Below are 544110 nucleotides of genomic sequence, written 5' to 3'. Positions count from 1 at the left end.
AAAGTTAAAATTTTTTTGTAAAATCTGTTTAGTGCGATAAGTTAACATAAAGATGTCACATTCTTGATTACCAGTTTACCACACACTATATGAGCATTCTTTTTTCCTGAAATTGCAATGTATGTTAAAACATTCAGACTATTTTTATCGGGGAACAGACGCTATAAATTTTGTGTGGCCTGTCTGTCCGTCCGGCCGTGCGGTTTATATCTCAGAAACTAGAAGAGAAAATGAAAATCGGACATCATGATATTTTAGATCATTCAAAGTTCTGATGCAACGGCTACTTTTTTCTTTTCCGAAAGTGAACCATCTAATTTTTAAAATTATGTATGCAAGCAGATTTTTCACAAAATTACACCACTTTTCAATGAAAAAACTTCAGGGTGGTAGAGTGAAGACGTTAATCCTCGCTCCTATAATTTCTACTAATGATTGCATTTGGCATTAAAGAATAGGGGGTGGGGGATCCGATATAAGAATTTAATTTACAGCATATATAAATTATATGAGTGACATTTTTTTTTTAAATTTTGTAATTACTTAACTAAAATACAAAAAGAAAAAATTATTGGTTTGTCCGATAGGCGGAAGGCGATTGCATGTATCGCCCCTTCCACCTGGTACAACCCTTTTTCATTTTATATTTACTAATGATAAAATTTGAGATCAGAGTCTGTGTGCGACATAATATACATCAATATACATCAATATATTATATAGATATTCAACTAATTTTGTTCACAAACTATGATTTCTCCATAAAAATAGGACCGCCCCCCATTCAGAGGGCTAGAGTGGGGAGGGCAGTAGAAGGTTGGGGGGGGGGGTGTTTGTGTGACACCAAATCGGCCAACATACTAGAAAAGGGGGGGGGGGGCGAAAAAAATCTAAAAATTGGTTAAAATATAAATAATTAGTATATATTATTAACATAACTAACAAATTCGTATACAAATTGTGTGATTTTTTGACTAAAATTCGTCCGCCCCTCCCCCCTTGGGGATGGTCGGCCGATTGGGGGTCCTCCCCTACCGCCCACCTCCCCTGAATCCACCAGTGGTACAAGTAGACCCACTCCAAGCCTTTCAAGTCATTTCTAACTAGCTCACTACCTAACTAAAATAGGTCCAGAATTGTTTTTTTGCGTGTTGCCAATTCATCTAATTTTGTAAGAAGAATAAATCTTTTTTAGTTTCTCTTTATTACATGCTACATGTTATTAATTTTGAATGTATGGATAAGGTTAATTATTATTATTTTTAAAATATAAGTGTACGCTAAATGAATACATGGAGATGCTGTGGCTGAGTGATAAAGCGCTTGGAACCAGAAGTCCCGTGTTCGAATCCTGGTGAAGACTCTAGGTAGACCACTTCGGGGGCCGATTTTAAGTTTGTTTCAACACAAACTGTCTTTGTAACCTTTTTAATCATTAAAGTAATTGTATATTCACAATAGTAGGCCAAGTTCAGTCATTGCCGGCGCCTCACGCTATTGCCAGCTATATATTACATAGTGCTACTTGTTACAAAGCTTATATCAGCTTTCTCTGTCCGTCTGTATCTAGATTAGCACAAATTTTGAAAACGTTATTTCTCCCATTTGCCATTCTCGAATCAAGTTGAAACTTTGTACAATTATTCATTGACGTTGACAACACATAAATCAATTTAAAATATTAAGCAATTAGCTAATTAAATAGTGGTCATTAATTCATTTTGTTTAATATCGAAAAGAGAAATAAATGAATACAGCTTCTTTGTTGTTGTTGTTTTTTTTTTGTTGGTATCTTTTATAATTACTTGTTGTAGCATTGTATTTGTTGCTCTTTCAATGTTTACAAGCATTGTTGACTTATTATAATCTGATGTGTCAGTAGTAACTACTACAAGAGACTTTGACTTATACGTTTTTGTTACTAGAGCCCAGTGGCGTAACTAAGGGGGGGGGATGGGGGGGAGAATTTTAAAATCCCCCCGGGCCCCCACCTAGGGGGGGCCCCCAAATGGGTGTCCGAAATTTTTTTGTAAATACATAAATTAATATATTTGATTGACAAATAGTGTCAACGGGTGTCTTTTATTATCAACATTTATGGATTAAACTTATCACAAAGACTAAACCTAGATATTTTAAAAATATTTTTGCCGCAGAGATCAATTTTTAAAAATCGAAGCGATCTCCCATTTTAAACTTTGTTGCCACGAATAAAACTGCATGATATACAGCGAATTCCAGGTATCTTGTTACCTTTACTAATAATAGATCTAAATGGCGAGTATTATATGGCTAAACTAATTAACCTTGAAGCAAAATTTACAGAATCGAGTATAACTAAAAGTTATTCTTAACAATGCTAAAATTGTCCATTATTCGGGTTTGGCGTCTATAATTTCCATAGACATAAATAAATATAGACTGGCCAATTAAAGAGTTTTATGAAACGAAAATATGTGACTTGCAATTTTGTGTACTTTATTATAAAGCATTTATGAGCAGTATAAAAGTTAAGTCTTCATATCTATACACACCTACATATATTGTAAATAAGGAGGCAGTGTAGTTTTGTTTAATCTCTAAGAATGAAGATCATGCAACTTTTCATAATTCGGAAATCCGAATACAATAGATGTACATGTTTTCAAGTTACATGAACTTACTTCCTTTTTCCAGTCTATATTTATTTATGTCTATGATAATTTCAGAATTAAACTTCACACTCGAGTTATTACCCCTTTATTCATCTTTCCTCAATCCAATGGAAACTCTCTCTTTTTATTTACATCTAATGATCTAATCCTTTTGCTTTCGCACAACACATAAACAAAAAATAATGACGTAATATCATATAATATTAATACATCCTTCCTATTGAAGCTATTATCACACTCTTCCTTTTAAGGGGGATGCACAATGAAATTTCAATTTTTGTAATTTACAGATAAATAGAAAAGCTTTATGCATGACTTGATAGAACATATAGAGACATGAGTAACCATACACATTTTATGAGTGTAGCCTTTTGGGTTGCTATGGAAATGGCGGCCATCTTGAAAATAAACAATATTTACAAAATTCTTAAAATATTCTAAAGTACTCAAAATTTTTTTAATTTTTTGACTGCACCTGATAGATATTTGAATCCCATAGGTAACTGGCTAATTTTGTTTTGAAAATTATTACTGGTTTTATTTTTATGAATTTTTAAAATTTTTATTTTTTTCCGACCCCATTTTTCATCTGAGGTCACATCATTATTTTTATTTTTTAATGAAATTTATTATACATATTGAAAATTTTTGCAGCCTATTACCTATGATATACTATCAATAAACTACATGTGAAAAATTATTAGTCTAACTTATACAGAACTAAAGATTTTGAGATTCTTGTGGACAACATGCACCTAAAAATACATTTTGAGAAAAACGCATTTAAAGTTTTTAAAATGATATAAAATATTTATTGTAACCATAAAAATGAAAAAAAAGGAAATATATACATAAAACAACATAATAGATAATAAAAAAAACAAAAAACTATTCATTAAAATGACCTGATTGATAGGTTGGACCTTCTAGAACCTCTGCCCGGTGCTCATGCTCAATTCTTCGTTTTTTCAAGTTTTTTCTCCTGGACACTAATGCGATTGATTTTCTTTTTCTAACAAGCTGTAGTTTGACATTTTGCTTTTTCTCACTAGAAGAAATGTTCTTTAGTGTCCAGGGAATGCCTAATATGTCAAAAACTGATCTGATGCCAACAGGTCCATTATTGAAGGCCAAAACAGCAAGGTATGTCGCAGCCCTTACCGTTTTTAATGTTGCGAATTCTGTTTTGGGGCATCTTTGCCAAATGAGGGAATGAAAAGATTCATTGGCGTTTTGTGTTCCCATTCTAGAACATCTTTTTAACAGATCTGTGTCTGTTAGTCTTTTCATTATAGGAAATAACAGTTTACCTATTTCTGATGTGATGGTCTGGTTGTGTTTTTTATATGGCTGTTTTAGTGCCTCTGATCTCTTAAAGTGACACCAAGATGTAGCGCCATCAGGACACAACCTGTGGTTATGATCTAGGTCTGAGCTCATCATATGAAAAAATGAGCCCATAACAGCCAGCTTCATTTTTTGAATGTCGGGAGCATTTTGGCGCAGAGCTTTGGAATAGTAATTTGTAATTTTTTCAATTTTTGGCTTTGTAAGCCTATAATTTAGTTCTTTTTTGTTAGACATTTTTAAATTGTTCAAAGCATTAAACATTCTTTTTGAGATGTGGTTAATGCAGTCCTCTTTTAAGATTTCTACATCATATCCTGAGTTGGTAATGGCAGATGAATGCGATTTACTATCGCCATCACACAGCATCGTGCCAAAAACAAGTTTTCTGGATGCCACAGAGCGCGAAAAGATTTTGGATGCTGCTGCGGCCTCCATTGCATTTGCTGAGCCACTGAAGTTTTTTTGACACATATGCTTAGAGGCATCAAAGTTTAGTTCTGCAGAGTTTGAATCACAAACATGGCAATAATTTGATAGGACTTCGGTGTCGATGACGAGTCCAGTATCAAAATCAATAACTGTGCCAATTCCTGAATGAGATGAGTGGCCCCTTTTATGCCAAGTCCCATCGAAAGAAACTGTAATAACAGGACAGCCTGTTGAACTTATTCTTTCATCTGTAGTTAGAGGTTGTGAAATGTTTCTTCCATGCACAACAGCAGATGCCCTAATCATACATTCTTCACCAGCTTCAATTATAGCAGTATTGACTATGTTAGCTAGATTGTTATAAGTATTTCTGTGCATGCAGGGCATACTCATAAGTCCACAAAACCTATCAAATTTAGAATGCGAGATTCCAGATTCTTTTAATGCAGCGACAGCGCGGACATTAATATCCAGATGAATATCATTACTTTTTTTTGAGGTCCAGTCGGACCACAAATATGTTTCACAATTTAGGCATTTGATTTTAATCAAATGAGCCATGCCTTTTGATTGTGTGATGCACATAGTTAATTTGTTGTCAAAGCAATGTGGACAGCACAACAAGGAGACCATTGTGGTCAATTGCATTGAATTCATCATGACGTATATGAAATCTTCAGGCAGCCTCTTATTGGTGTTATCAGCGTTAGTAACTGCAGTTAGGGATATTTTTCGCTCAGCTGCACTTGCAGGCTGTGTTGTTGCTGCTTCAGATCCAGCTGTGTCCAAAACAGAGCTGCAAACAAATAAAAAATAAATTAGAGGGTCTTTAAAAAAAAATTCAATAGTATGAAAGTACACGTCACATCTATCACAACATGAAGATTATTTTAAATTTTATAATGCATTTTAGAAATCATATATTGTATTAATCATAAAAAGTAAAGAATGTATAGAGACATGTTACATGTAATGTAGATCTATATATGACAATATGTACTAGATCTAAAAAAAAACAACTAAGACCAAGACTTGAGTTGAAGTTGAAGTCCTACAATACTGTTCAATACATCATCATACATGATAATCTAATCTCTAGAGATTATCTAGTTCTAATGTGATCTATGCTCCTAATATAGACTAGATCTATAAAAGGATAGATCTCTATGTTTGCAATCATTTTCATGATATTTATTTAATGTCTATAGAATCTAGATTCTAGATCTAGATGTGATTCATTGGATAAACACGTTGTCGAACTCAAAGAGCCAAGGTTTCATTATTTTATCAATTTTATGTGTCAGCACACGCTTGTCTAGTAAATAAAAAAAAAAAAGCAAACTCTAGATCTAGACTTACCTTTGTAATTGTGCATTTGTCTTTGAAGCATGTCGTCCTCTGGGCTTACAGTAACGTTTTTTCTTTCCAAACATATAACCTTTTGTTGGCATTTCTGAGTTTCAATAATGAATCGATTGTTGATGTGAGGAAGTTTACAGAAGGACCGGTTCACGTCATGTGCGCATGCGTGCATACTTTGTTGTTACGGAAGCTTTTTCAGTGCGCATGCGTGTATGTACAGTATCCAGAGAAGCTTTGATGGTGCGCATGCGTAAATATGGCTTTGTGGGTGTGTATATGAGGATATAGGGAAAAAAAAGAGGTAGTGACGTATTTTGAAAGTTTATTGCAGTACTATTTATTTATAGAATGAGAAACCATGCACATAATCGGAACTAGAAAAGTAGACCTTTGTATCGATACCATCTGTTAGGGATGAGAGCGTACATTAGCTTATCAACTATAGCTTACAAAATGTTGATTTTTCACCAAAACATCAACATTTTGCTTATATATCTACATTTAAAATACAAAATTGATGTATAAAACGTATTTTTTTTAGTATTCTGATAGGGAATTCGTATTCTAGACATTTTAAACTATTAAAATCAATTAATTTTAAAATATCGATATTTTTGACCTAAATCTATGTTTTCTCACTGTGCATCCCCCTTAAAGTTCTTAATAGTGATATCTACTAGCAGGGCAGTCCCTAGCATTTGCGGGGCCCTATGCGAAACGGATCGCGCGGGGCCTAGTCTGGGTAGGGATAAGCATAATGTCAATTTTTTTTTTTTTTAATTAGAAAATAGGCCTACTTTCGTCTTTGCAATAAATTTTTATCAAATGAAAGCTCGCAATGCCACTTTTTATTTATTGGCACCCCAAAATGTCAATTTCGTCTATTCTTCAGGAGATTTGAATAAATTCAAAAAAAGTTCAGGACTTTATCGTATATTTTGCCTTTTCATGAGATTTCCTGGAGGCCCTGAAAAATCAGGAGGTCGCGAAAACCCTGTTATTTTATATACGTTATAATTGTTTAATTTAATAATGTACACTTGGAATTAGCGCGGGGCCTATGAAAGCGCGGCGCCCACTGCGACCGGCACTGTCTACTAGGAACTTTAACAATTCGTCCACTTCTGGTTGTCTTGACTGAACAAGTTCTCTAGATGTTGGTCTATAACTGTCTGTTTCGTTTATTCCAACAGTTTGCAGTTCATTGTCTTCATCGGTATCATAGTACCCAGAGATTTCTTCATCGAAACTCTTATTCAAAAAGCGTTGATTTCTTCTGTATGTTTTTCCATCGTTTGTCTTTATGATGTAAGATCTGGGTGCTGAATGTTTTTTTTATGACAACTGCTTTCTGCAATGTTTGACCTAGACGAACTCTCCGACAGAATAATCTTTAGGTAGTCTTGCTTTTGCATCGTATTTGACTTTGCTTTTCATCTGTCGTTCGTTGAGTAATGTCTCTGCATTTTGAGCTACCGATGGTTTCAATAGTTTGTGATCAGTTGGAATGATTCCCTGAGTCTTCTACTCGTCAGCAGTTGTGATGGTGAATACGGCAGTCCACTTATCGGAGTATTTCTATACTCGAGCAAAACGAGATATGGATCTTTCCCACTTTTGTATACTCTGAATCCTTTTGCTTTCGCACAAAACATAAACAACCAACAATGACGTAATGCCATATAATATTAGCACAGAACCTTCTTCATGCAGTAAAAAATGTAAGAATTTTTTGCCTATCTGGAATTCTGGTCAAAGCTCCTGTGCCCAATTAATATAGTTCGGAAGAAACTACAAAAGTCTGGACTGCATATACGGGAATCTGCTAAAGAAATTAGTACCCTTTCATGCTTTCTGCAAAATGATGAGAAACTGACAAAAACCCAATCCATCAAAAAAGCAAAAGAAGGTAGTGAATACTATGGATTCCCTGTAATCAAAACAACAATATGAAAGAAAAGACTTGATGGGAAGTTGAGTTCTAATGTAGGACTGTCAATACAACTGCAATTCAAACGTGTTGCGACAGAAGAGCTGGACAGATTTCATATGGAGATGAAGGGCAGATTCCAAGGCTGGAAAGAAAATGGATACCTTTGGGTTTCTTCTTGAACCAAGACACCTGTTAGAAGACACGCTTATGACAAACTGTGCTGGAAAATCGCTTTTTCAATGATGTCATTGATGCACGAGCACTTTTCATCAACAAACAGTAATACAATCACCAATAGACATATTGAGGAAACAGGCTTCATATGGGAATTACGTGTGCTCAGACTTTGCAACCTCCTTCGAATACCGCTAACTCAGGCCACTTCCATTACGTCATGTGAGAGATCATTCTCAAAGCTCAAGTTCATCAAAAAGTATCTCGGGAGCTCAATGACGCAAGAAAGGCTTATCATGGTTTTAATGTCAGTGAAGTCACAAATACTAGAAAGTATCGATGTAGTTGATGTTATAGATTTCTTTGCTGCACGACGTGAAGCGATATCAATTTAGATTTGTCACTTGTGCATTATTTAACTAATAAACAACGGTATTATTCATTAAAAGAGTCTTGATGATTACTTTTTGTTAAGTTTACTGATATACTGAACCAATTTGATTTGGGGCTTATATATTTTTGCGTACATTATCTCATGTCATATGTCGAATGTCAAAATGCAAGGGGCCCCCAAAGAGGTCAATCCCCCCGGGCCCCCAAATCCCTAGTTACGCCCCTGCTAGAGCCAAACTATTCACTTGATTACAGAGAGAGAGACGATGTAGAGGTTGCAGACGTCTAGGTGTGTTTCCCGCTCGAACGTGACCCTATTCTTAACAAACTAATTAGACTTTCAAATGAGACACTGACAGTAGTTTTGTTAGGACTGGTCACAAATAACCGCCAAAGCGATGCGTTTATAACTACACTGCTTTACAGGTAAATAACTGACTATAAGATCGTGACAGCATTCGCTATTAATGTAGTAGCAAGACATGCCCCGTCTAAGAATAGCAGCACTAAGGTTATTGAGAGAAGAAGGGGAGCCAACTATTGGTGAAATAGAGACACGCACCGAGGAAACATATCAACAACAAAGCTTATATTAATCATAATTCTACCTATTAATTTGGAATAGCCACATAATTAAATTTGTAATGGACCTAGTCCGAGACTAACAATAAAAAAGCATTTATAAAAAAAAAAAAAGGGGGGTGGTGCGAAAACGACCTGAATTCGAACTCATGGCTCAAGCCGACATTATAACCACCCTGCTAGTGTCCTACGACATACAAGATTATATGGTTATGTTTTTTTTTCTTGTCTATAGTCTCGTCATATTTCACGAAGACTCAGACGACGACCCATAAAGGGGACCGATTCCGCTTATACCACTACTTCAGTCAAGTACAATTTCTTTCCCTTGTTCGAGATACCAAACAAAATAATTAATTACCAATAGCTAGTTAACTAATTAGTTACTTTTTTTTATTCTTGTATTGTCAGGTCCCGGGCATGCTACCCTGCCTCATAGTGGCGCCCGGGTGGAAACGATCGTAGGAGGAAACGATTAGGCTAAAGGGTAGCAAAACAAGACTCCCATGGGGGTGCCCAAAGGGGTGAGAGAGCATCCTCATTGCACTGTGCGGAGTTGTAAAAAAGCTCCCACAACCTTGTCACAACCAGGCGCCGTTCCTCAAGGGGCTGTTACATAAATGGCGTGTTCTGCACGGTTAGCCTGGTATAGAAAAGGAAAATGGCGGGGTCCCTGTGCACGCGGTCTCTGGCCGCGAGTCTGACACCCCGCCAGACAGAACAGTGTACACAGTTCTCATTCAGGCCGGTGAAATGGAGCTCTTGTTCACTTTTGCTGGCCTGGAGTTCCAAGAGCCAAAGGCTCAACTCTATCTGACAGTTAGAAGAAGAAGAAGAAGTTTTGTCAGGTAAAAGAAATAACTGCAAATTTTCAGCTTGATCCGAGATTGGGTGTCGGAGAGAAAACGTGTACAAACTTTTTACCAGACAGACAGACAGGCAGACTGAGATGATATAAGCGTTGTAAAAAGAACGTTTCAGCCACTGTATATTACCTGGCCCCGTATCACCACCCAGAGCCACTTCCCTTTTAAAAAAAAAAAACACACTACCTCCTTTACACAACGTCTAGAGCCGAGTTTCCGCGAACTAGGCCTACTGGAATAATAAACTAGAAGGCCACCACAAGCAAAGTACGTGTTCAGTTATAAAATTATACTATGCGAAGTGTTCGGTTAAGGAAAAAGTTTTGGAAACACTGTTATAGAGTGATTGTTTTTTTCTGAATAACTAATGAATATTAGATTAATTTCCCCCCTCCGAGAAAAAATAAGTCCTGGTTAAGCGAATATACTGTATAAATCTACTCCGCTTTATAATATTGTAATGATGCGCCTTTCGTTCTTAGCCTTCAAGACGATGCGCAAAATATTGCTAAACAATAATTTATTTACCCTTGAATAATATAATGCCTACATTGTCACTTTGGCCTACGAGCTAGTAATTCTTTTCCCAACGATATACAACTGTTAGGCCTATTTTTTTTTTTTATAGGATACCTCAGCTTTTTAGCTTTTGACTTCAGTTGTCGAGCTGTTTACATCCTAGGAGTCCTTGGGCCTTTGCCTCTTTTCTTTGCCTCTTTTTTGGGCTATTGGCCTCTTTATTGGGCTTTTTTTAATTAACAAAAATATGCATATTTTATTAGCAAGCGTACAAATTTTATTCCTACATTTTAAAATTTCCATGAAATAAGGAATTGAATGCAGTAATTGTAGTATTTTACCGAGTTTCAAAGTCTATGAATAATTTATTATTACATTTTGAAACGTGTACTGCAAGCTTTTCAAATATTGTCTTCTCGTGATACGAACAACTTTTCGAATGTAAATTACACTAACACTAGATGTTTCAAGGTAATAAGTGACAGAGGTTTTAAGAAGAACAAGTTTAGATAGGGGACTACGAAGGACATTCGTTTCTTTGATACCGGTCGATTTGTTTACTGTTGAATCCCTGTTTGTGAATCACTACTTGCCTGATTCAAAATCAAGCATTAAAGCGTGTCCTCTTAAGTCACCCACCCGTTACCTTCTGGAGTCTAAAGCAACAGCCTAACAGTGCAAGACCAGGCCTGAATTCAATCCAGGTGGACCGTTCACCTCATTTCGGAATCGTGACTGTCAGTGATTCAATATCTGTCACTAGTAATGCAAGGCTGAATTAGTTCCGCGAATTCATGTGATCGTCATTCATATGTAGATACTCGTGACATAGATATATTCAACATTGGCACTGCTGTTTGTTTGTTATGGTAACATTATGCACTGACAAACAAGAAAAATAGAAACAAGAAAGAAAAAAACAAAAAAAACAATAGACCTACTTAAAAAAACTTACAGAGCGATTATATTGCTCTTAAAAAACTAATGAATGTTAGATTTAAAGAACGAAACATTTTACCCCCCCCCTCCCAAAAGAATCCTGGTTAAGCGAATATAGGCCTATAAATCTGCTAGACTTCGGAATCGTGACTGTCAGTGATTCAATATCTGTCACTAGTAATGCAAGGCTGAATTAGTTCCGCGAATTCATGTGATCGTCATTCATATGTAGATACTCGTGACATAGATATATTCAACATTGGCACTGCTGTTTGTTTGTTATGGTAACATTATGCACTGACAAACAAGAAAAATAGAAACAAGAAAGAAAAAAACAAAAAAAACAATAGACCTACTTAAAAAAACTTACAGAGCGATTATATTGCTCTTAAAAAACTAATGAATGTTAGATTTAAAGAACGAAACATTTTACCCCCCCCCCCTCCCAAAAGAATCCTGGTTAAGCGAATATAGGCCTATAAATCTGCTAGACTTTATAATATTCTAATGAAAGGGCTTTAGATCTAGTGTAGGCCTACATTAAATGGGACCCTATGCTATAAAATAATTAGAAACCATTACAAGCCAGGTAAAAAAAAAAGCACAGTTAAACACATTTAAAAAACATTTTAAAATACTTTTTTTTTTATAATATTTCTATTCAGCTCGTAACTTGGTGGAACCTGGAACCTTCTGGGTGAGTGAAACCTGGGCACAGATCTCGAAAACGGATGCAACGATTTTCCTAGAAATTTGACACTTGGTTTACATCTTTCGGACAAGAATGACTAACTCGATGGGCTCACTGTGAAAACTCGAGTTTGGCCGTTAACATTTTTCAAAGTAAAAAAAAAAAAGAAATGAATTTAAATTTGGCTAGAGAATAAGGAAATATTTATCTTGAATGGACTATACGTTTTCGGGTATTTCTGCAAGTAGGCATTAGGGCCTATATCATTCAAGAGTTTTATAAATTAATATTCAGGAACATTTTTGGCATCTTTTTCTAGGTCTAGTAGGCTACTGGAGGTCTATCATTGAAATATAATAAAGTTTCGTAGATCTATACATTCGCTTGACCAGGATTCTTATGTATGCATATAAATAATAGTCTAAAAGATCTTCTGCCGACCATTATTAGGCCTAGCCTCCTAAGGGCCCTATACCTTGTTTCTTACACGTAAAAGTAAGAAAAAATGTAACTAGTGCCGGATTTATGACAGAACAGAGTCTCATACTAAAAGGGTTCTTCTCAAACTAAGAAATGAAGACATTGAATAAAAGGGTACTTCTTGAGCGCTTCCACCAAAGATGCTTGCGCTCCATAATAGACATACGGTGGCAAGACCGCACTACAAACAGCGATGTCCTTGAGAACTCCGTTATGGGCAGTATAGAGGGACTTCTTTTGGTCCGACAGTTACGCTGGGCAGGGCACGTATCCCGTATGGGAGAAGAACGCATGCCAAAGGCAGTCTTTTTTGGTGAGCTAAAAGGTGGTCGACGTAACAAAGGCGCCCCATAGAAACGCTTCAAAGACCAGCTTAGGCGTCAACTTTCCTTGGCTGACATAGAAGAGAGCACCTGGTTGCATGGGGCCTCAGAACGAGACAGCTGGGGGTCACTCACGAAAGCCGCGGGATACACATTGGAGACCAAAAGAAAATCTGCTGCCGAGGACAAACGCAGACGGCGAAAAGAAAATCTAAATCGACCACCTGCGGACAATGGTTATGTTTGCCCTGGTTGTGGCAAAATATGTAGGTATCAGCTGGGGCTGCGCAGCCACGGGAAATACTGCATTCCTCAATATTCTTCGGATTCGAAGACTAGCCTTATCATAGAACAATTAAGAACAATGTAATTTAAATTATACGCCATTAGTTCTTTAACCTAATTTTTTAATTTTTAAAAAAAAATTGGAAAGTAAAATAATTGTATAATTCTTCTTTAAAACACGCGAAACGAGTATAACTTTCACGATAAGGTTGTCACAGAAATATAAATACGATTTTGTTTACACTTTGGCTTCTAGTAGCTTCGTTTTTCTACACAGAAAAGTAAATAATATAAGGGGAAATAATTATTAATGATTTTTTTTAGTCACATTTCTAGAACTTTCGGTTTGAAAAACTAAAATTAGAAGAGACAAGCATATTTAAACCTCCATTCAGTCCACACATTCAAGTTTTTTAAAATGAAGTTTACTTTTGTGATTCAATTTGAGTTTGAGCAAAGTATACTATTGCTTGATATTTAAGTGTTTTCGAGATATCTACTTGAAGGATTTACTTTTTAATTTTGAAAAGAGGAATTCTGTAATTTTTTCCCCTTTAATAGGCATGTCCGACATGCAGTTCGATATAAGGTAACGAGATTTAACTTCTGAAAATACAAAGAAGTATTAACTATTAACCACCCCAAACAATTTCATTGTAGCAGAAACCTGTGCGCTTAGCAAAAAAAAAAAAAAAAAGAAAGGGGTTTCCTCCCCCCTCCCCATGAAAAAAAAAAGGAAGAACGTAATCGATCACTTTAGTATCTATTATAAATGACATGAACTCCCATGTAAGAATGTCTCAACGAGAGAGGCAGCTTCGACAATTATTTGTAAGTACATTTTTTTTTTATTTTTAAAGATCGATGTGGTCTATACGAAAAATCCTGCCAAGGCTCCAAGTAGCTTAAATCCGGCCCAGAGTAAAGCACAAAATAGTTTGAAATGACTGCCAATGTAATTGATACTTGACAGTAGCACGAGTTCAAGTGGCCTTGGCCAGTTTCTGTTAGCTTAGGAGGCGGGGATTTAGAGAGGCTACACGCAGTGACCACTTGAAGCTTCCGGCTACACTATGTCAATGATTGGCAACATTTAGCGTAAATCACCAGTTAATGGCTGTCCAATCTTTATGCACATTCTGTATGCATGTAGCTACGCCACTGCCAAGGCTCAGATGTCACTAGCCTATAACATTTTTTTTAACAAATAAGAAAAATACATTTTTATCAAATTAATGCACACGTCACTAAATGCATTGCATCTACTATGCCTTCCAAGAGCCTTTAGGGTATTTTTATCAATGGAGTTGCCGTGTATCCTGTGCACGTAGTACAGAAGTATTGATAAGCTATATAGGCTTATTTAAAAAATAGGATGTAGTGATTTTTTGGAAATTAATATTTTTTTTTAGCTTTCTGTCACCTTTAGTTAGCTGGCAAATGTTATGGTGTGTTTATTTATGTTACGATGATATTGTGTTGATCATACAATGCGTTTCTTTCGTTCTAATTTTATATAGTTCACTTTTTTGAAAAACAATTTCTGAACACTCAAATTCTTGATGTCAGAGGTAAAAGATAGGAAGTGTACACTCAAAACTGAGATCCTTGTAACATAAATGCAAAGCTTCTATTATGGAACTTGGCATCACTTTAACGCAGCCCCAACTGTGACCTACATATTTTGCCACATTCAGAGGAGACATAGCCATTTAGATTTTCTATTCGCGCTCTACGTCTGTCCTCGGCAGCGGATTTTCTTTTGGTCTCAAATGTGTATACCGCGGCCTTTGTAAGCGACATCCATCTGTCTCGTTCTGAAGCCGCATGCGACCAGGTGTTCTGCCAGTTAAAGTAAGTAGGCGCCTAAGCTGTTCTTTAAAGCGTTTCGGTGGGGCACCTCTGTGACGTCGACCACCTTTCAGCTCATCAAAAAAAAGACTGCTTTAGTCATACATACGGGGATACGTGCCTTGCCCAGCGTAACTGTCGGACCATAAGAAGTCCCTTTAAGTGTGTACACTCTCCATAAATGTTCAATACAATTTAATGTAAATACATTTATTACATTCGATCCATTCGAAACTGCGAATGTAACCCTTTAAACACCCTTTACCATTTCCATCTTCCAGACTTTTTTTTTAACCATGAAATCTCCTTTCGCACGCCGGGAATTTCCCAAACATTCTTCAATGTTTTTTTTTTAAGCTGAGGGAAATTCCGTCAACAACATAGCCTATGACCTTGCGATGCAAATATTCAATCTAAAAATAAACTAGTGCAAGAACTGCTTTACGTTACGTGACACTCTAGTAGCACTAAATAATTTTAGTTGTTTAGATGGCAACAGTGATGCTTCAATGTAGCGTCTTCGACATAGTTTAATCTACTTCAAAATCTTTCTCAATCTTCTACTTTTTAACGGCCCCCGAGACGCTATTAGTTTTGTGTGGTCTGTGTCCGTCCCGTTTAGACCTCGCAACTAGAAAAGATTGTGAAAATCCATATTTTAGACCATTCAAAGTTCTGATGCAACAGCTACTTTTTTCTTTTCTGAAAGCGAAAAATTTATTTTTTAAAATCAACTATGCAAGCAGTTTTTTAGGTTTTTGTTCATAAAAATACACCATTTTTACAACTGTTCACTAATAATAGTAACAAACACGGGAGGCTACTTAGTAGAGGAGAAAAGTATTTACCATATTTTAAACAAATTTATGCAAACGGTGTTAATTTTTTTTTACATTTGAATTGCAAAGTTATAAAAGTTCTGTCATACTATCTACTACAAGCTCTACATTTACACAAAAATGTTTTTAAAGAGAAAAAATCTATTTGGTATGCATATAAGTTGAACATAATTTAAAACAACAATTAATAAGTAGTTTTTCATATTATCGAGTGTACTGCAGCGTGGGGTAGTAACATCAAACACTGAATTAATGGAAGGGTATTTTTTTTTTTACGGGAATAATGTAATTTCTTGAGGCTTTGAAAAAGAGATTGACCCTTTATAGAACAAGTAGATCAATTAGATAATCACTAAATGACATTAGTTATGCCAGATTCACATCAAACTTCTTCACTTTCACCTATCCGGTCTGCTGGACCGTTGGGGCACCTCACAAGATCTGTCAACCTTCTTGTTCAATTTTTCTGTCATTTCCCTTTGATATAATTTCATTCTGATATTCTTTCTGAAAATATTGAAACCTGCCTTTTTACCTGCCTAAGTGGACCACTTCTGGGGCCGATTTTGAGTTTGTATTTCCACACAAACTGTCTCTGTAACCTTGTTTGTTTTTTTTACCCTTAGGTTCCATTATTTAGCACGCACATTTCTTTATACCGCTTTCTCTTCTTTTCTTCTCTTACTAGTCTAATGGTATTTCATTGCTTAAATGAATTTGAACTGCATCTTAAATATAGAAATGAAGAAGCTGAGATTCATTGCAGCGTTAAAAAATCCCCGAACATGGAATAAACGTCAAATCATTTAGGACTCGTTTAAGTTTTAAGACCTGCAATCTATAGGGCAGATGATGTAAAGGTCTTCTGTCTCTGTGTGTGTCATGTGGCTAGTACAACGACCAAACGACTTTACTTTCTCCAACTAATGTCAGGTACCCATTAGAGCTGAGGGCACCCAGAGGCACCTAAAGATCCCGAACTTTAAAATACCAGGATTCGAACCCGGGACTTCGGTTCGAAATCCAAGCGCTTCACCGCTCAGTCACCGCGCCTCCTGAAGTTTTAAGAAATCAACATCATTTAGATGGGATTTTCACGATAAACTAAACAATGTCAAGGTCGCTGAAGTGAAAATTAGTGTCGCCAACTAAAAAGACATTTAAGATATGAAATGTGACTCTGCATTCCTAAAAGGTGCAAATTCTCATTTGGCTTTTAAAAAACAACATCGCTTATCACCATTTCATTATGATGTACATCAGAAAACATCTAAAAAGCGAGTTATTATAGTTTTTCTGTTATAAATGAAAATCTCTAGTAGGCCTATAGTAGAAAAGAGGATGCCCATTGTCTGTGGACCTACATTGCTTGACCCATAGCTAAACTCGTGTACCAGCAATAATCGAACTCAAACTAATTAGTTTTACAGTTATTGACTTTAAACAATTTAAACCTGTTAATTTTTCATTTAACTGCACATACAGAAAAAAAAATCATGCGCAATGCCAGCTTTTAATTGTCCCGCCTTTAAGCCAGATACAAATGATCACACCCCATTAACTCTTAAATAAGTCACGTTCTCATATTGCCAAGGTTATTTCAGACAGCAGATCTATGACCTAATGTTTAATGCCCCTGTTCCATTTTCTTTTTTCATTTATGTTTTACATTTCCCAAACGATCTATTCTTGTCTATTCTAGTCTTCTGTTCACTGAATTTCCGGTGCTTTGCCGTATGGTTCTGAATACGTAACAGAGTGTGAAAATCCTTTGACCTAATTTCTCCGTTACAGTTTATAAACAAAATATGTGCATCATTTGTAAATGACAATTGTGTTGGAAATTATCAGAGCAAGTCAGGGCATTTAAATACATTCAGATAGAGGGCGCTAACCTTACTTTTTGTTATCAATATTCTCAGAAACAAATGACAGTGCTTTTACAAAGTTCCATTGAAACTTTTGTAGAAAACTACCTACACTTGTGAGCTGCCAGCCGAAGCGCACAGTGGCGTAAGAGTAGGAACAGGGCACTGAATGGTTTTGGATGATAAGATTGTGTCAAAATAGTTTTAAAAATTGCTTGACAATAGCCAGCCTCCGAAACAGAGGATTTTAAAACATCTTTTCTGTTTCTTAGTTAAAATGAATTCATGGGAATAAAGAAATAAAATATAGTAAATAAGCTACCATTAAGGCTTTGTCTGCGTAAGATCTGACAAAACATGTAGGTCATAGCTGTGTCTGTGCAGCTATGCAGATTATATTAATATATTGCACTCCATTATCGTCAGATAAAAGACATTCGCTTTTTTATTGGTATATCACTAGGATTTACAAGATTTTGCGCTGGTGTATAGTCTATGTCTATACGTCAAATATTTCATTGAAAAACAAACTATTTATACGATCGTCTGCCGTTTGCCTTAAATATTATTTCTAGTAGACAAGAGCAGCAGACAAGGACAATCACGTAGAATAATCACCGGAAACCACGTGTGTGAACTCCATAAGTACATTTGTGTTGCAGACGACAGAATAGAAACCATAAACATAAATAAATATAGACTGGAAAAAGGAAATAACTTCATGTAACTTAAAAAAATGTATATCTATTGTATTCGGATTTCCGAATTCTGAAAAATTGAAAAATTGCATGATCTTCAGTCTTAGAGATTAAACAAAACTCATAGACATAAATAAAGTACACAGAATTGCAAGTCACAAATTTTCGTTTCATAAAACTCTATTATCGGCCAGTCTATATTTATTTATGTCTATGATAGAAACATTTTCTCTGTATGAATTCTTAGGGTTAGACGTTCTGCTAATGGATGCCATCTTCTCGTTCTTGAGGTCGCGTCCTACGTCCGGCAGGGATAAGCCTAAAATGTAAGAACATTAAGTGTTTATTGCAATGGCATATTATCCTGTAATAGACTGAAATCCTGTATATATTCTGGTTTCAACACAAACTCTCTCATAAATGATGCATCGTCCTGTGTACACTGCCTATAGAAATGTTGGTATTAATGTAAATGATGTTTTAACTGCAAGATGTTGACAAACTAAATAAAAAAGAAATTAAATGGTCAACTAATTCTTAACAAGTTTCTCTTTAAACAACAAAGCTTATATCATGGAAAGAACTGCAAAATTACTGCCATATAGCTTACCCCCCCCCCCACATACCTTTTAGCCCTTGAATTAAGTGTATCTGTTACAATGAAATGAAAACCTCTCCCATTTCCTTTCCCTTTTCTCCTCTCTCCATTCTGGGATAGCAGCAATTAAGCATGGGCCATTGTGACGACAGTCCGAAGCGCAAACCAATCGACCAGGAGTTGTAGCCAAGAAAATCTTGTTTCTAGCGCAGTGCAACTCTATTGGCCATTCTTCTTCTTCTTCTTCATCGTTCTCATTGTTATGTTGGAGTGTTCATATGACTAGACCAATACATGAGATGAACTGCGCAGTGGTTTCCAAATCAGGGAGCTCTCCATATAGTTTTCTTTCTATTGGGGTGATTTGGGGCCAATGTCTTATACGGGCCTCTTGGTAAAGAGAGCAGTTTTGGAGGACGTGGTCGGCATTTTCTGGTGATACTCCACATGGGCAGATTTCACTGGTTCCAATTTTGAGCTTCCGGAACATGTGTTGTCGCATTCTGTTGTGTCCGGTCCTGAGTCGAAAGATTAGACGTTGGTCTTGTCGGGATAGCTTATAGTAAGCGTCATCTTTCTTGTGATTTGGATGAGAACTCGTCCATTTCTCATTTATTTTATCTACAATTAATTTCTTCATTTCTTCTGGATAGAGTGCAGAGTTTCTAGCGCAGTGCAACTCTATTGGCCATTCTGAAACTTAGCTAATTAGGTTTATTCCAAATGTAGACCAAAAAAAAAAACTGTCGGTTATTGCCCCCCCCCCTTCTCTATTGCATGTTTCATTCCTCCAAGTCTATGATGCGTAATGACGGCAACCCAGTTAAGTGTCGTAAACGTAGAGGTCAACAAACTATATAGGTCGTGCTAGACCTGTTACATAGGAGATGGGATAATTTCAAACATATGATACGTAGAGCTACATTACTACCCGCCCCTCCCCCCCCCCCCCACCACACACTGCTCCTACTTCATATTTTATGACGGATCACACTGCTTCTTGTGTGACCTTGACCTCTCTATAAATAATTCGCACTTATTCATAAGTGCCGTAACACGCTGAACAAGAGGGGATATGTGGGAAGGGGAGGGGGGTAGGAAAAGGACGTTTAATATGAATGCAACCTCAACAATGTCATTTCTAATCAAATATCAAGACATTCAAGATGGTGGGAAATGGTGCGTCTGGTAGAAGGTGAGGCCAGTGTTTCGGTTTTGAGCATCATGCCTAAACTTGTTCCCGTCTGAATTTAAGTCTCTTAATATAGATCTAGATCTATGCCATGCCTCGTTCCCTTTAACTGGACTAGGGTCTGTGTTAAGCTAACAAAAGTAAATGGCGGTGGACTATAAGGGTCTGCACCACCAGGCACCAGTAACCTCAAATGGCCGTTGACAAGTAGCGCAGAAGCGTAGCAAAGTAAGACCACCATCACCACAAAGTGGGGTCTAGGGCCACGTCTGCCCAGTAGTCAACATCAAAGTCCACTATCTATCGATCAATCAATCTATCTATCAATCAATCTATCAATCAATCAATCTATTATCTATCTACCTACATATCTATGTATGTATGTATGTATGTATGTATGTGTGTATGTATGTATGTGTGTGTATGTATGTATGTATTAATTATCTCTATCTATCTATCTATCTATCTATCTATCTATCTATCTATCTATCTATCTATCTATCTATCTATCTATCTACCTACCTACCTACCTACCTACCTACCTACCTACCTACCTACCTACCTACCTACCTACCTACCTATCTACCTATCTATCTATCTATCTATCTATCTATCTATCTATCTATCTATCTATCTATCTATCTATCTATCTATCTATCATCTTTTTGTAATGAAAGTGCAGAGAGGGAGGGATTCTATTTATAGATAACAATTATTCCAAAGCTTCTATTTGATTCTACTAAAGGAGGTCTGATTATTAACCATTATCATTCAATTATGTTAGTTTATGATATTTGTGCTGAAAATATTGAAACCTGCTTTTTTACTGCAATTTTACTAAACAGACCATAATATTCTTGTTAAGATCATGTTGACATTCTTAAAGCAATCAAATGCAGACAGAGAAAAAAAGAAAAGTCATATGATGATATGAAGCTATACAATGCAGCAAAAAAAAAAAACCCACCTAAAGATAAGATAAGATAATTTTATTGATCCAATCAAATGGAAATTCAGTTTGATTACAATTGACAACCTCAGAGGAATATTAGGAGAATTTTAAAAAATATTTAGACCAAATAAAAAGAAAAACATAAACAATACTTTACAAAAAACAAACAAAAGTTAGGGACCTATATTAAGCTTACTTGTATCAATTATTTTGTCAGTCATGTAATTGAATTTTTAATAGATCTAGACTAACAATAAAAACAGCATTAATAAAAATAAATTTAAAAAAAAAGTGAAAGACCTGAATTCTAGTGAGCTAAAGCCTTCCCATGCTTCTCAAGCCAACACGGTAACCACTCTGCTAGCGTAGAGTCTATGAGCATGTTTGTGTTCACTTAGCCTGAGACGGCAGCCTAGTATAAAGGGGACTAATTCAGCTTATAGCACCTCTTCATTCAAGTACTATTTTATTCCCTTGTTTGAGATACCAAACAGATAAACTAATTGGTTATTTGTATTTATTGATTCTTGTGTTGTCAGGTAAAAGAAATCATTGTGCAAAATTTCAGCTTGATCCGAAACTGGGGTGTCGGAGAAATAACGTGTACAAACTTTTGGCCAGACCGACAGACTGAGATGATAAAAGCGTTGTAAAAATGTTAATAAAAATCCCTTTTGTTTTGATTCTACAATGATGAAAAGCGAAAACAAATTATTATATAAGCTTTATTGAAATACAGTGCTTATAAATAGATGTAGGTCTCTATTCTGTACACAGGATATACCAAATAGCTTGCTATTTATGAATTGGCCTCCATGGATGCAAATCTATAGACACTTCCTAAAACCATAAAGGAATCAGGTTATCTATGATCTGAAATTCGGTTCCACGTGAAACAAACAAACAAACACTAACACACACCAGGCAGATATTTCCACTAAAAAGCTGCGTACTCCGCCGTCCACCTAAATCAGTGATTCCTAACGAGGTCTATATAGACCCCCAGGGGTCTACGAAGACTTAGAAGGGGTCTACGAAAGTGAAAAAAATAAATTGGGGGTCTAAGCGATAATGGATTTCATTAAACAGGTCGAGATTCAATTTACAGACCCCATTAATATAATTATTTCATACACGAATATATAATTTGTACCTTAGTTAGTCCTTTAAATATTTATGCTGCTAATCAAACGAAATATTGTTGTATTTAATTTCAATACTTATTTAAATAGCTTAATTTTGTCTACATTTAACTAATGTTTAAAAAAAAAAGAATATTTACAATTTATTTAAAATTGGGATTCATTCCTTCCTTGTCAAAAAGCGGTTGACTGACTTTTTATGAAGACATGAAACTAATTACACTGGAGGATCATGTGAGACGATGCAACCATGATAAAAAGGTAAAGGTTTGAAAAACTTTCGAACTTTCAAAGATAAAGTTCAGAATAGACCCACAAAATCTCTCTTCGACATCATATAGAGAAGATGGTGGTTTGTAAGCGTCTTACAAGATATCTTTACTTATAGCCAAAAAATGGAAAAACTATATAACACTAGATAAAACATTGATTTTACCAGTCGTTGAAGTAGCTTTAAAAACTAAATATTTTACACAAACCTACAACTGATATTATTAAACGAATTTCTTTAAGCAACAATGCAGTTCAAGGGCACATTATTGGTATGAGTTATAAATTTAAAAGCTTCTTATGCTTACGTAATTTTTTGCAAACGACCAATACAGTTAGAGATCAGCGCTGTGTGCTGCAAACTGTCTAAGGGTCGCCGTGTTTGGGTATACCTCAAGACAGCAGAGGTTTGAATTCAGTTTTCCTTCTGCTAGGTGGGTTGCAAGCGAAGGCTAACGAGTCCCTCCTGCTCAAAGTTACTGGTTTAGGCGCCAGTTACTCACCTTCGCCCCTTCTTCTGTTAATGAAAACAATTCCGCGGACCCAATATTTGAGCCACACGTGAAAGATCAAGAAATACACGAGAACCTGCTCTTTGCAAAAACTTTTACAATGATACTTAAGGCAAATTAATAAATTAATTAATATTTAATGTTTGAAGGACTAATTCATAAAACAACAAATTTCTATATGAATCATAATATCCGTAGCAACGGACGATGAACCTGCAAAATAGAAGACCCAGTGTTTTTGGTGATTTCAGCAATATGTATTACCGGTAATTGTTATTTTAATTGGTTTAAATTTGAATTTTATGAATAAAAAAGATAGAACTCTCTAGCTTTAGATACAACTTTAAATTACTTTTTCATTCTTCGACTCAGAAATAGAAACTTAGAAATAAGTTTTAAAAAATGGTGCTGGTGAATTTGCAAAAAATGCAATATAAGTTAAGTAGGGGGGTCTACCGTAAACCAGAAAACATGGCAAGGGGTCTATTAGACAAAAAAGTTTGGTAACCACTGATCTAGATAGGGTGGGAAATGGGGGACAAATAAGTAACTTGAAGTACCCTCACAGCTGTTACAACCATAAAAAGCATGAAATCTGACATTGAGATTATTGATGTAGCCTACACCAACCCGCCAACTGCAGTTTACTGACGCATAGTAGAAAGTGTATTAATCCCTAGAACTGTAAACGTGTCTACGGTTAATCCGACCAATACTAGGAAATTTATGACAGCTTAACTTAATCTACTCTTGTGTTCATCTGTGACATGACTAAAAGTTTATATATATATATCAGTGGCGTAGCTAGAGTATTTGATGCCTTGTGCGGCCAGTTTCTCATGATGCCCTCCAAAAAATAAATAGTTTTAAAACAGTGAAATGTTTCTAATTTTGAAATAAAGTGTATTCATTATTTAAGCATTGCTGTTTAGCAAAAATTCGATTTTACAATTTTAAAAAAAAAGGTAATACAAGTGAATCAGTTTTTTTCCACTAGGTCTTGTTCAATAGACGAAATTGCCAAATAAGTGAATTGTAAATTCGTCATCGTTGATTATAAGTATTTCTTCATCAAAGTATGTTTGGAAAAACTTAGCTTGTATGTAGCCACACTTACAATAGTAAAAAAAATAAAAATAAATATGCGAATCAAGATATCCGGGGACTGCCATATTTTTTTTTTTTTGCATAAAACTGTATAGCTCAATATATTTTTGTTATTGGAATTTCGGAGACTTCTGGAGAAACTGCGACAATTAACCTGAAGCCACCAGAATCATCGAGATTGTTTTCCATCTGATGATTCAATAAAGTTCCCCTTTCAGACCTTATGGTCAAAAGGGCAGATGATGTAAAGGTCATCTGTTTCTGAGGCCTACGGTTAACAAGGGTGTCATGCAGCCATGAACAACGACCACCGCCTTTAATTTTCCCCAACTAATGTCAGGAACCCATTAGAGTGGGGAGGGGGGGGGGGGGACTCGGAGATCCCGAAATTAAAAATCCCAATCTTCACCAGGATTCGAACCCCGGACCCCGGTTCGGAAGCCAAGCCAACGCGCCTCTGATGATTCAATAAAGGCGACTAAAATTCATATCATGACGTTATTCGTATGGAGTTATTATTTCATCAACAATACGAAGAAAGGTTTTTCAACCAGCAGCTCTTTCTTGTGTGGTGATAGAAAATCTATCTTCATCTTTTTTCGCGAGACAATTTTTTCTTGTGGCCAATACGTCTTTGGGACTTTGCATGACAATGTACCATAAAATTTTGATCAAGATTGTAGATGTTAATTGTCCTGTGGAAAATAATCGAGAAATATTACGGGTCTAAGACATTCAGAGCCAAAACGACAACGGCGCCAGAACGTCGCGTATCGGAGTAAGACGGACCCACAGCGACCGCGTATTAGTCTGTGTAACACAAACTTCTTTTTTTAAAATTTAAAATCAGATATGTACTATGTGACAGAATCAACTGTATGTGTTAGCAGTAGGGTGGGTGGAGTTGAGGCTTCTCTAGAAATGTGAACTTCTAAAATCTGAACCTCTCCCCATCTCTCAAATTACATCGTGTCTTATATAACGGCAGAAACCTAACCAAATACTGAATGACACATCATCGCGAGAGATTCTGTAAAAATTTTCTTCAAATGATTATGCAGACTGATTAAAACACTTACATTACACAGTTTGTAGGCGGGGGTGGATGGGTTCTAAGAATGAAGTTGGTTAAAAAAATGTTTGGTGCATGTGATAAAGAGGGGAGTGCAGTGTGCTAAGAGTAACATGCGTACGCTTATTTCCCTTTGAATGTGGCTCTTGGAATGTAGGCTTACCTTCTCTTTAAATTTTACTATTTCTAACTCAAATTATTTGCGGTGTTACTTTTCTGTCACTCTTGTGACTTCCATCTATTTAAACAGTGTTTTTCTAAGTAGGCTTGCACATGTCTTGTAGCAGTATGAATCTGGTGAATAATGACACTTTTTTTTTTCTCCATCTTCAAATAGGCTACACATTTGTTAAATTAAACCTTTTATTGTGTGATTTACCTACAGCCACAATCAAAAACTCGTTTATTCAAATGAGGATTAAATCATTGAATCCAATCCAATTTAACTCTTTGACTAAAGAAAATGAATCAATTTAACTCTTTGACTAAAGAAAATGAACCAATTTAGCTCTTTGACTAAAGAAAATGAATCAATTTAACTCTTTGACTAAAGAAAATGAATCAATTTGACTCTTTGACTAAAGAAAATGAATCAATTTAACTCTTTAACTTAAATCATTGAATCAAATAGGCTAAACATTTGTTAAATTAAACCTTTTATTGTGTGATTTACCTACAGCCACAATCAAAAACTCGTTTATTCAAATGAGAATTAAATCATTGAATCCAATCCAATTTAGCTCTTTGACTAAAGAAAAATGAATCAATTTAACTCTTTGACTAAAGAAAATGAACCAATTTAGCTCTTTGACTAAAGAAAATGAATCAATTTAACTCTTTTATTCAAATGAGGATTAAATCATTGAATCCAATCCAATTTAGCTCTTTAAATAAAGAAAATTAATCAATTTAACTCTTTAATTAAAGAAAATGAATAATTTAAACTCTTTAACTAAGAAAATGAATCGATTTAGCTCTTTAACTAAAGAAAATGAATCAATTTAACTCTTTTAGCTAAAGAAAATGAATCAATTTAACTCTTTGACACTTTTATTCAAATGAGGATTAAATCATTGAATCCAATCCAATTAAGCTCTTTGACTAAAGAACATGAATCAATTTAACTCTTTTATTCAAATGAGGATTAAATCATTGAATCCAATCCAATTTAGCTCTTTAAATAAAGAAAATTAATCAATTTAACTCTTTTATCTAAAGAAAATGAATCAATTTAACTCTTTGACTTAAGATAATGAATCAATTACTCTTTGACAAAAGAAAATAAATCAATTTAACTTTTTGACAGAAGAAAATGAATATGTTTAGTAAAGAGTGTAAAAGAACAACAACAACAATAACAACAACAAAGAGGCTAATTATTCATTAAACTTCATTGTAATAAGTTTGTTTCTGTCTAAACAACTATTAACAATGCAAGTAAACATCCACAACAATAAATGCATTCTGGCAATACTGTTACACTAAGAGTTGTTTAAACAATGAATCTGTTCACATATGTATAACATCAACAGAACTTTCAACAACGTTTCCAAAGTCTTTTTAAGGAAAGAGAATACAAATCATGAAAACAAATCATACCTAAGTAACTTTTAACTAACAGCAAATGTCAGAAACCAAATTTTCACACTAACTATAAAATCAATACATACATCACTTCATCAGGACAGTAAACGAAAAATTCTTTTTTTTTTAAGCAAGAAAATGCTATAAAATAAATTGTCTGGATAAATGATTAAACAAATTAATTAAGTTGAAATTAAACACATTTTTGTTTCTATCTGGGACACATAGCGTGTCGCCCACCATCTACTGGAAGGTTAGCGCCAGTGATAAAAGATGCATCGTCTGAGGCCAGGAAAGCAATTGTTTTAGCTACCTCATCAGGTTCTCCAGGTCTGCCAAGTGCGTGTGTTGTTTTACTCCTTTCTAGAAACTAAAAAGTTTAAATAGCAACTTTACTATAATATCTTTACATTAATATTTCATCTAGAGTTTTGCAAGAATAAATAGTCAAAACTTCAAATTGTATCTGAGAAAATTATTTCAATACTTACTGCTGCATAAGCTTCATCATCTAAGCCGCCACGTTTCTGAAGACCTGTCACTATGACACCAGGACTAAATAAATAAAAAAAAATTTTTATTGTAAATTTAAAAAAAATGTGTGAGCTGTTGGTTGGTAGAAAAAGAAACAACAAAGAAGTATATGTAATGATAAATACTTTTTTTAAAGAAACTAAACACAAATGAAAGGACCAAGAAGAAGAAAATATGCACAAATATTACTGTATCATTAAAAATATTTTCAAAATAGAAGTTTTGTATGCCTATGATATGCTTATTGATATAAAAATTACTGATTTTTTTCCCTAGGTAGTTCAACATATTCCAAGCTGAAATGACTAGCACACTAAGTTCTGTAATCATTTGGGTTGCTGCTTCTCACTTGGTATGCACTTTGGACTATTGATATAATGGTCATCAGTTTAAACATGCATGATTCCTATCCCTTCCTTTCTGCTGGAGTTAAGGCTAGTATGTAATCTTTATATCTGAAGGAATTTCAGAATTTTTAAAGAAACTGTTGCTGTTTTGAAACTAAAAAAGAAATGTACCAATTTTGTTACAATCCTTTTTAAAAAAGAAAGAAAATATCAGCAGAAAATTACTTACTTTACACTATTACATCTGACTTGTTTTGGAGCTAATTCTGAAAAAGAGAAAATCAAGTCAAACTACTGAACTCCTTTTTTTTAAAGGCATTTTAATGATTCAATGTCCAGATGATAATTTTTAAAATCTTTCTGTGTTTTGATATTGAAATGCCCAAGGCTATATGGTTACCCTTGAAAAATTATAATAATTATTTTTATTTTCTTTTGACTGGTAAAAAAAATAATCCTGAGTTGGACCTTTCTTGCCATACTGTCACGCAAGAAGTATGGCATAATATATTTCATTTCTTAAACTTTTAAAACATTTTTTTTTATTTTGGATTTTTAAAAATCATGTTTGAGCTAAATGATAAAAAAAAAATGACACAAAATAATAAAAGAACATTAAATAAAGGTGATAAAGGAATTTTTTTCCTACACAAGAGAATTACCTAGAGCTACACATCTGGTGAACTGATCCACTGCTGCCTTGGACATATTATAAGACAACACACCTGGAAACTGTAGTAGAACAAATTCATTTATATGACATCTCTTATGTTAAATATACCTCTAAATTTTCTCAAAAACAAAATTTTAGAATGAACCTTTTTATATGTTATTACTATTTTTTGAAACTATTAATCTAATTTTAAAAAATGAGAGCACAGATCTATCTGTTGGGATTTTTCTAAATAGCATATCTAACAAAATAAGGCACTGGCATAGGTTATCTGATCAGACAAAACATTCTTAATAATTGTTTTTTCTTCAAAAACTGTTACTAAAAGACAATTTACAATGTCATCTTTTTTTATTCTAATTAAAAAATACTTAAATGTATGTTAATGGTACAACCAACTGGAAAGTTTGAAGACCTAATCTTGTTCTTTTGACAGCTTAAGAAAAATTCAGATGATTTAAGGAGACAATTCTAAATCATATTGTTTGGGTCTCAATGAGAATAATTTTAAATCATACTGTCTGTGTCTCAATTAGAACAAATCTAAATCATACTGTTTGTGTCTCAATGAGAACAATTCTAAATCATACTATTTTTGTCTTAATGAGAATAATTGTTTCTTTTTCCATTTTAATTAATGTATCCGACATTTAAAAGCACAAGAAACGTCAACAACCCATTCACAAAATGTGAAACGCCCATCATTAAAAACAGTTTTTTCATTGTTGAGGACGTCAGAGAAAAATATATTAGCATAAATAAAAAATAATAATTACTGAGCGAATGCCGTTAACACTGGAAACATTAACAATGCTTCCTCTGGTAGCCACTAAATGTGGAGTGCATAGCATTGTAAGCTGGTACATGGCCCTGAAAATATACATTTAAATGTGTATATTGCATAGAATCAGAGCACAGATAAAACTAAGATAAATAAGAGCAATAGCTAAGTAAATGAATATGTCAGTCTAGAAATAATACTTTGTGTTTAAAAAGAAAAACATTTCAATAAGAAACATACTACAACATACATAGCAAAACAATAAAAAATATATAAAAATCCTTTTTTGTAAAACAAAGATTATCTATCTAGATGATTGTAGAAGTTATATCCCTTATTTAGAATTAAACAAATTATTGACTGACTAACTGGTTAATAATTTTTAATTTGTTAGATATAGTAAATAATTATTTAAGATTTCAACTTGACCAGAGAATGGGTGTGAAAGAAATAATGTGAACAATTATATAAGGTGACCAAACCCTTACATTTTTAGCTACATTTGTGAATACTGAACGATTAATTTCCCTGGGCTGTATCAACAAAATAATTAATTATCAGTAGTTAATTGACTAATTGGTTAATTTGTGCAAATGTACAATTTGATCCAAGAATGGGTGTGGGAGAATAATGTGTACAAAATTTTTACCAGACAAACAAAGTGAGTTGATATAAGCTTTAAAAAAAGGTCTGGCTAGCCAAAGAACTGATGATAAATAGAAAACAGAATTAAGACACTCAAGCCACACATGAGAATGGATTACTGCAGGGCGGGCCTTACTAATTGGGGGGCCCAATTCAATGGATGCGTGCGAGGTCTCTCTCCTATTTCTTTTTTTTAAATAACAATTATTACTATTAATTAAATCATTATATCAACATTTATTATACGAGATGCATAGGAAGCATCTCAAATCTCAATTTGGATTTAATACGTAAAATCGGCCTAAGGCTGGCCCTGGATGACCATATGGCCAAGTGATATGTGCTTGATACAGTCATCTTGAAGGTTCAAGTTTGAGAACTGCCTGCTGTCATCTCCTGACATTTTACAAGATTTGATCTCCGACAATGCAATCTTCATTTTTTAAGGAACATCTTAAACTTATAAACAAAAAAAAAACTTGACAAGTGTTGCAGAGCCCTGTTTCTATCATTGTTAAGGTGTTAAAAAAGAAAATTGATGAATGACATACCTAACATTAATGTTGAACACACGATCAAATTGTGCCATTGAAGTATTTTCAATACTTCCAGTCTCCAGAACTCCAGCATTGTTTACCTAAATTCCCCAAAAAATGTATTTTAAATAAAATATATGTTTCACAGGACAAAGCTGCTTTAAAAAATATAAATAAAGAGACAGAGACATAGAAAAGGTTGAGAAAGGAAGCACAACTTACTAAAATGTGAAGTTTGCCAAAGTGCTTAATAGTGTCTTCAACAATTCTAGTTACATCAGAATCATCACATATATCTCCAACAAGCAGCAGTGGCTGTCAATAAAATGTAAATAGCAAATATTTAGAAACAAAAAGTTTTCAAAGGTAAAAAAATAGATTTAATATTAATAATAAAGTGTCATTATTTTTTTTAATGATTGCAACATAATTGTTTGGGATTTTTAGTTACTATTGCTGTAACTTTAAAGGAGGCAACTCAACAAAGGAGCAAGGTTAGATAACGAATGTTTATTTTTTAATGAAGACAGTGAATGGCAGAAAACAACAAACATAAATGTCAGTTTCTTCTTGCCCTAGAAAAGATACCAACAACAGAGCTAGACAGGCCTTAGAGTAGAACCCCCAGGGAACAAGATGTAGAGGAAGACCAGAAAGAATGTGGTAACACAGTATACTAGATGAAGCCGAGAGGACAGGAAAGAGATGGGAAGCCATTAAAAAACTAGCAAGAGACCATGGAGAGTGGCATGTTTTTACTGAGGCCCTATGTTTCATGAGGAACTCAAAGGAAAGATGTTGATGTCATAAACCAGTTCTAAATGATGCAGCCTGTGTAGTGCACAGTAACCATATGATAGTATTTCAATGTCAAAAAGTGACATCTAGATAAACACTTGATTATGAGTAGCTAGTGTTGTAGTTTCCAAAGTATGGCTACCAATGAAGTGTATAGTTCTCCTTTATAGATCAAGTTGTGAGATACTAAGTCAGTGTGTAAGTGTAGACTGAGCTGTTGTAAATGCTGAATCTCATAGTTTTTCACTATCTTGTGGTCTCTGTGGCATTTTACGTCTCGAGACGTAATCACCAGGCGCTATTGCATTTTCACCCTTCTTTCTGCTACTGTTGTGTATGACATCTGCAATCCGTGACCCTTCCTTTATGCTCTCTCTCCATGTGGATCTATCCCTATCCAGTGCCACCCCTTCCCAGCTGCCAGTGTCGATTTCGAAGAGCTTCATGTCGCGTTTGCATACATTCGTATAACGTAAAAGTGGGCGACCAGCGGCTCTCCTGCCTTCTATTAGATCACCATACAGGATGTCCTGTGGAAGTCGACCTACTGGCATTCTACGAAAGTGGCCAAGCCAGCCAAGGCGCCTGCTGCTGATAACAGAGCGGATGTCCTGGCACCCTGCTCTTCGTAGCACTTCCTCATTGGTTATCTTATCTTGCCACCTTATTTTAAAGATCCGCCTTAGGCATCGGAGGTGGAAGACATTCAGCTTTTTTTCTTGCTATGAGTAGGTTGACCATGTTTCACTTCCGTACAGCAAGGTGCTCAACACACAGGTCCGGTAGACTAGGGCTTTAGTACTGTTAGTCAGCAATATGTTGTCACAGACTCTTTTCTGCAACCGTGACATGGTGGCCATTGCCTTGGCTATACTGTTGTTTATGTCTTTATCCAGTAGAGTGTTGTTGGATATGATGGAGCCAAGGTAACAAAAGTGATCAACAATTTCTAGTGGTTGGCCATTAATGTTTACTTGAGGTTCAGTGTTTGTGTTTTGGACAAGTATCTTAGTCTTGCTTTGACTGATGTTTAAGCCGAACTGCTTTCAATGTCAATAAGCCGAACTGCTTTCAATGTCAAAAAGTGACATCTAGATAAACACTTGATTATGAGTAGCTAGTGTTTAGTTTCCAAGCTATGGCTACCAATGAAGTGTATAGTTCTTTATAGGTCAAGTTGTGAGATACTAAGTCAGTGTGTAGATTGAGCTGTAAATGCTGAATCTGATAGTTTTCCACTATCTTGTGGATATTGCTGTAGAAAGTGCCAGTATTGTTGCATGTTGTATTTCATAGTTTGCCAAGTGAGTTGCAAAAGGCAGGTTTGTAAGGTTAGACACTGAAGTATACACAGTACTAGTAAGTAAATGAATATATAATATCTTCAAAATCACTGTTAGAATTAAAACAGTAAAATCAAAATAAATAAAATAAAAATGAAAAGCCATTAAAAACAAAACAAAAAAAAAAGACTGAATGAATGATCCTTCAAATTCTGAGACTGAAATCATAACTGATTGACTGACATAAGTAACTGAAGTGACCCTGAGATGTGTGCTCTTTTTCCTATATTTTTTTCTAAAATAAACTTTTCTAGAAGTCAGTGTGAACATTCAAACCTTTCAAAGAAGATACTATTTTGTTCATCAGTCCTATTTGTTTTTTGTTTTTTTACATAATTGGGTCAAAAATATTATCTTATCAAAGTACTTTGATCTACACTGGAAACTGCATTCTCTTGTCAGAGTGAATAGGGTTAATTTTTTTTAATGGGCTCACCTTTGTTTCTGTTTCTATTTAACTTGTTCCTTGAATGCTCAAGCATTATAAACATTTCTACCATGAGAGAGAAAAGGATCCTAACAATGGAACTAAGATGCTGTAGAGAGATCCTAGGTACTCTTACAAAGACAAATGAAGAGATTAGAAACAGGATTAATACAGCTATGACCTGCTAACCACTGTCAAAAAACACAAACTTAAACTCTGTGGCCACAACACAAGGTCCCCTGGGGCTTGCAAAGACCTTCTTTTGGGGAACAGTACCAGAAAAAAGAAGAAGGGTCAGACAGAGAAAGTGATGGGAAAACAACATCAAAGAATGAACAGGGCTGTCATTGAATAAATTCTATCCAAGGCAAAAGACAGGAATTGAGAAAGACGGTCAACATTTCTTTTGTGGTACCCCAATGGTTCAACAGACTAGGGGATAGGTGAAGGTGATCATGAGAAAAAAAAGGTGCAAAGCATTACTGAAGGTCTTAAAGACCAAAAAAAATAAAATTTAGGTCAGTCAATCTTTTAATGGAAGTTCAAATAATTTGAACTAAGTTTTATTTCACATCATTTTTGATGCATAGTTATATTAAAATGTCCTTTATATTAAAATTTATTTATAGTTATGTTTTTCTGTATTATACTTACTGTATATGTTTTGGGTTAGCTCCTGTTTAAACTGCATAAAGAATGATATTTCTTTCTGAGGTAGCATGATAAGTTTTACAATAGTTTAAAACAGCAAAATGTTAATTACCTTCTCTGTGGAATTGCTAGCACATTGTTCCCCTACTTTGGCCAAGTTTTCTTCTTTACGACCAGTCAAAGCTAATGAAGCGCCAAGTTTTGAAAATAATACAGCAGTAGCAGCTCCAATACCACTGCTAGCACCTGGAGGATAGAATAAACCAAGAACAATACTGTAGCCTGATCCTGAAGTATTGAACAGATACAAAAGGTAATTATACAGATTAGAGCTAAAAATACTTGTGGGTGGATAAAAAGGCTATAAAATAAAGTTACTTTTTTTTAATCAGTCTGCTAGAAAATTGCTAAATGAATTCTGAAACTTTATATTTCAAGCTTCTCTAATTGAAAGGGTTTGAGAGTGAGCAAAGTGGAAAATAGCTTCATAGTAGGTATGCAAACAATGTCACTGCAAAGACCACCATTAAGCCTGAAGACAGCCTGATGCTTATATTGACTAGTCTATCTCACAACCAAACAGCCACTCCATTTCTTATCTTATAAAATATAGACATACAAGCCTTAGATGACAGTCCAAAACCTGCTGACAATTATCACAATGAAATCATATGATTGAGAAGTCAAGAGTCAGGAAGTTCAATTTAAATTAAAATAATTATAATTTATTTGCCATTTTTATAATAAGTTATTATAATAAAATAAGAATAATAAGATCAATAATAATTAATATCTAAAAAAAATCTAGATCCAATATCTTAAACTCCTCTTTAAGGCTCTTTACTAAAGTTCTACTATTTTAGTATTAATTCGATCAATCAAAATTTAAGAAAAAAAAATGCTTGTCACTTCGGTTGCTTGTTAGATCTAGACTAAGACTTAAGTGCTTTATTGATCCATATGGAAATTTGTTGTGATTACAATACAAGGACTCTTTTCTCATATAAAGACAACACAACAGAAACATACACATAAATAGAACAGACACAACATAAAGAGTTCATTCGGCGATTACACACATGCATCTTGGTCCTTTTCATGTTTCCTGATCGACGGCTGGCGTTGATATATATGGATGAGCAAGGTACGATCGAGTTTTGTACCGCTCTGTTCTTGTCTCGATTGAGTAGTTAGTCGCCCACGTCGCGACGACTTTACATATGATGGAACGGGTGGCTATTGTCTTCCAAGATTTTTATTAGACATTTCTGTTCATTAAGTTCATTCAAATATGGTAATGTTGTCTAGATCTAGGTGTTATTCACTGCTAACATAACACGCCTTTCAAATTTTCGTACCGATTTGTTTATTTAGCATAGAAACAAGGGAAGTAAAACAAAATAATTTTATCATGAGTTAAAACAGGAAATCAAAGATCCAATAAAAATAGCTAATGACCAGAACGAGACAACTTCCTGTTCAGATAGTCGGCCATTAAGTTGTGTGAACTTTCTTTCTGGTAGAAGTACTACTATTTTCTAAACCTTAGAAAGTTATTACTGCATTTAGCTGATTTCATAAGTAGGGGGTAAGAATCAAGAAACGTATAGGATCACAATTACCCGTAATAAGAGCAACCTTTCCACTTAAATTTCTGCCTAGTGCTGCCATTTTGATCTGAGTCACAGGACGAAAAGAAAGGAAATATTCAAAAATTTTGACTGTTAATCAGTTGTTGATTTGTGAAACAAATAACACACTTAACACAGACAAGATTCACCTCCGTTTTGTAGAATCTATATATCTAGATTCTAGATCTTTATTGCTTTAACTTAATTATTTAGAGATCCTAGATCTACGGTATTAGTTGTAACTTAAGTGACTTCACCTAACTAAACTAGGGCTAACTAGGCCAGGCTAAACTAATAATTAGATCTAGATCTATAATTGATAATATAATCTAGATTTAGATCTAATAACTAATAGTAGTAATAGCTATAGTGACTTATAGTCAGTATAGTAATAATAATAAGAGTTAAGAGTCTATACTCTATGCCCTAGAAGTAGAATTGTAGAATCAATCTCAAATCTGGACTAGAGTCTAAATCTAGAAGTAGATGTCTTAGTGATTCTATTAATACAAATAATTATAATATTAAGAGATCTAGATTTTTTAAAGAGGTCTAGGCCTAGACTAGAATCTAGTGAGGGACTAGTGAGTAGATTCTAAATCTAGACTACTAAGTACTGTATCTAGATCATATGTCATATATATATTAAATATAATAATAAGTAGACTAGATCTTCTGTGATTGAAATCTAGTCTAGAATTCTAGATCTAGATTCTACTATTCTAGATTATATCTTGATGATTGAACTGATTGATGTATGATATATATAGGCAATATAGCGTATATAGAGTCTATATTTTCTAGATCTAGAAACTTAGATTTAGATCTAGGATTTTCTAGGTCTAGATCTTTAAGTCTTAATGAATCTAGATCTTCAATCTACAATAATAAATTATATTCAACTAGTCTAGATCTCTAGTTCTATTTCATTTATAGAGATCTAATCTAGACCTAGCTAGCTTTTCATTAAATCTGTTTCTATGAACCATTCTGTCACAGACTTAGTGATTAGATTAGGGCTAAAATTCCCCCACCAGAACCTTATAGGGGTAGATTTTTTTAAAGTACGTTACAGTCATATCATAGACATTTTCATTGAATGTAGCACAAATGAGAACGATGGTCATTAGTATACCTATAGTAATTGTAGATGAATGAGATACTTAAACTTATACTAGTTATACCCAGCCAGGCTAAGTAAAAAAATACTACTAGCTAAAATAGTGATGAATGTTAAAATTTATGTTCAACTGGATTTTATTAATTATTAGAGTAACAATGTAAACCGAGAATAAGCAAACATATATTGACTGATTACTCATTATTTATGCTCATCACTTCATCTGTTACTATATCAATGTCATTTAAACACTACAAGAACAGGACAACTCTAGTGAGACTACTCAAACAAAAATCCATGTATGACAAATTAATTCATAAAAAATTGTTTGTTTTGGCTGATTAACTTCAGCTGTTGTACTTTAAATGAGATTTCATTAATAAGATTATGGCCATATAGTCTTGACTCTAGTTAATAAGTTCAAATTCTAGACGTAAATCCAGTGTCTCAACATAGTATTTAATGAACACAAGGCCATTTCAGAAAATAGAATAATTGATTTTTACAAACATGAATCTTATAATAATAAATCAATGCAATAGGTATATAAAGGCATGCTATAAATCAATTTGAATAATTAAGCCACAGTGATAGCTTTGAAATAAAGCATGTAATCTTCTCTTTTGTCCCTTCTTAATCTAAGAATAGATCTAAAACAAGCAAAATATTTTTTTTTAATTTAAAAACAAACTTTATTTAATGTAAAGAACTCTGTAATTACAACTATATCTTTTTTTTTCTAATGTAGAAGTTATTTCCCTTATTCATTATCAAACAAAATAATTAATTGGTTAATTTAAAAAAAACAACTAATTCACATTTGCAATAAACTTGATCTGAGGATGAGTGTGGGAGAAAAAAAAAAGTTCACTTATGTTTTGTAAAATGTTTTACATGTTTCGGATGTTCCTTCAGAGTTGAAGATAATTACTTCCTAGTCCAAACCTCCCGCAGGACGACGGGGGATGGGAGCGGGCAGGGTTTGAACCCGGGACTATCGATAGGTCCGAACGACAGTCCAGCACGCAAACCGCACGACCAGGCAGCCATCTAAGGGGATGAAACCCTACATATTTTAGCTGTATCTGTGAATACTAAAGGATTAATTTCCCTTATTGGTATCAAAAAAAAAAATATTACCAGTAATTAATAGTAATTAATTGACTAGTCGATTAATTTTTTAAATTGATTATGTCTATGCCAATGAATAATTTTGCGAAGTTTCAATTTGATTCGGTAGTGGGTGTGAGAGAAATTATGTGTACAAACATTTTACCACCGATATAGTTATAAAAAAATTTCCAGTAACTGCTTATTCTTAACCCAATACAGCATATTGTGAAAGGATACATTGGAACTCTATTATTATTTAAAAAAAACTTTCCTAAAAGAAGAGCTCACGTCAGGTCTTGTTGAGGATGAAAGTGGGGAGAGGTTGTTTTCTTTTTAGTGAAAACAGAAATGTATAGCTATTTTATTCATTTTTAACAAATTTGTTGAAACATTTGCCTGTACCCCAGTGTATTAACCCCAACCCAGGAAATTTAGTATTTTTACTAAGCATACATCAACTCAGTCTGTTTGTCTGTTTCAATTTTTGTAGACATTGTTTCTCCCACTTACTACTCTTGGATCAATTTGAAATTCTGCACATTTATTCATTGTACCTAACAAATTTGAATCAATCAGAAAATTATCCAATTAATTCATTAGTGGTAATTAATTAATTATTTGATATTGACTAAGGGAAATAAATTTTTACAGTATTGATAGATATGGCTTTAAGCATACAGTTCTTCCCCTTAGATAAGTGTTGTTTATTTTTTACACAAAGCTTATATTATAACTTACTATACAATCTTCTCTGGTCAAATACCTCACAAGCAGCATGGTTAGCACGTCTGCCCACGGAGGCACGAGCCATTAATTCAAAATCATGTTGCTCTCCTCTTTAAGTATTTTTTTATATTTTGCTTCATTAACTTTGCTTTTATTTTAAAGGTATTACAAATCAAAAGTATTATTTGAACCTAGACATATTTTTCTATTATTTAAAATTGTTTATGATTATTGTTTTGTATATCATTTATATTTTCTTTTTTTGGTTAAAATTTTCCCCCATTTTTTTAAATTCAGAGTTATCTCTTTTTTGTTTTGTTTTCTAGCCAGAATTAGGCTGGATTGGGTTTAAAAAAAATTGTGTAACATCTTAAGACTTTTATGAGCTATTTGTAGCTCTTAAACTTTCACTTGTTTCGAGGACTATTTCCACTTTGTTTCTGGCAACCATTGACACATTTTATAACATGACAAGGATATACTTGTTTTTCTTTAAAGAATTTCATTGAATAAGTTAAAGAATTCTTACATATGCAGAAACCAGAGAAACAAACCAAAATACATTTTCACTTTGAAATAACTGGTTTAGAAGTATGGTTCTTAAGTTGTAATTACTTATTGTTTAGTTTAATGTATATACATTTTCTTTTTTGCTAGGTTGAGGAGCAGCTCTATCATAGGTACAGGTGGCGAAATGGCTATGAAACGTATTTCAAAGGTGAGTACAGGATAGAAACTAATTATTTTATAGATAATGAGATGCGTTAACTTAGCAGTTTAAAATTTAAAAAAACTTTGCAAAATATAGATTTATCTATTTATTCATTTTTCAAAAACTTGAACTCTTTTGTTTTTCCCTTTAAATTAATGTCATAAAAAACAACAAAGACATACAAATGTTTAAACAAGTTAATTTTATTGCTCCAAACAAATGGAAATTCAGTTGTAGTAAAATTGTCCATCTCACCATTACTACAATAACATGTATATGCCAATCAAACAACATAAATACTACACACAAATACAACCAGCTCTTGGTGAATTGGGCGACTATTTTTAGTTATAGATACTTTCAAAACCTTTACAAAATACAGCTTCATACTTAATTCACACAGCTAGGCCTTTTCAACACTTCCTTACAATGCTTTTTGAAAAAAGAAGATCAGATAGGTTTTTTTTTCTTGTTCTGATAGAAACATAAAACAGCTGTTCTTATATGAAATATGAAAGTTTAAAAACTTCGGATCACATCATTCTTCATTAGTAATATTCTAATGTTACTCTGTATTCTATAACAGTAGTAGCTATTGAGTTCAATACATCGGTGGATGCAGAGGTTGAAAATTATTGGCTAATAGAAATCAGTTCCATTTAGATTATTTGAATCCCTGTTTAACATATTCAGTGTCCTGCCCCAACTATAACTAATGAGTATTTCATAGTTTGCTGGTAAAAGAGAACATTTGGAATATTAACATTAAATGGGATTTAAATGCTGATAGATGCTGAATCCTTCTCGCGTGCTTAACAGCCTTCATCATGCTAGTACATTTTTATCTCTCTGTTTGTGTGCTTTATTGGTGAATAGTTTTACTTAAAGCAGCGACAGTGAAAAGATTGCAAAGATGCTAACAAACTGCATGTCTGTTTTGCAGACATTTGACTTTCACAGGCAGTCTTGGAACATATTCTCCACATTTTCTTCACTGCTACTACAAATGTTTCAATAAAAATCAACATTGTAATGCTATTAAGCCACTACCAGTACAAAATTGTAAAAAAAAAATAAAAGTAATATTTATTTATAAGTTCTTTTTTTTTTTTTAATATAGGAATTAATGGACCTGCACAAAGATCCACCTACTAATTGCTCAGCAGGACCTGTAGGAGAGGACATATTTCATTGGCAGGCAACTATTATTGGGCCAGAAGACAGTCCTTATGCTGGTGGATGCTTCAACCTTAACATACACTTCCCTACAGATTATCCATTCAAACCACCAAAAGTAGCATTTTCAACAAAAATCTACCACCCTAACATCAATAGCAATGGTAGCATATGCTTGGACATTTTGCGTGGTCAGTGGTCCCCAGCCCTCACTATTTCAAAAGTCCTTTTATCTATCTGCTCGCTTTTAACGGATCCCAATCCAGATGATCCTCTAGTTCCAGAGATTGCTCGTATTTACAAGACAGATATTGCCAAATACAATGAAACTGCACGCGGCTGGACCCAACGCTTTGCCATGTGATGTTAGCCCCTTTTTACACTTATCATAACCTGAGTCTGTCTGTTTAGAAATAATTGTCTACAAAATCTTTATGTAAACTAATAAAAAAAAAAGTGAGATATAATTCAGTTATTGCATACAATTTATTAGTAAAAAGAAGGCGTATAATTATGAACGATTTAAAAAAAAAAAGATCATTTTTTTAGTTTTTTTGCAGTTGGTAGTTTTTGATTTTCAACAGCAATTTGACTTTTAGTTCTTTAAGTCAGAACACTTTGATAAATTTATTTGTTTTTATAAAGTGAGTTTACTTTTTGTCTATTATTATTTTCTTTTTCATGGGTAGGGTGGGGTTCATAAACAAAGGCTTAATGAATGCCATTAGTATGATGACTACCTGTGCCCTGTCCAACAGAATTAATTTCCAAAACATTTGTCAGCTGTTTTTAAGCTGCCATGTAAATTTATCTTTAAAAAAAATTATTATTTTTTTTTTTTTTTTGCTTTTTGAACATAAAATGAAATGACAAGAAAAACATATAACCATTGAAACCTTTTGTATCTGTCTTGTGTATTTAGCTATTTCATAGCCAAAGTTTGACACCTTATGCTTAGCTGATAAAAAGTTGCAGCCTTTTTTTTTTTTTTTTTTTTTTTTTAATACCAGTATTGAAAGTTGCCATATTGAAATAGTTTTCCTTAATTGAGACATGACAGGAAACCAATTGATTTAGAGATGATATTATAAACAGCAATGAGCCGCCACTAACAGTAGAAGTGAATGTAACCAGCTGTAATGGCTTGGTTCTGAGTCGTTTTTTTTTTTTTTTTTTTGGTGATTGTATTCTTTGCTCTGGTTACTGGTGACTAGTGTGTGGCATGTTTCTATGTTTAGTTTCACACTTCACCAGTGCAGTATCTAATTGTTATAGTCTTTGTTTTGGGGGAATGGTCTGTGAAAACAAAAATTAAATTTTTTAGGGATTTTATAACTTAAAATATATATACATAAATGTCTCTAATTTATTTTAAAACTTTTGGAAGTAATTTTTTTACTGAGCGTCATCTTGCAGTCTTATGTTAATTTGAATAATGTTATGTTTTTTATTGTCTCTTGTGATTTGAGGGTATTGTCCTGGCATTATGTATGCCTGTGTGTTTTGTTCATTATAACCACTAGTAGAATAATATTCAAATAAAAAACAAAAAAAAAAAAGAATGTTCACACTCAGCATGTTATCAGTTTCTTTACTATGAGTAGACCAAGTCGTGTGATAAAATTAGTTTTCTTTTTGTTGTTTTTTTTTTTTTTTCCACAAATTGCTTCCCTATAAAGTTTTGCTAGAATTGTTTTTTCTTTTCATTTTAACATGGAAGTTCTTAAAAGAGTCAAGTTATTTTTAAACTGGTTGATATAGTCATAAGCAAAGTTGGCAACTTTTCAGCAAATGTCTGCAGCAACTCAACGGTGATGTAAAGATAATCTTATTAACAGACAACATTTTGTATAAAAAAAAAACTAAAGCATATGATTTAGATTTTTTTTTTTTTAAATGTCAACAGTTTCATATTTCAATCCCTGATGTTGTATTTCTGGAATGAGTGAGAGATGTGTTTTGTGTTGAAATTTTGACATTGGAATACTTGTGAGAAGAATAAACTTGAAAAACTTGCAATGGTGTCATTTGTTTCTTTATTTCATGCAAATATTTTGTTGGATCTCAGATTTTCCTTATAGGTCAGAATTTAATTATAGATTGCACTAGATAAATTTAGAATGTTTGTTCAAATTAGAACTTAAAAACTAATCTCTACTGAGATAATGCTTACTGGTATACATCATTGTGCTATGTCAATATAGAAGTTAGGAACCTATGCAAACTAGAGCTATGAGATTTATACTGGGTAACAAATATTTACATTTGACTACTGTAACACTATCAGTAAAATCACTAAATAATAGTAAATATAGAGACACGTAGGACAAAGTAGTATTAATACCTGAAGCCCTGAACCATAGCTTACAAATAGAGAAACATGACCTAATAAAATATCATTGCGCACTTCTTATTCCATTTGCTAGGACATTTGACAAGTTTTCCCTAGTGCTATCAGAGCATGGAATGGGTTGCCTGAATCAGCCAAGAAAACCAAGGACTTCGCAGAATTTAGGTCTCTAATTTACATTTAAACCTTCATTGAGGAAACATTTAAAATATTTTTTAGGAATACCGGTATTCAAGAAAAATTACTTTCAGTAAGCATTTCAATATATATTATCTACATAGCGGTTTGAATAAAACAAAAATGTTACAGTACTAAACACAATAACCCTATGGCTTGGAAAATTCATTCCTAATAATAGCAACAGTTGAGATAACAGGTTCTGAAGTGGTAAGCATTGTGGACAAGTACATGAGTGTATTGAAAAACAAAACATGAACAGCCAGACAGGGAAGTGTAAGAAGTGGATAAACGACACTAGCCATCTGAACGTTCCGGTGTGTAGTTGTTCCCCTTTTAAATGAAGTAGAATGTGTGTCGCAGTGACAGACTTATAAAAGTACTCGTTCGTCAGTGATAAATCAATAGACTCACAAAGGTTGCAGTGCTACAACTTCGCAACTACCGTAGATCTATATGTTGGAACTAGACTTTACTAGACTATGACTGCTACAAAATGAAGCGCTTGTTGGGAGAAAAAAAATACTTATCTTGGTTGAATATTTTTGGAATGGTTGCATATAGATCTTTGGGCATTTCGGATTACTGTAGGCCTTATTTGCCAATGACTAGTTTTCCCGTTAGATACGGTATAGAGATAGACTACTTTAGATATACATATTTTAGATCTAATCTTATCTTATATGATACAGACGTTACTTCAAAAAAAAGAAGATGATTACGACCTACGCGTCATGCATTTTAACCAATGACCTAAACTCCGCCAAGTCACTGGTTTTCCTGGCTAGCTCAGGCAAACCATTCCATGCTCTAATAGCGCTAGGGAAGAAGGAGCTTTTGTACAAATTTGTCCTAGCATATGGAACGAGGAATGTGCCTTTATCTGTGTGTCTTTCTGAGTATTTTATTAAATTTTGTATTTGAAGATTATTGATCTTAATATTGATATTTATATTAATCTCTTGCAGGCCTATATCTGCGTTTGTTGTAAAACTTTGTTTAAATTAAAAATAATCTAGTAATTTGTATACTAGATATACTATTTATGTATTTTTTTTCACTTTCACTTGGAGGTACGTGGGCAAGTTTTGACAATAAAAAGGTGTCAATGGGTTTAAAAAAAAAAAAAAAAAAGGCTGGGAACTACTGTTCTGTCTCTATATAAAATATGCTCACTTGCGCCCCCCCCCCCCGCTCCCCACAATACCAATAGTTAGAATCTTATGTTCCGGAGTTTAAAAACGAATTGACAGATACCACAAACAATATGGCTGAACCAGCCTTGAAAACTGTTTGGTTTGCAGTAAAGAGATTAGATTTGAACGGTATGTACACAGTTAGATTAGATCTAGATTTAGTACAGTATCCATATCATCCATATGAGTGTAATAATTATATGTTATTCAGTACTCTTATTGTATATAATTATAGTTATAGAACTAGTTTTTTCATGCGAGATCTTCTTTTTATCATATTATAATTATTATTATTATTAATTATTAAAATTTATTAATTATCTTAATAACTTATAATTTATACTAGAGTAACTTATGTTTATCGAACAAGTTAAGCTCAGTCGCCGACATTTTTTATGTTTGAATTTGTGTATCTCTGTAAAAAAACAGACCTACGAATTTGTAGTAAAAAACTGATTGTATCTCTATGAACTCCTCATCCATTTTTCTTAAAAAGTAGACATATGTTTTATTCTATTACTACTCATAGTTAAACTTATATTTGATGTTAAAGTGGGTCAGGTCGATGCTTTCAAAAGCTTAAATTATCGAACATCGTTTTACCGTTTTCTTATCTTATCGAACATATTAAGAAACTATCGAACACACGAGAAGTATGGTGTTTGAAAAGTGTTATAATCTATCTTTTTTTTTTATTTATATCATTTTCTTTTTACGCCATGTCAAGACAGACAGATTTTAGTCATTTTCACATGCTCCACATCGAAGGAATCTATCACTGATCAGCTCTGCTTAGAAGCTGACGGTGCTAAGCCCAGTAATGCATTACCGACACATTACCGTACCAGTACTTATTTAGGTCTAAGCTATTTTGAGATATAAGGCCATTAATAAATCCAGATATTATTTATTTGGGGGAGAGCCTAATAAGCTTTGGTAGCCAATAGATTATCCCGCCCTCCCCAAGTCATTGCAGGACACAACAGTTTACTTGGTTGACCTAAAAACAAAACATACGCGGCCCTACGTAACTAGCTGCCGATCTAGCACGCTCAGTGAATGTAACAGCCCAAAAGTCAGTGCTAGATATTTTTCGATCGGGGCGGGGAAAGGGGGGGGGGGCTGAAAAGCTATCGTAGCTTGCGAGCTGTGTTACCTATAGATGTAGATAGATCCGCCCTCCCTAAACCACCTGGTTGACCAAAAAAAACATCGTATTTTAGAGCACGCTTAGTATTTGTCACACACATACAAAATATCTATATATCTATCACGCCTAGTGTTTGTGACCTAATTAGCGGCTTGACCGTAGGTACTCGACTGATGGCTCCTCCCCCTTTCCCCTCAACATTGTTCTTACTACAACTTGAACAATGTTTTGGGGCTGTGTTGGTGGCCTGGTTTACACCTGTGTGTTGGGCTATCACTGACCTTTTTTTTTTGGTTGTGTGTTAGTCTGGTGGCTGCGTTTGGATTGAGTCTTGAAATTTACGTTGTTACTTTGCACTGAAAAAGTGTGAATGTTGAGTAAGAAGAAAGCGCGGGTAAGGGGGTGTAGGCAGAATAAGAGAGTGGTTAAATGTGGTATTTTGTTATTATTTTGTGTATTTGTGATGTTTCAAAGGAGTGTCTTTGTAGCGCATTATGAGCTTTATCATACTTTATGGCTATATATATATATATATATAATTTTATAGACCCTGCCCCACACGTCTACATCGAGAAGCACAACTGACTATGTACAGTGTCTTGACTGTTTCTCCCCCCCCCCCCTTTTTTTTTTTACCTACCAAAGACATTTTTATTTTAGAATACCATATCTACATTCTATACCTCTATACCTCCCCCTTAGCCCTTTCGTTTTATTAATATCTCTTCACATCAAGCACATGCGCTAGGTATTTGTTTATAACACATAATTCAGAAGTTAATAGAATGGAGCATCTGAAAAAAAAACAACACACAACTGGATATATTCTATATTAGGTGACACTGCGTAACCACAACAATGATAATAGCATCAAACTATATGTGTCATAAAATCAAGCTTTTAAAATGGGTACAATTAGTGCATATCGATGTAAATCTATTTACTTAGAAAAATATAGCACATTTACGGTAAACCACAAATAGCTGATACAAATTGTAACACATGAGTAATTTATATATGTACTTTGCATTACATTATTTAAAAAAATAACAATTAAAAAATATATAATTTAAATATTTTGTCTTCTTTGGGTTATATCCCTTTGATGTTTATTTTTAACATTAAAATGGTGTTCGATATTTTACCAAGCTGAGATTGCTTATATAAAAACAGCTACTATCGAACACCCCCTATTTAAACCTCAATTTTCATGTTTGGGTAGCAAAGGACACTTTAAACAAATAGTTGCTAATTATTTCTCAGCCTAATTGAAGCATATTATATAGGTTTTGTTTAGCTGAAGCATCTTTGGCATTAAAAAATACCCTTAACCAGAGACTCACTTCACTCTTCCCAAGAGGTCAAAATAAGTGAAATTTTTATACCAATATTACCAATGCACTTTGAATATAAGTAAAAGAATTATCCTCGGGTGAAAATGAAACTAAATATAACTTAGCTATAAAGAAATGGACGATGCACAATATGAATGGACTAGTTTCGTCATAATCATCGAAATAAAGGAGAATGTTAAAAAATACAATGGGGTGTTCGATAAGTACCTTAAAACGAAGGTGTTCGATAGATGTAAGTTACTTTCTAAAATTAGTAAAATTCTAAATTAGTAAATTATGAAATAAAATACAGATGAGAATCATGAGATGATCATGAAGCTGCCTGGTCGTGCGGTTTGTGCGCGGGACTGTCGTTCGGATTTATCGACGGTTGAGGGTTCAAACCCTGCCCGCTCCCATCCCCCGTCGTCCTGCGGGAGGTTTGGACTAGGAAGCAAACTATCTTTAACTCTGAAGGAACATCCGAAACATGTAAAACATTTTACAACAAACATTTTTTACAAAACAAGCTCGGACAGATACATCATACAGATACAGTATAAACACTATACTCATACTGTATTTATAGTAGTGACTAGATATAGATCTAGTAACAGATTTACAGATAATGATAGATGTAACTTCAGAAAACAAGATGATTATCATTAGTGTTCTTAGGTTAATGAAGTCAATCTAGTCATTGCTGACTCATGCATGTCAATCAATGATCAATGGCTTAAATCCTAATACTAAACGGGCTAGACTCACTTTCTTAATTTAGTAGTTGATTCTGCAAAATATCTTTCAAAACTGTAATTTTGTTTTTCTCTGCATTCAATTATCGATGGCGCTTTATGACAACAAAATCCACTTTAAAATCTTTATTTGAAAAATGATGGAAAAATCAAATAGAATCATTGATAAAATGTTTTTGAAATTCTTTAATTTGTTAATTTGCAGCATTCTCTTAGTTTTGGGCTCTGACAAATCTAGAATCTATATGAATATAATAAATCATATCTTATCTCTAGGTTTACAATAATCTAGATGTAGATAAGCCTTGTTTTTTTTATATCTAGATTCTTTAGAATTAAATCCATTGAAAGAATCTATCTATGGTATTTCTAGATCTAGATTCTAAAGGCAGTTAGATAAAAATTTCTAAGTGAAAATATAAAACTAATATATTTATAAAACATACAGGCTACATTGTTAAAAAGAACTAATATTTTATTTACCAAAATTTCCTAAGCACCAAATTTAAATTTGCATGAAAAATAAATCTTGAAAATGATTTCATTTTTTTTTTGGGGGGGGGGGGGATGGGGTTAACAAATTTAATATTAAAAAAAAAAAAAAAAGAGAACACAAGCTGTTCTAATCATAAGTTGACTGAGCTTGATTAACTGATGTTGCAGTTAAATAAGAGGCAATCAACATGGTTAATATTTTAGTGCTTCATTCAAAGAGGACACTGCATTCTTTAAATGGTATTTTTTTTTTACCTGGGACATTCTGATTTCAAATGCAGTTAACAAATGGATAATAGGCCATGAATTTGATTTTCTTCTTCTTCTTCATCGTTCTCATTGTTATGTTGGAGTGTTCATATGACTAGACCAATACATGAGATGAACTGCGCAGTGGTTTCCAAATCAGGGAGCTCTCCATATAGTTTTCTTTCTATTGGGGTGATTTGGGGCCAATATCTTATACGGGCCTCTTGGTAGAGAGAGCAGTTTTGGAGGACGTGGTCGGCATTTTCTGGTGATACTCCACATGGGCAGATTTCACTGGTTCCAATTTTGAGCTTCCGGAACATGTGTTGTCGCATTCTGTTGTGTCCGGTCCTGAGTCGAAAGATTAGACGTTGGTCTTGTCGGGATAGCTTATAGTAAGCATCATCTTTCTTGTGATTTGGATGGGAGCTCGTCCATTTCTCATTTATTTTATCTACAATTAATTTCTTCATTTCTTCTGGATAGAGTGCAGAGTTTACTTGTGAGTTTGTTCTCCCACTCTTGGCGAGTGTGTCAGCCTTCTCATTTCCTGCTAGTTGTATGTGAGCTGGTATCCATTGAATAACAGTTTTTTTGCTGTTGTGGTTGAGCTTTGTGAGTGCTGTTCTGAGGTTTTTAATATAAGGGGAATCAGAGTTTTGCAGGCTTTGGAGGGTTGTTTTGGGTCTGTTAGAAAGACAATCTGACTGTGAGGGGAACTTGGATGATTTGCTAGCATGGTAGCAGCTAGTGCTAGTGCTTCCCTTTCTGCTCTGTGACTGTCAGAGAGCTCTCCAGTTGCAAAGGATTTTTCTAGTTTTCTTCCATCTGGCCATTCGATAAGTATTCCAGCTCCTCCATTTGTGGTGGCTTTATGGGATGAGCCATCCGTGTAAACTCTGATCCACTGATTGCTAGGGTAATTGGTATGTAGAAAACAGTTCACTATTTCCTTGAGCTCTGTTGGTCTGTAATCAGATTTTCTTTTTATGTTTTCAATATGGTCCCTTATAGTAGGAAGAGGGCTTTCGTCCCAGGGTGGAGATTCATTATAGTGTATCGAGGATTCCAGAGTAATTTTTTCAAGTTGGTGTTTCTTTTTTAGGTTTAGAGATTCCTGTATGAAATTGGTCCTTTTGAGACGGTTTTTTGTGCCAGTTTTGTGGATTTTTGTTCTGAGTGGGTGCCTCTCCAAGGTTTCCAATTTAGTGAATTGGGAAAGGATTTTTATTTCTCTTCTTTCATCCAGAGAGATCAGGGCAGCGGTTTCCTCCATAGCTCTTATGGGTGTTGTTTTGATTGCTCCTGTCATTATCCTTAGACCAATATTTTGAACCTTGTCTATTTTTCTTAGGAATTTGATTGAAATTAGGGAAACACGAGACGTTTTTTTTTTTAAAGTGAGATTTGGGAAGATGAACTCCACCAGAGAGGTCATAATGTCTGTCCCAAGATGGGATAAAGGAGGGCTGTGCATAGGGCTAGCAACCCCACATTGGAAATAAAATAGCTACAAAAAGCCAATAAAACTGAAAACTTTGTCCTGGTAGCTGAAAGCTCTTCTACCCAAAGAAACATAAATCAAAGTGTTAAAAGCTGAATAGAAGCCGCTAAGCTGAATATCCTTCTAGCAACCAGGAAAGAGAGGGAATCCTAGAAGCACCTGGCCCAGGACAGGGGACTATGGAGATCTATTGCTGGCGGCCCATACTCCTATTAGGGTGATGAGCTCTAAGTAAGTTAAGAAGATGCATAAAACATATCAAATTTGCATATGTAATGCTTATCAAAAGCTTGGCAAAACTGTAGTAGATAGCAGCAGAAATTTTAACATCCGAGTGCTGATTACTGTGAATAAATAAAATTTGGTTTTGAGATAAGGCTTAAAAGAGTGTTAATAATTTGCTAATAACTCAATATTGTATAATAATCTATAGTATGGTAAAGGTCTGCTCATTGAAGGACAAAAAATACCAAAGTGAATATTTTTCTGTAAGCTTAAATTAGGAAAAACTATCGAGGTCCATCAGGAAACATGTTAAGGATCTGCTCATATTTCATTTTTCTTCTAACTGCATTGAGGATAATTTAAAGTACACTACATGATTTATTCAAGGGAATACAGGTGAATTGTTATGAAATATATATATATTAAGTCCTCCACAACAAAGGTCAAAATGGAGTCATCGTAAAAACTTTAAAAAAAAAATAGTATGAAGAAACTGACGCTCGCACAGACACACTTCTATCAGTTGCAGCCTTTCTGTCTTTAATTAATTGTAATATACAAACTTTACGTCAATAATAATGAATAACACCTTAACATCCCAGCAGAAATTTATTTTCAATTGCAATGAATCCTTAATTAGATCTGTAACTATTGTTTCAAATTTCTTATCTTAGAGAATGAAGCCAAGGAAGTGATCTCAATGTTTGTCAAGGAGGATGACAAAGTTTCTGATGTGACTCAAAATCTTTTCTCTAAACTTCAGCTCAATAGTAATGAGCTAATTCTACGGGTAAGTTTTTAACTCTGTGTTCTTTACTGTTTTGACCTTCACACTGATTGAATTTATAACTTCCATACCTATGTTTTTAGTCTTTTAATTAAAAAACAATATATGTATTCTTTATCTAATTGTTATTTTCAAAATAAACCTTACTCTTTGACAACATTCCTGAGAATGCAATAGACTTAAACTTTTTTTCCTTTCATTACTGCAACCTTAAAGAAAGTAAACTCCACTTACAGTTGTGAAATAACCAGAAACCATCAAAACATTTTGAGAATCAATGATGAATAGAGTTTTCTCATGTCATATATACATAATGTTGTAACTTTGGTGGCTACATGGATATGGGTAATTGTTTGTGTAACCAGCTGACACAAATTACACAGTCCAGATCAACAGTGACTAATGGCTAGGGTCAACTGTGACTACTGGTGAGGGTCAACTGTGACTAGTGGCGTGGGTCAACTATAACTTATAATATATAATAGTGGCAACGCATTTCAGGAAAAGATCTGTGTTGTGAATAATACTCATGCCAGTCATGTCAAATATAGTCATGTGATCATTCAGAAGGGTCAAGCAATGTTCAAACCGTTTCAAGAGGGCCTTTGGGAGCAAAGATGGCACAGTCAAGTGGCTTCACAAGTACAAGAGAGGAAGTACAAATCTAGACCCAGTCCTGTGCAGTGAGTTCAGTGTGAAGTCGGTCCAGGAACATAAACAACTACATGCGCAGAGACAAGGCTGGACTCACACAGTTACGACCTGGCTTACTCACAGCTCGAAGCTTGAATCAGCAATACCACCAAACATTGGCACCATACTCGTTACAATGGGGACACAGTGGCAACCATCAGCCCACCCATCTTCACAAGAGGAAGTACAAGAAACTAAGGCATGACGTCTTACACACACAAGATTCATGACTGCACAAAACAAACAACTAGTTCATGTACCAACAAAAAAAAAATGAAATGAAAAAACATTCACGGGCACATGACAGTAGTGTTACTTAGTAAACATAACGTATCAATAGTTGTAATTTAACTGACTCTTTTTCTGTTTCAGTTGCGAAATGAAAAAGGTTCACTTATACCCTTGAATGGAAAAATTGTTAACTTAGCTAATTCAAACCATAGGTGAGAATATTTTGTTTTCTTCAGTCGTGATAAAATTGCACTATTTATTTGTGTTCTTAATTCCACTCATAGTTTATTTATCATTGTAAAAATAAAAAAAAAAAATTTGATATGTTGGTGTAATAGATAATTTTAAAAGTTTATTTGAACTAAACATATGCATATAATTTTTTCCCAGAGCATTTACATTAGAAGTGGTGCGTCGTTTTCAGTCAGGTGAATGAGTTTCTCTTTTCTTTTGTTTGACACATGTTCCTTCTAAAATAATCATTACCTAATATACATGTTGATGTCCTAATGTCTACATTTTATAAATTCATTGGCTTTCATGTGTTACATTTAGGAAACCCATTTAAATAACACTTTTGGTAGACACATGTTCCTTCTAATCATTACCTACTATATATGTTGATGTCCTAATGTCTAAATTGGAGTGACCTCCATCAAAATCCTGCTGTGGGTCTACCTAAATTGACAAACTAAATTTCCTTAGCCACCTAGGGGTGCATTAAGCTGCCACAGTGGTGTTGGGGGGTTGGGGGATTTTAAGAATGTATTGAAAAAGAATAGCAACTAGAATAGAAATAGACATATTATAATACAATATTCCAGTATTTATGTGCATATGTATTTACAGTATGTTTGGAGTTAAAATTTAAGTAAAGAATTTTTTATTTTTTTTTAAATAGTATTTCCTAGATAATTTTAGTGTTTGTATACTAGAAAATATTCTTTCTGGAAGTAGTATTGGAAAGACAGCAGGTTATCTCTCTAGTCAGCAAGTGTGTCTGAAAGCTCCACCAGCAGGGGCCATGGGGAGAGCCCTTGTGCCAAGTGTTTACCTGCATTCTGAGCTTCAGAATTTCATTCTCCTGGTCTCTTCAATGCACTTTTTTCTCATACTAAGAAATGTTATGATTGTTTACTGAGATAAACATTGAGGCATTGTTCTTTTTTAAATGAACTCAACTTCTGGTATGGAAAGTTCTTCTATTATACTTCTTGGCTAAAGCATGACAAAAGTTTGAATATATTTTTAATTCTGTTTCAGTGCAACCCAAGCCAAACTCCTTGGAACTGACACAGTATGCAGAGTCTTTGAAGAACAAACTAATGGATATCCAAGAAAGGGTAAATAGTTTTAAATTATGAAGCATGTGGACATTTTTCAAATGATGTAAATATTAGTTTTATACAGTTTGATGCACACTGTGTAAATAAACATCAGTCAGGTATAAGCTGATTATAAAATTTACTTGTCTTTTTTTTCTTAATTTTGAATTTAATATTTAAGATTTGTGAATTTCAATTACAGATATACAGGTATAAGCTGATATAAAATTATCTGTCTTTTTTTTTTTATTTTGAATTTAATTTTTAAGATTTTTGAATTTTAATTACAGATATCAGATGTTGAGGCCAGTATGGAAAATATGCATAAACGGAGGAAAGAAAAAATTTCCCAGGTATATATAGATATATAAATAATTAGGCAATGTATATATATAGATATATAAATAATTAGGCAATGTATACACACATCAAATATTGATAATTAGTTTCTTAGTGAATTTAGATTCTTTTTCTATATTTTACAGACATTATATGTTTTGTAGTGTATTTTTGATACTAACCATACTGTCAACTCAAAGCAGTGGCATTACAAGCACATCACTTGGGTTTGGTGTGCTTTCTTATTCTATATATCTTTAACCCTGGCTTAGTGCCCAGGTGTGGGACACACATTCTCATTCTGTCTTTGAAACATTTAAGATGGAGTAATGAATGATCAGGTGAGGTTAGCTATTATAAAATCAATAGAAATAAGGATATTTACTTAAGAGGAGCAAATTAGATCTATTATCTTCCAACGTGAGGTGACCATAATAAAAATAATGAGATGAAAGCCTGGGCATCAGCTATGGTCAGAATAATATACACTAGACTTCTGGACCGTACAGTCATATAGTACCAGCATTAGACACCAGGATTAACTGACCACTGCTTGATTGAAGACCACCAATGGACTAGCTCAGAACTGGGTTCCAAGAAGTCAATAAAAAAACTACTGCCCTTGTTTTCACAACTCTTTCAATGTGACATCAAAGTAAGTGTGACTACTAGAGAAAGACCTTTTAGAATTGCTATGGCTTACCCTGAAAGGGAACAGTACTTAATAGCTCACTATAAGGCATCACAATAAGGCACAAGAAATCCAGAGACCACATCAAGCCATCCTCTTTGAAGAAGAAAGAGTGAGAAATGATTTCTGTAATTACAGTAGTGTGTTAAAGAAACTTGATTGTTCTACATTGTCAAGATGCACATGACATAGACATTGTCTTTTTTTTTTATATATAATTACTCTTTCATGCTCAGTGTACTTTGATCCAATCTCTTTTCTAGACGTTGGGGGGGGGGGGGGGGGGGAAGGACTCTGTGAGATGGTTTCTGGCTGCCTTTAAGATTCAATCTCCAGTCCCCATGATAGGTCGCCAAGTGGTATATGCCCCCCAGCCACATATCTATATGAAAAGTCTACTTTGTAGGCCTTGAACAAAAAAACTCTTTGAAACTTGATGTTACCCGCTCATCAGTTTTAATTTACATTTTTAACCTTTTTATATAACTGTTTAGAACTAATTGCTTACCATACATGCTTGGTGACTTTGTAGTAACATATAATGCAAAATATATTTTAAAACAAGCTAAAGTAAATGTATAAAAACATTAATGTAATTTAATAAATTAATAATTAAAATGTCTGTTTCATAAGGATAATAAACTTATAAATAAAATTCATTTGAAATTTGTTTGCTATTGTTATCAGTACACCTGGAAAACCAGTGAAAAAATTAATTTGTTTACTATTCATTTGTGAATCATCATGTAATTTAATAGAAGGTATCAAATACATTAAGACTGTCTCTTTGGAAGTACAGCTTCAGTCAGAACTTAGCCTTAAAAGAAATACATGCAGCACAAAAGAATGGGCGTTAAACCCAAACATATATAGTTTGAAGCTTTAGTTCTGAAATAAATGATGAATAAACATGACATGAGCTTGTTTGACAACAGCAGCACTAGGTAATTGAGAGATCATGAAAAAAGAGTATAGCTAAACATTAGATTATCTCTGATGAGGACTCAAACAATAGACTTGGCCACATTACCTAGCAGAGACCAAGTAGCAAAATGTATGACTTGCTTTGAAATTCAATATATAAGCTTTCAAAATAAAAAAAAAATGCACATGTAATGAATACTAATTGTTTAATTCATTTTACATTTAAAACATATCAACATCACACACAAAAAAAAATTGAAATATTTTCTTGGTTTGATATGTTTGAATAATTTAAACTTTTTTTTTCTAAATGTTGTGCAGGAAATTTCCAAAATTGATAGCACAGTAAGTTTCCTGAAGAAGAGATTAGAGGAGTCAGAGACTATTGAATGGAGAGGGATGTTTGTCAAGAATCCACTGTGGTGATGCCAGGGCATATGTGAAGAATCCACTGTGGTGAAGCCAGGGCATATGTGAAGAATCCACTGTGGTCATGTTAAAGCGTATGATGTTTGTTAAGCATCCACTGTGATGATGTCAGGGCATATTAGGGTTGTGCAGACATTTGATCATGGTATATTTGTGAAGTATCCACTGGTCTGAAGTTTTGACTTGTTGCTATTATGAAGAACCCACTGGGTGGACATTAGGACATGTAAGCAAGACAAATGTTTGAAGATACTGAATGTTTTTGTTTTTTTAATTAACCTAACATTCTGTTATTCAAGTACTGTAAAAAGAGCTAAATGAAGTTCAGAATTGTGATTAAAGCAAATGTGGATATTGTGAGGTTACCACAATGACTACTAGTCATTTTCTATTTCAACTCTTATAGCCAGAAATATTCTGCAAAACAAGGATGTCAATTTTTTGTTAACAGCCATACCCTGGCTCCCCCCACCCCCCCAATATTATGATATTAGACTGTCATTGTTGTTGATTTATTTATTGTACATAAGAAATGTTTATATAAGGATTAGTGTAAACTGTTAAGTTATTTTATTATCATTATATTATTATTTTTGTTATTTTTTAAAAAAAGGAAATAATAACAAAATTAGCTAATAAGATAAAAAGGTGTGTATTTTTTTAAATTAAAAAACATTACAAGTGAATTTGTCCATCAGCATTTGATAGTGTTTTTGTTGAACATTTGTATGAAAAATAATTGTGATGGAGGAATAAGTTTTAAAAGTGTGATTTTATACAAGAGAGAAAGTGTTTAAGTGCAGTATTAGACAAACATTTTGGAAGTGATGATCAAAGCTCAAATTTTTTTTTTTTTTTCGCTCTTGTTATGCAGCTAAATCTAATCTATAAAACTACATTAAATCTAATCTATAAAACTACATTTTAAACTCACACACTCATTTCATCCTATTCATATCAAACATGAATTATATTTTCCAAACATTTTCAGTATTACATCTAACAGGCAAATGTTTTGCTTATGTTTTTCAAAGTTTGTTAGGAAGGAGTCAGAGAAGTATAGATATTACATTTTTATTTAGAACAGATTTTTCATGTAACAAAAAAAGTATTTACTCAATGTAGTCTTTAGAAACAAAGGTTCAGTTATAACTTTAAAAACAGTGTATTTCTAGTTAATTATAATCATTGTTCTTGTGTATTGTTTGTTTTTAAATTATGAAAATTTGCTTGTCAAAGAAACCTTGTACATAAATATAAAACTCTTGTATTGCCAAGTGACATTTAGAATAGATTTTATCTCAAGAGACAATCAAGGCTTCCAAGATACCAATTGACTTACTAGGTCTCATTGTTGTTGCTAGGGGAACAATATTGTGATAATAAAGAATCTCTATTGTCTTTTTACAAAAGCATTTAATTTTCATTTCTCCAACTTTCCAGCTACATTGAATGCACCATCTAATCAAAGCTGACAATAATTTAAATTATTGCGCAGTTAGCTCTCTTTTTTTGTCTTTTGCATGTTTTAAAAATGTTTTACATGTTTCTGATGTTCCTTCAGAGTTGTAGATAATGTACTTCCTAGTCCAAACCTCCTACAGGACGACAAGGAATGGCAGCAGGCAGGGTATGAACCCATGTCCTTGAAGATGACCAAACAACAATCCAGCACTCATACTGCATTACTAGGCACCCATCCTATGAAATGGTTTCTTTTTTTTTAATTATTTATTTTATTTATTTTTTGAAAGATGTTACTATTACAGTAATGAAAACCCACCTATCATTTGCAAGCTTCTAGTGTCATAAAAATTATAGTGTACAAAATGTACTTTGTTACTGAGAAATGATTTAAAAAAAAATACTGCTAGATATATTGAAAATTAGTACTAGAATAGATATGACCCATTTTGCATGGTTGTTTTATGTTTTATTTTAGTTATGTGATAAAAGAAAAAAACAACTCTCATCAGCTACTGGATCATTTTAAATCTTTAAGACTAGTGCATTTTATTACTCAGCGGTTTTAGCCAAGAGTTAGCTTTTTTTTTTTCTTCAAATCATAAAATGCATTTTGTTATGATAAAATTGTGATAAATTATTCCTATACAAAAGTAAGGGTTGATATTAAACTAAAAAGATATTTTGCAATCAGAATGATTTTATACACTTCAAAGTATTGCTCATTGAATAAACAGAGCTAGACTTTTGCCCAGGTACATTAAGCAGATGCATAAAGTCTTGACTTTCAACATGACCATAAATAGCAAGTTATTTTAAGAAACTTAAGAGACTATATATTGTTTCTTTTTATAAATTTTGTTGTTTCTTGTTTTGTAATAATTAATGGAAACATTTGCTTAGCATAAACATGAATCTTACATTGACAGTTTCAGTAAAAAAAAAAGCTATAGAAAGGACTAGCAGTTCCATTTTTTAAAATGGACGGGGAGAAATTTTTCATAATTCATTTTTAGCGGCTCCCAAAAGTGAAAAAGATGCTATTAGTTTTGTGTGGTCTGTCTGTCCATCCATTCCATTTAGATCTCGTAAACTAGAAAAGGTAGTGAAAATCTGACATCATAATATTTTAGACCCTTTAAAGTTCTGATGCAAATGGCTACTTTTTTCTTTTCTGAAAGCAAAAACTCTTATTTTTAAATCACTTATGCAAGCAGTTTTTTCATAAAATTACACCACTTTTACAACTATTCACTATTAATAGTAACAAACACGGGAGGCTCTTTAGTAGGGGAGATAACTATTTACCATATATTTTAGAATTTTGGTAAAAAAACATTTTTTTTTTTTTACATTTGTATTGCTAAGTTAAGTAAGTTCTGTTATACTAACTACTACATTTACACAAAAAAATGTTTACTTTTTTTAAGAGAAAAAAATCTATTTAGTATGCATATAAGTTGGACATATTTTAAAACAACAATTAATAAGTAGTTTTTCATATTATTGCGTGAACTGCAATGTATATATACTGGTCTGCGATAGAATTTCATTCTGAAAATATACCTGCCTGGGCGGACCACTTTGGGGGCTGATTTTGAGTTTGTGTCTCCACACAAACTGTCCTTGTAACCTTGTTATTTTTTATGGTTAACTTTATTATTGATCAACCAACTTTAAAAAATAAAGTGTTATACACTTTGGGCTCCTTTTATCTTCTGAAATTGAAAAAGAAAATATAATAGTTATTTTTGAGATTTGGATTACCATATTTACCTGAGCCACATTTGTTTTTGTTTTTTTTATAATTGTATGTTTTTAAAACTGAAATAAAATAACTATCTATGAAGTATAGATTTCATTATATTGAAGGCATGTTCCTGAGCATGTAAGAACTGTTTCTATCAGCATTTCGATTTTTTGTTTTTGTTTGATACTTTAGTAGCATTAAAATTAATTTTATTTTGCAAAGTCATCATTTTCAGGTCATGAATATATAGACAAATTGTATCACAAGAGTAGCAATAATAATTTATTGTCTTTTTTAAAGAATAGTATGGGTAATATTTGTAACATCTCATGAATAAAATTGAAAGCTGGTTTAAATATGTACCTTGCTAACAAATATTTTTAGCACTTCATATCAAATTAATGACCATTCATATTTTTTTCTATTCATTATTTAAAATACCTTATCACTTTATAAATCTAATGAAACTATATTTCTATTAATTATGAGTCTAAAGATTGCAAGGTCAGAAAGGTGACTCTTCCTTAGTGATGAATCTGATGTATGAGAGTAGTGCTTCTTCTTCCCTAGTGCTATTAGAGCATGGAATGGGTTGCGTGAATCAGCCAGTGACCTAACAGATTTTCAGTCTCTAATTAACATGCACGACGAGATGAACACATGGATACATGTTGGACATGATTATCTTCTTTTAATAATGGAAGTCTTGTAATTTTATAAGATAAGATAAGATAGTTTTTGTTGTGTTTTTCTCTTAAGTATAAGATATTACATTCTTGTACTCTGTACTGATATTATAAAAACATATTTTGACTTAATGTACATACTATGCAGAAAATTTGTGTACCATCCTTAAATCTTCACTTGCTAGCTGTAGGCCTATTATAATATGTAATCTTATGTACCATAAAGTTATTACAGTGGCTGAGTATTAAAATGCTTGGATTCCAAACCTGGGGTCCAGGGTTCAATCTTTAGTGAACACTTGGATTTTGAATTTCGGGATTTTTATGACACCTCTGAGTCCACCCAACTCTAAAGGGTACCTGACTTTAGTTTGGAAAGTAAAAGCGGTTGGTCATTGTGCTGGTCACATGACACCCTGCTCGTTAACCTTGGACCAAAAAAACAGATGAACCTAACATCATCTGCTCTATAGATTTCAAAGTCTGAAAGGGGAACATTACTTTTTTCTTTCACTTGCATGTTTAAAAATAGTTAATGTTATGTTTCATTGCGCAGCCATTCTTGGTAAGTTAGTTAATTTTGCCTAATACATGTATCTATTTTATTGAGAGATTTAAATCTATAGACTTGATGGCTCAATAATTTTATTAATTGAGTGGGCATGATCAAGCCAGTCCCTAAAGTATCTTTACTTATCCCAATAATTGTCAGACACACATTGATGTTAAAGGACTCAACTCAATGGTACCTTTAAATAATCAAATTAGTCTAACTGCATTTGAGCTTGTAGTTCATGCACCTTTATAGGTCAGTGCCCAATCTGTTTTTCAGCCTAGAAGGAAGTAAGCATAGACATTTTCTAAACATGTCACTAGCCCACATAATTCTAAAATGTAGCTGAATGTAGCCTGAAGGCACTGCTCTATATATGTTTTGTCTTCCATTCAAAATAATCCTATATGAAATGTGTATTTCCACCTTGTTCTCTTTCATCAGGTATATACAGGATAGATAATGACATGGCTTCAGATAGTGTTTTAAACACTTAAAACACATGACAACTTTTTTTCTCTCTTTGTGAAACAAATTCATTACTGCTTTAGACAATATTTTAGCATCAGATGATGTTGACACACTGCATGATCATTCATTTGAGTTTGACTCGAAATTTGACATTAGCTAAAAAAAAAAACACCACCACCACAGTAAATCACTTTGTATTCTATTGTTACTTTGTATTTTCCTCATATTTACATTTGTTTGCTGTGTCAGTATTTTAAACAAACTTTATTCAAGACATGTGACTAGCTTTAATGTGAACCCATTTTATTTATTTGTATATTTATTCAAGTGCTTATATATAGCAAAAAAAAAAAAAAACAACAAGTGCACATTTTGACCATGTTTGTTTTAAGTGTACGAAAACTTTTAAACAGTTTTCCACTTGTGCAACTTATTAAGTAAATAAAAATATTTACATTTATCATTTGTTTCAAATGTTTCTCTTTGGAGTCTGATCTTCTCTACGAAAAAAGCAGCTTTTGACTATAACGAAACAATAGTGTTGAGCTTATAATTCTGTTCAGTGAAAGAATATAATTCCCCGCCCATGGCTATGCTCATGACTTGTATGTTATTCTACGATGTAAGTGAGTCATCTATGTTAAGTCCCAGTAAGTGCAATTCATAAAGTTCATACATTTTACAAATGTATTTATATCCTATACAACTTAAGATGAAGCGTTGCCTTGCTAACATGTTATTCCGTACGTTAGCAGATTTGGCATAGTCGCGCCTAAAAAAATATCTAAGAATTTCTTATTTAGTTTAAAGCTATTGAGTTTGTATAGGAAAAATAGTCTCTGGGCTGTTTTCTATGCCAGAGTTCCAAGGTGGTCTTCCCATGAGAGCTTGTTATCAATGATGACGCCTAGATATTTATATGACTTCAGTTGTTGTATCGATGTAGTCTTTATCTGGAGTTCGTGTATCATCTGTTTTTAGCGGCCCCCGTAAGGGGAAAAAGCCGCTATTAGGTTTGTGCAAAATGTCCGTCTGTCCGTCTGTCACACTCAGATCTCGAAAACTAGAAGAGATATGAAAAATATTATTTCATCATTAAATCCGGCTTGAAAAGTTTAGGTGCAACGGCTACTTTTGGTTTTCTAAAAGCAAACCGTTTAATTTATAAAATTAATTATGCAAGCGATTTTTTCATAAAAATACACCAATTCTAAAACAATTACGTAAATGTAAGGGAGGCAATGTTACAATATGCTAACAAAGATGGACAATTTTTGTGTATTTTCAGTATCACTAAGTCAAATATATTTTTAAAATGTACAGGAAATGTTTACAACAAATACAAATAATAGTTAAAGACGTTTTTTCTGGTCAACTAGCTGCTAAAATTAAAAGAAAACATTTCTGTTTGTTTATAAAGGCTAATAATGCACTTTGTATGTAAATATCACGCACATTTTTTTAAATGGACTTTTTATGCAGCGATTTTCGTGCAGTAGCGTAACGTCGCAACATGATCAGGTGCTAAACCAATTCCTTAAACTTTTTTTTAAAAATCAGATTTTATTTATTTTTTGTTTAGTGCCCCCATCCGAATAAAAGAAGCTTATTTTTGTGCGTTTTGTCTGTTGGTCGGTCTGTCCGTCACGATTAGATTTAAAAAACTAGAACTCTAAAAGCTATTGAAAATCTGATTTACCCTTTAATGTTCCTCCCATAACATCTCAATAGTTTTAAGTATCTAAAATTGATTGTTCCGGATTTTTTTGTGCAAAACTAATCAACGCCAACAAATGTTTGTTTGCTCTTCTAACTTATATTACATTCAATTTCCATGCTTAAACGTTGCAAAAACACATTATCAATAATATGTTGTTCCGTTTTTTATGTAAATAGCATATTAATGCTAAATCATAATCTCTATACTGACTTATATTTCATTAAGTGTAAAAATGTTCCGGATATTGTTTTATAAAACATGAATTATGCCTAATGATTGTTTGAAATCGCATAAGGCTTTTAAAAAAAGTAATTTACTAGAATTGATTACTGAAAATTACTTTTTAGACATTTAATTTTCTTGTAAAACATAACATAGAAGTTTTGTAATCGATAAAGAAAGTTCCGGATTTTGTTTCTTACAAATCGTCGCCAGAAATTTCCGAATTTATTTAAAAATCTACTAACGCCAAATAATTGTTTGAACTCCCTCTTCTAATTAATAAACAAATAATCTTCTCATTTACGAAATAATGTTTTTACGGATTTTTATGAAAAATATTTTAACTCACTACTCTCTTACAGTACATTTAACTTTCTACCTAAAACATTAAAAAATCTAATTATCGTTAATATTATGTTCCGATTTTTAAGGAAAACAGAATCCAAACACCAAAGTAAGGTATGAAAATCTCTCCACGTGGCTGTAGTACATCTAATTTTTATACGAGACCATCCAAAAAATTTAATTAACGGTATTACATTTATCTGAAATTCTCTTTTTCTTTTACTATTTATACAAACATCCGGAACAATCTATTATATAAACTTTTCAATTGTGTTCATACCTAAAAATTATTGCGATGTTTTGAAACGTAAAATAAAGGTTAATCAATTTTTAATAACTTTTAGTTGTTTTTTTTATATCAAGATAACGGACAGACCGACTGACAGACAAAACGCAAAAACAATGTGGCTTTGATCCTTTTTAAATAATATCTATTAGAACTCAGTGCACCAATGTCTATGAACCCTCGTTAAATATCTCGTGTAAATAAAGACATTTTTTTTTATGGTACCGGTACTAGCCTATTGTGAGGTAATGGAATTTTTTTTTCTTTGACGTCATATGAATGGACTCTTTAAATGTAATGTTAAAAGAACGCACTCGGTGCACCAATGTCTATTAACCCTCGAAAAAATTGCTTGTATTAATGAAAACATATTTTAGTCTAACTAAGCCGTGTGACGTAGTGTTTTTTTTTTCCTTTGACGTCACATGGAATGAATTCTTTAAATGAAATGCTAAAAGAACGCACTCGGTGCACCAATGTCTATGAACACTCGAGAAATGGCTCGTGTTGATAAAGGTGATTTTTAGTCTAGCTAGGCCTTAAATTGTGACGTAGTGTTTTTTTTTCCTTTGACGTCATATGGAATGAATTCTTTAAATGAAATGCTAAAAGAACGCACTCGGTGCACCAATGTCTATGAACACTCGATAAAAGGCTCGTATTGATGAAGGCGATTTTTATTCTAGCTAGGCCGTGTGACGTAGTGTTTTTTTTCCTTTGACGTCATATGGAATGAATTCTTTAAATGAAATGCTTAAAGAACGCACTCGGTGCACCAAAGTCTATGAACACTCGATAAATGGCTCTTATAGATGAAGGCGATTTTTAGTCTAGCTAGGCCGTGTGACGTAGTGTTTTTTTTCCCTCTGACGTTATATGGAATTAATTCTTCAAATGAAATGAAAAAAGAACTCGGTATAGTAATGTTTATTAAGCCTCGTTATGTGACTCGCGTTTAAAAAAGGAATGATATCTTGATTTAGATCTAATCTAGATTTTTTAAACTAGATCTAGATTTTTATTACAGTATATCTAGATCTGGATTTATATTCTAATTAAAATTATTTTAGAGTCTAGATCTAGAATTTCTAGATCTAGTTTAGACTAAAATAGACTAGATTAAGATGTAGAATTTCAATTTCTAAACTTAAAGTGTAAAAAAAAAAGTGTAGATTTTCATTTCCAAACGTTTTGATCAATATTGTAATGTTTTAATATACTAAAACTAATCTACTATTTTTTTTATTAAATTTAAATTTACGGCAAATGAATCTTTGAAACATTATTACTTTTGACCATCTGATGGCTGCCTGGTCGTGCGGTTTGCGCGCTGGAGTGTCGTTCAGATTTATGGATGGCCCAGGGTTCAAACCCTGCCCGCTCCCATCCCCCGTCGTCCTGCGGGAGGTTTGGACTAGGAAGTAATTATTTTCAACTCTGAAGGAACATCCGAAACGTGTAAAACATTTTACATCAAAATTAAATCACCTCTTGAATATTATTTGCGAATATGAAGATCCGACAGGGATCCGACTTCGACGGGGGCCGCCTCTGAGTTTGTGTAACACAAACTCTCTTTGTAATCTTGTTCTTTCTGAAATCTATTTTAAGTTTTTGTGACATTCAGTTCTAGAAATTTGATTATACTCACTATGGACCAGAAACAGCTTAACAGACTAAACAACTTAAACATCTACATATTTATGGTAGTCTACATGAAAAAAAAAAGTTCAATGATCTGACAATTTTAAAGAGTTAAAGAAGAGAGAGAGAGAGAGACAAAATATAGGGAGAGAGATGGTGCAGAGAAACAAAACAAGAATCGACATATTATTTTAACTCTCTTTCGTCAGACCTGCTCTGTTTCCATTTGTCGTGTGCGACTGAACTGAGCTCATGAGTTGTAGTAAGTCTGTAGTTCAGACACGGGCACATCTCGCTTGCACACATACAGGGTGGCTAAGATAAAAGAGGCCCGGTGTGATTACAGGTGTACACATACTTACAGAAAAATAAATTATATTTTAATGAGAGTGAACCAGCAAAATATAAAAAAATAAAGCTTACATAAGGGAAATAACCGCAAAATTCACTTGCCATAATCTCAATATTGCAGGAATGAGGTCCTTTTTTCTATATTAAGCAAAATTAATTAATTACCATTAATAGAATAAAAAAATTGGACATTTTTTTTTTGTATTGATTCCATCGACTATGAATAATGAATTTTAATAATGCAAAATTTCACCCTGATCCGCGAAAGGAAAGTATAATAGGTAAAATAGCTCCACTTCTTAATAAGTAGCATTTATTTCTTTTCTTTTATCGTTACAAAACAGATTCATTAACTACCAATAATTAATCAATTTATAGTTGTTTTTTTTAAATGGTTCATTTCTTTGTTAGGTACAACAAATAATTGTGCAAAGTTCCAACTTGATCCGAGAACGGGTGTGGGGGAGATTATGTGTATACAAATTGTACCAGACGGACAAAGTATGTTGATATCTGTGGTAGTTTATAAGCTTTATAAAAGCATACGCTTTGTCCATGTTTAAATCATATATTGCATTCACATTCTTGAGCTTAAATAATGTGACATAAGGGAAGTAACTACTTGACAGTTGTAAAATTTTTACAACCTCTCTCCCTTGTTTTGTTCTGCCCGCCTATGCATATCAAATGAAGAAGATAGATGTATACAACAAAAAGAAGAAAAAAAACAACAGAAAACAAAAACAGAATACATTGAATTTCATTGATTACTAAGATAACTGAATCCTATAGAGTCGTGTTTTTGAATCTAAAACGTGTTTTTGAATCTAAAACGATGAACAACGTAACTGTAGGTCTATATAGTCGGTTATTTGTCATGATTTAATTTCATAATTGAAGATATTCTCATGACTTAAGTTCCTGATTGAAGATTTTCTCTTTATTTTCAGTGATTTATAAAATTATTTCTTGTTTTTTCATGTTCCGAGGGAGGTGTATGCTTTTTATAGAAATTAGGGATTTTATCGGGATAATTATTGTCGTTTAACAGATAAAAAAAAAAGGTTACAAAGTCAGTTTGTGTGGAAACAAAACTCTAAATAGGCCCCCGATCCACCCAGGCATGTAAAAAGGAAGGTTTCAATATTTTCAGAAAGAATATCAGAAACTTGAACTACGAACTATCAACAACTGCAACACTTTTTTTTTTAATTCAGTAGAAGAATACATCACCAAAAACACATATATGATATGATACATGTTTTCACAACAATTAAGGTTAACATTGTTCAGACATTGTCCAAACTTGAAGATTATTATGTTGTCTATTGTCCTCTGTTGGACACACATGTAGGCCTATGTACACGGACGAATGATCTTGGGATTCTCTTTCGAAATGAAACTGTCTTTAGTTTCTATGGAATCCCAAATGTTCTAAGAAACATAAATGTCTTTGTTGTTGCGTTTACCAGCCGACTAGCTTGAATTCCTATTGTTACTGTTTTTTATGTGCAACAAAGTGTACTTAGAACTGGGCTAATCATCTTTCAGTCATTATCACCCTGTGTATGATTCATGCGTCCTGCGCCATTGTATACAAGCTGAAAGGTTCAAAGGAACTTAATTACTATGTCCGCTTTTTCCAAATCACTAGTAGAGAAGCCTCCACCAGTGGACAGACCGGCACCGGTTTCCAGATGTTAACTTCTCACCAAACCAAGATTGAGGCTGAACAGAATTGCAGCGAGCTCATTTAGTGGACTAGATATAATTTAAGTTGATTATGCTTTATAGTATGTCTGGTCTGGCGATATTTTTTCTTCAATGAAGTCACGGGACAACTAATCTCCACCAGTTGACACCGAGAGGTCCTGGAGTTTTGTTAGAATTAACTTAGAATCACCACAGACTGAAAAGATAAAATATATAGAATCTGTGAGTAATTTTGTGTGTGTTTAAAATAGTGTCCAAGTACAAATTTAGCTCCTCGTGCCTCTCCAACACTATTTCTGTCCATATAGAACAGCGGTTCTCAACCTTTTTTGCTCGGCGACCCCTTATTATAATCCCCCACTCTGCCGCGACCCCCACCCACACAGCAATAGAATAATAGACAATAACAATCCATATTTTCGATGGTCTTAGGCGACCCCTGGCAAATCGCCAATCGATCCCCAATGGGGTCGCGACCCACAGGTTGAGAACCCCTGATACGGAAAGATGGGATGCACCCGTGTTGAAAGTGTTGCCAATACTGTTATATTGATAGTGAATAGTTGTAAAACTGGTGTGTTTTTTAAGGAAAAAAAACTGCTTGCATAGTTGATTTTAAAAATTTAATTTTTCGCTTTCAGAAAAAAAAAGTAGCCGTTGCATCAGAACTTTGAATTTTTTTATTGTCAATATCTTTTCTATTTTATGAGATCTAAACTGGACGGACGGACAGGCAGACCATACATGACTAATAGCCGTCAATGGCTGCCTGGTCGTGCGGTTTGTGCGCTGGACTGTCGTTCGTATTTATCTACGGTCGAGGGTTCAAACCCTGCCCGCTCCCATCCCCCGTCGTCCTGCGGGAGGTTTGGACTAGGAAGGAACATCCGAAACATGTAAAACATTTTACAAACAATTTCCCTTTCTGGGGCCATAAAAATGATACACACACATCTTTTCTTAATGTATGTAAAGTATTACCGAATGGTCATGAGCATGCGCTCCAGAGCGTCCAGATTGGTGTCATGTTCGTCCCCATTTCTGATTTCAAAACCATCCCCGCTTCCATCCCATGAGGTCCTGTAGGAGGTCAGAGCTAGAACGTCTGCATCTCCGATGGAACATGTAAAACGGATTAAAGACAAGATCCATAAATATAAACACCTGGAATATTTACTAGAAATGCTTTTTTTTCGCAGTTTTTGAATGTCGAGAGAAACATAGCTTCAGTTTCAAATTGCTAAGCAAACCTTTCAGCACTTTTGACAAATTTTCATTTTTGCTTTTCAAAACCAAGATTCTGTGTAAACAACTGGTGTTTAGCCCACTAGTTACCTTTCTTCCCCCCCCCCTTTTTTTTAAAAAAAGTAATAAGTAGAGGCCGAGGGACTGATAGTCATTGAACTTGGCTTGAAGTATTAATGGGCAAGCCTAATAATGGGCCGATGTGCCAAATAACCTAACATTATCTTTATTTTAATTGTGTGTGTGTGTGAAATATAAAGTACAATGTAGATATTATTTAAAGGACTATAAATAATACCTGCATATCTAGATCTATTTTGTTTGTTAAGGCCTATTATGAATATCTAATCTGTAGACTGTTGTAGATTAACAGTAGTGTGTTATAAAAAATTGCTGTAATTCAGTGAGGTAGGTGGGTTAGGGCCCTACATCGATTTGTGTTTATAGACCTACACTTAGATCTCGAGGCTTAATTAAAAAATAATATAGTCTCGGAGATTAAGCCTTTTTATTGATGTTCTATAAAAAAAAGCTTTAAAAACATTCATAACAAAAGCAATTTAAAGCAGGTGCAAAAATCACGAGTCTAGATCTACACAACTCCTAACACATAGAACGCCATTTTCTTTTCTCAACACATAGCCCACTCCTTCTGCTGCTCGAGACGTAACCAAATCACGTGACTGTGCCTCGACAAATCAAATGCACGTTTGTATCTGGGCACTTTTGTGAGTATCTTAGCGCGCGGGTTTGGTTTGATCCACAACGAGACAAGCGAGCCAGCCGATACGAAAAAGGGATCCTGCTTGTCCGCGTTTCCTGGCAACCGAGTATAAAAGCAGTTTCCCTCCTTTTTGTTGACCCTGCGACCACAAAGCTTGGGAGAGCACCCTACTTTATTTTCTTTCTAAAACAAATCTTGTGTTTACGTAAATTTGATTTCAAAATGGCCGAAGCTGCACAAAAACTATACGACCTTCTGAAAGCTGACGCCAACTGCAAGTCTCTTCTAGCTAAAAATCTTACCCAGGAGCGCTTTGACCTGCTGAAAGATAAGACAACCAAATTTGGCGGCACCCTTGCCGACTGCATCCGCTCAGGTAAGAATGTGTTACCCCCCTTCTTGTTTCGAAAGTAATATTCCCGCCCCTCATTTCAGCAGCCATACTAAATAAGCATTAGACAACTGGGATTAATTCTTTTGTTTGACGATTTAAGACCAAGCAATAGAACAATAAAACATCCATTAAATCAATAATTTGCAAATCTAGATTTATATCTTTTAGTTGACATGATTACGTAAAGGTCAAAGTTAAACAGCATACGTCTAACTGAGGACCATGATGAAATAGATCTAGATTCTAGATCTATTGACTATACTATAGACCTAAACATATAGATCCATATGGACGTTTTGCATTAGAATAAAAATACCAACAGAACCTTACTGGATAGAGTACATAGATCTACAGATTCATTAATGAAATTAAATTGCTTAAAATGAGCACACTAGACTTGGCTAGAACTATACAATTGTGTTATTTGCAGACGACAGACTAGAAGTTACTAGAGCTCAAAACAGTACATCGTGGTTCCTGATTGGCTATTAACGTGACGAATCATTTAATTTCCTTTGAATTTGTTCAAATCTGGTTCTCATTCCGTTATATATATATATTTGCTGGATCCTACCCCTTCCTCTGTTTTGATTTTTAATTGGCACACACACACACGCACTCTCAAACACACTGCATAGTCTCCATATTAAGATAAAGAAATAGTTATCTAGATTTATGCACTGAATTATTATATTTGTCTCCTTTTAATATGCCCCCCCCCCCCACACCCCGCCACTCACTCATCCAGTGTGTGCTTACTTAGTTGTGGGTCATTACTCACTCGTGAATAAACATGGGATATCTCGCATACAGGAGATACAGTATTTTGTTTTACTGAAAAAGACTTACTCTTATGCTATTACAATCAATCTTATACCTTAATCATTAAAACCAGTAACCTATTTAGATGTTATCTGATCACCACCAACACATCTGATTTTAGTAGCAAAGCTAGGCCTAAGTTTTAAATATTTTCTTAATCTAGACTTTTAGATTACATTTTTAGAAAGAAACTAGCATCTAGATCTACGTTGTTTTGTTAAGAGCTCAATCTTTGATCTGATGTCTCTAGGCTTGTACACGCTTGTTCTTTTTAGTCGTTTGCTTTTTCGTGTTTTTTTGTTCTTTGGAGTGCGTGCCCCTGAATACCAAGCCTCTGACAGGCAAACGTCATCAAAGACATTTTCGTTCATTGCTGCCCTCTCAATCATACTCCCCCCGCCCCCCGCCCCCCGCGTATCCTAATTATGTTTGTCAACAGAAACTAACACTCTGTCAATTAGAGCGGCCCTCCTTCTATTACTATGTCCATCTTTCAGAGATCCATGGGTAGTGCACTGTGGTGTTTGTGCATAGTTCTACAATTTAAGCAATATAGAGTTTGAATTGAAATTAGTTTAGGATTTTTTAAATAAATACACGTTCTTTGTTGTTTGCTTTATGCTTGTATGCAAATACATGTGATTTAAGTGCTTTGTTATTAACTGGCGGATCAAGGATTGATGTATTCAATTAATTCTTTCATTACCCAAAAGGCTTGCAATTACATGCACATATTTTATAGCTTCAGACAAGTAATTACACTGTTCGCTGTATTTGTAGGCTATGTATATTAAATAGTTTCATATATAAAAACTTGAAATTGTCCCATTAATGTTAGCGATGTAAAAAGAAAATTCAACGCAGATATGGGCTCAGTAATCAGTTGCATGCGAATCAATACTTTCTTCTACTAATAAATTTCACGAATACAGCTCCGTTACTTCTCTTGACCCCCCCCCCCCCCCTTCCCCCGAATTAATAACATTGTGTCTGAATAATCGATTCTAGATCAAAACTCTAGTTACATGTCTTTTGTTAATTTTACATCCTAATTAGTCTAAATCTTGCTCGTTTCACAAAAGAGCTGTAACTCAATAGTATGACTTTCTATAGTATAAAATAACATTTCTAATCCGAAACTGTTTAGATCCGGTCAATGGAGCGGTGCAATCCGGCCTCCAAAACGTCCACATTGCACAATGCTTATAGCTTGCTCAGAGCGCTATGGTTCTATCATATTTGTGGACCAGTTGGGGGGAGGGGGTATCTGGGAGAATGTTTTTCCGTGCTGCCTTTAGGCGCTCAGTAAACACAACTTTACCCGAGTCGGGTGTCGAACCTCGAGCCCCCTTCATAGGTAGCCAAGCCAAGCGCACTTAGCCTCTCGACCACGCTTCCCACACTTAGATAATAGAACACGTTATCTCTCCCACACCCATTCTCGGATCAAGCTGAAATTTAGTCAATTGATTATTGGTAATTATTTTGTTTGATATCGGGATAAGGGAAATAACTTCTACATTATTGAGAGATAAAGTTGTAAGTGCGAATTTCTTTCCTTACATAAGCTTTTTTTTTTTTTTTTAAAGTATTTTTATATTTTGCTTGTTTTTAGCCATTTCGATATCTACTTTATAAAAAAATCAGAGCAGTCTTTTATTACAGTTTCCATGCGATTGTGTTTTGTGCTAGTTATTCGATCACAATGTATTGTTCGACTGAATCATATCACGTGATTTCCGACTTGATCGTTGATAGGTGTTAGTGATAAACTGACGACATAACACACACACCGGCTAAAGATTGAAGGATAGCCCTCTCATAACTACATCGTGTCGCTCACACCATGAGGATGTCAATCACTTGACATTCTTAAGTCTCGTTTACGAGATTGCGGCGCGAGATAACGCATTTTTCCCCCTGCTCCATGATTACTAATGAGTTATCAAAAACACCATGATAATGACTTAGTTTGTTTAGTTTGATTTTTAAATATGCTAATTAGCAACAGAAAATGAATATTGCTAATTATTTTCCGTTTTCTATTTTCGCATTCGTTTATTATTGTCATATTTCTCATATTCTAAATAATAACATCTGTCAGATTTCTCAGCCATATTGATACATTCCAGCGATGGCCAACTTATGGCCTGCGAGCCATATTCGGCCTGTGAGGAGATTAGACGCTTGAGGAAATGTGCGTTGAATAAATATCAATATTATTCTAGCGTCCTTCAATATTGCTTAGAAATGTTTATAAATGTAGGTTATGCTAAAATGGGACGGAACATCAAATCAATGGATGTTGTCTAGCTATGTGATATGCGCTTTGGGCTGTTGTCTCTTTGCTCAAGTTCAAGCTCTCCTAATTGTTTTAAATTTTGACTACCTTTAAAGCTAAAGAAATGAAGAGAACTTCTCCGTTTTTTGTTTCAAACAGAACAACAAATAGAAACATTTTTTGTGGGGGCTTATGCCTCTTTTTGGGGGGCTTATGCCTCTTTTTTTGGGGGGGCTTCTTGTTTCTTTTTGTTTATTCCGGCTTTATTTGTTTGGTGGGTACCTAGCGTTGATATAAATTGTTTCCAAGGTTGAAGTCATAACGCGTCCCACGACTAGTGAAATGCATACAGCGTTAATGTTTTTGAAACTTGCTGAGTTTTCAGATATTTTTTATGAAACAAATACAAAGTTCAGACGCATATTGATTTCATATTCAGCTCTCTACTATGTAGTTTTAATCGTGCAGCTCTGCTTTGTAAATATAGACCAGCCGCCCCACCCCCTTCTCATTGTTTGTATTACACAATGTCACTACGTGGAATTCCCATCATTAACTAGCATAAACCATGTTTTCCTCTGAGAGGCATGTTGTAGCAAGTAAGCTAATTCTAGTTCTTTTTCCCCACTCCAGTTGATGCTTTTCTTTTGTTACCAGTAGCAACAATTTTGATTTCCGCCATTTTGTTGAGACTTTCTATAAACTTGAGCAGTTTAAAATCTCTTTTTTTTTAAATTTCCGGTTTTCATGCTTTCACTCCTGGTTTCGCTCACCTATTCATCTCTATGGTGTGCTTAATTATTGAGGACAGGTCGCTAATGTGTTTCAGATAATATTCTCTTCTTCCATGTGCTAATGTTTATTCTCCGGTAAACAATGCGTGGCCTGATCTATCTCCATTCCAGACTTCACCACATTCTCTCCCCTGGCCAGTACGTTACTATTAATAGTCTGCCAGACCCCCAATGAAAGACAAATGAAATCCCCAGGTAAATCCACCTTTACGTCTCAGATAAAATAAACCTCATAAATGAAAAGGGAAAAGGAAAAAAAAACACACACAAAGAAAAACTGCACATGCATTATGTGTATTATGTTTGTGCATTTCTCCCCCCCCCCCTTTTTTTTTTCTCCCCCACGCTTGACACACACGCACTCCTTGGCCTTGGAACTCTATTTCACCTGCAATCTAAATCATTGTCAGAAGAAACGTACAAACATTTCAAAGAAACAAAAAACAAACTTTAAACCAAAAACTGCAGAACTCATCGTTTGATTATTCGCTCATATTTTCACCAGAATAAAAGCCAAAATTTCACACATATAAGTATTCTTATCACATTTATAAAGTATACACCACCACTGGCTACCGTTTATAAAAGGAAAATTCTAGATTCTGGGAAAAAAATCTTCTTAGATTATAGTAACACATTTAACCCTTTAAGTGTTGAGCTGTTTTAGAATGAGTGCATACTAAATGGAATTACAATTCTGATGTTTAGAAGCTATACTACCACACGCGTTTTAAGGGTTAAGAAAGCTAAGAGATTATCCGTTTCTGGAGCCCGCGGTTAACGAGGGTGTCATATGGCCAGCACAACGACCAATAGTCTTTACTTTTCCCACACTAATGTCATTGTACCCATTAGAGCTGGGTGGAGCTTAAGCCGCCCAAAGATCCTGAAATTTAAAAATCCTAGTCCTCACCTGGATTCAAACCTGGGACCCCTGGTTTAGAAGCCAAGCGCCTTACTGCTCAGCCACCGCGCCACTAGGTGTTTGGTAGATGTTAGAAATGTTCAGTATTTTTGTAAGTGATCAGTACAAATGAAGTAAAAAACACATTGGTTTTTAGTGGCTCTGTAGGGAGTACCACTATTGGGGTTATGTTATCAGTCAATCACTCTCAGATCGGCATACCGAGAAGCGCCTTTAAAAAAAAAAAATCGGTTTCATTGTCGTTTTAACCTGCACGAAATAGTTGTAGGCCTTCCAAAAAATATTTTTTAAAATGTATCTGACAAGAAATAAAAGATTCTGCTGTAATCCAATTTCTCCTTTATATTTGTCGCGCATTGCTTACCAAACAGCGGGCCCAAGATCCCACCTAAGAGTTTATTTGAACACAAACTCATTTGTTACTTTAAAATTATTTTAAAAAAATACGTCGACATATGAACATATATATTACAATCTTAAGTTCTCAACCTTTTACAGCTAAGGTTGGGGCATATCATGTACATTTTTGACAAACATGTATTGGACCGTCCCCCCCCCCCCCCAAAAAAAAAAAAAAGGCTCGTCCAGTGGAGCCCATTCTCGGAGGCTTCATTCTGCACAGTGGGCAGAAGGTTCTAGCAATCGAATAACATCGCGTAACAAGGCGGTAGGTTGAGTATCACTGCTTTAATGAATATTGAAAACTCTACTGACCAACGCCTCGTGATCGCTTTTAATTATAGTTATTAAAATTGGTTACACGCAGAAAATATAACAATGCTCCCATGCTGTCAACTAGATTACACGCTACATCGATTTGAACAAAAGGTGTCAGGTTATATTGGGTTAAACCAAACCGCTCTCAACTTACCTCAAGGGTACACTACGTTATCAGCTCAGTTGCGTGTGGACCTGGTCTGTGTTCTTGAGCTGAATCAATGTGACCTTAGCAGAAGTGAGAGGGGGTGGGTCTGCCATTTCGGGTTATCTGGACGAACGTTGTAGATATCACGTCTGCTCGTTGTGACTCATTATTTGGTTGGGGTTGATATCGTCTGATTCAAACAATGGGTTATTGATATTGGCTAACAACTTCCTGTGATGTAATTCTCGTGCTTTGAGAGATTGTAAAATTCATGTCGGTTAGATTTTGGTCATTTCACTAGAGTTATTGTAGGAATGTTCTGAAACTACTTTAACAATAAAATGAAACAATACTGTTAATATGCGTAGTGAAAAAAACAACAACAACAACCAATAATACCTTGCATGAATATCTCTCCCCATTTCGAAAGGTTACTAGGATTGGAAACAAAATTAATTATGTTTGAAATGAACCAAGTTGTGGCTTACTTTTCATGACTTCCATCCCAAACAACCTCTCTCAACAGATTTGAACAAAACTTTTATCAACTCTGTCTGTCTGTCTGTCTGTCACAATTTTTGTACACGCTATTTCTACCATACTCATTCTAGGATCGACTTGAAACGTTACACAATTATATTTTGTACCTTACAAAACATGAATCAATAAAAAAAAAACAATTAGTTAATTAATTATTGGTAATAAATTATTTTGCTTGGTATCGAAAAAGGGAAATAAATGCTACGTAACAAGATATGTGGCTGTTTATGGGGAGTTATTCCCTTTGTTTCATATTTTACACTTTTTTTCCCACTTCCCATTCTCTGATCAAGTTGAAATTTCCAATAATTATTCATAGTCGATGGCAATACATGAATGGAACAACCAGATAGACCTGTTAACTACCTCATCTTAAGGGTCAATGTTAGTCAACAATCACAAAGAGGAGTGGCTCAACCAATGGGCATCAGGAAACACAGGCAGTGCCATGCATATGACCATGCCAAACAAACTGGACAGTATTAACTTCCTCCCCCGCTAAGAGCAATCTACAATCTTCCAACTAAGAACAGGACACACACCTCTGTTAAATCAACATCTTAACAAAATAAATTCCACACAACTCCCCCTGTGCCCACCCTTATGAAATCGTAAACCATATCCTCTTTGAATGCCCCCTCCTAATCCACCTTAGGCAGACCCTACTACCACTACAGCCCAACATAACCAACAGCCTTTACAGCAGTGCTGAACAACTGAAGAAAACAGCACACTATTTTTCCTTGGCACAGTCTGCAAAAGAGCTGACAGCTCAGCAGCAAAAAGCTGGCTAGAAGAAGACGAAACAAATTAAACAATTATTTAATCAATTAGCAGTTATTTTTTTTTTACTTACAGAAAAAAAGGATCTTATTCATGCAGTGTTGAGATATATGCCAGATTCTTCCTCTTAGATAAGCTTTGTTTTAAATTCTATATTAGGCCTATATTTTGCTTTGTTTTTTTTTCCATAGCAAACGCATTAGTTGACTTTTATTTCACCGAAACTGGTAAACTTCACTTTAAATAATCTCCTTCTTTTATCAATTAAGCTAGTATTCGCTTCATCTTTAGGAACTATTGTCCATATTCGCCTAAATTTCATACTACTAGCTGGGCAGCAGAGAATCTGTAAAGAATAAAGAGCCAACAATCTAATTACTATTTTTGGTTGTCTACTTACTAACTAATTTTTAAAAATAAAGTTGGTGTATTTGTGTGACAAAGAGATGTTCATAATAACTTTTTTCAAACAAATTAGTTTGTTTTCAGAAGACACAAAGTAGCCGTTAAACTTTAACTTAGAAAGCCACAAAATAAGGGGAAATGTGATTTTCAATAGTTTTTCTAGTTTTCATGACAGACAGACAGACCACATAGAAGTAATAACGGCTTTTCCACTTATAGGGTCTGCTAAAATAAGCTAAAAGACATCAATACAGTATAATAGTGAGCTTTTTAAATTATTGCTTTGAAACAAGTCAATATGATAATCAAATCATTGAAATCGATCAATCAATCAATGTATTCGACTATTCATTGTAATGACTCAATCATTGTAGTTGATAAACCAATGGATGTAATGAGTGTAATGACCAAATCAATTTACAGTTTGAAGTAGTTAAATAAGTCAATTTAATGATTACATCAGTGTAACAACGGAGTCAATTTTATGTTAAAATTATATACATTAATGTGTATGTAACATCAAAGAGATGTCTGAATGATGGATGTGATGTTTAAATCAATGAATCAGATTAATGCTTTTGATCTTAACTCATCATTAAAATATAGCATCTAAAATGTTTTGACGTAGTAATATTTATAAAAAAAAAATCTAACTAAAATTTTATAGAATTCAATTAATTGATCTGTGGTATAAAGTTTTATCATAAATTCAAATGCATGTATTGAAAAATAAATACATTGAAAACAACAAAATGCAGTACAGAAAGCGTGTAAGAACGTCTGACAGAGCACATATTTATCCTGTCAATCAAATAGGTTTATATCTTTAAACAACAAACATTATGTTAAGTCCAATTCGACTTTAGCATAACAGACATCTAAGCCAAAGTGTTATGTGTGCTATTCGATTAACGCAATCTTCTCTTCTTTGTATTGGGCCCACACAGACTCTGTCATGGTCGGAAGTAAGACCCTAGGTCACCTTGCCACAATGTTCTCGCCCTCCTTGTAATTCCTAGACAGAAACTACTGTCCTTTTGTAATAGGCCTAATTGGTTCTGGAATGAATGCTTCTCAAATCTTTAAACTCTTTATAGACACCTTAATGTGGGGAAAAGACAAGTATACTTAAATTGTACTTTAGTTTTTAAAAAAATCAAATTATTTCTTTAATGGGTTAAATATTTTTTTACATAAAACACTGAACCATAATCTTCAAATACAAAAACACAATTTAATAAAATACTCAGAAAGACACAAAGATAATTGTACATAATTCGTTCCATATGCTAGGACAAATTTGTACAAATGCTCCTTCTTCCCAAGTACTCTTAGAGCGTGGAATGGGTTGCCTGAGCTAGCCAGGAAAACCAGTGACTTGGCAGAATTTAGGTCATTGTTTAATATACATGACTAAATGCATGGCGTGTAGGACGTAATCATCTTCTTTTTTTGAAGTAACGTCTGTATTATATAAGATAAGATTTCTTTTGTACATTTGTATGTAAAGTAAAAAAAAAACAACTTATTATGAAAGTTACTTTATCCTAGGACTTAATGAAATGCAGAACAAAGCCACATATCTTCGTCTTCCCTCTATGACCTGGGCACTTCAGTTCAGGTCAGGTTTAGTCTGAGACATGTACGTAACTTTTCCAAGGGACCAAACTCAAGTTGGTTTTCCAGATTGTTCTCATTTCAGTTTCTCTAGGTTAGGGATATTTCCTCCCCCCCCCCCCCCAAGACGTTCAAAGGTTAAGGCCATGACATCGTCATTTTCTTATTTCGCAGTATTTCTCGCATAAAGATATTTTGGCCTTTAAAATTTTCGTGTAGAGTTTATCTTTTCTCTTGTTTTCTGAGAATAGGCTACATTTAAATACAATCTCTTCAAAATGTGTAACTTCATTGTCTATTTCTATACAATTGATTTCCCTTAGCATATTCATCTCGGAACTCTGTCATTTTAGTAATGTTGCAGCTCTGCCCTGTACTTGGAGGAAAGTAACGATTATAGAATTCTTTCCTGCGCTCTCTCTATCTCCCTCTCCCTCTCTCTATATCCCTCCCTCTCCCTCCCTCTCTGATTCACACCCACGTGAATATTTCTTTCTTACAGTTATATAGATTGTGTAAAAACGTTGACACTAAGTAAGGTTATGTACAGCAAGCAGAATGGAGACCATTCACCAAATCGTAACAAACGCCCCTTACTTCAAGTCGTCTCTATACAACTTACGACCTAATTAGAATCAAACAAGGATATCACGTGACCGTATTTTTTTTGGTGAATAAAGTCCTGCATGCAAAAATATTCATGTTATAGAAGACTTCATATAGTTGTCTAGTTTACTATTGTATTATCAGAACAATTCTTTAACCAGTTGTTCTGTTCGCTATATTCTTTTTATGGATAATGTTGCTACTGCAGTATTCAATAAAAAGGCGACGTTAACGTTTTATACGTTTTATTGTTGTAACTTAATGTGTTACCTCATTGAAGAACTGAACACACTCGTGTTCTGTGGAGGTCATTTCCTGTATGTTATGTCCGATACACTTTTACCCATAGAAACATCACTTTCTTTCTGGCTGTAGAATCTACTTAGAGTTACTGTGTGAGCCATTTCCATGTAAATAAATTGTGCTTCATTCAGAAACAAGTTTTGTTTTTTTACCTTGCAGTAGGCTATAAGATTTACTTTTTGTTTCTTAGTTTTGATCTTTGTATTTAGTAGAGCATCAAGCATCGACTATTTTATTTGGAAAACTTTTTAATCTCTCTCTCTCTCTCTCCCTCTCTCTTTCTCTGAATCTATAGTTGAGTTAACCACAGAAGAGTTACACTAAAAATGAGATCTACCCCCCCCCCACACTTCATCATTTGTTTGCTCTTATAAACTACCATAGTAAATGTCTGTCTTCATTAGGCAGCTCTGTTTCAGGCTTCCACTGGGTTTCTTCCAGGAATGTTTCGTGTTGGGTACGTTTTCTGAGACATCATCTTTTACTCTCCCCCCCCCCCTTACCTTCCCGGTACACCTTTGGTAGCAGGTCATGACTATCACCGTGATTATGACAACCCTTGGAGAGCCATAACTTGGTCCAGGTAGAAGGCTTGGACCACAGGGAACATTACAAGTTGGTGTGTGTGTGTGCGTGCTTGTGTGTATGGAGCTGCAGTTAGGCTCTTTTTATAAGTGTATTAAGCATTGCATTATATAGCCTTACGAACTTAGTATTAGACTTAAGAATATAACACCAGTCTTAAAAATATAGCATCAGTCTTTAGAATATAGCACCTGTCTTTAGAATATAGCACCTGTCTTTAAAATATAGCACCTGTCTTTAGAATATAGCATCTGTCTTTAAAATATAGCACCTGTCTTTAGAATATAGCACCTGTCTTTAGAATATAGCACCTGTCTTTAGAATGTAGCACCTGTCTTTAGAACATAGCACTTGTCTTTAGAATAAAGCACCTGTCTTTAGAATATAGCACTTGACCACTTGTCTTTAGAATATAGCACTTGTCTATAGAATATAGCACTTGACCACTTGTCTTTAGAATAAAGCACCTGTCTTTAGAATATAGCACTTGACCACTTGTCTTTAGAATATAGCACTTGTCTATAGACTATAGCACTAGTCTTTACAATATCGTACCAGTCTTTAAAATCTAGCACTTGAAAATAGACAACTTGTCTTAAAATATAACATTGTCTAAGAAATGTATCACGTTAGGTAGGGTTGTTACAATTTCATCAGTCGTCATCGAGAAGTTCATAGAAGTCTAATTCATAAAGCGCTGGTTGTGGGTGTGAATGTGTTTCGCGTGTGCATGTTGTTCGTATTTGCATCTATATCGTTATTGTTACAGCAGTTACGCTGAGGTGATCTTTAACAATAGGGAAAAGAATATTGCAGCAGTCTCGGAAAGTATAGATCTTGGCTCTCCATTAAAAAAAAATTCTTATCATTATCACCAGGTTGTCTTCGTTTCAAGCCTAAACCACATATGCTGCAAAATGTAATGGTTGGATCTCGTTCATTGTTAAATAAGGGCCTATTATGTATATGTATATGGGCATGTTGCAAACCATGTAATTGGCATAATACAAAAGCGTATTGGCTTTCTGCAAAAACAGCACAGATGTTATGGTTCTCGTGATGCCGGCATATAAAACAACACATCAAACAGTACATGGCTCCAGCAAATTGCCTGTTTATCACGTCATGCAAAAAAAATAAAAATAATTGTTTATATGTTTTACAAAGGGCGTGAGGGGTGGAATGCAGACACGCAAGGTATGGCGGTTGTTGCAAGGTATCTTGGGATATTTACTGTGTCTTTTGCATGTTCATTGAGCGATCAGGTCAGTATAAAAATAGGGCTCTCGTGACCAGATACACCCAGGGGATACATTTCTCATTTTTATGAATGGAGAGCTTTTATTTCGTATGCTATAACAACTGAACTATATAAATTACACCCCAACCGTGCTCGTTTTTTTTTTTTTTTTTTTTTTACAAAGCTTTTATCAATTCCCTCTGTCTGTCTGGTAAAAAGTATGTATACGTTGTTTCTCCCACACCCATTCTCTGATTAAGTTGACACTTTGCACACTTATTCATTAGTATAGACAAGACGTGAATCAATAAAATAATATTAACCAATTATTAAATTAACTGGTAATTAATCCTTCAGTATTTACATATATGGCTAAATATGTTGGGTTTGGTTCCCTTATATAATTGTTTACATTATTTCTCCCACACCCATTCTCGAATCAAGTTGAAACCTTAACAAAATATGAATTAATTAAAAATTAAGCAATCATTCCATTTATTATTGGTAGTTAATTATTTTGGTCGATATCGCAAAATGGAAATAATTTACATTATTGAGAGATATGGTTGTAAGTGCGTAGTTCTTCCCCTTAGTTAAGTTTTTTTTTGTAATTAAAAAAAAAGGATTAAAAAAAAGTATTTTGCTTGTTATGTAACAAACTTGCATCTTTATTGCCGAGTATTCACCGAGTCCAGTAATTGCGTGATCGCGTTGAGATTCTACTTAGAACCCAAAGACTTCACAAACTCATTCAGTCTACACAGTCTATTTCGAGAAACGTATTATTTTCTGTAACAATATTTGCAGACGTGTTGCCGTTTCTTACTATTTTACGTGTATTTTTTTTTTACAAACGTTTTTGTTATAACAGCTCTAACGTCTGCTCGTCTCACCAGGAGATCAAGTTGGCGCTATGCCGCTAAGTTTTCCGATCTGCCAAAGTGCAAAAAAAAATAATAAAAAAGCTCCACACTTTATACAACTCGGATTATTTCTGAGATGTTTTCATCTATAAAGTGGACTTATATTATCCTATTAAAAACATTTGGGGCTTATAGACGCAATTATTCACTATATCACTTCATATAAACATTTTTAAAATGTCTTGACATCATCCCTATTCACACACACCTTCACCTCTTTTGCATCCACGTTGTAAGATACTTGTATATAAGTTAGTTTTTCCTAAGCAGTGACACGCCGTACACATGTAGCTTCTTAAATTAATATTTGAGTCCTGAGTAGGGATCACATTTTTATTAAAGTTTACGACAGACGCCTCAGTAAGTACAATTCCAACATGTAGGTCTTGATATACTCTCAAACCGAAACTCTGGAAGAACGATTCCAACCAAAAACTCTCAAACCCAAAGTGTCTTGACACCTTGCCAGGACAAAATAAAAACCAGCTTGCACCAGACTTGTGCCAAAAGGTACTTTGTTGGCTTTGAGAAAATGGAGGGGGAAAAAAAGGGGAGATGGGTGGGGGGTAGTTCAAGGGCTTCTTTGCTTGCGTCACTATAGCGACAGGATACATTTCGCTGACGTCAGTCGAAATTTCTAGGTCTAGGATCGGATGTGGGAAGGTGGGAAGAGATGGTTGCTGGCATGGGAAGATGCATTCTTGACTAAAAGATGGGGGAAGTTAGGTGGTATAAGGTCGACATTCAGCCAAGATAAAGATCTTGACCTGATCTTTGGGATAAAGAAATGCTGCTTTGATTAAAGGTGACCCACTTTTCACATATATGAATGGAACACTTCCGGGAGAAGTCCAGTTTTTTTTATTTTACTCTGAGAATTTCACTTAATTGCTATTTTAAAAATATTCTACTACATTCTTGAGTAATTGTTTTTTTTTAGTTCTAATCTGTTGGGGGTTAAATTCCTTTTGGCGAAAGCAACAAATGAGACAGCTACAATGTATAATATTTCTACCTATATAGATCTGTGGTTACCTCCAAGCTACACCATTTTTATTGAAACATCCTGAACGCTTTAAAATAGGGTTACAGTTTTCATATTTGCAACTTCTTCTGACACATGCCAACCACACACCAATCACATATTACAAATTCTTTCTAATGCGATTAAAAAAAGACATATACTTACATAAAAAACTTATATATACAATGCAAACAATGATGTTTTGTCATTTATTTATTTAATTATTGAACTCGCATGCTATCACAAAGACAGTGTACAGGCATAAGTCAAATGACTTACAAAATGAAAAGCATCTTTATTTGTTAAATGAAAGACTTAAAAAAAAAAGACCATATTTTTATGGTATCTAAATCCCAAACCCCAACGCTAGCTCAATATTACATTATAAATAAAGTTATTTAGATGTTGATAATACATACAATAAGTAATAAGTACACATGTATACAAACCTTTAATGCTGTGGCATTTTACTTCTCGAGAGACGATCTTTTCCCTTTGCAACTTCTTGTGTGACTAAAGAGGCCAATCCTTGATACACAGCTGCGATCGCAGGTTGGGCATATGTTATCACTAGGGGCTGTTGTATTTTCACTCTTCTTTCTGCTACTGTTGTATATGGCAACTATATAAAAACATACATAATAATAATAATAATAATAATCTATATTATCTGTTTGGAAATTTGTGCATTACAAAAAAGCAATACATAATTAGAGCAAACAATTTGTACAATAGCACACAAGATATACGTTCATACCCCAGTTTCTCTTTAACATTAGTGGGGGCCCAGGGGAATTATCAAATTCGAACCCCCGCCCCCTTCACCTTAGCTACCCCACTGATTCTAACTCTTCACAATCAAGCCAAATTCTTCACAGTCGTATACATTATTTATAATTAAACCAATTTACACAAACATACTAATTCTTCGTGATGGTACCAATGTTCTAACCAATCTAAATCTTTACAATCATACATGTTTTCCATTATCGTACAAATTGTCCACAATCCTCTACAACAAAAATTGTTGCTTCCCCAACATCTAGATGTACCAATCCTCCCTGAATTTTTCATCCACTATCTATTGGCGTTTTATTTAACTCTATCCTTCCTATCCACCCCTACCCCCATCACTTTGCTATTACATTTGGTTTCAAGTCAATGGATCGATAACGCCGGCCTCTGACCACGGAGAGTTGTCTTTCCTTGATTTCCAAATTGTGTGAATTTTTTTTTTTTTTTTTTTTGGGCTGGGGTACAACATTGATCCGTCTGTGGCAATAAAGCTCATCGCCTATCCCATCGAAACTTTTCTTGTGCATCTTGGCTCAGGCATCCCGGGCAATGGTTCTAAGTCTGACTGTGGCGCTCAGGCATCCCGGGCAATGGTTCTAAGTCTGACTGTGGCGCTCAGGCATCCCGGGCAATGGTTCTAAGTCTGACTGTGGCGCTCAGGCATCCCGGGCAATGATTCTAAGTCTGACTGTGGCGCTCAAGCATCCCGGGCAATGGTTCTAAGTCTGACTGTGGCGCTCAGGTGGAAACGGTCGTTAGAGGAGACGCTTAGGCCAATCGAGGAAAAAAAACGTTATGGTGTTTTTGGAACGATGAAAACTTAAATAGACCCCCCAACGGACAACGGCTTTGTCTGCATTAGATGTGACAAAATATGCAGGTTGCACCTGGGCATGCGTGGCTAATTTAAATACTGCACTCATCCTTAATCTTCGGAATCGAAGACATTGCCTTAGTATTATTATGACATAAACCTTTTTCTTATAGAAAGCCTTGCCTCATATTTTAAACAGATAAACCACGAGAGCATGCCCCATGCCATTAGCATGTAAATCATATCTTAAACATGTCTTCATCAGACATCCTATCTTAAATCTATACACAATATCTGAAACACAACGTTTGTTAAACCTTGGTTTTCTTTCTGCCTCTAAATCAATTTCAGCTTTTAGATTTATTTCCCTTGGATCCCAACTTTATTTTTTTAAAAAAAGGAAACCTCAGAATTTGCGCTATTCAGTTTTAGCTTTATCATCATAGGAATCCTTGGGCCTTAGGCCTCTTTTCTTTGCCTCTTTTGTGGGCTTTTTATATGTTTTTATAACAATGTGACCACCGAGAAAGACTCATAACACACTCAAATAAATCTACTAAGATCTCTTTCATTTTTAAGGTATACAAAAAGGGAATGCTAAAAATAGATGAAGACTTCTTCAGAATACTGTACATTTGAAAAATGAAAACCGAAAGGAAAAAAAAAAAAAGATTTTCATCATAAATATTTTTTTTTCTTAACCAAATTGAAAACGTGTGTTATTCCATCGGTTTGTTTGCTGGATCTAGTGTGTCAACATTACTTCCAACTTACCTCCCTTCAAAACACACACATACAATTATCAATACATATCTTAAAGATGATTCCGTTCCGATTAGGCTCTACGATGTGTTGATTGACAGGTCATTATGACATAGAAATGCGAATGGCGAGCAGTTCTCTGAGGTTTTCAGTTTTTTTTTTTTTTTTAAATGTTTGGTTTTTTTAAACATTGAACACATTTTATACCCACGTTTTCTTTACAAGCGATTCTACCTTTTCAGACAGGGCAAGTTTTACTCATGCACCAAACAAGTTTCAATCAAGTTTTACTCAAGCCCCAAACAAATTTCAATCAGAAATCGAATATATTCAATCATGCAGCATACAAATTTTAAGTGCACGCAATCTAGTATCAATAACCATAAACCAATCATCATAAACTATAGTTTCAATCATACACTAGAAATGTTTAAATCATACACCAGACAACCATCTAATGAAACTCTCACAAATGTGTTATACTGACTTACACTTTGGATTTGCATTGATTGGAACTCTCGAGAATTGTAAGACGTTGACAAGAATATTAGTTACATCATAATGATAATTAACAAGTCAATAAGGCGACATCATGGCACAAACATTTCGTCCTCTTCCTCGTTCTCATTATTATGTTGGAGCGTTCAGATGACTAGACCAATACATGAGATGAACTGAGTTCTCCATATAGTTTTCTTTCTATTGGGGTGTTTTGGGGGCCAGTGTCTTGTACGGGACTCATTGAATCTTATCATTTTTTTTTTAAACTATTGTTGGCGTTTGGGCAAATTTCTTACATGGTGGTCTGTAGATAGCTTGATACTTGTCCAGTTGGTGTAGGAGTTTGATAAGAAAAACAACAGTGTATTTTAATAGCATATTATTTTAAAAATAGGTCTCCTTTTAGCACCGAAGAATCAAATTCCTAAACTCTTTTGCTTGTAGCAAAAAGAATTTCTTTTTATATAGTTGGCAACAACGATGTTTCAATGTAACAACCTTGACATTGCTTATGTTTATTTTTTTTTTTAAATTTCAAAATCTTTCACCATTTTCCTATTTTTCTTTTCAGTTTGTTTTTCTTTAGGTTCCATTATATCGCCTTGACATTTCTCCTTATGATTTCTCTTTTTCTCTGGCCGTATTTCAATGCTTAAAGAGATGCCCTTTTGAATGTAAGCCGGATATTAAGAGTGTAAAAGTAATCAAAGACCAGATTACGTTAATTTCGAGACAAGATGTTTCTATGGTAACATCACCATGAGCACCATCACTAGACATGGCAAGGGCATTTCTAGTATCACTGTTATGCAACAAACACATGCAATGTTCGTCTGCGTATGTAAATAAATTCAAACTTCCGCCTGTTTCCTGTCTGGTATCATTTTGGAATGCTATAAATTATTTCTGGCCAGGTGAAAATCTAAAACTGGTCTAGATTCTCTCAACAAAATCTCAGGCCTACTTGTTTTCAATCTATGTCGGATGTATCAATCGCACTGTCTTTTTATTAAGCGTACGAACCAGTGTGGTGAGATAATTACAATGTAATCCACGGGAAATAATTGTTGTAAAGCGAACGTTCGCTACGTGAATGGCGCCAGTTATTCAGTGGGGTGATCGCTTTCTTTTATCTTCCATTTCTTAATAACGTCTGCTGAGTCACGTGACCACTACAGTGCTTGATGCCGGAGCTGCAGACAAATCGAGAATGAGCAGCTGAGCTTTGCAGGTAAACAATGTTACCTGGATTCTTTTGTTTTCTGTGTCTTCTTAGTTCTTAGCCTAGTTCATTCTCTGCTTCTTTCTTTCTCCTTCTCTCTTTCTCTCTCTCGGACACACACACACACTTTCTCTCTGTTCTCATATTCCCTTATTCCTTAAAGTACTCGCGTACATCAGCATATTTCTCATTCCCTCGTTCTCCCTGCTTCCATCTCTCTTTCCCGAAGACGTCAGTTTTGGAGGGGAGAAGATATAAATCTTTGGCCCATATCAGTTAGGTGAGCACACATCCCCCCTCTCACCCCCCTGCACTCCCCACTCCTATCTCTGACCTAACTTAGGTACAGAGTGTGGTAGGATGCTGGAAGTAGTATGTAAGGGATTCAAGGGTTTGGGGGGGGGGGGAGCCATGAAGCTTTTGTCTTTCTAAGGCAGGAAGGTTGCAGGCTCAGTGCTAGTCCCGTATCACCACATGGCCCGATAACTCGCCCCCCCACCCCCGCGCACCTTTTTTTTTTTAACTTTGGTAATACCCCCACGTATCCTCTTTTTTTTTCAACCCGGTTATCAGAAGGATATCGTGACATCTCTCCCAGGTAAACATTTGTTTACTAGCGAACACAGAAGCGCCAAACAAGATTTAGCCAAAGCAACAAAAAAAAAATCATGTCTAGTTACTGGGAGATACATAAATACACATCAGCCTCGATGTTTCATCATTATTTCGCCTATACACGTACACATTGGATTATATTGTCACGATAAACTAAATAATAAACTAAACAATGGCACTATATTGAACTTAACTGTTGATTCTGCTGTGCTAAAAAAATACCCACAAATTATCACTTAAAAAAAACTAAGCTAATTATAGTTTTCTTTATTTTGTACGGACTTGGTATTCATAATTTTTCCCAGCCATGTACGAAAATTTCTAATAAATATAAATACTGTACGTGCCACCTCATGATTACACATTGCATTCCATATTTATACATACGATTTTATTTTTATACTGGTTGGAGATGTTTCTGCATAAATAAAGAGAAAAACTTGCAAAATTGTTGGATTGATATTGATATTGATGGATATCCCTGAGTGGATATTATTTCATTGACAACTTTTGTCGGCAATAGTCTTAAATCCTCTTCCCATTTGCTCCTAAAAAAATTTGCTTTTTCTGATTAGTTTCCACAACGCTGTCAATGAGATTGACAATTACATCATCGGCTGATAGTAGCGGCTTATATCTTTTGTTCTGCTTCACTCAATGTTGTAAACCATTTCAAATCAAAAGCCTGATATTGATCTGTACACAACTTTTGTCTTAGCTTTGTTTGTGTGTATATATTTGTGGATGTGAATAGCAGGAGCGTGTGTGTTGGCCACAGAGACAGCGAGATTGAGAGAGAGAGAGAAGTCACAGTTTCCTTCAATGTTACTAGAGACTTGTTTTCTCAACGTTTAAATATAGTGGCCTGGACATTTCATTTTTACCTCCGTGTCTGCGAGTCTGAAATTCAACTTGAAAAAAATCTCGGTTAGCGTTAGAATGAAACTGCAAAAATGTTATAATTAACTCCTTGTTCTTTCTCTCTTTGTTTCACTCTTGTCTTTCTCTTTTTGTTTCACTCTTGTCTTTCTCTTTTTGTTTATCTCTCTTTGTTTCACTCTTGTCTTTCTCTCTTTGTTTCACTCTTGTCTTTCTCTTTTTGTTTCACTCTTGTCTTTCTCTTTTTGTTTATCTCTCTTTGTTTCACTCTTGTCTTTCTCTCTTTGTTTCACTCTTGTCTTTCTCTTTTTGCTTCACTCTTGTCTTTCTCTTTTTGTTTATCTCTCTTTGTTTCACTCTTGTCTTTCTCTCTTTGTTTCACTCTTGTCTTTCTCTTTTTGTTTCACTCTTGTCTTTCTCTTTTTGTTTATCTCTCTTTGTTTCACTCTTGTCTTTCTCTCTTTGTTTCACTCTTGTCTTTCTCTTTTTGCTTCACTCTTGTCTTTCTCTTTTTGTTTATCTCTCTTTGTTTCACTCTTGTCTTTCTCTCTTTGTTTCACTCTTGTCTTTCTCTCTTTGTTTCACTCTTCTTTCTCTCTTTGTTTAACTCATGTCTTTCTTTGTTTCACTCTTCTTTCTCTCTTTGTTTCTCTCTTCGTTCTCTCTTTTTTTTTCTCTCTGTCTTTCAACACATGTTCGATTATTGCGAATGAAAACAAAAATTAATTGTAAAAAAAGCAATTGAAAAAAAAAAAAGGTTTAATGTGATTTAAAGTGAGAAACTTTTATTAAAACAATCTAAATGTGACATAATTCTCAAGTCACAGAATATCCCCCTTCCCACCCCCTTTTTGTTTTCGTAAAAAAAAAAAGTTTATGTTTAACAAAAGCTATTAAAGTAAATTGACACATCTATAGCTCTAGTCTCCTCTCGGATTATGGGAAGGGATTTTATAACAAATGTTTTATTTATTAAACAACAACTCTCCTAGAGTGCAATACTTCTCCCACATAGTTCAATGTTAACACATACACATGCTATTGTTCTGATTGTAGTGTGCCTAGCATGTCAGTAAGGTAGATCTCTAGTGTTTCTTCTAAGACGTAAATGTCAGTCATAATTATGGGAAGTGAAGAGAGCTATGGAGTGACGTGCACTTGAAGCCAGAACAGGATACAAATACAAAACTCTTTGCCCTCAGTTGAAGGCATGTACTTATGTTTTGTGAAATGCTGAATGCATCCTCAATGTACATACAAATATTGGCCACTTTTTATTCTAAATTCTCTTCTAATATTTTAGGTTTCCAAGTAACATTTTAGGTTTCCAAGTAGGCCTAATATTTTAGGTTCCCAAGTCATATTCGGTGTTTTCAAGTCATATTGTAGGATCAGAAATCAGACTTTAGATTCTTGTCATAGTTTATATTCTCAAGTCATATTTTATGTTCTTAAATCATATTTTATGTTGAAAAGTCATATTGTAGGTTCAGAAGTCAGACTTTAGATTCATATTTTAGGTTCTCAGGTACTATTTTATGTTCTCAAATCATATCTTAGGTTCAGTAGTCCGGCTCATATTTTATGTTCCCAAGTCATATCTTAGGTTCAGTAGTCCGGTTCATATTTTATGTTCCCAAGTCATATCTTAGGTTTAGTAGTCCGGCTCATATTTTATGTTCCTAAGTCATATCTTAGGTTCAGTAGTCCGGTTCATATTTTATGTTTTCAAGTCATGTATTAGGTTAAGTAGTCCGGTTCATATTTTATGTTCTCAAGTCATATATTAAGGTCAGTAGTCCGGTTCATATCTGATGTTCTCAAGTCATATCTTAGGTTCAGTAGTCCGGTTCATATCTGATGTTCTCAAGTCATATCTTGGGTTCAGTAGTCCGGTTCATATTTGATTATATTTCTACTAATACCAATAATAGACCTTTAAATCTAATGCTAGAAGACGATGCGCAAAATGTTCCTGGACATTAATTGATTAAATTCTTGAATGAATAATGCCTACATGCGGAAATACCCGAAGATAAATATGTTCTCGTTCTCTAGCCAAATTTAAAGTTTTCTTTTTTTTTTTATTTTGAAAAATTATAGCTGCCAAACTAGAATTTTTCCAGTTTGGCCCTTTTAGTGGCCAACGAGCAGTAATTCTTTTCCCAACGATATACGGTAACCTTCTAGGAAAATCGTCAGAGCCGTTTTCGAAATCTGTGTCCAGGTTTTGTACACCCTTTGCAGACCTAGTAGGCTTTAGATTCCACAAAGATACGAGTTGAGTAGATGTATTGTAATAAATAGCAGTTTGGTCGTTTGGTCTGCGCTGTTGACTATCGTCACAATGATTCGTCCTGAGTTCCAACCCTGTCCCTTCCATCCACCTCCCTGCCCTCCTGCAAAATCTTCTATATGCCTACCATATGTCTGTCTCCAGTATTCTAGTTCAGACTATTGTCTTTTAATGTTGCCTTGTCTGGATCTGTACCACCAAACTAGAATTGTACGTACGATGAGTAGATTTATACATGGGCGTTAACTGGAATTTTTTTCCTGGGGAGGGGGGTAAAATATTCTTTTTTTTAATCTATTGTTCATTGGTTATTTTAAGTAAATTAGACCTTAATCACTCTTACAAAATATCATTGGCTTCATAAAGGAAGAATTGTTTTTTGTTTTTCTTGTTTATTTTTTTTAATGGGGCAGGGGAATCACATGCTGTGGTGTAATTTAAAGCTACATTTAGAGTGAATTCTTTATTAGATCTCCTATTCTGTTTACTTGTTTTATTCTTTTTTTTTCAATCATCTGACGGGTCACGGTTTCAAGTCTAGTGTTAACTTGACCGCTTGGACCAATAGATTACTTCCTTAAAAAAAAAGAAAGAAGGGTGGTAAGAAATCGAAATGTCTAAATTTGGACGTCTCGCGGTCTATGTAGGCCTCGGTTTCATTCCGCTTGCAAACTAGGTTCGATAACTCTTATCTTGGCGAGAGGCAGACGACACAGCTCAAAGTCACCTTCAATATTCTCCTTAGACGTGTTACCATTCAGTTACGTATGTGTTCATATATTGAAAAAGTCGAAACTTTGAGTTTGGGAAACAAAAAAGATTAACTGTTAATTTTCAAATTTCAAGATTCATAAAGAATATTTGAATCCTTAAACAAAAGAAATAGCCTGTATAGAAATGAATCTTTGAATCGATTGAACAGATATTCTTCCGGGTCATGTAGATTGGAGATTGTATGGCGTGTACAGTTTAGCCTTTTCGAAAAGAAGTGAGCAGCACACAAGTGGATAATAGAAGCAGTACAATAACATCTCATCTTCTTGATTCTATTTTACTGTTCACTGGTGGCTGAGTGTTTAAGCGCTTGGCTTCCGAGTCTGGGGACCTGGGTTCGAATCCCTGGGATTTTGAATTTCGGAAATTTTAGGGCGCCCCTGAGTCCACCCAACTTTAATGGGTACCTGACTTTAGTTGGGGAAAGTTAAGGCGGTTTATCGTTGTGCTGGTCACATGACACCCTTCTCGTTAACCGTTGGCCAAAGAAACAAATGACCTTAACATCGTCTATCCTTTAGATCGCCAAGACTGAAAGGAGAGCCCTCACTTTGTTAGCTTCATAGAGGAAGAAGCTACTGGGCGATTTTCACGCTAAAAGTTAAATCACAATAATTTATCTTTGTTTACACTTTGATCTTTAAGAAGCCGTTTACTTTTTCTAAGCTATAAAGTTAATATAAATAAAACAATAGAGAAAAAGAAGAGTAATAGATATGAAGAAATGCTGTGGAGAACTAACGGAAGTTTAAGAAAGTGAAAAGAGGAAGTTTGGCAGAAGTTAGGAAACAAATACATAAAGCAAACAATGTCTAGGACGCCATATTGGAAGATCACTACTCTTGCCAACTAAATATTTATAAAAAAGTATTTGTGCTACAACCTCCTACAAGTTACAAGATTGTACACTGCAGACAATTGTAAAAAAAAACATTATATGGTATCTCTAAAAAATAATTTACTTAATACTGCACACCGGATACGCCATAAAGAAAGATATTTAGGGCTTTGCCTCTATGTATACAAATCCCCAAGATGCACAAAGCACACTACTTCATCTATTTTTAGAACAAAAGTGCGCCTTTGAATCTAGCGTCAAGTTGGAGAGAACTCTCTTTTCCAAAAATAAAATCACTTATCCAAATATGGCGTGCTGTTGCCCAAGGAAAAAAATAATGCCCCAGGACTCGAGTCCTAGAGAAACAAATCATAAAGAATTAAAACCACCACCAGAAATAAACCCAAAGGAAAAAACGTCAGACGATAGCAGGTAAATTTAGATATACAATATTTTTTTTTTTTTAGATAACTCCATTGACATGGTAATCATCGTAATGGGACTTAAAAAATAGAAATATTCTTAAGACTAAGTTAATATGTAGTTCTTATTCTTAGATCTAGGCCTAGACTGCCTATAGTAGGCTATACTGTAAATATAATGTTCAATATATGTATATCTTGAAATAGAATATATATCCTAGATTCGAGACACATTTCTTATTCCATACTCTAGAACAAATTCGTTCAAGTGCTCCTTCTTTCCCAGTGCTATTAGAGAATAGAATGGGTTGCCTGAATCAGCCAGGAGAGCCAACGACCTAGCAGATTTTAAGTCATTGATTAACATGCATGACACATGAAATGCGTAGGACGTACATCTAATTATCTTCTTTTTTGAAGCAACGCCTATAATCTATAATAATATAAGATAAGATATAGCATCATAGTGGCGCTACAGCCCATGGATGATGGAGGGCCCTGGCCTTCTCTAGCACATCTCTCCATTCTGTTCACAATCCTGGGCTTTACGTCTCCATGACCGGACTTATAGCTGGTGTAGATCTGCCTCTACGTCTTCAAGCCACCGTTCTCGTGGTTTGCTTTTGGGTCGCCAGCTGATGAACACTTAGCTTTTCTGTTCTGTAAGATCTATGTGATGAAAACATTTTCTCGGAGACTTCCGGGAGCAGGGAGAGGATGTATTGTTGCTTACACTTCAGATTTCAAAACTTGATCTCGAATCTTGATAAATGTACACCTTCACGTTTCTCTGCTCCATGATTTGACCATAGGCTTCAGAACAGAATCACCGCGTTAAAAATCTACAATCTTTTTTTTTAAAATAAAAAAAAAAAAGCTTATCTAAGGGGAAGAATTGCAAACTCACTGCCATATATCTCAATACTGCACGAACAATCTCCCTTTTTAATTAATTACCATTAATTGATTAACTAATTGTTTTTTTTTTATTGATACATTTATCGTTATGAACAATTATGCAAAATTTCAACTTGATCCGAGAATGGGAAGTTGGAAATAAATGTGTACAAAATATACAGCCACATCTCTTAAAAAGTAACATTTATTTCCCTTTTTCAATAGAAAACAAAATAGTTAATACCAATAATTCACGAACTAATTTTTTTTTTTTTTAATTGATTCCTGTTTTGTTAGGTATAACAAATATTTGTATACAGTTTCAACTTGTTCCTAGACTGCGTGTGGGAGAAATAACGTATACAAAAATTATACATGACAGACAGACAGACAGATTTGATCAAAGATTTGAAAAACCCTGTTTAATAATATTGTTGTAGTTAAAATCAAATCTCTCCTTCACTCCAAGTTAACTGACAGCACCACCTTAAAGTTACTACCTTTGAAAGATGCTGTGTAATCAATCAATGTACTTAGTTTTACTATAATATATCTGTGACTAATTAGCATACACATGTAGTGCATGCTAATTATACGCCATTCTTACACGCTAATGAAATCTAATAGCGTAAAATGCGCTGGGTAATTAAATTAGTGCGGGTGTCATTACACCGAGGGAGGTCTGGAAACAGTGAGAAAGGTAACGGTGTTAAGAGACTGTGGCGCGAGATAAAGACAGAACAATGGGATCGGGTGTCAGTGTGACATGGTGCTCGGTAAATCAACTCAGCAGTCAATCAATAACCCCCCCCCCCCTCCGGAACAGTGTATCTATGAGAGGCTTTGTTTTAACTTGAATACTGAGAAATGGGTTAGAGGTTATAATTTTTTTGTTTTTGTTTAAGTTTTCTGTGTGGGAACAAAACTGTCTCTGACTTGACTTGTACGTTTTGGACGTACCATCAGACATGAAGACTATTACGTCACAGATATAATCTCCAGAAGGGCTTGCATGGTTCGAACTCGGGACGATCATGCTGACAGCCCGAAGCGCATACTGCACAGCAGGGAAACTATATCTAGGATGAGAAACACGCGTGAGCTCACATTTCATTGGAGAAACCTTACTCTCTCATTGATATTTATTCCATAAACATGGGATGCATGAATTTTCATGGAGGTAAGATTTAAACAAAAAAGGAAGAAAACACTATAACTGGTTTGAGAAATGAAAAAAAAAATGTGTAAAAAAAAACCGAGAATAACCCAAGGTCCATCCAGCGGGATGTTTGGGCTGGGACGCAAAAATTTTTCATTTCTGAAGGAACTCAAGACCATACCACGCCGCCATTTTAAAACTCTGCCTTGGTACGCAGTTATATCCTCTGCGCCCATTTGTTTTCCACTGGGACGTGATAGCCAGGTGCAAAACTATATTATAGTCATGTTTACATCACACAAAAAGTCATCCTCTCTTTACAAGCAGAGTTTGACAGACGCTGTGTGTTTTGTAATCTTAAGAACAGGGTCACGTGGTCAAACAGAGCCAATTGTGCACATAGTTTGACACGTCACCACTATTTGGTTTATGTGCCTGCTTGGGAGAGTTAACTAGAAAAAAACTTTGCCTAATCCTCCTATCACCACAAGACCCAAATCTCACGACCCCCCTCCCATGATTGGTGGCGGGGGGTGACTAACAGACGTGTAACTGTTCTAGAAGGTCACCTTCAAAACACACGCACACACATGCTCACACACACACAAATCAGACTTCAACTTAATTGAACTTCGATAAAAAAAAAAGTTCATAGAAATATATATATATATCGTTTTGGAAGAGGGAAAAAAGCAGAAGTCAGGTGACATGGTGTGAATGTATTGTCTTTCTGTCCAGGTTTTACTGTTGTCCGGGCTCGAGCTAGGTTTATAGGCCATGTCGTCTGCAGCTTATCTCACGTCTGCATTTATTGCAAACAACAAGAGTATGTTAATAAGCACCCAGGAGTTGTGGGACCTGGTTCTACTAACTTTATTAAATTTGGATACAAAGAATTAGTAAATCAATATTTAGACCAAAAACAGAACTATTATTTATTTCATTCATATTAATAACCAAATTTATGCAAAAAATAATCGTATCATAATTCTAGTTCTAAATCTTCCTTATAGTGTCGTTACTGATGACGGGATAGATGAAGGAAAGACTTAGGTCTTAATTTTTCCTTGTACTGACATGTGACGTGGCAAAGAACTATTGGTCTCCACTGCCCACATGTTGTAACGTTGCATGTCGGTGTTTATGCCTTCTATGACGATTGGTCTTGGTTATACCATACATGAAGGGAGGGGGGAGTGCGTGATCTCGGATTTAATAGTCGTTCGGGCTGACTTTTATATTTATCCAACCTGGAGTTAGTGTAATATCAGGAGTCAGGGAATAAGCTCGTCTTTGTTCTTACAAAAGACAAATCAATATCTGAACTGAAGGTCCAGACACGCACCAAAGATAAATACTTTTTTTTTAAACTCCACTTTAAGAAGTAGCTTGTGTGTGTGTAAAGGGGGGGGGGACTGACTGTTTTTAATAAGTTAAAACATTTTATATGCATATTAAAATTAGAAGGCAGAAAGAACGCTTTTATATATGTATTTGAAGTGCTATACTTTAAAAAAAAAAAGAGGTGGTCACGTGATCGTAGCTTCAGTGTTTCCACCAGCTTTTAGACAAATAGATCTACATAGCTCTAACTCTAGAACAGTGAAGCCTAAGCTATCCCCGCGGACCATATCCGGCCATAGACGCTGTGTTATACGTCTCTTCAAAACTTCTACTCACATTGTATACTTGGGCCGTGGAAGGTCGACGAGTTTTTGTTAGTTATACGGCCATTGAAAGGCCCATGGAGAAAAATGTTGGACATCACTGCTCTAGAAAAGTGTCAACAATAAATATCAAGTCATGTTTGTGAGCAGACGAAGTCGTGAGCAGACGAACTCAAACTTGATTTAAAAAAAAAAAAAAACGGATTTGCATTTTTATTTATTAATTTGTGTAAAATAAATCATGAATGTTTACCAAACACAGCGCTCCCCCCCCCCCCGCCGCACACACACCAAAACAAAAAAAAAATTCCAGCTTTAATAGAAAATATCAAGCGGTGGTGGAAGCACTAAATTTATTGAAGATTGTCGCTCACTCTCCAACATCTCGTCTGGTCACATTCATTTCCGCCCACTCTGAAAACACGTCCTTGGACGGCCTCGTTCCAGACGCACATTTTTATGATGTAACACACGTCCCTCGAGCTGGCCTTCACCTTCAGCAGGATTCTGTCCCTTTTTTTTTTTTATACTTTTCATCTGTAAAACTTCTGCTAGGCTATTTCAGGCATGCCATAGAACTATTTTTTTTAAATATCTTCTTTTAAGAAGGTAAATTAATCAAATCTCTAGTGCGTTGAATTGATACCCGTCTCTCTGTCTGTGTGTGTGTGTGTTTTAAAGGGGAAGACACAATGACGATTTTGATATGATGTTGATGGACTAATGCAGGGGTTCTCAACCTGTGGGTCGCGACCGCCTTGGGGGTCGATTGACGATTTACCAGGGGTCGCCTAAGACCATCGAAAATATGAATTCTTCTATTGCTGCATGTGTGTGTGTGGAAGGGGTCGCAACAGAGTGGGGGTGTAAAAGGGGTCGCCGAGCAAAAAAAAGGTTGAGAACCGCTGGACTAATGGCATGATGATGAATTTATCATGCTCTGAGTAGTTAAATAACTAGACGACACACGCGGGCGCACTTGCATCGTTGTAATGTAGATAACTGATTCTACTGATTCAACTTTTTATCTGGTGGACGAAATACCATACGCTGACCTACTTATAGCTTATCTTACCGGAAGCCCACTGACCCAGACTCGAGCGAGATCAATACTCTGTCCTCAGATGACCGTTACTTTACAAATAAACTTAATCTCGATGACTAGAGTATGTAGAGGATTAGATTTCACAGACTGAAAAGACGCAGAAAACAAGATAAGAGAAGATAGTATTGTTAAGCTGATGTAGTGGAAATATAAGCTGTGGATGGTTTCATTAAAACAATGATAGTAAGCTTAAGACTAAGCTTCCCCCCCCCCCATCTCCCACAAAGTTAGAATAGTTCATATAATGGAGATGGTGTCAACGTTGGTTGGCTCCCGAACCCAAGGGTCCTGAGTTCGAATCCCGGTGAAAAATGTCGGGATATTTATGACACTTTGAGTCGAGCCAACTCTACTGGGTGCCTGAGATACGGGGGTGGGGGGGGGAAGTAAAGACTAATGGTCATTGCGCTGGCCACATGACACTCCCGTTAAGCGTCGGTCATAACAACACGAGCTTTACATCATCTCCCCCCCCCCCCCAATAGATCGCCAGGTAGCTGAAGGGGCTACCATTACTTTTACTAGCTCAAAGAGATCACTAAAAGAGGTATTCGTACTCATGATCATTGCATTAGCAGTCCAAAGAGCATGCTGCGTGTCCAGCCAGTGAGCATGCGAGACCAAGCGAGAACATTTGTTATAGAAGGCCTAACGCTGGCCTGCAACGTCACAACCCGTGGGAAGTTTAGACCAATCGTTATAAAAGGTTTGAACATTGACCTGCAACTGAACTGTGGGCAGTATTAACCAATTGCTCGATGCCACGTCACAGGTCTGCATGACATGGCAACTAGCTATTGGTCTCCGCTTCCCACAGGTTGTGACGTTGTAGGTCATTGTTCAGGGCTTCTATGACGACTGGACTCTGTCCATGCTGTGTTTTCTACTTTGTTTTGCCAACTTAAAACAAGAAAAATCCCTGCTATGGAAATGAAACTTCCTTAGTCCTGCCTGTGATTAGGAACCAATAAAATGTATTGATTTGCGTTTATTACCCATTGAGCTAAAGACTATTACATTCTGTTACAATGTTCATTCAGACGCTTACCATTCTGGTCAATGGGTTAAGTAGACATGGTATTTCAAGAGGAAATATATAACTTTGCGCTTTTACGACGGAATTATGTGTTGAATACATTGCTATGTGTTTGGAAGTGAAATTCCTAAGTAAGTCAGGGAATCTTGGTTTATGTTAAAAAAATAAACACGGTTATTGGTTATGAGTTCACCTTCACCTATCCTTTAGTCTGTTTGACCGTTGGGGCACCACACAAGATTAGTCGATCGTCCTCCTCCTCCATTCCTCTTTGTCTTTTACCTTGGATAGAAACTCTTTCAATGGCAGGCCCTTTCATTCTTTATGTTGTCTTCCCATCGCTTTCTCTGTCTGCCTCTTTTTCTTTTTTTCTGGTAATTTTCCCTGAAGGAAGGTCTTTGCGAGACCCATATAGTCCTCTATTGCAACAGAGTTTTAGTTTGCGTATTGTTTTTTTACAATAGTTAGCAGATTATCTTTTTTTCCAATCGATCTAGTAATCCTGTCTCTAATCTCTTTCTTTGTGATGCGGTCTTGGAATGTGATACCTAGGATCCTTCTGTAGCATCTCAACTCCATTGCTAGGATCCTCCTCTCTAGCTCTGCAGTCAGCGTCCAAGACTCGCAAGCATATAAAAATTTGGCCATGACCAGAGAGCGCATCAGTCTGATTTTGGTGTCGAGGGCTATGCCTTTGTCTTTCAATATTATTTTGAGTTTTGCAAGTGCTTCTGCGGACTGTGCAATTCGTTATGAGTTAAAACAATTTGATTTCTCAAGTATACACCGTGAAAAGATTGAATATACACAATAAACATACACTATAACTTCATTTCATTAATAGATTCACATGAAGCTTGGAGTTGAAACCTATTAACGGATGGGCCTAATATAATCTTGCTCCCCTATTTTAAGCTCCCAAAATCGGTTTAGAAATCCAATTTTTTCCAATTTTTCTGTACCGGAAACCAATTATCTCCACCACATATGTAATCTTTTACGAAAAACTCGAAACTTCGAAGCTCCCAATGTATAACGAAATTTCTGTTTGCACTTCTCTTGGGACATTGACGCGTACACCACGTGCCAGTGTCGCCCTGGCGCCATTTTTTTTTCCTAAGGTATTTATCGATGTAAATGTTTACTTGTATTCATGATATGCATCTCTCAGAGTAAACGCAAGGTACACCTAATTGGTCATTCAAGGGAGATAACTAGACCAGCAGTTACATCCCTTGAGATATCTCGTGTTTTGTAGCCTACTGTACATTGATGTTTAATTGAGCTTGGTCAAAATGTGTAGTCAGTCAAAGGCGAAATCTGTAGTACGTGTCGATTATATGTGTTGCCAACACCTTCGCATGCTTTGACTATTCCGCCTTTACACTTGGTTAATAGCAAACATTTGCATATATAGAGTAAGGTTTTCTGTAAAGTAAAGTAGCAATTATACATAAAACACTGAACCATAATCTTCAAATACAAAAACATAATTTAATAAAATACTCAGAAAGACACATAGGTGACAGTGTATTTCCAATCCCATATGCTAGGGCAAAGGTATACAAATAGGCCTACTCCTTCTTCCCTAATGATGTTAGAGCATGGAATGGGTTGCCTGAGCTAGCCAGGAAAACCAGTGACTTGGCAGAATTTAAGTCATTGCATGACTGAATGCATGACGCGTAGGACGTAATCATCTTTCTTGAAGTAACGTCTGTATTATATAAGATAAGATAAGAATGTGGTTGAATACAGAAACAGCTTCATTTTTAAAGTGTAAAGAAGTCTGTGTTGTTGAAGACGGACAAGGATTTGAATACATAATCCAACAGTTATGTGGATTTGATGACACAAGTATTGATCTGAATTGATCAACTATTTTTGTTGTATAATATTAGGTAAGATAATGTCAAATGTGATTGAAACAACCCAAACAAACTGCTTCACATTGAAACAACCCAAACAACACTGCTTCACATTGAAACAACCCAAACAAACTGCTTCACATTGAAACAACCCAAAACAAACTGCTTCACATTGAAACAACCCAAAACAAACTGCTTCAAATTGAAACAACCCAAACAAACTGCTTCACATTGAAACAACCCAAACAACACTGCTTCACATTGAAACAACCCAAACAAACTGCTTCACATTGAAACAACCCAAACAAACTGCTTCACATTGAAACAACCCAAACAACACTGCTTCACATTGAAACAACCCAAACAAACTGCTTCACATTGAAACAACCCAAACAAACTGCTTCACATTGAAACAACCCAAACAAACTGCTTCACATTGAAACAACCCAAACAAACTGCTTCACATTGAAACAACCCAAACAAACTGCTTCACATTGAAACAACCCAAACAACACTGCTTCACATTGAAACAACCTAAGCAACACTGCTTCACATTGAAACAACCCAAACAACACTGCTTCACATTGAAACAACCCAAACCAAACTGCTTCACATTGAAACAACCCAAACAACACTGCTTCACATTGAAACAACCCAAACAACACTGCTTCACATTGAAACAACCCAAACAACACTGCTTCACATTGAAACAACCTAAACAACACTGCTTCACATTGAAACAACCCAAACAACACTGCTTCACATTGAAACAACCCAAACAACACTGCTTCACATTGAAACAACCCAAACAACACTGCTTCACATTGAAACAACCTAAACAACACTGCTTCACATTGAAACAACCCAAACAACACTGCTTCACATTGAAACAACCCAAACAACACTGCTTCACATTGAAACAACCCAAACAACACTGCTTCACATTGAAACAACCTAAACAACACTGCTTCACATTGAAACAACCCAAACAACACTGCTTCACATTGAAACAACCCAAAACAAACTGCTTCACATTGAAACAACCCAAACAACACTGCTTCACATTGAAACAACCCAAACAACACTGCTTCACATTGAAACAACCCAAACAAACTGCTTCACATTGAAACAACCCAAACAACACTGCTTCACATTGAAACAACCCAAACAAACTGCTTCACATTGAAGCACCTTGACGTCATCTCCTCCTCAATCCCCCCCCTATACAGACATACTAGTATTTTTTACGACGCTTCCATGTAATCTATAACTGCTTTATTTGTTATTACAGTGTATAAAACAAGATCTCCAGAGCTAAAGTCTTTCACTTGAAAAAAAAAGGGGGGGGGGAGTGGACTTGACTCCACAATATTGGTTTTCTATCTAGAACTCTCTGACTCAACCATTTAGAGTAAAGGGCCTTGTCTTCTTCCTTCTTCTGTGTCAAAGTCATAATTAAATTAACGTGAATTAAAAAACAAATTATAACGGTAAGTTTTGTTTCTCGCTGACGTTGGCATAATTTTGAGAAATGTTTTTTTATTACTACCTCCCATAACGTCATAACCAAAACTCAAAAGTTGTTCTTGGGTTAAAGGTGGGAGAAAAATATCTGAGGTGGGGGGTTTGGGAGGTGCTTGATCTTGAGGACATACTGTTGGTCGTCTGCCACACGAAGCCCATTGTCGTAATCGCGTCTTACGTTGCTAAGCGCCACTGGATCATTGCTCTGTCAATAAATGTCCGTGTACTAGAAATGTCGTGTCGGACTATTCCCACAATTATTTTTTTAAAGCTTTAAAAATTTTCTGCGCTTTGTGGGGAAAAACAAACAAACAAACAACAACACGCCAATTGGAATTTTTGGAATATTGGAATTGTACCGAGCAAAGAATAAATTCAATGTATTCTAATTATAGTAAACAAGTAAAAAAGAATGAATCTAAAATGATGGAGAAGAAACAGTTGACCCTGGACGAACTGTGGGCGAGGCTGTGTGACCCCCCAACCGAGTGTAACTCTTTGCTAAAGAAACACTTAACTCAGGAAGCGCTAGATGACTTACGAGAATTACAGACCCAATTTGGCGGGAAATTAGAAGATTGCATCCGTTCAGGTAAGATCGGACACAATACTTGAGCGTTTGTAGTTCTTTTCGAATTTCAAGTTGGACTTTTTATTTTGTTGTTGTTGGTCTTGTTGAAATGACACGTTGTCTTAAGATTTGATTAAAACATGACACACCGATATGTGTACTAAAACTTGACACACCGATATGTGTACTAAAACTTGACACACCGATATGTGTACTATAACTTGACACACCGATATGTGTACTAAAACTTGACACACCGATATGTGTACTAAAACTTGACACACCGATATGTGTATGCTTATGCGCCCATTGTCTTCATTATTTTTTAAATAGAAATTGAAACTCTTTCTCTCCATTATTATTTAACACGTTCTGATAGAATCAACGTTGGTATCGTCAGTTGGGAGAGAAAGAGTTAAAACGTTATTGTTTACAAACTTGATCTGAGATCTGAATAATCCAATAATTGATGAACTTTACATTGAGATTGTAGATACGAGCAGTGGTTGGATATACTGAAGTATTAGCTACATTCATGTATTAGATACATTCATGTATTGTATACTTTCAGTTGTTATAAATCAGAAATGAGATACATTGAGTTACTATATAATAATAATGGCAATGTCTTCGATTCCGAATATTAAGGATTAATGCATCGTTTCATGTGGCTATGCAAACCCATTTATGACCAACATATTTTTCCAAATCTGGTGTAGACGCAGCCGTTGTCCACTGGAGCTATTTTATATTTTTTAATACGTATTTAAAAGCAGGTATTACATGCATTCATTTGCTTGATATATACGGGTGCTAGCTTCATTCATTTTTGTTATATCCATGTTGCTAACGTAAACAAGGAGTGTGCAATAAATTCTATGAAAATGAAAATTTCTCGCATATTTTACGTTTTTATTCAACATAAACTTGACTTGGTCCAAAACTGAAACCTTAGACCTCGTCCCAGTAATCTGAACTTTAATACACACACATGTGTTTATAGACTACAAATACTATATTGTACATTTCAGAGAAATAAAAATATCGTTTAGTTGGCAATATCATTTCCTACATTATGAATGTCCAAAATTACGATTCCCTGTTTCTCTCTCTCTCTCTCTCTCTCTCTCTCTCTCACTCACGCACACACTTTTTCTTCTCTCGCTCCTCTGAAAATTCAAAGATAAATGAAAACTTCTAAAAAGTAGTGACAAAGTTTGCTCCAAGTTGTTACCGAGAAATGTAGTTTGTATCTATACCTTAGTTCAACAATGTTTAGAATATTCACAACTTATGTAGCCCCTAACTGATATGTAAAACAAGGCGAAGGGAGGCAACTGGCTGGTGCAGACTTGAGTTTTTTTTATATTCACGGTGCGTAATCGAGCTCATAGGGCAACAAGAACACATGAGTCTATCGTTTTTGATTGGCTGTCTTCATATGACGTCATAAGTCCTTGCGCACGTACACCATTTTTTTTTATCTCGATCGGATCCATTTTTTTTTAACTTCAAGGAAAAAAAAATACTATCACCAAAACTTTGTACATCTGATCAGCATATTGACTGACGAGTTTTCGTTTAGATACACACATTCAAATTAAATTTTAGCTGGCTGCGTGGACTTTGATTTCGGTATAATTCTATAGAGATCTTTTTTTTCAAAATGGACCCTTGCGCAGAAGTTGAAAGATTATACAGAAAGCTGATAGGGGCCACTGAAAGTCATTCCTTATTGAAAAAACATTTGACCAACAATATTTACACAAGATTAAAATGTCTGAAAACAAAATTCAATGGAACTCTAGCGGACTGTATACGATCAGGTATGTGTCGTCCGATCTAGCCATAGCAAGACTAAAAGTATGGTGATAGACTAGCAGACATCCAGGAACTTAGAGAAAAAAATGTGATCTCATAACATTACTAGATCTAGATCTACATAGAAAAGAAGATCTAGTTTTTTAAAAAGTTTTAGAACATAGTCATGCATTTCGGCGTGAATAAATAGAGATTGTAGGCCTATAGACTAGTTATTCAATATAACGGAAGAATCCATCAAATGTTTTTTAATTTGGTTTTGACTTTATTATAGGCCTACTAGATTTAGATTTGAGTTTATATCAAGGTTCTAATTACGTTCGCGCGATCTGAAAGAAAAAACAAACAAACACTTTTGTCCTCAAAGACGTTTACATCTGTATGAACTAGGCTAGAATTGAGTTGAAATTAGATCTATAAAGATACCAATTGGAGGATTACAGTAGACTGAGTAGTAGATGTTGATATTCTATATATTTGCACCTGACCAATATAAATAGTGCTAAATAACTTTAAAAGTTTACTGTGCCAAATTTTTTTTTTTTGAAAAAGTATCCATTTAAAAAAAAAATTCTTATTAGGGCTACAGGGATAATGTATCATCCATGAAAACCAATGACTTGGCAGAGTTCAAGTCTCTAATTACCATGCGCGTCTAGATTAACACGCGGACATTCGTTGGACGTAATTATCTTTTGTAAGGACTTCAGTAATTTAGTTATGGTTGTCTCCCCTCTACCTGAGTCTAGCAGACAAGCATTTCAGGGACTTATTTTCATGGCTCGAAAATTCATACACTTCATAGAGCTAATTGCTGGGCCCAGGGCCGGCTTTAACTACGTGGAGGCCCCGGGGGCAGAATTTTATGGAGACTTGCACTTTTTTTTTTGAAAGCTTTAATACAAAAAAATACCTATTAATAAAAAAAAATACTAATATGTAAAAGCATGCCATATTATACAAGAAAGAGAGAGCTTGTAAATTAATTTTAATATGCATATTTTTTTTTATGTAAATTTGTAGGTTTTTACGCAATGTAGTAAACTCGTAGTATATTACGAGAATACGAGCAGACTATAAGCCGACACTTCATAGCCACGACAGTGTTGCCAACTGCAAGATTGAAAGTAGTGTTTGGTAAAATTGCGAAAAACAAATGTTTATAAATAACGTAAAGTTGCTGACCGGCCGAAATATGGATTTTTTCTCTATTGCGGGGGCCCCTTTCTTGTGGACTCCCTTGGGCTGTAGCCCAGCCTGCACTCCCTTAACTCCGGTCCTGGCGTTTTTATTTGTATTAGTATTGAAGATTGTGTAAAATAAAATTGACATATCCTATTGTTAGTTCAATGTGTCCACAAAAGAATACAGCAACGGTACTTTTTTTTTCCTTCTGTGTACGTGCGTGCATGTGTGTGACAGATCTCGTCTGACTCATTACACCTTCTTATCTGTACACTAATACACATCGGATTCCTTTCAAATCACGACTTGGATCTCAATGTCGTTATCTCTAGCGTTGGACAAACTTGTTCGTTGTAGTTTGGATTACACGCTCTTCATTCAGCACCCACTTCTGCGGGACTTGGATACTACATCTTTAGAGGCAACCTTCTGCCCTTGAGTTGCACGTACGTTTGCAAGTTTTGAAATGGAAACAAAAAAACGGCCGGGGGGGGGGGGAGAGGCAAGGACATGTTTAATGCAGACGTTCAATAGTGAAGCCGTGACCTAATTGAAATTATAGTGTACATTTTGGTGATGGCCTACACGTCTGTGTGGATGTGTCAATAAGTTGAATGTGTTGTTGTTAAAAGACTAGTGAAGACGGCACAATGTCACATTCTTTATTTTAGTCTAAAGGTTAATGAATTTTTTGTTTCCGTAAATGAACAGACAAATAGAGACATAGGGGAGGGACATGTGGTCAGTCAAAAAAACAACAACATATATCAGTTTTGATTGACCATTAGACAGATTGTATACATGTTTCATTTGTTGCCTTAGTGTTCAGTATTATTACGATTCTAATAAAGAAAAACAAGTCCTATTCATCTTGTAAAATTAAAAAGAACGAGCTGCCAATTATTTGAAGGTATGAAACAAAAAATAATTTTGAGATCTGGAACGTTGACCTAGTGGTCATTCAAAGATTTTGGAATTGAACATGATAAAACACTCGCTTTACAGAAATGCGCTTTAAGGAAGATGCGCTTTACAGAAGATGCGCTTTACAGAAGATGCGCTTTACAACAGCAATTTAAAAAAAATGGCATGTGTATGTCAACAAAAGCCTTTGCACTTTATTTGCACATTGTTTTAATTTTTTAAAAAGTAAAATTTCACCTTTCTGACTTTTGCATATTAATATCTAATAATATTTGTTTATTTTGTTCACAATTCTCAAGTGTTATTAAAATGTAACTCGGTGTTTCTTATAATTCTGAAATGTTGACTACACTTGTTTTGAGACTTCATCTCTTTGGCTTCGTCTCAACTTTCTCTATCACCGCCTACTAATTATCTACAGACCTCTGTACTCTGAGCTGATGAGTGCATTATTAAAATAATCAAAAAAATACGAAATAAAACAGTCCATATTTTTAATTTTAGGAAATTTGAATATCCTTTTCTAACTCTGAAGATAGTCTGTTCAGCCCCTTGAATTCAATGAAGTTTAGTGCTAAGTGATCTAAGTCTGCTGCCACAGTCCCTCATAAAATGTCTCTTTCTGTTCTCAGGATGTGAAAACACTGACTCTGGCGTTGGAGTGTACGCCTCTGACCCCGATGCATACACCGTGTTTGCTCCCTTGCTGGACGCCGTCATCAAGGATTACCACAAGGTCAGCGAGCTGAACCACCCCAACCCAGACTTTGGTGATGTGGACAAGCTCGACTTCGGCGATCTTGACCCCGAAGGTAACCTGATCGTGTCCACCCGTGTCCGCGTTGGTCGCAGCCATGACAGCTATGGATTCCCCCCTGTATTGAAATTGGAGGTAAATTTCACTTCATCTATTAACCTACTGATTTTTGTATATATCAATCATACAAGAACTATATAGACTATAGACTCTTTATGTTTAGATGTAACTTCCAATTAGTCATTTAATTTGTTAAAGCTTTTTTATTTGGTGTGTGTATATACAAATTAAGACATGACCTCGTTTAATGTGTTCAGTGACCTCATTTGACTTGTTCAATGACCTTGTTTGGATTGTTCATTGACCTTGTTTAACTTTTAAAATGACCTTTGACTTTTTAATGACCTCTTGGACTTTTTTTTTATGACCTCATTTGGCTTTCATAATGACCTCTTGGACTTTTAATGACATTGTTTTGTTTGGTTAGTTTATCTTGTTTCACTTGCTTTAAGACCTTGTTTGGACTTTTTGCTGACCTTCCTGTTCTTATAAAATGTCCTTGTTTAATTAGTATAATGACTTTCTTGACACACTTTATGACCTTATTTGGTTCGTTCAATGACCTCTTTGACTTGCTGAAAAAAACTATTTGAATGACATTGTTTAAAGACCTTCATTGACCCTAGATAATGAACATGTTTAACTTGATTCTTTTAAAGACCTTCATTGACCCTAGATAATGAACATGTTTAACTTGTTCCTTTTAAAGACCTTCAGTGACCCTAGATAATGAACATGTTTAACTTGATCCTTTTAAATACCTTCATTGACCCTAGATAATGAACATGTTTAACTTGTTCCTTTTAAAGACCTTCAGTGACCCTAGATAATGAACATGTTTAACTTGATCCTTTTAAAGACCTTCATTGACCCTAGATAATGAACATGTTTAACTTTTTCCTTTTAAAGACCTTCATTGACCCTAGATAATGAACATGTTTAACTTGTTCCTTTTAAAGACCTTCATTGACACTAGATAATGAACATGTTTAACTTGTTCCTTTTAAAGACCTTCATTGACCCTAGATAATGAACATGTTTAACTTGTTCCTTTTAAAGACCTTCATTGACCCTAGATAATGAACATGTTTAACTTGTTCCTTTTCAAGGATCGTGTTGAAATGGAAAAGAAAACAGTTGAAGCCTTGAACAAACTCGAGGGCGAGCTCAAGGGTACCTACTACCCACTTACTGGCATGACCAAGGAAACCCAGAAACAGTTGACAGATGACCACTTCCTGTTCAATGACAGTGACAGGTTAGTAGTAAACTCAGAGTGAATTCCTATTAAATAATTTTGTTTGGAAAAGACTTAAATCAGAAGCATTGGTCAGTTGGACCTTCTTAGACATTAATATTTAGTTTATTAAAGAGTCAGTACTCTCCAATTAAATGTGTAAACATAGTTCTTGGACCAAACACATACCGGCATGCATGTTGTGCTATACTAAATTTTATTGAAAGATACATAGATCTACCCAAGGAGGACCAGTTTCATTTTATAAGGGAGATAAACTATGTTAATGCTGAAGACTTTTCCATGTTTGTATAAGAGGACTTACATATTACACTTTTCTGTTTAGATTCTTGAGGGCAGCTGGAGGCTACAATGACTGGCCCACTGGTCGTGGAATCTTCTTCAATGACAACAAAACCTTCTTGGTCTGGGTCAATGAGGAGGACCACCTTAGATTTATCTCTATGCAAAAGGGAGGCAACCTGAAAGAAGTATACGTCAGACTAGTCAAGGTGTGATTTATTATGTCCCTTAGAGTATCAGCAAGATTTGGTTATACATATTTTTTTTAAATTTCTGTCTTATAAATTTAAAGTACAAGTTTGCACTTCCTAATAAATTATTAATGAAATGTTCTATTCAATCAAATGTCTTGAGATACATAGTATTGCAGAGTCAAAACATAAAGTAACACATTTAGACTTTGTGATCTATGCCCCTAGTGATCTATGGGACGGAAGTTGTAATGGCCATGTGTTTCTGTGGCCCATGGTTAATGAGGCTCAGGTACCCTTTAGAATTGGTTGGACTCAAACCATGGAAATCCAGATATTCAAAATCCCTGTCTTCACCAACATTTGAACCTGAGACCCCTCGGCTTGAAAGCCAACCACTTTACCACTCAACCAACATGCCTCCACACATTGTTTTGGTGAAACTATTTTCTTCGGCGTTGAAAACAAAAATGTAATACCTAAATGTGGATGATAGATGGCAAAGTAATCTGGTAGTTCTTCAGACAAGTGAAATCAATAAGTCAGTTTCTTATTCCTGGTGACTGGAAGAAATTATTTCCTATGGTCAAGGGTCTCCACCTGTTTTTAGAATCTTTAAACTCTAATTATGTGCTTAAAAATTGTTAAGTACTTCTAATATGGCAATGAAGCTATATTATGTTTTATTTTATTTTTTTGCTCAGGCTATTAAAGCCTTAGAGAGCAGTGGATTGTCATTTGCCAAGCGTGAAGGTTTGGGCTATTTGACATTCTGTCCCTCTAACTTGGGTACCACCCTGAGAGCATCTGTCCATATCAAGATCCCCAAACTATCACAGACACCAGACTTCAAGGCATTCTGTGACAAATATAACATTCAAGCCAGAGGTAAAGGACTGTTTCTTCCTATTGTATATGTTTTATGAACGAATTATTCTGAGGATAATTTTTCATTTGAAAGTATCTCCATTTATATAGATAGCAATTAGTAACCAAACTTAACAGTAAAACATTAAACACATTACAGCCTGTCAATAATGGGTTCCAGTGCTTATCATCTATTGAGGAATGCTCAAATTGACATTCATTTTCTTTTTAATTTATCTTTGATGTTCCCTATCATTTGATGAACACTTTGCAAATTTTATAAACATTTAATGTTGTTTATCATTTGATCAGTACATTTACCATGACTTAAAAATTTCATATTCCCTTGATGAATACATTGCCATGGCTTAAAAAATGTCATGTTCTCTTGATGACATTGCCATGGCTTAAAAAATGTCATGTTCTCTTGATGACATTGCCATGGCTTATTAAAAAATGTTATGTTCCCTTGATCAATACATTGCCATGGCATTTAAAATTTTGATTTTTCCTGGATAAGTAAATTGCCATGGCTTAAAAATTTGATGTTCCCATGATTTGAATATGTTATGTTCCTTTAATTTGATGTATACATTGCCATGACTTGAAAATTTGATATTCCCATGATCAATACATTGAACTGGCTTTAAAATTTGATGTTTCCTTGATAAGTAAATTTCCATGGCTTAAAAATTGTTATGTTCCTATGATTTGAATATCTTATGTTCCTATAATTTGATATATTCATTGCCATGACTAATTAGACAGTTTACATATTGTTATAGGTATTCACGGTGAGCACACAGAGTCTGTAGGTGGCGTCTACGACATCTCCAACAAGAGGAGGCTAGGACTGACAGAGATCCAGGCCATCCAGGAAATGCGCAGAGGTGTGGAGGCTGTCATTGCTGAAGAGAAGAAATTGGGCGGCTGAGCCTTCAAACTTGTGATAACAAGCAAAGTTAACTAACACTAAGACCTAAACAACAAAACCCACAATGATGATTCCCCTTTCCTGTGTTATTAATTTATTTTTCATCGGTTGTCTGCCCTTGCCTAGAAAAAAAATGTATATTAAATATATATACATTTGTAATAGCTAATACAAAACCAAATATTAATTTTTTATGTAATAAATAGTTTAACTTATTTTTAGAGCTATATTTGAAAAAATCCCTTCTTGTTGGTCACTGTTTTTTAGTGTGTTGAAAGATGATATACAAGTTAAAATAAAGTGCATACTTGAAAACTTTTAAATCAATTTCTATCACACATTAGAAAGACTTCTGGCATTGAAGGTGATTTTTTTCTCTGTGTAGACTCAGATGTATATTAGCTGCTAAGATTATCACTGGAATAAGGATGACCTCCGCCAGTGATAATTTGATTGTATAACCTATAAATTGACGAATCATTATTCAACGAAGCTGTGAGACGATCAGTATTATAGTTTTGTTATTTGTGATATATATATATTTTTTAATAAAAAAAATATTTTTAAACATAGTTTTTAAAGACGCCAAAAACATGTTTCAAACTGTTTTTTTTTTAATGACTATAAAAACTGAGGTTGTATTCAACATTTGATGTGTGATTTATTTTTAGACTTCTAGACTGTTGTCAAACTAAAGAAAAGAGCTGTACAAGTTTCATGAACTGTTTTCAACTATTGTGTTATTAAATTTTTATATTCACACTGAGGTATTGTTCTTGTTGTCATTTCTTCACTATTTGTTGCACTCCAAAGTATACTTGAAAATGAATGTGATATTACTAGTATCAATAATAATAAAGATCAACTTGGGTGCCATTTTGCCCTCACTGGCATACAGGAAAGTAGCTGGCTGCAGATGGCCTCTGAAAGAGACAGTTGGAGAGATCTTACGAAGGCTGCAGAACATACATTTGAGGCCCAGAGGAAAGCCCTTATAGAGGATAGGCACAGAAGATATTAAAAAAAAACTTCAATAAAACAAATGGCAGACAATGGCTTTGCATCAGGTGTGGAAAAAAATATGTAGGTCGCAACAGGGTTTGCATAGCCATTTGCAACACTCATCCTTTGGAATCAAAGAGCCATTATTACTATTAATGATCTTCTCCTTGGTGGTAGAAAGATGAGCACAATGAATGTAACTCTTTTTATATTTCTAATTATCATAAATGGAGTTATTTATTTCAAGCCAACATTTTGCAAAAAGTAGTATGGCTGGGTAGTGATGTTGATAGAGTGTGGTACTCTAATAATTTCTTTTTTTCAATGACATAAAATATGAATGCAGAATTTACTATATGATCTAAACATTTAAATTATGTGCTATTTTTTCTATCTCAGTATGATGCACAATTCTTAATTCATGTCACCATGGAAAAAGGTTTAACATCAATTCACAAATAAATAAAGTAAACTAAAATTGACTGTCTTGGTGCTTGTATGTTTAGCTTCAAAATAGTTCAGTTTAGCTGCATCAGTTGCGACATGTTCAATGGAATGGTACAGATGTCTAATGATATGAAGTAATTTAAGTATCATTACATTGGTAAAAACAAAGTAACAATCACAGCCATGGCAAATAAAGCCAATGTATTCACATTCTACTTCAATCGTTGGTGCTCACAATTTGTGCTAACTTCACTGGCACAAAGACTAAGACTTAATAGACTTATTAAAAAAGCATCGTATATCACTCAAATACAGTTACCATCTCTTGAAGAGCTTTTTCAAGAAAGATGCATTTCCAAAACAATCACGACTCTTAAAGATAACCCTCACCCATTAAACCACTGTTACATAAGATCTGAACGAAGTGGTCGTCTCCTTTCCATTAGGGCTAAAACAGAAAGATTTAAAAACTCCTTTATCCCAGTGTCGGTCAGAGTGTTACAAGATCAGCTGTCAACATCGAGAAGTACATAGAAGTCAAACTCATAAAGCACTGGTTGTGTATGTGTTTCGTGAGTGAATGTTGTTCGGATTTTTAATCCATATTGATTTTTTAAAGTAGTTACGCTGAGGTTGTCAATTGTAGTCAAACTGAATTTCCATTTGATTGGATCAATAAAATTATCTTATGTTATCTTAACATGTAAGAGAGAGGTATCATTTGTTAAAGCTAGTTATTGCCTTCTTACCTAAACATCTGCATAACAAAAAAGTTACATTCAATTTCTAGCAAACATTTAATGTGTTCAATGTTTTCAAAATCACACAACAAAATTGTGGAAACTATTCATCACAAGAACTATTTTAAGCTAAGGAAACTTAATGGCTACCATGATGCTATTAGGTTTGAATTAGTTGTAATGACTTTTCCACTAATTCACTGCAATTAAAAGTTTATTAATAGCTTATCACAGCCAATGTACATTTCAATCTTATTATCTTAGATCACTGATACTGAGCTTGTTATTTGACCCAATTTTTTTCATTGATTTACAAAATTATTTTTTTTTTATAAAAATAAAGCCTGTCTTCACATCCGAACACTAATGAGAAATGCAGTATTTTCCTGGCTACATAGCCCCAATGGCGACCTACATATTTTGCCATATTCAGCGCAGATATAACCATTTCCAACAGGTGGGTGAAATTTTTAAAAATATTTACTACTTAAAATAATTTGCTCAAAAAAAAATTGAAAAAAACTTTTCCCTGCATATTAAGTCAATGACACAAACTCTGATTTAAAAACAAAAAAATGTTTATTAGATAGTATCACAGCAGTAGTGGACTTGAACAGGTTTATAAATGTAACATCAAAATGTATAAGACATGTTTTATATATCACTTGAGATTAATGCTCAATGTAGAATGAATTTTAATACATCACAATTTAATGGGCGGAATTTTAATTTTAATTAAAAAAATTACAAAATCATGTATAGCACTTTCCAATGGAAAGTAAATTGACAAATAATGAAATGTAAATATACAAATTACAATACTGTTTTTTTAAATTAATATAAAAAAGACTCAGAATACAAAAACAATACAAAACAATTTTTTATAGCTTTCTTAATATACATACTTAATGCTTTGGAAACATCCTATTCAGCTCTGACTTATGGTCAAAGTAATCAATATTAAATTGTCTGACAAATTTCAATTATTTCTTGTGACAGAAAGTTTAATTGATTTGTTGAAAAATCACAAAAAAATTCATAACTTGCTTGCCAAAAATATTTTCATGACAATTATTTGTTTTAAGTGTATAAAGTTGAACTCAACTTATAAAACTATAAATCTGGAAAGAGAATACGTTTAGTTTGAAAGATATCATAGGCCTTTCAAAGTAACTCCTTAAACCCTTATTTTTTTTCTCATCTGTCCATTGACTGTCGTAGGGGTGCTGTGACAGTTTGCGCATCCAATCCTTCCATTTTTCCTGGTCAGCAGCTGTGCTTAGCAGAATATCAACCAAACTTAAAAAATATTTTTTGGCTAAAAAAAAAAATTTAAAAAATAAAATGGTACTTTAATAACAACTAATGAAGACAATAATAGCAGGAAGAAATAGTTGTCTATTAAAACAATAATTGTATCAAGGAAACAAGAATACAGACTTAAGTTGTTAAACACAAATTTGTTGCTTGTGGGTCATGTTCATGAGGGGTGCCCCCTTAATGGGCGAGGATACAGCGGTGGCTATCAGTCTCATGTTTTCACGAATGTAGTTCCTCCTGGCATGCTGCTTTTTCAGCTCTGGGTGTGGGCCTGAGATTGGGGGTGCAGATACGCCCCTGGGAGGCTTGTACTCAGGTAAGACTCCCTTTATCATGTAACTCCACTGCATGTCAGATGTCTGAAGAAAATAAAAACATCTTTGTTCTGATTGTAAAATAATAACTTTAATGAACATTTTTAGGGAACAAAAAATAAAAACATTCAACATCTAGACTCAAGCAGGCAGCATTTTTTTATGTTACCAAAGTTTATTTAAGTCTTCACATAATTTAAAATTGAGCAAAGTCAAAATAACAAGCTTTACCTGCAAACAAACACACTGAAAAGTAAACTTTGCAATGAGAAGATTTGAGGAGCTTTAGAAGTTTTTCAATGGTTTTTAGTTTTAGAGGCTCTTTAATAAAGTTTTTAGTTTTACAGGTTTTTCAAATGAGGTTTTTTTTTTTTTTTACAATTACAGATGCTTCTAATAGAAGAGCAGTTTAGAAATACTATGACATCTCTTAGCTCTTCTGATCCAAGACCACTCTTCATCACGTCCTCATTGGTAAACTCTGTCTAGCTTTGCAGTAAAATAAATTTGTATTGTAGCAGATTACAAAGCTATTATAAAACAGGAATATATATATATAATATATATATATATGCAGTATATAAAAGTTTAGAACATTTTCATTTCACTAAGCCCTCAACCATAAGAAAAAAGCAGCTGGCAGCGATGAACTCTGAAAGAGACAGCAGGAGAATTCTCACCTAGGTCCCAGAACAAACTTTTGAGACCCAGACACAAACAATGAAAAGACAACTGATATAGATGTCAGGAGGGTGACAGCTTCGTCTGCATGCATCAGAAGTGGCAAAATATGCAGGTCACTAGTGGGCCTGACTATTCAGTGCTCTTATCCTTAATCTTTGGAATCGAAGACAATGCTTTTATTTTATTTATAAAGTTGTTTGGATAATTTAAAAAAAAGATGTGCAGAATTGGGTCAGTCAAATAAAAAAGATTATTGAAGTGTAAAAAAAAATGTTATTTCAAGAAATTAAATTAAACTTAATTGAAACATTTTTAATTGAGACACTAAATGATGAAAGTTTAGAACAAGTAAAATAGATTATTAGAAACAAAGGTTTAGCATTGTTTAACAATTGAAATAGATTCACAGACACAAAGATTTAACATTGTTTAACATCTGAAATAGATTCACAGAAACAAAGGTTTAACATTGTTGAACAACTAAGATTCACAGAAACATAGCTTGAACATTGTTTTCTGTACCATTAACATAGCTCTCACCTGCACAACTAGTTTCGCATGATAAAGTTTTCCATAAACTGTGGGCAAGAAATTCACAGTAAACAATGTCCCAGGTGTATCTACAGGCAATAATTCTCCAGTCTCAGGGCTAACTGTAAACTCTGGGTCACTGCCAGACTCAAAGAATGCAGTGAACTCTGTTGCTTCCCTGACAATATATACATTTAATTAAAAATTTATAAAGCAGAACTCTAAGCAAAACTGTGAACTGTACAAATTAAAATTTAATGAAAGTACTTTGTTGATAAAATGACTATACATTTTATATGTAATATGTAATTGTGTTTACTAGACCGAACACTTCTTTTGGTCAATAAGAAGTATTAACATATTGACAACAATAAGAAGATTCCTATAATTTGCATATATTCATATTGAAGAATACATTGATAAATATGCTTTGAAAGAAAATATTTTTTTGAACAGGTAGGCATTCAATTTAGTTCTCTGAAAGAGATACTTAAACTGAAAATTGATTGTCAGATGTAGGATAGTTAAACTGAAAATTGATTGTCAGATGTAGGTTTAGTATGAGATTATTTAACTAGAGGTCTGCAAGTTGTCCACTCTTCACAGATGGATGTTAGCACAACATAAAGCTCTTCAAGACTCGACACCAAACAGTTGGCAGAAAAAAAGAACAACATTTAGGCCCAAATAGAGCATAAAAGAGAAGTCCCATATGGTGAACCACACCAGAAGTAGGAAAGAGAAATGGCTGCAGTGTCTAGTGATTACAAATGCTTAACATGAGACTGTGGATGTGTATCAAGGATTGGCCTCTTTAGTTACATGACAATTTGTAAAGGGAAAAGATTATCTTAAAGATGTTATTTGCCACAGAGAGATACTTATAGGAAAATTTTGCAGAATTTAAAAAAAATAGATATAAAAACTTCACGTATTATATAGATAAACACTTGGTCTTAAAACAGTTTAATGAGGTATGACATGATTATAACAACCATCCAAAGGTTTTTTTCTTTCCCTTATCTCAGTCATGGATTTTACATGTTTCTGATGTTCCTTTATAGTTGAAGATAATTTAGTCCATACCTCCTGTACGTTTGTACCCTATAAAGGTAGCTGAAGTAAAGATCCTAGTTTTCAGCATGTATGAAACCCAAGATATTTGGTTTGATAAACAAGCACTTGCTAATGAAACTGCAAATCACTTATATTTATAAACCAATAAGGAATTTATAATAGAAAAAAATAGTGTAGCATAACTTTGCATAAACAGACAGGTCTCTGATTTAAACCTTGTGATTAGTACTGATTAATTTCAAACTCACTTTTGCATGGATGTCAACCTGAAGCCAACGCTAGAAGGTTTGCCCAGACCTGTAGCCTCCACCATGACGGTGTCATCTACTGGTGGCTCCAGGGCAGAGAACCTGAGAGGAAACCTCCACAGACCTCCAGTAGCTGCACGAACATGGAACTGAACAATGTAGCTAAGGTCAAGGGGAGGGCGAGAGGGAGAGAAAACAAAATAATAAAACTAGCACAATTACATTAGCTTACATCTAGTACAATTACATTAGCTTACATCTAGTACAGTTACATTAGCTTACAACTAGTACAATTATATTAGCTTACATCTAGTACAGTTACATTAGCTTACATCTAGTACAGTTACATTAGCTTACATCTAGTACAATTACATTAGCTTACATCTAGTACAATTACATTAGCTTACATCTAGTACAATTACATCAGCTTACATCTAGTACAATTACATTAGCTTACATCTAGTACAATTACATTAGCTTACATCTAGTACAGTTACATTAGCTTACATCTAGTTCAATTACATTAGCTTACATCTAGTACAATTACATTAGCTTACATCTAGTACAGTTACATTAGCTTACATCTAGTACAATTACATTAGCTTACAACTAGTACAATTATATTAGCTTACAACTAGTACAATTACATTAGCTTACATGTAGTACAATTTAATTAACTTACAAGTACCATAATCAAATTAGCTTACATGCAGTACAATCAAATATGCTTACATGAATATGTAAACTTTTTTTCAGATCTGAATTCCTATTATTCAGTGGTGGCAACTCAACCAAATTTTAAAAGTCAAATGTCTTAATTTTTTTAGATTTTGTGTATTCAATTGTTTGAAAAGTTTTATACAGAAGGGGCGCATAACAAAGCTTAAAAAAACAAAAACTAAATATTTCTTTACTTTGTAGATTGAGTTTTAGAAGTTGAAGATTTTATATCAGCTCAAGTAATAGCATTTACTTATCACTTCCAGTCTGAGCTAAATGCTCAACTCTTAAATTAAAGTTTTGTATGCCCCTTTTAGCCATCTGGCTAAGAAATGTATCTCTCCAAATATTTTCGGTACATAATTTTAAGGTTTGGAGTTCTTTAGGATTGTTAAATCTAAGGTTGCTACAGACTTTGGTTATCAAGATACAGTCAGCACAAGGATCATCTCCCATGACTGTTCTTGACTTAACTTATTCCCCTTTGTAAGCTGTGCTAGTTTCAAGAAAAACACAAAAATGTTTCTTTTCAATCCCAAAACCTTCCACAACTAGAACTAGAACATTCCAGATACCTTACAACAAAACCAAGAGCATACTTACTCCATTATCTTGATAGGTGCATATCTAACAGTAAATATCAAAGTGACCAGCCCAGAACTGGGGTCTCTGTAATGTCTTGTGATGCTGATAGCCACAGCACTGCTCAATTTCTCTTTCACTTCATCGTTTGGGTAGACCAGCTCAAAACTAAACTCATTAGCAGTTGCCATAGCTGAAATAATAAATTTTTTCAATAAACTGCTCAGTGTGATGCTTTAAACTTAAAAATAAACTTTAAAAAAACATAAGCATTTCACTTTACTCTTGATAGTAAGATGGTTATGGGATTTCGTGGGTGGGATAGATTACCAAAAAATGTTGGATTACCAAAGGTTATCTGTACTTCAAAAATTTTTATCCTAGTGACATGAAAATTATATTAATGATCAAAAAGATTTTCTCCACGATGACCTGCTAACTATTGTAAAGATATACAAACTAAATCTCTATGGCCATATTACAAGGTCTTCAAGGTTCGCAAAGACCTTCCTTCAGGGAACAGTACCAGGAAAAAGAAGAAGAGGCAGACAGAGAAAGCGATGGGAAGACAACATAAAAGAATGGACGAGCCTGCCATTGAAAGAGGTTCTATCCAAAGCAAAAGACAGAGAGGAATGAAGGATGGTCGTCAAATCTTGTGTGGTGCCCCAATGGTCCAACAGACTGCCTGGCTGCCTGGTCGTGCGGTTTGCGCGCTGGACTGTCGTTCAGATTTATCAACTGTCGAGGGTTCAAACCCTGCCCACTCCCATCCGCCGTCGTCCTGCGGGAGGTTTGGACTAGGAAGTAAACTATCTTCAACTCTGAAGGAACATCCGAAACATGTAAAACATTTTACAAACAAACTAAGGGATAATTGAAAGTGAAGAGATTCTTTTAAACTTTCAAGGATATAATTAACAATAGATAAAAAAGTCAAATTTATTGATATAAAATACACAAAAATTATTTCAGACTTCACATACTTTAATAAATCCCAAATTAAGCCTGCCTACATTCTAGAAGTATACATACTACAGTATACATTAATTACATGAATTTATATCTGTGTGGGTTGAATTACTGAGTGTGTTGAATCACTGAGTGTGTTGAATTACTGAGTGTGTTAGATTATGAAGTGTCTGACTATCAAAAGTCAACTGTATTTAAAAAAAACAACAGAATCAAAACATAAAACAATAAATTAAAAAAGCTGATTAAATAAATTAAAACCTAAAAATTAAAATTGTTATTAATTACACATAAAAAATGTGTCTAAACGAAATAAAAAACAGAATAAAATAAAAGAATGCAAAGATTTTTGCACAGAAGATTTTTTATGTGTATGTCATTTTATTTGTAAGCCAAGTCTAAAGCAGTACATTCACTAGTAGTGTTATAGAATTATGAACATTTTTAGTACATTTGAAACTTAATGTAACAATAATATCGACATAAAGTGAAACATTACCAATGGTGGATTAAAGTGATCATAACAAAACTTTTGTTTTAGCACTTTACCCACAAGTTCTAGCTGAATAGTAGTTGGTGAGACTTTTTCTCTCATGTTTAGCTCTAAACTATCAACTAAGAGAAATTCAGCTGTTGTCTGTGTATTCACTATTTCTCATAAATTGGTCGAAAACTGATAGCCAACAATTGATGAATTCTTTTTTTTAATTTATATTTACATGCAGGAAGTAATTATCTACACTTTTGGAGGAACATCTGTAATTTATTTATGTACAAGATAAACATCTGTTACAAAATATTTTTGGTTTAAAAGACCATATGGATAAATTGTTATTCTAGTGGCTACCCTCCTTACACTATAGCCAGTGCTCTAGGCTGCATTATCTACACTACTCTATGTATCATTCTGAATTTGTAATAACCTTTTTGAAGGAAGTTGTAGAATCAATAAGAATGTCAACATTTAAAAAATCTACTATTTGTGATAATGTATGTCTAATGCTGTTATGTCCCTGTACTGCTGTAACTAGAATGATCTGTAATATCCATGTAATGTTGTAACTAGAATGATGTGTGATAACCCTGTACTGGTGTAACTAGAATGGTCCCTATCCCTGTACTGCTTTAGCTAAACTGATCTTGACTATCCCTGTATTCCTTTAGCTAGACTGATCATGTTATTCACTTACTATTCCCTACTACAACTCCTTGAGGACTTTTTGACTTTTTGTCTTTAGGTGTCTTTGCTCTCAGAGACACGGCTTGATTGGCTCCTGGGGCGCAGCCTGACAGTACAACTTCCATCCTCTGTTCCACCTGGTCTCTTGCCTGGCAGATGATGTGGGTTGCTGTGGCATCTTTGGAGATCTTGTGCTCCGGGATCCCAACAATAGGGTAAAGCCATCGAATTTTATTTAGTCCAGATGTTGTAATGGATAACCTGTTACTGGAAAATACAATGGTGAGAACGGATGTTTACATTTCTCTGATCTCTATGAAAAGTGACAAATTTAACAAATTATTTTTATTCTAAGTATAATAAATTTGAACATGGTGAATAGCTGGGAAGAGGATGGCGATGTGGCCAATGACTGATCTCTACAGATGTTGCCAATGACCGATCTCTACAGATGTTGCCAATGACCGATCTCTACAGATGTTGCCAATGACCAATCTCTACAGATGTTGCCAATAACCGATCTCTACAGATGTTGCCAATGACCATCTCTATGGAGACAGCTTGCTATCCCATGCCCTGAACGAGGTGGAGGGATCTAAGTAAGGAGGGCAAATAAAGTCTTTCAAGAGCTTAAGGTCAAGTCGTTTTTTTTATTAACAAAAAACACAATTTTTACACATGATTTTGTTACTGATCCTAGCTCACTGCAACAAATACCCCACCTAATAGTTGTATCTCTTAGTAGCAGTATCATATATTAAATTTCATTACAAAAAAAAAAAAAAATAGTATTTTTATGCCTCTTGAGTTAGCAAGGATTTCAGGCTACAACTAAACAAATAAAATATAAAAAATTCTTTTTAAAAATGAAATTTATTCTTTTTTTTTTTTTTGAATCAATCATGTCATTAAATTTTAATAGATCTAGATTAACAACGATAACATGGAAGCCAATACGAGGAAAGCGCAAACAGGGACGTCCTCATATTACTTGGCGACACACCTTCATGGAGGACCTCAGAACAGTGGACACCAGGTGGGAGGAGGCTTCAGGCATTGCCAATGACAGATCTTTATGGAGAAAGCTTGCCGCCCAATGCGCCAAACAGCGTGGGAGGACCTAAGTCTAAGTTAGATTAACAAAAATAAATATTTTTAGGACTATTATTGTTTATGTTTAGTGCAACTTTTAAGCTTAGTGCACTATGGTCCAATCACTTTTGTGGACCAGTTGGGGTGGGGGGATCAGAGAGGACGTTTCCATGCTGCCTTTTCAAAAGCTATTTTTAAAAAAGGTTTCTCAAGTCTGAATTTGAGGTCTCGAAGCCTACAAATGGATACCCTAAATGCTAGCCACTGAGCTATTCAAGTATTTATAAAAAATAGGTTTTAATCTATTGTAAGTTTCAATTTTTTTCAAATGATCTATTATCTCCCTTTAGTTTATTACATTTTCTATTTAATAAAACAAATTATTAATTGCGACTAATTGATTACTTAATTTGTTTATTTTTGTTTTAATTCATGTGTTTTCATTGACAATGACTAATTGTGCAAAGCTTCAATTTGATTCCACCCATACAGACAGAGTGATTTTATATAAGCTTTGTAAATAATGAATTTGAACAAGTAACTTAGCTTACAATACATCAAAATATTCCAATCTTTTCAAACATTTAGAAAGAGATAAAGAGACAAAAGTACTCTTTCTTTCCAAACTCTTTGTAAGTAATGCCTTACATTATTCAAATATTAAACTAGAATGAAGGTCTAACTAAAAACAAAACTTGCTTTCAAAGTAATGCTATTCTATCATGACCCTGCAATCTATAGGGCGGATGATGTAAAGGTAATCTATTTCTGGTTAGCAAGGATGCCACGTGACCACCACAAAGACTTTTACTTTTCTCCAACTAATGTCAGGTATCCAGTAGAACTGGGTGGACTCAGAGGCACCCTAAAGATCCGGAAACTGAAATCCCAGTCTTCACTGAGATTCGAACCTTGTACCTCCGGTTCAGAAGCCCAGAGCCTTAGACCTCAATCACCACTATTTCCAATATCTATATTTTATAATAAGTTTGAACATTCCCTGAAATGAAAAAAAAAAGTTTCCTTTACCCAAGAGTGTCTTCCAGCACATATGGCCATTGCTGTCCATCCTCTCTCCTAATAGCCACAGTACAAAATGCCTTGTAGTTGATCATTTCTGTGGGTGCAAAGCTGATGGGGATTTCAAGAGTTGACTTGGCCTCCACTATGATCGAGCTGTTGTGTTTCAGCAGCAACTTGAAAGCTGGGTCTGGAGCAGGCATTCCATCAAACAATTTATCTGATGCTTGTTCAGTATCTGATCAATTCAGAAACAAAATTCATTTAAAAAATACATTGACATAAATAATTCAACAAATAATACCTACAATTACTCCATGTGTATATGAAATGTAAAAAGCCTATTGTTTAGTGAATAACATATATTTTAGGGCATTCAGTGGTTGGTTGACCAATGACCTCTATATATCATGAGGTCCTGGTAAGTGGTTCTAGAGAAGAGACTCCTGAACAATAACAGGAAAAGAAATTAACATTGGTGAGAATTAGTGATTTTGATGACATGTAATGGGTTTGCAAAATAATATATATAGTAATATATGATGGATTAACGTTTCTGTAATAGGAAACACAATCAATAATGTTTTTCTTTCCAAAGGACACTTGTAGTATTAATTTTTTGGCTAAAAGAAAGCAGAATATTAAACTTGCACAACTAAAATTGTTGGATAATGGATACATATCTTTTTCAGGAAAGTCTTTAAATTTAAAGATTCAATTAGAACTCAATGTCAAAGTTTTTAATTGTATATAAAGACCAAATAAGCCACTCAATATAAAAGCTCTTAATTTATATAATAAATGTCTAAGACTAAGACTAATACTGCTTTATTGATCCTTATTGGAAATTTTTTGTGATTACAAAGAATCTTTTCTCAAATAAAAACAACAACAAAAACATTCACATTCCAAATGTAATTATCAAATTTGTTTTTGGAACTGTGTTTGTATATCACATATTTCTTGGTATAGCATGCTAGGTGCGCTTTGGTGCACTCTCTTTTGTAGGCCTGCGGGTATCTGAGAGATGATTTCAATGCGACAGTGGGATGCTCATCAAACAAATTAACTTGAGTCAAGCCTTTATTAACAATTCCTGGTCTCCATTACATTTGATCTCAAGACTCCATGTTAAGTGGTCAAGTGGTTTATAACACTCAGCCACCCAACCCACAGTTTAATTATCCATATAGTGATATATTGCGTACAATACTAGGAGTTCAATCAGGAGAGGTGGAAAATGGAATCACAAATAAAAAAAGAATTTATTTACAAAGTCAGTCTAACAGAAACTAAGCCTATATTTGAGAGATCATTCTAACAAATCACCTGTGAGCAAAACATCAACCATCACTGGAACATCTGTTGGATTTCTGAATGGTATGATAACTGTTGTGTTGGAGCCTGTGGCTGTGTGTACGCTGACTGGGGGCTGTGGCCGAGGTATTAGTCCTGAACCTGATGCTATAAATATCCATTCTTTTAGCTGAAATACAAAAATAATTTATTTACAATACCTCTTCAGTGTATCAGATGTTTAACGTCTAATATTAGCGAACGCTTGATAGAAAATGTTTGGATGTAGTGTTTTGTTAATTTATTTGATATAAAAGATATGTTTTAATATTATAACATATTGATTGTACTGTTCTGATAATTTATTTCACATAACAAAGATTGATTATAGTATTTTGCTAATTTTTTTGATATAAATTGTAGTGTTTTGCTAATTCATTTGATATAACAAAAATTGATTGTAGTGTTTTGCTAATTTATTTGATATAGCCAAGATTGATTGTAGTGTTTTGAAGTTAATTTGATATAGCAAAGATTGATTGTAGTGTTTTGATAGTTTGATATTATATATATATAAATATATTTGATATAACAAGAATTGAATATAGTGTTATGCTGCAGTAGTAGTTGTTGATAGAATTCTGCTTATTTATTTGATACAATGTGGTTTTTCGTTAATTAACTTTACCTGCCGGCACTGAAATATAATTCTGCTCATGTGATTTTCATAACCCAGATTAGTTGGCATAAATCTCAGCGGTACTTCAATAGTGCACTTCCCTTTCAAAATGATTGGCTTCTCTAAGTCTCTTTCAAGAGCAAAGTTGTTTGAATTTGTTATGACTGGTATTAGTTCCAGCACTTCCATGGTTGGATTCTGCAGTTTTATCATTTGTGTTGTCCATCTAGGTAATATATAACAATTTATAAAACCTTCTAATGTTGATACAGTTAATTAAGTTTTGAGCTAAATCTTTACTGATCACCTTACTTCAATAGCTGATAAACTGTATTTAGTTTTTAGCTACAGTGACAAGAGATAGTGCATATCAACATGCCTTTAAAGCTTAATATATTATGAGTCTGTTTACAAGTTTCAGACAATATTTTGGAAAAGAAGATAATTACATCTTAGCCAAAACCTCCAGCAGGAATGAACTTCACTATCAGACAAAGAACCATACCACTTGACTAAATTGTTTTTTTTTTGTTTTTTTTTATAGTTTTGATAAGTTATTAGTTATTTTTTCCATTTCTGAACTATTTTAATTTTTATCTGTAGCAAACATATTTGTTAGATAATTTTATTACTTGTCAGCATATATTTCAGCATAAATAGTGTAATTTTTATTTAACTCCTATCTGTCCTAACATTGAATTTGTTTATCTTAGAAACATGCAGCACCTTGGCCTGACATAAATAATGTTTTTATGAAAGATTTCAGAAATGTCAAAAGTTAATAATTGAGGCATCAAAATATATTAAAATCAAATTATAATTTAATCTTATCTTATAGAATATGTACATTAATGACAAAATTGTGTCCCTAATTGGGTGCTTTGTCTGACCAAGGTTAGTTTGTTTGACTAAGATTTTCATCTTAAATTAAAGAAGTTTGATAATAGTTCTTTGAAATGAGAAATCTTTTGTACTCACTTCCCAAGTTCACATTCCAAGGGAGGTAATGTTATTGGAACTGGTGGATCAGATTTCAGAATGAGTTCATACCAGAACTCTCCAACAGTCTCATTGTAAAAGAGAAGACTGAAACAGGTCACATGGAAACATTGTAAGAACTTATAGGGACATTTCTCATATGAATGATTTGTAAAATAAAATTTGACTTTGAGTTAAATGATGTTAGAAGATTTATTCAGTCATATTTAGAAATGTGATAATATAAATAAGGAGCATGTTATAATTTTTGAACTGTATTCATATGTTTTTTTGTTGTAAAATGTTTTACAAGTTTCGGATGTTCCTTCAGAGTTGAAGATAGTTTACTTCCAAACCTCCTGCATGATGACAGGGGATGGGAGCTGGCAGGGTTTGAACCCTGGACCATCAATAAATCCAAATGACAGTCCAGCGTGCAAACTGCACGACCAGGCAGCCATCATACTAAACCATTTCTTTGTATTTAATGTAGTCATGCCATTTCCGATATGTGTCCAACTTACATAACAATTGAACAAGTTATTTGTAAAAAAAAACAAAAAAGCTTTTTAAACAATGATTAAACTTTTAGACAGAAATGTGAAAAAATTTCTCAGTGCAAAAAAGTACTACAAATAAATTAGTTAAAAAACTATAACAACAAATGAATATATTATTATCATATTTGTATAATTTAGCTACATATATTTCAAGAACAATACCAAGTACATAGTTACCAGCTGTTAGCTTACCTCCCTTTGGTCTCTTGCACCATGGCAGGGGCAAAGGTCAAGGCATATACATCCTTTGCACCAGGTTGTAAGGTTATAGATGGAGGTCCACTTAAATCATAGCCTGTGATGGTCGCAGCTAATGTCAGCTCTTGAGGTGTTGGGTTACGAACAATAACCTCCATAACAGTTTTTTTCTAAAGACAAGTTCAGGACATTTGAGAATCAATAATTAATTGATTTGGTAATTAATAATAAAATGAATAATAAAATTTACAAGTATATAATGGAAAATTATAGAACAGCACTAGTGCAAGTAAAGTAGAAGGAGGTGTCCAATAAATAATTTTTGTTTTGTTTCTTGATTTCTTTTTTAAACTTACTAATAATAAAAACATTGCAATAATTGAGAACTCATAATTCTAATGATTAAATCGATGAACTATATATGAAACGGGGCATGGTGGCCATTGGTAAAGCACTTGGACTCTGAACAGAAGGGTTCGCTTCCAATCTAGGTGAAGACTGGAATTTTTAATTTTGGGATTTTTAGGGCACCCATGAGTCCTCCCAATTCTAATGGGTACCGATATTAGCTGGAGAAAGGAAAATGACTGGTCATTTTGCTGGCCACATGACAACCTACAATAATTGTCAGCCATAGAAACAGATGACCTTTACATCATCTGCCCTATAGATCTCAAGGTCTGAAAGGGAAACTTTACTTCATATAACAAAGTCAAATTAACTAAATACTTGTATAGTACAAAAGATTTTTCTTTTATAGGATTTTATAACACATCAACACATTTTTTATGTGCACATTTTGCATGTAGAAATTTACAAAAAAATTTATTTAGCTGTTCTTACCTGGCAAGCACATGTAATGTTGATAGTCCTCTCTGGCAAGGAGGGTTTCACGTCCACACTAAGAGCATACCACAATCTGTAGCCTAGATAGTCTGCGTTATCTGTTTCATGACTGTACTCTTCTCCATCACTGTCTACATCTCTGGGGGGGGGGGGGGGGACAGGTAAATAAACATCAGATCAACTGTACATCAAATCAACTGTACATCAAATCAACTGTACATGAAATCAACTGTACATCAAATCAACTGTACATCAAATCAACTGTACATCAGATCAACTGTACATCAAATCAACTGTACATCAGATCAACTGTACATCAAATCAACAGTACATCAGATCAACTGTACATGAAATCAACTGTACATCAGATCAACTGTACATCAGATCAACTGTACATCAAATCAACTGTACATCAAATCAACTGTACATCAGATCAACTGTACATCAGATCAACTGTACATCAAATCAACTGTACATCAGATCAACTGTACATCAGATCAACTGTACATCATTTTATCTGTTTGTTTGTCTGATAAGTTTCAGATGCTCCTTCAGAAGTGAAGATTCATACATCCGGGCCCAAAGCGCAGAACTGTGGCAGAACTGGAAGTCATGACCATCCTTATGACAGCCCAAAGCGCTTACCACATGATCAGGCAGTTATCTGAATCAGACTGAACCCAATTGTGTCTTATCAAGCACAGTCAACCACTATACCTGCCCAATGTCTGAAAGCCAAGCTTTCTTGCAATTATTAATTTAAAATATACTTAAGCTCTTTCTCTCTGTTATTTTTTAACATGTTTTGATAGAATCAATGTTGGTATCATCAGTTGGGAGAGAAAGAGTTAAAACATAGTCCACTTTTTTTGAAAGAGAAGTGAGCAAGGGGTGTGAGTATAATAGCCAGTGTGTGATTATAATAGCCAGTGTGTGAGTATAATAGCCAGTGTGTCCTCTTCATCAGACCAGCCACCTTAGTATAGAACATATCTCTTACTTGTAAATAGGTGTTTAAATAAAATAAATAAAGTTGCCTTGAAAAATCTACTAACTTTAAATTAATTCAAATACACAGAAATATATATATATATATATATATATATATATATATATATATATATATATATATATATATATATATATATATATTTTTTTTAAATATTGTACTATTAGGCACACAAAGACAAATTTCAAACACAAAGTACAAGCAATTTTTTTCCCACATTTTTTAAACCTGAGCAAGTTTAGGTAGCAAAAATATTTAGTGTGTGTGTCTGGAACAAATAAGAAAAATGGTGTGTCTTAACATAATAAACAAAGTTATATTGAGAATGTCTTAACACAATAAAGAATATTATAAGATGCGTGTGTCTATAGCAATATAAAAGAAAGTTATATGGTGTGTGTGTCTGTAACAATAAAGAGCAATAAATACATATTATTTTAATACAAAATAAATAATAAAGAGCATATTTTTAAGTCTGCTTTATCCCACTTTGTTCACCAACATTGAAATATTAACATTGCTTGAACTATCTATGAACATTTAAGATGTACATACTTGTCAATGTTAGTTCTGGCAGTGAAAACCAGGACACCTTTGTATGTTCCCCTCTTTTTGGGGCTGGCATTGAACGTGTACAAACAGGTTTGGTTGGGTAAGGCTGTAATGTGTTGTGGCCCAGAGATGAATGGCAGATCAGACTCGACCTATCAGATAAAACCAGTAGTCAACCTCTATACACATTTACAGACATGTCTACAACAATAAAACTTAAAAAAAAAAAATTTTAAATGTGAAGATTAGAAAACAAAACAATAAACCAAATAATCAAATAAAAGTCTGTCATTTAGTCAGCCACACTCCTAGATCTTGACTTACTTTGTAAGTTAACTTTTTCTTGGTTACATTCGGGACATTCACTGAGTGAGCAATGCTGGAGATGAATGAAAGAAATAAGTAAGAACTAACCTATATAGCTGTCAGTCAAGAGAAGCTCACTTACACAAACTGGAAGGCATTTCTATGACATTTAAAATATAAGATTATATTTATGGCTGGTAAAAGAATATTTATTTTATAAAGAACTAACGATCTTAATCAAAACTTAAACAGTTGGTAAAATTTTGCTGTAAGAGTGGAGATGAGGATAAAAACCTAGACTGTATGATTTGTAAGCTTAGAGTGGAGGTGATGACAAAAACTTAGATTTGTAAGCTTTAAGTAGAGATGTAAAAGAAACATAAAATGTATATTTTGTAATCATATAATGAAGATATGAGGATAAAAACCTAGACTATAGGATTTGTAAGCTTTGGGTAGAGATACTGCTACTGCGCTCTTGCGCATGCTCCATTGGCTTCCCATGAAAGCGAGAATTGACTACAAGGTGGCCACACTTTGTCATCAGTGTATCTACAACAATGACATGCCCTTGTACTTTAGCGAACTGATCACTCCATATGTCCCTCAGAGTGCCCTGTGCTCAATGGACTCAACGCTTCTAGTGGTGCCACATTTCTCCCTCAAAAGCTACGGTCTGCTGGCTTTTTCAGTGCACGGACCAAAGGTTTGGAACTCACTCCCCATTGATCTCAGACAGACAACATGCTACACTACTTTCAAGAAGAACATTAAGATCTATCTGTTTAAAACTTTTTTAGATTTGTTTGTCATTTTAGCTCTCATGTTTGTAATGTTATTACAGCGCCTTGAGCCTACATTTTGTTTGTTAAAAGTGCTTTATAAATAAAATTATTATTATTATATATGAGGATAAAAACCTAGACTGTATAATTTGGATTGAAGTCTGACAATATGGGACTATACCTGGCCTTAGCAGCACAAATGAGCTTGATGTGGTCTAGTGCTAGTGGTCGCAGTCCAATACCATTGATAATAAATGTCTGGTCTGTTCCATCCATCTGATTGGTAAGAACCAAGCTACCCTGGTGATTTCACATTGAATTTTATAATAAATGAAAAAATATTAGTAAAAAAAAATGTTTCCAGAATGTTAGTAGATGAAAATGAACTCACATTGACTTCCCCTTCTTTCATTGGTCTAAACTTCAGGGGATAGTAAGATGTTGTGTAAGCCTTGGCCAGGAGCTCAGAGGGTCCAGAGAAGCCATTTCCTGTAATAGTGGCCTTGAGATTCCAGTCTGTGTCAGTCATGTTGACCTAAACACAAAATTCAAATTAAAAATAAAATGGTTAGCCAACTTTGCATGGTTTGAAAGACTTCAAACCATCATTATAACATAGTAAGCATTTAGCATTCATTCACTTGTACACATTCAGATCTCTTTGTACCCGGGCTTGCTGCCTTGCCTCATTGTGGCGCCCAGGTGGAAACGGTTGTGAGAGGGGACGGCCAAATGGGTAGCGAAACAAGGCTCCCCCGGGAGTGCCTAAGAGGGTGCGGGAAAATCCTCATTGCACTGTGCGGGGATGAAAAAGAGCTCCTGCAGCATTCTGTCAACGTCCAGGCGCTGTCCCTCAAGGGGCCATTACATAAATGGCGTGTCCCGCATGGTTAGCCTGGTATAGTAGAGGAAAACGACGGGGGTCCCAGTGGTGCAGCCTTTCGCCGCATCTCTAGTCCACAAGTCCAAAGTGACCATGTCCACTGAAAGTGAATGCAAAATCAACCTCTAAGTTTAACCTCAAGTCTCACCCCCCGTCGGACAGGGTGGCGAAAAAGGAGGAACTCGCAGCCCAATTCAGGCTGGTGAAAGGAAGCTTTTGTTTACTTTTGCTGGCCTTAGAGTTCCAAGTGCGACACACAACTCTACAAGACAATACCAGATCTTTTTGTATTCACTTCTACTTTCTTGCATTTGGCAAGTTACAGAATTTAACATTAAAGATAGAGATGTCTAAACAAAATACAAAACGACAAAAAAATAAAACATTACTTACAATAGGGATGTCCTGACTGACTACTTGATGGACTGGGGAGCTAAATTCTAGTTCTGCTATGTTGCTTTCTTTTACTACAGTGCACTCAATGCGGTAGACTCTTATATCATCAAAGGACTTCAGTGTGATAGTAGTTGAATAGTGTCCAGCCTCTCGTGCCCTGAACTCAATGGGTAGAAGTGCAAATTTTTCTTCATCTACATCAGCTGGAGATAAAATGAATATATGCTTCATTCTTTCTAGAGAAAGATAGCTAGAAGGCTCAGGATGGTTATAAGTTCAAACACCACCCAGCATCATTTTCTAGGAGGTTTGAAATAAAATATAATAATCTTCATTTCTTAAGGAAGTTTGACAAATAATCTTCATTTTTAAAGGAATGTTTAAAACTTATTCAACAAACAAGCATGTCTCCAATTTATTAAGTCTTTTATTCAACTGAACAGCCACCTGGAGGATGGAACCACCACTGCAAGTTTCAATAGTTTCCAATAGAAGACACAAACAAATAAAAGAACAGAATGCAGTCCAGACACACTAAGCTTGATGCCAGCCTCAATTTCCTTCTCTGCAAAGAGTTAGTTACAATCTTTCAACTCAGAACTGGACACTTGACATTTTCTTTTCCTCTAAACAGAATAAACCTCACAGACCCATACAATAAACCTCACACACCTTCCCAGCTGCATCCTACTTTAAAAAACTGTCAATATTACCCTCTTGGAATACCCCAATTTTGTTCCTCGGAAAGACGCAAATAGGACAAAAACCCAGCCTAACCAACACTGTATGGCAGTGCAGAACAGTTAAGAAGGACAGCATGCTACTTTATCATGGCAAAGAATTTACTGGCTTACCTTTATCCCCAATGTTTGGTAGACACTTTCCTTGACCATCTTTAGACGCAGGCATGACCAGTATGTTAGGGACTTTAAAAAAATCAGAATCTATTTCCACTCTGAAGACATCAGCCACTGGGCCAATACTCTGGTTCAACAATACAAAAGATTTAATATTACTGAAGGTAAGCAGATCAAGAAAGGCTGTTCATAGCCTTTAATGTCCAACTACTAATGACATGTATTTTTAGGATAACATAAGCAGAATGTGAACAGTTAAGACAAAAGATGATAAACAAAAACTCCTAAAACTAAAAAAATAAAGACAGCAATCAGAGTTGCTATAAATGCTGAACAAAAAACAAGAATTATGTATTTCTTTTGTATTTGGTCATAGTTTCCCAATGTCATCATTGCCAGAAGTGGTAATGGATATAAGCACTCCACTATAAAATGCTTCTTAATGGCAAAGAATCAATAAGCCTGTGACAACAGCCCAACTCACAGCTTTCATGTGTGGCTCAGATATTGAGTCAGGAGGAACTGTTTTCACTAATACAAGAAAGGGCAAAAGTGAGCAACTGGTGTCTAAACCAGTAAGCTTTAGGCAGAAGAGGTTCATTAGCCAAAGCTGGCTACCCACCTACATGAAGAAAAAATCTATCTGAATTCAAACCTCTGCTGCCTTGCAGTTACACCCAATCATGGGAAAGGCTTCAGGACACTGAGGAAAAATAAGGAGCAGATAAACTTCAGGCAATTAGCAGCACACAGTGTGACACCCTGGTAGGACCTGGGACATTGCTGACCCCAAACTTTATCCGTCTTTACTGTTTCTTCAGATACACCAAAAGTATGTCGAGGGAGAACTGCTGTGTGGGTGACATCAATCTAATCATAGCTAATGCCCAGGATTCATCTCATTTCTATGAGACGATCCATAGCCGCTTCCAGATTGAAGGATCCCAAATAGTCATGGTAAAAATAGTTAAAAACTTGTAGCCAAAACATTTAATCACATTTTCATTTTAATCTTAAAAAAGACACTTCATGACTAAAAGAGTAATGAAAACAAAATAATCTCTTCAAATATTCAAAACTATGTTATGTTAATAAATATAAGAGAAGGTTTATTATTGTCACATAGCAGACCTTGGCAAGGGAGACAAATGCATCTGGATTGTTAGATATGTGTTTGATGGTGTTGGCCTTCACGCTGCAGGTAGAAAGTGTCCCTGCAACAGCCCTGCGTTGGATTTCTAGGTCACTCATGTGCTGAAACATTCAGTTTAAAATAATGCAAATACAGAAAAAAAAAGAAATTACACAAGGAATTCTTTATGTTTGCAAATTTCATTTAAAAATTTTTATGATTGAAATAAAGCTAATAGAGATTTTCATTTACGGTGGAAAACTATAAATAGCTCCACTTTGTAGTGTACAGTGTTGACAAGCTATAGTTTTTACAAGTTCTAAGATTTAGTGCTTTTTTTAAGCACTGCAGAATCCAATTTCATAGCTCTTAGGTAATTGCTCAATTTTGTTATTCCTTACATGCCATTGTCTAGTTTATCATGAAAAATTCCCAATTAACGTAATGTAGGACTTGAGTGGAAATCAACAGTAAAATAATCATATTGTCTAGTAATCAAATATAAAGTTAAATAAATTGCCCCCTTCACATCTTGTGATCCATGAGACATATGATATAGGGCTCATTTGTTTCTTTAGTTGGTCAATAACAAACTTGTCATGTGAACAACACAATAATCCATCTGAAGTGGCAGGCTGCCTATTTGTGTGGTATGTGCTCCAGACTGTTTCTCAATTGTTTGAGTCCTACTCCCTGCCATCCCATTTCTTCCTGTAGGTTTATGCTAAGACCTAATAATCTTCAATCCTTTAAACTGCCTGTACTTTCCACCAACTGGGTGGATTCATGGGTATCCTAAAAAATCTGAAGGTCCAAATATGAGTCTTCACCCAGATTTAAACTCGAGTCCCCTCTGTTTAGAAGTCAAGTGCTATACCGCAGCCACCATGCCTTTAATCAAAAAGTAAATAGTCAAGTAAAGTACTCCTTTCAGACATTGTGATCTATAGGGCAGATGATATAACAGTCATCTGTTTCTATGGCCGATGGTTAACTAAGGTGTCATGTAGCCAGCACAACAACCAACCACTTTACTTTCCCAACAAATGTCAGGTATCAGGAGTTGGGTGGATTCAGGGGAACCCTAAAAGTCCCAAAATTAAAAATCCAAGACTTCACAGAAGATTCGAAAATAGGACCCTTCTGTTCGGGAACTAAGTGCTTTACCACTCAACCTCTCTTTAAACCAAAGCTAGAGTTAATTCAAAAAGCTAAACAGTTACCACAATGGTGCATTCCCTCAATGAAACAGAAACATGAAGATAATGTTGGTACTGTAACTGTAAAAGGAAAAAAAAGGGCAATAACCTGCTGAGAAGCCAGCATGAGTGCTCTCTCCCTAGCTGCGTTGGTGATGGGAATCTTCAACACTTCCTTCAGAGTAATTCCAGCTTCACATTTCCAATAAATGATTGCATCATCTCCACCAAACATGCCACGCCCTGTCCCTGCATAGGCAAAAAATATTTTAATGTTGATCTTACATTTCAAATGCCTAAATTGGTTTATTTTGTTAAAGGCCTCTGCGCGGTGTTGATTCTTGACAATATGTCTAGTGTAAATCTGACTGGAAGTAACGCTGAAGTCAACTAATTCAGTAACACCGGCGAAAGGCCGAAACAATCAAATATGTAGTCGACGCTGATGTTGTTCTATAACGATATTTAATAATGAAGAAGGGAATCGTCTGCTGTCAGCTATGTCCGTAAATCTGTATCTATTCTATTGTACTCAAGTCTACTACTCTACAAGAAGCGTCTTCCTTTTAGCGTCACTTAGAGCGTTCTTCTTTTTTTAAAGATCTGTCACGTCACTTGTCGCTAATTAAAACTTTCCCCTTATTCCCGAAACAAATAACTAATTCCTAATCATGTCATAACAACTTAGACAAAAAAAACCCACATAAAAACATAAATCTGTACTTAGCGACACAAACATACCAGCATAAACAGTTTACTTGAAGATACCTAAGTATAAGTTCACTTTAGAGACATAACAGCATGAAACAGAGAGATAACCAAAATATAATCACTTTGAGACACATGCAGAGAAATAACCAAAATATAAGCACTGAGAAACACGTGCAGAGAAATAAGCAAAACATAATCACCTGCTGCGGCTGCACTGCTGATCCTAACACTGTTTTTGCTGGGGACGTAAGGGAGGTAAGACGGTAAAGGCTGGAGAGCTGTTCCTTCTATAGAGTACAGGAACTCTCCAATCTGATCATTCACAAAAATGATTGAGCACTGGCGCTCTTCAACAGTGAAAGGCAAGTAACACACTTCTAACTCCACACTCCCTTGAGCCTCCAAGTAAATTGAAGTACTCGACAGGAAGAAAGCTTTCAGCTTTGGGATCTGAGCTGTATTTGTGTGTGAAAGGAGAAAAGGGGTTAAAACAAATGTGATTAATCTACTAACATTGCATATTAGACAGCTTACAAAAATTAATTATGTTAACAATTATCCCTATCAAAGAAAGGTTTTGTCAGTCATTTTATGTTATTTCTTTACACTTGATCTAGATCATAAGGTCAAGGGTTAAAAACAAAAGTACAAAGGTATTAATAACATTTTTGAATATGCCAAAATGAATTGTGCCTCCCAAGGGTAGCAATACTATGAAGGCTGCTATGAGAAAAACACAAACAGGGTCATCCTCATGTTACTTGGCAGCGCACCTTCACAGAGGACCTCAGAGCAGAGAACACCTTGTGCGAAGAGGCTGCAGACATTGCTGAGAACTGATTTCTATGGAGACAGTGTGTCCCTAAATAGGCAGAATGGCACAGAAGTGTCTTTGTCTAAGTAAGTCTCTGCAAAATATTCCTTCAATTTGAGACCATCCCACTACAGAGGTAATTGTTCTTTTTAAAGTATCAGTATCACTGACCTATAGTCTAAAGACAATCTTTTTTCTATGTCAAACAAGAAATGTACTAAAAATGATAAATATTCTGTTTCATCAATGTTCTGGCCTTTAAATACACATATTATCTGGCATACTTACATACTATCTGGCATACTTTACATAATCATCAATCAGAAATGGTCTTTAACTATTTTTTTTTAATATCAATCACCTTTATAATATTGTTATACAAATTTTTAAAAATCAATCCTATAATGAAACCTAAATTTTTCTTTTTGTTTTCACTAGGTAGCTCCAGATAAAACTTACATGTTTTCTGATTTGAAGCCTCTATGTTTGATGACAATACTTGCAGGGGGATAGCGTCTGACAATTGGTCTCCTGGTTTCTTCTGTGCTGTACTTTTACCAGGCTTTAAAGAAAGATTAATATTTTTTTAACTCTTTCTCTCCTAATTGATGATACCATTGTTGATTTGACTATATTAAATTTTTTTTGTTTGTTTTATAAACATTCATTTGTGTTATATAAAAAGAGCATGCATTTCCATTTAATTCTATACCAAATTTTTAAAAATTTTTAATTTAAAAGTTATACATGTTTAATCATAACAGGGGAAGTAAACTATAAATGAGCAAAATGAATAATTCCATAGGATTATGTAAAGTAATTAAGGAGAGAAAGAGTTAAGTCAGACTGATTCCAGCATGTTAAAAATAAATGTTATTCATTCTTTATTTTTAATTAACCCTTTCAGTACCCCAGCATTTTTCTTCTCTAGAGTTCCAACATTACACAAACCATTTATATTTTGTCTAAAATATAATCTCTATTTTATACCTTTTAACCAATTTTTTTATGGTCTTATTTCATTCTGTTAAGAAATAGATCTAATATGTTTATTCTTTATTTTTAAATCAACCATTTTAGTACCCCAGAATTTGGCTTCCCTAGAGTTCCAACCATAACATTACACAAACCATTTAGATTTTGTCTAAGATATAATATCTGTTGTATACAATAGTAAACCAATTTTTTGGATGGTCTTATTTCATTCTGTTAAGAAATAGACCTAATATATTCAGTGCCAGAAAATTAATTTTTTTATAATTATATTTAGCTTTATTATCCTGAAAATTTGTTTTAAGAAATGATGAATTTTTTTAGACTACTAAGCAGCTATATCAAACACAAAGCAATGAAGTCAAAACTTATCTCTAAGTACATTTAGGGCTATGCTGTATTCATTTAGATATAAATGCTAGGCCTAAAATATTGTTATAAACCTGGTGGTGGCACAGATGGGGTTAGTGGTGTGAGTGTAGTCAGCCGACGCAAATCGCCCCAGGTCAGCGCTAGACGAGCGGTCAACCGTGACGAGTTACGAAGATCGGCCGAAACGAGTGTCAACAAGAGGGTTCGGGAAGAATCGCCGTCGTGAACAGAGCTCATTAGCGTCACGAGAGTTGTAGTCATCTGACCACCAAGAAACGTCAAGCGGCGTTCTGTCCGGTTCTAGAAGGCCAGTAGGGACCCTATATAAAGAGCGGAGGTGTCGCAGTCAAGACGGTTCAGAAAGCGGGTTCACGACAGGAGTTCAGAACACGGTCGACTACAGCACAGTTCAACGGTGTGGTTCTGTACGGAGCATTACGACGGTTCAGTGCGGAGTACTGTCAAGTACAGTTGAGACGAACGGCGTCTTGATCTTGGTCTGTGATCGAGTCCGACACAACGAGCCCAAATGTGTGAAGGCAGTCCCGAACTGTTGAACCCAGTGCAAGCCCGGAACGAGACGGAGAGGATAGTGCAAGACTTGATACGGCGGAACGGTGTTATCGGAGAGATATTTGTTATCGCAGAGCTATTTGTACTGTTCTACGTGCTGCCAATTGTACAGTATTGGCTCTTATTTATGGACATTAAACCTTTACGTTATTTTGGAGCCCTGACTTGTCAAGTTCTTTAAGTTGGTGGTGTATGGTGCAGTTTGCAGAGAGCCTGGATAGTGAGATTCGTAACAATATTATGCAGAATGTAAAGTTTCTTAAGAAGGATTAATTTGGGACACAAAAATCAGAGTTAAAAAACATTTTATATAGAGTACTGTATACCATCAAAAGGTTTTAACTCTCTAAAGCCCTACAAGTTTCGACATAGACATAAACAGCATGAGAACAGAAATAGACCTTCACTTTTAAAACTCATTTGGTTAAAAAAAAAAAGAAAGTCAAAGTCAGTCTTCATACTGAAATCTGGATACAGAGTCAAAATTATTTTGTTAATATATGTAAACTTTCTTTTTTTTTTGAGGAGTTTACTACTACCATGATCTTTCCAGTTCTCCTGGAGAAAGCACAAACTGTGAGAACCCTTGGTTAACCTTTCATCTGAGATATTTATAGAGCCTAATATCCTAAATTGATTGAAAAGAAAATTATCTCAGAAATCATTTTGTTTGTTCTTTTACATGTATAGGAGGTTCCTTCAGAATTGAAGATTATCTTAACCTAAACCTATTGCAGAATGGCAGGAGATGGTGGCTGGCAGGAGATGGTGGCTGGCAGGAGATGGTGGCTGGCAGGAGATGGGGGCTGGCAGGAGATGGTGGCTGGCAGGAGATGGGGGCTGGCAGGAGATGGGGGCTGGCAGGAGATGGGGGCTGGCAGGAGAAGGGGGCTGGCAGGAGATGGTGGCTGGCAGGAGATGGTGGCTGGCAGGAGATGGGGGCTGGCAGGAGATGGGGGCTGGCAGGAGATGGGGGCTGGCAGGAGATGGTGGCTGGCAGGAGATGGGGGCTGGCAGGATATGGTGGCTGGCAGGAGATGGGGGCTGGCAGGAGATGGTGGCTGGCAGGAGATGGGGGCTGGCAGGAGATGGGGGCTGGCAGGAGATGGGGGCTGGCAGGAGATGGTGGCTGGCAGGAGATGGTGGCTGGCAGGAGATGGGGGCTGGCAGGATATGGTGGCTGGCAGGAGATGGGGGCTGGCAGGAGATGGTGGCTGGCAGGATATGGTGGCTGGCAGGAGATGGGGGCTGGCAGGAGATGGGGGCTGGCAGGAGATGGCAGGAGATGGGGGCTGGCAGGAGATGGTCATGGGACCAAGTCTGAAGAAGAATGAGTTGTCACAGATCCTTTTAGCTAACTTAAGAAAATGACTGACTTGAAGCTGTGGTCTAGTTAATCATACCAGATGGCTGGTAAATGGCTTTCAATTGATTCTTTCTTAAAACTCATTCTTTAAATCACATTTCAGATGGAAAATATAATGCTACATATTTACTTTTTCTTTTGATGTTGCCATGTTATTTTCATGAAAACTCTCGACTGCGCTGGAAGACTCAACAAGAGCAATGAGGAACTCTCCTGCTTCATGAAATGGATTGACCACATCTATTGTAAATTTTTTCATCTCATAACAAGGTGATTCCACTTTGACTACAACCTGGCAGGAAAGAAAAAAAAAAAGTTTAAAAGTTAAAAAATTTATAGAAAAAGTGTAGGAGGAGGGTGGCTGAGTGGTAAAGTGCTTAACTTCCAAACCGGGTGTCCTGGATTTGAATCATGGTGAAGACTGGGATTTTTTTATAGTGGGATCTTTGGGTGTCTCTGAGTTCACCAAGCTCTAATGGGTACCTGATATTAGTATGGGAAAAGTAAAGGCTGTTGGTCATTGTGCTGGCCACATGACACCATCATTAACTGTGGGCAATAGAAACAGATAAACTTTATATCATCTGCCCTATAGATCGAAAGGTCTGAAAGGGGAACTTTACTAAAAGGCTTAAATCATTTCTTAAAAGCCTCATTGTACTGAGTGATGAGATGATAAATTATTGAGTTCTGAAAATGCTGGATTGAAGAGAAAGTGCTTCTGTTTTTTTTTGTTTAATAGATATTAATGTAGAACAGACAACCAGATAAAAGAAAAAATAAAAGTATTGAAAAATTGCATTCTCTTAAGTCAAGGCAACATTTGCGGAGAAAATAACTACAACAAGAAATGAGTTATGTATCTAAATTAAATTGTAGAAAGAAAAGCACATTTATGCAGTTTTTAGAAGCTAATTTTAAAAACTTTAAAAGATATGTTTGGATATTCTGTATTTTAAATTTGTTAAATTTATATTAAAACTCCTAGAGCTTATTTTCACATTATTTTGCTTCTTTCTAAAAACTGTGGACCATCATTCCAACTTTTTAATGATTATAAACAGAGCTTTGAGATGTGAGTGAACATTTGAGAGCTACATGTTACTTTACACTTTTTACTTACTTTAGCCTTCACCACATCAATATCTGTGGTCAGTTTAAAACTGAGTGTGTTCCCCATGGTAGCCCCGTAGCGCCTGCCCACAAGAATCAGCAGGGCATCAGCATGGCGCATAAACCTGCTCTTGAAATCCACTGTCAGGGTCAAGGTGGACTTGGGGGACACAGTCACTAGGTTGCCTTTCTGGACATTGAAGTCTCTGGCATCGGGGCCAGCTAACAAGACATGGTAGACCAGACTTTTGACACTAGAGTTGTTAACTTTGACCTAAAGCAATGGAGAATTCATTTATTTAATTTACTCAAAAGACATTTTAAAATGTATTAAATTGTTTGTTTATAAAACATTTACTGAATGATTGATTAATAATCAGTATAAATACAAAGAAACATTTACATTTAATAAGAATAGCCTTGACTATTCAATAATTTTGTTTCCCTTTAACATATTTTAATGCTTGCAGTGCCAGAGAATGACTTTTAGTTTATTAATTTTAAATGATTTTTAGCCTTGCTGTCTTGAAGAAAATTATTACTGGAGAGGTGAGTTTTTAACTATATCAAACTTTTTGGTAACATTTTTGGTTAGTGTAAAATATATCAAACTCATTATAAGCTTATGTAAAGCCAAAATAGTTTTTTTTTAATTATGTAAAGATCTTTTGATGCTTAAGGTTCATATAAATTTCTTTTTTGCTTAGATTTATTTGCACTCCCAGAAAAGCCTGACTATGTCATTAAAATGAATGATAGGATTAATTGTTTATGTAAATATTATACATAGATTTCTGCCACTTCAGCATGTACTTACCCTGTCTTAGTGATGAACAAAAAATGAAAAGAATTACAAAACCAAACTAGGAAAAAAAACATTTGAATGAATAACAGGCAACCTTTAGGATATGATTTCTGAGAATGTTTGTTTCCCTTATTAAAACAATTTAAGAACAGCTAATTAATTTCAGTCTTATAAAAGGCCATCTTAAAAATAAGTTTATATAAAGAAATTCTTTTATAAAGAAATTTTGACATTTATGAATATAAAACAAGAAAACAAGAATAAATTGTATACATATAAGAATTTTACCTGTCTTGAAACTGTAGTGTGCAGATCTCCTACAAATTCTATTGTTGCCTTTGGTACATAATGAGGAAGCCGATGATACAAGTTGACCAGAAGCAAGAGCATGGCTATCGGATTAGGGTCAGTGATATCAATGGCCTGCCATGTTAGACAATAGAAATACAGCATTTACATAAACATTTAAGTATAGACAGTAAATAAAAGTCATTGACAGCAAACTCCTACATGTTCAGAGTGTCATGTCAGTCTCTAGGAAGGGATATATCTGAATTATTTCTAGACTTATATTACACAAACCACAATTGCTGAGTTGAGTTTAAGTTCAGAAATTAAACAAAACAACCTCTTAGGGTTTTTCTCTAACAAAATGTAGTACATTAATGAAGAAGAAAACAACTAGACCTAGATGACCAATTCAAAAGTCTTAGTCTGTTTTATAACTTAGTCTGTTTTGTAACTTAAAAACAATTGCACATTTTTTTAAAAATACGAAACAAAAAAAAACAGCCAAAGTGATAAATTATAGATGAGTGGATTTTTGTTTCTCATTTAAATGAAATAAAGCTGCAGTTTGTTATTAATTCTGATTATTAACAAAAAAATGATTAAATAAAATTTTGAATCTCTTAAACTAAACAAAATTTCTTAGCCATGTATTATCAAGTTGTGTGAGACATCAATTATGAAGGTCCAAAGAAATACAATGTGTTTTTAAAAAGGATAGCACTACAATGTGAACACAGCCAAACAGACAATTGGTGCTAGAAATGTTGACCATTGTTTAAGATTGTTAAAGCAACTTAAGACTCTTTGATATCAATCATGCATTGCAAGGTGACACTGAAGTGTATAATTAGAGAATGCTTTGTTGGTTAAACCTGTGATTGAAAGGAGATGATGAGGTCAGCTTTTACCTTTTATTTCTATGATAGTCTGTGTTGGGAATAAGCATATGTTTATGTTAATACTTTGTTAATACATAACAAAACTCATACAGAATCTGAATTCACCAGGATGTTCACAACAGATTCATGCATACAAAAGTTTGCAGCCAACTTCAAATAAAATAAAATCAAATCACAAAATAATGTAATAGAAATATAACAGTAAGCTTTAATTCATTTTTATAAATGAAAAAAATAATAGGCGATTAAGTTTTTGTTTCACTGTTGTGAATACAGAGTTTGTAACATAATGAGCCATATATCTTTATATACAGATCTTATTGTGGTGGAAAGGCTTTCATGAATGTGTTGACAAAAGCATGTGAAGATAATAATGTTCTAGGCATTCATGTTAATTAGATGTAAGCTGTACTAGGTCATTGGCTTTCCAGAATTATTCAGCGCACCCGATCCATGCTCCAATAACATTAGGGAAGAAAAAACACTTTTATGAGAATGTCTTAGAATATATAATGTGCTTTATCTTTCTGAGTATTTTATTGGGTTGTGTTTTTGTATTTGTAACCCTAACCCTAATGTGAAGATTTGCTTGTTATAAATCTCAAGGCTCTATTTTGCATTTATTCTATAAAACAATTCAAGTTTTCAATTCCAGTTGTCTGCTCCTAGATCCAATGATATTAACAATCATCACATACACCATTTAAGTCCTAATCAATAATTTACTCATTTGTAATCATTTCTTTTTACCTGAATGTCATAATCAATATCAGCTAATCTCATCCCACTGATGACTTTGAGTGCATTATGTAAACATTGTTCTGCAGAGACTGGGTGGGTGTACATGAATTTTAAGTGGCTCTCAATCTGTTGATACAATCATATAAAACTTTAAAAAAATCATATAGCACTAAGTGAAACATTTGGCAACAAGTGAGACATTTAGCATCAAATCATACATTTAGCATCAAATCATACATTTAGCACCAAGTGAGACATTTAGCATCAAATCATACATTTAGCACCAAGTGAGACATTCAGCATCAAGTGAGACATTTAGCATCAAGTAAGACATTTAGCATCAAATGAAACATTATTTCAAATTTAGATGAGATTTAAATGATGACTATAAATGATAAAGTCAAGAACCAACCAAGAATGGCAGGTGTGCTCCGAGTACTGCCCCCAGAACTAAGCCATCCATTAGGTCATAGTCAAAGTTGACAATCCAACGTGCTGGAGGTACACCACCTAGAAAGACATGAACATCATTACCATCAATACATCATCAAGACATCATACAACAGCCTAGTGATTAAACACATGTGAAGCTAGTGATTAAACACATGTGAAGCTAGTGATTAAACACATGTGAAGCTAGAGATTAAACATGTGAACAGCTTAGTGATTCAACACATGTGAAGCTAGTGATTAAACATGTAAACAGCCTAGTGATTAAACATGTGCAAAAATCCCTTTGCAAAATTGTTCTATAAAACCACAACAACTGTTACACAGGATGAGTCATATTTGTTTTGTGACTGAAGACAGCCAATGATTAAACACTCTGCACTTTGGAAGAAGAAATACCCAAATAATTTTTTTTTGCACTTTCTCAGTACATTAAAGTACAAAAAATAAATGTGTAGCTTAAAATCATGAGCGACATTGTTCTTTTGTGCTGTTAATAAATGTATTTCTTTATTCTAGAACATTTAGAATGTATGTGTCAAGCATTGACCTTTGGTGCAGTCCTGCCAAATTTGAGCCCTGTAAGTCTCATAGTAATGATTCATCCAGGCCAGCAGTATTCGCTCTGGCACACCATAGATATTGCTGGCCAAAGGGTCAGGGTTCACTATTGGCATGGATATGTCTTTGTATGGTGTGGACAAAGCCTTCAGTGTCTTGGGAGTGACTTTCGCTAACACTAGAACCTGAGAAAAAGACAAGAAAAATTGAGTTGAGTGAATCTTTACCAGTGATTAGCAAACTTTGCTGCAGGGCTTAAGTCTTCCTCAGATTGAATTTGATCACTGTTGGGTAATCAACAAATTTACATATTCAATTCACATTCAAATTATTTGTTTTTTTAAGTTTTCGATATTTCTTCAGAAGTAAAGATTACTAGGAACACCCATTAAACCTCAGTTACATCAGATCTGGATGAAGTGGGAGACTGCTCTCCATTCATGTTAGAACAGAAAGATTTTAACTCTTTCTCTCCTAATTGACTATACCAATGTTGATTTGACCCCATTAAACTAAATTGATTTTCGGATTTTTTAAACTTTTATTTGTGTTGTGTAAAAAGAGCATGCATTTCCCTATAATTTGATGCCAACTATAACATTTTTTGATATCAAACAAAAACGTTAATGAAGTATAATCATAACAGGATAGTGAAATACAAATGTACAAAATAAATGATTCTATTGGAATGAAGGAAATAATTACAGAGAGAAAGAGTTAAAACTCCTTTATCCCAGTTTCCGTCAAGGAGTTTCAAGGTCACTTATCTTTGAGAATTAGAGAAGTACATAGAAGTCTAATTCATAAAGTGCTGGTCATGTGTGTGTGTGTATCTTACCAATGTGAATGTTGTTTGTGTTTGTATCTATATTGTTATTGTTACAGTAGTAATACACTGAAGTGGACAATTAAAGTCAAATGAATTTCCATTTTTTTGTACCAATAAAATTATACAATCTTATATTATCTTATCTTATCTTAGATCTTAATCCAAACCTCATTCAGGAAGTCAGAGATTGGAAGTGGGCAGTATTGGGACTCAGGACCATCACCATGACAGTCTGAAGCAGACCACATGATCAAGCAGCTATTTATAGTTATCCTACCTTTGTTCATGATGACATTAGTTAGCTTAGACAATATACAATTTGGGAACCAATGATTCATAAGCTATAAACAGTTGAATTTCAATAGCTGTAAGTGTATGTGTTTCTTATTTATATTCTTTTATTAAACAAACTAGACATTATTAGATCTCAAAAAACACTGACATGAACTGAAACAATGAATCCTTTCTATTCTGTGAATTGAATCAACTGAATCAGTTCAATTCTGCAAACTGATTAAACTGAAATAGTTCAATTCTGTGAATTGAATCAACTGAATCAGTTCAATTCTGCAAACTGATTAAACTGAAATAGTTCAATTCTGTGAATTGAACCAACTAAACCTATTTCTGAAATAATTCAAGTAAAAGCCTACTTTGAGAATTTGCAGCAAGACATCCAGCCACATCCTCTGAGAGATAAACTCAAAGTTCTCTTCATCAACTTCATAAAGTATTTTCACTGTCTCTGCCTCTTTGTCATTGCCTTGCCGGAGCAATTCCTTCTTGACAGAGAATTGAAGCTGACGCCAAAGTAGATAATCAGCAGGTGCCATCAGAAATTCTGGGTCGATGGAAGCAACAGAAGCTCCCTGGCATCTAAAGAATAATATTTCATATTATCTTATAAAAACTATTCACATGAAATTTATTCCATTATTTAAAATTAAAAATATTAATAGTTTTACAAATTCATAACACTACTGTCGGTGGTGTGTACTTTGTATTCTTTCTGTATGACTTCTTTTTGAGTACACAATTTTGGAATCCACCCTGGCAACTTTGTATATGTAGTGTTTATATTTTTATCTCCTGCCTGGGGAGTAAAGTCTGCATTTCAGTGTTCGTAAGACTCTTTGGGGCAGCATTACTTTTCTGCTCCCCCATTCTCAGGGAAGCAGTTGTAAAGCCAGTTTTTAGCCCGCTTGGAGCTATCTTTTGGTTACCAGTAGCCTGGCATGAATGTGCCTGATCAAAGTTTCACCTGGGCAGAGAGTCACTGCCCTGCTTAAGTTGCTTGGCTAGTTGATGGCTAGACATAGCAAGGTATGAAGTTAACAAAATTCTGATAGAGATAGCCACTGAAAAGCTTTTTTATTACAATATTTTCACCCAAATGTTTCATTTAATTTAAATCATTCCAATCAAACTAAAAGATAAGCATTAAAGAAAAAAAAGTATTAGTAATTATTTTCTTATCTTATAAATTACAGACGTTCATTTAAAAAAGAAGATTGAGATTTTTAGTTCAGTGTGCATATCCTTATTAAATGAAGGCACACCTTGTAAAGTAAAAGCACAGCTTATCAAGAAATGGAATTTTTTAAATACATTTTGGACATACCTTCCCAAATTTAGATTATTATGTGCTAGCCCAAAAGCCAAGCAGGTCAGCAAGGGATGGGGGATCAAACTCAGGACCATCCCAATGACAGTCCAAAGTGCAAACCACATGACCAAGCAGCCATCCACTTGGCTGCCTGGTCGTGCGGTTTGCGCGCTGGACTGTCGTTCGGATTTATTGATGGCCGAGAGTTCAAACCCTGCCCATAGTAAACTATCTTCAACTCTGAAGGAACATCCGAAACATGTAAAACATTTTACAAACATTTTTAATCAAGTGTAGTTACACGGATCCTAAAGTGCAGGTAGAGCTCTAACCAAAATTGGGTACACCAGATCAAGAGATGGTGCATGCCTTCAAATGTAATAAGTAAAATAAAGTTCCCCTTTCAAACCTGTCCTTACAGGATTGTCTAACAAGAATATTATCTTTTTATAGATCTGTTTTAGGATAAAGCTGTGACTTTTTAACCTGATCTATCAGATCTTAGTATTTTTATTTTCTATTTACTAACTGTAGGAGACATTTGATATTAATATTTTAAATCATTTTATTAGTTGTTGTCCCTCATTGCTAATTTACATTATTATTAATATTGGTATTATTTTGCAGTTTAAATAATTTTATTTTCTAGCCATACCTGCCCCTGACAACCATGTGGTCTTATAGGGCAGAAAAAGAAGTAAATGTCATCTGTTTCTGGTTAATAATGGTGCCATGTGGCAAGCACAACAACCTTCAAATGTATATATATGTATGCATATATGTACCCTGTGGGACCAAGTAAAGCAAAGGACGTTTGGGCCACGAGGCCTTCATCAGCTACAAAACAAAAAAAAAAAAAAAAAGACAAGTTTTTTGAGTTTTGAACTTTCAAATGTAGTAGCCCTGTATAAAATGCTTCTATTACACTATACAAAAAGGTTAACAATGACTGACCTTAAGAAAGTTAACAGAGTACAGTGCTGCCAGTAAATCTGCTTGACTCGTTCCAGTGGGTCTGCAGGAAGTGGTGAGTTGATGGGGATGCCTGGGACGGGACGGCCACTAAGGAAGCTGATCATGTCGTAGATAGTCTTGGCCATTTTGTTGAAACCTGTCTTGGCTTTTTGTTTTTTGCTGCCTCTAATAGGGACTTTACTGACTGTCTCTTCTTTGATAACAGACGTATCTGTTGCAATCTTTTTACTAATTGACCTTGGTGTTTAGAGATAGCATTCATTACATACAAATATAGGTCAGTGAACATGAATAAATTGCTGGAGAGAGAACATATGTGTCAAACATACAATAGTGAAAAATATAATATTAATTTTCTTCACAGCAATGTATGATTTGTTTTCAACCTTTTGAGATTGGAATACCAGATTTATATCTCCTGGTTGAAGGACTATGATAGGGATTGTTCAAACATTTTCACACTTAAGAACTTTCTAGCAGAGTAGCGCGGAGGTAACTGAAGAAATACAGAAGTCTTAAGAAAACAGACTAATACTACATGGGCTCTGTGTGCCCAATAATGAATGATTATTTTGAAAGCTTCTAATTTCTTCATAACTCAAGTAAGACAGTATTTAACAATGTAACAAGCTGGGTCTAAACTTTTTATACACTATAGAATATTGCAATTTTACTAAATTCATTTTACAGATACATCAGTGATCATTGCCTTTGGTGTGAGATTCAACACCTCAAATCCAAAATATTGATTTTAAAGAAAATGTCAGAATTATATATGTATTTAAAACACAATTCAAAAGAATAGTTAAAGTATCTTTAATAATTTTTTTTATCATTTTCAAATGTTTTCTGTGGACTCAAAATTACTACAACTTATTAAATTTGCTAAAAAAAGAATTCGAAAAAATGCAAATTATTTCAAGAAACCTGAAGTACCTGTTTCAAAACATTTAACTTATTTTATAAGACTGTATTCTTAATTATGCATGAAATGAAATTAAAGTTCAATTAAAAAAAAAAAGTGAAAACCCACGGTAAAAAAAAATAAAAATATTTTGATTGATTCATTTTAAATCCTTTTGTTGGTCAAGATGTTCTTAATTTGAAAAAAATACATTTCATTTAAATATATTAAGATATAAAAATTCCTTTTTTTTAACAAGTACTCCGTTTCTTCAATATATACAAAAAAATTATCAATGCAAAGTAGTTCTAAAAATAATTAAATGTTATAAAAGCATCAATATAAAAATGTAATGTGTGCAAAAAAAAACAAACAAAAAAAACTTACGATCTCAATGTTTCAGGAATGGACATGGGATAAGGTCCACCAGGCCATCCTTGTGAGGAAAACCATCTCTGAGTGGCTGATAGAACTCCTGCGATATATTCTCCACCTTCCCCACCTTCTAGGTCTCTGGTTAAGTACGCTCGGTCAAAGTGGAGCTGAAGGGCACTAGTTTCTTTGCTCATTGGTGGTCTGTTGGTGGCTCCATCACGATATCTGGGAGTCCCTGAGATGGATGAGTCTGTGTTGAGTGTCAAAAAGAATGTAAAATAGTTTAATTTCATTTGAGGAAAAATGCAAAACTAATTCAGGAAGAAATGCAATATCAGTAAATAGGCCGTGCAAAGGTGTTGCACAATAAAAACAATTTTTAACTCTTTCTCTCCTAATTAACAACAGCATCGTTGATTTGGCCTTATTAAATTAAATTAATTTCTGGTTTTATACATTTTGTGTTATAAAAAAGAGCATGCATTTTCCTATAATTCTGTACCAAAAGTAACATTTTCTGATTACAAACAAAAATGTTATTGAAGTTTAATCATAACAGGGTAGATTGTACATATAATAAAGATGAACAATATGTCATAACATGGAAAAATAATAACGGAATTAAAAAGGTTTTATAATCTCAAAATAAAAGGATCTGTGGTATTTCTGACCCTTTTCTCTTCCATTCACACACACACACATAAGTCCATCCTACAAGATGGCTGCCTGGTCTCGTGTGGCATGTGCTCTGGACTGTGGTCTCAATGGCCATAGAGAAAGATTTGACCCCTGTCCACCTTCATTCCCTGCCATCCTTCAGGAGGTTTGGGCTAGGATGAAATAAGCTTTGATTCTGAAGAAACTTCCAAAACATGTCAAAGAAAACAAAACAAAACATCCAAAACATGTCAAAGAAAACAAAACAAAACATCCAAAACATGTCCAAGAAAACAAAACAAAACATCCAAAACATGTCCAAGAAAACAAAACAAAACATCCAAAACATGCCAAGAAAACAAAACAATACAAAAATGTAGTACAATAAAAGTTTAAAAGCTTTTATTTTCTAATAGGTTAGGCCAGTACAGTAAGTGTTTAGGTTATTTTCTAATAGGGTAGGCCAGTACAGTAAGTGTTTAGGTTATTTTCTAATCGGGTAGGCCAGTACAGTAAGTGTTAAGGTTATTTTCCTGACAAGTTTTCTATTCTATTTCATAGTTCTATAGATAAATAGTTCACTAAAAACATTTGATTTCATTATGACACTACAAAAGAGAAAGACATTTTGAACCTGTGACGGATGTAGAACTCTCATAGTTTGAGGATGAGATCTGGAAATTGGAACTTGTGGCACTAGTGCTGGGTCTGCTGTTGTTACGAGCTACACATGGCACAAGTAAAGCTTCCCCTGAACTTCCAGAATTTGGGGAGTCATAATTAACTTTCTGAAGTGCTTTTCTCCCTTTAGGATGAGTCCCCTGTTGTAAAGAAGACAAATAATTATCTTACTGTAGTCTTTGAATGCCAGAGACCACATCTGGCTTGTTGGTTCTTCATTACAGAACACAATGCAATGATACAATTATTAATAAGCAGAAGATATAGGCTTGTGATACAGCTGTTTGACAGAGTTAGCCTGGATCTAGCCAATCATCATCCAATATGTAACTTAGGATTATAGGAACTGGTATTGTCCACTCAACCTAACTGCTAACACAAAACTCTAGTAAACTAGTCAAAGGAAAGTTCTAAAAGAAAAATATGTTTTCTAGGTAAAAACTCAGATGCAAAGTGTCTTGGATATTATCATTAAGTATAATTGGATGTATGAGGCACTGTGGCTGAGTGGTAAAGCACTTGGCTTCCAAACTTAGGGGTCCTGGGTTTGAATCCTAGTGAAGATTAGTATTTTTAATTTCGGGATCTTAAGGGTGCCTCTGAGTCCACCCAGTTCTAATGGATATCTGGGGAAAAGTAAAGGCTGTTGGTCTTTGTGCTGGCCACATGATACCCTCTTTAACCATGAGCCACAGATGACCCTTACATCATCTGCCACAGAGATCATAAGGTCTGAAAGGCTGTATGTATGGATCTAAATAATACCTAAATCTATATAAATACAAAGTTTATGCAAAGCTTGTTGGTTATTAGCCGTAGGTATATCATGGCAAAGGTGAAATAAATGGTGCCTAAATCAGGAGGGCAACAAGGGAGAGGCATGTTAGCTTTGGTTGGCTACCAGCTTAAGCAAATTAAAATTCATACTCCATATACAAACCATTGCTCGTGCTGCCTATAGATAAACCCAAACATGAAAAAATCTTGTGCACAACTTACAACACAGTGACTACATTCTGGTAGATTCTGCACTGTTGCTGAGCTAAAACTGTTCAGTTATTTGCTATGGAGAGAGGGGAACTGCTAAGTGGGCAATAACATTTTGACCATAGTGTTACGATCTCTCCTAATCAGGCCTTCTGCAAACACTGCTAAACACAACACAGCACACAATACAAAAACTTGACAACAAGAGCTTCAATAACAAATACATTGACAGCTAATTCAACACAATTGGCTACATCAAATTCAAATGCTTTCTTGTACTTAACAGAACTGCCTAACTAAACATTACTAGTCTCTCTAGCTCATACAGCTACATTTTCGAGGACTCAAAGGTACCACACAGTCCTTACTGCCTTCCTGTCCTGGACTCAACTGTCTATTGTTACATACTGTGTCTCTTCCTTGAAGGCTTTTGGTCACATGACCACAACATGGGTCATATTTGCATGAACTAGCAGTACTGTCCCTTGTTCAACAGCCGTTGACCTGTGTGATTGGCCTGAGTTGTGTGTATCAGTAGGCCACACATATATTAACCCTTTCGGTCCGCCACTGGAGTTACTACAATAGCTTAACATGCAGGCTTTCATCTCATTCAGTTGAGAATAGAATGTAGTGACTATTCCAAAAATGTTACATCAGTAACACATAGTGATGTATGCAAAGGTCTTCAACATTGACACTAGTAGTTGGGTACAAGAGGCACTGGATAGATCCACATGGAGAATAAGCATAAAGGAAGAGTACTGGATTGCAGATGGCATACACAACAGAAGTAGAAAGAAAGATGAAAGAGCAACAGCACCTGGTGATCACAGATGCCCAACCTGTGTCAAGGATGAGCCTCTTTAATCACACAAGAAGATGCAAAATGTAAAGATTGTCTCTCAAGATGTAAAATGCCACAGGATTCCAAATGTTAAAATCTTCAGAATAAACAAGTATCTTAATTTTAAGCAGTAAAATAGTGGATGCAGTGTTATTTAAAATGGTGGACTCCTGTTCAAACTTAATGACCTACTTACTTCTTCACAAACAATCTGATGATCTACACGATGTGACTCCAGGAAGTAGAAACATGTCAGGATGCAATTGTCTGCTGTAGCAAATATTGGCAGAGAGAATCTAAAGATAGCAAAGGACATTATGTTGAAGTGATTAGAGCATAGTTCAGCAAACAACATTACATTATGGAAGTTATAGCATAGCTCAACAAACATTACATTGGGAAGATTAAAGCACAGCATATATTGAGTTTTGACAGTATTGGTATATGAATGAATTTAGTGCTGACAATGTAAGGTTTTATAGAGGGACTTTGACACCAGAGATTTCTAGTCTACTGTCTTTAGACTGGAAAAAAAAGGAGAAGGTAAGTGGTAGAGAGAGAGGAACAGAATGGTTGGAAGCAACTTAGTGGTACCACATTGATGGAAAAAAGTTACTATTACATCTTTGACAAGTGTGTCATGAATTTTTTACAAAAAGATGAACTAGCTAGTATCTTGTCTTTCTATCAGACAAATAACCTCAAAAATCTTTGTTTCTAACCAAAACTGTTTATTTTTTACCAAACTGTTTATTTTATTACCCAACTGTTTATTTTATTACCCAACTGCTTCTTTATTACCAAACAATTTCTTAATTACAAACTGTTTTTTTTTTCTAACCAAACTGTATCTTAATTATGAAACTGTTTCTTTATTACCAAACTGTTTTTTTTATTATGAAACTGTTTTTTTTTAACCAAACTTTTTTTTTCTAACCAAAACTTTTTTTTTTATTACCAAACTGTTTCTGCATTATTAAACTGTTTCTTTATTATCAAACTGTTTCTTTCTAACAAAACTGTTTCTTTATTACAAAACTGTTTCTGTATTACCACATTGTTTCTATATTATAAACTGTTTCTTTCTAACCAAACTGTTTCTATATTACCAAACTGTTTCTGTATTACGAAACTATTTCTAATGACAAGTTTAAAATCATAAAGTTGTTTTCTTTAACAGTCCTTTTGAATTTCTGGAAATGATGTAATCCTAAATCTAGTTCTCTTCAACATCACCTGCCCCTAATGACTAAGATCAGAACTGCACAAAACTAGTCTCTAGAAGAATGTTCAACAGCAATGTAATTATCAACTTTAATCCAACAGAATACAAAATAAACTCTTTGAAATTAGTGGGAAGCGTGGTCGAGAGGCCAAGTGCGCTTGGCTTGGCTTGGATACCTAGAAGGCGGCTCGAGGTTCGACACCCGACTCGGGCATAGTTGTGTTTACTGAGCGCCTAAAGGCAGCACGGAAAACCAACTCCTAGATACCCCCTCCCCCCCACTGGTCCACAAATGAGATTGGACCAAAGCGCTCTGAGCATGCTAAAAGCATGAAAGTAGCGCTATATAAAACCTATAATGATAACCCCATAGAAAGTCACCCTGCCCTCACTGCATACTGTCTCTCTCACTGCACTATTTAGGTAAAAAATCTCACTATGGTATTATCTCCAATGATAACAATAATGAGAAGTTCATTAGTTTGTACAAGAGTCAATGAACTTAACCAGTAGGTTTTCACAAACACTAATTGCACTATTTAAAGGTAAAAACAAAAATGTTGGTAAAATAAAAATTACTTTTGGCCTTCTTGATCAAAAAATACAATTGACTGGCAAAAAGACACAGGCTTGGAGCTGATAAATGTGACTCTGCAAGGCATTTCCCATGGTTCACCTTCTGGTTTGGAGCCATCGCAAGGCTTTATTTCTAAAATAAGTAAAAAGCACGGTAAACTTCTTGGGGAAGTTCTTGCTGATCACTCTCACCAAAATAAAAATTTATAAAGAAAGTAACAATTTAAAAATATTGCATTTATCATTTATCACTAAATTTATCTGGTTTGGAGCCATCACAAGGCTTTATTTCTAAAATAAGTAAAAAGCACGGTAAACTTCTTGGGGAAGTTCTTGCTGATCACTCTCACCAAAATAAAAATTTATAAAGAAAGTAACAATTAAAAAATATTGCATTTATCATTTATCACTAAATTTATCTATATTTTTTAAAGATAAAAATTTCATACATTAAGCCTAAGTAATAAATAATAATAAAGAATTTTTTTTTAATGCAAAAAAAATTATAAAGTTAAATTTAAATGTTTAAAATGATATATTAAGCAAGAGAGTATAAACAATAAATAGAACTGTTAAAAAAAAATGTATAGAAATTATATGCAAATATAAAACATGGAAAAGTGAATAAAACAAAATAATAAATAATTGACAGTATTCATGAAGCATTAAAAAAAAACAAAAAAAAACAAAACCTGAGCCTTGGGGGAAGGTGACAGTCAATGGTGAAATAGTAATAGTGTCATCCCACAGTATCTCTGGACATGTCACTGTTAGTGAGTTTTTCCTTAAAAAAAACAACAAATGTTGTAATTTAAAATTACTTTCTATGATTGTTACCAATTCAACCATCCACAATTTAATGCTTTCCACCCATAACTTACTTTCTATAATTATTGCCACAGACTAAGAAATCCATGTATGTTTCTGTTGATAAAGGCACTGGTATCAGCTCAATTCTCGGAAGGTTAAACCAGACCTTGGGAGATTCCAGTTGACCAAAAAGCTCCAAAAACTGGAATGGTTTGGCCCAATTAGAATTGATAACTACAGGAATCTTAACTTCATAGCGTCCTGGTGAGTCTAATTGGAGAACATACAAAAATCTTTAGCATTAATCATTTGCCACAAAATGAAAATTACTGTACATGTTTTCCAAAACAAAAAATGTAAAACATAAAAAATATTAATAATAACAATAATAATAATAATAATAATAATCTTTATTATCCATAAGAAATATGTCTTATTATTTGTACTTTACACCAAACAAAACATTATAACTATAGAAAACCAAATTATACATTGAACATTCACACCAGACTCATTCATAATTTACATGCGAAAAGTTTGGTGACCCAACAAAATAGCGCGGACAAAGTAGCGCTGACAAAATTGCACAATCAAAATAGGGTGAAATTTCCCGTCAAAATAGCGCAAGACAAAATAGCACGGATTTATATATGATGTGTATAAAAGTACCGAATTATTCGTAATTTAATGTCCTGGGCAGCATTGTTGATGTCTCTATCTTTTTCAATATTAATCGATCTGAAAGTATGCATATTTGTTGATGTATGCATATTTACATTTTAAGATATCTAAAGTGTTTCCTGCAAAATGACTGAAAAATAATGATAACATTAAAACAAAAAAAAAAATTTGGATCTATTCATATTTTACGATATCTAAAGTAATTCTTTCAAAATGGCCGAAATATATTTTTTCTGCGCTATTTTGTCGGTGCTATTTTGTTTGCACTATTTTGTCGGGGTACTGAAAAGTATATATCAGATAGGTGAGTTTTATTTAATGATTTGATTGCCAGGGGGACTTTGCTATTGCTAAAAGAAATAATAGGATGGCTGCCTGGTCGTGCGGTTTGCGCGCTGGACTGTCGTTCGGATTTATCGACGGTCGAGGGTTCAAACCCTGCCCGCTGCCATCCCCCGTCGTCCTGCGGGAGGTTTGGACTAGGAAGTAAACTATCTTCAACTCTGAAGGAACATCCGAAACATGTAAAACATTTTACAAAACAAACATATTTATTTTTAAGATTTGGACATTAAGATTTTTAAAAATCTGGATATTTTTATAATATTTTTAAAATCTTGACATTAACATTAAAAGAACATTGTATTATTCAAATTTAAAATGAAATTACAGCTATCAGTAATGTCCCACTGCCATTTTTCTCAACTAGGCTGTGGCATCTTTTAAACAAAATTATTTATTTTACAATCACAATCAAAAGCCTTTCACTATAATACTGTAATTTAGAAAACAATGTTGGGTTAAAAACCTTCAAGATGTTTTTGTAAAAGTCCATTCCAGAAAATGTCTAAACTGTCTCAGTCTTTTTGGTACTGATATTTGTTTTTTACATGCTTTCAGATACGTCTTCAGAACTGAAGATTATTACATTAGCCCACACATTCCATTGGACAGAAGCAGGCAGTGTTCAACCAGGACCATCAATACTACATTCCAGAGCATGTACCAACATTTCAACAAGGCAGCATAACGTTAAAGTTAAGTTCAGCAAATACAGACTAAAAAAACAAAATTTTATACTAAAAACTTTTTTTTATAAATACCTGGTGAAAAGTTAATTAGTATTATCTTAGACTGGCCTGGTCCTATCTGACCCTCAATGCCTCTGGTCTCCCCTTGAGTGATGAAAGGGATTCCTCTCTCATGAAGAAATTTGAATGTCCCATTGTCCAGATGTTTGTTGGGCTGGCTCAGGTCAAGGCCCCAGGTCATCTTCTCATGACCTTTGTTGGTAATTACAAGGGTCTGCAAGAAATGTGGATATGTGATGGATATGTGATGGAAATGTGGATATGTGATGGATGAATGATTCCTTTATCTTTTGTATTTCTTGATGCTATGTTGATTCCTCATACATCTATTTACACTGCTATTTGTTCATTGTGTAAACATTTTAGTTTCTTAACTCTTTCTTTCCTAATTGATGATACCATCGTTGATTTGACCTCATTAAATTTAATGTTTCATTTTATAAACTTTACCTTATTAATACAAAAAAGAGCATGACCAAAATAAAACATTTTCTGATAACAAACATTATTGAAGCTTAATCATAACAGGGGAGTGAAATACAAATGAACAAAATGAATAGAACGTTTTAAAATAATGACGGAGAGAAAGAGTTAAAGAGGAGAACATGGGCAGCTGATGGGTAACTATTTAGTCTGGTTGCAATGCTGACTGGAAGTTATTTTTTGTGTGATCAACATGCCAAAATAATAGTTAAAAATGGTGATATTAGCAAAAAAAAAGAATGGACAAAGAAAGAATTGGAAGAAAGAGATAAAGAAAGAGTGGAAGGAAGAGATAAAGAAAGGAAAAGTAAAAGAGATAAAGAAAGAGTGGAAGGAAGAGATAAAGAAAGTAAAAGTAAAAGAAAGAGATAAAAAAAGAGTGGAAGGAAGAGATAAAGAAAGGAAAAGTAAAAGAAAGAGATAAAGAAAGAGTGGGAGGAAGAGATAAAGAAAGGAAAAGTAAAAGAAAGAGATAAAGAAAGGCAAAGTGGAGGAAAGAGATAAAGAAAAGTGGAGGAAAGAGATAAAGAAAAGTGGAGGAAAGAGATAAAGAAAAGTGGAGGAAAGAGATAAAGAAAAGTGGAGGAAAGAGATAAAGAAAAGTGGCTAAGTTTATTACCTAGTGGCTACCATTATTACCTAGTAACTACCATTACTACCTAGTGGCTACCATTATTACCTAGTAACTACCATTATTACCTAGTGGCTACCATTATTACCTAGTAACTACCATTATTACCTAGTGGCTACCATTATTACCTTTGTTGTTTCTGCTGACAAAGTGTTTGGCATAGCCAAGAAGTTCAAGGGAAGTAAGAACTCCACCCAGGTGGCACTTAGTTTTAAAGGTTGCCTCAAGGCTGTGGCTATGACATGTCTGCAGGGGATGTCAACACAGGGCTGCACTGGCTTCGGTTGGATGATGTGAACTGTTGATGACACGCTTCCAGGTTTTGAAGATTTACGATAACTTGAGCTGGAACAAGGTGTTGACCCAGGCCTAGAGTTCAATTGGTTTATAGTCAGTGGCAGTACAAAATCATACGCAGCCACCTGAAATCAGTGTAGGATAGAATAGACTTTATATTAAGTCAGAGGAATAAGAAATTATGTTTCATCCATTGCAGACTTGAATAGCTGATGAGTTTAAGTTAATCACATCAAGCAGTCAAGGCTTTACAAATGTACATTTAATTATTTCAATTTAAAAAAAAAATGTTGTTTTTTTTGTTTCACATCAATAATATGTGCTCTACAATGCCTTTTTGATTCTCTTAAAGAGACAACAGCTTACTTGGTTTGTAAATATATTTTAAGACATGACTCCCCAAAAATCACCCTCCAAGAAACATTGGAGGAAGCATGAAGAAAGTGTCTTCCAAAGAAAGGCTGGCAGGACAACATGAAAAAAAAAAATGAACTGGCCAATTCCCTGATCTTCTTCTAAGGAGAGCCACTGACCAGGAAGAGTGGAAGAATGGGAACTGTTAAAGCACTCCTTACAACACAAGGCACTGATGGGGATTGTGATGAAACACTAACTTCATAAGTAATCCTTATGTTTTATCAAGCTTTGAATCACTCATTTGTGTAAGAACAAAACTAAAAAAACACTGACCTGTGTTGGTGTAAATGTCATCTCCCCATCAATAGTCTCCAGTGGGTCCAGAGTCACACTGTACATATCAGGGTTCAGTAAATGAAAATTGGTATCCTCTGAACAAAGATTGGAAATAAGTTTTATATCAGATAATATTTTACAAATTGTATATATATTCATATTTTATTTACCTATTTAAAAGTGAACATTTGTTGGTGTTTCTAGCTAAAGAAAGGCAGGTAACCCAAAGATGAAGACTATGGCTTCTGAACCAAAGGGAGGACCCATGCCAGCATCCTAGTTGAGCCTGTTCTGTTGTGTACCTGACAACACTTGAGGAAGGTAAAGACAGGTAGTCAAGGTGATGGGGACTGAATACTTTGTTGACTGTTAACCAAGGAAACAGGTGAACTCAACATTATAAGAAATAACTAATTGTCAAAGAGAACACATTTTTATAGCAGTTAAATATATGTTGCAACCAATAGGGATGGCTTCCTGGTTGTGACCATTCCCATACCTGCAGTACATCAGGAGGTTTGAGCTAGGATAAAAAATAAACTAAAATCTAATGTCAGAACTGAGATTTTTAAAGAAGAAATATTAATTGCAGTCCCTTTAATAGAGTCTAATGTGGATTTTCCCAGTGACTTCTGACGCTCTTATTTATTCTGAGCAACAGTGTTACATTCTTACTTATAACTTAACTTCCATTAACCAACACTAGAAGTTAAATATCTAACCAACACTAGAAGTTTAATATCTAACCAACACTAGAAGTTTAATATCTAACCAACACTAGAAGTTTAATATATTCAAATTTTTTTATTTTGAATATTTTTTGTTTATCATAATAATAATATTAGTAGAAGTAGTTACAATGAATATCTTAGTCAAAAAATATTTTGTCCAATATGGTTAACAATTTAATTTTAACCAAGGGGTTAGTTCAATCAGAAGTTACATTTGTGATTACCTTCAGTTTGGAATCCAGGAAATGAAATAGCAAAATCCTTGTATCTAGTAAAGTCCAACTCCACTTTGCATTTTATGTTGGACTGAAAATATAAAAGTTGACACTAGTTACATAACTTTGTTACTAAGACTAAGACGGCTTTATTGATCCTTATGGAAATTTGTTGTGATTACAAGGACTCTTTTTTCATATAAGACAACACAACAGAAACATACACATAAATACAACAGACACAACATAAAGAGTTCATTCAGCGACTACACAGGCATCTTGGTCCTTTTCATGTTTCCTGATCAATGAGTAGCGTTGATATAGACTTCTGACTGAGTACAAAACAAATGAGTTTTTGAACCGCGACAACTTGAAATAGTTATGATGGAGCAGGTGGCTGTTGTCTTCCAAGATTTTTTCAATTTTTCTGAGACATTTTTGTTCAAAAAGTTCATTTATATATGGTAGTGTTGTGAGTGTGATTTTTTAATGCTTTTTTTATTATGTTGCTTGAAACATTGGCAACTCTTCAATTTTTGTACAAATAATGATGAATCTGGGAAATTCCCATTTCCTGGTGCATACAAGACCTAATGGTACATTTTGCAGAAAAAAGTTTACATAATAAACCTTTTTGAAGTTTCCAACCATTCTAACCTGTGCTTCTCTGAGAAAGTTTTAAAATGGGAAACGACACCAATCATCCCAGTTTGACAACGTAACAAAGAAAAACAGTAAAAAAATACATTTTTAAAAAAGACAATACTTCCAATGTACAACGTAAAATATAAATAAATATTTTTTAAAATTAATACAAAAGAATATTTGGATCAAACTGAGTATCGAGCCCATGATCATACATCATTTGCAATTTGGCTAATGGGCAATTTAACACATACTTTTGCAATTATTTATTGATATTATCATTAAATGAAGGTTCCATGAAGTTCTGACTTCAGATAGTGTATAAATATCATGAGACTAAAAACATAGAAACCAAATGCAATATTTCAATACAAGTACCTTGTTATATAGTTGGAAGGGCATTACTGCAGTTGACCCACAATATACTCCTCCAAAACTAAAAGCTGACTGTAACAAAAGTTTAAAAAAATACAATTAGAAAATTAGAAAAGAGATTAAGAATTCAGGATTAATTCTAAGTGGGGGATCAAATGTTGTTGTTTCTCATTTCAAGATGATACTATCAATTATAATGAGATGCAGTCTTTTCAAAATTGTTTTTCTATAGCACAGGGAGGCAGAGGGTGTCTAGAAGAAGGTTCTCCTGCTGTCTTTAGGTCCTCAGCAAACACAACTCAGCACAAGTTGGGTTTCAAACTTGAGTCTCTGAAAGGTAGCCAAGCAGTTTAGTACTCTCAGCCATACAGCCCAGTTGGAAATACAGAAATAAATAACTGGCTGAAGAAAATGCAGAAAGACTAGGAAGACTAATTCAAAAGTAATGCATGTTCTAAAATCTACAACAAAAGAAAAACTTCAATTAGAGGCTTTATAATATTCTAATTATAGGCCTGTAGATCTAGACATAGAAGACAGTGCACAAAATGTTACTGAACATTAATTTATTAAACTCTTTAATGAACAGGGTCTACATGTGGACATACCCTAAGACATATAGTCTGTTCAAGATAAATATTTTCTAGTCCTCTAGCCAAATTTTAATTAATTTAAAAAAAAATACTTTGTAAAATAATAAGTCAAACCAGTTTTCTAAGTGTGGCCAACAAGCTAAAAATTCTTTTCACAACAATGTACATCAACGGTAAAAGTTCTAGGAAAATTGTTAGAGCCGTTTTCAAGAACCTTGTCTGCCCACCCACCCATTCTTGAATGTGTGACTTGGATAAAGGTATCATAAGGAAATGGTTTGATGAAGCTAAGCAAAGGGAGACAATCCTGCAGAGAGAAAACAAAACAGCAAGTAGCATTACATAGAAGAAGTTCTACAAAAGTTTTCACAGACTTTCTGGGATGTCAAATAAAATGAGGGGAAGATAGAGTACATTAAAACCTTGTACTGGAAGAGACACGACACATAATGACAGGAAACCAAAATACATAAAGGAAACAAAAAGTGATGCCAAAAGAGGTTTAACAGACTCTCAAGCAAGTGTATTATAATAGTGAAGAGTTAAAGAAATCCAAGATCTATCAGTAGAGTAGCTCCAAGCTACACCACACATTTGATTTGATAATTTCACAAGCTTCAGATATTTGAGAAATAAATAGTCAAGCATCTTAGTCCAAACCTCCAGCAAGACAACAAGGGATGACACCAAGCAGGCTATTGGGATAACAAATGGAAGTGTATTTACTGGTAGTGTTTAAGATGTTTGTTTTCAAGTGTTGGGACAGTTGAGATTTGACTAATAAAACTTGTAGTTAAAATTTAATGTCTAAAAATAAGTCTTTTTCAATTATGAAGAGTTCATTACCACATCGAAGTTAATGACGGGTGCTTCAACACTTCCTCCTATCCTAAGCTCAAGAGATTTCCCTCCTTTGATCGAGATGTGAATCTTTGTGTCAAATTTGAGGATGGAGTCGGAATTCAAGGCCACATGAATCTCTGCACTGCCTCCAACCGGAACGACACCTTGAACTGGACTCACAGACAGGCCAGGCAATGGATTGGGGTCTGAAATCTTTATTTAAAAAATCAAGGTAAAACGTAATAGATTATAAAGGGATGAAACTGTTTGCACATTCTTTGGAGGGAAAAAGAGAAAATTGTGCAGGGAATACATGTCTCACTACATCAATAAATAGCAAATAACTTTATAATATCTTTATATGGGGTCATATGTGTAGGTAACTTAATGACAATGAACTTGTCTGTAGGGCTAAAGTTCTCGAATTTAATCCATTCTCTAAACTTTAATGGTCTTTAATTTAGATTTGAGAGTATTCATAAATGTATCAATTTTATTACGTATGTGATTGATTGAAAACCAATGTAAATTATATATGTTATTTATTGATACACAATACAGACTTCATTTAAAGCTAAAAATTGTAAAACTCTCAAAATGTAAGTATATAAATCTCTTGGGTTGATCTGGGTATTTTCTCTCTACCTGAAAGTAGGCGTGATTATTTCCAGCATTGTGCAGTATTCCTACACCCACTGAAGTCAAATTGACTGGCACTATTCCAAAAGAAATACGCTGGTCAAGGAAATAAACATTGGTGGTGCCAAGCTAGAAATAAAAAGAAATATCCTGGATGAACTAACAATATCATATTAGAAGAAACAAAAATGATATATAAAATGCATATCAGAAATAAATTTTTAAAATTTCCAGAATGAATATTGATAATAATCTTAAAAAAAAACTGATTATGTCATCAGTGACAAATGACTAGTATGATGTAACAAAACAGTTGTCCTATCAAATTTAAGAATTCAATTTGAATTTTAAAAGTATAGTCATATATACAATTGTAATAATTTCTGTATTTATAATTTAAAGCATGAACTTTATATCATAAGGAGGTGCAGTAGCTGAGTGGTAAAGTGCTAGGCTTTTGAACCGGAGGGTCCCAGGTTCTAATCCTGGTAAAGACTAGGACTTTTAATTTGGGGATCATAAGGGTGCCTCTGAGTCCTCCCAGCTCTGATGGGTACCTGATATTAGTTGGGGAAAAGTAAAGGCAGTTGATTGTTGTGCTGGCTACATGACATCCTCATTAACCATGGGCCATAGAAACAGATGATCTTTACAACATCTGCCCCATTGATCACAAGGTTTGAAAGGGGAACTTTACTTGCTTTACTTACTGATATCATAAAACATAATAAGTACTATATTTATAAAGAATATACAAGTAAAGAGGGTCTTTAATAAATGATGCTGTAGTTTCTATAGGTAAGTTTATTTTACAAACCCTTAGTTTATGAGACCATCACTGCTTGTATTACATCATATTTTAAAAAAAGTTACACAATAAAAAATAAAAAAATATGAATTAATTACTTCTGCTTTGCAAACAAGATTAGAAGAGTCTCCACCATTGACAGAGAGTGTGAAGGAGCCCTCTTCAGGTGCACTGTAGGAAGAATGCCAGACAATCTCACAATCCAAGTCTGATTCAGGATCTACAACTCCTGAAGCGGGTCGAATGGAGAATGCTGTCCCTTTCTCTGTCAAGTTTGGTAACCAGGTGAACTCAGCTGGATAGTTTAATCGATTGTAGAGTGTAATGACTCCACGATAACCTGAAAATACAATTTTTTTTTTACCATATGAAAAATTACATAACTGAATGATATGTAAATCCCTCCTACTCTGATTTTGATGTATACCCAAATTATATCTTGGCCAGGAACAGTTGTTTTTCAAGTTCTAGTACAGTCCAAACAAAAATTTTCTGACATGCATTTCCCTCTGAGCTTACAATACAATATGATCAACTCATACTTCTAGAAACAAACTTTACAGATTTAGATCATTATGGCTGAGATACTTCTAGACCCAAACTTTACAGATTTAGGTTATTATTATTATAGCTTTTATATAGCGCTACTTTCATGCTTTAGCATGCTCAGAGCGCTTTTGGTCCAATCTCATTTGTGGACCAGTGGGGGGAGGGGGTATCTAGGAGTTGGTTTTCCGTGCTGCCTTTAGGCGCTCAGTAAACACAACTCTGCCCAAGTCGGGTGTTGAACCTCAAGCCCCCTTCTAGGTAGCCAAGCCAAGCCAAATTCAAGCGCACTTGGACTCTCGACCACGCTTCCCACAATATTATGGTTGTCCTCTATTTTATTTAAGTTGATGAAGCCTTTTGCCATTCCTGGCTTGTAAGTGAAAGCCTTTCCATTGGTCATTGGTGATTTGTCTTGACTTAATGTAGACCTTTCTAAGAAGTTAAGTTAGTATGCAGATATATAACAAGGCCTAAAATCTTTCTTGAGAAAAGATAGAGCAATAAGCAATTATTTTTTAAGCCCAGTGAAAAGATAAGTGTGTTGTGCGTGAGCGCAAAAAGAGTGATAGAGATGTTTTGATAAGTTAAACTAGAAAAAGTGAGTCTCTAGTGTATCCATCAGAAAAGAACTAAATGAAATATACTTTTGCCCATGCTGAATGCTATAAGAAATGCTACAGCTCTTATATTATTCATGAAGGTTCATTATATAGATCATATCCCCATCTCTTCTTTACTTGTTTATAGGGTTAAATAAGAATTAAGCAATTAGTAATTAAATTTTATGTTGCTGGTGATGAAATATAGTCAAAAAGATTATTAAAATAACACTGACAAAAAAGAATAAATAGAAAAAGTTGAGAGAACTAAGAAACTTATAAACAGAAATTAGATTTTACAGAGAACAATTCAATAAATAGAATAAAGATGATAGTCTTTGAATGAAACTGGAGCTGTAAATGTATATTTTTAAAGAGTTTTTATTCACTGGCAAAACTGTTCCGACTAACAGATGAAGGGGTGAAGATGGATGCCTGGCACCTCAAACCAGGAGCTTCAGGTAGACGTAGCTTGTCAGCCTGGTAAGGCAATTCATCTAGGAGAGGGGTACTCTGACTTCAAACCTCTGCAGCTTAATTGCTACCTACTCACTGTCTTGAGTTGCTATATTGAGAGACATAAAGTTAAAACAGGGACATTGTTTGTCTACTATATGCCTAACGGCTTTTAGTGTGTCGGCTCTGTTTGGATTGTTGGTGAAGGCGGGTATTTCAAGATGGGGTGGGACAGAGTGGGTCATGTGACTTGATCTCTGGTTGGTGGGGTTTTGCTGGAAGGACAACACCACTGATCAGAAAAATTCTTTAATTGGGAATGTGAATGGTCCAGTGGTTTGTTTGCTTGCACTATGTTGCTGCTAGAGGGGGTTGCTACATTTAATCCGCCATTTTCTCTCATTGAAAATTTGGTTCCTAGTGTTGTGTTTATAAAATGTACTATGTATGCAGCACTCACCAGCCTCAGCAGGCATTCCATGCTGTGGTTTCAAGACAATCTTATTGGTAGATAATTCCAATGCTATTTGGCAAACTTCTGCTAGCACAGTCACGTGATGCTTGAAAAAGCCATTCACTGTATACAGCACTGACCTAAAGAAATATAAATAGTCTCTCTAAGGATGGAAAACATTTTAATATAAATTGTCATTAGCAAATAGAACACATACACACACACACACAAAATAATAGCATCAGAAAAGTAAAACAATGTGTACAAGACAATCAAAAGCTTACCTTTGAAATTTTCCTTTTGTTCTAGATTCAAAAATGACTGGAATTACTGCCTTAGAATGAGGGGGGACAACTTGAGATAAAGGACAACTTTGTCTTAGTTCTGTACAGTCAATCTAAATAAACAATGATGAAACAAAATGTCTGTCTTCTGTTGGCACATTTCAGACCTTGTTTGCCCAATAATCCCCCTCTCCCTAAGTCCTTATCTATTCTATCTGCCATAATATTATTAAAATCTTCCAAATGCTAGATACCAAAGATATGACTAAATGTCTATTTCTAACATTGGAAGATAATTTTACAATTAAGACAGTAATAAAGAATGTACAGTCAATGGATACTTATGCCTACTTTATAAAATGGTGTTAACATCAAAAAATTATTTTGGCTAAAAAATAAATTGCATAATATGTATCCTATAAGATTAAACTTTCAAACCAAAGAGTCTAAAGAATAAAACATTCAAGAGCCAAATTTACTCATTCTCAAATGTATCATTTTATTTATTGCATTATGTATTACTGGAGAAAAGATTAGTTCAGTTGTTAGATACCGCTTAACATAATCAGATTTACAGAGTGCTAAACTGTCATACAACAAACTAGTTAGATGTAGAAGATGCCCAAACTATCTGTAGGTTAAGCACATGCACACACAATATTTATTAGAATTCAGAGGATTTTTTACATTAAAACATGTTCAGATTTTACTGAGTATCTGTACTCTAAATGCTATAGTATAAGATAAGTAAAGCCTACCTCAGCCACAACATGGATATATTGGTCCAAGTTATTGACAATGTTCAGTTCTTGATGACACACAGAGCCTACACACACTTTGCCAAAGTCAATAACTGGAGGACCTGTGACCACAGCAACACAATATAGTCAATGAAACTTTTATTTTATAATGTATATGTACCAAAGTAGATTGAATGAAAGTTCCTTCTATATTATCTACCTCCTAAATGTGTATGCCTAAATGTGTATGCCTAAATGTGTATGCCTAAATGTGTATGCCTAAATGTGTATGCCTAAATGTGTATAGTTGAAGAGAAAACTTTTTACTTACAGAAAAAAAATTAATTAATTGACAATAAATATTTATATAAATTTGGAAATGAAATGTAGAGTCAAGCTTCATTCCCCTAGAATCTAACTTACCCACTATTATCTGATGTAACTGTTGTGGTGTTAACCTCCAGGAACATTCTTTCTTTTCTACATCAGTTGTTGGTATAGCATTGAGGCCTTCACAAACCTAATAACAAAAAGACTTCAATGAAGTATACTTGATTATGTCCCAAAAAGTCCCAAAACTTTTTCCTTAGCAGTACACTTCGCACATACTGAGTATATAGCGGAACAATTTTTTTATTTTTTTTTAAAGAGATTAATTCACATGGTGGCCTACTAGTTAATTATTCCAGAAGTTTGTGGAGCACCTATTTAGGCCTCACTAGGGTTCCGCAGAACACAGTTTGGGAAACAATAATTCCACATTTAAAAGTTGTAAATATATATCAAAATTTGTAGAGCAATTAATAAACCTGACTGTGTGAATAAATACAAACTATTGAGAATAAGTTGACTTACAGGTTTGGATGTTGCTTCCGACTCTAGTGCAGCCAATTCTTTGGTACTAAGAAGTTTCCATTGAGAATTAGGTGCTTCCAGAGCTAAAAAAGAGAAGTTATTCTTAGCAACACTGCAAGGTAAATAATTAGCAGACTTTAAAATATAAGCAGCCTGGTTGAAAAATTTTTACAATTGGCACAAACATTTTAATTTCATTATAAATATTAAAAGCTTTTGGAATTACTTCCCCTGCTAGAACTCTCACCTGGGGGATCAGTTTTGATCTCATCCTGTTTTAACTTTTTGGGTTTTATTCCTGAAGCACTTTTCAATCCAATGTCTATTGGATTATTGGTTTCAAGAAACTCTCTGGGGAACAATAATGTAACATATCGTATATTACTACAATGTGCAAACAATTTTTTTTTCTTTAGATTTAAGACTTAAACATTATTTATAATAAAGAAGAAAACAAACTTCATTTTCTGTTTAGCAATCCATTTCTCTTTCTGTTCATAGAGTGTCTGAGAGTAGGCTTCATCATGCTTCTTCTTCTTTTCTATTTCTAGATCATCATAAGAATAGTCAGAATCAATGTAGTTGTAACGATCTGTTCTGGTGAACAAAGTTCTGTAAAGAGAAGGCATAAAGGAAGAAAAAAATGAAGTTTACTTCAAATATTATTGCCAACGCTAAATATAGTTAGCTCAATTTTTCAAATCGAGAGAAAAAAAAAAATTTTATAAATGCCATGATAAATAATTTCAAATAACAATCCTGTAGATAATCAACGCTCATGTATTACTTCATATTTCACAAGCCTAATATATCTAGCTTTTGATAATTTTACTGAATCTGCCAGGAAAGCATTTACGGTAATTTAGAGTTTAAATCTTAAAAAAGCATGCATAATTAGATTTACACGTGGATCCACGTAAAACATAATTATATTCTTCTTTGAAGTAATGTCTATAATTTATCTTTTTCTCTCCTAATTAATGATACCATCGTTGATTTGACCCCATTAAATTAAGTTAAATTAAATTTTGGTTTTATAAATTTTTATTTGTGTTATATAAAAAGAGCATGCATTCTCCTATATTCTACACCAAAAGTAACGTTTTCTGATAATAATTTTTTTTTATTGAATTTTGATCATAACAAGGTAGAATGTACAGATCTGAAAAATTAACAATTCTGTCAGAACGTGGAAAATAACTATGGAGATAAAGAGTTAAAAGATAAGGTTTGATGAGATACTTTAAAATCCCATTTAAACAAGAAGAATTAATGAGTCTAATTTTAATTTAGTTCAATCAATCAGATTTTAGCTGTATTTGTTTTATTAAAAACTTACTGATATTTTTCTTTCCTGTCAAAAGGACGAATGCTCTGAGCTCTGTCATTGGGGAAAGCCACTTTAGAATCAGTTTCCTTCATATGATCAGCAGACTTTGTGTTTCTGTTGACAAGATGATGCAACTTGGTCTTCTTAGCACCATTCATCGCCATCCTGGGCTGGTTATCATTGAGATTCTTAAATGTGGTATTGATATTGAGTCCAACTTCATTAGTGATCAGCGGTGTGATGCCTTTGTTGAGACATATTGATGATGTGTTATTCCTTGCATAAAATAGCAATCAAAGTACTAAATAGACAATAGGTATAGACAGAGAACATTTTTCCCTTTCGGAAAGAGATAAAAAATAATAGAGAGCAGCATCAACCAAAAATGGACAAGTTCTCACACAAACTTCACAAACAAAATTATGCATATTTCAAGCTATCAACCAATAATTTTTTCCATCCAAGCAAAACAACAGAATGAGAAGAGCACATATTCTGGAAGGTGAATATTGAACTAGCAAAACAAGCCTTTGTCACCAGAGAATGTTGACCATGTCCTACAAAGCTAAACAACATACTGAGCCCAAAACACTTTCCTTTAGATGAAAAACTATAGGAAGAGCTATCTGATCTGGAAACCACTATGTAGTTTATCTCAGATATAGGACTGGTTATCTAAACCCTCTAACTTGAAAATGAGAATACATGTGAAGAAAGAAGACAAAGAATATAAAAATATATAAATGATATGGAACAATCTAATCCTAACAGCTGAAAAGTTGCTGATCTTTATATAGTTATACTGATAACATATTTATAATAATAATAATACAATATGAATTTTATTTTATCATAATGAATCTTTGATTGATGAGGATTGCAGCCTGTTCATGTGGTGGGACTGTAATTCGATGGTTAACATGGTCCCAGGTGCAAACACTGCACGCATCCCAAACATGTAAAGCAACACCAAATTCAAGTTTATTCAAAAGCTGACCTGGATTAAACTTTGGTTTGGGTACGGTGGTCACTGGGTCACTAGTACCATGCAGTTTGATGGGCAGTGTGTAGATGACCTCAGCATGGGAGTTGGCAGGATGACTCTTGTCAGCCACTTCACCAATCACATCAAGACAGAGGTCAGGTTTAAAAGTACCTATAGAACAAAGGATATTAACCAATTAATTTTTCTCTAATGATTCAAGTCATAATCAAAGTCACACAAATGTAATTTATCTTCACAATAAATTTGTAAACAATAAATAGTGCATTTCATTATTATAAATTTAGGCCTTTAGATATTATATGCAAATAAATATACAATTACCAAAATATGTATGAAAATGACCTATTAAAGATGTCTTATTAGTTATAAACATATATTAACAGGAAATGATGAAAATGATTTTTTAGTTTTTGAATTCTTGATTTAAAAAATATTTATTTCATCTTATGTTAATAGAAAACTACAATGGACCTCATTCACCAATCGTAAACAAACAACATTGAGTCATGTGCTTCTCTACCTCTTCTGTACAAATAACAATCTAATTTTTATCAACAATGGTTATGACGTTACAGTTTCTTTTGTTGTTTTATCAATATTATCACATAACCGTTCTTTTTGGTGAATGAGGTCAAATGCAACAGTTTATAAGCATTTGTTGCGTAAGCATCTGACTTGCTGACTTTACTTTAATTAAAAGGGGTACTCCTTTGAGACCTTGTGAAATATCTTACAGATGATATATAATGGCCATCTGTTTCCAGGGCCAACGTTTATCACAGGTGTCATGTGGCCAGCACAATGACCAGCCACCTTTTCTTCCCCAACATATGTCAGGTGATCCTTAGAGTTGGCTGGACTCCAAAAATTCAAAATCTCAATTTTCTCAGGGATTCTCATTACCCTTTGGTTTGAATTTGATTTTGATTTTGGGCACATCGGCACAATTTAGGCCATGTCGTGCCTGCAGTCCCTTAAGGACTACTCTCTCTCTAAACAACAAGGGCCAGATTCTATACAGTCATATCATTAAAATCAAGGTCTATTCACAGTTAACCCTTTGGTTTGAAAGACAAGCACCTTACCACTCAGCCACTATGCCCCACACTTTAATGAACTATTGTAATTATCATTTCCCCGATGTCCATATAAAGCTTCCAAACTTTCAACATATAAAGGCTTGGGTAAAAAAAAAATGTTAAGATTTATCAATACTAAATCACAATGAATCACTCACCAACTTTTTTAGGTGCGAAGGAGATGATGACATCTTGAGTTTGTCCGGGAAAAATTTTCCCATTAGGAGGGTGCGACGAAAAATGAGCAACACGCCTGAATTCAAATAAAGCTGGAAGAAATTTGGATTCATTTCTGATCGTGCACAAGACATCAGCATGCTCACCAACAGGACACTCTCCAAAATCATACTTGACAGAAGGAGATATGTTCATCAGTACTGGCAATGCTGTGCCAGTTAAAGCAACTTCTAAATGGGATCCTGGTGCTGTAATGAAAAATAATTATATGTTTATTTTTTTTTATTTTTAGAAAAACAAATTTACATGAAAAAAGTAATCTTTGAATAATACAAAATATTAAGCTTATCCCAAGATTTGAAATCCAGATCCTCATTTCAACAACCAAGTGTTAAGTTCCTCAGTTACAATCTCTCATAATTTATAAAAACAATATCCAGAATGAAGTCATTGAATTGATGCTAAGATTTCTATAATCAAATGTTAACTTTTCTTTTGGTATATTTACGTTTGTTTGTTTTACATGTTTCTGATTTTCTTTCAGATTTGAAGAAAATTACATCCATGCCCAAACCTCCTGCAGAACTGTGAGGGGTTAGAACCTAGAAATATCCAGCCCATTGAATGACAGCATACCACATGACCAGGCAGCTATACTGGAGAAATGGCTCAAATTTTTTGCATGTGGCAAAGATAATGAACACTTTCATATTTTTTCAACACAAGGGCTTCATCAAGAAAAACGTAATGATCGAACAATGATCCTAAACAAAATCTCCCATAGTAATGTCATTTATCAGTAACTATTGCAAAGATCATTCATTCAACAACATGCACTTACTGTACAGATACCAGAGTTGTTGTTGGTTTGTATAATTCAGTTCATTGTTACTATTATTAATTGACTTAAATTATTGAGCCTAAGAAATAACATTCAAGAACTAACCATTTGCATTCTGGTCACTGCTAAAGCCACTGCTGGCTCCAATAATCTGCAATCTCATGTAAAGGGCAAAATCCTTCCTAGGAGGAGGGCAGATGCTATTCTTCCAACCTTGTTTTGAGTAGTGCCATCTGGTGGACACACAAATATAGGGTACAATTTAACAAATTCCTTTTCCAATACCAGAGTATTGTGGAGTGTATGTGTGTGTTTCTGATGTAACCATGAGGAAAGTGGTGTGGATATTTTTGGTTGTGTAGGCTGAAAGAGTTTCTGATGTAACTATGAGATGGTATGTCATAATTCAAGTGAATAAATACTGGTGGGAGAGTTGAAGAGGTGAGACTAGCAAAAGAAATGAGAGAGAACAGACATGTATTTTTATTTTTATTATATAAATAAAAGTTATATTTAAGCTTGTTTTAAAAACAGCTTGTTCAAGTTTATTCCATCAAGAATTTAACAGGCCTTAATCAGTTTAGTTGTACTAGCTGTTTGGGGCAACAAATCAATCTCAGAGTATCAAACCACATTGTTCTATACTTTAACTTCAAAACAGAAAACTAATACTCTCTGGGCTGCAACAAAGTTCTTCTACTATCAGATTATTGTGAGCTGTAGTCAAAGAGCAAATAATTAGTAGATAACTCTACTAGACATGCATAAACAGAGGATATCTGTGGGTAACTAATTAGTTTCATTTTAATGGTTTTTGTTTTATATGCTTCAGATAATCCTTCAGAATTGAAGATTTATTATACACTCTTGTCCAAATCTAAAGAAGCATAGCGGGGGATGGCAGCAGGCAGGGTTTTAACTGGAGACCTGGCAGCCATAGTGCTTGATTAAGTAAGGCTAACATACATAAAATTGATGCTTAAGTTTAAATATATTTGCAAGGAGTATAAATTGAAGCTATTAGCTAAATTTTTACTTTCTTAGTAACCATGAGTGCATGATCCGCCTTGATTGCTTGAAAGTCAACTTTTGGTTTTAACTTATTGAAACTGATTTTTTTTTTTAATTTATACACACCTTGGACTAAATTTGAAAAATATGGGCACTTTTTGGTAAGGTTTGAGAACACCTTGGTTTGGAATAGCAGTCACCAAGGAGATGATTTCATTTGTATGTCCATTCTTTTGTGATGGGTCTTTTTCAACAGCCAGTGAGGCAGCTGTGGTTTGGGTGAAATCTACTCCCTTAGGTAAAAAAAACAACAACAGATGAGCAAAAAGTATTTAAACATTGTTTTAGCACTACAATTATTAATGCATGCTCTAAGTTTTTTTTTTCTATTGTTTATGTGTATGTTATAGTTTTTAACCAGTGATATGCTAAGTACATAAATCTGAGATTATAACTAATAAACTCTTAGTGCTTTGAGAGTTTACATACATATGAAATATCCCCCCCCCCCCCAATTCACAGAGAAAGACTTCAGGGGCACAGCTGAAAAAAACAGACACATCATGTTTGCATGATTTTTCATGATGATAGTAAGCCAAAGCAAATACCAATCAAATTCAAAAGAATTTAGAATGATTTAAATCAATAGTTCCAGGCTAGCAGAATTTTTCTTTTGGTAGCTACAATCTTCCGCAGATTGGCATGAATACAGCAGACTTGGTCAAACTTCGAGTTAAAGTGTCCCCACTGCGGGGAAGAAGAGGAGCAGGTCTGGGAAACCACAAATTTTCAAACATATGTACACAATGCAAAACAGCAGGGTTTCTGTCCAGGGCTTGTGAAGAGAGGATTAGAATCTCTGAAGCCCTCACTCCAATAAGGTTTGATAATGATGAATACAGTGGGGTGGAGGGAAGATAATTAAGTTTTGAAACTTAATTTATAACCAGACATGACCAATTATTTCTGAGGGAAACAATACCTGTTTTTTTGCAATTCAAAACTAGGCATGTGTTAGACTCACGAGTTTGAACATCAGCTGTAAGTATAATATCTGACTCACCAGTTCCTGAGCAACTGCATTCTCATCTAAGACTGCCACAAAACTGACTGGCTCAGGACCATTGTTAAACAGGAGAGCACACTCTGTCAAGTCTGTGCCATAGTATGTGTTACCAAATCGAATACAAGTGACTTTTGTGGTATTGTCTACTAAAGAAAGCAGCTCTAGAGATCTCTCAATTACATTTCCCCGGATCAACAATTTTAGAGGGTCTCGGCCATCCATAAATACTCTAGTGAAAAGAAAATATAGCAGGTAACATTCAGATAGTAAAGATCATATTTGTACTAGACACACTAAAACAACACGAGCTTCAATAAACACAATGATTTGATTAGCCTCTATTTATGTTCTTTACTCCAGCCACTTGTTCTCTAAACTGACTTCCTTTTACACACAGTCCTGACACACTGCTGTTCATTCAAGCATGTACACTCAAGGTCCACTGGTCATTTCATACACAGGCACACACACTGCACTACCAGCCACGCAAAACACATACACTTACTATCACAATATTGTTATAGTATATAATTCAACTTAATTAAATTGTAAATTGCATAATGGAATAAATCAAAAGGTAGAAAAAAACAACTTACTCAGCTTCTTCATTAAATTTCCCTGAGTTCTTGGTGACATACTCAATCTATTAAATAAGTTGGAGAAAAAAAAAAACATGAACATGAACTTTTCTTAATGTTCAGGCAAATTGTTTTTATAGACGCACATTGTTCTTTATAACAGCCATTTGAACCAAAAAGATCAGTCTACGTTGACCGAACATTTCTATTTTTATCTCTGGTAAACACAAAAAGACAAAAGCCAACGTTATGCTAAATGCTGAAGCCTTAGCCCTCTGACTTGACAAGCCTAGAAGCAAGACAAGACCAGGCAAGCAAGCCACACAAAGAAAGGGGTCACCCAAAGAAAAGCTGGCCAGACAACATACAAAACTGAACCAGCCTCTCTCTTGATATCCTTCTAAGAACAGACAAGCAGAGAGAGAGATTTGTTAACACAAACTCTTACAGCACCCCTATGATGAAAGTCAAGGAACAGATGAGTGTTTGCTAGTCCTGCAATTAGCTAGCAAGTATCAAGTGTTTACATTATAAATAATAAATGTAATATTTATTAGAAAACAAGATTACAAAGAGAGTTTGTGTTATTACACAAACTCAGACAGTTTGTGTTATTACACAAACTCAGAGGCAGCCCTCGTTGGATCCCTTTGAAAACAAAGGTCAAAAATATTTGATAGAAAATCTGCCACTGTAACTTATCAAATAAGGGTTACATTAAATTTTCATTATGAAATATAACAAAAATATATTCACCTTTATTTTGGTTTCACTGTTAGCTGGCACCAGACCTTGATTGGGAACTATCGCGATTGGATGATATCCACTGTATTTCAGTTCAAATCGACCAGGTTTTGAGCCAGTATTTGTCACGGTTATCTCCCTGGCTACCACTTTGCTGTTGGTGACCACTGTACCGAAATCAACTTCCTTATCAATGTCCAACACTGGTTGACTAGGATAACTGACATTACATAGTGAAGAAGAAAAAAAATTCTAATAGTGTTGTTATGTTAGTAATTGTTTTGTATTTGTTGGAGTAGTCTCCCTTGATTTTGTATTTGTTTTGGTTTCATCCTAAATGGCAGCTGCCAGGAATTCAGAGATCTGCTAATAAACTGTTATTCATTACATTCTAAAGTTGTGTTTTTAAATACTTAATTTTTATGATATGAACAAAACAGATTCTGCCCTGAAATTCTATGTAATGTTTCCCCCTACTTCTTATTGTTTTATTGAGAAATAAGATTCCATATTAAAATAATTTAAGCAGCATTTCATTTCAAACTGTATAATCCAACTTATTACAGCCTATATTTTTTTAAGGCCTGTATTCAATAGTACTGTAAATGAATAAATTATATTAGAATCTCAATTTGATACATAAATCTAACAAAAATTATAATAGTTGTTCTGTTAGCAATTGTTTTGTTTAGAATTGGGTGCCCTAAAAATCCCATGATTCAAAATCCCAGTCTTCACCAAGATTTGATCCTGCGACCCCTTCGGTTCAGAAGACAAGCACTTAACCACTCAGCCACCGCACCCCAATATAAATATTAAGCGCTCGTTAAAATGTATTTGAGAGTCTACATATCTACTATTTATTTTACTCAATTACCTTGGAGTATGTATCTAAGGATTTAATCACTAGCCAACCTAAAAAAATAAAACTTACGAATATATTGGGACTTCTAAAATATTGCCATCCACTGAGATGATGATTCTGTCCTTTTCTTCTCTTTCAATTGAAGATTCACATAGCACAACTGCTGTCACAGATAAACCTGGGGCTACTGGCTCTTCTGGGTTTTTTACTTTCAATGCAAAACACTATGTGGGATAGAGGGAAACAATATGTCAATAAAAACTTGACAACTATAAAATGTAAATTCAATAACAAATCTATACAATAACTTTTAAGCAGAAACTTCTATTTATATAGCAAATAAACTCCCTAGTTAATTTTAAAGGTTTCAAAGATTTATTTACATTTTCAAATACAATAGTTTTCACCAACCATAATGCTAATTTTAAAGATTTAATTTATAGATTCATCAAGGTTTAACACAGTGAATCTCAAACTTTCCTTATTCAGAGTTAAACTGTTAATTTACAAAATGCTCTTTTTGCTCCTATGTCTTTTAAACAAGTTTCTGTTGTTCAAGACTCAATCTATAACATGAAAGCCAGTATGGCTAATAGTCTGCAAATCTAAGGTAAACAGTTTGAGAACAGCGTATGTAAACAAAAAATGCTAACAAAATGTAATACTAATAAACATACAAAGAAAGCATAAATAAAACAATACGATTATGAACTTATACATATGAAAAACATTTACTGAGTCTTTATTAAAAGGACCTCCTGTAACCTTTCTGAGCTGTTAATAAACAAAAAGAAGCAATGTACAATTTGTTATAATTTGTCAGCACTATTGGTTCCGGCAAAAGACAAAAAAAAATTAATGTGATACAAATTGTTGAAATAAATTATATTAATAAAAAATAATGTTAACCCAAACCCATTCTATGGACACTATTTGAAGAAGGCATAGAGGTGAATGGACATATTCTAAGTGGAAAAATTACCTTTTCATGTGTGTAAAGAGTATATGTATATTGTATATGTATAATTCTCTTCATGGCTCAACAGTCTGGACACCAAGAAGTAATGGAAAGATCACTCTTTTATTTCTTCAAGTCAGACTACTGTTACCTCACGTAACTTTAGCGGTGAAAAAAAAAGGGGGGGGGGAGAACACACAGTATTCACCTGTCACTAAATAGCAGGGCCAGACTTAACCATTGTGACCAAGAAGTCAAGGGAAAAAAAAGAGGGGGGGTGACAAGTAATCTACTCTGTACTCACCCGTCACTAAATAGCAGGGCCGGACTTAACCATTGTGGGGCCCTATGCGAAACGGATTTTGCAGGGCCAAGTTTCGGTAGGGATACGGATAATAAGTGAAAAGTAAGAGTTTCTATTACAAAATAAATTCGCCTTTGCATTTTATTCATTCTTTATAACGTACAGAATTACTTTACGAGCCTTGCGTGTAGCGAAGTCATACAGTATATCATAAAAATTCTATTTCCTACATACATCACGCTCAATAGTGAGAATTGTTGACATCAAGTAATTCTTCATTAGTTTGAGGAGCGAGAAGCTTCTTTCCCCAAATTCCACAATTATGGGTATTGTATATAGCCGTTTTTTTACTTTCAATTATTGTCTACATATTTCATGAGATTTGTATGTTTTCAAAAGATTTTTAATAATTTCCGGTGATTTCCAGGACTTTTCATATATTTTGCCATGGGAAATCTGTTATAAGTTATAAAATGGTTTAATTTAATAATTTACACCAAGAATTAGCACCGGTCCTACGAAAGTGCGGGGCCCACTGCTGTCGCATAGGCAGCAGTGGCCTAAGGCCAGCCCTGCAAAATAGCGACATATGCCACACCATGGTTTGACTAGTTTTTTATAATTTTGTTATCATCTGTGCATAATGTTCCGGAACTGTGGAACTAGCTTATTAGTTGTTTTCCTTGTGACTGCTTTCAAACTACAGTCAGTCAACATTGATCTGTTTTTACACTTGTTTATTTTCAAACAGAAAAAAAAAATGCTTGTTCACTGATGTATGTGGACAAAAATAATGTGAAAGTTTAACAGCAAAGTTTTTTAAAGTATGGAAATACAACTTCTGGCACCCATAAAATTCTGCAGAATAAATTAATGGAACTCCTCTTTCAGGTCATAATTTGCTTGGAGGTATGCCATGTAGAGCTGAATGGTGAGCTGAGTGTATTGAAAACTAAATTAAAGTTCTTGACGTCTTAAAATTTGCTTTCAAATTCCACAACCAAAGAATTCAAATAACTTTTGTACTTTTCAACCATTTCACTAGAAATAGATTTGTCTTTCACATGCTTGCCTGGAGAAATGGAAAGCTTTGTTTGAAAAGATTTAACATGCACATACATTTCATGTGCAATACTTCCGATGAAAAACATGAAGTCTGTCTTCCATTCTTCGTTAGAAATATTAGTAAAAAAGTCACAGTCAATGTCATTCAAGGGACATAACAATTTCTTTCTTGAGATTCCATATTCTTCTCAATACAATACTATGCTAAGCCATCATATATATTTTTTGGTACCAAACATCGGAATGTTTTGTTTCCAAATCTTCAGAAATCTTATCGGGGCTGCCTGTGGTTAAAGACTCTTAGCACTGATAAATTTGATCAATGAGTTAACAAAGTTAATAATATGTTTGATATTCAATGCACTTTGCAAAAACTATCCTGAGTTTATGGTTTAGATATTGTTGTTTAATTTATAAAAAAAAAAAGTTTTTTTCTCAGTAAAAACACGGGCTCCATCAGTTGTTAACCCTTACCATTTTGTTCCAAGCTAACCCAAGACTTTCAACACAGTTATTTAAAGCATTAAATTAATAATGGCCTGAATTTGAATATTTAACTGAATGTTTCAAAATATTGCATATAGGAATAATCTTAGTTTATTTCAGTTTTTTAGAATGACATGTATTGTAGAGACAATGTTTTTTTCCCCTCTTCATCATAAGTGATAAGAATCAGAAATTTCAATAATTTAGGCTATATAGATATTTAAAATGAATTATTTTTAATATATATGAATTCTTTATATGTAGCCTATAATGTGTGAGCACACCTGATTTCTGTAGGTGTCCACGGGCCGTATAAAACAGTCAGGTGATCCGCATGTGACCCAAGGACCGTAATTTGCCCACCCCTGATCTAGAATCAATTTTCGCAGACTTCAATTTCACAATTTCTAAATCTAAAATATAGATCTATAAAAGGCCAAATACACAGGGTACGAGATGTTTAGGTTATAAACAATTAGTGCACTAATTAGATTAGTAAATTTAGTAGTCTAGTAGATTATTTATAATTGGTGCACTATGACTATCACTAAGTAATTGCACAGATGATTAATTTTAAAATTTTTACTTTATCTTATATAATACAGATAATGCATAGTCTACATATAAAAATAGATTGATATCTGTATTTCTATATACTTACTTCTAATTTCGGTCCATACAGTCGAATACTTTTACTAGAGCTGCTGACATTTCTTACTGTTAGGTTTATTTCAGCGCAGGTGCGAGGCTTTGTGTTGAAGAATTGAATTACTTGAGGGTTTACTCTTACACCCAAGACATCCCCTTCCATGATTACTTTTCTTTTACAAAAAAAAATTCAAATTTGGGGGAAAATAAAGAAAATAATGTATTAATTAATGCATCGAACTGTTCTCACTGAACACTATCACAACATCGGCCATTTTTGTTTTCTTAAACTTTGGTTGCTTGGGACTCTTCATTAACAGAACAATTATAGTTTCGAAACTATTTTGATAAAATAATTTATTGACAAAATAATTATAACAATTGATTATTATATTATTTCACCAGATCTTGTAAATTATATAGATCTAGAAATAGAATAGGAAAAAAAATACTTCGAAACTCAAACAATTTGAACTTTTCATCACCGTAACTAAGGATGCCAGGGCTTATTCGATAGTTTGTCATCCGAGCTGATTGTAAATAAAACAGTTTAATTCGGTAATGGGGGTTGATTATTATGATATTCTGGGCCTTACCAGAAGTGCTACAGATGCTGACATAAAGAAATTGTGAGTGTATTATTTATCGTTATCTAATCTAAATACATTTTATTTTGTCCGCTATAGTAAAAACTGAGATAATCATATTCATAGTAAATGATAGTAGTCTAGCTAAGAATAATTTTTGAAACACAATCATTTCAATCAATATCATGACAATGAATAAAGTCTATAAACTTACACGCTAATAAAAATATTAATAATATAAGAATATTAATTAAAAAAATAGTTTTAAAATATAGAGCCTAATAATCTTGTAACTAAATTGCTATCATATCATAATGATAAATCAGATAATTAGGTTAAACACAATATAGATCTATTATATCATTATATATATATATACTCTAAGGTCACACTATAAATAATGATCATTAATCATCATTACTAGGCCAGTGTTGCACACTATCTATCTTATATGTACACATATTAACTTAGTGGTTTAATACAGCCAACTGATATTTCATAGAATCATACTATTTAATTCTTTGCTCAAACTCAAAGCTGTGTACTGTGTGATTCCTCAGTATCCTCCAAGGTTGCGCATCTTGCAACCAAAATAAAAGTGGAGCTGTTGCAAATGTAAACACCTGGATGGTGCAGAGTAAACTTAAAATGAATAAATTAATTCATTAAAATGTACACTTTGAACAACTTTTCAAAAGTGTACTGTACACAATTTTATCATAATAAACTGCAAGGTTTCCTTTGTCCATATAGTTTGTAAACTTGGAATTTTATCTTTACTTGACTCTATTCTTTTAACATTCACATAGTCAGCTCTGCAAGGGTCTTTATGTGGATTTGCATATATTAGGTCAGATCTGACCATAATTAATTATATAGTCAACAAAGAAAATTGTTGTTGCAGTCATACTCTCCTGCCTTGACTATTGCAATGATGTTGAGTATTGCTGACAAAGTGACCAAGCTGAAGGGAATTCAGAACAGCACTACACAGATAGTTCTAAACGAATCAAGATGCATTCATGCTACTGCTCCCCTGTGAAAATTCCATTGGCTATGATTGCAAGAATTGATTACTAGGTGGCCACACATTGTCATCAGTGCATTTTTAATGACAAAATACCTATTTGCACCTTAGAGAACTGATCATTTCCTTTGTCTTTCAGACTCTCAACTCTATTTGTTTTGCTGCATATTTCCTCCAAAACTTATGGTTTGGGGGCCTTAATTTCAGTGCATGGACCAAAGATGTGGATCTCTTTCCAGAGCTAAGACACTACACTCAAGAAGAACATGAAGACTTTCCTTTTCAAAGTTTATTTACTTTGCCTTTTTAGTTCCTTTTTCTTTTGTCTGTTATGTTCTCACAGCACGTTGAGTCTACATTATGATTGTTAACAGTGCTATATATCAAATTTTTATTACTAATAGTACCGGTAATTACATTTAGTTGTAAGTAGATCTACACATTTAGACTATGTGAGTGTAAAATGGACTTTAAAAAAGCAGGTTTAATAATAATTTAATTTCAGGTTCTGTTCTGTTCATTTTATTACATAACATCCTTTTAAGTACTTTCTCACAAAAACGTTCACAACAAACAATGACGCAATATAAACATATTAGATCTGGTTTTTAATCTTAGACTATAACATTAGATGTATAAATGAAATATATAACATTTTTAAATATGATTTCAAATTATTAAGCCTATCGCTCATTTTAGATATAATTGAAGAGCTTTATCCAAATAATATAGTCACAAAGATATATATATATATATATATATATGCTTTAGTGCTTTCAAAAACTGTATTTGTTCATTAATTAATGTAGAACAAATTTAATTTACCAACCGGTAATCAAATAGGGGATTAATAGGTGCCAGCATAAGAGAAATCATATTGCTGGCCCTAACTAGTGGTTAAAAGCTGAATTTATTTTCAAAGAAATGGATTATAATTATTTATTTAGGGCACCATTTATTTCATTTTTATCACTTTAATATTTCAAAAAAACAACTTTTAAACCTGCTCCGTTTTCAGTTTTATGATTTATTGCTAGTAGTATTTCAAATTGATTAAAGAAATCTAGATTATTTTTTATTTTAACATTTTCAACATTGGTCATTAAAACATGATGCTTTACATTTCAAAACAGCTACCGAAAATTATCATTAAAATATCATCCTGATAAGAATCAGGGAGATCAGAATGCAGCTGATAAATTTATGCAAGTTGCTGAAGCATATGATGTCCTCTCAGACCGTAAGTTTCAATAAATAATGCAGCATTTTATTAGCTTCATTTTGCACTAAAACATAAGTTCTAACTCCTATTTTTGTTAAGTGTTTCATTCAGTCATACAAAGTTCATTAAAAAATGCTTTTATGACCTCTTTATGTGGCACATTATGTAGGTTGCATTCCTCATTAATGTTTGGACTCGAAGATAAGCCTTATTATTATGAACATCAATACTAATCACACTTGATTACATTGCTGCTTTGTTTTTGCTTTTTATTTAGCTCGCAAACGTGCAGTCTACGATCAATTTGGGGAGGAGGGCTTGAAGCATGGTGTACCTGCTGGTAGTGGTCATGCAGGAGCTTGGACATATGGCTATGTCTTCCATGGAAACCCAGAAAAGGTTTTTAGAGAATTTTTTGGAGGTGACAACCCCTTCCAAGGTAATATGCCTATTGGTTCTATGGGTCCTTATTTCACTGTCTGTGTTTTTAAGCCATGCCTAAACTTTGGTCCTCAGTTTAGATTTTATTTATATAAAAGTCCTGGGTTGAATTCCTGTTAATATATGGTCTAATCTAGGGGAGATAATAGTTGTGCTGGGCATATACCTTCAATAGAACACAAGTAGCATTCACATGTTTATATAACCTTTGTACCTTCAACAGCTATAGAACCTTTGTAGTATTCAATCTATAGAATATATGTACCTTAAAATCTATAAAAAGTAAACTTTACATGAACTCTTGTTCCTTGATACTTATGTGAAATTTGTTGTGATTACAAGGACTAATTTTTAAGACTAAGACTGTTTTATTGATCCTTATGGAAATTTGTTGTGATTACAAGGACTCTTTTCTCATATAAAGACAACACAACAGAAAAATACACATAAATATAACATAAAGAGTTCATTCAGCGACTACACACAGGCATCTTGGTGCTTTTCATGTTCCCTGATCAACCAGTGGCGGTGATATAGTCTGACAGAGTGAGGTATGAATGAGTTTTTGCATCGCTCTGTTCTTGTTTTGATTGACAGCTGTCGCCCACTTCGCGACGACCTGGCGTAGTTCTGATGGAGAGGATGGCTGTTGTCTTCCAAGATTTTTTCGATTTTCCTTACACAGTTTTGTTCAAAAAGTTCCTTTAAATATGGTAATGTTGTGAGTGTAATTTTGTATGCCCTTTTTATTATGTTTTCGCAACAGTTTAGATGAAGCGTTGCCTTGCCAACAAGTTATTCAGTATGTTAGCATATTTTGTATAGTCAAGCCATAAAAGTATCTAGGATCTTCTTGTTTAGTTTAAAGCTATGAGTTTGTATAGAAAAAATAGTTGCTGGGCTGTTTTCTTTGTCAAGAGTTTCAAGGTGGTTTTCCCATGAAAGTTTGTTATTAATGATGCCTAGATATCTATATGCCTTTACTTGTTCTATATATTGTTACGTATCTCTCCTACTATCCAGGCTCTCTTCAAACTGCACCACACGACACAACGAACTTAAAGAACCTCACAACTCAGGGCTCCAAAGTATCAGTCAGTTTAATTGCAAATACATTACAAACACTGTACAGTTGGCAACAATATCACATTAACTCTCCAAAAACCTAGCCTTGCTCCGTCTGACTTCACACACTGTCCTGGTTCTCGCCTAGTACTGGTCACATAGCGAGGTAACGTGAAGTCTCGTCTTTCTGACACACTCGCTCTTATATAGTGTCTCTACTGGCCTTCTAGAATCGGATGGAACGTTCTTGACCACTCAGAATGATCACAATCGCCGTGACTTGCGTGCTTAATATTTACACACAGGTCGTTGCCGAACTGGCGTGTACTGTCACTGGTCACAGTTGACCACTCGTCCTGCGCTGGACTGTGGCGATTTGAGTAGGCTAAAAACACACAGCACTACCCCCATCTGTGTCACCACCAGGTTTACAACAATATGTTGTGTTTATTTGCAGTTCACGTATAGTTTTTTCTTTCTGAAATCTATATTAGGTTCTTTAGTTTTTGTGACATTCAGTTCTAGAAAGTTGTCGGTGCACCAGTTTGTAAACTCTTCTATCGAGCTTTTTCAATTAAACAACAACAATACTCAACAAATAACAGACACATCCACATCTCAGAAGTTAATTGAGTGACTACACACATCTTGATCTTTTTCTGTTCCCTCTTGTTCCCTGGTCAACAAGTAGAATTGATACAGTTTGAAAGAGTAAGGAAAAAACAAGTTCTTGTACAATTTGGTTCTAGACATAATGAACAGAACATCGTGGGCAATGGTTGTCTTCTAAGATTTTTACAAAAAAACAAAAAAAAAAAAGAAAACAATAATAACTAAGATGGTGATAAGAGTTTATGTTGCATAAAATTCTTCGCAACCCCTGCATGCAAATCGATCATACTTACACCTTTTATTGCATTAACAGAATCATGACTCAATCAATAAGTATTTATTTCAGTTGCTTTGAATATAGTGAATTTAATAGTGAATTTAGACTTTAACATAGTGCCAGCATCTTATTATCGAGATAAAACTGAGTGTAGTGTGTAGCACAGCCTTTAACAGCTTAATTCTAAAATAATTTATTTTTATCTGCAAATGCTATTTAATTTTGAATACTAAAGTTACCTGTATGCTTTTAAAGATTAAAGTAGTTGTTGGACCTAATTTAAGCTTATTGAAGGTGATGAATGTTCAATGGTGCTTCTCATGTTCGAGATTTCAACATAAACAAGGTAAAACAAAAAAAAAAGCAATGTAAATTTTGATCCTATACTGGTATATCATTTTATGGTGTTTCAGAATAATTTTGACTTAAAAATAAACAAAATGTTTTCAGAGTTTCACGACCGTATAGATGGAGACCTAAGCATGGGATTTGGAGGCTTACATGGAAGAGGAGCCAAAAAACAAGATCCACCCATTGAGAGAGACTTGTTTCTTAGTCTAGAAGAAGTTTACCATGGCTGCACAAAGAAGATGAAAATTTCAAGAAGGGTTAGACACACATTTACAGTATAGACTAATATTCAAATCAAAATAGTAATTATTAAATTCTAGCCCAAATCATATTTATTTTTAAAAACCATTTCTGGAGGATTATTTGTTTACGAATAATTGCTTTTTTTCAAAATTTGTTTTCATTATTTGTATATGAATAAGTGATTATTTTTAAATATTTCTGTAAATAGGTACTTGTGTTTTCATTATTTGTACATAAATAGGTGCTTGTTTTCATTCTTTGTTTATGATTAGGTGCTTTTATTTGTCATCATAAAATAGGTGATGAATGAAGATGGACACACTTCAAGTATTCGTGACAAAATTCTTACAATCACAGTGAAAAAGGGATGGAGGCCAGGCACAAAAATAACATTTCCTCAAGAAGGTGATCAGGGTCCAAATAATGTACCAGGTAATTTGTCAGTGACTGTTAACCAATTTATACTGGTGACAAGTTGGATAAGATGGCTTCTAGAGTTTATAGCTTTCAATTTAGTCCAGACAAATCTGTCCAGACAATATATTTGTAATTTCAAGACCACTAAATAGATGAATTATACTTTTTTTTAAAACCATTTATTCTAAAAATTATTTAGAATAGATGTATTATAATTCCACAAGGTTTTATGCCACCTTGTTCAGGTATCTTTTTTTTTTAAATTACACATATTTAATTGTATTGCAAATATTTTTTTATTCATCAAATTAAATAAATAAGGGATATAAAAACATTTAAACAAAAATATAAAGATCTCACTGCATCAGAAGACTCACAAACCTAATAAAAATATTGTATTTATTTTGATATATAATGTGAGAAACCTCCACAGTGTAGTAGCCATGACAGCAGCTTCTATCTAAAATTTCAACAAATTAGAAAGAAAAAAATAATTGTTTGAACCTCAAAACAATATTCAGAGATGAGGACACAAAAAGTGTCAACAAACTTTTGTGTAACTGTGTTAGATTACAATAGAAATGTCTTTTTTTTCAATGTGATGTTGTTTTTTTTAATTACACAACTACCAAGTGATAGTCCAATATACTTTACTAAGACCAACTTTTAAAGTAGAATATACAAAATCTTTTAGCTTGTAGATAAAGTATGTTTGAAAGATAGTGTTAAGGTATCTTGATAGGACATTTATTAAGTCTTTCCTAAAAATATACATCAAATTTTTTATTTCTATCAGCGGATATTGTATTTATTGTCAAAGACAAGCCTCACCCAAGGTTCAGACGTGATGGTGCCAATTTGATCCACAGAGCCCGTGTCCCTCTTGGTAGAGCTCTTACAGGGTGTACAGTTGAAATTCACACACTGGATGAAAGGACTCTCCATATTCCAATCAATGACATCATCAGGTAACCAAGGATATGTTAGCCTCTGATTGAAACCTATTGTTGATGTATTTTCAAATTTACTTTCACAATTGCTTTACCACAATCACTAAAACCAGGATGATGGATTGATGAATGTGATTCATAGATTAATGTGTATCTCTTATGATAACATTCAAGTGATCTTAAAATTAACAATTGGGAGCTTTCTTTTTTTTTTTTTTGCATTTGTCATTGAAACAGGGTCTTAAGAGAGGTACCATTATTACAGCTTTTCTACCGTGAATTTACACTATTCCACCATATTAATGATACTACTTGACCTTACGAAATTACACTATTCCACCTTATGAATATATATTGCTTGACCTAATGAAACTACAGTGAAAACAGACTAGCTGGGTGTATGTAGATAAAAAAAAAATTAGCTACAGTTACTAAAAACTTTTTTTTTAACTTTCTCTCTTCAGACCTGGTTATACAAAAGTTGTGCCAGGAGAAGGCATGCCACTTGTGGTAGCACCCTGTGACAAGGGAGATCTCATTATTGAATTTGACATTGAGTTCCCACCTTCCCTACCACCTGAGAAAAAAGAACATGTTCGAAAAGCTTTAATAAATTAAGGAGACCTCCTTGCTATCAATGTTTTAATCCTTTAAAAAGTAATGTTTTCAATTCTAGAAAGAACAACACTGAAAGGCTTGATACCATCCATTGTAAACCAGTATGCCTATATTTTAATAGTATTGTTTGAACATTATTGAATTATCTTCGTTATAATCAATTAAATTCAAGTTTTTTGACTATCATGAACTAAATATACCTTTTGTCAATTACTCATGTGATGTGCATTCCTTGCTGATGAATAAACTGTTGTAATTTTTTAAAATATTTTTTTTTAATTTTGTAAAGTATTTCAGTACTTTTTGAAATCTATATTTATGGATTACATTCAATTACACAAAAACTGAAACAAAAAACAAAAATGTTTATGTCCAGTTGGTAATTTGTCAATAGGATTGGTAGAAAATGACTTAAATTACTTTCCAGCTCCAATGAGGGAGGACTGTAGAGTTCGTTATCTTGAGCTAACAATATTATAACAATAATTGCTGAACATAAGAAGACAATCATCCCAACAATTTTAAGGGAAAAGTTTGAACTACTCTAGACAAATGTAGTTTAACATTATCAACACAAACATATAAAAATGTATACGAGAAAATATTTTTAAAAAATTATTTCAGTTTTATTATGTATCAAAAGTGTTTTGAAAACAAGAAACAAAAAAAAAAGTGTATCTTAACAATCAAATATTTTTAAAAATATATCAAGCAGGTAACTATTGAATTTGAAAATTGAAATAATAAACATTTCTATTGATTCCACATAGTTCAATGGTGAAACAAACAATACGAAGTTTGTCAAGGCAGTCAGTGTGTAGTTAGTTACATATGAAATGAAATGAATAATTATAAATTATACCAAAAGCAAAATGAGACACATTTTCTCAAACATATATATTACAAATTCATGTACATAACACTTGCATACAGTTCTTCAGATCACAGGTGGATAGCAGCAACAAACAACATTCTGAAAATAAAGTAATTAGTAATCAAACAATTTTGTACCCTCCAAAAATATCAAGTCTAAAACCAAAAATTGTTTTCATACCGGTATTCAATAGCATGAGAGTCAAACTTGCTACCTAGAAGTGTAAAGCAGTTAAACTACTGGCTTGTTTACATCTAAATAGTATTTAATAAAAAATCTTAGTTCATCCTTTTCTATTCTTTCTTTGTATTTCTCTTTCATTCAACATACATCACTCCATGTGCACATTTAACTAACCAGCTCTTATAATAGTTCCATGGAAGGTAAAAGTCTCTATAGGTCTCAAAGAGGATTATACTAATTTTTTTTAGTAATTCTGTAAGGACAAACAAACTTGAATAATAAAAAAAAATAAAGTTTTCAGTAAGCTCTAAAGTAATACATGCCCTTGCCAAAGGCAGGTACTTAAATAGACTACCAGTGAACAATGGCTTTCTCAGTATCGGATGTCACAAAATAGTAAGTTGCAACTGATCCTGCTTGGTCATTAAAAATACTGCACTCATCTTTTATCTTCTGACACTAATTCAATCCCTCTCAAAAACTCTTATTTAAAACTAAAGCTTTTTGGAATATTATTTTAAAAAAAGAAAGAAGCAGAAGAAGAAGTCATTCATTTCTAAATAGATTTAAAATAAATATGCTTACCTAAAAAACAGGTTTAAAGTCTAGCCAAATATTTCAGTACACAGAGTGATGACTAAAAAAGTATAAATTTAAGCATGTGCAAAGTAACTCATTTATAGGACATTATAAACATTACCCAAATCTAAAAAAAAAATGATTTAACTTGCTGGAAAAGATGTATATTTCTAACTTCACATAGGTTCATTACAACTGAATTCTAGTTAATTTTTTTGAAAAATACTATATGAAGTCTGACCGTAATAGTTTACTTGACAGCCATTGTTCACTTCACACATCATAAATACAACTGAATCACACACAACACAAAATGCAGGGATTATAAAATAAGCTTGAAGTTAAAGTTAAGTCACTTCAGATAATTAGGGTTCATAGTTGTTACCTTTTCAAATGTTAAACCCCATCTCTCTCATACATTGCTTGTGTTTCTCTATCAAGTCACCACAATTTTCTTCTCCTTTCTCAATGACGCTAAAAAAACAAAACAAGGATAGAAAATGAGAATCCTATTCATTTGTTTCAATAACAAGGATATTCTCAAATATACCATTCTAAGATTTGGGTAAAAAGGGAAAAAAAAAATTTAGTGGCTGGAACACTCACATTGGTATTCATTACTTCATGTGTGACTGTGATGCCAAATAAATATTTTACATCTATACAGACAGATTGTGCTTGAAGTATACTTTAAGTAAAAAGTTCCCCTATCAGACCTTGTGATCTATAGGGTTGGCCTACGGTTGAGTTGGGTGTCATGGGGCCAGCACAATGACCAACCGCCTTTGCTTTTCCCTAACTAATGTCATATACCCATTAGAGCTGGGTGGACTCAGAGATCTTCTCAAATTTCAAATCCAAGTCTTCACAGAGATTCAAACCCGGGACCCCCAGTTCTGAAGCCAAGTGCAGTACCCCTCAACCATTAGAGCTGGGTGGACTGAGAGGCGCCCAAAGATCACAAAATTAAAAATCCCAGTCTTCAACAGAATTCGAACCCCAGACCACTCCGCTCAGCCTCCTGAAGTATACTATATTTAAAGGGAAACTCCGATGGCTTTTCAAATTTAAGTTATTGACATATTTAAATTCTGCGTAAAAAGTTTAGTAAACATTTTACCATTTTTTATTTAAATGCTTAGAAACATTTATATTTAATAAATTAGTCAATAAATTCTTGACATCTAAAAAAAGAGGGGTTCTATGATATTTTGTTTTAAACTATGTCAAACGTCACTTCCCTCAACAATACTGAAAGAGAAACTAGATTTGACCAATCGCTTCATTCTTACAGTAGCTGTTAGGCTTAGTGACGGCCTAGTCCAGAGCTATGATACAGTTATATATATATATGCATGTATATATAGATCTAAAAGCATTAGGATAATCAACTCGAGAAAAAAAAACATTTTCATCTAAGCCTCTCCCTGCCCCAACAAGTAAATAGATTGTGTGTCTCACTGATTCGAACAAACTGGTCAGTGTAAGGCTAGTGGAGACTATGTGTAGTCAGTCATGACAAGACAACCAAGCGATAGTGTTTGTTGTGTGTTGAGTGATCTGGCGAGAAAATACACACTGCCGTGGTTAGTCAAGCATGTAAATCTACTTTTAATATGCATTTTTTTTTGCTTACAAGATCCTAGGTCTAACTGCATAGACCAAGATATATTTCTTTTACGAGAATGTAAACTTTGCTGTATGGTCTCCTGTTATACAATAAGTCAATAGATTAAAACATATTTGTGACGTCACGTAGAAACCCGGTGAAAGTCTGACTGTTTTACGAAAATTACGTCAGAAAAACATCAATTACTAAGTTATTATTGCAAAGAAAAAAAAAGAATTATATATTCATTATCTGTAAATCAAAATACATATTATATCAAAAAAATGTCAAAACCATCGGAGTTTCCCTTTAATATAACATTTTCAATTAGCTTTTAAAATACACTTTCCCTCAGGGTGTTTCAAGCGCATTCATTGTCACCAAGAAGTATGTTGGGTCCCTGTTCATCAAGTGCTGGTTGGTGTGTTAGTGCTTTTTCAGTTGTTTGTGTTAGCAAATTATGAGGTGAAAAATAGTAGTCAAACTGACTTCCATTAGTTTGGAATCTTTTCTTAATAATTTCAATTTCTTAACAAATGGTTGAGTATGCTTAAAACTCCTTTAAAAAATCTCATAATTGAACTAATGTTAACAGTAAACAATATTTAAGTATAAGTATTAAGTGAAACTAAACACAGTACCATTCATCTCTGGCTTTCTTTGTTTCTGGGCAAGCACAACAGGCTTTACATTTTGGCTTCTCTTGCGGAGCTGTACCATTCACACCTGTGTTGGACAACTGAGGAGTTTCAGCAGGCATAGTTTTTGCTAGAAATTTGATGATAAAAGAGATAAGTTGTGCATATAATGCATGAGTTAAAAAAAAAAAAGACTACACAAAACTACTATTTAATATATTAAGATGAAAGTCTTTTTTTTTTAACATGTGGTTATGTTTATATTTTAGTTTAATTAAATCTGAACAACACTAAAAAAATAAGTAAAAAAGAAATATTTCAAAACTATTTTCATTATTTTTAAGATACTTTTATGTGTACCGAAAGAAGAAAAGTATTTATATTTATAAAGTAAACACTTTTAGTCAAAGTGCATAATTCAGAGTAAAAAAGTGGAGCTTGTTCTTAGATTTGTTTTTCAAACATACAAGATTTAAATAATATTGATATTTAAATAATAGTTCATTATTTAGGCAGTGCTACACGTGACATACACTATAGACTCTAGTGATTAAAGGACAAATCTTATATTGTTTTCAATTAAAAGTTTTTAATTCTTAGTAACTAATAGACAACAAAACAAGAATCGGAAGGTTACTTTACAGTAGTTTTACTCTTTGTCTTTATAAACAATTTAAACATAGATAGTTAAGATAGACCTAGTCTAGATCTTTATCTAATCTAGATCTAGATCTTGACTTATTTATTAATTGCATAATATTATTATTTATAGACTATAGTCTATATAATATAGTCACAGACACACTTGACACAGCAGTGTAATTACTGTAAACTCAAAACTCTGGGTACAGGCACAGGTACTGAGGTAGTCAGGTAGACTTTATTAACTTTATAATACTTTATTTATTTTAATAAATTAATTAAACCTAGAATAGATTCAAATAGATCTATAAAATCGACATTTAGTTTAACTCCTTAGCAAAATGGAAATGAAACTAAAGTTTACCAAAAGAGATATAGATCTATCTAGATTTAGTCTATAGTTATAGTGTTTATGACGAAATGTCAGACTCAATGTCACTGTGTCACTCACATGAGAACATTTACTTAGTAAACTTAGTTAACTTAGCAATCAGGATGGCTCCCCTTGATTGGGACCGTACATTTTCATTTATCAAAAACAATATTTTCTTACTTTGATTGATTTGAGATTCTAAAATATGATAAAATTTTTAGATCTAAAACTTAATTGGTATATTTAATTTTTGTATAAAGTAATGATATTTGAAAAGAAAATAGTTTTTTTTCATTCATATTAAATTATGATTCTCAGAAATGAATACTCATTACTCATTCATTATCAGGAACACTGACAAATAAAATATTTATTTACAAACAAAGTGACAGTCCTTTTACTACTTTTAGGAAATCTATTTCTAAATTATAGAGATCTAGACTAGAATCTAGATCTGTTTGTGCTCTAGAGATTGAAGTATTCTGGTAATTATCTTTAAAATGCATAACAGGGATTTAGATCTAGATCTATAACTATAATTATAATAATAATGATAATCTATAACTATAATATATTTTTTATAAGTTTAAGTATAAGATAAGTATAATATAATAAGATCATTTGGTCTTAACTCGTCTCATAGGCCTACTCATACTACTCATAGTGAATCATAGTCGTCTTAGAGTTAGAGTGTAGATTAGATCTAATTTAGCTAGACTCTAGTTAGTCTAGTTACTTTAGTATAGTACCGGGGTTGGCAACCTGCCGATTGCGAGCCACATGTGACTCTTTGGATGTGATGCTGCGGCTCTTTATTTCCATATGCAAATATTATTTATTTTATTGAAACATTTTTTACAATAGTTCTGAATCTTTTAACGAAGATTAAGGGACGATTCGATCTCTCAGCCACTTTAACTTCTTTTCACTACACCCCTCCCCCATTGCATGTGTCGTCTCTGTTGTCAGTCCGTCAGAAGCTCTCGAATGACGTCTTCGTCAGATGTTTCTATGTAGGTTTTATTTTGCTTTGACACAGGACGAATTGGCGTCTTCACCTTGTGCTTTGATTGTGATGTATAGTTTGTTGTTTCAATTAAATGAGTTAGAGAGGAATTTTCTTCTCAAAGTTAGAAGCAATCTACAAGTAATACTATTCTGGCAAGCTTTGCGGCACCACTAGAAATTGCACAAAAAGGCAAACATTTCACAGATGATAAGTATGTCAAAGACTGCTTCCTATGTGCATCTGAAGAACTGTTTCGTGATTTCAAAAACATACCAGAAATCTTGAAAAAAAAAATCTAAGATTTGACACTATCCTCTGAAACAGTACAAGATAGAATAGCTTAAATGTCTTTAAATATAACATATTTGCAGGTGGAAGATATTCAACTTTCTTCTGCCTTATCAGTTGCTATAGATGAGTCTTTCGAATATATTAAAAGCAATTTCTTTTGTGATGGAAAATTGGTGTATTAAAAAGGACCTTTTTTTCTGTGAATACTAAAAGTAAGAGTCTTGGACTGCTTTTTTGTAGTAATTGTTTAACAAGTAGTAGGTTTTTTAACAGTTGACTGAAGAAGGATGGTCTCCTATTCTGTCAATCATAAACTTTGAAATTTTGTACATAACAATTGACTTTCTTGTTAATAACAATATATTTTGTATTTTCTTCACAAGCTCATTTGATGTATGTGTTTTGATTTGGTAATGAGAATACACTGATAGCAGGCAATACACACTGTTCACAGAAAATTTAAGGTAAATATGTTCACATTTTAAAAATACCTAAATTTGTGTAATAACATCATTGAAGTACAATTTGGGTTTATGTTGATTTTTTTTAAACCAGTTGAAAGCATTTCCCTTTCTATCTTTGAACATTAGAGGATAAATTAGCTCTTGGTAACACTCTCATACAGTTTCACAGCTATGATGACTAAATTGAAGGTCGTTTTGCTTAATAAGAAAGAATAAATCTTAAAATTAATAAGTGAAATAAAGTGTCAATTGAACAGATGTATTAATTCAACCTGTAGGATCTTGTAAATTATTTGTATTTTTAATCATGTATGTATAAAAATGTGTTCTACTTAGGCAAATTTACACTTGCAGACCTCCATAAATGTTATGGATTGATACATTGAGGTTGATTTTTTAAATTATTTTTATTATTAATCTTTGCTATATTTTAATATTTGTTATCTTATAATTTCCAATAATTTTCAGTTAAGTGAATAAAAAAAAGAGTATGTTATTTAAAACCAAACTGTCATATAATTGTTTGTTTGCGATTTTTTTAAAGTAAAAAAAAAAAAAACAACTCTATTATGTTAGTTAATACCAATAAATATTTATAAAAAGAAATTTATATTATTTACTTTTCTATTTTCTTAAGAAAATGAGCCGTTCAGATCACCAACCACTCCCCCAGTCGGATGAATCTGCACCTGACTTTGACCCTCCTGCTGAGCCTGAGCAAGTGTCTGTATCTTTGATTGGAGTGGGCTCACGTGCTGGAGATCGCAAGAATGGTTACTCAACATACACCGAACCTGACTTTGAAAACAGTTCTGAAAATCCTTACAGAGACACCACGGAGAGTGACATCAATCTGCGCCACATTCCCCTTGGTGACCTGGTGCCGCGGCCATGGAAAACATTTGAGCAGGTGATGATTGCATCCTATGTGAGTGTAGTTTTCTTCATTGTAACTGGCCTGTTTGCTGTGAGATATGCTAGAAGAGGTAAACGTCATCAGTCTAAAGGTCTCATGGGAATGGCACAAAGGGATTTGAAAATGGCAGTGTGGTGCGTCTATGCAAGCATTGCCTTCGGAGTTCTGATATATTTTCTCATCATTCCTATTGTTGCGTCAGTTTAAATCTCCTATTTCCAGTTTAATATTTATTTATTTTTTTAAATTGTAAACATATATTTGAATAAATACTTTACTTTATGTAGATTAAGCATTCCTTCAAGTAAATATATATTTATTCCCTATTGGCTCTATTTCTTGCAGAAAAATATATTTAAAAAAAAAAACATACTTTTTACTAGATAACAGAAAAAGATGTACCTATGGTTTTAAATTTTGTCATAACTCACCCAATTATAGTCTTCTTTATTGTCATGGTGTTTTATTTTGTTTTTTAATGTAAATGATTTTTTTAGCATTTATGTAAATCAGAAATGCCAACCTGGGCTAACTTTTTTGTGCCTTAACTTGTGTTTCTTTAAACCCATTTCCATTTCAGAAATCTATTTGCTCAATGGGTTTTGTTTTGTCAAGAACTATTAATAGGTTTGTGTTAGTTTGGCCAGTGTAGTAATATAATAAGACTTTATAATGTAAATTATTATATCAATATTTTATTTAGAAAGAAATATTCATTTTTCAGTAAAACAAAATCTCTTATTTATAATATACAAATTTATTGTTGTTATTTTAAAGTTTAAAAAAAATGTATTTATCTGTTATCAGTGTCTTTGAGGATTTATAAGTTCTGGGCATATCTGCTCTTGATTATATGAATTACATTTGATGGAGAGCAATTATTTGATGTGATTAACACTGATGTGAATGTATTCCTTAAATATTTAATAGGTTAATGTTGTTTTTTTATAGTAACAACCATCAAATACTAAATACTGTTACTATATCTTGTCTGCCATTATAAAACAGCTATTGATTTTCTGATTAATTTATTTTTTTTAAATGAACATTCGTTTTATTTTTCAAATAAAAAAAAAAAGCACTTGAGAGCATTCAACTTTGTTTCACTATAGCATTGGTTCATGTTCATTCTGTTTCAAATGAAGCTTTAGCAATTTTCGACTAGTTAAGCAATAATATGCGAAATAATTATAATCATTGTTTCTATAACCCTGTATAATCTTTGTTCTGACTTATTTTTGTTTTTGGACTGTTTCTTTCATATTACCATGTAATTGTTTTCTCTTATACAAATATTGCGTCTCATCTTTGAATCTCGTAATTGGTTGTTGTCTTTTTATATTTAATTTTAACTAGTTATTTACCCCCCCCCCTTCCCCTTTTTTTGTCTAATCTTTGGTCACTATAAATGTCATGTAGAACAATGCATTTTTTGGGAAAATCAATGCACTTGGTGATAATGTTGGTCACAGCATTCCCTGTTATAATGCTGAAAGAAGAAGCAATTAACCTCAAGTAAAATATTTTAAAGTCTAAATATAGAATCTACTAAATACAAATGTCATTATGAAAGTAGGGCTTTTTACATACCTATGCTTGCTTTTTAGATACAAATACCACTGTCATATATAGTGCTCCAATATAATTAGTTATTATATGCGTTGTATAAATCACAGCAGGTAATGAAAATATTCTACAGGTAGATAAAAATATGACAATACTTTTAAATAGTATCTAAACAAGTCACTGATTGAGATTAATAATCTACAAATACTTTTCTTATTATTAGCCTTTTGATTCCAAACATTTTTTATCTTATGCTAAAATATTGTAAAGTGTTCATTTAACAAGATGTGAAATGTCATGCATATAAATAGTTTGTCTTTCTTGTTGTTTGCTGATCGAATACAGTATTCAGAATTAGTTGTGTGTATGTCGCATAATAATCTTGAAAAAAACATAGAATGCTGTGCTAAAAAATTGTCAAGTTATTAAAAATGAACAGTTAAATTCCTGTTGATCAACATTCCTTTCAATTTCCACAAATATAAACTTTTTAGAAATAATTTGTGTATAAATATACATTATTGAAGTTTTTTTCCCATGGTTCTAATTTGCAGTGTTCATAATGATTTTTTTTTCCCATTTTATATATTTACAACTTTTTTTATACCACTAATTAGAGCAGATAAAAATTCAGAGTTTATTGTATGAGGTAGATGGTTACATGTTTTTGTTTTGTTTCATTTATATATTATGTGCTTTCAAACTTTTTGGATTTATAGATATGATTGTGTGTATTTAAAACTATATGTGTTACTTAAATAGCAATATAAATTATCATCAAGTACATTTCAACTTTGATTCGATTCTATCATTTTGAGAAGCCTCATTATGAAGTAGCTATTAATGGTTTTATTATGCTTCTCGTACATTAAGCTAAAGGATAATTACCTTTATAATTATCATAATTTTGAGAATTCAACCTATTGACTTATTCTCTAGATTCTTAATTTATGGAAATTGTAAAGATGTTATCACACAGTTTTTGTTCATTCATTGTTAGCCCAATAAGCTTATCATATATGTATATTTACCGGTAATAATAAAAATAGTGTAAAAGCATGTAATAATAAAAAGATTATAATTGTCTTTTGGATTATTTCTTTATTGTAGTGGACAAGTTTTGGGAAATTTTATTGTTATACTAATAATATTGCTCATATTATTTTATATTGTCTATTACCATCTGATTTATTTGTGCATTTATACTTATTTATATTCAGTTCTTACACCCAAATTATATGATTTTCATTTGTAAATTTTTTAATTTAAAATTTTTCTCTTGACAGTTAATAAATGATGTGTTTTTAATATCACTCAATCTATGTAAAGATTTTGTTTAAAAAGAAAAAATCAATGTTCAGCTGTTGTGATGTATAAATTTAAAACTAAATACAGCAGCCTACCTTTGAATCATGTGACATGTTTGATGATGATGTATAGATTTAGCCCTACTGCAGTCAAAACTATCCATCTTTGGATAATATGATGCATTACTTGGTGACATATAGATTTAGGACTACTTTATACATTGTATCTTTGAATAATGAGACATATTACTTGGTGATGTTGTGTTTAGATTTAGGCCTACTTTATACACTGTATCTTTGAATAATTTGAAACCATACTGTCTTGTTATACTCTACAAATTCTGATTTCATATGACATCCCACTGCAGTGACATTGTACAAGTAGAGTATTACTGCTAAAGATAGCAGTCAAAGCTGTTAACTCTGGATCTATGTGATTGTTTCAGTGTATTATGTAAATTAAAATGTATTAGTTAAATAGTCATGCAATGTACTTTTGATTGATTTCATAAAAATATTTTGCTCTTTCTCAGAAAATAAATCTTAGAGGGTGATGGATAAATACATATGCTTGTCTTTGGCAGTATTTGTACTCAACATTTCAAATGTTTTATTACATTGATTTACTATTATTAATTGGGTGAAAAAAAAAAAAAATAATGAAAAGATATATAGTATATATATTTTTTAAACATTGCAACATGGTAGTTTAATAATTAGCTTAAAAAAATGTGTGATATCATATAAAAATATCAAATCTTATATTTAAAGCTTTCCCATAAAAATATCTAATTTGCCTCACATTTTTCGGAAATATTTTAATGCAATTAATTGTAACAACAAACTTCATTGTTGATTTTAAAATCAATATTAAAGTTTGATTTTAGAATTAATCAGTTAAAAAAAAATCTAGTCACTATTGTTCATTTTAAAGATTTTCATTAAATTACAGTAAAAACTTTAAGCAATAATTTTTTTTAAATAGCAATACAAAATTGTAACATTTCACACTGTAAATAAAATGCCTGGTTTAAAATGCTTAATAGTAGTCTCACTAGAAAGCTGTCTCTTTCTTAAGCCTGCTGCTGCTATGTATATCCCTTGTTGCTAGTAAAAGTAAAACATTTGAGCAGCAATCATTATTAGATTGTTAAAAACATAAGTCAAATCCAAGAAAATGTATTTAAGCTCTAAATGAATTTGTTAGATATCCAGTACATATTTTTGCCATACTTGAGTAAAGTTGGCCTCCTTCAGTCATAGACTAAGGTTCTCCTGGACACCAGCCGACAAAACATTGTTGCCCACCCAACAGATCCCCTTGTCCATGTGTCCAAATCTACCTATAGGGCCTGTATATGTAACTATTGGCTTGTATATCTACCTATAGGGCTGATATATCCACCTATAAGGTGCTTTGTTGATTGATAGGTTTTAAAGGTAGTGGTTGGTTAAATAAATGTGCATCTAAAATTTAGAATCACTTTCAGACATTATATTTTGGATTGGATACTTTTTTTTTTTCTAATCATCATAAGTAATAATGTACATAATCTTTTTATTTATTCCAGTCCAGCAATTATTAAACATAACTTCATTTTATATTCAGAATTCAAACACATGTTTTTAATTAACAAAGACTTAATAGAATTAAGACAAAGTTGATGTATGCAGATTGCAATATAGATTTTATATGAATGTTAAAAACTTTGTACAAATAAATTGTTTTCCCATTTGTTTTTGCAATTTTCTATTTCTATTGTAAATCTTTCACTATAGCTGTGTTGAGTAATACAAAAAAAAAAAATTATAATATAAATTTTACTGTCATCTTTTTTCATCTAGATATATCCTTTACATATGGTGCAATTTAGTGTTGTTGTTTTTTAACAATGTAGTCACTAACCCATTGTTGTTGGTTTTTATATTGTAAAATCATTACTTTATTAAAGCCAAATATGAATATTGAAAATAGTAACTTCTTGATGAAATTAGTTACTTTTCTTTAAGCCAGCTATTATTCAGATCAATTTTTATCAATATTTAAAAAAAAAAAAACACACAAGAAATTTAGTTTATATTTTTTTCATCCAAACTTATTTATTTTTTAACTTCAACAATCAAACGTTGTCTAGGCAACATAAACTGTGTTAGATGCATACATTTTTCAACGCATATTAAATGCAGTAGCTTAATAGAACCCTTGAGATACTGGCAGTAAAATATTCCAACCAAGATAATTCTTAATCTTTGAATCAAAAAAGTAATTCATTTGACATCTTTTTAGTAGTAAGTCCAGGATATCATCTCACAGTCTGTAGATTTTATTTTATTTTCTGAAACGTGTGCTGCAGTAAAGTATTCCAACCAAGATAATTCTTAATCTTCAGATCAAAAAAGTAATTCATTTGACATATCTCACAGTCTGTGGATTTTATTTTATTTTCTGAAACGTGTACTCATTCATAGCTAAAATGTACAAAGTTCAGCCATTATTTGAAGGGGCAAAGCTGACAAGAAATAAAATAATTACATTGAACACATCTTTAAATAGAACACTAGTAACTGCCATCAATCAATAAGCAGCAACTGCTGAAGGCATCATTTCCATAAGAAGACACTTGCCTCTTATAAAGGATAAATATATCATTGAATAGAAAAACCAACAAGATATGCATATTATTTTAAATTATGTAGGCAATAACTGTACATTAAGATAATAAACATCAATCATTTACTATTCATCACTCAATCCAAATCCCAAACATTCACAGCCAAGCAGTCATGGAAACTAAAATATAACATTTAAAAAAAATAAAGAATACAAAATAAAGATATATATATTAACAATCTCAAAGTCTATAATAAATAATGATTCAGATTTTTCACACATCATTGTTCAATCAAATCAGGATTTCCCCAGTCTAAGCTTTCATCCATCATTTCAATCCCACTTTCATCATTTCTATTGGGCTCTCCATTGTCATCTTCAAAGGAATCTTCAAATTCATCATCTGAATAATCCTCCTGTATCAAATGAAAGATCTCATCTGCAATGGCTCGTATTCTGGAGTCATCATGGTACCTGCAAGTCTCCACTGCCATGAGGACGTCTGCAAGCTCTCCAGATGCAACAATAGAAGTGTCAATGCCAGAGAGCATGCTGGCTCGCTGCTCAAGGACACTGTGTACATTTTGGGTTAGCACCTTCGTGAATTCTGGCCCCTGAGATTGCTTTAAGTTCAATGAATTATACATGTTACCATCACATGATTGGGGTACTGGCTCTGAGTTCAATTGTACATTAGTGTTTATAGTTAATGGGGATATGGGCTCCAGTGTGTGCTGTAAGACGTTTTGAGTTGATCCGTGCGAGAGATGACCAAATAGATTGTAGTTTGACAAGGAAACTGGTAAAACCGGAGAAGACTGACCAATAGGCTCAACAAGATGTAATGGCCTTGAGGACATCAGACCATCTCCACAAGAAAAATATGAAAAAGGCTGGAACTGTTCCATGTGGTGATGGCATTGGTGGACAGAGACTCTGTGAGAACTTTCTCGCAAGATATCACTAGCCAACTGTTTTAGGGATGGAACTGAGCTGCTGCTAATACAAGGGGAGTTCTGGCACTGGTGAAAGACATCATCATGCCTGACTGAATCCAACAAGATGTCATGGTTGTAGTTGGATAAGCTGGCGCTGAGATCTGAAGTGAGGGACTGACAGTGGATGTTACTCAGGGATGGATGCGATGACAGCATGTCGGACTCTATGGATGTGGCATCAGAAACAGAGCTGTTGACTGACCTGGAAGGGATGGGGGATAATGTGCATGCCACCTGACCCAGCATAGAGTCCATGGAAACACTGGAGTGATGCACTCTGCTCTCCACAACACTGGTATTCAGATTCTCATGGCAGGTCATGTCGTAGACGCCATCCTCTCCTAATGTCTCTTCATCTAAGATACTTTCCTGACAAAAGACTTTTTTGACCTGAGTCAGGTGGCCCTGCAGGTCCGTCAGCATGGGATTGTTATCCTCAATCCCCTCTACCTCCTTGAGATACCTCATCACCTCCACTGCGCAGTCGTTGAAGCCTTCCATAAACATAGTCTGTGAGGAAGACTTTCTCTGGCACCAGCTCTGGCTTACAGCTGGCTGTGCTGGATACAATCTAGAAGACGTGGGAGAAGACAGGAACTCCCCACACAACATTGTAGAATCTCCATCCCCGGATAGGTGCTGATGAGTTGTTGCACTCTCCATTACTGCTGTTTCAGCCATACTATCTGTAGAAACAAACGGGAACGTGCATTAGAAATTAACTCACAAGAAAATAGGATTTACTCATTGTAGAGTTATAGTGTTTGTTGAGTTGTAGATCCAGACAGCTAATCCAACCTACCCTGCGTGCATATGAATTTGAATTAAAGTTTGAAATCCTCTTTTATGAGCAAAATAAACGTAATTATTTATACTTTTTACTTGGCAACAGTGCGGTATAATCTAGCGTCCTTGACATTTTTTAGTTTATCGTGAAATTTTCCAGTACATGTTTTAATGCAGATTCAATGACCAGACGACAATGCGTTCAAAGACAATACATCAAGAGACGCCCTTGTCAACTTGCAATACTTTTTTATAGGAGATTTAAATAATGCCAACACTCAACTTTAATATTTTGACAAATATTTTTTTTTACGCTAATGCTTGTAATGAAGACAAAAAAATATATGAAGTGCAAATTGAGAACTAGATTTAGATCTAGCTGATATGGAAACCTCTAAAACATAGGCCTAGGTCCGGGGTCGGCAACCTGCGGCTCGCGAGCCACATGCGGCTCTTTGGATGAGAAGCTGCGGCTCTTTAGTTCCATGCGCAAATATTATTTATTTTATCAAAAGATTTTAAAAAAATAGTTCTGAATCGTTTAAAGACGATTTGGCACCGATTAGATCTCTCAGCCACTTGTACTCGCTTTTCACCAAACCCATCCCCCATTACACACGTCGTCCCTTCTGTCAGTCCGTTGGATGTTTCTATGAAGGTTTTAATTCGCTTTTGAGGCAAGACGAATTGGCATCTTCACCACTCGCTTTAGCTGTGTATAGTTTGTTGTTTCAAGTAAATGAGTTAGAAGCGAATTATCTTCTTAAAGTTAGAAGCAATCTACAATTAGTGCTAATCCTGTTGTACCACTACAAGTTGAAAAATGAGGCAAACCATTTACAGATGACGAGTGTGTCAAAGACTGCTTCCTGCCTGCATCGGAAGAACTGTTTCGTAATTTCAAAAACAAACCAGAAAAAAAAAATCAAAGATTTGCTACTATCGGCTAAAATAGTACAAGATAGAATAGCTAAAATGTCTTCAAATGTAACATATTTGCAGGTGGAAGATATTCAACTTTCTTCTGTCTTATAACTTGCTATAGATTAGTCTTGAGACATAAAAGACAAGCACGAGTTGCCCTTTTTGTCAGGTATATGTTTTCCCAAGGCCCAAAAGAAGAAATTGTCTCGTGTTAAACTAGACGAGATGTAGCCAACGCCATGCAAAATACCTTGAAAACATTAAAATGGATTAACTAAAATCGTTTCAATAACAACTGATGGAGCCAGAAATATGACAGGAACAAATAAAAGGGCAACAACGATTTTTCGGAGCAAAATAAACCATGAAATTCTCACGTTTTCCTGTATAATTTGGAAGTGCTTTGTGCCTAAAACGATTCCAACCGAAACAGCTGAGGCATAAATTTGGTAATCAGGATTTTAAATATCATCTTGTCAAAAACAGTCTACCATGGTCAGTTTAAAGAATTCTCAAACGAAATGGAGACTCAGTATTCCGACCTCCTTCTTCCCAACAAAGTGCGATGGCTTTCCAAAGGTTGAAACGTTTGGCTTTGTGCTTAAATGAAATAAATAAATTGAAAAAAATGCATTAATCATCATCCTGAATTAGAGAATGACAAATGGTTGCAAGCATTTTACTTTATGGTGGATAAAACAATAAATGACTGAATTTAAAGCTGCAAGGAAAAGGAAACCCATCATATGGTTTGGTAGAAGAATTTGTTTGTTTTGAATAAAAATTAATTCTTTTTGCAGAAGATATTCAGAGCCGTGAGTTACTTCATTTTGAATGTCTAGCTTTTGACATTAATTACTTCAGCACATTTAGAAAAAAATTAAAAGATGTTTTTCTTGACAGAGATGAGCAGTTCGAAACAAAAAAAAAAAAAAAAACAACAACATTAGAACATTTCTAGTAATTCCTTTCAAAACAAATAGTAACGAAATCCACATTGATCCATTTGGAATTGATAAGCCTACTGGATCTCTAGAAATGCAATTGATCGATTTAAAAAGAAAAATTTTAGTGTATTAGATAATTTACAGAGTTAAAAAAGCAAGTTACAAGTGTTGGAAGTCCAGAAATGTATGTATGTAACGCAACAAAAGTGGACAGCTTTAAAAGGAATAATAATAATAATAATAATCTTTATTATCCGTATGGAATGTCGCTAGTTGATTCGGCGCATGGAATAATCTCCCAGATTTCTACAGTGAAGTGAAGTTGGCATTTAGGGTGATGACATTGGACTGACCTAATTAGTGCGAGAAAGCGTTCTCTTGCATAAATATAAATGAAAATTGAAAGTCGTGTTTGAAACTAAAAACAAGTTATGAGCCGAATGTATCCAAACTTTTTAAAACCATGCAAAGCCAAAGCTCCCATTGAATTAGTGTTGTAATTAAATGTTTAACTGCTTTAGCTGTTACTGAAATAAAAAAAAAATTATCTAAGGATGCAATATATATAGTCTATCTCTCTGTCTATCTTTCTCTTTTCTCTTTCTCTCTCTCTCTCTCTCTCTCTCTCTCTCTATTTATATATATATATGTATAATTTGTTGTGAAAAAACACTACTTATCTATGAATAAATAGATTCGTGTTTTTCCGATAAAAAAGTGTGTCAGTACTATTTATAATTGGCAAGAAAAAACTTTGTGGCTCTTTAAAAACTTAGAAATTTTGTAAATTGTCATTTTTGGCTCTTCCGCCTCAAAGGGTTGCCGACCCCTGGCCTAGGTGGCGGCTGTTGCTTTGTACCATTTGCCTTGCTGCAGCTTCAACATGCGACGCGTTCTCCCCCCTTCCCTTTGTACAAGCCTCTCATCCTCCCTTTTTTGCCTCCTCGTTTTGTCTTTATTGCAGATTTACTGCGGCCATCTCTTCTATTACAATCAACCAATCAAACAGCGAGGACTGAACATTATGACACACGATCATATCTTGACTGTAATCAGATACAGATATTCAGTTGGAAACGGTTTTCAAGCTAATAGTTCATAAACACTGAGAGCTATTAGACTGTTTTCTATTACGCGACAGACCCGCCCCCCCCCCCTCCCTTCCTTTCATCGACGCCTCAGTTCAGTTCCATTAAAAAAAAAAAATTCTAACAATGTCAAATAAGAATTCATAAGCGGATATTTGGCTTTTTTTTTCTTTCAATAAAATGGGTCCCGGCAAAAAAAAAAAGGGGGGGGGGGAGGGGAGCTATTTCATATCTACTGTTGGGAACAAAACTAAGGCAATAGACTACGTATATGAATGGGGGGGGGGGGGGGAGGCGGGTTGCCTAAATGACGTATTTTCCCCCATTTGATGAAGAGGGTTTGTTTGCTTTCACGCTAGTAAGCGTCGACAATTGCAATGGTTGGAACAGCCTCCTACGATTCATATCCACCCAAGGAGCCCTTGAAACTCTTGAAAACGCTATTATCAACGAAACAAACAACAGAACCGGCAGCCAGAGTTTTCACAACTGACTTTATCGCCTGCTTTGATGTCCTGGCAAGTTATCCCCCCTACCTCCTCGTTTGTTTGTTTTTTAAATCGAATATTTTTTTCTTTATTAGCTGCGCTGAAATCAGAAACCAATAAATTATGGGCTTTAAAAAATGAGGACCTAGAAAATATATAAGATTTTAACTCGACTAAAATGTAACTGCTGATTTTTTGGAAACAATTGTTGTTGTTGGTCAGTCTTTGATTTATTGTCGTATTTTGCAGCCCAATATAAATCTGTAATCTATCCTTATGAAACTTCGTGGCAGACGAAGGAGCAGCCATCAGAGTGTCCTCCCTTCGTCCTACCAAAGAAAAAAAAAAAAAAGTCTCCCTTACAAGACAGTATATCTTAAAATTATTTGCCGAGAGTCGTCTCGCCTTTCTTTTGATTTCTAATCAAGTCGTAAATATACTTGATGTGTCCAGAGCAATGTTGGGGAGTGGGGGGTATTCAACGTAGCTCTTAGACACAGTCGTGGCTGATGTAAACGATGCCGTTCGCGAGATTTGGCATTGTTTCACCAAATCATGGGCTCGGTTTTAAGACCCAGCTATATTTAACACTGAACAAACCTGTTTGACAGTTGAATAAAAAAATCTACTTTATGTGATGGCCACTATATCCCTAATACACGAAAAAACTGATAATTCAGCGCACGTTACCCCCTGGGGCCCGGGTTCAAGAATAAGATGGTGCTCCTCCCCCCGCATACACACAAACACAAAAAAAAAACAAGCACATGTAACAAGATATTTCAATATATCACCTTCAGCAGTAATAGTACATATGTATCCTAACAATCAGTGCTTGAAAGTAGGTCACATAATAGTAATGAACGACCACTTTTCATTGACACACCCCCCCCCACCCCCCACCCCCCCCCCGCGGGCCTCTATTAGTCATTAGCCACCGACTCAGCGGCATCCTTTCTATTTAAGTTAAACTTTATTCTGAATACAAGAAAACGAATGAGCCTCAAGACCAAACAAATAAATGCACGTACAATATAGATCAACTTTGTCCTTGGATTGATTAGAAACGAACAGTTCATTATTACAGATGGAAATCAACCTAGGACTTGGGTTATATTACAACGAGGCCAGTCAGTATTACCTAACGAAATCAGCTTAGAACTAGGTTTTACACGAGATCCGTTCAATATTACTCTACGAAGTCAACTGGGAACTAGGTTTTATTATGAGCATGTAGAACAAGGAAGTATGGTCCTGGGTCTTGTTACGATGTTTTGTTTAATGTTAACGTCTCATCTTAATCCGTTGATTATTGTACGTAGAAAGGTGAGATTCATTGTAAATATTCTGTTAAAGTTTGTATATCAACCTTGACCGTTTGTCTCAACATTGACCCAACTAGTTCCAGTGGATTTGATTCAGATCTGTAGAGTAATTAAACAATTTTTTTTTTTAAATATATGTCACGTGTTCATAGCAACGCTGCTGTATGGGAGAGATCTAGAGTGCATTTCATGTACAGGTTTTCAGCTTGCTATAATGATCACTTTGGTGCTAGGCTAGATTTACACTAGGCGTCAACACACACCCAATAAAGCAGTGAAAACAAGGTGGGACAGCACCCCCTCCCCGTTAACAATAATCCCATTTTGAAACCCCAGGTAGGCAATAGACGTTGGGGGAGGGGGGGGGGGTCTTATAAGCTGGAAGAAAAAAAAAAAGGGGGGAGTTAAAAAGTGAGGATTTCCTCAGTTCTGCATTGTACAAAGCTACTTGTTGAATCTAAATACCAGGATTAGTTAGTTCCAATGTTTAGCTCCCCTGAAAGGATTTTTTTTTTCTTCAGTAGCGAATGCAAACTGTGACAAATACCTGCACCGGTTCAACCTGAGAAGAGAGGGGGGGGGGGGGAATTATTCATTAACGCTTTGACTATACAAAGTATATAGCAGTAGCGGTACTTCAGAACCTCTTCTATTTTTCTAACTACAAATTGTATTATATGAATTCACCAATAATGTCAATTCCTTTACAGCTTTGTTTGTCATGCATACTCTCTAACGGAAAACGCTTGAATTGTTTACTCTTGAACCTTTACGCATACAGTCGTATACTCCTTAACCTTTACTGCTACTCCATTACAACATTCATTCATTCTTTTTTGGTAGAAAAAGTGCGCATAAGACACGTTGTCTATACAAATATTTGTATCTGGTCTCTTGGAGATTTTCGCGAGAAACTAGACAATGTCAAGGACGCTAAGATAGAACGTCACAGTTATAAACAAAATTTAAAAAAAAAGGACTGAGACATATATTGTAGCAAGATCTCAATGCGTGACAGTTGATCCTCGTATCAAATCTCCTATATTACTTCTAGTTTGTTGACCATTTTGGTATTGAAATAAGTTTTGAAGTGACAGAATCAAAGTCTAATGCTTTCCTTCTAACTGAGATTGTTGTGGGCTATACAGTGCAAGCAAATCATCATATACCCTTTAAAAAAAACAACTAGTTTAGCAACACTTCCTTTGTACACCGGATACACCAAAAAAGCAGGCGTTTAGTTTTTACGCCATGAATGAAAATCTCATGCCAACAAATATTGTGAAGATGTTAAAAACGAATAAACAGTTTGAGCTCCCGTTATGAAATAACAGTACGTGTCTCTATTGGTTCGCTTTTAAAGTTCCCTTAGTATGAATTCTGTCGAACTGCAATGCTATCTTGTCCCCCAAGTAAATAGAATCCTCATCATCATCTTTCCTTTTGTGTACCTCGTGGAACATGGGGCCTCAGTAGAAAAACACGCCACTCTCCTCGGTATGAAAACAGAATAGTAATTACATATATTTTTTTTACACGATTACGTGACGCGCAATCCATGGAGCCTGTGATGGGATGTGAACCGTGAGCTCTTCCCTGTGCTGATAACATGTCACTGCGACAAGACAGTCTCACGACAGTGTCAAGAGATAAACATCGAACATAAAGAGAAGCTCCATTTATCATAGCCTCATGACAGACAGGGTGCCAAGTGTAAGCCAAGAACGGACACCCCGGCGTGAACATTACACAATTTGCGCCGAAAACCCAAAAGATCGCGGCATGAGGCATGACCTTCGAGACCTCGTGATGGAAGACAACCTTGCATGATGTCCATTGCCGTCGAGGTGGTGTGTGTGGCCAATAACGTTCAGTAAGTGAACACAAGATTATCTCCCTTTTCCATCTATTCATGCAAATAAAGTGTCTGCCATTTAACAAGCGCAGTTGCCTTCTGTGAGGAAGCCTTTTAATTTTCTTCAGAAAAATTGTCAACTTTGCGGATTTTTTTTTTTAAACAACCTTTTTATTTCAAGGGCCAGATAAGAACTTTTCAGTACCCGAAGTTCAACCGCCTTAGCTTCCAAAATAAAGTGGTGTTGTTTTTAAAAGAAAACGCTTATATCCAATCACTCAGTCTGGTACAAATCTTGTACCCGTTAGTTCTCCAACTTGCCATTCTCGGATCAAGTTGAAACTTTGTCGATGACAACACGTGAATCAATATTTAAAAAAAATACCAATTAGGTAATTAAATAATTGTGTTTATACAGAAAAAGGGAGATAAAACGTGCAGCTTTAAATATGTCAGCAATTGTGCTGTTCTCTCCCTAATATAAGCTTTGCTTTTTTTTTAAGTACATATTTTTTTTGTATTTTGCTTGTTTTAGTATTTGAAGTTTTATTGTTGTTGTTTTTTTTACATTACTTTTCTATTTTGGGGCCTCACGTCTAACTCCAGCACTTCATCAACAAATTGATTCATATAGTCATTATAGTGTATTGACAATACAAAAGTACATTTAACATACTGATAGGGGACCCTGGTGGACCAAAAAAAAAAGGAAATTTAGGCCACGAGGCCCTCATCAGCTACAAACAAACGAAAAAGACAATTAATTGACAAAAGATTATCGGGTTGAGATTCAAACCTAGACAAAAATATTTCGGCATTAATGGTCCACTGCATCAGTGGATTAAAGATTTTCTGATAGGGAGAGAACAAACTGTAATAATAAATGGCTCTAAATCAACACCGATAACAGTAAACTCAGGTGTACCTCAAGGAACAGTCTTGGGTCCACTACTATTTTTAATTTACATAAATGATTTACCAAATTGCATTACTTCAGGAACAAAAGTCAGATTATTTGCAGACGATTGCATAATATATAGAACAATAAAAACAACACAAGACACAGATATTTTACAAAGAGAATTAGATGAATTACAGAAATGGGAATCAAATTGGAGCATGTCTTTCCACCCAGAAAAATGTCAGTTGTTAAGAGTAACAAAAAAACTAAAACAAATTAATTCCACTTATCTTATTCATGGCAAACCAGTAACACAGACTAAAAACGCAAAATACCTAGGTGTTATAATAAATGAAAAACTATCATGGAATCCACATATTGATGAAACTACAAAAAAATCAAACAAAGCATTAGGATTTATTAAAAGAAATTTCTATAAATCAAATAAGAACATAAAACTAAAATGTTATTTAACCTTGGTTAGGCCAATAATAGAATATGCATCCTCCGTTTGGGACCCCTCAACTCAAGAAAACATTAAGAAACTGGAACAGACACAAAATAGAGCAGTGAGATTCGTAACAAACGAATATTCACATTTGACTAGAGTAACACCTTTAGTAAAATCACTAAATTTAGAAAGCCTTCAGGACAGAAGGCTCAAAAGTAAAGTAGCAATCATACATAAAACACTGAACCATAATCTTCAAATACAAAAACAAAATTTAATAAAATACTCTGAAAGACACAAAGATAAAGGCACATTCCTCGTCCCATATGCTAGGACAAATTTGTACAAATACTCCTTCTTCCCTAGTGCTATTAGAGCATGGAATGGGTTGCCTGAGCTAGCCAGGAAAACCAGTGACTTGGCAGAATTTAAGTCATTGGTTAATATGCATGACTAAATGCATGACGCGTAGGACGTAATCATCTTCTTTTTTGAAGTAACGTCTGTATTATATAAGATAAGATAAGACAATCGCGTCGTGCATGTACCTTTAGTGAAGTTTAATGCCTACAAACTGTTAAGCATATTATGCACATGAAACTTGCTACGCCTAGACTTTGTCAATGAGTAAAGTAGCCCTTTCAGTCCTTGTGTTGATGACGTAAGCACGATCATGTGATGCGCAATCCATGGAGATTATGATGGGATGAAAACCTTTACAGACCTTGGTGTATAGCTGACAGTTGATGAGGGTTTCATAAGGCCAGCACAACGACCAACAGCTTTTCCCATTAGACTCAGGGGCGCCCGTAAAATCCCGAAATTAAAAAATCCAAGTCTTTACCAAGAATCGAACCTAGGACGCCTCGGTTCGGAACTACTCCACCACCACGCAGCCCGACATATACAATTGCTCACGTAATTATATACAAATAAAACTTAGCGGCAGAATATACAAGTCAGTCAGCGTTTGTTTTAATGTTACACAATAACGTCACAACGTCTAACACACAGAGATCATTTATGGCAGTTTTGGTTTTAAATAACTGTGTTGTTGTTTTGTGTGTGACCATGTTTGATGGCTGTAACCAAGGTCCCTTGTTTGAGCTTGCATCTAGTGAATGCACAGTACATGAACAATTGTGTGAACTGAATGATAGATAGTGAGTCACCAAGTTATTCAATAACAACAAATGTCTAGACAGGCTTGCATTATAAAAATAGTTTGATCTTGTTCTGGAGTGGGTTTTTTTTTTTAGTTGGGGGGGGGGGGGGAGAAGAGAAGAAAAAAAAAGGGGGGGGGGGGCATTTTAATGCTTTACTTTCCAGCTCAGTTTTTCAACATTCTAGCAGATCCATTGCTCTCGCAAAAAAAAAAAAGTGTGCACAGGGAAGGGAGGGGGGGTTCATGGCTTCCATGTCACGCGCTTTGTTGCTAAATCCTGTCTAAGAAACTCTTTAAATCAGAGCATTCACAAGCTACATAATGATTGATTTATGTTTTTTAAAGTCATGGCAAAAAGCGTGCCGGGGTGGAAGGGTATTGTTATGATTCTCTGCCACCCCTCCTTAACCCACTAATAGTCTATTCATATATATAATATGTATTTTATTTATTAACACTTCTTCGGCACACGGATAAGTTTACCTAGCTACATGGCACTACAATGTTAACATCACTATTCCCAATGACCACTGAAAGTCGTTCGACCAGCGAGAAATACCTTTGCTGTTACATAAAACTATTAAACTGTTTCAGTATATTATACGTAAGTCTAGGTTCAAATTTGAGACTTCTCCTTATTGTATTGGGAACAAGTAAATAAAAAGTTGTAAAGAGAAAAAACAAAGTTTCAGGTTCATAAACTTACCCCCCCCCCCACACACACACACACACACACACACTTTTGTTTTCTCGACTTCATTCTCTCAATGCCTAACACCTACGTCTAGTGCACTCTTCCTTAATCCTCGGACTCAAGGACATTCGCCTTATTATTATTTGTTCCCATTATAAAGTAACAAAATAGGCAAATTGAAGGTTTCGCTGGTGGTGAACTTCGGGATATCAAAAAGAGCGGTACGTCGCAGCACGAGACCAATAGCCTTTGTTGAGCCCTTCATGGAGACATGGGGAAAGTAGTTCCAGAGAACAGCAGTAGCAGACGACTGGTACGTGCCAGTAGGCAAGTTGGCAACAAGTGCTGCCAACCTCTCACACATATACAATGAACGAATAATGGATTCATCTAATAAACTTTTCCATGGCTTGCGGCTAAGCTTGCCTCGATCTGTCTGTGCACTGGGTACAAACGCATATCCTTACCTATCTCTTAGTCTATTGGACCGTTGGGGCACCATGCATGACTCGTCGACCGTCCCTCTCCATTCCTCCCTGTCTTTTGCCTTAGTTAGAACCTCCTTTAATGGCAGGCCCGTCCATTCCTTTATGTTGTCCTCCCATCGCTTTCCCTGTCTGACTCTTCTTCCTTTTCCTGTTCCCTGAAGGAAGGTCTATGCGAGCCCCGAAGATCTTGTAAAATTGCCATAGATTTTAAGCTTGCGTTTTTTCACGATAGTTAGCAGGTCATCATGGGGTCCAATCGCTGCAGTAACCCTGTCTCCAATCTCTTGGTTTGTGATGCGGTCCTTAAATGTGAACGCATATCGACTTCACCCCCCCCCCCCCCCCAAAAAAAAAAATATCGTGAGCAATAGTAATCCATTCCCAGAAGGTTTCAACCGGCGCGGCAAAAAACCGTCACTCCCCACATTTGGATTTCACGCCATCCTAGTTTCTATCCAGACGCGACGTAAATCACACACACACACACACACCCAGATCAACCTATCCCGTCACAATAAGACAAGACAACGGACTCGGTTGTCGCGATCATCTGGTCTCCTCACGTAACTCGATCTCCTGCACTTTCGGAGGTGTCATCTCCCGATAAGATGGAGCCTGTAAATGGCTTTTAAAACCTACATCGGATACATCTCCACCGACTATCTCCCGCTCTTTGTCTTGTGGGGCTGCTCTGTTTGCACAGTCAACTCTGCCAGAAGATTCTAATCGTGGACCACGTCGCATGCACTCTTTCAATGTGATCAAATCTGCATATTATTCGGTGGGCTCACCTTTGACAAAATGCTAATTTTATTATGTGCTTTATCTCTTGTAATTGTGTCTAAAAGTTCCAGCCCGCCCAAATATTGCCAATGTCTTTTTAAGAGCTATTGTGAATGGAAGTTTGACAACGGTGTAGACAGTTTCGGTTAAGTGTGGCACTAGGTTATTATAGCCGTCTTCAAGTCAGGGTAGGGAAATTTAAATATCTACCAAAACTATTGTCTATTGGGGAACGACTTCAAAACGAACGGTGCACTTTGCAGTCTAGAGCATAGTTTGAAAAGGATGATTTAAAAAAACACGATAGTGAAACATTTTCAAAACCTATATAACGGTCGAACTCGAGTTTTCGCAATGTGGCCAAAAAGGTGAGAATTTTGTTTTTTCTAAAAAAAAATCGTTGGAGCCGTTTTCCAAATAAAATGTATGTCTATGCATACATACATAGAAGAATTGCTCAGATTGGAGAATAGAATTCGTGTTACCCACTGGCCTATAAAAAAAAAAAAGTTGCAATTTTCTAATCTAGGACATAGAGTTTGAGAAGCAATGCCCAGGTAATAATTATTTCACTGGTAGACAGGCGAGCGTCAAGATTTAGATCTACACCAACCAATGAATCCAAAGGAAGGGATGGGTGACCTTGAGGGTTCAAGATAATAAAGGAAGTGTGGGTACCCACTCACACCCACCCTGTTCGGAGACCTCTTACCTACACCACAAGTCAATAGAAACTTATAGGTACATCGTTTTCTATCTTGTTTACAATAAAAACGAAACTCTGGACTTAAGCGGAGGTCAGGGGTCATGAACTGAGAACTTTCCACGACGAATAGACTACGTTAGGGTGTAACGCCCATTGTATGAAGACTTGCATTAGCAGCTTGCAGGCACACACACACACTTTCAGCAAATAATACTTACATAATTATAGACCTACATGCAACACACACATACACATATGAAATATACTTTATCCATGTTGGCTGATATAGACAAAGGGCAATAGAGAAAAGAAGCACTTTGAAAAATTAGTCCTAGCATATGGAATTAAAACACAGTTTTATCTTTGTGTCTGAGTATTTTAATAGGTTGCGTTTTTGTGTTTGTAAGTTATGGTTTGGTGTTTTAAGTATTATTGTTAATTAAGTACGTAGTCTTCTGTCCTAAAGGGTCTGTAAGTTTAGTGATTTTACTAATGACGTTACTCTAGTCAAATGTGAAAGCTCGCGGCTCTATTATGTGCCAGTTCTGTTTACTTGAGTTGAGGGGGTTCCCAAACGGATCATGCATATTTTAATATTGATTGAAACAACAACACCGGTTTTTTATGTTATTTTTGGTGTGGCACAACTTCACGCGGCCCTAAGAACCTGCTAGCTACAACTGGTGTCCCAAGCCTTGGCAGACCAGAACGCGACCAAGAACGCTGAATATCGACAGCCAGAACTGTATGTTCCTGACTATCTTACTTTCACAGAGGCCAGATCAGCCCACATTCACTGAACTACGCGAGGAGGTCCTAGATCTAATTATCGAGAGAAGAAAAAAAAAACTAAAAGAGAGAAATGCGTAGACTCGAAAAGAAAAAAAAAACCTAGAAGAGAGAACTGCGTAGACTCGAAAAGAAAAACGGAACAGTGAGAAAAACTGTTCTCTATTGTAAGTGGGATTAAGAGAGCTTACAGCTAGTCGCATACACACAAACGGACAAAAAGTGAGAACATTTCAGAGTCACACAAACACTTCAGAAACTACAAAACTTCTAACGCCATTAGCTCTTCTCATCGTTCGTACACTTCCGTCAGGGGCAATCAATCCTGAATCTTGTATTGCAGCACACAATAAAATTACTTCAACATTTTCTTTAAGTAAAAAAAAATAAAAAATTCTATCTTCACGTCAATGTTAATAGCTGTCATTGAAAAACGTTCCTCCTGATCCAACTGAAAAGATACATTCTTTAAAGGCTTAGCATTTCACTTTCAGTCACAATCGCTTACCACAGAGTCAGTTCTCTCTCTCTTGTATGTGAAAACAATTCAAACAGTGTTCCAAAAGGGCGCTTAAGAATAGTGATACATAAGATGTATTGATAGGAAGTCTGGGTCAATGCTCAGAAGTCTTCCAATAAGCAGATTTCTTTTAGTGGACTATAATAGTTTTAGGTCACACGTGCATGATTATTAATAGCGTCTGAGCAATAGAATATAATGAATAATGTCTCTGCAATGATATATGTAACAAGGTCTTAGCAGACTACTTGCTAAATGGTTTCCTGGTCATAAAGAATGTCCAGATTGATCAATCGTAAAAGGAAATATGAAAAGCCAAAAAAAAAAAAAGGGGGGTGGGGGCCAATCCATTAAGTATATAGGCCTAAAGGAAATGGGTGCGTAAAGCACCAGCTGGCAGCATTAACGCTAGAAGAAATTATAATGAGAGAGAGAGAGAGAGAGAGAGAGAAGGTGGGGTAACAGTAGACAGCACTTCGCTGTTCTTAAACATATATACACTTTAATTTTCACTTTTTTTTTTTACAATCACAAATTAAACACTAGCGTCTGGTGCTTGTGGTTCTCCCAAAACAACGTGTACAGAATCCAGCTATGGGTTTCAATGTGTCACCCATGGAACTATACCATGGAACCTAATAAGACGCGTCACTTGTTGCTAATAACAAAGAAAGTTTTGTGACACTATTATTTTACAACCCAGACAAATCTTTAAGTAGAGCCTGAAAAAAAAAATATACGTCCTAAGGCGCTAAAAAAATAACGAGATTTCCCAATACAATGATTCTAGCTCTTTCTAACTATATACTTAAGTCGAAAAAGTCTAAGAGGTGAAGGGGCTAATCGTCACTTCGTGCATATATATTTGTACAGTGGATGTATTCATTCATTTCATTGTCATTTTCTATAAAGTAGTGTGTGTACCTAGTTATTCTACGAATCAAGTTATGTCCCATTGAATTATTCAATAATCTGTGTCTCGTGTATCCTATTTCAACGGACTCGAATACTCGTAGCGTGTGTGTCACTCTTTCGACATCTAGAATCCCTTCAATTTGAAAAGGTACACGACACCAGCGTCACAGCATGCCGCAGTCCGCATGTAGCTGCTTGTTGGAGGAGGACTTGGCAGCGTCTTTAGACGAGTAACCAAACACAAAAATATTAAGAAGTGGATGAAAAAGCAATTTAAAAATTCAATATAGAACTAACGTTGAAGAACTGTGAAAGCCGCCATTTGCTTTGGTGTATCAATCATTTTTTTGAACAACTAACAAAAAAAGGCTTACTATGCTGGAAACAAAACAAAACAAAAAAAAAAAACAGAACCGATAGGTGAGTTTGGTAAAATGTCCATAGCTTTTGTTTTCCCAATTAGTCAAAATATATGATATCGATTCAGTTCAAAGTTCTATTCACTCCGACGTCATCAAATATGTCATCTGCAGTCAGAAGTAAAATACATTTTCAAAATAATTTTTTGGCAGAGAAGCATTGTTACCCCCTCCCCGGGCGCCGCTACATTTACTATTACCCAATTTTAGGTTATTTACCCAGGTTCTCAAATCACTTCTATAGGAAGTTGTCTAAATAGAAGAGACGTGTCAATTCAAATCGTTGCAATGTACAGTGTGAGGCGACCCCTTGAGGTGGGCTTATATCGTAATATCAAAAGTTGCCGCCATGAAAGTAACACGTTTTGCCGGAGATTTGCCGGAGCTTAAACTGCGCCAGGGACTGGGGTTTGGCAAGGTCCTACTTCCACCCCTCGTGTCCAAAGATCTATAATGAAATCAATCTCCCAGCGTGATAGAAGGAGGGTAACAAACACTTCGCACTAAAACGCTAAGAATAAAACTTGTGACAGATTCCCGGGGGAGATAACTTTAAATTTATGCGAACTCGCAGACGAGAACTCGGCGCTTCTTTTCCTTTACCTTCCACATAAGGGGCATGCAGCGTTATAGAGGGAGCCACTAACAAAATAGCTTACGCGTGACACTACTCGATATGGAGTTTCGGGGATTTTCTCGCCTTGGAAGAAAAGAGAGGGAGAGAGACCCACGTTAGTGATTCATAGACATTTATGTTTCAGGTCAATAAAAACTGTCACAACAGCAAAGACAACCATGATGTCTTCAGAAACTGGTTTCGTGTTCGAAATATGTATTTGTTAGTGTCCGTAAGTGTTTGTAATTTTTAGACCTAGTGTTCGTACATGATTGTAATTTTTAGATCTAGTGTTTGTACAAGTTTACGTTAAATCTAGTGTTTGTATGTGTTGGGTCTAGTGTTTGGCATCCTTAATTAAGAGGTAAGAGTCCCGTAAGGCCAGTCTCAATACTCTCATGCAAAGTCATTCAAAGTTAAATACATGTAACTGCATCAAGAGAAAAAAAAAAAAAAAGCCTGGTGCTTATTTAATGTGATCTCTAACACAAAGGAGCAAGAAAAATCAGTTGGCATGTTGTGGGTTTGTTTTTTTTACCGATAAGTGGTCAGGCACGGGTAAACATGGCGATGTCCAGTTTCCGGTTCAGAGTTCCCTCTAACCATGGTCACATTTCACAATATCCCATAATTGTCTGCAATCTAGCGATGTGATGCTGAATTGCATAAACAGCTTGTCTGCCTGTCAAGGGAGGGGGGTTTAAGTTCAAATCCCGATTCAAGTTGTGTTTGCAACGCGGCAAACCTGCCCCAGATAACCCCCCCTTCCCAAACCTGCCCCAGATATCCCCCTCCCCAACAAGTCCACACAGGAGGTAAGACCAGAGCACACTGATTGCTTATTGCACGTAGATCTCTATAAGCGGCACTCTAAACCACTCATCCATTGGGAGTGTCCTAACATGTACAGCACGCCAGCATGCTGGTTGAAGCCAGCTTCTTTCCATTCATGCTTTTAGTTTCACGCTTTAGGGAGAACTGGAACTCTCCGCAAGAACCATAACTCTACGCTGAACTTGTATGAGCAGTAATAAGTCTTTGACCAATTTACCTTGTTTCTTTTAATCACCGTATAAAGTCAAGACAACTCGAATGACGTGCTGCGAATGTGGTTTACAAAAAGATGGCAAGAAGAATTAGTCCGAATCACACATAGCACACGCGAACACAACTCTCCAACCCACACATGACACACTTCAAGCGAAAAGACAGCTCACCTTTAAAGATGTAATAAACACCCGCCTGGAGAAAGATACACAACACAGACACCTGATGTCACACACACACACACCTCAAGTACTTTCACAGTCTTCACCGTAGCTCCCCCTCACGGGTACAGCTACCGTTCTGAGCAGATGTTTGGCCCCGATAGTAGTTCACAGGCATAGGCGCGTCCCTGACACGAGTAAGATATTTGTCCCCAAACCTTTTGCTCTGGGAAATACATATTTTCAAGCTACCCAAAATGTCTTATCATTTATCTTCTTGTTACAAAATCGCACATTATTTAAGCGGTATTTTTATTTTGAATACCAAACTGCATTCGATTGTGGCCACATTAACAAACTGTTAGGACACGCCTACTAATGTATACAATGGGAGGAGAGAGAAAAAAAAACAGTGTAGTAGGTTAAGAGGGGAAAAAAAAGGGGGGGGGGCAGCTCGCTCGTCTGCAGCTGCTACTCACTTTTGGAAATGCTACCTCAGCACACCTTTTGTTGTGCCCTGCCCTGCTCCCCACTCGCGCGAAGGTGAACGGGAACTCCCGATACAAACAAAGAGGCGAGGCGAATTGAAAAGGGGAAGTCTAATTTTAGAAAGGAAGCAAGACTTCTAAAAAAAAAAAAAATTGTCTGTGAGCATGAAACTGGAATCTCGCTACATCTACATATATTGGAAAGGGGGCTGAGCAGGATGGTGTAGTTTTGTGTGATTTGCAAACATACAAATCCAAACTGAAATAATTTATTAAAAAAATTGAAATCGAATATTTAACTTAGTGCCAAATCGTTTGTTTACATAGAGAAGAAAGGCAAGCGATGTAGAGACAGGAAGTGCGCTAAAAGGGATGGGGATAGAATAAAAAGATTTCCATCAAGCCGAGTATTTGACACAAACAACTTTCTGCTAGCCCCTCTATGAAAAGTGAAACAGGGGATGAATAACTTGTAAGTGATCGCTTGCGAAGTTTTCTCCCCTTGCCCAAATTTCTAGAACACTTCACGCTGTATGATCAAACGTTAGAACCCCCCCCCCCTTTTTCCCCCAAAACCGCATTTTTTTCCTTAATATTTGAGCTTCTTTATCATTTTAAAAATATACTTATTTCATGCCGATGAAAGTTAAATTGAAAGAAGCTACTGGTAGCGTACGTAGATATACAAATGTCAGTGAAAGTCCGCCCAAGCACCGCCCCCTTTTTTTCTTATTCGAGATTTCCATGATGAGTTCATAATAGTTGGTTAGCCTTGGGTACGTCTGTCCAGTACAATCTTACTATAATAATATAACTAATCCATTATTGGGTTCGTCTGTCCAGTACAATCTTACTATAATAATACAGCTAATCCATTACTGGGTTCGTCTGTCCAGTACAATCTTACTATAATAATACAGCTAATCCATTACTGGGTTCGTCTGTCCAGTACAATCTTACTATAATAATACAGCTAATCCATTACTGGGTTCGTCTGTCCAGTACAATCTTACTATAATAATACAGCTAATCCATTACTGGGTTCGTCTGTCCAGTACAATCTTACTATAATAATACAGCTAATCCATTACTGGGTTCGTCTGTCCAGTACAATCTTACTATAATAACACAACTAATCCATTACTGGGTTCGTCTGTCCAGTACAATCTTACTATAATAATATAACTAATCCATTATTGGGTTCGTCTGTCCAGTACAATCTTACTATAATAATACAGCTAATCCATTACTGGGTTCGTCTGTCCAGTACAATCTTACTATAATAATATAACTAATCCATTATTGGGTTCGTCTGTCCAGTACAATCTTACTATAATAATACAGCTAATCCATTACTGGGTTCGTCTGTCCAGTACAATCTTACTATAATAATACAGCTAATCCATTACTGGGTTCGTCTGTCCAGTACAATCTTACTATAATAACACAACTAATCCATTACTGGGTTCGTCTGTCCAGTACAATCTTACTATAATAATATAACTAATCCATTATTGGGTTCGTCTGTCCAGTACAATCTTACTATAATAATATAACTAATCCATTACTGGGTTCGTCTGTCCAGTACAATCTTACTATAATAATACAGCTAATCCATTACTGGGTTCGTCTGTCCAGTACAATCTTACTATAATAACACAACTAATCCATTACTGGGTTCGTCTGTCCAGTACAATCTTACTATAATAATATAACTAATCCATTATTGGGTTCGTCTGTCCAGTACAATCTTACTATAATAATACAGCTAATCCATTACTGGGTTCGTCTGTCCAGTACAATCTTACTATAATAATACAGCTAATCCATTACTGGGTTCGTCTGTCCAGTACAATCTTACTATAATAACACAACTAATCCATTACTGGGTTCGTCTGTCCAGTACAATCTTACTATAATAATATAACTAATCCATTATTGGGTTCGTCTGTCCAGTACAATCTTACTATAATAATACAGCTAATCCATTACTGGGTTCGTCTGTCCAGTACAATCTTACTATAATAATATAACTAATCCATTATTGGGTTCGTCTGTCCAGTACAATCTTACTATAATAATACAGCTAATCCATTACTGGGTTCGTCTGTCCAGTACAATCTTACTATAATAATACAGCTAATCCATTACTGGGTTCGTCTGTCCAGTACAATCTTACTATAATAACACAACTAATCCATTACTGGGTTCGTCTGTCCAGTACAATCTTACTATAATAATATAACTAATCCATTATTGGGTTCGTCTGTCCAGTACAATCTTACTATAATAATATAACTAATCCATTATTGGGTTCGTCTGTCCAGTACAATCTTACTATAATAATACAGCTAATCCATTACTGGGTTCGTCTGTCCAGTACAATCTTACTATAATAACACAACTAATCCATTACTGGGTTCGTCTGTCCAGTACAATCTTACTATAATAATATAACTAATCCATTATTGGGTTCGTCTGTCCAGTACAGTCTTACTATAATAATATAACTAATCCATTACTGGGTTCGTCTGTCCAGTACAATCTTACTATAATAATATAACTAATCCATTATTGGGTTCGTCTGTCCAGTACAGTCTTACTATAATAATATAACTAATCCATTATTGGGTTCGTCTGTCCAGTACATTCTTACTATAATAATATAACTAATCCATTATTGGGTTCGTCTGTCCAGTACAATCTTACTATAATAACACAACTAATCCATCATCTTCTCTCCACTCCAGACACATGAGTCCAAAGTATTCCACTGGTGGTACAAACAAGAGAAGACTCATGTTACCCGTGCATAGCGATGTGAAATACAAGAAATTAATATACTTGAGCAGGGCAGGCACCACAACAGCAAATGTTGTGAACACTGAACTATATACATGGAGACCTAGATTGACATAATATGCAAGCCAACCGGCCCGCTACGGGTGTCATTTTTATTTTTTTTACATCCACGAAGACGGTGTCGGAGCTTCTTCCTAGACCAAAGACCCGAGTGTCTGTTTACACTTCGGCACAACCAGAAGACATGCCATGACGATCACAGGTTATTAGATCTATATTTAATGCCATTCTTTTCAAACACTTCGACACCCCCCCCCTATATTTTTTCCCTTTTATGTTAATTATGGAGCCCCATATGGTCTTCCCCTATAAACAGGAGGCGTTTCCTTTTTCTATGACAGGAGATGTCACGCAGAAGAAGCTACCTAAGAAAATGGATTAGACAGATTTCACGCAACAATTTGAAAAGCGGATTCTCTCCAGCTCTTCTCAGTAACGTCCAGTATTTTTATGTCCGTGTCTCTCGAGGGGGCACCTGCCACTAAAAGTGATAACACTTTCGAAATTCCTAACATCTAACTGCCCTGCCTATCGGGCTTGACACGATGCCACAGCAGCCCTAAGAATGTCCTACACACACACCACCACCGCCCCACCTAACTTGTCTAAGCCACTTTAAAAAAAAAAAAAAAAAAAGCTTAGCTTTAGAGATAGAGACGGTCAGTTGTGCGCAACATCTTATTATCATCGGGCCCCCAGATAGAAGAGCCCACTGTGACGCACTGCTGTGGAGCGGAGGAATGTGTCATACGGGGAGGTTTTCCTGAGAATTAGCCTCTGGGGGAGAGGGAGTATTGGGAATTACAATAATTACAGTAGCGAGTCTAGCTAAGAAGGAGGACTCAATGATGCAATCAGGGGGTTGTCACTCTGGTGAAACGATTGAAACAAATTAGCCACTAATTTTAAGCAACGGTTCAGTCCCCCTGACATGGATAGCGTTGGAACGATCAAATAGGGTTTTGCACACTTATATATAGAGCTCTATTCTTTTACGTGAAAAAAAAAATTTCTATCAAGCTCATATTTTATCTTGAAAACACTATGCTATTAAGTGTATTAAAAGTAAGGTAAAGTTTCCCCTTTCAGATCTTGCGATCTATGGGGCAGATGATGTTAAGGTTAAGGTCATCTGTTTCGATGTGGCTAGCACAACGACCAACCACCTTTACTTTCCCCCAACTAAAGTCAGGTATCCATTAGAGTTGCGTGGATAAAGAGGTGCCCTTAAAATCCCAGTCTTCACCGAGATTCGAACCCAGGACCTCAAGTTCGGAAGCCAAGCGCTTAACCACTCAGCCACTGCGCCCCACGCTAAGTGTATTATCAGAAGCTAAAACACCGTGTTGCACTCCTTCCCAATACTGAACTCGCTAACTTTTTTTTTTAGGGCCTATCCCTAGCAAGGTTTGGTCTTTGCGGGTAAAAGTGTACACATAGGTTGTTTTTTTTTTTTTTTGTGGCAGACGATTAGCGAGAGTATCATGACCAAAACAACGATCGCATTTTATTGGTCCATTACCATTCAGTCTTAATGTTAATAATATATTTTTAAAAAACGCAATGAAGAACTCTAAAAGTGTGATACATTTTCAATGACTTATGGGTTTGAGGCTATCATCACCATTGATTACTGCCCAGCTACGTCCCTGGTTTTTTACTCCGATCTTGTAACTTGTTGTAGGCTGTAGACGATTAAGGCGAAGTCTGTGAATCAATGAAATCTTGAAAAGGGAGGGGGGGGGCTGCGAGATATAAACCGTTAGCCCTGTGTGTTTTCAATAGCTCTCTACCCATCTCTTGCTTTACACTCGTCTTGTTCTCTCCCCCCCCCCCACTTTTTTTTTTGTTCCGATCTGTGCAAAGCCACTTCTTTCTGTCAGTGTCACATATTGAATTCAAAGCGAGGATTGACAAGCCTCAACAAAAACTTTAGGAGGAGGAGGAGGCAGAAATGGCTCAAAATGACTAGATACATGACATAGAAATGTTAGCCCAGAGATCCAACCGAACGAGCACTGTCTAGACTGGAACATACACAACAAAATGTGAGCTGGATACAATGACAAGAGGTAAGCTTACTCTTAGAGCTCAAGGCTACATATTCTTAATAAGTTATAAGCAACAAAACAAGTCTCCGAGAAAAAAAAAACAATAATAATGACAAGAATGTATTTTAAAAAGACCACTAAATCTTCAATTTACATTCTTATTGTCCTGCTTAGCGGGTATCTATTATGTAGATTCAAGTATCTAACTCACTTCCCATAAGCTCAGACAAGCCACGTGACAAACACTAAGACCGCACTTGTTCCAAAGTGATTTAGATTAGTTTGCCTTTGAAACTATTTTTAGTCTTGAACATAACGCCTCTGGGCATACATTGGGTTCGTTAACAACGCTACATGCATTTAAGTATTATTTTATATTGTCACTATTATTATGAACTAATTACGCGAAACGGGCAATGAAGTTGTCACTTTCTCATCTAGTGTTCTGTAAACTAATAAAAGTATCTCCAACATGCCTTTAAATAAGTGTAGATTCAACATATTGTATCAGTCAATTGAGTCTTTTTATTCTACGCTTATCATGTTATCAAGCGTCTGTTAATCTACGCTTATCAAGTTATCCTAATTATTAATATTACGCAGAGGCATAGCAAACCGCATTCTCTCTGCTTTGGTCTCCAAATACATACATGATGTCCCAGCATGCAACAAGTACATGTCTTCAAAAAGCCTGAAAGAAACGGAAATGCGATGAAGTCTTTGGATGGCCGGCGCCGAATTCTCGAAAGAAGGTTCCTTCTCCACGACAAACCAATATTGATTATTGAAAAGTGAAAAGCAAAATTGTTTAAACATTTCGCTGAATTGGAACCTTGGCTTGTGATCTCAAGTTGCTTGCGTTTTGTTTTAATGCGCGGCAAGCAAACACAAACATGCGCATACCGAGAGTCAAGAGGAAATAGTTCATCAGTCCTATTGACAAAAATGGATTGGTTCTCGAGAGATTTGCACGGCATCATTGAGCCGTCATGAGTGTCAGTAACGGAGGGCCATTGATTGCCGTAATCTACAAGCGTGCCACCTTGCTCCGCGGGCCATGTGATGCAACGCCACCGATTAGGACCATTCGCGTGGACGTTACTGACACCGACGATTAGCATGTCAGTCGACTGGCAGCCCGCTGCAAAGAAGCCAAACCACCCGTTGTAGTGTTTCTTCTGAATCATATAGGTAGAAGAGTACCATAAGGTATTTGTCGTATTCATAGTTATTGTTACGCTCAGTAATTTGATCCCGATGAAAAGGATGAACAGTTAAAAATAAGAAAATTTCAAAACCCATTCCACGAATCAATCAAACTTTCGTTCTGATGACTATTTTAAAAAAGTCTTGAGCTGTAAACAGATATATTGTTAAGATGGGCCAAGAGTTTGCTATGAAATATGTTATCACTATTTGTATTAAGAATCTTTTTTTCTCCGAAGAAAAAAAAATGTAGCTTAAATCTAGATATGTAAAAAAAAATTAATTAATAAAATATTCAAGACCAAAGCAACCATTTATCAGTATTAAGAAGTCACGTGGTCATGTAGTGCCAAAACCTTGGCCCGTGCCCTTTGATATTCGCTCCTTGATATCCAAGCCCCTATGCTACTAATTTATTTGAGCTCGTCTCCAAACAACTACCCATCTGGCACTGCTCCATGCCAAGTGTTAAAACACCATTAGAATCATATTTAGCATGTGGTTTTCGTGCATTTCTGATCAGCTTATAAATCTAGCAAGCCCGTCTTATTGTTGTTTCAAGGCAAAGAAATTCTCAATAAAGAAAACGTGTTTCTTAACAATAACACACATTGATTACACTGTTAACTATTCTGTTCACGATTTTTTCTAATTGTAACTCTATATCTTCCTCTTTTTTTTGTTTCTATACATAGTCCTCTTCTGCTAAAGCATTGCTAACGACCATGCTATTTTATTGTAACGATGGTGTTGTGGAAACAACACGATCAACTTTAATTCACAAGCTGCTTATACTATCAGCTGTATGTCAGATCAACATTTCCTGGGAGTCCCGAGTGCCTATTAGCCTATTAGGTATATCCGGCCCTGAGCACATGTAAAAAAAATGAATTTCTACCTTCCTTATAGTCTAATCAATAAAGACCTACAGACTACTTTAAAGTGCTGATTACATAGTGCAAGTGCCGATACCGCAAGCATTGCGTTTAAATGTCGGTTGTAAGAATGTTAAGAGACTCTGCATTCATTATGAATGACGCCGTACGTGACGCGATGCATAGATCGATTGGAACTTACTATGAACGCATCTTAGACTTCAGGTGAGATTGGATCTCAAATAAATGTGCAAGGCCTGAATCACTCGGTCACTCAACTGTTTATTTTTAACAGAGCATGCCAAGTACCACTACTCAAATTTCTTCCTTCTATATAGTCTAGTCAATATAGACCTACAGACTACTTAAAAGTGTCAATTACATAGTTAATATTTAAAACCGTGGACTCTCGTGGTAGTGATGAATACGGTGTATGCACACATTTTTTTTTAAATAGTCAGTTCCTTTACGAGTCTATAAAAAGCTTTTAAAAAAAAGTGCATAGGCCTACATTTGTAAACTTCACAAAGTTCTCCAATGGTTCGATTTTATTGATTTAGATAGAAATCTAGATATAGATGTGATCTCATTCTCTCACAAAATTTATAATTTAAATAATCGATTTAAGAGATCTAGATCTATCTAGTCTACTCATTCTTCCCTAATGCCCTAAGCCTGATTTCATTAGAGAATGAAACGGGTTGCCTGAATAAGCTATAAAAACCAACGATTTAGCAGAGCTTTTAAAAGTCATTGGTTAACATGCACGACTAGTATAGATATGCTTTACAAGCTACATAGTACATCTAGATAGTAGAGTCTACTAATCTAGATCTAGAATTTAGAGTTAGATCAAGATACCCAAATAGAGCTATATCTAAATAGTAAATATCTATAGTCTATTGACGATCTAGACATCTAGAGTCATCTATAATTCTATAAATCTAGAATAATCAAGATTGACTAGATCTAGAATATCTAGAATCTAGATCTACTTAGACATTAGAGCCTAGATAAAGATCTACTAAATTATAAATATAAATAAATAATCAAAGATCTAATTTAATCATATTAATCATAATATTGATCTAGATAGTACTAGTAACTAGCACTAATAGTAGTATAGATTTATTTATATTATTGTTATGATTATCTAGAGTCTATATTAATAGAGTCTAGTATAATAATATAATTATACTATACTATAATATAGATCTATACTCTATACTCTAACTCTAGTCTCTAGACTAGAGTCTAGTCTAGTGTTGCAAATACAGTACTCAGTAGCCTGAGTAGGACTAGAATCTAGGTCTAGAACTAAGAATATGAATACTAATACTAATAGTCTTAGTCTAGACCTAGATCTAGAATATAGTAAATTATCCTAGATATTGAAATCTAGATTCTAGATCTAGATCTAGTCATGCCATGGCATGGAAAAAGTCATTAACTAGTCAAATCTAGTGACTAGATCTAGATCTAGACTAGACACTAGATCTAGAATGTCTAGAATCTAGACTAGACACTAGTACAGGCCAAAATTTAAAAAAATGCATTAAAATTAAAACAAATATGTTTTCAACACTCACTTTTAGAACAACTGAACAATCCAAAAACATGTGAATTTTTGCTCAACCTTATAGATCTAAACTAGATCTATAGCAAGCATGTGCAGTGACCTCCTAGACTATGTGCTTGGAGTTGTGCTTCTCCACCCGGCTAAAAAAAATGCTGCTAGGTCAAGCGAAGTTTACACACGAAGTAAAGGAATCTGGGTCAACCCATTGATTTTCAAGGGGAAGGCAACTGCCATAATTCCCACGGCAGGCTTGGGGGCGGGGCTACAACGCGTGGCGCCCCACAGCGAATTAACATTTGGCTTTATGTCACAGATGTAGCAATAAATTTGTCATTGTGAATTTGTTACGTATACTAAATAATCTACTGTCAACATTCGTTTCTATCAAGTCTAGTAAGATGTATTGCAACAAGTCAACATTTCTTTCCAATTTTATTTCTTAATAACAGCGTTCTAAAATGTTACTTTATATTCACAATGATACCATTGAAACCATGAGAGAGTGAGTGGAGACTAGATCTAAATAAATATATTAATCTGTGCCAGATAGCACATTATTAAAATATACAAATATTTATAGCTTTTTTTTCTAATCAAAGCATTGATCGGTATCTCGACATATTAAACTTTCTCATTCCTTTTTTTTTTAAATATATTTTGTTTTAAAATGTAGCACTGCACCCCCACCTCCATTCTCTTGTTTTCTCGGTGCAATAGATCTATATGCGAATTAGTAAGCAGTGGCGTAGCTAAGGATTTGGGGGCCCAGGGCGCTTGACCTCTTTAAGGGCCCCTGCATTTTGACCTTCGACATCATGACATGAAACTATGGCGTAATATTTAATATAAAAACAAATTTCGGACACTCATTTGTGGGGGCCCTGGAGGATTTTAAATTTTATAGTATTTTGCTTACACCACTGTTAGTAAGATAGGTTTTATTAAGAAAAATGAAAATGTTTTTGTTAATAGGTGTGTAGCCCTACAAATACAGTTGATTGTCATTTGTCAAAATAATGTTATGGAAATATATTGTAATAACTTAAGTGAGGCAACTCAACGAGGACATAGACGTTTATTTATATAGAGGCATGACAAACACAAAGGACATCTGCCTTGAGCACAGCATCTCCATATTGGCTCTCTACTTGGGCGGAAATCGTTCTCTCTTATGTCAACATCCGATTTGTCTGGTCACTGATAGTGCGCACCTTCTTTCTGCACTATCTTGGATGGCGGTGCGCATGGCAAAGTCATAACATTGCCCCCGTCTTAGCACTTTTCGTCCCGAAAAGAAACACTGCAGCCGAGGTTTGACAGTTCAGGTGGAGGTCGATCAGTGGGAGCCACAGGCGGCAGGGAGCGTGTTCCCCACGAGGCCATCCGCATTGTTTTCCTCCAGTGCCGCTTTCTCTTTCTCCAGTTGACCAGGCTGTTGTTGCGATAATGACTTGGCCGTTTGCCACACAAAGAGATAGGGTCGAGCACTGTTTTTTTCAGCACAGCCGTTGATCGGACACGCTGTCTCAGCAGACCTTCCCGACAGACGCCTCTCAAGAGAGCTGCAGGTTCGCTTGCAGCCACGTTGCAAGCAAAGTCCAATGCACCGCAGTCATCCTCAGACAACAGTCTCACGTCCAGAATCCAGGTCTCTTCAGTTTCAAGTGGAAAATGTCTTCCTCTTGACAGCTCAGATTTAGAGTGGTTTGATTGACATTCATCTATGCCAATGTCGATGATGATGGTAGAAGTACATATGCCATGTTGGTGGTTTTCTTGGCATCTAAATTCTATGTGTGAAGCGCCGCACGTACAGTTCATGCTAAACTTCTGGATGCAGTTGTCAAGCTTCGAATTTCCCTCGTGAGCACCGACAGATAGGCAGAGGTCTTTAAGGTCCATAGCAACAGGCTTGAACGCAGACCCAACGTTGTCTTGCTCCGTCCGGCTCATTGAGGTACTGGTAACAGGTACAACAGGAACAAACGCTTCAGGCACGTAACAGACTTCAGTTAAGGTACTGGTAATAGGTACAACAGGAACAAACGCTTCAGGCACGTAACAGTCTTCAGTTTCTTCATTTGTCACTTTCCGTTCGATTCGGTACATCTCGTTGAGATCATCACAGCAATCGTTGTCACGTTTCTCGTCTTGAAAGTCACAACCACTAGACTTGCCCACAACACAGACACAGACGGCGCTCCAATTCCCAGCGTCTCCGTCACCACTGTTTGTGCAGCCACAGTCTTGACCACGCAACTTCTTTACCAACGAGTCTACAGGCAACTGCTCCTTTACCAACGAGTCTACTCGAGACACCATTTTATCTACCTTTTTCCCCATACTGTTAATTTGTTCACACATTGCATCAATACCTTCATTTATCTTGCCAATAAGCTCATAAATCTCCGGTTGAATTTCAAATAGGTAGGTCTCCGGATCTTCGTCTTCATCAATCAAGGCTTGCCGGAGACGAGCGGTAAGCACCTCCTTGGTACCACCAATTATCTCATATCGGTTACGAAGTTCCTTCCTAAGCTCTCTAACCAAGAGTTGGTCTAATTGTTTCAAAGCTGCCATTGTAAATCCTACCTCCTCTCGTTGAGTTGCCTATAATCCCACTTCTGAGACCAATTGTAATAACTTAAGTGAGGCAACTCAGCGAGGACATAGACGTTTATTTACATAGAGGCATGACAAACACAAAGGACATCTGCCTTGAGCACAGCATCTCCATATTGGCTCTCTACTTGGGCGGAAATCGTTCTCTCTTATGTCAACATCCGACTTGTCTGGTCACTGATAGTGCGCACCTTCTTTCTGCACTATCTTGGATGGCGGTGCGCATGGCAAAGTCATAACAATATATAGACCTGTGTAGGTATTACCTATTTGCGTGTTGTTGTTGTTGTTTTATAATTATTACTTGTTACTAAATTTTAATAGAAAAAGTTGTTTTTTTTATTCCCAAATTTTACACCCGTCCATCCCATCACTACAGCCCATGGAGGGCCCTGGCCTGCTCTAGTACAGCTTGACATTCTGATCTATCCATGGCTTTACGTATCTATGCCCGGTCTTATAGCTGGTGTAGATCTTTCTCGGCATCATCAAGCCACCGTACTCATGCCTTCGGGGCACCTGCCTTTTGGTTTGTGCCGGTGAACAATCTGTTCTCTGACATTTTTTTTTCAAGGTGACCTGCCCAACGTAATCTGTTTCTTTTTGTTTCCGTCACTATGGAGAGCTCTTCACAGAGCTGGTATATTTCTAGGTTGGTGCTAGTCCTCCATCCGGTTTCCTAATGTATGACACCATACATTTTTCTGAGGATTTTTCCCTTCCCAAGTATTTAGCAGATTTTCTGTTGTTTTGTCAGCGTTCAGGTTACACTTGCATACATAGCTACTGGCCTTATGATTGGTTTGTGAATAATTTCTTTTGTTTTCTTAGCTATAAATTTGCTTTTAAGTTTATGTTGTATTGTCTGCCGCTAGTCGTTCCTTGCTTCTGATTATGCCATTCTTTCTTTTTTATCATACCGCCTAAATATTTAAACCTTTCTACGTTTTCAAACGTGTGGTTAGTAATTTGAATATTTTGTTCTTCTGTCTGATTTTCTCTTGTCGTTAGAACATACTTGGCTTTGTTGTCATTTTATTTCAAGTCCTGCTGGTCGAGATGCTTCTTCCAGTTGTGTGAAGACTCTAGCAATGACAGAGGTGTCGTTACCTAATAAGGTAATGTCATCTGCATATGCAAAGTATTGTAAAGGTTGGCTGTTGTCGCGTTCCTGTTGGTCGCGGACCTGTGTTTTCTCTTCTGTTAGTAGTTAGTAATTGTTCCCCTTGTGTTTATGTGTATACGCCTTATTACTTTTTTTCTAGAGTCAGATTGAAAGCATGAAAGTGAGTCCCCTTGTCTTAGTCCTCGTTTAATCCTAAATTGCTGTGAATGTTCTCCCTTGTATTATGACTTGACTTTTTGAGTTGTTTAATGTTACATGTATAAGTCTTGTCAGTTTGCCCAGTTCTCCAAAACATCCTGTAGTGTTTGATATAGATATTTTCTTTGGATGCTATCTTAAGCCATGGTCTACATAGAGTTGGTGTGCTGGTATACACGGTATACTGTACTTGTCTGTATTCATAGCATTTTTCTAGCAAATACATCTTAGGATGAAAATGTGATCGGTTGAGGATCTATTTGGTCTGAAACCACATTGGTAGTCACCTAGGATTTCTTCTGGATAGCCAACTTTCTAAGTATCTGAGTCAAAAGCTTTGAATTTAAAAACAAGAAAAACATTAAAAACACATTCTTTAAAAAGTCAACACCACCTTTGTACACCTATTAGAGCGATTGTTTTTATCTTAATAACTAAACTTTCAAATTTAATAACTAAACTTTTCAAATAAGGTGGCAAGATAAAATAACACACACAAAAAACGCGATAGTCTTTTCAAAACCAATGTTGGATCTACATCTAGACCACGTTTTTATAGCCAAATTATTAAAACCTAATGAATAAACTGTGTGTAGATTTATACATTCGCTTAACCAGACTTTTTTTTCGGAAGGGATTTGGGGGGGGGGGGGTAAAAATTCATTAGTCATTAAGTGCAAAATAATCGCTCTTACCGATGTTGGTCAGCTGTAAAAAGGAAGGTATTTTTTTTGTCTTTTTTTTTTAAATATTTTTTACTTGTTTTTATGAAACAACAATAAGACAAAGATGATAATTTTAAACTGATTTGAAAGTAATGTTTTTTTTTATGCTGCAAGCTGCTATCAGACATACATAAATATTAAAGTAATAAATAAAGCAAGGTTAAAAAGAAAGTTTGTGTGGAGACACAAACTCGAATCGGCCCCCGAAGTGGCCCGCTCAGGTAGATAGTAAAGTAGCAATAATCCTTAAAATACTGAACCACAATCTTCAAATACAAAAACAAAATCTAATAAAATACTCATAAAAAAACAGATAAAGGCACATTCCTCATTCCATATGCTAGTACAAATTTGTACAAATGGGTTGCCTGAGCCAGCGTGACTAGATGCATGACGCGTAGGGCGTAATCATCTTCTTTTTTTGAAGTAACGTCTGTATTATATAAGATAAGATAAAAAGGCAGGTTGCAATATTTTCAGATAGAATATCAGAAACTATAAACTGAAAAACTATCAACAACTACAACCCTATTTCCATCGATACACAAAGAAGAGTTGAGCAAACGACTTGATACGGAGATTTATTAATTTTATTATTATTACATTGTTAATATTCATATGTATTCGATGAACTGATAGTTATAAAGATATAGTTAAATCCTAAGTGTCACTTACAAAGACCGAATCGCGAATGAAGAGATTAGAAACAGGATTAATATAGCATTTCGGCCCCACGATGACCTGTTAACCATTGTCAAAAAACGTAAATTCCAAGTCTATGACCACATCACAAGGTCCTCAGGGCTCTCAAAGACCTTTCTTCAGAGAACGGTACCAGGAAGAAGATAGAATGAAATTATATCAAAGGCAAAGGACAGAGAGAAAAGGAGAAAGACGCCAGACAGATCTTGTGTGGTGCCCCAATGGTCCATCAGATTAAGGGATAGGTGAAGGTGAACCTGGCCTAACTGATGTTATTGAATGATTATCTAATATATCTAATTGTTTTGTAAAGGGGAAATCTCTATCAAAACCTCAGTTAAAAAAGAAAAAAAAAGGTTACAAAGACAGTTTGTGTGGAAACACAAACTCAACATCGGCCCCCGAAGTGTTCACCCAGGCAGGTAAAAAGGCAGGTTTCAATATTTTCAGAAAGAATATCAGAATGAAATTCTATCAAAGGCAAATGACAGAAGAGAATGGAGAAAACAGGTTGACAGATCTTATGTGGTTCCCCAACGGCCCAACAAACCAAGGGATAGGTGGAATTAAGGAAAAATTCGATGTGAACCTGGCGTAACTAATGTCATATAATGATTATCTTATTGATCGAATTGTTCTGAAAAGGGTCAATCTCTTATTCAAAGCCTCAACAAAAAAACACAAAACATTTTCGTAAAAAAATATAGTGCAGTTTTTGAAAATAAATAACTTTAATCATTACCTAAATGTTTTTCTTACCTTTTTGTGTTCACCAAAAAAAAAAAACAAAAAACTGTAAACGTATACCAGTTAACTAAATTGATTAAATATAAACATAATGAGAATCAAAGAACATGACAAGTAAACACTATAGAAAGTAGAGTTATAATCAGCAAACTAACTACACCACTTAAGGTCTACTCTGAAAGCATGGTGTGCGCCTGTATCCTCAAAATTTTAAAGAGTGGGAACACTTAAAATCGGCGCCCTTCCAACCTTACTTTTTAAAAAAATCCGCGAAGTCCCGCAGCGCGCGTGCATGTGACACTCGCGCACGTGCGGGGCTTTCACTGGAACAAAAGGACAAGGCGGCAGATTTTCCCTCCAAGATCAGAGAGCGACCACCGAAAAAAAAAACGTGTCTATTTTTTAGGGTGTAAAACAGTAGCCCACAAGTTTATGTTTACACGCTTTCAATAATATATTGCTTCTAGCATCACGTGATCATGGATTTAATGGCGCCCTTCCCCATGAAACCAGATCTAGAAGGCTGAGTGTGACAACAGAACAAATCGAGTCCTCCTGTATGCATATGCATTAGAACAATTAAAGTACCAGCACAAGTAAAACCGTCACAGCCATGCGCTCGTATAAGATTATATAAGAGAAAGATACACTCAAATCAGTAAGGACTTCTTTCAAGTCATGAGACTTATACATTCTTCTAAGAAAGTAATAAACGAGCATCTTTCAATGACCCCTTTGGGCTACTGTTATACGTGGGTCCTAGTGCAATGGACCCCTTCGTGTCATGGTTGCCATGTCTTTGAATATTTAAAGTAGCCAACATCACCTAGGTGTATCTGTTACTATGAATCAAGTTTCGTTTAAAAAAAAAAGGTTTTACATTCTCTTCTCTCTTTATGACTTTTTTTAAGCACCCATATTTGAAATACTAAACAATTATAGAATCCATGGGAGTCCAACACCTGTGATTAGTAGATCTATATTAGCATCTGTTAAATCGCGTAGTTTTGAGACCCTGATACGTAGGCCAAATAGCCTACGTTCTATGCTACTTCAAGTAACATGCAACAGTAAAAAAAATATTTAAAAAAAGAGGGACGCACCTCATTGTTACAAATAGCGTGTATAAATAACCTGGCGTAAAATACTGCCAAGTCTTTGTCAATATTACCTTTCGTCTGGTCGGAAGTCTTGTACCAGATGACATACATAGCGACACGATATGCTCATATAGCGGTTTATTGTTTATTTTAATGTAACAGGGCGGGCTTCGATAAACTTTAGGACACAAAGATCGTCACTCCCCCCCCTTTTTCGTTTATCACCTTCTGGCTCAACACCGCGCCATTTTTGTGTGTGTGTTTTTTTTTTATGAGAGGTAAAGGACAGGGGCAGGGTAGGGTGAGGGATGAGAGCAATTTCACGCGGGGACGTCTGCGGCTTGAAGTGAGTGAGTATGAAAACTATCGATCGTAGCCACGCGCGCAAAACCGAGGCGTGCGCCATCTGCTGCTTTCTCTTTTGTCCAGAGCTGAAGTTTTAGATTGGGTGATATACACGTGAACCACAGTGAAACGGTATACATATTTTGTACACCAGTTCAGAAAGTTAAATCTATAAGATTCCTTTTAAGGGTTTACGCTATGGGAATTTGTGTATCAGAGATAACAATAATTAGGCCTACAACTCCTGTCCTAATCAAATGAAGAATGATAGTAGCTTATAGCAGCTTATACTATTTAAAAAATAGCCGAATGAATACATTAGAGCTAAAACTCAACCTTTTGAAGATGCCTAAACATCTCTTTGAAAGTGATGGGAGTAGTGTATCGTCCGTTTCCAAAACTCAACGACCTCGGCATAGCAAAGCCAGGTCCTCTCTCCTCTATCACTCTCTCTCTCTCTCTCTCTCTCTTTCTCTATCAACATTAAGTAACGGTTAACATTACAGTAGAAATATCTTAAAAGTGGGCGATTTTATGTACGTGGACCGAGACCAATCGTCGTAAAAGGCCTGAACACTGACCTGCAACGTCGCAACCTGTGGGCACTGGAGACCAATGGTTCGTTGCCACGTCGCAGGTCTGTACCCTAATAAAATCTCTACAGATCTACTGAAAAGTAGGCTTTTTAAAGTGCAAGGCTCTCAGAGACCCTTACAAAATGTCTACGGATCTACTGAACAGAAGTCTTTTTAAAGTGCAGGGCTCCCAGAGACCCTTACAAAATTTCTACAGATCTACTGAACAGTAGGCTTTCTCTAAGTAACTTTCATTGACTTTAAATGAATACAAACAGAATTATTGCTTCATGTTATACAACAAAAATTATTTGGTAATTTTCTTTTTTTTTTCTTCGTACTTTTAAATATCATATATTAAGCATGTTTAAACATTTTCTAGTGTTGTCATAAACCGATCCAACATCTTGTCTGTATGCGCCAATCCAACATCACCCTCCTCCACAAATTAAAGAATTCGGATTCGATTCACACTTTAATATCGCTAAGGTTTGTCCCCCCCCCCCTCCCACCTTTTTTTTTTTTTTTGTTCGCTATTTTAAACGCTTTTAAAACGATTATTAGCTAATTAAAAAAAAAAAAGGATCATTTGGCTGTAAAAGTCCTGTAATTATTACATTAAGAGACATCTGGAAGCATTATGCAAATGGTATTTCTTTTTAATAAGAAAGAATATGCTGACAATAGTGCATCCTTAATGATTATCTTCCTAAAAATAGATCTACTAGGCTATGCGTTGTCTGAAAAACGGAACACTCTTACCCTTGGATCAGGGTTTCATAAAGTCTTAATTTTGTCAGCCGACATGGTTCGGCGGCTAGAATATGAAGGAAGCGAAATAGGAGTAGGGCTGCTATTACTTTCAGATACTAGTCAAAATTAAATAGATACCCTCACTGGCTTCTCATATCTCTCGCATTAGATTTTTTCATTATGGAAAAAAAAAAAAACAATGCTCACGACGCCTAACACACCTGCAGACGACGCACATCAAAAGAACCTTAATTATTCTGTAATGCACGCGCAGGTGACGACTCCCCCGACCAATCGCATCACTCTTTACAACGCTCTCACGCGACGACGCGTAGGAGCAAGCATTTGATTGGCCGTGGGCTAGAAGGGGGGGGTGAGAGAACAACGCCACGCTTACTACTATTAGTGGTGCTGCTCATCAATTTCCAACTTCAAAGGAGCAACGCCTATCCAGAATGAATGAATCCAGTTTCAGAAAATAACGGAATCTCCACTCACACAGCGTGAATAATGTTGTTGGAAATTACCTCTTACGTGAAGAAGCTGTGAGCCCATGCAGACGCTAACCCCGTAGCGTCAGTGAATACAACAGAAGGGGGACGCACGCTCAGCCATGTGTCGGGCTACAGCGCTTTACTTTTGTGCGTGACCTATTTAGACATTTAAAGCATTTTTTTTTCTTTCATAAACTTCCAACTTTTTTTTTTTAATGTAAAAGCATCAAAGCAATGTGGCAGGTTGTGGCATTCTTTTCATTGATAGATTCAATAAAGGAAATGCGGCGTTAATAATAACTTTGTGGCGGTAAAAGACGGAGGAAAGAATTAGGGACTATAAAGGTCTTGTTTAACATGTAGGAGGTAATATAAGAATATTATTAACGATGAGATGTAGAAAAGATCACATGTACTTAGGCCTACAGCAACATCTAATTGCAATGAATTTCCAACAGCCATTTTTGTGATTTATCATTTTTTAATAATCGTATTAGCCCTGTTTATTTATTTTTTTAGCTGTTCCCTACTTCACACTCCCCCCCCCCTTTTTTTTCCAATGGAAATGCTAGTTTTGTAAAGTCTATCTCTCTGAAACATGTGGATCTCAACAACTAAAAACGCTATTGTGAATCGAGTTACCTGTACCACTACCTTTATTGTGATGGGTATAGCCTATGTGTAATGTAAATTAAGCACTGCAGATTTCACGTTTTTTTGTTTAAGCTCTTCTGTTTGTAGCTTTTATTTAGTTGGCAATTTTTGAAAAAAAAAAAAAAAAAAACACTTTAACGTCCTTGACATTGTATGGCCTATATAGCGGAAATCTCCGATTGGGAATGTTCACGTATGGTTCACGATTACTGCTGTCATAATCAAAGACTCAGAATCAGTACTCTATTCTATGTTTATAATTTGTTTTTACTATTCGGTCTATATATTCTTTAGGCAACAAAATACAGAAACATAGAAAAGAAAGCGATCTGGGGAAATGTGAAGGCTTAAGAGACGTGGGGGATTGGAACAGATTTTAATATAAACCTGAGCTAGCCAGGAAAACCAGTGACTTGGCAGAATTTAAGTCATTGGTTAATATGCATGACTAAATGCATGACGCGTAGGACGTAATCATCTTCTTTTTGAAGTAACGTCTGTAAGATAAGAAATAAGAAAAATAATATCAAGGACCCTAAACTGAAAGATAACTCTTGTAAACAAAATATATCAAGAGTAGCATTGGATCTTTTCCCTTTTTTCCCATTGTGTCGATATCGTTGAAAACGCTAGCATTATGCCAGATCTAGATTTTGAGGCGCTTTGGGTAACAGGTTTCTTTTAAACATGATGTAGGCTGATCAAAACTTGTTCTCTCTCTCTCTCTCTCTCTCTCTCTCTCTCTCTCTCTCTCTCTTTCTCTCTGCACTTCATTATGAATTTGTGTTTCAACTTGAGGTGAACTTCAGTCGGCAACAAGAAATGAAGGCCAACCACTACCGTAGCTCTTTGCAAGAAACTTGTTCGGCGTAGTGCCTTAATAGTTTCCATACTGGTCGAGTGACTCTGTAGATTCTATACATTCCACGATATTTGCCACCGTCTCATCTGATTCCCCGATGTGTCGTCAACGGGCAACATAATTTTGCTGGAACAGGGCGAAGTAGGCTACGTTCGCAGTGTCCTGTTCTACATAATCGCCATTTCTGACCTTCTTATAGCCTCAGCCAAAGGTCCTCTCGGTTTAGTCAGCGCATATTCTGACAGACACTCCTGGCCATATCGGTTTCCTCTCAGGATTTCAAACATTTTTTAATGCCGTGGCTTGTTGAACCTTTCGTAAGTGGGCATGCCTATTCATAAATGAAGATTTGGTCATCTGAGCGCTTTAGAGTCACTGTGTCCTTTCGTCTGTCAGCGTTTATTTTCTGTCTAATTGCTACAATCAATACAGAATGTTCCTTAAAGCATGATTGCCTGTGTTAACGCACACCTATGCAGGAGGTCAAGTTTGTCGCTTGTCTAAATAGCCTACTATCGGGGAGGACGTTTTCTACATGTTGTCGAGACGGACAGGTGCACAACTGTTAAATGGAGGCTGAGTGGTAAAGCGCTTAGCTTTCGAACCGAGAGTCAGGGGATCGAATCACGGTGGAGACTGAGATTTTGAATTTCGGGATTTTTAGTCTTAAGGCGCTTCCGCGGTGTCCAATAAAACAAACCCAAATGGAGGTAACACTGGAAGAACTGCAGGAACAGATAACACCGCGCGAAAGGCCAAACAATCAATAGAAGTAGTCGACGCTTGTGTTCAACATCAAACACGTTTAATAATCATGAAGGGAAACGTCGAATGCCACCTACACATAGCCGTCTAGAAAATGCTTACTATTTCTACGTGGTTAAGAAAAGCGTCTTGTTTGTGCCGACTCCTATAGGCTATCGTTCTTACTTTTTAAAGATCTATCACGTCATCGTCACTAAGTAAAAACTTCACCCAATTTCCGAAACAAATAATTAATTCTCCTAATCGTGACATAACATTAGGAAATTAGACCTGAGTCCACCCAACTCTAATGAGTATAGGCTACCTTACATTAGTTGGGGACAGTAAAGGCGGTTGCAGGTCGTTTGTTGTGCTGGCCACATGACACCATAGAAACAGATGACCTTTACATCATCTGGCCTATAGATCACACAGTCTTAAAGGAGTACTTACTATTTTTACAATCTTCTTATATAATACAGACGTTACTTCAAAAATGAAGATGATTACGTCCTACGCGTCATGCATTTAGTCATGCATATTAACCAATGACTTAAATTCTGCCAAGTCACTGGTTTTCCTGGCTAGCTCAGGCAACCTATTCCATGCTCTAATAGCACTAGGGAAGAAGGAGTATTTGTATAAATTTGTCCTAGCATATGGGACGAGGAATGTGCCTTTATCTTTGTGTCTTTCAGAGTATTTTATTAAATTTTGTTTTTGTATTTGAAGATTATGGTTCAGTGTTTTATGTATAATTGCTTCTTTACTTTTGAGCCTTCTGTCCTGAAGTCTTTGTAAATTTAGTGATTTTTACTAATGGTGTTACTCTAGTCAAATGTGAATATTCGTTTGTTACGAATCTCACTGCTCTATTTTGTGTTTGTTCCAGTTTCTTAATGTTTTCTTGAGTTGAGGGGGTCCCAAACGGAGGATGCATATTCTATTATTGGCCTAATCAAGGTTACCATTCAATTACACAAACCACTGTCTAAAAAAAATTTTTTTGGTCAAAATGTGTATAAGTTGTATATGTGTTTTCATTGTTTTTCACAATTTTAAAGCAAAAAAAAAAGTTTCGGTAACTAATCAGTAGGCTAGATAGTAGGCCTACATCTTACAACACTTACAAAAATAGATAGAATATATTTTGAAAAACCAATTTTGATCAATATCAAAACATTTTATATAAATATGTATGAAGAATGTGGTGGTCTTATTATAAGCCCCTATTTAATTCTTGTGATGCTTTATTATGATTATGGTCTTTCAGTTATTATTTTTTTATTTCTGCTAATAAGAGCCCAAATAATGCTTTCTTCATTAGACGGTGCGCAAAATGTGTATGAACTTGTATTTATTTATTTAATTCCTTATTAAATTGGCTATAAAGAAACATTTGAGTCAAGTGTGGTTATTCCTGATGAAAGCGTGTTTTTTTTTTTTTTAAAGTAAGACAATTATATATTGAGATATTATATAGGCATAACGGTCAAACCAGGGTTACCAATATGTGGCCAATTAGGTAGTTTTCCCCAAAGGATATACATATAAACAAGGCTTTTTTTTTTGTGACGGTACGCACCGGTACCAGTGAGACTTTTTCAGAACTCACAAAACAAAAATACAACAATGAAAAAAACAACAACATTGTAGTTTACATTTTCTTAACTGCAACAGTTAAGATGAATAGTTGGCAACACCGAGTATCCCTAGAGTGCCTAGACCAGCGGTTCTCAACCATTTATGCTCGGCGACCCCTTTTTACAATCCCCCAATCTGTCGCGACCCCCCCCCCCCATACACACACACATACATCAATAGAGGAATAGACAATAACAATCCATATTTTCAATGATCTTAGGCGACCCCTGGCAAATCGTCAATCGACACCCAAGGGGGTCGCAACCCACAGGCTGAGAACCCCTGGCCTAGACTATCTTGATCTATATATAGATCTATAGTTCTCTGCACACTTTTCAAAGACTAATCTACCAGTACCAATAGTCTGCTGTCACTGTTGAATTCAAATTCGACTAGTAAGAGATTTTCTGATTTAGGTTTAAGGCTAAGCTAGATCTATTTCATTGAATCATCAATGAATGATGATTCACATTCTCACATTGATTGATCATTATCGATTTATAATAATTAATTTATTTTAATAAAAAATTATGAGACTAGATAAGTCAAGACTATTTCTTCTGAACTTGTCTTACCGGCTTAGTTTAGTAACTTAGCCGCCTTAGCGGCTACCGTCACCGTGAGCGTGACTGACATTAAAAGTGACATGAGTGTCGAGGCTTGACGGTGACGGTACCCTCACCCAAGAACTTACAATCCAAAGTCCACAAGTATCTATTATAATAGATCTACTATGATCTAGACTAGATCTGGATCAAGACCAAAAAATGTAGATCATAATCATACATAGTAGATCTAGACTAGTCTAGCCCGTCTAGACTAAAATCTAGATAGATCTAGAATCTAGATATAATAATCATATAGATCTACTATGATATAGATTTAGATCTATATAATATATATATATATAATATTATATTATTTATATAGACTCTATAGTTAATAGATCTATAGATTAGTTACTAGTCTAGTAAATTAGTAAATTTTTTAATTGACTCATGTATTGTCTACACTATTGAATTTGAATAATTGTACAAAGTTTCAACTTGATCCGAAAAAGAGTGTGGGAGAAATAACGTGTTCAAACTTTTTACCAGACACACAGACTGAGGTGATATATAATTTAAATATAAGTTATTGTAAAAATAGAGGAACATCTTGAACAGGTTGCTTGATATCACATTGTTTTTAGCAAAGCATACTTCATGACTGTTGATGACAGTCGTTGAATCATAGCACCAGATTGCTAGTAAAGAACTTAACCGATAGGCATATGCATCATATAGATCTAAAAGTTTCTAGAAAAGATTCATGGTGCCCCAGTTGCGGGGAAGAAGAGGAAACCGTGCCTCATATTTTGTTTGACTGCCCCATACTTGCTGATCTCCGTCTCGACAGGTCGGGGAAACGAAAAATTCTCGACCTGTATGGTGACATGTACGCACTACGCAAGACAGCAGGGTTTCTGTCCAGGGCTTTTGCAAGAGAGGATTAGAGCCTCTCAAGCTCTCACTCGAATGGAGTTTGATGATGATGATGATATATATTGCTCAATTATTACTGATGCCAAAAGTCCTTCAATGCCTGAAAAACTAATAGTGATGCTTCCTAAATAAATCAACTCAGGACAGCTCTTGTAAACCTCAACGACAACAGCAAGAAAACTGTTCTTCATTGATCCTAGTAAGCAAGGAAAATGCAGAAATACTGGCTAAATATGGTAGAATTAACAAACATTTTTTAAAATTCCTCTTTTTCCCAAAAGAAATGAAGAATAAGATCTAGTATGAATAAGAATGGACCAGCTCTCATTTATATTTCAAGAAAAACTGTGGCTATTACAAACTGTCCCGATATGACTAACATTTCAGATTATTATTTCATTTACTTCTTGTCTTTTAAATATATCAGAATTAACTCTTTCAGTGCATATGATTTTGATAGAAAAAAAATGTTTGGGATGTACTAGAATTAGTAAGGGTTTGGTGTTATTAAAGATAACAAAACTTTTTTTGTTGTTATATAATCTAACATATTGGATTTTTTTTAAAGGGAACTGAATAGTCTAAAAAAAGTTTGTTAGATAAAATTATTTAAGAAAATGTTTTTAAATTTAGTGAAAACTGAATACAAAAAAAGGATTTAAAGAAAAATATAAATGTAAAAAAAAAATCAAATCCAACATTTTTCTAAAAGTTTTACACTTTTGTTTATATATAATTTATCCATAAATAAAAAAAAATCACAAATGTAATCATAATTTATTACTTAAAATCTCATAAAAGATAAATAAATGCACTAATATCAGCTAGCTATTTTGGAGTCGTGTAAAATAGGCTTTATTAAATACTGCTAAAAAAATGTTTTAAAAAAAACAGGTCCACTATTCAATTTATGACAAAACAATGAACAATCACTCTTACATCCAGAAAATAAAAAAATAAAAAAAATTTATCTTTATAAAAGTATAGGAACAAATATTATATATACCAAGTTACTCTGAGAGTACCACCACACTTGTCAGGATTAGGGAAGTTACTCCTAGGAGTAAACCCACACAGAAGGTGTTAATTTTGAATAATTAATTATATATATATTTTTTTCTGTTTTGTTAATCTTAAATGTTTATTATGACTTGTCAGTACAAATACATCAAACGTTAAGATTTTTCTCAAAATAATTTATATTTCAGTGGGAAAGTACCAACTCATTTATTTTAATGTTAGAGGTATGTATCAAAACATTTATATAAGCATTTTTAATTCCAAACTTTTTTTTGGTTTTGTTGTCTTTTTGTTTGTTGATTTTCTTTAGTATCTACTTGTGTATTGATTTTATACATATATATATATATATTTATATCTATATATATATATGCTTAACAGGAAGAGGTGAAGCAATTCGAACTTTATTGAAAGATAATGGCATTGACTATGAAGAAATCAATTGTGGAAATAATTGGCAAAAGGAATGGAAGCCACAAATGGTGGGTGTTAAGTTAATAACAACACAATCATACATTTTGTTTAATCTGAGCTGTCATGGATGGTGGTTTAATTACTTAAAGAAATCTTAAAATTATCTTCTCTTTATCTATCTTTATTTCTGTCTGTTGTCTCTGTATGTGTGTACATAAATATAGATAGATATATAGATGGTGGCTGAGAGGTAAAGCGCTTGGCTTCAGAATGGAGGAGCAGAGGGTTCTAATCTCTGTGAAGACTGGGATTTTTAATTTAGTGACTTTAAGAACACCCCTGAGTCACCCAACTCTAATAGGTACCTGACATTCTTCTTCTAGCCAGCTTTTTGCTGCTGAGCTGTGAGCTCTTTTGGAGACTGTGTCAAGGAAAAATAGTGTGCTGTTCTCTTCAGTTGTTCAGCACTGCCAAACAGGGTGTTGGTTATGTTGGGCTGAAGTAGTAGGAGAGTTTGCCTAAGGTGGGTTAGGAAGAGGCATTCAAGGGGCATTGGCTTCAGAATGGAAGAGCAGAGGGTTCTAATCTCTGTGAAGACTGGAAATTTCAATTTTGTGACTTTTAGGACACTCCTGAGTCCACTCAACTCTAATGGGTACTTGACATTCTTATTCTTCTTCTAGCCAGCTTTTTGAAGACTGTGCCAAGGAAAAATAGTGTGCTGTTCTCTTCAGTTGTTCAGCACTGCCGTACAGGCTGTTGGGCTGTAGTGGTAATATAATCTGCCTAAGGTGGGTTAGGAAGGGGCATTCAAAGAGGATATGGTTTAGGTTTCATAAGGGTGAGCACAGTGTCTGCAAAGGGGGGGTTGTGTGGAATTTATTTTGTTAAGATGGTAATTTAATAGACATAAATTGGAGAAAATAAAATACTTGGTCATGCTGGCACATGACTCCCTTGTTAACTTTGAGTCTCAGAAATAGATCTTTACATCATCTACCCAATAGATGGCAAGATCTGAATGGGTACTTTACTTTTCTTATGTATATAAATAAATATATAATAGAGAGAATGTGGTTATTTTTATCCAATATGATCATCAAAGTTTTTCCCCCCTCATTGTTTAACTATGAAAAAATATCTTAGTAAATTAAACATGTTCCATTTAGGAAGCAAACTGTCATGTAATCACAATTTTTTTTTTTTAGAATCTCTCATTTTATTTGATAACAAACATCATTATAAAGCTAGCAATCTATTCTATTTTGCTTTTATATGTTTTTATATTTTTTTTATAAGATTTTGCTTTTATATGTTTTTATATTTTTTTTATAAGTGTCTTTTGTATTTTTTAGCAATTTGGCCAAACACCTGCTCTTCGAGACAATGATTTTCTGCTAGTACAGTCAAATGCTATTCTGCGCCATCTTGCTAGAAAACATGGTAAGTCATTATTTTAAAAAGGTTTGCACAAATACTTCCATTAATTCTCACATGATTGACTTCATTAAAGCAACACTCTTTTCAATTAGTACTATAATAAGGCATTGTCTTCAAGCCTGAAAGCAAAAGGTGCAGTTGGATAGTTATACCCAGCTGTGACTTAACATTTGTTACAACTGATGCAGTGAAACCATTGACTGTCTAGTTTTTTTCATTGTCTCTATTTGATTATGACTAGCTTTTTTTTTTTTTTGTTTTGCTGTCTCTGTAAAAGCTCCAGGTTACTCTCTTCAACCTCTGGTACCTGTGCTCTGCTATGGGCAAAAAAATGGCAAAGCTACACAACATAATGATTTTGTGGGACAATATTGTGGCATTGTTTATTGTTTGACAGCTGCTCTGGGTAGGGTATCTTTGCTGTATAGAGAGATGACTATGCCAGAGGCAATCTTCTTTAGCCATCTTAAAATATGATAAGTGTAACATAAGATGTTTTTAGTGGCTTTCAAATTTGGATATTTTCAGACAGAAGTTACGTTGGTCTCTTATGACCATTAAAACCTAAATAAACATAACCATCTAACTGCTATAATTTAGATAGCAGCAATTAGATTGACAGAAATGCAACAGCTTGTTCATAGCATTGTTTTCTATAACTATTAACAAAGACATCTAAGCAAAATATAAATGACTTATGTAATAAATGTCATGAGATTGCATTGCATCCTATCGCTTTATATCTATAGTTTGTCCATCGTGATTCGATGATGACCACTTTGTCTTCCAGGGGGCTGAGGGCTTTGCACTAGGGTTTTGTGCCTCCTCATGTGGCTGGTGAGACCTATGTGAGCCCGGAATGTTCAGCTGCACACTGGGCAGGTTATTCCAGCTGGAGCTAGTGTCATCGGCTTTGCTTATCTTCTCTGGTGTTTTTCTTCTGCCAGCGTTGTTCTCTTTTCCTCTGAACGCCTTCATAGAAGCTTTGAGGGTGTCCCTGAAGCGCTTTCTTTGACCACCTTGCAAGCGCTTTCCTTTGCTTAGTTGGCCATACAAGAGTCGTTTACATCCTATACAATACACTTATTTACACTGTTTTATTATATACCTGTGATCTAAGGTTAGTAGCTGGGCCACTCTACACTTATTAATACAATATTCTTATTATTGAGATAAAAATTAAAACAACTGTATTTATGCATTTTTCATTGTAGATCAATTATTCCATTGTGTTTTCTCTTGAAATGATAAAAAAAAATATATTGTTTTGGGCATCTTATATTTTATTTTAAAGGTCTGTATGGTGACACTGAAGAAGAGGCTGCTTTAATTGACATGATCAATGATGGCGTGGAAGATCTAAGGTCAAAATATGTTAATTTGATTTACAGAAACTATGTAAGTGAATTGTGTGTTTGTTTATTTAGCTAGGTAGTAATTATGAACATGGATAATTAGGATGTGTAGCAAAATTAAGATTTTTTCCTCACCTTTATTTTAAAGGAAAATGGGAAGGATGAATATATTGCAGATTTACCAAACCAGCTTCAGCCTTTTGAGGTAAGAGTTTCTGATTAGAATGAAAGAAAGTAAAAGGGGAAATATTAATAATATTCAATTTTTCAAAAACTCAGTTTCATACATATTCATATAATTGTCATTCACTTTTTATATTACCCACTTGCCCTCAAATTTGGTGTAGATTCATTTTAATAAAAATAGATGTACATATGCACAAAAGTCTAAATCTGAATTTAATAAAATATTAGATGTACATTTCAAATAAGTTAAATCAGATAGTCTTGATGGCTATTAATATCCATGTTTAATCTTAAAATTGCTGTAGATATGTTGTAACATTTAACCTACTTGGTAAACAGTAGTTTTACCTTGGACATTGTTTCGACAAAAGTAAAACAAATGTATATTAACCTTTGTTTGAGTAGAGAAAAAAAAATGCTTTCTTTGATTTTTTTTTAGTTTTAGGAAATAGATGTAATAAATTATATTTATTTAAAGCATTTTATATTCACTAATTAGTCAATCAATTTTTTAATGCATGACATTGTCTTTTTCATTAATAGTAATGAAAATTGATTGTGTTGGAGATTTAGGCCATTATCCTAACCCTTTTTTTTTTCTACAAGAAATTCATTGTATATTTTATAATGTATTGCATTTTTATATATGATTCTAAAAAAAAAAGTTTGCTTTTTTAAAATCCTTTACTGAATTACAGTTCATCAATGTGTATATTAAGATTATTTAGAGCAGTGAAAGAATAACATAAAATAAAAAATCAAATACATTTTATAATAGCACACACATAAATTGTCTTAAATTAACTAAATGTGCAGCTTAAATTTTATGAATGTCTTTTAAAAGTATTCTTGTGAAAAATATGATTTTTATTGATTTTTTTTAAAAAATCTTCTAACTTATTGTTAAAAGTGTATTTTAGTGCAGCTGTTAATTTCACATTTTAATTAATTTCTTTATCCAGAAACTGCTGTCTTCAAATGGAGCAGACAGAAGTGGCTGCTGTGTTGGCACCAAAGTGAGTTGTGAATTTAACTGACTCATACCCATGTCTTTAAAATTTAACAAAACAAGTAACAAAATATAACACAGATGTTGGCTTGTTACCTGGGTATTAGGTAGGCTATTTGGTTGGGCTTAGAAGTCAATGATTTCAGTCCTTTAACATTAGTCCATGATATTTTCTTTTTTTTTTCTCTCAATAATGTTTATATTCCAGTTCCTGCTGTTACATGTTATGTTTAGTCATTTAATTACTGAATGATATAGATAATATATATCCCAAAAGTTACTTCCTTTGTTGGTGCTAACATTGACCCAGGTACTAAGATAGCATCTGCCTTGACCAACCATTTCCCAATAAAAAGAACCTTTCTAGTCAGTAGAGTGATCTGAACATTTATCATCACATTTTAATGATTTTTCCACAATAACTTTTTACAAACAATCCAAAATTGGGGTCAGCACATATTGGAGCCCAAGGCTTTTCCAAATACAAAGATAATGAGTGGGCTTTAAAGCTTCAACCCCACTTATATATATATATATATATATATATATATATATATATATATATATATATAGAAAGTAAAGTTTCCCTTTCAAATCTTGCTATTTGTGGGGCAGATGATGTCAAGGTCATCTGTTTCTGTGGCCCACGGTTAACAATGGTGTCATGTAGCCAGCACAACGATCAACCGCCTTTACTTTTCCCCAACTAATGTCAGGTACCCATTAGTGCTGGGTGGACTCAGAGGCGCCAAAAGATCCCGAAATTAAATCCTAGTTTTCACCAGGATTTGAACCTGGGATCCCCAGTTTGGAAGTCAAAAGTGCTTTACTGCTCAGTCACAGCGCCTCACTATATATATATATATATATATATATATATATATATATATATATACAGCTATTTCTATTGTCGAGATTTAAGTCATACTCTGTCACTTGTAAGTACTGGTGTACTGGTAAGAGGTGTATTAGATTAGGACATTTCATGAAACTTATTAGCCCATATACCACAACACTACTTACTATAAGATAATTCTCTCTCTCTCTTTCTCTCTCTCTTTCTGTGGCAATTTTTCATCTTAGATCTTTCATGTACATCAAAAAATATTTATTTGTTCTACTGTTGGGTGATTTTATGCCCACGTAAGTCAGCACTGTAATGGTCTCTGTCTGCATCTGTGCAGATTACAGCAGATCTGACCATATTAAGCAAGGAAGCTTGACCTAGACCACTCTGTGCAAGTCAAAGCATGATTCTGTACATGGCCACACTTTGTCATTGGTGCGTCTAGATTGATGAGATGCACCACAGAGAACTGATCACTATATTGAGTTCACTCGGCTCCATAGTTTATAGTTGTGTAACATTTCCACTACACAATCTATGACAATCAATGTTTCGAACTTGTCCTCATTGAGTTTTGGCAGAGCAAAAGTTTCATGATGTTTAAAAAGAATATTAAGACCTAGCTTTTCCAAAACATTCATAGTTTACCTTGTTATCATCTCAGTTTTGTTCTCAGTGTGGGTGTGAGCCTAGATGTTTGTTAACAGTCTGTTCTTAAATACAATCATTAGATTCACAATTTTATGGATAACGCTAACGACTGAGCTTTTGCCTTTTGTTTAAAGCTTAAATTGGTTTGTTTTTTACATTTAAATTTAAAATTTCTTTGAATAAATGAAATCTTTTTCATGGATTCCCATATAAATTTAGCAATGTCATTTGTTGTTTTTTAAAAAATCCTTCTCTCAAAATGAACTTTTTCAGTAAGTGATTGGTCTTGTTAGTAAGCATTCATGACTAATTTGTGTTTCCATTACAATCTGAATTGATTATTTTCATTGACAGCGTTCATTTGCTGACTACAACTTGTCTGATCTGCTGGATGTTCACGTTGTCCTGGCACCCAAATGTCTTGAGGATTTCCCAACATTGAAAGCATATTACCAACAATATTTGGCTCGACCTGGTATACTTGAATACAGAGAAACTGAAGCTTTTAAACAAAGACCCATCAATGGCAATGGGAAACAGTAATTGATTATGTTCTCAGGGTTGCTAATGTTGAGTTCTAAATAGGTAGTTAATGCTACTAAGGCGCTAGTTTGTATTTATTAATGTGTTCACTTCATGTTAATTATGTTGTTTGATTTTTTCAGCACTTACTTTTTTCTTTTCACTTTAACGCATTTAGTTTTGGTGTTTTTCTTTTGCAAATGTGATTTTATAAACAAATAGAATTCTATAATAATGTAGTATTCTATAGCCTGTTGTACTTTGATCAGGTTTGAATGGAAATGCTTTTTTTCCCCCCAGTATTTTATTTTAACAAAAATAGAAATACACTTTTTTTTTTTGTAGACATTTTCTGATAAATAAATATGTTTAACTTTTCATTTGGTTGTTTGTTACTTTTGTGAGAAGCTCAGGGCCCCACCTCCCTTTATCTTTTGATTCTGGAATCATCAAAACCTTTACTTTAAGGATTAAAGGTTTTCCGAGTCAATTTGAAGTCTGTGAAAGATAGCAATAATTTTTAACTGTGTAGATCGCTTTGAAACGCAGTATTTCTCTTGTTTGTATTACAAGGCTTTAGTTTTGTAAAATGTCCATTGAGAAGTGGAACTTAGAGAACACAGCTGATAATGTTGCTTTTCAGATGCTAATCCAGTCAAATCAAACATTTGCAGATCTCTTGAGGATCAATGTAAAACTAATAAATTGTTTCTAAGTATAAGGGTTTAGTCCCTAAACAAGCTTGCATTTTTGTTTTCTGCTGCCTCTGTGAACGGGCAAGCTCACTGTAGAATAATTATGATTTAGGCCTATAATAATCATTATTATCTTTAACAATGTGTCTGATAATTGTGCATTACAAAGAACACCTGAGAATAGATTCTATGGTAGCAGTGTAGCAGCACACGTGGACAGTTTCACTAACAAACTACGTGTGAAGTTGGATTATATATTTCATGATTTCACTGCCATGGGAACAAAAGATATCTTGTGTTAGTTTTTGTTTACAATGCATTTTCTCATAGTAACAAGAGTGTATGTTAAAAAAAAAAAGTTAATGGGGGGGGGGGGCGAACTTGAAATCAGCTCATTTCTCATCCTGGTATAAAAAAAAAATTGCTCATGCCAATTTTACTATACGAGGAACATCCGAGGTAATGTAGCGTACGTAAGTCTGTAATTGGTGTGGTCGTCATAGGTCCATCTTTGTGTTAAGTAAGACATCTCGTCGCGAACCTTTTTTTTTTCTTTTCGTTGCATAAAAGTTGTCACCATAAAGATGTACACCAGTCGGGAGAATTTCAACCTTCATTCTATCCAAAAACTTTGCAATATGATAAATGATTCATATTAGCGGAGACATTTTGAAAAGTCTTCCTCAGGAAGTCGATATTGTTGCAGACGTTTTGAAAAGTCCTCTTCCGGAAGTCGATATTGTTGCAGACGTTTTGAAACGTCTTCTTCCGGAAGTCGATATTGCTGCAGACGTTTTGAAAAGTCTTCTTCCGGAAGTCGATATTGTTGCAGACGTTTTGAAAAGTCTTCTTCCGGAAGTCGATATTGTTGCAGACGCTTCTCCTGAAAGGTCTTTATTTGAAAGGTACCCTTTCAGACCTTGTGATCTATGGGGCAGATGATGAAAAGGTTATATTTCTATGACCCACGGTTAACGAGGATGTCATGTGCCCAGCACAACGACCATCCGCCTTTACTTTTCATCGACTAATGTCAGGTACCCATGAGAGCCGGGTGGCCCAAGGATCTTAATTTTAAAATCTCAGCCCTCACCGGTATTCGAACACGGGACTCCCGGTTCGGAAGCCGCCGCGTCTCCCTTACTTAAAATATAATTTTAGATGTCATTTTGCTTGATTAATATTCAAACATGGATGGATACTTTAAATAAAAGTAAAATAATGAAATTTTAAATTCAAAGTAAGTTTTATCAAGATTGGTAAAGCGGTGCTGATTTAGCATACTGGATCAAAACAATTGAATTCACCAGTGTCAATTCATAAAACTATATGAAAACTCAAAACTCAGATTTTGTACAAAACATAAACTTTAATATAGTGTAACATAGCACGTGGGTGATACATAATAAATACAACATATTGAACGTCAGCTCCACCACCAACTGTATACATGGCCCTCTGTTAAAGTAATGCTTTTGTTTGCGACATAGTTAGACTTCTTTCTCGCCGATAAATTTGGTGAAAGCCTTGAAAGCTTTCTTTCTCCGTTCCTCTGCCTGGTTCTCTCTCATTCTTAGCTGGGAATGGAAAGGAAAGACAACCGATCATTACGCCTCATTGTTTAAAAAACAAATCTAAAGGGAAGCATTTACAACTATATCACTCAAAAATGTAGAAGCTATTTCCCTTTTTTGATAATCAAAATTATTAATTGACTGATTGGTTAATTTTTTTAATTGATTCGTGCTTTGTTAGGTGCAATAAATAATTGTTCAAAGTTTCAACTTGATCCGAGAATGGGTGTGGGAGAAATAATGTGTAGGCCTACAAACTTTTTACAAGACGGACAGACAGAGTGAGTTGATATAAGCTTTGAAAAATCACATTTAATAATACTACCAGCTTCCCAGCTTTAGGTTGGATGGCTGCCTGGTCGTGTGGTTTGTGCGCTGGACTGTCTTTCGGATTTATCGATGGTCCCTGGTTCAAACCCTGCCCGCTCCCATCCCCCGTCGTCCTGCGGGAGGTTAGGACTAGGAAGTAATTATCTTCAACTCTGAAGGAACATCCGACACATGTAAAACATTTTACAAACATTTGAAACTGATGAGCCAAGCCCACAGATGAAAGTGTATCCTACATATTCTTTTTTTTTTTCATTTTTAGCACCAACCCTTTTTTTTTCCCCAATGGACCTCATTCACCAATCGTAAACAAACAACAGTTAGCCATGTGATTCTCTATCTCTTCTATACAAATTACGTAAAACACAATGGCTATCACGTGACAATTTTTTCCCGTTGTTTTATCAATATTATCACGTGGCTAAATGTTGTTTGTTTACGATTGGTGAATGAGGTCCATTCTTCTTTACAACACTTTAAATTACAGACGTTCCTTCAAGAGAGAAGATAATTACGTCCTACGCAGTGTTAGATACAGTGTTAACTGTTTCTCTCCTTAAATATTTACCACATTCTGGTGGAATCAACGCTGGTATCGTCAGTTAGGAGAGAAAGAGTTAAATATAATCGTAGTTGTAAGTGGTGTACGTTTTGACCAGATGTTGAGGACTCTTCAGCAGCACTATGTGGTTCTTTAACCTGCTGAGCTGTTTAACAATGAGTGCAATCAAAATGGAATTACTATTCTGATGTTTTGAGGCTCAACTACCACACGCGTTTTAAGGGTTAAATGTTCGTAATATAGCCTGGCTTTGACTAAAATACAATTTGATGTAGTAGATAATATGCAAAGCGGAACAACAATCGAATTGATGCAGCTCGCCTCAGGTTAAAGAACGCAAAATTGTTTAGAAACAAATCCAGGAACTATGAATACGGTATGTTACCAACCTCCTCTACTCGAGAAGCAATCCAGTTACTCTGGCCTTCAATAAGACAAGTCATGAAACAGACTGACATAAAGACAAAGCACCCAATACTGAAACCAACAATAAATTGATTCATTTTACCTGAAAGGAAAAATAAAAAGTTTTACACGCAAGCAGGATGGACTACAACTTCATTAACAATGGCTTCACAATCTAATAGAATGAACATGGACTTGGGCAATACAGTAGAAATAACCTGGGATTGGCTACCTAGTAGAATTAGCAATGGCTTCACATCTTACTAGAATTAGCCTGATCTTGGAAATATAAGTAAAATAAATACGAGTTTCTCAATCTAGTAGAATTAAAAGTGGCTAGGCATTCTGTTGAGGGAAAAAGTTTGTGTTTATGTCTGTAGGTCCTACATGAAGGCCTACACATAACTCCGCTATCTTAACTGTAGCAGAAGGCCTACAGCCTTTCCTCTTCTTTTTTTTTCGTCTTTGACAACTCCTGGATGGTTAACTCTTGTTACTAATGTAGTAGCTTTCACAGTCTTCGTGGGTGGAAGGTGGCCGGGAAAAGTTGGTCAAATATTGAAATTCTGGAAATTCCCGAAAGAGAAGTTGTAAAGCGTGGCGCTAATGATGCGAATGTCGTGGGTTCTATTCGCATGGGCCTACCGGACAGTTTTTTTTTTTCAATGACGATCCAATAATATCGTAGCTATTCAATCAATTTCGATCCGATACAATTCGATTTCATCTATCCGATCAGCTCCAATCTGATCTGATCCAATCCAATCAGAACCAATTCGATCATATCTAATCATATCCAATCCGATGCTATCTAATCAGATCCAGTCCGATCCTATCTAATCAGATCTGATTGTTATGGTGTGTGTGTGTGTGTTTATACAGTGACAGTGGGAAGAGGTTAGCGATCGGTTGTGAATGATGCAACATAGTTGGCATTGTCGTCACCAGATCCTAGTTAGGACAGACGACTCCAGAACGTGAGACAGAAATGTTGTTATTGTAGTGTAGTGAGTTAGATTTTGTTAAAAGATATTATATAATGCTAAAGTCTACTACATTTAATTCATTTATCACAAGCTATTTTTTTTTCTATATTATAAATTGAATTCCATTTAGTTTTGTTCACAAAATGAAGTTATTCAAGTTTTTTGTTAAAATTTCTTAGTTAAGATATATTAAGCCTGCAAATGTTTAGTTGTCTACCAGCAGTATGGTGCTATAAGTGATCGACAGGTTAAAACACAGATTCGATCAAATTTTATTTAAACACAAAGGAGGAATTGATTTTTTTTTTTTAAATGTGTACTAGCATATTTGTTTATATGTAAGGTCACGACTAAATTGTAGAACCTACTTATCGTCACGTGCTTGCAACGCTTAATTTTGTTGCATTTATATTTCATTTAAAAAAAAAACAAGACTAACTTCCTGCAGCTTGTCTATAATAGTCTACTACTGTCATAGATTATTATATATATCGTGTTATTTGTTTGCCAATGCACAAAAACGTTTGAAATTGCAAAGCCTCATTTATTTTAAGTTTTGTTTTTGGCCATACAGAAATACACACTGGCAATAGCTCCATGAACGTTGACTGCCAGAACGAGGCAATTTCAAGGGAACTGTGGGATGGTACAACAGAGTGATTCTCGGTTAAGTAAAGCACAAGATCTTAGAAATACAACTTGTAATAAAGAATCGAAGCTTGGTCAACTTACTTAGGTTGATTCCTTCACATCCGCTTTCATCACAGTCCACAGTGCAACCACAATCATTGACTCGATCACAGCGGTAGGACATGCTGATACACTCTTTGTTACGACATTCAAACTCGTAGGAGCGACACTCACGTTCTGAGGCGAGAAATACGGAACATAGTGAAACACTTCAGACACAACGAGGTTCAGGTGGATTAGTGAATTGCTTGATAAGTTAGACACAATGAGGTTCAGGTGGATTAGTGAATTGCTTGATAAGTTAGACACAACGAGGTCTGAGTAGATTAGTGAATTGCTTGATAAGTTAGACACAAAGAGGTCTGAGTAGATTAGTGAATTGCTTGATAAGTTAAACACAGTGAGGTCTAAGTAGATTAGTGAATTGCTTGATAAGTTAGACAGGTAAACACAACGAAGTTCAGGTAGAATGTGAATTGGTTGATAAGTTAAAAGCAACGAGGTTCAGGTAGATTGATGAATTGCTTGATTAGTTAGACACAACGAGGTTCAGGTAGATTGATGAATTGCTTGATTAGTTAGACACAACGAGGTTCAGGTAGATTGATGAATTGCTTGATTAGTTAGACACAACGAGGTTCAGATAGATTGATGAATTGCTTGATTAGTTAGACACAACGAGGTTCAGATAGATTGATGAATTGCTTGATTAGTTAGACACAACGAGGTTCAGGTAGATTGATGAATTGCTTGATTAGTTAGACACAACGAGGTTCAGGTAGATTGATGAATTGCTTGATTAGTTAGACACAACGAGGTTCAGATAGATTGATGAATTGCTTGATTAGTTAGACACAACGAGGTTCAGATAGATTGATGAATTGCTTGATTAGTTAGACACAACGAGGTTCAGGTAGATTGATGAATTGCTTGATTAGTTAGACACAACGAGGTTCAGGTAGATTGATGAATTGCTTGATTAGTTAGACACAACGAGGTTCAGGTAGATTGATGAATTGCTTGATTAGTTAGACACAACGAGGTTCAGGTAGATTGATGAATTGCTTGATTAGTTAGACACAACGAGGTTCAGATAGATTGATGAATTGCTTGATTAGTTAGACACAACGAGGTTCAGATAGATTGATGAATTGCTTGATTAGTTAGACACAACGAGGTTCAGATAGATTGATGAATTGCTTGATTAGTTAGACACAACGAGGTTCAGATAGATTGATGAATTGCTTGATTAATTAGACACAACGAGGTTCAGGTAGATTGATGAATTGCTTGATTAGTTAGACACAACGAGGTTCAGATAGATTGATGAATTGCTTGATTAGTTAGACACAACGAGGTTCAGATAGATTGATGAATTGCTTGATTAGTTAGACACAACGAGGTTCAGGTAGATTGATGAATTGCTTGATTAGTTAGACACAACGAGGTTCAGATAGATTGATGAATTGCTTGATTAGTTAGACACAACGAGGTTCAGATAGATTGATGAATTGCTTGATTAATTAGACACAACGAGGTTCAGATAGATTGATGAATTGCTTGATTAGTTAGACACAACGAGGTTCAGATAGATTGATGAATTGCTTGATTAGTTAGACACAACGAGGTTCAGATAGATTGATGAATTGCTTGATTAATTAGACACAACGAGGTTCAGATAGATTGATGAATTGCTTGATTAGTTAGACACAACGAGGTTCAGGTAGATTAGTGAATCGCTTGCACAGCGCCCGAAAAAGAATGCAGTGAAAAGGAGAGACAAACCCAGAATTGGGACAAACTTAAACCTAGTCATACACAATAAAGCCCTGGCTTTGGAACGTTGGAACCCTTTTGAAAATCCACAATGGAGTCCCAATTATACGAATAAATAGAAATCTACAGTGGTGAGTAAATTACGGGCCATATGCCATAAAACGGGTTTTGTCATTTTCATTTACTTTCTTGTGGAGCTGACCCCTTGAAATATGGATTTTTTCTCTATTGTTGGTGCCCCTTTCTTGTGGAGCTGACCCCTTGAAATATATGGATTTTTTCTCTTTTGTTGGTGCCCCTTTCTTGTGGAGCTGACCCCTTGAAATATGGATTTTTCTCTTTTGTGGGTGCCCCTTTCTTGTGGAGCTGACCCGTTGAAATATGGATTTTTTCTCTATTGTGGGTGCCCCTTTGTTGTGGAGCTGACCCCTTGAAATATGGATTTTTTTCTCTATTGTGGGTGCCCCTTTCTTGTGGAGCTGACCCCTTGAAATGTGGATTTTTTTCTCTATTGTGGGTGCCCCTTTCTTGTGGAGCTGACCCCTTGAAATATGGATTTTTCTCTTTTGTGGGGGCCCCTTTCTTGTGCGAGTCCCCTTGGCTATAGCTCCGCCTGCCCTCCCTTCAGTCTGGCTCTGATCAGTCCGTCTACCTAAAAAAAATCAACGACTACCAAGAAGTGGTTCTCTCAACCCTTCTATATGGATCTGAGACATTAGCAGCGTACCATACAGAAAGCAACTAAGGCCTCTTTAACGCTTTCAACAAACATGCCTGCGTCCCAACATGAATATATGATGGCAAGACCGCAATATGTGCGTTGGTCTGTCGTTCGGTCTTCTCGACGGTCCCGGGTTCATACCCTGCCCGCTGCTACCCCCGTCCCCGTCGTCCTGGAAGTTTAGACTAGGAAGTAAATTATGTTCAACTCCGAAGGAACATCAGAAACCTGTACCACAACTAACAAACCACACAGAGCGATGTTCTTGACTTACACTGACCTAGAAACACACGTAGGACGTAATACTCTTCTTTTTGAAAGTAACGTTTGTATTTGATAGGAAATAAAAGAAGATATAAAATATGAACGGTATGACAACATTAAACGTGTAAAAAACAAGACTATTCTCCTGCACTATTAGAACTGAATGACAAATTATAATTCATTTATATGTATTCTATGGGTGATGTACTTTTACAAGGAATTTTGTACCTGCTGGTTTCTTCTTGCTATCAAGGAGCACTGTTAAATTGGCTGGAATAAAAACAACACATGATTAATGGTTAAAAAAAAATGTACGAACAAATATTTCTAAAGCATTGCAACTCTAGGGGACAATAGGGATTTCAAATGTAGACATTTTAATAGCCAACGGTATTAGAGCTAGATCGCAGATCAATATATTTCAGGGCTTGGCTTCAGAACATGGGGTCCTGTGTTCGAATCTCGGTGAAGACTGGGATTTTTTAATTTCGGGATTTTTAGGGCGCCCCTGAGTTCACCAAACTCTATTAGATACCGGACTTCAATTGGGGAAAGTAAAGGCGGTTGGTCGTTGTGCTGGCCACATGACAGCCTGCTCGTTAACCGTTGGCCAAAGAAACATATGACCTTAACATCACCTGCCCTATAGACTGCATGGTCTGAAAGGGGAACTATATGCAATTAACATATGAGCATGATCAATTCTAGATGGCATATAGGTGTGATACATCCTTGATAACACACACCCTAAATGGCAAGTAGGAATACATTGATATATTCTTGATAATATGTAGGAATGATACATTCTTAAGAACACGAGGAATTGATACATTCTTAAGAACACGAGGAATGATACATTCTTAAGAACACGAGGAATTGATACATTCTTAAGAACACGAGGAATGATACATTCTTAAGAACACGAGGTATGATACATTCTTAAGAACACGAGGAATTGATACATTCTTAAGAACACGAGGAATGATACATTCTTAAGAACACGAGGAATTGATACATTCTTAAGAACACGAGGAATTGATACATTCTTAAGAACAATAGGAATTGATACATTCTTAAGAACACGAGGTATGATACATTCTTAAGAACACGAGGTATGATACATTCTTAAGAACACGAGGAATTGATACATTCTTAAGAACACGAGGAATTGATACATTCTTAAGAACACGAGGTATGATACATTCTTAAGAACACGAGGAATTGATACATTCTTAAGAACACGAGGTATGATACATTCTTAAGAACACGAGGAATTGATACATTCTTAAGAACACGAGGAATTGATACATTCTTAAGAACACGAGGAATTGATACATTCTTAAGTACACGAGGAATTGATACATTCTTAAGAACACGAGGAATTGATACATTCTTAAGAACACGAGGAATTGATACATTCTTAAGAACACGAGGAATTGATACATTCTTAAGAACACGAGGAATTGATACATTCTTAAGAACACGAGGAATTGATACATTCTTAAGAACACGAGGAATTGATACATTCTTAAGTACACGAGGAATTGATACATTCTTAAGAACACGAGGAATTGATACATTCTTAAGAACACGAGGAATTGATACATTCTTAAGAACACGAGAAATTGATACATTCTTAAGAACACGAGGAATTGATACATTCTTAAGAACACGAGGAATTGATACATTCTTAAGAACACGAGGAATTGATACATTCTTAAGAACACGAGGAATTGATACATTCTTAAGAACACGAGGAATTGATACATTCTTAAGAACACGAGGAATTGATACATTCTTAAGAACACGAGGAATTGATACATTCTTAAGAACACGAGGAATTGATACATTCTTAAGAACACGAGGAATTGATACATTCTTAAGTACACGAGGAATTGATACATTCTTAAGAACACGAGGAATTGATACATTCTTAAGTACACGAGGAATTGATACATTCTTAAGAACACGAGGAATTGATACATTCTTAAGTACACGAGGAATTGATACATTCTTAAGAACACGAGGAATTGATACATTCTTAAGTACACGAGGAATTGATACATTCTTAAGAACACGAGGAATTGATACATTCTTAAGAACACGAGGAATTGATACATTCTTAAGAACACGAGGAATTGATACATTCTTAAGAACACGAGGAATTGATACATTCTTAAGAACACGAGGAATTGATACATTCTTAAGAACACGAGGAATTGATACATTCTTAAGAACACGAGGAATTGATACATTCTTAAGAACACGAGGAATTGATACATTCTTAAGAACAAGAGGAATTGATACATTCTTAAGAACAAGAGGAATTGATACATTCTTAAGAACACGAGGAATTGATACATTCTTAAGAACACGAGGAATTGATACATTCTTAAGAACACGAGGAATGATGCGCCCTTAATGTTCAATTCGCTATTGGAGATCTCCATACTACAAGTTTTTCAGTCAGCTGTTGACATTTTGTTTCGCTAGTGTTTCCCCAGGGGTGCGCGAAGACTTTGGAGGGCGTACGCGTTTTACCTCATTAACTATGCTGGTTTTGTTTAAATACCCATTTATTAGGTTCTGTTAATAAATTAAAGTGGGGGAGGGGGGGGCGAGGGTACTCAGCATTACAAAAGTTATAAAAGGGGTACACATAGGTCAAAAGTTTGTGAACCACTGCTCTATTTGATTCTACGATGCTAAAAAAATTATCATGATATGATGATAGGATTTATGAAAAGCATATAGTTTATCAATACTTTCACATTATTTACTCTGAATACACTTTGCTTTATATGAATTTGCTTCCATTGTAGGAAAATCTTCAACACTGCTATAGATCTAGTAATGAATGTATTGTTACCGTCAGTGAAGGCCCTAAACTCAGCATAAAGCTTGGTGTGGCCTTCAGTATAATTGTCCGTTTTCAGCAAGAGCCACAGCCACTGGGAAGTTGACTGGATGATCCGATAGTCTCCCCTTTCGTCGCACAGCTCGGATAAAATAGCGGCGTTTTTGTTACCGTCTCGAACCTAGAGACCGGAAACAACAAACCCACATGCATAAGTAGGCCTACAAGAAATCAGCGTTTGTTACAAACTTATAGTCTATCTGTCTGTCTGGTAAAATAGTTTTTAGGCCTACACGTTATTTCTCCTACACCCAATCTCGAATCAAATTGGAATTTTGCACAATTATTTCTTTTACCTGACAACACAAGAATCAATTTAAAAAAATTGCTAATTAGTTTAATGAACTATTGGTAATTAAATATTTTGTTTGGTGTCTCCAACAAGAGAAAGAAATTTTACTTGACTTTTCCGGTGGTAGGGCCTATCAGTTGACTTCTATTTAGTTAAAAATTGTTTTAGATCATTATTTTTTACTTTGTTTCTAGAAACACGCATATTGAAGATGAAAGCTTTGTATATTTATTAATTCAAGTTAAATTCAGCTTTCTTGTAAAGATGTTTTTTTTTTTTTGTTTATTTCAAGTTCTGCATTGAGAATATAATACGCCTACACGGTCATTAGTTTAGCTTTATTAGCTCTTTGGAGCTACAAACCAACGACCCAGTCGGCCTAATCACCCATACAATCTCTAGATCCAGTGCCCGATTTACGCCAGTACAAGACTCCCACTGCCTTACCCGTAAATGGCCATCCATATTTCAAAAGATATATACTTAACAAATAATAAGCACATTACATGTGATAAAATAAGTGAAATTAAAATAACTTTATAAGTGGGACAACTTTATTCACAAATGAAACAATTGACACAGGTACTTTTAGATTTATTAATTTTATTAAGTGCATTTAGCTTGAAGAGCTGTCAAGGGTCTACAATCTGTGTCTTATGGAAAGATATTAAAGAAGACTTCACAGACTGGACAAGTTGAGCGTGTCTCTTGTCACGGCAGGATAACTCAGGTACCTATGGGTGAAGAATACATAAATCTTGTCTGTGTGCATGCGTGGACGGCTGCCTGGTCGTGCGATATGCGCACTAGTCCGTCACAGATGTTTACGACGCGGTCAGTGTTCAGGCTTTCTTTAACGATTGGTCTCAGACTCGTTCTATCTTCTCGATGGTCCCGGTTCGTGCCCTGCCCGCTGCCATCCCCCGTTGTCCTGCGGGAAGTTTGGACTAGGAAGTAAATTATCTTCAACTCTGAAGGAACATCCGAAACATGTAAAACATTTTACTAACAATAAAAAAAAAACCTAACCTTGGTTAGGCCAATACTAGAATATGCATCCTCAGTTTGGGACCCCTCGACTCAAGAAAACATTAAGAAACTAGAACAGACACAAAATAGAGCAGTGAGATTCATAACAAACGAATATTTACATTTGACTAGAGTAACACCTTTAGTAAAATCAGTAAATTTAGAAAGCCTTCAGGACAGAAGACTCAAAAGTAAAGTAGCTATTATACATAAAACACTGAAACATAATCTTCAAATACAACGTTACTTTCAAAAATGAAGATGATTACGTCCTTCGCGTCATGCATTTAGTCATGCATATAAACCAATAACTTAAATTCTGCCAAGTCACTGGTTTTCCTGGCTAGCTCAGGCAACCCATTTCATGCTTTAATAGCACTAGGGAAGAAGGAGTATTTGTACAATTTTGTCCTAGCATATGGAACGAGAAATGTGCCTTTATCTTTGTGTCTTTCTGAGTATTTAGTTAAATTTTGTTTTTGTATTTGCATCTATATTGTTATTGTTACAGTAGTTAAGCTGGGGTTGTCAACTGTAGTCAAACTGAACTTCCATTTTGGACTATTAAAAATTATCTTATCTTGAAAACAAGCACTTCTAGTTTGGTTGTACCAAGTAAATTTATTTCATCACTTCGGCTAAGTCTTTGATTTGAAAAAAAAAAATAATAAAAGTATTTTTTTTGTATAACACAAACTCTTAGGCATCACTAGTGGGTAAGTCGTACTCTCAGATTACTTTTCATATAATATTGTTATAACCTTGCCATGCACACCGCCATTCAAGATAGTGCAGAAGGTGCGCACTGTTATTAAATTAACTATTGGTTATTAACTTTGTTTGAAATCGAACAAGGAAAAGAAATCTTAATTGACACGTGGTGGTATAAGTTGAATATCCCCTTGAGGAGGCTTGAGCCCAAATTGAACAAATTTGTTTTTTTTAATGCTTGTAAAAAGCGATCACAGTAACATTCACTCAGATACCCCGTTTATCCTCCCCCCCCCCCCTCCTTTTTTTCCAACTGGTCCAGACAAGAGATAGGATCATAGCGCATTGAGAAAGCTAAAAGCAAGTGCGCTAAACAAAAAAACAATAGGTAAACTAATTCTAAACGAACAGATTTATTTTTGTTTATCTAGAATAGCCTAGATGTATAAATACGTGCTTGGTCCAAACTGATTGATACAATTACACTTAATATAAGCTTTGTTTTTTTTTTATAATCATTTTTATTGTTTTTCTTGTTGGATTGAGTTTGAAAGGATTAAAACATCAATCCATTTAATATTGATATTGTGTTACTTCAGTGCATAATTAAAAAATCCGCGATTGTGTGCGTTGTTGTACGTAGGGACTACTTCTTCTTCTAGCCAGCGTTATTGCTGCTGAGCTGTGAGCTATTTTGCAGTCGATACCAAGGAAAAAAGTGTGCTGTTTTCTTCAGTTGTTCAGCACTGCTGTACAGGGTGTTGGTTATGTTGGGCTGTAGTGGAAGTAGGGTCTGCCTAAGGAGGGTTAGGAAGGGGCATTGGATATGGTTTACGGTTTCATAAGGGTGGGCGCAGTGTCTGCAAAGGGGGAGTTGTGTGGAGTTTATTTTGTTCAGATGGTAATTTAATAGAGGTGTGTGTACGTAGGGACAAAATTAATTCAAATGATGAACAATTTTTCAAATCAATGAACTCACAAAAGATAAACGTAACACCAAGTTTATTTTGCAATTTACAAAGTGATGACCAACATTGAGGCGCATGAACTTTTACTATACATAAGGGAGACACTTTAGCTCAAAATGGCACATAAAAGACTTTTCTCAGATCAACAGGCTCATGATTTTAAAAACCCTATATTTTCTCTGACTTCAGACTATCAATGACTCTTATATAATATTACTGATTATTTCATCAACAACAAGATGTGTATTTACATATTCAATCATTGCTATTTGGTTCGCCTTCTTATGAGAGTAAGTCGGGATATCTCTTTTCACCTAATAAAAATATCGATATTTATAAAGCAGTGGTTCTCACCCCTAGGGCAATGAGACCTGGGTGCTCTATCGAAGGCATCCAATGCTTCTCGAACACTTCCAAAAAATGGTATGTCTTCGCTCCATAAGGACATGCGTTGGCATGACAACATTACAAATAACCATATACTGATGAATGTCGTTGTGGACAGTATAAAAACACTAATTACCATTCGACAAAAGCTGCGCTGGGCCGGACACTTATTCAGCATGGGAGATGACCGCATGCCAAAGGCGAGCTTAAAAGAGAACGGCATAACGGTGGTGCCCCTGTAAGCACTATAAAAAAGAAACACATGCGCCATTTTGCCCTCACTGACACAGAGGAAAGTAGTTGGCAACAGATGGTCTCCGAAGAACTCTCAAGAAGGCTGCGGGTCACACATTTGAGACAGCGCGGAGGCGTCTAACACAACTTAAATAGACCCCCCAGTGGACAAAGCTTTATCTGCATTAGATTTAGGTCGCAACTGTTTTTTTCGTGGGTAATTTTCTCCTATGTGTATTAGCCTTCAACGAAAACAAAACAAATTTACGAGAGATTTTATTATACAAAATGTTTAATTGGAGGGGGGGGGGCGCAGCATAAACCGGAAGTTGGGGGATGGAAACTAGGAACTAATCCGAAAGGGTGACAGCGACCCTAGCAACGTTTCTGACAAGGGAGCCTATCCCAGAGAGCGCCAACGGTCTTCAAGGCAAATCAAGATTTATTGGAAATTTTCAAATGCTATTTTGATATTGAGAACTGACCGACTGCATCTCAAATAACAACATTTTTTTATTTTTAAGAATCATTCAATCATATGGAGTCGTTAGAAATACCGTACCAGAATCTGCGAGGTGGCAATAGAAAAAGGGGAAGTCTCTCTATGAATTGAAGATCCTGATATAAATAACCCGTACTACAAAATGCCGTTTATAAAATGCCCCAAGATTTGTTTGTTAGTGCTAGTTTTTCAGTAGAAAGCGAAAAAGAGTCATTGATAGTATGAAGCCAGAGATAAGTCCACGACTGACACAAGTGTCCTTAAGTCCAGATTTGATTTTTTTTCTTAATGTTCAGAATGTATCCAACAATGATATTGATGAACCGTCACGAAAGTAATTGTAAACATTTGAATGAATTTTATACTACAGGTTTTACTGGAGCAAAGCTCCATGTTAAAACTTGTGTCTTGAGCCTGTTTGCAGTGGCGTAGCAGACATTGCGTTGACGGGTTCATTAGGGGGCTTATAATCAGTCTTCCAGTTTCTAAAAGAAAGGGGGACCATCAATATTCTTGAGCCAGGGCCCACGAGTACCTTGCTACGCCACTACCTGTGTATCTCAAAAGAAATTCTAGTATTTTGCAGTTTGTAGACGTAGGTTCATACATAGGGAAAATAATTCTTGATAAATTGTGGATATTTCAATGTTGTTTCTACATATTACTATTTGTTTTTATAGTCTTATTAAAAGTAAATTTTATATACTATATTAATATACCTTTTTTTTTTTGAAAAGAATATGGAACCTTTATTTAAGTGTCTGGCCACCGGAACTACGTATGATAGGTCACAGTACGAAGACAAACTGTTTACAATGTTCAGTGCACATGTTTCATTTCAAAACATAGAGCTTGTTTTTAATAAAACCCCAAATCCAACTATTTCAAGTGTTTTTTTTTTTTGGGGGGGGGGGGGCTCTATGCAATGATGCATTGGATATTCAAAAACGTTTTGAGCTTTTGAGACCAAACACGACCAAATATCATACACCCTTGATGGTATGTAGGAGTACCTTGATACATTCTTGATAATATGCAGGAATGATACATTCTTAAATAAACATGAATTTCAATGTGTCTGACATGCACTATTAATACACTTGGTAGTTTTTTTTGTTGTTTTTTTCTTCTCATGTCTCCATTAGTACAACATATCAGCCTTTATGAAAAGCCATTACTATAGTAACTATTTTTAGCGTAACTGTTTGACACGTGACTTCCGTATCCGCCATTGAACTTGCCTTTGGATTTTCCGAAAAGACCGCCAAGAGCTTGTTTGACTTGCTCCAACAGAAGGTACAGAGTGTTGAGAACGCCACACAGAGAATTGTCTACACCAGCCTTTCTATTGTAGGCGGGGCCAGTCCAATACTTGACAGCTTGCACGCGGTCTCTGTATATTCTGCCCTGCGAGACATCGTCTGTTGGTGGTATGTATTCTTCTGTTGGTGTGGAATTACTTGGTAGAACATTATAACCTGGTGGCGTGAAACTAGTGGGAGGAACATAATAAGTTGTAGGCACATAGTCAGGAGGAACATAATCAGTTGTAGGCACATAGTCAGGAGGAACATAATCAGTTGTAGGCACATAGTCAGGAGGAACATAATCAGTTGTAGGCACATAGTCAGGAGGAACATATTCTAGTGGAACATAATCAGTTGTAGGCACATAGTCAAGAGGAACATAATCAGTTGTAGGCACATAGTCAGGAGGAACATATTCTAGTGGAACATAATCAGTTGTAGGCACATAGTCAGGAGGAACATAATCAGTTGTAGGCACATAGTCAGGAGGAACATAATCCGTTGGAGGAACATTATCTTCTGATGGCAGATAATCAGTTGGAGAAACATCTGGTGGCACATAGTCACTGGGTGAAGGAATATTATCTTCTGGTGGAATATAATCCGTAGGAGGAACAATATCTACAGGTGGCACGTAGTCAGTTGGAAGAACATAATCATCTGGTGGCGCATAGTTACTTAGTGGAATAGGATCTCCTGGTGAAGTATAGTCACTATATGGAACATGATTTTCAGGTGGCGTGTAGTCACTATATGGATCAAACTGGCCTTGTGCTGTATATTCGCTATATGGAACATAATCTTTTGGTGGTAAACTATCTCCTGGTTGAGCATAGCCACTTGGTGGAACATGAACCCCATCTGTTTTGAAGTCTCCTGGTGGAACATAATTTCCTGGTCGATTGTAACTTCCGGGTGGGACATAACCTGATTTCTGGCCTGCGTACCAGACCTGGCCTGGGACATAACCTGATTTCTGGCCTGCGTACCAGACCTGGCCTACTGCTGCTTTGTAGCCTCCATGGCCCACATTCGGACATATTTGACGAATAAGCTTCTGAGCTTGTTCGATGGTTTGCTTTACAAACTTAAAAATGTCAAGCAAATTAAGGCCAAGAATAGGCTTCACCTTGACTACATTAATACCGCCTAGAAAAGGAAGAAATCGTTTTCTTTCATCGACACCAGATACAGGAGCACCGATCGCCAATGCGAACAAAGTCACAGCCACTGTGGCAAAGGTGAAAGCCATGTTGAGTATCAATTGTTCAACTATTGGAGTCGAACTTTCGATTTCATGTATCCACAAGTACCCATGTACGGCACGGCACTCTACTTTTAATGTTTTATACACTGGCGGCTATGTTTTTGTCCACTCCAGATGTTGTTTCATTAAGAGATGGAATTATCACTGCTGTAGTCTATATCAGATAAAAACCAATGTTATTGTACAAAAACAACCCTCGTATTGACGTTATTATTGACTCCCAGGAGAAGGTTCTTAATTAAATGATTTGTTGAGCTTACTTCCCAGGTATATTTCTGAATATAGAGCTAGCATCCTAAGAGAAAGCTAGTCCCCCCTTCCCCTTCCCCATTTTTAAATCATGGCTACGTAGTAGTGCGCACTGTATGTGAAAGTACTAATAAATCTTCCTGAGGATTTTATTTTTTAGAGAAACTTCGTATCCTATTTGTTTTCCAAAGACTGAAAAGTAGAAATAAGTTTAGTGATTTCAATTGGTGAAGAGTCAATGACATTGTTATCATATTTATGGGCAATGTGTCTTGTTACTACTCCCAGTAGTTGGGTTGTAGCTCTAGAAAGCTGGTGTAACGAAACTGTTGTAGGTGTAGTAGCCTCTGAATTCAGAGCTTGAATAAAAGTTGAGCAAATAAAAGTTGAGCAAACGTTATTTCAAAAAAAAAATATGTTCAGCTTTAACTTGAATGTAGATGTAATGTATATAGAAACACGAGTGAACTAGTCTAGTCTCTTCAAACGTCAACAAAACACAGGTCACTCTAACAAAAAATACACATCTTTCTGTTACTAGTCTCTCGCTTGTCTTCCCCTGTTCAACTTCCCCTCCCTATTCATAACTTCAACAGCGACAGACTTTCTCATAGTTACACCAGACCTTCCCATAGTTACACCAGACCTTCTCATAGTTACACCAGACCTTTTCATAGTTACACCAGACCTTATTGAACTAATAGAAACAATTATACACCATACTCCACAATCCACATTACATCAGAAACTAACACACAAACACACGCACACTCCACAACATTCTCTTCACATCTGTTAAATATGTGTCTTGTAGGCCAGATAGAACCATGTCTTGTAGTTGTAGGCCAGATAGAACCAAGTCTTGTAGGCCAGATAGAACCAAAATCTTCTAGGCCTGATAGAACATAGTCTTGTAGGCCAGATAGAACCAAGTATTGAAGGCCAGATAGAACCAAAATCTTCTAGGCCTGATAGAACATAGTCTTGTAGGCCAGATAGAACCAAGTCTTGAATGCCAGATAGAACCAAAATCTTCTAGGCCTGATAGAACATAGTCTTGTAGGCCAGATAGAACTAAGTCTTGTAGGCCAGATAGAACCAAGTCTTGTATTTTAGATAGAACCTATTGCAGGGATATTTACGCCCCGCGCATTGTTAAAAAAAAAAAATCAACAATGAATTAATTAAATGTTGGTCGTTTATGGAACTTTTTTTTTGTTTATCTAGAAATTTGGAATAGTCCATCACTTTTTAATATCCAGTAAAAATGCTCATAAAGTGCTAATACTGGATGAAAACAAAATATGGAGAAATGTGTGGGCAATGTAAGGTAACTCAAAGAAAAACTAAAGAAATTGAAATGAGGAAGATAGATAGATAGATAGATAGATAGATAGATAGATAGATAGATAGATAGATAGATAGATAGATAGATAGATAGATAGATAGATAGATAGATATCCCTTTTAGATCTTGCAATCTATAGTGCAGATGATGTAAAGGTCCTCTGTTTTTATGGCCGACGGTTAACAAGAGTGTCATATGGCCAGAATAACGACTAAACGCCTTTACTTTTCCCAATTAGAGTTGGATGCACTCAGGAGGATCCTGAAAATGCAAAAATTAAAAATCAGGTCTTCTTCGAGATACGAATCCAAGACTCTTCGGTTATAAAGCCAAGCGCTCTACCATTCAGTCACCACACACCCCATATATATCGAATACATATTGTTATGACTTTGCCATGCGCACCGCCATCCAAGATAGTGCAGAAAGAAGGTGCGCACTATCAGTGACCAGACAAGTCGGATGTTGACATAAGAGACAAACGATTTCCGCCCAAGTAGAGAGCCAATATGGAGATGCTGTGCTCAAGGCAGATGCCGCTTTGTGTTTGTCATGTCTTAGTGTAAATAAACGTCTATGTCCTCGTTGAGTTGCCTCACTTAAGTTATTACAATATTTTAAATTTAGGCCTACGCTATGAATGATTATTACAGCTATTCCATCCAGTTTTGCAATATATACGGGCTTCTTTCTGGAATTAGTGAAATGACTGTAAATGGTACTCCTTGGGCAGCAAGGGGCCTGGGGGGAGATTTTGTGCATTCTGAGCTTCAGACATGCATTTTCTGAGGTGTCTGCATTGCAATATCCTGTTATTCTTCTAGCCAAACAAGGTGTATGGAGGACTACCGTATGCGAAAGGCAATCTTTTTTTGACAAACTTAAAATACATCGTAAATGAAAACCCAACGAAAACGGTGTTACTACTAGCCCAGGTTTCAGTGTGCCCTCACGGGGATATAGCCACGAAATGCTGGCGGCGCTACTTAGAGAGATACTGGAGAACAGATAGTTTCAATCAAACTCCAGCAGGTAATAGCTTTGTATGCGCCAGTAGTAAGTCACAGCTGGGTCTGCGTTGACACGTGATACATGCCTAACCCTACATGCCTTTAGTCATTGGACTCGAAGACAAGCCTTTATTTATAATTTAGGTTGTGAAATATTAGTAGGCATATGGGATGCATGGTGTAATGACGAGCATTAAAAATAGGAATAAACTTTATAGAATCCTAAATGCTGCTGGCAAAATCATTGGCAAAAAACAAACCCCATTTGGGCAGTTGTTTGAGACAAACATCTATAAAAAAGCTAACAAGATCCTCGAAATAAAGAATCACCCTTTGTGTCAGGATTTTGTGATTTTACCATCACAAAAGAGATACAAGACACCGATAGCAAAGACAAACAGACACAAACACTCTTTTGTCCCCCTGGCAATGAAATCATTAAATAAGAACAATCTGGTATAAACTTTGTCACAAGTAAATTATGAGTGAGTCTGGTGTGAATGTACACTTTGGTTTCTTATAGTTATAATGTTTTTTGTTTGGTGTAAGGCACAAATTGTAAGACGAATTTCCATACGGACAATAAAGATTATTATTATTATTATTATTATTATGCAAATGCCATCTGGTTCCATGGCCTACGATTAACAAGGGTGTCATGTGGCCAGCAAGACGACCAACCGCCTTCATTCCTTAACTAATGTGAGGTACTCATTAGAGTAGGTTGGACTCAAGGCCGTCCTAAATCATTTTGTATTTTTAGGTGTACGAACGTATAAAGCTTTATCGAAAATGTTAAAATCTTTGTTTAAAAACTAAGTATGCACAAATAATTTGTTCAGCTATGTTTGAAAGCTCTAAGCATGCATAAAGTATTTTTTCATCTTTGTTTGAAAACTGAGTATTAAGAAAGTATTTACAAAGCTATCTGGCACAAACTTTACATTTTTCCCACTTCCCATTCTCGGATAAGTTAAAACTTTGCACAATTATTCACGAATCAATAAAAAAAAATGATTATTTTATCAATTAGTCATAACTAATTATGTTTTTCATAAACAATACTAGCCAAGGAGAGATAAGCCTTGTGTAGAGAATTAGGTCGTCGGCTAAAAATTTGAAACTAACAATACATAACTATTTTAATAAGAACTTGTCTAGGTCAGTGGTAACGTATATACTGTCACATCAAGGAGGCTTCAGCTCTGGAGTTTCAATTTAAGTCGAGCGATTCCTGCTTTTACAAAGCTTATATCAACCCTGTCTGTCTGACAGGTCAAAAGTGTGTACATGTTATTTCTCCCACACCCATTCTCGGATTAAACTGAAAATTCGTACAATTATTAATTGACATAGACAAGACATGAATCGATTAAAAAAAAAAAAGTAATCAATTAGACAATGAATTACTGACAATTGATTATTTTGTTTAATAGCAACAAGGGGGACTAATACTTCAGTATTCACAGATATTGCTACATTTGTTGGGTTAAGTCCCCTAGAATAAGTGTTGACGCTATTTCTCTCTCACCATTCAAGCTGATACTTTAAACAATTATTTATTGTACCTAACAAAATATGAATCAATAAACAAAAATACTCAATTAGTCAATTAATTATTGATAATTAAATTATTTTGTTTGATATCGAATAAGGAAAATAACTTGTACATTATTGGTACTAGTAAAATGTATATAGATAGTGAAATAATAAAAATTAAAAACATTATTTAGTTCAAATGTCCATAAGGATCAATAAAGCAGTCGTAGTCTTAAACTTAGTCTTAGTCTTCGTCTTAATCTTGGTCTTAATCTTGGTCTTAGTCTAAGTCTTAGTCTTGGTCTTGGTCTTAGTCTTAATTCTATAACAAACTTTAAAACTGTAAAAAAAAACAACCTAACGATTTCTTTTAAAAGGTGCAGTTGACAAACTCTTATACTATAATCTGTGAAAACATGTAATAAACTGCATTCTTTTCTTTTCTTTTTGTATTTGCCAGAGCAATGTCACTGGTGACATCATCAAATCATAGACTGCTTAGACTGTCACGTTCTTGCGAGACTGAGGGAACTGAATTTATCTTGAGTCATTGTTGTCCTCAATTTTCTATCTTCTTCAATTGTGATAAGATCTTCGTACAGAGCTATTTGTAGCCACAACCTCGTATAGCTTCTACATTAGTGAATGCTGGCTGGACAATATCGTTCAAAATTACCCACAATGCCCTCTGACATCTACTGATGTGTCAAATCATCATGTTGCTCTGAATCATGAGATTGACTTTGTCTCACATATTGATCCAATGCACTCCTTCACGAATCTCTCTTCCTCTCTCTCTCTCTCTGTCTCTCTCTTCCTCTCTCTCTCTCTTCCTCTCTCTCTCTTCCTCTCTCTCTCTCTTCCTCTCTCTCTCTGTCTCTCTCTCCCTCTCTCTCTCCCTCTCTCTCTTCCTCTCTCTCTCTTCCTTTCTCTCTCTCTCTCTCTTCCTCTCTCTCTCTTCCTCTCTCTCTCTCTCCCTCTCTCTCTTTCTCTTCCTCTCTCTCTCTTCCTCTCTCTCTCTTCCTCTCTCTGCCTCTTCCTCTCTCTCTCTCTCTCTTCCTCTCTCTCTCTCTCACTAGTTTCCTCTCTCTCTCTCTCTTCCTATCTCTCTCTCTTCCTCCCTTTCTCTCTCTCTCTCTTCCCCCCCCCCTCTCTCTCTCTTTCTCTCTCTCTTCCCCTCTCTCTCTCTCTTTCTCTCTCTCTCTCTTCCCCTCTCTCTCTCTCTCTCTTTCTCTCTCTCTTTCGTTTTTTTTTTACCTATCAACTCACTCTCTGTCTGTTTGTTTGTTAAAAAGTTTATACAGTTATATTTCCCCACACCCAGTCTAAGATCGCGCATTGAGAAAGCTAAAAGCATGAAATAGCGCTAAACAAAAATAATACTTCAAAATAATTCTATTCGTACAGATGTGTTATTGTTTGTCTAGATCTATTACAAATTTAATTGCATGACTGATCCAAACTAATCAATGCAGTACTCTTAATATAAGCTTTGTTTTTTTTTTATATCTTCTAATGTTGTTTTTTTATTGTAGTCTATATTGCATCCGTTACATGTATAACTGTTTTGGTTCTGAATTAGTCTCTTGGCACAAAGTTTTCAGGATCATTCTCTTCATATAATTTTATGCTCTCTTCTGTGTCTGCTTTTCTTTTAATAAACATTTGGGCATTTATTTTTTTTGGCTTTTATTTCAAAATGATCGAACACATTCCAGGAACCATTAACAAAATAGGAAGCAGTTTCCTACTCATTTGGAGGTCGTACCAGTTCGTAGAGTGAGTGATTTTTGTGAACGCAAAAAAAGAAAATGTATCACACATTTACCATACATTTCAACTCCTCCATTTGATTCATAACTTGTGTTCTATATTATGATAAAGTATGTAGTATTATTTTATAGTTTTAATGTGCAAATCGCAAAAATCTTGGAAGACAACAGCCACCCGCTCCATCGCGAAGTGGGCGACTACTGTCAATCTAGACAAGAACAGAGCGGTACAAAAACTCGTTCGTACCTTACTCGGTCAGACTCTATCAACACCAAGATGCCTGTGTAGCCGCTGAATGAACTTTTTATGTTGTGTCTGTTTTATGTATGTGAATGTTTCTGTTGAGTTGTTTTAATATGAGAAAAGAGTCCTTGTAATCACAACAACTTTCCATAAGGATCAATAAAGCAGTCTTAGTTTTAGAAAGATCCATAGTATTATATTTCATAATTTGATAATGTCCACTACTGTTACATATGCATAACATCAACAGTCCTATTCATTTTATATTGAAGTTTTATTGAGATTTTAAATTATAGCTTTTATATAGCTCTACTTTCATGCTTATAGCATGCTCAGGGCGTTATGGTCCATTCTCATTTGTGGATCAGTGGTGGGGACGGGGATATCTGGGAGAAGGTTTTCCGTGCTGTAACAAACTCTGCTCGAGTCAGGTGTCGAACCTCGAGCCCCCTTCGTAGGTAGCCAAGTCAAGCGTACTTAGCCTCTCGACCACAGTCCTAAATTTTAAATTGGAGTTTTAATGAAATTAATCAACTACATTCACATGACAAACTAAAGTTTACTGACCTTTGGTGCAAATGGTAATTTGTTTGTTAGAGCGTGATGTTATATTTGTCAGAGTTAGGTCTAGCCTAATTCTAGTATTGAATTTATGTAGATGAGACCCGCAAATTGATGAATTTAAGTTTGTACTTAGTACCGGTTTGACTTTCTAAAATGACTGTCTTAAAATTGACTAGTGTCATTTAGAGCTATGACTTAAGATTTTAAGTACTTTTATTAACTTTGTTTAAATATCAAATTAGACTTTAAGCGCTGTGTAATATCATGTGTCGTTATTCTGATCATCAAATGGTGCCCTGTACATTACACTCTGCGGTGTCCGTGATTTAGTGTTCAGTTATTTTAGGGAATACTCGAATATGGTACATAATTATATGCATGAAAAATGTATTTAAAAAATACAAAAACAAACCAAAAACAACAACTATGTTTTGATGTGCTGCAATATAACTTTATTTCTTAACTTTAGAACATCGGATTGAATCTTTGAAAACAAAAAATGACTTCTCATTTTTCTGACATTTGGTAAATACATATCATAGTTCGATTTTAAAAAAATAAATTTTTCTTCAGGTCTTTGTGAATGACACTAACGTTTATCAATAGACGACTTTATTTTCGTAGCTTCCGGCTTTGCCCACGTACTTGCCACCGGATTTCAAGACTAAACCGCTGAGGGCTTTCTGGATTTGCTCCAATAGAGAGTAGAGCGTATTGAGGGCGTCGCAGAGAAGGTTGGTTAGGTCAGCGTTTCCCTTGTAGCCGGCACCTGCAGAATAGCCGCCATAGTAGCCGCCAGGGTAGCCGCCAGGGTAGCCGCCCGCTCCCGCGTAGTCTCTGTATGTTCGGGACTGCTCGTATTCGCCTACTGGTGGAACGTAGTCGCCTCCTTGTGGCACGTAGTCGCCTCCTTGTGGCACGTAGTCACCTCCTTGTGGCACGTAGTCGCCTCCTTGTGGCTCATAACCATTTGGTGGAACATAGTTGCCTGGTAGAACATAATCACCTGAAGCATAGTTGCCTGATGGTGCATAGCCTGAGCCTCCGCTCCAGCCAGCCCCTGCTTTGTAGCCTCCATGACCCAACTTCGGACATACTTGACGAATAAGCTTCTGAATCTGTTCGATGACTTGATTTATAAACTTCAGAAGGTCATGCAGCTGAAGGTCTGGAAGATCAAGGTTAGGAAGAAGCTTGTCTATACCTATACCACCAAGAGCAGGGGCCACTCTTTTCTGGTCATTGTCGTCGGATGAAGCATCACCGATCGACAATGCGAACAAAGCCACCAACACTGTGGCAAAGGTAAAAGCCATGCTGATTATCAACTGTTTGACTTCAACTTGGGCTTCAGATTTCCTTTAATTACAGGCTTCTGTGTATGGCATGTAAAGCTGTATTTTTAAAGGTTATATATATACTAGAGCCGTGTGTTTTTGTCCACTCCAGATGTTGTTTCATTAAGAGATGGAATTATCACTGCGGTAGACTTTATCAGATTATACTACCGTTATTGTACAAAAACAACCCTCGTATCTAGATCTATATGTGTTAGTGACTTTCTGGTAGGACTCAGCAAATATTTTTTTATTATTAAGAGGCTATTTTTTAAATCCCATGATCTTTTGTTTTGTTGAGTTCACTCCCCTGTATTACAAATACGCAAAAGAAATAAACGTCTCCTCCTACTCTTATACACACACATTCTGTTCCACAATCGCGTTATCTAAATGAGCATTGAAACAGCTCAAAATCTACTCCTGAGAAACAAATCAAAATCTACACTGCGGAAAAAAACTAATAAAAATCTACACCTGGGAAAAATCGAAATCTACATCGCAGAAAAACGAATGAAAATCTACACCGGGGAAAACAATCAAAATCTACACCGAGGAAAAACGAATTAAAATCTACACCAGGAAAAAACTAGTCAAAATCTACACCGGGAAAAACAATCAAAATCTACACCGGGAAAAACAATCAAAATCTACACCGAGGAAAAACGAATTAAAATCTACACCAGGAAAAAACTAGTCAAAATCTACACCGGGGAAAACAATCAAAATCTACACCGAGGAAAAACGAATTAAAATCTACACCAGGAAAAAACTAGTCAAAATCTACACTGGGAAAAACTAGTCAAAATCTACACCGGGAAAAACTAGTCAAAATCTACACCGGGGAAAACAATCAAAATCTACACCGAGGAAAAACGAATTAAAATCTACACCAGGAAAAAACTAGTCAAAATCTACACCGGGAAAAACTAGTCAAAATCTACACCGGGAAAAAAATAATCAAAATCTACACCGGGAAAAAACTAGTCAAAATCTACACCGGGAAAAACTAGTCAAAATCTACACCGGGAAAAAAATAATCAAAATCTACATCGGGGACAAACGAATCAAAATCTACACCGGGAAAAAACTAATCAAAATCTACACTGGGGAAAATCTAGTCAAAATCTACACCAGGAAAAAACTAATCAAAATCTACACTGGGGAAAAACTAATCAAAATCTACACTGGGGAAAATCTAGTCAAAATCTACACCAGGAAAAAACTAATCAAAATCTACACCGGGAAAAAAAATAATCAAAATCTACACCGGGAAAAAAATAATCAAAATCTACACCGGGAAAAAAATAATCAAAATCTACACCAGGAATAAAATAATCAAAATCTACACCAGGAATAAAATAATCAAAATATACACCAGGAATAAAATAATCAAAATCTACACCAGGAATAAAATAATCAAAATCTACACCAGGAATAAAATAATCAAAATCTACACCAGGAATAAAATAATCAAAATATACACCGGGGAAAAACTAGTCAAAATATACACCAGGAATAAAATAATCAAAATCTACACCAGGAATAAAATAATCAAAATATACACCAGGAATAAAATAATCAAAATATACACCAGGAATAAAATAATCAAAATATACACCAGGGAAAAACTAGTCAAAATATACACCAGGAATAAAATAATCAAAATCTACACCAGGAATAAAATAATCAAAATATACACCAGGAATAAAATAATCAAAATATACACCAGGAATAAAATAATCAAAATATACACCAGGAATAAAATAATCAAAATATACACCAGGAATAAAATAATCAAAATCTACACCAGGAATAAAATAATCAAAATATACACCAGGAATAAAATAATCAAAATATACACCAGGAATAAAATAATCAAAATATACACCAGGAATAAAATAATCAAAATCTACACCAGGAATAAAATAATCAAAATCTACACCAGGAATAAAATAATCAAAATCTACACCAGGAATAAAATAATCAAAATATACACCGGGGAAAAACTAGTCAAAATATACACCAGGAATAAAATAATCAAAATATACACCAGGAATAAAATAATCAAAATATACACCAGGAATAAAATAATCAAAATATACACCAGGAATAAAATAATCAAAATATACACCGGGGAAAAACTAGTCAAAATATACACCGGGGAAAATCTAATCAAAATCTACACTGGGGAAAAACTAATCAAAATCTACACCGTAGAAAAACTAATCAAAATCCACACCGGGGAAAATCTAATCAAAATCTACACCGGAGAAAATCTAATAAAAATCTACACCGTAGAAAAACTAGTCAAAATCTACACCAGGAAAAAAATAATCAAAATCTACACCGGGAAAAAAATAATCAAAATCTACACCGGGAAAAAAATAATCAAAATCTACACCGGGAAAAAAATAATCAAAATCTACACCAGGAATAAAATAATCAAAATATACACCAGGAATAAAATAATCAAAATATACACCAGGAATAAAATAATCAAAATCTACACCGGGAAAAACTAGTCAAAATCTACACCAGGAATAAAATAATCAAAATCTACACCGGGAAAAAAATAATCAAAATCTACACCGGGAATAAAATAATCAAAATCTACACCAGGAATAAAATAATCAAAATATACACCAGGAATAAAATAATCAAAATATACACCGGGGAAAAACTAGTCAAAATATACACCGGGGAAAATCTAATCAAAATCTACACTGGGGAAAAACTAATCAAAATCTACACCGTAGAAAAACTAATCAAAATCCACACCGGGGAAAATCTAATCAAAATCTACACCGGAGAAAATCTAATCAAAATCTACACCGTAGAAAAACTAGTCAAAATCTACACCAGGAAAAAAATAATCAAAATCTACACTGGGGAAAAACTAATCAAAATCTACACTGGGGAAAAACTAATCAAAATCTACACCGTAGAAAAACTAATCAAAATCCACACCGGGGAAAATCTAATCAAAATCTACACCGGAGAAAAACTAGTCAAAATCTACACCGGGAAAAAAATAATCAAAATCTACACCAGGAATAAAATAATCAAAATCTACACCAGGAATAAAATAATCAAAATATACACCAGGAATAAAATAATCAAAATCTACACCGGGAAAAAACTAATCAAAATCTACACCAGGAAAAAACTAATCAAAATCTACACTGGGGAAAAACTAATCAAAATCTACACTGGGGAAAAACTAATCAAAATCTACACCGTAGAAAAACTAATCAAAATCCACACCGGGGAAAATCTAATCAAAATCTACACCGGAGAAAAACTAGTCAAAATCTACACTGGGGAAAATCTAATCAAAATCTACACCGGAGAAAAACTAGTCAAAATCTACACCGGGGAAAATCTAATCAAAATCTACACCGGAGAAAATCTAATCAAAATCTACACCGTAGAAAAACTAATCAAAATCCACACCGGGGAAAATCTACAGACTAGTCAAAATCTAAACCGGGGAAAATCTAAGCAAAATCTACACCGGGGAATAAATAATTAAAATCTACAAATCGAAATTTATAACGAAGGAAAAAAAATCATGTGTTCATGTATCTAAACGAGTTATTACACAACCCGTCATACCGTAATTATCGTAATATTAGACAACTTAACAAAAAAAAAAGTAAAAAAAAAAAAAAAACAAAGCTCATCTACGGGGAAGAACTCCGCATTTACAACTATATCTCTCTATATGTATATATAAGAATAAATAAGCAGTATTTCTCAGTATTTTCATGTTTTCTTCACTGCAGAAACGCATTCTCCTGACATCTACAGCTCTTTATCCACCAGTGGAGTTCGGGGCGAAGCCCCGACGCCAAAAAGCGTTTTCTTGCATTTTTCACTGCAGAAACGCCTGCTCCTGACATCTACAGCTCACTATTCATCAGTGAGTTTCGGGGCGTAGCCCCGACGAATATAGCGTTTTCATGCATTCTTCACTGAAGAAACGCATTCTCCTGACATCTACAGCTCATTATTAATCGGTGGAGTTCGGGGCGAAGCCCCGACGCCAAAAAGCGTTTTCTTGCATTCTTCGCTGAAGAAACACATTCTCCTTACCTAAAGCTCATTATTCATCCTATTAAAAAAGGACTTTTTGAATAATATTGTACTTGAAAAATATTCTAATTTGAATGTATACGCCCTTAATACATTGCAAATAAAACCGATTTGTTCCTTGAAAAGATCAGATACCCCACATATTTAGATTAAGGCTTAGAGGATCACCGCCGAAAAAAAATTCGATAAATAATATTCAATAAAATTCAAGCATAAATTGTGAGTTATAGTCCCAAATTTAACTAGAAAAATATTAGATTGAGTAGAGGTTGGAAAAAAGGCTACTCATCTCAATCGTGACTCTTATACTGAAATTTTTTGTTTGAATTTTAACTTTTCCAAAGCAAAGTCTTTCTTAAAATAATTATGATAAATTCATGTGAAATTACATAAACTCTGTCTGGAAATGGGAGGGGCGGTAGAATGAAAACGATTTATCCTCGCTCCTTTTTATAATTTCTGCTAATGATTGCATTTGGCATTAAAGAATAAGGGTGGGGCCACTCGATACGAGAATTTAATTTATAGCATATATAAATTATATTAGTGGCTGATTTTTTTTTTACATTTTGTAATTTCTTAACTATAATACAAAAAGAAAAATTATTGCTTTGTCCGATGAGGGAAAGGAGATGGCATGTATCGCCCCTTCCACCTTTTTCCCTTTATATTTACTAATCATAAAATTTGAGATTAGAGTGTGGTGCGACATAATATACAAATGATTTCACATATCAATTATATAGAAATTCAACTATTTTTGTTCACAAACTATGATTCCTCCATAAAAATATGACCGCCCCCCCCACTCTGAGGGCTAGAGCGGGGAGGGCAGTACATGCAATCGCCCCCCCCCTTACCCCACCGAATCTGCCAAGATACCTGAAGGAGAGCGACATAATATCACATTTATATATCAATGCAACTAATCTTGCTCACAAACTATGATTTCTCCATAAAAGTAGGACCGCCCCCACCCCACTCAAAGGGTTTAGGTGGGAAGGGCAGTAGAGGTTTCGCCCCCCCCCCCCCCACACACACACCAATCGGACAACAGGGGAACGACATAATATAAAGATCGGTTAAAATATCAATAACAAGTTTTAATCATATAGATATTTAATTGATTCTTTTGGCAGGCTGTGATTTCTACAAATAAATTGGACCGCCCCCCCCACTCAAAAGTTTATGGTGGGGGGGGGGGGCGAATAGATGCTATCGCCCCCTCCAGACCCCAATTAATCGGCCAACATACTAGAGGGGGGGGGCGAAATAATCTAAAAATAGTTTGAAATATAAATAATTAGTATATATTATTAACATAAGTAATAAATTCGTATACAAATTGTGTGACTTCTATACTAAAATACGTCCGCCCCCCCCTCCGGGGGGGGGGGGGTCGGCCGAGTGGGGGGGGCGATCGCCCCTACCGCCCCCCCCTGGATCCGCCAGTGGTTCAAACCCTGCCCGCTCCTATCCCCCGTCGTCCTGCGGGAGGTTTGGACAAGGAAGTAATTATCTTCAACTCTGAAGGAACATCCGAAACATGTAAAACAAACAAACAAACATACTCAATGCCCTGCTAGATAAACTAACCGCCTTTACTTTTCCCCATAATATGTCAGACAACCTTTAGAGTTGTTTAGACTCAGGGTTGCCCAGTCTTCGGAAGCCAAGCGCTTTTTATTCTACCACTCAGCCATTTGTATTAGTCACTATGATGTCCTCACCTGAAGGTAATCAACACAACTTTTCTTGTACATATCTCCTTGAAACAAAATAGTTATGTTCACTCTGTAGTTCTGTGGCGCCTCAATCAGCCAGATACAGAACAGTCGATTGCTCGCAACGTCCGGATACTCTGGATGGACGATATGGCCAACTTCTGACTGAGATATCTTGTAATAATCTCCACAAGCTGAAATACAGAAGAAATTTTAAAAGTTCTTGGTTGTTTTCTTTTTTTTTTAAGATGAAATCTAATCGGTCTGTCTTTCTATCTGGTACAAGTCTTATACACGTTATTTCTACCACTTCCGATTCTCGGATGAAGTTGAAACTTTGCATAATTATTAAATGTCGAAGACAATACATGATTAGAATACTGGATCTAGTATTTATTGGCCTCCTTCAGTCGTAGAACGTCTATGGTTCAGCTCGAACACTTTTTCATGTGGCTGTGGAGCCCTATTTAGGAGAGACACTCCCGTCCACATATATTGCAGGTCAAGGTGGCTTTCGCTTTGGCATGCTTTTCTTCAAGAGCTGAGGCCCATGTTTTTCGCTGCCCATAGCTTTCTTGGTCACCGTCTGACTCAAACTAGTGCGGTCTAAGGCTATGGATCTAGTAATAAATATAATATTGATATTGTACATTGATGATTGTATAAGTATCATGAAAATATCAGAAAAGAGTGGCTCCTGCTCTTGGTGGTATAGGTATATACAAATTTCTTCATAACCTTGATCTTCCAGACCTTCAGTTGCATGAAAATGTCAAATAAATGTATAATGTCACAAATTAGTTCTAGCAGTCTATAGAATACAATGCTCAAAATGTTACCGAACTTCGTTTATTCAACTCTGTAATTAATACATGTGGGAATAACCACTGACTCGTGTTCAAAATAGACCACATTTATTAATTGAAAGATGATTATATATCTTGAAAGTTGTAGAACAGACAAAACAGAGTTTTCCCTGTGTGGCCAATTAGCTAGTATGTTTTTCCCAAAGGTATACATACGCTGAAATTTTTTTTTAAAAATTGCAAGAGCCGTTTTCGAAATCTGTGTCTAGGTTCCACCCATGAATTAGTCAGCTAATAAGAGTAATTGTAATAGAAATCGTTACAAATAAGGCAATAATAACACACTTTATAAATTCTTATAATTAAAAAAAATCTTATAAAGACGTTATACAGACGGTACTTCTAAAAAGAAGATGTTTACGCGCGTGAGCGCGTCCCAAGTCAATCTTGACATCAATGACTTAAACTTTAAGCCCTTCCAAGTTGTTGGTTGTCCTGGCTGATTCAGACAACCCATTCCATGCTCTAAGATCTGTATAGATCCGTCGAAGCATATGGATCAAGAATTGTGTCTTTATCTTTGTGTCAAGTATTTTATTAGGTTTTGTTTTTGTATTTGAAAATTGTGGTTCAATGTTTTATGTTCGGGAACCAAGCGCTTTACCTCTCAGCCACCGCGCCTTCTGTTAACCAAGGTTAAAAAATATATTCTGAATAGTAGACTGAATATGAAGCTTGAAACTTATTCAATGAATAGATGAATAGACAGATTTTTTTTCGGACACTGAAACAAGCTCGTTTCGTCTATCTCTATTTTCAAACCGAGAGAGAGAGAGAAAGAGAGAGAGAGAGCGAGAGAGAGAGAGAGAAAGAGAGAGAGAGCGAGGGAGAGGGAGAGAGAGGGAGGGGGGGGGGGGAGAGAGAGAGCTGGTCCGTGTGCGGGGCCGAGGCGACATTAAAATTCACTCATTCTTTCTTTCTTTCACGAGTAATCAGCATGATCTTTTACTAATGGGGGTTTCTGATACGGCAACCTTGACGCATATCCCACGTGACTGTTAAATTAGAATAGACAGAGACTGATAATTAAAATACTACAACACAGGCGATCAGGTATTCAATAGCAAAGATTAAACGCACACATGTGATATAAACAATTTTAATCAATAGAGTAAAATTCCAACTACTAACAGTGCACAATATTTTTAAAGCATTTTTTTTTTACCTGGTAAAGGTACCATACTTTTGAAAGATAACCCAGACTTGTCTGTAAAACAAAAAATAAAGACAAATAATTGTATAAGTTACTATAAATTAATCTTTATTTAGATACAGTTAGTCAAAAATGATAACCAGAGTGGACGTCAATATTTTATATAAAAATGATGGTAATAATAATAATAATCGTAATAATAAAAATGTAATTTCGTTTGCGCTGTTAAGAAACCTAATGTTGGCTCATGGCGCTATGATTAAATGATAGACATCAACACAAGAGTTCAAAAGCCAAATCAATCTAAAAAAATCTTTTGAACAAATAGGTCTTATATTCTTCTTAAAAATAGTGAAGCATGTTCTTTGTCCTAGCTCAATGGGGATAGCCAACGTGGATTTAAAAGGGGCATTCGCATTGGAGGTGAAAAGCTGACAAATGTCATTAGTTTCAAATACCTTGGAGCTATCGTCTCAGATGAGAGAACGAAGCCCAAACTACTGGCCCGAATTGCACAGTCCACAGCAGCACTTTCTAAACTCAAAGTAATATTGAAAGACCAAGTCATAGCCCTTGACAATGAAATCAGACTGATGCCCTCCCTTGTCATGGCCACATTCTTATGTGATTGCGAGTCTTCCACGCTGTCTGAAGAGCAAGAGAGGAGGATCCTAGCAATGAGATGCTACAAATGGATGGGGAGACAACATAAAAGAATAGGCGGGCCTGCCATTGAAAGAGGTTCTTTCCAAGGCACAAGTCAGAGAGGAATGGAGAAAGACGGTCGACTAATATTGCGTGGTGTCCCAACGGTCCCACAAACTAAGGAATAGGTGATGGTGAAGATGATGATTTATAAAGTACATTATCTCATGTCGAATGTCAAAATGCAGGGGCCCCTTAAAGGTCAAGCTTCCGGGCCCCTAAATCTCTAGCTACACAACTGCTGTGTGTCTCATAATAAAACATAGACCTATCCCGCGTGGGAGACGACCGCATGCCAAAGGCGATCTTCTTTGGCGAGCTCAAAGGAGAACGACGCAACAGAGGTGCCTCCTGTAACTGCTATAAAGATCAACTCAGTCGCCATTTCGCCCTCACCGGCATAGAGGAAAATAGCTGGCAGCAGATGACCTCTGAAAGAGACAAATGGAGAGCAATGGCTGAGGGACACACATTTCAGACCCAAAGGAAAAGCCATTATTGAAGACAGGCGCAGAAGAAAACTGAAATAGACGGCCAGCGGACAACGGGTTTGTCTGCACGAGATGCGTAAGAATATGCAGGTCGACACTGGGTTTGCGTAGTCATGTGAAACACTACAATTATTCTTACTCTTCGGAATCGAAGACATTGCCATTAGATACACAAAAATAAATAAATCTAGTTTCTCAGATTGTTGGGTGCACGCGCAACCCCCCCCCCCCCCTAGAAATAGCCTACTAAACAGTGGGGGGGGGGGGCGACTTCCTGAGAAAAAGGGGCATAAGACCAGTGAATCAATTTTCCTAAAAAAAAAATAGATTTTGTGTGTGTAAGGAGATGGGATTTTGTTTGTTGATAGTTTGTACGTTCATTACTTCTGATATTCTTGCCTAAAAATATTGAAACCTGCATTGTTTGTCAATGACACATGGTGGACCCTGGGGGTCCGTTTCGGAGTTTGTATAAAAATTCAAATTCTCTTAAAAGTATTTTTTTTTGGCTTTTCTTGGGATTTATCTAAAAAGATTAACTTAGATGAAAGTAGCAATTATCACTACTAAACAAATGAAATACGATGATAAGTATTGATATCACTGATTCTATTGATGACACTAATATTAATGATGACATCTCTTGGCTTCCCGTGAAAGCGAGAATCGATTACAAGGTCGCCACACTTTGTCATCAGTGTATATATATATAACAATGAGATGCCCTTGTACCTTAGCGAACTGATTACTCCATATGCCCCCCCAGAGAGCCCTGCGCTCAATGGATTCAACGCTTTTAGCGGTGCCACGTTTCTCCCTCAAAAGCTACGGTCTGCGGGCTTTTTCAGTGCACGGACGAAGGGTTTGGAACTGACTCCCCATTGATCTCAGACAGACAACATGCTATACTACTTTCAAGAAGAACATTAAGATCTATCTGTTTAAAACTTTTTTAGATTAGTTTGTCATTTTAGCTCTCGTGTTTGTAATGTTATCACATCGCCTTGAGCCTACATTTTGTTTGTTAACAGCGCTTTATAAATAAAATTATTATTATTATAATTATTGGTGATAATAATAACACTGGCGGTAACGATGACACTTATAATGACGATGACTACACTTATGGCAACGATGACGCTTTTGATGATGATGACACTAAGAGTTATAGTGATGACATTGAAGACGATGACGACAATGATAGTAATGATGACAACGATATTAAAGATGACACAGATATTAACGATGACAAGCTATGACTTACCACCAATTCCTTGTCTTGGGTTAGCTAGGGAAAAGAAAGAGAAAAAAAAAACGTTCATAATTGAATCAATCGGAGAGTCTATGGAGAGTCTATGGAGACATGGAGGTCTATGGAGAGTCTATGGAGAGTCTATGGGGTCTATGGAGTGTCTAAGAAGGTCTATGGAGAGTCTATGGGGGTCTATGGAGAGTCTATGGAGGTCCATGGAGACATATGGAGAGTCTATGGAGGTTTATGGAGAGTCTATGGAGGTCTATGAAGTCTATGAAGGTCTATGGAGAGTCTATGGGGAGTCTATGGAGGTCCATGGAGAGTCTATGGAGGTTTATGGAGATTCTATGAAGGTCTATGGAGAGTCTATGGAGAGTCTATGGAGGTCTATAGAGACATATGGAGGTCTATGGCCTATGGAGATCTATGGGGTCTATGGAGAGTCTATGGGGGTCTATGGAGAGTCTATGGGGAGTCTATGGAGAGTCTATGGGGGTCTATGGAGATCTATAGGGGTCTATGTAGAGTCTATGGGGAGTCTATGGAGATCTATGGAGAATCTATGGAGGTCAACGGAGACATGTGGAGGTCTATGGAGAGTCTATGGAGGTTTATGAAGAGTCTATGGAGAGTCTATGGAGGTTTATGGAGAGTCTATGGAGGTTTATGGAGAGTCTATGGGGGTTTATGGAGATATATGGAGGTCTATAGAGTATATGATATGAAGAGTCTATGGAGAGTCTATGAATGTCTATGGAGAGTCTATGGGGGGTCTATGTAGAGTCTATGGGGAGTCTATGGAGGTTTATGAAGATATATGGAGGTCTATAGAGAGTTTATGCTATGAAGAGTCTATGGAGGTCTATAGAGAGTTTATGCTATGAAGAGTCTATGGAGGTCTATAGAGAGTTTATGCTATGAAGAGTCTATGGAGGTCTATAGAGAGTTTATGCTATGAAGAGTCTATGGAGGTCTATAGAGAGTTTATGCTATGAAGAGTCTATGGAGGTCTATAGAGAGTTTATGCTATGAAGAGTCTATGGAGGTCTATAGAGACATATGGAGGTCTATGGCCTATGGAGATCTATGGGGTCTATGGAGAGTCTATGGGGGTCTATGGAGAGTCTATGGGGAGTCTATGGAGAGTCTATGGGGGTCTATGGAGATCTATAGGGGTCTATGTAGAGTCTATGGGGAGTCTATGGAGATCTATGGAGAATCTATGGAGGTCAACGGAGACATGTGGAGGTCTATGGAGAGTCTATGGAGGTTTATGAAGAGTCTATGGAGAGTCTATGGAGGTTTATGGAGAGTCTATGGAGGTTTATGGAGAGTCTATGGGGGTTTATGGAGATATATGGAGGTCTATAGAGTATATGATATGAAGAGTCTATGGAGAGTCTATGAATGTCTATGGAGAGTCTATGGGGGGTCTATGTAGAGTCTATGGGGAGTCTATGGAGATCAATGGAGAAGCTATGGAGGTCTATGGAGAGTCTATGGAGGTTTATGAAGATATATGGAGGTCTATAGAGAGTTTATGCTATGAAGAGTCTATGGAGGTCTATAGAGAGTTTATGCTATGAAGAGTCTATGGAGGTCTATAGAGAGTTTATGCTATGAAGAGTCTATGGAGGTCTATAGAGAGTTTATGCTATGAAGAGTCTATGGAGGTCTATAGAGAGTTTATGCTATGAAGAGTCTATGGAGGTCTATAGAGAGTTTATGCTATGAAGAGTCTATGGAGGTCTATAGAGAGTTTATGCTATGAAGAGTCTATGGAGGTCTATAGAGAGTTTATGCTATGAAGAGTCTATGGAGGTCTATAGAGAGTTTATGCTATGAAGAGTCTATGGAGGTCTATAGAGAGTTTATGCTATGAAGAGTCTATGGAGGTCTATAGAGAGTTTATGCTATGAAGAGTCTATGGAGGTCTATAGAGAGTTTATGCTATGAAGAGTCTATGGAGGTCTATAGAGAGTTTATGCTATGAAGAGTCTATGGAGGTCTATAGAGAGTTTATGCTATGAAGAGTCTATGGAGGTCTATGGAAATCTATGGAGAGTCTCAATGATGATTTGGATGTAGAATTTTTGAAATTTTTAGGACACCCCTGAATCCACCAACACTAATGGGTACCTGACATTAGTTGTCGAAAGTAAAGGCGTTAGGTCGTTGTGCTGGCCACATGACACCCTCGTAAACTATCGGCCATTAATACTGATGACCTTAACATCTTCTGCCGTATAGATCGCATGGTCCGAAAGGAAATAGGGTCAGAATCATTGGGAACTGGACACGCACACTATACAGCGCCCGAGTTTCATATTAAATAGGCCTATTAAAACAAAGATATAGGCCTATTAAAACAAAGATAAAGGCCTATTAAAACAAAGATATAGGCCTATTAAAACAAAGATATAGGCCTATTAAAACAAAGATATAGGCCTATTAAAACAAAGATATAGGCCTATTAAAACAACGATATAGGCCTATTAAAATAAAGATATAGGCCTATTAAAATAAAGATATAGGCCTATTAAAATAAAGATATAGGCCTATTAAAACAAAGATATAGGCCTATTAAAACAAAGATATAGGCCTATTAAAATAAAGATATAGGCCTATTAAAACAAAGATATAGGCCTATTAAAACAAAGATATAGGCCTATTAAAACAAAGATATAGGCCTATTAAAACAAAGATATAGGCCTATTAAAACAAAGATATAGGCCTATTAAAACAAAGATATAGGCCTATTAAAACAAAGATATAGGTTTATTAAAACAAAGATATAGGCCTATTAAAACAAAGATACAGGCCTATTAAAACAAAGATACAGGCCTATTAAAACAAAGATATAGGCCTATTAAAACAAAGATATAGGCCTATTAAAACAAAGATATAGGCCTATTAAAACAAAGATATAGGCCTATTAAAATAAAGATATAGGCCTATTAAAATAAAGATATAGGCCTATTAAAATAAAGATATAGGCCTATTAAAACAAAGATATAGGCCTATTAAAACAAAGATATAGGCCTATTAAAACAAAGATATAGGCCTATTAAACCAAAGATATAGGCCTATTAAAACAAAGATATAGGCCTATTAAAACAAAGATATAGGCCTATTAAAATAAAGATATACCTAATGACATTAAAAATAACCGAGTTTATAGACAATTCCTTGTGCATGAAGGCCAAGCCCTAATGGCTGATTATTTAATAGAAAATATTGCCGTTGTTCAGTAAATCACAAATCTTATATGTAGAAGCAGATTTTAGATCTTTATCTTCGTGATAATTCATCATTTAGTATTTAGACTATATATCCATTAAGTTTTAACTGTAAGTCTAGATCTAGACATAGATCTAGTGCAGATTAAATCTAGATTTATGTTAGTATGTATATAGAATTAGTAGCATTGCAACTGGTTTTGCGTAGTCATTCGTAATAATACACTGACTGCACTCATCCTTAATTTTTGGAATCGAAAGAATAACCCGGGCCCTAGGTCTAGATTCTAGATCTAGATTTGACTGATCTAGATCTATTTGAGACATTAAGTGATAAGTGTAGTGTAGGTAGGCCTACCTGATAATGAAATGACTAAAAACATAGTTAGGAACAATATAATTAAAAATCCTTTTGATTTCATCATCTTGATATCAATAAATTCTGTAGAAATAAATAAATCTATAATCGAATCTAGGATCTAGATTTAGGCTAGTTAAATTTTGTGTCAGAAGGAAAAACAAGAGTTCTACTTTTTTAAATCAAGATATTCTAGCACATTAGCTAAGAAAAAAAAATCTTAGATTTAGATTTAGTTTAGTTCAAGTAGGTGCAGTGCGCAAAACCGAGTGTTACCAAAAACAAAAAACGAATTTCAATCAAAATAAAAAAAAGGGGGGGGGTGACGTTCTCACTGACTAGAGGTCTATTTAAGTTTTCTTTCCGTCTTCTGGGGAGCTGAAATACTCATCAAATGACCCAATGGAGAAAAACTAGAAAAATCCATTGCAACTGGAGAGCTCTCTGACAGCCCACAGATTAGAAAGGGAAGCACTAGAACTAGCTGCTAGCAAATCATCCAAGTACCCCACACAGTCAGATTGTCTTTCTAACCGATGCGAAAACAACCCTCCAAATCTTGGAAACCTCTGATTTCTCTTTTATAAAACGATTCAGGACAGCACAAACTGTTATTCAGATGGATACCAGCTCATATAGAACTAGAAGGAAATGAAAAGGCTAACACACTCGCCAAGAGTGGGAGATCAAACTCACAAAAAACATTGCACTCTATCCAGAAGAAAAGAAGAAACTAATAGTAAATAAAATAAATGAGAAATGGACAAGCCCTCATCCAAATCACAAGAAAGATGACGCTTACTATAAGCTATCCCGACAAGATCAACGTCTAATCTTTCGACTCAGGACCGGACACCACAGAATCAGACAACATATGTACCGGAAGCTCAAAATTGGAATCAATGAAATCAGCCCATGTGTAGTATCACCGGAGAATGCTGACCATGTCCTCCAAAACTGCTCTCTTTACCAAGAGGCCCGTACAAGACACTGGCCCCAAAACACCACAATAGAAAGAAAACTATATGAAGAGCTCCCTGATTTGGAAACCACTGCGCAGTTCATCTCATATATTGGTCTAGTCATCTGAACTCTCCTATATAACAATGAGAACGAAGAAGAAGAAAGAAGTTGGGAGCTGCATATTTTCCTAAATTTCATGTAGACAAAGCCGTTGTCCGCTGGCAGTCTACTTAACTTGTTTTTTTTTCCGTCTTCTGCGCCTGTCTTCAATAATAGCTTTTCATTAAGTCTCAAATGTTAGTCCACCGCGCGCAGCCTTTGTGAGAGCTCTCCAACTGTTTCTCTCAGAGGCCATCTGCTGCCAGCTACATATTACAGAAAAGAAAGAAGTATCTGTATGAATGCTACCAAGATCGCTTTTTAAATGCATAAAAAAATAATTGTACGGCTTGAATTCGAATTCAGGGCTGATAACGTATGCAACCACATTTGTCAAGTACGATTTCTTAACCTTGTTCCATACCAAACAAAACAATTAGCTTAATGGTGGCAATACCTTTGATTCCAATGCCAGTGAGGTCGAAATGGCCCCCTAATAGAAAAAAAAATTTGCCTCCCCGGCGGGGAATCGAACCCCGGTCTCCCGCGTGACAGGCGGGGATACTTACCACTATACTACCGAGGACACAACATTTCGATATTTATTTTATATATAATCTATTATAAATCGAGTATGCTTTCAAAATGTTTTCAAATTTTCTAATTGTATTAGATCTAGATCTATTTAAAATAAACATTTTATTATAAGATCTTGATGACTTAAGTTTATGGACACAAAAAAGATCTGTTAAGATAAAAGTGAAATAGTTAATCTAGATCTAATTGTTCTGTAGATTTTAGATCTTGATCAAATATTTTTGTATTAAAAAATAAAAAAGGAGATCAACTTCCTGTAAGTGACCTTCCTTGCTAAAATCTAAATAGAAGTCTTGTCATGGCGACTTCTCGTTGGAATTTGGTGGTAAATTAGAATATTTTTTTTAACAGAATATTAATTGTCATACCTCAGATTGCATCCATTTTTTTGCATGAATAAATGCGCTTTTCTCCCCATAAGTTCTTAGACTAGATCTGGATTTAAATGTAGATTATGATGATTAAAGTCTTGCACTTCTAACTAATGATAATGAAAAGTTCTTTCTTCATTTCTTGACTAAACTTAAGTAAACTCCTAAATAAACTAAAAAAAATTCTCTAAGTGTCTAAGTCCTAAGTCAAGTTTAATTATAAAGTTAGAGATCTATCAAATACTATCAATACTAGAATCTAGAAGTAGAATGTTGACGGTTTCTAGATCTAGTCTTAGATCTAAATCTTTTGTACTTCTTTAGTTTTAGTTTTAGTTGACTAAAAGTAAAACTAGGTAAAAGACTTGTCTCAAGAATTAGAATAGATTTTCTACAGTAGGCAGGTGAAATAAAAAATGTATCTTTGAAAAACAATTTTTCATTAGTAAGTCATTAAAATACTTTGAAAGAACTTTCTAATGCTGTATAAATTATGACTGTACGTTTAACAGTTAGATCTAGATCTAGAAAGTTATAATTTTTTTGTGACGTTTTGACCTAACAATACTAACATACATGGAACAAGTAAGATGAGAGTGTCTCGCTGGCTAAGCCAGAAGAGACACACCCCCAGATCAAAAGTTAAAAGTTGGAATTTAGTTTCATAGACGATAGATCTACTTATTAAAAAAGAAATTTAATAGTAGATCTAGTAATATTATTAGACATCTAGTAGTAAATTTCTAGCTCACAAATCTGATTTCATTTATATTTATGAACTTCAGTTGTTTAGAATGTAAATACTGATGAAATAAACAAATTATCGGGTCTAGAGCTTCAAGAAATGTCAGAGGGGTGTGGACAAAATGGTGGCGTAGTGATGGCAGAAAAAAACAAAATATTTAAAAAGTGGGATCAAAATCGTCTGAAACAATTTTTTTTCAAATGCGCTGGTGATTAATACACAAAAACAATTTGAATATATCCAGAATATTAGGCCTCACATGGCCTGAAGTGGTTTTACGTCGATCACAAAATTTTCTTATCAAAAACTGTAAGTCCCGTAGCCCACAATGCTAACCGTATTTTCAAGTTTTTGAGTGATGTGCCGGAGATATCGCAATAAAACTTGGTAGAATTATAGCTAGGCATAGTATCTAGCGTGAAAAAAAATATGAATGTTGGGGCTTTTTCCTGGATCCTGCTAAAAACAAAAGAGTATTTTTTATAATAAATTTTAAAATGATAAATAACTTTTTAAAAAAAACGTAATTAAGCTTTAATTAGGCCATTGTCTAAAGTCATTGATAACACAAGTTTATAGCTTCTCACATTTCATTCAAAAGTGTAATAAATTTGCAAGTGCGGCCTATGGGTTTTTTAGCCTAGCTTTCTAGAGACTAGGAGTAGTAGGAGTCACTACTACTAGATCTAGTAACTAGGTTATCATGGACATGGATGACATGCCATGGACTAGTTAAAGATACTCTCTCTATAATCATAGACTAGATTGTCACTAGATCTAGAATAGCCTATAGATTATAGAGTCTATAGTAAAGCTGCCTTGTATTGAACACCCCCTTTTGTATCCCATATTTGACATCTCACCATATTTTATCAATGATTGTCAATGATAGTTTATTTTGATCGTTATTAGTATTATTACAGAAATACTTTGTTAGTATGGTGTGCGATTCAGTTTTTCTTTTTTTTAACACATTTAGTTTTGTATTCCTATGAAAGATCGTTTTTCTACTAGGGGATTTTGTACACTGGTATGAAAGCATGTTGTTGATTTTTCCCCTCATATACATAAATGATATAAATGGATGTTTTCTAGATTCAGAATTGAAAGGAGAACATTTTTCCCTAGCTTTCCATTAGACTTAGACCTATTCAGAGTTATAGGGGCGTTTCAGTAAGGTTTACTATTTTAGAAAAGGCTAATCAGCAATATTTTTAGTGTGTTTATACAAAAATTATATATGTAATGTTTTCTTTAATGTCCAAAATTGTAAAAGCACAAATAAACATAATCAGTACATTTTTAGAATCTAAAAGACAACAAAACACACAAGTTCAGACACAAGCAATTATAAAATGTGTATAAAAAATTTTGTGTGCAGAATAGTTCCCCCCCCCCCTTTTTTCCCCCCAAATAATTTGTTAAGCATGCTCTCCCCTGCTATTGCTAAATCTATTTATAGCATGACTTTGCCTAAATTTTGAACTATCACTGTGAGGTGTATGTGCAGAAAACCTGAATATGGCATATATAGTCTTTTCTTTTGCACATGGTAGTTCAACTCTTGCTTGACCAGAAAATACATGAAATGAAAAAATTAAATAATTAAAACATTTTTTAAATGCTTTTTGTCTGAAATGGTTTTACAAGGCGTTCGATGTCATAGTAAGTGAAAAAAAATTGTCTGATGAAGTTTACATTTGTCATACCTACCCAATCTTGGCAACAGATCTAATTTTATAGATCAATGGATGACGAGTTAATAGATGTTTTCTTTTCTTTTTTTTTTTACCTAGTTCTTGTCAATACAGAGCTTCAGTTCAGATGCAAAAAATTGATGTGATTCAGCTTAACTTGTTCGATAAGGCAGCTTTACTCTAGTAGTAATCTATTTATAGAGTCTAGATCTATGTATGATACTTAGTAGATCTATAATGATAGTTGATAGAGATCTAGTATTATAGATAGATGATTCTTTTTTCTAGTATCACCTTCTATCAGATCTAGACTCATGACTAGAACTGGGTAGTAGATCTGTATTTTGACATAGTTATTTCTACCTAGATCTAGATTAATCTACTAGATTGACTTGATTATCATGATTAAGTGTTATCAATAATAATCACGAATCAACAATAGTTACCCTACAGTAGTGTGAGTAGAGTCACTAGTTTTATAGATGAGATATAATCTCAATATTTTGTCTGATTTTGATGATGATGGTCATCATCTTCTATACCTCTATAGTATAATATAATATAATATAATAGTTTACTACAAGAATTCTAATCTAGATATATAGATCTATATTATATGGATATAGATCCATACAGATTCAATATAGAAAATGCTGAAAATGTTCAATGTAATATTAAGTTACATTAGGCTTAATGATTTTTCGTCTGATTTAAAAGAATTCGTCACTTTTTTTTTTTTCAGGCTAGGCATTTCTGTTCTTCTGCCGCAAGGGGTGGGAAACTTGTTCAGGTATGAATCTTTTAAATGTGATTTCAACTTGATTAAATGACTTTCTCTCCAGGTAAGTCTACCGACACTGACCGATTATTGAAAAGTAGAAAAATTTTAGTATGTCTTTCAACTGAACATAGAGGAGTTTTTCAAAAGTTACACTTTGAAATACACAGTGGTTAACTTGTGATTGAACGTCAAATTCTTCACTTAATTTACACAATAATAATCGTAAATCCTCATCAGTAATGGCTAAGACAGATTTTAGGAATCAGTTATAGAGATCTCAAATAAGGAAATCCTATGCCGAACTGGGAGTTGACCTCTTTGTGAGGTTGTGACAGAGGGTCGCATGAAGTTTGCAGGACATGTTCTCAAACAAAATGAACTACGCATACCAAGAGTTGTGATGACATGGAGGCCAATATGATGAAAGCGCAAACAGGGACATCCTCATATAACGTGGCGCCACACTTTCATGGAGGACCTCAGAGCAGTAGACACCAGGTGGGAAGAGGCTTCAGACATTATCTAGATACATGGTTAGAAAGATAGTTTGGAATCACAAACTCAGAATCAGCCCCTGAAGTGGTCCACTCGGCAGGTTTAAATATTTTCTACATGAATATCAGAAGCTTTGAACTGCTAACTATCGTCAACCACAACCCTATCAAAAGTGTTGCTGATATTATTGGGTTGATAATATTTATATGTATTCAATGAATTGAATGTTTTGAAGGTCAGTCTCTAATTCAAGGTCTCGAGGAAGAACTTTTCCATTGGATTAAATGTCTAAGAGTATCTATATTTCATGTGCTGTACATTGCACTCCACTTGTATAATATGAAACACTGTGTTGTTTTAAATTATATTTTTGATTTATATACATACTAAATGCATTCTTTCTCTTTGAAAACAAAAATAAACACTTCATTTAGCTATAGAAATATTTTTTCAAAATTATTTTAGAAGAAAAAAAAAAACAAGACCGTTTGCATAAATGTTTAAAATATGTACAGAAAAATCAACTACCTTATTAATATAGTTCCCAGTTTTTTTACTTTTTATAGTAAATAGTTGTAAAAAAAAGTGTATTTTTATTTTTAAAAAATGCTTACATATTTAATTTTTAAAATTAAATGTTTTGCTTTCACAAAAGAAAAAAGTAGCTGTTGCAACATAGCTTTCAATATCTTTTCTAGTTTTTGATATCTTAATGGCATGGAGTGTCAGACTGACTTGACTGACAGACCACACAAAACTAACAGCGGCTATTCCCCCTAATAATTACATTTCAGACTGAATAATTAACCTTAGTTAAAAATACAACTGACTGACTTGATCTGACACTGGCTGACAATTGCTCTTTTCCTTTTTATTGTTTACTAATTAGACCTTACTGGAAGTACTGTCACTGAGATAATCGAATCTTTGATAGAATCTCTTTTTATTTTTGGTGGTCTCTAATGACTGAGTTCGCTTTCAGTCATTATAGAGGTTGTGGCTCTGTGTAAGCTATTCGTCAGATTTACATTTCTAACTTGAAACTTACCAAAGATTAGGATAATATGGATACAAATAAATGCAATTTTAGGTATATATTAAATAGAAAAAAATTGTTTCTTAAATGCTTTTCATCTTTTTTATACTTGTTGCTTGTGCTAGAAGGCCTTGTTATTCTATTTGATTTTTTTGGCTTGCTTATGATTGTATAATGCTAGTTTTGACAGATTTTAAATTTTTATTGTATCATTATCATGAGCTGTTTATAATGTTTCTCTTGAAATTTAGTGTATTTACCTCTATATCTCTCTAAATTTTGTAGGCTCCCTTACAAGTATATGGTGTTGAAGGTAGATATGCAAGTGCTCTCTATTCAGCAGCTACTAAGCAATCCAAATTAGAAACTGTAGAAAAAGAGCTGAGTTCACTACAGTCAGAGCTACAAAAAAATCAACAATTGCTAGAGTTTCTTTCAGATCCTTCACAAAAAAAGTTTCAGAAGAAAGGTAAGATCTTTAGAACTTCATAGAGATTGAAACTTTATAGCAAATATTCAGGTTTACAAGGTTTAAGACTGAATTCAATATTGGTTTTTTTTTTTTTTTTTTTTTTTTTTACAAAAGCTCCTTTTATTATATTTTTTTTAATGATTAGGTTAAATTTCTTTGATTTTATTTTTGAAGAGTTGTTTATTTATGCCTTTTACATACATTGTATCAGTAGTTGTTTTTTACTATTTTGGATTTTTTTAAACTTTACATTGATCCATTACTTTTTATTCAAATATAGCTGCTGTTGAAAGTTTGATGAAAAAGAAAAACTTTTCAGATTTGACTGTCAATTTATTTGGTAAGTTTAAACAAAAATTAACATTTTATATGTTGTTGTTTTTTATCCTGCTAAAAATCGTCTGTATTTATAAGACCTCATTTAGTTAACTGTAAAAATAACGCCCATATTGAAATTAGCACATTCTTCCATCTGCGATTATTGTAATTTTCACCTCATGAATCAAAATATTGATATATTCAGATTAATTTAATGTGAAAAATCTCTAATTTTATTGGTTTGTGACATAAGTTTTTTTGTGTATGCCTAAAAATCTCATGGTATATATCAGGCTCCTTAAAACAAGGATCAGCCTTGTTTCTTGTCAGTCTTGTTGAACATAAAAATAAAACTTTCTGATTTTGAAAAAGTTTGTAAATATTAATCATCATCATCAAACTCCATTTGAGTGAGGGCTTGAGAGGCTTAAACCCTCTCTTGCAAAAGCCCTTGGCAGAAACCCTCCTGTCTTGCGTAGTGAAGTGCGTATATGTCACCATACAGGTTGAAAATTTTTAGTTTCCCAGATCAGCAAGTCTGGGGCAGTCAAACAGAATATGAGTCACGGTTTCCTCCTCTTCCCCACAGCGGGGGCACCATGAATCAACATTTGGCCAGACATTAATAGAACATTAGCAAAAACAATAACATATTTTATCTTTCTTGTGATCTAATGTAGCACATCTTTTTTGACCAGTTTTTGTTGTTTTTTTTTTCACTATAGATTTTCACTATAATAAAACATTTTGAAAATCTTATTATCATCATCTTTTTTTTTTTTCCCATGAAGAAGGTAGAATTAGAAGCGGGGGCACCATGAATCAACATTTGGCCAGACATTAATAGAACATTAGCAAAAACAATAACATATTTTATCTTTCTTGTGATCTAATGTAGCACATCTTTTTTGACCAGTTTTTGTTGTTGTTTTTTTTTCACTTTAGATTTTCACTATAATAAAACATTTTGAAAATCTTATTAGCATCATCTTTTTTTTTTTCCCATGAAGAAGGTAGAATTAGAATATAATCAATACTGTTTGCTGCTTTCAGTTGCCTTGGCTGAGAATGGACGCATGAAGAAAACAATGCAGGTGATTTCATCTTTCAATAAGTTGATGAGCGCACACAGGGGAGAAGTCTCCTGCACTGTGAAAACAGCCAAGGTGAGTCAGAATTTTATTTTGGTCTTCTCCTTTGGCTCTAACTTAAAGATCTCAAGTCAGACTCAGAAAATATTCTCTGTTATAAAAAAAATATTTAATATTACATAAATTATGAATCCATATGATGTTTCCTATTACTTCTATTTTAAATTTTGGTTTTTGCCTTTTTTTAATTGAGAAACGTTTTAGTCTAATTCAACATTACTCATACAAACCCATTGATATTTATTTCTGCAAATTATCACAAAATGAACAAGTGCATTAAATTACAAGTATGTTTTTGCACGGAAAAGGGGGGGGGTGGGCTAAGTTTTTAAGTGCTTGGTTTCCAGATAGAGGGATCTTGAGTTTCAATCTCAATAATGACTTGGATGTCAAAAATTTATCACACCTAAGTCCACCCAACTATAATGTTTACCTTACATCCTATGGGGGAAATTAAAGTAGGTAGGTCAATTTACTAGCTTCTTGACACCCTTGTTAACCATTGCCCATAGAAACAGATGACCTTTACAACATCTGTCTTATAGATCTCAAGGTCTGAAAGGGGGTATTTTTAAAATAATTTTTTGAAGGACAGATAATTAAATTTTAATTTTTTCTGCATTTCCAGTTTCAAATTTAGTCTTAAAATGCTCAATTTGTTTACGAATTGGCCAACATTTTTTTTTAATTCAAATTTATATTTGTGTACGTTGGATTTAAAAAAAATAATATTTTGTTTTATTTAGCCTCTGGATGAAGCAACACTGAAAGAGTTGAAGACAGCTCTACAAGGATTTTTGAAAAAAGGGGAATCTCTTCAGCTACAAACTTCTGTAAATTTTTCAAATATTTACAATTCACATTGTATATGAATGTTAACAAATTAAACACTATTAACATTTAAGCTAAATAGAAATTCAAATAAGCACTTACATATAAAGAAAGCTGAAAAATGTTTTGATTTCATCATTACAAAGACAAAAGTAGAAATATTTAAAAAAAAATTGTAAACATGCTTTTCTGAGATGAACTGCACAGTAGTTTCCAAATCAGACCGCTCTCAGTATAGTTTTAGAAGCCATCTCCTTTCCTGCATAGCGGGATTCTACAGGCAAGACGCCTTATCAATTAGAATCGTTACTGAACTCAACATAAATGAGGTTGCGTGTCAATGTGTTATGTGCCAGGACGTCCGTTGACTTCAGCCTGTTATTCTTTCTGGATTTGCTCCCAAAGCTTTTGATCATCCAAGGTCATCTGCAAGCAGCAGTTTTCTCTCCTAGATGAGCTACTATCCCTAGATATCAAACTTCATCTAGCTGACTTAGAGTTAAAGCACCCTGTACTGGCTATTTACAATCATTTCCCTGGATTTTTTAAAGATGTTTCTAGTGAATATCCTAATGACTGGAATACCCAACATCATATTCCATGACTGCAAACCAGTCCGCTGCTGGTTATTTGGTATTCACAGATACCCATTTATCTAAGGGTCCACTAACTGGACTGTTAATGCGCTTGGTAGAAGGTGATAGCTCCTCCAAATATAGGGATTTAAATTATTTATTGTTATTATTAAAAAACAACAACTGTAGATCCCACTTTGAGATAATCTACTGTGGGAGTTAAAGTACAATTGTAGTTTATTTCATTCATGCATCTGTATGCTTAAAATATTTTATCACAGCTTGTTAAATTGTTAGATATAACACAATAATAAAATCAATTTCCATGTGAATATTAAATCTTATAATATTTATATTTTCAGGTTGACCCCACTTTAATTGGAGGTATGACCGTAGCTCTTGGAGATAAATTTGTGGACATGTCAATGAGAACCAAGATCAAGACCTACACTGACCTAATCAAGGCTGCTGTATAAAACAATGGATCTAGTAGTTGTTTCACTGTATTTAGTGTATTTTGATTTGATGGCAGAAATAAAGAGGGTTATTAATGTTTGAGTAATCTGATGTGTATAAATGAGTAGCAGTTCAAGATCATACCAGTAAGATTTGGCACAGAAAGGTTACTGAAAAAAAATCTTAGCTTGTTGTCTGAAGTATTTATAATACATAAATAAAAACGTATTTACTACTTTAAAAATGCTTCATTTATCATTATTAATGGAATTTTAAAAAAAGAGAAAATCTTAGCATCCTTACAAAAAAAAAAGAGTTTATTTTCATGATTTAAAATTGTTAACTTCTTTTGCTTCTGCATTGTCAAAACAGATGAAGACATTAGGAAAGATAAATTAATTTGAATGGATCTTTTGAAAAACATAATTAATAGCTGTATACTTTTACTAGTATTAGATCTCCATCGTATACATTATTGGATCTCTCAGGTATTTTATCTTTTGAGAGAAGAGAGTATTTCCCCCTTGCAACTTCTCATGTGACTTAAATAGGCCAATTAAGTCTTGCATATACAGCTAGATAAGCTAGCTTCAAATTAAACCTTTAGCACAGGAACAAGAAGATTTAGATCTTGGTCTCGAGAACTGAGTCTATCATCATCATCTAGTAGCTTGAGACACTTCTTTTAAATTGTCCTAGGGGTTGTCTAAAATCTTGGAAATCCAGGCCCATGGAAACTTACCTTCATCTGCATGTCTGAGCAAACTTCTGCCTGGGAAAGATCCAAGCAGACGTAGGCCTAGGCTTAAATTACTACATCCCTATTACTGATGTCTCGTGTCCCAATGCGCTTGGATTAGCAATAGTAATAATTTGGTATATTTTTCAAAGTAGGGTAGCTCAAAAGTAGTTTTACAGTTAGATTCGATCACGTAGACTATTTCTTTGAACAGCAGGACATTCGTTATACCAGTTAATAGAAACACTATCTCTTAGGTGCTCAAAATACCTCCCTTCTGTTCTATTATCAATTAGGATGTATAAACAACACTGCTGTTTAAGTTACAACTCCATTTTATTGACATGACAAGAGAAGTAAAAAAAAAAAAAAAACTAACAGGAGACTTTAATAAACACTAATAACAGACTTGAGAAAAACATGCCAAACATACTGAACAGTAGGACAAGAGAGACAACAAGTAAACAAACACACACACAACATGCATCAACATAAGTACACATAAATGTAACACCTGCAACATTCTACAAATCTCTCCAGGACACTATTGACTCACAGTGCCGCACAAAATCCGATCTTCATCCATTTCTGTGAATGTGAGATAGAAGTAATCATTTCTTGTCTTGTGTTTCTTCTCGCAAACCTTGTTCCAACACCAAAAAAAAACCCATACGTGTTAGGTCAGAGGTGAAACTGGCCATTCGATGCTGCCCTTCTTCCAGACCAACACTGGGGAAATACTTAGTCGTTTCTTACTGCAAACGCCATATCCCTCTGAAAGAAAACAGTTCGACCAAGTCAGGCTTGGTTTGAGTAGTGTACTAACTGGTACTTCACGAAGCTTGGTCACGTGGTGCTCTCCCTCTACAGGTCTATTTAATTTAAAAAAAAAAACGGGCCCAACAACCAGATAAAAGGTTTTATAATAACTGTAAACTTACTTTTGGACCACCATGTATAAGTACAGACTTTCCTTCAAAAACTATTACCATGCCAAACTAATGTTTATGTGGGAAGCTTGGTCGAGAGGCTAAGTGCTAAGAACTTGGCTTGTCTTGGCTACCTAGAAGGGGGCTCGAGGTCCGACACCCGACTCGGGCAGAGTTGCGTTTACTGAGCGTCTAAAGGAAGCACGGAAAACCAACTCCTAGATCCCCCCCCCCAACTGGTCCACAAATGAGATTGGACCAAAGCGCTCTGAGCATGGCATGAAAGTAGCGCTATATAAAATGCTATAATATATTATAGATTTGAAATGCATCCGTCACTTTTTTTTTCTTCTGTTTGATTCAGTTAAAGAAAAGGTTCTTATATGACTTTATCCTAATATTTATACTTAAGTCTCAATTAGGATAGTTTTACTTTTTTTTTTAATGTGTATTTTATTAGCTTCTTAGTTTGAGAGTTTCAGTTATTCTTCCAGTTGTCTCTCTCACACACACTAAGCAGGGTTGTAGTAACACACTGAAGAAACACAAGAGTTGAAATGGATGCGAATAGAGCTTATACTCTCTTCAAACTCACTCAAATGAAGTAAACAAAACTGACTTCAATAATATATGATAGGACATTAATAATATATGATAGGACATCAATAATATATGATAGGACATCAATAACATATGATAGGACGTCAATAATATATGATAGGACATCAATAATGTATGATAGGACATCAATAATATATGATAGGACAAGTAGGGGCCTACTTAAGTAGCTTGGCCAAAAGCTATTAACATTAAACTTAATTTAGACAATAAGCTGAGCATAGAAAAGTGACAAAACTTTTCTAGATGTTTTCAACTTTCTTTGGAATATTTTATTTGTTGATCCGCGCACTTATATACAAAATATGATTTGAATGCTATCCTGACCATTCGTTGACCAAGATCTACCCAACCTGACCTGGCTTAAATCGTTTACAAGCCGTAGAGTGTGATAGATTTAAATCTCAATTTTGTAGCATTGAACCTACAATTGAGTGGGCAATTTAGAGAATGTCATTTCTGCTGTGATTGAAAGAACAAAAAAAAAAAAAACAAGGTTACAAAGATCAAAATCAGCCCACGAAGTTGTCCACTCGGGCAGGTATAAATATTTTCGGCATGAATATCAGAAACTATGAACTACAAACTATCAACAACCACAACCTTATCCTCGTCAATAGAACAAGAAGAAGAGACGTACGTTTTGAAAGTGTTGCCGAAGCTATTGTATTGTTGGTCAGACTGCGACCTCTTGATACCGCAGGCTACAGAGATTTATTAATGTTAGTCCTATTATTATTATAGCCTACAGTTAATATTCATATGTATTCAATGAATTGATGGGTATGAAAATATGGTTCAATGTGAACGTAGCCTACACTAATTGATGTTATTGAATCTAATTGATTTGTTTTTTTTTAAAGCCAAATCTTTCGTTCAAAGCCTTAAGGAAGAAAACAATTGATGTTTATTGTATAGTAGGCCTACGGATGAAAGCTGCTTCTTAATTTTTTTTTTCTTTAATTATATTCGTCTTGTAGCCTATACACATTAAGTAGGACTAAACATTGTATTTAAAATGTAAGCAGCATGTATGACTAAAAATACTTAATTTTGTAATACTATTTTTATAACATTACATTAGAAAAAAACAACCTTGGCCTAACTAATAGTGAGTAGTTGTAAAAACAGTTTGATTTTTATGGAAAAAAACAACAACAAACAAACCCTGCTTTCATAGTTAATTTTAAAATTAAACTTCTTGTTTTCAGAAGAAAAATAGGGGCCGTTGCATCAGAACTTTGAACGATCTAAAATATGATGTCGGATCTTCAATATCTTGTCTAGTTGTTGTTTTTTTTTACATCTAAAAGGGACGGACGGACAGACATACCACACAAAACTAATAGCGGCTTTTTTCCTTTCGATGGCCATTAAGAACAACTCTTTTTTTTTTTCCATTGCTGTTTAAGTTCGATGCAGGATAAATGTTGCAACTAATGGCTTGCATTATGCACCCTCCAGATGAAATGAAACAAATGCATTTACCTGTAACATCCTCTACCAAGTTGATAAGCCATCGTCAACCTTTCGTGGATTATAGAGGATGCCAACCAGTTCAACAGCGTTGGGTTATAGGCCTATATAATTCACGAAATTGTAAAACTGAATTCTTCCTGTATCTTTGGACTAGACACATAGACTTATATAGGCTATAGGCCTATTACTAAAGTCTAGTAGGCTACATTTATTTCATTATATCTCAAGTTGAATTCGGCTATTTTGTAATAAAAGTTCTAGGCTTACTTAGAATTTGTTCACAAAGAAGTTGATTATTATTATTTCGCACTCGATAAAAAGGAATATACCCATGAATGTCGCAAAGTATTAACCAATCGACAAGCGTGTTACAAAAAATCCTTGATAAATATTATAATTATGAAGTTTTGTTTTGTTACATTTATCACTTCCTCTTCTCTTATAAAGCTTACAGATCAAACCAAAAATAACAAAAACAAAACGTAATCCCCTTTAATATTTTTTTTTAAAAAGAGAAAAATCTATTTAAGGTAAAAGACATCTAGATCTGTTTTTGTTTTTTTCAACACTGTCACACAGAACAGAGTTTACAGAGACATACAGAATATACAGATACTCACACATCACAGTTCATTTTAGAATCTTTTTTTAGATGATAAATCATTAAATGTCTCAAATGATAAGAGTCATCATAGAGGGTAGAATAGATCTACTCCAGCTAGACTCACGTTCTAGATTTAGAGTAACGTGACCGTCTGTATAATGTATTAGCACTATTACTACTATTAGAATTATTTATTAGATCTATGCCTAGACTCTATATTATAATATATAAGATGAGATTATAATTCATTATTGTGAGATAATTAAAATGTTAATAGATTAGATACATCTAGATCTAGATTCTAGTCTATATACAATAGATCTAGAATGATAGAGTGAAGAGTCTAGAAAGATCTATTCTTATGACTATGTAGTCTAGTCTATCTATGATATGAAGTCTATGTCGACAATGTTCTTAATCTTTGGCTCTATATCTAGATTCTAGCTATCTATTCAATTCTATTGTGATCTATATGGCAGATGATGTTAAGCCTTAACTTAAGGGCGTAGTGGCTGATTGGTTAAGCACTTGGGTCAGAATAAGGGTCCTGGGTTCGAATCTTGATGAAGATTGGGATTTTGAATTTTGTAATGTTTAGGGCGCCTCTGAGTCCATCCAACTCTAATGACTTTAGTTGGGGAAAGTAAATAAGTTGGTGGGTCCTTGTGCTGGCAACATGACACCCTCCTTGTTAACCATTAGCCAAAGAAACAGATGAAACAGAAACAGATGTAACTATAAATAGCTATGAATAGTACAACAGATGTAGGCTTATTAAATCATAACAAATTGTAGATCTAGAAATAAACATAAACAAGTTTTATTTAAAACAAAACTGGATTGGCCTTTGAAAGTAGATCTAGATCTTTGAAGTGATAATTTTTAAAAATAAGATATGAGTCATTCGACCCACCAAAAATACACCTCTTTTTCCTCTCAAGTCTATTGCTGAGTTTTTTTCATCCATCCTTGCCAATACAATTTTATCTCTATATTTAACATCATTCTGTTGACTTTTTTTTTTTAAACCAAAATAAATCTGCTACATGAAGATGATTTTTCACTGATCACATAGATTTTCTTATACTAAATGTGCCTCAAACTTATAACTTAGTAACTGACCAATCCCAAACTTTTTAACTGACCTTCAACTTATTTTGACCATTTGATAAATCAAAAACAAGGAATCTGATAAACATTTTCATTTGGGATGTTGTTTTATATGCATTGGATGTCCCTTCAGAAGTGAAAATTATTACATTCTAGTCCAAACCTAGGATGGCGGGGGATGGCAGCGCGCAGAGTTCAAATCCAGGACCATCAAGGCAACAGTCCAGTGCACATACCAGGCAGCCATCCAAGGTTTCTGTGTTTTCGTTCCAATTAATTTGGTAGTGTACTCTTGTTTTTATAGAACACCTGGAATTAGATAGAACTGTTGGTTAGTAATTACTTTTGAGCACATGGCATCTGGTTGAATGGGTAATTAAGGTGGTTTGTACTTACCACATACCACCTGTGTTCATTGTTTACCACAAACTTGTATTTCACATGTCCATTCAATCTTGAAAGCAAGTATTAGATTTCATTAGATTTCTTATCAAAATTAATGCTGACTCAAAAGTCCTAAAATCCATTTGCCAAACAAAGATTAGTCTCAACAATTTGATATCTCCTGAAGTGAATAGGCTTCCTAGTTCTCCACAAGTTTTTTTTTTCTATTTTAAACTGCTTTTGTATAGTGCATCGTTCATGCGAGCTATAGTCCAAGCATAAGGATTCAAACTTAAGCCCCCTTGACAAGTAGCCAGCGGCTTTTGCCACTCAGCCACCCAACCCATTGATCTTGAAAAGTAATAGACAATGAAACCTAGATATTTTCTTTGTAATCTAAACAATCATTAAAATAAAAAAAAAAAAAAAAAAAGAATGTTATGATATCTTAAAATGTTCTTATTAGTTCTCTTTAAAGTTTTCCATAGCCACCAAGCGTAAAGCTCTAAAGTTACTAATTTAAAGTAAATCCAGATCTCCTTGTTGTATACTAACATAGAAAAATCTTTACATAGAAAAAAAAAAAAAAAAAAAACCTAGATTACTCTCACCATATAGTCCTATAATATTAACAATTTATTGACAACAAAGCCAAGTGAAAGGATCCCATCAGGTCAGTAAAAAAAAGAAAATGTCAATATGTCCTCCACACTGCCCCCCCCTCCCCACTGTGATGTGAAGAGGTGCACCTGTTGCCAGTAAGTCCATGAGTGTGGCTTGGTGTGTAATCACTTGTCAATGTGTACTCAAGGCAGAGACCTGGGCCTACATACACCATGTTATCATCTATTCATAACCACAGGCCCCGCCTTTTGGGAAGAAGAAACTAAAAATAACTCTTGGCAAGGGGGACTAACTCCCTTTAATCTGTACTGGAGATAATTGTCACTGTCAATCAGTGTTAATAAATATTTTATGCCGGTGGAAATATCTTTATGTGAAACACTTTCACAGTCTCTTGGATTTAATATTTAGATCTACACAAGGTAATTTGTTTTAATAAAGATCCAGATTTGTCTTTTATATTTTTATGTCTAATTGTGTTTGGCACATTTAAAAGACAAGCTCTTGTAACTTTATACAGTTGAAACTGTTACAATAGCCATATGCACTATAGTTTCTAATCTGGAGTAAATTTAGATCTATATGATATAAACACCAAACTGACATACAGAGATCTTGATGTATAGACCAGATTTAGAGGTACTTATACAATCTATATTATATGTTAATGTTTTGGAGGAAAGGGGGAGTAATGAAACCAGGCACATAAACTGGACTTCAGCAATCCATATGAATATGAAACATCAAATCATGGGGTAAGGGGTATATATATACTACTGTAATTCAGGCCGCTTGAGGTAGTAACATTGCCATGGCCCACTAGTATATTAAAGCTTCTCCGGCTACGATAATAGATGTGCCACCTGACCTTTAATCTCCGACCTCTCCATTTGTTTTCATATTACAAGATTGTAGGCCTTATTTTAATGTTCTATTTGGTACACACGACAGGCACAACACACTTACACACAGAGCACATTCATTGTTGACGTAATCGAGCACTTTTTTTTTTTAATTGTAACATTTAACTGACCTTAGCATAGATGTAGACTATTTTAGACTCAGTTAAACAAATGAACTGTGGAAAATAAAGTGTTTGCTAGAGGATGGATTTATTTCTATGAGTATGTAATTTACTCCAATGACTTCATCGTGGCGTACGTTTGAAGATGAGTAAAAAAACAGCCTCTGTTGGAGATGTTGACATATCAGCTGGATAGAAGTTTGCCTCTAATAAAAGAATCTGTTCAAGGCGTGCGTAGAGCGTAACATCTGGGTGGATGTTTATGTGGCAGGGATTCTGTCACCAGGGGTCACTACCGTCATCATTGGCTGCATGTCTTCATTTCAGCGGGAAACAAGGGGTGGGTGACCAGGGGTCACTACCGTCATCATTGGTTGCATGTCTTCATTTCAGCGGGAAACAAGGGGTGGGTGACCAGGGGTCACTACCGTCATCATTGGTTGCATGTCTTCATTTCAGCGGGAAACAAGGGGTGGGTGACCAGGGGTCACTACCGTAATCATTGGCTGCATGTCTTCATTTCAGCGGGAAACAAGGGGTGGGTGACCAGGGGTCACTACCGTAATCATTGGCTGCATGTCTTCATTTCAGCGGGAAAGAAGGGGTGGGTGGGGGATCACCACGAATCATGGTATATGTCTAAGCTCTATTTTGTGTGGCCCCAAAACATGACATGAGATTGTTATGTAAAGTTACCCCTTTCAGACCTTGTGATCTATGGGGCAGATGACATAGAAGGTTATCTGTTTCTGTGGCCCACGGTTAACGAGGGTGTCACGTGGCCAGCTTAACGACCAACTGCCTTTACGTTCCTAAACTAATGTCAGTTACCCTTTAGAAATGGGTGGACTCACGAGGCGCCCTAAAGATCCCGAAAGTAGAAAAATCCAGTCTTCACCAGGATTTGAACCCAGAAACCCCGGTTTGGAAGCCACCGCGCTTCCCAATATTGTTTTGTGGCTAGTCTAAATCCTAACCGCCTTATATTTCCCCACTTACACCAGATTGCGCGGGCCCCAGTCAGGGAAGGGAAAAGGATAATAAGTGAAAATTAACATTTTTTATTTGAAAATAAATTTGTCTTTGCATTACATTTTCTTAAATAAAAACTAATAGTGCCTTTTCCTTTTTATCACGCGTAGTATTGGCGTTTACTATATTGAATGACACCCCAAAACGACAATTTTGTCTATTTGTAAGATTTTATGTGTTTTCGGGAGATTTTAATAATTTTAGATTTCCAGGACTTTTTCGTATCCCTATTTCGTAATTTTAGGAGATTTCTAAGTTCTCCTGGAAAATCAGGAGCGCCGCGGGAATCCTTATTATAAGTTATAATGGTTTTATTTAATAATCTACACCTACAATTAGCTCGGGGTCTATGAAAGTGTGGGGGCATAGGTTGCCGTGGCCTAAGGCCGGCCCTGACTGCGGACAAGAATTATAATCTGATGCGTCTGTATGTTTGGACATAGCGAAGTTGTGGGCTATTCCTTTTGGTTCTGGTTGAATGTCTAGGAGGTTTAGGGAGGCTTTGTACTCTTACGTACACTTCCTCTCCATGGAGGCTTCTTCAAATTACTTTATACGTTTCCGTGGCAACGTTCTTTTGTTTACATTATTCAGGTCGTACTTTTAGTAGTTCCGGGTCTACTGGACCACGCTCCAGGGTTTTGTATAAACGGATGCCCCGTCCGTCCTATGATTTATTCAGACGATCTGGTGCGGGGGAAGAGAGCCTCGGTGACTTTGACAAATTGAGAGATGGCGAACCTAGACTCGTCAACCGAGGCCTTTCTTCTCTCTAAACATGAATACTTGATGTCCTCTGCGTTGATCATATTAGAAGTTGATTATATAAGTACTTAGAACTAGACAGCCTAAGTCTGCAAGAAATAAATACTTAGAACTAGACAGCCTAAGTCTGCAAGAAATAAATACTTAGAACTAGATAGCCTTAGTCTGCAAGTAATAAATACTTAGAACTAGACAGCCTAAGTCTGCAAGAAATAAATACTTAGAACTAGATAGCCTTAGTCTGCAAGTAATAAATACTTAGAACTAGATAGCCTAAGTCTGCAAGAAATAAATACTTAGAACTAGATAGCCTTAGTCTGCAAGTAATAAATACTTAGAACTAGATAGCCTAAGTCTGCAAGAAATAAATACTTAGAACTAGATAGCCTTAGTCTGCAAGAAATAAATACTTAGAACTAGATAGCCTAAGTCTGCAAGAAATAAATACTTAGAACTAGATAGCCTGATTATAAGTCTGCAAGAAATAAATACTTAGAACTAGATAGCCTAAGTCTGCAAGAAATAAATACTTAGAACTAGATAGCCTAAGTCTGCAAGAAATAAATACTTAGAACTAGATAGCCTAAGTCTGCAAGAAATAAATACTTAGAACTAGATAGCCTGATTATATGTCTGCAAGAAATAAATACTTAGAACTAGATAGCCTAAGTCTGCAAGAAATAAATACTTAGAACTAGATAGCCTAAGTCTGCAAGAACTAAATACTTAGAACTAGATAGCCTAAGTCTGCAAGAAATAAATACTTAGAACTAGATAGCCTGATTATAAGTCTGCAAGAAATAAATACTTAGAACTAGATGGCCTTAGTCTGCAAGAACTAAATACTTAGAACTAGATAGCCTAAGTCTGCAAGAAATAAATACTTAGAACTAGATAGCTTGATTATAAGTCTGCAAGAAATAAATACTTAGAACTAGATGTCCTTAGTCTGCAAGAACTAAATACTTAGAACTAGATGGCCTGAGTCTGCAAGAAATAAGTACTTAGAACTAGATAGCCTAAGTCTGCAAGAACTAAATACTTAGAACTAGATAGCCTAAGTCTGCAAGAAATAAATACTTAGAACTAGATAGCCTAAGTCTGCAAGAAATAAATACTTAGAACTAGATAGCCTTAGTCTGCAAGTAATAAATACTTAGAACTAGATAGCCTTAGTCTGCAAGAAATAAGTACTTAGAACTAGATAGCCTAAGTCTGCAAGAAATAAATACTTAGAACTAGATAGCCTAAGTCTGCAAGAAATAAATACTTAGAACTAGATAGCCTAAGTCTGCAAGAAATAAATACTTAGAACTAGATAGCCTTAGTCTGCAAGAACTAAATACTTAGAACTAGATAGCCTAAGTCTGCAAGAAATAAGTACTTAGAACTAGATAGCCTAAGTCTGCAAGAAATAAATACTTAGAACTAGATAGCCTAAGTCTGCAAGTAATAAATACTTAGAACTAGAGGGCCTTAGTCTGCAAGTAATAAATACTTAGAACTAGATAGCCTAAGTCTGCAAGAAATAAATAGAATAACAAATAACAGACTATCATCAGCATCATAAAGGAGGAATCGACACCCCCCCCCCCAAACGTTTTAAATTACTAGTTTCATTAACATAGGCAAAGGGGTTCGGATTTACCTTTGTCCAGTAATTGATTTTTTACAATCTTTTGCATCTCAAGCATGGGGTTTTGACCGAGACTCCCTTGTTACAGACTTAGACAAGAACACTACAATATCATTATGTTTCCAACAAGGAACATCTGGAAATGGCCCCAGCATTAGTCTGACGATTCAAATAGCTCTGCGAATAATTCTGGGCTAAAAGATTAAAAAAAAAAGGCCGGAGAATGAATGCCTACACTGTACACTTTGGTTCGGAATATCGTCTTAGTTCATCACACGCCAAAGAGATACCAAGGCTATTCCGCACCAAAGTGTACAGTGTAGGCGCTCAGTAAACATAACTCTGCGCGAGTCAGATGTAGAAGCTCGATCCCCCTTCATAGGTAGCCAAGCCAAGCCATGTTCAAGTTTATTAAGCCTCTCGACCACGCTTCCCAAGTTTATATGCGACATTCGTTCAACCTGGTCAATCGATTATTTTTATACCGTTTTCGGTAAACCTGTATTAGGTCTATCGTTTGTGCGACATTCAGTCAACCTAGATTAGGTCAATCGATTGTTTGTATGCCGACATTCAGTCAACCTAGATTAGGTCAATCGATTGTTTGTATGCCGACATTCAGTCAACCTAGATTAGGTCAATCGATTGTTTGTATACCGACATTCAGTCAACCTAGATTAGGTCAATCGATTGTTTGTATGCCGACATTCAGTCAACCTAGATTAGGTCAATCGATTGTTTGTATGCTGACATTCAGTCAACCTAGATTAGGTCAATCGATTGTTTGTATACCGACATTCAGTCAACCTAGATTAGGTCAATCGATTGTTTGTATGCCGACATTCAGTCAACCTAGATTAGGTCAATCGATTGTTTGTATGGCGACATTCAGTCAACCTAGATTAGGTCAATCGATTGTTTGTATGGCGACATTCAGTCAACCTAGATTAGGTCAATCGATTGTTTGTATGGCGACATTCAGTCAACCTAGATTAGGTCAATCGATTGTTTGTATGCCGACATTCAGTCAACCTAGATTAAGTCAATCGATTGTTTGTATGGCGACATTCAGTGAACCTAGATTAGGTCAATCGATTGTTTGTATGCCGACATTCAGTCAACCTAGATTAGGTCAATCGATTGTTTGTGTGGCGACATTCAGTCAACCTAGATTAGGTCAATCGATTGTTTGTATGCCGACATTCAGTCAACCTAGATTAGGTCAATCGATTGTTTGTATACCGACATTCAGTCAACCTAGATTAGTTCAATCGATTGTTTGTATGCCGACATCCAGTCAACCTAGATTAGTTCAATCGATGGTTTGTATGCCGACATTCAGTCAATCTAGATAAGGTCAATCGATTGTTTGTATGCCGACATTCAGTCAACCTAGATTAGGTCAATCGATTGTTTGTATACCGACATTCAGTGAACTAGAATTGTATATACTAATAATTTTAGTACAGGTTGACTGAAAGTCGGTATGCAAACAATCGAAGGTTGACCGAATGTGGACATTTACTACGGACTGAGCTAGAATGTTTGCATTTCGAGATTTGGTCTTGCCTTGTTTAGCTTTTGATTTTGTGTGAGTATATCGTGGGGGAAGATTCTTTGTACAGCTTCACACCATCTGTCAGTTTCTTAATGTTATTCATAGGAAATTAAGCAATGCCTTTTATTTGATTTGTCGACCATTATTTTAGTCTTTCTCTCTTCCTATTGTATGGTTTATGGTTGCTTTTTCTACTCTTGATCTTTTCGGGTGTCTACGTGGTCTTTAAAGTGTATTCATTTTTCGACAATAACACTGTTTCTTTCAACTTCTGCTATGTATGTAGATGAGCTATCGCAAGGGACTTTATGTGTGGACTCCACTGGCCTATAAAATATAGAATAGGTGAAATTGAGTATTGTGGGAGTTGCCTCATGATTCTACCATAAGCCAAGAAAAAAAAAATATTAAAAAAAAAACGACACTTTTATAACTGCAAGAAAAAAAGCTACCTTCCTTTACTTTGTCATCTTTGTTTCCATTAGTGCCAGAATAATCCCCAGCGAGGCGGAAGTGACTTGTCGTCTGGACTGAGCCTAATTATAGCTTTTGTGTCATATTGCAAATTCAGACGATCTCGTGACACCGAATCCGTTGTTGTTGATTTGATTTTACATGATAATACTGAAAAAAAAAAAGGTATAACGTGATAATTGGGATGTGGAAACATAAAAGTCTTGCGAGGGCAACGATGTCGCCAACGACGCCATCGCCGTTATTGTTGTTTGCAAATGTAATAGGCTACCACAAATTAGATGGTACATTTCGTTTTTGTTTTTCTAACTCAAAGTCTTAGAAATTAGTTGAAATATATTGTAAGATTCGTTTATTATTATTATTATAATTATGTTAGAAATGAACGAGTATTCATTCTCTGCCACTGCTAGAAATGAACGAGTATTCATTCTCTGCCACTGCTAAAGAGAAACAAAATTCATTGAAGTTCCTTTATCAGTGTCCACTGAGGAGTTTTCTGGTGACGAGAATCTTCTTAGGAATCTTATGGGCATTGAAGGTATCTGTGAGGTCAGTTGTCATTATCCCCTCGGCTAATATAACAGTTATTATTATTATTATTATTATTGCATGTACCTCATAGACATAAATAAATATAGACTGGCCGAAGGAAGTAACTTCATGTAACTTGAAAACATGTATATCTATTGTATTCGGATCTCCGAATTATGAAAAATTGCATGATCTTCATTCTTAGAGATTAAAGAAAACTCATAGCAAAACTACACTGCTTCCTTATTTACAATATATATAGGTGTGTGGCTGAAACAGATATGAATACTTCACTTTTATACTGCTCATAAATGCTGTATAATAAAGTACACAAAATTACAAATTAAAGTCACAAATTTTCGTTTCATATAACTCTTTAATCGGCCAGTCTATATTTATTTATGTCTATGATGTACCTTGTCGGATTACATCTAGGCATTCTACTTTTCCCCCCTCTTTTGAAATCGCCCCTCTGTGACTTTTGACATTTGCGACAATAATCACGTGTCACCCTATCCACCTCTGCCCCGCCATTAGCCGACTAGATCTAGACCTAGATCTATGGTGAGAGCACATAGACTGTATATTAGCGTCATACTTCGCACATCACCCAATCGACTGGAAACTTATTTTGATCAGAGAGCGGTGTTGACAGAGGCGTCACTTTTAATTGCTCCCCCCCCCTTTTTTTTTTAATGGGTAAAGAGAGAAAAAGTGTGGTTGTGGTGTGTATGGAGCGGAGGTTTGTCTTATATTTTATGAAAGAGTAAGGCGTAGGCTGCATGTGGTTCTCAATTGGTTTAGCTGCCGTAGGGACCCTTGCGGCTATTGAGTTCGTGTTGTCCGTCCGTCAGTTTCGTTTAGATCGTTTAGAAACTAAAAAGGCTTTTTAAAATAACGATTTCATCATTGTGATTCGTGATCAAAATAACTCTTTGGTCTCGAGAGTCTGAAAGTGACTCTTGTTTTGTTTTTTTTAAATACGTCTATGCAAATACCTATTAACCATTTGAAATCAAGATGAAAAAAGATAGGCCTATATAGTAGTCTTTATAGTAACAGCACGGAGGAAATTCTTTAATACTCATATATAATTCTCTTCGTGGCCCAACCATGCAGGACACAGCGATGAAAAAGTCATGGAAAGATAACTCCTTTATTTCTGCAAGTCGGACTAGAGTTAGCCCACGTAAATTTCGTGGTGACAGAGACCGAGGCTCAGAAAAAAAAGGAGGGGGGGTATGCTACTCCGCGGGTCGGTCCGTGTTATCTATAAAGTCAGATTTTCTCAGTTTCCTTTTACAAAATTTGTTAGCGATGCTATTTAGGTGTGAGGTTATGTTTGAATACTTATTGTTATCTTGTTTCTGTTGATTTAAAAAAAATGAATATAAAAAGGGGGTGGGGTAGATTGAATGGCCATTTCTGAAATTAAACTGTAGCTGTAAGAGTTAGCTGTAATATAGCTGCAAAATTTATCTGTATCGTAAGAGTTAGCTGTATCATTTATTATTGCAGATATTGATACTATCCACAGTAATCTGCTCTTTGTTTACGCCATAACTTTGATTCTACAGTGCTAAATGTTTTTTTTAGCGGCCCCCCGAAAGGGGAATAGACGCTATTAGTTTTGTGAGGTCTGTGTATCCGTCCGTCCGTCCCGTTTAGATCTCGCAAACTAAAGAAGATATGGAAAATCCGACATCATGATATTTTGACCTTTCAAAGTTCTGATCCAACGGTTACTTTTTTTTTCTTTTCTGAATGCGAAAAATTTAATTTTTAAATTAACTATGCAAGCAGTTTTTTTTCATAAAAATACACCATTTTTACAACTATTCCCTATTAATCGTAACAAACTCGGAGGACTATTTAGTAAGGGAGATGATTATTTACCATATTTTAATACATTTAAGCAAACGGTTTTAGATTTTTTGTAAAAAAAAAGTTTTGGTCAAAATTGTATTTCTAAGTTAAGTAATTTCAGTCATACAAACTACTATATTTACACAAAAATACATTTGGAACACTTAACTAAAGGTCAAAGTTTTATTTGTTGAGACTTTAAATAAGAGATTAACCCTTTACAAAACAATTCAATCAATTAGACAGGCGAGGTTTACATTTCACCTTGTAACACCTTTTGTGGTGCTTATTAAATTATCTGCTTTATAATAATATATAATCTTGAATTGTTGCACTACCACATGTCACAGTGACTCTCAAACAATGCTGTGGCACTCCTATCCCTTTACCTGTTGGACCGTTGGGGCACCACACAAGATCTGTCAACCATCTTTCTCCATTACTCTGTCGTTTGCATCTGATACTATTTCATTCACTGACAGGCCTGTCAATTCTTTGATGTTGTCTTCCCATCGCTTTCTCTGTCTTCCTCTTCATCTTTTTCTTGGCACTGTTCCCTAAAGGAATGTCTTTGCGAGCCCCGTGAGCCTTGTGATGTGGCCATAGAGTTTGAGTTTAGGTTTTTTGACAGTGGTTAGCAGGTCATCGTGCGATCCAATAGCTGTGTCAATCCTGTTTCTAATCTCTACATTCGTGATGCGGTCTTTGTAAGTGACACCTAGGATTTAACTATATCTTCATAACTAACCATGAGTTCATTGAACAGACATGAATATTAACAATGCACTTATAATAGCATTAATAAATCTCCGTATCCTGTGATATAAAGTGGTTAGCCGAACAATACAACTGGAACACTTTCGACACGAGCACGTCTCTTCTTTCTGTAACTTTTTGTAGTTGTTGATAGTTTGTAGTTCATAGTTTTTTTTTATATTCTTTCTAAAAATAGTGAAACCTGCCATTTTAACTGACTAAGCGGACCTTTCCTGGGGGCCAATTTTGAGTTTGTGTTGTTCAAAATTGATTTGCTTCCATTTTATGAAAATCTCCACTATCTCTTGTTTTAATTTACGAGAAAAAGCTTCGCAATAATTCTTACCCGTGATGAGTGCGTCTGGTATGAATGTACACTTTGGTTTCTTATAGTTATAATGTTTTTTGTTTGGTGTAATGCACAAATTGTAAGACAAATTTCCATACGGACAATAAAGATTATTATTATTATTATGTTACACATGAACGAGTTGTCATTCTCTAGCGCTGCCAGGGTCGAGTTTCGCTAAAGAGAAACAAAATTCATCGTAGTCTTATTATTATTATTATTATTATTATTATTATGTTAGAAATGAACGAGTAGTCATTCTCTGGCGCTGCCAGGGTCGAGTTTCGCTAAAGAGAAACAAAATTCATCGTAGTCCCTTTAACAGTTTCCACTGAGGAATTTTCTGGTGATGTGGCAGGTCTGCAGCAGTACCGCCCTCTGACAGGCAAGTTTATTATTATTATTATTATTATTATGATATAGTACGAATTCTGCCATATTCGAAGTAACACTCTCTGTATTCAGTAACGTGGCAATGATTGGCCAAACTTTACGACACCAAGAGACTGTTCAATAAGGTAACACCTCAAGCACCCCCGTGTGTACTATGGCCTGTGTGTTTTATACAAATAGTAGTTAGTACATCTGGGCCTCTAGGTGAATTATCCCCTGCTCTGTCCTCAGATCTACCTGTCGACTGTTAGATTAACACGAGAACGAATACTGAAAGAAGTAATCGATAAGTCGTTATTGTATCCTACATTTGGGGTCTCCCCACCAGTAGTTACTGGCTTCGTTCTCGATTAAGCTGTAGCTGATGGTAACAACATATTAATGATGGTAGAGCGTTATCATTGTTTTTTAAAGGTACGTCTGTCATTAATAAGATAATGTTGTTGACATTTGGAATCGCACGTGTCATTAGTTACAAGACGAAATGCAGCAGACGCAAAGATCATGGCAGTGTTAGAGTGCTCTCCCTTTTTTTTTTTTCACTTAGGGTTGTCTCAGATGAAGTCTATTGAGGGTTGAAGAAACCAACTGTCCCTGTCTAATTGCTTGAACGATTGGTCTTGGTAGAACCATATGACCACCGAGAAGTATTTCTCTCAGCGGATAAGCGTGGACCAGGAGATCTTCGTTCCGTTGTTGTTATTTTGTTTGTTTTTTTGTCTGAAGGTTCCACAATGTAGGAGACCATTAATGGAAATCGGGTCACACCCACTTTGCGCTGTGTCGACCTCCGCCGGGCTCTTTGCGTAGCCTACATCACGGGGGCGAGCCCTTCGGCAGTCATTGGCGTTTGTTTATGCAAATACACTTAATCATTCAATCGAATTCAATTGTTCATATCATTTTTACAAAGCTTATTTCTACTCACTCTGTCTGTCTGGTAAAAAGTATGTACACGATATTTCTCCCACATCAACTCTCGGATCGAGTTGAAATTATGCACAATTATTTCTAGTACCTGACAAAACAAGAATCAATTTTAACAAGATTACAAAGAGAGTTTGTGTTACACAAACTCAGAGGCGGCCCCCGTCGAAGTCGGATCCCTGTCGGATCTGCATATTCGCAAATAATATTCAAGAGGTGATTTAATTTTGATGTAAAATGTTTTACACGTTTCGGATGTTCCTTCAGAGTTGAAGATAATTACTTCCTAGTCCAAACCTCCCGCAGGACGACGGGGGATGGGAGCGGGCAGGGTTTGAACCCTGGGCCATCCATAAATCTGAACGACAGTCCAGCGCGCAAACCGCACGACCAGGCAGCCATCCGATGGTCAAAAGTAATAATGTTTCAAAGATTCATTTGCCGTAAATTTAAATTTAAATTTAATAAAAAAATAGTAGATTAGTTTTAGTATATTAAAACATTACAATATTGATCAAAACGTTTGGAAATGAAAATCTACACTTTTTTTTTACACTTTAAGTTTAGAAATTGAAATTCTACATCTTAATCTAGTCTATTTTAGTCTAAACTAGATCTAGAAATTCTAGATCTAGACTCTAAAATAATTTTAATTAGAATATAAATCCAGATCTAGATATACTGTAATAAAAATCTAGATCTAGTTTAAAAAATCTAGATTAGATCTAAATCAAGATATCATTCCTTTTTTAAACGCGAGTCACATAACGAGGCTTAATAAACATTACTATACCGAGTTCTTTTTTCATTTCATTTGAAGAATTAATTCCATATAACGTCAGAGGGAAAAAAAAAACACTACGTCACACGGCCTAGCTAGAATAAAAATCGCCTTCATCATTACGAGCCTTTTATCGAGTGTTCATAGACATTGGTGCACCGAGTGCGTTCTTTTAGCATTTCATTTAAAGAATTCATTCCATATGACGTCAAAGGAAAAAAAAACACTACGTCACAAGGCCTAGCTAGACAAAAAATCACCTTTATCAACACGAGCCATTTCTCGAGTGTTCATAGACATTGGTGCACCGAGTGCGTTCTTTTAGCATTTCATTTAAAGAATTCATTCCATGTGACGTCAAAGGAAAAACAAACACTACGTCACACGGCTTAGTTAGACTAAAATATGTTTTCACTAATACAAGCAATTTTTTCGAGGGTTAATAGACATTGGTGCACCGAGTGCGTTCTTTTAACATTACATTTAAAGAGTCCATTCATATGACGTCAAAGAAAAAAGAATTCCATACCTCACAATAGGCTAGTACCGGTACCATAAAAAAAAATGTCTTTATTTACACGAGATATTTAACGAGGGTTCATAGACATTGGTGCACTGAGTTCTAATAGATATTATTTAAAAAGGATCAAAGCCACATTGTTTTTGCGTTTTGTCTGTCAGTCGGTCTGTCCGTTATCTTGATATAAAAAAAACAACTAAAAGTTATTAAAAATTGATTAACCTTTATTTTACGTTTCAAAACATCGCAATAATTTTTAGGTATGAACACAATTGAAAAGTTTATATAATAGATTGTTCCGGATGTTTGTATAAATAGTAAAAGAAAAAGAGAATTTCAGATAAATGTAATACCGTTAATTAAATTTTTTGGATGGTCTCGTATAAAAATTAGATGTACTACAGCCACGTGGAGAGATTTTCATACCTTACTTTGGTGTTTGGATTCTGTTTTCCTTAAAAATCGGAACATAATATTAACGATAATTAGATTTTTTAATGTTTTAGGTAGAAAGTTAAATGTACTGTAAGAGAGTAGTGAGTTAAAATATTTTTCATAAAAATCCGTAAAAACATTATTTCGTAAATGAGAAGATTATTTGTTTATTAATTAGAAGAGGGAGTTCAAACAATTATTTGGCGTTAGTAGATTTTTAAATAAATTCGGAAATTTCTGGCGACGATTTGTAAGAAACAAAATCCGGAACTTTCTTTATCGATTACAAAACTTCTATGTTATGTTTTACAAGAAAATTAAATGTCTAAAAAGTAATTTTCAGTAATCAATTCTAGTAAATTACTTTTTTTAAAAGCCTTATGCGATTTCAAACAATCATTAGGCATAATTCATGTTTTATAAAACAATATCCGGAACATTTTTACACTTAATGAAATATAAGTCAGTATAGAGATTTTGATTTAGCATTAATATGCTATTTACATAAAAAACGGAACAACACATTATTGATAATGTGTTTTTGCAACGTTTAAGCATGGAAATTGAATGTAATATAAGTTAGAAGAGCAAACAAACATTTGTTGGCGTTGATTAGTTTTGCACAAAAAAAATCCGGAACAATCAATTTTAGATACTTAAAACTATTGAGATGTTATGGGAGGAACATTAAAGGGTAAATCAGATTTTCAATAGCTTTTAGAGTTCTAGTTTTTTAAATCTAATCGTGACGGACAGACCGACCAACAGACAAAACGCACAAAAATAAGCTTCTTTTATTCGGATGGGGGCACTAAACAAAAAATAAATAAAATCTGATTTTTAAAAAAAGTTTAAGGAATTGGTTTAGCACCTGATCATGTTGCGACGTTACGCTACTGCACGAAAATCGCTGCATAAAAAGTCCATTTAAAAAAATGTGCGTGATATTTACATACAAAGTGCATTATTAGCCTTTATAAACAAACAGAAATGTTTTCTTTTAATTTTAGCAGCTAGTTGACCAGAAAAAACATCTTTAACTATTATTTGTATTTGTTGTAAACATTTCCTGTACATTTTAAAAATATATTTGACTTAGTGATACTGAAAATACACAAAAATTGTCCATCTTTGTTAGCATATTGTAACATTGCCTCCCTTACATTTACGTAATTGTTTTAGAATTGGTGTATTTTTATGAAAAAATCGCTTGCATAATTAATTTTATAAATTAAACGGTTTGCTTTTAGAAAACCAAAAGTAGCCGTTGCACCTAAACTTTTCAAACCGGATTTAATGATGAAATAATATTTTTCATATCTCTTCTAGTTTTCGAGATCTGAGTGTGACAGACGGACAGACGGACATTTTGCACAAACCTAATAGCGGCTTTTTCCCCTTACGGGGGCCGCTAAAAAATTAACCAATTTGTCAATTTACTATTGATGATTAATTATTTTGTTTGGTATTGAATGTGGTGATATATTAAATTAGTCTCCTTGAGGAGGCCTGAGCCCTGAGTTCAAATTCAAGTCATATAACTTTACAAAAAAAAATGCATTTAAAAAAGCGATCACGGTAACATTCACACAGATGCCTTCCTTAATGTAAGCTTTGTGTTTTTTAAACATTTAAAAAAAATGTTTTTTGCTGGTTTAAACACACAAAACTGACTTATTAATAGCAGAAAGTGGTTACGTTATTGACCATCTCATTCATGAGTAGGGTGTCGTATATTCAGGGCTGTTCAAAACTCATCAAGATCTTTGATTTTGTTAAAACAATTTCTTTTGCATTCCTGGGCGTATTTAAAATTGCTAACCCAGAAAGGGATTTTCCTTGATTGAAGCACAGTGGTCATCAGAAAGAAATAGGCTCTCCGTTGACTCAGGAAGAATACTCTGAAGAATACCGAACTTCTGCGAAATATAATCAAATATATAAAGCACAATGTAAGGAGTATGTATGTATGTCCCGAATAGAAATTAAAACCGTTTGACCAATTTCGATAAAATTTGGCATGAATTCATAGATCACGGCGGAGACCGTAGTGTATGTTAAATGTCCCTCCCACAGCAAGAGGGTCCTTTAAAAAAGTGCCTAAATTTATCTCCATTGAAGAACGAAACTTTTTAACTAATCGTGTAAATCCATTTTCACAGTAATTTATATTATCTATATAAGGGAACATAGCGCTAAATCGGTGATACACAAACTAAGGCCCGCGGGTCATATCCGCTAGTAGGCCTACTAAATAAAGTAATTTTACAGCCTTTGATTTGCTGAATGTTTCCTCCTAGACACTGTAACAATAGTTTTAAAAGTTTCTATCGTCCCCCCCCCCTCCTTAACAAGGTTTATGTCCATTTTTGTATGTCCTCCTATGATATCACGTCTTGAAACCTTATTTTCGCTTCAAAAGAAATTGTCCCAGCCTACGTACAGACGAGACCTTTATATCTTTGTAAATATGAATATGTTTAGTTTGTATTGTTTCAAGGAATATACTTTATTTTAGCTTACAGTGCGAGTAGAATCGATTCTATTGAAACATCGTTTAATGTGTGCATGCATTTTGTGTGTATTTTGACATCAGATCCGTATCTGCATGCTATAGCTATAAGAATGTATTGTTAATATCTGTTTAGTAGACCAGAGTTTGTACTTAAGTTTAGTTGTTATCTATCTGGCAATGTCGACTTCATTTCCTCTTACTCGATTGCTTAATTAAAAACTTCCTATGTAATGTAACGATGTATGGGCGATTTGTAGTTGAATGCAATTTCTACAGTACCTTGATAAGAAGCTAGATGCTTGGGTGTAGGCCTACTCTTGGGTGTACTGTCTTGATAAGAACTTAAATGCTTGGGTGTACTGTCTTGTTAAGAACCTAGATGCTTGGGTGTACTGACTGATAAGAAGCTAGATGCTTGGGTGTACTGTCTTGATAAGAAGCTAGATGCTTGGGTGTACAGTCTTGATAAGAAGCTAGATGCTTGGGTGTACTGACTGATAAGAAGCTAGATGCTTGGGTGTACTGTCTTGATAAGAAGCTAGATGCTTGGGTGTACTGTCTTGATAAGAACCTAGATGCTTGGGTGTACAGTCTTGATAAGAACCTAGATGCTTGGGTGTACTTTCTTGTTAAGAACCTAGATGCTTAGGTGTAGGCCTACTGTCTTGTTAAGAACCTAGATGCTTGGGTGTACAGTCTTGATAAGAACCTAGATGCTTGGGTGTACAGTCTTGATAAGAACCTAGATGCTTGGGTGTACTGTCTTAATAAGAACCTAGATGCTTGGGTGTACTGTCTTGATAAGGTACAAAAGTGCGCATCTGAACTAAAATAAGTGCCTAACCGTAAAAAGTGAGTCATGTCTTACACTATGATCGAACCAGCTCAACCTTCGTCCCTTCACAGTATTGAAAATGTTGTCCCTTCTGCTAGTCAGTGTTGACATTTGAAAGGACAAAGTCAGGTGTCTTCTTTTCCTGGTATCTAATATTCAGCAGTTTTCTGGAGCTTTTAGGCCTATACTCTCTTATGCTTGAATTCTTCTTGTAAATATATTCATTTGATGAAGACTTTATATCATGATGTAGACGCTTTTATTAAACGCAAGTTAAAGAACCAATTTTATTATTTGTGATGACATGTAACTTTGTTTTACACTCTACGCAACCTTGTTTTACACTCTACCTAACCTTGTTTACACTCTACCCAACCTTGTTTACACTCTACCCAATCTTGTTTTACACTCTACCCAATCTTGTTTACACTCTACCCAACCTTGTTTTACACTCTACCCAACCTTGTTTACACTCTACCCAATCTTGTTTACACTCTACCCAATCTTGTTTTACACTCTACCCAATCTTGTTTACACTCTACCCAACCTTGTTTACACTCTACCCAACCTTGTTTTACACTCTACCCAACCTTGTTTACACTCTACCCAACCTTGTTTACACTCTACCCAATCTTGTTTACACTTTACCTAACCTTGTTTACACTCTACCCAACCTTGTTTACACTCTACCCAACCTTGTTTTACACTCTACCCAATCTTGTTTACACTCTACCCAACCTTGTTTTACACTCTACCCAACCTTGTTTTACACTCTACCCAACCTTGTTTTACACTCTACCCAATCTTGTTTACACTCTACCCAACCTTGTTTACACTCTACCCAACCTTGTTTACACTCTACCCAACCTTGTTTTACACTCTACCCAACCTTGTTTACACTCTACCCAACCTTGTTTTACACTCTACCCAACTTTGTTTACACTCTACCCAACCTTGTTTTACACTCTACCCAACCTTGTTTTACACTCTACCCAACCTTGTTTACACTCTACCCAACCTTGTTTTACACTCTACCCAACCTTGTTTTACACTCTACCCAACCTTGTTTTACACTCTACCCAACCTTGTTTTACACTCTACGCAACCTTGTTTTACACTCTACCCAACCTTGTTTTACACTCTACGCAACCTTGTTTTACACTCTACCCAACCTTGTTTTACACTCTACCCAACCTTGTTTTACACTCTACCCAACCTTGTTTTACACTCTACCCAACCTTGTTTAGCGATGTGTCCCTTGTATGGTCTTCGTTTACTGGACAATGGTCATTGTGATATAACAGCTGTTGTGACACCTCGCGAGTCACCTGACTTGTTCAATCCCCCCGCCCCCTCCTCCTGCCAGTCTCCTGTTTCACCTGTTGTTGCTACGGGCAGACGACGTATACGGTTCTGTTTCATCTATTCAGTAGCCACAGACTCTACACAGGCTTCGACGGACCCGATGGTGTCTCTCTTGTGTTGTAATTAGATTCTGTGCTGTAATTAAGTTCAAACTTGACGTGAAAGACCCTCGCGTCTGTTGGCGTGCAATAACGAGCAGGGAATATCAGTTCAACTTATTGCACTGGGTTATAGTCTTCCAGTATCCATGGCAACTCTTTCTGCTGCTTGTGTTAGGATTTCTGACTTAAGGGTAGTGTAGGTTGCTATGACTGTTAAATAGTTGTTCGTGCATTATACTGTGACTTGTTCATTCTGTTAAATAGTTGTTCGTGCATTATACTGTGACTTGTCCATTCTGTTAAATAGTTGTTCATGCATTATACTGTGATTTGTCCATTCTGTTAAATAGTTGTTCATGCATTATACTGTGATTTGTCCATTCGGTTAAATAGTTGTTCGTGCATTATACCGTGATTTGTCCATTCTGTTAAATAGTTGTTCGTGCATTATACTGTGATTTGTCCATTCTGTTAAATAGTTGTTCATGCATTATACCGTGACTTGTCCATTCTGTTAAATAGTTGTTCGTGCATTATACTGTGATTTGTCCATTCTGTTAAATAGTTGTTCATGCATTATACTGTGACTTGTCCATTCTGTTAAATAGTTGTTCGTGCATTATACTGTGATTTGTCCATTCTGTTAAATAGTTGTTCGTGCATTATACTGTGATTTGTCCATTCTGTTAAATAGTTGTTCGTGCATTAAACTGTGACTTGTTCATTCTGTTAAATAGTTGTTCATGCATTATACTGTGACTTGTCCATTCTGTTAAATAGTTGTTCGTGCATTATACTGTGATTTGTCCATTCTGTTAAATAGTTGTTCGTGCATTATACTGTGATTTGTCCATTCTGTTAAATAGTTGTTCGTGCATTAAACTGTGACTTGTTCATTCTGTTAAATAGTTGTTCGTGCATTATACTGTGACTTGTTCATTCTGTTAAATAGTTGTTCGTGCATTATACTGTGACTTGTTCATTCTGTTAAATAGTTGTTCGTGCATTATACTGTGACTTGTCCATTCTGTTAAATAGTTGTTCGTGCATTATACTGTGACTTGTGGATTCTGTTAAATAGTTGTTCGTGCATTATACTGTGACTTGTCCATTCTGTTAAATAGTTGTTCGTGCATTATACTGTGACTTGTCCATTGTGTCATTATCTAGCGTCATCAGATGTGACAAGCCTATAGTCAAAACCTGGTTTTGACCTCTGCAACATAACTATTGTTATAATATAATGTTGACCTTTGTGACATATTTATAGTTATAACATAATTTTGACATCTGCAACATATTAAAGTTATTTCCTAATGTTGACCTCTACAACATATTTATAGTTATAACATAATGTTGACCTTTGAAACATATTTATATATAGGCTATAACATAATATTGACTTCTGCTCAATGACAATAGTGTTATAAATTAGTCTTCACCTCCACTACACTACCTCAGCTTATTGAATCACCTATTATTCTCAAACACTACCCTCTTCTTTTGGCTTTTCTTGAGCTCAAGCACTGTTTTTTTTTGTTTCGGATGTTCCTTCAGAGTTGTAGAGAATTACTTCCTAGTCCAAACCTCCCGCAGGTCGACTGGTGATGGTAGCGGGCAGGGTTTGAACCCAGGACCATCGATAAATCTGAACGACAGTCCATTGCGCAGACTGCACGACCAGGCAGCCATACTGATACTGTCTTACAGGGTAATGGAAATATTTTTTTGTAAAAAACTAACTGTAAACTAAGTATAATGTCATAGATTGTTCTATGATACAAGCATCCTTTTATTTTTTTAAATCCGGATGTTACTAAGTTAAGGTTAGTATTTTAAAGAATTTTTTTGTTCTGCAATCATATTTCAGATCATTGTCTCATAACATTGTGGGCGTCTAATACTTTGAGCTATGTAGAAGTTGTTTCCAGCAGTGCTACTCAGATATATTGGGGTTCTAAATATATTTTATCCATGTGGTGATTACATTTATTTGTCAGAATTACACATTTCAGCAGTTAAACTACCTACTGGACTGAATTCCATTTCTAACTGGGTACAGAAGTACACATTTCAGCAGTTTAACTACCTACTGGACTGAATTCCATTTCTAACTGGGTACAAAACAAAGACTTTGTTACATGTTAATTGAAAAATTGTTAAGTAATCCAGTTCTACTGCCAATAAAACTGGATTCAATTTTAAACTGTATACAACTGCAAAGTAATTGTTAAGAAGAAATTGGCCAAGAGGAAGCTAAAATTAGCCCCATTGTTGAAAGTTATTGAACTACTTGATTTCAATTCAACTTGCTGCATAATCTAAAAAACTGGATTTTCAAAGAATTTTAATAATCTTCAATTTATTTTGTATTTTGTTTTGTTTAAATGTTTAGGTACAATGTAAAAATTAAGTTAAATTGTTTTCAAAATTTTTTTTTCTTCAATTAAATGGAAAATTAGATGAGTGTCTCACATCATGATACACTTCTCAACCACAGTTGGCAGCTCCGCTGACTACTTCACTGTCAACTGTGATTTCTATCTTCGTTTATATAAGCAACAACCTGCTGCCAAACATCTGATCTTTGCAATTCTGTGCTTCACCAGCTTAGCATGAACTCATTAATAGTGGGTGTAGGTTGTATTAATTAACACAAACATATGTTGCATGAAGTCCCATATCATATAACCCATAATCCCTCTGCCTATGTTCCTAGTATTACTCCCTCATCTTTCTGTTTCAATTTTTGGAGTTTTCCACAACTGTTATGTTTTATATATTAGTGCTTCTCAAACCCTATTGAGAGGAAGGTTAGCCTATAAGGCTATTTATTTGGAGGCCTAGGGCAGTGCTGTAGGCTAGTGCTGTAGGCTATCAGAGTGGAGTCCAGCAAGGTTTCAAGAATGTATGAGAAAGAAAATAGACTCATCACAATTATCCATTTTTTCTTTTCTAGCAATTTCTGTCTTCTAGGAATAGCTCAGACCAGTGTGAAGGTGGATTTCTCTCTTCTAGCAATAGCTCATACCAGTGTGAATGGTGGATTTCTCTCTTCTAGCAATAGCTCAGACCAGTGTGAATGGTGGATTTCTCTCTTCTAGCAATAGCTCAGACCAGTGTGAATGGTGGATTTCTCTCTTCTAGCAATAGCTCAGACCAGTGTGAAGGTGGATTTCTCTCTTCTAGGAATAGCTCAGACCAGTGTGAAGGTGGATTTCTCTCTTCTAGGAATAGCTCAGACCAGTGTGAATGGTGGATTTCTCTCTTCTAGGAATAGCTCAGACCAGTGTGAATGGTGGATTTCTCTCTTCTAGGAATAGCTCAGACCAGTGTGAATGGTGGATTTCTCTCTTCTAGGAATAGCTCAGACCAGTGTGAATGGTGGATTTCTCTCTTCTAGGAATAGCTCAGACCAGTGTGAATGGTGGATTTCTCTGTTCCAGTAGATTATTTAATTGGTCTCTGCTCTACTTCTTAATTGTGTTGCATATTTGGGTGTCTGGAACCTGGTCAGTGCTGGCTTAGTTCTCTTATTTTTCTGAATACTATCTCTTAAACAGTCTCTTAAGCTGCTTTGCCATTTTACACAATAGTTTCAGGAGCTTTTGTGTCTCCATATTATTTATAATATTTGTTTTTTTCTGATTATCATGAAACATATAAATAGTTTTTTAAAAAATGAGGTCTATGATCAGACATATAGTAAACTTGGAAAAGATGTACCCTTGACAGTAGGGTTTGCTATTTATATTGCATGAGATAGAGACCTTTTTTTTTGCTAGGCAATAATATGTACAGTTCATCTCACTAATAAATTAATACAAGTGTAAATAAAATGAAAATTATTTTTGGCATATTCTCAATAATAAATTAGATGTAAACATTCACCAAGATTAGTTTCTGCTTCTCTTTCATCCCTCTTGGTAATAGCCATAGAGCACTTATCTGATTGTCATAAATTAACTGGCTTATTTTTATTGCTCCACAGCTGTGTAACTAATAAATTCATTCTAATCTATCTTCAAGTTACTGCTCTGCTAAGCTATATATGTAAGTAGTATAATCAAATATTGGATCTAAAGTTTTACACTAAGTGCTAGGGAAAGCCTAATGTAATTAACTCTTTCTCTCCTAATTGACGATACCAGCATTGATTCCACCAGAATGGGGTAAATGATTACGGAGAGAAAGAGTTAAAAGGTTCAGTTCTGAAAGTACTTTTATTTTTACTGTAATCACAAATGAGCACACAGCACAGCATTGTACCTCTCTTGTTGCATGAGTCATATAAATACAACTCATTGCATACAGCTCATTTGCGAGTGACCTAACTATAAATCTATAAGATGTATAATGAAATTATTTTCAACCAATGAACATAAAGAATAGTGTAAATTAGTCAATGTGCTTGTCTGACTCTAACGTATTGTTTGTTTTGACTGTTCCTTTGGAAAATAAGATTATTAAATCCTTGCCCACACTTCCAACATGATGACAGCAGGCAGAAGATGAGACTGTCATGACAGCAATTGGAAGCCATACCACATGATCAGGCAGCCATCCAGTACTTTAATCATGTTTTCTGACAAAACAGAAAAACCTGCTGTTATATTGAAGGGGTGAACTTATAAATTGTGTTTATAAATGACTGTAGTTGTTAATGGACAGTAGAAAGCTGATACTGAAATTGAGACTTGAATTCAGTGGTAACACATCAGTTTTTGCAACATTTTTTGTTCAAACTAGAGGATTGACAGTAAAAAGAGAAAAATGTCAGGTGTTTTTTTAGCGGCTCCCGTAAGGGGAAAAGCCACTATAATTTAGGTTTGTGCAAAATGTTCATCTGTCTGTCACACTCAGGTCTCAAAAACTAGTTTTGTTTTACTTTTGTATAGCATATCTTTCATACTGTAAGCTTGTTCAGTGTGTTCTGGCGGCCCAATCTCGTTATGGACCCATGAGGGGGTGGGGGGAGGTATTTGGGAGAAAGTTTCTGTGCTCAATTCAAGTCAGGATTCGAACTTGAGCCCCTTTGATAGGTAGCCTTGGGGTTTATGTCACTCAGCCACACATTTAATTTATAATGGTTATAAAATATTCTTTGAATTTTACTTATTTCAATACACATTTAATTATTGATTGATAATGGAAATTAAAACTTTACTGATACATTTTTTAAAGTTAAAAACTAAGCAGAAGAGAAAGTTCATAGTCAAAACTAAAATACCCAGAATTACACTGTAAAATAGACAGAATAGGTTTGATAATTTGCTTCTTGTGTATACAAATAATAGCTATTTCAAATAGAATTAATTAATTAACTATAATAAATTTACTAATTGGTTAATTTTTTAATTGATTCATGTTTTGTTAGGGACAGTGAATAATGGACCTCATTCACCAATCGTAAACAAACAACATTTAGCCAAGTGATTAGTGATTATATTGATAAAACAATGAAAAAAACGTATCACGTGACAGCCTTTATGGATTACATAATTTGTATAGAAGAGATAGAGAATCACGTGGCTAAATGATGTTTGTTTACGATTGGTGAATTAGCTCCATTGTGCTAAGTTTCAATTTGATATGAGAACGGGAAGTGGGAGAAATAGTGTGTAAATAAAATGTGTACCAGACAGACTGAAAGAGTGGGTTGTAATAAAATTACTAATTGTTTTACTTTGATATTTCTTTTATTTGAATGTTTAGAAACAGGGACTACCAATAACCATGATGCTGTACACATGTTGTCATTATGCCTGAAAACTTCAGAAGACCAAAAAGTGAGTCATTTTTTTGTTTGCACATATACCAACTCATTTGTCAAGTACAATTTCTTTCCCATGTTCAAGATCACAAACAAAACAATTAATTACCAATATTTAATTAACAACTTGGTTAAATTAAAAAAAAAAGATTCTTGTGTTGTCAGGTAAAAATTTTACAAAATTTCAGCTTGATCCGAGTTGGGTGTCAGAGAAATAATTTGTACAAACGTATTACCAGACAGACAGACAGAGTCAGTTGATTTTTTTTTAAATGTAAAAGTTTACCTTTTCATGTTTCATTTAACTCTTTTTTTTTTCTTTTTTAGTTCAACAAGGGGGAGGTAATGAAACTAAAGTTGCACCAGTTCCAAGCCAGTCCTTAGATTTAACCAATTTAACTGAACAAGAGGAGAAAATAATTCAGAATGTCATTCAGAAAGATGAACTTGAAAGAAGTATTGTTGAAGCCAAGATTAGGTAATTTTTTTTCAATTCAACTCATTTTAAACTCGCTTTTCAGTAATATGTAACATGCTTTTTCTTTATTCCTGTTTGAAACAACTGCAACAGTCTGGAATTTTTATACACTTTACTGGGGGAAGTGGAAGAAACAGCTGTCTTGTACATAAGAGTACGATATTTTTGGGGCTATCAAAGCTTCCAACAGTTATCTGTTCATATGATAAGAGCTCTGGACTGTCGTCATATAGTCTCACATTTTAACCCTACCCACCGCCACTTCTGTCCTGAAGGAGGTTTGAGCTAGGATGTAATAAAAAAGAAAAAAAAACGTACTTAAGACTTGGAAGTCAACTAGAATAGATGATGCACTTCAAAATTAACTGATTTTTATAAAATGTGTGATTGTATTTCTTTCTGATAGAGAGTTAAGCAAGAGTGGTACTTCGTACATAATGCATCAATAACAGTAAACTCAGGTGTACCTCAAGAAATAGTCTTAGGACCACTACTGTTTGTAATTCACATAAATGATCTACCAAATTGCATTAGTTCAGGAACAAAAGTCAGATTACTTGCAGACCATTGCATAATATATAGAACAATATAAACAACACAAAATACTAAACTTTGCTAAAAGAATTAGAAGGATTTTCAGAAAATCAAATTGGAACATGTCTTTCCACCCAGAAAAAATGTCAATTATTAATAGTAATTAAAAAAATTAAAGAAAAACTGCTTATCTTAGTCATTGTAAACCAGTTGCACAGACAAAAATCTCAAAATATATAGGTTTTTACAATAAATGACAAATTATCGTGGAATACACATATTGACGTCAAACAAAGCATTCATCATCATCATCATTCCTTTGAGTTTCTCATGGAACATAGGGCCTCGACAAAAACACGCCTCTCTCCACGGTCTCTTGCTAGTTTTTTATGGTTTCCCAGCTCTTCCCGGTCCTCTCGGCTTCTTCAAGTACACTGTGTCGCCATGTTCTTTTTGGTCTTCCTCTGCGTCTTGTTCCCTGGGGGTTCCACTCTAAGGCCTGCCTAGCTCTGTTGCTGGTATCTTTCCTAAGGATGTGACCAATCCGTCTCCACTTCCTCTCTAAGATCTGCACTTCTATATTTTTCTGTCCACTCATCTCCCACAGTTTGGTGTTTTCTATTTTGTCGTACCAGTGTATTTTTAGGATATTTCTCAGACATCTGTTGATGAAGGTCTGTACTTTTTTTTGTTGTCGCTTCAGTTGTTCTCCATGTTTCAAAACCATACATTAGACATTAGAGTTAAAGATTCTTAGCATTCTTAACAAAGCATTAGGTTTTATTAAAAGATTTTTTTTACCAATCAAATCAAACAAGAACAAAAAACTAAAATGCCTAATTTTGGCTAGGCTAATATTAGAATAAGCATCCTGTTTAGGAACCTGTCAACTCAAGGAAACATTAAGAAATTAGAACAGACACAAAATAGAGCTGTGAGATTTACAACAAAAAAATATTCACATTTGATTAGAGTAGCAACATCAGTAAGAACATTAAATTCATAGATCCCAAAGGCTAAACAGTAAAATAGTAAAAATACATAAAACACCGAACTATAATTTAAAAAAAACAAAAGCAAAATCTAATAAAATACTCTGAAAGGCACATATGCTAGGACAGGTTCATATAGGTGCTTCTTGCACAGTGCCATTGTGGCACGGATTGGTTGCCTGAATCGGCTATGGAAACCAAAGTCATTGATTAAAGTCATTGATTGACATGCATGACTAGATTGACTCATGTATGATGTGCTCATCTTCTTTTTTGAAGAAATGTCTTTAACATATAAGATAAGAGAGACCATGACTTATGGGGTTTAAAAAAAAACAACAGATGTAAGGTAGTCTAGAAATTGAACGAAACAAAATATGTATGCATATATTTCTAGAGGATCAGTACTTTATGAAAAAAGAACATATTATTTTTTTATTTTAAACATATTTGTCTTCCCAGTGAGATCAGAAAAGAGATTCAAGAACTTCGTAAAGCTGGTGCTTTGACCTCCGGTGATGATCAGGACACAATATGTGCCAGGTGCAAGTACAAGTTTCCTTCCTTTGTATTTCCCCTTGGAGACCATGGCCAGCGATGCACCACTTGTAAGTTTAGGGTGTGCAAGAAGTGCAGCACCCGAGAACCAAGTGGGATGTGGTTGTGTGTTTTGTGTTTGAAGTACAGGTAATTAATTGTTAATGATAAAATTATTATAGAATTCAGGGGATACAACCCAACAAAACTAACTAAAAAGTTCATACTTAAATATTTTAATGTCTTTATTGTAAAAGATATGTGTAAAACCAAAGTCTTAATTTTTTTATAGTACCTAAAGTTATTACTAATTATAATAATATGGTGGTAAATTTATGACATAACCCTGTATATCTGTTACTATCAATGCCTGAATAATTTGTTTGTGTAAAAGTTTTGAGAAAGCAGAACCAAATTCCAGATTTTACTAATTTATATCTAGAGCTATTTGATTTTAATCTTTATATTGTTTCAATCGATGATAAAGAATTTTTTTAATGAAGCTACAAATGTTGATAATGTAAAAGTAAAAAAAAAAGATGTAAACAAATTTCATCATCATGTATGCCTTAGTCTGTTGACCGTCTTTCTCCACTCCGCTCTGTCTTTAGCCTTGGAACCTCTTTCAAATACAGGCCCCTATATCCTTTTATGTTGTTGTCCCTTCGCTTATGTTTTTCCTGGTAATGCTCCCTAAAGGAAGGTCTTTGCAAGTCCCAAAGACCTTGTAATATGGTTTTGTTGTACTTTTTTACAATTGTTAGCAGATCATCTTGGGGTCCAGTCGCTGTAATAACTCTTTCTCTGATCTGTTTTTTTTTTTTATGTGGCCTTTAAACAAGTTTAAATAGAAGAAATAAATAACAAGTAAATAATAAAACTATAAACAAATAAGAAAAGATGGTTACTTGGTCGTGCGGTTTGCGCGCTGGACTGTCGTTCAGATTTATCAATGGTCCAGGGTTCAAACCCTGCCTGCTCCCATCCCCCGTCATCCTGTGGGAGGTTTGGACTAGGAAGTAATTATCTTCAACTCTGCAGGAACATCCGAAACATGTAAAACATTTTACAAACAAAGACAACAATAAAATTAGAAAGCAAACAAATGTTTAAACATGCAATTAATGTGGGAGTCATTCAAATGTCTGATGAATTTCTTATCTATTCAGACAAGAGAAATGGTTGACAGGAGAGTGGCTGTCAAAAGGTCAGTCTTTTGGTCTACAGGGTTCAGATCTGCTCCGGGTTTCATTACGGAATCGAAGTAAGTCAGTTTTCTATTTGTTTCTTTTGAAAGTTGAATCATTGTGGTTTTATCAAAATTCTGAACTTTTACAACGTAATTACACTATTGACAGAAGAACAGTTTGATCATGCAAATTTAAGTAACTTACCATATAAGACTATCACTGCTTGATACCAGTAGTTTGATTGTAAAAATAGTAGAACCTAGCCTAAAGAATTATTAAACTTATCAAATTACATGAACGTAACATTACTTGATGCATACACTTACACTTGTTCATTACATTAAATATTACTTAAGGTATAGTAATCTTTTTACAAAAATATAAGTAGACAATACTTGAAAAAAACAATATTTATAATAGTGTTTTTATATGGTCAACAATACTAAAAAAAAAAATCTAGCACATAAATTACAGTGTGATTCAATAGCATTGAAAGGGGTTTCAGAGGATTAATTGCAATTGACAAATTAGAAATGCCAAAGCTTGCACTTAAAGAGAGGAAGATCTCCACCTATTCAGGAAACTATTTCCCTTATCTTTGTTTATGTCGAGACACTGCCGCAGATCTGGCATTCCACTCCTGTTTTCTATCCAACCACTTGCATGTGTTCTTTGCATCGTTTCTTTTGCCTGCTTCTCTTTCTTTTTTACTGGTACTGTCCTTTGTAGGAAGGTCATTTCCAGTCCTGATGATCTTGTAAAATTTTACATGATATATTCAATGTTACATTAAATTACAAAAATCTTTTAAACTTTTCTTAAATCCTCTCAAAACAGCCATAAAAACATAATTTTTAGTAAAATTTTTTTTTAACTTGACTGTTTCAGACCTACTTCTTGTAATATTTAGCATTTAAAAACTACTGCAATTGAAATTTTTTTTTTTAAATTTACTACAGCATTTCATAATGGTACACTTAGGTTTTGACTTTTAATGTCTTAAAGAAAAATGTTTGTGTGTGTGTGTTAAATACTTGAAAATGATTTTTACTAATGAAACCTCTAGCCTACTTCAGAAACATATCTGGCACTGTAGAGGAAAAGGGGAATCCGGGGGCTCCAAACCCTAACCCTACATCCCAAACCCCAAGGTTTTACAGAAGATTTTTCAGAAGAGACGATACAGTAATGAAAAAATGACATTTCCAACCCAGACAAAGAAAATGTCGGCTATGCCACTGACTTCCATTCAGTTTGTTTCTACATTTTGATGTCAACATTAATACACATTTTATTTCTGAACTGTTTGAATAGTGCTAGTAATATGTTGCACACAAAATGTGTGTATCTAGTATGAGTATAGACATTTGATTTATAATTTAAAGTATTTCTTATAGAATTTACTTGAGAATATAGCATAACCTTAGCTAGCAAAATATTGTGGAACAAGATGAACATCTTTTGCTTTCATGGATTATATTCAGCAATGTGTATTTGTAAGCATTTAAAAAAATATTTGTTATTATGATTATATATGTAATTGCTGCTTCAATTATTGTATATTTTTTCAATTACATCAGATGTCATGAATTTTTTTATTTTTTTAAAATACATATTGTTTTCTTTGAAGACCTTAAATCATAAGTAAAAATAAAATGAAGTAATTTTAACTTTGAAAGATCAATTTCAATATTCTGAGTTATTATGTTTGCATGTTATATGTTATTTCTTATGTTTTCAACCTAAAAACAATTTGGCACAGTTCTCTCCCTTTTGATGTTTGTTATAAAGACTTTTTGAGTGAGGTTTTCAACTTGGCCACAATTTCATTTTGACAAAAAAAAAATGAGATGGTACTGCCAGGCAAGTTATATTTGAACATGTCGCCTTCTCACTTTGAAACACATTTTTCTTTTATCATCTTGACTATTGGTCATAGTCTTACAACTAGTCCTTGGGACATTAAGAGTATGTCACTCAGTGCCTTGCTCACATCTCAGTAGACCCACATCTCTACATCTTTAACTTACAGAAAAGACAAAATTACCTAGAAGACAATATCAAATGCTGAGATGGAGACTGTTTATGTTCGAAGGTGTTTTAGGAAAATAAGTGCAATTGAGAGTGTTTGGAATTCAATTGTAATGAAAAATTTTTTTGTTATTGTATATTTGTATGTATAATTATACAGATACATGTTCTCCGCAATATTTTTGTTTCATTTTATTCACATCATTTTCTTATCTTATCTTATATAATACAGACGTTACTTCAAAAAAGAAGATGATTACGTCCTACGCATCATGCATTTAGTCATGCATATTAACCAATGACTTAAATTCTGCCAAGTCACTGGTTTTCCTGGCTAGCTCAGGCAACCCATTCCATGCTCTAATAGCACTAGGGAAGAAGGAGTATTTGTACAAATTTGTCCTAGCATATGGGACGAGGAATGTGCCTTTATCTTTGTGTCTTTCAGAGTATTTTATTAAATTTTGTTTTTGTATTTGAAGATTATGGTTCAGTGTTTTATGTATGATTGCTACTTTACTTTTGTTAAAGTTACAGTAGCAGATTTAGAATTAGGTTAACAAGGGAAAACAGCTACTAAGTATTGCATTTGTCTATAATTTACATTTTTTGGCTTACATACTTTAAACATTTTTTTTTGTAACCTCTCCCTTGCTTCATGGTTAAATTACATTTCACATGACGTAGTGATGTTCATCAGCCAGTGGTCGTTATGGGGAATCCCCAGTTGTGTCCGCTGTAATGGACATGCAATACTTTGAACGTGCCCAAAACATAAATGTGAAATTAGTCGTGAACAGACAACATCATTCAGTTCTTAGTCTGCTACGGGAAGTAACTCTTGATATCACACTTTTTGATTACTGCTCTTTGTTATTTGTTAAGATAATGCTTATTGTGACTTTTTACGGGCTGTTAATTCCAAACAATACAGGACAATTTCGAAAGGTAAGGTATTTAGGGCGCTACTGTTAACCTTTCCATCAATGTTTATTAGAGACACCTGTTACTCATACTTTATTCGAGGAATACATTTAATTCATCTTGGCCGTACAGTGCTAGAAATGACAGTAATGGCAGTACAATATGCAGCTATTGTGTGAAATTTTATTAATCTTAATTGCAGTACAAAAGCTTGCTAGAAGAAGTGTAGAATTTTGGTCTTCTTGCTGTGATTATGGCTTATAAGTGATGAGGCTTGATAAAACGTCAATACTATTAAGAGTACTCCCTTTCAGACCTTGCAATCTATAGGGCAGATGATGTTTCTATGGCCAACGGTTAAAGCGAGGGTGTCGTGTCGCCAGCACAATGACCAACCGCCGTTACATTCCCTATTATAGTGAGAGGCGTCCTGAAAATCCTGAATAAAAAATTCCACTCTTCACCGAGATTCAAACCCGGGACCTCTCGGTTCGTAAGCCAAGCGCTTTACCACTCAGCCACCTCACATTAGTTAGCCAATTAATTGTATAATTTGTGATCTACGTGATATTATTCAATGAACAACAAAAGATATGATCTACTTGATATTAGGAGGGCAAGGTATCCTAAAACAAACAGTAAGGAAGAGTGCAATACATCACTGGCTAAATAGAACCTGCAGTGACCCACATATTTTATCATAGTTATCACAATCGAAGCTATTGTCTGCCGCGTTAGGGGAAGGGGGGTCAATGTTATAATTTAGAATAATGTTGCACGTGTTAACTATCTAGCATAGTATATTTACGTGTGTATGTGTGTAGCTGATGAAGGAGGTGTGCTGATGGGGAAGGGAGTTGGGAGGAGTAAATCAGATTTTCTGACACTACCTACCAGGACAGTTATTTATAAAGTATTTTTGCTTGACTGACTATGTGCTTCTATTTCTTGGCCTCTTGCAGTGTGTGCTGCACAGTTTATGTGCGTGTGTATCAATGTTAACGTATAGTGTGGAGCTGTACGTGTGTGTGTGTTTGCTGGGGACATCTAGATTTCATTTAGACTAGAGGGGGCGGGGAAGTAATGATTACATATAGATTATCGGGTCAGCCGTAATAAGTTTTTAAACAGGAGGAAAGCGGCCTTTGAGCGTGAGGGATCAATACAGATAGATGCAGGTGTCTGCGTTAGTCATACGATTGTTTGCTGTTGACTTGTTGTACGTTTTAAGAGATTCCTTGAGCTTGCACAATTGTTGTAAGTATAGCTCTAGAAGTAAACTGTAGTCTTGTAATGTTTTGTCAGGGCAGTCAATTGTTAGTATAGTAGCACATTCTCATTGCCACTTTGTCAATAACGCAAGCACTGTTAGACGCTTTTTTTTTATATTATGGTAGCTCTATCTGTACACCACTTTAATTATTACGGTAGCTCTTTCTTTCCTCTCTCTCTCTCTCTCTCTCTCTCTCTCACACACAATCTCTTTGTCTATAAAGGTATCTCTTCGCCACTTTGTCTATAAAGGTAGCTCTCTCGTTCTCTATCTCTCTTTCTGTTTCTCCCTCTCAATCTTTTTTGTCTATACCGGTAGCTCTCTCTCTCTCTCTCTCTCTCTCTCTCTCTCTCTCTCTTGGCCACTGTGTTTATAACAGTAGCTCGATCCCTTCCTCTAGAACGGTGTCTATATCTTCTATTCTGTATATCACTTTGTTAATAATAGTAGCTGTTACCTCTCCATCACTTGCGTCAATGAAAGTCACACCATCTTTCTGTCCTTTTCTAATATACTTTCAGCAGGGCGGTATAAATGATGCAGGCATGTGAGAGTTTAAAGATTTCTATGTACGTACACTAACTTGTCCATACACGGTGGCACTTTTTCATACTCATTATAATTATAAGGCTTGTCTTCGAGTGCATGAATTAATGAGGTATGCCCCATCCGCGACCTGCACATCTTGCCACATCCAGCGCAGGCGTAACCATTGTCCGCCGATGGTCGACTTAGATTTTCTCTTCACCGTATTCGTCTGTCCTCGTCAGCGGATACTCATCATAGATCTTCAGTGAAATACAGTATCACTATTTGGATGACATTCTTTGACATCATCTATTTACAGCATAGAGTTGTTGTTTTTCTCTAGCTACGAGACCTTCCCTTTGAAAGTCTGTTTGTTAAGGACTGTACTATTGTTTTCAAAATGGAATCCTTTCCATGAAAGAAAATGCTTTCAATCTTTAGAAGAATGCTGACAAATAATTCAGTTTAAAACTGCTCATGTTGTCAACATTTAGCTACCAGAATGTGCCAAATTCAGCAGCTCTCTGGGCCAGACTTCAACAAAAATATTGTTACAATTAATTCTGTTATCTTCAATATCTAAATGAATAGCTAATTCCCTACTTGAAACGACTTTTTTTAAATGTCAACACTTTATACTGAAGTTTTCCTTCGAGACCTCGAGTTCTAGTTCTCACAGAGCAGATCACGTCTAGAAGATATGAACTCCCCAGGCTAAGAACAAGGGTTCTCATAGGACATAGACTCTCGGATAGGGATCTTAATAGACCGTACCTTCGTAGATGTGTCACACCTTGGACAGTAGGCCAGGAATGAAGCTATAGTCTCTTTACAGTTTCTCTGACCATTGGGGGGCCTCTCATCATTTTGTTTTGCCACCAACTCTTTGATTGCGTGACCTCAGATGTTAGGGCGGGGGGGGGGGGTCATTGCTTCAGTCATTTTCCCACTCATTCGGTATTAGATGAACACGTTCAGAGTTTAATTTTTTTTAAAAATGTCAATGCATGTTGGCTTAGAGTGTGTGTGTTTGTGTTTCTATGGTGACGGTGGGTAGAGGTTAGCAATTGGTTGGGAATGATGTAACATAGGTGACTGTCGTCATTTGGTCTTAGGGGAGACGACTCCAGAACGTGAGACTGAAAGGTTGTGTTATTGTAATGAGTCGGATTTTGTTAGAAAAAAATATTATTACTAAAGTCTACTACATTTAATTCATTGTATCACAAGTTGATATTGTCTACATTAAAATGTTTCTAAAATGTTTTACATGTTTCGGATTTTCCTTCAGAGTTGAAGATAGTTTACTTTCTAGTCCAAACCTCCCGCGGGACGACGGGGGATGGGAGCGGGCATGATTTGAACCCTCGACCATCGATAAATCCGAACGACAGTCCAGCGCGCAAAAGGAAGTTATTTAAGTTTTATTAGTTAAGATATATTACGCCTACAACGGTTTAGTCGTCTACTAGCAGTTTAGGTGCTACAAGTCAACGACCGGTGACAACACACGAGCGATACGAAAGTTGGTTCCATGGAATGTCAGTAAAGGTGTAAAGAAATTTCCTCAACGCAAGCATGAATGTATGGTCAACTCTCCGTCATGCGAATGTCAATGTGAACACTAACTTTGAACCATTCGTTCTGTCAGTGCAAGATCGACATGACTGTTAGACATCAATCGAGAAGTGAATTTTTAATCAATCGGAAGTTGCTCTTGCAGACGGCGAATAGGGGCGGTCATTATAGATTTATATAGGTCATGATCATTAGCGTGACGGGCTGTGTCGGGGGAGGGGGTGCCGTTACAAGTGTCAGGTTCACTCTTAGTAGGTTTCTACATTCTTGTGAAGGTGAGCTGCAAGTGTGTGCGCCCATGCGCGCGCCAGTGACTACATTTTAAAAAATGTATAGAGGTCTAGCTGAACGCATATGACACTGTCAACTGGTTGGCAGTTACGATTAGTTAAATTTGCTCGCTGATTGGAATGGGAGATGTTAGGTAGCTAAATATGTTGTAAAAAAAAAAAAAGGAGGTGGGCAGATATTTGAGGGATGATGTGGGGATGATGGAGTTTATTTATTAAAGCTTACGTTACTTTTTTTGACATACTAAGCTAGGTCTTGATAATAGGCTTCATATGACCCAAAGGTATACGGAGACGATTTAGGACGATTTTGTGGGGACATGATATAATTAAAATTAGAGTTGGCAGCTGTGTTTTTTTCTGTTTCTTAAAAGGTAAAAATTGGACTAAAGAGTTCTTTCTATTATATAGGTGATAACAAATACAACAGACATACAACTAAACATTTGAACTGACTGTTGTTGTTTGTAGATGTGAGCCAAACAGCTCTGGTCTTATAAAGCTTAAAAAAAAAAGTATATATGTATATTAAAACATTATGTTCAGATTTGTGAATTAATCTCAGATAATCGATGTTGTCCTGTCACCGCGTTGACATGGGACTCAGTGCTTGATGAAAGATTTAATGCAAACGTTTTGTCGAACTCAATTATCTCCCATCAACTTAGCTTCTATACCCCTATAATCATATTCTTTTTTCTTCTTATGTATGTTTGCCTAGTCATTCTTGCTAATAAGAATCATTGGTATTCCCTTAAAGCAGGGATGGGCAAATTACGGCCCGCGGGCCACATGCGGCCCGCCGAGGTGTTTTATGCGGCCCGCCGACACCTACATAAATCAGGTGTGCCCACAGTATATAGATATAAAAATGCAAATATTTAAAAAGTATCTATATAAATTATTGAAACTGTCTCATTATAAAAAGTTTTAAGTAAACAAAGATTATGCTTATTGGCTATACATCAATACACTCAATTCAAAACACAATGTCTGAGTGTTGGGTAGGCTTGGAACAAGATGGCAAGTGTAACAACTGATGGAGCTCGATCTTTGACTGAGAACCATGAACTTGAAACAGGAAAGTTTGCAGAAAGCTGCATGTAATTTAAACATTAATTGACATTTGTCACACAAAAGAAGTTAAACAAGGGTAGTTCTGATTTATGAATAAATAATCCAATGTATCCGCTAGCTTAGCGTGTGCAAACAAATAAGAATATAAAATCTCAAGGAAGAAATTGTTATTTTACTTGAAGGACATTGACTGTGACTTTGTTACCAATATTTCTAATGAAGAGTGGAAGACGAAATTTCATGTCTTATGTAATTGCTATTGCAATTGATTGTTTACATATGAAATGTAAATGCATGTTAAATCTTTTCAAACAAGGCGTAATACAGTGTATATATGAATTAAAAGACATTTTACACAGCAAACTTATCTTTCTAAGACATATATATGTGTGTGTGTGTGTGTGCGGCCCGCCATTCCCAAACGTTTTTTAATGCGGCCCTCGATACAAAAATGTTGCCCACCCCTGCCTTAAAGCATTATTTTTGGTCTGTTCTATTTTTTAGATGTTTTTTTTTTTTTTTTTGTTTTGAGTTTAGGGTTTAACGTAACAGCATTTGTCTAAATATGATGAAATATATAGATTAGTTTCATTTTCACTTCAACTTTTCTTTAGTCTGTTTGGCCGTTGAGACACATGCCCTTTCGACCGTCTTTCTCCATTTCTCTCTAACTTTTGCCTTGACTAGAATTTCTTTCAATGACATTCTTTGATGTTGTCTTCCCATCGCTTTCTTTGTCCGCCTTTGTTTTTCTTTTTCCTGGTACTGTTCCCTGAAGGAAGATCTTTGAAAGCTCCGAGACATCGTGATATGGCCATGCATTTTTAGTTAGCGTTTTTGTTTTTTTACAGTGGCCATCAGATCATCGTGGGGCCATATTGCCATTGTGACCCTGTTCCGATTTTATATTCTTGATTTTTTTATAACAAATTTGTAAAACTCTTTTATTGTGTTGTTTTTTTGTTTTTTGGTCACTATTAGGTCTGTGGATGTAAAGCTGTAAAGCGCTTGGCTTCAGTGTCCACCCAGCTCTAATGGGTACCTGACATTAGTCGGGGAAAAGTAAAAGCGGTTGGTTGTTGTGCTGGCCGTATGACACCCTCGTGAACCGTGGGCCACAGAAACAGATGAACTTTACATCTTCTGCCCTATAGACCGCAAGGTCTGAAAGGGGCAACTTTATTTTACTTTTATATAGGTCTGTAGGAAAACTTTTCGTTTTTTATAACACCTTTATGAAAAAGAGGGGGGGCGTCTTATTAAATTGTGTCTGTCAAAGGTCAAAGTTTTAGGTCACGTCTGCTCCTTTCTTAGCAGTGAGACGACTGCTCAGAGACTTGGCGTGATGGAGACAGCGATCGCTGGGTGTCGTCTGCGTGGGATGGCACTATTCTGGAAAGTTATTTCTGGAGTGCGTCTTCTACTCATAAAGTTCGGACGTTCCTTCAAAGATGGAGAGCTATTGAAGATCTACGCGTATCCATTTAGTTGATCAAGTCCTACATGTTAATTAGAGATTTCATTTCTGATTGCTTTTCCTGGCTGATTTTAGTCAAACCCGTTCCGTGCTGTAATGGCAGTATGGAATCGAATTGACTTTATGAACGATACTGGCGAGGACAGAGCTGTTTCTTGTTGTTTTTTTTTTCTTTACATGCATTAAGTAATCGTAGTTGTAAGACAAGCTGGCGGTATCGATACCAGACCTTGTGGCTGTGACCAACAACACATCTTGGCTCAAGTGACGTCATCTTTAAAAAAAATTATTTGTGGGGGCGTTTTTTTAATTATTATTATAAAAGTCTGACGTAAGGGGGAGGGGGAGGAGGGGGTTGGTCGGTGATACGAGAAGAATCTTCGATTTTAAGTTTTGACTCATAAATTTCGGTTGGGGGGGGGACCATTTATAGATGCACGTGACCTTGTTGTGATTTACTTGAGGAGTTGAAAAAGAGGTGCAGGTTGTGAGTGAACGAGCATCAGTAAGTGGGGGGGGGAGAAGTGTAACTACTATAAGTGTCGATTAGCAAGTAGGGGGAGTGTGAGTGAGCGACGATTGGAAAGGAGGGGGAGTGTGAGTGAATGACGATTAGAGAGGAGGGAGGGAGGGACATTGGGAGTGACAAGCAGCTGTGACAACATTATTGATTATCTTTCTTCTTCTTCTGTACTTATGCACATATTGGTTTCCGTTTTTATTTTTTTTTTGTTGTTGTTTAATAACTTACATCCCCCCCCCAACACAAACACATACACACGTGTAGGCATGATCTAATTTGTTGTGTGTCCACTTGGTCCACATCGCTGCAGTCAAGTCAGGAGCCTGCCACCTCCAGTGGTCCAGTCGTTAGTGTTCGTGTGCGTGTGCGCTGTACTTCTACCTCGGATGTTGTGTCACTGGCAGGCTAATGTGGGCGCTCATTTGTTGTCAAGGTAAGATCTCCACTGTGTAACTACCTAGACCGCGTCTCACAGTGGCCAGCTCATTTGTTGTCAAACTGTGTCACTAAGAATATACACATAAAATATATATGCAAACCTTTTGTTGTAACAGTTAAAGAAAGTTTGCTTTGCTGTCAGCTATACGTGATGAATGAATATAGATTACATATAGATAATGAAATGCCGTGCACATTGGTTGTCAAACTATGTTATTAAGGAAATATACATAAAATATATATGCCAACCTTTTGGCTTCTAAGAGCCACTGCCTGACCGCAACAGTCAAAGAAATTCGCTTTGCAGTCAGCTATACATAATGAAGGAATATAGATTACATATAGATACTTTAATAGATAGTCATATGTGCATTAGTCTGAGCTATATCTGGATACCAAGTTTGGAGAATTCCAGATTTTTGTTAATGATAGGTAGAACAAATGTGTAAAATAATAATACAATAATAATAATATAGATGTGAGATAAAGAAGCAAACTAGGCCAATGAAATGAAATAAAAACTTGAAAAGCTGCCAACTCTTTAGTTTTCATGCCAGATTTATTTTGTGTCATTTTGAAAGCTTATATCGAAATGTTTAGTTCGGGAAAAAAACATAAAAAAATACTGTTTTTAAAATAATGGGTTTAATTTAAATTTAATAGTATGCATGTATGGATGAAACAGATAACCTATAAATCATCTGCCCTACAAACCGTAAGGTCTGAAAGGGGAACTTTACTACTTTTCACTATGTATGGATCACTGTTGTAGTCCTATATGTTGAGTCTAGTAGGCCTATCTATTGTCCAAAGAGTCTGGCGTGGTGCCGAGTGTACCATTGTGAACACCAGAACGTGTGATAACATTGTATATGATTGTCTATATGTTCTGCTCTATATGGCTCTATTGCAGTTTCTTGGAAGCTTAAGCAAAGTTTAGAATACATTTTCTCAACCTACAATCGGGAGTTTGGTTTATACCCAGAAAAGTTTTGGCAGAGGTTACTCGAGAGAACAAGAAATACGTATTCAATTGTTTTAAAATAGGATCATGTTTAACTTGATCATTCCTAGGTCTCATTGTGTGCAAGTTTTTAATCGAGTCTGTGTATAAATAACGAAGAACTTTCATTCTAGTTGGCAGCTCATAGACTCGTGACTTATCAGTAATCTTCCCGTTTCGAGAAATTGTGGTAGTTGTCCCATGATTCGGCCATGACCCGGTACACATCTCCTGCGTGTAATTAACTTCACATTATTCGCTACTGCTAATTTAAAGGCATGAGTGAACTAAAGCAAGTACTCAAAAATTTTTCTTTGATCACGGATACTTTCAACGATTTCTGATAAAGAACTTTCCATTCAAATTAATACCTAAAGGCGATTCGATACGTAATGTCTTTACCAAGACTGACACGATACTTGACTAGCATTTCTCAAGGCGATTCGATACCAGTACTTGAATATCTTTACACTTAGCAATTCTACCCTAACTACCACACATTCCGAATACGTTATGTTGAATTTATGCGAAGATGGCTGTGGCTGACAAGTGATAACTTTGCGTTGAATAGTCCATTACATTTCGGAGCGGGATTGAACCTAATACTCCTTGGTTAGCAGAAGTTGTAAGATATTGTCTTAAATTCGGAAGATCAATGAGGAGTGCAGTATCCAGTTGTGACCTGCATATTTTGTCGCACATGATGCAGACAAAACCGTTGTCCACAGCGGGTCTATTTTAATTCTCTTTTCGTCTTTTGCGACAGTCTTCGGCTAGGGATTTCTTTATTTGAGTTACTTTGCCTGTCTGATTCTCTTTCTCTCCCTCTCCCCCCCCCCCCGACCTCTCTGTTTTATAACCACAAACTCCGCCCATTAGGATCGTTTCTAATCTTTTTTTTTTCCTTTAGCACATTAATTTAGAGTACTTCACATAGGTCTTGTTGAGGCTGAACGGTGCCTATGAATTTTAAGTACATCCTCTAAGCGGTGATCCACTGCCTAAATGATCCATTTTTGCAATTAAGAATGCTGGAAATTGATTGGCTGCCTGGGATTCCAAAAAAAAACAACACAAACTCTCCTGACCCTTTAACTTCAACGGCGGGACCCTATAGCTGCCTCTCAATGAGGTCTCTGTTGCCACTATGCACATAGCCTCAACATTTTTAAGTCCCCGCATGTTCTGAGAGGTGCTGATCTCATTTGCTTTGATGGACATGCTGCATTGTGGGACACACTGGTGAAGCCGTTATCTGAATTTCCTGCATAGTAAATACGGAATGAAAGCAGTGTCCATGTCGTAGGAAGTCCAGTCTGATTCTAAATGACTTGATTGAACAAGACTAAAGACTGTTACATACTGAACGTCCTATAGGAACAGTCAACATTCGCCAAAGTTTAGTTTCGCACACTTTTCCTAAGCTTCCAAATCAACCCTAGACGTGTGCAAGTCTTTCTCGCATGTTGTCATTTAGACGCTCTAGGTTCGTCTATTTCCTTCTGTCTTAGTTGTTTCAAGTTTCCCGTTGAAAGCGCTTTGGTCTGTCTCCTTGCATGCGCGGCGTTCCAGTACCACCTCATCGTGGTCGCCGCGTGAACACTCCGCTCTCTGGGAGTGGCCAAGGGTACTGGTTGCTTGCCGCTGATGAATGAGCAGCCGGCAAGTGTAAAAGGAACTCAAAGGGGTTATGTCCAGCCCCCCCCCTGTGGGGCCCCGGGGCAACGGTTAGTAAGAGACCACGGGTTCTCCGAAAAGCGGATAGCGCTGGACACCAACTCGAGGGTTGGTCGGGCTCTCCTGGGGCTTGGCTGATTCGCGGGTCTCTCTTTGGGCAAAGACTGGACTGACTGGCGCGGCCTTAGCGGGCTGCGTCGGACGGACCGGTTGGCGTCCACGAGCTAGGCTCTATCTAGCCCGTCCCCTGTGAGGTAGTAGAGGAACGCGCTTCCCAATAAGCAGTTTCGATACTGGGGATATCGAACAATCCTTACACAACCACTCCTCCAGTAGGTGAGCTCTTGCCATACGGAGGTGGTGACCAGTGGTGCGGACTTCCCGCACCCAAAGATTTCGGACCCTCTTGCAGGCCCTGCGTACACTACTTTCTAATCGGCAATAACTAAGGCCGCCAACGGTCTTCGACTTCTATACAAACATGAATAACACACGTCAAACCAGAAAACCCGGGTACGAGCAGACCCAAACAGGCTCCGTCGCGCGGGTAGCGGGCGGCAGGCCCGACAACGAAAAATCCTCTACTACTCGCCCCGTGGTTCCGATCCGGCGGAACCTGTCGAACCACGAAAAATCAGCGAAGGTTCCCCTTCCCAGGACAAAGCCCTCTTCCCAGGCTACACTGCATTCGTTCTTCCCTCGGAAGAACGGTAGCCAAGGTGTGGCTAGCCAACCACACCAACCTGGTGATCATGTCCCGCACCAGGCCCAACCAACCATTACCACCCAAAAGGCCCAACCAAACACGACCAACGAAGTGAGGACCATCGGTCCTCCAAATCACCAACCATTACAACGGTCTGTCGCTACCAGTCCTAAAACCTTAGGGAGCGATAGACTTAGCCAGATAAAAGTACTTCAGCTCAATATCTGTGGTCTAGTACCTAAGATATTAGAGCTCACGAAACTCCTCCATGAGAGGGCAATAGATATCGCACTATTGCAGGAGACTCTTGTAGGCAAGAAACGAAGTAGCCACATCAGCGGCTATACGGCTTATAAATGTAAGTGCGATGAGTGCCGTGGAATAATCACATATGTAAGAAACGGCATGATAGTTTCTCAAAATCCTGGCCCTCAAAGCGGGCGTACCGACGCCATCTCGCTAGATATTTTCATAGCTGGAAGAAAACTCACGGTAATCAACTGTTATAACCCGCCTAAACATGAACTTGCCATTAACCTCGGCAATAAGAACATCTTAACTAAAACTCTATTAGCTGGGGACTTAAATGCGAAATCTCCTGCATGGGGCTATGACGCAACCGACTCCTCGGGCCAAAAAGTCCATGAAATCCTAAACACTACAAACCTATTCTGCTTGCAGAACAAACATAGCCCGCCAACTCTCCTACACACTGGCAACGGGTCTCTCTCGAGACCTGACTTAACACTAATCTCTGCTGATCTTGAGGGGAAAACCATAATTAAAGTGCTTGAGGATATCGGAAGCGATCATAAACCCATAGAAATTACTATTGCCCTCTCAGAGGCCAGGGGTGTAGCCACTAAACGGCCCAAGAAATGGAGCTACACTAAGGCTGACTGGCCAGCATACGGGGCGGCTGTCGACTCCGCCCTGTCGAGTATCGCGATGGAGGAAGGGACAGTCGACACAAAATACGGCGAAATCACTGCAGCGATTTTGGGTGCGGCTAGGAAGCATATCCCGCGGACCTATCCCGGCATAAGGCATAGACCCGCCTGGTCCCGAGAATTAGATCGAATAGTCAGGGCCAGGAAACGGGCGAGGCGCAGAGCACAAAAAAAGGGGACTCCCGAATGCCGCAGGGAGTTTAACGCATTATGCCGGAAGGCCAGCGAGGTGGCCCAACGTGTACGGGCGGACCACTGGAGGGATGCCTGTGCCGGGATGGATCTTCGGGATACTTCCAAAGCCTGGCGTCTTCTTCGTAATCTTGAGGCCAAAGATTCGGCGCGTACAGCCACCCCATTATTGTCACCCAGTGGGGATCGAGTGGCAAAAGATCAAAAAATGGCCGACTTGCTTAACAAATATTTCGCTTCTATAAGCAAGTCCGAAAAGAAGTCTGCCACGTCTATAGCCCTCAACAAGGAGCGTAAGAGACTCGAGAGGGAGTCGGATGGGTTGGAAGACCTGGACACGTGCAACGCGCCCTTCTGCCGTGCTGAGCTGGACAGAGCGATAGCTAAGTGCAAAAACAGAAAGGCTCCGGGGCCAGACAAGGTTACTCCCGAGATGGTAAAACACCTCGGGGGTATTGCGAAAGACAAACTCCTTGAGTTTGCGAATCGGACCTGGGTAGAGTCCAGACTACCCAGGGCCTGGCGCTGTGCTACCATTGTTCCAATACTAAAAAAGGGCAAAGACGCGACTAACGTGGAGTCCTACAGACCCATATCCCTGACCTCCACTATCGGTAAGATAGTAGAACGGATGGTCAGCGAGCGACTCGTGTGGAGCTTTGAGAGTGCCGGTATCCTAGCGCCAGAGCAGGCTGGCTTTAGGGCAGGCTTGAGCCCGATCGACCAGGTCACGATTTTCATGCAGGAGGTGGCCGACGGGTTCCAGAGGTCCGAGAGCACATACGCAGTGTTTATTGACCTAAAACAGGCATATGACCGGGTGTGGAAGCAAGGCCTCTATCTTAAACTTAGAGCCATGGGCGTACGCGGGCGGACCTACAACTGGATAAAACAGTTCCTAACGGAGAGGAAAACACGAACACAGTTCCAGTACTCTCTAAGTGGGGAAAACACCCCTATAAGAGGGTTACCCCAGGGATCCGCCCTCTCATGTATCCTTTTCATGGCCTATCTTAATGATTTGCCCAGCTCACTCCGGTGTCGCAAACTGCTATATGCTGACGATATTGTCCTCTGGTCAACCGGGAAGAAAGCTGACCAACTTCAGGCAGCATTACAAGCCGACCTCCAAACCATCTCCTCGTATTGTTCAAAATGGCAGATTCAGATAAACGTTGCCAAAACGACCTGGAGCCTGTTCAGCCTGGGAATCGACATTCTTGGGGCCCCATTCGAGCTCCAACTCGGTGGGCTGCGACTCCAACGTGAAAACACGCCAAAATATCTAGGAGTCACACTAGATAGGAAGCTCTCAATGCACTTGCACATCCAGGATGTTGAACGAAAGGCCTCGGAGAAGTTGGGGTTACTCAGAAAGCTAGCCAGTACCAAGTGGGGCGCCCGAGCTGACACGCTCCGCACACTGTATACAGGGGCTGTCAGGTCCCAAATTGAGTACAGCCTGCCCGTGCAGGTGTACGCAAGCAAGACAGCCCTCGAATCACTCGACCGTGTACAGGCCCAGGCTCTCCGATTCATTTGCGGCACCTATAGAACGAGCCCAACCTCCGCTGCAGAAATTATGTCCAACGTGGCTCCTCTCAGCCTGAGGAGAGAGCGCGCCGTGCTAACTGCCCTGGAACGCTACAAAAGGGGCGAACCAGGGCTCCCGACCCACACTTTAGTCAGTCATTGGAGAGAAAAACATAGGATTAAACGGACCTCATTTATGCACTGCGCAACAAATTTGAGTGCACAAGCTGGCCTGTCCACTGACCGGGTCCCAATTAGACGGATAAGCACGTGCCCGCCCTGGAGGAGACAGCCCATCCCTCCCATAAATTTCACTATACATGGGTTGGAGGGGGCCACAAAAAGACACACACACCCGGACCTACTTCGAAAAATGGCATTGGAAACACTAAAGACCTACCCGGCCGATGCCATATACTGTTACACAGACGGGTCGGTCATGAAGGACCCCGTAAGAGCTGGGTATGGGGCCTATATCTGTTACCCAGACCTGGACCCTGAAAAGCTATCAGGCACATTCGGCCTCGCCGCATGTAGCTTTGATGCTGAATTAACGGCGATTACGAATACCCTAAAACACGTGCTCCAAAAACTGCGCGAAAAGATAACCGTTGCGACTACCGTTGTAATGGTTACCGATTCCCAGTCCTGCCTCCAAGCCATGGCTGGCTTCGGGGGAAAGTCCAAATTGGTGGAAGAGGCATTAGGCGCCGCAAATAACATCCGCCTGCTTATTGGAGCTGTCATCGTTATGCAGTGGGTGCCCTCGCACTGCGGCGTGAGGGGCAATGCCGTGGCTGATGCTCTAGCACGAGAAGGAGCGCTGGCCGTGCCCGCTTTCGAATCGCCAAGTACGTTCCAACAGGCTACGACAATAATACGAGAGTGGGTACATGAAAAGTGGTTGAAATCCTGGGATGACTCCAACACTGCCAGGGGAGTCTGGCAGCACATGCGCCGCCCAAATCGAGAGGACCCGTGGTGGAGGCTAAAAAGGTCGGAACAAACAACAATAGCGCAGTGGCGTACGGGACACTGCCCCATAGGTGCGTACTTCGCCCGGTTCCGGCCAAATTTTGATGCCCGTTGCCGACACTGTGGGGAATCAGAAGAGACGGTGGCGCACGTCTTGCAAGAGTGTCCGCAGCTCCGCGAGCTGCGGGAGGACGTATCTAGTGGTTTACTAAATTTGTATGGAAGCTACGAGGCACTACGCCAAACAGCAGAGTTCCTTACCAGGGCACTACGGGAGACCTAGGTCTCCCTGCCTTGACACCAATTGGAGTTCATCTCAGGTCTCCTTGCATGCGTTAACATTGCATGTCTACATCGCTCGCTTCTGTTGACGAGTTCTTCTTCTCCTTCTGGCCAGCTTTTTGCCGCTAAGCTGTAGGCAGCAAACCATTTGTTATGGCTATTTATGACGTCATTCATGAGGGAGTTTTAAAATGGACGTCAAGTGGATTACAACATTTGTCACAGCTCTTCCCCGATAGTCCTTTTTTTTTTAAGTTGTATTTTTGTCTTTAGGCCAAACAAATGCTCATAGTGACCAACACACACATCGATTTCCGACTTCATGACTCAGACTTATTATTTATAGATATATTTTATTTCCTGTTGTTTAAGTGGATAAATTATGTATGGCTCATTCAGCCAAGCTTGTCGGCTCATTCCGTTTACACTCTAACAATTTGTTGTTTAGCTTAATCCCCAAGTTGTTAGTGAGCCGTGTGTAAATCAATGTAAATAGATCACGCAGACTCGTAAACACGCGCACACACGTATTGAGCTAGCCACATACACAGACATTGTGATGTCATGAAGCCGTGGGAGGCAGCAATGACGTCAGGAGTCGAGTTTCGATATAGAATTGAATTACTTGTTATATTGCGTTGAACCGGCGATACATTAGCGCACTGCGCACGTGTTGCTGTAGTGTGTAGTCCGAGATGTTTAAAATGTTTCGGCAATCTTCTGCCGTGTAGGCCAGCATTTGAAGTTTGCCTTGCGCGTCGATGTCACGATGGTCCCGAGTTTGAAACGTGATCGTCGTCATTGCCCCTATCATCCTGCAGGAGGTTTAGGCTGGGGTGTTGTCCTATCCATCTTTATGACTGTAGTTAGGAAGTTTTATATCAAACTAATTACAGCGGTGGCAGAAACAATTTAAGTCGAACTAAAAATATTAAAAGCCATTTACGTCTCAAAATCGCTAGTGACGTTGTACTGAACAGTCTGGGGGAGCCACTTTTGACCAACGCAGGAGTTCTGGCCCAAGCTGATGTCTGAAAACGTCTTTTTTTTTTCTTTGCAATATCTTCGAAGGCTATTATTTGGTTTCCTCACCTCGCATTATCAATGCTCCATTTCTTTCGCGTTAAATTACTGTCCAAGCTTTTAAAAAGTTGCTTGTTTATTTAACTCTCTTATGTTGGAAACCTGGTTACTTCTCATCAGTTCTGCTTGACTTTAGTGATTTAGTTTATATTCAATATCGTTGATCAAGTTTGGGTTAAAGCCATTTGGAAATAAATATTGTACAGGAGGGAAAAAAAGCATAAGGATGTTCAAGGTCCCAAGGTTCAACTGTAGATCTCTACAATGTTTAGCCTTTTATTGGAGGTTTTCATGGTTAGCGAAACAAGGTCAAGGACTCTGAATGGAATATCACTGTTGCCAACTAATTGCAAAAATAATTGAGCAATAAATTTAATCTCCTTGATTAGTGCTGGTTAGTTGGACCATAAAGCCATAGAGTTTATTCCACAGACCTACATATATTATATCTAGACTGGACATGGAGATCTTTTAATAAACACTCTCATCTCTTAATTATTATTTTGCCATTTTTAATATATATAGGCCTACATAATCCAGAAAGATCTAGGTAATTAATCCTCTGTTGACTGTTCATCTGTTGACTCTTCCTCTTTCTGAGTGATGAACTGCAGGGGGATCAATAAATTCATTTAAGTTCAAAATAAGATTTGGCTGTAGAATGGGTGTCTTAAAATATCTATGTTTCTTTCTGAATACTCTGTGTCTTAATACTCTATGAGTCTGAATACTATGTGTCTTATTAGGCCTAGACCATGCCCTGTGTCTGAATGGTATGTGTCATAGTATATCTAGGGAAGGGTTGTCGTGAGGCTAAGTATGCTTGAATTAAGCTTGGCTAGGCTACCTATTAAGGGGGCTCAAGGTTTGACACCCAACTCAAGCAGAGTTGTGCTTACTGAGCTGCCTAAAGGCAGCACGGAAAACCTTCTCCCAGATACCCCCTTCCCCCCACTTGTCCACAAATGATATTGGACCATAGCGCTCTGAGCATGCTATAAGCATGAAAGTAGCGCTATATAAAAGCTGTATTATTATTATGTCTGTGACTTAATATGTTTATGTTTATCTCTGAAGGCTTTGTGTTTAAACATAGATATGTTTGTGTCCAAATGATATGTGCCTGAATATGTCTGTCAGTCTGTGCTATGTCAAAGTCTATTGTTGACCTTCAGGACAGATCAGGAAAGAGTACGAAGATGTGGACCAGGTTACTTACATCCAGCGGCCAGCCATTATCAAAGAAGTGGACTCCGACTCTCGGACATCCAAAAACTCAATGTCCAGCAATGAGCAACTAGGTATTGACCATTAGACTGAATGCTTCACATTTATTTAGCATCTTTTTATTTACATAAAGCACTTAGTGAATGTGTCGACTTGTTTTTAGGATTAAATAAATGGTCTAGTTAATCATAGCTGTGATTAGTGACCAGATACAGTAGTTTACATTTTATTTTTAATATATAATTATTTTTTATTTTTATTATTTTTATTTTTTTTTCTACATTTGACTTTTAATCCTGATAATGTGAATTTTATTTTCGGTATTTAACAATTTGTTGTAGAAAATATTTTTTCCCTGCACATTTTTTACAATTGTTGTTATTTGAACCCATCACATTTTGTTTGACTAGATTCTAGAAAAGGAAAATCACTTCCAGCTTCAAGTAAATACATGTTTTAGTCTGATTTTTTTTGTTATTGGGGTTAAAGCTGTTGCCAGTGTGGACTCGCTATATAGACCACAAGCTTTTCTCTCTTATTTATTACGCACCTTCCTTGTAGTTTGGTCTCATTGATTGGTGCATCTTGATTTGTTAATGTAGTTTGTTTGTTTTTTTATCTTCTTTTGTAGAATTCACAATTTTTCTGGCACAAGTTTTTAATGTACACGTTGATGTTGTGGCCTGCTCACATTTTTTTTTTTCTCTTAAAATTTTATGCTCTTTTTTTGTGTGTGTGTGTATGACAAGTTTTATTTTAATTATTTTTTAAATGTATACGTAAAATTATAAAACTTTTTTTAAAACAATAATACTTCCCTCCTCCCCACCTCCCCCTCCCCCAATCTAATTTTTTTTCTAAACCACAAAAAAGAAATGCTGTAGTGAATTTTTTTTTGTTTCGTGGTCAAAATTTATACTTAAAACTTAATCTTATTTTTTAATGTTTTGTGCAGTCTTACAATTTTGTTACCGAAAGAGTTCACCCCATAATTCTATTTTATTAGTTCATACTAACATTGTGGAAAATTGCATAATTTATTTTTTTTAAAATTAGCCTTTAAAATGAAAAACTGGGATTCAAAATTTTAATGTTCGTATTATTTATCAAGTATATTTATAAATTGATACACAAGGAAAGAAACAGAGTTGACTAACTCTTCTTTAGGAAGTCAAAGTATTTGCATTGACTCCAGTTCCGTCAGACATTGCTGTATTCCAATCTTGACATAGCAATCTTTAATACCTATCAAAAGTCTTTTCATATCTATATATCTTCAACTCTTTTTTTCCTCTGCAGATTTCTATTTCCTTTACCTCACATTGTCTGTGTAGTCTGGTACAGTGGACGAATTTATTGTAGAATCTAAATTGATATTAACAGGAAATGGAGAGAAATAATATGCTAGGAATTGATCAAACTAGATATGATCTAACAAATAAAATGTAAAATTATAGCATTTGTTATATATGAGATATTTATCAAAATAAATGGGATCTAAAAATTGAAATGCAAGACAATAGTGGAAGTAGCATGCAGTATGGATTCTTACACATGCTCCTTCTTCCCTAGTGCCATTAGAGCATGGAAGAAGGTGTTGCCTGAATCAGCCGGGAAAACCAATGACTTAACAGAGCTTAAGTCTCTGATTCACACATATCTAGATATAACACATGAATACACTTAGGACATAACTATCTACTCTTTTTTGAAGAAACATCTTTAATTTATAAGACATGTGGAATTCATCAAAATAAATAAAAATAAAGGTAAAATAATAACATGTTAGAAATATTCAAATAGCAAATATGATCAAGCAAATAAAGTACTGAAACAAAATGTGCCAAGTTCTAATAGCTGAGTTGTATTTCCCAGAAGTACATTGCTATAGAAGAGATAGAAACTGGAACAGCTGTAATACTTTCCCAGACCAGGATCATCCAGGTTACAATGAAGAAAAACAAATTTGTGTTGATCCTTTGAGTTGTTCACTGTTTCACGTATTCAGTTGTAATCTTGAAATTATTTCCTTTTTTTCCTCATAATTAAAAATAAAAATACATTACACGTTGACACAGACACAATTATTTCACAGTAAAAATGTTTGTATTCAAAAAGCTCATTTTTATTCTAGTTTCAATCCAGACAAAAGAGTTCAATCTGTTTCAAAGTTTCTTCTTATCTTTTTCATTTAGTTGAGCTTTTTTTCCCACAATCCTACAGATCAAACTTTTTTTTAAAATTTAAATCCTACAGATCAAATGTTTTTAGATCCACTCTTGTCCCTACAAGTTGCTGGAACTTGGAATGAGCTGATGAAACAAAGCAAGAATATCAAGTGTTATAATCCAATCTAAAAAGTTTATAGTACAAATTGAAACAAATAAAAAAATAAAATCTAATGACAGAAATCTAAAAATATGATAGTCTGATTAACTGTATTTCACTTATCATACATTTAGAGCACTAATAGGTTTATACAAATACATCTGAACAGTGTTTGTAGTTTCTGTATTTACAGAATGTTCTAAATCTAGACAACTGCTTGTCTTGGTTTCATTGACAAAGAATGTGGATAAAATACAATGTTTCTATGATTAAATTGTCTAAAAGATTTCTGTTCTCAGCTGTATTTATTTCTTCTAATCAGAAGCTCCACAAAATAGCTGGGTGCTGAATGTTCCCTTTGTGTAGCTATAACAGTCTGACCAAGAGGTCAGGTCATGTTAATGCTTTAAAAGTGATGACAAGAATATTATTTGCTAGAAATTGTTTAGTCTGGTTGTACTCTTTCCTTAGAATAAAATAGTTGGCAGTTAATTGAAAGATTAAAACTCTAATGTTGCTTGCATGAAGGTTCCTATGCTAAGGTGGGTCCAGCCCACATGAAATCGTCACCCTCGGCACCAAGTCTAGAACTATTCCGCAGAGACAGGCTAGTGAAAGAATTTTCTAGAAATGAAACATTTGCCTACCTCCGTTTGGCAACTCAGCAAGCGAGAAGTGAGCACAAACTGCCTGGTGCACAAGCCTGTGCACTAACCATTCTCTTGAAACACTCTCCTCATGTTGTCCTTTGTTTTACCTTCTTGTCACTAGCCTACATAATTGGTGATGGAATGGCCTCTTTTTGCTTCGGTATATCTGTTTCTTTAAGAAAATTCATTTTTTTGTTTTAAATCTCAAAGTCCAGAATGCCAATGGAGTCACATTGTCAATTTTCTTTTCTTTCTAGAGCATCACTATTTGTTTTTGGTTTTTTATTTAGGTCGAAGTTTGCGCAATAAACACTTGAGCAACAACTGTCACAGCGAACATACTTTGTATTATGATGATGTTAAAGCTATGAACCCGAGGCTGTCCAGACTCAACAATGAGGACAGTCTCTCTGTCTCTTCACTTTGCTCTGACTACAGCCAGAACCCTAAGTACAGGTCTCTTAGGAAATCTTCAAATACAAGCGAGCTAGAACTGTTTAGGAAGAAGGGAGAGAGATATTCTTTAAGAAGGAAGAAAGCCTATTCCACAGAGGAGCCTCCAACGGGTTCATTGATCTCAGACCAAGGCTCAGAAACTGTTAATAAATCAAAAACTGAAAAGCCTGTCAAGTCCTCCATTCCTCACTGGCATGAAACTCTCAAGAAGCAAAAGGCTGTTCTGGCAACTGCTCGGCAGCTGAGGTCTCAAAAGTCTTTAGTGGCATCGAAAACTCCTGAAGTAAATGTAGAAGTAAATTCAGAGAATGACATGTTTCCTCTGGTGAAGCCCAAAATAGCAAAAACTAGTGAGGCAGAGAACATAGGACAGTATCTTTCACCCAATCTTTCTAAAGAAGATTACAGTTCTTCCATGGAATCTATATCAATGTATGTGAAAGCAGCGCAAGTTAGTAAGCCAAACACAGAGGGTAACGTAACAACCCATCTGCAGTCAAGTACAAATCCATCCTCTCAATCTGTGAGCATTTCAAAAGCTGCGACAGTGATGACATCAACTCCAAAAGCTAAAAAGAATGCCACACAACTCAGCCTTGACATTCCCACCTTGAAGCTGACCTGCCCAGTAGAAGATGACACCATCACTGATGATATATTTAAGACTGAAAGAAAAGTAGGCTTCTACCGAAGTGTCAGTGTTGGCACTTCCAATCAGCACTTTAAAAAAACTGGCTTAACTCTCACATTTCTTAAGAGGGGATGGAGCCGAAGTAAAGGTATCCTCACCCGCCCTGCTTCATCCTTATAGAAATATCAAAATTACTTGATGACATCATAATGCTAAATTTAGCCTGTGCGTTACTTTACAGCACCTTTTTACCTTCCATACTTCCCAGCAGCACCTATGTATATAACTTTTATATTCCTCAGCTAGTTCAGAGACTTGTGCACACTTAATATTGTCTTATTAGTTTGTACTAGCTAGATAGCAGCTTTTAGTTCTAGTGTCAAAACAGTAGTGTCACTACTTTCTTTCAACAGCAAAAATACAGCTAGAGTAGTAGAGTTAGTCTAACAAAGTTACTGTTACAGTAATAGCTTGATCTCAGATACTTGTTCCCATGAAAAATATTTCTAGTTCTCACCCAATCAGTCTCCTCATTGATGTCCTGTCTGCCTTTGTTGCTGCTTTTAACATTTTTATGAGCCTGCACTACTTGATTGACACACATAGAACTAATGTTTAGCTACAAAAATTTACCTTTTGTAGGCTGGAAAATATGAGTACATTTAAGTCATAATGATTCCTTTGTTTTTACATATTTCACCATAAATAATAGGTCTAAATCTTTTTTTTTTAGTTGTTTTTTTTTCTAACCCTGAAAAAAATTTACCCTTAAAAAGACCTCATAAAGGTTAAACTAAAGTCCTCAATCATTTTTTAAAATTCCTGTCTTTATTGTGAATTTTGGGTCCCAGCTTAGATATTTTTGTTTTTCAAACCACATTTCACTTTCAGAAAAAACTGGCCACCGTAAACTTCAAGCAGCACAATCATCAGAAAATTTAGAAAAAGGTAATGATGGGAAAGGTAAGAGGTTAAAAGAAAGTGAAGACAAATCCAGCAATCGTCGTGACTCTTACACTGTGGCACAAGAAAGCCAGAGGACCCCAGTTTTGGCCTCTGCAGGTAACTCCAATAATGAGAGGTTTCGATCTTTAAGGAGGTCAAGAATTACTAAGCCAGGGCATGCAAGTAGTCTGAGTAAAACTATGGATGTACAACGCTGTGACTCGTCCTCTTCTGCTTGTATTAACTCTGCTTCTACTAGTACTAACAATGGGTCTAAGCCTGAACTAGCTCATAAAGCAGACACTGGTATAACAAAGGAGGAACCCATTCTTGAGAGACCGCCCCGAAAGGCAAGAACTTTGCCTACACTAAGCTCTATTCAGCAAAGTAAGAAATATATAACAGACAATGTTGATGAAAAGCTCTCTACACTATCCTATCAAAACTCTGGACCAATTGTTCAAGTGGAACAGAATGAGCCAGGCCTGAAGAAACCCCTACAGAGCAGTGACAGCTTTGAAGACATGTACAACACTAATGTAAACAGGCTGGTAGATCTGATGAATGGTGGGGAGAAAGCTTCTACAACAAGCCTAACCAAGCCAGCAAGGACCAAGAAAAGACGAGATCTTCCCCAAGCAGCTGCTGGTAAGGAACAACAATGTTTGCTTCAGAAAACTTTTTCTCTTTCTGAAGAGGTGGCAGAGAACTCAAATTATCAGAGTTTTGACGATGTAGGGTATGCTACTCAAGTTGAGCAGGTAACTGGATTATCTCAAATTAATGTTAATGGGAGTATTAAACAGAGTCAGGAAAAAATGCCCAATGGACCAGCCTTGTCTAATGTTTCAGGATCTAAAGATTTTCTTTACAACAGCCAGATGAAAACTGTAAAGTCATCCAATGTAAAAGTCATTGGTAGCTCAAAACTTCAAGAAATCAGAGACAGCTTTAAAGAATCTGTCATGAAACCTAGAACCAGCATATCACCGGAACTCATAAAAAAGCCACCTCACCACAGGATACCATCAGATGTTTCTGACAGTGTGAGTTCTACCACAGACACATCAGATCAGTTTGGAGAAGCTGACTCACTAGCTGATGAAAGTGGTGCCTGCAGCGACAGCACAATGGCAGAGCAAAATTTGGATGACAGCTTCCTTGCTGAGGATGAGAGACCATCACATTCTTCTCCAGCTGATTGCTCATCAAACCTGACAAGTTATGAAAGCTCTCAAGCAATTAGCTTTAATGTTCTGCCAGAATCTGAAAGGTCATATAGTCAGGGGGACAAGGAAGATTCCAGTGGCAGACACTCCTCACACAGCAACTCCCAGTTCCCATCCAATGGACTAACTTATGATGAGAGTCTGAAGAGACCTATAGCTCCCATTAGGAAGAGGCCAAAAAGAGTTTCTTTTAAAGAAAAATCTGGAGTGCAGCTTGAGAATGACAACATCTCACTCAAGAGTACTGAAAACAATGAAATAAATGCTGTTGCTCTCCAGACAGACACCAACAAGTGTGTGCAATCAAAGGAAACTTTGCTGACTGGTATCATACACAAATCAACATCAGGTGTTGAAGAACCCAAAAAGGCCACTCTCTTGTTTTTGGCTTACAATAGGCCGCCAATATTGCAGTCCTTTGATAACCCTGGTACATTCAGTGACATACCAGACGCCACATTTGACCTTGACGGTATCAGCGAGAATGAGAGAAACAATGAGACTGACCTGGACCTTCCTTCTGAGACCAGTGGTATGACAAACTGGCTGTGATAAGAAACAGCTACACACTGTGTGAAATGTCTTTCTTTTTGCATGCATAATATAAAGTTGGATAAGCAGTTTCTCCTGCATGCTGCCCATCTTCTTGAGACCCATCCATTGGCTTAGGATTTCTGGGTATTTTTTTCATATACTTTCTGTTTGTAACTTATCATGACAAACATTATTGACATAAAAGCTAACACTGGCTGTACAAATGTATTTTTTCAATAATATTGAGATTACATTTTTTTTTAATAATATTGAGATTACATTTTTTTTTTTTATAATATTGAGATTACATTTTTTTTTACAAACACTGGTCTACACAAAACAGTCAATTATTCCCACATCATAAATATTAGCATAACTATACATGTAAACAACACATTTTTTTTTGTGAGAAGAAAACCTAGACATCAATAAGTTAATAGTTAATCTGCGCAAAGTTGCTGTTATAACATTCATTGAATATTTTTTTAGGTTCTTTTTAGTTTTATACATTCAATAAGAGATAGTTTCAATAACAACTCACATAAAATAGTTGTGTAAATGTATTTTGAAATGAAAAATGTTTAATAGTAATAGAAACAAATTGTTAAGTAAAAAAAGAAATATATGAGTAGCGAAAGGAATTGTTAAAATAACAGAGAACTATCCCAAATGACTTTCTGTTCTTTATTTAATATTTCTATTCGTTTATCTGTACAGTTGTCTCAAAACATTTAGCCACTGCTTTAAATCTGTTCATTATCTAGGCTTCTTCAATCAACAGCAATATATATATTGTAACATTTTAAATTTGTTTTTTAATACTTGGTTGGGATTTTTTCTTTTCTACCATGTTTTTACTTTTTGTTTTCTGCAATTTACCTGCACTAAACTTCATATTGCTTTTTATTTAATGATAATTAAATGGAGTATCAATAGGATTAATTTATAAATAGCTAAACATTTTGAAGAAAGTCACATTCTGATCAACTTCACAATCTAAAAGAAAGTTAACTTGGAAAGAATGTCTTCTATCTTGATAATTCCTCTGAAATTTGAAATAATAAAATCAGTCTATTCCAAAACATTGTTTAGACTTATTTTTAAAAATTATCTCTGAGAATATGAAAGCAATGCTATTAATATAGTATAAATTGAAGTTAAATATCTTGACTTCTAGCATGACCTATATAACTGGTTAAGTTTTCCCAAAGTCATGATTGAACTAATTGTTTGGTAAAAGAAACAAAAATTGATCTACTTATGTTATTTTGAACCAAGTTTATTCCATTTAGATTTTGAGTGTTGACTGTACACTACCGGTACCTTAGATGTTTGTATAGCTAGATTACCAACCAATTTTATTGTATTTACCACAGACACTGATACAACAGATTTAAAAAAAAAAACTATTTTGTTAAATCTTTGAATAATTTCAAATATAACTTTATATTAAGATAAAGAAAGGTTATTTTATTTCTATATGTTTAGAAAAAAGGATTTTAGTTATTTTGTTATGAAGTAGTTTATATGATAGTGTCAGCTTGTTATCTAGTCCAATTAGTTTATGCTAATCAAAGACAAACCTTTTTCACTTATGCCACATTAAAGTATTGTTGAAAGACACTTTGAAATGACTGTCTTTGGACTTAGATCCTTGAGAAGCAACAAAGATTAATTTTGTGTCTCAATAGCTGTATAGAGCTTACAGTTAGTCTGATGTAGTGTTAGTGATTAGCTCTTTTTATTACTAAAGATTTACACACAAAAAACTTTTGTTTTTCAATTCATGTTTCAATTCTATTTGAATAATATTAGTTCAGAAATACAAATTTTATGAATGAAATAAATTGAAATTTTAATTAATTTAACTTTTGTTATTATTTAATCTTAAAGATTATAATGGTACTTATGTAAACCTTTAAATTGGCAATTTCAATATTTCCTGTTTGAATACAAGTCCAATGTATTGACAATGTCTAATTTTTTTTTTTATTTCTCATTGTATTGTAAAGAGTTGGTTAGAGACAATGAAAGCATAGCAAGCAGCAGCCACATCACTAGTAGTCAGGTCACCAGCAGCCATGTCACCAGCCCCACAAGTAGGACCAGCACCCCTGAGCCTCAGCGACCTCAGCATCAGGCTAGACCTGCAAGTGACCAGCAACTGGCTGTGCCCACCATTGCTGTCAGTAACTCCACCAATGAGGTAAGCTTTTATTTGTCATGTGTTCTCTGTTCCCATATTACATGTATCTAACTGAGGGTATCTGTGTGTTTATGTGTGTGCTACTGGATTGCTGCTTGAATGTGTGTGTTTATGTGTGTGCTACTGGATTGCTGCTTGAATGTTTGTGTTTGTGCATATTTGGTTGAGTAGCAAAAAGATTATGGTCCAAATTCAAGTTTATAATCAGTGGCGTAGCTAGAGTGGGGAAAGAAGGGGGAGAATTTGAAAATCCCCACTTGAGGGGGCCCCAAATGATTGTCTTTTACATTTAAAATTTTTTATTATGCAAAATGCAGGGTCCCCCAAAGAGGTCAAGCCCCCTGGGCCCCCAAACAATGGAAAATTCCTAGCTACGCCCCTGGATATAATTTAACTATGAATTTGAAAGCATACTTATGTCCACCAATCTCTAATGAGGGAAATGAATGTTTAATTTTGAGACAACTATTTATTGATGATGTTGATCTGTTTAAAATGTGAAGAAGCTGATGATGATTGCATACATTTCAGTTAGCTTCAGTTGTGTGGAAGTTGCTGATGATTGATACATATAATAGCTGAACACTACCTGACCCATACTTGTATACATTTATACCAGGATGGCTGCCTGGTCGTGTGGTATGTACTCTGGACTGTCATCCTGATGGTTCCAGGTTTGAACCCATCCCTGTCCTCTTTCAGAAGGTTTAGTTTGGTGGAATTTTCAAATCTGAATCCAAAACATGTAAAACAAACGAAATACATGGCTACTTCAATATTTAGTGTGAGAGCTTCTGTTGAGCTTTGTTAATATATCAATGAAAATGTCTGTGTTTCAGTGAGAGAGTATGTGTGACTGTCTTGTGTTTTATCAATGTGCACTATTAATTGAAGTGTGCTTGACTGTGTATTTGCTTGTTAAAGTATGTAAAAGTTTTACATCTAGAGCAGCTAATGTTCATAGAATCTTCACATTTATATAATCTTTTCATTGCACCATTTATATCAAGTCAATTAGTTCAATTTCACAACTATTTAGACATAAATAAACATGTGAGCTAGTAATTATTTAATGCCATATAATATGCATACTTCTAATAATGTTGCTTCATGAGCATCATATAAAAAGTAGTCCTACCAACATGTTTTGCACATTGGCAAAAGGAATGCTGGTTAGGTTTGTATAAAAAAGAAGTCCTTTCCTGACCAGTAAAATCTTAATATGTAAAACAAAAACGAGTAAAACCATATTAATTAAAAGGGATTGGTATCTTCAAAATATACACAGGCAAACTTAGTGGAATTTAAATTTGTTTACTTACTGTGCAGTTTCAGTTTTTGAATCCTGGTGTCCAGTCATATGTGTAATCACAAGCTTAAAGGTTTCATTGTTTTGTTTCTTTTTGGAATCTTTAAAAATGGAAACATTGAAAGTAAAACTCATCTAGAGATGTATATTAACATTTTCTGTACCATATGCAATTAATTTGTCAACTTAGGTTTGATGTGATATCCTTACATTTTCTCAGTTGATGCCTGTTATTGGCATGATGGATAAAGTGTATGTATCTAATTAAAGGGTTTAAATTAGTAAATGGCTTATCTTCTAAACCTGACTTAGGGCAGGCACTAAAAAACCACAGAAAGTTATTGTCTACAAAAATAAGGAAAAAAAACTCTCTAGTATATATTTTTATTTTGCTTTAATAAAACTTAAACTCTAAAAACGTATCAAATTTACTAGTCACTTCTACTTTGTCATTTTACTGCAATACAAGGACTGGGGGACTTTCTCAATCACAGTGTGGCCATTACATACATTACGTAAGTGTAAAGATGTAAAAAAAAAAAAAAAGGCCTGCCAATAAAACAAGCATCCAATCAATGAATGTCCAAAATTTATTTATTTGATGTGTAGTCTCTTGGAAACTCAATTCACTAATCTCATATTTTGTTGTGTAATCATTAAGCAATGTTACATTTACTGAGACTATTTTTGTTCTAGCCACTCATGTTTCCAGTAATAAGGCGTAGATGTAAATACAGTTGCAATAACAACAGGTTTCACAGCAAGGCACAACAGATTTGTTCATTCAGCTAGTAGCAATACATATTGTTCCATTGCATGATTGCCCTACCTCGGTATCTGTGTTGTTGAATAGTGCACTAAAGCAGTGCTCCTCAAACTTTGATCACCCACTGATTGTAAATATTGTTGGTCTCCAGCATTAAACAATCTGAGAAGCATTTAGCTTACTGTTTAACTGTCTTTACTTTATGACTAGATTAGTACACTTTCATTGTATTTCTGGACTTGCTCTGTGTTAGTGCATGTAGAATGTAGATGTTAAATGCATGTATTTCTTGTAAATAGTATTAGCCTAGTTCTGTTTCAATATTTGTTGAAACATAGCAAGTAATGATATACAATGTATTTTTAAACTTAGCATTTACATTTTATCTCATCAAAACATGTAACTATTAAAAGTAATTTGTTTTTTTTTAAACAAGTTGTTCTCAAGTTTGGGAACTGTTTTGTGTTAGTGGACTATTGTACTCCGTGCATTTGTAAAAGAATTGGGTTAAAAGAATGAAATGTACATAATGTTGCCGTGTTTATATCCCTGTGACCCACTTTGTCAGCAGCGAGAGCCAGCAGAAGATGATGATCTGGATGACCTATTCAGCAAACATCGGCCACAATTGTTAGGCAGCCGCAGCAGCCTAGCTGTAAGTCTGGACATGGGTCTCATGCTTCTACCCCCTTATTATTTTTTTTTATTTGACACAGTCATTGAGAAATTGTTTTCAGTCACTGACATCTGATGACATGTAGAATGTGACTTCTGTTGACACTTAGCACTAAGAGGCACATCCATCACCTTAGGACAGTTTCACTGCATAAACTAAATAAGTTATTCAACATATGCAATTAATACCTGATAAAATGTTGATACTAACAAATCTATCACTGAATGCCAAATTAGAACATTTCAAATTCACTTAATGACTAAAATAAAAGATAATGATACATATAAATATAAAATGTATACTCACCATAACAAGATAATGACAAGTCTATCAAACTAATCTAGTTTAAAACTAAATATGTTCAATTACTATTACAATCAACACACATTATCACAATTGTTTTAACTAGTCCTTTTTTTATTTTCATTTACCGCTAATAAAGTTTGGGTTCATTATTTATCTCAGCCAACATTCTTGTGCTATCTATCTGTACCCTCTGGTTACTTTATATGGTATATAATTATTTATGGTCTACAGTTTATTTTCATTCTAGCTTCTTGTAATGAATTCGAAATATAACTTTCAATAACATAAATACCTATACCAACAGATACACTATTTAATTGATGTAGTCCATATGTCCTAATGCCTCCTAGATGTTTTTGGTGATCTTGCAAACTATTGTTATAATTTAATGGTAACATATTTAATGATTTAAATTTTTTTTTATTTTTTTTTTAAATCATCATATTGACTCTATATGTATTTTTTTGTGTTAACTTAAGGATGTGTTGACCTTGTTGTGACTAATATGTTTGTGCTCTATATGTGTTACATTTGTTTATCTATAGACTGTCTGGTTACAAAATCCCTCTATTAAATTGAATTCAGTTTAATAAGATTGCCTTATATTTCAATGTAGCTTTTTTTTTTTTTTTGTTATTATTGTCTTTGAGTAGTAGTAACATAGAAACAAATAAAGACAAGTAGGTCACTATAAAGTAACTGATCTGACAGTCGCTGAAACTGACAGGAAATAAAATCTTATCATCATTTCCTGCCACTCTTTTTTTGCAAGCAATACCCAGTAGTAATATTTAAATTGAATTTTTATTTGTTTGTTATAGTGAACACCATAAGTAATAACATCCCATTGAAAAGAAAAAAAGAATACTTTGAGTAAAATCTAAATCCTTCAAAATACAACAAAAAAGTTTCTCATTAGTGGATGTGATAAAGTCTGCTTTAAATGGCTGTGTCTGCATCTTTCATAGTAGACTCAACAATTGATTGCATTTAGCTTTTGATATTAAGTCTACTTCAATTACCATAGTCACAATAAGGCTAACAAGTTTGGACACTTAAACATTTTACCCAAAATTCTAGTTTCGTTAATGACTATAAAAATAATTTTCTTTATATTTTGTTTGGATAATCATTGTTCACCATTATTGTCATCACTAGTTAAATATACATTTTTTAAAAACTTTTTGATTAAATAATGTTTTACTATCATCACATTTTGAAGAGTCATGGATAAATCTCAGTGCATGAAGCACAAGAAATCTAGAGTATCTTAGCAGCTCTTAGATAGCCATCAAACAGAAGACTCCAGGTGTACTGATATTAGAAACTCAGTAAATGTAGGCTACATTAACCTAATGTGATACAATAGAATAGAAATCTGTGTCACTGTCATTCATGAACTCAAGCATTATGTAAATGAAAGCTGTGTTTTGTCTCTTATAGTTTAACATAAGCAGCCCTGCCAACTCAGTAATAATTTATCTGCAACTGACTCCTGTTTTTTATATAAGAGAAACATAATTTTGAGACATGACTAGCCAAGAATCCATGTGGTTGTGGTGGGTGATACAAATTTGCTTATGTTTGCCTTTGAAGCATTAAGTGACTGGGGAGGGGGGGGCTGTCAACTATCTTTCAGTAACGACTCTGAAGCCAGATGTTGGTGTTATAAATAAAAAGGGGGTTCTTCTCCTTGAAACTGTCAGGTAGAGTTGAGCCTTCAGCTCTTGGAACTCTAAGTCAGCAAAAGTGAACAGAGCTCCCTCTTACTGGCCTGAAAGTGAACAGTGTACGCTGTTCTGTCTGACGGGTGGGTCAGACTCGCGGCAAGAGACCGCATACACTAAGACCCCCACCATTTTCCTTTTCTATACCAGGCTAACCGTGTGGGACACGCCATTTATGTAACAGCCCCTTGAGGAACAGCGCCTGGATTGTAACAAGGTTGTGGGAGCTTTTTTACAACTCCACACAGTGCAATGAGGATGCTCTCGCACCCCCTTAGACACCCCCTCGGGATTCTTGTTTTGCTACCCTTTAGCCTAATCATTTCCACCCGGGCGCCACTATGAGGCAGGGTAGCATGCCCGGGAAAAAGGGGGTTATAGGTAGAAGATTGAGAAAGCTGAGATATATAATTGACAATTACATTACAGTCAAATGTTACATCAAACAACTGTTTTGCCATATTGTCTTATTCTGTTTTGTTGCCATACTGTAGTATTCTGTTTTGCGATATTGTATTATTCTGTTTGGCCAAGTACCAAGCAATAGATCAAAGTCTTAGTCTTGGAGTCTTCAAAAGTTCTCTTTAGCAAAGTTTGACCTCATAATACTAAAAAATAATTGATGTGGGTAACTGGGCTTCACTCTATTAATTTATCTTGTTTACATGTGCTGTTATTGATGTGTAACAGTTTAATGCTTGGTGGTGGTTGCATGTATTATTTAATCATTATTTTTATTAATTGTCACCAGCTTTTACTATGAATAATAGGCTTTTTAACTTCAAGATGTCAATACTTTTGAGTAAAAATAAATAATTTACTAGGACATAATTTGAAAAAATTTGACAGAAATAAAAAGATAAAAGGCTTTTTCTTTCTGGACATAAAGCAATAATATTTTTTATGAGAATTGTTTTCATTACTTAAATTGATAAACTGTTCAATGAATTCAAATGTTTGGTGACAATCATTTGAAATGATAAACATTCAACTAAAATAAAATGTTCTTAGTAGTGATTCTTTTGTATTTTGTCAGTAATTAGCAATTTATTTGCTCTATTATCTTAAGCTTGCTTTAAAATAATTTAATGAAAACTTAAGGTTTTGAAGAATCGTTAACTGATATTTACTTATATACATATAGATTTTTTCTATTTCCAAGTAACCAAATGTGTACCAATAGGCTGGTTTAGCTATTTTAATTTATAAGTGTTATATTAAGACAAGTAATTTTAGCTATTTCAAAAGGATTCTAATTTGTGCATTTTCTTACCAATGTTTTCTTTCCTGTTTGCAGGATAGCAGGGAGAGTATCTACAGTGTCTACAGTGATGCAGGGGAAGTAAACTATGGCAGGATTCCTGTGACAGGAGAGATAATGTTTCATTTGATCTACAATGCCAAGTCCAGTGCTCTAGAGGTCCATGTGAAACAGTGCCGCGGTCTTGCTCCAGTAGACGCCAAACATAACAGATCAGATCCGTAAGTGTTTGATAGCTACAAGGTATCATACTTAGGAAAACAACAAAATATGTATTGCATTTTCTTTAGTAAGGAATACCAATTAGTACATTATAATAATTTTGACACAAGTTGTGTTTTATAAACACAAATCATTCAGAGGGCCATTGAATTTTACAAGGCATTTCTATGCTTGCCCTTGAGGCTGTAAGCAGGTCCTCTGTTATGGACTGTTGTTATGATGCTCCTAAGTTTGCTACCATCCCTTGCTGTCCTGCAGGAGGTTTGGGTTTGGATGTAAACATCTTCAGAACATTATTTTTTAGTATATCTGTCTGCATACAGCAAGAATATTGTGTGCAATAATGTGCACGTTTTTCGTATTTTCAATAATGTGACCTGTATAACTTTCCCTCTATTCAGTTATGTCAAGACTTACTTGCTACCAGACAAAACAAGAAGCGGCAAACGCAAGACAAAGATCAAGAAGCATACACTGAATCCAACATTTGATGAAATTTTGAAGGTAATATAACTAGTTTAATGTCATGGTTCAGCGTTTTATGTACTACTTTACCTTTTTAGTCTTCTGTCCTGAAGCGTCTCTTAATAATTAGACTAATAACTTTATTCTAATCAAATGTTAATATTTAGCTTCCAGTGTTGTCTGTTCAAGCTTTTGAATTCATTTACAGATTTTTCGTCATACTTCATTTAATTTAAGCCTTTCAATTTCTCCACAGTATTCAATAACAAAAGCAGAACTGGAGTCACGAACTTTGTGGGTGACAGTGTGGCACAATGATAGGTTTGGCAGAAATGACTTCTTAGGGGAAGTTACCATATCTTTAGATTATTACAGATTCGATGAGAGTGAACCCCAGTGGTATCCTTTACAAGAAAGAGTAAGTGACAGCTATGGCTGTATTAATTTCTTTTAAATAATATTTTTATGTTTATACATCAAGTTATTTAAAAAATACTTTCAACTACAACAATTGATATCTCCAATATATATTGCTTTGGTTCTGAAGATCTAATTTGCATTAGAAATGTCTCAGAGAAGTCACTGTAGAGAGAACAATTTTAAAAAATGCAATGACGTATTTTGTCCAAAGAATTCTTTTTTTATTTGTGTATATTGAGTGCATTCAACTCCAAAATCTATAATACTATCATCGTTATAGACGCTCTTTAGAAGCTTTTTATACCTTTATTTAAAATTGTTTACATAATATCTATAAACATACAGTATGCACATTTAGTTTTAAAAACACAAGTGTAAGCTTGTGGGAGACATTGAGAGACCAAAGTAATTAAGGACATATCCATGTTTGTTTATTGTATACCATGATGTAGACAAAGGGTGTTTGCTTTCAGTAAAACAGAAGTGGCCATTGTACATAGCAAGCATGATGTGGGTGATTTAGTCTTTGAAATAAGAACAAAAAGCAGTTTTTTTACATATAAGTCTCACTATTTCTTTATCTTTTCATCACAATGCAAGCTGAGTTGTCTCTAATTATGGTAGGGAAATATCTAACATTGTGTAAATTAGGTTTAAAAAAAAAAAATTTACAGAAAATTATTGGAACACCCTTTTCAAATTAGTGTTACACACTAGCTTTTCTGACTATCCTACCACTCTATGGACAGTATCACACTGGATGCGGAAAAATAGGCAGGTTGCAACTGGATTTGCGTAGTCATGTGAAACACTGCACTCATCCTTGATTTTAATGTTTGGAATCGAAGACATTGCCTTTATTATTATTACACTTGATATTTTAATCTCAAGACATTCAAATTATCCACATATTTCTATAACTTTTATTTGAATAGGTTTGCTTTCAGTTTTTTTAGCTTTTTTTTTTAAATTGTATAATGCAGATACACACATTCAAAATGAATGATTCTTTATGATTCTTTACCTTAACGCATTTGGGAATTTTCCAACAGGCTGTAGGTCAAGAGTTTCCTATGACGGCCTACAAGGGTGACCTATTCATCTCTCTCAAGTACATACCAGGGGACATGGTGGACAACACACCCAAGAAAAAACCCAGCCTGCTGCGTAAGAAAAACAAGGAAAAAGAGAAGCCAGCCTCGACTGGTCAAGGTGAAATCCATGTATTTGTCAAAGAAGCTCAGAATCTAACAGCTATGAGAGCTGCAGCCGGCTCCAACCCATTCTGTAAAGGGTAAGTAGTTTACAGCTGTTTGGGCCTTACAATAGAACAAGTGAAGGCATATAAATATCTAGACGTCATCATTGATAACAAGCTTTCGTGGGAAGACCACCTTGGAACTCTGACAAAGAAAATAGCCAAGCGACTCATTTTCTATACAAAATCATTAGCTTTAAACTAAATAAGAATATCCTAGATACTTTTTACGGCCTGACTATGCAAAATCTGCTAACATATGGAATAACTTGTTGGCAGGGCAATGGTTCATCTAAACTGTTGCGACATCTAGAAAACATCATAAAAGGGCATCAAAAATCACACTCACAACATTACCATATTTAAAGGAACTTTTTGAATAAAAATGTCTAAGAAAAATCTGAAAATCTTGGAAGACAACAGCCACCCGCTCCATCAGATTTACGTCATGTCATCGCGAAGTGGGCGACTACTGTCAATCAAAACAAGAACAGAGTGGTACAAAAACTTGTTCGTATCTTACTCGGTCAGACTTTATCAACGCCACTTGATAAGGAAACATGAAAAGGACCAAGATGCCTATGTGTAGTTGCTGAATGAACTCTTTATGCTGTGTCTGTTCTATTTGAGTGTATGTTTCTGTTGTGTTGTCTTTATATGAGAAAATAGTCCTTTTAATTAAAACAAATTTCCATAAGGATCAATAAAGCAGTCTCAGTCTTAGTTGTTGCCTGATTTGTCTCATTTCTTTGTCTCTCATTCCAGTTACTTGTTGCCTGATGTGTCTCACTCCAGTAAACAGAAGACTCCAGCCATTAAAAAAACTACCAACCCACAGTGGCAGCATGTCCTGATCTTTGAAGGTGTTGACCAGTCTCAGCTTTTTCAGCATGGGTTGGAGTTGACCATCTGGGATTATGAGAAGATGTCAAGTAATGATTTCTTAGGAGGCGTCAGACTAAACCTGGGGCAAGGTAGCTAAGTTTTGTTGTTTTTTTTAAAGTGATTTTGTTATCATGAGGGTTAAGTTTTTGTCAATGTTTTACCCAAAAAAATTATAAGTGAACATTCTTTCTCCAGACAAAAATATTTTCCTCCAGACCCTGTGTTTTTATATTTGAACCTATTACCTTTTAATGTGTTCACACCCCAGAAACTGTCTCAACTGATGGTCTCGGATGGTCTCAGCCTGTGAATGACTTGTGTTTATAAAACACAACTAGTCTCTGTCCACCACCTATCACGTGAAGCATGATTCACAAGTCAACCTTATGGACAACCTGGGCTATCATGTGGACAACCTGGGCTATCATGTGGACAACCTGGGGTATCATGTGGACAACCTGGGCTATCATGTGGACAACCTGGGCTATCATGTGTCACCATCGTCAAACTCTGTTGCTTGTGTAGAGCACAATAGTCATTCACTGTATCTGCAAACCAGCTCCAGTTGTCTGTTTTGCCATAGGATGCAGCTGTTAATGAGAGAGAGAGTAAGGCTGACGCATCACCAATCTTCCTCACTTTAAACAATGGTCATCAAACAATCCACATCTCCCATCTCCTTATCCTTAGAATCTGATGATGTACTTTGGGAACATCACATTATTTTGAGGAGAGCATTCACAAGAAACATTAACCACAGAAACATTTGAAATCTTCTTGAACTGGTATTATTGACACATTGTACCCAAAAATGGGCAAAGCTTTGGGAGTCAGTCCTAAGAAAGAATCAAGAATTGATGACCTAACATGTGCTACCCTCTGGTGGACCATGCGGTCCTGATGATTTCAAACTGTATCTGCTATTTCCTGTTCCTTTGGACCCAACTGCTGGGGAGAGAAGGGGGTGGGGTGGGAAGCTGTGTTTGCAACAATGTTCAGACCATAGCCCTGACTCCTATCTCATTTAAAACCCTTACCATCTCCTTGAGAAGCCTATCAGTAATTGAATGCATCTTTAAAGGACATTTTTTGCCTAAAGATTCCTGATGCTTACAATTGAAATTACTCACAAATAAAACTTTCAGTAAAAAACTCTCACATTCTCACACCATTTTCAACTAAACATTCAAATTGATTTAAGAATAACTGAGCACCTCAATAAAGTCTAGCTCTTTTTTTTATTTGTGTGGTTTGTATTTGTGTCCAACGTTTGTGTTTATATTTATATATTTTTCTCTCAATGTATTTAAAAAAACTGACTCCTTCTTCCGTCACTAGGTACACATAACGGCAAATCTGTGGAATGGATGGATGCAAGAGGAGAGGAAGTGGAGGCATGGCAAAGCATGATGGATCATCCGAATGAATGGGTGGATGCTCAGTTGCCCTTGAGGGCTTCCATGGGCAAACAGGTGGTCAAGAAATAGTCTTGCTATGAGAAGTTTCCCAAGAAAGTCAGACATTCAAGTGAGGAGGGCAAATCATTTTTAAGTTTTGATGAAACTAGGGAGTCATCTGCCCTTAGTAATGAAGTGGACATGTTGATATTTGAGAGCAATTCAAAATTACACAGGACAGATACCATGGAGGATTTCTTAGATCTAGAGCTGTATTCTAATACCAGTCCATGGAATCTAGAAAGTAACACACAGACAAAAGATGGGTCTGAACACTCAGACACTGAGACTGTGAAGTCAAATAAACCAGATACGCCCACCTTGCTCAAGATATCCCCTGTCATTTCTATGCATACAAAAGTTGAGGATGGTTTGATAGCTGAGAAAGACAAAGTATTAATGCAAGAAAACATTTTTCTCGATGAGACTTTAGAATCGGAAGACAAAGGCATGGCTTCTTCCAAGTTAAATTCACTGGCCTCAGGAAATGTTTCAGTATTATCTAATCAAAATGATATTGAGCCATCTCATTTCCTTGATGCCATCAGCTGTAGTGACATAGCTGTAAACATCCGAGATTACCCAACCAAAATTGCAATTGAAGTCCATAACATGTGTGATGCACAGGAGAATATCTGTCAGCCTGTGAAGAAAACCTTGGCTTCACCATATTCTGTGTTCAAACTACCAGAAGAGAAGAACCCTGACGTAACTGCTGCTAAAGACTTTTGTACCCAACCCCCAACTTCTCCAGATAAATTTTGTCAAAAAACAAAAGCAGCTTCCTCAAAGCTACTTGTACAGCCATTAAGCCCTGCTGAAAGTGTTTATATTCAAGATAATAATGCATCTGAAATTGGGTTGACTGATGTGGAAAAATTATCTACAAAACTTATTTCCTCTGACCAAAGAAAAACTACTGCTCTTACCAAGCTGCTGGTGCAACCATCAAGATTTCCTGCTAGTGTCAAAACTAAAACTATTTTAACATCCTTGAGTACTATTGAGGTAACTAACAGTGGGCTGGCCATAGATGCTGGGAAAGGGACACATGATAATCATCCTTTGCCTGTAAACCGTACTGAAACTTCAGGTGCTGTTAACATTACTGAAACATCAGGCATTGCCATAAATGATCAAACAACATTCTCTGGTGCAAATTCTGACATTGGTTCTTCCTTGCCATCAAACTGTGCAGGTTCAAGTGGGGTTTTAGCCATTCAGAAATGTGATAAGAGACTAAATCTCCCTGCAGACACTTTCAATGAACACTCTGTCACTCCAACAATTTCTAAACTGTCTCTTGGTGATTGTTCTAAAGCTTTAAATCATGATAGCAGACAGCTGTATCATTCTGCTACACAACCTGACCAGCAAGATAGCTGCTACATTAGTTTAAGCAGTGACAATGTCTTGACTGATGCTGACAACATGGCCAGTCAAGTTGAGGATGGGCATTGCTTTAAAAAATCCCAAGTAAATCCAAATTTAATTATGAAAGAAAAATCAAACCATCAAGAGTCTGTAGTTGACATAGAAAGCAGTACTGCTGACTACAAAACACCTGAACAAATTCAGCTATCAAAGCATAAGATGTTGTTTTCAAATACTCTTCATATGATCTTGAAGAAGAAGCCACCTGTAAGCAAGCCATTGGCTGTTAGAGAAATCAAATGCAAGAATAAAGATAAAACCAATCAATTCATGTCAGAACTTCAGAAATCTTTAGAAAAAAGACTCACTAAGCCTAGAGAGGATTCAAAAATGAGATTTAAATGTGATGAAACAGTTTTATCCAAAGAAGAAGAAAAGAGAGCTAACAACATGAAGAGTCCAGACAGAACAAATAATCTTAGTCCCCGCCCAGAACATTTGACCTCCGCATTACAAGAAGGATCAAGCTCTTTCAAAGAAGCCCAGCTCAGGTTGAAAAAACATTTTGAAAGAAAATCACCAAATCATTCCAACACTGCTGTCCCAAAGAACTTGATGGCTTTGAGATCAAATGTTAAGGAGCTAGTGAAGCAAGAGCTAGTGTATCTGGCCAGTAGGTCCCAGCCAGACAAAAAGAAGTCTGAGATCCCATCTACCCAACAATCTTTTTGCCAAACACAAATAGAAACTCCTCAGCAGGATGATTCTTCCTTAACTCCTGAAGTCTCTTCGCTGATCAACATTTTGCAGAAAATCTCAGACTCTGATGAAGCTTTAGAACAAACTGCAGAGCTGATTGTTCAAAAGGCTCTGAGTGACAAAGGCTTATCCGAAGCAGCTAGTTCCACATCAACAAGCAGTAGTTGGGATTCTATTCTCTCCACATTTCTTCCAGTCTTCAAAATCTTTGAGAAAACCATCAACATAGTGGTGGAGGACCTTGGCAAAGCTTTAGCTGACGAGCTGTACGGCATTCAGAAGAAGTCTGCTCCCAGCATTTCTAACATTGCTTCTAATCATCACTTTATCCAAATGCTCTTGGAATCTGCTGCAAAATCCCGTCAAGCTGATGTGACCAGCAGTCTGCCAAATCTACATCTGCCAGAGGCCCCAAGAAGATTACCAAAAGATATAAGTGACATCTGGAAGAGATCTCTTTACAAGTATATACAATTGTCTGAGAAGAGTACAGCACAATTACATGTGAAGGACACAGAGATTCAGACAACAGAAACATGCATTGTGCAAGAAAATGATGCAGCAACTGGTAATGCTTGGAAACAAAAGTGTTTGCAGCAGGGATCAGCATCTGATCAGCAAGAACCATCTTCTTTGTACCACACTATCTCTGAAGAGCTGACCAATAAAGGGAGATTACCTTATAGAGAGGTTAAGAATTCACATGTAAGCCGCATGGTTGTTGATGACACAAGGTTACAGTGCAAAGATATTGATGAAAGAGAAATTAATACTTTACATACATCTAATAAACTAATGAAGCAAGGTATTGAGACATCTCCTTTCTGTGCTAAAGATAGCTCAGAGTCTCTTACTGAATTCAACAGTGCATTCAGTTGTACTGTAAAGTCTGATACTGTGTATGTCAGCCTCAACAAATCTCTTCAGCCAGAAGAAAATCAAAACCATGAAAAAGTCAGAAAATGTCAAAAAGAATCCAGAGTATTGGCAAAGATAAAGTTCAAGAGAAAGCTCTCTAAAATTATGCGCAAAAAAAGGCCTCAAAGTATTCAAGAAGACACATCTCCCAGAATGGCTAGGCATAAAGTCTTGTTGACACCAACTGCAAATATGTCTAGTGCACACCTTCACAAATCTACAGCCAAAGTTGATCTGTTTGTAGACTCTACTATGTGCCCTAACCCTTTGGATGTACATGGCGACAAAGGGATGCATGACATTGTTCGACCACGCCTTGAGACCTTATCTTTAATTCAATTGACTTTTCCATTGAAAGATGAAACTGAAAGCATTTTTGATAACACTTTATCTGGGGAGTCGTCTGCATGTTTTGAGGAGGATGTGAAGGTCAGCTGGTCTGATTGCTTAGCAACAGAACAGCAACACCCTAGGCATGACAAATCAGGTTTATCCTTAAATAACACAAGCTGGTCCTCTGCCGTGAAGAAAGTTTCAGAGTCCATCAAAAGTTGCATCTCTGACATCTGCCTGAAACATCAGAAATGTCACTTCCATGGTGTGGAACCCAGTGGTTCTCAGTCCCAGCTTTTAGTCCCCTCAAATGTTAGGATTCAGCCTAACGACTTTCAAGAGGACCCTAACACTAAGGACAATAACAGTAGCCAGCCTAACCTTGAACCTCTTGCTCCAGCCCCCAACACAAAGGTCAGCTCATCCCTATCCTGCCCATCAATAGCACTTTCTCATTCTCACGGTAACGCTGTGCCCAAACAAACTGTAGCCACTGCTCCCATTGAGTCTACTGGCTCTGAGGAAGTCAACTGCAAAGAAGAGAGAGAACAGAACAGTGAAGTCAGCTGTTCATCTGAAAATTTAATAACACAAATAAACAAAGGTGCAAACAAGACTTCTGATGCATCCGTGGTCCAAAACCTCCCAACCAAAGAACCAAATGCAGCTCTTTTATCTGTTGCTGGTATTTCAAGCAAGGCAGACTCAGAAAACAATCACTCCCCTAATATCTCCTCAGTCTTGATATCATCCAAGAAGCCTCCACTTTCACCTAGACGACTTCAAGTCAAACACCAAACAGATTCAACCAATGGTAAAAATACAGATGTTGATTGTAAGTTGACAACAACTTTGCCCAATGTGCCTAAGGAAGATTCTGTTTCACCTACTTCTGTGATGGAAGTGCCTTCTGCATCGAGTGATATGTCAAGTACACACTGTGAATTATTCAGTGCAACCAGTAATGTATCTGCCCCACGAAAAGAAATGTTGAATATTGATACTCATAAAGAAACATCTAATTCCTATAGAGATGGGATTGTACCTAAAGATTTAATAAGTGTACCTCTACCTAAAGATTTAATAAGTGTACCTCTACCTAAAGATTTAATAAGTGTACCTCTACCTAAAGATTTATTAAGTGTACCTACAGACAAGACTAGTAAATGTATGGACATGCCCATAGCTTCAACAGAAGCATTCAAAGTGCCTATCGATGTCCCTTCTCAATGTACTGCAAGGTCACAAACTTGTATGGACGGTTTCAGTGTGCCTAATGAGTATGGCAGTAACAGAACACATTTGGAAATACCTACTACTTCTAGAGAAGTGTTGAATGTACCTAAAGATGTTTTTGTTGCTTCTAGAGAAATGTTCAATGCACCTTGGGAAATGGCTAAACCACCCATAGAGGTGCCAGCTTTATGGAGAGAAGGCTTATCCACACATAATGAAATGCCTAATCCAAATATAGAAGTAAACAGTGCTCCTGGAGAAATGCTCAGTGTGCATCAGAAAATGTACAGTGCACCTCAGGAAATATTCAGTTTGCCTGAAAATGTGTTAAGTGCTGATAGAGACATTAACAGTGCTCCTAGAGAAATGCACAGTGCACATCAGAAAATGTATAATGCAACTCAGAAAATATTCAGTCTACCTGGAGATGAGTTAAGTGTTGATAAAGATATTAACAGTGCACCTAGGGATATGTCAGTTAAAGCTACAGAAGTGCCCAGTGCACCTAAGGAAACAATTATTGCACCAAAAGAAGCTTTCAGAACACCTGAGGTATCCAGTACACCTAGAGTTAAACCTCCAAAGCTATTGCATCTGGAGCAAGTAAAAAAACTGTTCAAAAATATTCCTTCAACTAATCCTGACCTTAGAAGTCAAGATATGCAGAAACCAGATGTGCTTTCCAGACCACTCAAAGAATCACACACAACCACAAGCCCAGATACTTCTGATGTTTCTGAATTTTTCATACCTAAAAAATCTTCCAATCCTCTTGGCTTTCAGCTGCCTACTGGAGCACACTTATTAAGCCCATTACACTCCACGACCTCAAGCAAAGCCTGCACCACCTCAATGCTGTCCTCCGATGCAAACACAGCTGTTAATGATTCCGTCTCTCAGCAAGGCTCATCACATTTGGCAGATGCATCCAATTCTTATGGCTTTTCCAATCAGTTGAGTTCTGTGACTGCCTCGGCTCAGTCTTCATCTTTTTCTAAGCCCTTACCATACTCTAAGGCTCATATTAACTCTAAGTTGATGAGGGCTAAATCATTTAAATCTAAAAATATTCCCTTAAGTTCAGACAAAACTCTGGCAGATGAATTATCGAGGCCACAAAACACAGATTTATTAGAATCCTTCCCTCCTGTTATGCCAGTAACCATACAAAATTTGAAAGAGCAGCATAACTCAAAATTGTTCTCAGCAAAAGAACTTCATGACAGCTCCCCCAGCTCTGCTGAAAGTGAATCAGTTATTTCAGATATTGATAAGCATTCATCACTAAGCTATGAGCTTAAAGATAAAAAACTAAAGCTGCCAGGTAGGACATTTGAAATGAGACCAAAAAAGAAAGTAAACCAGAATCAACTTCAGCATACTAATCCTGAAAACCTTAATGGTTGTTTACATCAGAATAGAACTGACGAAATAATAGATACCAACAATTTTAACTCCAGACCACAGCAAGCTTCTCAAGACTTAAAAGATAATGTCAAGTACAACTTGAACAGTATATCTAATAGCGATATCAAGCAGCCTTCAAAAGCTAAAGGACTCACTATGTCTCAAATCAAGTCTTTATACACAAAAAATGTTCCATCAAGTCATTTACTTGATAAAACTAAACTTATGAATTCTCCGGATGAAAACAAAAAGAATGCCCTTGTGCAGAAATTCAGTAACAATTTGCCACAGCCAATTCACACAAACATTTCAGTCTTTTCCCCTTTGCCTCAACAAAATTTAACACAAGATTCTTCCAAGCTCATTTCTCAGAGCAATATTTCCATTCAAGATTCTTTAGTGAATAGTGTGACAATGCGTGAGATGAACAGTGACAGCACCTCTGATAAAGAATCATCATCACCATTGGCTTCTGATACTGACTTATCCCCAGCAGAGAGCTCCTTAGCGAACCCTGGAACTGACACTGACTTGACCAGTACTTACAGTATGGTAAATTTTGTTTCAATTCATTCAGATCAAAAAAAGGCATTTGAAAGTAATCCTTCAGCAGCTTCAGCACTTCCAGCACCAAAAACCAAGCATGAATTTTTAATCCCAAACAAAGGGCTTGCACCCAATCAGCAGCAGCATTCAGATGTGACACATCCATCTCGTCTTTTCAAAACCCTGTCTTCTGAGTTCGATGAAAAGGGACACAATGTAAGCTCGCACACATTTGTTAATCTCTACACTCCCCTCACTAAGCAGATCACAGCAGAGACGCATCAGGCTGGTGAGAGGAGATCAGTAAATGAAAATCAATATTTTCTCCGCAACCATAGTGTGTACCCCCCTTCACCTCAATACTTTAGGGACCATGCAAAGGAAGCAAGGCCCATTAGACAAGGTAGAACATCAGTTTTAGCTGTTAAAAACTATGAGACCTCAGGCCAGTCTTCCTCTAACCAACAGCATCCCATTCCTTCTAACCAGTTCCTTTCTCGGCACAATCAGCAGTCTCAGTTGTACACTGCTAGCAGTTTGCGGCTTCAGCAGGATGAGTTACTTTATGATCACATCTATCAACAGCAACAGGATTACCGTCATCTACAAGCAGATTTCAATCATTATCAGCAGCAGGAATACAATCATGCAAGAGACCAACATGAATACAATCATGCACAAGGACCACAAGAATATAAACATGCCCACAAACAAGATGAATATGATAATTATTCTAATCACCAACATAATTACAATCAGTCCTGGCAATCTTGTTCTTATTGTACTCATAGCTTCAACGGCAAGCCAACCTGGCAATTAAGTGAGAGAAATGGACATCAATGTCAATACAACTATCAGTTTAGGAAAAACTAAGATTAGCTCATATATTATAACCTGATTACAAGCTTTCGCTTAAGTACAATCTAAGAGTTCCTTTATTATAATCATTTATTGCAGCCTAAGCATTCCAAACTGCTGACAAATTGTGACAAAAAAGTTGCCAACTTACAATCATTCTTTCAGCTAGCATGCACATTAACTAAACTACAGCAAACAGAAAACTTAAGCCAAGAGTGTCAAAAATGTTACTGTTTATTATTAGACTGTAACAAAATTAATATATTTATCAGTTAATATTCTAATCTTTAAATCTAACATCTATTTACAAAACAATTGCAAAAGTACTTCTACTCGCTATTTATAATTAGTATATTTTAGTACAGTATCATTATTATGTTTTTCATTAGTTTGAACCTGGCTGAAATTCACAAGTAAAAAACACAAGTGACTCTATTAAGTAAAAAAAAAAATCTTGTTCATTTAAAAACAGTTATTGATTTTCTGAAACCCAAAAAAAAAAAAAAACTCATTCTGTAACTCCTATGGTGGAGTCTTTCAATCTAACATAATTAGAAATCTCAACTGCAAAGATCTACTGACAGATGCTGGTCTAGATCATAAATGGACATCACAAAACAGATGTCATTACTTACTGACAGGCTATTCCACACAATGAATAAAGTCCACAAAATTCCACTGAGATGGTCACTGCTATTTAAAATATTGTCTTTTAATTGTTGATATTGGACATGTAAATATTAGAAAGTCTGTCAGTTATTTAAACCTAATTAAAGAAAAATTAATGTATATATTTTTATATTGAAATCAGTGTTACCTTAATTTTTCTTTAAACAGACAAAAAAAGTGCTTTATCTTGTCCAATATTGAATATAGATTCTTTACAGTGTCTTAACTAAAATACTAAAAAAAAAATGTTTCCGTCAGTGCAAGATTCATTGACCTATTGTACTATCATAGTCTTTATTGGCAATACATGAAAACCTAATATACCAGTCTAAATTTTATCTCATATAGGCCTACATTTGTTATTTGAATATATGCTAACTTCCTTGTAGTGGGCAGGTCTTCCAACTTAATTGTCTTGTATTCCATTATAAGTAAATTAAATTCTGAAATTCTAATCATGCTTACAAGTCATTTCACTTACTCCCATCACTTGATTATACAACTTGGTATTGCACTTACTGTTTTTAATGTTTTGTCTCATTGCCTATACAGTTATTATTATGATTAATTTACTTGATCTATGAATTGTCTGACTGTTTAAATGTTTTTGCTACCATGCTGGAGGCTCTGTTCAGATCCGTGTGAAGAATGAACTTGAAATTGCTAGTGTTGAAATGAGTCCACATTAATGAAATATCTGCATAAATTTTTGAAAAATAATGTTTGTTATTTTATGGCCTTATTTGACCTATGGAACAACATTGTTGCAAGGGAGGTAACTGCCTGTTTACAATAAAATTGGTATTATTTATTTAAATAGGTAAATAACAAATATTACCATCTCCAGTCGTTTGTTTAAAATGTTTCTTCCTCCAGGGAATTGGTTTAAAAATGTTTAACTCTAATATTGTCATTTTTCTATCTACAATTTTGTTTTGGTTCCAAAGAGACAGAAGGAGTATGTGTCATGCCTCCTCTTTCTGATTATTAATTAAGTTTTCTTTGTTTTTTTGTTTTTCTTATGATGTGGTCTATTGGTCTAGAAATAATCTTCACATGTACAAAATGTATAGAATTTATTTTCATTGTTATTCAGGTCAGTCTTTTTGGTAGTTACAGAAGTTATGATTAGGCTGGGTGCAAACATAGATCTTCAGTCAGGGTAAACATAGATCTTTTAAAGTCAGGATGTGTGCCCATCCAGCTCTATATAAGCTACCACCCATCAATAGTAAGTCACCATTAAAAAGTATTTAACCTTAGTAGCATGGGTTTTCACCTCTCTTAAAATCTTCATGTTATAAAAGTTATTGACTCAACACACACACACACACAAATAATAATAATTTGTCATGTATTGTTTAATATGGTTGGTAAAATGGTTTCTAGAAAATGTATTAAGATTGCATGCCTTTAATGGAACTATCAACTACATATTTTTAAGGAAAAAAAATGCCTGAACCTAAAATGATCTTCAAGCGAAATAGTGTACCATGAATGCATCCTATGTATTGAACTATTATGCCTTACAAACAAAGTATGTTCATTCAATTGAAGATGAAGCAGGGAGATTGACAGAACATGAACATTTTTCTTTGTTATCTTGAACAATTTTCATTGCCTTCATCTTTTTTTTTTCTCATTAATCTTAATGAACTTTTACAATTTCTTCTAAGAAACTACTTGAACTAGCTGTTAACCTTAACTTGCCTGGATTGAAATGTTTAATAACTTATATAAATACATATATATTCATTTCAAAATTACTCTGTTAATATACCTAATGTTTTGCATGTAAATAAGTATGAGTCATTAAATATTACAACCACTATTCCATGCAAATGTGTTTTTTTTTTGTATAATAGTTATGTCTTTACTTGAAACATGTAAGTCTTATCCAAACTGAATTGTGGGATAGAAAACATCCAGAAGAACTTCAGCACTTTTGCATGATAGTGTTTTTACAAAGCTTATATCAACTCTGTCTGTAAAGCTTATTGTCTCTAAAGCTTATATCAACTCTGTCTGTAAAGCTTATTGTCAGCTTATATCAACTCCGTCTGTCTGGTAAAAAGTTTGCCTACGTTATTTCTCCCAGACCTATATTCATTGGCATAGCCAAGACATAAAAAATCAATTTAAAAAAAATAGTCAATTATTGGTAATTAATTATTTTGTTTGATACCAACAAGGGAAATCAATCCTTTAGTATTCACAGAAATGGCTAAATATGTAAGGTTTCATCCCCTTAGATAATTTCATGGATCAAGTTGAAACCTTAATCAATAAGGGAAATAACTGCAACATTATTGAGAGATATAGATGTAAGCTTTTCTTTTTTAAAGCATTTTTATATTTTACTTTTTTTTAATAGACTTGGAAGTTTTGACTGAATTAGATATACTTAAGGGTTTCAATCTGAATTGAAATAATGTATGAGCTATTGAATGCACTAGAAGTGTTTCCACCAAAGTCGTCCAAACTATCCTGGTGTTAATTGATTTAACTAATTTGATACTTAGTGTAATTATGCATCCTGAGAAAACCACCAGGAAACGCAGTACATTGATGCATCCTTATTCTCTAATGCTAAAATACTGCATTCCTCATAGATCTTCGGACTCGAGTACAAGCTGTATTACATTATTATTAGATTATCTAATGCTACCTACTTCAGAGATAAAAAAAAACATTTAAGCTTGGCAACGTCATCGTCAGTATACTCTGGAAAAGTAACATCAGGTTTCAAGTAAAATTATACCTGCACTCTTCGTTAGTGGTCTCTGTACTCCTATATGGTTATGAATGTTGGACACTAAACGCTGAGGCTGAAAGAAGAATCCAAGACTTTGAGAATAAATGCTACAGAAAAAATGCTTGGAATCACATACCAGGAAAATGAAGACGTCTTCGTAGTTGTCATCTTATCTCATGAAATACAGACGTTACTGGTTCCTATGTCAATCTAGTCATGCTTGTAAATCAATGACTTACATTCTTCAAAGTCATTGGTTTTCCTGGCTGACTCAGGCAACCTATTCCATGCTCTAATAGCACCAGGAAAGAAGGAGCATCTGAACAAATTTGTCCTAGCATAGGGAATAAGGAATGTGCCTTTGTCCAAAGAGTGAGTCTAAGACTCCTAGAACTGTGCCTCCATTGGCATGTCTGAACAAACTTGGTTACAAATGTTTTACATTTTTTTTTTATTTATTTCAATATTATTTTTTTTAATATAGTACAATTTAATTTTAAACCAATATTACTTCTAATATTTTCTTAATATAAATAGAAATCAGTATTTTTTTTTAAATTGCAGACTAGGATCAAGCATTTGAGATAACCTTTAAAAAAAAAAAGGGGGGGGGGTTTAAGTAATGAGACATTATAGGACTAAACTCCTGTTATAGGCCTACAAAAAAAAAACAAAAAAACTTTTCAATGCAATGAGACTTATAAATGCAGAGTTTAAATAATTCCTAGATATTTAAGATAAAGACTGAAAAATATAAGCATATACTTTTCACAACTCTAGCAGTTTGGAAGGCAATTCGTAGGCTACATATAATTTCTCTCTCTCTCTCTATAGGCCTGTATTATTAAAAATACTTTGCGAAGGCTAGAGGCAATGCAGTATTTTATATAAATAGCCCACAAATGATGTAGGTCACAGCTGGGGCTGCGCATAGTCATGAGATATACTGCATTCCTCACCAATCTTAGGACTCGAAGACAAGCCGTATTATTATTATTCTATTCTATTCTAACATTTTTGGCTTGCCAACATTCAGCTTTTTAAAAGCTTAGCCCAATTTTAGATAGATTAATATAGATATCCATAGGTCAGTGCTCCAACAGTCTAATTCTCTCCCCCTTCCTCTTTATGTGACAGGCAGGAATTCCACGTCACAGGAACCAGACGGTGTCTCCAGTCGCAATCAGCTAGAGCTAAATATATTCAATATAGGCCTATAAAAGGGCATCGTGTTCTCCTAGGGCATAAGCTGTCAATCAGAGAATCAGCTAATTCAATTATTAACACTTACAAACAATGCAGGTCAATGAGATCAGATAATACATTGGAAAGGATCATAATACAAATGAGGGGGGGGGGGGGGGGTTAAACATAAACAAGAACGATGGATAGTGGTCAGCGATCATGAAGTCGGCCACGAACAATGGAATGTAGAGAGTGCCCGTTCTTCTTCTTATTATTGAAACTGTCAGGTAGAGTTGAGCCTTTGGCTCTTGGAACTCTAGGCCAGCAAAAGTAAACAAGAGCTCCCTCTCACCGGCCTGAATGAGAAACAGTGTACACTGTTCTGTCTGACGGGTGGGTCAAACTTGCGGCAAGAGACCGCGTACACTAAGACCCCCGCTATTTTCCTTTTCTATACCAGGCTAACTGTGCGGGACACGCCATTTATGTAACGGCCCCTTGAGGAACAGCGCCTGGATTGTGACAAGGTTGTGGGAGCTTTTTTACAACTCCGCACAGTGCAATGAGGATGCTCTCGCACCCCCACAAGAGTCTTGTTTTGCTAACCTTTAGCCTAATCGTTTCCTCCTACGATCGTTTCCACCCGGGCGCCACTATGAGGCAGGGTAGCATGCCCGGGAGTGCCCGTTCAAGGGACACAACTCTTGACTAAGTAAAATTTAGTAATCTCTTCTCTAAGCACAGCTCCAATGCGTTAGAAGGATCTTCAAGTCGATCAGCCGAGATAAAATAAAATGTGCAAATATACACATCACAGTTGCGACAATGAACAATTGACGCAAAGATGCAAAGATAAAAATGTTAACACATGGTAGACATAAGTTAATGCAATTAAATATGTACACATGAAATAATTATGTTTCCTACTTATGAAAGTGAGTAGCAAATGTATTAGACCAGCGGTTCTCAACCTTTTATGCTCGGCGACCCCTTTTTACAATCCGTCTATCTGCCGCGACCCACACACACACACACACACATACGGCTGTAGAAGAATAGACAATAATAATCTATATTTTCGATGGTCTTAGGCAACCCCTGGCTAATCGTAAATCGACCCCCAAGGGGGTCGCGATCCACAGGTTGAGAACCCCTGTCTTAGACTAAATCTAGCGAGAAGAGGAAAAGGGTAAAATTGGACTTGGAAAGGGAGAATAACAAGGATGAAATAAATAAATAATTAATGCTGTGATAAAATTGAGAGTGGCACTGTCCGCAAGGTTTTGGGCTGTGACATGTTTGAACATGATATATAAATCTCATAGGAGAAAATGCATCTAAAGTACAAGCAACTCACTTCTACAATTCAAGTGCCCCGGACCCCCAAACGATGGAAAATTCCTAGTTACGCCCTTGTATATGGATTTAATATATTATATTTATATATTTATATATATAATAGTATTTGACGTAATGTGTTTTTTTTTATGGAATGTCCATAAATTATTAGATAAATTTTATGAAATGATGAAGGGAAAAAAAACTGCTGATAAAACTGGGGGGATGCAGGGTGTAAATAGGCCTAGTATCAACCGGCGATTTATCAGTCCTGGAAATGCGGATAGGACGTAGGCCTAATAATCTCTCCTCTGAAGAAACGTCTGTAATATATAAGATAAGATAACCTAATGTAGGCCTAATCGTGACCTCCGTGACCTCAGGCCGTAAGACTGGTTCGGATCGTGACGTAGTAGGTCAGCGACCATTGTTTCTGGTCGTAACCAGAGCCTGGCTGTGTGTTAGCATTAGCGCTTAGGCGAAGTGTTGTAAAATGTAACACAACCAACGTGTAGTTGTTGTCCTCATAACTATAAACAGACGTATTATTCAAGCAGACAAATTACTAGGTCTAGACTTAGATCCTCATAACTATAAACAGACGTATTATTAAAGTAGATAAATTACTAGGTCTAGACTTAGAACCTCATAACTATAAACAGACGTATTATTAAATTAGATAAATTACTAGGTCTAGACTTAGATCCTCATAACTATAAACAGACGTATTATTAAAGTAGATAAATTACTAGGTCTAGACTTAGATCCTCATAACTATAAACAGACGCATTGTTAAAGTATGTCGAAGGTGCCGGCCTAATCGATGTGATAGTATTGATACAGAGTGCATAGTCCAGTTTTAGACAAGAATTTAATTAAAAGATAAATTGTTTAGGCCTACCATTCGCTTTACACACTATAGGCCAGAGGCGGACTGGGTATCTCGGCATTCGAGCATATATATGCAAGGCTGGTACAGAATTGGTCGGTGGGACCGCCAACAAATGAATCACTTTGAATCACACCAGGCACAAGTCCGTAAATGATTTACAAATGAGTTACAAACACGTTCTACATTGATTTGGACACAATCATAAACAATGTGTCAGCAACTAGTTTGTTGATCTAAACAATAGAAACAAGTGTTCATGTCGCTCTCTTTTCAAGTGTTAAGTTTTACTCCTGTAGTCATTCAACTCATTTCAAAATCATGTAATAACGTTTTCTATTCGTACTAATTAAGGTTGCATTTTTTTAAAATTCCTTTTGCCTCCAGACGCGAAACTAGAATCTAAACCGACCACCGGTGGCCAATGGTTATGTCTGCGCTGGATCTGGCAAAATATGTAGGTCGCAGCTGGGGCTGGCTGCGAATAGCCACGATCTTTATCAAATTTTACATATTATGACGACAGTTACGAATGGACACCTAACAAACGGCATATAGGTCCTATTATTGGCCGATTTTGACACCCAGTCCGCTCCTGCAGTGTAGGCCCACTATATGCACAGTAGGCCTACTAGGCACAGGTTATTTCATACAAATAGGTAATGATCCTGTTTTATAAAATTATTTATTTTTAATCTTAGATATTTAATGGTAATTTAAGTCACATTTCCACCTAATTAAGGGGGGTCGGCAGAAAACGGCAGCGTAGGGCCTATATCTATAGGCCTATTGGTCATCAAGCCTGTCATAAATAGATGTAATTAAAAATTGTTTCGATTTTTTCTACAAATCGAATTTCTATTATAGTAGCGTTCCGAGTTATCGTCATTTATAGATTAAATAGTATTTTTAGGGATGCGGGTGCATTAATAAATAAATACTATGTAAATATAAATATCCAAGATAGGCCTAAATCGCTGCTTGGTCGTGCGGTTTGCCGCTGGACTGTGGTTTGGATTTATCGATGCTCCCGGGTTCAAACCATGCCCGCTCCTATCCGCCGTCGTCCTGCGGGAGGTTTAGACTATAGGAACATCCGAAACTTGTAAAACATTTTACAACCATTATCATTGTTGCATTCGTCTGTAGATCTGTTGGATGGTATAGTAATTTTTCTATAATTTAAACTTTATTTCATGTAAATAACCGAACTAGAAGTTATTGAAAATTGTTATGGAAGTTTGTGGGGTGTGTATTGTCTATACCGTAATGCCCCCCCCCCCTAATTGTTTACAATACGTTTTTATCATGGTTTTTATCACCATCTAAAAATGCGAAAGAAAATAAGAGGTGGTAAGGGTTTATTATGGGTTATTTCCCGCCATCACTGAGTGTAAACATCTTTCCAAAGCCTGAGATTAGCTGATTATTGCAACTTGGAAGGCTAAGTCACGTTATTCTAGACATGGCATTACAGCCTAAACAAGGATTACAATTAGGTAGGATGTCTAAGTCTAGACAATAAGACTCTACTCTGAGTACTAGATATAAAATACGCGTAGGGCCGTAGGACGTAATCATCTTCTTTTTTTAAGTAACGTTTGTTATTATTGTATTACTATTAATTACTAGACTAGAGTCTAGAGTATTAGTAATAATTAGACTTTAAAAGTTACTTACTTTTACTTTATTAATAAAATAAATAATATTATTAGTCTTAAGTTATTAGAAATTAGACAATCATCACAATGAGTGACAATGGTCACAACCTCGATCATTATCATAAAAAAAATAACTTGACATATTATGATAATGATGATAAGTCTTAAACTTAAGTTAAATTAACTTAAACTTAGGCCTAAGACTTAGATCTAGATCTAAGTCTTAAACTTAAACTTAAGTTTAGTCTTAACTTAAGACAAGATTATACCTATATAATATATTATATACTAATAATAGTAATTTGCCCCCTAATTAATTATAAATTAATATAGAGTTTATTTTATATTAATAGACTCTAAGTAAGACTAAGTCTAGTCTAGTCTTAGTTAGACTTAGACTCTATATTTTTTATTAGTATTAATTTTAAATTTAGAATAATTAGTATGACTGTAGAAATTATAAATATATAGTCTAGTAAGTCTAGTATCTAGTACTTAGTAGTACTAGTACTACTATTAGTATTAGTATTATTGTAATTATTATTACTTAGGCCTAGGATCTAAAATGTCTAAATCTAGATTTAGATTATAGTAAATAGATCTAGAAAATGTCAGAAAAATTGTGATTGAAAAAAGGAATTTATGTCTTTAACTCATAACCATGATGATAGATAGATGATCTAGAAAAAAGAATTTTATTTAATATAGATTTATAAAGATCTTAAATCTATATATACATCAATATATATCATCATTAATTATATGTGTATAATACTAATAGTCTAATAGTATAATCATAATGTAAAATAATGCCTTTGAGCATTATCTGAGATCTCCACAATGTTGATCAAAGATACACCTTTAAACAATGCATAAATTTAAATTATATATCATTTATTATATAATTCATTTATACTTGATGATATCAATGAGAATAACTACCTAGTCACCTACCTAGTCTAATAGTACTAATACTAGATCTCTAGCTCTAAACCTGTATTGTATCTATATTACTATTAATTATTAGTATCTAGAATTTATATAATTATAGATAGATATCTATATATAGAGAGTCTAGATCTAAATAATAAATACAGCTACTTAGGTTGTTGTTGTTTTTTTTCATTAAGGCTTGGGACAGTAAAGTAGTAAAGAAGACTTGAGTTAGAGTAAGGTTTAACCAACTGGGCACTATATCTAGATCTAAATTCTAGATCTAGTTATCTCTCTAGTGGACTCGACTAGATCTAGAATTTAGACTCTAAATGTAGCGGGTCAAGGTCCAAGTAAGCTCATAATGTTCTGCTTTTCGGAAATTAAATTAAATGCCATTCAAAGTACAATATTATATGCTGGACGTGGTTGGACATCTGCCTTAAGCTGTGACATATTATATATACATTACATTTGTTCACATAGCACTAACTCAGTTGCAGGAGTTATAACTATAGTTGATGGCCCCAACACCTTAATAAGGTGCTCCACTTAGTTCTGTCATATCTTTTTTTTCATTGAGGTTGACTCCAGAAACCTTAGCACTGCAAGAAAGTGGAGGTTTCTTGCTGCTGAACCCCATGCATGGTTATCTTAAAAATACTATCAAAAAATGAATAGAAAGAGAAATCCAGAAGGGTTTGAAAAGTATATTTTTACATGCATACAAATTCTTGTAGGAATAGTTACCCTTAATAGTTAATTAAAAGCTAATTAATAACATGTCTAGATATATTTATAACATTCTTACATATAATCTTACCTTCATCTTTTCTCCAGATAATGCACAAGAGATTGGTTTTGTAAATTTTTTTTCAAATTTACCAGAGGTAACGGACACAAACAGTGTTACTTTTGTTAGCTTAGTTTGCATCTAATGTGACAAAATATGCAGGTCAAGGGTGGGTCTATGCAGCTATGTGAAGTACTCTTCCTTAATCTTATTTATTAAAGATATCTTATTTAAGATGTAACTTTATTGTTATAAGCTATGTGTTTGGTACTAATATAATATTAACATTAATGTGTTTTACCATGATAAAATTTGTTCGTTTTCTATATTATATCTATTATATTAATTTTAATAACACTTTGATGATGACTAAAGATGCATTAAACATCCAAATATAAATAAATGTTATTGTTGAGTAATTTAATGTATTTATAATATTATAAATATTGATCTATTTATTTTTTAATTCACAAAGGGTTGGAAGTATGCCTATTTATTATATTTCTAAATCCATTGCACCATTTTTAATTTTAAACGAAACTTTGTCTGCTATGACCATCTGTCATTTTTGAGTAATAAAATAAGATTGTTTAGATGTTTGCTTATAAAAATGATAGGAAAAAAATCTTTTTTTTTTTCTCTCACTAGAAAAATGGCACAACACTTAGAGTTTTTGACAGAACAGTGAGTAGATTTTCACTTATATTTAATTTTACTAATTATTAATATAAAAAACAACAACAAAGCATTTTATCTTTTTCTATCGTACATTTTTGCTATTCATTGCTGGTAGGAAAGTTGTCAGAGATTTGTTAACAGTAATTTAGTTTGTCTTAGAGCTTAATATCAAATTTATACTCTTTTTTTTTTCTGAAATCAAGAAATTCAAGCAATTTGTATTAGTCCGTTATTTTCAATTTCATGGTTTTAGTTTACCTACTTTAAGATACTTTTTTTTTATAAGTGATATCTCTTAGGGTTAGATATATTAAAGCACTACTTAATTGATCTACATTGTGGCACTACTATTTTTGTAAATTTTACATTATTCTGTGACAAGTTAGAGTGATGTTACTTTACTAACATTTTTGCACTTCTTAAAACTCACTCGCATTGTGGCACTACTTTGCTAGTCTTAACTAAGTTATGTCAGACCAAGAAATGTTTGCATTGGCAACAAAATGAAATCTTGAAATATTTTTGTGTATCGGTTGCATTTATGAAAAATATTTTTTATTCTGCCAGGACTATTACACAGTACATGGTGAAGATGCCTTATTTGTTGCTAAAGAAGTTTTTAAAACAAATGGAGTCATCAAATTTATTGGAGGTAATTATTCTTTGATTTTGGCAAACATTAGACTGGAAAAAAATATTTAAACCAGTTATTACTTAGATGTGGATTCTCCTATGCCGTTCAGCACATTGGGCGTGTTAGTGTTAGTAAAATATTTTAACATTGAGGTGTAAGTAATAAAAAAAAAAAATCTCCTCTTGTCTCTTGTAAACTGAAGCTGTACCTAACATACATTTTTTATTACTGCTTACATATGTCCACCCAGAACCATAGAGATAAAGTGACATTCATTAAAAAGGAAACTCCTTTGGATTTGTTCTGGCCCCCTTCCCCTCTTTTTTTTTTTTTTTTTACATTGTATGATTGTGATGTTTTTCTTACCTTGACCTATATATTACTTTTGTTATTGTTGGTGTACCTCACTGGATAAATAGAATGTATGAATTAACATGTTAAATTTAAAAAAAAAAAAAAAAGTATCATCTAAGTAAAAGAACTCCACATACATAACAAAACTGGCAATCATATCTCTCAATACTGTATGATTTGTTTCCCTTGTTGATGTCAAGCAAAATTAATTAATTATCACTCTTCAATTAACTAATTGGTTAATTTTGTGATTGATTCGTGTTTTGCCATCAACAATAATTAATTGGGCAAAGTTTCCACTTGATCTGAGAATGGGAAGTGGGGAAAATAACGTGTTCAAATTTGTATCAGACCGACAGAGTGAGTTGATCGAAGCTTTGTCAAAAATACATGTTGCTCAATAAAAGAAGGGCACAAAGAAAATAGAAAGAAACATTTTGTAAAGTAAAGGAAGTAATTCCAATATTTATAAGGTTGAAGTTCCCCTTTCAGACCTTGCAATCTGTAGGGCAGATGATGTTAAGGTCATCTGTTTCTTTGGCCTATGGTTTAGGGGCAGGGTGTCATGGGGACAGCACAACGACCAAATATAAGGTTTAGATGAAAAAAATATATACTGCTACTGTTATGCCTATATATACTTTACATCTAATAATAATAAGGCTTCGAGTCTGAAGATTAGTGAGGAATGCAGTATTTCCCGTGGCTATGCAGCCCCAGCTGTGGCCTACATCTAAATATTATGAAAAGCCTTTATCGGTGAGACTTTCAAAAATAAAAAAAAAAAACATTGAAAAGAGAAGCAGTTGAATTTAAATCTCAATCAGTCTTGGAAGATGTTTCCTTACAATTTTGATTTTTAATATTTCTTTAGGGTCCAAGAAAATTGAATCTGTTGTAATGAGTAAGATGAATTTTGAGGCTTTGGCTCGAGACCTGCTTTTAGTTCGCCAGTATAGGGTGGAAGTTTACACAAATAAAGGCGGGGCTAAATCTAATGATTGGGTCATTGCCTTTAAGGTGAGAGAATTCATTCATTGATATACAAATTTCACATTTAATGTTTAAAAAAAAACAACTGTTAAATTACTTTTATTTTTTAAGAATCCAAAAAAATTGTTGTACGTTAAGAACTGTTATTATGTAATGTTTTCTATATCTTTATTTAGGGATCTCCAGGCAATCTCTGTCAGTTTGAGGAGCTTTTATTTGGCAACACTGAAATGTCTGTGACTGGAGGAGTTTTAGGACTTAAGATTGCTAATGAGAATGGACAAGTGGTAATATAAATGTTTCATTAGATTCAATGTTTAACCAATAGCTGTAGACTATTTCACTATCACTCAGTTTAAAGAGGATTCTTATAATTTATTTTAGCCTTTTAGATCAAACCTGCTTTCTTTTTTCATAAGTCTAGTTTTTGAAATCAAAACTTTAATGTTACAATGTAATGCGCAGCTGTAAAAGAAGAGTAAATTACCCCTTTGCTGTATATAGGGCGGTTGATGTATCTGTATAGCTCATTTGTTTCTATGGTCAACTGTAAATGAGGGTGTCCTGTGGCCAACACAACTTCTAACTGCCTTTACTTTCCCCAGCTTATGTTGCATACCCATTAGAGTCTGGTGGACTCACAGGTGTCCTAAAAAGTTCAAAATCCCAGTCTTCACAGAGATTCAAACATGGGAACCCCTGGTTCTGAAGCCAAGTGCTTCAACACTCAGCCTCCTAAAAATGTCTTAAATTAATCAAATGTTGATCAGATTATTGTTATGGTTTTGATTATTGAATAATATTTAATATTGAAGGACTAAATAAAATCTGAACATGTTTCACAGTATGTTGGTATTGGTCTTGTTGATCCCATTTTGAGAACTTTTACAGTCAGTGAATTTCCAGATAATAACCAATTTTGCAATCTGGAGGTAAGATAATTCAAATAATGTTTGTAATTTTTAACAGTGATTTAAATTTGAATAAATATGGTACATTTACAATTAGATAACACATTGGTAATTATTTAAAGTCTTTATACAAAATTATGCATTGATGATTTAGTTTCAACAATTGTCTGTAAAATGATCTAATATGTAAAATAATCTAATATATAAAATAATCTAATCCCTAGGCTCTCCTTGTGCAACTAGGACCAAAAGAATGTTTGATACCTAGTGGAGATATTCCAGGTGATGCTGTGAAGTTAAGACAAATTCTTGCCAGGAGTGGATTACTGGTTACTGAGAGGAAAAAAAGTAAATGTTTTAAATATTATACATTTAACCTTTTTTTTTTCAGTGGTAAAGTATTTTATTTGCCAAAGTCAATTATAGTATGTATATTTATGCATTTCTAACAGAAGACTCAACTGCACATTTTGGGGAAATTTTAAATAAAAGCATTAAAAATTACTTTTTTTTTTCCCTCTCAGTTCAAATATTTATAAATTCAAAATCAGTCTAGACAACAATACATTAGATTTATTTATCAACATTTTTGTTGCTATAAAAAGAAAATTGTGTGATGCACAAACCCAGGATGTAGCACCGTGTGCTGAAAGCTGTCTTTGGGTCACCTCAGGGTTGACTCCTGAAACCTTTCCTGTTTTTGGGTACAGCATCAAGGCTGTAGAGGTTCGGATTCTTCAAAGTTTGGGTTATGTACTTTTATTTATATTTAGCTTAGATCAGTTTCTTTTCTATTCAAGGTGAATTCAACAACAAAGACATAGTGCAGGACCTTAACAGGCTACTTAAAGTCAAAAAAGGAGAAAAATCAAACAGTGCTACATTGGGTAAGAGGTCTCATTATTGCTAAAAAGTGCTGTAAATAGCATTCCAGACAATATACAATAGTTGTCATTATAGAAGTTAACAACGAATATTGAAACACTATCAGAAGGATAATTAATGTAGTCTATTATCATTATTGGCTTCTTTAAAGAAAACTGCTACTAAAATAACATTTCTTTACTATGCATGTACAAAGTCTTAGTAAAGAAAAATCATGTCGAGTTTACTTATTGATCAACATATTCACTACTGGTCATTTGTCAAAAAAAACAAACTTTTTCTAAATTCATATCTAATCTATATCTTAGTTGACATTCTGTTTTGTTTTTCTTTTCATCAGATGAAATTGATAAAACTATTGCTATGTGCTCATTATCAGCTGTCATTCGATACTTGGAGGTAAGATTCCCGGCCTAGCTTATTTAACAAACAAAAAAACAAGAAACAAACAGCATATGGTCTTCTTGTGAACATCTTTTTAGCTGTATTAAAAGTTGTATGGTCATTTGAAATCGTGTGTGTTTCAAACTCAGCTACATGCATGTAAATACATTTGTTCATAATTCGCAAGCATCTTCTGATAATTCATGAGTCAGGTAATTAAAAAAGCATCGTATATCACTCGAACATTGCTACCATCTCTTGAAGAGCTTTTTCATGAAAGATGTCTTTCCAAAACACGATTCTTAAAGATAACCTGCACCCACTAAACATGTTACATAAGATCTGAACGAAGTGGTCGTCTCCTTTCCATTAGGACTAAATTAGAAAGATTTTAAAACTCTTTCATCCCACTTTCGGTCAGAGTGGTACAAGATCATCTGTCGTCGTTGAGAAGTACATAGAGGTCTAATTTATAAAGCGCTGGTTATGAGTGTGTATGTGTTTCGTGTGTGAATGTAGTTCATATTTTCATCTATATTGTTATTGTACAGTTGTTACGCTGAGGTTGTCAACTGTAGTCAAACTGAATTTCCATTTGATTGGATCAATAAAAATTATCTTATCTTATAAAAAATATTCTACAAGATACATTACACACCCAACTTGTTTACTATTACCAGGAATTTTAAAATAATCATCAAGTGTCTTTTTTTTTTTTCTTTACATTAGCTGTTGACTGAAGAAGACAACTTTGGTCAGTTTAAAATTTCAACCTTTGACCTCAGCCTTTATATGAAATTAGATGCGGCTGCTGTTAAAGCGCTTAACCTTCTTCCTGTTGCCAATGAAGGTACAGTTTATATTTAAGTTTCCTAATTTATACTTTTTATTTTAAATTCAGTTTTATATATATAAGTATATATTTGTTTATAGTCCCCTCTGTTTTTGCATTTTCAACAAAATAGCCAACAAGAATCAGAGCCTATTAGGCTTACTCAACAGATGCCGCACTGCACCAGGTCAAAGACTGTTGTCTCAATGGGTAAAACAGCCACTGATGGATTTAAAAAAGATAGGTGAGTAACGATTTTACAGAATGGAGCAGCAAGATGTTAACCCTTCTAGTTTCTTTAGATAAAAAGCTTTTTTTTTTTTTTTTTATGCCTAAAAACAAAACCCTGAAATAAAAAAATCTTGTTGTTATTCAAATTTTTTTTTTTTTAGTATCCTTTTATAATATAGAAGCTTAAATTTTAGCATAAATTAAAAAATATTTTCTAATCTCAACTTGCTTTCCTTTGTTTTGGTGGATTTTCAGTTCTGCTATTTTGTAATTTATTATAATTGAATCATATTTAAAATGATGATGGATTTGTAAAAATTATTAAAAATAAATAATTAAAAATTAGTTAATTAAATAATTAAAAAAATAGGGAGGTACTTTTTCAACTAGGTAGCTTTCCTTGTGTTCATGTAATAAACATACTTTTCCTTGTTATAAAGCCAAAACTAAAATTTCCATTAATTTTTTAAATTATACAATTTTATCATAAATGCATCAGTCTGTGCAATATTGTACATATCAGTATTTTAAAAAAACTTAAACTATGCAGCACATTTTCATTTCCCTTAGAAATCAGCAGTTCATCAAGTACTTATTATGAAACCAAAGGAAATAACATACTTTTATATTAAAAGAGTTTTTAACTTTCTTTTTTGAAATGATGTAATACTTCCACAAGCTAAAGAGAACATGTTGCTTTAACAAAAAAAATGTGTATTTATATATTTTGTTGACCCATGTATCTGTTATGTGGTTTGCTTTGCTAGGTAAAATAGGGTTAGGGTTAGAGTTATGTCTTAGTGTGATGATTGGGAGTATTGAAAATATTATTGTGTTTATCTTAAATCCGGCATGATGATAATGATGACCCAAATATTGAAGTCAGTAATATATTCAATCTTTCTTCCACATTTTAGACTAAATTGATTTAAGAAATCTCCTCGTTATATAGAAGGAGCGATTGATAATTTTGACTATTATGCTGTTTTGTAGATATGTTGTAAATTCATAAGCATGGCCAAGAACAAACTCTGTCAACTGGCCATGACCAGTAGGAAACAAAATGTAATTTTTGAATTTAAAAAATAATTATAAAGAGGATCATTAAATTCTAAAATCAGTCATAAAATTAATTCCTATTGGTCTGACAATTCCACAGAGGAGCGTCTGAATGTTGTTGAAGCATTGATTTCCGATTCAGATCTCAGACAAACTTTGTATGAAGATCAGTTGAGGAAAGTTCCAGACTTCCAAAGACTTGCCAAGAAGTTTCAAAGAAAAAAAGCTTCACTTCAAGTAAGATGCATAAGTAATGATTTGTGGGTAATGTCTACAATTCAGAAATGTATATAGTGATGCAAACAGTTTTTAATAACAGATAATAACAAAATGTAGTTTAGATGTAAAAATATTTTGAAATAATACTAATAGATATGATGACTGCCTGGTCATGAAGTATGCTCTTCAGACTCAAAAGTCTCAAATATGTACCCAGTCTACTGCCATCAATGATGTCCTGCAGGAGGCTTGGGCATTTCTAAAGGAATGTCTAAAATTTGTAGAACGAAGATTATCATTGCAAATTTTTTATTTTTTTAAATAATTCTTTATTCACCAGTGAGAAGATATGATAATTTTTTTGCTATTTTTTTTTAACTGTATCAACAATAGTTTCAATAATAACTGATTTACATTCCTGCTGTTAAGGATGCACCTTTTGACATCCTCCATTAAATTATACAAATGTATACAAAATATTCAATTTTATCATTGATTACATAATGTTTGGTTTAGGCACCATTAAGCTTTTGAGGGGTGGTGGGCAACTCATTTAAGCCTCGGCTAGCTACATAAACCAAACTTTGAATCCGAACCTCGCTGTACCCAAACACAGGAAAGGCTTAAGGAGTCAACCCTGCGGTGACCCATAGGCAGCTTTCAGCACACGGTGCTACATCCTGGCAGAACCTGATCCTAAACTGTATCAAGTATTTGCCATTACTTTGTTAAATCACTTATGCAAGTAGTTTTTTCATAAAAATACACCACTTTTACTCTTTAGTATGGGAACTGACTATTTGCCATATTTTTAACACATTTATGCCAATGGTTTTAGATTTTTTGTCAAAAAAAATTTTGTTTACATTTGTATTGCTATGTTATGTAAGTTCTGTCCTACTACTACATAAAATAATGTTTACTTTTTTAAAGAGAAAAAAATATATTTAGTATTCATATTAGCTGGACATAATTTAAAACAACAATTAATAAATAGTTTTTCATATTATCGCGTGAACTGCAGCACTGCACTATGCCATAGAAAACTTCACTAAAGTAATTTTTTTTTTTACAGAAATGTTTTTTTCTTGAGGATTTGAATAAGAGATTGAGCCTTTACAAAACAATTAGATCAATTAGATATTCATTACAAGACATCAGTTAGGCCAGGTTCACATTTAACTTCACATTCACTTTCACCTATCCTTTGGTCTGCTGGACAGCTGGGGCACCACACAAGATCTGTCAACCTTCTTTCTCCATTCTTCTCTGTCATTTGTCTTTCATAGAATTTAATTCTGATGTTATTTCTGAAAATAGTGATACCTGCCTTAGGTGGACCACTTTGGGGGCCGATTTTGAGTATATGTTTCCACTGTCTTTGTAAAATTGTTTTTATATTATGACAGGATTGCTACAGGGTGTATCAAGCCTTAGATAAACTTCCACTTTTGCTAGACACATTGGGAAAATATGATGGTGATCACAAGGGATTAATTCAAGAACTTTTCACCAACTCTATCAAGGTCAGTGATACATTTCCTTAGTTTTGATAGCTCTTGTACCTGTAGAACATGGTATTACTGTGTTTAGTTATAGTTTTTATGTTGCCTCTGAATAAAAACATATCTTTAAGATTGAATCATTATTGAAGTTGTGAAAAAAAAAATGAAGCCATGATTTCCTGTACTTGTACCTATTTTTTAAGCTGCAAAACTGATTTCATTCTTATGTCATAATGATATCTTGAATAATTGCAAAAGTACACCTCAAATTTAAATTCATTTTATCTACATTTTACTTGTATTATTAATATCAGTCAATATAGTGATCTTAAAAACATGAAACAATAAATATATTTTTTTTTAAATTGATGAAACCTGAAATTACTATAAGTATCCAATGACCTACTCGGTATCATGAGTTCTAAAATGTTTCTTGCAGGATCTCCTGGCAGATTTCTCTAAGTTTCAAGAGATGGTTGAGACAACTATTGACCTTGAGCAAGTGCAGAATCACGAATATGTCATCAGAGCAGACTTTGACGATTCACTGGCAGGTTGTGAACAATTTCAGTTGCAATAGCTTTGGATTTGGTATTTAAACCAAAAAAAATGTTAGTTAATCTTTTTCAATGACAAGTTTAAAAGTCTAACTTTCCTGCCTGTTTCAGATTTGCGCAAACAAATGAATGAAGTGGAAGAGAACATCAGAAATGAACTCAATAAGGTTTTGTTCTTGTTTGCTCTATTATTAAAATTGTTTCTTTTTTAATGTTTTATGAATTTATAAAAAAAAAAAAGTTGTGTACCAGTACTATTTTGGTGAGGAAATAACAAAAAAATATTGTTCCAGCATTTCAGAAGTAGGGTTTTTACACACCTTATATCAACTCACTCTGTCTCTCATGTACACATTTGTAACATGTTGTTTCTCCCACTTCCCATTCTCAGATCAAATTGAAACTTTGCATAATTAGTCATTGTCCCTAGCAATGAAACAAAAATTTGACCAATTATTTTATCAATTAGTCGTAATTAATTAATTTTGTTTTATAGAGAGATAGTACTGGATGGGGAGATAAGCCTTGTGTAGAGAATTAGATCATCACCCTAAAAATTTGAAAGTAATAATAGATAAGTTTAAAACCTTCTATTTTCATAAATACCGGTACTTGTCTAGTGTAGCTGTTAATATGTCTATCTTTGACCTATGAGGCTGCAGCCCTCAAGTTTGAATTCATTCAAGAAACTTTTTTCAGGTTTTAAATTGCTTTTGAAGGTTTGCATGAAAGCATTCCATATACCTCCTCCACTCAGCCTCCCCCCCCCCCCCCACCCCAATTCTCCACAAATGATTGAACCATAGTGCATTGAGCATTCTAATCCATGAAATAGCACTTAATAAAAAAGATCGGTAAAAATATTTCTAATTGCACCAATTTATTATTGTTAGTCTAGATCTATTAAAAATTAATTACGTAATTAAATAAAAATAATATATACAATGGCACTTAATATAAGCTTCTTTTTTTTTAATATATATATATATATATATATATATATTTTACTTGTTTTTATTCTTGATTTGTAACTTTTCTTTTTACGTCATTTGTTATTTTTAATTTTTTTTTCAATATATATGTGTATTTATTACTAGGTTGCTAGAGATCTGAATTTAGAAGCCAACAAAACAGTCAAGCTAGAAAATAGTAACCAACTTGGATATTACTTTAGAGTTACTAGAAAGGTAATTCATTTCTAAAATTTTATTTTTAATTCATACATGTTCTGGAAGAAAGCATTGTAATAATTTTTATTTTACTTTGATAATTTATTAATTAAATCCTAACATTTATTAGGTCTGGACCTGTCCCCCCACATGTGAACTAAAATTTTAAAAGTCCAGTATTTACTTTTTTTTTAAGTTTCTAGGTTGACTATTTTTACTCACATGATAAGAGGAAAAAAAAGAGGTCATAACACTGCTAATTAACTATTAAGTATAGTTTGAGTTACAGTTAACATGGTTTTTACTCTTTTATTTTATTAAGGAAGAAAAGGCATTACGGAACAACAAAAAGTATCACACTATTGACACCAAAAGCAACGGGGTTAGATTCCACAACAGTGCTACCAAAATCTACAACAATGAATATCAACAGATTCGAGATGCTTATAATGATCAGCAAAAAACTTTAGTTGTGGAAATTATAAACATAGCTGGTAATGAGTTTTCTTTTTTCTGTTCTCACCTTCACATTGAATGTTAAATAATACTGTCATATTGACTTGCATGTTAGTTTAGGAATGATGTCAGTTAGACCTCTACAGTTAACTCTTGATAGCATGATAGTTATGGGGCCAGGGGTGTGTTGGATTACAGATAAGGTTAGTTGTGCGTCAAAAAAATTAACAGTATATGTCAAGAAAATTCTGTTTACTGTGCAACATGATATTCTTTCAGACTTTTGAGGGTATAAAATAAAGAATAGATGAAAAAGAAAAATGTATTGCTCCAAAAAATACTAAACATATGATTTCAGCTTTCACATACTATACGTAATTACAATTTAATCCTGCCTACAATCTTAAAGTATACATACTACAGTGTACATTAATTACATGAATTTACATTGGCGCCACATCAGATGACTGGTCAGATGATGAAGGGTCGGACTATCCACTCAACTGTAGATTATTTTAAATGCACGTCATGTATTTTCCTTCTCGTTCAAAGCTGGTTATGCAGAGCCCATGAGTCTACTGAGTGACATTCTGGCCCAACTAGATGTGTTGGTTTCATTTGCTGTAGTCTCTGCCTCTGCTCCAATACCTTACATTCGACCTACATTACACCCGAAAGGTAGGCTTGCTCGTCTCTTATCAAAATTTTTTTTTTTTTTGCTTAGAATCATGTAACTTTTGAGAAAGGCCAGTAAAAAATAGTTGCATTAAGTAGTAACAGTTATTTTTAATTTTAGAAACAAAATATGTTATAAAAAATTTAAATGTTTAATTTTACTTTCTTATTTTTGTGTATCTTCCTCTTCTGGTTACCAGTAGATATTAATTTGTCCCACTCTTCTTATTGTGTGTGCTAACAAACTAAAAGATCATTTCAAGGAAATAAATGATTTGGGAAACACACTATGGACTGAAAAAAAAGCATTTGCCTTTCTCTGCATCTTGACTTCCTGTACTTCAAGTTTCATTCCTTCAAAACTTTATTCTCCATTGAGAGGTGCAAGACACTGGCTCCAAACACCACTGTAATAGAATAACTATATATGAAGAGCTGCCTGATCTGGAAACCCACAGCGCAATTCATTTCTGACATGGGTTTAGTCTTCTGAACCCTCTAATGTAATAATGAGAATTCAGAAGAAACTTTCTGCTCGATGACAGCAGGAAGGAGTTAAAACACAGGATCTACTATATATACTAGGGTTTGTTAGCTTTCAGTTTCTACACAGAAGAGTAAATAATGTAAGGGAGATAATTGGTTTTCAGTTTCAATACTTTTGATTTCTAAGTTTAAACAAAAAATCAATATATGGAGGAGAAAAGTTTCTATCAGTTCATTTAGTCTCAAGCTTCATGTGAAGTCTACTTCTGTTAATTTATTATTAGATTTAGATTATATTGTGAATTATTACACAAAATATTGTGTGTGTTCTGGTGAGTTCAACTTGGAAAATTAAATGATTCTATTTCAAAAAGAGTTCTGTTGGCTCTTCACCAATATTAGAATCCCTGGCATACAATTGGATACTGGGTCATCAGATTAAACTTCTGAAAATATCAAGACATATTTACCACCCAAATTGACCGTAATATATATTTCTTTGATTATCTACTCACACAGGCACAGGGCGTCTCATTTTACAGGAGGCTAGACATCCTTGTCTTGAAATGCAGGATGATGTTTTTTACATTCCCAATGATGTCACTTTTGAGAAAGGTTAGCAAAAACTAGTTGCATTAATTTTTAACGTAAATTTATTTTAGAACAAAATGTTTTTATAGAGACTCACAATGAAAATATTTTGTATTACTTTATCTTGTTTGTGCATCTCATTTTTTAAATAGATAAACAGATGTTTCACATTATCACTGGTCCTAACATGGGAGGCAAATCTACGTACATTAGATCTGTAAGTTTTAAAAATGCAATCTTGAAAGGATAATAAATTTATAACCTACGGCTATTACTTCAGAGAAGTAGTAGTCCACATATGCAGTAGTTCAACATGCTAGGAATGTTTTATTGATTTTAGAAAGAAAAAAAATTTTTACTTTTTGTATATCTTATGAAAATATATATTGTATATTTTTTGGAATACTTCTTAATTTAAAAAAAAATCAATCAGTAAAACAACTGAGAACAATACATTTGTTGTAAATAGTTTTCATTTTGAAAAATTAGACTTGTCTTAAAAGCTTTGGGGGGAAAAAAATTGTATGACCATGCATAATATATAGTTCTTTTCAGATTAGTAGAAATCAATATGTATACATTGTTGCATTATGGTTTAGAAATAAACCTGTAGTTGAACTGTATCCAAAGTTTGTATTTTACCCTGTTACCAGGTGGGAGTCTGTGTTGTCATGGCACAGTTGGGATGTTATGTCCCTTGTCAGACTGCAGACATGACTGTAGTGGACTGTATCCTGGCCAGAGTTGGAGCTGGGGATATACAGATGAAAGGAGTCTCCACCTTCATGGCAGAAATGTTGGAAACAGCATCTATACTTCGGGTCTGCTCATTTGATTTCTTAAACATTCCTCAATGCAATATACTAATATATGTTCTTATTTAGCCCATATTTATTTTCAAATGATGAGCCAATCACTGCATGGGTTAGGATGTTATATGCTTGTCAATTTTGATTTCAGACAGCAACTTCAGATTCACTTATAATCATTGATGAACTTGGGCGGGGCACTTCAACATATGATGGCTTTGGCCTTGCATGGGCTATATCAGAGTAAGTTCAGAGTAAATAATGTTTCACCTTCACTTATCCTTTAGTCTGTTGGACCATTGGGGCACCACATCTGTGGAGCATCTCTCTCTCCATTTCTCTCTGTCTTTTGCCATGACTGGAATCTCTTTTAATAATGTTTGTCTTCTCATGACTTTATCTGTCTGCCTCATTTTCTTTTCCCTAGCACCTTTCCCTGTCAAGGAGATGATCTGCTTAATTTTATTCAATGTTGTTAACAGAAATCATTTATTTTGTTTTATAAACTAATCAAGCTTTTCAGTTGTTTTTTTCATAAGAATTCTAAAGGAATGCAGTATTCTTTTTTTTTAAGTACAGTTGTTCAAATAGCCTTCTCAATTCACTTTTACTTATATCTCCTAGACCTGCCAATTTGAGTGTATTTATCTTTTAGGTCTATGTTATTATAATTCATTTTTGAAGTTACCAACATTTGATCACTTTTTTTATGATACAAATATAGTTCCTGTTATTTTAAAATTTGTCCAGAATACTGACCATAACTCTAGTCAAAGGGGCATTTGGTTTAAAAGATAATATTATTGCTTGGCCAGAGCCCATTTCAAAATGGTCTTAAATTAACTTAACCCTGAATTTCTTGGAATTTTAATTTTTTTTTTTACTATTTGCACATCACAGATAAAATCTTTTAGACTTAAATCTAAAACAAAATTAGTTAACCTTGCAGAGGAGGAGTTGAAGAAATAAAAAAAGGGGGAAGTAATGCTTTTTATTTTATGAATTATTTGAATATTGTCCAAACAAAATTTATTATTTTATAAGTTTTTTTTCTTTTATAGACATATAGCGAAAACAATCAACAGTTTCTGTCTGTTCGCAACACACTTCCATGAACTGACAGCTTTGTCTGATGAGATTCCTACTGTCAATAATCTCCATGTGACTGCCTTGACCACAAATGATACACTAACTCTTCTGTACAGAGTTAAACCAGGTAAATAGTCGCACAATTGATGAATACACATTTCAACTAATAGAAAAATAAATATACTATTTATTTTAAAAAAATGACGTTTGTCTCCTCCAGGTGTATGTGATCAAAGTTTTGGTATTCATGTGGCTGAGTTAGCACACTTTCCTAAAAATGTTATAGAGGTAGGTTTATATTTTAGCCTTGGAATGCTGGCAGACCACAGAATGAAATTATGAAGTCCAGGAGATAAATTAAATTAAAGAGAGTGTATATAATATATATATATTTGAATGTAAGGTATCAATATGTATGTCCCGTATAGAAACCAAAACCGTTTGACCAATCTTGATAAAACTTGGTATAAATGCTCCTTACATCATAACAGAGACTGAGGTGTATGTTTAATGCCCCCTCCACAATTGGGGGGGGGGGGGGGGCTAAATAAAGAAAATTATCTCCATTACAGTATTTGATATGAATGTATCAGTAAAACGGGTAAACCCATTATCATACTCTACTTTTATTCATATGACAAAATTTTTTAAAATGTGACGGGAACATTTGACATGTTTGGCATAGATCTAAATCCAGTGCACTAGATCATTAATCCTCAAACTAAGGCCCACAGGCTGCAAGTCATATCCAGCTAGTATATAACCTGGGTGCATCCATTGTCTTCTGAGACAAAAGGAGCCATATATATATATATATATATATATATATAGATATACATTCACAGATGTTTTGAGTACCGGTTAGCTAGAATTTTACAGTAGGCTATGTAATTTATTTATTTTTTTACCAGTTTTATTTTCTTTTTAATGTTATGAATTATTTCTCCAGGCCGCTAAAAAAGTTGCAAGTGAATTAGAAGATTTTCAGACCATAGGCTTAGAAAGTTGTGGATTGGATGGCAATGATGAAGTTGCTGTGAAACGAAGAAAATTGGCTAAAAAAGTATGCATTACTTTTTATGTTCTCACTAAATGTAGCCAAGCAATGAGTTCATGTTTTCTCAATTTAACAAAAGAAATTTCCCATAAAATGCAATTATGTTGAGATGGTAAAGAGTTATAGAACTTTGGTATTGTTTCAGGAAGGAGAAGAAATCATTCAAGAATTTCTGGAGAAGGTAAAGAATATTCCCTATGCAACAATGTCTGAGGACAAATTGATGGAACATTTGAATCAACTCAAGGCTGAGGTGGAACAGAAAGATAATGCTTACATTAAAGATATTTTAGCCAGAAGGCCCAGCTCTTAATATACTAAACTATTTGTTCTGTTGTAAACATTTCTGGGAGATATAACAAGATCTGGAGAATGACTTGTTTTTATAACACTGATCATTGTTTATACAAGTGGTGGGTATACTTCAGGTTTCATGATGTGGAGTTCATTTTTGAAATCATAAGTGCACACACTTACCCTTCAAACCCACAGCTCTTTAATGAAGTGATTGTTGAAGCTGTACTTATATTGAATCTGACATAAAAGGGGGCACTAACTCTCTGGTGACTCTTTTTTTTCTCATCAGAACAAATGTAAAACTTTTTTTGTTTTAAGGGTTGAGCAACTCTTGGAATATTTGACTCAAAATTATTGACAGCATTTCTTGAGCTACAGTCCTGAGTGTACATGACAAACTGATTATTGTAGGGAAAAAAGAAACATGACAAATGATAGAGTTCATGTCTAATGAAAACTAGAAAAGCTTTGTGTAGTTATGATCAGTAAACCATAATGAGAGTATGTAAACCAGATCACATATTCCACCCTATTGGAGTAAAATGTTATGAAACACTAGTGAAGTGTTCAATCTGACTTAACAGAATTTAAGAGATTTTTTTTTTTTTTACGTAATGTAAAAAGATAAACCAAGTAATATGTGTGTACATTTATTTTATTTGTTTTGTTTGTTTGTTACATGACTTTTGTAAACAAAATAAATAATTTTTTTACATTTATAATAAAATGTTTTTGTTTCGAGAAGAACATAAATTCTTTGTCAAGTGCTTATCTGTTGTCTGCTATTCAATGAAAGTTGTTTGTTTGTGAAGCTTATGATTGAGTTCCTGCAGCATGGATCTCAAGGGATGGCTTCATGGTCATGTGATTTCAAAGATTTGAACCCTGCCTACTGCCAGTCCCTGCCATCCTGGGAGTTTGTTTTTTGTTTGTTTATCTTCAGAACATCAGAAATATGTAAAACAAATCAAGTTCTTGATAAATGAACATGTCCTCTATCTTTCATGCCTTTTTATTAGGCTTGCTTAGCAGATGTCAGCGAAGAATAAAGTCAGATGGCTATGAAGAATAGTTCAGAAGCATATTTTCTGGGGAAAAAATGATCCTTTATTTACAAAGCATATAATAACTTACCTGTACTCTGTCTGTTAAAAAGTTCTTACAGTACACACCCAATCTTAGATCAAGCTGAAATTTTGCACAATTTTTTCTTTTACCTGACAATACAAGAATCAATTTTAAAAAATAAACTGATTAATTAATTAACTATTAGTAATTAATTATTTTGTTTGGTAACAGTATCTCAAACAAGGGAAAGAAATTGTACTTGAGAGAAGTGGTGGTATAAGCTGAATTAGTCCCCTTTATATGTCACTGCTCTGAATTGAAATAATAATAGTAAGGTTTGAATTCGAGTCAGAAGATTAATGAGCAATCCAGTATTTACAGTAGCTACGCAGCCCCATCTGTGACATACATATTTTGCCACATCCAGGGCAAGCATTATTGACCGCAGATGGTCAATTAAGATTTTCTTTTCAATCGAAATAAACAATATTTACTAGTCATACGTACCACACAAGCAGAGTAGTTAGCATATTTGCCAGAGCCACGAGTTAGAATTCAGGTCGTTTCCCCCCTTTTTTCAATGCATTCAAAAAACAATTATGGTAAGATCTGCACAGATATTCCTTTCTTTGATATAATTTGACTTCGTATAAGCCTTTTTTTTTTTTTTAAAGTATATTTTATGTTTTAATTTTATGTTGTTTTTTTTAATCAGATGACGTGATCAAGTCGCGAAATGGGATATATTGTCGATATTAAAGATATTAAACTTGGCTATCGAGCTAGCTAGCCAAAAAAATAAAAAAAGAAAAGCTGCTTATACCCAGGATAACAAACTTTTTATTCCTATAATTTTCATAAGAGCTTATCATGCATGTCGGGAAATATGATACTTCCTTACAAGTGCTTAGTGAGTGCGTTACCAAAAGCAGAAAGTGTTACCGGTACATTACAAAGACGAAGTGCAGAGGAAATAAGGTAATGAATGTCAACAAAACACTGTAACCGTGTGGAAGCAAGATGATTAATGCTTCTGTAGGCAGAGAAATAGGCCTAAATGACGCGGGAAATTTTTGACACTACCACAACTATCATCACATGCAGAGAATGATATTCTCTGTTGTAGTTCGTTGTTCTCTGTGTTCATAATGGTATTGTGACTGTAATTAATAGATATGTTATAAAATAGCGTGCAATTTAATGAGCTTATTATGAAAGAGTGTGTGATGTAACTACGTCAAGCCTTGAAGCATGTTTTAAGAATGTGTTCTATCTATCGGGGATACCCTTTCAGACCCTGCAATTTATGGGGGCAGATGATGTGAACCTCATACCTTGTATCTCCTGAAGTGCCTTACTTTTATTAAATCGGTAAAGCCCAAGACTACAACGCAACTTTTAATTTTGATAATCCAACACAATGCAATGCCTTATGACTATACATAACCACCCTTCGGGCTAACTTCAACAATTACTAAATGTGATATCTTATAATATAGTATGAAGCATAAAAGATTCAGCCTATTTTTAAGAACATGGTTACCAGACGTCCGGTAAAAGGAGGACATGTCCTTTCTTGGGATCGTGTACTTTCTTACGCACTAGCGGATCCAGAACTTTGGAGTGGGGGGGGCGATTTTTTTTCAAACCCTAACCCTAGCGCCCAGTAAACCCTAACCCTATGCATAAACGTGCGTACAGCATATATATATATATATATATATATATATATATATATATATATATATATATATATATATATATATATATATATATATATATATATATATATATATATATATATATATATATATATATAAGAATCTTAAAAAAGCAGTGTTTCTCAACCTTCGGCGAAAAAAAAAACCCAGTCATATTGAGGCCTTTCTTTTGCAAGCTTGGGGGTCTGGGGGAACGCTGTATGCTTCTCCAGTGAGGTTCGGGGCGAAGCCCCGCCGCCAAAATCGTTTTCTTGCATTCTTCACTGAAGAAAAGTATTCTCCTGACATATACAGCACATTATTAATCAATGGAGTTCGGGGCGGAGCCCCGACTCCAAAAGCGTTTTCTTGGAATCTTCACTGCAGAAACCCCTTCTCCTGACATCTACAGCTCATTATTCATTATTTTTTTTTATTTCTTTAGCTCATTATTCATCAGTGGAGTTCGGGGCTAAGCCCCGACGCCAAAAGTGTTTTCTTGCTTCTTCACTGCAGAAACGCATTCTCCTGACATCTACAGCTTATTACTCATCAGTGGAGTTCGGGGCGAAGCCCCGACGCCAAAAGTGCTTTCTTGCATTCTTCACTGAAGAAAAGTATTCTCCTGACATCTACAGCTTATTATCAATCAATGGAGTTCGGGGCGAAGCCCCGACGAAAAAAGCGTTTTCTTGCATTCATCACTGAAGAAAAGTATTCTCCTGACATCTACAGCTTATTATCAATCAATGCAGTTCGGGGCGAAGCCCCGACGCCAAAAGCGTTTTCTTGCATTCTTCACTGCAGAAACGCATTCTCCTGACATCTACAGCTCATTAATCATCAGTGGAGTTCGGGGCGAAGCCCCGACGCCAAAAGTGTTTTCTTGCATTCTTCACTGAAGAAAAGTATTCTCCTGTCATCTACTGCTCATTATCAATCAATTGAGTTCGGGGCGAAGCCCCGACGCCAAAAGCGTTTTCTTGCATTTTTCACTGCAGAAACACATTCTCCTGACATCTACAGCTCATTACTCATCAGTAAAGTTCGGGGCGAAGCCCCGACCACATAAGTGTTTTCTTGCATTCTTCACCGAAGAAACGCATTCTCCTGACCTAAAGCTCCCTATTAAAAAGGGACCTTTTGAATAGTGTTGTTAACTATTCTAATATGAATTTATAGGCCCTTAATACATAGCAAATAAAACCGATTTGTTCCTTGAAAAGATAAGCTACCCCACATATTTAGATTAAGGCTTTGAGGATCGCCGCCGAAGAAAAAAATATTCGATAAATAATATTCAATACAATTCAAGCGTAAATTGTGAGATATACTCCCAAATTTATGTAACTAGAAGATATCAGATTGAGCAAAGGTCGGAAAAGGCGACTAAGAAATTTTTTTTTTTTTTTTTTTTTGGTTTAGAACTCATCTCAATCGTGACTCTTGTAATGAAAAATTTCGTTTGAATTCTAACTTTTCCAAAGCAAAGCCTTTCTTAAAATGATTATGATAAATTCATGTGAAATTACATAAACTCTGTCTGGGAGGGGCGATAGAGTGAAAACGATCCTTTTTATAATTTCTGCTAATGATTGCATTTGGCATTAAAGAATAGGAGTGGGGCGACTCCATATAAGAATTTAATTTATAGCATATATAAATTATATCAGTGACAGATTTTTTTTTATTTTGTAATTTCTTAACTATAATACAAAAAGAAAAAGTATTTGTTTGTCGATGGAAGGGAAGGCGATTGTATGTATCGCCCCTCCCACCTGATACAATTCTTTTTCATTTTATATTTAATAATCATAAAATTTGAGATTAGAGTGTGGTGCGATATAATATACAATGGATTCACATATCAATACGTAGTTTATATTATATAGATATTCAACTAATTGTGTTTGCAAACTTTGACTTCTCCATAAAAATAGGACCGCCCTCCCCCACTTAGAGGTCTAGAGTGGGGAGGGCAGTACAAGTAATCGCATACCCCCTACCCCACCGAATCGGCCAAAATACCAGAAGGGGAGAGACATAATATATAATTTATATATTAATTCAACTAATTTTGTTCACAAACTATGATTTGTCCATAAAAGTAGGACCGCCCCCCCACTCAAAGGGTTTAGGTGGGAAGGGCAGTAGAGGTATTCGCCCCCCCCCCCAAATCGGTCAACAGAGGAACGACATAATATAAAGATCGGTTAAAATATCAATAACAAGTTTTAATCATATAGATATTTAATTGATTCGGTTAGCAAGCTGTGATTTCTAGAAATAAATTGGACCGCCCCCCCCACTCAAAAGTTTATTGTGGGGGGGGGGGCGGATTGATGTCACCGCCCTCTCCCGACCCCACCAAATCGGCCAACATATTAGACGGGGGGGGGGGGGCGAAATAATCTAAAAATATGTTGAAAATATAAATAATTAGTATATATTATTAGCATAAGTAATAAATTCGTATACAAACTGTGTGAATTCTAATCTAAAATTCGTCCGCCCCCCCCCCCTAGGGGGGGGGTCGGCCGAGTGGGGGGGGGCGATCGCCCCTACCGCCCCCCCCCTGGATCCGCCAGTGTTCTTACGTCAACTGTCCAAATGCCCGGCTTTCATTATCTTGTTGAATGACATTACTTATGAAATTCAGTCCTTCAAATGTTTTTGGCTAAAGCACACTTCCATTGCAGAAAGTCGGTTGTTGACACCCTCCATCATGAAAAGATGTTCGTAGTTTCAAGACTGTTCAAAAGAGACATTTTACTAGAAGCCTCTCTCGTGCTGTTTTGTTATTCTCATCCACGTGCAGAGTGCTGACGTGGAAAGGAGCTTTTTGTTAAACTGGTCTACGTACGGTAGACACAAGAGACAATGGACTGTTGAGTCAGATATAGTCTTCTCACTAACAAAATGTGCCCATGGTGTTTTAGCGCGAATAATGAACTTTAATGAAAAGTCGCTTCATTTAAGAAATGTGATCCCTAATTTAGATCTAGTAGTTTTATTGAATTATAAGCCTAGCCTTTTTTTTTTTTTGGTCCTCATGTGTAAATATGACTTTTTGTCCTCCGTTGTAACTAAGTCTTTGTCCTTCTTTTTGTCCTCCTCTGTAAGTCAGTCTTTCCTTTTTGTCCTCCGTTGTAAGTCGGTGTCCTTCTTTTTGTCCTCCATTGTAAGTCGGTGTCCTTCTATTTGTCCTCCGCTGTAAGTCAGTGCCCTTCTTTTTGTCCTCCATTGCAAGTTGGTGTCCTTCTATTTGTCTTCCGTTGTAAGTCGGTGTCCTTCTTTTTGTCCTCCGTTGTAAGTCTGTCTTTCTTTTTTGTCTTCCGTTGTAAGTCTGTCTTTCTTTTTTGTCTTCCGTTGTAAGTCTGTCTTTCTTTTTTGTCTTCCGTTGTAAGTCTGTCTTTCTTTTTTGTCTTCCGTTGTAAGTCTGTCTTTCTTTTTTGTCTTCCGTTGTAAGTCTGTCTTTCTTTTTTGTCTTCCGTTGTAAGTCGGTGTCTTTCTTGTTATCCTCCTGACGTGCGTGTATCTGGTAAACCTATTCAAGAGTCTGGTAAGTGATAACCCTATTCATGAACGTGTGATGTGTCCAATGATAAGCTATGGTGTCCAATGATAAGCTATGGTGTCCAATGATAAGCTAGGATTCCGATTATTTTCAAACTACATTTCAAATTGTACTTATTTCTCAATTTTGTATTATTATTATTATTGTTGTTGTTGTTGATTAAACCAGGAGGCCGTTGCACTCCTCAGTTCTTAACATTCTCCGGGGGGGGGGGGGGGGCAACGTGTGACGCACATTTTGTTAGGAACAGTTCACATTAAGCAGATCATTTCATTTTACTCTTGAATCCATCCCCCCCCCCCTCCAGCCACTTTGAAAAAGACAACAGCCACTTTGAAAAAGACAAAGCCTCTATTTACGCCATCTACAGAACTGTAGCCTACTTGGACTTTTCACCAGAATTCAATTTGCAAAAAAAAAATAAAAAATAATGATATGTGTGTGTGTGTGCTTTAGTAAAATTGATCAGAGGCGATCTTAGCAGTAGCCTACCAGGGATCTTTTGGGGGCGCGGTGGCTGAGTGGTTAAGTGCGTGGCTTCAGAACGTGGGGTCCTGGGTTCGAATCATCGGTGAATGCCTGGGAATTTAAATTTCGGGGGTTGTAGGGCTCCCCTGAGTTCACCCAACTCCGATGGATACCTGAGTTGGGGAAAGGTAAAGGCGGTTGGTCGTTGTAGGCCTACTGAAAGGGGAACTTTTTACCAGGGAGTTATGTGTGTGTAAAAGTGGGTAGCCCTATTTGCCCCCCCCCCCCTCAAATGCTGCCTCTGCATTGATCGGGGCTCTATTTAAAGTCTATTCCCAGGCCTTGCATTCAACAGATTTAAGTCTCCCGAATTCTCACAAAGTAGACCTAATTAATCAAATATTATTGTTTGGTGCTGTGGTGTTCACATTTTAGTTCCAAATCAAAAGAATGCAGAACGTGCCCGTTTCAATTTATGACATATATACCTCCCCCTCCTTTTTGGTTTGTTCATTTCGTAGGCTATCCTAAGTTGCGACCTTCCAGTTAGCCTACATTGATTTCAGCACATGGTCAATCACGTGGCAATGCTTTGGCTCAATTTTTTTTTTTACAACAGGTAACGCCCACTGGCCCCAATAACCTCATCGCATTATTCTTTTAACTTTGTAATTAGGCCTGCGCATTAAACTGCCAGGCTGTATTAACTCTAGACCTAGAACCTCGCAGATCGAGCTCTAAATAAGCCTAATAGGTATAAAAAAAAACAAAAACATATATGTGAGGCGAAAAATATAGGCCTAATTAATGTCAGAGTAACACCATTAGTAAAATCACTAAACTAAAAGGCACTTCAGAACAGAAGAATAAAAAGTAAAGTAGGCTAGCTATATGCCTAATAGGCCTACATAAAACACTGAACCATATATTTACAAATGGAAAAACAAAACCTAATGAAATACTCAGAAAGACACAAAGATAGAGGCACATTTCTTATTCCATACGCTAGAACAAAGTCGTACAAGTGCTCCTTCTACCCTAATGCCATAAGAGAATGGAATGGGTTGCCTGAATCAGCCAGGAAAACCAACGACTTAGCAGAGTGTGTCATTAATTAACACTTCATGACTCTTTTTTTTTTTTTTTTTTTGAAGTAATGTATATAATAATCTATAAGATAAGACTAGTGGTTTTCGAATCAAGGCAAGGTGTCGCTCTTTAAATTTAAATTTTTACGAATATTGTTGTTAAGATTTATATATGCACTCTAAACAATAAAAGAAAAGTCAATTATACTTCCAAGCAGGCCTTGGGCAAACTAAGTGGGGGCCTTGCATAAGACTCGGAGACATTTTTTTTTAGAGAAGAAAATAGCTAAACTTGTGCCCAATGTTATTGTTGAAGTACACTATCCTGTAGATATATATGTTTTAAATAAAATGCGTATATTTTCCCGTTGTTTATTTAGGTCATATATATATATATATATTAGGCCTAGGCCTATATATTTTTCTGTTTCATTTGGGGCCTCCAAATTCACTTCGCTTAATTATCTAAGGCCGGCCCGGTTAAAAAAAAAGTTTTTTTTCTAGTTGTTTCGTTTTCATTTTTTGTTTTGTTTATTTCTTATTCCCTTTATCTACCATTTCTTGCTTTACCCACACATTCTTTAAATTCCACTGTGACAGAAGTCACAGAACACATTTCTTCAGTGCCCGCGATCAACGTTGTTGTTTTTTTTTTTTAATTCTTTGCTTTCTCCATCAAGTTTTCCTGGATTACAAACGAAAAATTCCCCGATGAGAAACACTGCGCAACCGGCGTATTACAAATAAAAACTAATCGAACCGGGATTCTCACTTACGTCATCAATTTGTACAACAAACTATAGTATTATACCTTGGCGTGGGAGTGCGATGTTGGACCCACTAAACTAAAGGAATTAGAACCTGCTGTACGTCAGCGAAAAAGTAAAACACAAGTAATCATTTGTAACTGTCGCACACACAACTATTAATCAGATTTTTTTTGGGTAAAATGTGTGCGCTATTAATTTAAAATTACTTTACCAACAGATCTCGTCTAGATCTAGATCTACACGCAATGCAAAGAAGGGTGGGGGAAAAAACGGGGGGCACTTGTCAAGTACGCACTCGACCTATGGTGTGCGCATGCGCCTTTACCTTTCAGATATTCAGTAGCAATGGGAGAACGATGGAGTAACTGCAAGCGATTTCAGAACTGTTGTGTATTAAATTTGTTGTGACCTTTGACAATGCTTTGGAATTATGTGTATATTCTATAATGTAAGGATTTCGTTTCATTTGCGTGGTTTTCCGATATTCATGTGAAAAAGTTATTGAACAATGTCGATGTCAAAAAAAGAGGAATATGAACGGCTAAGGGGTCTGATCAATCAATGGAATGTTGATCACTACGATATTTTCGAATTAAGTCAGCCCAATGAGGTAAGTTTGAATGGGAAAAAAAAACAAAACAACAACCCAGTTTAAAAGGCTAATTACTCGATCTAGAAATCTAGATCTAAGTCTAGTCTTACATAGTCGATATTTTGTTTGGTATAATCCCCTTTCGTTTCCTGTTAATCGTCATATTTACCTGTGTGTGCTGTATGCGGCAGAAGTAGTCTACTTACTAGGCTAGGCTAGAGACAGGTGACACCATTTTTGAGCGTCAACAAGAATCCAACATGGCCGACCTTGAAAAAAAATACCTGTCTCAAATTTAATTGCGAGTTGTTTCGTCAAATTGTTTACCTTTATTAATAATGCGTAGCTCATTTCGAATTGTATCTTTGTTAATATCATGCACCTTAGTTTACAAATCAATTTTTTTTAACCATACCCATACACTACAGATTTCAATAAACCACACCTCATCGTGATCTAATTTCTGTCAACTAATAAGTTACGGAAGTAAACCTACCTACTCCTACATTTAGATTGTAGCCTATCTATTTTAAATTCCAATACACACACTACGGTGAATTACTATCATGTTCTGGTATTTAAATAATGAGGGTGGCGCACACTGCTTTATTTGGTAGAAGGCCTGAGACATTAAATGGTTAATCATGATTTATGAATCATGATGAATGATGTACATTGGATTGGTTGCCTTGGCTCTGACTCTGTGACTTCATTGACAAGTCACAAACACATGATCAAAGACTAAAATTAATGTATTGATATAGAACTGTACAAGTCCTCTCTGTTTGTTATGAATAATAGTAATAGAGATCTAGATAAGACTAATCTGTGATTCTAGCTAGAATGAAAATGAATGGCTAACAATAGATCATCTTGATGCTCTATAAATCTACACTCTAGAAGTCTACACTCAGAGAAAGATTATATATATATAAAAAAAAAAAAAAACAACTCTAGAACTAATACTCTAATAATTAATAATACTGTAAACACAATAATTGTAGATCTACTTCTGGCCTAGGCCCTATATCATCTTGGCATTCTTGGTCTGTTAAAATTACAAAATGGCTACCAAACATCCAATTAGCTAGACATATATATCTAGTTTTACCCTTTTAATTACTTTGTTAACTTACTAACATATAATTATTACTATTAGATTGTAATCAATGGGCTAATGTACTGTAAAGCATAAGATAAGTCATAATTGTACAATATCTAAAGAACAAAAAAATTAGCCCCCCCCCCCCCCTTTCCCAATCCCTTTTTCCAAAACATACATTCTAGAGGCTGCTTTGTATCAAGATGAAAAACAAATGGTCATTGCAAAGTATGTGGATAACTTCTTAAAGACATGCAGAATCTAATGCACACTTTTACATTCACTAGTAAACATAAACCAATCAGTACTCTCTGGATCATACAGAATTTTTAAAATTCTAAAAAAAAAACTTTTAGGTGAACTACCTTAGAATACCTAATGGTAAATTGTCAAAAACATTTAAAACCATTAATTTATCTATCCAGCTAATGCAAAGTTATAAACAAAAATTTTATAAATATGTTTAAAATATAAGATAATTGTTTTAAATGTAATTTTAAAAACAACATCCATGTATCATTTCATATTGTGGTTGTCATCTACTCTAAAGATTAAGGATGAGTGCTGTGTTTCACATGCAAACCCAGTTGTGACCTGCATATTTTGCCACACCTTATGCAGACAAAGCTGTTATCCTTGGGAGGTCTACTTGAGTTGTTTTTCCTTTATATGTGCCTGTCTTTGGCTAGCACCCTTTTTGAGCCCTGCGACCCCAGTGAAAACTCTCTAGTTGTCTCTTTCATCTATTCTGCTGTCAGTTGTCTTCCTCTTTGCCAGTGATAGCAAAATGATTCCTCATTTAATCTTTATAGTGCTTTCCGGGGGAACCTCTATTATTATGCTATTCTCATTTAAGCTCACCAAAAAGATTGCTTTTTGGCATGCATTCACCCCCCATGCAGGATAGATGTCTGACCCTGTGAAGCATTTGTATCTTAAGTAGTGCTTATATACTGTCCACACCAGCCTCTAGTAGAATATGGTTATTAGTGGTACGTTCTTGTCTGTGTATACATTATGGAGCAAAAGCACCTTTGATGGAAGCGTTTGAGGAGCCCTAGATGCCTCATATAGAGAACACAGCTCTCAGAGCCATGCAAAAGTGTCGTGAGGACCACTGCTTTGTAGACTTTGACTTTCATTGGTAAGCAAAGAGACCTATTCTGCATTACTCACGTCTTGACCAGACGATTGTCTAGATTTCTTTGGAAAGACTCATCATTGGACACTGTGCTGCTCAGGTGTGTGAAGTGGTCCACAACATTCAGGATTTGTGGAACTAATGTCATTTCTGTGCTCTCCCTTTGCTTTTTCTTGCTAAGTTTTTTTTTTCAGTTAGCAAACAATCTTTTTTTTTAATCTTTTTTGTTAGCCATGTACTGTAAATACCAGATATTTCAAAGAGTAATCTTGCTAATTGTTTTTTTGTTTTTAATTTTTAAACATTATTAGGGAAAAAAAAAAAGAAAAACTGATTTAAGAAATTTTAGCATTAGAAAAATAAACAAAACATCTTTAGAATTTACATGGCTTATGCAATTATTTCTAAAACTAATTTAAAATATGTTTATATTACCATACTTACAAAAATAATTTTACATTAAAAATAATTAGCAATAATAAATTGCTTTTAATATATCTTAAATTGCAATTTAAATTTCAAATCCATCCATCAGTTTATTGCAACAGAAAATATTTACAAAATATCAATGGATTGAAAGTTAAAACTTTTAAATTCTGCATGTTGTATGTGCAAGTCATTAAATGTTTTAAAATGAGCACAAATGTGGCACATCATATATAGTATGTTTTTTTTTTTTAATTGTTGAAATGGAACTGAATCAACTAAAGGGTGGTAGCCTCATTTGTGGTCGAAGATAAACACTTTTCTCATTTCCCACAAACTTGAAAATGACCATAAAGTCCAATCCTTGCTTTAAAAAGAGGGCTGCATACATGACATTGGTATGTTGGGTCTACTGCAGATAAGCCTGCTTCTTCTCTCAGCCTTTGGTTTGCTCTGTGTTCTTTCATGCTGGCCACTCTCCTTGCCTCATATCATGAGAGCTCGGGAGCTAGTAGTGTTTTCCAGCCTTGAATGTTAATGTCAGACTCCTTGAGGAAGCTCGTAAGGGTGTCTTTGTAATGTTGTGTTGCCCCCCCCCCCCACCCCCCACCCAATGAAGAAGTTTTTTGGGAAGGTGATTTTCTGGCATTAGGACTACATGTCCCTCACATCAAAATTGAGACCTTTATTTGTTGTGGCGTGGATACTGTTTTCAAAGTAAATAATTTACAGAATAGTTGATATTAGTCAAGACTTCAAAAGTTTTTCATTTCACTTACCTTCAGAAACTTAAATTTCCCTTTAAAAATATTGTCAGGATTAATTTTAGTTAATAAAAGTTCCTACCAATACACATGCAAATTATCATAGTATAGGGTCACACTATATTAGAATTGTTGTTTAATGTACATATAGTATCTTATATCAAGCCAGGGACATTACAACAGGCTTAATCATTTGGATGTTTGTATAAAAGGTTTCCAAAAAAAAGAAAGCATTTATTTCTTTATGGACATGGGTTAGAGGAAATGACATGCTTTTTTAAAAATAAGTTTTCAGTTTTTTTTTTGTTTGTTTTTTTGGGTATCTATGCAATATTTTAAATAACAGCATTGCTGTTTTGTTTGGACACGACATGTACTATTTTGTTTCTTGAATGTTAATGGTCATCTGGACTGTTGCCTAGATGGTCCCAGGTTCCCACCCTGACAGCTGCCTCCCTATCCTGCATTACATTTAAGCTAGGAATAATCTTCAATGTTAAAAAACACCTGAAATTTAAAAAAAAAAAAAAAAAATTGTTTATATTTACTTTTAAAACTGGAGTTGTAGCATTTTAAAATTATTTTTTGTATGAATATAATTTTTTGCTTTAGCAAAAGTTTAAATAACTTTTCACCAGATATCTTATAAGTTTCTAACATTTTTTTATTTTGAACTATTAAAGCTTTAACTACAAAAAATAATTTCAGCAAGATTCAGGACCTGATGAATATTTTATCTGGGAGAATGGAATAACAAACTAAATCTATATTATAGACCTCTCTTTTTTATTGCAGATTCTTGCTCAATAAAATACATTTTATTAACCTACCCTTTTCACTATTTCTAAGAGTTAAATTCTTAAAGTTGATACATTCACGCGAGCATCAGCCCTTTTCTGTCCAATTTTATATGATATATAACATAAAGGGACACAAATATTGTTACATGTCAGTTTCTGGTTTGTAAATTGTATTTGTCTACATCCCAGCCTTACAATAAAATTAAACCTGTTTACCTGCATGCATTGCACATATTATAACCCAAAGCCTATTATAGTGCTGATGGGATGCAATAGTAGAAAGATAGTCTGGGTAATATTAGAACATTGAAATGGGTGCAGATTTGAAAATCAAACATAAAGTAACATTTCCACTTTATTTCTGCTTTACTCTTTCATAAAATTTGAATTGGGGTGAATTGAATTCAGAAGTGTTAAACAGATTCCCCTGTAGTAGTCATTGTAATCATGCGCATAACATCTTATTATATATCTTTTACATAGACCTAATTATAAGTATAAAAGTTGTTTTGGTTTTTTTTTGTTTAAATTTTTCTTTTACATTATACAGAATGGGTATTTTATACCATTATGTAAAGCTAGACAATCTAATATTCTGGCTTTACATTTATCCCCCTCTTCTTTTTTTTTCCCACTTTAGAATTTATATTTTTGTGAATGCTACTAGTTAACTTATTTATTCTTTAAAACGTTAACTGCAGTTGGTTAATATCAGTAGAAAAATATTATTTCAGGACTTGGAGTTTCATGGTGTAGTCAGGTTTTTCTTTCAAGGTGGAATAGGTGCCAATGTGATTACAAAATGTATCCGAGTGTCCAGCACAGCCACTACAAAGGAAGTAATAGGTGTATTGATAGAAAAATTCAGACCTGACATGCGCATGTTGTCACAGAGTAAATATGCACTCTACGAAGTTCATGTCAATGGAGGTAAGAAGAATACAAATTTAAAATACAACAACTTGTTTCATGCTTGAGCTTTGTCTTTTGTTTTTTTCATTATTTTTAAATTATAAACTAACTTAACAGATTTGGTTTGTGATAAAGCCCTAAAAAAAAAAGTTCTGAACCATCTGTAGCTCTTAATTTTGACCTGGCAAGAAATAATCTACAATCATTTAACTTTGTGCATAACTTAGTATTTAAGTAGAAGTTTAGGCCACTCAGCCACATGGTTAGTATATATGCGTATATGTATAATGAATAAGAAAAAATATATAGTACCAAGTGCAACTATAACTTAAATTAGCATTCAAATAAAGTTAATTATAATTAAGTATAAAAATGGATGGGGGCGCAGTAGCTGAGTGGTTAAGTGCTTGGCTTCTAAACCTGGGGTTCTATGTTGGAATCACTGTGAAGACTGGGATTTTGAATTTTGAGACTTTTAGAGGGCACCCCTAAGTCAACGTAATTCTATTTGGTACCTGGCATTATTTGGGGAAAGTAAAGGCAGTTAGACTTTGTGCTGGCCACATTAACCCTGCTGGTTAACCGTTTCCCAAAGAAACAGATGACATTAACATCATCTGCCCTATATATAGATCACAAGGTCTGAAAGGGGAACTTAACATTACTTTATAAAATTGGATAATTTATATTTTTTACTTTAAAAAAATTATAATAAAAATTCATGAAAGAGTTACAAAGACAGATGTATATGAAAATAAATACTTGCTACATTGTGATGTACTTTGTTTACAATATTTATCACTAACTGCTCTAAGTGACTGAGTTATTGTTTCTGTTACAGAGGAGAGAAGACTGGGTAATGAAGAAAAACCTTTATATGTCCAACTGAACTGGGGCAATGATGTTAGAGAAGGAAGATTTCTGCTCAGGAATGAGGACCACCCCACAGTCAGGGTAAGATTTAATATCCTCATGGCTAAGTGCTTTTAAACAAAAAAACTTTTGGCCTCATTCTTGATTAGCTTAAAAAGCGTAACTTCTTAAAACAGGTACTTTATTACATAATAAATCTCAATTTTTTTTTTTTTCAAAGTGTTATATAATTTACGACATTGATCTTTTCCAGGATCCTGCTTTGGGTTTTGACAATTCTGTCCTACAACAAGATCAAGCTGGATTTAAGAGAAAGCTGTCCAAAAGAGAAAAGAAGGAAAAGAAGAAGCGAGATAGAGGCAAAGAGAATGTGAATGGAGATGACAGTGTGGCCAATAAACTGTACGAGGAGGCCCCAGAGACTAGCTTCACTCGAAGTATTTCTAACCCGGAGGCTGTGATGAGGAGGAGGAGGCAGCAGAAGCTGGAAAAGAAGCTGGCTCAGATGAACGCTGTTGAAGGTGGCACAGATAGTGGTAAGTATAGGTTCTCTTTCTTAAACCCTGTCCTGTATTGGACTGTTGGGCACCCACAAATGTTATTTTAACCTAGTCCATCTGTTCCTCTGTGCATTTTACCCAGTGTAAGTGCTATTTAATGTCTTATGATTGTGACTTTTGCCAGCTTTCATTCCTTATTCCCTGATACTGTATCTTAGAGGAAGTTGTTTAAGTTAGACACTAGTTAGCAGGTTATCAGGTCTAATCCACTTTTTCATTGCTTTCACCTACATTCTGCAGGCACCTCTGTTTCAGATGTGATACCTTAACCAGAAAATGCCACACCCAAATTATTTTAATACAAAGTGGCAACCTAAGGGTCATATAATTGTAGTACAAGGAAGCAGTTAATTAAATTCCTAAATAATAAATCCTTAGAAAGCAAATAAAATAGGTGGGGAGATACAAGAAGTGCTATCACTGTTTAATTTGTATACAGAGGAGAACATTCCTAGTATATATAGACTAGAAATTGTAATGAAATGAACTCCAGGCCTACTGTAGCATGTAGACAAAGGTGAATCCAGAATTAATTATAGAGCAGGAGTTGACTTTACCCCCCCCCCCCCCCCCCCCGCCTTCTTTCCCCCCTCTATTGTGTCTCAGTGTTATCAGGGGAGTAAGAAAAGCTTGTTGTTAACCTTGAAGTGGAGGATTGTATTCAGTGCCAGGGGCTCAGGTTACCCATAAAACTTTCCCTCTCTATCTAGAGCGCAGCAGATGCCCTTTGTGAGACACACAAACAATACCCTAGGGTGTTTTGTTCCAACAGAACAATTACTGTTTGTGTACTGATAACATAATGAAACTAGCCACTTTGCTTTTGTGGAGACAACACTGTAGTGAAACTAGCCAATTTTAGAAGGTCTCCAAATGTACTAGATATCTTGGTATGTGTGAAACTGTCCCATGTGTCTGTGTGTGTTGTGTACTTGATGTGTGGATATTGTACACAGTTTTATCTAGTCTTATATGTCCCATGTCATAGAGAACAACAAAGATAATTATTGATTAATAAAGTCACCTAAAAATGTCTCGCTTGCAATGGACCCCAATCAATGAATGGCCCTGAATTTAAAAAAAAATAGATACAAGTATTTCAATGAACTAACTTTTCCCCTATCAAAAGATAACATGTTCCTAGTGCATCACCAGTTGTGTAAGATGTCATTCACAAGACAATATAAGATCATTGACGAAATAGTGAGGAGATTGGAAGCTCTGCAATGTAATTATTCTTCTAGACATGAACTTGTTGTCATGTGTCACTATGAGGGTAGATTTGACAAAAAAAAAAACCCCAACAAACTAGATATAGCTTATAGGGTCCGGTGCTGAGCGGTAAGGCGCTTGGCTTCCGTACCGGAGGTCCCGGGTTTGAATCCTGGTGAAGACTGGGATTTTAATTTCGGGATTTTTGGTTGCCCTTGAGTCCACCCTGCTCTAATGTGTACCTGACAGGGTACCTAATGTTAGTTGGGGAAAAATAAAGGTGGTTGGTCGTTGTGCTGGCCACATGACACCCTCGTTAACCGTGGGCCACAGAATCAGATGATCTGTACATCATCTGCCCACAAGGTCTGAAAGGGGGAACTTCTTTGTTAACTTAGATCTAGCTTAGATGCAACTGAATGAACTAGAGTTAAGAGAAGACAAAAAGTCGTGGCTGCGAACCTAACTTCATTTGAAACAAAACATACACTCACACATACAACTCAGACTGACTTTTTTTTTTTTTACATGTGTCAAAAACTTTGTTCCAAAAACCCATAGTTTCTTATCTCTGTGTGTCTGTGATAGAAGTTGATAGCACTACAGTCGGTCATCGTTTTAAGTGAATTTATGATCTATTTGATTGGCAGACGAATATCTAAAATAAATTGGAACCAGCCAATAAACTTTCAACTTTATTTTCATTTTCAATGCTACAAATCTAGGTCGCAGCAATGAAAGGAAAGTGATGAGTCTGTGTCTCTATAATGTACTAAGTTGTTAATAGTTGGCCTATAGAAACTCTGAACTCCTATAGCTTCCATTGGAACTGACTTTTTGTTTGCCTCAAGTTTACCACAGTCGTGTGTGTCCCAAAAGGGGGGGGGGGGGGGGGAGGCGTGACAACAGAAGAGTTTAAAACCTGCCAGTATTTACCAATCCTACATGGTAGGGTTGTTCACTTTAGATCTATGCTAGTATCTACCAGTTTAAATGTATATCATCTACAAGGCGGGAAATACAACTTTCTCTTATTTGACCCCATTGTCTTGCAATAAGGTTCAGGCAAGCTCTCGTGTATGTATTGTAGGTTAGAGCACCTCGGGGCACTCATATTTATTCTTGAAAGTTATCCTACTTTAAGAACAAAACAAGCGTGCTTGCCGTAAATGGGCAGAAGAGAGAAGAGGCTTTTTTTTTAAAAAGCATTTTTCGCACGTTTCTTTTTTTAAATCCATTCTTTGCCCCCCCCCCCTTTTTTTTTTCTCTTGGTTGTCTAAACACATTATTGTTATCACTCGAACTCACTAATCTATCACTTCAAAACGTTCGCACAACACGCACGATAGAATGGCCTTATCCCCCAGACACCAGGGAACATAGCCCGTCTCTACTCTTGAATGACCTCTTCCTGGTACACTGTATCTCACTACTACACCAACCAAAGTGGACCAAGTTAGTCGGGGCTCATTAAGACAGGAGTGAAAGATAAGCTGAGCTGGTTGTTATTTCTTGTGGCTCTCTCTCTCTCTCATCATTGTGATCCGCGCTCAGCAAGTCTAACTTGATTTCTTGCTGTGTGAATACAGCAGAACCTTGCAGCCTACTATTGTTTAGTTACACACAAGATTAGCTCATCTTCATTTATTTACTATTAAGAAAAATAGCTCCTATGCGTTAGTAGATGTCTAGTTAACATCGACAATGAATCTGATACATAGTTTGGATTAATTATTATTTTTGGTTTACAATTATACATTTAAATGAAACATATTTTTCTGCTTTGATGTACAGAAATGAGATGATGTCTGTAGTATTTTAAACCCGAGATTTCCTGATTTGTTCAACTATTCCTCTGTTACACTTACTTCCTGACGCACTCGGGGGTTCAACTGTCATTTCACACACGAACCTTTTCTGTTGTATACGTAGTATAGTACTGACTTTTGTGTTCTCTTGTAGCCATTGGAAATGTGTGCAATTTTATGCTAACTCTTTAAATCCAATCGATCACATTGCGAGATTAATTGCATGCACACATAGATCTATGTTATACACGTATCACATGCCTACTGTGAACTGGTGTTAAGTACCTGACTTCTTGGTTAGCAAATTAAAGTTTGGCCAATTAAAACAATTAGTCTCTTCTGTCTTCAGTGTTGATCGAGCGAGACAGGGCCAGTCTAGACACTACGTGGTGTTTCTTTATCAGTCCTGCCGCCTGGTTTCTAAACACTGTCCAGTTCACTGGGTCATGCCCAAGTCTCGCTCTAGTAATGCCTGAGGCGTAGTCGTGTTGCTATTGTTTCTAGACCCATTCATCGTTAAAGAACTCTTCTATGCCCAATAACACATAAGGACTTTACCATGTTACTAGTATGACTATACCATGTTAACCTGTATTTCTGTCGCCTATTCTGGTTGTCGTTCTTGACCTAGATGTTTGTCTTGGGTGTTCGTGGACATTTCTGAGTGAGTCATAGCCTCTAGCTGATGAGTGAATGTTTGGATGAGTTGTCATTGGGATTGATCTCCACCAAACGAATGATGTTAGAGGACCAAGACTGTCATTTAGCCTTCACCGGCCGGTTTATTGATCCAGATACGATTGGGGGGGGGGGGCATTCCAAAGGGATTATGTTTTAATTAATTAAATACAAAAAAAATGCCCTAATAGTATCTTGAAGATTTGCTTGCTTCCCCGACCCCATCCCTGTGGTCAATATTTGAGATTGTCTCCAGTAACCTACAATTTCAAATGTTCTCTAGTGAACTCTCTCCTTGAGGTCACTCTCTTTAATTACAGGACTTGACTGGGAAGGCACGTCTAACACCTTACCGTCACCTAAAATAGCTGACGCCCTACACCTCCCCGTATATCTTTTTCCCCGCCCCCCCCCCCTCCGCCAGGCCAGGTACATACTGTTTCGCTTCACATTCCATAGCTAGTCCACAAACTATGAAACTGTCACTTCGATTGTTCTTACTAGTTGTGTTGAAGTGGGTTCAATGTGCATATCGTTGAGACAATTGTTAACGATCAACTCTTATATTCATGCATTGAGCCCTTTTGCCCCCCATTCAGATCAAGTCTATAGTTTTAGAGTTCAGTAAGCTTGTATTTAGTACTGGAAGCTCCGAGTTCAGTGAGGTGTTATTTTGTTGTCGGTATAGACTATGTTACAATTTTCATAAATCATACGTAGATCTCTTTGTCTTAGTTTTTTTTTTTTTTTTAATTAATTTTTTATTAGAGCAGTTTACATTAAAAAAAAAAGAGACATTTCTTTTTATTGACAACATTTCATCGGAAATGTAATAGTATGGACCATATATTTGTTGGACTACTCTTGATTATCGCGATAACATTTCTATTCTACAAGTCTTAGTTCTTCTATGAATGACTAGTTGATTTGTGGTACAAATGAGTTTAAAAAAAAAAAAGAAGTAAAAACTTGCACAAAGATTCTCTTCAGATAAAGTTTTGATTATTATATTACTCACTTGACCGATCTTTAAGCAGATCTACTCGGAATGCCTCAACAGCTTTTGTACTAGGCATAATGTGTGAATACTGTATGCGTTTAGATCTAAAGGGATTCTGTTAAGTATGTGTAAGTATTGGATAGAACCTTTGTTTCTACTGTAACCAGTGTATTGACATCCCCCCCCCCCGACATTCAACCTGCTCTACCATCTGATCGTGTGAATTTGTTCCAGTCAATATCACAACTTAGTAGTCCCCGAAACCTTCGCTTCACATACAAGTGCGCATGCGTGGTTTGCCGGTTAGGAAACTTGTTTTAACTACTTTGGACGTTACAATGGCACCTTGTGTGTGTGTGTGTGGTACGTCGTGTGAAAGGACTTGTGTGTGCTGCATGTAGACGCCGTATCACATTCACGACACACACACACTGTGTGTGTTTCCTGACTCTCATCGCATACCTTGCCATAGTTATAACGCGATAGCGTTTCAAATCACTTCAAAACACAACGTAACAATTTCTTTTTTTTTTTTTTGGAGTTGTTTGAAGCATAAAGGTTAGGAGCCCCATCCACTTCAGCTCCCCACCCTGTTCACGTTGAGATGCGCAAAGATCAATGTCCTGTACGTCCTTGGCTAGTCTCACTGTGTGCACTTAAGTCAAAATCTCAAAGACTTGCCCATTTGTGAACAGCAGCAGTGGATGTGTCAAGATGAAATAATACATTCAGCGATGACCTTAAGTGTACCGCCATGTCGCCCCCCAAAAAGATAACACTTCCGTCAGACCGTTGTACCTTTGTCGAGGGGGAGGGGGGCACGGTATTTAAAATGAGCTTGACATTTCAGAAAAAAAAATTGACACAATTTACTTGCGCCCCCCCCCCCCTCTTTTCTTGACTAATTTAAAACTTTGAGCCATAGCCGTGGCTTTTTAAATAGTCAAATGATCGAAACTGATTGTTCCCCCCTTAATATATCTATTCTACAGGTGGATATTTAAAACTAAATGTGTCGTCTCTCTTAGGATTGAAGTGATAGTCACTAACTCGCGCCATCAACCTATTACAATAGACACCCACTTAAAAGTATACAAGAGACTACAAGAACACAACAACAGTCAGTCCAGCGAGGTGAAAACAAACACTCTCTAAACCAGTGGAGATTTTAAAGTTGTTTTCTCATCACTTCATGATTGCAAAGAACTTCCCCTCAACACGTTGAAGCTGTATTTGTAAAGCAAGAACTGAACTGGTTGTTACTAGCATGCTAGTCAGTCTTGTTTTCAGTCTACCGCCTCTCTTGCACATGCTCATGGACGAGGGAGCCAACAATAGAGACAGTTTTCAATCAAATACTTTGTGATACTGGTACAGTTTAGTCATTTCTGTGGGAACTAGTTTCTCACCACTGGGTTCTGCTGCAACTAAGGACAAATAAAATGTAATAAAACTTGCTCGTTTCCAAATTCACACATTTTATTCTCTCTTTACTGTGTCCTCGCAGGAATGTACACACTTCCGGTCATTCTCTCCTATAGATTCCCACTTACATATATATACAAATAAAATTGGATTATACAAACATGCATACTTTGCACCGTGGTCCTCCCTGAAGGAAGTGTTTTTTATTCCCCAAGCTTTGTCGAGGTCTACTAGTCAAGTCAGATGAGTTCTCAGGAGCTTCCCGTCATAACTCTTTCAGTAGTCCTGAGTGGGACAATCAGAGCTCATACTGTTAATAGCGGTAAATGTTCTACTGTAAGTGAAACAACAAACTAGTGCCAAGTTTCACTTTCCTGTTTATCTAATACTCTTGAACATGTTCTAAACGATCGGAGGTTGTAATGTCTCAGGTGGAAGCTTACAAACCCCCCCCCCCCCCCCCCGTCTCCTCAAATTTATTTTTGGTCTGCCAAGGAAGGATTAGAAGATGGCGCTGTCTACCTGTAAAATATTAGTATGACATCCTTTTAGACAGAAGACTTTAAGAAGAACCGGAAATACCAGTTGTCGGACTACACGTTTGAAAATAAAGTCGGAGGGTTGAAATCCAATGAGCATGGAGCACATATCAGTAGTATTGTTTTGGACACGGGAGATAGTATTGTTGCAGTTCCTGAACGGAGAATAGATAATAGACTTAATGAGGACAACGCAGAGTAGTTTTTCAACCATACATATCAATACAGATTATAATGTTCAAGTTTCATCCCTAACCCATACAGATTATAATGTTCAAGTTTCATCCCTAACCCATACAGATTATAATGTTCAAGTTTCATCCCTAACCCATATAGATTATAATGTTCAAGTTTCATCCCTAACCCATACAGATTATAATGTTCAAGTTTCATCCCTAACCCATATAGATTATAATGTTCAAGTTTCATCCCTAACCCATACAGATTATAATGTTCAAGTTTCATCCCTAACCCATACAGATTATAATGTTCCAATTCATCCACACAAATGTAACGTACAACGTAGATTATATAAAGTGATTTGAAGGAACATTTGAAGATGATTGTGTGACCACACAGCGTCTGCAGTAGTCTCGTACTCTTGAGAAAATGTCTTCTTTGGAGATGTTCATACTCAAAGTTAATCACATCCCAGCTCCATGTTTTCAGTTATTAAATTTGATTTTTAAAATAAATATATATAAACCATTGCAACTGAGTGACACATTGAAAGAACTTCGTTCAATGTCATTTAGATTTTAACTCTCTACCGTAGACTTGGTCCTTGTAAAGTGATAGTACTTTTAGCAGTGATTTCGCTATTCTATTGTTAGAGTCAAACTCGCCTTAAATGTCCTGCACTGACAATGATGCATGTAATACAGTTCCTGCACTCACATAACTCTGTGTATGTATAGCATAGCAAAGACATAATGCATACTTATACATAGTAAAGACTTAATACATACATGATAACATACATAACAAGGACTTAATACATACATGATAACATACATAGCAAGGACTTAATGCATACATGATAACATACATAGCAAGGACTTAATACATACATGATAACATACATAGCAAGGACTTAATGCATACATGATAACATACATAGCAAGGACTTAATACATACATGATAACATACATAGCAAGGACTTAATACATACATGATAACATACATAGCAAAGACATACATACAAAAGAATAAAACAATAAGAGAGAAAACAAATGACTTTGACGAGGTACACGTGATACATAATTGGGATAACCATTCATTTATGTCACAGTCCTATGCCCCACTCTGGATCATGCATGTCTTTGTAGACAGGCAAGTGTACTTCCCATGCCCCGACCACAGCACACAGTTACACACAGTATCTGGTCATTGTCTGCTTAATCAGTAGCCGGACGTGGGTCTGCTTGCTTGATCGTCTGTATTGGTTATGGAGGCAGGCGGAGGAGGGCTGCTATTGTACAAAGGAGGGGGGGGATGGTTTTGATGGCCGCAAAAAAAAACCCTCATCGAAACGTGTTGTGACCCAAGGGCCATCCATGACCTCAGCGTGCTCTCTCCACGGAGAGAATACTGTCTGGTGTGACATTTTGTTTATTTACTTTCTGGCATTGTGATGAGTTCCTTGTAGAGTTTTGTATTCTATGATGTCAATCAAACAATCAACATCGTCTGGTCAACTCTTGTGTGCGTGTGTCAAACTTTTAGGCATTCTGTAGTTCCTTGAACAAAATGTCTGCTGGAAGTAGTTTAGCACAATTCTTTATGAGATTGAGATAAGTTTTGTTTTTCTTGTTCTTTGTGGTGATATGTAAGCCAGCATTGTTAGCTTACGTGAAAATCTACCTGACCTACTTTAGAAATGGACCAGCTCTACCCCTCCCCCCTTTCCCAAAATGTTGCCCTTATCGTTAAGGAACCTGGCCTAGTGGCACACTGCATAAAGGAAGCAAGATCTATTTGTTATTTGATCCATTCTTTGAGTAAGCCAGGCGCCCATATTCTGCTGTCAACAAGGCCTATTTCCCTGCTGATACAGTCCCAGAGTTTATTAGCTACTTGTATTCATCCAATAAACACCTACACTGTTAACATGGAGACCAAAAGCAAGTTTAACTAAATATCTGTTGAGATTTTAAACCTTTTTTTTTTCTCAAATTAAACATAACAATATTTTTTTCTCTCCTTTGTCATGCTGCCATCAAAGGATGTGGTGAGCATCTATCTTAACACACTATTATTTAGATAGTAGTCTAGTATATATATATATATGTATGTATTATGTGTCCAAATCTATTGGTAGGGTTTTTTTTTTTTTTTTTTTACACCTTCTGGTAATATGGCATGTTTTAGTTACATTTATAATGCAATTATTTGTTTTGTGGTGAAGGTTTTCAATATTTAAGAAATATGAAAACTGAAAGTTTATGTTTTTATTCTCAGTTTAGTTGCAACAAATTGGCAGTTATCTAAAATTATATGTAACGCTTCCTTGATTCCCCAAGCTCACATTGAGTGATTGCATTTTTTTTTACCTAGTCCATATTTTCATGTTGAAGAGTCTCTAGATTCCAAATACTATCTTGAAATTCAATGCTTTTAGCTGTGCAATTTGAAAAGTATATTTTGGTTTTCCCACATAACAGTAAAATATATAACATTGAATAGTTTTTTATTTCTTCTTTTTCTTCTTTGGTTGGTATAGTACATTAGAACCACTTTGAAGCTTTATAGAATAGGATAAAAAAGGAATTGAAAAAAAAAACATCTGTATTTTTAAATATTATTTAAATTGACTAAAATTTTGATCTCAATAATTTTCTTGTCAGGTGGTACACTTAAAATCTATGGAGAATCCTTGCAGCGGGAAGTTCCATACAAAACATTATTTCTTTCAACTGCGGATCCTGCTTCTGCTGTTGTCAAGGAAGCTCTGGAAAAATATGGCAGAGAGAAAGAAGATCCCAACAACTACTGTCTTGTTGAGGTAATACCCTTGAAATGTTTGTATTTATCATTGAGGTACATAGCTATGTAAACATAGATCTGGTTATGTTTGTATTTATCATTGAGGTACATAGCTATGTAAACAAAGATCTGGTTATGTTTGTATTTATCATTGAGGTACATAGCTATGTAAACAAAGATCTGGTTAGCGTTATCTATACCTAACTTGGCTTTTTCGTGTTTGTTAGACATTATATGTCTCAATATATATATATATATTACCATAGGTGCTGCTGCCCCCTGGTGGTGTTGAGTATCATGGAGGCTCTGTTGGGGATGAGCGTGTGTTAGATGACAATGAATGTCCTCTGGCCATAGTCATGCAGCATACCAAGCACAGAGGTCAGGGTAAGAGAGGTTTGCAAATGGCATGCACACATATTGTATAGGTCTGTGTTGACTCCTGTTGTTGTTCCACTTAACACTCAACTACACAACTTAACAACTAATTTAAATTGTATGTGGGGGACAAACATTGGCATTGTGTATTTAGAGATGGATTTACTTTTGATAGACCTCAAACTGTATATGCATGGTCCTTGTTTGTACAATGTCTCTGTAAATTAAAATTTTAGTTTGGGAGGTTTATAGGGCAGTTGTTGTAGAATTCATATTCCAATATAATTTGATTACTGAGCCCAAAGCCCTCTCTCACTTCCCTTAGTTTCTTAATTTCCTTGAATGGACACATATAAACATAAATGTAAAGTTTCAAGTCTATAACTGAACTTTAAGGCATGTGAAAACTTGAATGTGTATGTTATGTAGTAACTTGATCAATTACTTGTTTAACCACTTCCTAACAAGTTCTGTTCTATACTATATCCACTGTTTAGTTTGTTTGTGTTTATCTTTTGGGACATTGGTTGTTTACAGATTAATATGTGTGCTTAAAGTAACCATTTGCACCTCATTAATTAATACTAAGCATTAGTCTAACCCTGACTAATTTAATACTACAAGCAATGTTTTTGTTTTTAATTAGTTCATGATGTGAAAACATGGACTTACTAATCAACCTTTTTGACATTTATAATGAACTACTTATTTTAAACTCTTAAAATTAATTCATAGACCTTTCCTAGCATTTTCTAGAAAAATGATTTACTACTTTTATCTCATTTTTAGCATGTTTGTGTTGTGAATCTGTTTCTCTTTACTGGCATCACAATGAATGAAATGTTATCACAATGAATGAAATGTATTTCAGTTAAATGTTTGAAGTGAAGCCATACATTATCATCATTAGTTTAGCTATTTATCATTCTTTATTTTCAACATATTTGTGCTCTGTAGGTCACATCATATTTCAATTACGAGAGCGCTCAGCTGATTATAAAAAGAGAAGCAAACGTCCAAGGGCTGTATCTCAAGATGACCTTCGTAATCACCAGAGTGATCATAGGCACACCAATGTTGACATGCTCCCATACCTAACAGAGTTGAATGTTAGAGGTACACTTATAATCAGCATTGTTGGTGGTGTTAGTATTAGCAAAGCTAAATATAGATAGTTTCTGGCTGTAGCGTTTAGGGTTTGGCAAGAAAATACAACGCATTCAATTGTTAGTTAACAGGAAGCTTTGTCACACTCAGTGTATTTGAAAGTGAAACTTACATTTATAGAATGTATTTTGAATCATTTAGGTAAACCAAAGCGCCATGTACTTCCATTGAATGTTACGGAAGTTGTCAATGCCAGTGAGGTAGCTAATAACAGGCAGGACTATAATGGAAAACATTTTCTACAGGTAAGTGTTTTCTTATTGAGATTTTACAAGAATGTTTTCATGATTGGCTTTCTTTTTGTCCCATATAATGTTGAAACCTAAAATCCTATTGGTTAGGATGACCTACATCAATTATGATGAGTAATTAAAAAAATTCAATTTTGTTTTTTTCATTGGTGGAAACCAATGTACAATCCAGCAATTTAATTGAAAAGTTATGCTCCTGGGTACATCTTGTCAGTAGTTGTAAGAAAAATATTGTATTAAAGGACTATAATAGTCCATAAAACACATTTGAATTTACTTAAATATATCAATAATTAAAAATGCAGTTGGCAAAAGATATTTTACATACAATTGAAGTCTAAAAAATTTAATAGATCTGATTTTTTAAATTTAGTTTATACCAGTTCATAGCTAAAAATTCATTTTGCAAACTGGTTGATTGATTTGAATTGAACCACTTAATGTAGCAGATATGCAGTAGTACTGACAGACTAGAACCCAAATAATCAGCAAAGTAATTCTTGTCTACATTATTTGATAAATGATAATCTTAGTTTTTATTGCTTTTTTAAATAGCTTTCTGGACCTGACATTCGTCCTCGGCACTGTGTCATTGCCCATACAGAGGGTATAGTGACTGTCACACCAAATAGCCAAGATGCTGAAACGTATGTTGAAAGGCAAAGAATTTTTGAAACAACCATGCTGAAACATGGCATGACAGTGCAGTTTGGAAAGGATAAAATATACAGATTCTTGGACCCTCGTTTTGATGAAGTAAAATATTTTTCTGTTTGGCCAAGTTTTTCTTAAAGAGTATACTGTATAGTGAATAGACCTACGTGATTGATGATTTTCTGTTATGTCACATTTCATTCTAATGTTTTGTGTACATCTTCCAGCCTCCTATGCAGAGCCAGCCTTATCAACTCCCTAACAAAGCACAGCGTGGTCAGCCACAGGAGACGAATTTTGATGTGGATGGAAACATTGAGACTGTAGAAGTTACCTCTCCAGCACAGAGACCTACATCATGGGATAGCCAACAGAGAAGGTCAGTTTGAGGAAATAATTAGATAAGTCAAAGAAAAGAAATTGATCATATGAAGGAATGTTTTTACATTATCTAGTTAACATGCTTGGTTTATTGTTTTGGACAGGAGTAACTCGGATAGATCACCAGGATCATCTCAAGGCACTTACAGTACAGATGATCTTCTGCCTGCATCAGTGGAATATTTTATGGATGGTAAGTATACCTTACATATTTGACTGCTTCATATCAATGCAAATATGTTGCTGCATTAACATCTGCTCTGTCAGTCTATGTTGACGTTACATTTCACTTCTTTTGTGTTATTCAGCTGAAGATCGTTTGCTTCAAGGCTCAATACTAGAAGTGAACAGCAAGCAGCTTCAGTTCAAGTTGGCTCCAACCTATACCTTGTACATGGCAGTTAGGAACTTACTGTCTGCTCGGTCACCAGTTACACACAGATCACAGTTGGTGGCCGACTTTGCCAATAAAACTGCTAGGATGACTCAACAGAGTATTCAGGTTTGAATTCATTGTGTTAGAGCTTTACAATTTTACAAATTAAAATTTTTCTACTTTTTAAAAACTTTGATGGTGTCTAGTTTATATTTTTTAAAGTCTTTATAATAAGTATGTAACTTAAATATCCCAAGTACACCAAGGCACAATTGATTTCAGTATGAACTTTTTAATTATATAATACATTTTAGGGCTCTTTTAATTTGTGTTCTTGTCTAACCACTTAATTTACTGATTGATAATAATTTATTGTCACTTAACAATGTAGGAGCACCACAATGATCCATCAGCACTAGCATTTTGGATGGCCAATTCATCTGAGATACTTCACATGTTCAAGCAAGACAGAGATATCCATTCTCTCAGTTTTGTGGCACAGGAGATGCTGGCAGAAGCAGTGCAGACAGCCTTTCACCATTTGGTGAGTTGTCTTCAAGGAGACCTGCAGAGAGTCATGCCTGCCTTCTTGGACCCTTCTGACAATACTGATGCTGAGGATGGTAGGTTCTTGTAAATCATGTCTGTGACTAATTTTCTATTTGCTGATGTGCCATTGTTAATTTATGTAACCTGTTGTTGTTTTTTTTTTAATTCTACAGAAATGGGCCATCGCTACAACATGGGTCGGCCTACATTAACAGATGTTCTCAACACATTATCTGTGGCAATGACACTTCTCCGTCGCTGCCGTGTAAATGCAGCGCTGACCATTCAGCTGTTTTCTCAGCTCTTTCACTTCATTAACATGTGGCTATTCAACATTTTGGTGACGGAGCCCCAGCTCCAGCTGTGCACCAGAATGTGGGGCATACGTCTGAAAAGAAGACTAGGCAGTGTGGAAGCTTGGGCTGAGAAACAGGGATTAGAATTAGCCGCTGACTGTCACTTGTGTAGAATTATTCAGGTATGCCACTTCATAAGTTTCAGCACTTAACAACTGTGTGTAATTCTGTGATATATATTTGTAAACTCTTGTTGTGAGTACAATACTATACTTCACAAAGTAAAAGATTAGATGTATAGAGTTGAGTAACTTAAATGGAGAGTTTATTCTTAAAACAGGGGGAAGTGTCAAAGTCTTCTGTCAATAGCCAGATCAATTCCTAACTGAATATCTACTTTGTTGTTAAGATTTTAGCCACACGTTTTTATTTTTCTATAAATATGGTATATAAATTCTAAATTTGGGATGAAACAATATGTATATATTAGCAGAAATACTCAGCATTACCCCAGGAAGGGGTTAAATATATATTACAGCTTTTTCAATGATCTAAGGAACATTCATACCAAGTTTCATAAAGATTTGTCAAACAGTTTTTATTTCTATAAGGGAACATACATAAACTTAACATTCTACCATTTATAATTGATGATGAGAAATTCTTTTTTTTGTACAATTGTTAACAAATCTAAGCAGCCAAAAACATTTTTGGTTGCCTTCTTTGTAGATAGAAAAATAAAAGTTATAAACTCACCTAATTAATGTGATCCTGACCTAAATGGTTTACTTGTGTTTTCTCCTATAGGCAGCTCATCTGCTACAGACACCTAAGTTTAGTGCAGACGATGTCACAAATATCAGCTCTACTTGCTTCAAGCTGAACTCTCTTCAGCTGCATGCTCTATTGACACGTTACATACCTGAACCCAATGAGCCTCCTGTGTCTGCATCATTCATTGACAGAGTTGTATCCATAGCAGAGAATATGGCAGATGAATTGACTCGCACAGATGGTCGTGAGGTCAGACTAGAGGAAGATAATGACCTTCACCTTCCTTTCTTGCTTCCAGAAGATGGTTATTCTTGTGATACGATCAGGGGAATCCCCAATGGTCTTCCAGACTTTGTTCGACAACTAGAAAGCCAAGGTTAGTTTTTTTTTTCTTTCCATTCTTAAATTAGAAAAAATGATAGAAACCCTGATTATAAAATGTTAAACATTTTTGGAATGAATATTTCATTTACTGCTCTTTAAAAAAAATAATTTTTATCTCTTGACTTGTAGGTATTTGTAGATTCATCATCAACAATAATGCTTCAGGAAGTTGGACTGTTTATATGGGTGATGAACCTCCTTCACCAAATGTAAGCAATTAGTTGCACTGTCACAATAATAAACAAAAATGTAAATTAATTGCATAGGCTTGATTTAATATTTCACTCTTGCAAATTATGTCTTGTAAGAAAGTCATAATCAAAGGGAATGTAGTGTAACTTGACAAGACTGTGAGAATAGAAATGTTCTCATATAAAACTTATTTGTGGGTGTTCTGTTATGATAGCACAATAGTGGAATGATCTTCCAAAATCAGAACAATTTCTTATATCTGATGATAAAAGAGTTTTGATAAACATTATTTATAAGTTTATTATTTAATCTATTTTCAAGCACTTTCAGAAAATTATAAAAAACTTGAAAGATTTGTTCCTTCCCGTGCTTTATATTTATTCTTAATTTGTAATGATGTTGTATTTCAGTTGAAACTCAATGGTCCATCAAGTCCTGGCCATGGACTTCCTCCAACACCAGAGATCATCAATGTTACATTCAGCAAAGTCAAGGGAAGCATGGGACTCAGCATAGTGGCAGCTCATGTAATTCCTTAATATCACTCTGTTGTAATTCTATTTATGTGTTGAGTCAAACAACAGAAGTAAGAGGTACTTATACGTTTGCAATTTTTGTCTTAGGGTGAAGGCCAGAAAGAACAAGGTATTTACATCAAGTCAGTGGTGGAAGGTGGAGCAGCAGCGCAGGTAACTTTACTTGTACATATAACCTAGTAGCCTATCCTATCAGTTCACCTGTTTTGTTGCTTGGTATTTTAATGAATTTATCAAATTATGATTTTCCCCTTTAACTTAATATTAAAGCAAAACTACTTATTTTGTTTATTGCAGGATGGCCGGCTACAAGCAGGTGACCAACTGTTGGAAGTGGATGGTAAATCTTTGATAGGACTTTCTCAAGACAAGTAAGTTCTATAGCTTAAAACAAATCTGTAATATGTTCTTTTTTTTTTATTACTTATAAACAATTATTTTATGTTTTGATAGCTGAAATGTTAATCTTTCACTTCAAACATCTGCTCTCAGGGCTGCTGAACTAATGACGAAGACTGGACAAGTTATAAAGCTGAAAGTTGCTAAAAGAGCAGTTCTTTATCACAATCTGGGATCTTTGTTGAGCCAGCCATCTCCTACTAGTCAAAGAGGTTAGAGTGGAGTGATTATAACTATATGATAGTTTTGTCATTTTATTATGTATTATTGCCCCATTAGTCTACAATTAAATTTATACTTAATTTTAATTTCAGCTGCCCAGAACAAAAACTTTGGCCCAAATAGATTAGCCAGTGATGAAGGTCCACCACCTTATGATGGCCGTGATTCCAAAGCAGTTAATGGTTATGGTAAGTCAAAATCTAATTATTTTTTGAGTTTCATCTTTGTTTTCTTCAACTAGAGTAAATTGTGTAATGCTTTAAACTAATGAGACAAAACATTCTTGAGTTTCTAACTCTTAAACTAGACAAAGAAGACAGCTTTGATAATTGAGTACTCAGTAACAAATTTTGTCATTACTCTTTTATGCAGGTGACCAGAGTAAAATGAGAGCACCTTCCACAAGTAACATTGCTAACCCCAAGCCACCTCAGAACGATCCATATAATTATCGAAATGACCCTCGCTCTAAATCAACATCTAATTTGCATGTTGACACAAATCTGGCTCGCCAAGACATGTATCAACAAATAAAACCTGCACAATCAGTAGGCATGCTGCACCCATCATCTCCAGGTTATGGCCAGTATTCTCCTGGGGGCAGGCGTCAAGACATTAGGCCAAATGACTACGAAAACCAGCCAAATTACCCAAGGCCAGGTGGCACTGGAGACCGCAACTCTTATGACACCAGGCAAGGGTATAATTTTGTTGATCCACGACAAAATATACCTGGCCAACCAAAACCTCAGAACCAAGGTTACACTGGACAGAAAACCTCAGACAGGTCTTCTATATCGTCTAAGGCATCTTCTAATAGTAACAAAGATCCAAGGCCGCAGTCAGCTTACTACGACCCTCACAAAACAAACAGCAGAGATAATGGAGAGTATCCTACAGAGAGACCCAAATCAGATGACGTTGGTAGCAAGTTGAAAGAGTGGCAAGACAAGTTTGAGCCTCCCCGCCCTGGCTACAACAAAATGAACAGCGGAGGCAACAGCCCTCCCTACAGTAATATTGGTGGCCAGCCTCCACCACAGCCACAGCACAACCCACCTCCAAAGCCCACTGCTCATGAACGACTGTTTAGCCAACAAGCTATGCCACCAAAACCTAATAATAGTTCTTATGTTCGACAGAATGATTTCTATGAAAACACAGTGCCATTAAAGCAAGAACCTCCCCCTGCATTCCACCAGTTACAGAATATATCTATGGAAAGTGACTTAAAGCCTCGACCAGGATCTAAACCTCCTCAAATAGTACAAAAAAATAAACCCTCTGTTCAGCACACAGACTTGCCAATGGTGAGAGTTGACAACCGACAGACTCAGTCACGTTTCTATGGTGACAACAGATTGTCTGGACAGCCAACAAGTCCACAGGGTAGTCAGCAGCCTGGGTTCATGGCTCCTAATGTGCCCAAATATGACCAAAGGAATGTCCAGCCCAGCATTCGGAACTCAGGTCAGCAAGAATACAGTAATGACCCTAGATATCTTCAACAAGATCTGCGCACATCACCAGACCCTAGAAATGACCCCAGGAATGGTCCTGAATTTGACTACAGGGGCGTGCAGCAAGATCCTCGAAATGTTCCTGATCTAAGATACAACTCTGACCCAAGAAATGTTCAGCCTCTTTTACCACCTCCAAATGATGTACGTAATAGTGTATCAAGTTACCAAGACCAGAACCGACTCCCAGAAGCCCATTATCAGCAAAAGTACCCTGAGCCAGTCAACCATTATGGTGCATACCCAACAGATCCTAATGAAGGTTTACCTCTGCCAGCAGTTCCCCAGGCCATGGAGGACTACCAGGAAGAACTGCCCCCACTTCCACCCCCTCCTTCGAATGAGATTTTACTTGAACAAAAACTTGCTGAAGAACAACAGAAACTTATGCAACACATCAATGCCACCAATCAATTTTTAGCAACAGACAGGTATGTGCCTCTTCAACTACACATATAGTTTTAATATAACTGCCATAAAGTTATTGTCAGCAGTAAATTTGTAACAATCCATGCTTCTAAATTTTACCTTTAGAGTATCTTGTGACTAGAATATTAATTCAAAGTACCACTGTCCTATTTTTTTCTACCTACATATTTGTGTAAAATTTTTTCTCTTCCAAAGATATTGTCCCTCATCACTCAAATTTGTTGTAGACAAAATTTCATGATATCAATTGTGTTAATGCTATCATTACTTTTGAGTTTTTTGGTGTGTTTCAGACATCATAAGTACCCTAACCAACCTCAGCCCCAGCAACAAAGTCAATATCAACAACAGCAGCCATACCAACCTCCACCCCAAGCACAGCCATACCAACCTCCACCCCAAGCACAGCCTTACCAACCTCCATCCCAGCAGCAACAGTACCAGCCACCTCCACAACAACGCAGTCAACCCATGAACCGAGTGTTGCCACCGGGCTTAGACCTTCGTGATCAAAACCCATTGGGCTACCAAGTTGTTAAAGATGGCTACAGACCCAATGACGCTCTTTCACACCCTAATTACCAGAACATCAATTATGGTGCTGAGTCTCAGCCTCCTCCCATTCCACAGCCTCCATCAGAATATGATTCTATTGATAACCCCGCCTTAAGGGTACAAGGATTTCAGGTATTTGATTGTTACAATATTGAGAGGGTTACTTTATAAGGAGTTTTTAACATTCAGAATAAAAACACGAATACTATTTCTAATATTTCAGGTGAAACCAGCAGTACCTCCCAGTAAACCTAAACTAAAAGATCGTTTAGATCTCAACACAAGATCTGCTTGGGATAGAGATGCTAAAGAAAAGGCACAAGAGGAAGAGCAAGAGGAATTGTTTCGTGCCAGAGAACAGGAAATAGCTGAACTGGAAGCGAGGCCATTTTTGAATCCATCAGTTAGTCTCTAGATTTTTCTGTTTACTTTCTGATAAGGGGGATAAGAGTTGAAAGGAGAGGACTAGGGTTAACAATCAATGGATGAGAATTAACCATTTGTTGATGGTTAACTTATAATTTTCAGACATTCCTTGAAAAGAAGATAATTATGTCTTACACTTATCCATGTGCTAATCTAATTGTGCATGGCACTAGGGAAGAAGAAGCACTTATTAGTCCTCGCATATGGAATAAGAAATGTGTCATTATCGAGAATGGTAAATTTTTTAAGACAAGAACAATCAACTTTACCCATATATAGATTTTAAAAACAATTGAATTGAACAACAAAATGAATGGCTATGAGAAATTGTTGACTTACATTCCTCTAGTATTACTTTATGGGTTTATTTTCAACAGGATCAAGACAGATTAAAGAAATTAAAAACGGAGCATGAATTTCAGAGACGTGTTAGAGAAATAGCTGAGAAGGGAGACTATGATTATGAGGATGATGATGAAATGGCAGAAAGGATTTATGTAAGTTTGATAACTTTGCTAGGATATACTTTTAAAAAAAAATCAAATTTTAAATTTTTTTTTTTTAAACTTAAAAATGTTGTGTTATTTAAGACTCGTGAGAGAATAATACAGACCCTGAAAGAAGATTTAGAAAAGTCTCGAGCTAGATTACAAGACTTTGAACTGGCCCAGCAAAGAGCTGATGTAGATAGAGAATCTGAGAGACTGAAATCGTAAGTTTCATTTCACATTTTTTCAAGCTTTTTAAATAGTTTTATTTTGAAGTATTAAAACAGTGGAATGACCATTTGTTTGTCTTTCCCCATTGTCATCTCACAAAGTCTTTTATTTGCTTATCCTTTGTTCCAGTTTGGAACGGCGACTAGAGATGCATGAAAAAGACAGAGAAGAGCAGCGGCTGCGGATGCAGAAAAAACAGGAAAGAAGAGCAAAAGAGCATCAGGAACAATTAAAATTACAAAGGGTAATTTAAAAATAATGTTAGGGTTTTAAATGAGTCAATAAACACTTATTCAATAATTGAGACTAACAAGTACACACTTTTGTCCTGCCATTCAGGAGACTAGAGAGCGACAACGTCAGAATTATGAAGAACAAAAACGTCTGCTTCAAAAAGAAGAGGAAAAAATCAATCAAAGGAGGGAAGAAGAATTAAATAAAAAAAGACAATTTGTAAGTTATCAAGAATAGTAATATTAATAATAAATAGTCTTTATTATCCGCTAGGAATTTTGTTTTATAGTTGTGCATTGCAAACATTTGTACAAGATAAACGTTCATACCCCAGTTTCTCTTTAACACTACATGCAAAATTGACAACAGTAAGTTACATATTTTTCAACGATTTTAATTGCCAAAGGAACAAAGAAGAGTTTTTGTTTCTATTTGTTTTTGTGACTTGTATCTTATATCTTCTTAGTGCAGTCAGCCTATAACAATTGAATTAATGATTATAACTGTTGAATGACCTAAAGCAAAGTGAATGGAAAATGTTGACTGACTTTTAAAAGACAAATGTTTGTATTATTCCTCAGGAAAGAGAACGTCGTCAGGAGATCCAGGACAAACAAGATGCTGAAGAAAAGAGAATGAGAGCTGAGATTCGAAGGGAGGAGGAAGAATATCTGCAGCAGCAACTTGCCCAAGAAAGACAGATGAAACAGCAACAGAATAGACCAATTCGAGTAGGCGATGAAAGGAAAAGGCTGGAATCACTGAATTCACAATCCACTACTGGACCCCAGAGCCCAACTTCTAACTACGCTCAGTATGCAAATGTCAACAGTCAGGGTCAGTCTGACCCTTCTCAGGCTCCCCCTCCCCCAACCAGGAGTGCTTCCTCCTATGAAACATTTAATCAGCACCAGTTGAGGGCTTCATTCAGGGCGAGCAGCAGTGCAGAGTTCCCTCCTCCTTCAGCTTTGAACAATAGCAACACAAACAGCACAACAGGGCTTCCCTCTGCCTTGAAGAGCTCACAGGAACCCCCTCCTACTGCCAAGAAGTCTGTATCTTTTAATACTCAAATGAACACGTATAAAGACAGGACGCCCAGCAACTCAGTCTCCTCTTACAAGTCACCGACAGGATCACAAACTTTTGAGGACCTCCCCCCACCATCTTTCAGCCCTGACACTGATGTTTTTGATACACCGAACCCTCCTCTGTTGAGGAACAATAACCCCATGCCGAATGACAGGCAGTCGGACGTGGTCTACAACACATCTAGCAACACCCCTAATGTCATTGGTGCCCAGGAAGTGTACAGGGACCCTAGATCCAGGATTGAAGCGAAAAAAGCTTCCCAGTCAACAGTCCGCTCCCAGAGCACAGATAGGATGTCATTCCGAGAAAAGATGAAGTATTTTGCCACTGAAGCAGGGGAGGACACTATCAAATTGAAGCCTAAGGCATCAAAAACATTGAGAACAATAGAATCTCAATTGAATGGACAGATCCAGTAAAAAATGTTCTTGAGACGTTGCTTTATCTCTGTGCCCATCACAAGCAGCATTATAGGACAAAACAATTTGTCTTTTACAATGAACAAAAACAATCACCCGACTGTGAACATTTTAGTTGTATTTTATTTTTAGTTCTGGTTTCATTTTTTTTTTTTAAAAGATCTTTTCCTTTAAAACTATCCTTCCAAATGTACAATATATACTCCTAATGGAGATAAACATTGTGTATATATATATGAAACAAAACATTTTAAATTGATGTGTTATAATTATGCATAAAAAGTGTACTATAAAACCTGAAGGAACATATCTATCATGTTATAATGGAGTGGAGTCCATTGAATCATAATAGCTGACAGTTTTGTGATGATAGCAGTTTGTTGTAGACTGCTACACTGTTGTGTTTAATGACATTTGTGGTGGCAGTAGTTGTATATTGGGTATCTTTATGTTGCTAGGGTTGTGCCAAAAGTGTTTGCATTCACAAGGATTCTTTGAATCTCTGACTGGAGAAAAGCTCATAATGATCATTGATAGACCACACTAGTTTTGGTTTCTAGTTAAGGTAACTCAATACTTTTAGTTGTTTTTTTTATCTATCCAAAATGTAGCCCCTTATGTATGTGTTCAGTTTTGAGTCACTAAAGCCATTCTAGATCACTGTAGCCCCTGATCTAAGGAGACGTCATTAAATGATGATGTCATCACAAGAAAGGAATGGACTACTACTTGCCACTAAAGCTCATTATTCTGGTTTGGAAACGGGATCAAACAACGAAGACAGAAAGTGTTGCTTTGTTGTGTTTTGTTTAGCTTTTGTCTGATGAGTATGCTTGACCTATAATCTCATGATGCAGTGTAGCACATGTTAGTACTCTTCTATCAACATGTATTGTCAAATCTACATATATATTTGTGTACACTTTATTAATTTTTTTTATCCATTTACCATTCCTTCATATGGATTATTTACTAATTTTTATTAGTAGTAGGCTTGTGTTTCAATCAGTGGGAGAGAAATATTCTTTATTCCAATTACACTGAAACCAGTCTGTTACATTAAATCTATTAAAATGATTGTTTATGCATTTAATTTAATATACACCTGCTAATGTACTAAGTTTATCTTATGATGTTCACTAGAATGTAAAATGAAGGTTTTATTCCTACTGGATTGGCCTTCAGCTTAAAGAATTGAACACTGCCTTGTTGACTTGGTTTCCTACAATATGTGCCAGTGGTTGCTGTCAGGATGGTTGTGAAGAATGTCTAGACACATTGAACATATGGTGATGTATACTGGAAGCTGTACTTCACATATCATGTTCATTCGTTCTGTATCTTAACCAAGCTCACTGATGGTCAATTCCTTAAATATAGTTGTGATTAGATTGCTAGTCTAAGAGAATAGTTAGCTGCTTGGTAAGACTTTATTACAGATTGCACTGGAGACTTACTTAGTACAGCTATTCCATATTACTAGTGCATGTGTGTGTGTGTGATAACCATGACTTGAATGTTTGTGTCTACATTTTGCTAGTTAAGGATGCCTAATAATCTAAGGCACTGGCCACTTGCCCAACACAAACTGGTTGTTGCCCTGTCTGCTAGTACATATATATATTGTAGCAATACATCTAGCAAACTATTCAATAAATGAATTTATATATTTATTATATATTTATATACAAAACTTATTTGGTTATTTAATGAAGTGTTTCAAAAGTCAAATCTTATATTTTGTAAATATAATTTAAAACTTCTTTTTGAAATTTAACTTCTTGTTACTTTGAGTCAATGTATTTATGATTATCTCATTGACTCTGTACGTTATGATTCTGAACTTTAGAATGTTTGTTTTGTAACATGTTTTTTTAAGCATTCACAACATATCTAATAACTGTATCTAAATAACTGAGTTTTGTTGAAGAGCTTTGTTTTATGTCATGTTTCATTTAAAGAGGAATTATGAGCAAAATACTGGCCACAAGTGACTTAATGTTTGAGACTATCATGATCACTGAAGATTCTCTTGCATTTAAATGTTTTCTATGAATTCAGTAAATACAAATATGTACAAATCTTGTTTTCCTGTTAAGATTAAAAGCAAAAATTACATGAACTTTGACGTGTGTTTTTCGGCTGCAACTAATACTGTAACTGAACACTGATGTATATAGATTCTCTGTAGATACTTTACCTTTAATTAGTAGGCAATATACTAAGTGAATTGAATGTTATGTTCAGACATGTAAGATCTGTATATTAGTAGCTTATTGCTCTTTTTGATATTACCTTTCATATTGTGTACATTCTAGAGATTCCTTCTCTCACTCTCTAAATTATATCACCATTTAGTCGTAGCCGAGCACACACACTATGTGCCCAGCAGCATGTACATAGAAACATTCAGCTTCTTAAATATGGGGTGAGTTTGTTGCCAGATTTAGTTCAACTAACCATGAACAAAAGTTGTCTTTTTACTGACTAGTTTCATTTTCCTTGATAATCTCTCTCTCTGTATAATTCTAAATTGTTCACTGATGTGCAGATAAATGAAAACATTTCTTTGATTAAACTGCTGATTAACTTTTCAGACATTTTTATTTTGTATTTAATTACGCCTGACTGCTAGTTTGTGTAATTAACTGCAAATGTGATGAGTAAATAAGTCAATACTGTTTAAGTTTGAGACTCAAAAGAAAAGCCATTATTGAAGACAGTCACAGAAGATGGAAAGAAAATTTAAGAAGACGCCACTACACAACTTTCTTTGCATGAGATACAGGAAAATATGCAGGTCGCAACTGGGTCTACATAGTTATGGGAAACACTGCACTCATCCTTAATATTCTGAATTGAATAATAATATGCAGCCTTGTAAGGTATGTGCTTCAGACTGTCATTCCATGGTCCACCTTGCCTGCTGCCCCAACACTTTTCATCCTTGGGGAGGCTTTGGCTGGAATGTTATTAACTGAAGAACCATCCTATAAACAAAACAAAGGTTACAAGATACTCAATAATTTTCCTGTCACTTTCCTAAAGATACAGCAGCCTTAACGGACATTCAGTCTACTATAGATGACGTTATAATGATAAATCATTTTGACCAGAATGTGGCTGGAAAAGTTGTGCTCTAATTATAAAATGTTTATTAGGAGGTTACAACAGTACTATTAAGAAAAAAAAAAAAGACCAATAATGAATAACTTTATAAAAATTTTTTATTTATCTTTTCCATGAGCAAAAAAAAAGCATAAAACTGTTATAAATACTTATACAACATTAAAATACTTATACAACATTAAAAACTATGCCCTGAATATGTTTACATTTATGTATAACAAACATTAAAATACTTATACAACATAAAAACTATGCCCTGAATATGTTTACATTTATGTATAACAAACATTAAAATACTTATACAACATTAAAAACTATGCCCTGAATATGTTTACATTTATGTATAACAAACATTAAAATACTTATACAACATAAAAAAATTAAGCCCTGAGTATGTTTACATTTATGTATAACAAACATTAAAATACTTATACAACATAAAAAAATTAAGCCCTGAGTATGTTTACATTTATGTATAACAAACATTAAAATACTTATACAACATAAAAAAATTAAGCCCTGAGTATGTTTACATTTATGTATAACAAACATTAAAATACTTATACAACATAAAAACTATGCCCTGAATATGTTTACATTTATGTATAACAAACATTAAAATACTTATACAACATAAAAAAATTAAGCCCTGAGTATGTTTACATTTATGTATAACAAACATTAAAATACTTATACAACATAAAAAAATTAAGCCCTGAGTATGTTTACATTTATGTATAATAAACATTAAAATAAACAACATTAAAAAATTAAGCCCTGAGTATATGTATATTTATGTATAACAATAATAACATAGTGCATCAATATAACATGTATATACATATTTACAGCCACTAAACCAAACATGAGTTTCTGGGCTCTTGATCAAAAGAAATTTAAAAAAGAAATCAACTTGTAAAGCTCTAGAAATTTGGTAGACAATTTACCTCTCAGGTGCTTGCTAAGATATGGTTTTGACAGATTTACAGCCTGAACGCCACAATTCGTCAAAATACCCTGCAAGCTTTCTATTAAACCTTTGCATTTTACTTTCAGTATTTAACCAAAAGGCCGCATTCTACATATAAAGGTTAAATACAAATATCATTTTAAAAAAAGACTTCAATATTTTTAAAGCATATTTTCTTTCTTTTTTCCATTATTCAACTTATTTTTCATTTACCCTACATCATATTTTCATTTCCACATCCACAAGGTGGAAAATAAAGAACAACCTTAGCCTAATAGCAACAAAAAGATCAATTTCTTTTTTTTTTTTTAGTTAGGTGAGTGAACAAAGACCATAATGTCTTTAGAGACTGTGTAGATGAGACCACTATATTCTGCAGCACTGTCTTTTCTCTACATCATTATCTACATTTCCTCTAGACCTAGAATGTAAGTCCCACACAAAAAAGTGCCTTTAAAATTTTTTTCCCCCTCAATTCCATTTAATATATCTTAAACACATAGAAGCTAAGAAAAATATACATTTACATTGTCCAAGATTGTTTACATTAATTACATAAATTTAATAATTCCATTAACACATAATATTCCCACAACATTTATCTCTAAATGATTTTTTAAAAGTTATTAGTGCTCTTACAAGTGGACCACAAAGGCTTACATTGGACTGACTAGTCATTTCCTTGTAGAACTGAGCCTGCCTTGAAAGCAGTAGCTGACTATTGAGACATTTTTTTTCTTTACTGTCCTTGAAACCACAAATCTAGTCTCAGTATATACAACTAAGAAACAAAAATCCTCTACACAACCAGTCTACAATATAAATTCCCCTATAGGGGCCTAAAAAAGTTGATTGCAAAATGTTATCTACATGTCTAGAGGCTGTAGAGGTGGTTTTCCTTTAATCAAGTCTGATGCCTTCTCAGCAATCATGATAGTTGGTATGTTCGTGTTTCCCGAGACAATCCAGGGCATGATAGAAGCATCTACTACACGTAAACCAGTCACTCCTTTGACTCTGTGAGGATAAAATGGGTTCTATGTTTACATTTTATAAATGCATTCACAACCAAACTAAACGAAAAATACAATACACATATAACACACACATGCAATACAATGTGCCCATTCTATCATTTTTACTTGACTATAGATGTAATCTAGTTGTTTCTTTAATTAAAATGTGTAGATATAATTAATCAAGTCAGTTTATTGCTTTAGTACATTACTCATTAGATTTGGACTGTGTTGCTGAACATGGATAAAAGTTACAGGTACTAAAAATTTTTTAATTATACTTAATGTAAGTTTTTTGAAAAAATGGTATACCAATGGCTTAACCAAACTCACACACAATAAATTGTATGTTAAGTTTGAATAATTTCCAAAGTCATTTTAATTGCCAACATAAATATTGAATTTTAGTAGCAAAAATAATATTTCTTGATTACAAATGGAGCTGTAAGGGCTCTGAACTACTCTAGGCTAAAACACCTGCTATTTATATGCTACCAATCAAAACAATGGTTTGATCATTATTAATGACAAAGCCTTGTAATATAATAAATCACAGGCAAGGATAGTAGAATTCTCCTAGTAATGTGTTTTCTGTATGTCTGTTGTTCCTGCTACAAAGCCAGTTAAAAAGGTTGAACCAAAGTCTAGAGAATGTGGAGTTTGTCTGGAGTAATTAATTCATTACTAAAATTGATACTTGTAAATTGATATTTGATTTGTAACAAAACAACTTATGCCAATATTCCGATCACCAATTCTTGGTAGTCAAGCTTTAAAATAATTTACAAAGTCCAGTCATCTACACTGATCTATTTTTAAAGGTCACTAAAGTCAGAAAATATTCATGACATGTATAAAAGTATGAGTGTTCATGAAACTGATTCATCTTCTTCTTACTGATCTACATGTATAAATAATATATAGTTTAGGCCTAGACATTTATGCCATGTCTAAGTTCAATCTTTGTGCACAAAGTATAACTCATATGTTTGAACTGAATCTACTACAAGATAGACGTCCCTTGTGATTTAAAATCACTAAATATCACACAGTTCTTACCAATTCCTCTACCAGCAAAATAGGTAAAGGAAAGTGAACTGAAAAGAAATACCAAGATTACTTATCTTAGAAGAAATCCTTAACCTTGATAGAAGGTATTTGTATTGCTAGTTGTATAATCATACAATTATAATTTTACATAAAGGTAGATTTTTTGTATTGCTCTAATGTAGCGCAACTTTCATGTTTATAGCATGCTCAGTGCACTTGGGTCTAATCACTTTTGTGGACCAGTGGGGGGAGGGCGGAATCTGGGAGGCATTCAGTAAACACAACTTTGCTCAAGTAAGGTGTTGAGCTTGAGCCCCCCCCTGATTGGTAGCCAAGTGATTTAAGCCTCTCAGTCACCCATCCCACGACTTACCTAAGTTGAGGATCCACAACTGCCGTGATGTCATCAGCTGGGCCCATCTTGCATGTGCTAACTGGATGCCAGATTGTCATGGGTCTAAGTTTCAGAACACATTCCCAATACTGATCAGACTCGTATGAGAACTGAGCACAAGATTTAGCTGGAGTTTTCTCAGTGAATTCAGCACCGATGTCTTTCAAAGGTTGGCTTGAAACAATCTTCTTTATTTCTTGAATACCTGAACCATGTTCAAAACATACAAACCACAACGTAATTACTTTTACTTAAAAAAAAAAAAAAAGTTTTTTCCACTTTTGACAATGTACTAGTACTTAAAAAATCAAACTGTTGTTGCTTACTATTATTATCATAGACAGGGGTGTAATTTATGTCAAAATCATTCCTGGCAAATCATATGATCCAGCCCTCAAATTGTGTGCTACATGATAATAATAATAATGAGCATCCATTCTAACCAGTCCTGATAATAAAGAATGATAATGCAAAGAGAACTGAACTTGTACATGCATGGGTTTGTGTAACTTGTTATATCTGAAGGCTAGTTGATTATATGTTACTAGTTAGAATCAATTTATTATGATATTCTATGTTCACACTAATGTCAATTCTATAGAAATTTAAATAGATATATATATTGGACTTTAAGAAATAAGAGGCCTTATGTTGTAAGTTGTTTGCTTAGTAGAGTCTATATATAGTGGACTGAAACTCACCACAATCATGGTAAACAGAGAAAGAACTAATAAATTATTATGAAACATGTTAGGCTGGAATTACACTGTAAAGTCTGTAGAAGATCTTTTATATATAATGCCAGAGCCAGTCATGACATTATATAGACTCCATTTTTGTAAGTGAATATTATAAAATCTTTTACAGGTCATAATTTAATTCCAAAAACCCTTTTGATGTTGGCCCACCAGCCCATTTGAGTGCTGGCCCACTGGGAACTGGTTCAAATGCCCATATAGCCAGTCCACCCCTGATCACAGATGATATTGGTTATTTTACAATGGAAGAAATTATCCAAAAGCTAAAGTTTAACATATGTTTTTTTTTCAATGAAGTCTAGATATGAAGTCAGCTTAAATACTTCAAAGAACATTTGAAACAAAAAAATTTTTTTTAAATTTAATAAACTTTTTTTTTGACACAAACAACAGATAAATAAATATCAAAATTATTTACAACTTTATTCTTTAAAAATGAAAAGGTTATTTATTAGGTTATTAAAATATCACATTTGTTTAAACCTTTCAAAATTCAATCTATTTCCAAAGAAAGTATGAACTTACCTCTTATAAATAATTGTATGTCCTCTTGTTTTTGTAAGTAATTAGTTCTAATAATGGGATAGTCAAATGGATCTTTTGAGGTTAGTGTTATGTTTCCTCTGCTTTCTGGTCGTAGCAATGCAGGAGTAATCAGAAAACCATGAAGGAAAGAATCTCTGCCTGCCAAGTCGGACTTGACCTAAAAAGAAAAATTAGCTCACTGAGAATGTTGTTTGTTTTAAATGATTCTTCACATTCTGAAGATAATTACATCCTAGCCCAAAGCTCCTGCAGGGGAGAACAGTGAGCAGGGTTCGAACCCAGGACCTTCAATACCACCCAACGACAGTCCAGAATGCATAACCAGGCAACCGTATGTCAATTTAAAATCATTAACAGATTTTTAACGTAATTTTCTGGATCAAAGTGCTCCTTCTTCCCTAATACAACTAGAGCATGGTTGCCTGAATCAGCCAAAAACACCAATGACTAAGCAGAAATTAAGTTTTTACTTAATGTAGATGGCTCAATTAACACATAAATATCAGTAGAATGTAATTATCTTCTCTTTTAAAGGAAGGTCTGTAATTATAAGATAAGAAAAGAAATGATAATAAAATTAATATATAAATTAACTTTTTAAAAAAGATCATTTTAATTTAAATATGCTATTACCGTATATTTATTAGTTCTTTTTCTGTACTTTTTCTTACTTAAGGAATTGTAATATTACTTTTCTAGACAAAATTTCAAGGTACTTAACTACAGACAAACCTATTTTCTCCATAACATAACACTTTTTCCCTTTTGAAAATTGAAAAGACATTCAAGTGAATTGGTACATCAATTATTCAACAAAAAACTCTGAGGTACCACATCAGTCTTCTTGCTTGCTTTAAATAAGTTGTGCTAATAAACAAAAAGTTAAATAGAAAAAAAACTTGGAAAATTTTTTTTTAAACATTACCTCCTCAGTGTACAAACTATCTTCCTGACTATGTGGCAAACTTTCAGCTACATAAATCTGTAAATCTGGCCAGTCTATAGATTTGGTTTCTTCTGTAGTACTCTTGAAAGCCATGAGAGTCATGTGTGCAGCAGTAGAAAGTGGTCCTAGTTTTTTCAAAAGAAAGACTTGAATAATTTTTTTAAAATTCTAATGGGCTCTCTTTCTGTCTACATAAATAGATATAGAACATGTTAATTGGCCTTAAACTCAAAATTAAAACTGAAGTCTAAATCATACATCTGCTATCACACAGATCCTCAGATCTTAAAATGAAACTTTTTTTGTTTTAAATAAAAAAAAATAAACAAACAAACTATAATCCAATCAAATAATTTAAAAAGTAAACAAAGTTTCAAGATAGTTTGTGTGGTCCATTCAGGTAAGTAAAAAAAAAAAAAAAAAAAAAAAGGGGGGGGGGGGGGATTTCCAATATTTTCAGCAAGAATATCCAACACAATGAACTATAATCAACAACCACAGTCCTCTCTTTGTCCATACAAAAAAAAAAGCTATGTGCGTGTTGAAAGATATTAATTTTATTATTATTTTTACATTGTTAATATTCATTTAAGTAAACATCTTAAAAATTTGAGAAGCTTTAACAGAAAACACTTAATTTATTAATACAAATATTTGTTAAAACATTATTTTAATTTAGAAAAGAACACAACCATTTGTTTTACCACGAATAAGATGAGTGGTTTTTATTTTCACAGCCCCAAATGGGGAATCTATTAGTTTTGTAAGGTCTGTCTATCCGTTTGTCCCATTTAGATCTCAAAAACTAGAAAAGATAATACAAATCTGACATCATATTTATATCTTTCAAAGTTCTCATGTTACAAGTTTTTTTCATAAAGATACACCATTTCTACAACTTTTCACTATTAATAGAAAAAAAAAAGAGAGACTATAGTAATAAGGTAGGGGATTCCTTGCACATTTTTTTTCTAAGGTCAACAGTTTAGATATTTAAGGTCAACAGTTTAGATATTTAAGGTCAACAGTTTAGATATTTAAGGTCAACAGTTTAGATATTTTCTAAAAAAAAAAAAAAAACCCTCTTAAATTTTTTTTTGCTACTAAATTATGTATCTTTTCAGGGTTAGATTCTGAGTTTGTGTTTCCACACAAACTCTCTTTTAAACTTATTTTTTAGTTACTCTTAATAAGTGGCATTTTTCTGGGTCAAAATACAAGTTTCAATTTGATAATGGCATATACAAATGTATGTATTTAAATAACTATTTTTTTTATTGTGTTTACAAATCCACTTTTTTATAGAGCACACATCTTCTTGTGTTTGGTTATTATTCTTATTTGTTTTGTCGTTTTTTTTTTTAAATGGAAATATAAGTCTAGATCAGTAAAACTACAAACAAAATAACTGTATACCTGAGCCCAACAATTTGTACTGTAAATATGTGGTCCACGAGTCTAACTCTCCTGAGAGAGTTGATAAAGGTTTCTGGATGCCAACCCCAATATCAAAATATAAATGGTCTTGAAGGTTCTGACCAACAGGAAGATCTGAGACTACAGGAATCTAGAGAGTATAGAAAATGAATTCAGTATTACGCTTATAATATAAACATACAAGCATAACATTGGCATAAAATTATCAGCTGAAAAGTTCAACCAAATGTCTTAATGCAAGGATGAAACTTGACTACCTTTAATTCTTCCAGATGTTTTTTTGGTCCAACTCCAGACAACATTAAAATCTGGGGAGATCCAATAGCTCCAGCAGACAATAGGACTTCTTTTCTTACTCCTACTGTAAATTTTCTGCTGTATCTGACCACCTGAACACCAACAGCTTTTTTGTCTTGAAACAAAACCTGCAGATACAGCAACACAAGTTTGTCATTAGTTCCTCTTAGTTATTTTTATTGGGTTTGGGTTAGGGTTCTATGCTAGGGAGTATGACTGAGTTTTTAACCAAAAAAAAAAAAAAATCTTTTGTGTCATAATTAATATTTTGCATATTTTATGTTATTACTAGAATGGTCTGAAAAAGCTCAGAACTAATAAGATATCTTCGGTTCTTTCCTAAACTAAATGTGCCTCGAGGATACAGATCCAACGATAATGTCATCACCTTTGTAAACAAAGTATTTTATGGAGAAATAGAATTAGTAATATATAATTTGGACAGGTTGGAGCACTGGGAGCATCGCTGTGAAAAGTGCATAGATTTAAAAGAAGATTATGTAGAGAAATTTTAAAAAGTTGAAAAAAAAAACAAACAACAAACAAACTACATTTCATTGTTAGGTCTGAAACATTTCACATCACCCTCAAATATTCATGAAGGTGAAATGTTTAAAATTAATGTCATTTTCTTGGAATGTATGACAAGTCAATTGACTATAAAACAAAAAGATTTTCTATTTAACCTTTGTTACGTGAGAGTTGACAGCTACATGAAGATTTTCTCTGTGCAGAACTGGAGAAATATACGCCCGACTTGTACTCCATCTTTCCCCATTTTTAGTGTTCAACTGGGAGTAAAAGATACCTGGTGACAAACAAAATCTGGGTTAGAAATAAACATTTGGTTTCCAAATCATAACATTAGTGTTATCAGTTGTTTTATACTTTGAAGTTCAGAAATTATACATATAATAAATAACATTTTAGGTAAAATAAATTTTTTAAAATACAAATTTGGTTCCTGAAAGAATTAGGTCTATTTCTAAAAGATTATCAAATCTTGAGTCAAGAATGTTATTGGCTTGCATTCACAGGAAGCCAATGAAGCATATATGCAAGAAAGCAGTAGCAGAATTGTGTCTTGTTTTTCATCTAACTATTTGTACAGCATTGTTCTGAATTCACTGCAGCTGATTTTATTATCTTAAACTAGTAGTTTTACTTTACTATTAGAATACTAAAATGTTTTTTTTTAATTAAATTCTTAAGAAGTTTCTTTATAATGTCAGGCAATGAATGTTAGAATGCCACAGACTTGATTTACTGACCAAGCATCTAACTGCAGGGTTCCTTAAAGGAAGCAAACTTAAGGGGAAGCCTGAAGAAAAGCTGGTTGGCTGATTACCAAGATAAATGTAAAAATGGTTAAGCAGATTGCCACACATCAAGTCAAATGCTCAATAATGATGATGGAAGTTCTTGTTGAAGTTCATTAAGAATTAGATATGCTTACACTATGTTTTATTTAAATTGCAATGGACATTTTTTATATAGGTATTTTTTCTACCTTCTTGCCATGTATTCGATGTAGTATAATGCCAGTTTAAAACACTCACCTTGGGTGCTGCCGAGAATAGAACTCAGATAAGCAATTCTATAATCTAACTATATTGAACTTGGTGGCTGAGGGGTAAAGCAATTGGCTTCCGAACCGATGGATTCTTATGAAGCCACCCAACTCTGATGGTACCTAACATAAGTTGGGTAAAGTAAAGGGGGTTGGTCGTTGACAACCTCATTAAACATTGACCACAAAAACAGATGACGTTTACATCATCTGAGCACAAGGTTGGAAAGGGGTACTTTACTACACTTTCTAAACCTAACTATATATTATGGCAAAGTCTAACAGTAACCCTCATCACTTGCATTCACATGTAACTCCTCAGGCACTTTTTTTTCTCATTAAGAGAATAAATGAAATAGATAATTACAGCCAACTAACCTTCCATAGTTCTCCCATTATAATCTGTGTGATAAGTATATCCAACTTGTTCTGCTGCTGACATGATTATGTCCGATAGAGGACGGGACTCTGTCTGGCTGACTGGTATGGGCCCACCTTGACCACGGTATCCTGGGTAAGAGAATATAATGTTAAATGTGATTTTCTCTTATGCACTTCACTAATAAATAGTAGCTCACTTTAGGCTTCACAAATGAAGTTTAATATAAATAATTTACTAATGCTATAACTGTTCAATGTTAATTATTAAATCTAAGTTGTTCAATATAAGATGATCTGTTTTTTGTGTTCAATGTTTATGAGGATATGGTGTGACTAGCAGAATTGCCGATCATCATGACATACCCAATTAATATCAATGCCGCAAGGACATGAATATATCCTCAAACTATTGCCATAAACTTCACTACACAAATTGTGAAAATTTAACTTCCTGTCTAGAAACCTTGATCATGATACGGATTATTTTAAATTCATTGACAATAGAAGTCTAACACTTTAAAAGCTATCTTGTAGAGTTCTAATTGTTGTTAATTTATACTTGAATTACATTTAGAAAGTGAAATCCTCACCAGAGCCCTTGAGCGTTGCCACCTGAACGTCTTCAAGTTTTTTAAAATATGGCAACACATGCCTGTAGTCCCATTCTTCACTGCCAGTGTATTTGGCCCATCTGTCATAGTCATGTCTGGAACCCCGGACATACAGTGCAGCATTGATGCTACTGGTACCACCAAGCACTTTACCTTGTGCCCAGTAGGAGACCTGAAATGTACAAATGGAATAGTTGGATTTTGAGAAATAAAAATACTTTTTCCTCCAATCCAATGCCATGAATTTTTACAAAACTTCCAAATATTAGGTGTTGTCAAGCTTGTCACTCAACACCTGATCACTGATATCTGCCTGACATTTATATGTATTTTTATTAAGACAAAGGCATAGCCCTTGACATTAAAATCAGACTGATGCACTCCTTGGTCAAGGCTTCATTCTTATATGCTAATGAATCTTGGACGCTGACTGCAGAACTAGAGAGTAGATCGTAGCAATGGAATTGAGATGCTACAGAAAAATGCAAACTAAAACTTTAAGGCCATTTCACAAGGTCCTCAGGGCTCGCAAAGATCTTCCTTCAAGGAACAGTACCAGGAAAAAGAAAAAGAGGCCCACAGAGAAAGCGATGGAAAAACAACTTAAAAGAATGTATAGGACTGTAATTGAAAGAGATTATCAAAGGTAAAAGACATGGATGAATGGAGAAGACGAAAACAGTCAACAGATCATGTGGTGCTCCAGCGGTTCAAAAGACTAAGGGATAGGTGAATGTGAATATATGGATCTTATGGTTTAGGCTGAACTTCACCCCAAGGAAGAGGAAACCATGTCTCATATATTCCTTTTGACTGCCCCAAGACTTGCTGAATTTCATCTTGATAGTTCTGAGAAATAACATGTTCTTCACCTGTAGGGTGACATATGTGCATTACACAACACAGTAAGGTTTCTGTCTAGAGTGTTTGTAAGATGGACTTTATGATGATGATGACTGCCTGATCATGTGGTATGTGCTCTGAACTGGTGTTTGGGTTCAAAATCTGCCCTACTGTCCTGCTAGGACATAATAATCTTAATAAATTTTTGCAGAAATATCTGAAACTTTAAAGTTTTCAAGCCAATTGTCTAGGAAAATCCTAAAGTTTATGGAATTATGTGATGTTTTTTCTTTAAAGTTTTTATAATTCATAGTTCACAATTTTAAGGAATTCTGTCTAAAAAAAAAATTAATGTGTTACAGATGCTCCTTAAAGAAAGAAAATTATTACAGTATTAGTTAGAAAAATGCTGCCAAATAGTTCTGTTGTTAAATAGCAGATGGATGATAGTATGTGAGGTTGAACAATGGATTTCATATAAAAGTTTTACCGCACAACCTGCCATACTAATTCCTAAATCTTACCCCATTTTGAAAACCTTTTAATGTATCTTTGTCAGGTTCTGTGAAGTAAGCCCAGTCTATGTCTGTCAACCAATGCCGATGCATGTATCCAAGAACTTTAATATCATCGTAGCCCCAGTCATCTTCTCCGGATTCCAACAAGAGTACAGTAACATGAGGGTCCTCGGAGAGACGATTGGCTAACACACATCCAGCAGAACCGGCACCAACTTTTAACAAATGGAAAAACAATATATTTTGGCATCAATAGCAAATTAATCACATATTGGAAAAAACAACAATACAAAACAATATATTCCAAGTTTTTTAGAGAACATAATTTGTTAACCTTATGGATAATGGTAATGTTTATCTATTAGATATGTTTCTTTAAAATAGAAGATTATTATTTTGTAGTTTTCCTTACGTTAATTAGTCATATCATTAAGAGAGACATATGTAACATTCTCCCAAATATGAAACTATTACTATAAATCCATGAAACATGGTGTGTTTCTTAGTGCTTTTACTATTAACAACACCATCATGTGATATCTTGAATCGTATTCTGCATGTTGTCCTAAATAGTTAGCTTCCCCAAATCTTAGAGGAACATGGTAAGTAAAGTTAACCAGGGCAATGCTTCTCAGCCACAACATGGCGCCAGAGATGGAAATGGGCATTAAATGAAAATATTTGGAAACAATACAGAACGCCCATTGGGATGCCTAAAGACTGAGTCCATTGCACTTGCTGGGATGGAAGAGCCCGGGTACGCTGTTCTGTCTCATTGTGGCACCTGGGTGGAAACGGTTACTTGAGGGGGTAACTAGGCTAAATGAATGGCGAAACAAAACTCCTGTGGGAGTGTCCAAGGGTACGCGAGAGTGGACCCATTGCACGGACAGAATTGAAAGAGAGCTCTCACGACCGTGTCAATAATCCATGCACTGTTCCTCAAGGGGCCAGTAAACTAATGGCGAGCCCTCCATGGTTAGCTTGGTACAACATAGGAAAATGGTGGAGGTTCCCGATGCACTCGGCTTTCGGCCATGTCAAGCCCATGTGTCGGGGGCCAGATGTATCAGAAATAGCAATGCTTTACATAGGCATTGACTTGGGTATCTTCCAGACAGAACTGTGCGTTCACACAGGTTTTTTTTTACTGTTTGACACTCAAACAGGTTTTTTTTAAACTTAGAGCTTGAAGAGCCTTCGGCTCAGCTCTTAGACGATCTAACGGGATGGAAAAGAGCTCCGACACCCATGTCACTATCCACACATTGTTCCTTAAGGTTGTTTTATTGTGGACACGGACTGATGTGGCACAGAGAAGGAAATAGCGTGAGTTTCTCCTATGTGATTGACATTCGGCCTCAAATCTAACCCGAATCAGTCATAGGAATGTTTAAAAATTGTATCTCTACTAGGATATCTTCCAGACAGAACAGATGTTCAGATAGGCTGACGGAGTTCCAAGAGTCTTCAACTCAATTCAATGCTCAAGAAATTAGCATTTCGCCAGTTTACCAGACAATCGCCTCCTTATGAACTTTTTTATGGGGAATAGTGCATTTGAAAGCGATCTCAAGGGGTCTAAACAAGAGATATAATAAACATACCCTCAAGAGATCTATCAAGGAATGTTTAATCGACACTTGTGTCACTTATGACTGATTACTAGGAAATGGTAGATCTTGATAGCTTCTCTTAGAATAGAGTTTATAGAGTGGTGAACGTCATGGTCAGTGTTTCTGGTTATGAGGCAAAAAGGACAGCCATCAGCAAAAACTAATACTCATACTGTAATACTCTAATAGATCTAAAAAAAGAGCAAAAGCAGCCAAAACAGCAACAGATCCAACTATCCAACCTATCTCAGATCTGTGCCAATAGCTTTTCAAAGCAAAGATTGAACTCAATGTTGTTAACAAACAAAATGTAGGCTCAAGTCGGTGTAGATCTACTAGATCTAGATTAGTAAGTCTAAGTACTCTAACTTAACTAAGTAGATCTAGTTAAGTCTAAGTTAGTAAGTAACTTACTTAACTTAGTAATTTTAGTAAGTCATAACAAACACACGTGACAATCATGACAATGAATTGAATAATTGAATGAAAGTGGAACATAAACATAAGAATTAAAAATTGACAAACAACACAACAAACATAAACTTACCAACAATGTAATCGTACGTATCATTGAATCGATCAATAAGTTTCGAACTGCCATCTCTCTTTTTATCAACATAAATTTTAGTTATAAACGCTACAATAACTACCAACAAAATAGCCACATCATATTTCATTTTCTTTTTTTCAATCGAGTTATCGTACCTTAGGGTTTAAAAAAAAAAAAAGCATGTTTCTAACACAGACCTATATAATAAGGCTTGTCTTCGAGTTCGAAGATCAGTGAGTAATGTAGTATTTCCCGTGGCTGCGCAGCCCCGGCTGTGACCTACATATTTTACCAGATCAGGGCAAACATAACCATTGTCCGCAGGTGGTCGATTTAGATTTTCTTTTCGCCTTCTGCGTATGTAGACAATATATTATAGATCTACCCAGGGCCGCCGCGAGGGTTGTGGCCGCCTGCGTGCGAAAATTTAAAATGTCGCCCCCTTTTTTTATTCTAGAAAAAACTCCTTAAGACTTAAGATTGAGCTGGACACTGTACCAAAAGCGTTCTTTGATTTAAATCCATTTTTGTAGATCATTCCTTTCATATTCACACCGTTGTCGTATCCAGCATGCCCTCTTAGATGTTTTATTTCCAATTTCAACTTTGCTTTTTTTTTCTTCTACGATGTCGCAAAGTCTTTCTCCAGCTGCCTCAGTAATTGGGTGAAACCCCAGAAAATTTTCATGTATTTCAACATGAGGCTATAAGGACCATGAAATGCAGAATAAAGTCACATGAAATACAAAAGCCATTGATGGTGAATCTTTTTCAACGTGCCGTAATTTTTTATAAAGATCATAACGATTGCATTTTGGAGAGATGTGCATTGTTTCCACAATTTATCCAACACACCACCAGGAGAAAATGAAGCAAATCAGCGCTGAATATTTTTCACGAATTAATTCAAAATAAATAATCCAAAGTAAACGTTACTTATACAATGATTGGAAATAAAACAGAGTAAGGCAGTGTTTCTAAAATTTCCCGGTATGACCCCTACATGACACATTTTTCGTTCGAGCTCTCTTTATTATAGAAGCTGGGGATCTAGAGGAGCGATGTAGGCTCCAACAGTGAGTTGTTTTTTTTAAAGAATGTAATGAAAAAGAAAAAAAAACGTATTCATACTTATAACACAATTTCTTGCTATTATTTTTCATTTATATTAATTTAACACAATGTTTAGAATCCAAATTTAAAGAAATTTCACAAAAGAGTCCGTTGTTGATTTTTGTTTTTTGAAACAGTGTTGCCTATACAATTTTTAAGCGTTGTAAAGAGTTCCTCCTGGAGATAGAATTGAAGATGCGGAGGGTTTCCGCTAAAGTCGGCAAGGGGTCTGATTTCGTGATAGGACCCCGGCGCATTTCGGCGTTTTCATTTTCAGAATTTTTTTCTCTTGGCGTCTACAACGAATTTTTTCTTGTAGTATGAAGAGAGAATATTGAAAACGCCAATATTGGTGTGTTTTCTTTCAGAACGCACTATTCATCCTAGTAAAAAAAAAAGTCGAGGGCCATATTAAGTCTAATAATAAAGAGGCAGCCCTGGTCAATAGTATTATGCGAGGGACATTCTAGGTACCTATAGCGCACAGACGTCTGTAATGGGCGTGATCTTTTATAAAACCATCTTCGTGTTAAGTACTCTGTCGCGGACCTTTTTTTTTTTCACACAAAAATCGTCACTATAATAAAAAGCTATGGCCGGAAGAGATCATTCTGAGACAAGGAAAAAATGGATGAATCACACTAGCGGAGAAGTTTTGAAATACTTTCTACAAAAAGTTTTCACCCATATCGTTGGTGTATTTTTATAAAACAACAACAAAAATTAAAAAAAAACTACTTGCATAGTTAGTTTTAAAAATTAAAGGTTTTGCTTTCAGAAAATAAAATAGTAGCCGTTGCTCCAGAAATGTAAAAGATCTAAAATATTGTATTTTCAATATCTTTTCTAGTTTTTGCGATCTAAATGGGACGGACGGACAGACATACCACACACACAACCAATACAGGCTATTCTCCTTTCGGGGGCCGCTAAAAATTGATATGGTACATGGCAGGAATCGTATAAATAATTAGATTAAGATTAGATTAGATTAAAATTTATAGGCATTACAAAAAATAAACAGCGATCAAGGCGTCAACTTCGCGATCAAAGAAGTCCTTTTAATGAAAGAAATCCAAGTATTCCAAGAGGAAACCAGCACATAAAAATATGTCAGTGTAACATAAGCCATTTTTTATAGGCCATTTTTTAGCTATATTTAAATCCACATGCCTTCTTCATAAGTTTTGAAAAGTTTTCCTGACATAGTACAATATAAAATTTAAAACTACAAAACAAATGAAAGATAAAAAAAACCGGCTTCTATCTTCTGTATTTCACAGAGGCAGATTCAAACACAAACCCCATTAAAAGAATAAAATATCCAATTGAATAAATATTTAAAAAAAAAACCAATAACAACAGAAAACGAAGGAACCAAACCAATGTAAAAAAAAAATATGATAGATGTATTTTACTTGCTATTGTAAACCTACTTTGACCAAAATGATAAGTAATTTTCAAGAATCAATCTATTGTTTTAAGACTGATAGACAAGAAAACATAAAAAAATACTCGAAAAAAAAATAAATTATACGAAGTTTAGTTGTATCAACTAGTTTGGATCAGTCATGTGATTACTTTTGTAATACATGTAGACCAAGAACAATAATACATGTAGACCAAGAACAATAATACATGTAGACCAAGAACAATAATACATGTAGACCAAGAACAATAATACGTGTAGACCAAGAACAATAATACATGTAGACCAAGAACAATAATACATGTAGACCAAGAACAATAATACCTACATGTAGACCAAGAACAATAATACATGTAGACCAAGAGCAATAATACATGTAGACCAAGAACAATAATACATGTAGACCAAGAACAATAATACGTGTAGACCAAGAACAATAATACATGTAGACCAAGAACAATAATACATGTAGACCAAGAACAATAATACGTGTAGACCAAGAACAATAATACATGTAGACCAAGAACAATAATACATGTAGACCAAGAACAATAATACCTACATGTAGACCAAGAACAATAATACATGTAGACCAAGAACAATAATACATGTAGACCAAGAACAATAATACATGTCGACCAAGAACAATAATACGTGTAGACCAAGAACAATAATACATGTAGACCAAGAACAATAATACATGTAGACCAAGAACAATAATACGTGTAGACCAAGAACAATAATACATGTAGACCAAGAACAATAATACATGTAGACCAAGAACAATAATACATGTAGACCAAGAACAATAACACATGTAGACCAAGAACAATAAGTCTGTGCAATTAATAATATTTTTACAAAGTTTATATCAACTCACTCTGTCTGTCAGTCTGTCTGTCTGTGTGTCTGTCTGTCTAGCCAAAAATGTGTGCGAAATTTCAGCTTGATCCGAGATTGGATGTCGGAGAAATAACGTGTACAAACTTTTTACCAGACATACAGATTGAGTTGATATAAGTTTTGTAATAAAATGTAGAAATTGAGGTTGTTAACGAAATCTTGCAAATTGACACGCAAAACTATGTCTCCATTTAACATCTTTTAATTATCTAATACATAAATATCATTATATTAAATATCTACTGTACATGCCCATACTAAAATCTGAAACAGCTAGACCAGATACAAACAATCCAGATCTAAATCTATAGACACAATGCCATTTCTAACTGAAGTTGCAAGTCCTATGGTCCATATGTTCTCTTTAGAATGTCCCCAGCAAGATGTTTACATGAAGAGATGACATCTACAGGTGCATGACATTTGTCTACTGAAATATTTGGATTCAATATTTGTGGACAACAAAGTTTATAATCACTAGTTCGTAACTCAGAATTTATAGTAAGACCTCGGAAAAAATTTTCTTCAATATTCGCAATAGAAAGATTTTCTATGTATAAACTTTCTAGTGTAAAGTATTCCGGTATTCCCATATCTTTAAAACTAGAAATAAAAGTATTAATTAGTTTTAGAACTTTTAGATGCCTCAAGTTTTCGAAAACATTGAATTTTAATGATGACGTCTTTGTATAAGATAAATCAATAATTTCTAGCGTTGAAGGGAAAATAAAATTTTGATCTATTACTAAATTTGTGTTGTGGGAAATGTTCAACACTTTTAATTTATTGAAATTGTTAATGATGTTCATATTATCACTACTTATTAACTCATTGTAACTTAAATCTAATTTGATGAGATCTGAAAGATTCCAATATTGAAAAGCGTAGTCAAAATTTTGTATTTCACAATCCCTTGCATATAATTCAATTATTTGAAAGAGAGTAAACATGTCTTTAATAAAAAGGATTGGATACGCTACATTGGATACGTTATAAATGTTAATGGTAGTTTGATCAATGTATTCAATGATTTCTGTTCCACTCTTATTCACTACCCTTTTGTTCGAGATACACGTGAAATTTGTGGGGCAAGGGACATCACAAAAAAATGATTTTCTGTCCTCAAATATGTTTTGAAACGTTTGAACAAATTTGTCTGATATATGTATACAAAACTGTGTCAAAATGAAACTAATTTGAACAAAACCTAAAATATTATTTACCTGAATTTCATCTTCACCAAACGGGCAATCTCGATAATCATTTTTAATATATGTGCTATAAATACAGTAAGAATTGGGACATTTAATTAAACCTTCAGGACATATGAAATGTTCACAGTTCTGTAAGTGTGAGTTATCTTTACAATCAAATGAGGTACGCAATGAATTGGTTTTAATACATTTGTGAACAACTTTATTTGGTTCGAATTTACATCGAAACGTTGGAGCCTGATAGTTATAGCCCAAAGTCTTTGTTCCGCATTTATTATCATCAATGTTAAAAACCTTTTCTGAGATGAGTGACTTTATTTCATTTATTTTGTTATCGGAAATCAAATGATTGTCTACAGTAAAACTTCGCAAATTGTGTGTTTCAAGAGTTAAATTTGGTTGAACTATACTCTCTTTCTTACAGTCAGAAATATCAAAACGTTCTAAGATGTAATAGCTGTCACCATTCGGTAATAAAAACGAAATGAAGGTGTCATTAAATTGAAGATGTTTACGGTAATTTGAAACATTGTGCACATATTCAGATCTTTGTATGAGATTTCTAAAAGGAGGGGGGATTTCCAAGAAATAAAAAACATAATAAAGAAAAGAATCATCTATAACTTTAGAATTCTTTGACGCCGCATTGATAAACTTAAGAGCTTTCTTTGGACTGGATTGGATCGAATGACATTCACAGATGGTGAAAGAAGGCTCCTCTACTGTTGAACAATTATCGGCAAATAAATTTTCGATAAAACCTTCAGTATTGTTTTCAATAGCATCGATACTTCGAAGATTTGAAATATTTATAAAGAAACATTCTTTAGATGCCAAACCGTTAAAATTGTTAATAAAGACAAAAGGGTTTCCTGACTGCCAAAATATATTCTGATTGTCTTTTCTTATTCCGACGTGTAGGCGCATGTCGTAAAAGTCTTCTACAACAAAATTTTTTTTTAGATAACTAATCACATAAGCTATTTCTTGAGAGGACTCGAATGAAATCAAATAACTATTGGTCTGTTCTGCACAGTACTGTACACTTTCATCATGACTCATATTATAAACATTAGCTATATGGTAATAGGATGTTAGAAATTCTCCATAGGTATAGGTTGCTGGATGTATTATACAGTTTTTTTCACAAATTTTGGCAAATATTTTAACAATGTCTAAGTCGTGAAATGATTGATAAAGGTAAATGAAACTAATGTAATAATACATGTAAATATCATGTCTATTTGGTATTATAAAAAATCTGTCAACTTTCATATCTTTCTTTTGCAATTCAACTATTTTTTTGACATCATTTATATATGTATATTTGGATTCAGTGATAAATATTATTATCACTAAAGGTCTATTTCTAGATACAAACCAAATTTTAGATGCGTTAAATATATCATCAATAGGAAATAATTGACCACATTCAGAGTCTTTAATTTCTGTTAAATTGTTAGTTTCAAACACGCCATCAGTAGAAAACGAAATATATGAGTAAATACTTTGGAACTGGTTACTGTCTTTAGATAGATAATTTGTTGATGTATGAATAAAGTCTATCTGTTCTTGTACTTCACTTCGACAATCAATTATGAACAAAATATCTTGACTTCTTGATTGGCAATCTTTTAGTGGAAATGAATAGAAACTACCTGAAAGAAAAATTAACATAAGATATCTTAGCATGAAACTTTTTTAAGAAAGAAGGAAAAACACTTCAGTATAGTTTCTTGAAAGTTGAATTAACTCTCCCTCTACAAAGTTTTAAAATATTTTAAAATAGACAACTTTTAATAGTGATATTATTAATACCTTATTTTACTCTTAACATATACACGAGAAAAGTTAATTATAAAAACATATAACGGAGTAACATTTAAGATAACAAAAGTATATGTCTTGTAAGTAAAAAATGCTGAATTTACATGTAGTCTTTATCAAGGTAAATTATAAGAAGTGCAGTACGGGCAGGATTTTTTTTTCAGGTGGAGGGTTTGGGCGGGGCTTTTTTATATGTGTGTGTGTGTGTGTGTATGTGTGTGTACATAATTTTAATCTTTATTACATTCTGACCCTTCATTCTTTCGGAAGACATTTATTGTAACCTAGTAAAGGTTCTTCTTACTGGAGTTTGTGGAAAATTGTAGACACCTCGCTCTTGCCAGGAAGAGGGTCTGGATGAGAGCTGTGATTGGGGACGAAGCCCCGCCGCTAAGCATTATTTTCGGTAGTCCTTTTTAATATATGTGCTATAAATACAGTAAGAATTCGGACATTTAATTAAATCTTCAGGACATATGCCCTTTAACTTGCCTTCTAAACAAGGGAAATTGAACTAAAATTCAACTTTAATTTGTTAGGCGAATAAAGAAAGAAATGTTTGTTGTCTAATTTGAAAAAAAAAAAATTAAGCAAATTAACTTACATAAACACACACAGATAAGAAAAATGATGCGAATCATTTCTTTGGTTGATATGACGCCAGCTGGACCAGGTTAATAGTGGAACTTGATTCTTTCAATCGGATCTTTAGTTATTCTTGGGGGTGACAACCAAGTTGAAAAAAATATAACTTGGCAAAAGCAGACACATTGAAAAAGATAATAAATAAAATCTCAAGATATATCTTGGAGCAGTGGCGTCACTAGGGGGAGGGTGTGTGAGGGGTGCGGTCCGCAGCAGTCGACACCATTTTGGGGGTGACAACCAAGTTGAAAAAAATTTAACTTGGCAAAAGCAGACACATGGGAAAAATATTGATAACATTTCTAGATATATGCCCAAATATGCCTTGACACATCTAGATGGTAGTTTAAGTGTTAGTGATACAGCAAAACGTTATACCATTTAAAGTATAACAAAAGAAACCTGTTCATGCAATGTTAAGTCTGTTTATAAAATTAATTAAGTATTATTGTAAAATGTGCAATAACAATTGAATAAATGTAATTAACATTGGGATTTTACATTTAAGTAAAAATAAAAAAAGTAGATTATCAGCTCACACTGTATGGGTAAGTTTCCATGCTGATCTTAGGCGATCACTTAACGCTACTATGCTTATTCCAGAAGAGTTAGAAGAGTCTTATCAAAGACGACGTGTTGCACTGTTTGCTTTCATTTGAAAAATAACGCCGAATTTCTTTCAACGATCAAAACATTGGTGAATTTGATGGGGGCCGCCTCTGAGTTTGTATGATAACACAAACTCTCTTTGTAATCTTGTTTATTAGATAGGGAACATTCTTCATGTTTGACATAGATCTAAATTCAATCTACTAGATCAGTAATACCCAAACTAAGACCCGCAAGTCGCCGGTCCTATCCGGCTAGTTTCATATAATATATTGTTTTGATAAAGAGAGACGAGTTATTGCATTGATAATTGCTCTAGTTTTTAAAGAGACGTTACTGGTTATGATACCGAGAGATCAATTTTTGATGGGTAATCTCCCTTTTAAATACTTTTGAGTTGTTTACTTACATGTTAAATGTAGCAATCGTTTGCTAATGAGCACGGATTACCTATTCCTTTCCTACACAGCACCAGATAGACTTCCGTTCATATCTGATAGAAATCTAGATCCAGTCTTTGAAAACGTATACTAGTGATTAATACTTTTCAATTGCTCTCAATGTAGTGTAGGTGAGTAGATGGGAGTCATACACTCGTTTGAGTTGAGTGTATTCCTTTACATCCAGATGCACTGGCGGATCCAGAACTTTGGAGTGGGGGGGGGCGATTTTTTTCCAAACCCGAACCCTAACGCCCAGTAAACCCTAACCCTATGCATAAACGTGCGTACAGCATATATATATATATATATATATATATATATATATATATATATATATATATATATATATATATATATATTCGATATATGAGAATAAAATAAGACTGTTTCTCAATCTTCGGCGAAAAAAACAGAAAAAAACAAGCTCTCTTGCAAGCTTGGGGGTCTGGGAGAGCGCTGTAAGCTTCTTCAGTGGGGTTCGTGGCGAAGCCCCGACGCCCAAAAGCGTTTTCTTGCATTTTTCTCTGCAGAAACGCTTTCTTCTGACATCTACAGCTCATTATTTATCAGTGGGGTTCGGGGCGAAGCCCCGACGCCATAAGCGATTTCTTGCACTTTTCACGGCTGAAACGCATTCTCCTGACATCTACAGCTCATTATTTGCCAGTGGGATTCGGGGCGAAGCCCCGACGCCGAAAGCATTTTCTTGCATTTTTCACGGCTGAAACGCATTCTCCTGACATCTACAGCTCATTACTTATTAGGGTGTTCGGGGCGAAGCCCCGACGCCAAAAGCGTTTTCTTGCATTTTTCACGGCTGAAACGCATTCTTCTGACATCTACAGCTCATTATTTATACGCCGAAAGCATTTTCTTGCATTTTTCACGGCTGAAACGCATTCTCCTGACATCTACAGCTCATTACTTATTAGTGGTGTTCGGGGCGAAGCCCCGACGCCAAAAGCGTTTTCTTGCATTTTTCACTGCAGAAACGCATTCTCCTGACATCTACAGCTTATTATTCATCAGTGAGGTTCGGGGCGAAGCCTCGACGCTAAACGCGTTTTTTGGCATTCTTCACTGCAGTAACGCATTCTCCTGACCTACAGCTCATTATTCATTCTATTATAAAGGACCTTTTGAATAATGACAAAAATATTCTAATATGAATTTATAGTCCCTTAATACATTGCAAATAAAACCGATTTGTTCTTTGAAAAGATTAGATACCCCACATATTTAGATTAAGGTTTTGAGGATAGCCGCAGAAAAAAAAAATCGATTAATAATATTCAATAAAATTCTAGCATAAATTGTGAGTTATAGTCCTAAATTTATTTAACTAGAAAAATATGAGATAGAGTAAATGTTGGAAAAAGTCGACTAGGAAAAGATTATCTGGCTTTTGAACTCATCTCAACCGTGACTGTTATAGTGAAAAATTTCGTTTGAAAAAGTCTTTCTTAAAATAGTTATGATAAATTCATGTCAAATTACACAAACTCTGTCTGGAAAGGGGAAGGGCGGTAAAATGAAAACGATTAATTCTCGCTCCTTTTTATAATTTCTGCTATTGATTGCATTTTGCATTAAAGAATAGGGGTTGGACGACTCGATATAAGAATTTACTTTATAGCATATATAAATTATATTAGTGACAGATTTTTTTTAATTTTGTAATTTCTTACTATAATACAAAAAGAAAAAGTATTGATTTGTTTGATGGGGGGAAGGTGATTGCATGTATCGCACTTCCACCTGTTTATATTATATAAATATTCGACTAATTTTGTTCACATACTATGATTTCTCCATAAAAGTAGGACCGCCCCCCCCCCCACTCAAAGGGTTTAGATGGGAAGGGCAGTGGAGGTATTCACTCTTCCCCTTCCAATCGGCCAACAGGTGAACGAAATTACATAAAGACCGGTTAAAATACCAATAACAAGTTTTAATCATATAGATATTTAATTGATTCTGTTAGCAAGCTGTGATTTATACAAATAAATAGGACCGCCCCCCCACTCGAAAGTTTATGGTGGGGGGGGGCGGATTGATGCCATCGCCCCCTCCCGACCCTACCAAATCGGCCAACAGGTGAACGAAATTATATAAAGACCGGTTAAAATACCAATAAGAAGTTTTAATCATATAGATATTTAATTGATTCTGTTAGCAAGCTGTGATTTATACAAATAAATAGGACCGCCCCCCCACTCGAAAGTTTATGGTGGGGGGTGGGGCGGATTGATGCCATCGCCCCCACCCGACCCTACCAAATCGGCCAAAATACTAGAAGGGGGGGGGCAAAATAATCTAAAAAATAGGTTGACATATAAATAATTAGTATATATTATTAACATAAGTAATAAATTCGCATACAAATTGTGCGAATTCTATACTATAATTCGTCCGCCCAGCCCCCTTCGGGGGGGGGGGGGGGTCGGCCGAGTGGGGGGGGGGGCGATCGCCCCTACCGCCCCCCCCCCCCTGGATCCGCCAGTGTCCAGATGTAGACACAAGCAACATCTTTACACATAGACAACAATCTTACACAGGCAACAGCTTAGTACACAAAAAGAAACAAACACCGCTGGTGTTGGTTTTCAAACAATAGACTAAAGAGGAAGCTGACAGAGTGTACATTGTACTAGACATGTGGCCTGATGCCTTTTAACAAGGCAAACATCCCTGCGACTTCAACAATAAGCGGTAAATTGTCCTGTGTGTGGGCTAAAGCCTTTCATGAAGTAGTTTTGCTATTAAGAAGCATTCATCCTATACTGATACCGTAATGAAGAATGGAATGGGTTGCCTGAATCAGCCATGAAAACCAACGAACTAGCAGAGTTTAAGTCACTGCTTAACATGCATGAATAGATTGACACATGAAATGCGTAGGACATAGTCCTCTTCTTTTTTTGAAGTAACGTCTGTAATGTATAAGAACATAGGAAGAGAACATATATATGTTGTATTGCATTGAGAAACAAAAAAAGAAATAAACATGATAAATTCATCTAAATATGTCACTGTCATTTACACAGTATATTAGGATATACATTATTAATTATACTTATAAGTATAAGTAATTTATTATAAACTAATCTGCTGTAAGCGCTGGAAATGCCTATACCATATCTCCACAGGACACATGCCCATGAGCTGTAGTCATTCCCCACAGAGACATTGATGTCACCATAAACTACTAATTTGCCCGTGTTGTCCACATGGTCCAGGACTCGCCTCAAATCTCCTTAACTTTTTCCTCCTCGGTTCTGCCAGCAGTGCGGGAGCATAAACGCTTATCACTGTAAGGAGTTTAGACCCATCCATTCCAATGGGCTGTCTAAGTGGCATCAATCGATCAGATTGACCAACAGGTATGTCCTGAATCTTCATGGCGATAGATTGGATAACTTCCTCGGTCCTCTCCCATACTGGTAGAAAGTGTATCCAGCTCCTCTTGACCTCCCAAACATACCTCACTAAGAACAACAATGTCCACACCCAGCCAATCCAGTTCCAATTCCACCAGGGCAGATTGGGTATTGTGCGGAGGTTCCAGCATGCAATTTTGAAAGGCAGCAGCTTTTTTTTTTTTGGTTCGGTGACTGTAGAAATGAATTATTATTGAAAATAGCATATTAAAACGAATAATATTGACATACATACAACAGCAGTAGATCATCACTGACATAAACAAACGCTGGCTCTGCAAGTATCAATGGCACTTCACTAGACGCCAGAATCCCATTTACAGCGAAGTCATTGATTCACCACTAACTCCTTGCAAGCTGCAGCTTATACTGTTCATTTATCTAGATCTACTATAATCTACACCAGGGGTGGGCAAATTACGGACAGCGGGCCACATGCGGCCCTCCAAAGTGTTTTATGCAGAAATCAGCTGTGCCCACATTATATACAAATAAAAATGCTAATATATTAAAAATAATTCTAAATATCTATAAATTATTGAAACTCTCTCGTTAAAAAAAAGTTTCAAGTAAACGAAGGACGAAGATTAGTTTTATTTATTACTTTAATCCATTCAGTCTAAGACATAATCTCAGGCCAGTATTTATTCAATGCTATAAAGAACTGTGTTGAGTATTGGATATGCTTGGAACCAGATGGCAAGTGTAAAAACTGATAGAGCTCGATCTTTGACTGGGAAAAACATTTTTTTCAAAGAATATCCCATATATAAACTCTAAACAAGAAAGTTTGCTCGAAGTTGCATGATATACCGACATATTTGAAACTCCAACATCTAAATGACCAAAGCTATGAGAGCTAGGGGGTCTTAACCGCAGGCAGTTTAGAAAAGTACTTTAAGATTTAGAAACAAAATATTCCGATCTATCCGCTGGCAAAGTAATGAGAAGAATATAATATCTCAAGGAAGAAATTTCTATGTTCCTTGAAGGACATTGACTGTGACATTGTTACTAATATTTCCATGAAGAGTGGAAGACAGATTTCATGTTTTTCATGGCAGCCATTGCAATAGGCTGCTTGCATATGAAATGTAAGTGCTTATTAAATCTTTTCAAACAAGGCTTTCCAATTTCTCCTGTGCAGGCCGTTAAGTGAAAACAGGTTTTGTCATTTTCCTTTGTTGAAAAGCGAAAATATTTCAAGTGAAATGGTAAAAAGACTTATAGCATTCCTTAATTACGTAATAAATAAAAGCACATTTTAAGACGTCAAAAAAACAACATCAGTTTTCAATACCATCAGCTCACAATTTAGTACAGAAGCTGCTTCAGCTCCATAGAACATAACGTCATGCAAATTATAGCCTGTAAGAGAAGTTCAAGTCAGTAGGCCTACTTCCGTGGTAGCTTAATCAGTGCCAGAAGCTGTATTTCCACACTTTAAAAAACTATGCTGCTAAGCTTTAACATTATTTGGGTATACAGACATAAGTTTTTATTTGTGTGAAAATAAACAAGTGTAATCACAGGTCGATGGTGACTGACTGTAACTTGACAGCAGTCACAAGTACAACAACTAGTAAGCTAGTTCCACAATTCCGGAACATTACGAACGAAAATAAACAGTTAAATACTTCACAGTTAGTACTGTGATATAAAAAGACAGCAGCAATTTTTTTTTAAATCGTAAAATTGGTTACATAAATCGCTAACTCTTGTTGTAATTCCTCATTTGGGAGTGTGAAAAAAGGAAAAGTGAATGTATACTACAGTATAAATATGAATTAAAAGACGTATACGGTTAGCTAGCGTATTTTTTCTAAGTTGTAAGTAAGTACGCACACGCACGCGCGCGCACACACACACACACACAAACACACACATATATATATATATATATATATGCGGCACTCCATTCCCCATATTTTTTTAATGCGACCCTCGATACAAAAAGGTTGCCCACCCCTGGTTTAAACCATTGTCATCATCTAACTACTATTCAAAACATCACTGACTAGCACCGCCTTCGACTATCACTGTAAATCATGGGCGTAGCCAGGATTTTTGTTCCTTGGCGGAAGTCTAATGGGTGTGGGTATTTTTTTTTCCTCTTACACACATATACATACATGGCAAATATATAATTTAATACAAGTCTTTCACTGTCACATTTCTTCGGATCATTTGTAGACTTTGCTGGTGTATCACAGACCACGAGTAGGCTTTCCCTTCGATATATCGATTACTGAACAGGCCAAATATGTTTGGAAATTCTACTACTTTTATTTATAGAGTTTTTTTTCTTTTGACCTTTCTGTGACACGCAAGTATTTAACTCTGTAAATTGAAGAATTGCACATTTAAAGATAAAATTAATGAAGGTAAGACAATATAATCCTAGTCAATGTCGTATTCGTCACTGTGTATGTTATTATAGGACCACTGACCTATATATAATGCTGCGGATAGTTATTTAGAATGTGGATTTTGAATATTTTTTTATTGATCATGTCCTATAAATTAGGCCAAAGTTTTAAACATTTCAAATATTTCTCTGTAGGAAAATATAGACGAGGTTTTGATTTCTTGCATAAACGTTTAGCAGATAAAAAAAATGCTAGCATTCCATTCAATGCAGGTAAAAAAAAGTAAAGTTCCTTTTTCACACCTTGTGGTCTATAGGGCAGATGATGTAGATGTCATCTGTTTCTGTGGCCTACGGTTAACCAGGGTGTCATGTGGCCAGCACAACGACCAACCGCCTTTACTTTCATCATCATAAGAGCTGGGTGGACTCAGAGGGGCCCAAAGATCCCGAAATTAAAAATCCCAGGTGAAGGTAGATTTACAAATTGATTTAGCCTTAAAGACAGTGCAAAATAAATATCAATTCATTGGTTTTACTAGAAGGTAGTAGATCTCTACAAGTATTTTCATTTTCTTCACAATTTATTGTCCAATGATATAATGAAATCCTTAAATCCTTTCTCTTATCTTATCTTATATATTACAGACGTTACTTTAAAAAAAAAGAAGATAATTACGTCCTACGCATTTCATGTGTTAATCTAGTCATGCATGTTAATCAATAACTTAATCTCTGCCATAGTAATTCAGAATTGTAATTATTAAACAGCTTTTTATTGATCATGTCCTATAAATCAGGCCAAAGTTGTATCATTTTCACAGCTTTCTTTATAGCTTATATTTAGCAAACGTTTCTCTGAAGAGGTTATTTGTTTGTTTTACATGTTTCGGATGTTCCTTCAGAGTTGAAGATAGTTTACCTCCTAGTCCAAACCTCCCGCAGGACGACGGGGGATGGGAGCGGGCAGGGTTTGAACCCTCGACCGTCGATAAATCCGAACGACAGTCCAGCGAACAAACCGCACGACCAGGCAGCCATTTGACTAGATCTACATTGAATCCACCTAACCATTAAGAGGAATTCAAGATTTATAAGTGCGATACGTTTTCCGGATTCAGTACAGTAGTAAGTAGTTGTAACTTCACGTGACGAGAGCGTCTATGTCCAGTAGAGATTTTCCCGAAAACTAATCAATGTAAAAAGTTGCCAACTAAATAAAAGTTACAAACGAAAGAGCTGAAACAATTCAGTGCGAAAATGAGTCGTATCAGTCGTATCGTCATAATGGAGCTTTTAAAAAGATCTAGCTTATCAACACTTGATTTCGTACGCCGGATACACCAAAAAACTTTCTATTTATAGTTTGTTTTTCCGCCATGTATGAAATAATCCTATTTATGAAATGTGAGGTCTTAAAGTTGTCAATAATTTGTTACATTGACCGACTCGGGGATTTAACAGCGTTCCTAAGAAAACATGTTTCTGTTGATTAAAGGCTTTTATAACACAATTAGCACTACACACCGGATACACTCGTTTATTTATTCACAGACTTTTTAAAAATTTTTATTATGGCTGAAACATCCCCCCCTTTTTTTTTTTAGCTTTCAATAATCGGGCCAGATTTTAAAGATCCCCAAAACATACTTTTTAGCACATGAATTATTGTATCTGTTACGATGAAATGAAACAAAGATTGTTGACAATGTTCTTCAGAACTGCATTCTCTGTCAAGAGACCCGAACAAGACACTGGCCCCTAAACACCCCCAACAGAAAACTATATGGAGAGCTCCCTGATTTGGAAACCACTGCGCAGTTCATCTCATATATTGGTCTAGTCATCTGAACGTTCCAACATAACAAGGATAATGAGGAAGAAAAATAAGAAGAAAGCTAGTCCATTTAGTCCTTTTTTTTGGGACATAGTGTAGGTCCCCCCCCCCTTTCGACCAGTAAGGGATGTGGGGAAGCGCTCCTGCGTTCTGAGCTTCAGACTCAGAGTCACCATTTTCTCGTGCAGTGACCTAGTTTAGTTTAGAGAGTATGATAGTTTTGTAAATAAATGTATTGTTTATTGAATTTATTCGAGACCAATCGTCATTGAATGGTCTCGATCTAGTGACGATAAAATGTAATGACGTAGTCAGACAGACGAATGACGTTGCAGAACAGGGGTACACGATTTAAGAAAATGGCTAGGGCTTGAAGCAAGATGTATATAGTGAAGGAATTGCTAGTTAAAACGACAGATAGATAGACAAGACGATCATTCCCATTTGTAAATAAACATCGAATGAATTCTTCACAGCTGTTATCAAGTTTATCATTGTTTCAAGTGTATTATTCTTGTGTCCGCCTGGATGTGTATCAAAGTCATCAAAGTCAGTAATTCTATGGGGTTATAAGTCAAAAGCAGTGAACAGTAACAATCAAGTACCCGGGACGCTGTTATCATGTAGAGTGCAAGTAAAATACAATGGTAAAGTAAAGAACGAAGTGACAGGCCGATATTGAAAAGTTTTCTTTAAAAATAAAAAAAAAAAAACAACAGCAACAACAAAACGACAAACTTATCTAATATGCATAATGCAATCATGCAATGGCGTAGAAAGGAAAATGTCGTTGATGACAGTCGCACCTATCATTTGGCTAGCTTTTGGCTGAGGAAAGTAAATATTAATTATTTGGTATTTATTGACTATTTACCCATCCGATGAAAATAAATGCCGAAAAAGACAACAACAACAAAAAAAAAAAAACAACAACGCTGCTAAAAATCGTTCTGTTGCAACTCAAACTTATCACCGACTTATCAATCTACACTTGTCAATAAGTTTAAAGATCCGTTTCTCAGGGATACCGTGCTGTGATGGCCGAGTGGTTAAGGCGTTGGACTTGAAATCCAATGGGATCTTCCCGCGCAGGTTCGAACCCTGCTCGCAGCGATTTTTTTCTTTTTCTTAATTTTTATTTTTTATGTTATGAATCATTCTCGTTTATGCATTCTACTATAAAATGTTAAGTATGTAATCCTACTTAATAAGTATTTTAAGATATGCAGGTTCCAATTTTCACTAGTCAATTCTGTTTTTTTCTAAATCTAGCATTTATTAGTTATTTAGAAAAAAATAATTCTCTATAAGTTGTGTAAAGGAGGTTTTTTTTTTTTTTTTTTGAGGGAAGTCATATTAATCCCCGACCCCCGGCCATCTTTTTTTCTCAAACCAGTTTGACAAACGCTGGTTTATGGTTTGCTCTATCATGGTAAGAAGGGATATAACTGTTCAAGCGTTTAAAGATCTCGTTAATTTTTATTTGTTTAGTAGCCTACATGAACTTAAAAAAAAAGTTAAGTCCAATTTTTAAACAAGGTTACAAAGACAGTTTGTGTGGAAACACAAACTGAAAATCGGCCCCCGAAGTGGCCTACCTAGAGACTTTATCAGGATTCGAAAACGGGACTTCTGGTTCCAAGTGCTTTACCACTCAGCCACAACATCTGCATATAATAATAATTAAACTTATCCATACATTCAAAATTAATAACATGTAACATATAATAAAGAGAAACTTAAAAAAAAAAAAAAAGATTTATTCTTCTTACAAAATTAGATAAATTGGCAACACGAAAAAAATAATTCTTGACCTATTTTAGTTAGGTAGTGCGCTAGTTAGAAATGACTTGAAAGACTTGGAGTATGTCTACTTGGACCAGACAGTCCCCTCGCAAAATAAAAATTAATATCTCCATTGTCATTTGTCATCCACACTAGATATAGATCTAGCTAGATTTAGACCTAAACGGAACGGACAGATGGACGGACGGATGGACAGACGGACAGAGCCACACAAAACTAATAGCGTCTTTTACCCTTTCGGGGGCCGCAAATAAAAATTATAAAATAATTAAAAGTCTCGCCTTTAAAAAAAAAACAACAAAAAACAAACTATCTTAAACTTTAGAGTTCTCTTTCCTCAGGTTTTGATCATGGTTTTAATTAGCTGTTCTTTTAATATAGATATATTCTATTTCACCTCTTTCTTATTTCGTTCATTCGTTTAATTAATAAATTATTATATTATATTGTTTTCTTTAGGTTCTAAGATATATACTGATGATGGACTGGAGGAAAATTTTGATTATTGTTTCTCTGATGTGTGCATTGTACAATTTCGGAGTTGTGATCAGATGGGCAATGTCAGTAGCACGCCATCAAGCCACAGAGACGTCTGATAACCACAACGATTTCTCCCTAAGTCGTCTAGGTCAACATAACCAAGAATTTTCGTACGCGTGCTGGGCCAAAGACTCGGCGTCATCCTTTCTTTCCAGAGCTTCTGCCTGGATTCAAGGAGCCGTCAGTTGTGCATGCTATCTACTCAATTTTTTATCGGGGGTTGTTATTCTAATCAACTTAAGAATTAATTAGGATTATACTGAGAAGTATTGAGTAACAGAGGATAGAGAAATATATCAATAGATGTGGATACCTGGATTTGTGGTTATGAATAATGATGTAAAAAATTGGAAATTCGGTTGGAAAAAGGTTTACGGAACTGATGAACTGACAGCAGGCTTTTTTTCAATATTCTTGACACAGGTCTGCACAAATGTCACATAGTATACTGCAAGGCAACAAGATCAGCCTCTGGGACAAAATATATAATCGTCACACCTAAATGTCCTTTTTGTCACTTTAAAAAAAAAACCTCTTCATTTGACTTTGTTTTCTCCCCTGTTTTGTATTAACCTTTTTTTTTTCTCTCCCCTGTTTTTGGTTCAATCTTTATTCTTTTGTTTCGATTCTCTCCCCTGTTTTGTTTTAGCCAACAGCTTTTCGGGGTATAAATCTAAATTACATTTCATTGGCCTCCGTCAGTCGTAAAACGACTACGGTTCACCTCGAACACTTTTTCATATGGCTGTGGAGATCTATTTTGGAGAGACACTCCCGTCCACATATGATGAAAGCCTGGCCATTGTCTATGGTCGGAAAGATGTGGCCACACGGCAGTTCCCCCCTCTCTTCTGTTTATTGGAGGCATCATTCCATACGAAAGTTGCGCTAAACAAAAACAATTAAATAAAGATATTTCAATCGCACAAAGTTTTTTTTTTTAATTGTTAATATTGCTAATAATTGTTATTTGTTATATATACATATTGGGGCGTGTTGGCTGAGCGATACAGCGCTTCTCTTCCAAACATTGAGTTCTTGAATATCGCTGAAGACTGCAATTTGAATTTTCGTTTTTTTTTTGACTCCCCTGAGTCCACCCAAATGGTACATGACAGTAGGCCTACTTGGGGAAAGTAAAGGGGGTTGGTTTTTGTGCAGGCCACATGACACCCTCGTTGATCGCAGTCATAGAAACAGATGACCTTTACAGCATCTGCAAGGTCTGAAAGGGGTACTTTACATTTTTAAAATAAAATATTTAAATTCTCTTTATTTATTCAAATGTTATTCAATAAATGTTGTGACGAATACTTCGAGATATAAATAATCCAGTCGTATATTTTAAAATAGTTTTATCATTTTTGTCGACCTCAGACTTATATTTAGGGTTTAAAGGGGAGGAAACATACCATTAGAATGTATTAAATATCAATAGTAATTAGATTAATAAATTGTTTACACAAACTGTGTAGGTGATAATTAATTTATTATGTACAAACCACGTGTAGGCCATAGACTTATATATATATATATATATATATATATATATATATATATATATATATATATATATATATATATTATATCTAGACTGGACATGAATCTTATCTTATCTTCTTATCTTATATAATACAGACGTTACTTCAAAAAAGAAGATGATTGCGTCCTACGCGTCATGCATTTAGTCATGCATATTAACCAATGACTTAAATTCTGCCAAGTCACTGGTTTTCCTGGCTAGCTCAGGCAACCCATTCCATGCTCTAATAGCACTAGGGAAGAAGGAGTATTTGTACAAATTTGTCCTAGCATATGGGACGAGGAATGTGCCTTTATCTTTGTGTCTTTCAGAGTATTTTATTAAATTTTGTTTTTGTATTTGAAGATTATGGTTCAGTGTTTTATGTATTATTGCTACTTTACTTTTGAGCCTTCTGTCCTGAAGGCTTTCTAAATTTAGCGATTTTACTAAAGGTGTTACTCAAGTCAAATGTGAATATTCGTTTGTTATGAATCGCACTGCTCTATTTTGTGTCTGTTCTAGTTTCTTAATGTTTTCTTGAGTTGAGGGGTCCCAAACAGAGGATGCATATTCTATTATTGGCCTAACCAAGGTTAAATAACATTTTAGTTTTATGTTCTTATTTGATTTATAGAAATTTCTTTTAATAAATCCTAATGCTTTGTTTGATTTTTTTGTAGTTTCATCAATATGTGGATTCCATGACAGTTTTTCATTTATTATAACACCTAGGTATTTTGCGTTTTTAGTCTGTGTTACTGGTTTGCCATGAATAAGATAAGTGGAATTAATTTGTTTTAGTTTTTTTGTTACTCTTAACAACTGACATTTTTCTGGGTGGAAAGACATGCTCCAATTTGATTCCCATTTCTGTAATTCATCTAATTCTCTTTGTAAAATATCTGTGTCTTGTGTTGTTTTTATTGTTCTATATATTATGCAATCGTCTGCGAATAATCTGACTTTTGTTCCTGAAGTAATGCAATTTGGTAAATCATTTATGTAAATTAAAAATAGTAGTGGACCCAAGACTGTTCCTTGAGGTACACCTGAGTTTACTGTTATCGGTGTTGATTTAGAGCCATTTATTATTACAGTTTGTTCTCTCCCTATCAGAAAGTCTTTAATCCACTGATGCAGTGGATCTCTTTTAAAACTACAAAAAAACTATGTGAATTGTTTTAAAAAAGTTGAAAAAAGGCGTTGTTTTGTGAAGTAATCATAAGAAGTAAAGTTCTTTTTTTTTTTCAACACTGACGAATATAATAAATATATAATTTAATTTTTAGATCTAGATCTAATAATGGAACACAGTAAAAATAAGTAAGCCTACTCTCGTCTCATAATTATTATTTTGCAATTTTGAGATACATAATCTAGAAAGATCTAGGTAATTAATCTAATTAAATGTGCATAGATGATTAAAATCAACAGACATCAATTATTTCGATTAGGATTTTTGAAACATTATCTCAATGGAAATTAACAGGAAATGGCTTTGTTTCATATATTATCGTGAATATATAGTTCTGTGATTAATAGCCCATTCTAAAGAAAATCAGAGAAATGATTTTGCATTATTTTTAAACTTTAAACATTGAAAACTAAAGATCATTACATAGACTTATATATAGCCTACTATATCTAGACTGGACATGGAGACTTTTTAACACTACAGAAAATGTGAAATTTTTTTAGAAAGTTGGATCAAGGCGTTGTTTTGTAAAGTAGTTAAAAGAAGTAAAGGCTATTTTTTTCCATCCCTAACCTATGTAACATATAATTTAATTTTTAGATCTAGATCTAGTAAATGAACATCTATTCTGCAAAAGATCAAAATCTCATTCAAGAGCGTGATGAAACAATGCTATTCGATATCTTCTTTTCGGTTGTAATCGAAGTATTGGAAATCACACCCTTAAGGTGGTGCAGGATCAACTTATGGCCAGCAGCCTAAATTTAGGATTTGAAGTGACAAAAAAAAAAGCTTCTTCAACAATATTATTATCAATCGTAGGATTTAAAGTATTGTTGGTAAAAAATGTGTGAGAAAAAGGTCGAAAAAAAAAAAAGTAGAAGTTGATAAACAGTCTACATTTTCAGACTTTTAACATCTCTTTAATGGAGGCCCCTTTTTGTGGAGACCCCGGATCTGTAGCCCCCCTTTTTGTGGAGATCCCGGATCTGTAGCCCCATTCGCCTTTCCTTAAATCCGGCCCTGTTTTTTTGTATTCTAAAAGTAAATTATTATTATTACTATTATTATTATTATTGCATTTGTTTAAGTTACAATGGAGTAATGTCATTTAAGTGTACAATCAGTGAAACTTAATCCCATGTTTTACCAATAGGTCTATATAGATGGAACACATTCAAGCGAGTTTCCAGGAAATCTAAAAATAGCCTACAACTGCACTGTGTCCACAAATAAAACAAGCACTACAATCTAGGTCAAAGCAATTGCAAAAAGTAAACATCGTGCCCTGTCCTTGACTTTCTTGGAACATGCGCACATGTGTAATGAATGCATGTTACGCTCTGTACTGTTGATGTGTTTATTCACATCAATTTAGTGACGGTATTTGAAAACTCTAGATCTACTAACTGACGGAAGTACCAAAGCGGTCCTCAAAAGAAAAGTGACACCCGACGTGAGTGCTATGCTACGTAGTCAGACGTAGATCTTTCTATCAAGGTAGGAAGAAAGCTACTTTCTTCAAGCCACAAGGACTATAAAATAAAATGTTACAGATTGATATTAACGCAATGTGGTTGCATTAGGCCTATATTCACAATGGGTCTCAAGTGTTGCATTATTTCACTAGAGATTATTATTGTGAGTGAGAGTTTATTTATAATCGTGTATACGATTAATATATTAGTTCCCTTACATGGAAATGTAACAAGTGCATCTCTAGGGTGGCTGAGCGGTAAAGCGCCTGGCTTTCGAACCGGGGTCCCGGCTTCGAGTCCTGGTGAAGACTGATATCTTTAATTTCTTTGGGCGTCTATGTGTCCACCCAGCTCTAATGGGTACCTGACATCAGGCGGTTGGTCGTTGTGTGTTGAAATCCTGGCGAAGACTCGGATTTTTTATTTTGGGATCCTGACATTACGAGGTTGATTGTTTGGCCGGCCACATGACACCCTCGTCAACCATCATCTTCCTCTTTGATCGCAATGTCCGAAAGGGGGAACTTTTAATTACATTTCGAACACGTAATATACTGTATATTGTTAAGGCCTCCACGTGGTGTTGATTCTTGACAATATGTCTAGTGTAGATCTGTCTGGAAGTAACGCTGAACTCAACTAATTCAGTAACACCGGCGAAAGGCCGAAACAATCAAATATGTAGTCGACGCTGATGTTGTTCTATAAAGATATTTAATAATCAAGAAGGGAATCGTCCGATGTCAGCTATGTCCGTAAATCCGTATCTATTCTATTGTACTCAAGTCTACTACTCTACAAGAAGCGTCTTCCTTTTAGCGTCGCTTAGAGCGTTCTTGTTTTTTAAAGATCTGTCACGTCACTTGTCGCTAATTAAAACTTTCCCCTTATTCCCGAAACAAATAACTAATTCCTAATCATGTCATAACAATATAAAATAATATACTGTATTGTTACGATCTTTCCTACTATCCAGGTTCTCTGCTAACTGCACCACACGACACAACGAGCTTAAAGAACCTCACAACTCAGGGCTCCAAAGTATCAGTCATTTTGCAAATACATCACAATTGGCAACAACATTAACGCTGTCTTTACAAAAATCTAGTCTTGCTCCGCCTGACTTCACACACCGTGCTGGTTCTCGCCTCGTACTGGTCACATAGCGAGGTAACGTGAAGTCCCGTCTTTCTGACACACTCGCTCTTATATAGTGTCTCTACTGGCCTTCTAGAATCGGGTGGAACGTTCTTGACCACTCAGAATGATCACAATCGCCGTGACTTGCGTGCGTAATATTTACACACAGGTCGTTGCCGAACTGGCGTGTACTGTCACTGGTCACAGTTGACCGCTCGTCCTGCGCTGGACTGGGGCGATTTGGGAAGGCTAAGAACACACACAGCACTACCCCCATCTGTGTCACCACCAGGTTTACAACAGTATGTATAATAATAACTTGTCCCCGGACGTCTTGACCAAATCTTGCTTCCGGAAAAGGATGGGCTTTAGGGCGAGAGAGTGAGGTCGACGTGTTGCGCGAATCCTCCTCACTTTAATCCAAATTCCAGCGCAAGTCACTTGTCATCCCCCCCCCCCCCAACGCAAAGCCCTCAGCCCCCTGGATGACAAAGTGGTCATCATCGAACCACGATGGACGAACTATATAATAATAATAATAATAATAATAAGGCTTGTCTTCGAGCTCGAAGATTAGTCAGGAATGCAGTATTTCCCGTGGCTGCGCAGCCCCAGCTGTGACCTACATATATACCATCATCTTCCTCTTTGATCGCACGCTCTGAAAGGGGGAACTTTTAATTGAATTTCTAACACGTAATAACTGTATATAAAATAATATACAGTATGTATAATAATAATAATAATAATAATAAGGTTGTCTTCGAGCCCGAAGATTAGTGAGGAGTTCAGGTTTTCCCGTGGCTGCTTAGCCCCAGCTGTGACCTACATGGGTGGCTGCCTGGTCGTGCGGTTTGCACGCTGGACTGTCGTTCGGACTTATCGATGGTCCCGGGTTCAAACCCTGCCCGCTCCCATCCCCCGTCGTCCTGCGGGAGGTTTGGACTAGGAAGTAATTATCTTCAACTCTGAAGGAACATCCGAAATAAGTAAAACATTTTTACAAAAAACATTGTTTTACAAACATATTTTGCCACATCAAGGGCAAGCATAACCATTGTCCGCAGGTGGTCGATTTAGATTTTCTTTTCGCCGTCTGCGTTTGGTCTCAAAATGTGTATCCCGCGGCCTTCGTGAGTGACCTCCAGCTGTCTCGTTCTGAGGCCGCATGCAACCAGGTGCTCTCTTCAATGTCAGCTAAGGAAAGTTGACGCCTAAGCTGGTCTCTGTATGTATACCTATATAGAATATAATATTATATTTGTAACTTATCAAAACCAGTTTTGTCAAGGAAAAAAAACGTAAACAGAACAGGCCGTATGTATGTATTCTTAGAACACAATGAGTATATATTCATTTATTTATTTATATACATCGATCCCCCTCTCTCTCTCTTTTTCTCTCTCCTCCATCCTTTCTCTCCCTCTCTCTCTCTCTCTCTCTCTCTCTCTTTTATCTCCATACTTTTTGTCCCCTTCTCTCTCTCTCTCTCTCTCTCTCTCTCTCTCTCTTACCCTTTATAATATGGACTTACCTAGACTTAGGACTTAGGTCCTCCCGCGCCGTTCGGCGCATTGGGCAGCAAGCTGTCTCCACAAAGATCTGTCACTGGCAATGTCTGAAGCCTCCTCCCATCTGGTGTCCACTGTTCTGAGGTCCTCCATGAAGGTGTGGCGCCAAGTAATACGAGGACGTCACTGTTTGCGCTTTCCTCCATGTCATCGCAACTCTTAATATGGAAGTAGGACTTTTTTTTTCGAATTTATTACTAATGTACATCATTAATCAATAATCAAAATATTATTTATATTTAGACATTTTTTTTCAACATATTGCTATAAATAATCTCAGCTGATTCAGGGGGGAATAATCTCAGCTGATCTGCGACAGTTCCAGAGGGGAAAAAAATGAGCTACTTGCCAGTGTTGATTGCCATAGCTGTGGCTGTACTTGTCAAAGTTTTGTACTTGGACCAAGGGAGCTCAATACGTTTGACGGAGAAATTTAACCAGACATACGATTATATTGTCGGTAAGCAATCTTTTGTGGTGAATGCGTTCTATTGAATGAGTTATCGACCCTACTTGCTACTTTAGAGCTTGTCCTTACAGTGTGTTAACATCAGTCTGTGCGCGGTGTGTTTGACCTTTGAACCGATACATTCATAATGATCATTCATCATTCAAGCCATGTAAGATGGACTTTTTTTTAGAGATTTATGGCTAATTTAAATATTTATATATCAGTACATCACAGAAGCTCCGAGCATAAATATTTGTTTTTTAATTTACACAAAAGAAACAATTCCAAGGCGACACTTTTCTTTTTTTCTTTCCAATGGTGACAAATAATTTTGCATTAGAAAGAAAGTGAGAAACAAAGAAAGAAACTACATAAAAACTGTCCCCCCCCCCCCACTTAGATTTGTTGCCTTGGTTCCATCATACGCTTTAAATGTACATCAAAGTGTTTCTTATCTTATATATACGAGAAGTGTTTCGGACACCCCCTCCCAAAAAAATAAAGTTGCTCAATTCTGAATCTATATTTGAGATCTCGAGCCTCCATGATGGGAGCCTACTTATAAAAATAGAAGGTTTTATTGTCTTCAAAAAAAGTCTATAGTTAAATATTTTTATCGAATGACCCAATTCTCTTCACAAGACTTATCTGTTACATTTCTATATAAAATTAATTAATTATGACTAATTGATTAATTGATTTTTTTTTATTGATTTATGTGTCATCATCATCAACATCATTATCATCAACATCTTTCCTTTGAGTTCCTCATGGAACATAGAGTCTCAGTAAAAACACGCCACTCTCCACGGTCTCTTGCTAGTTTTTTAATATCTTCCCAGCTCTTTTCGGTCCTCTCTGATTCATCTAGTATACTTCGTCGCCATGTTCTTTTTGGTCTTTCTCTGCGTCTGCTGCCCTTGGGGTTCCACTCTAAGGCCTGTCTAGCTCTGCAGTTGGTATCTTTTTCTAAAGGTGTGACCAATCCATCTCCACTTTCTCTCTAAGATCTGCACTTCTATATTTTCCTGTCCGACCATCTCCCACAGGTTGGTGTTTTCTACTTTGTCGTACCAGTGTATTCTAAAGATATTTCTCAGACATCTGTTAATGAAGGTCTGCACTTCTTTGTTGTTGCTTCAATCTGTTGTCATCGACAATGAATATTCGTGCAAAGTTTCAACTTGATCAGAGAATGGGAAGTGGAGGAAATAATGTGTACAAGATTCCATCTAGATAGAGTGAGTTGCTATAACATTTCTCACTAAAAACTAAAAAGATTGAGGAATTTAAAGAGCCAGTGATGACTTGGCCACGATCTGTATAGTAAGCTGTCAAGGTGGGGTTACAAGTCTATCTAGGGCAGGGCCGGTCCTAACAGTTGCGGGGCCCTATGCGAAACTGATTGCGCGGGGCCTATTCCGAGTTGGAATAACGATAATAAGTTAAAATTAAGATTTTGTATTAGAAAAAAAAATAGACTTTCAATTTTATTCATTCTTTACTAAGTACAAAATTGCAATCAAATTAAATTTACTTTAGGAACCTTGCAACCTATAACATATTTATATGCCAGTGACTATAAAAGTAAATAAAGTATTGGAACTTCCGATTAAGATGAAAATTCGCCCGATTATTACATTTTATTATATGAAAGCTAACAATGATTTTTTTATTTTATCGATTGGCGTTTTCCGCAATGAATGAAACCCACAAATGACAATTTAGTATATTTTTCAGGAGATTTTAATAAATTTAGGAGATTTCCAGGAATTTTTCGCATATATTTTGCAATATAATGATTACACCTAGAATTAGAGCGGGGCTATAATTTGGCCGTGGCTGGTCTGCCCGGACACCCCTGACAGTTTATTAATTAATATGTAGATAATTATGCACAACAAGTAATACTGATAAGTTAACCCATATCAGTTAACAACAAGAGTTGAAGTACAACAGTTTAATGAATAGATGATGTAATATGACATGAATGATGAATAGGTACCAATAGTAATTACAAGGTCAAGTACAGGTTATGCAAATTACTCAGAATAAATGTAGCACACCTTAAGCTCAGTGCCACAGTTCAATCAGGGCTCGCGAAGCCCACAGCTCAATGCCATGGATGATAACCAAGTAAGGTCCAAACCATAATAAATTCTTTGGGTCTCAAACGCGTGTGACGGAATGTTCTGCGATCCCAATTGTTGGTGATAGTTTTGCTCCAGGGCAAAGGCAGTATTGTCACAATTATAGTGCTGTATCCCAGGTACCAGACTGAGTAGGCATTTTAGTTTTAATGTAAAAATTAAATTGCGCCAACTTGGAAAAAGTGAAATTGGCTTACAAATATTAATCCTGTACAAATAAATATGTTTGCTTTTGGAAGATTATCCCAGTTTTTTCTTTTAAAAAGTCTTGCAGATTAATTGGTTTAAAGGAAAAAAAATCGATGGTAGTGTACATTGATCAAGTTGAGATGCTTCCTTCATCTGTTGTTGTTGTTAACCCCCTTTTCTCCAACTATCCACAAGCTAGAATGAAACAAGCAGCTCCAGGCTCAAGTCACAATAATATTGATAAATCGAGGCTTAAACCACAATAATATTGATAAATCGAGGCTCAGACCACAATAATATTGATAAATCGAGGCTTAAACCACAATAATATTTATAAATCGAGGCTCAGGCCACAATAATATTGATAAATCGAGGCTTAAACCACAATAATATTGATAAATCGAGGCTCAAACCACAATAATATTGATAAATCGAGGCTCGAACCACTATAATATTGATAAATCGAGGCTTAAACCACAATAATATTGATAAGTCGAGGCCCAAACCACAATAATATTGATAAATCGGGCTCGAACCACTATAATATTGACCCCAAATTCTAGTACGATTGTAATTGGATATTTGGAATACGGTGACAGGGCTCGAACGCATGTCCTTCGTTTTGATCATCGTAAATTGTAATCTGGCAGCTGTGCACATATTCTGCTAATTGCTTTCACAAAAATGTACGCAATCTTTTGGAAAGACGCCCGACTTCTTATTTTTACAAATGTATCAACACACTGAGCCCTTTAACAAAATAGCCACATGGAAGTTGATTTTGTCTACTAGTTGGAGCCGGCTCTGCTGGATGTGTGGTGGCCAATCGTCTGTCCGAGGATCCTCAGGTCACGGTGCTCTTGCTTGAGGCAGGGGAAGATGACTGGGAGAAGGAAAGTATTAAGATTCCAGGCCTGGCGGCAACAACGTGGAGAACAAACATGGACTGGGGCTACTACACTGAGCCACAGCCTGGTCTTATGAAGGGATTTAAATTTAAGGTTGGCGAAATTGTGAATACTGATTTTTTTTCTATCTTTTTTTCTTTCATTCTTTATTCATTTCATTGTTTCTGTGTTTCTTACTTGCTTAATTTCTTCGCCTCCCCCTTTATATTTTAGTCTTTCTTTCCTTTTTTCTTCCTTTCTTTGAGTCTTTCTATTTTACCCCCATTCTTTCTTTATTCTTTTCGTTCTATTCCTTTAAACATTTTCTCTTTGTTTTATCTCAGAAAAAAATGCTCGCAATATTCAGTCTTAGTTTTTAATTTTCTTTTAGTCCTCCTACTGGCCCAGAGGCAAAGTCCTGGGTGGAACCAGCAGCATTAATGGAATGCAATACGTAAGGGCCTCCAGACACGACTATGACAGGTGGGCGAAGTATACCAACTCTGAAGGCTGGGACTACCATCACGTGCTGCCCTACTTTAAGAAGTTGGAGGACACACAAATTGAAGGCATCCAGAATTCAGGTGGATATATTCTTTTTTGAAATAACGTCTGTATTATGTAGGAAGAATAGTTTCTTTGCCTTTAATAGCGTTTAAAGAACTTTGAATGAAGAATGATAATTAATAGATACTCAATCACATTCATAACAGATGTTGCAGCAATATTAGAAATACCCGTGTTTTATAAGATAGATAAGAAAAGAGAAATATTATGTAAGGCTTATAATATATCTCCATTCATGGGAGAAGATGTGTAGGTTTAGATCTTTTCACTTATGAGAGAGATATATGGTCTCAGTCAGACGCGAAACGTCTATGGATCATCTTATGGAAACGAGGCGATTGCTTGGGCATCAACTATGGTCGCAGCGATCAGGCTTAGATATCGCGACTTTGGTAGAAATTATCCAGACATGAATGTGTTTTAATATCTACACCTATTCGAGAAGCTAAGCTGAGATAAAGCTTTATTATTTTCTTCCATGAGAGACTATATAGAAAAGGTGAAATCAATCTCTTATACGTAAATTGGAGACAATAAATTGTCTATATATGTCTCACGCGTATTTATATCTTCTGACTAACTAGGATTGTGAATTTATCAATTAGAAACGCTATAAAGACTTGTTTAATGTCTAAAATTTAACCATTTCAGTTTTCCGAGGTCAAGGAGGCCCAGTTCCTGTCAACAAAATCAAATCCCAGCCAGTGGTGCAGAAAATCATTGAAGCAGCTCAGAAAACTGGCTACCCGCTAAATGAAGATTACAATGGCAAAACATTAGAAGGTAGCAATGTTTGTGTGTGTGTGCGCATGTTTGTGTGCATGCTTAGGAACGTTTGATTTGTAAAAATGCTCACTTAATGGTCATTATAGTGCTTTCTAAAGTGTACTATTGTGTACTATATAGTGTATTATAGTGTACACATGTTTCTCAAAAAACTAATGCTTATTTCTAAGAAACGCAGCCTAAAAAAATAATCATTCAGACAAAAAGATAAAGGCATATTTCTTATTCAATATACTAGGACTAATTCACTCAAGTGCCTCTTATTCCCTAGTATGAACAAAGCGTGGAATGGGTTGCCTGAATCAGCCAGTAAAACCAACGACTTAGCAGTTTAAACCTCTAATAAACATGCATGACTAGATTGACACATGTATATGTGTAGGACGTCATTATCGTCTTTGTTTGAAGTAACGTCTGTAACTTATAAGATAAGATTAACTATTTCACCCTGTCTTCTTCACCTTCATCTATCCTTTAGCCTGTTGGACTGTTGGGGCATCACACAAGATCGGTTGACCGACTTTCTCCATTCCTCTCTGTCTTTTGCCTTGGATAGAAACTCTTTCAATGTTGTCTCCCCATCGCTTCCTTTTTCCTGGTACTGTTCCCCAAAGGAGGTCTTTACGAGCCCTGAGGACCTTGTGACATGGCCATAATGACCTATATGTCTCAGTTGTACGTACGTCTTCAGATCGTGTATGTCTCATGTCTTAATGACCTACATGTCTCATTTAATTTTATGTACGTGTTCAGGTCATGTATGTCTCATGTCTTTATGACCTACATGTCTCACTTAATCGTATGTACGTGTTTAGGTCATGTATGTCTCATGTCTTTATGACCTATATGTCTCCGTTGTATGTACGTCTTTAATCATGTATGTCTCATGTCTTAATGACCCATATGTCTCACTTTTAATGCATAAGACTATATTTAGGAAAAACAAAATAAAGAGAACTCTAATGTATAACCACACTCAAGCTGTTAGCTAGGATCTTCTGTTTAGAAAAAATGTCTGAAATATCATATAAGTGCCATACAAGGTTCTAACATGTTCCATTCATTAAACAGACTTGTCGTAACTTAGTAGTTTAAATTATTATTTAACATAAGCATCTAGATTAACACAACACACACATATGTCTTCAAAGATAGCTTACCATGGCTTTAGCTCGTCGAGATGCGAAAAAATTATTCAGGTGGCAACTGAGTTTGCGTAGTCATGTCAAACACTGCATCATCCTTAATCTTCGGAATTGAAGACATTTCCATTATTAGTAGTAGTTGTGACATGCAAAAACTAAACTACTTCCACATGACATGTCTAAGAAAAATACTGAATGTCTAATGGCAAGACAAAATACCAGATACTGAAGTCCTTCGAAGAGCGGGTCTGTAAAGCATGCACACAATCCTGATGCAGTCCCAGCTACGAAGGGCAGGGCACGTATGCAGTATGGAAGACCGCCGCATCCCCAAACGATGGCCTATTAAGGGAAGGAAATCGCTCACAAGGCGGACAAAGAAAACGCTTCAGGGACACCCTCAAAGCTTCTTTGAAAGCGTTCAGCATAAACACAGCCACCTGGGAGATAGAAGCGCATGACAGAGCATCATGGCGTCGCGCTGTAAAAACTGGCGCACAATTTGCTGAGGAAAAGAGAACAGCGCTGGCTGAAGAGAAACGCCAGAGAAGAAAAGCAAGGCCATAACACTAGCTCCAGCTGGAAAAAACCTGCCCAGTGTGCAGGCGAACATTCAGGGCTCATATAGGTCTCACCAGCCACATGAGAAGGCACAAAACACTAGTTCAAAGCCCTTTGCCCCCCTGGATGACAAAAGTGGTCATCATCGAACCACGATGGACGAACTATAGTAGTTGTGACATAAGGGAAAAAAATAAAACTTAATGCCAATTGTCTATACACCGTAAAATGTAAACATTATAGACCTACGCACAATTCACCATATTCACTAATACCCAGGATACATATGCAGGTCATTAAGGGATCGTTATTGTTAATATTCATTCATTCAATCAGGTGTTGCTCACTCTCAAGTGAACGCTAAGGACGATGAACGATGGAGTTCTAGCAGATCCTACATTCACCCGATACTCAACAGACCAAACTTACATGTTGCTGTCAACTCATTAGTTCAGAAGGTAAGACGTGAATTTCTGAATGTTTCATTTTAAGACTGCTCAAATAGGTAACAAGAAAAACAAAAAAAAAAAAAGTTTCTAAACAAACAAAGCTTATATTAAGCTTACTTGTATCAATTAGTTTGGAGCAGTCATGTAAATAAATTCGAAATAGATCTAGACTAACAAAAAAAAAAAGCATTTATAAAAATAAAACAAAAGGGGGAAAACGCCCTCAATTCGAACTCATGGCTCAAGCTTTCTCAGGCTTCTCAAGCCAACACGCTAACCACTCTGCTAGTGGAGAGCTTATAAACATGGAAGATTGTATCTATCATTTCTATAGTCTCGTCCTATTTTTCATGTTGTGTTCGCTAAGTCTCAGACGACGATGTCAAGTACCAATTCTTTCCCTTGTTTGAAATGCCAAACAAAATAATTAATTACTAATAATTAATTAAAGGAAACAGCACTCACAATATTTATGGACTTCTCTCCTCTTAGTTCTTCGCAAACGCGTTCACTTCTCGAAGTTCTCTTGGACCGTATATTCCATGCTTCTGATTATATCTAGAGCTTGGTTTTACTCTGATATAGATCTAGATGAAACATAATCAGGCTAGTCACTTTACAATGTGGGTTTTTAGAAAGACTGGAGAGTTTCCATAACGACTTTAAATATGACCAGTCTGTCACCAATTCTGTGCATATAATCTATTATTTCATTGTTTTATACACTATTTAGATAAAGACACAGAATGAGTATCTAAAATAGTATTGCTTGTAAACTGGATACACTGTATCAACCTTCTTCTTCTTAGTTCTCATTTTTATGCTGCACTGTTCCGATGACTAGACCAATATGTGAGATAAACTGTGCAGTGGTTTCCAAATCAGGGAGCTCTCCATATAGTTTTCTTTCTATTGGGGTGTTTTGGGGCCAGTGTCTTGTACGAGTCTCTTGGTAAAGAGAGCAGTTTTGTAGGACATGGTCAGCATTCTCTGGTGACACTCCAGATGGGCAGATTTTATTGGTTCCAATTTTGAACTTCCGGTGCATATGTTGTCTCATTCTGTTGTGTCCGGTCCTGAGTCGAAAGATTAGACGTTGATCTTGTCGGGATAGCTTATAGTAAGCATCATCTTTCTTGTGATTTGGATGAGAGCTTTTCCATTTCTCAACCTATTATTAGCTTATTATTAGTGGATATAGGAAATATCATGGTATTTTTATGCATAAATATGAGCACCTTTCTAAGAAAGATTTTGAATTTACTTATAGTCAGTGATGAATTCTAATAAACCACGTAATGTGTTACAACATAATGTAGAGTAATACAAGAACTAGAAGTTCTTTGTATAACTATTTTGTAATAGTTTTGGGCAGTTTAAAAACGCATTGCACTATTAACTTGTTTATAGAAACTTTACAAAGTCCTATGTATTATTTATTTACTTAACCCTTAAATTGCTGAGCTGTTTTAGAATGAGTGCAAACAAAATGGAATTGCAATTCTGATGTTTAGAGGCTATACTACCACACGCGTTTTAAGGGTTAAAAAACAACACATTATAGCCCACATTCGATTCTTTATAATATTTTACTTAAATGTAACGCTAACAAATGTGATGAAAACAGATTGTTCTAAAAGACAAGAAAGCCGTTGGGGTTGAAGTGATCAAAGACAACAGAAAGTTTACAATTGGTGTCAGAAGAGAAGTCATATTGTCTGCTGGAGCTATCGGATCTCCCCAGATTTTGATGTTGTCTGGAGTTGGGCCAAAGAAACATTTGGAGGAGTTAAAGGTAATTATAGAACAAATAACAAAATAGCTTAAATGTTAACCTACATTTGAACTATAAATGATAATATATTATCTTGATTTTAGATCCCTGTAGTGGCTGATCTACCTGTTGGTGAGAACCTTCAGGACCATGTCTCCTTTGATATAAGTATCACGATTCGAGAACCATTGACGATTCCGTACAATATTTTGGAGAAATGGCAATGGACGTATCTCCAGTATAAGATTTTTGGAACAGGTTGGTTAAAGTTTAGAAGTTTGTTTTTACAAAGCTTATATCAACTCACTCTGTCTTGTCTGGTAAAAAGTTTGTTCACGTTATTTCTCCGACACCCAAACTAGGATCAAGCTGAAACTTTGCAAAAATATTTCTTTTACCCGACAACACAAGAAATAATAATAACAAAGAAACAATTAACCAATTATTTAATATTTTGTTTGGTACATTGAACAAGGGAAAGAAATTGTACTTGACCGAAGACGTGGTCTAAGCTGAATTAGTCCCTTTATAGGTTGCCGCTCTAAATTGACACAAACAATATATAACTATACATACAATCTTATCTGGTAACACCTTCAGTAAAATCACTAAATTTAGAAAGCCTTCAGGATAGAAGACTTAAAAGTAAAGTAACAATTATACATAAAACACTGAACCATAATCTTCAAATACAGAAACAAAATTTAAAAATACTCAGAAAGACACAAAGATAATGGCATGCTCTTCGTTCCATATGCTAGGACAAATTTGTACAAACACTCCTTCTTCCCTAGTGCTATTAGAGCATGGAACTGATTGCCCAAGCTAGCCAGGAAAACCAGTGACTTGGCAGAATGTAGGTCATTGGTTAATATGCATGACTAAATGCCTGACGCGTAGGACGTAATCATCTTCTTTTTTGAAGTAACGTCTGTATTAAATAAGATAAGATAAGATAGTCGTACCTCACTAGCAGAGTGCTTAGCACTTTAAAAAAAGGTAAAAGCCACCCTGAGATCTCTTTCTTCCTCCACCACCCCCCTCCCACTTTCCCAACTGGTCCAGATAAGTGATAGGATCATAGCGTAGTGAGAAAGCTAAAAGCACGAAATAGCGCTAAACAAAAACAATTAGTATAATATTATTAATCGCACAGATTTATTACTGTTGGTCAAGATCTATTACACATTCAATTACATGATTGATTCAAACTAGTTCGTATTCTTATAAGCTTTTTTTTTTTTTTAAAAAGTATTTTGTGTTTTACCTGTTTATCCATTTCAATAAGTTATCATATAGTATATTCATACACAGGTCAATGTATCAGTTAGACAAGCTATGCTATAATTTCTGCCAGGTTTTCTCACATCTGCCTACCAATTAGAAGTATTGGCTTTTAAAAGTACCACACCAGAAACAAAGAAGAAAGATTGGCCTGATTTGGAACTTCACTTTTTGACATTTCTACCTCGACCAGATCTTGACGGCTATGGATACTCAGATGAGGTGATGTTCCTCTCTCTTTGCCCCCCCTCTCTCTCTCTCTGTCCCCTGGGAGGGTACTGGGCTTTATCCGGGAGGTGGGGCTATCTACGAAGATCTGATTTATGAGTTTGTGGACATGTACTATTTACATTAGATTTTTACCAAATAATTAAATTTTTACTACCTTTACTATTTTAACTGTGAATAGACCTTGTTTTTAATGATATGACTGTATAGAATCTGGCCCTTGTTGTTTAGAGAGAGAGTAGTCCTTAAGGGACTGCAGGCACGACATGGCCTAAACTGTGCCGATGTGCCTAAAACCAAAATCAAATCAAATCAATCTCTCTCTCTGTCTCTCTCTCCTATATCTGCAATCCCCCTTTCTTTCACATTTCGAATCTTTCTCTCTCTCTCTCTCTACTTTTTTTTTTACCCAATCAAAAATGCTAGAAAAAAAAAAACAACAACACAAATGTTGATATTCTTTTTATCTTATTAATCTTATTAATCTCTTTTAAACTATAACCGCCAAATTAATCCAACTAGAATAATTACATGATCGAAATTCATATAAAGAAATGGCTGTTTTTATCTAGTGTGGCGTTATCCTTTCTTTTCTTTAAACTACTTTAAAGTATTCATCAAAACATTGGCACCTTACAACACCAAAGCAACGTTCCAGTGCAGACCTTGCGATCTATAGGTCAGATGTTTCTGTGGCCCACTGGTAACGAGGGTGTCATGTCCCCAGAACAACGACCAACCGCTTTTACTTTTTCCCCGACTAATGCCAGGTACCCATTAAAGAAAAGGAGATGCGAAAGTAACTAAAAAAATCTGGCTTGAAATTCCAGGAAGATTTATCCATTACCTTCAGTTTTTTTTTTATTTTTATTTTTACAAAGCTTCTATCAAGTCACTCTGTTGGTTTGTCAGGTAAAAAGTGTGTACACGTTATTGCTCCCACAACCATTCTCGGATCAAGTTGAAACTTCGCACAATTATTCATTGGCATACACAAGAATGGCTCAATTTAAAAAATGTAACCAATTAGTCAATTAATTACTGGTAATTAATTATTTTGTTTGATCAGTATGACTAAATTTGTTGGGTTTAGTCCCATTAAATAATTGTTAGTGCTATTTCACCCTAACGTACTCGCCGATCTCCTCTTCTTATTTTAAAATACAGACGTTACTTCAAAAAAGATGATTGCGCCCTACATTTAGTCATGCATGTTAACCAATGACTTAAATTCTGCAAAGTCACTGGTTTTCCTGGCTAGCTCAGGCAAGCTATTCCGTGATCTAATAGCACTAGGGAAGAACGATCGTTTGTACAAATTTGTCCTAGCATATGGAACGAGGAATGTGCCTTTATCTATCAAGTTGATCTTTTAAACAATTATTTATTTTACCTAACAAAACATGAATCAATACACACAAAAAAACAACAACAATTAGTCAAGTAATTATTGGTAATTTATTATTTTGTTTGATATCGAATAAGGTAAATAACTTGTACATTATTGATAAATATAGTTTTAATCACGGAGTTCTTAACCTTTAGATAAGCTTTGTTTTTTTAAAAGGATTTTTCATATTTTGCTTATCCTATAGTGGTAGACTCATCCTACATCTTTAGTTTGACCAGATCACACAGCAAAGTTACTGACTAAGAATGTCTTACTAAGAAAGAGAAAGATAGTACTATTATTAGTCATGGCACATCTCAAATGAGTTTTAGGATGGAGGATAATGTGGGTTGTATATACGGAAGGGAGGGTCCCTCCCCCGGCGGCAATGAGACACGCTACTTCTCTGCCACCTTTCACGTGTTCAAGCTAACAACTAATGTCTCCTTTCCTACAACTCCCTAGGTCAAGGCCGACATAGCGGGCAGAAGCTCTTCAGTTTATGGAATACGTTGCTTGCCAACTTTACTGCGACCTGAAAGTCGAGGCAGGCTGACCTTGAAATCGAGCGATCCATTCGATTATCCCGCCATTTTCGCCAACTATTTATTTGAGCCTGAGGATGTGGCTCTTCTAATTAGAGGTACACTTGATAAGTCTTAGAATTTGAAGTTGATTGCTTCTATGCTGTTTAATTGAATTTAGTTGTTGATCTATATCAGGACCGGATTGAAGTATTTGGAGCTCCAAGTGCAGGATGTTTGTGGAGGCCCCTACAATTTTTCAAAAGCTTTAATATGGATCCACTTATGCATGAAAATACTTCTAAAAGCATGCTATATTTAAGAAGAATGAATTGCGTTTTCCGATAATTTAATCTAACTTTCCTTTTAAAAAATATTTAATATTCATATTTTAGTTTTAGTTTTTTTAGTTGGTAGCGGTATTTACTTATTCCGAACATGCTTCAAATGTACATTTCTTAATCACGACATTTTTGCCAGCCTTAGAAATATGAAAAAAAAAAAAAACAACAACAAAAATTGAAAGTTTCTGACCCGTCAAAATTTGGATATATTTTTATCTCTTTTGTCGAGACCCCTTTTTTGTGGAGGCCTCAGGACTGTAGCATCCCTCCTTCCCTTAGGCCTTAGCTCTATACCTAATACAGCTTACAGTAACAACTGACTTGGTGATATACTAGTTTTTAGTACAAAGTTTTATCAAGAAACTAAACTTCTTGATTGAAATACTGTTCTATTTGAGATTGTTATTTTGTTTCGTCATGTCTTGAGTATGTTGTGTTGATCTTTATTCTGACTTTGACTTCGTTTATAACGCCTTCTCTTTATCAGTTGCCAGTTTGGGTTTTCTGGCTAACATTTTGTCTCTGTTCTTACATTTTTAAACGTGCCAATGTTTCTTATGTTTGGATACACTCAATACCCATACAAATCTCTGAACATGGAAGGACACATAAGTACATTAGTGTACAGTATGGACTCAGTAACCTAACAAAAAACAAAGTTAAGTACACTTCCCTTTCAGACTTTTGATCTAAAAGGCAGATGATGTAAGGATACTTTTTACGGCGCGACTTTGCAAAATCTGTTAACATACGGAATAACAAAGCAGCGCTTCATTTAAACTGTTGCACTGCCTAAAAAAACATGATAAGAAGGGCATCAAAAATCACACGCACAACATTACCATATTTGAATGAACTTTATGAACAGAAATGTCAAAGAAAAATATGAAAATCTTGGAAGACAACAGCCACCTGCTCCATCATAAATACGTCAGGTCATCGCGAAGTGGGCGACTACTGTCAATCAAAACAAGAACAGAGCGATACAAAAAATCGTTCGTACCTCACTCGATCAGACTATATCAACGCCACTCGTTGATCAGGAAACATGAAAAGGGCCAAGATGCATGTGTAGTCACTGAATGAACTGTTTATGTTGTGTCTGTTCTATTTATGTGTATGTTTCTGTTGTGTTGTCTTTATATGAGCAAAGAATCCTTGTAATCACAACAAATTTCCATAAAGATCAATACAGCAATCTTAGTCTTAGTTTCTGTGGCCTATGGTTAACGAGGGTGTCATGTGGTCAGTACAACGACCTTTACTTTTCCCCGACTAATTAAAATAACAAACCTCTGACTATTGGAGTGCGTGGAAATTTTCCCCTAACGAGCCACTTTATATGGTATACACTCAGACTGACTCGGATCCCTTTCAAACCTCTAACTACTGAATGTATGGACCCTAGCAAACCTATGACTGTTGGAATGCTCAGACGACACAGTTCCCTTGCAAACCTTTGAGTATAAAAACGTTTAAAATCACTCAGTGCCCTAACAAACCTTTGACCTTTGAATTATATATATAAAATGTATCCTTCATTCTTGCTTGGACATTAAGAAGTTTTGCTTTATATGTGCTGAAAACTTGTATTTTCAATGACACCTCAAGAAAGCAATGCATACGCCTACAGAAAGTTTGTTTTAAGCAGCTTATATCTAACTTCTGTGGCAGGTATTGAAGAATGTAAGAAGATTGTCTCAAGTGAACCTTTGAAAGACATCGGCGCTGAACTCACGGAGAAAACTCCCGCCAAATCTTGCGCTCATCTCAAGTACGAGTCTGACCAGTACTGGGAATGTCTTCTAAAACTGAGACCTTTGACTACCTATCACCCTGTAGGCACCTGCAAGATGGGTCCCAAAGATGACCCGACTGCAGTGGTTGACCCTGAGCTGAGGTAAGTTTCATTAAAATTACTTTTTAATGGGAAATTCTACTTGAAATTTCGGTTTAAATGATTTTTAAAATGATTAACGCGAGAACTTAGAGGGTCAAAATGTTATGAATATAGAGAATTTTAACGATAAATTCATTCCAAATCATGTCAGTGACGTCATATTGAAAGATATCTGCTGCCAACAAAATCAAAAAAATATTTTAATCTTAATCTTAGAAATGTTATTTTTATTTTGCTAACAAACCAAAAAAAAAAAAAAAAAAAAAACCAGCAACAAATGTATTTTATACTTTCTAAATTACACACCGAATGCACCTACATTTTTTAGCTATTTTAATTATCCGATATAGATGAAAATCTGTAATATATACTTCTTAATCTGGTTATCTTATTTATTTTTCATTATAAAGTAAAAAAAAACCAACAACATTCGGTTCCACAGTCGTATTATAATTGTACATTAATTTAGATTTCCATCACTGCCTTCTTGTTTCGATTCTACTTAGGTGCTAAAAAAAAAGTTAAAGTTCCCCCTTCGGACCTTGCGATCTATAGGGCAGACGATGTTTAAGGTCATCTGTTTCTTTGGCCAACGGTTAACAAGCAGTGTGTCAAGTGGTCAACACAGCGACCAACCGCCTATACTTTTCGCAACTAAAAGTGAGGTACCCATTACAGTTGGGCTGACTCATGTGCGCTCTAAAAAAATCCAGAAAATCAAAATCCCAGTCTTCACCGAGATTCGAATCCAGAACCTGACATTAGTTGGGGAAAAGTAAAGCCGCTTTGGTCGTTGTGCTGGCCACATGACACCCTACTTGTTAATCGTTGGTCAAAGAAACAGGTGACCTTAACATCATTTGCCCTATAGATCGCAAGGTCTGAAAGGAGAACTTAACTTTATAATTCAGCTTGCACTTTGTGTCTTTTTTTTTGTGGGGGAGATCAAATGTAAAGAAAAATTGATTGACCGTTATTGAAGATTTTAGAATAGAATCGCTCGTAGCATGACACGTGCTCCTATATTTAAGAAACATGTTAAGAAATATATTTTAGGAAATAAACTCGAGTCGTATCTTAATGTAGTGTGTAGGCATGCATCGAGACCAATCCACATAGAAGACCTGAATGCTGCGACCAATAGCTCGTTGCCACGTCACGAACTCTGACGTCCCAACAAGCTATTGGTCTAGACTGCCCAAAGGTTGTGACGTCACAGGTCAGTCTTCAGGCCTTCAATAACCAATGGTCTCGCATACTTAGACTTGTGTATACAAGATGGAGTTTGCGTTAGTAGTTTTGTGTTCTGATGTAACTAATTAGCTTCTCCTGTGTGTGTTACAGAGTCAAAGGCGTGTCTGGACTACGAGTGGTAGATGCCTCCATAATGCCATGGATTGTCTCCGGTAACACCAATGTACCTGTTATCATGATTGCTGAAAAAGCCTCGGATCTTATCCTGGGTCGAAAACCTTTAGATCCTATCACTAGCATTTAGTCTTAAAATATCCATTCTTCGCTTTTTTTTTAAAACTACTACTCTCGAATACAAAGATCTTTTACCAGCAAGAAAAAGATGCATTGGCAGTCATTGACTTATTTAGGTCAGTGAGCACCCATTGCTGGAAAAAAAAGGAGACTATTCCCTGACCTGACTAATGTGAATGTGAAATATTTTATCTAAACATGTCTTTTTTGGCTTTTTCTTTTTTTTCAATAACGACAAGACATTTTTTTTTTGTGTGTGATAAGACTAGAACACATTGAGGGTAGACCGACTGGTAGTGAGAGTGCTACAAAATGAGAACAAACTGTTTGATTCTAAAAAAGGATTCTAGATCTTCAGTAGATTTGACTAAATCCTCAATTGATTAAATATACTGTGCAGTAAAATATAGTATTTAAACCAATGAATTTTAAATCTCTCTCCATCTATCTCTACCTACGCACCTACCCACCTATCCAGCTATAGATAGATCTAGATAGACATTACACACACTATTTTACTTGATAAAAATAGTTGAAAAAATAGAGTATCTTTTAAAGAATAGTGTGGGAAAAATGATTCCATGGAACACACGCGTTTTTTTTTACGTTTAATTTACAGACATACAAAATGTCCATTGCTTAAACCTAGTGAGTATAATACACATACATTGTACTTTGAAACAGAAGGCTGCATTCTCTTGTTCTTTTGTTGACTACTTTACTTCTCTTTTCTATCGCTTTTTCTTTACCATTGCATTTTTAAAAAAGATGTTTGTCCACGTTTTGTTTACATGAAAGATTTATCGTCCTATTTTTATGGTATAATTCTCTTTTTTTTTTTTTTAACACTTTACACTTTTTATCTGATGTTTATTGATGTTTTTTTGTTTTAAGATTTTGATTGATTACATTAGATATCTATAATGTTGGATGTATTTTAAAAAATAATTTCCATTGATGTGATACAGCGAATGTGACTTTGACTTATTAAACAATATTTTAGATTTCTGTGTATATTTAGGGCTTCTCTTATATACTCAGATTTCAGATTTAAAAATGTGATTTCAATAAAAATGTCTTTACTAAATGATGTCCTAGTTAGTTTGTGTTCACGCTCTATGTTTACTCTTTCTTTACCACATTGGAAAAGAACGGAGCCCATCACTTGAGTCACGTGTTAAAAGGTTGAAAGGTTAAATGTGAAAACGATGTTTCATTTTGAACTTCAGGAATACAAAAACTATTGCGTTTGTTAATGCCAAGTCATCTTAAGATAGCCAGTGGTTCTTGAACTGTGCTGGAATTAAAGATAGCCAGTGGTTCTTGAACTGTGTTGGAGACTCGAACTCGTTTGGAGTCGTGACAGTTCTGTTCATCTGTACACATTATTGATGTGGCAGGTTGTGTTTTAATGATGCTTTCATTTCATGTTTTTCTTACATCATGCCAACCATAGAAAAGTTCATACTGTTGCTTATTACCATTCGAATGGCTATAGCTTTGTGGCAGTGATTGGTTGACAGTAGCTTTGTGACAGTGACTGGTTGACAGTAGCTTTGTGGCAGTGACTGGTTGACAGTAACTTTGTGGCAGTGACTGGTTGACAGTAGCTTTGTGGCAGTGACTGGTTGACAGTAGCTGTGTGACAGTGACTTGTTGACAGTAGCTTTTTGGCAGTGACTGGTTGACAGTAGCTTTGTGGCAGTGACTGGTTGACAGTAGCTTTGTGGCAGTGACTGGTTGACAGTAGCTGTGTGGAAATGACTTTTTGACATTAGCTGCGTGGAAGTGATTGATGACATAGCTGTGTGCAAGTGACTGGTTGACAAAACATCAATTAGTTTTGCTGTTATAGCAAAAAGAATTATTAAAACTATCTTCTAATTTACGAATGTTCCACATTGCAAATGGCAGAGTTATATCTGTCTCTTCTCACCAGATTAATATTATTGATTAGGTCTCTGTATAAAATGTAGCTTTAATAATTTTAATACGATGTGAATCTTTATAATATGTATTTCTTATATATAATGAGCCACTGGCTTGTCTACAATGGAACACCACGCTTACGCAACCACGCAGTCTGAATGTAAAAGATAAGAATTTGACCCTTGTGCTGAACAATATCTCTAAGATAAGACAAGCAAATCTTTTTTTTTAAATTTTACACATTTACGATAATTTGAATGCGTTGCACTGACAATGACTGGGATAATAGCAAAAGTGAAAGTAAAGTTCCCCTTTCAGACCTTACGATCAATAAGGTCATGTTTCTGTGATCTATGGCTAACGATGACCAGTGCCTTTACTTTTCCCCAACTTACGTTAGGGTACCCATTAGAGCTGGGTGGACTCATAGGCGCCCTAAAGATCACGAAATTAAAAATCCCGGTCTTCACCAAGATTCGAACGCAGTCAAACGTATCACCGTTCAGTCACCGCGCCTCCTGGGATAATAGTAAAATGCTAAATACATTTTGACGAGTAACCTCTATTTCACTATCAGTGCCTGCGCTTGTGATGTGATGCCCCATCTTTTAATGGGCTCTGTTGCTAAACGTAAAAGTTATATATGTCATAGACGCGAATATCTGAAATTGTTAGTACAAGAAATTACGAAAATCCTCTATGTAAAAGAAGTTTCGAAAGTTATATAATATAAAACCCAAACCATAGACTTATTATATCTAGACTGGAAACCGGAAATAAATTCTTATCCGCGACTGATCGATTCATAGTCTTTTCTGTCTTAGAAAAGTAATGATCTTTAGTTTTCAAAGTTTAGAAATAATGCAAAATCATTTCTCGGATGTTCACGCAAATATATGAAACAAAGCCATTTTCTGTTTGTTTCCTTTGAGATAATGTTTCAAGAATCCTAGATGGAAATAATTCATGTTGATTTGAATCATATTATGTACATTTAAATAGATCGATTACCTAGATTCTTTCTAGTTTTATGTATCTAAAAATTGCAAAATAATAATTATGAGACGAGAGTAGGCTGCTCTTATTTTTGATGTTCAATTACTAGATCTAGATCATAGACATAAATAAATATAGACTGGCCGAAGGAAGTAACTTCATGTAACTTGAAAACATGTATATCTATTGTATTCGGATTTCCGAATTATGAAAAATTGCATGATCTTCATTCTTAGAAATTAAACAAAACTACACTGCCTCCTTATTTACAATATATATAGGTGTGTGGCTGAAATAGATATGAATACTTAACTTTTATACTGCTCATAAATACTGTATAATAAAGTACACAAAATTGCAAGTCACAAATTTTCGTCTCATAAAACTCTTTAATCGGCCAGTCTATATTTATTTATGTCTATGATCTAGATCTAAAAATTAAATTATATGTTACATAGGTTAGAGTTGAAAAAAAAACAACAACTTTACTTCTTTTAACTACTTTACAAAACAACGCCTTGATCCAACTTTCTACAAAATTTTCACGACATTTTTTGTAGTGTTAAAAGTCTCCATGTCCAGTCTAGAGTAGTATATATAAGTCCATGCCACAAACCTATATTAACTACAATAAATATAGGTATTGCTCTCTATTTACGATTTATATACGTAGGTGCTGTTTTAATATTACACACCAAGTGTCATAGTTTAGAAAAAAAACAACAGGTTCGTTTCTTGTGTAACGCTATTCGCTAACACCGTATAGATCTAAATTACATCTCTATATTAGTATATTTAGATCTATATATTAAAATCTAATACAATAGATATGGCCTGTATTAATACGTCGGTAATATAGATCTAAAGCTAGGGCCTACATATTCTAGATGAGATTAGTTGATTTTTGTTAATAAATTAAGTGGAATAGATCAGTGGCGTCACTAGGGGGTGCGGGCCGCACTGGGTGAAACCCTCCAGAAAAATATACGTTGTAAACGCCAGGAGAAAGAGTTTCTGAATTTCAGAAATGTAGAAAAAAAAAACGCTTGGCGTCAGGGGCATCGCCCCGGACAACCCTGAGTGAGCTTAAGGCGCTCCCCAACACATCTTGTCTGACCAGTTGAGTGGGGAACATAACATTTTTTGTACCGCCCTGTTCTTGTCTTGATTGACAGAAGCGCCCACTTCGCGACGACTTAACGTAGTTCTGATGGAGCGGGTGGCTTTTGTCTTCCAAGATTTTTCCGATTTTTCTTAGACATTTCTGTTCATAAAGTTCAATCAAATATGGTAATGTTGTGCGTGTGATTTTTGATGCCCTATTTATAATGTTTTCTAGACGGCGCAACAGTTAGTATTCCTTATGTTAACAGATTTTGCATAGTCGCGCCGTAAAAATGATCTAAGATCTTCTAGTGACGCCACTGGAATAGATCTATTGTTCTAGAATTTTAGAATCTACATATTTTTTGGCATCTCGCACAGCACACCAGATAAACTTACAAAAGCCGTCATGTCTCAATAGGTTTTGCGCACACCGTTTAAGTTTTTCCCGGTTCTGCGTATACACAGATCTTGGGTAAAAGACTCAGAAAATAAAGTAATGTAAGGCCTATTTTTAAAGCAAATAAATCAATTCTGAATCAATTTGATAACAAAAACAATAAAAAATTAAAACATACTTTTAAAAAAAAGCTTATCAAAGAAAATATCTAGTTTGAATACTAAAACCAGGGCAGGATTTGAAATCTAGAGACCCTGGGGCAACGAAGGAGCCGAGGCTCCTAATTATTTTTCGAATTAAAAAAATGTATTGCCTACAAATGAAAATATTTCAACAACGTATCATGTAAGTTCTTAAAATCAAATACAATCTATTAAAATCTAAAAACGGCGTTGACGAACGGATTTTTTTTTTCGATGCCACGCAATAAGCGGACTCAGGACTTAACCACGAATGTGTGATGTCAACCGTATGATTTAAAAGTATGGTAGGTAAAAATGCGAATAATTTTTTTCGAAGAATTACACACACACACAAAGTAATAGTTACGAGAGTACGACCCATTAAAATTTAGATATATATTTTTAAAATCTCCATTATGGAGGCCCCTCTCTTGAAGATTCACCGGAGCACTAGCCCTACCTGCCCTCTCCAAATCCGGTCCTGACTAAAATGTTGGCATTTTTTTTTTTTACATATGATATCATCTGATTGTCAATTATAAATGGTATAAAACTGTCCTTTTGCTAAAGTAATTAAAACTGACCACCTTTTGAACTAATCTCACGGTCCTGATCCGTTTTCTAGTCAGCTATTTGATTGACCCTTCCGACATGCACAGAACGGCGACCGCTGATCTGGAGCTGTTTGCTTTATAGTATTTTTGGTGGCGCGAAACACAAGTACGCACATACGTACATATTGGCACACACACACACACACTAGTAGTATTTATATGTGTTGTTGCCCTTTAATAACACCAAGCAGTTTCAAGAAAAAAAAAATGGCCTACTTACCAGTGTTTCTTGTCTTAGTGGTGGCTGTACTCGTTAAAGTGTTTTTCTTGGACCAGAGAAACTCATTGCAGCTTACAGAGAGATTTAACCAGACATATGATTATATTGTTGGTATGGATGTAAGCTAGACCTTGCTAAGAATGTGTTCATATAGTTTTAAAAACTTTTGATCTTTTTATGTTCTAAATTACAAAAAGTTAATTCATAGAAGGAGACAATTACGTCTTACGCGTATTCATGTGTCAATTTAGTCGTACATGTCAATTAGTGACTTATAATAAGTCATTAGTTTTACTGACTGATGCGGGCTATCCATAACATGCTCTATTAATAATAATAATAATAATCTTTATTATCCGTAAGGAAATTTGTCTTACAATTTGTGCATTTAACCAAACAAAAAAACATTATAACTATAAGGAACTAAGGCAGAAATATCACGTATAACACTTTGTCCTAGCATATGGAAAAAGAAATAAGTCTATAGTTTATCTTTGTGTCTTTCTGAAAATGTATCCGCTTTTGTTTTTGTATTTGTAAATTATGGTTTAGTGTTTTCTGCATAATTGCAATTTTACTTTTTTTTTTTAATCTTCTGTCCTGAATGGTTACTAAATTTAATAATTTTACTAAAAGGTTCGTTAAAAATCTCACGACTCTATATGGCGTCTGTTTACCAGCCTATAATTTTAAATCGCACAATTATATAGGCCTACGAATCTCTCTCTCTATATATATATTTATATATATATATAATTCTCTTTGTCGCTCAACCATGCGGGACACCACGCAAGCACGCCGAGTCTCTAGCCCTCGATGAAAAAGTCATGGAAAGATCTTTTATTTATGCAAGTCGGACTAGAGTTACCCTACGTCACTTTCGCTGCGATAGAGAGCGAGGCTAAAAAAAAAAAAAGGGTGGGGTAGAGTACACTACGCCGCGGGTCGGTTCGTGGTAACTATTTGTTTTTAAATAAGTTTTAAGTCTTAGCGTGAAAGCGCAATATTTCCCCCATAGTGAAAATATTCAATGCTACAAACGGAAGAGAATAGACAATTTGATTCTGCAATGCTAAAATGTACACAACAATCAACATATACATTTAGCACATCTACTCTTCCTTTGTTATGCACGCCGGATACACCAAAAAGCTATCTATTAATAGCTTTTTCCGGCATGTATGAAAATCTCTAATTACTTCCTACAATGTGTATTTGGGCTAGCCGTCATGTAGGCTGTGAGCTGAAGAGTTGGCCATCTTGTCTTCATCCGAAATGAAGTTCATACATAAGAAAGGGGGAAATGATTATTTGGCATAAAGCTCCGTTCAAGATTAGCTTCAGCCAATTGCAAAAGATAAAAGCTTCTATATCTATATCCTATAATCCAGTACGAGCAATTCTTGTGTATGCATGTGTATGTATGTAATTATTTTACAATATATCAGCTTATTTCCGAGTATCGCTATACTTTTTTTTGCGTATAAAGGAGTTTATAAATATGTTTTCTACCTAGTTGGAGCAGGCTCTGCTGGATGTGTGGTGGCCAATCGTCTGTCCGAGGATCCTCAGGTCACGGTGCTCTTGCTTGAGGCAGGGGAAGATGACTGGGAGAAAGAAAGTATTAAGATTCCAGGCCTGGCGGCAACAACGTGGAGAACAAACCTGGACTGGGGCTACTACACTGAGCAACAGCCTGGTCTTATGAAGGGATTTAAACAAGGGGTTAGTACTCCTGTAGTTGTATGTAGCTTTTTCATCTCAAGTTTTTTTTTTTTTTTGCTTCTGTTCAATTTTCAATTTATCATGTATTAATTTTACAGCCATTTCGTTTGTCCTTCATCAAACTTTTTTTTTTCAACACCTTCTCTCCCCCTCTCTCTTCTTTCTCAAATGCCAGCCCACCCTCCCTCCCCACCCCAACTTTTTTTTCTCTTGCTCTTTAATTGATGTCCATCTCCTCCTTTGTCGACTTATTCACCCCACCCCTCTCTCTCTCCTTAATGATTTTAACCCCTCTCTCTCTCTCGCTCGCTCCTCTTTTCTTTAATCTCTCCATTATTCTTTCTCTACTATCATCTTTCTCTTTTCTGTTTCTTTCTGCCTTCTCGCTCTTTCTCTCCCCTATCCTCTTGTCTTATCTTATTAATTACAGACGTTAACAGAGGATACACGTATCCATGCGTCAATCAGGTTGTACATGTTAATTGGAAATTTAAACTCTGCCAAGTCATTGGTTTTCCTGGCTGATTCAAGCAACCTGTTCTATGCTCAATTAGGGAAGGAGTACTTGTACGAATTTGTCCCACCATATGGAATAAAGAATGTATCACCTGGGAAGGAGTACTTGTACAAATTTGTTCCACCATATGAAATAAGAAATGTACCTTTATCTTTGTGTCTTTTTAAGTATTTTATTGTGTTTTGTGCTAGAAATTCTAAATTTTGGTTCCGTGTATTATGTATTAATTTTTCTTTACTTTTTAGTCTTATCTCCTGAAGTGCCTTTCATCATCATCATCACTCCTTTGAGTTCCTCATGGAACATAGGGCCTCGACAAAAAACACGCCACTCTCCACGGTCTCTTGCTAGCTTTTTGATGGTTTCCCAGCTCTTCCCGGTCTTCTCTGCTTCTTCAAGTACACTGCGTCGCCATGTTCTTTTTGGTCTTCCTCTGCTTCTGGGGGTTCCACTCTAAGACCTGCCTAGCTCTGTTGCTGGTAACTTTTCTAAGGGTGTGACCAATCCATCTCCACTTCCTCTCTAAGATCTGCACCTGAAGAGCCTCTAAGTGTAGTGATTTTACTAAGGGAGAAACTAAGCTACATTATGTAGTGTTTCTCTTCTCTCACTTCCGTGTTTAGGGCTTTTTGTTTTCGCCTAAAACAATCTCTTTCCAATCAGCACTTACTGTAAGACTGGGCGACCAGTCATCTTCTTTTTTGAAGTAACGTCTGTATTATATAAGATAAGAAAACAATAACTGAACATTTTATTAGTCGTCCTACTGGCCCAGGGGCAGAGCTCTCGGCGGAACCAGCAGCATCAATGGAATGCAATACGTAAGGGCCTCCAGACACGACTATGACAGGTGGGCGAAGTATACGAACTCTGAAGGCTGGGACTACCATCACGTGCTGCCCTACTTCAAGAAGTTGGAAGACACACAAATTGAAGGCATCCAGAATTCAGGTGGATATTAGAAATAGTTCTAGTCTAGGAATGTCTCTAATGCATCAACTAGGGTAACTAGGCCAATAATAAAATATTTGAATCAATAACATTTTGTTTTCAAGACACCTAAGAGGCTAACAATAAGCAATAACTATTTGCAGTTTATCGAGGCAAGGGCGGGCCAATACCTGTCAATAGAATCAAATCTCAACCATTGGCGCAGACAATTGTAGAAGCAGCCCAGAAAGTTGGATATCCATTGAATGAAGACCACAATGGTCAAACAATGGAAGGTAATCCACGATTATCCTTTGTGCCCAGATAGAATTATCTGTATTTTTTAAAATCTGTTTGTCTGTCAGTCGTCTGTCTATGTCATACTATATTATACTACATTGAGCCAGTTTTTCAATGATATTTATTGGATCTACGTGAAACAAGTATGTAAGTCTGTTGTATACTGTTAGTCCTTTTTTGATGTATAGGTGTGTTGAGTTTATTGATGAACTCGACAAACACATTTGAATTCAAGCTTGAACTCCACATATACAGCCTATTTAAAAAAAATATATCTCCAATGGCTTTAAGACTAAGACTGCTTTATTGATCCATATGGAAATTTGTTGTGATTACAAGGACTCTTTTCTCATATAAAGACAACACAACAGAATCATACTTATAAATAGAACAGACACAACATCCAGCGACTACACACAGGCATCTTGGTCCTTTTCATGTTTCCTGATCAAAGGGTGGCGTTGATATATTCTGACCGAGTAAGGTACGAACGAGTTTTTGTACCGCTCTGTTCTTATCTTGATTGACAGCAGTCGCCCACTTCGCGACGACTTGACGTAGTTATGATGGTGCGGGTGGCTGTTGTTTTCCAAGATTTTTTCGATTTTTCTTAGACATTTCTGTTCAAAAAAGTTCCTTTAAATGTGGTAATGTTGTGCGTGTGATTTTTAATGCTCTTTTTATCATGTTTTCTAGGCGGCGCAACAGTTAGAATTTTAAACATTTAAATTCTTACAGCCAACACATTTTTTTTCCGTTTGCCATTTGGGCCCATATGGGGCGTTGGCCCGGGCGCAATAAACACCTTCGCGTTACGGCTGTCACGTCACTGGGATGTTAGTTATACCTTTACATTTTCAAAAACATATTGAATATATTGATGTAAATCTAAGGCAGACAACTCAACGAAAGGTAGGAGGTAATAAATTAAATTATTACTAATAATAATCGATGTATTTATTAGAAGCTCCAGGTCTTCCAAACAGTTGACTGGTAGGCTATCACACAGGACAGAACTTAGCCCCAGACTGTTCAGACTCTCATAACTTCAGCCAGATCTACAACAGTCCTTCTTTCTGTCTAAACAAGTCTTCTACTACTTGTCTTGAATGGTGCTCTCATGCGCACCATCAGTGTGGCGTGGGGGCGGAGTTACAACAATATGTTTCTATCCAACTCATTGATATTTTCCTTTTTCTACACTATCAGGTGTTGCCCACTCTCAAGTGAACGCCAAAGACGATGAACGATGGAGTTCTAGCAGATCATACATTCACCCGATACTCAACAGACCAAACTTACATGTTGCTGTCAACTCATTGGTTCAGAAGGTTAGACATTTTGCCCAGCAAAGTTTTGTTCCAAATCTTATCTTATCTTATAAAATACAGACGTTACTTCAAAAAAAAAGATCATTACATCATACGCCTCATGCACGTTGACCAATGACTTAAATTCTGCCAAGTCATTGGTTTTCCTGGCTGGATCAGGCAATAGTTCATGTCACTGCCTCTCTGGAAAGAAATGTAAAGTAGTAGCTTATTTTCTGTGAAGGGTGAGCACCTTTTAATCGTTGTCATATCTCACATTATTGCAATGTCTATCTCCCTTTTATAGAAAACAAAAAACAAAAAATAATTATCACTGATTGATTAAAATTAGTGATTATTTTTTTTTATTGATTCGTGTGTTGTCTTAGACAAGAAGTAGCTATACAAAATATAGATATTAGGCCTATTATTTCATGTTCCTAGAAAACAAAATGTAGAGAATATTATTACATAGGACTACAAAAACAAAATGCAGACAATATTATTATATGTTCCTAGAAAACAAAATGTAGACATATTATTGCATGGGCTTGCAAAACAAAATGTAGATAATCTTATTACATGGGGCTGAAAAACAACGTATTGATAATATCTAAGTTTTTATTATTATTTAAGTTATTATTAAGAGTGGCTGCCTGGTCGTAAGGTATGCGCGCTGGAGTGTCGTTCGAAAATCTCGATGGTCACGGGTTAATACCCTGTCCGCTGCCATCCCCCGTCGTCCTGCGGGAGGTTTGGACTACGAAGTAAATTATCTTCAACTTTGAAGGAACATCCAAAACATATAAAACAAACATTTTACAAACATTATCGGCCACAATATTATTTTTTTCTTCCAATGAAACGTGAACATGTATTTGTCAAGAGTTTATACCAGCTCACATACAACTAGCAGGAAATGAGAAAGCTGACACACTCGCCAAGAGTGGGAGAACAAACTCACAAGTAAACTCTGCACTCTATCCAGAAGAAATGAAGAAATTAATTGTAGATAAAATAAATGAGAAATGGACGAGCTCTCATCCAAATCACAAGAAAGATGACGCTTACTATAAGCTATCCCGACAAGACCAACGTATAATCTTTCGACTCAGGACCGGACACAACAGAATGCGACAACACATGTTCCGGAAGCTCAAAATTGGAACCAGTGAAATCTGCCCATGTGGAGTATCACCAGAAAATGCCGACCACGTCCTCCAAAACTGCTCTCTCTACCAAGAGGCCCGTATAAGACATTGGCCCCAAATCACCCCAATAGAAAGAAAACTATATGGAGAGCTCCCTGATTTGGAAACCACTGCGCAGTTCATCTCATGTATTGGTCTAGTCATCTGAACACTCCAACATAACAATGAGAACGCTGAAGAAGAAGAAGAAGTCAAGAGTTTAGAAATGTCACTAAACTATTTCTTTGTGAATACTATTGTCCAGACTAGATTTGGTTCTATGTGTTAAGAAGTGGTTTGTGAAAGTATAGACTTTTAATCTAGTTTTTGTAACGGATGCATGTCTAAGTCAGATGTAGCTGAAGTATTTCTAAAGATGATTATTTATCATAGATGCAAGCGTACCTTGTTTGATGTATTTCAATCGCGAGTTCTTGAAATCATGCACACCGTCACAAATATAGATAAGGTACTAACAGGAACACAGACTCAATGACCAAGTTGACTCAAGGTGAACTTCAAACAAACGTTTAATACAGAATGGGCCACAGTCTAGTCTGTCACTATAGAACGATGTTATCCCCTTGAGAATCTAGCGGTAACTGATTCCTAAACGTCAATCTTAATCTCTAACCCCAAAGTCTGTGTCGTCATTCACTGTTCACTGTCAGTACATTAAAGTGCGCAACCCAACTAACTAAACTAGCTAACTAACATTTTTCAAAAAAGTTCTTTTAGCTAAATCTTGCCAATCGACTTTTAAAAATTAATAATTTCTAAATATTTAATAGATTGGCAGTTAATAAATTCTTATATGTCATATATACATAGATTGTTCTAAAAGACAAGAAAGCCGTTGGGGTTGAAGTGATCAAAGACAACAGAAAGTTTACAATTGGTGTCAGAAGAGAAGTCATATTGTCTGCTGGAGCTATCGGATCTCCCCAGATTTTGATGTTGTCTGGAGTTGGGCCAAAGAAACATTTGGAAGAGCTGAAGGTATTCATTGTTCTATGTAATGTGCATTTATCGAAAGAATCGAAACAACTAAAACAGGAATAACTGGAAACAAATGTAACAGTATGTTACCATAATAATGAAATAAATGTCTTCCTCAAGAATTTTGTATTTAATCAGTGATGGATGGACCAATGGGCGCCATAAGCTATACCTTAAAGCCGGGGGCAAATCATTATGAAAAAGAAAAGAGCGAAGAGAAATTGCCATTTGTTGATTACAAGCGCCGCCTTATCGCAGATAGCTTAGGGCCTTATCAAGCGTAAATCCGGTCTCGTATTTAATATACATTAAATATTGTATTAATAGGTTCTCATAATTTCAAAAAAAATTTAGATTCCTGTGGTATCTGACTTACCTGTTGGTGACAATCTTCAAGACCATCTCTTCTTTGATCTTGGTGTCACCATTAGAGAGCCCATCTCCTCTCCATTTAACAGTTTGAAGAGTTGGTCAACGTATCTGAAATATAAAATCCTTGGAACAGGTGAATATTAACCATAAATTCAAGCGATTATTTTCATAATTAAGATGAAAGAAAGCTTGCACGTTTATCCATAGGTTCTTGGTTCGTATCTTGATGAATGCTGGGAGTATAATGAACACACCTTTTGATCATGCTCTATAAGGTTGGCCAGATTTTTCACCAGATAATATCCACGTCAACCGTACGGCATAGAAACAAATATTCTCCAATATTTCAACGCCCATGTAGATCTAATTCTTGAATAGAAACCTTTTCTCTATAGCTCCTATACCTTAATAGCAGATTTTCTGTTAATTTCAAATGTTACAAAATGCACATTAAATCACTCTTGTAAATTTGCAATAATTAGATACACCATCTTATATTGTTTCTCCAGGTTTTCTCACGTCTGCATATCAAGTGGAAGTATTGGCTTTTAAAAGTACAACTCCGGAGACGCAGAAGATAGACTGGCCAGATTTAGAAATTCATTTTTTCACTTTTTTACCCCATCCAGAGGACGATGGCTTTGGTTACACTGACGAGGTTATTGCCAGTTAATACTTGTCATCAGTTTATTCACCTTTTATTACATGTGACATCTTTTTAAAATCTAAATTGATCTAATAATTTTAGTTGTTGTTGTTTTTTTTGACCGAATACTTTTTTTTTTCAAGACGTGCTGTATTTGGTCTATTGGTAAACTCAAATTGACACACAACATTTGTAAAATGTAAAATGTTTGACATGTTTTGAATATTCATTCAGAGTTGAAGATAATCTACTTCCTAGTCGAAACCTCCTGCAGGAATACTGGGGATGGCAACAGTAAGGGTATGAACACGGGACCATCGAGAAGTCGACAGTCCAGCGCGCACGACCAGGCAGCCATCCCACAACATAACTATAACACTCATTGAGAAGAATTAGAAGTAAAGAATTGGTAGATTATTATCTAATTTGATTAATGTTATTTTCGTTTTTTTTTTAAATAATGTTACTTGTTTTAATTCAATCATTGATTAAAAAAAAATCTTTCCGAAACAAAATGGCTACATTTATAGAGAATATACCTATGACCTAATATGTGGGAAAAAAAAACAACCTTTATCTTATCTTATGAATTGCAGACGTTTCTTTAAAAAAGAAACAGAGAAGATAAAGACGTTCTAAGACAGGGGTTCTCAACCTGTGGGTCGCGACCCCCTTGGGGGTCGATTGACCATTTGCCAGGGGTCGCCTAAGACCATCAAAAATAAGGATTGTTATTGTCTATTCTTCTATTGCTGTGTGTGTCTATTGGGGGGGGGGGTCGCGGCAGAGTGGTATATTGTAAAAGGGTGTCGCCAAGCTTAAAAGGTTGAGAACCGCTGTTCTAAGAGTATCCAGACGTCGTGCGTGTTATGAACTTAAAACTCTGCGTCATTAGTTATAGTGGCTGATTAAGAAACTCCGCTCTATGATGTATTATTGGCATGATGGCGATTGTAAAGTACAGACATTGGGATATATAGGACAGATGATGTAAAGGTCATCTCTCATCTTTGTATTATTGGACCGTCAGCTAGTATCAGATACCTATTAGATTTTTGCGCCCGTAAACCCCGAAATTAGAAATTCCAGTCTTCGAACCCGGGGCCCCTCGGTTCGGAAGCCAAGCACTATACCACTCGGCCACCTCGTCCCATTAGCGATTGTATGGAATAAAGTTGTTTGTTTATTGCTTAAATCTTTCCTGCTTCCAGTAGAACATTAATTGAATGGATGGTTGGAAAAACACTCACTATTTTACATTTGCCATTGTTACTATGTCATAGTCTCTTTTAGTCAAGCTTCTCTCTTTTCGTTTAGTCTTTTTGGTCAAGCTTCACGTTTAGCCTACTCTCTTTTAGCAAAACTTGCTCTCTTTTTGTTTTATTCTTTTCAAGTCGGACCTAATGCTTACCCTCTTTTCTCTTCTCTCTTTTGGTCACGCTTCTTGGTTGTAGTCTTCTCTAATGTTTTGGATTCTACGTTTAAAAACAATATTTGTATTGACAACTATTTTAATATATAATTTCTGTCTCAAAAAATTACTTCCATAAGGTAAAGGTCGACATGGGGCAAAGAAATTCTTCTGTATACGGGTTCCGTTGTCTGCCCTCATTACTGCGACCTGAGAGTCGGGGCAGGCTGACCTTGAAGTCCAGCGATCCTTTCGACCCTCCTGCCATTGTAGCCAATTATCTCGAGAAGCCAGAAGATGTCCAATTGTTAATACGAGGTAAGTCTGAGAGCCATATTTGTTCAGTGAGTAATAAGTTCTCATCCCTAAGCCTCGGTGCATTAAGGCTCCGTGCTGAAATAAATACCTTATTGCAGTGTTTCCCAAACTGTTTTCCGAGGTACACTTGTGTTCCGCGAGGCCTGAATAGGTGTTTCACTAGCCACTAGAATAATTAACTAATAGGCCTACACGTACATTAATTATTAAGTAAATGCAGAACATAAAATACAAAAGTGTTCCGTTAAATTCTCCAATCGTACGAATTGTTCCGTTAAAGAAAAGGTTTGGGAAACACTGCCTTATACAACGGTTCAGGTATCTGGCAGTGTTCTGTAGGGTGTGTCTGTCCCCGTACAGGGCAAGACCCCCGCATGCACCAGTTCTAGCGTTCACAAGACTAGTCGTATCTTTGAAAACGCCTATGAGCACCCTGCAGTCGTTGAGAATGTGTTCTACTGTCTCGTCTTCTGTGTGGCAGTGTCGAAGTCTGGGATCGTGGCTCTCTCGGATCCTAGCAAAATAGGCTTCTATCGGACAGTGTCCCGTGCGAAACCGTGCTAAAATTTCCTGATCCTAGCTGCCACCATTCGTTTTTCCTGCTTGGGCGTTTTATAAACTCCCAGACTTCTCTTCCTGTGCTTTAATTGTGCCAGCTATCGCACTATTAAGATTTTATCTATTCACAAATGATAAGTTCTCACAAACAGGCTAGATGGTTCAGATAATCATCTCAAATCAGAGCTGAACTACGCAATGGTTTGCATATCAGGCAGCGATTTACACATAAAAATAATGTAATAATAATAATAATAATAGTAATAATGTTGTCATAAAAAACAGCATATTAGTTACGAATTTTTTAAAACTGATCTTTTCTTGTACTGTTACAGGTATTGAAGAATGTAAGAAGATTGTCTCAAGTGAACCTTTGAAAGACATCGGTGCTGAACTCACGGAGAAAACTCCCGCCAAATCTTGCGCTCATCTCAAGTACGAGTCTGACCAGTACTGGGAATGTCTTCTGAAACTGAGACCTTTGACGATCTATCATCCAGTGGGCACGTGCAAGATGGGTCCCAAAGATGACCCCACATCTGTGGTTGATCCGGAGCTAAGGCGAGTGGCAAACTATTTCAATGGCTATTAACATTTAGATTCTAAAAGTTCAAAAATAAAGAACGTTGATTGCAAATGAAAAAATGTATTAAGTAGAAACAAACAGCTCATACATTGATGACGTCAAAACGAAGCCGGCACTTATGAACACTCTTTAATATAGTGGTTAGAGCTAAATAGTTCAAATCCAACGGCTAAATGGGTTTAACTTATAATAAATAACCTGAATAAATTCTTTGTGAATAAAGCTAAATAGAATTTTGATTACAATAGAGACACATTCAACTTCAGATAAAATGAAATAAAAGGTACTAGACTTTAGTAATAATATAAAATGGTATTTAAAAAAATGTATCTCATTACAAAACACGTCTTTTCACTCTGGCATTCTGTTTCTAAGACCGCTGACGACCACGCCACTTATCTTGCATCATTCAGAACCACTCGCTAACTTCTTCCCTCCGTCACCATAGAAACACACAACGCACACGTACACTCCATAACTCGCAGGAGACTTCCACAGCCTCTCCCATCAATGCAGCACAAAACATATGTAGAATCTTCTTCTGAACATAAACATTTCCCATCATTGACGGGGTCTACCTCACTGATGCTATTTAAACAAATATAAAATAGCCCAAGTTGTGTGCTAGGATCTCCTTCAGCCGAAAAGCGACTATGGATTATCCCAAAGAATGCCTGGGCATCAGCTGTGGTCGGAACGATGTCGCCAAATCAGCTTTTCCCCTTCTCCACGCAGCTGGTGTGTCCAATGGAACAGCAAGTACAAATACAGATTTGGATCAGTGGTGTCTCAGGTTTTGCCAGGGTGTAGCACTGTGTGCTGCTAGCTGCATAAGCGTCGACGACTTCTGATTTTTCCTCAGTGTATAGCTGCAAGCTAGCAGAGGTTTGAATTCAGAGTTTTCCTTCTCCTAATGTGGGTAGCCAGTCAAAGCACACGTGCCCCTCCTGGTTGTTGCCTCATTGTTAACGCGCCATTGCCCCTTCTTCTGTTAGTGAAAACAGTTGCGCCAATCCCATTATCTGAGCCACACGTGAAAGCCAGGAGTTGGACAGGTTGTCAGAGTTGTCTGTGCAATGTTGAGTTTTCTACTTACAAACATATTCTATTTTTATACTTCAATAGAAAAAAATTGGATCGGAAACAAAATTGAAGGATATAAATTTCATAAAAATTATTATTGCTTTAGCTCCATTTCACTTCTATTTTTTTAAACTCTGCTTATTTTTTGTGTATAAAAACAGCAGGAAAAAATCAAGCGGGTTGTTTACCCTAACAATGACGCGTAGGACGTAATCATCTTCTTTTTTGAAGTAACGTCTGTATTATATAAGATAAGATAACAATGCTGTGGGAAAAGAGGGCTAAATACAATTGATAATGTTTAAATCATGGTATAACAAATTGGTAATACATAGATATTAAACATAAATGAACAGCAGCACCAGGGACCAATTTTTTTTTTTAAATGAGAGAAAGTAGTGAATTAAAATGAGACGATAATAAGGTACTACAAGGCTCGAACCAGTGACCCTGGAAACGACAACACCGCCTAGCGATAACGCACTAAGCGAACTAACGTCTAGACCATCGAAATGTCCAAAAATATTTTTTTCTGGTCCAGAGTCATTTCGCCCGTATGCAAATTACCACCCCCCAGTGGTCAATGGTCACATGCCCTATCTAGCTCCTCCCCCACCTCGCCACATCCGTTCACCAATAACTTCAATAGAGCCGACACAGACAGCCGTGAGGCATGCATTTATGTTTAATATGTATGTATCATTATTTGTTTCAGCACCTAGCTTCACTTCTATAACTAAATGGTAGCTGGACATTTTTATATACTGCAAACTTGTTCTGGTTCTATCTATTCAATAGAAGAATGTAACTACAAACACAATTTTTTGTGTAGGCTGTTTACTATTACATTGATTTCTTGGTGTGTGTTACAGAGTCAAAGGCGTGTCTGGACTACGAGTGGTAGATGCCTCCATAATGCCATGGATTGTCTCCGGTAACACCAATGTACCTGCAATCATGATTGCCGAGAAAGCCTCGGATCTTATCCTGGGTCGAAAACCTTTAGATCCTATCACGAACATCTAATTGTGGTAACATTACACGACACGGATCTGTGACCTTGTGGCAGCGGAGACAGAGGCGGCACCATTGAACCGTGAACAGAGAACTGATGACCAAGACTGACATTTATGCTTGTTTTGTTTTAGCATTCAAAGTCTACATTATAAATAAACATCCTTCATCTAGACATGCTCCTTCGTTGAGTTGCCTCCCTTACATTTACAGCAGTATAATAATGTCATTAAGTTGTAAGAGAAGAGATTCGCAGATGTCTAGATATTTCCACAGCACTCTATCATTTAGATATTCACTACTTTCATTGCAGGCCGCGGGAATTGTAGCTGTAATGCATGACCCGGACTCGTATTGACTAAAGCTGGTACTTTAGAAACACACATTTGTTTATAGCCTACAAGCCTTATTAAATTATTAAGTTTGTAAAAGAAACTTAATAATTTAATAAGCAAAATATAAAAATAAAAACGCTTATCCATGGAAAAGAACTCCGCACTTACAACTATATATCTCAATAATGTAGACATTATTTCCCTTATTCGATACCAAACAAATGGTAATTTTTTTTAAAATTATTCTTGTTGTGTTAGGTATTATAACTAATAACTTATTATAATAATAAATTATAACTTTCCCTTGTTAGTATCAAACAAAATAATTTATTACCAGTAATTGATTCTTTTGTTTTATTGATTCATGTCGTGTCTATGTCAATGGATAATTGTGCAAAGTTTCAGCTTGATCTAAGAAAATGGTGCTGGAGAAATAACCTGTACACAAATTTTATCCGACAGATAGAGTAAGTTGATATAAGCTTTGTTATAATAAAAAGTTGAGAAACTCATGGCTCGCTTTATCCAATGGGTAAAATAAAACGTTAATTAGAACCTATCCTTTATTATTACAATATTCTTGTTGTTCTTACAAAAGATAAAGTTTGTATATTTCAAAACATTTTTATCATGGTACATAAATGTATTTAACTCTGAGTTAAGCTAATGTTGTATTCTGCTTAACTCAAGAAATCGTGTCTCGCTTGCATATATACTTAAAAAATTGGGGGGGGGGAATGGGAAAGTTTGCTTATTTAGTTCTGCTGTAAAAGTATTTTTAAAATCCCCTATCAGACCCTGCAATACATAGATGGATGTACAGGTCATCTGTTTCTATGGTCAGCATGAGGACGAACCGCCTTTATTTTCCTTAACAAATGTAAAGTGCTCATTAGAGCTAGACTGGACTCAAGACATCCTAAAATTCCGTTATTCAAAATCCTATACAGTAATAGTAATTATTATGACTTCAACCACATAAAGTACGCGCTAGCCTAATTCCGTATAACCCTTTACTCGCCATTATTGCAATGTTCTAGTTTATCTCTTGTTTTGACCAAATTAGAACTAAGTCAGATAAAATTCTACTGATAACAAGAGTCTCCGCTAAAATGTACATGTAAGCATATACGAACACACATTCATAATTCAACTACACATTGCGCATTGACTTTCATGGATGATTGCCTGGTCGCGCTTGTCTTGATGGTCCCGGGTTCGTACCCTGCCTTCTGCCATCCCCCATCGTCCTGTTGGAGGTTTGGGCTAGGAAGTAGATTTTCTTCAACTCTGAAGGAACATCCGAAACAAGTCAAACAATAGCACACAGATTAACTTGCGTGTACTTTTCTACGTATGTAACTCTTCTTGGTGAGAAATTGTTTCACAGCATTGTGATTGCCCTCTCTTTTATCTGTATTTCTGGGTATTTTTACAAATCCGTTAATGTGTATGTGCTCACTTCTTTTTATGTACAGTTTAATGTTGTTGTTGTTGTTTTTTTCAATTCTAATAATCAGCTGTCCATCTCTTCAAAGGGTGGAAGGAAAATTTTGTGTGGATGGAAGTCTGGAAATTCCCGAAACTTGTAACAAAGTTGATAGTGATACTTTCATAATTGGGATGTGGGTTCGATCCTTATACTTTTATTTTTATTGACGATCCGACCAGATTCAATCCGATCCAATCATATCCAATCCGATCTGATCCAATGAGAACAAAATGAGAAATCATAGACCACCATCAGTTTCATAAAGAAATTAATTAAAACTTAAAAAAAAAAAATTTCTTGTTTTCGTTAATTGAGACAATATCAACACAATACAATTTTATTCTAGGATTTGCAAGTTTTGAAATAATACGGGGATATATCTGTCTTCTTTTTTTTTTTAAATAAATTTCATTCTCTTTTTTCTTTGCAGTGCTCGAAGTTATCAAAAATCTTATATTTTCGTTCCAACAACAAACCAACAAGGGCTGTCTAGGAGTTTGTTGGAAAATACGATCTTCCTTCGTTATCTTACAATCGGTACGCAATTGGCTAACGTAGTCAGAAAGTAGAAGGGAGATGATATCATACAAGAACAGCTTACATCATCAAACATGCTTTTATTCACACAGCAGCGGATTCATCATACGGACACACACACACTGTGACACACACAACATGACAGTCTCTCCACCCCGCCCCCCCAAACAAATATGGACGTTTTATCTTCGTGAATACGTGTTGGTTTCTACTTTCTGTATAGACAATTAGAAGCCAATTAAAAATAGGACATAACATACTGAACTGTGACATTGTGTGTTGGCATTTTAGTAGTATGGTAGTGTCTCTTTGACCACATACAGTAATCACATCAAATAAGAATAAATTTATTTTACGTTTACATCCCCTTAATAAATGTATTTAAATAATCCCTATACTTAAGCAATACATGTATGAAACAAGATAAGTATTCCTTTAAAATAATACTTTATATGTATTCATCAAATAAAAGTTTAACTCATTCTCTCCTAATCAACGATACCATCGTTTATTTGACCTCATTAAATTAAATTAATGCTTCATTTTATACAAATGACTTTAAGTTATGTAAAAAGAGCATGCATTTCCCTTTAATTCTATACCAGATACAACATTTTCAGATAACAAACAACAAAGCTATTGACGCTTAATCACAACAGGGGGAGTGAAATAGTAATGAGCAAAATGAAGAATTCCTTCGAAACGTTGACAAATAATTAAGGAGAGAAAGAGTTAATTTTTTTAGAATAAATACAATTCTTAGGATTTTCAATAGTTGGACAGAAGCTCACACTCGTAGTCAGAGTTATCCCCCTTCGATGAGTTGCCGTTCTTTAATTCTGTTTCAAAATCGCCCTGCTCCCCGCTGTATTTGTTTCTCTCATGCTTGTCGTCACTGCGTGACGTGTGCACTTTGCGCGCCTCGTCATCACTTTCGCTGGAACTTCCTCTTCTCCTCTTTCTGTTGTCTCTCTCCTCCCTCTCACTCTTTCTTTTAGTGACTGCCTTTTCCTCGTCCCTCTCATCACTCGTGTCCTTCGAGTCGGAATGTCGTCTGGAAGTGGATTTCTCACCGCTGTTACCGCCCTTGTCTTCTCTTCCGCTTTGACTGCTACTGTTTTGATAGTCTCCCTTGTATTTGTGATACTTGCTGGCTGGGTAGTCTGAAGTAGATGCAGTAGATTTTCTTTTCTGCATTTGTTGTAATAGAGTCAATCCTCTGCGAGGCTTAGGTGCCTCCCTTTGGATCTATAAAAAGAACAGAAAAAATATTTTTTTAAAGAATATTGTCTATTTAGTTATCAACACGTAAACATTGCATTCCTATAGATCGATTGCTCTTGGCAAGGGCCCAGCAATTTACATTAAGCATATCACTATCTTTCATGGCTCTAGTCACAGGCTGAAAATATCATATAACTTAAAAAAATACAACAACATATCTTATCAAATGTGATACAAACATATATTAAACATAAATAAATAGCAGCACCAGGGACCAAGTTTTTTTAAGAGAGAAAGTAGTGAATTAAATGCCACGAAAATAGGGGACTGCGCCGACCGAGGCTTGAACCAGTGACCCTGGAAACGGCAACACCTCCTAGCGATAACGCACTAAGACAGGGGTTCTCAACCTGTGGGTCGCGACCCCTTTGGGGGTCGATTGACGATTTGCCAGGGGTCGCCTAAGACCATCGAAAATATGGATTGTTTTTGTCTATTCTTCTATTGCTGTGTGTGTGAGGGTGTGGGGTCGCGGCAAAGTGAGGTATTGTAAAAAGGGGTCGCCGAGCTTAAAAGGTTGAGAACCGCTGCACTAAAAGAACTTAAAAATTTGGCCCCTGGTGCTGCTATTCATCTATGTTTAATATATGTATGTATCACATTTGTTTCAGCACCTAGCTTCAACTCATGTTATCAAAAACTTCCGTTATTCTGTACACTTGATGCACCAAATATGCTTGCAATAAAAAAAACCCAACTATTTCGACATAGATGAACATCTCTATCAACTGTACCAATAAATATTGAGTGCTATGCCACTAAAACGTGTTGGCAGGGCCGGCCTTAAATATTTGGAAATCCTAGTCGAAGTGAATTTGGTGGCCCCCAATTGAAATAGAAAAATAAAATAAACAGCCATAAATAAATACATTACAAAACGACAATATTGACCACAAGTTATTAAATTTCTTCTGTAACAAAATGTCCTCTGCGAGGCCCCCCACCAATCGGAGGCCCTAGTTTTCCTATGCCTAAGTCCGGCCCTGGTATTGGTTATTTTCACGATAAACTAAACAATGTCAAGGAAATAAAATTGCATTCCTGAAATGAATGGCCAGTAAAGCACAGTTCTTTGAATCACGCGTTAAATCCTGGCTTATAATAATGCACCCGAAGTGCACACATTTTAATTCGTAAATTGTAGGAAGTCCTGATAAATAATTGATTGAAGCTTTGCTGTTCCCGAGGAACAGGTTGAAAGAAGAAACATGACTATTCACAACTTAGTTCACTCTTGACATTTTCTTGTTATTTTGTCAGTCATAGATCTAGAGATGCACGTTGTGTAGAATAATCCAGCTCCACAAACTGTATTATAAATCCTCCCCCCCCCAAAAAAAAAAACCAACAACAACAACAACAACAACACACACACACAAACACTCACTTTTAATAGGCAGTTCTAAGCCTGTAACAATTTTTAGGAATTTAAATTTTTATTTAAAATAGAGGCCTACGTGTAGATTTAGCTCAATTCGTTTTATAATTGTGCTACACTTAATCAACAACTACAGTCTTTACACTTCAAACTGTAGTAATTTTTTTACGCTCAAACACACACGCACACGCTTGCATAAAGATGTTTCGTATTCTTTGTAAAACCACATTTGATAATCCCACTGGTCTAAGGATATAGTCTGTCATAAGATCTCATATCTGTGTAGAAATAAACATAGAGTAAAAAACAAAAACAATAAGAAAAGTTTAGACTGACCTCAGCTTTCTTCCTTTTAGCAAATGTAACATTTCTTCTTTTGTATCTGATTTATTAATGAAAAAAACAACTTTGTACAAATATTATTTAACAAGTCATTTAACTCATGAGGAGACAGTGGTAGTGGAACAAACTTTTACAGTCCTGATTTAAACGATCTTTTCAAGAATTAAGCGTTTGGCACGCGCGTGGCACCCTGTTGAATCAATACTGTTACGTATTTCTGAATCTTCTGGCTAGATGTATTAGTTGGTACACAAATAAAAAAAAACACTGCAAAGAACTTGACGACTAAACTTTCAGTTTCATATAACTTTAATGACTATTAACTCTAACAATTCGTTACTCTAACATGTAGCGTAGAAGACTGTACAATATCTGTCAGTTTACAGTTAGCTATACTTCGTTGCAATTCATCTCTTCACTTCGTTGCAATTCATCTCTTCTCAACTTGCATCGAGCCGTATTCCACAGAACAGACCAACGACACACTTCCCAGTGTCGCTCCAGGTCTCCCAAAGCTGAACCAAGTCGTACTCAAGTCTACCGAATCAGAGCCGCACACGTCTTACATCGACTGTATCGACTGTAACGGCTCAAGTCCACTGTAGTTCGCTGTATAGACTTTAACGACAGTAGTCCACTCCAGTTTACTCTACCCTAGTTAACTTGCATCGAGTCGTACACATCTCTCTTCTACTGTCTCGCACAGTCACTGGCGGATCCAGGGGGGGGGGGGCGGTAGGGGCGATCGCCCCCCCCCCACTCGGCCGACCCCCCCCCTGGGGGGGGGGGGAGGCGGACGAACTTTAGTATAGGATTCACACAATTTGTATTCGAATTTATTACTTATGTTAAAAATATATACAAATTATTTATATTTCAACCTATTTTTAGATTATTTCGCCCCCCCCTCTAGTATGTTGGTCGATTTGGTGGGATCGGGAGGGGGCGATGGTATCAATCCCGACCCCCCCTACACTTTCGAGTGGGGGGGGGCGGTCCGATTTATTTGTAGAAATCACAGCTTGCTAACAAAATCAATTAAATATCTATATTATTAAAACGTGTTATTGATATTTTAACCGATCTTTATGTCGTTCCCTGTTTGCCGATTGGTGGGGGGGGGGGGGGGGGCGAATACCTCAACTGCCCTTCCCACCTAAACCTTTGAGTGGGGGGGCGGTCTGTTTTTATGGAGAAATCATAGTTTGTGAACAAAATTAGTTGAATTAACATATACATTTTATATTATGTCGCTCCCTTTCTGGTATCTTAGCCGATTCGGTGGGGTGAGGGGGGGGGGGGGCGATTGCATGTACTGCCCTCCCCACTCTAGCCCTCTGAGTGCTGGGGGGGGGGCGGTCCTATTTTTGTGTAGAATCATAGTTTGTGAACAAAATTAGTTGAATATCTATATAATATAAACTACGTATTGATATGTGACCCATTGTATATTATGTCGTACCATACTCTAATCTCAAATTGTATCATTAGTAAATTTAAATGAAAAAGGGTTGTACCAGTTTGGAGGGGCGATACATGCAATCACATTACCCCCATCGGAAAAATCAATACTTTTTCTTTTTGTATTATAGTTAAGAAATTACAAAATTTAAAAAACTCTGTCACTAATATAATTTATATACACTATAAATTAAATTCTTATATCGAGTCGCCCCACCCCTATTCTTTAATGCCAAAAGCAATCTTTAGCAGAAATTAGTAAAGAAGCGAAGATTAATCGTTTTCACTCTACCGCCCCTCCCATTTCCAGACAGAGTTTATTTATATAATTTCACATGAATTTATCATAATTATTTTAAGAAAGACTTTCCATTGGAAAAGTTATAATTCAAACGAAATTTTTCAGTATAAAAGTCATGATTGAGATGAGTTCTAAACTCAAATAATGTTGTCATAGTCGCCTTTTCCCAACCTTTACTCAATCTGATATTTTTCTAGTTAAATAAATTTGGGACTATAACTCACAATTTATACTTCAATTTTCTTAAATACTATTTATCGAATAATTTTTTTTTTCTTCGGCGATCCTCAAAGCAAAAAGCTAAATATGTGGGGTATCCTATCTTTTCAAGAAACAAATCAGTTTTATTTGCAATGTATTATGGGCCTATAAATTTATATTAGAATATTTTTCAAGTACAACATTATTCGAAAGGTCCTTTTTAATAGTATGAATAATAAGCTTTAGGTCAGGAGAATACGTTTCTGCAGTGAAGAATGCAAGAAAACGCTTTTGGCGTAGGGGCTTCGCCCCGAAGTCCTTTGATGAAAATGAAATGTAGGTGTCAGGAGAATGCGTTTCTGCAGTGAAGAATGCAAGAAAACCTTTTTTGGGTCGGGGCTTCGCCCCGAAATCCATTGATGAATAATGAGCTGTAGATGTCAGGAGAATGCGTTTCAGCAGTGAAGAATGCCAGAAAACGCTTTTGGCGTAGGGGCTTCGCCCCGAAGTCCTTTGATGAAAATGAGCTGTATGTGTCAGGAGAATGCGTTTCTGCAGTGAAGAATGCAAGAAAACCTTTTTTGCATCGGGGCTTCGCCCCGAAATCCATTGATGAATAATGAGCTGTAGATGTCAGGAGAAAGCGTTTCTGCAGTGAAGAAGGCTAAAAAAACGCTTTTGGCGTCGGGGCTTCGCCCCGAACTCCATTCATGAATAATGAGTTGTAGATGTCAGGAGAATGCGTTTCTGCAGTGAAGAATGAAAGAAAACGCTTTTGGCGTCGGGGCTTCGCCCCGAACTCCATTGATGAATAATGAGCTGTAGATGTCAGGAGAATGCGTTTCTGCAGTGAAGAATGAAAGAAAACGCTTTTGGCGTCGGGGCTTCGCCCCGAACTCCATTGATGAATAATGAGCTGTAGATGTCAGCAGAATGCGTTTCTGCAGTGAAGAATGCAAGAAAAAGCTTTTGGCGTCGGGGCTTTGCCCCGAATTCCATTGATGAATAATGAGGTGTACTTGTCAGGAGAATACGTTTCTACAGTGAAAAAAGCAAGAAAACACTTTTGTCGTCGGGGCCTTATAGCTCTGCCCCAGTTGTTTTGTTTTTCGCCGAAGGTTGAGAAATGATATATATATATATATATATATATGTGTGTGTGCGCGCGCGCGCGCGCTGTACGCACGTTTATGCATAGGGTTAGGGTTTACTGGGCGTTAGGGTTAGGGTTTGGAAAAAAATCGCCCCCCCCCCACTCCAAAGTTCTGGATCCGTTAGTGCGCACAGTAGACAACAGTACCGACGACTCACTCACGACTCCATACGACTGACTTTCATATTAACTCTCTGGCTTATATAGAGTCCCTAATCGCTTCTCCAAAGTTGCACAAACACGGCTAGTATCCTGTGGAATAACACGTGAGGAAACGTCACATCCTGTCTTTGTTTATACATGTAGATTCCAGAAAATATTGGCTGCAGTGTCATCTTGCCGGGGTCACAAGTTGTGACCTCTATCTGTCACTGGACATTGCTAGTACCTTTTGGGATAACATGTAAGGACACGTCACATTCTGTCTCTGTTTATACATGTACATTCCAGGGAACACCCGCTGCTGTGTTATCTCGTCGGGGTCACACGTTAACCTCTTCCTGTCACTGGTCATTTGTAACAATACTGACTCGATCACACGAAGGTCCCGGTGGTACCAGGGCAGGATTTAGTCTTGATAAAGCCTTAAGCCTTAAGCTATTAGAGTTATGGGACTCTCAGGCAATGTTTCCTTTGCTCTTTCTTCAAAATGGATAAAAATATCCCTGGAATTATTTATGTGTGTGTGTATGTGTTGTGCTAAGTAACATTTTAATTACTATTTACGTCAGCTATAAATTCTATATAAAAACATGCAAGGATACTCAGATGTTTTTCTCTGACTTGGAAGCCCCATCGTGATCTCTAGTCTGTCACCTGTTACAAGTTGAATAGTGCACAAATATTAAAATAAATAATTATGGGAAACAAACAACAGAGGGTATGATCATTTATATATTCATTATAGTCCAATCATCCATTGAATCATTTTATATCACATGAATGATTCACACACACAAAAGAAACCAAATATAATTTTATTTATAATATGGACGAAATCAAGTTATGAGATCCAATAAATGTAGTAGACTCAAGTAATAATATTTCTAGCTCACTATAATAACACAACATTTCAGTCTCACGTTCTGGAGTCGTCTCCCCTCAGACCAAATGGCGACAATCCCATCCATGTTGCATCATTCACAACATCACAACTAATCGCTTGCCTCTTCCCACCGACACAATGGAAACACACACAGACACACTCCATAACAGATGTAAGAGGAACTTGCGCACAAGATTTCATGCAAATCCGTTCAGCGGTTCCATGAATATTGTGATAGATCAGTGTGTGCTATTCAACAGGTCAACAGGCATACATATCAACCACGGCCTTGTACTATCACTCCATAATTGTACTGCATGTAAACATAAAGTTGTCTATTTTTTTTTTAAATATTTTATTTCAGAGGTTTCGTGTTATAAGACATTAATCTAATTCTAATTATTTATAATTATATAATTATTACTTTTACCTGTGCCATATAAGTTCACTTTTGTAACAGACTGGCTGAAATTCACATGAAGATTTGTTTCATCCATTTCCATATTGAAAAAGAAATTTTCAAAAGATTTCTCATTTTGTTTCGACCTCGATCTGGTTACCCTCCAATCGTTCCCATCACTCAATGTTTCCCACTGCATGGTGGATCTCAATATGTCTGAGTTTACTGCACAGCAGACGATATACCATGTGACATGTGATGACGTAATGTAGATAATCTTGATAATCTGAGCCTGGTAATGATAACGTAACTGTGACTTTTAAAAAGTGTGCTGAATTTTTGTTGGTAAACAAAAGTGGACTGACTGGATAATGCACTAATTATGTCCGAGTAATGAAAATATTGCTCGGTTATCTCCCTTTATCGTGTGCGTGGGATCTAATTATCTGCCACTGCTGATCCCTATACTGAAATTGGTTTTCCTGGATGGTACGTACTTTCGATTTTGCCTATATCCACGCTGCATACATTTGATTTCTGTAAACCCTTCTATATGGCATGGCTCTGAGACATGGACCCTATACAGAAAACAACTAAGACTTCTTGAGCGCTTCCACCAAAGATGCTTGCGCTCCATCATGGACATACGGTGGCAAGACCCCACTACAAACAGTGATGTCCTTGCGAACGCCGGTATGGACAGTATAGAGGGACTTCTTATGGTCTGGCAGTTACGCTGGGGTAGGGCACGTATCCCGTATAGGAGACGAACGTATGCCAAAGGCAGTCTTTTTTGGTGAGCTAAAAGGTGGTCGACGTAACAGAGGCGCCCCACGGAAACGCTTCAAAGATCAGCTTAGGCGTCAACTTTCCTTGGCTGACATAGAAGAGAGCACCTGATTGTATGCGGCCTCCGAACGAGACAGCTGGAGGTCACTCACGAAGGCCGCGGGATACACATTTGAGACCAAAAGAAAATCTGCTGCCAGAACAAACGCAGACGGCGAAAAGAAAATCTAAATTGACCACCTGCGGACAATGGTTACGCTTGCCCTGGATGTGGCAAAATATGTAGGTCACAGCTGGGGCTGCGCAGCCACGGGAAATACTGCACTCCTCACTAATCTTCGGACTCGAAGACAAGCCCTATTATTACATTTGATTTCACAAATTTACATCTAAATGGGATACTGTCGATTTCACGAATTCAAAATGGGTATTTCAATTTCATATTTACTTCTACTCTGCGTGCTCTTGGTGTCACATAATTGCATATAAGCATTAATTCTAAATGTATTTGTACATGAATAAATGTTGAACAAATTGAAAAGCCAGAGCACTGCCAATACATTTATCGTTCAAACTGTGTAAAGGGTAAAGGTAGGACGCGTAGGACATAACCATCTTCTATTTTCAAGTAACGTCTGTATTATATAAGAGACGTTTTTAGCCCTAAAGACTGAAAAAAGAAATAAGTAAAAAAAAAAGGGGGGGGGGCATTTCAGACCTTGCTATCTATGGGGGCAGATAATGTAAAGCTTATCTGTGGCTATGATTGATCAATGATCAACCACCCATCCCAAACTTATGCCAGGTACCCATTAGAGTTGGGTGGACTCAGGGGCTTCCTAAAAAATCCTGAAACTCAAAATCCCAGCCTTCACCGCGATTCAAACTCGAGCACACTTCCCACAATGCCCTTGGAAAGGAAATAGCACAGCTGGCTTGTGAGAGAGTGTGAAATTCACTCTCACAATTTTCTCTGTTCTATCAAAAGTTTTGTATAAATTCTAATGTTCACATAATTGTAGCATAATTGACAATGTGAACACAGACACAAAAAAAAGACATTATCATAGATTTGTTTAAGAGATGTTCTTGCTAACATTTTCCTGCTATATTTGTTGTAATTTAAAAGTAAAGTTTTAAATGAGCCTTTGTACAAGTAATAATTGAGTCATACAAAGAAAATTGGTGGACACAGAAACACCTATGTTTCCCAAGTAAATATTTTAGCCAAGAACTTAATAAGATTGTCTATTTAGGAGCCGGGTTATGTGATCTGAGCTTTGGGCTGTCAACATGATGATGCTAGTTGCCAATACATCGAAAGAAGGGCAGGAATTCAAACCAACCATTACTCCATTCCACATGGAGGCAGTCAGGAAAAGCGGCTACCCACTTTGATAGTCCTTCCACGGAACATGACAGTCACAAAATAGGAATATAAAAAAATTTCCAGGGGGGGGGGGGAGTCAGCCTCCACAGAAGGATGACTGATGTATGGTTAACAGGGGTGTCATGTGGCCAGCACAACGACCAACTGCCTTCACTTTTACCCAACTACTGTCAGGTACCCATTAGAGCTGGGTGGACTCAGAGGTGCCCGAAGATCCCGAAATTAAAAATCCCAGTCTTCACCAGGATTCAAACCCCGGAGCCTGTTTCGGAAGTCAAGCACTTTACCGCTCAGCCACCTTGCCTCAGTAATGGTCGATGCCATAGTAGAAAACTTCAGTCAGGACTAGGGATGAAGAGTTCAGTTCACACCTGTCTGCTGATAGAGAAATCTTTCTCAGTGAACTAAGGAATAGGGCGTCTTGCTGCTCCAAAATGGATCTTTTTGAAGGTAATCATAATGGTCCCTGGGTTCAAACCTGCCCACTACCTTCCTCTGCCTTTGGTCTATGAATTAATCTTCCTTTATGAAGGTATTTCCGAAAGTTATAAAAGATAAACAAAACAAAAGCATTGTAGCACAGAACCACCCAACCCTAGACCCTTTAATGGCAGTCCTTGTCTGTAAGTACTAAATAAGTTCATTTAAAAAAATAGATAAATATTAACCTGCTTGATCTGTCAATATTTATTTTTAAAAATTGCATTAGTCATACAATAAAAAAAAATATTTTTTTGTACAAAAAAGCTGCAATGTACTTTACAAACATGGCTAAATGATTTCCAAAATCAATCTTCTGATGAGCTTGTAGACTGTCTTCTCGACTTGTGTGACTTTTTAGACTTTTTCTTTTTTTTACTTGCACTCTCAGACTTTTTCTTTCTAGAATTGGACTCTGAGGACTCACTGTCATTACTTTCTACTGTCTGTCTTTTGTTCTTGTCTTTTTTCTTTTTTTTACTCCTTTTTTGTTGGACAGTGTCACTGTCTTCAGAATTACCTCTCTTTGATGAGTAGCCTTCCCTTGTTTGTTCTTGGCCAGCTGAATTGCCCTTGTCATATTTACTTCTGGCTTGCTGACTTTTGCTGTGTGATGTGTTTCTGCTGTATATGTCATCATTAGAGTTACTTTTCTTTGATGAGTAGCCTCTAATGGCCTCCTCGTCACTAGAATCATTTCTTCTGTCATATTTACTCCTGTCTTGTCTTGATTTATTGTTGTATCTGTTATCATCCCTATCGTCACGACCTCTTTTGTTCTTTTCTCTCTCTTTCTCTCTGTCATCATTTCTTCTAGGAATTCGTTCATATTCTTCTCTTCTACTGCTCCTCTCATCTCTTCTCCTGCTGTCATCCTCTCTCGACCTCTTTCCATTCCACTCTCTCCTCTCATTATCTTCCTCTTGTCTTCTTGTATTTTCCCTCCCTCTTTCACTCTCTTCTTTCCGTCTGTCTCTGTATTCATCCCTCCTTCTATCTTCATTCCTAGAATAGCTTTGGTTAACTTCAGTTCTTTTTCTGACATCTGGGCTGGCACTGTGACTTCTTGGTCTCTGAACAAAAATAATTAAAATAATTCTATTAGTTAGTCACGTTGAAAAAAAAAAGTGAGTTCTAAGGAAGTGAGCTTTGAAAATCAAGATTGCAGTGACTCAGCATTTATAAATGTTAATACATTAAAATATAAATGTTAAAACCACCCCCAAAACCATTCCCTTGTGAGCCTTAGAGCTGATGGTTTTATGTTCATCTCTTTCAGCACCAATAGTATGGGGGTGGTATGTGGCCAGCACAATGACCAATGGCCATCACTTTTCCCAGACGGGAGCAAGAACCAAAAAAGAGCTGAATTTGTTAAATGACAGTTTTTGGCCTATAAAATGAAGTATATTATTATCAATAGAAAAAAAAATGAATTTAAGAAATTAAATCAAAAGCTAAACATTTTTGTTTTGTTTAAAAACAAAATGAAAATAAAATTTTTTAAAATTTCCATTTTAAGATATTTTTCTTAAAATTTAACTTTAACACTTGATAGCTATAAATAAATTTGTATGTAATGAATTAATTACTAAAAAAAATACCATATCAAATCTTCTTATTGACCTCATTATGCTCATAATTATTAATCAGCTACAAATAGTTCCTCATCTTATCCCACAAGACTAGACAAACATGACATAGTTCCAAAACATTAAAAAAAAAAATTGTTTACTTTTTTCTCTTTCTTGTTATATTTCTCTCTGTCTTCTTCCGACTCTGAACGTGTAGATCTTTTCTTCTTCTTTTTCTCTACTTTTGCTTTAGTTTTATCTCCAGGTTCATCCTCATACACCAACTCATATCCACTGGGGTCACATTAAGGATAAATACTGCAGCATGCATCAGATTTAGTCATTTCATTGACATTCTAACATTAGCCAAACCTAGTTAATAGCCCCATCCCCCTCCTCAAAGAACTAATTTCACTAGCCATTCTAAATCACATAAACAGTACGAATTTATTTTGGGCCCCATGATGACCTTCTGATCACTGTCGAAAAATGCCAGTTAAGACTGTATGGTCAAATAGCAAGATCCTAAGGGCTTGAGAAGACTTTTCTGCAAGGAACAGTACCAGGGGAAAAAAATGAGAGCCAGACAAAAGAAGCAACAAAAACAAGGAATAGACAGACATGTCAATGGAAGAGACGCGATTATCCTAGCGAAATGGCAAAAGTTTGAGAGGAAGTGACAGAGAAGGTTGACAGCTCATGTGTGTTGCACCAACAGTTGAAGGTGAATAATGAGGGATTAAATCCCTTTGAGAACAAAACAGACTTAAAATTGGGCTGAAAAGGGAAAAAACAAACGTATCTAAGTGAGTTTTCAAAAAGTATATCTATTAAACATAGTTAAGCATGTCAATGTCTAAGCTCTAAATCTTAAGTTTTTGAGACTGCCTTGGTGTACAAGATTTTATCTGAACATATCTTTCCAGGGAGAGTAAGACTGCCCTGTCAGCAAACCTCAAAGCAAAAGTTCTGTTCAACTAGCAAACATCTTTTGATTGCCTTTTTTTAAAAAGGATCTAGGATTTAAGATCTATTGAGTATGAATATACAACAACAAAAAAATAAATTTAAAAAATCTAAAAAACAGTAAAAGGATACTCATTTTTTCTTTGCTGATTTTTCAAAACATAAACAGGAGCGTCACCAGTCTCTAAGATGTCGACTCCTTTACCTAAATATGTGAAAAAGACAAACTATTATAATATGCATAAACACTATACTGTTTCTTATTACTATTAGCTATCAAAAAAGTTTTTAATTAGGCATATACATATATCAAAAAAGCTATGGTTGGGCTATGTCACACTACATTCTTAAAAGTTATCAGTTGTACCCCATTGGTCTCCAATGGAAATATTGAAAAGCTTTAATTTTTACTTCAATATGAGAAAAAAAAAAAAAAAAAAAAAAGAGTTGGACCACTGGTTAACCATTCCAACAAATTATACAAATAGAATCATAAAAAATATTTGCTGTATTTTGTTTAACCCATATATGGGACCACCAACAAATCAGACCAGCCATTTATTTTGACTAAACCCTACAGAAATAAAACAATACTCATAACTTAACTCTAATAAAATTTGTTTATTTAAAATGAAAATTCCGAAAAAGCTTTTGTCTATTAACATAAAATAAACAAATATAAATTTTGATCACTTTTTAGCATGATTGAACTACAGTCTCAAAGCAACTAAAGAAAGTTGGTTGATCTAATGATCAACAGCCAGAGAAGTCAGGGCAATGTTGTTACTGCGGTTTGTCATGACCACTTGCCTAAACTGACAGGCAATAAACAGTCATTGTCAAAGAGTGGCTTTGTATACTTAACAAAATATTTTATTTCACGCATGCTAAATTAATTCACTGGATATGACACTAAAATGGGATGTGTGGCTAAGATGCAAAAATCACTTGGCTACCTATCAAGACGTCTTGAGTTTGAATCCTTACTCCAGCGGAGTTGTCTTAGCTTGCAACACAGAGTGATAGTTACTGGTAGAAACTGCAGCACTACTGATCCAAAACTGTAGCAATTATTTGCCATTTCTTACTAAACATCAGCTGCAAGGATAGTAGGAACTGCTGTGTGGGCAACATTGTTATAACCATAGCAATAGCACAGGGGGGGCATGGTAGCTGAGCAGTAAAGCGCTTGGCTTCTGAACTGGGGTACGGGGTTCGAATCCTGGGATTTTTAATTTCAGTCGCCTCTGAGGTCACCCAGCTCTAATGGGTACCTGACGTTAGTTGAAGTAAAGGTGGTTGGTCGTTGTGCTGGCTACATGACACCCTCGTTAACCATAGGCCACAGAATCAGATGACCTTTACATCATTTGCCCTAGAGACCACAAGGTCTGAAAGGGGGAACTTTTTTTAATGCACAGGCTTTCATCTTATTACATTTCACTCTAAAAGATGAACCAAAATCATTCCATGACTGTAGGAGGTCAACTACACAGCAAACAATTTATGTTGGTGTTGGTTGTCAACTTATGAACTAAAAGTGAAACTGATGCAGAAATCTGTTACTACCAAAATAAAGATAGCATGAACTTTTTTTTTTCTATCATTATTTCCACATTGCTAAAAAAAAAAAACAGCAAAAAACATGACAACATCAGCAGACCATCAGAAGTGATGACAAAGTTCTTGTTGGTGTCCATGCAGGATTACAGGAAATGCATTGAAACTTTGCATCTTTATAATGAAGTCTGTTGATTGCTGTGTCAATTTATATTTTTTTAGGTGTAGTTTGACTGGTCTTCATAAGAATTTTTTGCAATAAAATTTTTGGCTTTGCAGATATTTTAGAATTTCATTTTTTTTTAGTAATTTTTTAATAATTGTATTTTTCAATCAATACCATTGGTAAGCATAGAAGTTCTTGTTGGTCTGTTGGCTGCTTTGTATGGTGTGTGCACATGATGAAAGTTATAATGAGATTTCAATATAGTATGTCATGGTCAGCACAACTCCTAATGTAACTTAGACCATGTTCGTATGATTTAACAAGTCAGTTATTAGGAATGAAACAATCTTATCATGATCTCCCATTAAGCCATAACCTACTTTAGATTGATGGAAAACCTTTTCTTTTAAATAGAATAGTTTAAAAATACTGACCTTTGCCCTTCCATTTTAACTTGGACACAGACTGGCTGAAGTCAACATGGATACGTCTGTCATCGATCAACACATTGTCCATTTTAAAGTAAGCACTTTCACAGTGTTCTTCGCATTCAAATTCAATGAAAGCATATTGCAAGGATTCTCCAGTTTTTGAATCCTAGTCAGAGTAAGAAAAAGTAATACAATAATAGTCAAACCATTTAGGTTTTGCGAAATACATTTAAATTTTACAGTTTTCATTTACCATTTGCACTAGTGAGAATTTGTAGGTCAAAAGATACAATTTTACTTTCTCATTCAATTACCAAAATAAATATTTAAGTACAAAACTATTTTATATATATATATATGTAAAATGTTACTAAAAAATAGAAATAAAAACAACAAAAGCTAATATAAAATTGGGTAAAAGTACTTTTCTTGTTCTATTATCTAGGACAAATTTGTAAAAGATTTTCGTTTCCTATTGCTATTAGAGCAGGGAACAGGGTTGCCTAAATCCTCAAGAAAAGCCAATGACTTAATATGGTTTAAATCTCCAATTAATATGAATGACTAGTAAACACATGGTAAAGTGTAAGACAGAATAAGAGAATTGACAACAGTACATGTTAGATTTGATAAGAAATCATCAGGTACACACATTGACATTTAGTTGATATAATTACTATTTAAATGAAATAAATGTAGCAGATGACTCGAAAAAATTAATCTTAATTTTGTAAAAAGCAGTAAGGTTCCCCATTCAGACCTGGTGGAAATAATTCAGCCAGATACTGTAAACCTCAACAGTGTCTATGGCTGATGGTTAAAGCCATGTCATGTGACCAGCACTATGACCAACCATTCAGAAAATCCCTAAGTTAAAAATCCCAGGCTCTAGTACTCAGGTCAGGCATCATACCCCATTTAAATTGTGTATAGTGCTAATCCAATACTACCTTTATGACTTCACAACTGACTATAGGACCAAATCTAGAAAAGATAATCTCCAGGTCTTCAGCTGTTGTGACGGGATTCAGTTTACACACAAACAAAACATTCTCAGGTGGAGCCACGTCTGCTGCCGGTAAATCACCAACCTAAAAAAAAAAGTTACACTGCTCATACATCAAAAAAATATAATACTATCATCACTAATAAAACTACTTTTATTTTTAATACCCAATAGATAAAACTACTTTTTTGGAGGGAAAGACTCAAGTATTCCATGTAATAAATTGATAAATTGATTTTTTAAAGTTAAAACTTTCTAACAGATTGTAAGGGAGAACAAAAGAATGTTGTGAGTGCTCTTTGGTTATGGTTTGTTATTGACTTAATATGGCTTACTCCTTCTTTTGCATTTCCTTGCCTACATTATCTGAGGTTCAATGGGGCAAATGCTTTGATGAACGTGAAGATGCATATGGAGACTGAAGCCAGGGCATAAAGGCCATTAATAATTGTAAATGTTGATGTTTATTTCTTTCTATTCAGGAATTCAACATAATAATTTCTTTAACTAAACTAGTTGTTTCTTAATTTTTGTTATGGTCATGTTCAGTATAACTGAACTATAAAGGTTATAACAATCTATGATCCCAATAAGAAAATCAAATCTAATAAATATTGTCTTTGTTTTATGCCTCTGTTTCATTATGAGAAACAATGGTTAAAACAAACAAAAAAAAACACAGGAAATCAACAAAACACAAAACTTACCATTTCTAAAATCTGTGTGTTTGCTTTGGCTTCTTTTTCTGCCATCATTTCCCTTAGCTCTTCCTGTGTCTTATCTTTGTCTTCATCAATGTTGGCATCACATGGGATGTGGTCACTCTGGAAGTGTTGGTTCAAATTATAGTTAAATATATAAATTTGATGGAATGATTCCATGAAGAATCAATAGGCTTGATGTGCTAACTGTTTTCAGCTGTTGTGACACTTCATAGCCTTTTTGCCACTAAATCAGTATAAATTAAAATCACATAAATTTGCCATTGTGCTTTAGGATGACAATCTGTAATGTTGAGAGTAAATAATAATTGGCAACATTAATGGATGATTGGAACATAAAATTTAATATTTTGCTACAGATTTTAAATTATTTATTTGTTGCTGTTTTTAAAATTAAATAGTATTAATTTGAAAGAAGAATTTATTTTTCTGAATCCTCCAATTTTTTGTTTTCTTTACTTATCACTTTCCTACAAAAAGGTTTTGACTTATAGTAGGCAACTAATGGGTCAAGCTTACATTCAACATCTCCTCAGTGGGTCCTGGAGACATGCTTGGTATGTCTAAGTTGTCAGGATCATCAAAAGGATCATCAAGAATTATTGTGTGATAAATTCTGTGTGTAACAAACATAAGTTTCATTAATGCTATTAAACTTAAAAAACAAAAGCTGTATTTAATAATAATAATAATAATAATCTTTATTGTCCGTAGGGAAATTTGTCTTACAATTTGTGCATTACACCAAACAATAAATTATAGCTATAAAAAAAAGAATGTACATTCACACCAGACTCATTCATAATTTACTTGTGAAAAGTTTATATCAGATTGTTTCTATTTAATGATTTGATTGCCAGGGGAACAAAAGAATGTTTGTGTCTGTTTGATGTTTGTGTCTGTTTGTCTTTGCTATTGTAAAAAAAATATTATGGGTTCCTCCAAGGGGAGAAGAATTTGGTCGCCCTTTAGATCAAGTGGTGTAAAATAGTCCAGTCATTATCTATGGCCTTTTGAAATGGTTAAAGACAGACCAATACTGCCACTCACTCGTAGTGGTGGATGCTGCCCAGACCTGAACAACTTATTACAGCAAAGTGCAGGAGAGCCCATAGTCCTGGTTCATATTTTGTTCAAGCCAAACTTCAACTCCCAGAAACTGTGTGTCATATTCTTATTAACTGCCCCAGAACTCTATCTTGAAAGGCTTAGGGTTACGCAACTTCTTGACCTGTATGGTGTCATATGTGCATTACACACAACATCGGGGTTTCTGTCCAGGGATTTCGCAAAGAGAGGATTTGAGCTAATCAGGCCCTTACTCAAATGAAGATTGAGGATGGTTGAAAAAAAATAAATCATGCAACATTTTTATTTCATATCTACCCCCAATAATGTAAGAGCTTAAAGATTTTTTGTGTCAAGGTTAACATTTATTTAGTTGTACATTTGAGATGTGAGGCCAAAGTGGTCAAGTGAAGAAATAACCTAAGTTTTATTCTTGGTTGAGACCAGGACATTTACTTAAGACATCCTTGAGTACATGCAGAGCTTATGGGTCTAGATATCAACCTAACCAAATTCTGTTTTCTTTGTTGACTGTAATGCCATGTAGAGACTAGAAAACAGAACCATCTATCAACACTAATCTCATCTGATGTCTTGATATATGAGGTCTGTCAACAAAACAATCTATCAACACTAATCTCACCTGATGTCTTGATGAGGTCTGTTGTCCTCCCCACAGAATGTGTTGTTAAATTTATCTAAAATCTCGAAGCCTTCAGCCACTTCCCCAAAAACTGTATGCTTGCCATCCAGATAGTCAAGGTTGTCGGCAAGTGTAAAGAAAAACTGCAATGATAAAGATATAAGTTACTTCATCTGATGTACTTCAAACTTAGTTCAGTAGTAACATTAAGTTTCTATGAATATTCATCGTATTTTGAATCTTCAAGTAAAACTATTCGTCAAACATGTACATAACTGAATCTGGACATTCCTTCAGAAATGAAGACTATTACATCCTAGCCCACATTCTCCTGCGGGACAGCAGGGGATGACTGCAAATAGAGTTTGAACCCAGGACCACCAAGACAAGAGTCAGAAGCACATACCACATGACCAGGCAGCCATTATTGAATTAAAAATTTTTGTATAAACTTTTTTATTCATAATCTGAAGCTTTAAAATATACGTTGAAAAATCCAATGCAATAAATCCAAATGAATGTTATACAGACTCCATATATTAACAGTACACAACCCTTTTGGCTTAATAGATACTATTTGAAACAACAATCTGAGATGCACTTACCTGAGATCCATGCATGCCACTGCCATTGTTAACCATTGAAATTAAACCCTTTTTGTAATGCTTGATTTGTGGTATAACTTCCATATCAAAAAATCTTGCTTGTTCACCATAGAGTTTCCTGGACAAGCAAATAAATCTTTATTAAATACTGATTAACAAAATTAAAACATCAATGTGTGCTTTATATAAGAGAATAGTAATCCCCCCTAGTGAAATCACTTACCCAAATATTGACTCTCCCCCTCTCCCAGTGGCTGTTGGATCTCCTGTCTGAGCAACAACATTGGGCTGAAAAAAAAAATTATTAAAACAAATTTTACAAATGGGGCAGTGGCTGAGTGCAGTAGCGGCCTTAGGGGGTGGCAAGTGGGGCAACTGCCACCAATCGAGGGGGGGCCCCCCAAATCAGTGTTTTTTTTACATAAATGTTACGCAAAATGCACGGGACCTCAAAGGGGTCAAGCATCCAGGACCCCAAATGATGGCTAATTTCTAGCTACGCCCCTGATAGTGCCAACAGTACCTACATAATGTTCAATGTTTATGTAACAAACATAAGGCCCACAGCTTAGAGCCGCACATACTGCATTGTTATTGTTACAGCGTTGGAGACGGATTAGCCCATTAGCGTGATGTGGTATGGTATAGTTTATCCTTACAGCTCAGGGCCCTGCGCAATGCTAAGGCCACCCCTGCTGAGTGGTAAGGCATTTGACCTCCGAACCTGGGTTTGATTCCTGGTGAAGACTGAGATTTTTATTTTTCACACGCACACACATACATATATATTTATATATAATTATACTTTAGTTTACAAAAAACAAAACACTGCAAATCACCTTAATAGTCTAATCTTCAAAATCAAAAGAGCTGAACAAGAACATAATATTGAGATATAGCATGTAGATAAAACAGTCATCAATTTTATCTTTAAATTTCAAGTTGTCCCTTACAAAAAGAATATTATATCTACACTTCACCAAGCTATGAATAAAACAAAGTGAGTATGTACCCTTAGTTTATGATATCAATTAAAAAAATATCCAAAAATAGAGATAGAAAAAAAAATTAAAATGCTATCCCAGAATTCAATGCTTACTTAGTCTGAATTTAAATGAAAGTTTAATAGAAGGCAACAATGTGACACTCACTAATCATTTCAATTTATGGAACTAAAATCTTTTCAATTGTTATACACAGGTCAACTATTTACAAGATTAATTTAATATATAAGTAAACAAATATATTTGTATACAAGTCAATATGAAAACTTTAAACTTACCTGAACTGTATGGAAAAGTGAAAAATTATAATACTTGATCTTGCAGAGTTTCAGAAAATTCAAACAACCTTAAAAAAGAAATTCAATAAAAATAAATAATATAATATATATATATATAAATATATATATATATAAATATATACTATAAAGTAGAAAGTAAGAGTAAGATGTATGTATGGGTGTATGTCCCGCATAGAAATCAAAATCCGCTTGACCAATCTTCATAAAACTTGGCAGAAATGTTCCTTGGGTGCTAACTGTAACTGTAACGTATGTTTAGTATATAATCCGGATATCTATAGAGATTTTCTTCTAGTCCTAGTATTATGTGAATCTAAGTCTAGATGATTATATCTAGATTCTAGATCTAGTCCTAGACTTAAATTTAATAAATGACTCGGACTCAGATAACTAGAGAATAAATTCTAAACTAAAGAAGTTTTCATGTAGATCTAGTCCTAGAATCTAAGTCTAGAAATCTAGAATAGTTTTTTATTTTAATTTAATCTAAATATCATTTTAAATTTATAAATAGATCTAGATCTAGACTAGTAAATAGTGCCTGGTCTCAAGATTACATTTACAATTGACTGAATAGACTACTCCTCCTTTAGAATCTGGATCGATTATGACATCTAATAATTCAGACTTAGATTAGTTGAATTAGTAATTAAACTAGATCTAATTTAATTACTAGTATGGTCAGTAACAAATAGATGAATAAAGCTATATTATAGAACATCCCTTTTCCTAAGACTAAGAATCTTAAATTTTGACTAATTATTCTAGATCTAGAATCCCAATCTAGATTCTAATTATACATAGATCTAAAATCTAATATAGATCTAGTTATACTATAGTAGGCCTATATTATTTTTAAATTAACATGCATGACTGTTAGACACTTAGTATTTTTAGTTTGTATAAAGACGCACCATAATTGACGGACTTTGAACGCGACTAGTGACGTTAGGATTTATCATTTAGATGGGTTAGAGGCTACATAGAGACATTAAGTTTAAAGTTAGTTGGTGATAGGGTTTGTGAAGGGTAACAGAGACTCGACTGTGGCCTTTTTGCTGTATTAAAATCATCATCTGAATTGTTTAAAGGTTTTTGGACTCATCTCTTCACTTGTTGTGTGAGCCTATTTTCTTGTTGGTTAATTGCATTGAATTGACTGAAATACACCCGCACAAGAAACCCATGCCCTAGCTGGGATACATTCAATTCATTCAACATTGGCATGATATGATCATATCATGTCAATCATGATGATGATATTATTGATACATCTCCAGATCTGGATGACGTTATTATTTTCTTGTCTTCTATTTTTTTTGAAGTAACATCTAGATATCTAGACTGTAATATATAAATACAAGATAAAACATAAAGTCATGATAAGTAATTAAGTTAAGTTATCATAAGAAATTACATCTTGGTCTTTCTTCAGTGAAAAGATCCACTGTTACATCCCCAATCGATGTTTCTATTATCACCGACATGGTAATAATCAAATATCATTTAAAGCTGAAATAAAATGAAATCTATATAGAGAGAATATATGCAGAATAATCTATATTCTAATTAAATGCCGGACTAAACTGAATTTTAACAAATTTGGTACATTAAATTGATGATTGTTTATATTTTTGTAGCAATTTTACAAATGTGTAGTATTCGTTGTAATCAAGATAGAGCAGTAGAAAATCTTCATACTGAAAGTGACTCGATGTTTTGGAAATAAAGAGGATAATTAAAACGAAATAATAAGGAATAAAGAAGATTTTTAGCTAATGCACCATTAAGAATAATAATAATAAAGAAAAAAAACGATACCATTATTACATCGCCGTACCACTGTCTTATAACTTAAGAAAAACTGAAATAGAAAAACAACGAAAAATATGGGAACGTAGGCTTGGAGATTAAGCGTCTATGG

General features: G+C 35.3%; 20 protein-coding genes, 5 long non-coding RNA genes and 2 other non-coding genes across 61 annotated transcripts; 11 read left to right on the top strand and 16 right to left on the bottom strand.

The window, feature by feature from the left end:
- Nucleotides 1-3436: 3436 nt before the first annotated feature.
- LOC129926972 (uncharacterized) lies at nt 3437-6440 on the bottom strand. Its single transcript, XM_056033891.1, has 2 exons — nt 5793-6440; nt 3437-5229 (listed from the first exon to the last, which is right to left on the bottom strand). Exons 1-2 carry the CDS (start codon nt 5882-5884, stop codon nt 3543-3545), a joined length of 1779 nt encoding a protein of 592 aa, XP_055889866.1. The 5' UTR covers nt 5885-6440; the 3' UTR covers nt 3437-3542.
- A 20014-nt stretch (nt 6441-26454) lies between these two features.
- Nucleotides 26455-35105, bottom strand: LOC106070751 (3-oxoacyl-[acyl-carrier-protein] reductase FabG-like). The gene is made up of 9 exons (XM_056031644.1): nt 35023-35105; nt 33513-33646; nt 30404-30496; nt 30197-30282; nt 28996-29089; nt 28209-28278; nt 27776-27812; nt 27157-27220; nt 26455-27035 (listed from the first exon to the last, which is right to left on the bottom strand). Exons 1-9 carry the CDS (start codon nt 35069-35071, stop codon nt 26877-26879), a joined length of 786 nt encoding a protein of 261 aa, XP_055887619.1. The 5' UTR covers nt 35072-35105; the 3' UTR covers nt 26455-26876.
- LOC106078683 (ubiquitin-conjugating enzyme E2-17 kDa-like) lies at nt 34844-41897 on the top strand. 3 transcript variants are annotated; one of them, XM_013239680.2, is made up of 3 exons: nt 34844-34919; nt 38648-38708; nt 39823-41897. In XM_013239680.2, exons 2-3 carry the CDS (start codon nt 38685-38687, stop codon nt 40240-40242), a joined length of 444 nt encoding a protein of 147 aa, XP_013095134.1. In that variant the 5' UTR covers nt 34844-34919; nt 38648-38684; the 3' UTR covers nt 40243-41897. The 3 variants fall into 3 exon arrangements, with proteins under 3 accessions (XP_013095134.1, XP_013095125.1, XP_055887623.1); XM_013239671.2 differs by having other exon boundaries at nt 34850-34988; XM_056031648.1 differs by having other exon boundaries at nt 34851-34925.
- An 847-nt stretch (nt 41898-42744) lies between these two features.
- On the top strand, nt 42745-59834 carry LOC106078597 (uncharacterized). Of its 3 annotated transcripts, none has more exons than XM_056031647.1 (7): nt 42745-43290; nt 49988-50103; nt 51166-51236; nt 51415-51452; nt 52288-52367; nt 52640-52702; nt 54625-59834. In XM_056031647.1, exons 2-7 carry the CDS (start codon nt 50014-50016, stop codon nt 54727-54729), a joined length of 447 nt encoding a protein of 148 aa, XP_055887622.1. In that variant the 5' UTR covers nt 42745-43290; nt 49988-50013; the 3' UTR covers nt 54730-59834. The 3 variants fall into 3 exon arrangements, with proteins under 3 accessions (XP_055887622.1, XP_055887620.1, XP_055887621.1); XM_056031645.1 differs by lacking the exon at nt 42745-43290 and adding an exon at nt 43347-43730; XM_056031646.1 differs by lacking the exon at nt 42745-43290 and adding an exon at nt 48905-49319.
- On the bottom strand, nt 57527-64214 carry LOC129926620 (uncharacterized). The gene is made up of 2 exons (XR_008778325.1): nt 64085-64214; nt 57527-60719 (listed from the first exon to the last, which is right to left on the bottom strand). It is a non-coding gene; the product is annotated as an uncharacterized LOC129926620 (long non-coding RNA).
- A 3716-nt stretch (nt 64215-67930) lies between these two features.
- Nucleotides 67931-110803, top strand: LOC106078587 (arginine kinase Oct f 2). Of its 3 annotated transcripts, XM_056031835.1 has the most exons (7): nt 91832-91941; nt 101583-101779; nt 106321-106580; nt 107615-107763; nt 108089-108254; nt 108941-109124; nt 109889-110803. In XM_056031835.1, the coding sequence occupies exons 1-7, from the start codon at nt 91847-91849 to the stop codon at nt 110035-110037; spliced, it is 1200 nt and encodes a 399-aa protein (XP_055887810.1). In that variant the 5' UTR covers nt 91832-91846; the 3' UTR covers nt 110038-110803. The 3 variants fall into 3 exon arrangements, with proteins under 3 accessions (XP_055887812.1, XP_055887810.1, XP_055887811.1); XM_056031837.1 differs by lacking the exons at nt 91832-91941; nt 101583-101779 and adding an exon at nt 67931-68282; XM_056031836.1 differs by lacking the exons at nt 91832-91941; nt 101583-101779 and adding an exon at nt 103246-103584.
- A 1983-nt stretch (nt 110804-112786) lies between these two features.
- LOC106078569 (cilia and flagella-associated protein 47-like) lies at nt 112787-178899 on the bottom strand. Of its 2 annotated transcripts, XM_056032232.1 has the most exons (61): nt 178637-178899; nt 175898-175936; nt 175232-175386; nt 174310-174517; nt 173572-173618; nt 172973-173204; nt 172036-172202; nt 171004-171131; nt 170039-170305; nt 168793-168951; nt 167805-168039; nt 166925-167077; nt 166713-166816; nt 166466-166548; nt 166034-166130; nt 165629-165732; nt 164871-164983; nt 164593-164726; nt 162627-162868; nt 161727-161849; nt 161085-161294; nt 159649-159717; nt 158635-158716; nt 157677-157774; nt 156818-157111; nt 155588-155789; nt 153875-154073; nt 153686-153777; nt 152997-153126; nt 151389-151488; nt 149312-149498; nt 148033-148270; nt 146721-146978; nt 144814-145036; nt 143321-143516; nt 142733-142830; nt 142330-142446; nt 140678-140812; nt 139595-139858; nt 138602-138763; nt 135627-135729; nt 134554-134808; nt 133752-133891; nt 132443-132565; nt 131309-131438; nt 130452-130657; nt 129567-129710; nt 129357-129475; nt 128409-128463; nt 128088-128236; nt 126521-126662; nt 125672-125847; nt 124920-125027; nt 123951-124167; nt 123296-123452; nt 121976-122204; nt 119865-120121; nt 117724-117895; nt 116401-116562; nt 115085-115253; nt 112787-113905 (listed from the first exon to the last, which is right to left on the bottom strand). In XM_056032232.1, the coding sequence occupies exons 1-61, from the start codon at nt 178784-178786 to the stop codon at nt 113675-113677; spliced, it is 9738 nt and encodes a 3245-aa protein (XP_055888207.1). In that variant the 5' UTR covers nt 178787-178899; the 3' UTR covers nt 112787-113674. The 2 variants fall into 2 exon arrangements, with proteins under 2 accessions (XP_055888207.1, XP_055888208.1); XM_056032233.1 differs by lacking the exon at nt 175898-175936.
- A 206-nt stretch (nt 178900-179105) lies between these two features.
- On the top strand, nt 179106-186699 carry LOC106078668 (dnaJ homolog subfamily B member 13-like). Its single transcript, XM_013239636.2, has 7 exons — nt 179106-179252; nt 181371-181477; nt 181737-181898; nt 184305-184462; nt 184748-184880; nt 185662-185833; nt 186280-186699. Exons 1-7 carry the CDS (start codon nt 179185-179187, stop codon nt 186431-186433), a joined length of 954 nt encoding a protein of 317 aa, XP_013095090.1. The 5' UTR covers nt 179106-179184; the 3' UTR covers nt 186434-186699.
- Nucleotides 186700-187037: 338 nt separating this feature from the next.
- On the bottom strand, nt 187038-188132 carry LOC106078672 (uncharacterized). Its single transcript, XR_001219874.2, has 2 exons — nt 188076-188132; nt 187038-187406 (listed from the first exon to the last, which is right to left on the bottom strand). It is a non-coding gene; the product is annotated as an uncharacterized LOC106078672 (long non-coding RNA).
- Nucleotides 188133-199554: 11422 nt separating this feature from the next.
- On the bottom strand, nt 199555-232936 carry LOC106079009 (uncharacterized). Of its 5 annotated transcripts, none has more exons than XM_056032866.1 (2): nt 232755-232936; nt 199555-201179 (listed from the first exon to the last, which is right to left on the bottom strand). In XM_056032866.1, the coding sequence occupies exon 2, from the start codon at nt 201172-201174 to the stop codon at nt 199777-199779; it is 1398 nt and encodes a 465-aa protein (XP_055888841.1). In that variant the 5' UTR covers nt 201175-201179; nt 232755-232936; the 3' UTR covers nt 199555-199776. The 5 variants fall into 5 exon arrangements, with proteins under 5 accessions (XP_055888841.1, XP_013095574.2, XP_013095582.2 ...); XM_013240120.2 differs by lacking the exon at nt 232755-232936 and adding an exon at nt 226633-226814; XM_013240128.2 differs by lacking the exon at nt 232755-232936 and adding an exon at nt 217571-217697.
- On the bottom strand, nt 227555-230915 carry LOC129926799 (uncharacterized). The gene is made up of 2 exons (XM_056032867.1): nt 228653-230915; nt 227555-228592 (listed from the first exon to the last, which is right to left on the bottom strand). Exons 1-2 carry the CDS (start codon nt 229200-229202, stop codon nt 227895-227897), a joined length of 1248 nt encoding a protein of 415 aa, XP_055888842.1. The 5' UTR covers nt 229203-230915; the 3' UTR covers nt 227555-227894.
- Nucleotides 232937-240165: 7229 nt separating the features above from the next.
- LOC106078662 (glutathione S-transferase P 1-like) lies at nt 240166-249221 on the top strand. 2 transcript variants are annotated; one of them, XM_056033889.1, is made up of 8 exons: nt 240166-240308; nt 242606-242641; nt 242799-242899; nt 244187-244274; nt 245566-245669; nt 245775-245831; nt 246775-246828; nt 248674-249221. In XM_056033889.1, coding segments are annotated over exons 1-8 (630 nt in total). In that variant the 5' UTR covers nt 240166-240307; the 3' UTR covers nt 248863-249221. The 2 variants fall into 2 exon arrangements, with proteins under 2 accessions (XP_055889864.1, XP_055889865.1); XM_056033890.1 differs by lacking the exon at nt 240166-240308 and adding an exon at nt 240605-240623.
- Nucleotides 249222-250891: 1670 nt separating this feature from the next.
- LOC106078559 (dorsal-ventral patterning tolloid-like protein 1) lies at nt 250892-288602 on the bottom strand. 2 transcript variants are annotated; one of them, XM_056033849.1, is made up of 9 exons: nt 288410-288602; nt 284822-284845; nt 282374-282415; nt 280349-280536; nt 259714-259882; nt 257073-257114; nt 254126-254260; nt 252392-252510; nt 250892-251113 (listed from the first exon to the last, which is right to left on the bottom strand). In XM_056033849.1, exons 1-9 carry the CDS (start codon nt 288474-288476, stop codon nt 251027-251029), a joined length of 873 nt encoding a protein of 290 aa, XP_055889824.1. In that variant the 5' UTR covers nt 288477-288602; the 3' UTR covers nt 250892-251026. The 2 variants fall into 2 exon arrangements, with proteins under 2 accessions (XP_055889824.1, XP_055889825.1); XM_056033850.1 differs by lacking the exon at nt 254126-254260.
- A 1383-nt stretch (nt 288603-289985) lies between these two features.
- On the bottom strand, nt 289986-290057 carry Trnad-guc (transfer RNA aspartic acid (anticodon GUC)). The gene has a single exon. It is a non-coding gene; the product is annotated as a tRNA-Asp (tRNA).
- Nucleotides 290058-290366: 309 nt separating this feature from the next.
- LOC106073412 (ATP synthase subunit O, mitochondrial-like) lies at nt 290367-299016 on the top strand. Its single transcript, NM_001311271.1, is given in 7 exon segments — nt 290367-290393; nt 293624-293671; nt 295479-295662; nt 295946-296005; nt 297037-297149; nt 297881-297967; nt 298903-299016. Coding segments are annotated over 7 exon segments (633 nt in total).
- A 1011-nt stretch (nt 299017-300027) lies between these two features.
- On the bottom strand, nt 300028-305616 carry LOC129926897 (uncharacterized). 4 transcript variants are annotated; one of them, XR_008778593.1, is made up of 5 exons: nt 305471-305616; nt 304872-304929; nt 304511-304784; nt 302771-302862; nt 300028-300509 (listed from the first exon to the last, which is right to left on the bottom strand). It is a non-coding gene; the product is annotated as an uncharacterized LOC129926897 (long non-coding RNA). The 4 variants fall into 4 exon arrangements; XR_008778594.1 differs by lacking the exon at nt 302771-302862 and having other exon boundaries at nt 300029-300509; nt 305471-305614; XR_008778592.1 differs by lacking the exon at nt 300028-300509 and having other exon boundaries at nt 301217-302862; nt 305471-305614.
- LOC106078637 (synaptotagmin-like protein 4) lies at nt 303195-372381 on the top strand. Of its 15 annotated transcripts, XM_056033380.1 has the most exons (18): nt 305780-305905; nt 324907-325060; nt 327341-327402; nt 329065-329138; nt 329450-329600; nt 331589-331813; nt 332833-332927; nt 352569-352694; nt 353031-353063; nt 357577-359391; nt 361406-361599; nt 364243-364329; nt 367681-367865; nt 368268-368370; nt 368588-368749; nt 369804-370045; nt 370775-370983; nt 372233-372381. In XM_056033380.1, the coding sequence occupies exons 4-18, from the start codon at nt 329111-329113 to the stop codon at nt 372379-372381; spliced, it is 3804 nt and encodes a 1267-aa protein (XP_055889355.1). In that variant the 5' UTR covers nt 305780-305905; nt 324907-325060; nt 327341-327402; nt 329065-329110. The 15 variants fall into 15 exon arrangements, with proteins under 15 accessions (XP_055889356.1, XP_055889370.1, XP_055889360.1 ...); XM_056033381.1 differs by lacking the exons at nt 305780-305905; nt 324907-325060 and adding an exon at nt 303195-303291; XM_056033385.1 differs by lacking the exon at nt 324907-325060 and having other exon boundaries at nt 305763-305905; nt 364246-364329.
- On the bottom strand, nt 353742-365252 carry LOC129926898 (uncharacterized). The gene is made up of 3 exons (XR_008778595.1): nt 364657-365252; nt 362922-363009; nt 353742-354932 (listed from the first exon to the last, which is right to left on the bottom strand). It is a non-coding gene; the product is annotated as an uncharacterized LOC129926898 (long non-coding RNA).
- Nucleotides 372382-387977: 15596 nt separating the features above from the next.
- Nucleotides 387978-406481, top strand: LOC106078541 (DNA mismatch repair protein Msh2-like). Its single transcript, XM_056034184.1, has 27 exons — nt 387978-388117; nt 390053-390102; nt 390654-390689; nt 391251-391335; nt 392546-392691; nt 392841-392951; nt 393510-393596; nt 393800-393923; nt 394376-394462; nt 394801-394859; nt 395574-395694; nt 395810-395920; nt 397067-397203; nt 398595-398711; nt 399130-399244; nt 399359-399414; nt 400345-400434; nt 400739-400910; nt 401425-401550; nt 402553-402648; nt 402777-402841; nt 403278-403445; nt 403585-403676; nt 404495-404649; nt 404743-404810; nt 405472-405585; nt 405725-406481. The coding sequence occupies exons 1-27, from the start codon at nt 388084-388086 to the stop codon at nt 405890-405892; spliced, it is 2790 nt and encodes a 929-aa protein (XP_055890159.1). The 5' UTR covers nt 387978-388083; the 3' UTR covers nt 405893-406481.
- Nucleotides 406482-406513: 32 nt separating this feature from the next.
- Nucleotides 406514-415634, bottom strand: LOC129927013 (uncharacterized). The gene is made up of 2 exons (XR_008778722.1): nt 415309-415634; nt 406514-406964 (listed from the first exon to the last, which is right to left on the bottom strand). It is a non-coding gene; the product is annotated as an uncharacterized LOC129927013 (long non-coding RNA).
- LOC106076921 (afadin-like) lies at nt 414870-445914 on the top strand. Of its 3 annotated transcripts, none has more exons than XM_056034182.1 (29): nt 414870-415157; nt 420107-420302; nt 421126-421238; nt 421411-421693; nt 431227-431384; nt 431632-431746; nt 432701-432859; nt 433052-433155; nt 433717-433917; nt 434043-434194; nt 434301-434389; nt 434505-434698; nt 434964-435195; nt 435295-435599; nt 436225-436567; nt 436705-436784; nt 437178-437294; nt 437391-437456; nt 437601-437674; nt 437796-437914; nt 438017-438112; nt 438297-439875; nt 440167-440560; nt 440652-440831; nt 441232-441351; nt 441445-441566; nt 441703-441817; nt 441913-442026; nt 442389-445914. In XM_056034182.1, exons 1-29 carry the CDS (start codon nt 415056-415058, stop codon nt 443316-443318), a joined length of 6852 nt encoding a protein of 2283 aa, XP_055890157.1. In that variant the 5' UTR covers nt 414870-415055; the 3' UTR covers nt 443319-445914. The 3 variants fall into 3 exon arrangements, with proteins under 3 accessions (XP_055890157.1, XP_055890156.1, XP_055890158.1); XM_056034181.1 differs by having other exon boundaries at nt 431632-431752; XM_056034183.1 differs by lacking the exons at nt 414870-415157; nt 420107-420302; nt 421126-421238; nt 421411-421693 and adding an exon at nt 429885-430610 and having other exon boundaries at nt 431632-431752.
- Nucleotides 445915-446547: 633 nt separating this feature from the next.
- On the bottom strand, nt 446548-460098 carry LOC106076931 (glucose dehydrogenase [FAD, quinone]-like). The gene is made up of 11 exons (XM_056034185.1): nt 459948-460098; nt 457791-457999; nt 456403-456595; nt 455810-455941; nt 454548-454669; nt 453822-453989; nt 453544-453694; nt 452107-452252; nt 451161-451338; nt 449857-450082; nt 446548-448434 (listed from the first exon to the last, which is right to left on the bottom strand). The coding sequence occupies exons 1-11, from the start codon at nt 460075-460077 to the stop codon at nt 448284-448286; spliced, it is 1806 nt and encodes a 601-aa protein (XP_055890160.1). The 5' UTR covers nt 460078-460098; the 3' UTR covers nt 446548-448283.
- A 3085-nt stretch (nt 460099-463183) lies between these two features.
- Nucleotides 463184-471895, bottom strand: LOC106062084 (uncharacterized). Of its 3 annotated transcripts, none has more exons than XM_056031478.1 (3): nt 471805-471895; nt 467041-467153; nt 463184-466267 (listed from the first exon to the last, which is right to left on the bottom strand). In XM_056031478.1, the coding sequence occupies exons 2-3, from the start codon at nt 467075-467077 to the stop codon at nt 463740-463742; spliced, it is 2565 nt and encodes an 854-aa protein (XP_055887453.1). In that variant the 5' UTR covers nt 467078-467153; nt 471805-471895; the 3' UTR covers nt 463184-463739. The 3 variants fall into 3 exon arrangements, with proteins under 3 accessions (XP_055887453.1, XP_055887454.1, XP_055887452.1); XM_056031479.1 differs by having other exon boundaries at nt 471809-471895; XM_056031477.1 differs by lacking the exon at nt 471805-471895 and adding an exon at nt 468100-468292.
- A 4914-nt stretch (nt 471896-476809) lies between these two features.
- Nucleotides 476810-476891, top strand: Trnas-uga (transfer RNA serine (anticodon UGA)). The gene has a single exon. It is a non-coding gene; the product is annotated as a tRNA-Ser (tRNA).
- A 5235-nt stretch (nt 476892-482126) lies between these two features.
- On the top strand, nt 482127-519736 carry LOC106051715 (uncharacterized). Its single transcript, XM_056032142.1, has 23 exons — nt 482127-482344; nt 485314-485493; nt 488616-488824; nt 489102-489294; nt 489929-490060; nt 492106-492227; nt 493846-494013; nt 494097-494250; nt 495350-495498; nt 497360-497537; nt 499437-499662; nt 501007-501159; nt 506483-506706; nt 508112-508320; nt 509596-509788; nt 509932-510063; nt 511277-511398; nt 513399-513566; nt 513921-514071; nt 514448-514596; nt 516136-516313; nt 517207-517432; nt 519413-519736. Exons 2-23 carry the CDS (start codon nt 485370-485372, stop codon nt 519564-519566), a joined length of 3714 nt encoding a protein of 1237 aa, XP_055888117.1. The 5' UTR covers nt 482127-482344; nt 485314-485369; the 3' UTR covers nt 519567-519736.
- A 2612-nt stretch (nt 519737-522348) lies between these two features.
- LOC106077179 (protein FAM133-like) lies at nt 522349-529729 on the bottom strand. The gene is made up of 4 exons (XM_056031983.1): nt 529514-529729; nt 528803-528854; nt 524917-524962; nt 522349-523166 (listed from the first exon to the last, which is right to left on the bottom strand). Exons 1-4 carry the CDS (start codon nt 529680-529682, stop codon nt 522687-522689), a joined length of 747 nt encoding a protein of 248 aa, XP_055887958.1. The 5' UTR covers nt 529683-529729; the 3' UTR covers nt 522349-522686.
- A 2605-nt stretch (nt 529730-532334) lies between these two features.
- On the bottom strand, nt 532335-543816 carry LOC106066475 (peptidyl-prolyl cis-trans isomerase sig-7-like). The gene is made up of 13 exons (XM_013225506.2): nt 543796-543816; nt 543604-543698; nt 542166-542233; nt 541107-541171; nt 540884-541001; nt 540279-540421; nt 539087-539183; nt 538553-538669; nt 537790-537930; nt 536843-537005; nt 534815-534887; nt 533878-534010; nt 532335-533215 (listed from the first exon to the last, which is right to left on the bottom strand). The coding sequence occupies exons 2-13, from the start codon at nt 543671-543673 to the stop codon at nt 532451-532453; spliced, it is 1953 nt and encodes a 650-aa protein (XP_013080960.2). The 5' UTR covers nt 543674-543698; nt 543796-543816; the 3' UTR covers nt 532335-532450.
- Between the last annotated feature and the right edge of the window lie 294 nt (nt 543817-544110).

The sequence above is a fragment of the Biomphalaria glabrata genome, chromosome 6 (genome assembly GCF_947242115.1).
Source record: "Biomphalaria glabrata chromosome 6, xgBioGlab47.1, whole genome shotgun sequence".
Taxonomy (NCBI): domain Eukaryota; kingdom Metazoa; phylum Mollusca; class Gastropoda; family Planorbidae; genus Biomphalaria; species Biomphalaria glabrata.
The sequence above is the reverse complement of the archived record's forward strand: the minus strand, read 5'-3'. Positions and strand labels throughout refer to the sequence as shown.

Excerpts from the sequence above, each read along its gene's own strand:
- LOC106078597 (XM_056031645.1), top strand. The coding sequence starts at position 43,673 with ATGGCTGAACCAGCCTTGAAAACTGTTTGGTTTGCAGTAAAGAGATTA. Across the intron at positions 51,453-52,287 it reads GGTGCGTCGTTTTCAGTCAG|TGCAACCCAAGCCAAACTCC; the intron begins GTGAATGAGTTT and ends ATTCTGTTTCAG. Across the intron at positions 52,703-54,624 it reads GGAAAGAAAAAATTTCCCAG|GAAATTTCCAAAATTGATAG; the intron begins GTATATATAGAT and ends AATGTTGTGCAG.
- LOC106078587 (XM_056031835.1), top strand. The coding sequence starts at position 91,847 with ATGCCCCAGGACTCGAGTCCTAGAGAAACAAATCATAAAGAATTAAAA. Across the intron at positions 108,255-108,940 it reads TATACGTCAGACTAGTCAAG|GCTATTAAAGCCTTAGAGAG; the intron begins GTGTGATTTATT and ends TTTTTTGCTCAG. Across the intron at positions 109,125-109,888 it reads ATATAACATTCAAGCCAGAG|GTATTCACGGTGAGCACACA; the intron begins GTAAAGGACTGT and ends ATATTGTTATAG.
- LOC106051715 (XM_056032142.1), top strand. The coding sequence starts at position 485,370 with ATGAGCTACTTGCCAGTGTTGATTGCCATAGCTGTGGCTGTACTTGTC. Across the intron at positions 489,295-489,928 it reads TGAAGGCATCCAGAATTCAG|TTTTCCGAGGTCAAGGAGGC; the intron begins GTGGATATATTC and ends TAACCATTTCAG. Across the intron at positions 501,160-506,482 it reads GATCCTATCACTAGCATTTA|TACGCACATACGTACATATT; the intron begins GTCTTAAAATAT and ends GCGAAACACAAG.
- LOC106077179 (XM_056031983.1), bottom strand. The coding sequence starts at position 529,682 with ATGCAGTGGGAAACATTGAGTGATGGGAACGATTGGAGGGTAACCAGA. Across the intron at positions 528,855-529,513 it reads AGTGAACTTATATGGCACAG|GTGACAGACTAGAGATCACG; the intron begins GTAAAAGTAATA and ends AACTTGTAACAG. Across the intron at positions 524,963-528,802 it reads AGTCAGAGAAAAACATCTGA|ATACAAAAGAAGAAATGTTA; the intron begins GTATCCTTGCAT and ends TTAATAAATCAG.
- LOC106066475 (XM_013225506.2), bottom strand. The coding sequence starts at position 543,673 with ATGTCGGTGATAATAGAAACATCGATTGGGGATGTAACAGTGGATCTT. Across the intron at positions 542,234-543,603 it reads CACTGAAGAAAGACCAAGAT|GTTGTTTGAATTTTCTGAAA; the intron begins GTAATTTCTTAT and ends TTCTTTTTTAAG. Across the intron at positions 538,670-539,086 it reads CCACTGAGGAGATGTTGAAT|AGTGACCACATCCCATGTGA; the intron begins GTAAGCTTGACC and ends CAACACTTCCAG.
- LOC106076931 (XM_056034185.1), bottom strand. The coding sequence starts at position 460,077 with ATGAAATATGATGTGGCTATTTTGTTGGTAGTTATTGTAGCGTTTATA. Across the intron at positions 453,695-453,821 it reads AACATCTGGAAGAATTAAAG|ATTCCTGTAGTCTCAGATCT; the intron begins GTAGTCAAGTTT and ends TATACTCTCTAG. Across the intron at positions 448,435-449,856 it reads GTTGTGGATCCTCAACTTAG|AGTCAAAGGAGTGACTGGTT; the intron begins GTAAGTCGTGGG and ends TTATCCTCACAG.
- LOC106078637 (XM_056033381.1), top strand. The coding sequence starts at position 329,111 with ATGCCTGAAAACTTCAGAAGACCAAAAA. Across the intron at positions 329,139-329,449 it reads AAACTTCAGAAGACCAAAAA|TTCAACAAGGGGGAGGTAAT; the intron begins GTGAGTCATTTT and ends TTTCTTTTTTAG. Across the intron at positions 359,392-361,405 it reads CCTTCCTTCTGAGACCAGTG|AGTTGGTTAGAGACAATGAA; the intron begins GTATGACAAACT and ends TGTATTGTAAAG.
- LOC106078559 (XM_056033849.1), bottom strand. The coding sequence starts at position 288,476 with ATGATGAAATCAAAAGGATTTTTAATTATATTGTTCCTAACTATGTTT. Across the intron at positions 282,416-284,821 it reads CCCAAGACAAGGAATTGGTG|ACAAGTCTGGGTTATCTTTC; the intron begins GTAAGTCATAGC and ends TTTGTTTTACAG. Across the intron at positions 251,114-252,391 it reads TTGCTTCTCGAGTAGAGGAG|CTAAGAATGAGAGAGAACCA; the intron begins GTTGGTAACATA and ends TTCCATTCCCAG.
- LOC106078683 (XM_013239680.2), top strand. The coding sequence starts at position 38,685 with ATGGCTATGAAACGTATTTCAAAG. Across the intron at positions 38,709-39,822 it reads CTATGAAACGTATTTCAAAG|GAATTAATGGACCTGCACAA; the intron begins GTGAGTACAGGA and ends TTTTTAATATAG.
- LOC106062084 (XM_056031478.1), bottom strand. The coding sequence starts at position 467,077 with ATGATTCGCATCATTTTTCTTATCTGTGTGTGTTTAT. Across the intron at positions 466,268-467,040 it reads TCTTATCTGTGTGTGTTTAT|GTAGTTTCTATTCATTTCCA; the intron begins GTAAGTTAATTT and ends TTTTTCTTTCAG.
- LOC106078541 (XM_056034184.1), top strand. The coding sequence starts at position 388,084 with ATGGCATTACAGCCTAAACAAGGATTACAATTAG. Across the intron at positions 394,860-395,573 it reads CTGTCATTCGATACTTGGAG|CTGTTGACTGAAGAAGACAA; the intron begins GTAAGATTCCCG and ends TCTTTACATTAG. Across the intron at positions 395,695-395,809 it reads TCTTCCTGTTGCCAATGAAG|CCAACAAGAATCAGAGCCTA; the intron begins GTACAGTTTATA and ends TCAACAAAATAG.
- LOC106078662 (XM_056033889.1), top strand. Across the intron at positions 242,900-244,186 it reads AGGAATGGAAGCCACAAATG|CAATTTGGCCAAACACCTGC; the intron begins GTGGGTGTTAAG and ends TGTATTTTTTAG. Across the intron at positions 245,670-245,774 it reads ATTTGATTTACAGAAACTAT|GAAAATGGGAAGGATGAATA; the intron begins GTAAGTGAATTG and ends TTTATTTTAAAG.
- LOC129926972 (XM_056033891.1), bottom strand. The coding sequence starts at position 5,884 with ATGCCAACAAAAGGTTATATGTTTGGAAAGAAAAAACGTTACTGTAAG. Across the intron at positions 5,230-5,792 it reads ACAAATGCACAATTACAAAG|CTCTGTTTTGGACACAGCTG; the intron begins GTAAGTCTAGAT and ends ATTTGTTTGCAG.
- LOC106070751 (XM_056031644.1), bottom strand. The coding sequence starts at position 35,071 with ATGGCAGCACTAGGCAGAAATTTAAGTGGAAAGGTTGCTCTTATTACG. Across the intron at positions 30,497-33,512 it reads CTAGCAATTCCACAGAGAAG|CCACTGCTGCTTGTTGGAGA; the intron begins GTAATTAACATT and ends TTTTATTGACAG. Across the intron at positions 27,221-27,775 it reads GTCAGATGTAATAGTGTAAA|TCCTGGTGTCATAGTGACAG; the intron begins GTAAGTAATTTT and ends TTATTTATTTAG.
- LOC106076921 (XM_056034181.1), top strand. The coding sequence starts at position 415,056 with ATGTCGATGTCAAAAAAAGAGGAATATGAACGGCTAAGGGGTCTGATC. Across the intron at positions 431,385-431,631 it reads ACAACTACTGTCTTGTTGAG|GTGCTGCTGCCCCCTGGTGG; the intron begins GTAATACCCTTG and ends ATATTACCATAG. Across the intron at positions 433,156-433,716 it reads ATGGAAAACATTTTCTACAG|CTTTCTGGACCTGACATTCG; the intron begins GTAAGTGTTTTC and ends TTTTTTAAATAG.
- LOC106078668 (XM_013239636.2), top strand. The coding sequence starts at position 179,185 with ATGGGGGTTGATTATTATGATATTCTGGGCCTTACCAGAAGTGCTACA. Across the intron at positions 184,463-184,747 it reads AGATGAAAATTTCAAGAAGG|GTGATGAATGAAGATGGACA; the intron begins GTTAGACACACA and ends ATCATAAAATAG. Across the intron at positions 184,881-185,661 it reads GGGTCCAAATAATGTACCAG|CGGATATTGTATTTATTGTC; the intron begins GTAATTTGTCAG and ends TATTTCTATCAG.
- LOC106078569 (XM_056032232.1), bottom strand. The coding sequence starts at position 178,786 with ATGGAAGGGGATGTCTTGGGTGTAAGAGTAAACCCTCAAGTAATTCAA. Across the intron at positions 157,775-158,634 it reads TCCTGGATTCCAAACTGAAG|AGGATACCAATTTTCATTTA; the intron begins GTAATCACAAAT and ends ATCTTTGTTCAG. Across the intron at positions 155,790-156,817 it reads TGTCAGCAGAAACAACAAAG|ACCCTTGTAATTACCAACAA; the intron begins GTAATAATGGTA and ends CATTTCTTGCAG.
- LOC129926799 (XM_056032867.1), bottom strand. The coding sequence starts at position 229,202 with ATGGCAGCTTTGAAACAATTAGACCAACTCTTGGTTAGAGAGCTTAGG. Across the intron at positions 228,593-228,652 it reads AGCGTTTGTTCCTGTTGTAC|CTGTTACCAGTACCTCAATG; the intron begins CTATTACCAGTA and ends TTCCTGTTGTAC.
- LOC106079009 (XM_056032866.1), bottom strand. The coding sequence starts at position 201,174 with ATGGCTGAAACAGCAGTAATGGAGAGTGCAACAACTCATCAGCACCTA.